The 558856-nt window shown below is 42.0% G+C and overlaps 1 protein-coding gene and 1 long non-coding RNA gene across 7 annotated transcripts; one reads left to right on the top strand and one right to left on the bottom strand.

Moving 5' to 3' along the window:
• Positions 1–212990: 212990 nt before the first annotated feature.
• GLI3 (GLI family zinc finger 3) lies at positions 212991–531085 on the bottom strand. 5 transcript variants are annotated; one of them, XM_070788049.1, is made up of 16 exons: positions 530954–531085; positions 516075–516238; positions 450013–450087; positions 428720–428962; positions 355889–355994; positions 318195–318400; positions 313285–313431; positions 308200–308401; positions 292543–292756; positions 290981–291094; positions 289290–289430; positions 232428–232577; positions 231213–231377; positions 224587–224877; positions 219585–219912; positions 212991–218635 (listed from the first exon to the last, which is right to left on the bottom strand). In XM_070788049.1, the coding sequence occupies exons 2-16, from the start codon at positions 516196–516198 to the stop codon at positions 216303–216305; spliced, it is 4839 nt and encodes a 1612-aa protein (XP_070644150.1). In that variant the 5' UTR covers positions 516199–516238; positions 530954–531085; the 3' UTR covers positions 212991–216302. The 5 variants fall into 5 exon arrangements, with proteins under 5 accessions (XP_070644150.1, XP_070644148.1, XP_070644149.1 ...); XM_070788047.1 differs by lacking the exon at positions 530954–531085 and adding an exon at positions 530660–530706; XM_070788048.1 differs by lacking the exon at positions 530954–531085 and adding an exon at positions 530137–530267.
• Positions 529677–546908, top strand: LOC109557557 (uncharacterized). 2 transcript variants are annotated; one of them, XR_011566284.1, is made up of 8 exons: positions 529677–529907; positions 531842–532047; positions 533726–533790; positions 535071–535110; positions 536011–536108; positions 537256–537394; positions 538883–538934; positions 543911–546908. It is a non-coding gene; the product is annotated as an uncharacterized lncRNA (long non-coding RNA). The 2 variants fall into 2 exon arrangements; XR_011566285.1 differs by lacking the exon at positions 531842–532047.
• Positions 546909–558856: the final 11948 nt, after the last annotated feature.

The following is a 558856-nucleotide window of genomic DNA, read 5'->3' as shown; positions in this document are numbered from 1 at the left end:
TAAAAAATAACATATAACTTAAGTCAAAAGGAAACTGGTTTGAAGATGCTCAAGAGTTCAGACTTGAAACACTGTTGTTTCTTTAAAACATTTTGAACAAATTGTCAGGCTGGGCAGTGGGTGCCCCCTACCTCTGCATATTTGAAAAAGGAGCATGTCTGTAATATGTATACATCAGAAAAAAAAAGTTTTTATCAAGGCCAAGTTATACTTCATTCTCTTAAACTTGGGCCCTTGCAGAAGCAACTTTATAGGTATTTCCACTCCTGTCTTTACTTGAAGTCCCATCCTGACAGTGTTTTAAGGAGTCAAAATAAAGTTTACTTAGGCATGTGTGAGAGACAGAATGATAGACCAAAAGAAAAGTCTGCGGCTCTGTAATATTTAGATAGTGATGAAACTGACTCCGTGAAGCAAAGTGCAGTAATTACACAGGGCAGTTTATTACTTGGGTTCACCTTTGCTCAGCTTTAAATTACAAGCACTCTACTTGGTGAGAGGTTTGGCTCCCCAAAAGTATCAGCTGATGCAGGAAAGAGCTGCCAGACCATACTCCTCATGTAAAATAGTCATCCAATACATAGCAACTTCAGGATCTTCAAACTGGAATTCTCCCTTAGAGTGCAAAGCATGCCAGGATATCTGCTGCCCCCTAACTGATACCATGAATAATAGCAGGTACTTCTTAAGAAGCAAAGGAAGGTTCAGGTAATGAAGTTATGCTGTAGGTGTGAATTTGGTCATGTCCACAAATCTGCTTGTGGTTGGGAAGGCAAAGTCATGGCTGAGAGTCATGCTTTGCCCTAATGTTCTCTTACTGAGAAAAGACTCCTGATATCTAGCAGCTGCCAAGGTGGAACCAGAGCAAAAGGATGACAAGCACAAGTCAAAAACACTGGGTTCTATTGGAAACAAATCAGAAGAAACTTTCATGGGGGCATTCAAATAAACCTCTTTTATACAAATTTCTAGGAGACCCAGAAAAGGAATGTGGCTACCAAGGAAAGGGAGACACCTCAAGTTAGAATCCTTACTGACCTGGGCAGCGTCCCTGACCTACCTGGTAATCCAGCTGTTATGTGAGTGGGAAGAGGCTGAGGCGCCCTCTTCTGGTGCATCAGGACAGAAAGAAAGTTTATGAAGGTAGCAGTAAACCAAATAGCATCGGTTCTGGTTCTGAAAGTAACAGAGATTCTTTGTATAAAATGTGGAAAAAAATAGATGAATATAAAAGATGTAAACCATGGATAATCATCCCTCCCAGTAATAATCATTATTAAAATGCTGCTATATTACACATATATCTATATATTATACCTATATAATATATATACATATATACAAAAGAATATATACAAAAGTGATAAAGAATCTGCCTACCAATGCAGGAGACACAGGAGACTTGAGTTCTGTCCCTGGGTGGGGAAAGTCTCCTGGAAAAGGGAATGGCAACCCACTCCAATATTCTTGCCTGGAAAATCCCATGGACAGAGGAGCCTGGTGGTTACAGTCCAAGGGTTCACAAACAGTCAAACACGACTGAGCAACTGAGCACGCATGCATTCATATGAGTATGTGTAAAATAAAATTTCAATCAGCTTGTAAACATATATTGTGAGTATAATTTTGTATGATGATCCTTTCCATTTACTATTTTCATTGGTCCAATTAGTTCTTAAAAAATATTAATGCCTGGGAGGTAATCTAGCATAGAGATGTGCCTTTATTTTTAAACCAGTCTACTATTATTGTACATTGAAGTTTTTCACAGAATTTTGCAATTATTGTTACAGATATCTTTACATTTTTTAATGCATCTCTGATTATTTCCTTCAGATAAATTCCTAGAAGTTGAGTTATTGCCTCTAAAAGTATTGTGAGTTTGCAGCCTAGAATGATAAGCGGGAGCCCCTAAAACTGCAATCTGAAGTCTCACCCGTGGAATGGACACACTGCCCGGGTCTCTTTCCCAAATGGGACTCTGGATTGCTGTTACTTGGGACTTGCCAGTGCTGTTTTTAGTCTGGATGTTGGTCGGCCCAGTTTGGTGATATGAGCAAATCTGAATCCAAGCAGTAAAAGTTGATCCAGACTCCAGTGACTTAAAAGGTTTGACTTAGTGGGCACACCCAAAATGTGGCCATCTGGGAGAAAAAGAAACACACAGGGGTGCTCAGGATAGAGATTATTCTTGGAAGCCTGAGTGTAATGTGGATTTTCATCCATGGCTCAATACTCAAGAATATGCTACAATTAAAAGAAAAATACAAAGAAAGTTATTAGGGAATTTTCAGCTGGTGAAACATGAGCCAGACCCAAATTCAGATTAACTTCACCTGCCCAGCAAATAAGGCCTGTTTTCTGAACTTTGCCTTTCTATGGACAAACTTTATCTGTCTGATAGATTACACAGGACTGGTTAAAAATATAGCTAAAGCCTTGAACACTAGTATTATGTGCCAATTTCATGTGTTACTTTTAATAACTTTTAATTTCATGTGTTAATAATTATACTGATTTACCGACAGACTATGGCAAAGCGATAGGGGGACTGCTATCTGGACCAGCTTCTTGCATTTGGGAACCTCACTTATTGGAGAACTCCACCAACTATTGTGAATGGACTATCTTCCCTAAATCCTATAGTATTTTTTAAAATAGCTCCTCAATTTGTATGTATTTTAACCAATGATTTAGAAACTATCTCCACCTATCAGTTGCTGCTGCTGCTAAGTCGCTTCAGTCGTGTCCGACTCTGTGCGACCCCATAGACGGCAGCCCACCAGGCTCCCCGGTCCCTGGGATTCTCCAGGCAAGAACACTGGAGTGGGTTGCCATTTCCTTCTCCAATGCATGGAAGTGAAAAGTGAAAGTGAAGTTGCTCAGTCGTGTCTGACTCTTCGCGACCCCATGGATTGCAGCCTACCAGGCTCCTCCATCCATGGGATTTTCCAGGCAAGAGTACTGGAGTGGTGTGCCATCGCCTTCTCAGACCTATCAGTTAGGAACCCCTTTTTCCAGATGCCTAACATGTGTTTGGGCTTCCCAGGTGGTGCTAGCAGTAAAGAACCCACCTGCTCAATCCCTGGGTCAAGAAGATCCCTTGGGAAAAGGAAATGACAACCCACTCTAGTATTCTTGCCTGGAGAATTCCACAGACAGAGGAGCCTGGTGGACTATCGTCCATGGGGTTACAAAGGGTCAGACACGACTGAAGCGACTTAGCACACGCTCACAACACATTTGATCATTTATATTGGAAGGAGACCACCCAGGAAAACTCAGGTATTGTGGACTCAAATGTTATTTCCCAACTCTTTCTATTCCCAGTATTAGCTTCCCTTTAGAATGCTTATTTAAAACTGCAAGAAGCCAAGAGTTACCAAATTTCATACCCAAGCCTAACTGTACCTTAATAGAATATTCTGTTGTTACTACTGTTGCTGCAAATAAGTTAATAGATGTAGGAGTTGATGTACAAAAACATACTTCTCTTTCATGGTGAGATTTTTCTTTACTAAATCCCTTATTGTTCAAAAATTGTTTTCTACATTGTTTAACCCATTACTTGTTTCTTGGATCAATTATTTCTATTGACTATCTGGAATTGTTATTCAACATAGATTTAAGAAGACTGCTTTTGTTATTTTGCCTCATTCCTATGCTCTTCAGCCTAAACATTTCTGAGGCCAAGTTAGGGAAATTAAAATGGAGGAAGTCTTGTTCAAGTTTCAGAAGCTGGAGAGCAGGCCTCTGATCTTGCTTCTAAGCCGCCTGGACACTGCTTGATTCTGTGCAAAAATGTTAAAACCAGAGCTGCATTTTTGTGTGCAGACTGATGATGATATCTGTTTGCAGTCTGGAAGTATAAGTGGGAGCCCCTGAAACTACAATTTGAAGTCTCACCCAAGGAGTGGATACACTGCCCTGAACTCTCCCAAGTGGGACTCCAGATTGCTGTTACTCAGGACTTCACAGTGCTATTTTGAAGTCTGGAGATCCGTCAGCCTGATTTGAAAATGTATGTGCTATTACTTTTCTCTATGGTTTCCATTTCTCTCTTCTTTTAATGATTATATATTGAAATTAAGTCAGTTAATCCTCTATTAAATATTGAAGTTGTAAAAATGAATAAATAAAAGTATGGAAGTATTTCAGATCTTCATATACATTGCCAAATTGCTCCCCTGAAGGGCTTTACCTATTTACAACCAGTAGTGTAAGGGCATGACTCTTGGCTCATGATCTAGCCTGGAAGTTATCATAGTATTTCCCCCAGCCCAGATATGGTGTATGGCTTGTTTAAATCTGAATATAATTAATAATTAAAATTATTAATTAAAATGAAACATTTTATTATCCATTCACACAATTTTCTTTTGAGTAGCTCTTCATGTCCTTTGCCCATTGTTTATACTTTTTATTTATAAGAATTCGTATAGTTTTATATTTTAAATACAAAATAATTGCATTAAATTTATATGCACATAATTTTAAATATATTTTATTGTTGAGAATTCTTAATATTAAGAATCCTAACCTGTTGTCTGCTACAATTTATTTTAATTTTTATGTTTGTTCTTTATTGCTTGATTTTTTTATAGTGTTTTGGACCAAAAAAGAATTTGCATTTTAACATAGACTAATCTAGGAATCTTTTACTTTATGGTAAACCTTCTTCTCCATCAGGAAATCAAATAGATATGTATTTATATTTTTCTCTAAGCTATTTTTTCATTTTACACTTTAACCCAGAATATTTGGAATATATTTTGTCATACAAAAGAAAAAAGAGCTCTAAGAGAAGACTCTTGAGAGTCCTGTGAACAAATATGGCTTCTATAACTAAAGCAAGCCACATCTGAGCACCAGAGAATTGATGCTAGAGAAGATTCTTGAGAGTTTCTTGGACAGCTAGGAGATCAAGCCAGTCAATCCTAAGGAATCAATCCTGAATATTCTTTGGAAGGATTGATGCTGAAGCTCCAATACTCTGACCACCTGATATGAAGAGCCTATTCATTGGAAAAGACCCCACTCGTTGGGAAAGACCCCAATCCTGAGAAAGACTGAGGGTAAGAGAAGAAGGGGGTGAAAGAGGATGAGTGATTGGATGGCATCACTGACTCAGTGGACTTGAGCTTGAGCAAACTCTGGGAGATAGTGAAGGACAGGGAAGCCTGGAGTGCTGCAGTCCCTGGGGTTACAAATAGTTGGAGACGACTTAGTGACTGAACACCAATTTTTCTTCTACGTCTTTGGGTTAAACTTCTAAAATAGTCCTAAGGATAGTCTTTAAAGCACCCTTAGAAAGGACACTTTTTGTTCTGTGCCCTAAATAATTTGTTTTCTCCATCAACAATTTTTCTATTTGCTCACCTTTCATACCTTTGGTTTTCCTCATGCTATAACAGTTGCACCCTCACACTCAAGATGAACTATGTTAATTGCCATAGCTGGCATGTTAATTATCATGATTTTTTGATTATCATGATTTTGATTACATTTTTTGATTATCATGATTTATCATAATTATAGCCAAGGAATGATTTTCTTAGCTAGAGTCTAGATAGGTCTGTTTCTCTAAAAGCTTTCTCTTGCAATTCCTTTTTTTTCTTTTCTTTTTTTTAGAAATTTGATCCTGCTTTTTTGATGCCTGCACTTTATTTATTTACCATGCCCCACGAGGTATGGAATCTTAGTTCCCTGACCAGGGAAGCACAGAGTCTTAACCACTAGACCACGAGGGAAATCCTCCTCCCCCTAATTCTTGATGGTTGGAGACACAAACACATGGTTTTGTTGACTTTAGTTCTGTTTCTTAAGCCCTAGTGCCTAGAACAGTGCCTGGAACATACTTAGGACCTAAAAACTAAAAAACCATCATCGTTGAAGGAATTTCTCTGTTGTAGTTGACAAGATTGTTTATGGAATCTAAAGAAAGCTTCTAATGAAACATAGGCACTAACCTAACCTTTCAAGCTGATTTTTTTTTTTTTGCTTGTTTTTATGATAGCAACTTCTGAAAATTAAATCAAAAATAGAAAGAATAATCTGATAATTAGTGCACTCTGCATCAGTAATCAGAAAATAAGAACCCTGACTCCATTTGTATTAGTGAGATTCTGATTGTCATGACAATCACACTAAATCTTAGTTTCTCTAAATAGAGAGGCCATAAATCTTATCAAATGCTTGTTTCCCAAGGCTTTTGGGGAATTTAAGTAAATATTTTAAGAGCTATTTTAATCACTTTAGAAACAATATGTTTTACAAATACTCATCACCAGCCTTTATTCATAATTTCACCATAATTGTACTTATAACTCCTGATGATACCATAGCACATATCAGAGGATGACTTTCTGGATTGTCATATGTGGATAAAAACTTGATTGAATCAAATTCTCTGGCATTTATTTCTTATTCTTAACACTTGATTGATGTTCTTTCTTCTAGCAAATAGCCTTCTCTTTGCTACTAGAGAGATCTAATACTTGTTTGATTTATTTTGTTGCTCTCAAAGTTAGCTTGTCCTATCTTTTTATTATTATGGATGCTCACTAACTCTGTTTTATTTTGTTTTTATTTATCTTCATAATTCAAAACCTCATTATAATGATATGACAGATTTTTTTTAATTAACATTTCCTGAAGTCTGTTTTGTGCTTTTCACCCTACACACTGATATTTCTTTTAGCTTAGAAAGTTTTCTTATAATTAGTCTGGTTTCCTCTCCGGGGACAACTTTAATTCTTAGCTAGGATTTTCACTTTATGAACCACATATCTTTCTTCTCTCAGTGTTCATATCATGGTGTTTTGTTTTTTTTTTTCTCTCTGGAAGAGATACTGCAGGGTATCACACTCATAAGTGTTAAAGTTTATTCACTATTAATCTTATTTTGTATAGTCTCTAGCACATACTTTAATTCTGTTATTGCAATTTTCATTTCTTTACAAGACTTTTTTATCTCTCTTAGTTATTTTTTCATCCTTTCTTTCTAAGTTATTCTATTGTCTTTTATCACATAGCACTCTCTTTTCAGGCTACTTTTTCTTAGGCTGCTTTATAATGCCACATTTCAAATATGTTCTCCAATTAGTAAATAGTTTTAGGAAGAATACTTTTTCCTTGAATGTTATTCATGGACACTTTTCTTTTTCAACTGTATAGTTCTTACTTTGGTGTTTTCTTTTTCCTTTTCCTCTTGCATTGCAAAGAAAACTATCACATTTTATGTTTGCAATTGGACAGGATATGTGAATTCTTCAGCTCTATTCTCTGACTTCTGTGATGTGGTTAAGTACCCTGGAAGGAGAGTTAATAGTGATTCCTAGAATCTGGCATGAATTCTTATTCTTTAAAAAAATTTATTTTGTATTGGGATATAACCAATTATCAATGCTATGATAGTTTCAGGTGAACAGCAGAGGGACTCAGCCATACATATGCATGTATCCACTCTCCCCCAAACTCCCCTCCCATCCAGGCTACCACATAACACTGAGCAGAGTTCCATGTGCTTTAATGTAGGTCCTTGTTGGTTATTCATTTTAAATATAACAGTGTGTACACAACCATCCCAAACTCCCTAACCATCCCTTTCCCCTATCCTTCCCCCCAGCAACTGTAAGTTTATTCTCTAAGTTTGTGAGTCTCTTTCAGTTTTATATAAGTTCATTTGTATCATTTATTTTTAGATTCCACATATAAGGTATATACGATATTTCTCCTTTTCTGTCTGACTGACTCAGTATGACTCTTCTTAGAACTGATTCTATGATATTCTGTACCAATAGGATATGTGAAAACCTACAATTCCCAAGACGCCTTTATAGAGGTACTTCCACTTCTAACCAGGAGAGATTTACCAGTTCAGTTCAGTCACTCAGTCACATCTGACTCTTTGCAACCCCATGGACTGCAGCACTCCAGGCTTCCCTGTCCTTCAGTATCTCCCAGAGCTTGCTCAAACTCATATCCATTGAGTCAGTGATGCCATCCAACTATCTCATCTTCTGTCATCCCCTTCTCCTCCCACCTTCAATCTTTCCCAGTATCTGGGTCTTTTCTAATGAGTCAGTTCTTTGCATCAGGTGGCCAAAATATTGGAGCTTTGCTATCATTCCTTCCAATGAATATTCAGGACTGATTTCCTTTAGGGATTTCTTTAAGATACACTTGAAAGAATAATGCCACTCCTGCTCCCACAGTGTAGAGTCTTCAGGTATGATGACACAGATCAGTAATCTAAGCAACAGATTTTAAAAATGTGACCTCCTGAGCTCCTTGCTCTTCAAGATCATGGAGTAGAAAAATGTGCACTCATCTTCTCCTGAGAGAACTCCAAAATTGCAACTAACCATTGAACAGCCATCGACAGGAGAAGGTTAGTTCTCACCCCAAAAGTACCCCATGTCAAGGGCAAAGAAGAAGCCCCAGTAAGAGTGGTAGGAGAGGCAAAATCATGTTTAGAATCAAACCCCAGAGATGCTAGGAGAGCTCAAACAAAACCTTGTGTGCACCAAGACCCAGGTACCCCATAAGAGACTGATCCACATCTGCTTTTGAGTGTGTGAGTGTCTCCTGCAGAGGCATGGATCAGCAGTGGCTTGCTATGTGGCATGGTCCATTAGCCTCCTCTTTGGAAGAGGTCGCAATTAGCCCCACCATAGAGCCACCAAGCAGATGACCCACAAACTGGAGAACAATTATACCAAAGAATTTCTTGCACTGTTACAAAAGTTCTAGGGCCCACATCAGATTTCCCAACCTGGGAATTCAGCAAAGGGACAGAGAACGCCCAGGGAATTTGACTTTGAAGACCAATGGGATTTGGTTATAGAATTTCCAGACTGGGGAAACAAACTCTTGGAGGGCACAAATAAAACCTTGTGAGCACCAGGACCCAGGAGAAAAGAACAATGACTCCATAAGAGACTGAACCAGACTTGCTTGTAAGTGTCCAGGAGTCCCTGGTGGAGGTGTGGGTCGACAGTAGCCTGCTGTGGGGTCAGGGGCACTGAATACAATAGTCCTGGGAGTTGCCTGGTAAAAGTCCTTTTGAAGGAGGTCACCATAACTGGAATGTGTGAATTTAATTCAGATGACCATTATATCTACTACTGCGGGCAGGAATCCCTCAGAAGAAATAGAGTGGCCATCATGGTCAACAAAAGAGTCCAAAAGGCAGTACTTTGATGCAATCTCAAAAATGACAGAATGATCTCTGTTCGTTTCCAAGGCAAACCATGCAATATCACAGTAATCCAAGTTTATGCCCCAACCAGTAATACTGAAGAAGCTGAAGTTGAATGGTTCTATGAAGACCTACAAGACCTTTTAGAACTAACACCCGAAAAAGATGTCCTTTTCATTATAGGGGACTGGAATGCAAAAGTAGGAAGTCAAGAAACACCTGGAGTAACAGGCAAATTTGGCCTTGGAATATGGAATGAAGCAGGGCAAAGACTAAGAGAGTTTTGCCAAGAAAATGCACTGGTCATAGCAAACACCCTCTTCCAACAACACAAGAGAAGACTCTACACATGGACATCACCAGATGGTCAACACCAAAATCAGATTGATTATATTCTTTGCAGCCAAAGATGGAGAAGCTCTATACAGTCAGCAAAAACAAGACCTGGAGCTGACTGTGGCTTAGACCATGAACTCCTTATTGCCAAGTTCAGACTTAAATTGAAGAAAGTAGAGAAAAGCACTAGACCATTCAGGTATGACCTAAATCAAATCCCTTATGATTATACAGTGCAAGTGAGAAATAGATTTAAGGGCCTAGATCTGATAGATAGAGTGCCTAATGAACTATGGAATGAGGTTCGTGACATTGTACAGGAGACAGGGATCAAGACCATCCCCATGGAAAAGAAATGCAAAAAAGCACAATGGCTGTCTGAGGAGGCCTTACAAATAGCTGTGAAAAGAAGAGAAGCAAAAAGCAAAGGAGAAAAGGAAAGATATAAACATCTGAATGCAGAGTTCCAAAGAATAGCAAGAAGAGATAAGAAAGCCTTCTTCAGTGATCAATGCAAAGAAATAGAGGAAAACAACAGATTGGGAAAGACAAGAGATCTCTTCAAGAAAATTAGAGATACCAAGGGAACATTTCATGCAAAGATGGGCTTGATAAAGGACAGAAATGGTATGGACCTAACAGAAGCAGAAGATATTAAGAAGAGGTGGCAAGAATACACAGAAAAACTGTACAAAAAAGATCTTCATGATCCAGATAATCATGATGGTGTGATCACTGACCTAGAACCAGACATCCTGGAATGTAAAGTCAAGTGGGCCTTAGAAAGCATCACTATGAACAAAGCTAGTGGAGGTGATGGAATTCCAGTTGAGCCATTCCAAATCCTGAAAGATGATGCTGTGAAAGTGCTGCACTCAATATGCCAGCAAATTTGGAAAATTCAGCAGTGGCCACAGGACTGGAAAAAGTCAGTTTTCATTCCAATCCCAAAGAAAGGCAATGCCAAAGAATGCTCAAACTACCACACAATTGCACTCATCTCACACACTAGTAAAGTGATGCTCAAAATTCTCCAAGCCAGGCTTCAGCAATACGTGAACCCTGAACTTCCATATGTTCAAGCTGGTTTTAGAAAAGGCAGAGGAACCAGATATCAAATTGCCAACATCCAATGGATCATGGAAAAAGCAAGAGAGTTCCAGAAAAGCATCTATTTCTGCTTTATTGACTATGCCAAAGCCTTTGACTGTGTGGATCACAATAAACTGTGGAAAACTCTGAAAGAGATGGGAATACCAGACCACCTAATCTGCCTCTTGAGAAATTTGTATGCAGGTCAGAAAGCAACAGTTAGAACTGGACATGGAACAACAGACTGGTTCCAAATAGGAAAAGGAGTTCGTCAAGGCTGTATATTGTCACCCTGTTTATTTAACTTCTATGCAGAGTACATCATGAGAAACGCTTGACTGGAAGAAACACAAACTGGAATCAAGATTGCCGGGAGAAATATCAATAACCTCAGATATGCAGATGACACCACCCTTATGGCAGAAAGTGAAGAGGAACTCAAAAGCCTCCTGATGAAAGTGAAAGTGGAGAGTGAAAAAATTGGCTTAAAGCTCAACATTCAGAGAACAAAGATCATGGCATCTGGTCCCATCACTTCATGGCAAATAGATGGGGAAACAGTGGAAACAGTGTCAGACTTTATTTTGGGGGGCTCCAAAATCACTGCAGATGGTGACTGCAGCCATGAAATTAAAAGACGCTTACTCCTTGGAAGGAAAGTTATGACCAACCTAGATAGCATATTCAAAAGCAGAGACATTACTTTGCCAACAAAGGTCCGTCTAGTCAAGGCTATGGTTTTTCCTGTGGTCATGTATGGATGTGAGAGTTGGACTGTGAAGAAGGCTGAGCGCCGAAGAATTGATGCTTTTGAACTGTGGTGTTGGAGAAGACTCTTGAGAGTCCCTTGGACTGCAAGGAGATCCAACCAGTCCATTCTAAAGGAGATCAGCCCTGGGATTTCTTTGGAAGGACTGATGCTAAAGCTGAAACTCCAGTACTTTGGCCACCTCATGCGAAGAGTTGACTCATTGGAAAAGACTCTGATGCTGCGAGGGATTGGGGGCAGGAGGAGAAGGGGACGACAGAGGATGAAATGGCTGGATGGCATCACTGACTCAGTGGACACGAGTCTCAGTGAACTCTGGGAGTTGGTGATGGACAGGGAGGCCTGGCATGCTGCGATTCATGGGGTCGCAAAGAGTCAGACACGACTGAGTGACTGATCTGATCTGATCTGACCATAACTGCCATTACCCCTACCATGATTTGGCCTCAGGGAAAACTACAGGGACCGAACACAGCCCCACCCATCAACAGAAAATTAGATTGAAGATTTAGTGAGCATGGCTCTGCCCATCAGAACAAGACTCAGCCAGTCCTTCCCATCAGGAAGCTTCTGAAAGCCTCTTATCCTTATCCATCAGAGGGCAGACAGAATGAAAACCATAATTACAGAAACTAACTAAACTGATCACATGGATCACACAGCCTTGTCTAACTCGATGAAACTATGAGCCACGCCATGTAGGGCCACCCAAGATGGATGGGTCATGGTGGAGAGTTCTGACAAAACATGGTCCACTGGAGAAGGGAATGGAAAACCACTTCAGTATCCGTGCCTTGAGAACCCCATGATCAGTAAGAAAAGGCAAAAAGATATGTCACTGAAAGATGAACTCCCCAGGTCGGTAGGTGCCCAATATGCTACTGGAGAAGAGTGGAGAAAAAAACTTCAGAAAAAATGAAGAGGAGAGGCTGAACTTTACCAAGGGAGTCACTGTTTTCAGGATTCACTGTGTCAATATCTGTCCCCTTGTTTTCTAGAAGTGACAGTCCCAAGATTGATGCAGACAGGTGAAAGGGACAGAAAAGGAGAGGAACGAAGGGAAGAAAGCAATATTCTAGCCCCACTGGAAAATGAAAATGAGGGTGCTCAGTTGACTAGCCAGGAGCCAAACATTGGAGAGGAATAAATGTTTTCCTTTTTTCTGTATATTGCTTTATTTCATGGGTCAGTGCACAGGTTGGCCAATCAAGCCTCAGCGAAATCAGAGTTAATGAAACTCTCCCCCAGATTCTTGGTTTGGTTGTCTTTCAGTATCGAAGGTAACCAAAAAGTGAACCAGGAGCATGTTTTTTCCTGTGAAACAATGAATCAATTCAACTGTGTTTTTATTTTCCATCCGTGAAGAGGTTCTAAAGTAAAGCGGATTCCCTGTATTCATGCCATTTTCTGTTAACTGGCCTGTTTCTGTTCACAATGACTCAGGAGATTGTCACAACTCAGTGGCTAGTCCCAATCACAATTTTCTCTATCAAATACCTGAGAGGAAATATTTGTCAGATTAGTAATGTTTTAAAACATGGCAACAAGTTAAATGACACGTACAATTCTAAGTATCCTAATTATTAGCATTGCCATTAATGATCACAATAGTAACTGATGTTTCTGTGTTCATAGCCAGCCTGAGACATGGTTTTCTGAGCAGGAGGCATCTCAGAGTTTGTCAGCTTGCCATGGAGCCTCAGATTCAGCCAGCAGGGTCTTCATGAGTCATGAGTTCCACTGCAGCCAAGGCTGCCCAAAATGCAACTCTTCTCCAGACATTTTCACAGGAACTGGGGGTGCCTCAGCATTTGGAAAGCTACCGCGTACCCTGTCCACACTCAATAAATGCTGCTTAATAATGACAATGGGGGTGTGTGTTCCATCTCCCTTTTCTCCTGAACGCCTCTATTTAGGAAGCCACAGATGTTTCCCCAAGTAATTTATTCCATGGCTTGACTGGCTGCACAGTCAAAGGAAATTTTTCCAACCGTATCCTTGAATGTTTCCATTTTCTTTGTGAGTCTCTTGTCTTGTACATGTACCCGCACCGTGATGGTGGTTAAGCAGTCATGCTGGGAGGACCCTGCTTCAAATGATTTGTTTCCAGGTAACCAAGTCCAAGAACATGTTCCTGGATCCTAGGTATAAGTTGAGTTTGGTTTGCATCCATTCATTATGGAAAAAAAAATTGTTTTCCACTTACTATTTTTTTTTCCTAAATTTTGGGAATTATGCTAAGACGTAAGACTGCGAATCCAGAGGGTTGGATCCAGAGACTTTCCAACTCTGTGGTTGCACAGTGGCTGAGTTTGCTGCTAGTAACAAAGAAGTCCACAAGAGAATGAGCTGGCTTTCCAAAGTCACCCTTCTGCCGAGAGAAGGCTCTTCAAAGATGCCCAGTATAGTGGCACATGTTCGTGCACATGAGCCCATGTAGAGGGATTTGAGTGTGTGTGCACTTAGGTGTGAGTAAATGCAACATATAAGCAAAGCACGTTTTAGTAGTGAAGTCAGTCAGTTGTGTCCCACTCTTTGTGACCCCATGGACTGTAGCCCACCAGTCTCCTTGGTCCATGGGATTTTCCAGGCATGAAATACTGGAGTGGGTTGTCATTTCCTTCTCCAGGGGATCTTCCCAACCCAGGGATTGAACCCAGGTCTCCTGCATTGTAGGCAGATGCTTTAATGCAACATATAAGCAAAGCACGTTTTAGGTGGACATTAAAGTCAATCAATTAGGATCTATTATCCAGCAGTTTCTATGCTTTCTTTGCCAGCATGAGTTCTTCCTCTTACAGCATAATAGGATCAGCCTTGTGGGATGTCTGAATTCCAAAATGATTTACCTTGGACATGACCTGAAAAGCCTTCCCTTTCCAAGGTAACTCTCCTAGTGGCAGGTAATATAGGCTAAAAGAAATTCACTCTTACATTTTAGGAATTTTTTAAGTAACTCCTCAACAGGAAAACATCCTTGATATTAAAATTAATTAAATTCCTACTGATATCCATTAACTGGGCTTCCCAGCTGGCTCAGTGGTAAAGGACCCACCTGCCAATACAGTAGATGTAAGAGACTCCAGTTCAATCCCTGGGTAGGGAAGATCCCATGGAGGAGAGCACAGTAATCCACTCCAGTTTTCTTGCTTGGAGAATCCCATAGACAGAAGAGCCTGGCAAGCTACAGTCCATAGGGTTGCAAAGAGTGAAGTTACTGAAGTGACTTAGCATGCACACACATCCATTAACTAGTGAGGTGGATGTGGGAACAGAGACTCAAAGAAAGCAGGTAAGCTCCTCTGCTTATGGTTGAGATGAGTGCCCTGAACAGGTTACTGTGTGTTCACGGAAGCAGTGCTTTTCTAGACAGAGAGACCAGAACTTTCTTTAAAAAGTTAGCTGAAGCCTGAAAACTAACACATAAGTAAAATTTTCCCTGTAATAAAATCTTTTTTTTTTCATTTATGAAAGACTATTTAATCCAACTCATAATCAAAGAAAGAGAAAATTCAATAAAATGAGAAAGTTATCTAATAAAATTTGTCAATTTTTATTTTATTTTTTATTGATGTATAGTCTATCTACAGTAATATGATATAAATCATAGGTCTACAATCTAGTAATTCATGATTTTAAAAGTTATGGTCCATTTACAGTTATTCTAAAACACTGGCTATGTTCCTTGTGCTGCATGATACATCCTTGAAAATCTTGAGATTGCAGTAATAAATAAAAAATGGTGCATTGAATGTGGTTAAGGCTTAGAATTTTTCCAAAGCATGGGCAACATGGAGGACCTAGTGTGAGTTTTACACCAATCCTTCCCCTGTCACCACCACTCTGAGGAAGTGAGTGGGTCCTACTGTTGTCCTCATTTCATGAATGAGTAAACTAGGCTTTGGGAGGCTTCAGTGAATTACTTCTGGTAATACAGCTCTTAAGTAAAATATCAGGAAGTAGTAAACAAGCAACCTAAATGCCCACTGACGGTTATTGTTGTTCAGTTACTCAGTCATGTCCGACTCTTTGTGACCTCATGGATGCAGCACCCTGTCCTTCCCTGTTTCCCAGAGTTTGTTGAAACTGATGTCCATTGAGTCAATAATGGCATCCAACCATCTCATCCTCTGCTGCTGCTTTCTCCTCATGCCCTCAATCTTTCCCAGCATCAGGGTCTTTTCCAGTGAGTTGGATCTTTGCATCAGGTGACCAAAGGATTGGAGCTTCAGCTTCAGCATTGGTCATTCCAATGAATATTCAGGGTTGATTTCCTTTAGGATTGACTGGCTTGATTTCCTTGTAGTCAAAGTGAACCTCAAGAGTCCTCTCCAGCACCACACTGCGAAAGTATCAATTCTTTGGCACTCAGCTTTCTTTGTGGTACAACTCTCACATCCGTACATCACTACTGGAAAAATCATAGCTTTGACTATAGGGACCTTTGTCACCAAAGAAATGTGTCTACTTTTTAATACACTGTCTAGATTTCTCATAGCTTTTCTTCCAAGGAGAAAGTGTCTGTTAATTTCATGGCTGCAGTCATCATCTGCAGTGACTTTGGAGCCCAAGAAAATAAAATCTGTCATTGTTTCCATTTTTCCCCATCTATTTGCCGTGAAGTGATGGAACCGGATGCCATGGTCTTAGTTTTTTTTACGTTAAATTTTAAGCCAGCTTCTTCACTTTCCTATTTCACCTTCATCAAGAGGCTCTTTAGTTCCTCTTCATTTTCTGCCATTACTGTGGTATCATCTGCATATCTGAGGTTATTGATATTTCTCCCAGCAATATCTTAATTCCAGCTTGCAATTCATCCAGCCTGGCATTTCCAATGATGTACTCTGCACATAAGTTAAATAAACAGGGTGAAAATATACAGGTTTGACTTACTCCTTTGAAATGGATAAAGATGATGTGGTACATATATATATATATATATATATATATATGTGGTGGAATATTACTCAGCCATTAAAAAGAATGAAATAGTGCCATTTGCAGCAATCTGGATGGATCTAGAGATTGTCACACTGAGTGAAGTAAGTCAGATAGAGAAAAACAAATACCATATGATATCACTTATATGTGGAATCTAAAAAAAATGATACAAATGAAACACTCTAAATTTTTAAAAAATTAAAATGTAGTCTTATTTTCATCACTGCCCTTCTTAAAACCCCAATAAATTGATGTTATGAATGATCTGGAAGACTCAATCTACAATGTTCCTGGTGAAACCAGGCTCAAGGACCTGATGAGCAACAGTTGCTGGGTCCTCTTCTCTCTGCCTGTGCCCTTGATCCTAGTGGGCTTTCTCTTGCTCACATTATATTGGCTATGAATTTTTGGATCCATTCCAAACAGGCAGCCACCTCTGCCCTACTCCTCTGAATGTTGAGAACAGCCTGATTCTCCTTTTGGTATTTCGGACATCCCTCTAATCATTTATGAGCGTAGTTGCTCTTGCAGCATGACCATCTCCTAGAACTTCACATTGCAGTTCCATCTCAGTTGGACTTGGTTGAGAAGGAACTCCAGCCTCATGCCAGCAGAAAAGCCTCATTTTTGCTTCATGCCCAGGAACAGAAATATTTCAGACGATATAGTAAAGCCAGAGGTAAAAATGGTCTTCCAAGTAATTTACTCCATCAATTTATTGGGATTTGGAGAATGGTAGTGGCAACCCACTCCAGTACTCTTGCCTGGAAAATCCCATGGACAGAGGAGCCTGGTAGGCTGCAGTCCATGGGGTCCTGAAAAGTCAGACACGACTGAGCGACTTCCCTTTCACTTTTCACTTTCATGCATTCGAGAAGGAAATGGCAACCCACTCCAGTGTTCTTGCCTGAAGAATTCCAGGGATGGCGGAGCCTGGTGGGCTGCTGTCTATGGGGTTGCACAGAGTCGGACACGACTGAAGCGACTTAGCAGCAGCAGCAGCAGCAGTGATGAAAATAAAGGGTGGCAGTCCCCTGACATTTATGCTGCTCAGAAATGATCCCTGGTTTCATTGGTACTATTGTTTTGCCTAAAGTTTTACTTTCCTTTCAGGTTCAAAGGATTAATTAAAAAAGAAAGAAAGAAAGAAAGAAAACCATTCATTACACACAATAAACAATTTTAATACTTAATAGAGAATGGGTGGTGGTGCTAGTTGCTCAGTCATGTCTGACTCTGTGACCCTACCAACTGCAGCCTACCAGGCTCCCCTGTCTGTGGGATTCTCCAGGCAAGAATACTGGAGTGGGTTGCCATTCCCTTCTCCAGAGGATCTTCCTCACCCAGTGATCGAACATGGGTCTTCTGCATTGCAGGCAAATTCCTTACCATATGAGCTACAGGAAGGCCCTTAACAGAGGATTAATTGACTTAATTTCAATATACAGTCATTAAAAGAAGAGAGAAATAGAAACAACAGAAATAAGTAACCACATATACCTCATTAAATTAGGCCAACCAATATCCACACTTAAAAACAGTGCTGGGAAGTCCTGAATAACAGCAATCTGGAGTTCCAATTGGGAAAGAGTCCCATGCAGTGTATCTATTCTATGAGTGAGTTTGCAAATTGCAATTCTGGGGGCTCCCTGTTATAATTCCAGGCCACAAACTGTATCACCATCAGTTTGAACACAAAACTGAAGGTCCGGTTTTACTTTAACATTTTTACAATGCTGTTTGTTTTATGTTGTGAGTCATAGGATTTCATTAAACTCCCAGGTGTGGTTGACCAGACCTCCAGGGGCTCAAGAATTCCAGGGCCCACTACCTTTCTTATCTAAAGTGCTACCTGACTAGCTGTGTTTACAGTCAGGCGTTGAATCTGGGCAGTGTCCAGGCAGGCCAGAAGAAAGGTCAGAGGCCTGCTTTCCTGCTCCTGAAGCCTGAACAAGAGTTCCTCCATTTTAATTTCCCTAACAGTTACCATCCACATGAAGAGAAGGGAAGAAAGACCATCACGTTAGTCATGGACAAAACCATCTTGAACTAAGAGGCTCCCTGAAACAGAAAGGACAGAAAATACCTCATAAAGGGTATCTTCTACATCTTCCTGGAAGGAAATTATCCAATGCCAAGGGCAACAATAGCCAGGACATGAAAGCAACTTAAATCTCCATAAACAGAAGAATGTATAAAGAAGATGTGGCACATACATACAGCGGAATATTACTCAGCAAATTAAAAGGAATAAAACTGTGCCATTTGTAAAGACATAGAGTTAAAGACTGTCATACAAAGTGAAGTAAGTCAGAAAGAGAAAAACAAATATCGTACATGTATTAATGCATGTATGTGGAATTATAAAAATGGCAGAGATGAACCTGTTTGTGAAGCAGAAAGAGATATAGACAAGAGAACAAACAAATGAACACCAAGGAGGGAAGGGGAAGTGGGATGAATTGAGAGATCGGGATTGAAATATACACACTGCTATGTATAAAATAGACAACTAATGAGAGCCTACTCTATAGCGCACTGAACTCTACTGAATGCTCTGTGGTGACCTAAATGGGAAGAAAATCCAAAAAAGAGGGGATATATGTATAGCTACGGCTTATTCACTTCTGCTGTACAGCAGAAAATGACACAACATACTAAAACAGCTATACTCCATTAGTTTTTTAACGTAATTGTGTGAACTTTACAATTTGACCATGAAGAGTTCTAGAAGCAACACTGCACTTTTCTTCCCTCTCTCACCATCACCACTTAGTAAGGCTAGAGGAATAGCAAGGGAGCAGTTTTCCCCCATAATCTATATTAGGGAGTGCCACGCATTTTCAGTCGCTAGTTACAAGGATTCAATTAAATTCCGTAGGTGTAGGAGATCCTGCTTGAGAATGTAATACGTGCTCCTAAGTGCTTTGAACAAACAGCAAATGTATTCAAAGAGGAGGGTTTTCAAACTGTGTAGTAGCTAATGGAAGTATATTTAGTTGGACAGAAAAATCTGTTGTTTGAAATTTTACTGTGCTTTCAAGTTACTCTGAAACCTACAAGCTAGTGAGTCTGTATACACAGTTACATGCAAACAGAGCTTGAGAGGAATCCACAGACACTGCCCAGCACCTACTTAAGACCTGCTGCTATCACCTCAGTGGGATACTGAACCTTGAACTCTGATTTTCCTTCATGTTCGCCTTATATTCCAGGGCAAGCTGGGATTTCCTCCTGCCACAGGGGTCAGTGCTGACTGATCCAGCCAAACATGGTCATTCTTTCCTGGACTGCTGATTTGCCAAAAAGATGGACCCAATGCACAATTCTGGCCAGTAAGTAAAGTCTGGAACTTCTGGAAAAGTTTTCCTTTCCCCTAAGAAAATGGAAATATCAAAAATACATATTTTCTTGTCTCTAAGTGTCACTCAGATGTGATACTGGGTACAGTCACCTTGTGACCTTGAGGAAGAAAAAGCCAAGACTGTTGCCGGACAGCTGACATCATTGATCTACTGAATCAACTTTCCTGGGATTAGCCAGTACCCAGACATCCTATGAAATAAGATCATACACATCTTTAAGTCACTTTCAGTTCTGTCTTTTGTTATTTGCAGCTGAATGTGTCCTAAGTGACACAAAAGTCATTCCCAGAGGCACAGAATCTTGATATTATTTGTTTGGGTTGGAGAAAGAGTAACTCAGACTCTCAGAGAAGATGTGGCTTGTTGTTGTCCAGTTGCTAAATCGTGTCTAACTCTCTGCAATCCCATGGACTGAAGCACGCCAGGCTTCCCTGTCCTTCACTGTCTCCCAGAGTTTTCTCAAACTCACGGCTATTGAGTTGGTAATGCCATCTCATCAACCATCTCATCCTCTTTCGTCCCCTTCTCCTCCTGCCTTCAATCTTACCCAGCATCAGGGTCTTTTTCCGGTGAGTCAGCTCTTCACAGCAGGTGGCCAAAGTATTGGAGCTTCAGCTTCAGTATCAGTCCTTCCAGTGAATATTCAGGGTTGATTTGCTTTAGGGCTGACTGGTTTGTTTTCCTTGCTGTCCAAAGGACTCTGGAGAGTCTCCAACACCATAGTTTGAAAGCCTCAATTCTTCAGCACTCAGATGAGGCTTGCCTTTGTTATAGAAACAAGTTTGCTCACAGGACTATGTGTTTTCCACTCTACTATGCTGTCATATAGGGAATTGCTTGCTTATTTAAATTCACTGGAATTTAATTTCATTTGAATGATTTTCTTATTATGATTTTGATGTTATTTTAAATAAAATATTTAGCTTGCCTAACCAGGGAATGGGAAATCCTTAGCCAGAGGGTTAGAAACTAGATTCAAACTAGTATAATTTATTGCCTACCACTATAAATCAAGCAAATGTCAGAAAACTGAGAAAAAAGAATGAAAAATGAGACAGCTACCTCCTGACCTGTCAGCAATATCTGACAAGGCTAGACATGCCCAACAGTTAGAACCAAGCCATAAAAACACATTCTATATTTAACCCCATGGTCTTAAAGTTGTTTGATTTTCATTATTGATGAGTGCACACCCTCCAGGTCTTAAATTCTAAATCCGTTATCTTGTACTGCCACTGTATTAGGAGAAAGGGAAAGTACTTTTAAAAATATCTCCATTTTGCATAGCTTCACGAGACTTTTGCCCCACTGGCATTTGCATCCCAAGCATAAGGGAATTAACACATTTAAAACACAACTGAAGAGCCCCAGAGTGAAGGTACTCCAGAGGAGACAAGACTGAGTTTATGAGTGCTGTGAGGGCTGTGTGCCTGGTGAGGGTGGGGGCAGATAAAGGGGAGTTGTTTAAACAGTAAAGCTGCAGAGTCTAGCAACAAGTGCTTTACAAAATCTGTTATAAATAAGTCATAAACTCATAACATATTCTTTATAATGCCAGATCCACTGTCTCTGCCAAAAAGACTTTTTTGGAGTGAATTCTCACTTCCTGTTAGCAGCCTGAACTCTACCTAAGAAGCTAATTTGTATTGATGGATCACCACCGTTTCAGGAGGCTGGGAGTGGTTCCATTCACTTCCTGCAAATAACCCTCATTCCGACATAGGATGTGTAAAGCCAAACCAAAAGGTCCTCTGTGTTTGGAAAAGCTGCTATGTTTGGATCATGGCAGGCTTCTGTGGCAAAGAAGAGAGCTGGAGAATCATTTGACCCCAGGGTCTAACTCCTCCAGGAGAATCTTTGATGAAATGCTGACAGCTACGTTACCACTGTTCACATCTTCCACTGTGCATTCTGCCAAATTGGCAACCAAAGCCACACAAAGTTAGTCTTCTGCTTGGAAAATAGTCCCCCCTCAAGTATTCACAATACTTGCATTTTCATAACTCTCTAGAGCACAAGGTCTTCTGGAAACTTCCCTAAGAAGCTCCGTGGGCCGTGCACAGTAGGCTGCAACCTCAGTCTTAGAGACCTCACTGATTGGTCATACAGAATTGCCAATAGGAGGTTTCTCGGGTTTTAAAGTCACTTCTCTCTAATCAGCTCTTTCTCAGATTATTCCATGGAAGGATATTTCTCCCGTAGTCCACCAGATGATTTCCAGACATCTTTAAAACCTCTCTCAAAGTCACATGAGAATGAAAATGGAACTGAGAATCAGGGGTCCAAGGCAGACATGAATTTTGAAAGCTCATCCTGTTTCTTAGACAAGAGGATTTCCTTTCTACTTTCAGTATGTGCTGAGTGGAAATGAAAGAAGCCTGTCTGGGGAGGCACGTCCTCATTTAGTCACTTCTAAGATCTCATCTCATTTTAGTGACGTATGCAAGCATGACTGGTATTTGTCTTATTAAATCAGAATTTCTTTTTTTCATTTAAATATGAGCTTTAATTAGATAAAACAACCATTGCTGTGAAAATGATGGTATGCATTTCTTTGAGCTTTGAGTGCCCTCTACTGGAACAAGAGAAAGTAAAAAAAGCACAGAGGTCTTGGTAGGGCTTTGTTTTAACAACTAAAATGGAATTATTACTGGGAAAAGTAAGAATAACTGGGAGAACTCAACCTATCTCATTCACAGTGATCTGATCATCATCTGAAATTTTTCTAAAAATGGTTTATTTAATGGAGCTCATGGTGCACATGTTGCGGGTTTTACATTTACAAAAGGAATTCTGAAAGATATTGACAAGAAGCACTTTGTTAGCTTGTGAACGTCAACATTTTAGGAATCAGTGAACTAAAATGGACTGGAATGGGTGAATTTAACTCAGATGACGATTATATCAACTACTGTGGGCAAGAATCCCTTAGAAGAAATGGAGTAGCCATCATTGTCAATGGAAGAGTCCAAAATGCAGTACTTGGATGCAATGTCAAAAATGACAGAATGATCTCTGTTCATTTCCAAGGCAAACCAGTCAATATCAAGGTAATCCAAGTCTATGCCCTGACCAGTAATGCTAAAGAAGCTGAAGTTGAATGGTTCTATGAAGACCTACAAAACCTTCTAGAACTAACACCCAAAAAAGATGTTCTTTTCATTATACAGGACTGGAATGCAAAAGTAGGAAGTCAAGAAACAAATTTGCCCAGAGTAACAGGCAAATTTGGCCTTGGAGTACAGAATCAAGCAGGGCAAAGGCTAATAGAGTTTTGCCAAGAGAACGCACTGGTCATAGCAAACACCCTCTTCCAACAACACAAGAGAAGACTCTACACATGGACATCACCAGATGGTCAACACTGAAGTCAGGCTGATTATATTCTTTGCAGCCAAAGATGGAGACGCTCTATACAGTCAGCAAAAACAAGACCTGGAGCTGACTGTGGCTCAGATCATGAACTCCTTATTGCCAAATTCAGGCTTAAATTGAAGAAAGTAGAGAAAAGCACTAGACCATTCAGGTATGACCTAAATCAAATCGCTTATGATTATACAGTGGAAGTGAGAAATAGATTCAAGGGATTAGATCTGATAGACAGAGTGCCTAAAGAACTATGGACGGAGGTTCGTGATATTGTACAGGAGACAGGGATCAAGGCCACCCCAAGAAAAAGAAATGCAAAAAAGCAAAATGGCTGTCTGAGAAGGCCTTACAAATAGCTGAGAAAAGAAGAGAAGCAAAAAGCAAAGGAGAAAAGCAAAGATACACCCATTTGAATGCAGAGTTCCAAAGAATAGCAAGGAGAGAGATAAGAAAGCCTTCCTCAGTGATCAATGCAAAGACATTGACGAAAACAATAGAATGGGAAAGACTAGAGATCTCTTCAAGAAAATTAGAGATACCAAGGGAACATTTCATGCAAAGATGGGCTCAATAAAGGACAGAAATGGTATGGACCTAACAGAAGCGGAAGATATTAAGAAGAAGTGGCAAGAATAAACAGAAGAACTGTACAAAAAAGATCTTCAAGACCCAGATAATCATAATGGTGCAATCACTCACCTAGATCCAGACATCCTGGAATATGAAGTCTAGTGGACCTTAGGAACCATCACTATGAACAAAGCCAGTGGAGGTGAAGGAATTCCAGTTGAGCTATTTCAAATCCTATAAGATGATGCTCTGAAAGTGCTGTGCTCAATATGCCAGCAAATGTGGAAAACTCAGCAGTGGGCACAGGACTGGAAAAGGTCAGTTTTCATTCCAATCCCTAAGAAAGGCAATGCCAAAGAATGCTCAAACTACCACACAATTACACTCATCTCACACACTAGTAAAGTAATGCTCAAAATTCTCCAAGCCAGGCTTCAACAGTTACGTGAACTGTGAACTTCCAGATGTTCAAACTGGTTTTAGAAAAGGCGGAGGAACCAGAGATCAAATTGTCAACATCCATTGGATCATCAAAAAAGTGAGAGAGTTCCAGAAAAAGATCTACTTCTGCTTTATGGACTACGCCAAAGCCTTTGACTGTGTGGACCATAACAAACTGTGGAAAATTCTTCAAGAGTTTGGAATACCAGACCACCTGACCTCTTGAGAAATCTGTGTGCAGGTCAGGAAGCAACAGTTAGAACTGGACATGGAACAACAGACTGGTTCCAAACAGGGAAAGGCTGTATATTGTCACCCTGCTTATTTATCTTATATGCAGAGTACATCATGAGAAACATTGGGCTGGATGAAGCACAGATTGGAATCAAGATTGCCTGGAGAAATATCAATAACCTCAGATATGCAGATGACACCACCCTTATGGCGGGAAGCGAAGAAGAGCTAAAGATCCTCTTGATGAAAGTGAAAGAGGAGAGTGAAAACATTGGCTTAAAGCTCAGCTTTCAGAAAACTAAGATCATGGCATCTGGTCCCATCACTTCATGGCAAATAGATGGGGAAACAGTGGAAACAGTGACAAACTTTATTTTTTGGCCTCCAAAATCACTGCCAATAGTGACTGCAGCCATAAAATTAAAAGACACACTCTTTGGAAGGAAAGTTATGACCAACCTAGACAGCATTTTACAAAGTAGAGACATTACTTTGTCAACAAAGGTCCATCTAGTCAAGGCTATGGTTTTTCCAGTATTCATGTATGGATGTTAGAGTTGGACTATAAAGAAAGCTGAGCACTGAAGAATTGATGGTTTTGAACTGTGGTGTTGGAGAAGACTCTTGAGAGTCCCTTGGACTGCAAGGAGATCCAACCAGTCCATCCTAAAGAAAATCAGTCCTGAGTGTTCATTGGAAGCACCTACATTAAAGCTGAAACTCCAAATCTTTGGCCATCTGATGTGAAGAACTGACTCATTTGAAAAGACCCTGATGCTGGGAAAGATTGAAGGTGGGAGGAGAAGGGGACAACAGAGGATGAAATGGTTGGATGGCATCACCAACTCAATGGGCATGAGTTTGAGTAAACTCTGGGAATTGGTGATGGATAGGGAGGCCTGGCGTGCTGTGGTCCATGGGGTCACAAAGAGTTGGATATGACTGAGTGACTGAACTGAACTGAACTGAACTGACTTTGTTAGCTGGTGGGCCTTCTGTCTTGTTCCCAGTGACTTAATGTCTCTATGCCATTCATTTTTGGTCTACCACCATGACCTCTGAAACAGAGTTTGCCCCTGGACCAATTTTCTTCTTTAAACCTTTTCCTTCCAAACTGCATGATTTCAACTTCATTTGGATGCCACATTTCCTAAGTCAGCCTCATAAGCCTGCCCACTTTCTCCCTCTCTCTGCTTTCCTTCACCCGTTGTCACCCCTTGACCTCTCTGTTCCACTCTGTCCTCCTTAATGCCCTCTGTGGACCACCAAGTTCGCTCTTTTTATCGCCACCCAACAGACATCATCATGCTCACGCTCCACTGTCAACACGACCAAGCGTAGACAACCCCCACCCCCGCCCTGTCTTTGTTTAATCAGACTCTCCACTCCCCCCACGCCCATTTCAGTTTATTTCCTTACTTGTCTGGACTTCATGGTTTATTATTTCAACCACACTGTCATCAGCCCACTCATTTCCACCAACTCTTTGATCATCTGCTATGTAAGTCTTGCAAATAATCTATTCTACAAAAGCCTAATGATTCATTCTGGCTCCAATTTCTAAGGCTTGATGCACTGCTAGAGAAAATCATATTGCTTTGGTCATTGACTGATGATGAATTCTTTGGGCTAATCTCAGGTGAGAGCTCAGGAATGTTCAACCATGTTCTTTCTTATTTATAATTTGCTTATTTTTCTAATCCTGTAAGGATTATTCTCACCTTGATGTCTTCCCTCATTCTTCACACTCAATTTGATTCCTAAGTTTCAGGAAGAATCGGAGGCTGGACCTTAAATTCCTGTAGCCTGCACTTCTCGATTTGTCTGTATCTCTCCTTTCTGCCATGGGAGATGAACATTTTCTCCATTTACTTTGAATTCCACCCCCTTTTAAACTTTATTTTTTAACTATTGCAATGATCTGTTCAATTTTTCTCTCTTTCCAAGGCAGTTCTTTCCTAGACTCAGAATATAAACATTCCAGATACTCCACTGTTCTGCTTCATCCCACCCAAAAGGCATGACCCTTTCCCAATTTTGACTCTTCCACATATGGCAGCCTCATATTTCCCTGGCTTCACTGCAAAGCTTTTTGAAAGAGTAGCCTGTACTCCTCGCTTCTACTTTCCATTGACTACTCATGCCTTCACACAATTCACTTTGGTTTTATTTTTCTATCATGGGTCAGAAACTGCTCTCTCTCAGAATTATCTACCATGGTCTCAGCCAAGAGTTGAGGCTCTCATGCTCTCCAATCCACTGAGCAGCCAGTGGTAAAATGGAATGTGACAGAAAGAAGCAGCCCTTCCTTGGAGGACATGTACCAGAAGTTGTGCCCACTAGTGTGAGCACACTAGTGTAACTTCACGTCATTCACCTGAATGCAGTCACTCATGTAGACCTGGCTGCAAGGGAATATTTTGGTTGGCCAAATATCCAACTAAAATTGGAGGTTCTGTGACTAAGGAAGAAGGAAAAAAACTAATAACTGGGCATTTTAAAATCTATGTACTACATGCTAACCAAAGGCACAAAGACACTAAGGAGAATGGGGCTCAAAAATACATGGAAATGTACTTATTTTCTTTATAATTAACTTACTGGAATTTTGATCTGATATCTTGCACAATCTTTATATTTGGAAATTGTTAAAGTTTTGTCTCTTAATCTCTGCTTCATGTTTTCTAAATGTTTTATGAACATATAAAAAGAGAACATATTTTTATTTTCTAAGTTAAAAGTAAATAGATACATGCTAATTTATCCTTGTGAATATTATATCTGAGTTCACATGCCAAAGTTTATTTTTTAGTTAATTTTATTTGACCATATTAATGACTGCAGCACTCTTACATTTTTCTACATGTTTTCCTATTTTTGCAAAACATTTTTTTTTTTTGCAATACGAAAATGATTTTTTTTCAGATCACAAGGACTTAGTTACATCAACATTAAGTTCTTTCTATTCTGTAGGAAATTTCAAGTTGTGATTTTTTTTTAATTCCACTTTGGTCATAATAGAGTATCAAGCTACATATTTAAAATTACACATCTCTAAAATTCTCAGTAATTTTGGACTGATACTATTCATAGTAAGGAATTTGGTGTATTTTACTTCATCTACTCTTCCCTTGTTTTACGTCTTCAGTCTAATGCTCTCCCAACTGAGCTATTTCAGCCACTTTTTACTTCTTAATTGCTATTAATTGACCTGGGATAATAGATCCATTGTATTATTACATGATGAATTTCATGACATACCATTATATTTTTTTGACTTCTGCATTATGTTTCTAAATTTACATGGATAAATTACACAGTGTAATCACTCTATAGGCTTTATTGATTTTAATGTTTACTATGAATCCTTTCATGTAAGACTTTTCCATTCTTAAATAGTTGCTGTTATTTAAAATCTCCATCTTCATCATTTAAAGTATATCTTTACATTTATTTTGTTCTACCTCGTTAGTAAAGGCATGCAGAGTTCCATTTTCTGAGCATATTTTGAGAACTTTGCATTGCTTCATACATAATACTACTCAGTTGGGGTATGATATTCTTGGAATGTGCCCCAGATATGTTACTTAGAAAACTTAAACAAATCAGCTGTGTTATTATTAGAACCAACACGGAAGTTTTGCAACATGTTTCGTTTTGGTATGTGTATCAGTGGTCTTCCCTAAACCACAGGAACTAGTTCGTTGGGACGTGTCAACTTAAAGCACTATAAATATGAAATGTGTTTTATTTGTTTTTTTTTTCTTAATTTCCCCTTAAACTTTGCCTTCAACCACACTATGGTAAATTTTCCATCTATATCTCTTAACATCTTGGGCAGGTTCTCTAATATTTTCATTACTAAAATATATCTAGATTAAAGATTCAATCATAAAATTGATTTAAGCACCTTATATCTTCTTCCTAACATAAGTTTGATCCATAACATTAAGAATCTGAAATGTAAATGAAGACCTGGTTGTCTTTTTATTTTTTTTTCTAATTTTATTTTATTTTTAAACTTTACATAATTGTATTAGTTTTGCCAAATATCAAAATGAATCCGCTGTCTTTTTAAATTACAGTCTCCCCTCTGTAGAGAGATTTATGGGCTTGAAGACAGCTATGCTAAAACTACAGAGGGTGGTGGTCCCAGGTTTAAGGGACTAGCAAATAAAATAAACAATAAAATAAAATAAATGAAAATGTTCTCAGAAAGTAAAGGGTTTAGTGTCTTCCTCTGCTGCTGCTAAGTCGCTTCAATCGTGTCTGACTCTGCAACCCCATAGCTGCAGCCCACCAGGCTCCCCCGTCCCTGGGATTCTCCAAGCAAGAACACTGGAGTGGGTTGCCGTTTCCTTCTCCAATGCATGAAAATGAAAAGTGAAAGGGAAGTCGCTTACTCATGTCTGACTCTTAGCGACCCCATGGACTGCAGCCTACCAGGCTCCTCCATCCATGGGATTTTCCAGGCAAGAGTACTGGAGTGGGGTGCCATTGCCTTCTCCTTAGTGTCTTCTAGGAACCCTTAAAGGACAAAGTGACTTACAGTTAGTTACAGAAAAGTCCAAAGGCATGAGATGTGGTTGAAGAACTAGCTAAGCAGAGGCCAGACCCTAGAATATTATGAAAGCCATAGAGAGACTTGAGATTTTATTCTAGCCTCAATGGGAAACCATCAGAAACTTTTGGACAAAGGAAATACGTGATCTGATTTATATCTTTAAAAGGTATCTCTGACCACTGTGAGACTAGTCCAAGGGAGGCAAGAATAGAAAAAGAACAATTAAGGAAGGAAGGCAATGATCCAGACAAGAGATGCCTGTGACCTGAATCAGGGTAATGTCCAAAGTGATATTGAGATTGTGCATACATTTTGAATATTCAGACAATAAGATTTGCTGATGGATTAGACATGGTGTGGGAGAGAAAAAGACAATGAAGGATAATTTCATATATTTGACCCGAACAATTGATGAATAGAGATGTCATTGACAGATGATATGGTAGAGGAAGAGCAAATATGATGCAAATAAGAAATCAAAAATTCAACTTTAGATATGTTTGCTTGAGATGACTTTATGTCAAAGTGGAGATGTTAGGTGAGTAATTGGTAAGTGGGTCTGCAGTTGCCAGAGGAGCTCTGGTCTGTACATATAAAGGCATAACCATCAGATATGTATGTATATAGTGTAGAAAGTCATGAGAATGGAAGAAATCACCAAGCAAACAGCAAGCATATATTTAGGAGAGAAGAGATCCAAAAACTAAGCCTTGTGGGATCCCAACATTCGATGCTGGGAAGATGAAGAGAAAGATACAAAGGAGACTGAGAAGGAAGAACCAGTCCAATAGGAAAACTGGGGTGGTACTCTCAAAGCCAGAGTTAGAAACACTTTCAAGCATATTTCAAAAACTGTGTTCATCTCTTCTTTGGTAGCCTTGACTTCATCTCAGACTAACAGCTTACTGAGAACACCCAGAAAATAAATTTCCTGTTTCCATACCAATATTATTTTAGAAGTAGATTTTTTTCCTGGCACTTACTGGACAGTAATTGCCTTTCCTTGTGTGATGTTACTTTCGCAAGACTTCACATGTATATGCCCTCCCTTCCCACTTACAGGGTAGTCACATCATATGCAAGTTTAACCCATGTGATTTAAATTCCTTGAAGTGGAAGGAAAGAAAATACATGAGAGTGTTATGGGTGATTCCACCTGCACTTTACTCAATACATATGCCCAAGAATAGGAGAAGTGATTATGAATCTGATGTTCTTCAGATTATACTCACAAAGCAACACTTTATCAACCTTTGGGTGAACAGCGAAACATCAATGTATATAATATTAACCCTTTGGTGTGATCTCACCCTACCTGAAACCACGTGGGGTGCAGACTGTTCAGGTTAAGTCTGTCAACAAAATGTGTGTGTGGAATGTTTCTAGCTTTAGTCCTGGCAGGCCAGCCTCATGTCCCTCTGTACATTGTCTGGCTGTTAGTCATCCTCTGCAAGACCAAAGTGGAGTTTTCTTCATCCAGCACTCAGGTTTCCTGGCTATGTTAGAGTCAACATTTTCTTTTTTATTGATTTTTTTTGAAGTACAGTTAATTTACAACTTCATGTTAGTTTCTGATGTACAGCAAAATGATTCAGTTATGTGCTGTGCTTAGTTGTGTCTGACTCTTTGAGACCCCCATGGGCTATAGCCCCCTCCTCAGGCCTCTTTGTCCTTGGGGATTCTCCAGGCAAGAATACTGGAGTGGGTTGCCATGCCCTCCTCCAGGTGATCTTCCCAACCCAGGGATCAAACCCAGGCATCCCACATTGTAGGCAGATTCTTCACAAGTTGAGTAACCAGGGAAGCCCAGTTAAGTTTATCTACATATCCTTTTTCATATTCTTTTCCAATATGGTTTATTATAAGATATTGAATGTAGTTACCTGTGCTATACAATGGGACTTTGTTGCTTACCTACACACACACACACACACACACACACACACACACACACACACACATATATATTTATGTTAGTATGTTCAAGATTGCCAGGAGAAATATCAATAAACTCAGATATGCAGATGACACCACCCAAGTGTCAGAAAGTGAAGAGGAACTAAAGAGCCTCTTGATGAAAGTGAAAGCAGAGAGTGAAAAAGCTGGACTGAAACTCAACATTCAGAAAATTAAGATCGTGGCACCTGGTTGCATCACTTCATGGCAAATAGATGGGGAAACAGTGGAAACAGTGACAGCTTTGATTTTCTTGGGCTCCAAAATCACTGCAGATGGTGACTGCAGCCATGAAATTAAAAGACACTAGCTCCCTGAAAGAAAAGCTATGACCAACCTAGACAGCATATTAAAAAGCAGACATTACTCTGACAACAAAGGTCCCTATGGTCAAAGCTATGGTTTTTCCAGTAATCGTGTATGTATGTGAGAGTTGGACTATAAAGAAAGCTGAGTGATGAAGAATTGATGGTTTTTAACTGTGGTGTTGGAAAAGACTCTTGAGAGTCCCTTGGACTGCAAGGAGATCCAACCAGTCCATCTTAAAGGAGATCGGTCCTGAATATTCATTGGAAGGACTGATGCTGAAGCTGAAGCTCCAATACTTTGGCCACCTGATACGACTGACTCTTTAGAAAAGAACCTGATACTGGGAAAGATTGAAGGCAGAAGGAGAAGGGGACGACAGAGGATGTGATGGTTGGATGGTATCACCAACTCTATGGACATGAGTTTGAGCAAGCTCTGGGATTTGGTGATGGACAGGGAAGCCTGGCATGCTGCAGTCCATGGGGTTGCAAAGAGTTGGACATGACTAAGTGACTGAAGAGAACTGTTTAGTATGTTTATGTTAATCCCATACTCTGAATTTGTCTCTACCCCACCATAACCCCTCTCTCCCCTTTGGTAATTATCAGTTTGTTTCCTGAGTCTGTCAGTTTATTTCTGTTTTGCAAATAAGTTCATTTGTATAATTTTTTAAGATTCCACATGTAAGTAATATCATATGATATTTGTCATTCTCCTTCTGGCTTACTTCACTTAGTATGATAATCTGTAAGTTCATCCATGTTGCTGTAAATGGCATTATTTCATTCTTTTTTATTACAGCATTCAGAATGGCCATCATTAAAAAGCCTACAAATAATATTAAAAAATACTAAGTAGGGTGTGGAGAAAAGGAACCCTCCAACATTGCTGATGAGAATGTAAAGTGGTGCATCAACTATGGAAAACAGTATGGAGGTTCCTCAAAAAATTAAAAATAGAGTTTCCAGAAGTTCCAACAGTTCTTCTCCTGGGCATATACCCAGAGAAAACTTTGATTCAAAAAGATACATGCAGCCCAGTGTTCATAGCAGTGCTATTCACCACAGCCAAGGCATGGAAGCAACCTTAAGGTATATCAACAGATGAATGAATAAAGAAAGCTGTAAAATAGATATACAAACACACACAGACACACACACAGACACATATAGGGGCTTTCCAAGTGGCTTAGCAGTAAAGAATCCGCCTGCCATGCAGGAGATGTGAGTTAGATCCCTGAATGGGGAAGATCCCCTAGAGAAGAAAATGGCAACCCACTCCAGTATTCTGGCCTAAAAAATCCCATGAACAGAGGAGCCTGGCAGGCTATGGTCCATGGGGACACAAAGAGTCAGACATGACTGAAGCAACTATATATATACTTATGTTAGGGATATATGAATGTACACACACACACACACAACACACACATACACACACTACTACTACTACTAAGTTGCTTCAGTCGTGTCCGACTCTATGTGACCCCATAGACGGTAGCCCACCAGGTTCCCCCATCCCTGGGATTCTCCAGGCAAGAACACTGGAGTGGATTGCCATTTCCTTCTCCAATACTATTCAGTCAACACGCTTTCTCTTGATCTCTAACGTACTCAGAACATCTATGTTGGCGGTTACATTCTCAGTTTTCTCAGAAATCATGCATCTTCTTCCTCAATAACAGTGCTTCTATCGAGGTGACTACATTGCTCACAGCAGTACTGTTCAGGGGGGCGAATCTTTTGATTTTCCTGATTGTTTAATGTGTTTTATTTGGTTTTTTAGAAAACTGACATTAAATAGCACATTACACTAGTCATTTCTCATTTTAGCAGCATAACAGTCCCCTGATTTTTTTTTTTCGGATAAAAAATAGACAGTCATTTTAAATAGTATCACGTGAGACAAGCACATTATGCTTTTGTTGTTGGCAAGGCAAGTTGTCAGGCATCAGATCTACAGATGGTTAAAGCTAGACTTGCCCCTCTCCTTATCATCGGTAGATTGATAGTGAGGCCAAATAGCCTTCTTCAAGGAGAAGAATTGAAGTTTTGAGGTTCCAAGTTTTCAGAGGATTCTGAAGGTCTGGGACTTCCCAAGTAGCAATAGTGGTAAAGAACCCACCTGCCAATGCAGGAGATGTAAGAGATGTGGGTTTGATCCTTGGGTTGGAAAGATTCCCTGGAGGGGGGCATGGCAGCCCACTCCAGTATTCTTGCCTGGAGAGTCCCATGGACAGAGGAGCCTGGAAAGCTACAGTCCATGGGGCTTCAAAGAGTCAGACTCAAGTGAAGCGACTTAGCACGCACACATTGCTGAACATCTGGGGTGCCCCGAAATAGATCAGCAGATGGGAAAAGGGGAACCCAGGAGAGCTAAATTTAAACTCAACATCAGGGCCCATGTTGATGGGGAGTGCTTCATCGTGCTGCACAACTTCTCTGACCCCTATGGACCAGTGTCTGGGTATCATAGTATGCCCTGGAGAAACCATCTGTGCGAGAGTGTGAAGTGATAGGTTTATATCCTATCTTTTGGTTTGGCTTGGAGTGAAGCAACCATGGATGAGAAGAATCCTTCCTGTGAGGAAGTAGTTTCTTTCACACCCTGGATCCAGAGGTGGAGCCAGGGTCCACTTCAGTGCCTTAGAGCTTTGTGAGTAGTGGAAAGCTTGGTTTCCCGTCTTGGTGGCAACACCATACAGTGACAACCACACTAGAGAAGGGGTCTTCCTCGGGGGAAATGGCCAAACTTTTCCTTTTCCATTTCTGTACAGGTTTTTCATTGCTACTGATCCCCTCCAATGAGAAAGTATTGGTTTGGTACCTCAAGAGAGATAGAGCTTCAGTGGAACAGAGATAGGGAGTCAATACGATTTGGATATGAGGAGGAATGAAACATTATTTTGCACCCCAAACTGGGAAGCTGGTCATATCTAAGAATTTGGATGTAAAATTTGGATATCGCCTCAAAGAAAGATACCTGTGATCCCAAAGGTGGTGACATTTTCTTTAACAGTGAGGAGGTAAGAGTTTCTGGGAAGCAAAATGCAATTACAAGTCAGGTCCGATCATCTGCTGCTCAACTGATGTCACTAAAAATCTGTGTTTGTGGCCAAAGAAGTAGGAGTTGCACCTTCAGCTCCCAGGCAGGGAGGAGAATGCAGTGCCTGGATTCATCCATGGTCCATGGGGAGGGGGAATTTGCTTCCATCTTCTTCCCACATGACAATCAAAATCACACCCCAGACTTCACTTTTCTCACTTCTCCTACACAAGGGCTCATGCTTGGGCATAAGATAATGAGGACAGGCTCTGTCACCCACAATGTGGCAAGATAAGATGCAGCGTAGTCAGAAGAAATTATTTTAAGTCCCCTCCCCCAGAGTTTGCACTGGTGACTCAATTCATCCCCATTATGGCAAAGTGGCTGAGAGCAGATCCGGGATCCTCAGATGCCCTGAGCTTTAATTCTGGCTCCATCACTGACTTCATTGCTGTAGTAGGTATTCTATAAATGTCTCCAGGCATATGGCTCCTGGAAGACGATATTCAACTCTAACTCACCTTACCAAATTATAAAGAACACCAAATTTTATTGTGAAGTCCTCTGGGAAGTTGAAGTCTAAATTTGTATCATCCTCCAGGGTGCCAGGCATTTGCCACCCACCCCCACTCAGACCCACCCTGATGCTTTGTGAACATTTACTCTCCCATAAATTGAAATCGACCCAAACATAACTGCAACATTGTTTTTTAAATTTGTCTCATTTTTGGCAATGTTTTTAAACTGATGGCTATAGATCTTTCTCAGAGTTAATCCTATCAAACCGGACTTTCTCTGTCAAGTCATAGGTTTCTTACACTGGCCAATAAAACCCATCCTAGGCCTCAGATAGTTTTTCTTCTGTAATTCAGCATTGTGGATGATCCACACGTGCTGTATCACACGTGACACTGAAAAACAGTGTCAGTGAAGATGCTAGAAATTATTATTTAAAAAAGAATAAACAGCAGATTTATGGCATTGAATTGTCAAATGAGGAGAAAGAAGAAGAGAAGGAGAAAGAGAGGGGAAGAATGTGGTACTGGAATTAATGAGTTATTCTCTGAACCAAGAGTAAACTTAAAGGTCAAAGACAGTTTTTATTCTTGTGCCTCAGTTTGCTTTTCTGGTAAAATAGAAATAACAACTCAAATCATCCTCCCTTAGTAGAAATTTACATTTTTGCCCAATTTATAACTAATTAGTATTCACTCACTAACTACTAAACTAAATGCCCATCAGTCACATTATACATAGCTTCCCATAGAAAATAAAATACTTTAATTGATCCCCGAATAATTCTACCTATAAATTAAATGTGTCTGAAGGTTGTATTTTCTTTGCTTGTTTGTTTCCCATGAGGTTAGTAATGTTCATTGATGGTGGTAATGTCATATTTTAAAGTAGTGATTTCTTTAACCTCTTTACTATAATATTTATATGTAGGATTACTAACTCCACAAAACTGTAATGAATTCATGAGGAATTGATTGCTAAAGATTTAAGATTTAAATATTAAAATTCCACATAGTCACCAAATATTCCCAAAGAAATAGAAATACCTGGAAAGTATATCACCATTTGGGGGGCATTTATTTGAATATAAAAGAAAGGGATGGCTTATATATCCATCTAATTTCACTTCCAGAGTTTGTGTGTGAATCAGTGATAATTGACTATACATGGAATAGTGCAAGGTAGTATTGCTTCCCAAAGTGAGCATTAATATTGGATCGAAACCCTAGAGGCCAGGCTTCAGTATTTGTTGTATCTTCAGAAAAACAGTGTGAGCACCACACTGTATATTGTGTAACGCCCCCACTGGGCCCTGGGTGGGGCGTTCAAGCATATTAACTCTTATACAGAGAACCAAACATATAAAGACGCATGCCAAGAGCAATAAACGCTACTAAGTAGTCTCAAATCCGTTCAAATAATTTACCCCAAATAATAAGTTTCCAGAGATGCCCCTAACCCCAAAAGAGTGTGAAAGTAATTATGGATCTGTATTCTTGAAAGTATTTGGCACGCTCTGCAGCCACCCACGGGGGAAAATCTTTGAAAATGTAATGGACACCTAAGAATGACACGATATCACATGCACACAACAGCTGCAGGCTCAGGTTTTCAGGTACCCATCAAGTACATAAGCCAAGGAAGTTTCCTGCCTTGGGTCCCAGGATTTAAAATGTTTAATAAGTAAATTCACGACATTGCCCAGATAGAGTTGGAACAAACAGGTAAGACGAACCTTAACAAAGAAGAGAACCTGCTAGAGAGGAAAGGGAGAAATCATGAGAGTATGTTTAGGCCTCAGGAACCATCTTGTGTTTTAAAGAAGAAATTCACCAGTGGCCAAGTTTGCCAAGATATCACGTAAGGTGAGGATCAAAGCTTCCATTCAAACTTGGGTAGCCTGCAGGGCAGCAGGGCTTTGTGTCCAGTTCTCCCCTGGGCTCTCCCCAGGCTTGCTGAGGGGTAGGGTCTCTGCTGCTTCCTTGCAAGGCTCCTCTCCGTGGAAGCCTGTAGATGAATTAGGCATCAAGTCCTCCTTCGAAAGGAGGGGCTGTTTCCTCTCTATAAGCTCATTAGCAGCAATGGCTTTAGGGCAAGACACACAGTTCTCTGAGAAGAGAAGAGTGATGCACGCTTGCCGAATCGAATACTTTGGGTAGTATTGTGGGTAGAAATCCCCACAAGCTGGGGATTTCAAGGGCACACTCTTCACAAGATAAACCTCAACAGAGAAATACACTCTACATTGTATTATGAAGCAGGTTGATACACATGTTGAGACTTAAAGTCTTCACTATCTTATTTTCACCTGCAAAATAAATGAAAATACAGTAACATCACATAGAAGGAGTTTTGCTTTCTGGGCACCATAGACATTTTCATCCTCATCCCCCTCTTTTGCCCTCTTGATTACAGCCAACTGAGGCTTTTTCTCAAAATATAATGGTTCTCCAAGTCTCCTTACCTTCCCACTTGCTGCACTTTTTCTTCCCTGTAGGCTTTTCTTCCTTGTAGGCTTTCTTCCTTGTAGCCTTTCCCTCTCTCTAGGCCCTGCCTGGAGAACCCCTATTCTTTCCCCAAAACTTTGTTCAAACATTTTCTGGGATAAATGCATGACTCCCTCTTCCTTTCTGTGGTCCTTCTTCATCTCCAGTCTCCCAAGAGAACCAACTTTGGTGTTCTCAGAGGACTTCCTTCTAAAGCTATCAGTAAGTCTCACACTATTACATTTGCTTATATATTTATTGTATCCACTATATTAGGGGCACTGGCAGCCAGGGATAGTATCATCTACATATTTTTATCCATCACAGTGTCTGACACATAGTCAGCATGCAATTAAGTGTTTTCCAATAAACAATGGAACGATAATACAGTCAAGTCAGAAAATCAAAACATCCATCCATCTAACTTCCCATACACAATTCTTTTTGTACGAGGAAATCTGCAGCTTAGAGGATAATGAGAAGCTGTAGATTTCTTATTGCCAAAATGATCAGGAACTTAAAATTGTGTCCATAAAACTTATCCTTTACATAGTGGAGAATATGGACATCAATTAGCAGATAATAACCCCCCAAAAGAGGCTCTCCCAAAAGTTCTTTGAGGGATTATGGCATTGCTGAAGTAAAGAAAAGGTCAACTCTAAAGAGCATGGAGAAAATCTCCAGGGGACTATGGACAGAGTGGTTACTTGGAATAAACTAAAAAGAACTCCTTTCATTGGAAGGCATTGGTGGGAAAATGAAACCCTGGCAATGAGAATTAAGGGAATAAGAAGCAGGAGGGGGAAAAGGCACCAGAAAAGGGAAACAAGTTAAATTATGATGTTAGAAGAGACATAAATAAAAGAAATATAAGTAATTATGTGAATGGGCAATTATCAACCTAAGATTTGCTTCTTTAAAATATATTTAAAACAATGAGAGCAATATTAATAAAAATTTTAAGTGAAATCAGGAATTCCTTGTATTGACTACAGTCCTGGTAGAGCATGTATTGAAATCCTTCTTTTGGATGAAAGCACTTAACTGAGATATGAACATGAATTTTATCTAAGCTCTTTATTCTCATGGGGAAAACCAACTTGAACTGAGCAGGGAAAAGACTGAAGACTGAAATTGATAAGTTGCAAATTTCTAGATGGAATTATCAATAAAATGGTTCAGCCAGAAGACTGTTATCCTAGTTATTAGAGATGTTGAGAGAGAACAGTCCTGCATATCCAATTTGCTGCATTTTAGATTCACACAAACAGCCACCTCCCCAAACACTGACCTACTTCCAGAAGATCTGCTTAGGAACAGGCTCCAAAACTTCTTCTCTTAGGGAGACAGAACCTCCCTTTTCCTTTGACAGATATCTTCCTTTGGTGTCTGGTTTGCAGAGAGTGGTGCTCACTTGAGGAACCACTGTGGCCCATTAAGAAGCTGCTCTGCAGCAGCACTGCTTCTGAGGAACTATATCACCAAGAGCCAGGACCTGTTCTCCCTTCCTAACACCCATTATATACTGAGCGATGACTGTAGAGTCAACAGTGGCATCTCAAGGGTATCAAGGAATCACATCAGACTGGGCAGGAACATTTGTGTTCAAGAATGATACTAAGTCATAGTGACCCTACAAGGTGAAGCCCGGAAACTCCAGATCAGTGTAATTAATCCCTGGTCTTTGAACTCCCTCCTCTTTAGGGCCTGAGGCCTGAGCAACATCAGTGATGTTTGCATTACCCTGTGACCACTCAGTTCAGTTCAGTTCAGTCACTCAGTCGTGTCTGACTCTTTGTGACCCCATGAATCACAGCGCACCAGGCCTCCCTGTCCATCACCAACTCCCAGAGTTCACTCAAACTCATGTCCATCGAGTGATGCCATCCAGCCATCTCATCCTCTGTCGTCCCCTTCTCCTCCTGCCCCAGTCCTTTCCAGTATCAGAGTCTTTTCCAGTGAGTCAACTCTTCGCATGAGATAGCCAAAGTATTGGAGTTTCAGACCATAGCTTATCCTTATTTCTCACCTTCACTGAGGTGAGAAGGTATTACCTGAGGAAGCAAAAGTTACAAATACGTGGCCAAGAGATTCTGGCAGAGAGTCAGGGTAACCTTACACAAACATGAATCAAAGGGCAGATTTTAGGTCAAGGGGAAATTTCTTACTTTTTCCATTAAAGCTTAGGAAGAAGAGTCACTTTTTTTCTTACTTTTTTCTATTTTTATTTTTCCTTACTTTAAAGAAAGTACTTTATCTGTGTATGTATATACACATACATGCATCTTACTATATTATCCAGAAGATAACCTTGCTGTCACTTTTCTATATACTCTTCTTATACTTTTCCTGCGTATTTTCTTATGTTAGGTATGTTAGGTATGTTATAGGTATGTTACTGAACCACTGGGCCACGGTTTCCTCATCTGTAGTGTGGATAATACTAGTATACATTTTGTGGAGCTATTCTGAGTTTTGAATGGAGTAGTATATACAAAGCCCTTAGAACAGTGACTGGCACATAGGAAATTTTCAAACATTCTTATGTCTACATGTCTATACACAGTTTGGTTTTATATGTTTTTATTTGCATAAATGGACTCATGCTCTTTGTATCTTTTTGAAACATGCTTTCTCACTTGGAAAGATATCTAAAATATCTTCTGTATCTAAATATATGGATCTACCTCCCTTTTTATAACTACTGTGTCATATTTCATGGAATGAATACATCACAGATAAATTAACTATTCCTTCATGTTAAGGTTGCCATCAACTAGTCACAGTGACAGAAAATGCTTCAATGAACTCTGTTTTGTAAACATGTAGATTCTTCTTCAGGATAGATACCTACAAGAAAAATTCCTATATAGAAGGCTATCAGTTCAGTTCAGTTCAGTTCAGTCGCTCAGTCGTGTCCGACTCTTCTCAACCCCATGAACTGCAGCACGCCAGGCCTCCCTGTCCATCACCAACTCCCGGAGTTCACTCAGACTCACATCCATCAAGTCGGTGATGCCATCCAGCCATCTCATCCTCTGTCGTCCCCTTCTCCTCCTGCCCCCAATCCCTCCCAGCATCATAGTTAATACCAATTTTACTAGATATTACAGTATCTTTTAAAATAAAGAATCTAATTTATATAGAAAGAAAATCTGTCTTTCTCAATTATATGAACTTAAGTCTTTCCACTTTTACCTTGATAAATCTAAGGACTGAACTAGTAAAACTTAACATGAAGCATGCAAACCTGACAGATGACAGTATGTATGGTCCATTTGTCCCTGACATTTCACACCCACACTGCATTTACAACAGCAACATGGGGTCACATTCCTTCTTCCTTGGATCCATAGCTCTTGGCCTCTCCAAGATTCTCTATCTCAGACAGAGGGCATCGTTCCATATAGAATATAAAATTGGAGATCACATGGATTATTGAGAAGATTCGTACAAATTCCCAGGCCTATAGTCATAGCAACCAGGGTTGTTGTTGTAAGAAAACAGACCAAAATCAGCTAGGGGCATTTAGGCTGCCTTCTAGCTTTCTTTTCTGTACTTCAGCAGCTGATAAAATTCTTAACAGGACTGGAGGGCAGTAAAGAATACAAGCCATCCTATCCTGCATGCCCTCCATGCATGAACTCACACTAAGCCAGCAGAGTAGGAAGGTCCCTTTAATACTAATGTCCGTGTGCAAAATCTCCAACCTCTCCTGAGAAATCATTCTTTTTTTCAACAGTTTTCACTGAAAGGAAGCCATTCCTTTTCTAGAAGAAAATTCAGTCATGATGACCCAAGAGACAAAAACCAAGACACATTATACCCTCAGTAAAAGCCCTTGGAATCTATAAAGATACTTATTTTATTGCCAATCAGACTTTCCTTCTCTAAACTTTGTCATCTTTTCATGTTTTAAACTCTTTCACTCTTTTTACACTCTTGGCACAAGTTCTTTCCAGGTTTTCTTACATTCCTTTTGGTGTGCAGCTATGACTTCTTAAAGTATTCAATCAGAGAGCAGTTTTATAAAAATGTCGTGTTTTTTGCTTTGGAATACTTTCGGGAATTTCAATAACAAGAGCTTTTAAAATGCAAAATGGAATGCCATATTTATTGACTTATTGAGAATTTATTTAAATTCTAGGTGATACTTAGCCTTCCAGGTCCTATAATGCTGCTGCTGCTGCCGCTAAATCACTTCAGTCGTGTCCGACTCTGTGCGACCCCATAGACGGCAGCCCACCAGGCTCCCCCGTCCCTGGGATTCTCCAGGCAAGAACACTGGAGTGGGTTGCCATTTCCTTCTCCAATGCATGAAAGTGAAAAGTGAAAGTGAAGTTGCTCAGTTGTGTCTGACTCTTAGCGACCCTGCAGCCCACCAGGCTCCTCCATCCATAGGATTTTCCAGGCAAGAGTACTGGAGTGGGGTGCCATTGCCTTCTCCGAGGTTCTATACTAACCTGTTAAGTTATACTCCCCAAACAAGGATGATGCACAGTAGAGAGAAAGTAGAGCGGAATGAAGAAACACAGGCAGAGATAAAGAGATTGAAACGTCTTTCTCTAAATGTCTCTCTAATTTTAACTAGTGTATAATTAATAAATCATATGGAAGAGGCCATCCAAATTGATTATATAAAGCACAAATTATGAGTTAACTTGTAAGCTACATCAGGAAGTCTTGTTGCTCAAAGACCGATGTTCTTTGGTACTTTTCTGGCTTAATTTTTCTTTTCAGTTGTTAAGATGTTTGCACCTACTTTAAGAGGTTTAGAGGTTAGTTGTGGCCATGCTTTCTGCTAAACAACCATTAGTCTCTTGGGGTATTGTGGGAAGAGTTCAGAGGGAAGTGTCTTTCTTTTTACCCAACTTAAAATTTGAAATCTGGAGAGATAGATGTATAAGTCAGATAAGAGCAAATGGAAAGTTTATTATTTGTTAATTTGTCTGGATGACATGATTTAGATACTGACAAATGGTCTTGCTAAGACCTCTTATCTGAATGAGGCCAACTTGGCCAATCATTGACCATGCTGGGCAAGAGCAGGTTTCCACCAGGGCAATCCACCCTGCTGAGCATCTTCCTTAGGACAAAGTGAGAGTGTTAGTCGCTCAGTCTTGTCTGACTGTTTGTGACCTCATGGACTGTAGCTCACCAAGCTCCTATGTCCATGAAATTCTCCAAGCAAGAATACTAGAGTGGGTAGCCATTCCCTTCTCCAGGGGATCTTCCTGACCCAAGGATCAAACCCAGGTCTCCAGTGTTGCAGTCATATTTTTCACCATGAGAGCCATGAGGGAAGCCCTCCTTAGGACAGGGTGATCCCAAAGAGAGGAGGAGGAAGGGACTAAACCAAGAATGAGAGGCCAGGAGGATAACTCAGGAAATTCCTTCACATGATAAGAGGAGAAATGAAAAATATGTGTAATTGTTTTACCAGAACATTTGTCTTTTCAATTTTTTCTTTACTTGTGGTAGAATACACATAAAATTTATCAGTTTAGCCATTTTAAATGTACAATTCAATGACATTAAGTGCTTTCACAAAGTTGAGCAACCAACACCATTGCCAGAATATTTTCATTTCACCCCTAAAGGAAATGCTGTATCCATTAAACACTCACTCCCATCTTCTCCTTCCTGACCAGCCACTAGTAACCACCAATCTGTATTCTGTCTTTATGGATTTGTCTATTCTGGATATTCCATACAAGTGGAATCATATATACGTGGCATTTTGTGTCTGACTTTTTCACTGAACATGATGCCTTCAAAGTTCACTCTTTTTGTAACACATATCAGTACTTAATTCCTTTTTATGGCTGATTACTATTCCATTGTATGGCTATACCACATTTATTCATTCATCTGTTGATGGACATTTGAGCTGTTTCTCTCTTTTGGCTATTAAAAATAATAACACTATGCACATTTGTGTGCAAGTTTTTGTTTGAATATCTGCTTTCAATTCTTTCATGTATATACCAAGAGTGGAATTAATGGGCAATACAGTAATTCACTGGGCTTCCCTGGTGGCTCAGTCGGTAAAGAATCTCCCTGCAATGTGGGAGACCTGAGTTCAATCCCTGGGTTGGGAAGATCCCCTGGAGGAGGACAGGGCAACCCATTCCTGTATTCTTGCCTGGAGAATTCCCATGAACAGAGGAACCTGGTAGCCTGCAGTCCATGGGGTAGCAAAAAATTGGACATGACTGAGCGACTAAGCACAGCACAGCACAGCATAGTAATTCTATAATTATCTTTTTGAAGAATCACAAAACTATTTTCTGCAGTGGCTACATGATTTCATACTCCTACCAGCAATGTAAATAAAGGGTTCTAAATTTTCACATCCTCCCCAATCTTGTTTTCTTTTTTCTTTCTTTCTTTTCTTTCACTCTCTCTTTTTATAGCCATCCTAACGGGCATGAAAAATTATCTCATTGTGATTTTTGTTTTTATTTTCCTAATAACTAATTATATTGAATATATTTTCATGTGCTTGTTGGCTATTTGGTTATCTTCTTTGGAGAAATGTCTATCAAGTCCTTTAGTGAAGTGAAGTGAAGTTGCTCAGTCGTGTCCGACTCTTTGCGACCCCATGGACTGTAGCCCACCAGGGGCCTCCGTCCATGGGATTCTCCAGGCAAGAATACTGGAGTGGGTTGCCATTTCCTTCTCCAGGGGATCTTCCCGACCAAGGGATCAAACCCAGGTCTCCCACATTGCAGGCAGACACTTTAACCTCTGAGCCACCAGGGAAGCCCATCAAGTCCTTTGGCCAGTTTTAATAGAGTTATCTTTTTGTCACTGAGTTGTAAATTCTTCTTTATGTATTCTGGATATTGGATCCTTATCAGATTTGCAAGTATGTCCTTAAATTCTCTAGGTTGTCTTCTCACTTTTTTGATATTGTTCTTTGATGCACAAAACTTTTAATTTTGATGACTTCCAATTGGCCCTGTAGAGTGTTTAGATTTAGGATAAGAAGAATTTTGTTGGTTTGTTTTGTTCTTTTTTTTTTTTTTAATTTTCTCTAATGAGGATGGCCATGCCCTTCCCTCTACAAAGTTAAGTGAGATCAGTTCCAAGGGAATTACTGAAGCATATTGGGGGTGCTTGTTACAAGAGGTAACTGGCATAAACTCTCCAGGTGGATGTCTACTTAGGTGGTGAAATTGCTCAACTGACTCTGCTTAATTAGAAAAGAAATGAACATAAGAGAGAAGGCAGGCTGGCAAGAGAGGGTGTCAGTGGGGCAGCTTGCACCTGCACAACTTGGCATGTCCTGGAGGTTCCCAAATGACTGCAGATGGTGACTGCAGCCATGAAACTAAAAGATGCTTGCTCCTTGGAAGAAAAGCTATGACCAACCTAAACAGCATATTAAAAAGCAGAGACATTACTTTGCCAGCAAAGGTCCATATAGTCCAAGCTATGGTTTTTCCAGTAGTCATGTATGGATGTGAGAGTTGGACTCTAAGGAAAGCTGAGCACCGAAGAAGTGATGCTTTTGAACTGTGGTGATGGAGATGACACTTGAGAGTTTTTGGACTGCAAGGAGATCAAACTAGTCAACCCTAAAAGAAATCAGTCCTGAATATTAATTGGAAGGACTGATGCTGAAACTGATGCTCCAATCCTTTGGCCACGTAATGTGAAGAACTGACTCATTGGAAAAGGCCCTGATGCTGGGAAAGATTGAAGGCAGTAGGAGAAGGGAATGACAGCAGTTGAAATGGTTGGATGTCCATCACCAACCTGATGGACATGAATTTGAGCAAGCTCTGGGAGTTTGTGAAGCCTGTCATACTGCAATCCATGGGGTCGCAGAATCAGACATGACTGAACAACTCAACTGAACTGAACTGGAAGCACGTGTCTCCTGTGGGATCCTTTAGAAACTACAGAAGATAGCGGGTCCAAGCCCATTTTGCCCTGCTTCCTTAGTGGCAACTGACAATGAGTTAATGCGTTAATTGACTACAATAGGAAAGTGTGGGGCTTCCCAGATGGCACAGTGATAAAAAAAATCTGCCTGCCAATGCAGGAGACAAAGGAAATGGCTAGTTTGATCCCTGGGTCAGGAAGATCCTTTGGAGGAGGAAGTGGCAACCCACTCCAGTATTCTTGCCGGGAGAATCCCATGGACAGAGGAGCCTGGTGGGCTGCAGTCCATGGCGTTGCAGAGTCAGACATGACTAAGCAACTAAGCTCACGTACACACAGAGGAAAGTGCCCAGTTGGGAGGTTTTATGAGGCTCTTCTGGGAGCTCTGAAGAGCCTGTACCTGGATGGCCACCCCACAGAAGGCAGTGCTATTGGCTGGTGTTAGCCACAGTACCAAAGCCTTCAACAAGGAGAGGACTGGCCTTGGCCAGATCATTAAGGAGAAAGACGCTCCTCTAGAGGAGCAGAGCCATCATCTTCCACTTTCTTCAAGCTGACACCTGAGAACGGGGTATTGAAATTGGATCTGGATTTAAGATTGAAATTTTAAATTTGAGAATAATTGTAATAATTGACAGTGACTAGAAACTTACAGAATCTGAAAAGGAAATGGAGATCAAAGGGCTTAGTAGAAAGAATTGTGTGGAGGAAAAAAAAGTTTCCCATATTAAAAACAACTCTTACACATGCTTATAATACACTGATACTAGTTTTCATAAAAATGAGATCACATCTTATACTCTACATGGAATTTAGCAAAGGCAATGGCACCCCACTCCAATACTCTTGCCTGGAAAATCCCATAGATGGAGGAGCCTGGTAGGCTGCAGTCCATGGGGTCGCTAAGAGTTGGACACGACTGAGCGACTTCACTTTCACTTTTCACTTTCATGCATTGGAGAAGGAAATGGCAACCCACTCCAGTGTTCTTGCCTGGAGAATCCCAGGGACGGGGGAGCCTGGTGGGCTGCCGTCTATGGGATCGCACAGAGTCGGACACGACTGAAGTGACTTAGCAGCAGCAGCAATGTACATTGATCTTATCTATAAATATTGTTCCAAAGAAATCATTTTAAATAGTGGAATAGTATTCCTTTCCATACCAGTAGCACTAATTTTGAGTTAGAGACTTCAAGTGTTTTCATTTTTTTTCACATCAATTTACACAGTTATAGAACAAATCATTTTCTATTAATATTTCACACATTCTTTAGCCAATCTCTCAGGAAGCAATCTAGAAATAGATTTACTGAGTAAAAGGATATACATATGTTTGTTAACAACATGCCTGCCAACACTATTGTACTCATTTATGTGGCCACCAACACTACAAGAATCTGCGTTTATTTTTTGACTGTTTAGACTTTTTTCTGAATTCTCCTTTGACCTTATTTCATTGTTTGTATTACGTAGGCCACTGGGAACAAAGAATATACGGCTTTGCACTGCACTGGGCACATAAAATACCCGCACTTCGTGTTTGGTTAGGGAGATACTCTCAAACTCACCACTGCCCCGTGCCTTTGAACAGCTTGAGCAGATAAACAGCAATTCACAGGGGGCTGAATTTTCCCTCCTAGGTAGTGAAAACTCATCTTTGGGTTAGCCAGCTGATTAGAGAGCTGAGTTCCTGGACAGCATAATTTGATCACTCGATTTCACCCCACGCCTATGGATTGTTTGGCCAAGTCTAATCCCATGTGATGTCATCATACTATACTAAAGGAAATTGTTAGTGACAACTCTGTGAAATGTGTCCCCTGTTTACCGAGAGGATGTTGTCATTATTTCATACAGTCTCCTTTCTATGGCAAGTCCTGGGCTGGGGGGTGGTTTTAGTGTCACTATAGGAAATTGTTTCTCTTTTCCTGAAATGATGTTAACCTTGTGGACACTATGAAATTTAAAGGTCTTTCTAGAAAAATCAGACGTTGGCCTACATTTTTGTTGTTGTTCAGTCGCTAAGTCAAGTTTGACTCTTTGCGACCCCACGGACTACAACATGCCAGACTTCTGTATCCATCATTATCTCCCAGATACTGCTTGGATTCAAGTCCATTGAGTCAGTGATGCTGTCTAACTATCTCATCCTCTGTCACCCACTTCTCCTTTTGCCTTTAATCTTTTCCAGCATCAGGGTCTTTTCCAATGAGTCAGCTCTTTGCCTCAGGTGGCCAAAATATTGGAGCTTCAGCTTCAGCATCAGCATCAGTGCTTCCTAAATAATCAGTGACTATTCAGGGCTGATTTCCTTAGCAAGAGGAACAGGTTTCAGGGTATAATTATTTCATTCTGGCTCTGGGCTACTTTGCTTAGTCAATTACATGTTTTATTTCTTATCTTGAAAAAGGAACATATCTTTCTTATCTTTCTTGGGTCTTATTTTAAGGCAGTTTGGAATGAATAATAAAATAAAGTGGCCAAAAAGTAAATTCACCAAAAATAATAAAAGTGGAGCCCAGGTGGTAGGCACCCATTTCTAGGAACACATGCCAATGAACAGGACCCTGGAAGAAGGGGGTTAGTAGTCTGGGATATTCAAAGGCATTTGGATAGTATAAAGATTCTGTTTGAGATTTTTTAACTAGAAAATGAGCTGTTTTGCTTTGCTACTTTAGTTAAAGAAATCATAGGCTTTGTGATGGGAAAGTAGCAGTATAAAAATGCCTTTGTGGTCTCAACTAGAAAAGTCATGCAAAGCCCAAGTGAGTTGTGACAGAGGGCTGGTTGCTCAGGACCAACTAGCTCTAAATCCCATATTCCAGAGACAAAAGGATTAGAGTCTCTCAGGTTCTGATCTGCACTACTCCAAAGAGAAAGAGCAAGATGAGAAACGGGGGTTGGGGGAGCAGGCAGGATGTGAAGAAGCGCTACTCAGGGAAGTGTGTGTCTGTACCCAGAGCATCCTTATTCCAAGCTTCCTAGGAAAAATGATACAAACAGCAAATTGGTGCAACCCACCAATCCCATGTCTTTTTTTCTTTTGTTCTTGGTCATTTCCCCCCAGAACTTGGTTTAGACCATTTCTTCATTCGATAAAAATAACTTTGAACTTATAATCTATCTTCTAACAGGATGAATTCATTATTCAATATAAATAAAATAATTAAAAGATAAGGAGAGACAGTGAAGGAAAACAAGTTTTGAAGTTGAGTGGGAGGTGTATCTGCGGTCCTGGTTGAGTATGTAAAAGTGCACACTGCTTCTTCACTTTTCTCAGTATGGGCTCCATTTTGATGTGGCAATAAATGACCTCAAGTCCCAGTGCTTATTTCACATATCCACTGAAAGTTGGGTAGGATTCTGCTACACCATGTTCCAATTCAGGACCTCAGTGGTTCTGAACACAGTCACATCTAGAACATTGCCCAGCATATTGGCAGAAGACATTGAGGCCATGGTGAAGCACATGGGCTCTTAAAAGGTTAGCCAGAATCGGCCATCCTATCTTATTGGCCAAGGAAAATGCCATAGATACACCTATCTTCCAGCAGATGAGGGAGATTCCTTCCATCCAGAAGGAGGGTCAGAATATCTGGGAACAGCTCCAATGAATACCATACCCTTTTCTTCTAATTCAGATATAAAATTCTATTATATATAACAGCTACAACCTTTAAGAAACTCTTATAAATGTCACCAATACTGCTTACAGCAAAGTTTGTCTCATAGAGGGACCAAAGAGACCTCTTGCTCACAAAGGGCAAGATCTAATAAAAGAAGTGTTCCCTCAGATTGTAAATTTTCCAAATTCTTCATCTTAAAGGGCAAGCAGTGAAAAAGAGCCAAGAACATTTGAAAAAAGAATGAGTGAAAATCAATTCGTAGTGAAGACAATCCTATGAATCCTTCCTAAGTTAGGTCTTCTTAACTGTAAGATTCCCACCAGCTGAGTATCAGTGAAGCTGGAGTCAGGAAAGATGTGACATGGGGATCCCAGACAGACATGGAGGGAGTGGAGAGGGAAATTTGCTCTTGACAACCAAGAGAGGCAGGACTTGGGGAACCAGAGGAGAGCTGTGAAGATTGTGGCGAGAACTGAGTACAGGGTGTGTTTGTTTCAGTTTTATTAGAACCTGAAGGAGATTCTCTTGAAGGCTGCCTCCACACCCACCCAAACAAGGCCCCATCTAAGTAAAGTAACATGGTGACATGGCATGCCTTATTAGACTTGGACGTCATTGTTCAGTTGCTAAGTCATGTTCTTTGTGACCCTATGGACTGTAGCATCCCAGGCTTCCCTGTCTTTCACTATCTCCCAGAGTTTGCCATCCAACATCTCACTCTCTGTCATCCTCTTCTTCTCCTGCCCTCAGTCTTTCCCAGCATCAAGGTTTTTTCTAAGGAGTCGGCTCTTCTCATCAGGTGACCGAAGTATAGGAGCTTCAGATTCAGCATCAGTCCTTCCAATGAATATTCATGGTTGATTTCCTTTAAGATTGACTGGTTTGATCTTCTTGTTGTCCAAGGGACTCTCAAGAGTCTTCTCCAGAACCACTATTCAAAAGCATCAATTCTTCAGAGCTTAGCCTTCTTTATGGTTCAACTGTCACGCCCATACATGAGTCCTGGGCAAATCATAGCTTTGACACTGTACGGACCTTTGTCAGCAAAGTGATGTCTCTGCTTTTTAACACGCTGTCTAGGTTGGTCATAGCTTTCTTCCAAGGAGTAAGCATCTTTTAATTTCATGGCTGCAGTCACCATCCTCTGTGATTTTGGAGCCCAAGAAAATCTGTCACTGTTTCCACTTTTTCTCCATCTATTTGCCCTGAAGTGATGGGACAGGATGCTATGATCTTAGTTTTTTGAATGTTGAACTCTTCTTTCAACCTCATTAAGAGGTTCTTTAGTTCTTCATTTTCTGCCATTAGAGTGGTATCATCTGCATATCTGAGGTTGTTGATATTTCTTTTGACAATCTTGATTCCAGCTTGTGATTCATCTAGCCCAGAATTTCACATGATGTTCTCTGCATATAGGTTAAATAAGCAGGGTGATGATATATAGCGTTGATGTACGCCTTTCCCAAATTTGACCAGTCCATTGTTCTATGTCTGGTTTTATCTGTTGCTTGGCTTATATACAGGTTTCTCAGGAAACAGATAAGGTGATCCAGTATTCCCATCTCTTTAAGAATTTTCCAGTTTGTTGTGATATACACAATCAAAGGCTTTAGTAAAGTCAGTGAATACTTTGATGAAGTAAACCCATTTTTCATGGAATAGACAGGACCCAGACTGGCAGAGGTTCTGAGAGTCACTCAAAGACCAGCAGGACTATAGAGGGGACCCTATGTCTGGGAGGTGCCTAGCACTGCAGTGACCTCTTCACAGATTGTCTGCTCCAGAAGAGGAAAATGGAGCAAGTGAAACCGAGCAAAACCCTGTGGGGCTTCTGAACATAAAAGTCTTTCTGATTCTCGCATTTCTTGATTACAGGAAATATGCTTTATTCAACCTCCAGGACCTTCCCTAAGTTCCAATGGGCAGGTTCAAACAGTTGCTAAAAGTAGGGAGGGTATGCAGAGACTAAGGAGGAAGGGAGGAACAATCAGAAAACAGTAGGGTAGCCTTGGGGGAAAGTCCTGGTTCCCCTCTCAGGGGATACATATAACAATATCTTTGAGCTGTTTTACGGATACAGAAACCTCTACCAGGTAAGAGAAGTTAACTGTATGCTGCCCACAAGCACATTGACCTTAGACCTATTGGAACCAGAAGGTTGATGATGCTGTCTGCCACAAACCTCACCACCAACCCATCAGAAGAATGTCCATGAGCTGATCATGGCCTCTTTGAACCATTACTATAAAACTCCTCACTACCACTTCCAGGTTGGGACATACAGTTTTGGAAGCATCAGCCCACTTTGCCTGGCAAATCAGTAAAGCTCTTCTTTTCTGCTTTACCCAAAACTCTGAGATTTAATTTGGTGTCTGGGTACAGAGGCAGGACTGAGCTTTATAAGTGGTTTTGGCTCTGAGGGGTTCACATGCTTACTTGAGGCAGCCTGGGGCTATGTCAGCCAGAGAGGCTATTGTTACAGTCACACGTTCTGGGAAACAAACTCACTCAGAAGGACATGCAAATAGCGAAGTGCAGTTTATTATACCGGCAGGCCCAAGGCAGAGTCTCTTCTCAGCCAAGGACCCAGAGTGACTTTTGTGAAAACCTTACATACCTTAAGTGTACTGCTCAAGCCCTCATCCCCAAATTCCTTAAATCTAGCCTGGAAAGTGTTAAAGGGAGATACAGTCAGGTTACAGCCATGATTCATAATCAGAAAGGTCAGCTGGTTATACATTGTAGCCTACACCAGTGGGTGCCATAAAGATTACAAAGGTGATTGACTGCATAGGGGATTATTACATTCTTTTTGGTGACAGGAAATCTTGGTATGGAATCTGGTGTTTATCAGTCCGGGGGACCAGTTTGGCTGTAGGTATGTTATTGCCATGGCTACCAGGCACATGGTCCAAAGCTCACTGAAGGTGCAAGATGGAGTTTCCTTCTTTTTCAAGATGGAGTCAGCTCAGCCTGTTCCTTTCTTCCCCCACTATCAGACCCTGACAGTAAGACCATGGCCAGGTCATGTTCTGCAGGGGACCAGCTCAAGCTGCAAGGGACCAGGAGGTCAAGGATGTTACCTTGAGATGCCAGAGAGAAACCAGCCAGCCCAGAGACACAGAAAGCTGCCTTCATCGAGATACCATCTCAGGAAAATGAAAGAGGAAATGAGGGGGCCTCAAAAGAAGAGTTCTATGCAAAAGGAACTGAGTTATTTAGAGAATGTTCAACTTCTGGGGTCAGATCCAGGTCACAGAATGAAAACAGGGTGTTGGGAGGAAGATCACCTCACCTAGGGCAGTGGTTTTCAGTGCATGTTGAAAGTGGGAGCTTTCAGACAAGGCTGTCACCCTGCACCCACCCCAGCTAGTAAGTCAGAATCACTGGTGGGGGGTTTTGATTGTGAGATTAGGTGTGCACATAGGCAAAAACACAAATGTATTTAATTTCCAAAGGTCTATAATGTAAAAGTATAAACTATCTAATCAAAAGAAATGGTGTTAGATAAGCAACAAGGACCTAGTGTATAACACAGGGAACCATATCCGATATCTTGTAATAACCTAAATTGGAAAATGAAAAAGTGTATATTCAATACCTCACTGTACACCTGAAATTAACACATTGTAAATCAACTATACTACAAATAAATAAATAAATAAAATAAAAAATAAAATGTGTCCTTTAAAGATAGCAAAGATAAAAAATAAACAGTGTTATAGAAGGGCACACCCGGCAGACACTCTGACTCGTGGAATGGTCTCCAGAACTGATGCTGTGGGCACCCATTCTACCATGGGTGGTACCTAGCACCCCCACTTCCTAACTCTGATCCTTAGCTCCAGGCTCTGAATTCAGAACCCTTCTTTCTCTCTTTGGCTCAGTCCTTTGGATCAACTATCAGTAATGGCACTTCTGTTCAGCTGGGCCCCTCCCTGCCACCTTCCTCACCTAGTGTGTGCCTCACAGATAGCTCACCGTAGACCTGGTAGTGCTTTGAGTGGAAAACAGACAGATGTAGCCAAAAGACCCAGCTGCCTGCCGGACTGGCAATTGCCCTCATGACAATAAAGACCACATGAATCCTGGCAAGGCATGGATATACCTTTAACGGACCAGCTGATTCTTGCTGTGGCAGGTGTCCTAAATGTGGACCCACTGTTGCCAGTTCTTCTGCAGAGGGAAGCTAGACTTCTAGGTTCATATCTGAAATGTACTGATATTTAAATATCAGTAAGGAATTCATTTTTTAAAATAGTTAATGTCCTGGGGAAAAAAAAACATAATTGATGAGCCTGTCCTGGTCAAAGAGAGATGGAGAGCAGTCTCTAGTCCCAGGAAACCTTATGGAGTGGCAGGAATTGCTGCAGAAAGGATCTGCAAAGGTTAGGTTCTGTCCAGCCTCTTTTAGCAGGTGGGTCACAATGCAAACAGTTAATTATCCAAGCAAGTTGTGACTGTACTAAAAGTTACATCTCCACAGGGACAATTTTACTACAACAATAGTAAAAATCAACAGCGAAAACAGTAAAGATGATTAGAACTTGTTTTTTTCATAACTACTTTCAAGCGGCCCACAAAGCTTTATGGAATCCTTTAACCCTTTCCACATCTCTACAGGGTAGGAAAGTGGCAAGTAACATTTTTGTTTTATATCTGGAGAAAATAAATGTGGGGAAACATCACTACTGATTCTCAGAGGAGGAGAAAAATCTGGGCTTCGGGACAGTACTTTATTATTCTAAATCCATATTTTTTAAAAAAGCTTTCAGCATGGCATGTTTGCTCACACTATCTTTTGTGGCTCTCCTAAACTCTACCCCCATCCTTCTAGGTTAAGTTCAGGGTCAGCTGCTCTCCATGGAACCTTCGCAGTCTGTTCCAGACCGTGGCTTTCTCGCTCCCTTTCCTCTGTGCTGTGGCATTTAGGATGAGTACAATTCATGTAAGTTACCTGTGCCCTGTCTCCACAGAGATATTGCTGTGTGTTTTTATTTAACTTTTCAAATACTATTAATATTTAACTGCTGGTAACTCCTGGATTAGGATGGAATCCTATCCTATCTAAAACAATAGAATTGAGAAAACAGAACTGGATGGGAACCCCACTCTTCCCTTTGTTCATTCACTAAGTCATGTCCAACTCTTTGCAACCCCATGGACTCTAGCACACCAGGCTCCTCTGTCCTCCATTACCTCCTGGAGTTTGTTCAAATTCATGTCCATTGAGTCGGTGATGCTATCTAGCCATCTCATCCTCTATCACCCCCTATTCCTTTTGCCTTCAGTCTTTCCCAGCAACACGCCAACTTCTCTGAGCCTTAGTTTCCTCATCTGTAAATTGGGGATAATGATCCCTACCTCCTACAGCTGTGATGAGAAAGATACAGTTGAATCTAGATAAAGTACTAGAATGTTACCCTAGCATACTGTGGGCATCATTTACACATTAGCCATCTTCTTATTGCTATAAATTATATTTCATTGAAATAAGGAGGTTCTAAAATGCCATAGTTAAAAAACAACAGTGAATTTCATAATTTTTAACCCCGTACTAATAGTGTAGGATATCTCATTTGATAGTATATAGAATCTGGCTTTGGGCTTCCCAGGTGGCTCAGTGGCAAAGGATCTGCCTGCCAAGCAGAAGGCATAAGTTGGATCTCTGGGCCAGGAATATCCCCTGGACAAGGAAATGGCAACCCATTTCAGTATTCTTGCCTGGGAAATCCCATGGACAGAGGAACTTGGTAGGCTACAGTCCATGGGTCAGAGAAGAGTCAGACATAACTTTGCGACTAAATAGCAACAAGTAGAACATCACTTTAGCACACTGTGAGCATCATTTACATTTTAGATAGGTCTCTATCTATCTATCATCTATCACACACACATATCTAGTGCCTGCTAGTACAATGTGGGGAAACAATAGAGGATAAGTTGGGTGAAGCTCATGTGCAGACAAGGTGCATCCAGTCTGGCAAGGAATAAGAATATTAAACTAATTATCACAGGTGGGCTAATGCTGGTGAACAGAGAAATAGCAAGCATTATGCAGGGCATAACAGAGAGCCCTAACCTAATCCAAAAAGTCCAGGAATACTTCCTTTACCCTTCAAAAGTTGTCATAAAATTCCCTTGACAATAAATGACCAAAGAATATGGTCAAAACTAGAAAAGCTTGAAGTCTTCCATAGTTGAAATAAATTGACCCAAATTGAAGACAGTAACAATTCCAACATGCTTGAGTGTAAAATTTAGATATAGATAGAGAAGGCAATGGCACCCCACTCCAGTACTCTTGCCTGGAAAATCCCATGGATGGAGGAGCCTGGAAGGCTGCAGTCCATGGGGTCGCTGAGCGACTTCACTTTCATTTTTCACTTTCATGCATTGGAGAAGGAAACAGCAACCCACTCCAGTGTTCTTGCCTGGAGAATCCCAGGGACGGGGGAGCCTGGTGGGCTGCCATCTCTGGGGTCGCACAGAGTTGGACACAACTAAAGTGACTTAGCAGAAGCAGAGAAGGAATTGATGTGAACCCCTAACACTGCACATGCCAACCATCCCCATGTCCCTACCAACTCATGGGGTGGCAGTCCATAGCATGGTGTATGGAAACTGCATAGCAGTCATACATGCCAGACGTTACCTGTAAGCATCAGAAGAAATGGGAGTTTGCATCCTAGGTGGCTCTCAGGTATAGGGAGTTTTGTGAATAACTGGGTGCCCTCCAGCTGCTGTTGTCAGTACCCTTTGAAGCTTAGTTACCTGGCTGTCTCTGGCATTACCTCTGGGCACTTGTCTGCAGGATAATACGGAGGCATCTGAATGGCAGCAGGGATAGAGGAGGAGGTCTCTGCAGAAATTACTATAGGATAGCTTTCTGTTCTAGACCCTGGGATTCTTGCTTCTAAGGTGGGTGTGAAACTCCTGGCGAGTTAAGTGTCCGTCTTTGGATGTGTCACTGACACCTGACTAACTTGCTTTGATACCTGGGACTGAATCCCAAACTAAATATATTTTGAGGTTACCAAAACATTCCACTACCCTTTTCTGCTATATAACATTTCAAAACGTCAGCACTTTTCTAGCTAGACTTTGGCCTTGAGATTGAAGTTCACACATGCTAAGGGAATGGCCGTTGGTATAATAATTTCAGTCCTATTAGAAATACCAACGTTGTTTGGACCCAGGTCAAATCATAATACATTGGACTTCTTTTTAACCTTTCATCTGAGACTCTGCAAAGGTCTTTGGAAAATACAAATTCACTAAACCTCTCCATGCCTTTAGGAAACAAAAGAAAGGTCTAGAATTCTTCTCTCTCAATTATAAATACAAAATAGCTGTAGGAAGGAAAAAGAAACTATTGCTTGGTGAAGGCTTCCGGTTGTTGGGAGTAGGAGGCTGATGTGGCTGAATGCAGAGGGAGAGAGATGGGAGATGAAGCCAGGCAGATAGACAGAGCTGGACTCACAGGGCCTGGATGATCAATTTAACAGCCTTGATCTTAGGACAAGGCTAAGGAACAGATTTAAGCAAAGGTTTGACTGGGGAAATTTTATTCAAATAGCGTGTTTTTCATAGATCACTGCTCTGTGGAGAAGGAGTTGAGAAGGGAGAGTGAGTACAAGAAGAAAAGTAGGGAAACTCGTAAAGTACCTTGGGTGAGAGGCATTGGTTGTTGTGGATATGGCAAGAAGTGAGTGAATTTCAGGGGACAAACCCATAAGGCTCCTTGCTGGACTGGCTTAGGGAAGAGGGAGATGTTGTCAGAGATAACACTGAATGACTAGGACAGATATGAGTGATGTGCATTCACATATGCAATGAGATGTGAGTGATACAGGGGGGCAATCACAGGGTGTGGTAACTAAAGAAGCCCAGGGTAGAGATGAAATATTCTCCTCGGAGATTATGATGATATTAAGAAGGTGACTACTTCCTGAATATTCTGGGGATGGTGCCTTGCTACCACGCCCTAATAATAAATCAACTGAATATATCAATAAAGTATCTTTATAGATGCCAGGCACTGTACAACTGTTATCATCTGCATTACTTAATTCAAAATTCTAAAAGACAAACAGCTTCTCTACCAGGCCAGTTTGACAATTGCTCACTTTCAGAGAACACTGAGGCTCCAAGAGCATACAAGTTGCAGAATGCCACTCAGCTGGCCATAAGAGAACCTAGGTTCTGATCTAGATCTTTCTGACTCCAAAGCCTAAACTCTTAACCACAATGTTTTGTCGCTCCTTCATAAAGAGTCTAAACACACAATGCCTGGGAGTTTGACTGAAATAAATAATTTAGCTTCACAGGGGGAAATATTATAAACCATATTCTCCAACCAGCCAGGAACTTTACAAGAATGTGTATTGTTCCCTAGGGGCCTGGATGACAATCTGTACCTGGATCAGCACAATATCGGGTGCTGTTTACTAGGAAAAGAATTCACATCACATGGTGCTGATTCGTGTGTTTGTGGCGTCTGAGTTACAAAGGACAGCACGCATGTACATGTCAGCAAATGGAAAAGTAATGATCTGCCTCATTGACAGAGAACAACTTATTTTCCCTCTAAATGAAATGTTATTAGATTTTGAAGTGCCTTCAAGTAAAGGAAATGTGCTAAGGAAATGCGTTTTGCAGTGTCTACATGTGTTGAACATATGACTGGCACCCCCAGGTAGCTCCAGCTCATGTTTTGGCCAGTTCCTGAGAAGTTTTGCTCAAAGGAAGAAGAACGCTTAGGTGTTTGTATGGCGACACCACAAAAAGCACAGACCCGGAGAATCAAGTGGGAAAAGGGCGTAAACACAATCTTAAAAAGGAAAGGGAGACCAGGTATCCAGACAGAATCACTAGGTTGTGGAAAGTTACCTATAACAGTGATAAGAGAGACATCCTTTTGTGCATCTTTGCCATCAACAAGCACTCTAAGCTCCATGTTGCTAAATGCCGACAGGAGACAGAGAAAGGACTCCAGGCTGGAGACAAAGGAATGTGTCTCTTCACTTATTAACAGACTTAAAATGCCTTTTGTCAGAGAGGGGAGAGTGGGAAGGAGACTAAGGACACCAGATGGTGGGGACCGTTCTGGGCATCTCCATTACAGGCTCCAACAGTAAAGAGTGAGACTTTAATTACAAAAGCCTTAATTTCACTTTACATTTTACAAAAGAGTAAGTCAGTGAAATTAACAGAGTAGGGGGTGGCGAGGGAGTGGGGTAGTGGGGAAGTCTGCAGGGCTGCTGTCTAGTCCAGGATAAAGGAAACAACCCCAGGTGTCCAAGTGTAATGAGGCACAGCACCCCCATCCACCCATCTTCAAGTTGCCACACTTGCTTTGCAGAGGACTCTGTCCTCTTTTGTCCCAGTTTCCTGCATGGCTTCCTCTTCCACAAGGAGGCATGTGGGTAAAAGAGGTGCTGACAGCATTCAGCATCCCGTCTGGTTGAGCCATTGAACACGCTGCATACCCAGACAGGAATAAGCTTCACTAAGCAGAGGGGTGCAAACAATGCTGCGTTCCTTGGTCTTCATCTGCAATGTACAATAGGATCTTGGCTGGGAAAACTCAAGTCTATGGATTCAGGTAGTGTAGATAGATGACCAAACTTAGAAAATAGACCCTGCACTCTGTCATAAGAATTTCTCAATCTACTCAAGATTTATACAGACCCATAAAAGCTATATGTGTCTCACATGTGTAACTTAGACGTATATAAATTATATACTAAAATTCATCTGTATAGAGGAATAAAGTGAGGAAACAATTAGTATTTTTCAAAAAAAAATCAAATGCAGTAGTTTCTGATATTTTTTCTCTGAATGCATATATTTTCCCACTGTTTTTGTTTTTAGATCTCACAGTGAAATCAAGCAAGGAGGCAGTTGATATTGTTGGGAGGATTGCAGATGAAAAGGAGAGCATCACAGTTCCAGTTAGGATGAAGGTTCTCAGCTACAATGAAAAGGGTGAACACATGCCCAACCTTGGCCTTGGCTTAGAGACGGCACAGGAACAGCAGTATGTGACTGTGATGTGAGTGACATCAAAGGCAAATCTTTGCTAGCCCTGAAGGTAACAGAGGTTTCTTCAGCAAGGATTTCTAATAATGGGTGGACAGCAGCATCCAAATCCTTTTTCCTAGAAGTGACTCTGCCTCTAACCCACACTGTTTATGACTTGTTTATTCTATTAATAAGTTCTTTTTAATATTTGACTCTCCGCAAAATAGCAAATGTGGCAAGAAAAAAGACATCTTTTGGCAATCAGCATTTATTTTTTATTTTTAAAATTATTTTAATGCTTTTATTTTATTTTATTTTTAAACATTACAATATTGTATTAGTTTTGCCAAATATCGAAATGAATCCGCCACAGGTATACCTGTGTTCCCCATCCTGAACCCTCCTCCCTCCTCCCTCCCCATACCATCCCTCTGGATCGTCCCAGTGCACCAGCCCCAAGCATCCAGTATCATGCATCGTACCTGGACTGGCGACTCATTTCATACATGATATTATACATGTTTCAATGCCATTCTCCCAAATCTCCCCACCCTCTCCCTCTCCCACAGAGTCCATAAGACTGATCTATGCATCAGTGTCTCTTTTGCTGTCTCGTACACAGGGTTATTGTTACCATCTTTCTAAATTCCATATATATGCATTAGTATACTATATTGGTGTTTTTCTTTCTGGCTTACTTCACTCTGTATAATAGGTTCCAGTTTCATCCATCTCATTAGAACTGATTCAAATGTATTCTTTTTAATGGCTGAGTAATACTCCATTGTGTATATGTACCACAGCTTTCTTATCCATTCATCTGCTGATGGACATCTAGGTTGCTTCCATGTCCTGGCTATTATAAACAGTGCTGCGATGAACACTGGGGTACACGTGTCTTTCTCTTCTGGTTTCCTCAGTGTGTATGCCCAGCAGTGGGATTGCTGGATCATAAGGCAGTTCTATTTCCAGTTTTTTAAGGAAGCTTTTTTTAAATCACTTTTCAGTTTCATTCTAGTTTTCACTGCAATCAAGTTTCCACAATTATATCTGATAAACTCTAGAGGCGGTTACAGTGGTTTATGATATATCACCAGTTCTTTACAGAAAGGGGGATTAAGGATGAGCTCTTATCTAGTCTAGACATTGTGTGTCCTCCATTATTCATAATTTTGGGGCCTGGTATTTGGGATGTCCACTTCCTGCTTCAAAGTCCAGATGACTTAATCTCTTGCTTAAAGATGAGTCTTTCTCAATGGATTTCTATGACTATCTTTGTTGACTTACATGTCCTTTTTCAAGTTTAACAAGTTCTCTGCTCTGAATTTTCACCCCTAGCTTGAGAGATCTAAGGCTATATTTCTCTCTCTAGGTTTGGAGTTTTCACTATATGATGGGAAAAGATAGTGTACCACTGAGGTGCAGCAATTTACTGCTTGGAGTCCCAGCTGCAAAGGGATTCTTTATTGAACAGAAACATAGTATCATCCTTTGTGTAACAATACACAGCACTTATGTTTCTGCCTGGCCCCAAACAGTAGCTCAGTATACAGCTGCTCCATCACTTCCTGCTCAATATTATATATTACATCATGCTAACACCTCCTTCTTGTCTCATCCAAAGATAGTGCAAATGGCAGGAACATTCTATCTTGCCATTTCACACGTGGCATCCCCAAGAACACATCACTCTCATTTCAGATGACAAATGAGACTGGTCTCCAAACTTCTTTGAATGGCAGGCCTGGCATGGTCACTGTATGAGGGAGCTGTCAGCTCTTAACTGAAAATCACTCCTTGAAATGATTTATAACTCTGCTATAAAAAGCTTTCCTTCTAGCTAAAAGTTGCACTTCTTTCAAGTTTTATGACGAACACACATGGGCCAAGACAAGAGTGTACTCATGAGAACATGAACACTTGCACATGCATACACACACACACACACACACACACACACATACCACAACACTCCTATCCCCTATTCTCTTATGAAAAGAGAAAAGGGAAATTTTCTTAAATGTTTTAAGACAGTTTAAAGCAGCTGGAGGCCATTAATAACTGCTTCTTAGTGCTGACTTTGACTTCAACTGCCAGCATCTCTATTTGGAATGGTACATGCTGGGTCATTCTTTTAAGTTTTATGCTGTTACATTCATTCTTTCATCACTGATCTTGTGGATGGCAGTAATGTAGCAACCAATCCTAATTCCATTAAAGTCCACCTCCTCAAAAGCCAATTCCTCAATCTCACCAAAATGTCTAGTCTTTGTGTTCAACCTTCTTTCTACCACTTTTCCATGTGCATTAATGTCCTCCCACGTACTGTGAGACACTTTCCTGATCCCAGCACCCTGTGAGGAAGAGCTAACAGGTGAGCCAGCAGGGACCTTGTCCTCTGATGCTTAAGGAATGATAAAGAGCTATCTTTATCATGCTAAGAGGCTTAGGCATTTCAGACTTACCAGAAGTAAGGTAAGGGCCCTGGCCTCTAAATTGATTTCTGAGTTGCTCTGGAGAAGGAAATGGCAACTCACTCCAGTATTCTTGCCTGGAAAATCCCATGGACGGAGGAGTCTGACAGGCTACAGTCCATGGGGTTGCAAAGAGTCGGACACAACTGAGCCACTTCACTTCAGCTTCAATTGGAGAAGGAAAAGGCAACCCACTCCAGTATCCTTGCCTGGAAAATCCCATGGACAGAGGAGCCTGGTGGGCTGCAGTCCACGGGGTTACAAAGATTTGGGCACCACTGAGCAACTAATACAACACAGCTTCAATTGGGACTGCTACATCCTGCAGAGAAGCCAAGAGTTAGATTAAAATCCTCAGTAGGATGCACAGAGACAGATCCCCCTAGCCAACCTTGAATGGCAAAGGCAGAGGAAAGGGAAAGGCAACGTTCCATAAAAGAGACAACCAAGGAATGGAAGAAGGTTACAATTCGTGTAGGGTGACAACAATGGCAGAGGGACAGGGAGCCACCTTCTCTGGGGCTTACTTGCTCCCTATAAAGCAGGGTGTTTGGTAAACTAAGGTTTACCAAGATAAGGTGTTTGCAATCTCTGGGAAAGAAAGAATTAAGTCCACTTTGCATTGATGTACTGGGTAACCAACTGAAGGAAAGTAACTGATGAAAAACTTCTGTCATCACAGACTGAAGCGCTCAGGTTCACCATTATGAAATGGTCTAGTATTCCCTTTCCATACTTTCTTTTCTTTTATTTTGCTTAATCACTGCTCCAAATCAAAGATGAAAAGCTCAGGATGGGGACACATTTCCAGTATGCTATATCTAATGCCATCTTATTTGATAGTGTTATGTTGTACTATGACTTTTACATCTACCTTGGGAACAGTGTGCTGCTTCTTATACTCTATTTTATTATTTTATGGTCACTGCCCTTGGTGAGGCAGGGAGCCATGACAAAGCTAATATATTTCAAACACTAAAAACTATCAGGAGACTTTATTAAACCCCAAGAGTTGGTGAAATGTTATATTGGTCCCAAGGGCCCTTGGTTAAAAAGGGAGAAGAAATTAAAAACAAATTAGAAGATTGTAACTATTTATAGTAACTAAAATACATATTTGGGTCTACAGTGCTAAGCATTTTTTACCTACTCCAAAGATTCTAGAGGGAAAAAGTCTTTGCAAAAGTCTAACTTAGGAGCTAGTGCTGGTTTCAGTTAAGACAAGTTGCTTAATTGTAACCACCCTCTCCAACACCTCCATTTAGGAAAACAAAAGCACATCTAGGTCTTTACTTACTTTACAGATATGTCATCTCATAGTAAAACTACATGGGTTTATGTTTCATGTTAATGTCACTGGTTCTTACGAGTGGAATCCCATAGTACGTAGGAAGGTCAAATTTTGAAAGCAATCTGTTTTTCCATTTTAATTTAGTCAATATCAAGCTCTTGTACCTCAGTATCAAAAACAAAATAACCCAATGAAAAATTGGCAGAAGATCTAAATAGATATTTCTCCAAGGAAGACAACAGATGGCCAAAAAGTACATGATAAAATGAGCAGCTTCACTATTTATTAGAAAAATGCAAATTGAAACTACGAGGTATCACCTCACACAAGTCAGAATGACCATACTTAAAAAGCTGACAAACAATAAATTCTGAAGAGGGTATGGAGAAAAAGGAACCCTCCTACAGTGTTGGTGGGAATGTAAATTCAAACAACAAATTATGGAGGTCAGTTTTCATTCCAATCCCAAAAAAGGACAATGCCAAAGAATGTTCAAATTACTATACAATTGCACTTATTTCACATGCTAGAAAGGTAACGATTGAAATCCTTCAAGCTAGTCTTCAGCAATAGCTGAGAACTTCCAGGTATACATGCTAGAAAAGGCAGAGAAACCAGAGATCAAATTGCCAATATCTGTCAAAGCATAAGAGCTTTCCTGGTGGCTCAGATGGTAGAGAATCCACCTGAAATGTGGGAGACCTGGGTTCGATCCCTGGGTTGTGAAGATCCCCTGAAGGGGGGCATAGTAACCCACTCCAGTGTTCTTGTCTGGAGAATCTCCATGGATAGAGGAGCCTGGAGGTCTACGGTGCAAGGAGTCACAAAGAGTCCAAGCAAGGGAATTCTGGAAAAACATCTGCTTCACTGATTATGCTAAAGTCTTTGACTATGTGGATCACAACAAACTGGAAAATTCTTAAAGAGATGGGAATACCAGACCACCTTACCCGTCTGCTGCAAAACCTGTATGCAGATCAAGAAACAACAGCTAGAACCAGACATGGAACAATGGACTGGTTCAAAATTGGGAAAGGAATACTTCAAGGCTGTATATTGTCACTCTGATTATTTAACCTATATTCAGAGTGTATCATGGGAAATGCTGGGCTGGATGAGTTACAAGTTGGAATCAAGATTGCCAAGAAAAATATCAAGACATGTTCAGAAATATCAACAACATCAGGTTTCACTCTAATGGCAGAAAGCAAAGAGGAATTAAAGAGTCTCTTGATGAGCGTGAAAGATGAGAGTGAAAAAGCTGGCTGAAAACAACATTCAAAAAGCTAAGACCATGGCATCTGGTCCCATCACTTCAGGGCAAATAGATGGAGAAAAAGTGGAAACAGTGACAGATTCTATTTTCTTGAGCTCCAAAATCACTGCAGATAGTGACTGCAGCCATGAAATTAAAAGACATTTGCTCCTTGGAAAAAAAGTTATGACAAGCCTAAACAGTGTAGTGGCAACCCACTCTAGTATTCTTGCCTGGAGAATTCCATGGACAGAGGAGCCTGGGAGGCTGCAGTCCATGGGGCCGCAAAGGGTCGGACATGACTGATTGACTAAGCACAGCACGGCACAAACAGTGTATTAAAAAGCAGAGACATCACTTTGCCAACAAACGTCCATATAGTCAAAGCTATTGTTTTTCCAGTAGTCATGTATGGATTTGAGAGTTGGACCAGAAAAAAAGCTGAGTGCTGAAGAACTGATGCTTTTGAACTGTGGTGCTGAAGAAGACTCTTGAGAGTCCGTTGGACTGCAAGATAAAACCAGTCAATCTTAAAGGAAATCAACCTTGAATTATTATTGGAAGGACTAATGTTGAAGCTGAAGCTTCAGTGCTTTGGCCACCTGATGCGAAGAGCTAACTCATTGCAAAAGACCCTGATGCTGGAAAGACTAAGGACAGGAGGAGAAATGGGCAACATAGGATGAGACAGCCTCTGGCATCACTAACTCAATGGACATGAGTTTGGGCAAACTCTGGGAGACAGTAGACAGGGAAGCCTGGCATGATGCAGTCCATGAAGTCACAAAGAGCCATATACAACTTAGTGACTGAACAACAATAACAACATTATGCAGAACAGTGTTCAGTTCAGTTCAGTTCAGTTGCTCAATCGTGTCCGACTCTTTGCAACCCCATGAATTGCAGCACGCCAGGCCTCCCTATCCACCACCAACTCCCGAAGTTCACTCAAACTCATGTCCAGCGAGTCGGTGATGCCATCCAGCCATCTCATCCTCTGTCCTCCCCTTCTCCTCCTGCCCCCAATCCCTCCCAGCATCAGAGTCTTTTCCAATGAGTCAACTCTTCGCATGAGGTGGCCAAAGTATTGGAGTTTCAGCTTTAGCATCATTCCTTCCAAAGAACACCCAGGACTGATCTCCTTTAGAATGGACTGGTTGGATCTCCTTGCAGTCCCAGGGACTCTCAAGAATCTTCTCCAGCACCACAGTTCAAAAGCATCAATTCTTCGGTGCTCAGCCTTCTTCACAGTCCAACTCTCACATCCATACATGACCACAGGAAAAACCATAGCCTTGACTAGATGGACCTCTGTTGGCAAAGTAATGTCTCTGCTTTTCAATATGCTATCTAGGTTGGTCATAACTTTTCTTCCAAGGAGTAAGCATCTTTTAATTTCATGGCTGCAATCACCATCTGCAGTGACTTTGGAGCCCAAAAAAATAAAGTCTGACACTATTTCCACTGTTTCCCCATCTATTTGCCATGAAGTGATGGGACCAGATGCCATGATCTTAGTTTTCTGAATGCTGACCTTTAAGCCAACTTTTTCACTCTCCTCTTTCACTTTCATTAAGAGGCTTTTTAGATCCTCTTCACTTTCTGCCATAGGGGTGGTGTCATCTGCATATCTGAGGTTATTGATATTTCTCCCAGCAATCTTGATTCCAGCTTGTGCTTCATGCAGCCTAGCGTTTCTCATGATGTACTCTGCATAGAAGTTAAATAAGCAGGGTGACAATATACAGCCTTGACGTACTCCTTTTCCTATTTGGAACCAGTCTATTGTTCCATGTCCAGTTCTAACTGTTGCTTCCTGACCTGCATATAGGTTTCTCAATAGGCAGGTCAGGTGGTCTGGTATGCCCATCTCTTTCAGAATTTTCCAGAGTTTACTGTGATCCAAACAGTTAAAGGCTTTGGCATAGTCAATAAAGCAGAAATAGATGTTTTTCTGGAACTCTCTTCCTTTTTTGATGATCCAGCGGATGTTGCAATTTTGATCTCTGGTTCCTCTGCCTTTTCTAAAACCAGCCATGAAAAAATGAAATAATGCCATTGGCAACAACATGGATGGACATAGAGATTATCACAATGATGAAGTAAATCAAAGACAAATAACATGTGATATCACTTATATATTTAACTTTATATATCAGTTCTAAGAAGAACTATCTTATTAGAAAAGACCCTGATGCTAGGAAAGATCGAAGGTAGAAGGAGAAGAGGTTGACAGAGGATGAGATGGCTAGATGGCGTCACTGACTCGATGGATATGAGTTTGAGTAAGTTCTGAGAGATGGGGATGGACAGGGAAGCCTGGTATGCAGCAGACCACGGAGTTTCAAAGAGTCAGACACGACTGCTCGATTGAACTGAACTGATGTATATGTATAACTGAATCACTTTGCTGTACACCAAAAAGTAATAGAACATTGTAAATCAACTATACTCTAACAGAAATAAAAATTAAATTAAAAAATATCCTGATCGAAGGTGTATTTTTGTATAACATAAGTGAAGATGCCCTTTGCACGTGACATATAATGTGACAGAGATTTCTCTCACTTAAAGCTCAACAAAATCAAAACATAATGGGAAGAAAAAGCAGGGATCACTCAATGAACAGGGCTAATGGGGAAGCTTTTAATCTTTTTTTAACTGAAGCATAGTTGATTTATAATGTTTCAGGTATACAGTAAAGTGAGTTAGATATAAATATATAATACATACATAAAATATAAACATATATTCTTATATATTTATATAAAGTGTTTTACATATTTATATTATATAAATTTATCATGTATATTATATACTCATATATAATACACATTATTTTCGGATTCTTTTCCATTATAAGTTATTACAAAATATTGACAATAGTGCCCTGGGCTAAATAGTAGGTCCTCGCTGTGGAATACTTTTAATATTTAGTAACTAACACAGGCAAGAAAATGCTCTTAGTATCTATAACATTTTGTTAATATGTGTATATTTATGAATCACATTTACTTACTACTGTTAATAATATCTCCAGGGACACTATATTCTTACACTCAGATTATCCTCACCAACAAGTCTTGTAAATTTTCATCTAAAATGTTTTCTAGGTAATTGTGACTATTCTGTTCAATTTATCAGATTAGAATATGCTGTCATGTTTTTAACTTCACTATATTGCCAACAAAGGTTCGTCTAGCCAAGGCTATGGTTTTTTCCTGTGGTCATGTATGGATGTGAGAGTTGGACTGTGAAGAAGGCTGAGCGCCGAAGAATTGATGCTTTTCAACTGTGGTGTTGGAGAAGACTCTTGAGAGTCCCTGGGACTGCAAGGAGATCCAACCAGTCCATTCTAAAGGAGATCAGCCCTGGGTGTTCTTTGGAAGGACTAATGCTAAAGCTGAAACTCCAGTACTTTGGCCCCCTCACGCGAAGAGTTGACTCATTGGAAAAGACTCTGATGCTGGGAGGGATTGGGGGCAGGAGGAGAAGGGGAGGACAGAGGATGAGATGGCTGGATGGCATCACCGACTCGATAGACGTGAGTTTTAGTGAACTCAGGGAGTTGGTGATGGACAAGGAGGCCTGTCGTGCTGCGATTCATGGGGTTGCAAAGAGTTGGACACGACTGAGCGACTGAACTGAACTGATGTGGCAGAAGGGCTTGGAGGAAAAGTCATGGCCCTGTGCATTTCTAGGATTTTCACTCAGGTTTGCACTAAAATTAGAAATATCTTCCATTCATGATTTTGCAGAATTTTTAAAAAGTACTTGCTATTTAAACTTGATAATATAATAAAGTAAATTCAGTATAATAGATTATAAATGCAAGGCTCAATAAGAGCAAAAAATGAGATCCTGCCTGCTCTCCCTACAGCCTTGCATCCACACTTGGAGAGAGTGACATGAGGATTTGGTGGGCACAACCAGAGGTGAACATTATGTTAGCAAAGTTTATTTATGTATTATTTTCACATAAAAATGGAAACGTATTTCCAGGCCTGTCTTTCAAGCCCTCAGTTGTATTCTTGCATACTTATCAGGAGGCGCATCCTTTTAATAACAAATGTTAAGTATCACATTCACCATAATAATAGCTTCCCTATAGTCAGTTAATAATTCCACAACAGCAGAGAACATGCTGATTGTGGATTACAAATCCTGGGCAAAATGAGAATTAGGTCTCTCTTTATAAAAGAGCAAATTATTCCCAAATATGGAGGCAAAGGCAAATTTCTAGAATTGAAAATAATGGAGGCTTGGATTCAGGAGCATAGTGTGGAGATCAAGGCCGTGCCCCCATCTGCTGCTAACCTACATGCCAACCGCCATCCCCAGGGCCCATCAGGTCACCATGTCTTAAATTACACCATCCACTTTGTCCTTTGCACATAACATGTGGCAGGTTCTTCAATTCATTAGCTGTAAAATGGGGGCTTATAAAAAGACCACACAGATCTCTATAGTTTTTACGTACTCTGTGATTGATTCACTGTCCTTAATGCTTTATGAGCATTTTTGGACAGTGCAATGGAGATTGAAAAGCTGTGCTTCAGTCTCACCAAACTGTTTTCTGAATTATCCCGCATTTCCTTTGGTAGCCTTGCAGTGAGAGCCCTGGCCCTCTTCCCGGGTTTGACTTCCCCAATCACTGGTAGTTCAAAGTCTGTCTTAGCCACGAAGCGTTTCTTGTCTCCCATGAAATGATCTCTCCTCTTCTCTACTTTTGTGGTACTTTGTTCTCAGTACAGCTTGTATTAACTTTTAGTGAGTGTCTTTCTCTTCATTCAAAGTTAAACTGCTTGAAATGAAGATCATGCCTTCTCTTCTTCCAAACAAGGGGTAGGGTGCCTTGAAAAGCTGGCACTCAGAGGCTCACGTACAAACATATTATACTGACCCACATGGTTTGGGAGTTCTGGGCACACTTTTTTACTGTTTTCTTTTCAGACAGTAGATTAGACAGCTTATATTTTGGTTAATATTATTAAAGATCATATTCCCAAAGGGATGATAAGGTTTCCAAGATGACAGTCCACATAAATTAATGAATTATCTATGTAGAATGTAAATTCCATCCATATTTGCCAGAAAGACAATTTCAGAACTTCAAAGGAGCATTCTTTCAAAATGCACTTTTAAATGTCACCCCAAATACTTTGGCAGCAAAATGGATCTTGCAAAACAACTATTCTGATGAGTGAAGGATTGGTTAATCAGAAGTGTCTGATAGCCTCTGAAAGATGAGGGTCTTAAAACTAAGAAAAACATTTGCAGTATGCATAGGGTGTGACAAAAACTTAGTTCAAGAAATTCCAGCAAAGTGGAATGTCCTCCAGCCTCCTCAGTTCTTGAGCATTCCTGTAATGCTTCTATTATAAGCCACTGTTTGATGCTATAGAAACAGTATCTTTCCCATAACAAATAGTAACACATGGTCAACTCCACCAACGGCCCAAATGGCCATCAGAAGTGGGACAGTCTTGCTCACTGAGGCAAGGAGCCCAGGCTGAGAGTCTGGAGCCCAAGAGTCAGAGTCTGATTCCACATCGACTCACCACATGACCCTGGGAAAGTTTCACTCGTGTGTCCTGCACTGTCTCTGTTGTTCAAAGAAGAGGAATCCTCACTGCTTCAGATGGAGGCCCTGGAGACAGATAGGAAAATACTGGAAAGATGCCCTGAAATCTCTAGCAGAAAAACAGAATGATAATAACACACGAGTAGACTCTCCCAAGGAAATGGAGTTAGCAGCAGAAAACAGCAAAGGCAAGAAACACCTTCTAATGTCTGGGGGTCTATAACATAGTCTACGTGGAAAAAAATGCCCCTCTAATTTTCACACTAATGGGGTAAAGAAATTATTTAAAAATGTCCCTAGTCTCAACACAATATAAATTGTTTGTGAATGGAGACACTAAAGTATAGGTTAAAAGGCAACTCAATGAAGATTGTACCTTGTTATGTAACATGAGGCCTGGACTTAGTGGTATGAAACTTCCCACGTGATGTTTCTGTAATTCTTAGAGGAAAGAGTAATTATTTTTTTCACTTAAATAGATCTGGATTTGTTACTCTTAATTGCATGGTCACCTGTTACATTACAAACACTGTCAGCAGTCAGGGGTGCAGGAGGAGATCATGGTAGGTCATGGACAGGTATCAATGACCCCTTCCCCTGACATAATCATACTTCCTGCTCAATCACTGATGGTCATCCTGGTTTCCCCCTTTATCTACCATGTAAAGAGACTATCTGATTATTAGCTTAAAGTATGATTTTTCCTCTTTTCGTAGAACTTATTTTTTTAATTTTATTGGAATATAGTGATTTACACTGTTGTATTAGTGCCAGGTGTACAGCATGCATGCTAAGTCACTTCAGTTGTGTCCAGCTCTTTCAACCCCATGATTGTAACCTGCAAGGCTCCACTGTCCATGGAATTCTGCAGGCAAGATTACTGGAGTTGGTTGCCATGCCCTCCTCCAGGGGATCTTCCCAACCCAGGGATGGAGCCCGAGTTTCCTATGTCTCTTGCATTGGCAGGTGGATTCTTTACCACTAGTGCCACCTGGGAAGTCCGGGTGCACAGCAGGTAAGAGTAGTTTTTAAGAAAGACTAGCTTCCATCTTTCTTAAAAACAGTTATGTAATACACAAATTTCTTTTGTGCTTTTTAAGATCAAGAAACCAACGGACATGTAAAACTCCTTCAATATTGACTCCCTCTTCTTGAGCAATAGATGAGTGCCTTCTGCATAAATACTTGTTTCCCAGCCTGAGTTATTGGTGATCATCTCTGAGGCTCCTGCACCCAGGCTGTGCTGTACTTGATCCAACTCTTTGATGTACTATATATAAATTCACTTTTTCACTAATTAGCATGTGTTACATGTTGGCTTCTTCTTCACAAATTGTTTTGGCTTTCTGTATAAGTATGCTTACTTTGGCTACATTTAAGACATCCCACCTTCTGGATGGCCTTGTCCGGTCTTCTGGTCCCTGGAAGCCATGATGAAGCAGGAAAGAATCTGGTTCCAAATTGATATTTGTTTGTTATTTTTGGAGCTCTCAAGTAAATTACAGGAAAACTGATTTTCTCTAATGACCTTCTGCACCTAGTCAACCCCTTCTGTTGCTCTAATATGGTTTTATTTCCTTCTATGTTTAGGGTTTTTGTCTATGTGCCATGAAAGATTAATAGAATTGATGGAAATCATACTGCCTAATTAGAGGGAGTTTTTGAAGCTTATCAAATGAAACTTAATTTCCTATCTAAGATCTCCAAATAAAGAGTTCCATTTCTTGCTGAGCCAGCTACTTGGATATGGTCACTTGTCAGGAGGACTTGAGTTACCTTATCCTATTAAAAAAAGGGAACACTTTCTCCTTGTCTCTGATCTTTAGGATAGGTGTTCCCATACAATGCATGTTTCTAAATTATTTCTAATTATTAACCAAACCCACCAACTATATTACACTCATCACTCAAATATTCAGTTGTATCATGCCACAACGTCAAAGTTATGGCTGGAACCTGAAAGATCTTTGCCTCCTCTCATCTTGATATCTTGTGCCTTTCTGAGCTCCATTTTTTGGCTGTTCCACTCTGCGGCAATCTCTGGGAGATTCCCTCATACTGCAGGGAGGGCCCCTCCTATTAAGAAGTAGTCAATGGCAAGAACCCTGCCCTCTCAGACAGTCAGCTCCAGGGTAAACACCTTCTATCCCCCAAAAAATTAAACTCCAACTTTGAACAGTACCTCACCAAAAATTCAGGTATTAGAAAAGGAAAGTGCACCCCTGGACTGGAATTGTCTTCAGAAACTCTTAAAAGCAGTCTACCCACCTCCCTCTTCCACCATCACCTAGGGGACTAGCTGGCCTCAGAATCTAGGCCTGGGTGCCCTTAGACCCTGAGAGAAGCATCCATTCCCTCACTCAGAGGACATACATCTCCTTCCTTCTTAATTTTATTTTCCCAGGCTCAACCACCTATTCCCAGGCAGACTGACATTAGAAACATTCATTCAGGGACTTCCCTGGTGGTCCAATGACTAAGACTCTGCACTCCCAGTGCAGAGGGTCCAGGTTTGATCCCTAGTCAGGGAACTAGATCTCACATTCCCCAACTAAGAGTTTGCATGCGTCGACTAAAAATCCCACGTGCTGCAACTAAGACCTGGCTCAGCCAAATAAATAAATACTAAAAAAAAAAAAAGAAGAAGAAGAAGAAGAAAGAAAAATTCATTTCTTCCAGAGGAAAACCCCCAGCAAAAAAAAAAAAAAAAAAAATTCCAAGAGGAAATCATAGTCAAGGTTCATTCCACAGTGGGTTATTCAGACAGAAATAACCCTGAGTGAAACACATCATATGACTGGTAGAGCCTCTTTCCTCAGTCCTTGGATCTCAGCTCAAGTTCTGGAAAATAACCACCACACACACAAAACTGCAAGAATACACAACAGGAAGCCAAATGCCCTTAGACTAAGGCAGTCCTAGAAATGCTGGAGCATTCACCCCTTCCCCATCCACCCCGCCCCGATCCAGACAGCCATCCTGTCTCCCAGACAGGAGTTTGGCTCAATCTCCCCCACAAATTTATGTTATCAAATAGAACACTTAACTTCTCAGTCTCAAGCAGCTGTGTTTGGGTTAATCCTGACTTCACATTTCCCTCTAGAATGATGGGTGACTATTTGATTTACATTTTTGTAAATAAAACGGTACACTCAAGTGGTTTTCCCAGACCAAAAGCAACAGTTTGCCTCTGAGGTAAAGGCATGTCCCTCCCCTTAGAGACTGGAAATTGCTTGCAGCTTTAAATGCTTTCCTTCTTTTCCCAGCTACTAAAGATCAAGTTTCTAACAATATCTTAGGGCTGGTGCCAGCTAGCATGCCCATTGCCTGTCTGTGGAATGATGAGCATCATGGCTATTTTGAGGTCTCGACTGACTATACAGTTATATACACCAATGGTTCTCAAAGTGTGGGCCCCATACAAGCAGCATCCCATGGGAACTTTTCAGACATGTGAATTTAGAGGTTTCACCCAAGATGCACCTACTGGATGAGAAACTCTGAAGGTGGGCTCCAGCAGACTGGACTTTAGCAAGCCCTGCAGGTGGATCTGACCCCTGGTGTACACCTACCAGAGCACAAAGCTTTAATGAGAATGATTTGTTGAGTGAGTGGATTCACTGGGAAGATGCGTGTGATATTCTCCAAGGGTACTTCCTGGGTTCTGGGGCTGCCCTTGGGCCTGGTAAAGATGGTCCCTGCTCGGTATGCCCCAAAGATCACAATGTCTACAACAAAAACTGCTTCATTTTCCTTTTCTGTGCCTAGAGATTTTAGAAAGTTCAATCCCTATTTGAACAAATCTGGATTATGGGAGAAAAAAGTGTGAGTTGAAATGAGCCCCAAGGCCAGAGGGAGAGGGGTTGAAAATGCCTGTGTGTGAGAGAGAGACAGAGAAAAAAAAACAGAGAAAGAGAGGGAGGGAGGAAGAAGGGAGAGTGTAGGGTTGGGGAGGGTGGGTTATGATCACAGCCACTGCCCCAGGAGAGCAGAGAGAGAATGTGCTTTTGTTTGAGTTGGCTGCCCTCCATCACCCAAAGTAGATGTCTAGCAGACTAATTCCCCAGCTATCTCTTCTTCTGCTAACCTATTCTTAGATTGTGTGGTTCTAGAAGCCCCTTGGAACAACCTGTAAGTTCTGAGTCAGGCAAGTGCGGCCTAAGGTAAATGACCCAGCCTATCCTGACTCCCTAGGAAGGTAGGGAAGCACTCATCTTATGTCCCCCCCAGGACAACCCAGAAATCTTGAGTTTGGGCCCAGATCCCCCCTTCTCTGGCCTAAGAGGTCTGTGCAGTTTTTCAGGCTGAGGACCGCAGGGTTGGCCGGGGAAAGAGCATTGTCCCTACATAATACAAGTGATTCCCAACAAGCCGTCTGTGGGGCCAGGGGTAGAATGACAAGCCAGGCCATTGACATAGCCTGAAAATTAAAAAAAATTTTTCATTGGAGTGTAGTTGATTTGCAATGTTGTATTAGTTTCTGCTGTACACCAAAGTGAATCAGTTGTACATATCCACATATCCACTCTTTTTTTTTAGATTCTTTTCCTATGTAGGCCATTTCAGTGTACTAAGTAGAGTTCCTTGTGCTATACAGGAGGTTCTTATTTGTTTTCTATTTTATATATAGTCATATATATATGTGTGCATATATATATATATATATATATATATATATATATATATATATATGGCACATAGAAAGATGAAGTGAGTGTAGCTCTGTCCTCAATACCTGTACCACCTAGGAGATGAGAACTGATATGTGTACTGCTTACTTGCTGCTGCTGCTGCTGCTGCTGCTAAGTCGCTTCAGTCGTGTCCAAATCTATGCGACCCCATAGATGGCAGCCCACCAGGCTCCCCTATCCCTGGGATTCTCCAGGTGAGAACACTGGAGTGGGTTGCCGTTTCCTTCTCCAATGCATGAGAGTGAAAAGTGAAAGTGAAGTCGCTCAGTCGTGTCCGACTCTTCACGATCCCATGGACTGAAGCCCACCAGGCTCCTCCGTCCATGGGATTTTCCAGGCAAGAGTACTGGAGTGGGGTGCCATTGCCTTCTCTGACTGCTTACCACACACCAAACTGTGTAGAGGGAGAAAGCACCAAAGAGGGAGAGGCAGTCTTGACCTTGAAAAGTCCAAGAAGGCTTCTAGGAAGACCTGAAATTTCAGGAACTTAACCAATCTAAACTTTCTTCTGGCCTCAGGAGCAACCATTGGGAGCATACCTCATCCTTGTCCTTGCTTGACATAAGATCATAAGCAGTAGAAAGTGGCTTCCAAAATCCCTGCCTTTCCCTCGACCTCACAACTTAGCTCAGGCTCCAGAGCTGGGAAGGACCAGCCAATGATAAGAGCTCCCATGATGGTGACAGCATGGCATCCATGAAGTGGCTCTTGGCTGACAGAGAAAGGAAAGTTTTCTTCTCTACTGTATTTGACATAGCCTTATCTCACTAGAATGACATCATATAAATGTCACTTTTTAATAAAAAATGTGCCTCACAAAACCTTTTTTTAAAAAAACTGTCAAAGAGACTAGCATCTCATTCCCATACTTCAGGGGCATAAACAAATTAACTCAGAGATTGGCAAATTGCAACCCAGGGACCAAATCTAACCCATCACCTATCTGTGTAAATAAAGTTTTATTGAAACACATCTACATTCATTTAAAGATTGGCAGAGTTTATAGTTACAACAGAAACTGCATGACCCACAAACCTCAAATAATTGCATAAAAAAATGCCTCTCCTTTTCTCATCCAAAGCCAATCAGTAAGCAGAAGGAGAAAGTCTTCAAATTCCCCACCAAACCCCACTCTCTTCCCTAAATAACGGCAGTTTATAGTTCTACATTGCAGGGCTTTATAACTCTTAAAGAATGAAAACCAAAAAGTCAAGCAGAAGGCATACTACATTAGTCAAAGTCCTGGAAGAAAATGGAATTCCTACAAACAGTTCAAATTGAGAAACTTCAAGAAAGGTCACTTGTAGAGCAATGGACAAATTGAAAGGAATGGGCAAGAGATGCTCTGGCAGCCAGAAGCAGGCAACAGAGGGAAAGTTTTCCCCCAGGGGCTGAAGAAACAAGGCAGGAAAGGGGCCGAGGAGGAGGGTCCCCCGCTGGGACCTACGGTCATGGAGGGCACAGCTGACAACAGAAAGGCAGCTTTTAAGCTGGTCGGAATGTTGAAGACACAACCCAATGTCTTCTTCTGTCCTCTCATATCCTGCTGGTGTCTCCCACTCACTGAACCCAACTGGAAACCAGAGAGCATCAGAACCCAGGGAGTCGGCCCTAAGTGGTCAACTTCCAGGCTACAGAGAAGGGCAGACAAGAGATTAGGGTGTGCAAGGAAGGTGACTGGCCAGCACCTAGAATCCAAAAAACAAAAAAAAAGTGTGATGTGAAGAAAATGAATAAATATTAGGTTATATTGATTAGGGTTTCTATTACAAGTATAGAAATACAACTCAAACTGATTTATACAATAAGAAAACACTTTAACTCATATTATAGGAAGACCAGAAGACTTCTACGTGGGTTGATTTATTAGTTCTTGGTCATCATCAAAGAGATCTAAGTGTTTGCCTTTCTCCTCTCTAGTTGTCTCAACAAAATCAGCTTTATTCTAAGGCTGTTTCCCAGTTGCAATGAGGAAAACTGTCTCTCTGATCATGTCTGGGGTTGCCTTTGTGGTTTAACTTCCTTGTACATAATTAAGATATATGAAGGTTGCATCCCCAGCAGGAGAAAATACAAACTGTGGGCTCAGAGGCTTCAACAGCTGAAATTAATTTGAAGGCCTTTTAAGAGGTGCTAGCTGTTTTTCACACTTTTCCCTGCACCTGGTAGGTGTGGGGTCCCATTAGTGAAATCTCCTCCTGGTCCTTGATTGATGAGTTTTACATAGACATTGCAAGGCAATGTCTTGCCTTGCCTTCATGAAGATTTCCCACTTCATCAGGAGCACTCTGTTATCACTGACATAATCCTAACCTTCATCCTGTCCGGAAACAGCCTGAGATTTGAATCTAGTTTATACAGAAAACTGTCAACAAAAGAATTTACCTATCATTCCCAGATGTTGAGATATTGAGCAGAGGTGCTCTGAATGCCAAGTTCCATTAGGATCTTGGCAGTCACTTGTCACTGGTGGTCGGCTCCCTGTGGCCAGGGGCTATCACAAGGGCAAAGCCTCCTATTATACACCAGAATTCCCATGGAATATATAACCAATGAACTTTGGGTAAAGCTGCTTTAAAACTGGGAGGTTATTTTTCCTACATATTTCTAATACTTGGCTGGACTGACAAAATTTTTGACCCTGGCATGTGGGCCAGAGAAGATTCCATATTAAATTCAAGGCTTCGAATTTAATGTCCATTATATGGACAGACACGATGGCAAGAGTTCTGGCAGGTGCTGGAATATCCATTTCCAACATTATTCGAGGCGCAGAAACCCAATATTTCTTAGAACATTAGAAACTAAAGTCCTGGCCAGTATAAATAAGTCAGGACCTTGGCTACTTCTTTTATAATCCAAAATTCCCCTTGCTAAACTCAAGCCCATGCTAATAGTTTCCAAGTCATTTCTCTTACAAAAAATTAAAACTTTGATAAACCACAACACTTTTATGAGTTTCCATAGTGGCTTTTGGTACACATTGAAATAAATTCCCTATGAAATTATTATTATGTTAATCAGCAGTGACTCATTTAAAATTATAGTGTGTGATCTCTGATTTTTAAAATAGGTCCAATTTCATTTTTATCACTCTCCCCAATTTATTTCTTACTTAAAATTCATATCACAACTCAGAATAGGAAATGCCACTGAAAATTGTTTTTCAAACCAAGAATTTTATTTCCAAAAAGAGAATAAGAAAACAAATGAATATGATAATGCCAATAATTATGTGTTATGTGATTTTTATAACCAAACAGTTTATTACAACTGTTTTTGTGGATACTACCAAATATTTGAACAGGTTTTCAAACCAGTTGGCAATTTACTAAATATTAGTGATTGTTATTACAGGTTGAGTTTTATGATTGTGTGGATTTTTTCTGTATGGAAACCAGGACACATCACCAGGCTAGCATTCTACTCGAAAAATTCTACCCAGTACCAAAGTGACCTTTGAACTATTTATTAGGGTAATTTAGGGCTCCAAGAGGGAGGAGATGCTGAGAAGGCAAATTGATTTCAAGGAACTAGGAAAGGCCTTTGAATGGTCTTCGCAAAGTTAGTCGGATATGTATTAACAACCAAAAAACGAACAATAAAGAAGAAAACTCAGGCACATATGGTTATGTAAGTTTAAGGATATTTCACTAAGTAACTTTAATAAATACTTTCATCAAATAGCAACCAACTCATAGTGAAAATAAATACTTTCATCAAATAGCAACCAACTCATAGTGAAAATGAAACTCAAACCAACTTACGTATGATGCTAAAAAAAATACCTAGAATCCCAACATGAATGGGAATAACCATTTTCTTTTCCTCATCTATTCTTATCACCACAAAAATAGATGGAGAGATGAGTTCAATAATAGATTAGATTAAGTTTGTCACTCTAAACATATACGTTATTGTTGTCATCACAATAAGCAGTAAATAGAAAAAATTTCTTTAGCAACTCATAAAATTATTACCAAGTCCAGAATTTAAGACAATGTTCATACGAGTGCGTAAACAATAACATAAGCTGGTTGATCACGTTAAACTGCCAGTTCTCCAAAAAATGACTAAAGGCACAAACTCTGAGGCCCAGAGTTAGATTACTCTTGAATCTGCTTTGTATTTATTTTAATAGATGGAGAGAGATAAGAATTCAATATGATGTTTTTCCCTACTAAGTAGTCAAATGTTCAACATCAATAATTTAATGGCCCATATTTTCTCACTAATATTCAGTGATGTCTTTTTCACATGCTAAGTCCCTACATGTCTTTGGATAAGTTTTGAGGGTCTCAGTGCAATTATATTGATCTGCTTGCTTATTTATACTCTGATTCCATGATATTTTGATTACTATTATAGATTTACATTATATGTAGGGCTTTCCTTGTGACTCAGATGATAAAGAATCTGCAGTCTGATTCTTCCCTGCAATGCGGGAGACCCAGGTCCAATCCCTGGGCTGGGAAGATCCCCTGGAGAAGGAAATAGCAACCCACTTCAGTATTCTTGTATGGAGAATTCCATGGATAGAGGAGCCTGGTGGACTACAGTCCATGGAATTCCAAAGAGTTAGACACAACTGAACGACTAACACACTACATTATATATATACCTAATACCCTCCAATTAATGTTTCTCTTCAGATTTTTCTGATCTATCCTTTCACAGTACTTAACCTATGAATCTGCAAATCAGTTTATCTAATTCTAAAAATATCCCAGTAGTATTTCTGTTGGGCCCACAAGAAATTTATACGTTGATCGAGGGAGAATTGACCTCGATAGGATATTGAATCTTCCTACCCAAGAAGAGGATATGCCATCCCTGTCTTTCAGTGATTTAAAATTTTCTTCACATAGATTCTGCACAATTTGGATTTCATTCCTAGGTATTTTATCTTTTTCATTGCCACTGCATCTTTTTTCCTCTGCTGTATTTTTTAAATGTGAGATAACATTAATCAAAGTAATTTAAACAGAGCTCAGTAACTTTTAAAATAGAAGTATAGAGGCGGTTGCAACCCACCCAAAAGTAGGCATGGAAAGGTTGAACTGTGAAACAGTGAGATAAAGCCATTACAGTCATCCCTTGGCATCCTTCAGGCATAGGTTCCAGGATACCCAGAGACTCCAAAATCCTTGGATGTTCAAGTCCCTTGTACAAAATTTCACAAATTTTGAACCCATGGATACAGAGGGCCTACTATACAGAGAGGTTTGCAAATGGGATACAGAGATGCTGTGGACTCCCCTGGTCATTATGAATCTGGCAGTTTTCAATGTAGAATCAGAACTATTAGGAATTTGGAAATTGCCTTTATCCCACCTGAAGGAGGAAGAGAAGAAAACAATGAGCTAGAACAAAAAGATGAGGTCCTATAAAATAGATAGACTATTTGCTTTATAATAAGCAGTAGCTGTTGACACTTTCCAGGAAGAAATGAAGGAGAGAAATTCTTTTTAAAGTCCACAGGTGCATGGGTCTGGGATAGAGCATGATATATTCTCTTTATTAAAATAGCACTAAGCAATTTCAAAAACAATTAAAAACAAAACAAAAAACTCCCAATATCTAGCTTGATATTAAAGAGTTGTTGACAGGTAACTATTCTACTGTAAATTACACCAGACACTCAGCAATGGATCAGCAGAAAATTCAGAATCAGGACAATGACAACAAAGCAAATGGAATTTAGACAAAGATCCTGTAACTCTACATCCCTACATGTCTCACCAATTCTACTAGAAGGAATTAGAAATCATAGTCAAAACAAAACCTTATGATACTTGTGGCTGTCCCAGGCTCCTTTGCCCATGGGATTCTCCAGGCAAGAATACTGGGGTGGGTTGCCGTGTCCTTCTCTATGTGCTACTTGTAGTATACTATATTAATATAAAGACTATTCTTAATATAATTGAGTAATTTGTGTATAATCTCATTCCGTAGTGTGGATTCTGTCATAGTCAATTAGTTTTTTGTTGTCTTTATAAAGTTCTGTGTTAAATAATCTCCTTTATATACTGTTATTGACTAACTTGTTTGAATCTCAAATGACAACGTAAGGATTCTGGCTTCTGTACAGTGAATTGGTTAAAATGGTAAACCAAACCTATAGAACAGAATGCGTTTTCATAGAACGTTATTGTACTAGGATATATGTTTCTCTATATCTCCTAGAGATACATTTGTGTTTTATGTATACATAAAGTATGTGTGATATTACTTCTAAATCATGACCGTCTTCTCCAAACACAATGCCTTTAATATCTTTTCTTGTATTATTGTGCAAACTAAGATCTCCAATATAATGTTGACTATATGTAAGTGATAAGGAGGAGCCTAACCTACTAGCTAATTTTAAAGGCGGTTCCCTACCAACAGTTCCGCAATAAACACTTCAAAATTTTTAAAGTATTTAAAAATTTTAAAAGATTGAACTTAGAATAAAAATTACAGTAGAAAAACCTGTTAGGTTTCTGGTAAAAAATGTAGCAAAATATGCATAAGACTTGTACACAAAATAATCATTATTCAAGGATATTAAAGAAAATCCAAATAAATTGATAGGAATTCTGTGTTCATGGTCAGGAAGATTTAGTACTCAGGAAGGTCAATTTGACCCTAATTGAACTGTAGATTTCTTACCCCCTTGCTTAAAATCTCATGAAACTCAATGCCTTGATTTGAAAGTGTCAATGAAAGAACAAAGAACAAAAAATGACAAAAACACTTCTGAAGAGAATAATTATGAACAACTCATTATAAGGTTATAGCAATTAACAATTGTTTAATTGTTTGTCCAGGAAACAATTGTTTGTCCAGGAAAAAAATAAATTAATTCCTGGACAATTGTTTGTCCAGAAAAAAATAAATTAACCAGTGGAAGAGAATAAAAAATCCAAAAACAGATGCACTTGATGTTTAAGGACTCTAGATATATGACAGAGTGTGGCATGGTAGATTACTAGGAAAAGAAGGACTTTTTACAAATGAATATGGAAAAGTTGTCTGCACGATTTATACCTCAGCTACAAACAAAAATCAACTCCACATGAATTAAGTGCCTAAATCTCATAAGTAAAGTCTTAAAATTATTTGGAAGATATTAAGGTAAAAACCTTCTAGACTTTAGGGTAAGATAGCTTTTCTTAAGCAATCACAAAAGCATAACTAAAAAATAAGATGCTATTAAATATAACTACATTTAAACTTGAGAGATTCTGTTCATCAAATACTACTATAAACTTGAAAAAGATATTTATAATACATTAGTAAAGAAAATATCAGAATATGAAAGAAATTCTCTAAGTAAGTAAGGGAAAGAAAAACAAGCTAACAGAAAGATATAAAAATAGTCAAACTAGCATTGCATGTAAGAGAAATGCAGACAGGAAAAAAAATACCTAACAAGGTGCTAATCAGAGAAATGTCAAGACTATGTGAAAAATATTAGTTGCTCAGTCATGTCCAACTGTTTACAAGCACATGGACTGTAGCCTGCCAGGCTTCTCTGGCCGTGGAATTCTCCAGACAAGAATACTGGAGTGGGTAGCCATTCCCTTCTCCAGAGGATCTTCCTAACCCAGGGATTGAACCAGAGTCTCCTGAATTATAGGTAGCTTCTTTACTGTCTGAGCCACCAGAGAAAACCTCAAGATTGTGTAAGGATATGGAAAAAGGGGTACTGTTATGCTAACAGTAAATTAGAACAACCACTTTCGATAACAGCTGGTACCATTTAATGAAATTGAAGACGTGAATGTCTATGATCCAAGAATTCCATTCCCAGGGACATATGTGTATTTATAATTTGCATAATGCTGTATTAAGTAATACTTTACTCCTTGGGAGGAAAGTTATGACCAACATAGATAGCATATTAAAAAGCAGAGACATTACTTTGCCGACATTACGGACATTTACTTGTCCGTCTAGTCAAGACTATGGTTTTTCCAGTGGTCATGTATGGATGTGAGAGTTGGACTGTGAAGAAAGCTGAGTGCTGAAAAATTGATGCTTTTGAACTGTGGTGTTGGAGAAGACTCTTGAGAGTCCCTTGGACTGCAAGGAGATCCAACCAGTCCATTCTAAAGGAGAGCAGTGTTCTTTGGAAGGACTGATGCTGAAGCTGAAACTCCAATACTTTGGCTACCTCATGCGAAGAGTTGACTCATTGGAAAAGACTCTGATGCTGGGAGGGATTGGGGGCAGGAGGAGAAGAGGACGACAGAGGAAGAGATGGTTGGATGGCATCACCAACTCAATAGACATGGGTTTGGGTGGACTCCCAGAGTTGGTGATGGACACGGAGGCCTGGCGTGCTGAGATTCATGGGGTCGCAAAGAGTTGGACATGACTGAGCAACTGAACTGAACTGATGCACTTTAAAACTGTATCTTATTTTGCATTGTTTCATGGCAACTGAGGTAACATGGGCAACAGTGACCACAGACTCTGCAAAGTGAGGACACAGTCTTGATATGTACAAGTTATCATTAACTTGGTTTTGTGCAAAGCAAAAATTGTCTACGTGTGTACATGTGTGTGAGTGTGTATACACTCACATGTATGGATTCAAAGGAAACGTATGCCTATGTGCACCAAGATAAAGACCAAGAACACCAAGAAACTGCTAATAATATCTAAAACCTGGATAAAAATCTATATGTTCATCAAAAGGAGAATGAGTGACCAAACTGTGACCTTTGTAGACAGTGGAATGTTATATAGCAGAGAAAAGGACTGCATTCAGGGTATGCAGTGATGTGGATGAGTTTCATAAGCATAATTTGAAAAAAAGAAGCTGGAAAAAAGAAATCATACATATGATTCAGTTTATACATAATTCAAAAGTAAACTTGTTTAGAAATGCATGTACAGGTAGTAAAACTATTATGGAAAAAAGAGAAAATGATTATCACAGAAGTCAGAATCTTGGTTATTTTTCCTTGGGAAGGAGAAATTGTGTCTGGGAACATACAGGTTTCTATGCCTCTGGGTTTGTCCCATTTCTTGTCCTGAGTGTTAGTGACATATTGTATTATAAAGTGTGGATTGTTTCAAATTTTTTTTTCAAGCACATAATTTTTGAACTTAAGTGAATGGTTTCCTTTGCTTTCGAGTTTAATTAGTTTCCATTTGTTTATTTTTTCTTTTGTTTCCTTTGCCCAAGGAGACAGATTCAAAAAATGTTGGTAGGATTTATGTCAGAGTTCTGCCTGTTTTCTTCTAGGAATTTTACAGTTTCCAGTCTTATATTTAGGTCTTTAATCCATTTTAGATTTGTTATTGTACATAGTGTAAGAACATGTTCTAATTTCATTCTTTTACACGTAGCTGTCCAGTTTTCCCAGAATCATTTATTGAGGAAACTCTGTTTTCTCCATTGTGTATTCTTGAATCCTTTGTTGTAGATTAATTGACCGTAAGTGCATGGATTTATTTCTGGGTTCTTCATTCTGTTCCATTGATCCATATGTCGGTGTTTGTGCTTGTACCATGCTCTTCTGATTATTTGGCTTTGTAGCATAGCCTGATGTGACCCCTCCACAGGGTCAGGGAGTGTGATCCCTCCAACTTTATTTTCCTCATGATTGCTTTGATTTTTTAGGGTCTTTTCTGGTTCCATATAAATTTTAGCAGCATTTGTTGTCATCTGTGGAAAATGTCATGGTTATTTTGTTAGAGACTGGATTAACTTTAGATCGCTTTGAGTAGTATAGACATTTTAGCAATACTAATTCAACAAAAAGAAAAGACAAAGTACTCAATAAGAGAAAATATTTGTAAATGGTATGATGATAAGAGGTTAATATCCAAAATGTAGCTGCAGCTCAAACAAATCAGTATCAAAAAACAAACAATCCAATTAAAAATGGCAGAAGACCTAAATATATACAGACGTTTTTCCAAAGAAGACACACAAATGACCAACAGGTACATGAGAAGATGCTCATCATTAATTATCAGGAAAATACAAATCAAACCACAATGAGCTATCATCTCACATCTGTTACAATGGTTATATCAAAAAGACCACAAATAAATGTTGGTGAGGATATGGAAAAAAGGGAATCCTAGTACACTATTGATGGAAATGTAAATTGATTCAACCAATAGAAAAAAGCAGTATGGAGGTTCCTCAAAATACTGAAAATAGAATTACTATGCTGCTAAGTCACTTCAGTCGTGTCTGACTCTGTGCGACCCCACTGACGGCAGCCCACTAGGCTCCTCTGTCCTTGGGATTCTCCAGGCAAGAACACTAGAGTGGGTTGCCATTTCCTTCTCCAATGCATGAAAGTGAAAAGTGAAAGGGAAGTTGCTCAGTTGTGCCCGACTCTTAGCGACCCCATGGACTGTAGCCTACCAGGCTCCTCTGTCCATGGGATTTTCCAGGCAAGAGTACTGGAGTGGGGTGCCATTGCCTTCTCCGAGAATTACTATATGATCCAGCAATTCCACTCCTGAGTATATATCTGAAGAAAATGAAAGCACTAGCTTGAAAAGATACATGGGCTGCAACATTCATCAGTTCAGTTCAGTCACTCAGTTGTGTCTGACTCTTTGCAACCCCATGGACTGCAGCACGCCAGGCTTCCATGTCCATCACCAACTCCCAGAGCTTGCTCAAACTCATGTCCATTGAGTCAGTGATGCCATCCAACCGTCTTATCCTCTGTCGTCCCCTTCTCCTCCTGCCTTCCATCTTTCCCAGCATCAGGGTCTTTTCCAATGAGTCAGTTCTTTGCATCAGGTGGTCAATGTATTGCAGCTGCAACATCAGTCCTTCCAATGAATATTCAGGACTGATTCCTTTAGGATTGCCTGGTTTGATCTCCTTGCAGTCCAAGGGACTCTCAAGAGTCTTCTCCAAAACCACAGTTCAGAAGTATCAATTCTTCAGCTCTCAGCTTTATGATCCAGCTCTCACATCCATGCATGACTACTGGGAAAACCATAGCTTTGACTATACAGATAATTGTTGGTAAAGTAATGTCTGTACTTTTTAACACACTGTCTAGATTGTCATAGCTTTTCTTCCAAAGAACAAGTGTCTTTTAATTTCATGGCTCAGTCACCATCTGCAGTGATTTTGGAGCCCAAAAAAATAAAGTCTGTCACTGTTTCCATTGTTTCCCCATCTATTCGCCATGAAGTAATGGACCGGATGCCATGATCTTAGCTTTCTGAATGGTGGGTTTTTAAATCAGCTATTTCACTCTCTTCTTTCACTTTCACAACATTCATCGCAGTATTTACAATAGCCAAGACATGGATGGACCTGGAGGTGATTATGCTTAAGGAAATGTGTCAGACAGAGAACAACAAATAGTATATGTTATCCCTCATATGTGGAATCTAAGAAATAAAACATGTAAATGAATATAACAAAACAAAAATAGACTTACAGAGAAGTAGTTAACGGTGGGGACAGGGAAAAAGGGGAGGGGCAAGATGGGGTAAGAGATTAAGGGATACAAACTACTAAGTATAAAAAAAACTACAAGGATATATTACAACACAGGGAATATAGCCAATATTTTAGAACTTTAAAGGGAGTATAATCTATAAAAATATCAAATCACTATGTTATACAAGGTATTAAAATGCATTTAGTAATAGGTATTTCACTAGGTAATATGCATCTAAATTTCATCCATATTCTTGTGGCTTGATAACTCATTTCTTTTCAATGATGAATAATATTCCATGACCTGGATAAAATCCACACTTTATCCATTCATTTATTAAGGGCATCTTGGTTGCTTCCAGCTTTTGGCAAATATGAATAAAGCTACTATAAACATCATTGTGCAGGTTTCTCTGAAAGACTAAGTTTTCAAAGCCTTTGGGTAAATATGAAGGAACACAATTGCTAGATCATGTGGTAATGATATATTTAATTTTATAAGAAACTGCCAGACTGTCCTTCAAAATGACTGTACCATTTTGCATCCCTACCAGCAGGCAATGAGAGTTCCTTTTGCTCCACAGTCTCACAACATTGATAGTGTCAGTTCTGGATGATAGTCTCATTCTAATAAGCGTGCACTGATATTTCATTATTGTTTTAATTTGCATTTCTATAATGACATGAGATGTGGAGCATTTTTTCATTTGCTTATAAGCCATCTGTCTACCTTCTTTGATATGTGAGCAGCTAATCTTTACTAAGAAGATCAAGTGCTATTCTTTAAAGATCAAGTCATTACATCAATTCATTGGCAAGATACAAATATACAATCTCTTTCTAGGAAGAAAACTTGAAAAGGGTAATTCATCAAAAATTGGGAAGTTAACCTGACTGTGTGAATACTAATGCCTGGTGATAAGAGAAAATTCTGTGGATGATATAACACAGCAAGAACACGGCCATAAACAGTGCTTGCTGACAATCTACTCCTTCCTCTGCATTTCTTAGAGTGTCCTTCAGTTCAGTCGCTCAGTCGTGTCCAACTCTTTGTGACCCCATGAATCGCAGCACGCCAGGCCTCCCTGTCCATCACCATCTCCCAGAGTTTACCCACACTCATGTCCATCAAGTGGGTGATGCCATCCAGCCATCTCATCCTCTGTCCTCTCCTTTTCCTCCTGCCCCCAATCCCTCCCAGCATCAGGGTCTTTCCCAATGAGTCAACTCTTCGCATGAGGTGGCCAAAGTACTGGAGTTTCAGCTTTAGCATCATTCCTTCCAAAGAAATCCCAGGGCTGATCTCCTTCAGAATGGACTGGTTGGATCTCCTTGCAGTCCAAGGGACTCTCAAGAGTCTTCTCCAACACCACAGTTCAAAAGCATCAAATCTTTGGCACTCAGCTTTCTTCACAGTCCAACTCTCACATCCATACATGACTACTGGAAAAACCATAGCCTTGACTAGATGGACCCTTGTTGGCAAAGTAATATCTCTGCTTTTGAATATGCATTCTAGGTTGGTCATAACTTTCTTTCCAAGGAGTAAGTGTCTTTTAATTTCATGGCTGCAATCACCATCTGCAGAGATTTTGGAGCCCCCCCAAAATAAAGTCTGACACTATTTCCACTGTTTCCCCATCTATTTCCCATGAAGTGATGGGACAAGATGCCATGATCTTAGTTTTCTGAATGTTGAGCTTTAAGCCAACTTTTTCAACTCTCCTCTTTCACTTTCATCAAGAAGCTTTTTAGTTCCTCTTCACTTTCTGCCATAAGGGTGGTGTCATCTGCATATCTGAGGTTATTGATATTTCTCCCAGCAATCTTGATTCCAGCTTGTGGTTCTTCCAGCCAAGCATTTCTCATGATGTACTCTGCATATCCGACTCTTAGCGATCTCATGGACTGCAGCCTACCAGGCTCCTCTTTCCATGGGATTTTCCAGGCAAGAGTACTGGAGTGGATCGCCATTGCCTTCTCCAAGTTAAATAAGCAGGGTGACAATATACAGCCTTGACGACCTCCTTTTCCTATTTGGAACCAGTCTGTTGGTCCATGTCCAGTTCTAACTGTTGCTTCGTGACCTACATATAGGTTTCTCAAGAGGCAGGTCAGGTGGTCTGGTATTCCCATCTCTTTCAGAATTTTCCACAGTTTATTGTGATCCACACAGGCAAAGGCTTTGGCATAGTCAATAAAGCAAAAATAGATGATTTTCTGGAACTCTCTTGCTTTTTCCATGATCCAGCAGATGTTGGCAATTTGATCTCTGGTTCCTCTGCCTTTTCTAAAACCAGCTTGAACATCTGGAAGTTCACAGTTCATGTATTGCTGAAGCCTGGCTTGGAGAATTTGGAGCATTACTTTACTAGCTTGTCGGATGAGTGCAATTGTGCAGTAGTTTGAGCATTCTTTGGCATTGCCTTTCTTTGGGATTGGAGTGAAAACTGACCTTTTCCAGTCCTGTGGCTACTGCTGAGTTTTTCAAATTTGCTGGCCTATTGAGTGCAGCACTTTCACAGCATCATCTTTTAGGATTTGAAATAGCTCAACTGGAATTCCATCACCTCTACTAGCTTTGTTCATAGTGATGCTCTCTAAGGCCCACTTGACATCACATTTCAGGATGTCTGGCTCTAGGTGAGTGATCACACCATCGTGATTCTCTGGGTAGTGAAGATCTTTTTTGTACAGTTCTTCTGTGTATTCTTGCCACCTCTTCCTAATATCTTCTGCTTCTGTTAGGTCCATATCATTTCTGTCCTTTATTGAGCCCATCTTTGAAGTGAACCATAGCCATGGATATTTTTTGCACAAGTCTTCTTTTGTAATTTTTAAATATTTTTGAGGTGGAAAACTTGGCCCATAAGAGCTCTATCCCTTACGGTTCCTGGACTTAAGGTGGTCCTGGAGTTTGTCTACTGTAGCCATTGGCTTTGGTGTCTGATGGATTTGATTTGAATTTGGGCTCTTTCATTTAATAGCTACTTGGCTTCAGTTAAGTTACTTAACCACACCTGCCCGCTTGTCATCTTCAGTTTATTCATTTGTAAACTCTGGAAAATGATAACTACCACAAAGAGAAGTCATGAGGACTAAAGGAGATAGAACATGTGAATGATTTAGCTTTGTACCTGATGAGTACTGAGTACACAAACTGCCACCACCACTGTGTCCCACAAAGTCCAGAATGTCAATGGCCCAGCGCTGCAACTGGCTGACCATCCAGAAAGGGATGATCCCTCTCAGCCTGACTTGAAACAACCATAACAACAGTATTTCCTCTTGAGCCCAAGGGAGTGGGGCTGAATTTCTGTGGTTAACAATGCTACAAAGTAAGGGAAATAATTATCCTTTTGTAATGGACGTTGCTTAAGCAATGCGATGTGCTCAGTGTAATAGTTCAAAGAGGGCGTCCATCCTGGTTCAAGGTTTGTGTTCGTGGTATGCGATCTGAGCATCTCCATTCCCTTGAATTCCCGAGCTTCTGTGCCGTAGTGAATAGTTTCTGCACCTTAAAAGACCATGAGGGGAGCCTTGACCATTTTCTACCTCCATACCACATCACCATTACAATCTTAACTGCCTGCCGCTTATGGAGGCAGATGGCTTTGCACAATACTATTACATGTGGCATGGTAACATAACAACCTGACTCACAAGAAATTATCATTCTCAGAATTTTCTCACCCAGTTTGGAAAAACTAAATCAGTATCTAACTCCTGACATGCAGCCTACTCTCTTGAATCAATGCTGAGAAAGAGTAGGGAGCAGGGAGAGATGTCTGCCCTTCAACACTTAAGAGATTAGGTCTTACTCTGGCTGTTTGCTTTATTGTGTATGTATATGAGTATGTTTAGGGCTTCCCTGGTGGCTCAGCTGGTAAAGAATCTGCCTGCAATGCAGGAGACCTGGGTTCAATCCCTGGGTTGGGAAGATCCCCTGGAGGAGGGCATGGCAACACACTCCAGTATTCTTGCCTGGAGAATCCCCTTGACAGGAGCCTGGTGGGCGACAGTCCACGGGGTCGAAAAGAGTCAGACACGACTGAGCAACTAGGCACAGCATAGCACATGAATATGTTTAGAAATGCTCTTCCTATTGAAATCATGGCTTACATTTTTATCTCAAGTCAGTTGGGATCTTTATGTATGAGGCCAATTCTTGAAATGTTCATGCTCAAAATATTCCAAAAGAGGAACTGTAACTCTTCTCTATTTATTTTGTTTATAATTTGTTGTTGTTGTTGTGAGAACTCGGGGCTGGTGTCCTTATGTTAAACTAGTGGCAAAGTTCAAAAACAGCCAGCAGACTTCCGTTCCTGGGCCCAGAAGAGAGCCACTCAACCATATCAGACCCCAGTCTCCATCTCCCGCACTCAGGCAAACCCCTCTTTCACGTCTTCCCACGGACTTCTTCAGAAACAGGTTTCCAGCAATGGTAGGGTCAAATGCGGAAATCAGCTGGGAACATTATGCCTCACTGACAGGAGAGGCGGGTGGGGAGATCCTTCCAATCTGAAACGTTAACTCATGGCCTATTGTGGTTTACTTGGGACTGTCATCAGGAAAGTTTCAACAGGCCAGCAAGGAAGTGGGAGGTTTTTCAGCTTTCATGCTTGTGCAATATGATTTTGGAAGAAATAAACAGAGAAAGCTGATGTGTGTGTGTGTGTGCGCACGAGTGTGCATCTGTGTTCACAGAAACAAAAGATCATCTGGAAGTAGATGGGTGTGTAATAAGCAAGTAAGCAAATGGAGGAACCATTGTCAGAACTCTCATGAACATGACCCTGGGCTGTTTCTATAGTGTTTGTCTTCCTCCCACATCCAAATTAGACCCCAGACTGAAGACAGTAGCTGCACAGGGACAAGGTGTGGGATAAGGATGAATGCAGATGAATTTGAAGGGAATAAAGCTTCGGTCCAAATGGAAAACTGTACTTGGTTGCCACTGCCAGTCGAGGAAATGAAGAGACACTCTGGTGGGATAACTGATCTACTCTAGCCTTTCTGTTTGCCTCCAAATGACGTGTGCACACATGTACAGACAGAAACTTGAACTGGACAGAAGTGAGAGGTGACGAAAGTCCTGCTGACTTCTATTTATTTCAAGTGGGAGGAAGAAGAGGCAGTTCCGGTCATAAAGGGAATTCCCTGGGCTAAAATTATTTGTCTTCAGCCTTCTAAGTAGTCTGAGGTATGTAGCAGACTGAGACCAGTCTGGACACCTCTGGGCTTTGGGGCCACAGGACAGTCACAAATGTCATGAAATAACTGGCACAAGAACCCATGTGGGAAGGAGCTTAAATCAAAGAGAACCCAGCTTGCTACCTCCTGACAGTGACTTTCTGCATCCCACCTCCTCCTTCTCTGATTCCCTTCTCCAGAATCTTAGCAAGTAGTCCACTTAAATAAACTGAAGACTCCTGCCTCATGCCTTTTCCTCAATTTTCTCCAGAAAATTTCAAAAGGCAAACTAAAAGAAGTTTGTATTTTAGCAACATCCCCAGGTAAATCCTGTGCACTCTAATATTTGAGAAGCACTGTTCTAGTAGCTTCTTCCCAATATGCTACAGTCTGAGAGTCTGAGGGTTTATGTCCCCTTAAAATTAATATGTTGAAATCCTAATCCCCCCAAATATAAGAGTATTATGAATTGGGCCTTTGATGGTGCTTAGATCATGAGGGTGGAGCCTTCCTGAACCGGATCTGTGCCTTTACAAAAGAGGCTCCAGCAAGATACTTTGCCCTTCGACTATGTGAGGACATTGCAGTAAGGTGCCAGCTGTGAACAGGAAAAGGATCTTCACCAGAAAGACCCATCTGGGGCCTTGATCTTGGTATTTCCAGGCTCCAGAGCTGTGAACAATAAGTGTCTGTTTTTTATAAAGTACCTAATCTGTGGTATGTTGTTATAGAAGCCAAATCAGACTGATACTCTCTAAGTCTTTACCAGAATGGTTAATAACTAGAGGTGAGCTGCCATTACTTTTGTGTCTCATCTCTTCATCTCAAGGGTCCTAATGGTTGACAAAAGAGAGGAAGAAAATTTAAACATCACTTAGTGGTAGTGCTAGTCGCTCAGTCGTGTCTGACTCTTTGTGACCCGGTGGACTGTAGCCCACCAGACTCCTCTGTCCATGGGATTCTCCAGGCAAGAATACTGGAGTGGATTGCCATTTCCTCCTCCAGGGGATCGTCCCAACCCAGGGATTGAACCCAGGTCTCCTGCATTGCAGGCAGATTTTTTACTGTTTGAGCTAAAGGAAAGGCCAAACATCTCTTAGTTTCAGGCTACTCAAAGCGTGGTTCTTGGAGGGGACAGCATTGACCTGACCTGGCACCTTGTTGAAATGCAGAATCTCAGCAACTACCCCCTGAATCAGAATCTTCATTTTAATAAGATCCTCAGGTGATATGTGTGTGCACTAAAGTCTAAGAAGCACTAGTCTAGAAAACAATGTGATCTTACATCCCATTTAATTTTACTTGCATGCTTTTCTTGTTTTTAATTTGTGAGTTGCATTTCATTTTATTAAAATATAGTCTTCAATATGATGTTTATAATATATCTTACAAAGAAAAAGATTTCACTTTTCAGAAATTCAGAAGATAAGGTCCTGGTCTGTTTTTACCTTAATGACAAATATAATTAACATTTATACATTTTTTTCCCTGAAATGGTAAATACTTAGCAATTTAACTTCTAAATTCCTATTACAGTAGAGGAAGGATATAGGGGAAAATTGGAGCAATTCATCTTTTTTTTTAATTCAATTCTCCTAAGTCTGAAATAGAACAATTTTATGGACTCTGTTGGAGAGGGAGAGGGTGGGAAGATTTGGGAGAATGGCATTGAAACATGTATAATACCATGTATGAAATGAGTTACCAGTCCAGGTTTGATGCATGATACTGGATGCTTGGGGCTGGTGCACTGGGACGACCCAAAGGGATGGTATGGGGAGGGAGGAGGGAAGAGGGTTCAGGATGGGGAACACATGTATACCTGTGGTGGATTCATTTCGATGTTTGGCAAAACTAATACAATATTGTAAAGTTTAAAAATAAAATAAAATTAAGACAATGAAAAAAAAAAAGAAATCAAATAATAAATAGTACACAATACTACCAGTCACATGTTTGTAAATTGTACAGCACAAGTTTCATAGGGTCTGTTTTAACACTTTATTTGGGTATATCCTCTTCTAGCGAATTAGGTTGAATATAGTTTCAACTTATTACTTCTGCTTATCTAGTTCAGTTATCTAGGTTGGTGAGAAGAAAAGAATGAAGAAGATACTGACTAATTAGTAAGATAATTGCTGCCACTCCATTTGCTGTGAGTAGATAGAGCAACCATCCAAACCAGGGTTATAACATCAGTGCTCTGGCAGGTCCTGAGAACGAACCTAAACATTTTCTCTTTTTCACCAAAACATCTACAGTTTTTTTGAAAGCAACAAATCATGTCTGATATTTACTCTCTGACATAGATAAGTCTATAGAAATCACAAATAGCACAAAAATTCTATATAGAAATCAAGTTTTAATTTTACCACCATTATTTCATAAACTCTTCCTCTTTAAGTGTCTGGGTTTCAAGTTTGTTAGTATTATGACTATAAATTCATCGTGGTCTTTTGTGTAAACCTGTATTCACATCAAAGGGATATATTCCTGGTTGTTTTTGGTGTAGGGATTCTTTTTTTTTTCAGTTCAGTCACTCAGTCGTGTCCAACTCTTTGCAAACCCATGAACCACAGCACACCAGGCCTCCCTGTCCATCACCAACTCCCGGAGTTTACCCAAACCCATGTCCATTGAGTTGGTGATGCCACCCAACCATCTCACCCTCTGTTGTTCCCTTCTCCACCTGCCCTAAATCTTTCCCAGCATCAGGGTCTTTTCAAATAAGTCAGCTCTTCGCATCAGGTGGCCAAAGTATTGGAGTTTCAGCTTGAACATCAGTCCTTCCGATGAAAAACCAGGATTGATCTCCTTTAGGATGGACTGCTGGGATCTCCTTGCAGTCCAAGGGACTCTCAAGAGTCTTCTCCAACACCACAGTTCAAAAGCATCAGTTCATTGACACTCAGCTTTCTTTGTAGTCCAACTCTCAAATCCATACATGACTACTGGAAAAACCATAGCCTTGACTAGACCGACCTTTGTTGACAAAGTAACGTCTCTGCTTTTGAATATGCTGTCTAAGTTAGTCATAACTTTCCTTCCAAAGAGTAAGTATCTTTTAATTTTATGACTGCAGTCACCATCTGCAGTAATTCTAGAGTCCCCGAAAATCAAGTCTGCCACTATTTTCACTGTTACCTCATCTATTTGCCATGAAGTGATGGGACCAGATGCCATGATCTTAGTTTTCTGAATGTTGAGCTTTAAGCCAACTTTCTCACTCTCCTCTTTCACTTTCATCAAGAGGCTCTTTAGTTCTTCACTTTCTGCCATAAGGGTGGTATCATTTGCATATCTGAGGTTATTGATATTTCTCCCGGCAATCTTGATTCCAGTGTGTGCTTCTTCCAGCCCAGCGTTTCTCATTATGTACTCTGCATAGAAGTTAAATAAACAGGGTGACAATATACAGCCTTGACGTACTCCTTTTCCTATTTGGAAACAGTCTGTTGGTCCATGTCCAGTTCTAACTGTTGCTTCCTGACCTGCATACAGATTTCTCAAGAGGCAGGTCAGGTGGTCTGGTATTCCCATCTCTTTCAGAATTTTCCACAGTTTATTGTGATCCACACAGTCAAAGGCTTTGGCATGGTCAATAAAGCAGAAGTAGATGTTTTTCTGGAACTCTTTTGCTTTTTCCATGATCCAGCGAATGTTGGCAATTTGATCCCTGGCTCCTCTGCCTTTTCTAAAACTAGCTTGAATATCTGGAAGTTCATGGTTCATGTATTGCTGAAGCCTGGCTTGGAGAATTTTGAGCATTACTTTACTAGTGTGTGAGATGAGTGCAATTGTGTGGTAGTTTGAGCATTCTTTGGCATTGCCTTTCTTTGGGATTGGAATGAAAACTGACCTTTTCCAGTCCTGTGGCCACTGCTGAGTTTTCCAAATTTGCTGGCATATTAAGTGCAGCACTTTCACAGCAACATCTTTTAGGATTTAAAATAGCTTAACTGGAATTCCATCACCTCCACTAGCTTTGTTTGTAGTGATTCTTTCTAAGGCCTGCTTGACTTCACATTCCAGGATGTCTGCCTATAGGTGAGTGATCACACCATTGTGATTATCTTGGTCATGAAGATCTTTTTTGTACAGTTTTTCTGTGTGTTCTTACCACCTCTTCTTAATATCTTCTGCTTCTGTTAGGTCCATACCATTTCTGTCCTTTATTGAACCCATCTTTGTCTGAAATGTTCCCTTGGTTTCTCTAATTTTCTTGAAGAGATCTCTAGTCTTTCCCATTCTATTGTTTTCTTCAATTTCTTTGCATTGATCACTGAAGAAGGCTTTCTTATCTCTCCTTGCTATCTTTGAAACTCTGCATTCAGATGCTTATATCTTTCTTTTTCTCCTTTGCTGTTCACTTCTCTTCTTTTCACAGCTATTTGTAAGGCCTCCCCAGACAGCCATTGTGCTTTTTTGCATTTCTTTTCCATGGGGATGGTCTTGATCCCTGTCTCCTGTACAATGTCATGAACCTCATTCCATAGTTCATCAGGCACTCTATCTATCAGATCTAGGCCCTTAAATCTATTTCTCACTTCCACTGTATAATCATAAGGGATTTGATTTAGGTCATACCTGAATGGTCTAGTGGTTTTCCCTACTTTCTTCCATTTAAGTCTGAATTTGGCAATAAGGAGTTCATGGTCTAAGCCACAGTCAGCTCCTGGTCTTGTTTTTGCTGACTGTATAGAGCTTCTCCATCTTTGGCTGCAAAGAATATAATCAATCTGATTTTGGTGTTGACCATCTGGTGATGTCCATGTGTAGAGTCTTCTCTTGTGTTGTTGGAAGAGGGTGTTTGTTATGACCAGTGCATTTTCTTGGCAAAACTCTATTAGTCTTTGCCCTGCTTCATTCCATATTCCAAGGCCAAATTTGCCTGTTACTCCAGGTGTTTCTTGACTTCCTACTTTTGCATTCCAGTCCCCTATAATGAAAAGGACATCTTTTTTGGGTGTTAGTTCTAAAAGGTCTTGTAGGTCTTCATAGAACCGTTCAACTTCAGCTTCTTCAGTGTTACTGGTCAGGGGATAGACTTGGATTACTGTGATAGTGCATGGTTTGCCTTGGAAATGAACAGAGATCATTCTGTCATTTTTGAGATTGCATCCAAGTACTGCATTTTGGACTCTTTTGTTGACTATGATGGCTACTCCATTTCTTCTAAGGGATTCCTGCCCACAGTAGTAGATATAATGGTCATCTGAGTTGAATTCACCCATTCCAGTCCATTTTAGTTTGCTGATTCCTAGAATGTCAACATTCACTCTTGCCATCTCCTGTTTGACCACTTCCAATTTGCCTTGAAACATGGACCTAACTTCCAGGTTCCTATGCAATATTGCTCTTTACAGCATCAAATCTTGCTTCTATCACCAGTCACATCCACAGCTGAGTATTGTTTTTGCTTTGGCTCCATCCCTTCATTCTTTCTGGAGTTATTTCTCCACTGATCTCCAGTAGCATATTGGGCACCTACTGACCTGGGGAGTTCATCTTTCAGTATCCTATCATTTTGCCTTTTCATACTGTTCATGGGGTTCTCAAGGCAAGAATACTGAAGTGGTTTGCTATTCCCTTCTCCAGTGGACCACATTCTGTCAGACCTCTCCACCATGACCCACCAATCTTGGGTGGCCCCACACGGCATGGCTTAGTTTCATCGAGTTAGACAAGGCTGTGGTCCATGTGATCAGATTGGCTAGTTGTCTGTGATTGTGGTTTCAGTCTGTCTGCCCTCTGATGCCCTCTCTCAGCACCTACTGTCCTACTTGGGTTTCTCTTACCTTGGACATGGGGGTATCTCTTCACGGCCACAGCTCCTGACCTTGGACATGGGGTAACTCCTCTTGGCCGCCACTCCTGATCTTGGATGTGGAGTAGCTTGTCTTGGTCCCTCCTGAGCCACGCAGCCATCACTCCTTTTTTTTTTTTTTTTTTTTAAGAATCTCGAAAATCCATGTATAGTAATGCTGCCATGATTGCTCTGTAGTTACTGGTAAGCATTTGGACACTTTGGACTACACTAATACCTTATGTCTCAGAACACAGAAGACAGAGCTCCTAAGGTCTCCTTGGACCAGTCGCTAAGAGTAGAGCAAGGAAATTATTTCAACTACATTAACTTTGAGACTAGAGCAGAGGCCCCATCTGAGGGTATTCCTCACTACTGTTAGAATTCACATGTGTCCACGCAACTCTAGTATGTTTGACAGCCCTTGGAATCTATATACTAGGAAAAGGAAGAGTGTGAGTTTATTTGCAAGGACAGAAGGAGGAGTTGATGTTCCTCAGGCTTTATTATTAATATAAGAGGAATGGGGGAAAGTTGTATGTTAAAAACAATGATTCTCCAAACCTAGGAGACCAGGGAGTAGAAGAAAAGTGCTCTCCTTGCATTTCAACATGAAATATGACAGGTGTTCTTGGTGCTTAGGTGTTAATGTTAAGTGGTTCCAAGAGCTGTACAGATCAGTGAAAGGGCCTAGATAGAAAATGATACGTGAGAGCTATTGGTTAACTCACAAAAGACGTCTCCAAGAACTTCTTGTAACAACTGGGCAGAACTTTGCAATGGGACTGAGAAGTCTGCATTGTGCAAATCAAAGGTAACTGAGTTAAAGATTAATGAAAAAGTATAACCAAGCAGTACCCTATGGGGCCTTCCCAGGACCCATCCCCATATCCTCTGTTGTAACATGTCTCTGAAGTATCCAGATAGTAGTATCTGATGCACATTTCCTGAGCTGTTTTACAGATGCTGAAACAGCCACCAAATGGAAGAAATGAGCTATGTGACAATCATGAGCTCATAGCCCCCAGACCTACTAGCACCTAAAGACTGATAATGTTAACGTCTGTGACATCTCCCTGTTACCTCACAATCAATGAATCAGAAAATAGTTCATGAGCTGATCACACACCCTGGGATCACCCTCCCTCACCTTGCCTTTAAAAATGCTTTTCTGAAACCCTTCAGGGAGTTCAGGATGTTTGAACATGAGTCACCTGTTCTCCTTTATGGTATGTGCTTGCTTGGCTGCTCAGTCGTGTCTGACTCTTTGAGACCCTATGGACTATAGCCTATTCCTCTGTCCATGGGATTTTCCAGGAAAGGATACTGGAGTGAGTTGCCATTTCCTACTCCCAGGGAATCTTCCCCACCCAGGGATTGAACCCATATCTGTCTCCTGGTGTCTCCTGTACTGGCTGGCAGATTCTTTACCATTGAAACACCTGGGAAGCCCTCCCCCACCCTTGTATGGTATGGTGCCTTACAATAAATGCTGAATTTCCCTCCATTACAACCAGGTGTCAGTAGATTGGTTTTACTGAAAGTGGGTGAACAGATCCAAGTTTGGTTCAGCAGGGAAAGCATTTACTACCAAAAATTTATAAGGTCTATAGCAACTGGTTACAAACCAATTCAGTACAAGTTGTCCTTCCTGCAACTCAAGGCATTAACAATGTACTCCAGGTAAAGAAGCCAGATATCCCCTCTATTAGCTCTTCAACCTCTTAAAAATAGCATGTCTGAATGTAACATCTTTCCAATAAATCAAGGAGAATAACTACCATTATGGTGATCATTCTAATGAGGAAAACAAAACAAAGGCATCAAGTAATTTATACCAACCAAACCTCTATCTTCAGGGCTTGCATATCTTAGTAATCCCTTATAGGTGAAATAAATTCAACTGAAAAATTCTTATGCTTGATGACATGAAGTCAGTTATTCATTTTTATATCATTTCAGTTTGAGTCACTGTCAGGAAGGCCATCCATCATTGAATTTTGAGTTAAGAGGAGTCAAAAATAAGGATAAAATTTATAATTAGGGGCAGGGTGAAGGAAACAGGAGAAAACTTAGTCAAAAAGAGAGATGACTTTTTTCAGAATCCTCTGTGTCCCAGTTTCTAGTTCCTTAAACTATCTATAATGCTATAGTGAAATAGGAAATGTCATCATGGAAAATGGACCATTCTAGGAAGCATAAAATTGAGAAGTTTAGCAAACCTACATCTGCATCCCTCAAACTGAGAACATGTTGCTTATCCCTCATGACAATTCTTTTAAGAAGGGGAAATTCCTAGTTTTCAGTCTTTCTCAAAGGCAAATAATTGAAATAATTGTCAGAGAGTGGGATCCTAGTCTACTTCTCTCTGATCCCTGAAGAATTTCCAAGAAAAAGGATTTCTACTAGGCAAGAGTTTCATTGGCTTGACCAGCCTACAAAGTTTCAAATTTCTTGGAATCCAAGGAGTCCCAAGGACCAACTTATACTAAGTGCCAGCATATTTCATAAAATCTTTGGGACAGGATTCAGAATTTTTCCAAATTGCTGTAATATGTGTATTAGATAAACTTCATTTTAGTCATAACTTATAGTTCTATCACCCATGAATTCCATGTTGAGAAATCAACATTAAATTCACAATTTAACATATGTGAAATTAGATGTCTTTACACAGAAACACATTTAAAACAAGTTTGAATATTGCTCTGTTGATGACAGTGTTGGGCCTAGAGGCTTGAAGGAACCCAATCTTGCATCTCTCCTAGGAACAATGGCTCAGTTCAGTTCAGTCACTCAGTTGTGTCCGACTTTGTGACCCCATGAATTGCAGCACACCAGGACTCTCTGTCCATTACCAGCTCCTGGAGTTCACCCAAACTCACGTCCATCGAGTCAGTGATGCCATCCAGCCATCTCATCCTCTGTCGTCCCCTTCTCCTCCTGCCCCCAATCCCTCCCAGCATCAGAGTCTTTTCCAATGAGTCAACTCTTTGCATGAGGTGGCCAAAGTACTGGAGTTTCAGCTTTAGCATCATTCCTTCCAAAGAACACCCAGGGCTGATCTCAGCTTTAGCATCATTCCTTCCAAAGAACACCCAGGGTTGATCTCCTTTAGAATGGACTGATTGGATCTCCTTGAAGTCCAAGGGACTCTCAAGAGTCTTCTCCAGCACCACAGTTCAAAAGCATTAATTCTTCAGCACTCAGCTTTCTTCACAGTCCAACTCTCACATCCATACATGACCATAGGAAAAATCATAGCCTTGACTAGACGGACCTTTGTTGGCAAAGTAATGTCTCTGCTTTTGAATATGCATTCTAGGTTGGTCATAACTTTCCTTCCAAGGAGTAAGCATCTTTTAATTTTATGGCTTCAGTCACCATCTGCAGTGATTTTGGAGCCCCCCAAAATAAAGTCTGACACTGTTTCCACTGTTTCCCCAACTATTTGCCATGAAGTGATGGGACCAGATGCCATGATCTTAGTTTTCTGAATGCTGACCTTTAAGCCAACTTTTTCACTCTCCTCTTTCACTTTCATTAAGAGGCTTTTTAGGTCCCCTTCACTTTCTGCCATAAGGGTGGTGTCATCTGCATATCTGAGGTTATTGATATTTCTCCCAGCAATCTTGATTCCAGCTTGTGCTTCATGCAGCCCAGCGTTTCTCATGATGTACTCTGCATAGAAGTTAAATAAGCAGGGTGACAATATACAGCCTTTTCCTATTTGGAACCAGTCTGTTGGTCCATGTCCAGTTCTAACTGTTGCTTCCTGACCTGCATATAGGTTTCTCAAGAGGCAGGTCAGGTGGTCTAGTGTTCCCATCTCGTTCAGAATTTCCCACAGTTTATTGTGATCCACACAGTCAAAGGCTTTGGCATAGTCAATAAAGCAAAAATAGATGTTTTTCTGGAACTCTCTTGCTTTTTCCATGATCCAGCGAATGTTGGCAATTTGATCCCTGGTTCCTCTGCCTTTTCTAAAACCAGCTTGAACATCTGGAAGTTCACGGTTCACATATTGCTGAAACCTGGCTTGGAGAATTTTGAGCATTATTTTACTAGTGTGTGAGATGAGTGCAATTGTGTGGTAGTTTGAGCATTCTTTGGCATTGCCTTTCTTTGGGATTGGAATGAAAACTGACCTTTTCCAGTCCTGTGGCTACTGCTGAGTTTTCCACATTTGCTGGCATATTGAGTGCAGCACTTTCACAGCAACATCTTTTAGGATTTAAAATAGCTCAACTGGAATTCCATCACCTCCACTAGCTTTGTTCATAGTGATGCTTTCTAAGGCCCACTTGATTTCACATTCTAGGATGTCTGGCTCTAGGTGAGTGGTCACACCATCATCATTATCTTAGTCGTGAAGATCTTTTTTGTACAGTTCTTCTGTGTATTCTTGCCACCTCTTCTTAATATCTTCTGCTTCTGTCATGGTGGAGAGGTCTGATAGAATGTGGTCCACTGGAGAAGGGAATGGCAAACCACTTCAGTATTCTTGCCTTGAGAACCCCATGAACAGTATGAAAAGGCAAAATGAGAGGATACTGAAAGAGGAACTCCCCAGGTCAGTAGGTGCCCAATATGCTACTGGAGATCAGTGGAGAAATAACTCCAGAAAGAATGAAGGGATGGAGCCAAAGAAAAACAATACTCAGCTGTGGATGTTACTGGTGATAGAAGCAAGACCCGATGCTGTAAAGAGCAATATTGCATAGGAACCTGGAATGTTAGGTCCATGAATCAAGGCAAATTGGAAGTGGTCAAACAGGAGATGGCAAGAGTGAACGTAGGCATTCTAGGAATCAGCGAACAATGGCTCAGTATTCCCTAATTCAGTGTTTTCAGTACTTTATAGAATATAACAGCCACAGATAAGAAGACGCGTCCATACATACATATAAAGCAAAGAGGAGAGAAGAAAGCAAATGATTACAGGTATCCCTTCCCACTTTTTTCGCCAACAAATGTTTATTATTTTTAATTGCTTTCAGGATAAAAGGTTTAAAAATGAAAGAAAAGTTAGACCACCAAAGAATACCTTTGAATGATTCCACTGAGAAGTGAATTTCAGCTATAAGCATAATATGGCAATTCTACTCTCTCAATTTTTCCTACACGCTCTTCCCCCTGCCCTCGTGCCCACAAGTTCCTCTACATCTGCAACTATATTCTCGCCCTGCAAACAGGTTCAATGGTACCATTTTTCTAGATTCCATATGTGTTAATATATGATACTATTTTTTTCTTTGACTTACTTCACCCTGTATGACAAACTCTGCATTTATTCATGTCACTACAAATGTTCCTTTTTATGGCTGATATTATATTGTATACATGTACCACATCTTCTTTATCCATTCATCTGTCAATGGACATCCAGGTTGCTTCCAGTTCAGATTGTTCTACAGCATAACCTAACGCATTGTAAAGCAACCACTGAATTGATTGAAAGTCCCTCAGTCATGTCCAACTCTTTGCGACCCCATTGACTATACAGTCCATGGAATTCTCTGGGCCAGAATACTAGAGTAGGTAGCCTTTCCCTTTTCCAGGGGATCTTCACAACCCATGGATTGAACCCAGGTCTCCCGCATTGCAGGCAGATTCTTTACTGGCTGAGTCACAAGGGAAGCCCAAGAATACTGGAGTGGGTAGCCTATACCTTCTCCAGTGGATCTTCCCAACCCAGGAATCTAACCAGAGTCTCCTGCATTGCAGGTGGAATCTTTACCAACTGAGCTATCAGGGAAGCCCAAAACAACCATACTCCAGTTAAAAAAAGGAAGTGAATTTCAAGCCTCACATCATTTACAGTTGAGAAGTTTTATTTTACATCAGGCTCAAGTTCCTTCTGTTGGAGAAGGAAATGGCAACCCACTCCAGGGTTCTTGCCTGGAGAATCCCAGGGATGGGGGAGCCCGTTGGGCTGCCGTCTATGGGGTCGCACAGAGTCGGACATGACTGAAGCGACACAGCAGCAGCAGCAGCAGAAAGTTCCTTCTATAGATAAAATTCTTCTTTAGGACACAAAGAACAAGATCTTACAGTCCATCACACAGAATCCTTGGATTCTACCATTCATTCTGAGAACACTGAATGATGATGGTGTTCTTTTGATTTTCACAAGCTTTGTAAAACATGTCCTGAGAGATGCATTTGTGAGCTCTTTTAGTGTATGAAATGGTCCCTATTTCATGTCAGCTATTACTTTTTTTTCAGAGGGAAATTTCATTAACACCAAGCACATTTTTCAAATTAAGTAAGAACTTGTGTTAGAACAACAACTGAAATTCTTGTTTGATGTTCATCCTCAGTTAAGCATACAAAGCTGACTGGGAAAGAAAAATTAAAAGGAGAACAGAAAAGAGAGAGAGAAGGCATCATCCCTCAGCACTCATTTTTAAGTCAGCCTTAAAGACCTGCAAGATTGTGAACACTGTTCTATATTTAGTTAGCTGATATTTTGAATAGCTCTGAAATTGGAAAGCAATGTTTTTCCACGAATTTCCTATAATAATTTTTCCTAAGGCAACTCTATCCAAACACTCCCTTTTCATTCTGTTTTTCCAAGCCTACAGAGAGTCACAGGGTTTCTCCAGCTACAGTCAGATCCTCCCTTAGAAGGGTGTAGAAGGCTGCTGAGCAGGGCAGTTCTAGTCTGGTCAAAACTAGAACTACATCTTTGAGCACGTCTATTAGCACCACCTGCAAATGCCTCCCCCAATATACTCCTGGAACATAAACAAATAAGCTGTTCTCAGGTGCAGCTTTTGATTCAGAAATCTTGAGTTACATTGAGAGTATCCTCAATATCTAGTTTTGGGATTCCAAGAACTCACACAGGTGCTCTTGGATTCCACCTGTCCACAAGCCTGTGAGGTGTGCACTCCCATTGTACCTGCTATGGACAGGTGGTTACAAAACTTGTTGCCATAGTGCTTCAACATATTTCCTCATGCATGGCTGGTCCTACCTGCCTCCCATACCCTCACAGATTTGAACACAAGCAGAAGGAGTATATGTCCTTTATCTTGCTGGTGAGCACTGGTGGTGGTAGCAAAAGAACACAGAAAAAGCCAATTAGAAAGGTGATGCCATGGAAACATGGTAGAGCAACAGCTTCCCTCAGAAAGTATGCTATCAACCCAGCGACAAGAGTACCTTGGGCCAGGATGGACGAACCCATACATGATTAGGGAGGTTTCCGTGAGTGTTAGAATGTCAGGGTGGAGGAGAGCTCCATTATATGTCCTCCTAAGTTTCCCAAAACTGGAAACTTAGGAGCACATATAGATATCTAGGAGTTCCCTGAGACAAAGAAAAATTGTAGGGAGTGAAATACCAACAATTTCAGGGATGTATTTGAAGCCAATAACTGTTGGATTTTTTTGTTGTTATTCTGATTGCGATCTAATGAAAATCAGATCTCATCACTCCCCTGTGTAAACCTCTTCAAGATGTCCCATTGCATTTGGGAGAGACTCTACCTTCTTACCAACCTCATCTCACTCTCTACACTCAGGTCGAAATGGATCCATTCTGTTCCCAGAACACACAAGTTCTTACACTTGGTCCCCTTGACCAGGCATGCTTGTTAGGACATCAGGCATCCGTGGATTCTCTCCATGGCTGATTCCTTTCTGTGCTTTAGATTTGGCCATCCTTGTCACCCTCTAAAGGAAGACTTTCGTCTTATTTCCTGTCATCTCATTCCCTCTAATATAATTATTTATTCATCATGAGCCCTTCTTCAGACTTAAATTGAAGAAAGTGGGGAAAACCACTAGACCATTCAGGTATGACCTAAATCAAATCCCTTACCATTATACAGTGGAAGTGAGAAATAGATTTAAGGGACTACATCTGATAGACAGAGTGCCTGATGAACTATGGGCAGAGGTTCGAGACAGTGGACAGGAGACAGGGATCAAGACCATCCCCAAGAAAAAGAAATGCAAAAAAGCAAAATGGTTGTCTGAGGAGGACTTACAAATAGCTGTGACAAGAAGAGAAGCCAAAAGCAAAGAAGAAAAGGAAAGATATACCTATTTGAAAGCAGAGTTCCAAAGAATAGCAAGGAGAGAGACAAGAAAGCCTTCCTCAGCGATCAATGCAAAGAAACAGAGGAAAACAACAGAATGGGAAAGATTAGAGATCTCTTCAAGAAAATTAGAGATACCAAGGGAACATTTCATGCAAAGATGGGTTCAATAAAGGACAGAAATGGTATGGACCTAACAGAAGCAGAAGATATTAAGAAGAGGTGGCAAGAATACACAGAAGAACTGTACAAAAAAAGATCTTCATGACCAAATAATCACGATGGTGTGATCACTCACCTAGAGCCAGACATCCTGAAATGTGAGGTCAGGTGGGCCTTAGGAAGCATCACTATGAACAAAGCCAGTGGGTGTGAAGGAATTCCAGTTGAGCTATTTCAAATCCTAAAAGATGATGCTGTGAGAGTGCTGCACTCAATATGCCAGCAAATGTGGAAAACTCAGCAGTGGCCACAGGACTGGAAAAGGTCAGTTTTCGTTCCAAGCAATGCCAAAGAATGCTTAAACTACCACACAATTGCACTCATCTCACACGCTAGTAAAGTAATGATCAAAATTCTCCAAGCCAGGCTTCAGCAATATACGAACTGTGAACTTCCAGATGTTCAAGATGGTTTTAGAAAAGGTGAAGGAACCAGAGATCAAATTGCCAACATTCTCTGAATCACCAAAAAAGCAAGAGAGTTCCAGAAAAACATCTGCTTTATAGACTATGCCAAAGCCTTTGACTGTGTGGATCACAATAAACTGTGGAAAATTCTTCAAGAGATGAGAATATCAGACCACCTGACCTGCCTCTTGAGAAATCTGTATGCAGGTCAGGAAGCAACAGTTAGAACTGGACATGGAACAACAGACTGGTTCCAAATAGGAAAAGGAGTATATCAAGGCTGTATATTGTCACCCTGCTTATTTAACTTCTATGCAGAGTACATCATGAGAAACACTGGGCTAGAAGAAGCACAAGCTGGAATCAAGATTGCTGGGAGAAATATCAATAACCTCAGATATGCAGATGACACCACCCTTATGGCAGAAGGTGAAGAACTAAAGAACCTCATAATGAAAGTGAAAGAGGAGAGTGTAAAAGTTGGTTTAAAGCTCAACATTTAGAAAACTAAGATCATGGCATCTAGTTGCATCATTTCATGGAAATAGATGAGGAAACAGTGGCAGACTTTATTTGGGGGGGGGCTCCAGAATCACTGCAGATGGTGATTGCAGCCATGAAATTAAAAGACACTTACTCCTTTGGAGGAAAGTTATGACCAACCTAGATAGCATATTAAAATCAGAGACATTACTTTGTCAACAAAGGTCCATCTAGTCAAGGCTACGGTTTTTCCAGTAGTCATGTATGGATGTGAGAGTTGGACTCTAAAGAAAGCTAAGTGCCAATGAACTGATGGTTTTGAACTGTGGTGTTGGAGAAGACTCTTGAGAGTTCCTTGGACTGCAAGGAGATCCAACCAGTCCATCCTAAAGGGGATCAGTCCTGGGTGTTCATTGGAAGAACTGATGTTGAAGCTGAAACTCCAATACTTTGGCCACCTGATGTGAAGAGCTGACTCATTTGAAAAGACCCTGATGCTGGGAAAGATTGAGGGCAGGAGGAGAAGGGGACAGTGGAGGATGAGATGGTTGGATGGCATCACCGACTCAATGGACATGGGTTTGGGTAAACTCCGGGAGTTGGTGATGGACAGGGAGGCCTGGTGTGCTGCAGTTCATGGGGTCACAAAGAGTCGGACATGATTGAGCTACTAAACTGAACTGAAGTATGACTTGGGGGAAATCAAGAGTAAAGTTGAATTCTGTAATAAAACTGAAGAGTGTAAATACTATTCAAGCATCATGCAGTGTGGAATATTTAAAAAGAGGCATTATGTGAAATCCTAGAAAACAAGACCGCTATATTACTTGTCATTTGGCTCTGAGTAGTTTCAGAAATAACCAGTTTCTTAGTTCTGAATCTGACTCATCTCCACCCAGATCTGAAGTGCTTTTTCTGTGAACCTTACATGTAAACATTGACCTAAGCAAAATTTTCACCAGAAAATGACTGGTGACCTCCTCCCACCCCCGTAGATCCTTCTGAGAACAGAGGTCACTATGAATATGAATCACCCTTCATGACTTTGCTCCTTGAATTCAACATGGTTCATGAATGAAAGTTCCAAGCAGCTCCAAGAATGAAATAACTTCACAGTGACAGGAGAAAAGTAAAAGAAGTCTGTCCAGTAGAAAGAATTTCCCCTCTGCCAGTGACCAAGCTTGCAAACTTTGGAAATTCATTTCTTCTGACCATTTTCCTTTTAACAAAGTAGTCTTCAGAAAATGACCTTTTTTGAGACCATTTTATTTATTTTTAAGGCAAAAGGCTAAAACACGTTGGCCTTTGTGACAGATTTCTGAAAATATTTCCTTGACTTTGATTGATTTCTGAATAAATTTATTTCCAGCCAGTTCACATATGGACATAAAACAGACATTATATCTGCAAAGACAAAAAAGGAGCTGACTGGCATACTCCTGGTTTTACCAAAACTAAATGCAGGTGATGTTCATGTAAATATTCATAAATTTGTATATTCCAAATAAGGAAGACCTATCTGAGACAAAGAATATGCATTAGTATGGAGGAATATAGATTGTATATAGAATTGTAAACATTCATTTCTAAAGGTTAATGACATGATGCATTTAAGTCAAAGGAGTAGAAAATTTGCAAATATCACTAACTTTACTCCAGGTCCCTGAAGTTTTTATGGTAAAGTGGATGGCTTTATTTTTTAAACATACAAGTGAATAATATTTAAATTATTTATAATTTCATACAACAGCACCCAGATACCTTATAAGCCCCATTAAATAAATTTGAAGCTATTTATAATGCACTTTTAAAAACAAATTCCTGTCTTTTGGAACTTTTTTTTAAAATAATATAGGAACTTCCCTAAGAAAGATATGAACTTTTTTTAACTCCTTAAAATATGACTAGTCAAAACTAACCATTTGGAATTAAAATTTCCAACTCAGCAACAAAAGCAAGCTGGTGGATTTAATCTCATATATTGAGATTTAAGGAGCAAGGAAGAAATGATTGTTTTTGCAGTTTCATCAGAAGCTTATTTCCATGAAACATCCATAAGAAGCTTTCCCACCACATGTTCATTTCCATTATTAGGCACTTGGCTGGGATGTGTTTAGTTTGGCAGCTTGCCAAGTCATGTTCATTTGGGTCTCAGTGGTACTGAATTTGACAGAAAGCAAAGCACAGGGGAAAAAGGTATTTTCAAATCACTATTTTCACATCAAAAATTCAAGACCAAAACCTCACTTGCAAAATGAAAACCTTGACTGTGCTTCTTTGCCATTCTTCCTTGATGGCAAACCCAGGCATCCACCCTTCACTTTCACCTCCCAAAGACTAGCTGGGGGAGGAGGATATTTCTTGTGGCCACAAAAACAGTTCCCAACCTGAAGGACCTCAGTCCTGCACACTCGCAAAGTCTGGTCTAGCAGACCTCCAAACATTCCTCTTTGTCATCACCCAACTCCATGGCAGGTTTTTTTTAACTCGACCTCTTCTCTGCGCTTGGAATAGCCCTCATTACATATTACATAATGCATTGCATAAATAAATTTTATTTTAAATTATTTAGCTGGTGAAAATTAATTACTGAGTTGCTACAGCCCTGGCATGGCTATGTGTTGTAAGACTGCATTATTGTCTGTAAGCATCTCTTCCCCTCTCCCTGTAAGATAATGATTCATATCTCTGCTGCTTTCCTGGGCTTGCAGAGCAATGTGCTTGCTGTTGTTCAGTCACTTAGTCCTTTTCAACTCTTTGCGACCCCTTGGACTGTAGCCTGCCAGGCTTCTCTGTCCTTTATTATCTCCTGGAGTTTGCTCAAATTCATGTCCATTGAGTTGGTGATGCCATCCAGTCATCTCATCATCTGTTGCCACCTTCTCCTCCTGCCCTCAATCTTTCCCAGCATCAGGGTCTTTTCAAATGAGTCAGTTCTTTGCATCAGGTGGCCAAAGTATTAGTGCTTCAGCTTCAGCATCAGTCCTTCCAATGAATATTCAGGACTGACTTCCTTTAGGATGGACTGGTTTGATCTCCTTGCAGTCCAAGGGACTCTTAAGAGTCTTCTCCAACACCACAGTTCAAAAGCATCAGTTCTTCGGCACTCAGCTTTCTTTATAATCCAATTCTCACATCCATACACGATGACTAGAAAAAACATAGCTTTGACTAGATGGACCTTTGTTGGCAAAGAAATGTCTCTGCCACACATTAAAATAGGTAGAATCTATCCCGTCACAAGTTTCCATGGGCTCTCTTGTGCTTTTCCCTCTGCACTGACAACATGCCCAGATAAGGGCAGAATCTTTAGCATACACCCTGGAAAGCCATGGCAGACCATTCAGAGCTATCAACACATTACCTGAATAAGAAAACAATATTTGCTTTTGTTAATCATTGAGATTTCAGGGCTAGTTGTTACTTCACCAAACTGCTATATTTGTTATATCTACAAGTCATTTAGAAGCTGCATATTATTATATGACAAATAATTCTGCTAAATAAATATCATAGTCTCAGGACCATGAAAAAAGAAAAATTTAAAGGTAGGCTCCAAGACATCATGCTCCAAAGAAAGATCTGCGTCGAAAGCTAACTGACGTTTACTGTATCTGTGAATTCAGACAGATGTTTCCAGATGTCTCACCTTACAATGTGGATCCTAAGGGTAGCTGTGTCATAGCCATTGAATAGGTTTAGAGAGATGATCTCAGGAAAGCTGGTGCTAGAACAGTGACCACTTCATAAACGGTGGTATCATTGATGAGTTGTTAGTTGCTCAGTCGTGTCTGACTATTCTGCAACCCCATGGACTGTAACCCACCAGGCTCCTTTGTCCATGGAATTCTCCAGGCAAGAATACTGAAGTGGGTTGCCATTCCCTTCCCCAGGGAATCATCCCAACCCAAGGATTGAACCCAGATCTTCTGCACTGCAGGCAAGTACTTTACTGCTGAGCCACCCGGGGAGCCCATCATTGATGAGGTTCTCCAGAAAACAAGAGCTGAGAGAAGTATTAGTGATACATGGGTGAATGCACTCAGTGCATCAGCTGGAAGGGAGTGAGGACAAAGGGGATGGACAGGGGAAGGAGGTGAAGGGCAATGAAGTTGCCTCGGGACCTCTGATGATTCCACAGTGAGCTCAGGAGCTGGGATGGCCCTTCCCAGAAGTCCCAAACTGAAGCAAGGGGGCCAAGTTTTTACCTTCAAACCAGTCCTTACCTGGAGGCTGCTCCCAGAATAAGGTAATAGCCATGGGCAGGGCTGCTTTCTCAGCCCAGAGCTGTTCCTAGAGAGAGACTTGGCTGCCAGCCACGTCAGGCAGGACTCCAGCAGCTGGAGGAATGCATGCCTTGGTCTGGAAGGGGCTGTGTGTCTGGGGTCTGCCCCAGCCCTACTCACAGTCCACCACTCTGCAACTGGGTGCACTTCCTTCATGCAATATATTTATCCCAACTTGGTAAAGCTCTTCCAGCATCCTAGAAGGCTGCTTTTCCAGGGAAAATTGACCAGGAAGTTAGTGGAATAGAAGAGAATGTTGCTTCAGTATCTGGTCTTGAGAATCTACACTGGTGCTCATTGCTCTCTTCTTTATGCTTATATGTTCCCTTGACCCCTAGATAGCATCTTCCACTCCAGTGGTTTCTCCCAGATCCCCAGGCCAAGTTGCTACACTTGTCCATTGAGTAACTCGGTTAGGCAGAAAACTATCAAGAAATGCCCCAGTGGGGAATGTGCTCACTCATACCCCCACCCCCAACTCCCACTTCAGTAACAGCAGCCCTTTCTCTATCCATAACCAGGCTGACTTTCCCAGCCAGACTGTTGACTTCTTCCCTTGCCTGCTTGTCTCCTAACACAAAGGCCAACTGTGACTGGACAACAGCTGTGGCTTAAAGCTTAATGTCTCTTGGTAAAAACATTCCCATTTGGGAACCGTATTTCTGCAGCCACAGGTTCTTGAGTTTACAGTGATACAAAGCACCAAATTCCCTTAGGAATGTCCCTTAGCTTGTTTTAAAAAATGTTCACAAATTTTTTGACATCTCTTCCTTGAATAAGGTGAACTTAATTTCCCCTCCCCTTGAATGTATACCAGATTGGATAATTCACTCCTAACCAATGGAATGCTGCAGAAGGGACATTGGAGACTAGGTTATTAAAAAAAGTAGATTCACTTTTTCATATTCGATCAAGCTCTATCACAAGCCAGTCATGAGGATGCTCAAGCAGCTGCTTTGCTTCTGACAAATCTGCTTCTCTGTTACCTCAAGATCCTGCCATCCCATGGCTCTCAGTTCTGTAACCACATGTACCAGGAGTACTTATTAACGACAACACTGTTCTCACTGTTACCTTCCTTATCACTTTGGAGAATGAGACAGCTAGCTTTTCTGACCTTACTCCAGCACATCCATTTTTCTGAACTTTTTGATCCTTCTGTCTATGTCTATGACAAAAGGACCAGGGTTTCCACTTCACTTGGTGTGACCACTGCTTTCTCCAAGCCTCAGGCGCCATAGTAGCAATGTGTTAGCACTGTCTCCTAGGTTCCTTTCTGGAGCAAAGCCTCTGCATCATAGGAGAATGCTTCCATTCTGAGAAACTCTCACCCTGTTCAGATTTATGCTTCACCCTCTTGGAGCCAGCACCCTCAGCATCCAACCTGTACACAGTCTCCAACTTCCTGCTGGCACATGTGGGCTAGTCTTACAGCTCTCTGGAGGGATAGTTCCTCTGTATCTTTAGAGAATCCAGCACTTCCCCAGCTCCACTGTGTTTTGAAGAGTGAATTTAACCACCAGTGTTTCTCTTGGTAGCTTGAAATGGAGATGGGGCAGGTCTTAAAGGAAGAAACTATGAAGTTTTAGGCAAAAGCTTCTACTTTACCTCCTGGCAAGGGAAGAAGATCTAAACTCTGACAGGGAGAAGTAGCCATTTCTCTGAGCCCAAAGTGTCTGGGGAATCTGGGATAATTCAAGATTTTGAGTGGTTCAACTTGCATGTACTATTCCAAATCTCAGGGTCCCACTCCTTCCCAAACAAGGCTCTGCCCTGGGCATAGCTAACTTGTCAAAGTTAAGAAGTCAGTCTTCTCTGGAGCTCTATTAATCTTTTAATTAAGTCCTGGGACATATACTCAATCTTTTTCTGCCCTCCACCTACACTACAAGAGTCTTTTTATGTGGCTAATGAGACTCTATGGTCCTCATACTCCACTTTAAATTGGCAGTTTACCACTGGCAGGATTTTATTGCTTTTCCCCAATATAATATCCCCATTTTGTTCCATAGGTTTTTGCTTACCACTTTCCATACATTTAAGAGTTATTTGTTAGTGTATTTTCTCCCATTCCATTTCACAGCCAGTGAAAGTTTAAACACTGATTGCCCCACTACTGCATGCCAGGGATGGTCGACACTCCACTCACCTTCAGTAATGGGATCCTAGTTCAGTTCAGTTCAGTTCAGTTCAGTCGCTCAGTCATGCCCGACTCTTTGCCACCCCATGAATTGCAGGATGCCAGGTTGAGTCTGAGTGAACTCTGGGAGTTGGTGATGGACAGGGAGGCCTGGCATGCTGCAATTCATGGGGTCGCAAAGAGTGGGACACGACTGAGCAACTGATCTGATCTGAGGCCTCCCTGTCCATCACCAACTCCCGGAGTTCACTCAAACTCACGTCCATCGAGTCGGTGATTCCATCCAGCCATCTCATCCTCTGTTGTCCCCTTCTCCTCCTGCCCACAATCCCTCCCAGCATCAGAGTCTTCTCCAATGAGTCAACTCTTCACATGAGGTGGCCAAAGTACTGGAGTTTCAGTTTTAGCATCATTCCTTCCAAGGAACACCCAGGACTGATCTCCTTTAGAAAGAACTGATTGGATCTCCTTGCAGTCCAAGGGACTCTCAAGAGTCTTCTCCAACACCACAGTTCAAAAGCATCAATTCTTCGGCGCTCAGCTTTCTTCACAGTCCAACTCTCACATCCATACATGACCACTGGAAAAACCATAGCCTTGACCAAATGGACCTTAGTTACCAGCCAGCTAATGGTAGATCCAGCTCCCAAACTGCACTTAAAACATGTTCACTGGGCCCCTGTCAGCAACTAGATCAATTTCCCAGAGTAGCTGGTTAAATCATAACCACTCATCAAAAAAAGATCTCAAAACTTATGAACACAACCTTATTTGGATAAAGGGTCTTTGCAGATATAATTAAGGATCTTGAGATGAGATCACCCTAAACTGGGCTTCACTGGTGGCTTAGATGGTAAAGAATCTGCCTGCCATGCAGTAGACTGGGTTCAATCCCTGGGTAGGAAAGATTCCCCTAGAGCCCATTCCAGTATTCTTGGCAAATCTCATGAACAGAGGAGACTAGTGGGCTACAGTCCTTGGGGTCACAAAGAGTCAGACGTGATTTAATGACTAACACTTTCACTTTCTTTACCCTAGATTACCCACGTGGACCCTAAATCCAATGAAAAGTGTTCTGCTAAAATCACTTAGGTAAAGTGACATGAGGACATTTTCAGAGATTGGAGTGATTGGTCTACAAGCCAGAGGAGGCCAAGGATTTCTGGCAAACACCAGAAGGAAGGAGAAAGGTGTGGCCGAGATTCGTAGTGCCCTCCAGAAGAACTAACCCTGCCAGCACCTTGACTTGGGGCTTCTGGCCTTCTGAACTGTAAGAGAATGAATTTCTCTTGCTTTAAGCCACCAAGTTTGTGGTCATTTGTATTGCAGCAGCCACAGGAAGCTAATACACCCAGGAAAACACAATCTGAGGCAGAGGTTTATAATGCAGGATGGGGCAGTGAACTCCAATGCATTTGTAACACTGGCCCATGGCTGACCCCACAAGAAGCTCGAAGTCCACACAGCCCTTCAAATATTTCTTGAATAGAGGAAAAGAAGGCAGAACCTTTCATTCTTTGTATCAATCTTCTATTTCCTGCACTACATACAACAATCCACAAAGACAAGGCAGCTCCTGGGAATGAAAGATATCTTAGGGAATGAAAGCCTTAATCCAAAAGAGGGAACTGGGGTGGCACTTCTCAGTAGCTACTCCAGGAGGCTGTGATTATTATCATCCGAGTAACAAGCATCTCAAAGATGGGGAGGGATCATGGAGAATGAATCAACCAGATCTTAGTGAGTTACTTTCACTAAAACAGTTGAACCTAAGACAAAACACTTAAGGAAGACTTGAAAGGGAAAAGAGGTTGCTGAAAGACCACAAATGATCTGATAAGGAAGAGTCAAATTGTGACCAAAGCATGTGGCCAAGAGGGTAAGGCGACAACATTAAGGCTGATTCTACTAAGTAAATCCTGGTCATTCTTGGCACCAGTTTGAGAAATTTTGTCTTTATCTTTTGACATGGAAGGGGCCACAAACATTTCATAGTAGGCAACTCTTTGTAGGGCTTCCCTGGTGACTCAGTGGTAAAGAAAAAAAAAAACCTGCCTGCCAATGCAGGTGAAAAAACAGGTGTGGGCTCCATCCCTGGGTCAGGAAGATCCCCTGGAGGAGGGCCTGACAACCCACTCCAGTATTCTTGACTGGAGAATCCTATGGACAGAGGAGCCTGGCAAGCTACAGTCCATGGGGTCACAAAGCGCTGGACGTTACTGAAGTGATTTAGCACTTACCTTCTTTATAAAGCTTCTTTATAAAGCCACCAGGACTTCCCTGGTGGCTTAGATGGTAAAGCGTCTGTCTACAATGTGAGAGACCTGGGTTCAATCCCTGGGTTGGGAAGATTCCCTGGAGAAGGCAATGGCAACCCACTCCAGTACTCTTGCCTTGAAATTCCCATGGACAGAGGAGCTTGGTGCAGGCTACTATCCACGGGGTAGCAAAGAGTCGGGCACGACTGAGCGATTTCACTTTTCTTTATAAAAAGCTTCTGTTTCTGAAACTGACAACACAGGTAATCACATGGTCAACAAGCATAAGAAAAGGTGCTCAACCACATTAGTCATCAGGGAAATTCAAAGTAAAACTATGATGAGATAGCAGCACACACCAGCTAGGATGTCTATAATAAAATAATAATCATAACAAGTACTGGAAAAGATATGGAGAAATCAGAGCCCTCATACACTTCTGGTGGAAATACAAAATGGTGCAGCCATTTTGGAAAACCATTTGTCAGATTCTTCTAAACTTAACCAAACACCTATCACGTGTGGCAGCTGTTCCTATTCTGAGATACACTCAAGTGAAACGAAAACCTATGCCCACACAAAGATCTGAATGCAAATGTTTATAATAGCTGTTCTCATAACAGCCTCAAACAGGAAATAACTCAAATCCCCATGGACATTTGACTGGATAAACACACTATGGCAGAGTTCTACCATGGGACACTATTTAGCAATAAAAAGACACAAACTACCAGTGTATACAACTACTTGGATGGATCTCAGAATTCTTAAGCCAACTTACAGAATCCAGCCATAAAAGAAGAAAGGTGGTTATGAGACTTACAGCGATCATTTCATTTCATAATGTATGCAAATGTCAAACCTTTATGTAGTACACCTGAAATTAATACTGTATGTCAGTTGTATTTCATTAAATAATTAAAAATTAAAGTGCGTGAGAAAAAAAAAATGTTCTGTGCAGTTGAATCTGTACCAAACAGACTAATCTAGCCTATAGTGATAAAAATTGTACCTGTGCTTGCCTGGGGCTTGGAGTAGAGGCAGATTTCCTGAGAAGGGGCCCAAAGAATCTTTCGGGGGTGAAGAGAAGATTCTATATATTGATTGGGGTGGGGTTACACAGGTGTGTACATCTGTCAAAACTCTTCCAATTGCACCCTTAAAATGGGTACAAGAGAATAGAGTTTTTTCAAAAACTGACTGCACAGAAGCCTCTCTGCCACTTGTTCTGGAGAAAGCTGGAGCTGTGGGTGGGTGACGAGAGGATTACTCTTTTCTTAGCTCCCGCAGCGATCCTGGAGTTACACATCAAAGGCGCTCCCTGCTCACCACAAAGTGAAAATGACAAGGCTGCCTCCTGCAATGATAGTAACTCCCCAAATGAAGGAAGCCACAAAAGGTCGCCAGAACTCTCAAGTCCAATATCATCATGTATTTGCCTAGGAGACCTCATGGCCATTTTGACCATACTGCTTTTTCCCACTGCTACTTTCCATGTGGGTTCATTTACTGAGACAGCAAAAGGTCAAGAATCTTACTCAGAGTTGGTGACAATGAGTCAGTGGCCATCTTTCCTCTATTTCCAGCCTCTAGTCTGAGCAGTTAATGCACTTAAGCCACTGATTGGGAACATTATAGCATTTAGAAATTCCCACCACCCCCACCACTTTGCCCCCATGCTTTCTCTTCCTTTCTTCTATATTGCAGAACATCTAAGGGTAGTGTAAAATACATTTACTCATGAAAAGTCAGCAGATAAATTTTCATGCAATAAGCAACTGCTATGAAAACTGACTGGCTTGGGAGCATCAAGAGAGCTGCTGAAGTGCTATGCTTTGTAAATATTTAGAATAACCTTCACCTGAAAAAAAAGACATTCTTGTACTTTAACTCACTCTAATGAATTTGACACAGTGAAAAACACTGGTAGAATCTACATGGCATTTTTATTCAAGCAGATTTCTAAACTACATCTACTGTACAACCAGCTGTGTAAATTCCAAAGTTATTAGACAAAATTGGTGATCCAAATGTCAGGAGAAATCATCTCATTTATTGTGGAAGAGGTCACTTTAGTTGCTACTAAAGATGTGATGAGCTCTGATGGAGGCGAAAATGGAAACAGCTCAGCTGTGTCCGACTCTTTGAGGCCCCACGGACTGTAGCCAGTCAGGCTCCTCTGTCCGTGGGATTCTCCAGGCTAGAATACTGGAGTGGGTTGCCATGCCCTTCTCCAGAGGATCTTCCCAACCCAGGAATCAAACCTAGGTTTCCCGCATTGTAAGCAGATTCTTTACTGTCTCAGTCATCAGGAAAGCCCATGATGGAAGTAGTTAATACTAAATTAATAATCACGCTTGTAACATATTCAGTAACTAGAGGCAGGAAACAGAGGTGCTCTAGCCCACTCTTCACAATCCTGGTCTAGACATTGAAAGGATTTCATAAAAATACAGATTCCTAGATCTCATTTTTGAGTTCCTGTTTAATGGTGTTGAAGTAAATACCAAGAATCTGTATTCTTTAAATGTTCCTAAGGTGTTTCTGATGCAATTAACCCACATTTGGTTTCTCTGGAAATTTCCTCTTCCTAAACCCTGTGCTCAAAGAAACTCCACAGTACTCTGTAGTCTGTAGGAGTGGTACCCAAATATTTGGGGTCTTTCACTCCTGTCACTGAGTGCACATCCCTGATTTGGGGATATTTAATTACCCAAATTTATAAGTGCATTAAAAAAATATATCATGTTTAAACCCAGAAGAGCTCACCCTCAAGATCAAGCAAATCATTCTGCTGCTCTCCAGTTGTGGGCATCATCAATTAAGAGGGTAGGTATACCAGGTTTAGAGTCAATATCACAGAGGGGTATTTTTCTAGGACAGGATGCATTGTTTTCTCGTATAGTGCATCTCTGTCATTTTGACATGGCATCACTTTCCAGTGAATGTCAATATTGCTATTTAAGTGAAAAATCAATCAAATTAAGTTTGAGAATTTTCACCTTCTTTCTCAAAAGATTTTTCTTTTTGTAATCAACCCATAAAACAAACGTTACAAATGTTTACTTTTTTATTACTTAGTAACATGTTCCTAAATAAGCAGGACAAGAATGAAGCAAGATGAACGATGAATACATGCTTTTGTGCAATACTGGAGAAGTCCACATCATTGGCCAAAGTTGAGAAGTTTTCATCAAAAGAGTCTCCGAAGCATGTGCCCTTATGTCAGGTTTTAAGTGCCTCAGAGTGCAGCAACCAGAGCAAGAATTTCCTAAATTGACTGATAATGCCTGACAATGTCCTTCCCCATGGTCAAGTTCGTACACAGGAACAAGACAGAGCAGTTCGGCTCAGCCACAGGCCACTGACCACAGCGCTGCTTTGAAAGATTCTCAAGATTCAATGCAGAGTTTCCAAATCTATTCTAAATTCTCTTTCACTTTTTTTTTCCTTTCTGTTACCAAAATATAATTCCATATTAAAAATAAACAGTGCTGCCTTGCCACGGATCTCTGTTCTCCTTTAAATGGTCTGACTAGTACTGGTGAGTCAGACTTCCTACTGTTCCCCACCCCAGGACAGATCACTGGGCCCTGTCTGTCCTTCCCCTCCCTTCTGGTTGCTTGTTCCTGTCTCTCTGCTTCAGTTTTTATCCCAATCTAATTGCTCTTCTTCTGGCTGGTTATCAGTCCCTCTCTCCCTGGGTCTCTCCCAGGAACTCACTTGGCCTCACTTTTTCTGTGTCTTTCTGCTTCTCTCTTTTGCCATCACTCTCAGTACTCCTCCATTTCCCCAGATAAACACAAAACGAGTATGAAAAGTGAACCACAGGAAGAATAAACCATTTTATTAGAGCATCTTGCCATACAAACCCAGGAAAAACCCCTGCTCATTCTGGCCCCATCAGCATCTGCTGTCATGGGGACCCTTTGAGCTGCCTTTAGGGACCCACTTCCTCTCCATGATGTTCACATCCTTAATGCGCAATGAAGACAAGCTCTTGGCATCCATGCAAAAGCAATCTGGACTTCGTGGAAGATACAGTCTCTAACCTCAGGTTGAACTAAAAAGCACTGGAAATTTTAAGAGGTTGTTTTGACCTTTCAGGGTCACTTCGGATGAAGGTCTGCCTGGCAGTTGTTAATGGAGGTTTGATTGGGCTCCAATGCTGTTTTTAAGTCTCTACTTAGAATCTAGCCAAGTTAAACACATTTTCTTTTCATCTCTACTCACAAGTCCAGCCTTCAGCCCCAGGTCTTCAGTCATTCCTCAGTTCCTCTCTGGATTCTCTCCAGTTTGTTGACAAATCCTCCAATCTCCATTCAATTACTTCTTAATTTCTACCCGATAGCATCTCCCAAGCGTTTCCTCAAGTTCAGCATTTTATTCTGTTTCTGCCCACACATCGAGTTGATTGTGGGAGCAAAAGTATAAAGAAAAGAGCACGAAGCTGCTTGGGCCGGCTCGTGAAAGGGCCTTTGCAAAAAGCAGATGCATCCTCTTCTGGGGCTGGCAGGATTCTTCATCTTTTCTTTTTTAAAAATGATGCTCTGTCTCGATTTTAAAATTCATGTCGCTCATTGCTGAAAACTTACAAAATACAAATAGGCAGATGAATATGAAACTCATGGGTAATCTACAAACTACAGATGTTTCCATTACTTTCTGTATATTTTCTTTCATTCCTTGGAATAAATGGATTATTTTTTATTGAAGTATAGCTGCTCTACAGTATTATGTAAGTTACAGTTTTACAATATAGTGATCCACAATTTCAAAGGTTACAATCCATTTAGACTTATTATAGAATATTGGCTGTATTCCCTGTGTTGTTCACTATATGCTTGTAGTTTATTTTATATCTAATAGTCTGTACCTCTTAATCCTCTACCGGCGTGTTGCCCCTTCCCCATTCTCTCTCCCCACTGGTAACCACCAGAGTGTTCTCTTTATCTGTGAGTCCACTTCTTTTGTTATATTAATTAGTTTGTTGTATTTTTTAGATTCCATATATAAGTGATATCATACAGTATTTGTCTTTCTCTGTCTGACATTTCAATAAGCATAATAATAATACCCTACAAGTTCACACATTGATGAAAATGGCAAAATTTCATTCTTTTTATGGCTGAGTAGCATTCCACTGTATGTACATATCAGCTTCATTATCCATTCATCTGTGGATAGGCACTCAGGTTGGTTCCACATTTAGGCTATTATGAATAATGTTGCTATGAAAATGATTGTACAAATGTTTATTCAAATTGTTGCTTTCAGTTCTTTTAGGTATATATTCAGAAGTGGAATGGCTAAATCATTTGATGATTTATGTTTAATTATTTGAGGAACTCCCATACTGTTTGACACGACTGAGCGACATCACTTTCACTTTTCACTTTCATGCATTGGAGAAGGACATGGCAACCCACTCCAGTCTTCTTGCCTGGAGAATCCCAAGGAAGGGGGAGCCTGGTGGGCTGCCGTCTATCGAGTCGCACAGAGTCGGACATGATTGAAGCGACTTAGCAGCAGCAGCAACAGCAGCATACTGTTTGACACAGCAGTTGAACCATTTTATAATGCCACTAGCATTGAAAAAAGGTTCCAGTCTCTCCACATCCTCACCAACACTTTTAATTTTCTGGTTTTTTGGTTAATAGCCATCAAAATGGATACACAGCAACATCTCATTGTGGTTTTGATTTGCATTTCTCTGTTGATGCACAATGTGGGGTATCTTTTCATAAGCTTATTTGCCATTTATTTGTCTTCTTTGATGAGATGTCTGTTAAAGTCTTTGACTCATCTTTTTAATTGGTTTTTGTGTTCTTATTGTTGAGTTTTAAGAGTACTTTCTATATTTTGGGTAACAGTCTTTTATCAGATGTGTCTTCTGCAAATATTTTACCCCCAGTCTGTGGCTTGTCTTCCTTTCTTGACATTGTCCTTTTCAAAGCAGAAGCTTTTAACTTTAATGAACTCCAGTTTATCCATTATTTTTCATGGATCGTGTCTTTGGTATTGTACCTATTCTATACTTCTGCCTCAGTGAAGGACATTGCTTCCCCATGTGAGTATCAGGAAGACCTCTGTGTATCTCCATCTGTGTGCTTGTCACATTGCAGTCTGTATATTTATTGCAATGCTAAGAATTACTTGAGGGCAGGCACTTACTTCCTGGAGCCATGCAGCCCCGACATCGCCCAGCACTCCACACATGGCAGGTACTTTAGAAAAGTGTATTGTGGTAATAAATGGCTGGATACACGAGTTGTACAAACACTAACAGCTGTCAGGGATGGAATTCAAGCACAAGCGTATCCAGTCCCAGAGCCTGTGTTCTTCCCACCACACTGTGCTCTCTGAGGAGCCAGCCTGCGCATGACACTGATGCTGTGACAAACAAATGCAATAGATTTTCAAGGGTCATACGTTTGAAATTGTGAGATTCTACAATCCACATGGGTGGTCAAGAAATCTGTGATAGAATCTAAAGTGCCTTATTCTTAGCAGGTTCACCAGATTTATTTCCTGTTTTCTCTAGTATCAAGTCAGAAATCCCTTCTTTTTTTTGGGGGGGGGCGGGGGATAGGGCATAAAACCTTACTTCCTCCTTTCCCTAAGTCAGAAGAAAAGGTTGTCTGGGAAGAATAGAGTCAAGAAGTAAGTTCATTCTAAGGAAGACATCAGAATTTAGCAGCTCTCTGGAAATGACAGGCAGCAAGGCAGGAAGTTGGGAAGGAAGCCTGGCTTACCTGCTGCCACTGTGGGCAGAGTGAGGGCAGAAGGCATTTGGATGCTTTTCCTGGTAACTCAGGAGACATTTCATCTGTATTTCAACCATTCCCTCATTGACTTGCCCAGTGTGATCTGAACCAGCAATTAAAACTACTACTGAAATTGCATCATCAGTTTGGAACTCAGACAGTACTTTTACTCTCAGATTTTGGCAAGACTTCCCTCATCAGCACTCCTCATCCTAGGGTTGGAAAAGGGAGCAGGAAGACAGTTGAGGCTTAGCTAACGTTTACAGTGGTAATGAGAATACTGTATCACGTGTGCTCCCTTCAGGTCCTTCTTTGGGTGACAGTAAGCTGCTTTTTGGAGAAGGCAATGGCAACCCACTCCAGTACTCTTGCCTGGAAAATCCCATGGACAGAGGAGCCTGGTGGGCTGCAGTCCATGGGGCTGCTAAAAGTCGAACACTACTGAGTGACTTCACTTTCACTTTTCACTTTCATGCATTGGAGAAGGAAATGGCAACCCACTCCAGTGTTCTTGCCTGGAGAATCCCAGGGACAGGGGAGCCTGGTGGGCTGCCATCTATGGGGTCGCACAGAGTCGGACACGACTGAAGTGCAGCAGCAGCAGCAGCAAGCTGCTTTTTGGTTCCCGAGCTGGCCCTCCATAAATTCAGAGACTCCCAGGTGCCTCAAGACATCTGCTTCCAAGGGCACTAGGTTGCTCAAGCCCCTTCTTCAGTAGGTTTCTAGCTTCCCTCTTCCTCTACCGGGTGTCCCTCTCCAGGTGGTGAGCCTTGTCATAGGCATGAGTGGCTCTTTCATTCTGCTGCCAAGATGGATTTAACTTGTATTTGCATAAACACCACTGCCATGTACTTAAAGTACAACTTCAGTTCAGTTCAGTTCAGTTCAGTCGTTCAGTCATGTCTGACTCTGCAACCCCATGGACTGCAGCACGCCAGGCTTCCCTGTCCATCACCAACTCCCAGAGCTTACTCAAACTCATATCCTTCAAGTTGGTGATGCCATTCAACCGTCTCATCCTCTGTCGTCCCCTTTTCCTCCCACCTTCAATCTTTCCCAGCATCAAGGTCTTTTCCAATGAGTCAATTCTTTGCATCAGGTGGCCAAAATATTGGCATTTCAGCTTCAGCATCAGTCCTTCCAATGAATAGTTAGGACTGATTTAGGATGGATTGGTTGGATCACCTTGCTGTCCAAGGGACTCTCAAGAGTCTTCTCCAACACCACAGTTCAAAAGCATCAATTCTTCAGTTCTCAGCTTTCTTTATAGTCCAACTCTCACATCCATACATGACTACTGGAAAAAAACAAAGCTTTGACTAGATGGACCTTTGTTGGCAAAGTAATGTCTCTGCTTTTCAATATGCTGTCTAGGTTGGTCATAGCTTTTCTTCCAAGGAGCAAGCATCTTTTAATTTCATGGCTACAATCACCATCTGCAGTGATTTTGGAGCCCAAAAAAATAAAGTCTGCCACTCTTTTCACTGCTTCCCCATCTATTTGCCATGAAGTGATGGGACCAGATACCATGATCTTAGTTTTCTGAATGTTGAGCTTTAAGCCAACTTTTTAACTCTCCTCTTTCACTTTCATCAAAAGGCTCATTAGTTCTTCGCTTTCTGCCATAAAGGGTGGTGTCATCTGCATATCTGAGGTTATTGATATTTCTCCTGGAAATCTTGATTCCAGCTTGTGCTTCATGCAGCCCTGCGTTTCTCATATGGACTCATCAGATGTTATCTCATTACAGTTATTTAACGAGGTTATCCTCCATTGCACCTAAACGAAAACTTCAGGTAGCCCAAGAATTTTCTGCATGGATATTAGACACACAATAGATCTTAAATGATAGCTTGAAAAGTCTTGATTCTGAAGTCAGAATGTCCAGACCAAGATTTAATCAAAACACCAAACTTTAAAAAATGTCCTCTATCCCTTCCTTAATCTTGAGTCTTGCAGTTTTAAGGAGGATGGTAGGCACTTATTTCTCTTTCTTACTGACATTTCCCTCTCTGCTGACCCTGCACTTGCTAGATATGTTCTGATCAGGTTGGAATAGGCAGAGGATTAAGTGGAGAGAAGAAATAGAAGCCTTTATTGAGTATGATTGACCTTGAACCCTTGGCAGTTGAATAAGGTTTATATCTTCCCTTGTTGACACTTTCCTTGTAATTTGGAGTTTCCATCATCAGAGACTTTATTTACATTGTTACCTTGATCCTGAAAAAAACATTCTATTCCAAATGGAAAATCTCTATGGATCTCATGTTAACCTTCAGCTTCCTACTGCTGGGTTTCTTCACTTTCTCATGGACAGCTCCCAAGACTGTCACATGCCTGGCCTTTCTCTCTGTCTCTGCGTCTCTGTCTCTGTGTGTGTGTGTGTGTGTGTCCTTCTGTCCGTCTCCATGCTCTGCTCCATAAAAAATGAATGAGTGTGCCTTGGTTCAACAAGTGCTGGGCTCACAAGCAAATTTCACTACAGTGACCTACATCTTTTTGTAATAGGCTGAAGGTGTTCTAGTTGTCTAACCCATGCCCTCCGCATCTCCTAAATTCAGGGACACTTTGCAAACTCTCCAGTTGCAAATATACCTCTTGCTGGTCTGATGATGAAGGTAACACCCCATCCTTCCACATATCTCCTGAGAGGGAACATTGCAACAGGTACTACAACAGCTCTTTATTATTTTTTTTTAATTTTATTTTTTTTTAAACTTTACATAATTGTATTCGTTTTGCCAAATATCAAAATGAATCCATCACAGGTATACATGTGCTCCCCATCCTGAACCCTCCTCCCTCCTCCCTCCCCATACCATCCCTCTGGGTCATCCCAGTGCACTAGCCCCAAGCATCCAGTATCGTGCATTGAACCTGGACCGGCATCTCGTTTCCTTTTCTCAACTCCTTCCTTCTTCTCAATTCTTGTTTTATTTGAAGTCAGTGAGGGAATTCAAATATCATGGAAGCATTTAACAAACAATTTCTGTAACTTTTGCAAATTGGAATCACTCCAATATCCCTTTGGTTTATGATAGCTCTTAAATTGACACCCAACTCAAAACTATGGTGAGAAAAGTCCTCTGTTAATATCTTGATCCTGTTGCCAAGGAGGGCCCACTCCCCTCCACTATCCGAGCTGCTTTCCGATATTCTCTCTCTTTATAAACTAGGAAATGGAGGTACAGAGAGGTTAATCAACAGTGCATGGTCACCCAGCCATTAGATTGAAGAGCTGAACACTGAACCCAAGGCCCTGTCTCCAGTCTTAGTGTTCTTAACATCTTGGCTATGGTGTCCACTGGGTGTCACATACCAGGTGCTTCCTTTCTGACTTTGAGAAAAGTGCAGAGCACAGAGTTTCTCAGTATCGGGAAGGTTAGCTGTGTCCCAAACTCCCATCAGGCATTGAAACTGATTTTGCTTACTCTTCTTTTTGCTAGAAGATATCAAGCATACGGTCCCGTGGCTGACTCAGTCCCAAAGCTTTCAACACTTTGCTACTCAGAGTGATCCAAGAGTCAGTATCTGAGACTTTGTTAAAAACATATTACCTCAAATGTTTACCCATTAAACTACTCTATGAGAACCTGCATTTTAGCAAACACATAAAGATTGATGATGCACAGATCCATGCATCCTTCCAAGGAAACTTCATGAAACTTCTAACACATCTATTAATACCTCCTATACCTTCCCAGGGGTCATCAAAGAGACCCAGAAGTTAGGCTATGCCCTGTTATCCTTACCACGTCTGTTATTTCATCACATCAGGCTATGATATTAACATACCTTTATCCTAAAATCTAACTTTGTTCATCTAAATTTTTGGTTACACTCTTTCTAGAGTCTATCCTCTCAAAACACATTTTTCTCTTTGTCTTGAAGACTGTAAAATGAATTTCTAAATGAAAAATAAATTTCCAACTGACTAATTGATAATAGAGCCCAGTAGGGCAGGAAGATTTAAGGATCAAGAGTCATGACTAACTTGAACAAGAAAATGAGCTGGTTCTTCCTCTCCTCATTGCAGCCATCCCACTCCCAGCCCTGCACGCTCATACACACGCATCACACACACACTTCCTACAGTCACTCACTTGTCTGCTACATGAGTCAATGAGCAATTACTGAATGCCAGACACTGTGACGAAAATTATAAATCCAAAGATGGATCATGCACCAACTCCTGGAGCTTACTCAAACTCATGTCCATCGAATTGGTGATGCCATCCAACCATCTCATCCTCTGTCGTCCCCTACTCCTCCTGCCCCCAATCCCTCCCAGCATCAGAGTCTTTACCAATGAGTCAGTTCTTTGCATCAGGTGGCCAAAATATTGGAGTTTCAGCTTCAGCATCAGTCCTTCCAATGAATATTCAGGACTGATTTCCTTTAGGATTGACTGATTGTATCTCTTTTCAGTCCAAGAGACTCTCAAGAGTCTTCTCCAACACCACATTTCATTTGTGACCCCATGTTTTCCAGGCCAGAATACTGGAGTGGGTAGCCTTCCCCTTCTCCATGGGATCTTCCGAACCCAGGGACCAAACCGAGGTCTCCTGCATTGCAGGTGGATTCTTTACCAACTGAGCTACCAGTGAAGCACCAACATCCCCAGAGTCAGGCAAAAGGAGCAGCCCCTTCTGAGATATGCTGGCCCCATGGACACACCGCATGGCATCCCTCAAGCTTCTGTAGAAGTGGCACATCCTTCCCTCTCACATTCCAAGGATCTGAGAAAGTCACTGGCCATATTTCATGTCATTGGGCCACCAGAAGAGTTCACAGGGATGGACATGGTTATGAGCAAATATGTGGGAAATAGAAACAATCTACCACACACATCATGGGAGAGGGTTAAATGAAGTGTTTGGGGAATCTGGAAACCTGAAGAACACCTCTAACTGGAGGAAAGAAGAGGGACTTCCTGGAGGAGGTGATGCCCAACTGGGTTTTGAAACATTGGCTGTGGGGATGGGACTGGGGAAGAAATGGGAGAGCCTCGAGCCATGGAGGCAAAGTCCTGAACAACACTCTGCTGATGTAACAGAGGAGAGTGGGGGGTAGGTGTGTAAGGAGGATACAATTGAGATGTGATGGTGGGAGATCTTACATTCCAGCTGAGGGGTCAGGACTGCACTATAGAAAAAATAGGTGGAGAGTCAGGAAGGATATTGGGGTTTCATAAAAAGGGAGGGTTACACAATTCGACCCTGTGCAACAGGTAGATTAATCTGGTCTGAAACAGAGCTTCCAGAATGGTACATGGATTCAAGACTTGGTTTTTCCTCTCTTTCTCTCTCTCTCTTTCTGTTTCTGTCACTGTCTCTGTCTCTCTCCCAGCCCCCTCTTCCTCTTTATCTCTCTTTCTCATGCCTGCTCACTTTCTAAGACCAGCTCCAATATTCCTTCTTTTGTCCTTGAAGACTGACCCTCTTAAGAAAAAAATAATTGATCTTTTTCTTTACAGCCATAGGCCTTTTATATTTATAGTTTATCCTAAATTGTGTGTGTGTGTGTGTGCTTCTTTTGCAGAATCCAGAGTATTCAAAGACAGAAGTCTGAACTTCTTCATTTTCCTATCTTCCATTCTAGTCCCAAGGCTGCACACAGATTCCTTTGTGGAAAGGACAATTTGGCTGAGAAAAGAGGCAGAGGTCCAGTTTGGAGATTATCACAAGAGTCTATGAATAGAATGAAAACTGCAATAGAAGAGTCCAATGAGAAATATGGATTAGTATTTCTGTATTTCTGTACGTATCCTTTTTTGGCTTCAAGTAAGTTCTGTGGAAATTTATTTATATTTTAATACACCATTCTTTGTGTTCCCATGTAGCACTGTCTGAATGAAGTCAGACCCTTACCTAAGTCTGAATACACATGCTTTGTTTGACATGAACTGAAACATTCTATGGGAGTAAAATTCTCGGGTGAAAAGAAACCTGCTTTTCATGTCATGCCTTGTGCAATCGTTACAGTAGGGGGCCAGTGGGAAAGTTCAAATAGGGAAGTTCTAAATCCTAAAACCCACTTTAATATCCACAAGGTCAATTCACCATAAATATTTTCTTGCATGAACTTTCCAGTTGTCCGAGACTGCACACTCATGATATTTCTCCAAGGCCTTCTGGATTTTGCAGGTCTCTGCTTTTCCAGGATGGGAAATTTATCTTAAAGAAAGCCTGAGTGTTGGGATTCAAGGGGAGAAAATTTATCTGCACTTCTTGAAAAAGACACCAGATATGACCTCATTTCTCAACATTCTTCTCTAAAGGAAAAAACAGGAATGGTATAGAATTTGCAGATAACACAAAATCCAAGTCCTATATCTGGGCATAAGTGAGGATTACTAAGGGATAGAAATTCTACAGGATGGTCTGCAGAATCATTGCCAAATGCCCGTGAACTTGTATGAGCAAGTGTATTCATTTCCCTGCTACTGCTGAAACAAATGACCACAACCTGGATGGCTTAAAACAACAGAAAGGTATTGTTTTACGGTTCTGGAGGCTAAAATCTGAACTCAAGGAGTTGGCAGGGCCATGCTTTCTCTGAAGACTCTGGGAAATGATTCTTTGTTGCCCCACCCAGTGATTGCCAGTCATCCTTATCATTCATTTCTTGGCTTGGCTTATGGCCTCTTAACTCCAATCTCTGTCTCCACCTGCCATCCTCCTTCTGAGTCTTCTGTCTCTGTCTGGGGGACAAAAGTCAGACTGGATTTAGGACCCAATGCAGTATGACCTCATCTTGATTACATACATAGGGACACCATCCAAATAAGATCACATTCACAATTGCATCTAGAAGACACCACTCAATGCATATGAAGGACTAACTGATACACAGAAAGGTGAATTCAGGCTCCTTGTCACCCAACGTACCTGCAAGCTAATCTCATAAAAGGCCAGCACACAAAGGGCTGGAGATCTGAAGTCATGTGGACAGTTGGACATAGTCAAACATAAGTAAAAATAACTAGATCCTATTTTCAACCAAAAATCCTACAATTCATTCCTGAACTCTTTGTGTATCAATAAATGCATGCCCTATTTTATTCAGAAAAGATTTGAAGTAGCCAAGTAAAAGATATGAGAAGAGTTTTAATATTCCTCAAGGAAACCAGCAATCCCTGAGTACGTAATATGTGCCCAGCCCAACACTAGATGCCTTGCACACGTTATCTTATAGAACTCCCATATCAATCATGACAAATTAAGAATTATTTTCTCCATCATACTGGTAAGGAAACTGAGACTGAGCAATTGGCTTCTTTTTTCCCCAAATGTTTAATTATACTTTATATTCAAGCAGAGTAAACACAAAACTCTATTTTTAAAAAGTCAGTGATATTATTTTATGAAAAAAATATATTATCTGAGTTGACATTTTCTATGGGTGGTGTATCCTGATATTTATATTGTTATTTAGGTCACACATTATTTACGGCACAGATTCTCTTGCTCTTTTTCCTAACCTCTGTCAAATCTCAGTACACAGAGAGTACAGATAGTATTTGATGGTGGAATTGTAAATGATTTGTTTCCTTAAATCAGAACTCATTCTTTAACCCCAATCATACTGGAAAAGACTATAGGAGGGATAAATTCGGAGTTTGGGATAAACATATATACACTACTGTATATAAAATAGATTACCAAAAAAGGCCTATTGTATAGTACAGGCAGCTAGTCTCTATATTTTGAAATAACCTATAAGGGAAAGAATCTGCAAAAGAATATATGTGTGTGTGTGTGTGTATACATATATGTAACTGAATCACTTTGCTGTATACATGAAACTAACACAACATTGTAAATCAACTATACTTAAATAACAAATAAAATAGAAAGACTATTGAAAGTCATGAAATTCAATTCTGCTCTGATTTGTTCCATATTAATGCTTATGTCTTTTTGAAAATTCTGTTCTCTAAGTCCTTGTCTCTCTCCTCTGTGAAACCAGCACTGCACAGCTATATCTCGAAAGACGCTTTCACTTTAAGGTTTTATGATAGTAAGCATTTTCAAACCATAATATATTTCTAAAACTTTTATGTAAAAATCCATGATTGATGAGAAACACACGATAAAGTATTCTAAATACAAATTCTTATTTGACTTCAGTCTGATTTCTTTCAGACCCAGGTTAATTTGTGGAGAGGAGTGGCCGCATATTGAAAATAGATGAAATGTTATATTGCCTCAATGCTCTCCATCAGTAGCACATTATCTTTACTTTTAATGCTTATTTCCTTAAGAATATTGTCTTCCTACATATTTAAAATTTTGAATCTGTGTTTTCCTAATGAGAAGGCACTTGCTTAAGTCTATATTTTGCTTCTTACGGGTAGTTATTCCCTGGGACTGCCCATAAGATTGCCTGTTCTTGGGAGAAAACCTTGGATCCATGCGTTTGGCAGATGATGAAAGCAAGCTCTGTTTACAAATTTTTCTCTTGACCCAGTAAAATCAGAGAGAAGAGAAAGAATACATTAGTTACTTTCTTCTCTGCAAGGATTTTTCAACCCTAAGAACATGGACATGATAATTCCCAAGGATGAATGCTTTGGAGTCCTGTTGGCAACAATGCCAAGAGAATATGCCTTTAATAAGGCTCTCTTTTATTTGCAGCCCTTGAATTGATCTGCTTTTTAGATGGAGGATAAGATTTTTTATAAGAACTAAGGTTGCTAGGAGTAAGCATTACCTAGGAGGCTGGGAAGCCAATGTGACTGATAAGCAGATGTGTGGATTCTCTTATCTTGTCTTCAGATAGTCAGAGAGCTTTTAGAGTCTCTGCATTCACTCATCACAAACCTTGAATCTAAGCCTTCAGCATTATCGGCCACCTGGAAGTCTCCACAGAAATTTATCACATTTAAAATGTATGGACTCAAGTCATTCAAAACAGACCATCAGTTTTCTATCATCAAGTTTTTAGTGGACTTCATTAATTTTATAAAAATATAAGTGTATGACTTTATCTGATTATCTAATAATTATGTGATAACTTCATGTGCATGCATTTAGGGAAGTGTACTGATTGACCAAATAATTACTTCAGTAGTTGGTTTTGATGGAAAAGTAAATAATCAAAAGAGAAAAACCAACTCATCTATTTTTTGAACCAGTCTTCTCAGGCATGAGGGTGCGCTTGTCACAAAGAAAAATCCAACAATTACAAGCATTCAGATTGGAAGGGAACCTGGGGACTCAAATTGTGCACTACTGAAGCTTGTTACTCCGGGAGTTGGTGATGGACAGGGAGGTCTGGTGTGCTGCGATTCATGGGGTCGCAAAGAGTCGGACACGACTGAGTGACTGATCTGATCTGAGGCTTGTTCCTAATGGACAGGGTGAATCAGTTATAGAAATTGTTCATCCTTTTAGGAACCCAAAGTCTAGGAGCAGCTGTAAACAGATTATATACAGAAAGCAATAAAAAATGTAATGTCAAATCTGAAGGTGATCATAATATAATTCTACAGACAGATAATCAATTATAAGAATAACATAATTATTTAAACCAAAGAACATAGGAAGGCCACGATCCCCATAGTGAAGAGAAGAAGCAGAGAAAGAACAAACCAGAAATAAGTCAGTCTGGAGGGTGGTCATTTGTGGAATTATTCGTTTACAACAGTTAGTACTGCTAGATATCATCTGGTCATCACTAGCTGGACACAACTGAGTGCACACTCACTCTTGATAAAAATAAATGTGACAAGAGAGTCAACTCTAAGCCTGGATCCTTTTCAGGAAGGATAAGTTCAGTTATGGTTATGGGTGAGAGCAACCTGAGGCCGCAATGACAGGCAGCTTACTCACTGTGCTGGCCCTTCCCTTCCAGTAGGAGAAAGTCACTCCGGAAAGTGTATTACTCCCAGAGAGGACTCATCAGTGGTGACACCTGTTTCTTGAAAAAGACACTGTCTTAGAATCAACACAGTAAGAGTGAGAGTAAAGCATGAGTGCTGAATCACAGTTAAGCCACCAGGACCAGTCTCCTTCACCTTGGGTACTCACTTCCCATTTTTGGAAACCACATCATATGGATAATGGAGAGTTGTGCTCAGGACTACTTGAAACTCACTAAATTTAGAGCTTACCTAATTCCTGTTTTCTGGATTCAGACTCGATGTGTGGCTTGGAACACAGTGTTTCCTACAGGAAAAACTTTGAAATGTGCAGAAAAAGGGCTCCTAGAGAATATTAAATATCTCTTACAAAACACCATGCTGATGAGCAAATGAGAGTGTAAATGAATCCAGATAAAAAGTATTGTGTTTCTATTGAAATGCTCGGGGGCTTAAGAGTTAAGGGAAAAAGTTTTGTGGGGCAATGTGTTTTAGGTTATGCCAAATGCAAAACATGTGCAAAAGCACTCAAGATGTTTTTCCTAGAAGAAGATGCTACCACATTACTCCTTCTCAGTAATTAGGAAATGGGACAAGTAAAATTTGTGTGTAAATTTAGTGCAATTCATGAGCATGAATAATGATCTCAAACTCCAAACTACCATTAAATACAGAATATTTGCAGAATTGCCCTGGAGTAAATTCTAGACTCTAAGGAAGTTGTGAATTAGGCCAATGAAGAAAGAGGTGAAGGCAGTGACTTGTGGATTCTGATTTTATTTTAATGTGGCTTTCAAATTATTTTGAATTATAGTCATTTTAGGAATGTTGGTGGGGGAATAAAACTGAATGAACTATTTTAAGTGGGAACACACAGCAAATTTTTACCCTTTGTAAGCCTGGAAGGGGAAAAAAGCAACTGGACTTTGGCATAGCGGGAGGAAGCATCAGATGGTGGTGGTGACACCGGGACCGGTAATCCATTGGGCCTCCTCCTTTCATACTAGGGAGTGAAAGTATTCCCCCTTTTTATGAAAGACCTGTGTCAAGTACCTATTTTCACCAAGTGGAAGAAATCTGAAGAGGGTGTTCACTTCTATGAAAAAACACAAAAAAGCAAAAATAGCATCAGGGTTTCTTTTGCATCTAGCCATTATAGAGGTGGGGGCTTCTCTGGCAGCTCAGATGGTAAAGAATCAGCCTGCAATGCAGGAGATAAGAGTTCAATCCCTGGGCCGGGAAGATCCCCTGGAGAAGGGAATGGCTACCCACTCCAATATGCTTGCCTAGAGAATTTCATGGACAGAGGAGCCTAGTGGGCTACAGTCCATGGCATTGCAAAGAGTCAGAAACTGCTGAGCAATTAACACTTTCATTTTCATTTATAGAGACAGTGGGCATTCTGAGCATTGAGAACAGCCCTGCCAAGCTCCTTCCCCAGAAACTCCACTCAGCATCTCAGCATCCAGCTCCCATCACCTTGACCTGTCTGTGAAAATCTGTGCTTTATCTCCATTGATCTCATGCAGCCCTTAGCAAGATGTGTCCTAAAGTAATTCCTTCTTCTCTTTATCATTTTGGCTTATGAAGGGTTTCATAGGAACGCTCTGCTTTCAGATAGCAAGGGAAACTACATGCCACATTCTCTTGCTTTCTTTTATATGCTACTAAAGTAAGCACTTCTGTCCAGTGTATATAAAACACCATGGATAGTTATCACTTTCTTTTCAACTAAGGTCCACTTAAATCTCTGCATCAGACACTGTGGCATCTGCTATGGGAGTCCATCATTGAGAAATCTGTGCCTTCTGCCCACCAGGAGATGTTGATATGAGAGAACAGAGATGACACATGATAAGCCACTCAAGGTTTGAGGATACCAAAGCAGAGAAACAAAGTATACTACACGAGGGTCTGGTAGAGCGTATGAAGAAGCATTGATGTCCTCGTCTTCTCTGATGAAGCATCTCCAAGAACTTTAATCTACACTTCTCATTTCAGTTCAGTTCAGTTGCTCAGTCATGTCCGACTCTTTGCAACCCCATGAATCGCAGCACGCCAGGCCTCCCTGTCCATCACCAACTCCCAGAGTTCACTCAAACTCACGTCCATCGAGTCGGTGATGCCATCCAGCCATCTCATCCTCTGTCGTCCCCTTCTCCTCTTGCCCCCAATCCCTCCCAGCATCAGAGTCTTTTCCAATGAGTCAACTCTTTGCATGAGGTGGCCAAAGTACTGGGGTTTCAGCTTTAGCATCATTCCTTCCAAAGAAATCCCAGGGCTGATCTCCTTCAGAATGGACTGGTTGGATCTCCTTGCAGTCCAAGGGACTCTCAAGAGTCTTCTCCAACAACACAGTTCAAAAGCATCAATTCTTCGGCGCTCAGCCTTCTTCACAGTCCAAATCTTACATCCATACATGACCACAGGAAAAACCATAGCCTTGACTAGACTAGACATTCTAGTTTCCTCATATTCTGAATTCTTCATTTCTCCATCATTTACATAACATCTTTCAACCATTTATTGTCATGTTCTGTCTGTAGGCCTTTCATCTCTACACTTCCTGGTCCCTAACAAAGCTTTTTGGGGATAATGTAAATTTCCTGTGTTTTCCTTCACCAAATCCCCATCTCTTATTTGCACATCATAACGTGTGATAATTGTTTGTTATTGTTCCAAATAATCAAAGGGGTATTGTGAAGGAGTCATTAAGTTTAATAAATTGTTTTATTAAGTTATATGCATGTAATAAATTCACATTTCAAGAAGACAATTGGGTAGAGTTCTCTCAAAGATGGAAAAATTTTACGATCTCTGTTTGTTTCCAAGGCAAACCATTTAATATCACAGTAATCCGAGTCTATGCCCTGACCAGTAACGCTGAAGAAGCTGAAGTTGAACAGCTCTATGAAGACCTTCAAGACCTTTTAAAACTAACACCCAAAAAAGATGTCCTTTTCATGATAGGGGACTGGAATGCAAAAGTAGGAAGTCAAGAAACACCTGGAGTAACAGGCAAATTTGGTCTTGGAGTACAGAATGAAGCAGGGCAAAGGCTAGAAGAGTTTTGCCAAGAGAACATACTGGTCATAGAACACCCTCTTCCAACAACACAAGAGAAGACTCTACACATGGACATCACCAGATGGTCAACACCGAAATCAGATTGATTATATTCTTTGCAGCCAAAGATGGAGAAGCTCTATACAGTCAGCAAAAACAAGACTAGGAGCTGACTATGGCTCAGATCATGAACTTCTTACTGCCAAATTCAGACTTAAATTGAAGAAAGTATGGAAAACCACTAGACCATTCAGGTATGACCTAAATCAAATCCCTTATGATTATACAGTGGAAGTGAGAAATAGATTTAAGGGGCTAGATCTGATAGACAGAGTGCCTGATGAACTATGGACAGAGGTTCATGACATTGTACAGGAGACAGGGATCAAGACCATCCCCATGGGAAACAAATGCAAAAAAGAAAAATGGCTGTCTGGGGAGGCCTTACAAATAGCTGTGAAAAGAAGAGAAGTGAAAAGCAAAGGAGAGAAGGAAAGATATAAGCATCTGAATGCAAAGTCCCAAAGAATAGCAAGGAGAGATAAGAAAGCCTTCCTCAGAGATCAATGCAAAGAAATAGAGGAAAACAATAGAATGGGAAAGACTAGAGATCTCTTCAGAAAATTAGAGATACCAAGGGAACATTTCATGCAAAGATGGGCTCGATAAAGGACAGAAATGGTGTGGACCTAACAGAAGCAGAAGATATTAAGAAGTGGCAAGAATACACAGAAGAACTGTACAAAAAAGATCTTCACAACCCAGATAATCATGATGGTGTGATCACTCACCTAGAGCCAGACATCCTGGAATGTGAAGTCAAGTGGGCCTTAGAAAGCATTACTACAAACAAAGCTAGTGGAAGTGATGGAATTCCAGTTGAGCTATTTCAAATCCTAAAAGATGATGCTGTGAAAATGCTGCACTCAATATGCCAGCAAATGTGGAAAACTCAGCAGTGGCCACAGGACTGGAAAAGGTCAGTTTTCATTCCAATCCCAAAGAAAGGCAATGCCAAAGAATGCTCAAACTACCTCACAATTGCACTCATCTCACACGCTAGTAAAGTAATGATCAAAATTCTCCAAGCCAGGCTTCAGCAATATGTGAACTGTGAACTTCCTGATGTTCAAGCTGGTTTTAGAAAAGGTAGAGGAACCAGAGATCAAATTGCCAACATCTGCTGGATCATCGAAAAAGCAAGAGAGTTCCAGAAAAACATCTATTTCTGCTTTATTGACCATGCCAAAGCCTTTGACTGTGTGGATCACAATAAACTATGGAAAATTCTGAAAGAGATGGGAATACCAGACCACCTGACCTGCCTCTTGAGAAACCTATATGCAGGTCAGGAAGCAACAGTTAGAACTGGACATGGAACAACAGACTGGTTCCAAATAGGAAAAGGAGTACGTCAGGCTGTATATTGTCACCCTGCTTATTTAACTTCTATGCAGAGTACATCATGAGAAACGCTGGGCTGGAAGAAGCACAAGGTGGAATCAAGATTGCCGGGAGAAATATCAATAACCTCAGATATGCAGATGACACCACCCTTATGGCTGAAAGTGAAAAGGAACTAAAAAGGCTCATAATGAAAGTGAAAGAGGAGAGTGGAAAAGTTGGCTTAAAGCTCAACATTCAGAAAACGAACATCATGTCATCTGGTCCCATCACTTCACGGGAAATAGATGGAGAAACAGTGTCAGATTTTACTTTTGGGGGGCTCCAGAATCACTGCAGATGGTGATTGCAGCCATGAAATTAAAAGACGCTTACTCCTTGGAAGGAAAGTTATGACCGATCTAGATAGCAAATTAAAAAGCAGAGACTTTGCTACTTTATCAACAAAGGTCCATCTAGTCAAGGCTATGGTTTTTCCTGTGGTCACGTATGGATGTGAGAGTTGGACTGTGAAGAAAGCTGAGCACCAAAGAATTGACGCTTTTGGACTGTGGTGTTGGAGAAGACTCTTGTGAGTCCCTTGGACTGCAAGGAGATCCAACCAGTCCATTCTGAAGGAGATCAGTCCTAGGTGTTCATTGGAAGGACTGATGCTAAAGCTGAAACTCCAATACTTTGGCCACCTCATGCAAAGAGTTGACTCATTGGAAAAGACCCTGATGCTGGGAGGGATTGTGGGCAGGAGGAGAAGGGGATGACAGAGGATGAGATGGCTGGATGGCATCACCAACTTGATGGACATGAGTTTGGGTAAACTCCGGGAGTTGGTGATGGACAGGGAGGCCTGGCATGCTGCGATTCATGGGGTCCAAAGAGTCAAACACAACTGAGCAACTGAACTGAACTGAAAGATAATCCCAACTCAGATATTCATCAAAATAGGGTCTTCCTTCTGGGAAGACAAACATTAAATGAAAATTGTATCCCTCACATTTTCATTGTGGCAGACACAAACTTTGACCATAATTGATTGTAGCATATCAAAGCAAACCACAATTCTATGGAAGAACCGCAAAATGAACAGGAGGTTCCTGTGAAGGTTTCTGAGGACCAAAGACTTCTTGGTTGAACCATTTTGCTTCAAGTTCTTATTCTAAACATAATCCAGTTATTGAGTCAGAGAGGTTGGGTAAATTCAAAACCAGACCAATTTTAGCCTAATAGCATCAGCAAGAAGAAAAAGCTGCTGGGATCATGTGGGTGGGCTTCCAAATTGCCTTTTCAAATGGTTTCCCTGACAAATGGCTAGAGTCCAAGTGACTATGCATGGAGGAGGTATCAAAATATCTCTTCCAAAAACTCCCCAAAGGGGCCTATTTATGGGGCATTCTGGAACACTGTAGCTGACACCAGTTACAAAGAGACCGTGATTCTGAGAACTGGCATAAAAATGGAAATCAACCTTTAGTATGAATTTTTAGGGGCTAAAAGTACTGTGAGGTAGAAGCTATGTCTCCCAAGGCAGAAGGTACTTTCCAACATGGGACTGCTGGCTATGCATCATTGGAAAGGGAAAAAAAAAGTCCCCTTGAAGTGGAAAAAAGTGGAGAGATGCCATTTCCTTGAAACTGAGTGACTTCTTTGAGCTTATCTTTTAGTTTGTCAAGTCTAGGGTCAAGCCTTGTCATTATTTTTCATAATTCCTTGGAGAATGATCACAACGGAACACTCCTGCAATGCATTATTCCTTTCTTCTATTATCCATTTCATTCAACACTCATTGAGCATCTTGTACAATGTGCATCTGCACCAGTGTGAAGGGTAATGGGAATCCAAAGATAATTAAGATATAGTCCTTGATATCAAGGAGCTTCCTCTCTCATAGAGTAGACAGATGTCCCTAAGATGACTATCCCAAAAGATAAGATACTAAATGGGGTTACTCAACCTCAGCATTATTGATATCTTGAGTCAGATATTTATTTGTTGAGGATTGTCCTGTGTAGTACAGAAGGTTTACCAACATCTCTAATTTTCATCCAATAGATGCCAGTAGCATCCACTCAGCGTACTGACCAAAATTGTCTCCATTGTCAAAAGTTCCTGGGATGCAAAGTCACACCTAGTTGTGAATCACTGTGCCAAAAGCCTATTCAAGGAATTGTGGAAGCACAGAAAATAGAGTTCTTATTCCACCCTGGGGAGTCAGAGGAAATGATATTGGAGTTGAGTTTTGATATACATTCAGTAAAAATATGGACCATCTACTAGATGCTAAATTTTCGGCTATGCATAAAGATGAGCAAGAGTTTCCAATGGAGGAAAGTTATCTGTGGACCAGCTCAGTGAGTTCAAGGCACGGCTAGGTATTTGACACCTGTGACCTATGTACATGGGATGAGCAGAAGGAAAATGAAACCAGGGTTTGAAAGAAAACCTATTGCAAGAAAAGCCTTGGGCCTCAGACCAAGGAGGTTAGCAGTTTGGAATTACCCTCTGGGTGTCAAAAGACTACTGAAAGATTTTAAGCAAGAGATTTTTTTTTTATTGCATGATTCACATTGTGTGTACAGTTGGCAAAACAGTCTATTGAAATGTCAAACATCCTGTTAAGTACTGTCTGCCCCACACAAATGACCATTGTGTCTGGGCCTCCTTGCTCAATGAATCTCCCAGATGATGGCTCAGCACCCAGTTCCCAGAGTTTCCAGCTCCTGAAGGAAGATTCATTTCTGCCCCTTTCTCTAAAAGTCCTGCCTTTACACTAGCTGTGCAATGAAGGATCGTCACCATGAGTGCTAGGAGCACTGGCATCCAGGCAGGAAAAGAAGGAAACAGAGATGGAAAAAAAACCCAAATAGAAAAAGAGACTTGAAATCAGGGCATCTGTTTTCCTAATGCCCTGATTTCTAACTTCCAATATGTACGCTTTTTTCTTTTTGACAAAGAAGCTCTGCCATTTGGATCTAGGTGGTTTGCAGCAGCTCGCCAGGCTCCCAGACTAAGTGAAAGTCGTTACAAAATGTTTTACACACGTGGGAAGCACAGGGATTTTTTTGGCGTTCACTTGGCCCTCCAACATTAATTCTAATTATCTCAAAATGCAAACACGCTCACATTTCCAGCACATGACATTATTTTTCTCCTTGACATCAGACATAAAAGAAAGAAAAATAAACACAGGACAGTGACAGCATTAAGCTGGTAGTCATTTTTCTTTAGTATTTCAAATTCAATTCCAGACCGGATTCTCTGTTTTGTCCTAGGGATTAGGGTAGGGAGATGCCCTTTTGTCTGGATGAAAACCTCTCCTTTCCAGTTAGCTTAATTAAGGGAAAAAGAAAGGGAGCCAAGGGGAAAACAGTCTGGTTTAGATCAGGGTTAGAGTCTTCGTTCTTTACATTACAAATTTTTGCTGTTTTATGTTTGCAATGTTTTTCTATATCTTGGTAGTAAATCCAGTTGTTTTTGAAATGAACTAACCCCAAGGGTCCAGTCACTTGGCACTTTTGGTAAATGGTTGATGTTCCTGATGACAGATCAAGGTCAGAAAGAGTCCCTAGGTTCCAACATGGTCTCCTAAACCTGGGTGAGGTTGGGTAATCAGCATAGCAAACTGATCAACATGGGCATCCTTGCCCTCAGAGTCTATAAATGTCACCGGTGAAGCAGACTTACACCACCGTGGTGCTGGGGAAGACTCTTGAGAATCCCTCAGATGGCAAGGAAATCAAACCAGTCAATCCTAAAAGAAATCAATCCTGAATAATCACTGGAAGGACCCATGCTGAAACCGAAGTTCCAATACTTTGACCACCTGATGCAAAGAACCGACCCATTGGAAAACGAACAATTCTCCTAATTTTCTGATGCTGGGAAAGATTGAGGGCAAAAGGAGAAGAGGGCAGCAAAGAATGAGATGGTTAGATAGCATCACTGACTATGGACGTGAATTTTAGCAAACTCCAGGAGATAGTGAAGGACAAGGGAGCCTGGCGTACTGCAGTCCCTGGGGTCACAAAGAGTCAGACACAACTTAGCAACTGAACAGCAACAAAGACCAAACCAACGGCCTCACCACAGGTCTGCTTCTTTTCCTCCTTCTGTTAATATTGTAGAAAATGAACTTCTAGCAATTCTAGCAACATGCTTCAATTCTCTTATCTTTTTGATACTTATAAAAATTGATTAGGTTTTACTATATTGCACTTTTCAAAGACATAACTCTTAAGAACTTTGTTTTTGCATATTGCTTAAATATTTTATCTTCATAAATCTCAAAATTTTATTTAAAAAACACTCTTATATCATTAAAATAAATCACTTGATGTGTGAATCCTATCTGTTGTGGAGACTATGCTACAGTCAGTTCACAGCCTAAGTCTCTAAAATGCTAGCTCTATGCTGAGTCTTATTCCATCTTCATTGCTATAAAATACGCTGTTTGTTAATTATGATATAAAACATGCTGTATGTGTTCAGCTCTACACATAGGGTAACTAGCTCATCCTGATTTGTCTGGGACTTTCCAGATTTGCCTAACTTGTCTGGTTTAACACTGAAAGCTGCTTATCTGGGAAATCCCTCAGTCCCTGGCTGAGACGACCAGGAGAGTGGTCACCTTATTATATGTTACATTGCAAATTATAATTGTGGGGACAGAATGCTGGTACATTAAGTGGACTAAAGTTCCACCTCCTCTTTGACACTGGGTATAGCAGTTGTTCTGTGTTTCCTAATTTACTCACACTTGCAGAGTGTGTAAAACTGACTCACCATTCAGTCAGTGATAGGCTGGATGAAATTTCCACTAACCATTGGTACTAGACAGGCAATATATGAAGATCAGGGCAATCTTATGTTTCTTACTTCTGATGTTCTACCAATACAATGGGAGAATTCCTTTCTCATGAGTAATTTGCATTTATTCCATAAGCATACGTGAGGCATACATGAGACACTTTAAGTGCCTAGCACTATAGTAAGTGTTGCATCAGTGACTTGTCATTTGAATGAGGAGAAGCCCACTATCCATCCAAAGATAGTGTGTTATGAATATATACTTTCTATACCTGGTGTTGGAGAATGGCTGCTTAATCTTGTCCATCTATTTTCTAATTTTTCAATTATTTATTGAGCACCTGCTCAGGGAAAACTGTATATTAATATAAGAAAGTAATGATGCAGAGGGTCTTCATCGGGGAGATCAGTTGATACTGCTTGGTTCTTAACATTGGAACCAGATTCTTTAAGTTTTTATTGAGGCATAATCAATATATAACATTGTATCAATTTTAGATGTATAACATAATGATTCTGCTGCTGCTGCTAAGCTGCATCAGTCGTGTCTGACTCTGTGTGACCCCATAGATGGCAGCCCACCAGGCTCCTCCATCCCTGGGATTCTCCAGGCAAGAAGACTGGAGTGGGTTGCCATGTCCTTCTCCAATGCATGAAAGTGAAAAGTGAAAGTGAAGTCACTCAATATTTGTATATATTGCAAAATAATCATCACAATAAGTCTATTTAACATCTGTCCCCATATCAGTTCAGTTCAGTCACTCAGTCATATCTGACTCTTTGCAACCCCATGGACTACAGCATGCCAGGCTTCCCTGTCCATCACCAACTCCTGGAGCTTGCTCAAACTCATGTCCATCAAGTCGGTAATGCCATCCAACCATCTCATCCTCTGTCATCCACTTCTCCTCCTGCCTTCAATCTTCCCAGCATCAGAATCTTTTCAAATGAGTCAGTTCTTCACATCAGGTGGCCAAAGTATTGGAATTTCAGCATCAGTCCTTCCAATGAATAGTCAGGACTGATTTCCTTTAGGATGGACTGGTTGGATCTCCTTGCTGTCCAAGGGACTCTCAAGAGTCTTCTCCAACACCATAGTTCAAAAGCATCAATTCTTCAGTGCTCAGCTTTCTTTATAGTCCAACTCTCACATCCATACATGACTACTGGAAAAACCATAGCTTTGACTATAGGAATCTTTGTTGGCAAAGTAATGTCTGATTTTTAATATGCTGTCAAGTTTGGTCATAGCTTTTCTTCAAAGGAGCTAGTGTCTTTTAATTTCATGGCTGCTTTCACCATCTGCAGTGATTTTGGCACCCAAGAAAATCAAGTCTGTCACTGTTTCCATTGTTTCACCATCTATTTTCCATGAAGTGATGGGACTGGATGCCACAATCTTAGTTTTCTGAACGTTGAGTTTCAAGCCAGCTCTTTCACTCTCCTCCTTCACTTTTATCATGAGGCTCTTTAGTTCCTCTTCACTTTCTGCCACTAGGGTGGTGTCATCTGCATATCTGAGATTATTGATATTTCTCCTGGCAATCTTAAACATACTTATATATATAATGGATAAACAACAAGGTCCCACTGTATAGCACAGGTAACTACAAATGTAAGGCTGAAAAATACAACTATGCTTAATATATTACTGATGCATTGAAAATAACTAAATGTTTTAAAGTCCTTTTTTTAAGAAATCAACTTTATTGATGTGTCATTTGTATACAATAAGAGGCACTGATTTTCTGTAATTTTCAGTGAATTTTCACAAGCTTACACATGACCGAATCGTCACTACGAGCATTCTCTCTGAAAGTGCCTCTTACCAAGCAATTCCCCATTTCCCCACCCCTGGCATAATTCTGTTCAATTGTATGCTAATGATTTTGAGAATCTCAATTAAGAGATTTAAGAGTATAATTACTAAAATAATAGATTCAGAAAGAAGTGGAAAAATCAAATAAACCAAAAACTGTGGAATACACTTTAAAAGCTGGCAAACGAGGAGCTTCCCTGGCGATCCAGTGGTTAGAATTCTGTACATCCACTACAGGGGATGCAGATTTGATCCTTGATTGGGGAACTAAGATCCTGCATGCTGTGTGGCATGGCCAAAACTTTAAATGAGTAAATAAATAAAATAAATGTTGGCAAACAGTATCAGATGATTTCCTGGTCATTATAAAAATAAGAAAAGGATGATAAGACCATTTTCATTTAGTTTTCTCGTTAATAATAAAACCTGACAATGATATGTAAGAGAGGGGAAGGAGAGACAGACAGACATGATGCCAATCCCAATTGTCATTTACATGTACAAAGTCATACCCTAAGTCAAGTCGTAAGTCAAATCGTAACCATTCAACTTTGACTGAAATTATTCAAAGAATAGGACTTCCTGGTGGCTCAGATGGTAAAGTGTCTGTCTACAATGTGAGCGACCTGGGTTTGATCCGTGGGTAATGATCTAGGAAATTTAATTCCAGGAATTAAGGAGTTATTTAATATTAGTTAATGTATTAGTGTAATACCTGCATCAATTTGTCAGTTTTACCACCAAATAATCTATAAAATCAATGTGATTTAAATAAAGTATAAATATAATCTTTTTCTTGGAGTTTGACAAAAGAATTCTGAAATCAATCTGAAAAAACAAATGTCCAAAGATAGTAAATAAAATATTGGGGAAAAGCAAGTAAGGGATAACTTGATCTGAAAATGTTATGCTATAGTAATAACATAGTTAGTCCTGGTACCAGAATAGACAGGTCCATGGGACAGAAGCAAATGTCCCAAAGGAGACCTACACACACACATAGAAGGATGGCATTCAGATTTTTCATCTTCTTTGCATCTATGAACCCCTGTGACAAGATATGGCCAGTGCAATGTCAGCAGAAATGAAGGATACCACTTCCAGGTCTGACCTATAAGTAAAGTGAAGTCGCTCAGTCGTGTCTGACTCTTTGTGACCCCATGGATGGTAGCCTACCAGGCTCCTCCGTCCATAGCATTTTCCAGGCAAGAGTACTGGAGTGGGTTGCCATTTCCTTCTCCAGGGGATCTTCCCGACCCAGGGATCAAACCGGGGTCTTCCTCATTGCAGGCAGACACTTTACCATCTGAGCTACCAGGGAATCCCAGGTCTGACCTATAAAAGGTCCTAAAGGGACCTTCCATACTCTCTCTTAATGCGAGGCTCCAACTATGCTGATTTTAGACACATTGCTGGGAGGAGATGCTCACAGTCAGTTCTTGTGAGCCCAAGTGAGCCAGTTCCAGGACTCACAGCATCTGCCCACATCTAGCTGTACCCACATTGAGATCTGAAGGTGCTAATGTCTCTCAGGGCTAAAGCTCTGAGACTGGGATTGTTTGTTGTAGCAACTAGTGTTATCCAGATTAATACACTATACAGGTAATCTAGTACTTAGAAGACTCTAGGAAGCAATCCACTTCATTTTAATGCAACTGCTATATCAAAATTTGTCAACATAATAGAAGAAAACCTAAACATTCTTTTGTAAATGTGGACACTAAATAATTGTCTCACATAATCCTAAATATTTTCAACAAAACCCAATTAGTGAAAGAACAACCAACAAATAAATGTTTGTGAGAAAGCTGAATTTATTGTAAGAATGCAAGAATAACTTAGAGTTAGAAACTGCAAAGTTTACCACAGTTGGTACAGGAGAAAATCATATTAGCATTATAGTAGATCCTGAAAATGTATTCTCCAGTACTCAACATCCATTCTTCACGTTAAAACAAAAAAACAAAAACTTTTCTAAGAATGAGTGGATATTTTCATAACATAAAAAAACATTTAGGTACTAAATCAATAATCAACATCAAAATTCATGTTGAAACATGAGAATTCAGGAATAAGACAAAAATGTCTATTTTTTCTTATTTTATTCAATGTTGCTCTGAAGTCCCAGGCATGCAAATAAGACATGAAATAAAAGTTAACATACAACTCTTGAGAAGGAAGAACAAAATTCCTTGTACTTAAAAGTGTGTACCCAGATTATGTTAAGATTAATGGAAAATATATTAGAACATGTGTACGTAAAGAAAGTACAAATAGCTGTTTATAATCTGTCCTGTAACCTTCAGACCTAGAGTGGAATTTGAAGATGCAAGCTGCTTCTACATACACCTGCCAAAAATGTAGTTGGAGACTTGAATAATTACACTGACTGATTCTCAGCTCTTTCTAGCCTGTACATTCTATTTTGTCTCTCTCCCTTTCTCTTTCTCTCTCTCTCCCTGTCTCTCTCTCTCTCTCTCTCTCTCTCTCTCTCTCACACACACACACACATACAACACAAAGCCTTGACCATCTGCTGAACAGCTAAAGAGGAGAATAAAGTTTTCTACCCTTTATTTATTTTTAACTTATGGAGAATGGTGGAGGTAGACACCTAAGTAACTGTTTTTGATTGGAAATATTTTAAAAGGAAATAAAAAATAACTTTTAAGTTTCATCTATGTTTTCCTCTTTTCAAGGATGGAGCCTTTCAGGTTTAGCAGATCACGCTAAGGAGTATGACACCAGGATAGAGCATGGTGATCAAGTCGGGGAGAGGCAACGAAAAGGCCGGCTAGAGTATGGTTTGATACAGAGGACAGAAGTCCTTAGCGTAAGAAAAGAAAAGATAGTTTGGAGGAATGGACCAGAATCTGGGTGAGAAGAGAAGTGTGAGTAAGTCCTGCAACATAGTAGAAAGTTGATCTAAAGAGAAATGGCCTTGAAGCAAAGCAAAACCTAATTCATTTATTGATTAGGTTACTAAACTTTTTTTGGGAGGGTGTAAAATTTTAAAATATTTTTATACAATTTTAAAGGCTACTTTCGACTTAAGAGTTTTTACAAAAGCTTGGCTGTATTCCCCATTTGTACAATACATTCTCGAGCTTATGCCGTGCTTAGTCTCTCAGTTGTGTCTGTCTGACTCTTTATGACCCCATGGACTGTAGCCCACCAGGCTCCTCTGTCCATGGAATTTTCCAAGCAAGAATAATAAAGTGGGTTTTCATTTCCTACTCCAGAGGATATTCCCAACTCAGGGATTGAAACTGCAACCCTTGCATCTCCTGCACTGGCAGGCAGATTCTTTACCACTTGCGCCACCTGGGAAGGCCCCTTGAGCCTCTTACATCCAGTAGTTTGTATTTCCTCCTCCCTCACCCTTCTATTGCCCCTGCCTCCTCCCCACTGTTTGGAGAAGTCAATGGCAACCCACTCCAGTACTCTTGCCTGGAAAATCCCATGGGCGGAGGAGCCTGGTAGGCTGCAGTCCATTGGGTCACGAAGAGTCGAACACGACTGAGGGACTTCACTTTCACTTTTCACTTTCATGCATTGGAGAAGGAAATGGCAACCCACTCCAGTGTTCTTGCCTGGAGAATCCCAGGGACGGGGGACCTGATGGGCTGCCGTCTATGGGGTCGCACAGAGTCGGACACGACTGAAGTGACTTAGCAGCAGTAACAGCCTCCCCGCTGGTAATAACTAGTTTGTTCTCTGTCCCTGTGATTCTGCTTCTTTTCTGGTTGCATTCACTAGTTTCTTGTTTTAAGTTGCCCTCACCAGTATCTACTTCCTCACCTCCAACTCAGTCTTCAAAGAATTCCAATCTGGCTTCCTCCCCAGAAACATCTGTGATCTTGCCCTTGTCCAGATGAACAACTACACCCATATCTCCAAACCCAACATCAATGTTTCTGCCACTTGACTTGACTCTCAGTAGCATTCAGGGCAGTTAACAAGGCACTTGCTTACTTACACTTTCTTGCAAATATTTCCGGCTTGACATCTCTGTTTTTCTCTCTGTTTCACATTGTGTTTCCTTTTGGCATATTTTGCTAGGCATAATCCCTGACATAGAAATTATGTGGAGTTACCAGTAGAAATGTGGTGAATAAGAAAAAGAGTTTGGGGACTGAACTGACTGCTGCTTGTTTTGAGAAGGAGTCCACAGCTCTCCAGACAATGCCTCTCGTGATCATATTGACCACACACAGCAGCCTTCATCCCTGGAGAGAAGTCTCATGTCTGACTCCACACGGAATCCAAATTTCAACGCAGTTGTATCAGGGATGGTGTGCATTGGAGGGCAGTCTGCAGCTGATCTAACCATGATCAGACTGGATCTCTCTTCTTTATTCATTTGTTTTTCCCATAACTTCTCCTATTGTGACTCTTGCCATGACCTCTGTATAACATTGTTCTGGTGGAAGACATTTTTTATATTGGAATTAATTACAAGAATTCTCAGCTTGTCACTGTAACCCCAAATATGCTCTTCTAAGCTTATATATCAGATGAGACTACAAAATTTAAATTTTTAAAAAACATACAAAATAACTAACCACCAATGCAGTATGGATGGGTGGTCCTGGTGGCTCAGTGATAAAGAATCCACCTGCCATGTGGGAGATGGCAGGAGACTTGGCTTCAATCCCTGGGTCAGGAAGATTCCTTGGAAGAGGCCAAGGCAACCCACTCCGGTATTCTTGCCTGGAAAATCCCATGGACAGAGGAGCCTGGCAGGCTACAGTCCAGGGGATCACAAAGAGTTTCAACCCTTTGGGATAAATCCTAAACATGAAAGTGAAAAATCCCAGATCCAATCATCCGAGTTCCCTATAAGAAGTCTGAATTCAGGGAAATTCTTAGACACACACACACCCTGGTGGAATAACCAACAAAACTGGATGGTGGCAGAAGTGGAGAATGTAAACGGAAGTAGGTCTTTAGGGGCAGAAGTCTGACACAACTGAAGCTTCTGAGCACGCGTGCACACAGTATGGATATCGCCCAATCAGAGCAGACCCCAGCTAGCACCATCGCCCAATCAGAGCAGACCCCAGCTAGCACCGACGCAGACTGGCTACGTAGCAGATTGTCAGGGCACATCCAGTCAAGCTCCAGTCTCCACGCGGATTCTGCAAAGATTGAACATCAGGTACTGGTGGGGTAAATGTGGGGTACCATAGCTGTTATACCACCTCAACAACATTAGAGACATGTTTCCCCAGGGAATACTCAGAAGGATGTTAGCTCTCCCAGTTCTTCCTCAGGTCCTTCAATCTTTGTCGGCAGCTTCCAGTAAGTCTAGACTTCTCAATGCCCAGTTTACACTATGGTTTGCGTGCAGTTTTCCCTTCTGAGTACAGCAAGAGCTGTTAAAACTATTCTCCCCACTCCTTTTACAACGGTCTGGAATGGGAACTCCAGCCCCTGTTCAATTGTCCACACATCATTTCCAGAGGCGGCTCCACTTCCAGTGACTTCCGTCCCTAAAGACCTACTTCCGTTTACATTCTCCGCTTCTGCCACCATCCAGTTTAGTTGGTTATTTCACCGGGGTGTGTGTGTGTGTGTTTAAGAATTTCCCTGAATTCAGACTTCTAATAGGGAACTCGGATGATTAGATCTGGGATTTTTCACATTCATGTTTGTGTTCAGGATTTATCCCAAAGGGTTGAAACTCTAAAGCCACCTTCTCTAGGTTTCCCTCCTCATCTCTCCCTGTAACTTCTGGCCCTCTGAGAGACAGCCTTCCAGGCACAAGCAGTTCTCATTAAAGTTCTTCCTGAGGGAATGCAATAACCAAGCCCACTCAGAATCACTGCTTAATGACAGTGAGAAAACACCTTTGAGTTAGGTCTTTAACTTGAAACCACACCCTCAAAGTTGTTTGTTTGTTTGTTTGTTTATAGCTGGCTAAAGGCTACTTCCAGGTTCTAGGAAGAACGTCTTTAAAAGTACTCTGAAAAAGTTCAGACTTCTTGAACATCAAATAAATCTTACAACACAAGGTTCCGAGGAGTTTCTGTAATTGAAAAAGAACCAGAAACAGATTAAATTTCCTCTTAAAATACACAAGGGGTTGAAAAATTAGAGGGAAAAAAGTGATTGACAAAAATATAATTGGGGCTTGCCAAAGGCCAGCCATTTAGAAAAGCTGGATGTAGTATGTGCCACACCTAAAGTGTTGCTAGCTCAGCTAGTAAGAGGCTCTATGGAAGTCCAGTGGTGGGTGGCAGCTGCAGGTGGGGCTTGGGCCCTGGTGGAGAGATTCTGGGACATAGATGGAAACTAAGGAGGGAGAGTGGAGAAGAAAGAGGTGAAGAGGGTGGAGTAGAAATGAAAATGCTTTGGAATAGGTCTCAGAGGAGAAAATAAATATGGAATAGAGGCAGTTGACTTTGTAGAAGCATTCAGTAGAAGACCCCATCTCCCCCAGCTCACAGTGCCCCCTGCTGACCAGGTGTGAGAAAGTCAGATTGGTCTTTGAAAGGGGCCCTAGACTAGACATGGACTGGGTGAGTATACAGATGTGTGTGTAAAACACAGTGACTGATTGATAATAAAATGTATTAGAGAAGAGGCTTGCCCTGGAAATGGCACAATTTTTATTTTTATTCATTTGATTCATTTTTTAATTCAGACAAAATGAATATCTGGTGTAAAATATGAAAAAAAATGCTTTGTTTCAAACTTCTTTCCTTCAAGTTTAAAACAAACAAACAAAACCCCACAGTTTGTGACAAGCAACGAGATTTACTGGGAAGATGAAATCACTGATTTGATGGAAGACTTTGGCACTGAGGGCCTTAGCCCAAGAGAAGGAAAAACAAGAGAAGCCCCCTCCACCTCTAGGGGGAAGTGGCTTAAAGTCCAAGACAGGTTATCGCAGAATTTGGAAGAAACAAAAACTTCTTTATGTCTCTTGGTCAGGCCTTCTTTCCCCATGCAGGTACCACAGAAAGACATTTTCAGGATAAGGCCAACCTGCTGCTTCAAGACAACCTCAAGACAACCTCCCCTTGACTTGTCACTGACTCTCAGTCCTTCAGAGTCCTAGACATGGACCAGATAACCAGTGCAGGTTTGGGGGGATCCACTGAAACCGTACGCTGACAAGAAGCCCTGTGTGTTCAGCATATTTCTTGTTTATTAAGGCATCACTCCCATCTTGCATGAATGCTAAATTGCTTCAGTCATGTCCTATTCTGTGTGACCCCATGGACCGTAGCTTACCAGAATCTGTCCATGGGAGTCTCCAGGTAAGAATCCTAGAGCGGATTGTCATGCCTTCCTCCAGGGGAGTCTTCCCAACCCAGGAAGTGAGCCCATGTCTCTTACATCTCCTCCATTAGCAGGCGGGTTCTTTAGCGCTAGTGCCACATGGACAGCCCAACACCCCTGCCCTGGTGCTGGGCCCACTCTCTCCATCTCCCAGAGAACAGTTACTCCATATATAAATTGAAAGCGTGGCCAGACAGAAGAAGGTAAAAGAATACACTCAGCTCTCTTCAAAAGAATGATGGATAAATAAGAAACATAAAAATGGTCACTTCTTAAACATTCTGCAGCAACTCTATGCTTCCATGATTCATTTTTGGCACAGATCTCATCTCTGAGGCCACTTGTATTTGGGGTACGTTTAATAATGTCATAACCTCATAATTAACATATCGAATGTTCCCGTGCTTTTCTTCTACTCTGCCTTGTAGCAGAGCTTGGACAAGGGAACTATAGATAAGAAACTATTAATTATCTGAAAGAGAAATAAAGGCTACTTATCTTGGGGGGCAAAATAGATCTGCTGAGAACATCTAAGAGTTATAACTATTTTTGCATAAAATAAATAGTCTCCTTTCTGTGTTCTCTAGAAGGCGTGGTGGGCTGTCATGTATCTAATACTCCCACCGTGCACCATTGAGTCTACAGTAACCCTTATTACTTATGAGAGATGAAAGCAAGATCAGAATTTTTAAGAGCTGAACATTTGATCACAGTTTTGTTAAAATAACAAATGTCCTTGAAAGCATTTCATTGTTAATTATGGGTGATTATGATTCTCTGGTATTTAACATTTGGTTTCAAGTCTAACTGGGCGATGCTGTATTTGGGAAATTGTCATCCATCTCATGTCAGTCCTCCAGTGGCCCCAAAGCCTCTCGTCACCTGGTAGGCATTTAAAGATAGCCTAGGGGTGCTGGTGACTTCTCAGCCCTGACTGAGCCAGTACATTCTAGCGGTTCCAACTCCCAACCTGATCTCATTTGTAAAGCTGCAAACCTGGAGAGGAGAGGCTGAAGAATGAATCAGACTTCCTACCTGATTCATTCCTCACGGTCAAGTTGACAGAGCAACAGTGAACTTCTGCTTGCTTTGAGGACAGGTACATACCATACCAGGCCATGTTTTTAGAGTGCCTTCTCCAGCTTAACTAAATAACATCAGAGACAGAAAATCTGAAGAGCAGGTTTATCCACACAGATTCACAGTTCTTGGGAAAAAGATGTGTAGGGTCTTGTTTCCCAGACCAGGTACAGAGACTGGGGTGAGGGGGAAGTGGGCTTCAAACTGGCCAATTGGATACTCAGAAGAAGAAATAAAGTGCATGGATTTGGGGATGCAATGGAATCTGTTTTCATTTTTCCCCAAAAGCTAATCATAGGAAGCTTTACAAAGTCATCCAAGGGCATGCTTAAAGAATGATAGAGTTCACATTTGCTTTCTCTGTCCTAGAAGTTTCCCCAAGTTTCTTTGTATCTTTTTTGATACCAAGTTTGCATTCTAAGGGGTTAGGTTGGGGACTGTAAGTTGGTCCAGCTTTCCTTACATGTAAATCCCTAAACTAAAGGGGAGATTGGATGATACACTCACACAGACAGGAGACAGGAAAGGAGATAAAGAGAAGAAAATAACCTGTGAATGTTAATAAAACGCTGGCTTAATTTAGTATAACAGTTCTATGACTAATTAAAGCACCCACTAAATAAGGAAGTGCTTGCCTGAAAAGGCTTCAGCTACAGCGGTAAACAATAATCGGTCTCTGCTTTATCGTCATCAGTGTTGCTACTAATAATCCTACCACCGGAAATCAAAGAGTGTCTACAACCGTACTTCCTGCTCTGTTTCGTCACATGTGATGTGGACCCTTGAGTCACAAATGTCAACTGAAGTCTATTTATAGAGACCATTTTCTTGGAAGACTAATCAAGATGGGGGCGGAAATAGTGAGATAACCTTGATAAAGGAAGAAAAAAGGAGAAATAAATGACTCTCTCTGTCTCTCTGGTGTGTCTCCCCAGCTCTGGCCTTGAAAGAAGAAGCAAAAAGAAAAGTGTCAGGAAGTATGGAGGAGAGAATGAGAGGGGCAGGGGGGATCTGAACGTGCCACTATCCAGACCGGACAGCCACTGCAGCTGGGATATAACCTAAGCAGGGACCAGAAGGTCATAAAGGGAAGCAGATGCAGCCCAGTGGTGGGCCACCTTCTGATAGCCCTAGTTTTAAAATGTCCACTTAATTTCATTTAACAGTTAACTAACATCATTTACATCTAAGGAAAAGCGGGTCCACGAAGCTGATCTATGGTAAAACACTAACTCCCAAGAAACACAGTGCAAGTTTATACACGTCCAGGCATCCCTAGACAAGTGTATGGTGATGCAGAAAAATGGATATTACTCCATTTTACATAAGATCAAAGCGTCAAAGGAAGGGTCAATAAGCTTCAGAAAGTAGTAAATTCATCTGTCCCTTAAAATATGAGTATGCAGTCATTACAAAGCCTTAATGTTTTCACAAGGCTTTTTTGGGGACTACAGTCAGTGATTAGCAACATACAATAGTGATCCAAATTTTCAAATCATAGGCTCCATCAGCACCACGGGTTCAGTGACTGCTCAAGGCCAAGCAAGAAGCCAGCCTCCAGGGATGAGAGGCAGGCCCCCTACTGGCTACCATGCTCTTGCCGTTCAAACTGCCCATGCCCGGCTTCCATGAAAAAGCCAATTGTGAGAGCCCTTCCTGTCATCCCTCCCAACTTGAGTGCTGGCAGATTTTTGACTCACCTGCCCGATCTTCTGCCTGGCTACTTGGTGAAGGATGAATAGAAGCTTATTGAATAAACCAATGCTAAAGGAGCTGTTGTCATTAGAGGAGTCCACGTGGTCAAAGGAGGTGAGGACCAAGAGAGGCAGCCTGTTCCAGGAGCCGTGGGCGTGCGGGGTCTCTGGTGCCAGCATGGGAGGGTAGGACGGGGAGAGGAGGGCAGCGTGTGCTGTTTATGGAAAGATGAAAGTCACCCAAGACTTCAAATTATACAGGCATCACCTGGGCATACTTCTACTTTAAGAGGACCAACCAACCTGACCACAGTATAGAAGACAGTCAGTGACTTATGAAGATGTTCTGGTGTCTGAAGAAGGTATAATTATAATCCTCGTAAAGCCAAAGAATTCAAAATTGAGAATAAATAATTGGGTATAAAAGCAAATACCTACTTAGAATGAAAATAAACCACAACAAAATACAAATTACAGATTGTTAAAAAAAAAAAATACCACAAAGGCAGGTTAAAACACAACATTTCTAAGAAATCTCTTTTGCAGAACTCCCGTTAAAAGAGAAAACATGGCATGCTGCTGCTGCTGCTGCTGCCAAGTTGCTTCAGTCGTGTCCGACTCTGTGCGACCCCATAGACAGCAGCCCACCAGGCTCCCCTGTCCCTGGGATTCTCCAGGCAAGAACACTGGAGTGGGTAAACATGGCATAGAGTCTTTATAACTGCATACATTTTTTTTCAGAAATCAGAGAACTTCTGTTTTGACTCATTGTTACTGAAAATGAAGTCCTCTGCCTACAATTTTGTGTATCTGACATTTGTAAGAATCTTTACAGATTAGCCACCTGCTTTGTACATCTTAAACCCTGCTTTTCCTTAACAGTGCACAAACTTCTGGGTCCGATGCTATAGAACATACTCAGTTCTGTGTCCCAGAGCCGGCTGCCTCAGCACAGGGAGCCAAAGGGATATTCTTACAAGTCATTTCTACAGACAGTTAGCAATAACTTCGCTGCAATTGGAAACTTTGCCAATCACAAAAGTGGTTGTTTAGTTGCTGGGTTTTGTCTGACTCTGTAACCCTTTGGACTGGCTCCTCTGTCCATGGGATTTCCCAGGCAAGAATACTGGAGTGGGTGGCCATTTCCTTCTCTGGGGTGGGGAATCTTCCCGAACCGGGGATTGAACCCGTGTCTCCTGCATTGGCAGCCAGATTCTTCACCACTGAACCACCTGGGAAGCCCAACCACAAAAGCACCCCCAATTAAACCCAAACCAAATGTACTCCCAACTCCACTTCTTTTTAGCTGGAGCCCCAAAATGCCTGTGACTACGCTCCAGTAGTCAGGCTCCTCTATAGGAGCCTAGTGGGCTACAGTCCATGGGGTTGCAAAGAGCTGGACATGACTGAGTGACTAAGCACACACACACTAACACCACAACAGTAGAGGTTGGGGAAGTTGGAATGGAAACAAAAAACAATCTTAACCAAGCGTGAGTGAATCTTTCTTACTGTTTATACACCTAAAACATACATGTGACCCTCCTGTGAACACATTGCTAGGGCTCCTCTGACTCTTGGAAGGCAGCCTGTGTGCGAGAGGCCCTGAGGCTGAATCTTACTAGTTTATTACAAGATCCTTCACTAAAGATGTTGAATGTTGTCTGACTGCAACTGAGCACAATCATCTGGAGTAATAAAAGAAATCGAAGCAGAAGCAATGTCCTTGTAGTGAAAGAACAGGTGATCTGGTAATGTTTAGAAATGGCAGATGACAGAGAGAGAGAGTGTGACACCGTCTGGTCTGGTGCTTGGCCCTCTCAATTTGTCCAAACATCCAACACTCAGTTGTGAGGTGCTAGGTAGGGCACTCAGCAACAAACAGAGGGGAGTGTGTGTCATGTGACCTTAGCTCCAAAGTTACATTCACCAGCCTCTGTCAGCCTCTGCCACCCTCAGCTGCAGTGTCTGTTTCTGGGGTTGCTTAGCAAGGATGGGATCTTTCTCTCCTATGAGTGAGACCACGTGTAGGTTGAATCTAGGTATTTTGTCTGTCAGGACACACCCATCTATTGGCTCTTTTTAATGCAAGGTATGCTTTTTCCAGCACCTGGCCCAAGTTCAGTCTCACAAGGAGGCAGAAAGAGCATCACAACTTTGATTTGCTGCTCTTGTTGTTCAGTCGCTCTTGTTGTGTCTGACCCTTTGCAACTTCATGAACTGCAGCACACCAGGCTTCGTTGTCCTTCACTATCTCCCAGAGGTTGCTCAAACTCATGTCCATTGAGTCAGTGATGCCATCCAACTATCTCATCCTCTGTCGTCCCCTTCTCTTTCCCTCAATCTTTCCCAGCATCAGGGTCTTTTCCAATGAGTCAGGGGCAAGATGCAAATACACTATTAAAATTTTGCAGTTGTTAGGATTTTGAAATGATATCTTCTGGGCCTGATTTCCCACTCTGGATCCCCACGTTAGCACTAACTAGGTGCAGACAGAAGGGAGAAAAGCCATCTGCTGGCCCATGGACATGATCCTGGTCCACGGGAGGGAAAGGGCCAAGCATATTTCCATCGCTATGGCTATGCTACTGAAAAATCCAGGCTCTGAGGACAGAAAAGCCAACAAGAGGGGAAGCCCCACTGAATATTTAGATGCCTATTTGAGGATTCCTTGCCCACAGGCACTCAATCTTTATGCTGAATCTTACAGCAAGTATGCTTTTTTCTAAGAAGCTGTTGCTGCTTCTCAAATAATCCCAAAAGAAGAGTTTCTGGACGTCCCCTAATGAGTAAAACTGCTGATAGGAATGGAAAAGTTTATGAAGGATTTTTCAACCCCAGATACCATATGTGGAGTCAGAACATTTTATTTATACCTTTGCCTGATACTTCACCCACACACACAGGATTAAGCAAGAAATATATGGCTGCCTGCTGGCCCAGAGTTCTCTTAGACATTCTCTCCTGGACTGAAGGGAGCACCATTGACCGAGGCCAAATGTTGATCTGCAGCACAAAATTCTTTTTCATGTTGAAAGGCAAAGTAATAGAGAATAAAGTCTAAAATAGTAAACATAATCCCATCTATTTTATTTTTGTTTCAGTCTACAAATAAAAATAAGCCTAAACGGCCCTTTCTGGCATAAGATGATAGGTTAAAAAATAAATCCACAAAGTATTATATAATATTAAGATAAGAACAATTAAGAATGATATATTTCCTTTTAAAAACCTTGATGGATAACCTTTAAGATGTTTTGAGGGTTGTGTTCAGGCCACACACATGATGGGCAATATTTTTTCTTCCTTTTTTTACCAAAAAAAAAAAAAAGAAAGCCAATTTTGCTTAAAATAGAAGGAGGTCTATGGGTCTTACATTTAAGCTTTTTTTTTTTATCAGACAAAATTATCTCTATTTCAAGTGACTGAGAACAAAGTCACAGCAACATATGTGCACATACACTAGCATGTCTTCAGACTCATGGAGCCAGAGACTAGATTCGAGGGAGGGGGACAAAGTCTACCAGGAGCTGAATCCCAATTGCAATCTAGGTTTCACTCCCTCCTTCCACTAAGGCTTCCCTGGTGGCTCTGACAGTAAAAAATCTGCCTGCAATACGGGAGACCTGGGTTCTATCCCTGGGTTGGGAAGAACCCCTGGAGAAGGGAACGGAAACCCACACCAGTATTCTGGCCTGGAGAATTCCATAGCCAGAGGAGCCTAGCAGTCCGTGGGGTCTCATTGAGTCTGACACAACCCAGCAACATTCACTTTGATTTCTTTTCCACTAAGGAGTCTGCACGTGACTTTGACCTCAGCAGTTTCTATCCTTTCAACCCCTTTTTCCAGAGGGTATGGAAGTGGAGTGAAGGGATCACACTCAGCCAGCCTCTAGGAACACGGAAAACATGGAGTGTCTAGGAACATGGAGTGTCTTCCTCCTTGGAAGCCTCCTCTCCATTGAGATGGGTGTGGAAAGGGTAGGAAATGCCCAGCACTTGGAATTTCTATTGTCACACAGATGTCCATTTGGGAAAAAACATGGCTGGAATAAGGGAGAGGCTTGAAGGCAAGACTATCATCTTCTGTGAGTGGGACAATATCAAGGCTGTTTATCAGATACAGTCTCCTTTATTTCTATCCACATACCTTCGAGGTGGGTTCTCCGTTATCCTCATCAGTGGGAAGCAAACAGAGGCTAGGAGATATTAAATAACTCACCTGGAGCTGAGGGGAAACATGGCAGCACTGGGAACACCAAGCAGGTGGTGGGGACTGGAGGTGAAGGTGGGCACAGCAGATGAGACCAAGCAGCAGCCTCAGACTCGCCCAGACTCACTGACTAGATTTGGGGCTTGGGGACCTAGTGGGGGACTCATAGAGAAGGGAGAGTAGTTTGGAGAATAAAGATGCAAGTGAGATTTGGGTTTGTTGAGTGAGAGATTTCCATGTGACATCAGGAGAGATGTCTGCACATATACTAGCAGTGTCTTCAGATTCATGGAGCCAGAGACTGGATGCAGGGTAGGGAACAAAATCTACTATGAGCAGAATCCCAATTCCAATCTCGCTTTCACCCCCTCCTTCCAGCTCTCCCTTGGTCCTCACTTCTCTCTCCTTGACTTCTCAATCCTACCTCCTGCTCCAAGAACCACCTACCTGTCGGTTGAAGAATGCCCGACACACCTGTGGGGTACAGGCTAAGGATGGAACCCCCTTGGGCCAGAGAATAAGCAGAATAAGTGTCTACCACATCCTAATTCACCAACTGCTAAATGGAAACAAACTCTTCTCCCAAATTATCAAGCTTTGCTTCTGCTGAAGATTTATTCAGCCAGGGACACACATATTGCATAGAAATGAACAAACTGGATCTCCCTACCTCAATGTGACCAAGAAAGGGCCCAAACTGGCCCTAAGCACACTCTCAAGCCCTTCCTGGGTGCAGCTGAAGATCAGGAGTCAGAAAGACACCACCTGCAGCACAGATAAGTACATGCACCCAGTAAGGCCCAGAGAGCTGAGAGCAGAGAATGCCCCTGACCCAGCTGCTTCTGGCTCTCAGCCTCCCTGTGAACCTTGGATGGTCAAGGAGCAGGAAGCTTCAGCCCTGGAATCTGCACTGTGCTCCCAGAAACTCCAGAATCCCTCCTGAACTCCTGAGATCAATTTAGGGCACCTCAAGGTGACTGTGGCCATAAAGGAGGACTCAGCTCCTTTGTGAGGTGGCTAGGGGGAGGGGCTGTGAGGGGTGCGGGGGCGGAGGGGCAGGGGAAGCTTGACTGGGTTCTATCATGTGCTTTTGGCGACAAGAAGGGAAAGCAGAGGCTGCAGGTCAGAGTAAGAAACTACAACTCCTTAGGAAAAGACCATTGGCTTCCAAGGGACCTCAGAAACACAGCACTGGAAACTTCCTGGGGGCACGATTTTCACTTAACCCATTAAGGGTACTGTGTCTGGTTGGGGGTGGTGTGGAGAGGGGAGTGTGGTATGTGTGTGAAAGCGAAAATGTTCGTTGCTTATTTATGTCAGCTCTTTGTGACCCCATGGATTGTTGCAGCCCACAATTGTTGCAGGATCCTCTGTCCATGGAATTCTCCAGGCAAGAATACTGGAGTGGGTTGCCATTCCCTTATTCCTGACCCAGGGATCAAACCCTGGTCTCCTGCATTGCAGGCAATTTCTTTACCGGCTGAGCCACTGTGAGGGGCGGAGGGTAGAAGGTATAAATAAGAAAAAAGTAAAGAGAGGAAAAGAATCATTTCTTCCTCCTTCCCCCTATCTCGAATCTCAGCATCACCTTCAGAGAGCTGCCAAGAAGGAATTAAGGCAGGCAACAAAGTCCCATTTTTCTAATCGAAAAACCCCCAAACCAGTTCATCCATTTTGCAGGTGCAGAGCCCAAAATCGCTCCAGATTTGTTTGCCTTAGCTTCTGGGGGAGGCCCTCACTTTCCCTGGCTCCCTGTCCTGGACTCAGCCTCCTCTGACTGCCGCCTGAACAGCTCAGCACCCAGGAATGGGGATTGCAGAGCCGGATGGCTGGGGCGGGTTCCCAGAGCAGAGCCCGGAAGCTTCACCCACAAGCCTGCAAGAGGGCCAGCCCAGGCCGAACCCTGCCAGGAATGGGCTCCCCAGAGGCACTGCATGATTCCCCTGACCAGCTGTCTCCGTATCAGAAGGACCGGGGTGGGGGTGGGGGGTAGGGGGCAGGGCTGTCCCTCTTCTGATGGCTCCTCTGTGTCACTGGTTTCTGTCACTGTAGGCCAGCATCTGCCATAGTCCCCGCCCCACCCCTCTGTGAGCCTAAGCAGTCAGCAGATGTCTGTCAGGCAGAAGGCCAGGCTCCCTCACTTCCTCTGCCTTCTCCTGCATCAGGCCAAGTGAGAGGTGACAAAGCAAGGTCTTTATCCACCTTCCTGTGCCCAGGGAAGCTGCAAATCACCTGACTGGTTTTGTTTCCTTGTTCTCATTATGTACAGCCAAATGCAAGGTCAATTCTAGCTAATGTGGGGAAAGCATGGCACATGTGGTGTGGAATAACCATACTTCAGATGCATCTTTTTCGCCTTATCTTCCCTTTGCCTTATTTCTTCTCTTGCTTTGATTTAATTTATCTTGCAGCTTTGTTTTTGGTTTCCCTAAATTCTCTTGAGCAACAAGGGCAGAAATTAGCTGTCCAGGTGGTCAGGCAGTCTGGTCTGTGGACCTCCATGCTTCCTAAACATCCAGAACCTTCTGTAAAGCACTACAAGATTGGGCTCCTGCAACCTCACTTCTCCATGCCCATCCCCGACCTCCCCCCACCCTGCCCCTGCTGATGCCAAGCTGAAGATAGCAGGTTGAGTTTCAGAAGACAGATTTTATGCCTGGATCTGGTTGACCTTGAGCTTCAACTTGGAACTTGAAACCTCAGATTAGGTTCTTACAGGCTAAGTAGAAACCATGTCGCCAACCTTGGCTCCCTGATATCCTTAGATTTAAAACAGCAACCTCTCAAGTTGGCTCACCCATCTCTCCTGACCACGCCCACTCCTGCCTTCCAGTAACACCTGTACCTCCCCATCTGCAAACCCTTCCTCACCACTCTGCCACCTGCCGCCGGTGTTTCCAGCTCAGGTTTATACACCTACCTCCTTTGTGAAGCATTCTCTGCGTGCGTGCTAAGTTGTTTCAGTTGTGTCTGACTCTTTGCAATGCTGTGGACTATAGCCCACCAGGCTCCTCTGTCCATGGGATTCTCCAGGCAAGAATACTGGAGTGGGTTGCCATACCCTCCTCCAGGGGATCTCCCTGACCCAGGGATTGAACCCTTATCTCTTACAGTCTCCTGCACTGGCAGGCCAGGTTCTTTACTACTAGCACCATCTGAGAGGCCCTGAAGCCTTCTCTAACCAAAAGTAAATGACAATATCTACTATCCACTGAAAGAAAAATGCATGATGCTGAGCGTTATCTTTTCTTTGGTGGACAGAACTGAAGACTTAAGCCCAGGACACAGCTTCTGAGAGGCTGCTCCCAAGAGGTTAAAGGGAGGAGCCAGGCTAGGGGTTTGTGCAACAAAGATCTGGTAATTGAAACTTCAAAAGATTACAGTTAAAGAAAACCAGATATCTCAAGTTAAAAATTTTAGCACTTTTCTACGGGCTCACTAAAATCATTCCTTTGATATGCACCTTAATGGCAACCCACTCCAGTATTCTTGCTAGAGAATCCCATGGACGGAGGAGCCTAGTGGGCTACAGTCCACGGGGTCGCAAAGAGTCGGACCGACTGAGCGACTTCACTTTCACACTTTCACTTCAACTATCTAGGACCAGGATCCAGCTTTTTTCCATTCTGAATCAACCTCCAGGTGCTCAGCTGGGAGTGACTGCAGTAGCTCAGGGCTTGACATCAGTCAGCCCTTTTTTTCCATCCCGAGTCCCCTCAGGGCATGCCCTCCTGGGTGGTTCGATGCCTGCAATACCTTTTGTTTACTGACATGGAAGGCAACATTTTCCTAGGACTTAACAGTTTACAAAGTACTTTCTATACACAATGTCTTGGGATCTTTACTAGTTCTTCCCAAATGATCCAGGTAAGTGGGCAGATTAAGAAAACTCATGTTTGTCAAATACCTCACAGTGGATTCTGCCTCTTTTTAATGCTCTCAAGGAATGCATGTCTTGTCTCTCCAACAATATTCTGAATTTTGGGGGAGGGGGTAAAGATCATATGATTTATTATCTTCCCCATGACACAGCATCGTCACACATATTTCACACTCAGAATAGAATAAATGTTACCAAGCTCCTAGTTATCTCCATTTCTTACACTAGGGCTTCCGGTGGATAATGCACCTCTTCTGAGCATTGATGGGAGGACTGGGAGTCTGGAAGAGTCGAGAAAAAGTTTCTCCTGTGAACTTTCCTGAACTTGAGATTATTGTCACTCAATCTGGAATTAATCCACAAAGTGTCAAGGGTCACCTGTTGCTATAAGTAGCTAAGATGGGAAAGACTGAGGACAGGAGGAGAAGCTGGAAACAGGATGAGATGGTTGGATAGCAACATCGACTCAAAGGACATGAGTTTGAGCAAACTCCGGGAGATAGCGAAGGACAGGGAAGCCTGGCGTGCTGCAGTCCATGGAGTCACAAAGAGTCGGACACAACTGAGTGATTAAACAACAAATGCTGGGAAAATCCATGGTACTATTTTCTGGAAACAACAAATAATCCTCTCTCCCAAAGTTTCTCTCCTTCTTATCAGGTATTTTCTTCCCTGAAAAAAATAGATGCAAGGCCAAAGAAAAATGCTTACATATCTGTTTTTCCTTTTCTTACCCAAATGGTAACACATTTACATAAAATTCTACACCCTACATTTTCCATTTAAAAATGAGTCTTGAATGTATTTCCATACTCATACACAAAGGTAACCTTCATTCTTTTCTTGTGGCTGCATATGATTCCATTGTATGAATGCCCAGGGGTTTCTGTAACTAGCCCTGCTTATGAGTATTTTCTTGTATCTAGTCTCTTGTATTCAAACAATGCTTCCGAGAGTAGCTTTGTGCTTACATCAGCCTGTTTGGCTACCAGCAAAGATGAGAGGTATAAGAGGGGAGGAAAAATGGCAGGGGTTACTAACGACAGTCGAGAAGCAGGACCAATTGCTGTTCTCAGTGACCTGCTTGGCAGACAGCCCTATGAGCTTTCACCACTGAAGAAATCAATGGCCAGGACAGCCACCATGGACCCCTGCTGATTTCACCAGCATTTGACCTGCACTGGCATTTATATTGACAGACCCAGTCCCTTTCCATTTCCGCCTCTATGCTCTTGATCCTGGGTCCTGCACAGGCCACCAGCCAATACCTCTGTGGCTGCATGAGTGTGAAACACTAGCCTAGTCTTCTACAGCTGACCCTTACCACTGTGCACACTTTCAAAGTGGGTGCCTACAGCTGTGTATCTGCATACTGCCACCCTGACACCCGTCACCAGCCTCCATGTGCCATTCATTACCATTAGACATGCCTTATAAGAAAGGGTGATATGATTTCTTCAAGCTTAAATAAAGGCGTGTTATCTAGTAACAGGAAAATGTGCAGCACTGTTCGAGGTAAGCATATAGTCAGATTCAGAATACTACAATTCTGTAGTACGGTTATGTGCTAACCACTTAAGTCTTAAAGGTTAAAGGATAAAAGTATTAAAAATAGCTAAGGAACAATAATTGAATGGATATGCAATATAAAAAAGATGTAAACTGTGACATCAAGAACTTAAAAGAAGGGAGTAAAAGAGTTGAGTTTTTAAATGCATTTGAAGTTAAATTGTTATCAGTGTAAAACAGGCTGTTACATCTACGAGATGTTATGTCTATGAGATGTAAGCCTCATAGTAACTGCAAAGCTGAAACCTACAGTAGATTCACAAAAGATAAAGAGAATCAAAGCACACCACAGAAAATCATCAGCTCACAAAGGAAGAAATGAAGAAAAGAATAAGAACTCTAAAACTCCCAGCAAACAGTTAATAAGGGGGCATTAGTAAGTCCTTACCTACCAGTTACTCTGAATGTAAATTTATTGAATGCTGCAGACAAAAGACAAGAAGTGATGGGTGGATTAAAAAAGCAAGACCTTTAAGACCTTTATGCTTCCTACAAGAGACCTGCTTTCGCTTTAAGGATACTCAAAGTGCAGGCGCAAAGTGCAAAGATAGAAAAAAGAAAATATCCATGCAAGAGGAAACCAAAAGAGAGCAGGATTAGTTATACTTACATCAGATAAAATAGACTTTAAGCCAAAGATTTAACAAAAGATAAAGAAGGTCAATATATAATGATAAAAGGGTCAGTTTGTCAAGAAAATATAAAGCATGTACATACGTGCACCTGCCATCGGAGCTCTCAGAGCATCTAAATATGTTCATCAAATGCTAACAGATCTGAAGGGAGACAGAGACAACACAATAATAGTAGAGGAACCCACCCTCAACAATAGATAAATCCTCCAGAAAAAAAAATCATTTAAGACCCAAGCTTCTAGTACCCCTTTTCGGAAGCAGGTATACGCTGTTTCCCAGACAGAAATAGGGGGCTTGGACTGTGTTTAAGGTAATGGCTCAGACGGTAAAGCGTCTGCCTACAATGCAGGAGACCCGGTTTCGATTCTTGGGTCAGGAAGATCCCCTGGAGAAGGAAATGGCAACCACCCCAGTACTCTTGCCTGGAAAATCCCGTGGATCGAGGAGCCTGGTAGGCTACAGTCCATGGGATTGCAAAGAGTCGGACACAACTGAGTGACCTCACCAGACAGAAATAGACTTGCCAGTGTCCCAGGCTCTAGGGGGTCACTGTTACCCTCCTTTACTTACTCTGGACCTCAGAATCTCAACTACAATTGTTGATGGGCTCTCTCTGATCCCAGGGTTGTAATGCAACCAAACAATGCCTTAAAGTGTTTTAAACTTATGCTTTTGAACAGTAGGGATTTTTCCTGGTGGTCCAGTGGTTAAGAGTCTGTGGTTCCAATGCAGGGGACATGGGTTCAATCCTTGGTTGGGCAACTAAGATCTCACATGCCATGTGACTGGGGAAAAAAAAAATTTTTTTTTTTAAATTAAGGTTGAACAGGAAACATTGTGTGAGTCAAAAAATATATGGCAGATCTTAAATATTTAATTTAATCAACTTATAGATAAACTATACTAAAATATTAGAATCACTCTTAGTTGGATGAGTTTTGATTGAGAAGCCTGTATGAGATATTTCTCCCTCTCATCATAAGCCTGCATCCTCTTGTATCATCCTGTGTTCTACATTATACATATATAATGGTATATCTCTTGGATGGTGTCTTTTCTTAGGAAATTTACTGAGACACTATAATTTTTCATGTCACACTTATGAGACAAAAGCACAGGCAACTATTTCTTGTGTAGATTTAGTTTTCCATCTCCTTCTCAACAATGCAGAGGTCCATGTGTGATGCAGGTGCTATTTTTGCAATATTAATCCTGCTGCTGCTAAGTCACTTCAGTTGTGTCCGACTCTGTGCGACCCCATAGACGGCAGCCCGCCAGGCTCCCCCGTCCCTGGGATTCTCCAGGCAAGAACACTGGAGTGGGTTGCCATTTGCTTCTCCCATGCGTGAAAGTGAAAAGTGAAAGTGAAGTCGCTCAGTCGTGTCCAACTCTAGCGACCCCGTGGACTGCAGCCTACCAGGCTCCTCTGTCCATGGGATTTTCCAGGCAAGAGTACTGGAGTGGGGTGCCATTGCCTTCTCCAAATATTAATCCAATGCAGGCTTATTCCTTCAATACATTGGTTCCAGTATCTTGTAGCAACCACTCGCCTACTTTTCCGTTAAATCCAATGTATTCATTGATTTCCAGAAAGGAAAGAACTCAACCAGAAATGCAGAAACAATCTTCCAAGAGGAAGGTGTACCATATCCAAGTCTGCGCATTTTAGATAACAGAAACACTCCATAAATCCTCCATCATTCTTAGAGAACTTCACACCCACAACAGAATACGAAGTAATAATCCTTGTAATGGTGCAATTTAAGCCCTGTCTCCTGATATTTTTGACTGTTTAAGCATCTAATGGTCACTCTGACATGAGTTCACTGGCACAAAACACAGAAGCTAAAGAAAATTACTAACGGTGGGGGGTAGGGGATAAATCGGGAGATTGGGATTGACATGTATACACAATTATATATAAAAAGGATAACAAATAAGGACCTACTCTATAGCACAGGGAACTCTACTCAATACTCTGTAATGACCTAAATGGGAATAGAATCTAAAAGAAGAGTTGATATATGTATATGTATAAATGATTCACTTTTCAGTAGAGCAGAAATGAACAGCACTGTAAATCAACTATATTCCAGTAAAAAATTAATTTAAAAAATCACTAACAAAGGAGGAAAGGACTAGTTGTTGTTTCTGTTTATTCGTAATATCTACCTGGTCTTTTTAATCTTAAAAAAAAAAAAAAAGAAAGAAAGGTTAGATTGTTAGGGGAAAATAGAGGAAGAATAAAGAAAGATACAAAGAGATGACGCAGAAGGGAAACAGAGAAACACTCATAGAAAAACAGCCACACTCATATGTGAGACGTGGCAGCTGGTTCTGACAACTAGTCTCCATGGAGGGCTTTGCAGAGGATGTTTAACACAAACGTCTGTGACTCACAGTACCTTTGACTATCATGTCTTCCATACCTCAAAGGCTGTTTTACTTGTCATTTCATATCATCGATTCATATAGCATGATTCACTGGCATCTGCCATTCTTTGCAACTATTTTGGAATGACTCTTTTCCCTACACGTCTCTTTCCCATAAACTCAAACATTTTTATGCTGTTTCCCCAGATGTGTTAGTCTGTGTTTTCCCAAATTCTACCCAGCTACATTTTCCTTGCATTTATTCCCACAAACAGGATTACAAACTCTCACTATGCAAGAGTTGCTGGTAATATCTTTGATAAGCCGTATACAAACTACATTAGTCAATGAGTATTACATTTCAAGTGACAGAAACCTAACTTCAGCTCAGCCAATTCTAAAAAGTTTTTATTTAATCACATAATAAAGATTGACAGGGGTCAAATCCCCCAGTGATGCTGGGGACAAATGGACAGCCACAGCTCAGTCTTTCTCTGCTTTGCTTCTCTGCTTGTGGATTTCACTTTCTCCTACTGCCAAAGGGCTTTTTTGCCACACAAGGAATATGAAGAAAGCAGTTCTGCTATTACACATTCACAGGTTTTCCAGCAGAGGGGAATAAGATCTTTAAATAGCCTTCAACCAGAGTGAACGTTTCTGGCAAGGTTCCAGTGAGGTTAGCTTGGACGAGTGGATCAGGCACTAGAAGTGGAGGAAAGATAATTAGACTAGAAACTCATAGATGGAAGGGTAGAGGAGAGTGTTATTAGCTAAAAAGGAGGGAAGAAGGAGTGATATGCAAACAAAAATAATACCTATATGCTATAATAACTAACAATTATGGTCCAGATCCAAAACCATACATGATCTATAACAATGAATTAGATATCCACTGTGGTTGTGGTGCTGGAAAAGACCCTTGAGAGTCTCTTGGACTGCAAGGAGATCAAACCAGCCAATGCTAAAGGACATCAACCCTGAATATTCATTGGAAGGACTGATGCTGAAGCTGAAGCTCCTATACTTTGACCGCCCGATGCGAAGAACCAACCCATTGGAAAGGACCTTGATGCTGGGAAAGATTGAGGGAAGGAGAAGAAGAGGGTGCAGAGGACAAGATGGTTGGATGGCATCACCACCTCAATGGACATGAGTTTGAGCAAACTTCAGGAGATAGTGAAAGACAGGGAAGCCTAGCCTACTGCAGTCCCTGGGTTGCAATGAGTCAGACATGACTTAGTAGCTGAACAATAATAAACACCCATAGAATTAGGGGAAATATTTGCAAAATCTATATCTGACAAGGGTCTAGTTTTCAGAATGTACAAAAAGTCTTATAACTGAAAATAGAAAAAAAAAAAAACAATTTAAAAATGGGCAAATGACTAAAGTGGACATTTCTTCAAAGAAGACGTACAGCTGACCAATAAGCACCCAAAAAAATGTTCAACATTATTAGTCACTGCTGCTGCTAAGTCACTTCAGTTGTGTCCGACTCTGTGTGACCCCATAGACGGTAGCCCACCAGGCTTCCCCATCCCTGGGATTCTCCAGGCAAGAACACTGGAGTGGGTTGCCATTTCCTTCTCCAATGCATGAAAGTGAAAAGTGAAAGTGAAGTCGCTCAGTCGTGTCCGACTCTAGCGACCCCATGGACTGCGGCCTACCAGGCTCCTCCGTCCATGCGATTTTCCAGGCAAGAGTACTGGAGTGGGGTGCCATTGCCTTCTCCTATTAGTCACTAGGGAAATACAAACCAAAACTGCAGTGAGACGCCACTCATGAAATGACACAAGGAGATACCCACAAGGACAACTGTATTCATTCACCAATGTATTTAGCAAAATAGAAGCAGATTCACAGCTAATAGGGGCTTCCCAGGTGGCACAGTGGTAAAAGAATCCTCCAACTAATGCAGGAGACGCAGGAAACATGGGTTCAATCCCTTGGTCAGGAAGATCCTCTGGAGAAGGGAACTCAACCCACTCCAGTATTCTTGCTTGGAGAATTCCATGGACAGAGGAACCTGGCCAGCTACAATCCCTAGGCTCACAGACACGACTGAGCATACATCTGTGCACAGATAAGAGAAAACAAATTAGTGGTTACCAATGGGGAGAGGGGTAAGACAGGGGTAGGGGACTAACATATACAAGCTACTATGCATGAAACAGATAAGCAGCAGGAATATATTGTACAGCACAGGGAATTACAGCCACTCTTTTACAATAACTTTTAATGGTGTGTAGTCTATACGAATACTGAATCTCTATACTGTACACCTAAAGCAATACAATTTTGTAAATCAACTATACTTCAATAAAAATAAATAAGATTAATTTACTTTAAAATTGTATAGTTATATGAATTAACACCCACAAAAACTAATTAAATAAGAGTTTGGCCAATTATGGCTATTATTTAACGGTGTGTTTTAGACATGATATTTTTGTGTCTTTCCCAATTTGAATGAAATTTTTAAGTCCCAATATCAATTATTTTTGTTAAATGTACATATATTAATTGCCTCTTTTTCATACAAAGAATCAGAGAGCCTCTCAGCGGTCTAATCTTTATATACATATGTATAATATGTACGTGTGTATATATATTTTTTTCTCTCTTTTTAAATTCGCATTTAATCCATTCTGGAAGGATTCTGGTCAACACTTCTCTTAAAACATTCCTTAATCATTTATAGGCACAAACTCCAGGATATTTTTTCAAAATGTAATAACAGCGCTATTCCACCAAAAAGGCTTGCCATATAATCTTGTTAATATATTTGTAAAAAAGAGGCTCAAATGCTTTGCATTATCCAGCATGCTACTAGTAGAGAGGAAACTAAAAATTATACATCTTAGGGATTGGGCAAAATAGTCAGGGCTGTTATATATTGTACCCTTTCCTGCTTGAAATAAAGACATACTCAAATATAAGAGTAGGAGAGGCAGAAAGAAGAAACTTGAAAATATTGTATAAATTCCTTTTGATCAGAAAATAAACAATCATTCAGACGTGGGTTGAGTTTAACTATATACTTCTTCAAAGTTCAAACTACAGTTTCCTTATTCATTTTGAAGAAATTTAATAATCAACAATTTAAGTATTAAATTTTCAAAATGACCTTTTATGTTGTTTAACCTGCCTCTCCTAATGCACAGAAGCAGTGGCGAGCATTATTTATATATTCTGCCATGTTTGTTATTGAAAGAGATGTTGGACCCAAATGGCACTGGTTTTGGACTCGGAAACTTAAGATTGAAGTCTAAGTCCACCATGGACTAACTATATATAAGCTTTTTAGTCACTGAATTTCTTTGAGTCTCAATTTTCCAATCTATGCAGAATGGTTGGGTCAGTCCTTACAGAATTAGGACTTAGGTCTCAGGCTAAAGTGTCACTGCTCTGAGATACCTTCCTTGACCACCCCATCTAAAGTAGCTGCCCAGGCTCAGTCTCAGTCATCTGTTTGAATTCTCTAAATAGCACCTATGACTCTTCCATCCTATATCCTTATTTAATTACTTATTACATATCCATTCTTTCATTGACTGCCACCTTCCAAAGAGCAAAGAACCTATCCAAATGGGCAAAGACCTCGTTTGCTACTGTATTGCTAGTGCCTGGCACAAAATAGCCACTCAATATAATTGATGGGTGAATGAATATGAAAAAGATTCAGACTAACGGAACTGCCAGCTTTGAAAGGTTCTTGTGAGGATCAGAAAAAGGAAATGGATGTGATCATGGTTTTTGAATGATGGTACACTCTGCACATGGACAATTTTATTACTCTGATGTTAGTTTTCCTTAAAGGATAATCACAATGTCCACCTATCATGAGATGGCTTATTTTTTTATCTAATAATATGAGCTCTATAACTTTAGCCAAGTTTCATAAATTCTACCCATGGAAAGTAAGGTTGCCCTCCAGTTTTCTGAGGCAATTTCACTTAGAAAAAAGTAAAACAAAATTAAATTCACAGGTCCAGTTACCCCAGGGTCTGTGTCTGTCTGAATCATGGTTTCTTAGCAAGAGTTAGTTCAAACATCCTCATTTGTAGTCAGTGGAACTTCAGGAATTGAGTATTTTCCTACAGCATTGCATAAGAGGTCACTAATAAAAGGAAAGGCAAAAAAATAGCATGCCTGTATGTATGCATGTGAGTCCTTGATGTTTCTTCTCATGGCCTGACTGTCTTACTCAACTAGTCAAGTGATGACAAAGTAGCTGGTCAGTCACAGACCTAACCTGATGATGTAATTTTGGCCTCTGTGATCTTTTCCAAGTTGACTACACAAAGTTCCACCTCTTTCCTAAGGCCTCATGATTTATAGAGGGCCATAGAGTAAATAGCAGGCTGGAGCTTGCTCAACATGTCAGTGCCTTAGTATGAATTCTTTAGCCATTAAGTCACTCGATTTTCCTACTGGGGCTTGAGAATATGGAACAGTTTGAGATGTCAGTGTGGAATCTTCTAAATCCACAGAGCTTCCTGAATATTATGAAAACATAGTGGTTAAGACTACACTTTGGAGTCAGACAGACCTGGGTCAGAAGCTCAGCTCCTTTACCTATGAGCTCTGTAATTTTGGTCACATTCCTTATTTCTCTGAGTCTCAGCTTCTTCAACTTTGAATAGGATGATAAAGTTAACTAGCTTTATAGAATTGTTTTTAGGATTAATGGATACAAAGCCCTTCACACACCATGGAGCATCATATGTGCTTTTAATTATTATTAATTGTGAGGTTTCAAATAAGCAAAAAATATAGGTTGAAAAAAAAATAAACACTTGTAAAGTATAAAATCCAAGATCCACAATGCATAAAGGAATAGAAGTTGCTACTGGATTAAAGTTCATTTCTAGAAATCCTTAAATGGTTGATTATTTTTTTCACATGTATGGGCTTAATGTTTTGTTGAGTAAATAATAATTAGATGTATAATTTTAATCCCATTATATGAATAATAAAATATTAATGTATATTCTTAAAATTTATAAAGTGATAAGTGCCATTTTTTAGCTCTGACTCTCTCCTTGGATAAGTCACTTAACTTTCACAAGCCTCAGTTTACCATTGGTGATACATAAGGATAAGACTAGATCTACATAAGGATAAGACTAGATCTTTGGTTCTCAGAATGAATTTTCCAGAACGTGAGTACTGTTACATAATAAGTAGTGTTTAATGGAAAATTATGTTTGGAAAATCTCAAGTAGCAGGTGTCTTTACCATGGGGTTTCCCACATGCATTGGGCTCCAATTTCCCCAGCGGGATGTGGTTTTCTACATTTTTCAAACATAATTGATTGGAGAATTTTTAAATCATTGAGCATTGTGAGACAAGAATTCTGAGAAATATTTTGTGAAACGCCAGACTAGATAACACCCAAGATCTCTTCCAGCTCTAAATTCTAAAGCTCTGATTCACTTTTTCCTTTTCCAGCCTCGGACTGGACTATGCCAGAACCATGCCACTGGTTCTCTTCTCCATGTATTTTCACCAAGACCTAAGCGGCCAGACATTCCTTTAACCACTCTGCCCTTCCATCCCTTGCTTCAAAGCTCATCAATCATCACCACTAGTATGTGGAAACAGGAAAAAGATGCAATTATTGCCTACTTGAAAGTGAAAGTGAAGTTGCTCAGTCATGTCCGACTCTTTGCAACCCCATGGACTGTAGCCTACCACACTCCTCCATCCATGGGATTTTCCAGGCAAGAGTGCTGGAGTCGGTGGCCATTCCCTTCTCCAGAGGATCTTCCTGACCCAGGGATTGAACCTGGGTTTTCCCGCATCGTAGGCAGACACTTTACCCTCTGAGCCACCAGGGAAGTCCTACTTAGAAAAGTCTTCTTGCCACATGCCTACATGTCAAAATCCAATACCTCTTTAAAAGTATAGTTGAAAGTTTCTCCTTGATGAAGACTTTTTCACCTACACATCTAGAATTATTTTTTTTCCGAATTTATACAGGATTTTATATTACACAAGAATTTCCTCCACATGCAAAAGCTGACATTTGGGGAAGAGAAAAGTTACCTTTTGTTCAGCTATCCCATACAATAAAGATCTTTAGCATCACCAGTCCTTGTCCACTCACCTAAAACACCTGCCTGTCACCATGGCAACCCGTTATTCTTATTTCCAAATGCCCTCTAGGAAGGCCTGGCAGGTTGCCTGCCCTTGGGAACCATTGGCCTAATCATCCATTATCAGTCAGCACTTATGATCTTTGATCTCTACTGGGTTATAAGTCCCTAAAGGACAAGGGATTAAGTCCTTTGAGTATCCTAAAGTGTGAGTCACACACAACTTCCTCTGCAATCAAAATTCAAAGCTGAATGAATTACAATATCCCAATATGGTAAAGTAGAAAAAGCACTGGATTTATAGGACAAGAAAGTTACTTGACCTCTTTGATTCAACATCTGTTAAATGGGAACAAAATAGGGTAATATCTGAATAGAACCTTCCACCGCCTAACAGAGACTGCGTGCATGGCACAAGCTAGCTTCCTCCAGTTTCTTCTTCCTCTCCCCTTTTCCTTTATGTCCTTTCACATTGTATAAACATGAATATCCTTTTTCACCATTAAGATAGGGAAGAGAGGCAAAGGGGTCACTAAAGTCCCATTTTTATATCAGCCACTGGACCCAAAGAGCGGATTCCAAATAGTTTTCCCTTGTACAGGGCATGATATCACAAGATAATGCTCAGATGGAGAAGGAAATGGCAACCCACTCCAGCATTCTTGCCTAGGAAATCCCATGGACAGAGGAGCATGGTGGGGCCACAGTCCATGGGGTTGAAGAGTCGGACATGACTTACTGAATAAACCATCACCACCATATAGCCACTTCTAGAGAACCCCTGCTCCCACCCTCAGTCTTAGGCAACTGTGATTTGCTTTCTGTTCCTATAAATTTGCTCTTAGTAGACATGTCATATAAATGGAACCATACAATATGTAGTCTTTCACATCTGGCTTTTTTCAGTTTCATGTTTTTGAGGTTTATCCATTAGCACAGATCAGTGTTTCGACCCTGAACTTTTTTTCTCTTCATGTTAACTTGTAGTTGTTCTTCTGAGTCATCTGTTACAAAGGCCCTTGCCCATTTTTCTATGGGGACTGAAGGTTTTTACAGAAGAGGGACATAATCAGGGTCATGTTACATAAAGAGAATTCTGGCAGCACTGGGAAGGATGTCTCTATATTGTATTTCCAAATCTGGGACAATCAATAGGCCTACTGCATTGAATTAGGCTTTATCATCTACAGTAAAGAAGTATAAAATGAACTACAAAAAAGAGCTATAAAATTACAAAAGTTTATTTGAATAGTTTCCTTAAAGAGTGTCATAAATTTCTAATTTAGTCTCTAAAAAAATGTTGCAAGTTAATTCTTCAAAGTTGATTTTACTTTATTGTAGTAGAAACAAGTTCTTTGTAGAACAAAGTGAAGTGTAAATAAATGTTGCCTTACCCTAAAAAAAAAAAAAAAAAAAGATAATGCTCAGAATTTCCTTTTTCTGAACTAAATCAGTTATGAAAGTTGCCTCTGTTCAGAAAGCTAAAACCCTTACACTATAGGGTTAGGCAAAGTGTAGCTGGGGACTGTGAATAAACATCAGTTCCCATGAGAAGAATGTGTGTGTTATTCACATGAGTCAGAGACACTACAAAGGAAACTGATCAGAAAGAGAAGAAAAGCCACACTTCTATGATACATTTCAGGGGGTGGGAAACTCAGTAGAGTAAGGATGTGTGATGCCCCTGACCAGAAATTGTCTGACAACACTCATCTCAGATGAGGACTACCCCCTGGTATACTCAATGACTGCATCTGATCTAGATTCCAGAGTCAAGGGAAGTGGTTTGGGACACAATTCCCATGACCTGAAATCTCTGAAGTTTCTAAAGAGGTGGATGGGGTGGGTGGGGTGTTGGGAGGATTTCAAGGTCATCTGTGCACTCACACAAGAGTCAAGGCAAGGTGGTACTTACACTCCTACACACCTTTGTCCCAGGGAACAATTTTCCAGAACTGGGCGCTAGTTGTGGACTTTCTCATATGACGTATAGATGGGAAGAGTGCACTCACAGTGGTCTCCTTAGTTGCCACGATAACTCAGGGAGGAAACAATTATTATCCCCATACTACAGATGAGGAAAATTATAGTTTGTGGAAGTTGAGTAATTTGCACAAGTTCATAATGCCAATATGGGGAGACTTGAAATAGCCTTGCCTATTCTGTGTCCTGCTCTTTCTATGTCTTGCTAATGAGGAAAATGGTCTCTACAGCAATCCTTGCAAAACGTACAAGTAGATTATAAATGTAGAACATAGAAATGAAAATAAAGAACCAGGGTTTTGCCATAAGTAGATTCTGCTAAGTTAATTCTGGGATTTAATCGGAGTGCCTTCAAGTTTTACCTTTACACAAAGTATCTGTTTTAGTTAAATTCCAAAACCTTATTGGAGGAACCTACCTGCTAGAAATGAATAACCCAGTGTACTAAGGACTAAATAAATATCTCCTTAGTTTTCATTGACATTGAGAAAATGGTGAAATGATAGTTAAAAATTGAAAGCAGAGCTTGTAATAAACCCTCCCAAGATCACATTTGCCTCTCTTCACTTTATTAGGAGCCCTGTTTTGGGAGTTAGGAAAAGTAGATTCTGAGTTTATCTCTACATTAATCACTCCTTTCTTTGAATTAAATTCACTTCTTACATCCAATAATAGACCTATGAGTAGTAAATTTATCAGCCTTTGTCCAAAACTGTCTTTGTTTCACCTTTGCTATTAAATTATAATATCATAGTGGGTAGAATTCTAAAATGATGGGATTTTTCCTCCATGTTTTGAAGATATTTTCTCATTAGTTTCACTTTGCTGTTGAGGACCCTTCTGTTAGTCTAATTTTCATAACTTTCAAGAGAATCTATCTTTTCTTTCTAATTGTTATTAGAATTTTTCTTTTTGATAATTCTAAAGTTTTAACTCTGTGCAAATGTGTGGATTTTTGTTTCAACTTTGGGTTTACATTCTTCAAGTGTGGCTTTTCAATCTCAGATTTATATGTTCCTTCAATTCTGGGAAATTATCACTTACAGCCTCTTCAAATTTGCTCCTCTCTGCTTCATTTCAATTATCATACTTTTTATTTCTATGACTACTTACATACTTGTCTAATTTTTAGGGTCTAGTTTTTAAATCGGAGAAGGCAATGGCACCCCACTCCAGTACCCTTGCCTGGAAAATCCCATGGATGGAGGAGCCACACTGGTGGGCCGCAGTCCATGGGGTCGCTAAGAGTCAGAAACGACTGAGCAACTTCACTCTCACTTTTCACTTTCATGCATTGGAGAAGGAAAGAGCAACCCACTCCAGTGTTCTTGCCTGGAGAATCCCAGGGACGGGGGAGCCTTGTGGGCTGCCGTCTATGGGGTCGCACAGAGTCGGACACCACTGAAGGGACTTAGCAGCAGCAGCAGTTTTTAAATATATTTGTATTCCTCCCTTTATTCTTTAGTAACACTTAGTAGATTTATTAATAATTATGTGTATAACCTATTTCCCTTAACCTGTATTGGCCAGAGTGTAGATTGACTGTGTGTGGGGAGCTGTATGAGATACAGTTGGTCATGGTGGACTTTAAGTTCAGATGAGATATTTTAAGTAGTGACCTGGTAAAAAGTTTTAATAATAGGCTAGAATGACCAGATATGCACTTTAGATAAAGTTCTCTGACAGGAGTAGGTACAATGGCTCTGAGGAGGCAGAGGTCAGATTCTAGGAGGCTCTTGTATTGTTCCAGAAAGGACACATCTCTGGTGATGGTCAATGAGGCTAGCATGGTGGGAAATATGCTCTATGTCCCTCAGTTTGAACTTCTTGAGAAAACAAATCATTCAGCATCCTGTTCAACTATGACTAACATATGTCACTTTTTTTTATTTCTTTTTTTTCTTATTTTTTATAAGTTATATACATAACTCTTTTCTTTCTTTTATATAACTCTTTTCTTTTGTTTCATAGCAATTAAAAATTTTTTTTTTACTTTGTATCAGAGTATTTACAATGTTGATTTACAGCTCAGTTCAGTTGCTCAGTCATGTCTGACTCTCTGCAACCCCATGGACTGCATTATGCCAGGCCTCCTTGTCCATCTAATGGTCTACCAACTCCCAGAGTTTATTCAAACTCATATCCATTGAGTCAGTGATGCCATCCAACCACCTCATCATCTGTCATCCCCTTCTCCTCCCGCCTTCAATCTTTCCGAGCATCAGGGTCTTTTCAAATGAGTCAGTTCTTCACGTCAGGTGGCCAAAGCATTGGAGTTTCAGCTTCAACATCAATCCTTCCAATGAATATTCAGGACTGATTTCCTTTAGGATGGACTGGTTGGATCTCCTTGCAGTCCAAGGGACTCTCAAGAGTCTTCTCCAACACCACAGTTCAAAAGCATCAATTCTTCAGTGCTCAGCTTTCTTTATAGTCCAACTCTCACATCCATACATTACTACTGGAAAAACCATAGCCTTGACTAGATGGACCTTTGTTGGCAACGTAATGTCTCTGCTTTTGAATATGCTGTCTAGGTTGGTCATAACTTTCCTTCCAAGGAGCAAGCATCTTTTAATTTCATGGCTGCAGTGATTTTGGAGCCCAGAAAAATAAAGTCAGCCACTGTTTTCACTGTTTCCCCATCTATTTGCCATGAAGTGATGGGACTGGATGCCATGATCTTAGTTTTCTGAATGTTGAGCTTTAAGCCAACTTTTCCACTCTCCTCTTTCACTTTCATCAAGAGGCTCTTTAGTTCTTCATTTTCTGCCATAAGGATGGTGTCATCTACATATCTGAGGTTATTGATATTTCTCCTGGCAATCTTGATTCCAGCTTGTGCTTCATGCAGCCCAGCGTCTCTCATGATGTACTCTGCATGTAAGTTAAATAAGCATGGTGACAACATACAGCCTTGATGTATTTCTTTCCATGTTTAGAACCAGTCTGTTGTCCCATGTCCAGTTCTAACTGTTGCTTCCTGACCTGCACACACATTTCTCAAGAGGCAGGTCAGGTCTGGTAGTCCCGTCTCTTGAAGAATTTTCCAGTTTGTGGTGATCCACACAGTCAAAGGCTTTGGCATAGTCAATAAAGCAGAAATAGATGTTTTTCTGGAACTCTCTTGCTTTTTTGATACTCTAACGGACGTTGTCAATTTGATCTCTGATTCCTCTTCCTTTTCTAAAACCAGCTTGAACATCTGGAAGTTCACGGTTCACATACTGTTGAAGCTTGGCCTGGAGAACTTTGAGCATTACTTTACTAGCATGTGAGATGAGTTCAATTGTGCGGTAGTTTGAGCATTCTTTGTCATTGCCTTCCTTTGGGATTGGAACGAAAACTGACCTTTTCCAGTCCTGTGGCTGGAAATGTTATTTTCAAGTGTGTACCAAAGTGGCAATTATAATACACATTTATCTATTCTTTTTCAGATTCTTTTCTCATATAGATCATTACAGAGTATGGAGTTCCCTGTGCTATAGAGTAGGTCCTTGTTGATTACCTATCTTACATAAAGTAGTGTGTGTATGCTAATCCCAATCTCCTAATTTATCCCTCCACCCCCTCTTTTTTTTTCTTTGACATGATTTTATACTAATTTTTGTTTCCTTTTTATAAAACCATGTTAAATGTATTTTACTGATTGAGAACCTCAGGTTTTATGTGAAGTTGCTCCTTTTGTGAATAAAGAGGGAGTTTTTAATTCTGAAATTGTGCTTCTATCTCTTCAGTTCTACCTGGTAACAAGATAAAAATCTGAGATAAAGTCTAGCTAGACCTCGTTTGGCTTAGAAAAGAATATCTGCCTGCTCTGGGGCCAATGGCAGTTGTGACCACAGCTGGTTATTGGGGAACATTTCCAGTATGTAGGCCCTTGGGCATTTCCCGGATCCACTTTCCCACTCGGTGTCCTGGTTATCTCCAGCCCATGCTGACTCAAGTCCGGCAGCCTTGAGGGATGGAGGCAGAGGGGATGATGCCACTCAGCTTGGCTACTTGAGCCGGAAGCCAATTAGATATACGCTGGGCTGCATGGACGTAAGGATTGGCCAAGATGAAGCCCCACGTGAACTCTTGTGGGTTGAAGATTCCTAGTCAAGAGCAGACCTTTTTGAGAATTGGGATAATTTGTTTCTGGCAAAACATGGTTTCTTTTTGAGAGTGAGAAGAAAAACGGTGTGGGAAAAGCTTTGGAAATCTTGCAAGACCTCTTGGACATGAACTGTGTGTTACAAAACAAATTTTTGCCCAGTTAAGTGTTAACCAATCAAAACCAGACAGATTGTCTTTGGCGTGTTGGCTTCAGAATGCAACAGGGGAAGTGCCATCACTGAATATGACTGGGAACTTGCTGAACTCAGACATTTACAAAAGAGCTTCAGCGTCTGTATAATGAGAGAACAGAACTGGGTTTGCTGGCTCCTCTGTGCAGAATGTGATTGCAACCTCCTGGGAGGGAAAAAAAAAAAAAAAATGAACACCAACAAATCAAAAGCAGTTTCAACTGTCAGTGGAGGGTGGTCCAGAAGAAAATTTAGAAGAAGGAAATTCATTATAAACCATAATGAATTCTCTTTGTCATTGAAAATTTATCTGAAAAATATTTCGTGACAACTTTGACAGGCAATGACCTGCTGGATCTACAGAGACTGCTGTTTCTTACCCTCAAATAGCTCTTAAGGTCATCCTGGGAAAAATAGACTTGTAAACAGAAAATTGCATTATGTAGTAACTTTATAGACTTCATGAAGCAAGGAGAGAAGTCCCAATTCTGATCAACTTGGGAAAGATCTCACAGAATTGTTGGTTTTGAGTCAGTTCAGTTCAGTCGCTCAGTAGTGTCTGACTCTTTGTGAACCCGTGGACTGCAGCATGCCAAGCTTCCCTCAAAAGGTGTGCAGGCATCCCAGAGAAGGAAATGGCATATACAAAGACTTGGAGTCAAGAAGGAGCATTGTGTTTATACAGCAAGAAAGGGAAAGTGTGTGAAGTTGCAGATACAGTGTTTGGAGGCCTTAGGTCAGATTAGAATGGTTCTTGCATGGCACGCTAAAAAGTTACTTCAGCCTAAAAGGCAGGGCAATATTTGCTTACATAACAGTTTCCGTTTTCAGCCAAAAACTTCACTTGTTCAACGGAGACATGTGCTTTGTTTTCATGTGAAGAACACACAGTCTTAGGATGCTGTTCCCATATGCATAAAGGGACAAGAACATTGTCCTCCATATCTAATGAGATTAGTACTAGAACACATCAGGGACTTCTCTGGCAGTCCAGTGGTTGAGACTTTGCACTTCCAAGGCAGGGGGTATGGGTTCAGTCGCGGGTTAGGGAACTAGGATCCCAAGAGCCACAGGGTGCAGCCAAAAAATACATATTTTAAAAAGACTAGAACATGTCACAAAAAGGCACACATGTTTAAAAAACAAAAGAGGGCAAAGGAAAGTCCAATTCAGACACACAGTACGTGCTCAGTCACATTGCCCCCCAGGGTCCTTTGTCCATGGAATTTCCCAGGCAAGAATACTGGAGTGGGGTTGCCATTTCCTCCTCCAGGGGTTCTTCCTGACCCAGGGATCAAACCCATGTCTCAAGTGTCTCTTGCATTGCAGGCATGTTTTTTACCACAGAGACAAAGGGGAAGCCCTTCAGACACATGGAGGATCATTTAAATACTCCACTTATGTTTGAACGGAGTTCCATGGGAAAGAATGATAGGAAAACAGCAATATTAGAAAAGAATTTTATAGAAATGAGGAATAAGAAAGTCTTGAAATTGAAAATAGTTTCCAAATATCAAGAATAAATATAGATTCATGCCCAGAAATATCAATATCACTGTAACATATGAAATAAAACAGATAAAGGAAATAAAGTCAAATGAGAAAATCTTAAAGGCTTTGAGACTGATAAAATAAATCCCCTAAAAGGAATGAAAATTAGACAACAGCCTTCTCAAATGTGTCTCCCAAGAGGAGAGAAAAAACAATCATCAAGTTTGGAGTGTATATCCACCTAAACTATTATTGAGGAAAATGATGAGATTTTCAAACTTGTAAAGATTATGAAAGTTTACCATCCAAAGAGTTCCTCAAAAGAACTTCCAGGGACTATGCTTCTGAAAGAAGAAAACCAAGGGTAGAGATACAGAATAATATTTAACAAATAATATCGATCACATACTTTCTAAAATATTATTTTTCTTCAACAGTTTTGTGTTTATTATTTTTGTTGTTTTATTTTGTTGTTCAGTTGCTCAGTCGTGTCCGACTCTTTGCAACCCCATGAATCACAGCACGCCAGGCCTCCCTGTCCATCACCAACTCCGGGAGTTTACCCAAACTCACATCCATTGAGTCAGCAATGCCATCCAGCCATCTCATCCTCTGTCATCCCCTTCTCCTCCTGCCCCCAATCCCTCCCAGCATCAGGGTCTTTTCCAATGAGTCAACTCTTCGCATGAGGTGGCCAAAGTACTGGAGTTTCAGCTTTAGCATCATTCCTTCCAAAGAACACCCAGGACTGATCTCCTTTAGAATGGACTGGTTGGATCTCCTTGCAGTCCAAGGGACTTTCAAGAGTCTTCTCCAACACCACAGTCCAAAAGCATCAATTCTTCAGTGCTCAGCTTTCTTCACAGTCCAACTCTCACATCCATACATGACCACAGGAAACACCATAGCCTTGACTAGACAGACCTTTGTTGGCAAAGTAATGTCTCTGCTTTTGAATATGCTATCTATGTTGGTCATAGCTTTCCTTCCAAGGAGTAAGAGTCTTTAAATTTCATGGCTGCAGTCATCATCTGCAGTGATTTTGGAGCCCCCAAAAATAAAGTCTGACACTGTTTCCACTGTTTCCCCCTGTATTTCCCATAAAGTGATGGGACCAGATGCCATGATCTTCGTTTTCTGAATGTTGAGCTTTAAGCCAACTTTTCCAGTCTCCTCTTTCACTTTCATCAAGAGGCTTTTTAGTTCCTCTTCAATTTCTGCCATAAGGGTGGTGTCATCTGCATATCTGAGGTTATTGATATTTCTCCTGGCAGTCTTGATTCCAGCTTGTACTTCCTCCAGCCCAGCATTTCTCATGATGTACTCTGCATATAAGTTAAATAAGCAGGGTGACAATATACAGCCTTGACGTACTCCTTTTCCTATTTGGAACCAGTCTGTTGTTCCATGTCCAGTTCTAACAGGAAGCAGTTCAGTTGCTTCCTGACCTGCATATAGGTTTCTCAAGAGGCAGATCAGGTGGTCTGGTATTCCCATCTCTTTCAGAATTTTCCACAGTTTGTGGTGATCCACACAATCAAAGGCTTTGGCAAACTCAATAAAGCATAAATAGAAGTTTTTCTGGAACTCTCTTGCTTTTTTGATGATCCAGTGGATGTTAGCAATTTGATCTCTGGTTCCGCTGCCTTTTCTAAAACCAGCTTGAACATCAGGAAGTTCACGGTTCACATATTGCTGAAGCTTGGCTTGGAGAATTTTGAGCATTTCTTTACTAGCATGCGAGATGAGTGCAATTGTGTGGTAGTTTGAGCATTTTGTTGTTAGTATTAATTTAATGTGATCATTATCTTTTAAATGAAAAAGTTCTAAATTAATTAATGAGTCTTAGAGATCTGATAGCCCTAATTAATCTAATACAGGACATTCTATCCAACAGATATAGAAAATGTGTTTTTCCCAACAATGCTTGAAACTTTTAAATAACATGGTTTTAAATGAATGTTCCTCAGGATATTTCTTCTTCTGAACATATGTTCTCTCCTATTTTTCACCCAAACTTACTCTCTATGACTTATACCTTCCATGCATCTACTGAAGAGTCATCACGGCTGTCAGACAGTGTCTGCCAATGGCTGTGAGCTGAGACTGATGCATCTCCTGGGAGCCTCCCAACTTGACCAATGTCTTCCTCTTCAGCCTTTGAACAGTCATTAGCAGAAGACTCAGTTATGTTGATGTGAACTGAAAAGAAACTTGTGGCCATGAGTCTTGAGGCACTCATGTTAGTTTTTGGCAAAAGAAAGTTTCTCTCTGAGACCATGCCTGCTTTTGGAGTAAGACTCACAAGTCAAACAGCAAGATTCTCTGTTCTCTTTGGAAGTCCTTTCTAAGAGATAATGCAAGGACTGTAGTGGAATAACCCCAAAGATGATGGACATTCCCCAGTGCCCTTTAAGGTCATCACTATCCCTGAGTGCATTAGCCTTTTATGGTCTTTCCCAAAGAGAACATAATCAAGGTATCATAATGGGTGAGAGTCCTGTCTTCAGAAGCTGGGATGCTTCCTGTTGTAATTTTCCCAGTGATGGAGAAAAATGAATATGCTGCCCTTTGTGAGTGACAATGAGTATAAGGTCTTACTCTAGGCCTGCCATTCATTGGGCTGTGATAACAAGTGTCCATGGAGCCATAAAAACACTTGTATCTTCGCACTACACAATTTACCAAGCTCTTTTCTAAGCTGATTTCGAGTGATATAATCCCAAATCTGACAATGTAGGTGAGAGGTATTATGATTGCTATCTGAGGAATTTGAAAATAAGAGAATTAAAAATGACACCCAGAATTTCCCGTGGCTCTGTGAAGATGAAAGGATTAAGGCCTAGATTTTCAAGCTAAAATTGTGTTGTCTCTCGTACTCTTCTTGGCCTCTGATGTACAATGCAAGCTGGCTTCAGGTGGGTAGAACGTAGCATGCAGTGCTCTCCAGGAAGACATTCCATTCTGCCAGATAGGCTTGACCACACCTGATTATACTCAAACATTTGACTAAGAGTACAAACTCTGGGGCCAGCCTGTTTAATCTCAAATTCTAACCCCAGAAAATAGGGTAAACGGTGTGATCTTGTATAAGTTTCTTAACCTCTCTGAACCTCAGTTTAGTCACCAGTAAAATGAAAATATACCTTGTAAGGTTGCTGTTGGATTCATAAGTCAGTAATACATTCAAAGTGCATGGAGTAGTGCCTGGCAGGTAACAAGGACTCTATAGGTGTTTGCTGTTGTGATGCTATTATTATTATTATATTGATGTCAGTGGTCTTATTGTTAGAGCATCAGGGTTGTTTGGTCCAAGCAACGAGCTCAGTTTTTAGGATCTGTGACCTAAACACCTCAAACGTGTCCCAACAGAAGTTGAGCTTAAAAGGAAATACTTGCTCTGTTGATGACATTGAGAAGCTTGTGTAACAATAAAATTAAATAAAGGTGGGTTTTCATAGAACAAGGGATTGCACAGATATACAAGATCTTCTCAGAGTTGCCATGTTCCCAGATGTGGCAAGATTGTCACTGCAGCCAGGGTAATTTTTCTGCTTACTAGGTTTCTTATTCATCTCACTAATCTCCTCCCTCCCTCCATGTGGCTTGGTGTCCTCCCCTACCATTTTGGATTCGTAATGAACAAGAATGAACTAAAGTCCCAGAATTACTGAGAGACCCTGTCCTGCTATTGATGAAAATCAAAGAGATCAAGCCACTGTGGCCTGGATAGGTTCACTCTTTTCTCTGTCACCTGGTCCATTCCAGTCCAATTCTGGGCTGAATTTCTGGACTGAAAGTGCGCTCTCCAGTTCAAGTGCAAAACTCAAGGGTGCCACCATGTGCAGACTGAAGTCAAAGTCAACAGGAGACCCTGGAGAATTTGCACTTTTTTGATTTGCTGGGAAAGATGTTCATTTCCAAACATCCCTTTTTGATCTTCTCCTGTCTCAACTCGCTTCTGTAACCTGAAATTTCACTCCTTTGCTCTGGCTGTCTACCTTCATCCTCCAGCCTGTGTCAGCCTTTGCATTGACAGGGATTAGGCAGTCAAGGAACCTGACCCTAGCTTCTCGGGTTCCGTGAATAATTCTTGCAGCTTCTTATCAAAACTACCTCCAGGCACCTTCTTCCCTAAGCTCTTTCTGTTCCTCTTTTAAGAATCCTTGGACTTCCCTGTGGTACACTGGATAAGAATTCACCTCCCAATTCAGGGGACAAGGGATTGACCCCTGTCTGGGAAGATTCCACTTGCCGCTAACCAACCAAGCCTGTGCACCAGCGTCTAAGCCTTCTAGACCCTTCAAGCTACAACTACTGAACTCACATGCCACAACGACTCAAGTCCACACACGCGGTGCTTGTGCTCACAACGAGAGAAGCTGCAACTAGAGAAAGCCCACGTGAAACAATGAAAAACAAACACTTTTTTTTAAAAGAGGGAAAGAATCCTTACTCTTTGTTGCTTCTCCAGCCTGTTCCTCTAGACCCTACAACAGTCCCTGGGCTGCTGGCTTTCTGTGTTTGACGTTTTCTGTCCTTCCTTAGACAGTGACTGTTTTTGGTCTTGCACTGTGGACTTGTATGTCGTATACACTCCACTTCTTAACTTGTACCGTCCTTCCCTTCTCACACTCCATCCCAGAGACACCTGGACTTGTAAAAACAAAGCCTGATTCAGCATCACCTGTGGTGTCACCACATGTCATCCTGACCATGCCACTTGCTCCCACCGTGAAAATCCACCTTCCCCTTCCTTCACAGTATGCAAATTAACAGGATGCCAAATTTGCACTATTCAAATGAAATTATTGGCTGTCAAGGGTTGTTTATCCATCAATTTGTGATCTGTGTTTGAGGAGGTGTCATCCTTTGCTGCCTATGAGGTTCAGGCGTGTGCCCCTCAGGTCCATCATCCAAGGGATGTATCATTATTACCCCCAAACTGAGTTTGCCTCTTGCTGTGTTGTGAGCCCATAGACACAACCAAGCCAAAGATCAGGAGAAGGAAGGAATTATTACTTGCAGCAAGTAAGGAGAACACTGGGAAATTTTCCCAAAGTAGTGTCTCCCTGGACAGCAAGATGGGGGAAATTTTAAGCTAAACATGGCTCAAATGGTAAAGAATCCACCTGCAATGCAGGAGACCAAGTTCGATCTCTGGGTCTGGAGAAGGGAATGGCTACCCACTCCAGTATTCTTTCCTGGAGAATCTCATGGACAGAGGAACCTGGAGGGCTATAGTCCATGGGATCACAAAGAGTATGACTGAGTGACTAAGCCCGAGGCCACATGCATATTAATGAAGGGGCTTGAGCACAAATGAGTTCAGGCTCAAGCTGATTGAAATCTCAAGGATTAACATCATCCTTCCGCCCTCCATCTGGGTGAGGGCCTTAGTTCCTGCTGAACTCAAAGATCTATTATTGCACATACTTCTTGAGGGAGTTCTTTGAGAGTCCTTAAGACTATCTGCACTGTTGCTTGACTGCCTTTTTTTTTTCTGTCCCTGTACTCCTTTTTATTCCCTTAAGATCACTGATTACTGAGATCTGTTCAAAAGCAAGCTCTGTGGACCAGCTTAGATTACAAAATGGCTTGGACCAAAATGGCTTCTCTTATGTCAAGAAAACCATTCCTGATTCTTTTTCTTCTAAGCTGTCTGCTTATATTATTTCAGAAATATTCAGTGCAGCTCTCTGATACTCTGAAGGTTATAACCACACATTCTCAAGCCTTAATTTCTAAGTAAAGTATCATTTGTGGCAAGCAAATTAAATTTAAATAAATTTCCATTAAGCATCACATTTTGGGCTAATACTTCTTTAAAGTAAGTGTATTGAGGAAGATATAGAAGCCTCATGATAGATATAGCATCACATTTTCTCTGATTTGTAGCTAATGTTATATTTAACTGGGTGGTTCCCTGAAGGCTCAGATGGTAAAGAATCTACCTGCAGTGCAGGAGACCCAGGTTCAATCCCTGGGTCGGGAAGATCTCCTGGATAAGGGAATGGCTACCCACCCCAGTATTCTTGCCTGGAGAATTCCATGGACAGAGGAGTCTGGTGGGCTACAGTCCATGGGGTCACAAACACTCAGACATGACTGAGTGACTAACAACTTATATTTAACTAGCTCTCCTGTTCAAACCAGAAATTCAGGTTTATGAAGAATTCTTTCTTTTCTCTCTACCTACATTTTGTCATCAAAATTTTCTGCCTTCTCAGCCCATCAGCCACTCCAGATTGCCTTACTTCTGCTCAGGAAACATCTATTTCATGCTCCAGTCTGCTCATATGGGAAGTCCTTCCCTTCCTTTGTGTATTTTTCCATCAGCTTATATATCAGATACATATGTGTATGTATGTTCTTCCCCTATTATTGACACAATAGCATGTTAGTTGCTCAGTCATGTGCAACTCTTTGCAACCCTGCCAGGTTCCTCTGTCCATGGGGTTCTCCAGGCAAGAATCCTGGAGTGGGTGGCCATTCCCTTCTTCAGGAGATCTTCCTGACTCAGGGAATGAATCTGCATCCTCTGTCTCCAAAACACATTTATCTGTTAAGAGCATCAGTGCCCACATCCTGATACCTCAGACCCTTCAGTTCCAGGCCTCGTATCACAAGACTTTCAGACCCAAAGCTGAGTCCACTGGTATCTATGTATTACAATATCTATTTTTTGACTCAGCATTATCACTGTGTCTGGCAGGTTTATTCACACAGCTTTTAGATGCTGAGTTAAACTTTACATAATTGAAACACTCAACTGATTAAAAAATAGAATGGAAAATTCACTGGAATGGTAACCACCCACTTTCCACTCAGACAGGAATGTGATCTGCAGAACAAGGAGAAGATAACAGCCCCCAGTGGGTGCTGCTGAGCAGAGACCCTAGTTTGAGGGATGTCTTCTCATCCCGCCACCCACCCAACCCCCCGCAAGTACCACTACTCATTGCTGATGTCCAACACGCTGCTGTGAGAGACAAGCTGCATTCACAATGTTTTAAAACAAATAGAATAAGTTAACAGAGGGAGCCTTGAAGAAGGAAATGGCAACCCACTCCAATACTCTTGCCTGGAGAATTCCATGGACAGAGGAGCTGGGCAGGCTACAGTCCATGGGATCGCAAAGAGTCAGACACAATTGAGTGATTAGTAAAGAGTAACAGAGGGACCCTAGCTCCCTTATCTGATATAAATTATCTTATCAGATTACTTCCAGTTTGATAACAACTGAGAAGATTTTCCCAGAAGAGGCCAAACAACAGCAAGAATTGTAAAGACATGTGCACACTGCTGTATTTAAAATGGATAACCAACAAGGACCAGGCACAGGGAACGCTGCTCAATATTACGTAACAACCTAAATGTGAAAGGAATTTGAAAAAAGATGCATATATGTGTATGACTGAATCACCTTTCTGTATACCTAAAACTAACATAACATTCTTCATCAACAATACTCTAATATCAGATTTTAAAATTAAAAAACAAAACAAAACTAAGTACTCATAATGCTTGATTTTGGCCCTCTGGGCAAACTCAAGAAGTTTATGGCAGTGCTGTAATACCAATGATGTATACTTAATAAAGATGAAACCTATCAGTATTCAGGGATTTGCTGCTCTGTGAGTGTGGGGAGGGAAGAGCAGAACAATAAAAATGATTGCAGAGGCAGAGAAAGGGGTGTACGTTATGGAGCTCCAAATAGGGCTGACGGGTGGGGAGTGGGCAATTTCAGCCTCCCTCCTGGTTCTTCCCCACCCCACTCTCCACAATCTTCTTCCTCCCTCCCACCCTGAGAACAGTTTTTTTCAGGTCCTAAATGCTGCAGAACACTCCTTAGGTCATGGATCACCCACTTTCCCCATCCAGCCGTGGGTAAGCATGTGCCAATAACTGGTGAGACAGGGAGAAATGTGTGCCTGACTCAACACCCCCATCACAACCACCTGAGTAGTTTTGAGCCCTGGTGTATGTTACTAGTAACTGTATGCTACTAGTGGAGAAGCATATGGCAACCCACTCCAGTGTTCTTGCCTGGAGAATCCCAGGGACGGGGGACCCTGGTGGGCTGCCATCTATAGGGTCGCACAGAGTCGGACACGACTGAAGCAACTTAGCAGCAGCAGTGAGAAGTAAGGCAAAGACCCCCAAACCCAAGAGCAACCTCCTCCTTAGACCTTTAGATATGTGACTTTGGGCAAGGTAGTCACATGATCTATGCCTTAGTGCTCTATGCACATTTTCTTCTGTAAGATAGGAATCATACTGTTGTGTCGGCTTCCCTGGTGGTTCAAATGCTGAAGCATCAGCCTGCAATGCAGGAGACCTAGATTCGATCCCTGAGTCTGGAAGATCTCCTGAAAAAGAGAGTGACTACCCACTCCAGGATTCTTGCCTGGAGGACCCCATGAACAGAGGAGCCTGGCGGGTTGCAAAGAGTTGGACATCACTGAGCAACCAACATGCTATGGTATATTGAATCAATAATAAGGGAAATATTTACAATAAAATCACTCTTATGGAATAGAATAACGTTTCCATGCCTCACTTTCTTATCTGCAAAATCATGATAATAATAACTCTTATAGAATAGACTTGTGCAGATTAAGTGAGCTGATGTGTATAAAGTATTTACTTGGTAAATAATACATAATCAGTAAATATTAGCTACAGAATCTTTCTAAGATTCTGGTTTAAGAGGATCAAACTTGAGTGACGTGGAGCAAATTCCCACTGGGAATCTTGGTCCTTGGTCACAGTCAGAGCCCCTGAGTTGGTTCAGAGACATTCCAAACACAACCTCTCCTCCTCCACTTCCTGCTGTGGGAAGCAGAGGCAGGTGGAAACCAGGAACGACGCTGTCATTGAGGAAGGCTGAAGAGAGGCCACTGTATTTCAGGAAAACCCGTCTCTGGCTTTTTTTTTTTCCTTCGGATGGAGCAGAGCTGTAAGCAAGTTCCTCCTGGCTAAACGGAGCGAACACATTCATAAGCTGGAGACACAGACCTGAGAGGTGCACAACTTCCTGTTTCCCTGGTGAACGCTTCAGAAACATTCAGTTGGGAATTTTTTAAATTTCCATTTATTGTCACCCTCCAAAGCTCCCTGAAAGATAGCTGGGCTGAGTCAGGGAGCTGGTCTGGGAGAGTTGACTTCAGGAGGCTCACAGCCTGCCTGGCTTTCTCAGTCACTCACAGAGATTCATGACCTTTGCATCCTGACCCTGCCTCTGGAGAAGGAAATGTGAGGCCTCAAATTCACAGACCCAAAGCCGCCGAAAACCATAAGGTATTTCGTGCAGGTCAATGACTAAACCATTCAGGGAAAACGAATACCGATTTTTCTTACAAAAGTATCTTCTGGGATAGTATCCCACACTGATGGCTCATCCCCAAGGCAAAACGATGTAATTAACTTAGTCTGGTCTTGACCTCACTTGACTTCTCTGTGGTCCCTCTGATACAGGCCTAGGCTACATCTTGAGCATTCCCCCCACTGCCCCCCCAGGGATTCAAGCAACAGTCTCTCTTGGTCAGTTTGCTCTTTGTCTCATAAAGATTCCTCAACCCTCTATGACATCAGCTGTCCTCTTTTTCTAAGTGCCCCTAAAATGTCTGGAGCATTAGGGTTTCATATTTGGGTTCTTTTTACATTTTAACCCTGGCCTTTGTTTTTTAATCTTTTCTGATTACTGACCAAAATAATCTAATAAATTCTATGGCTTTTCTCACTGTAAAATTCAGGCTATCACTCTGAAATGTAGAATATAATTGCAGGGGGTCACGAGCTCACTGAAACGCCCCCATAAGCTCCCCAGCATCCTTATGGGAAACAAAGACAAGCAGCCTCTAACAACCAAGAACTGGTCCTGCACTTAGAGCTGGTAGAGGCTTGCTGGCACTCACAGCTGGTCTGCATTGTTCCCCCAGGGGACCCCGGCAGTCTCATCAATGTCTGCCAATATCAGTGTCAGACAAGGTCACTTTGAGAACTTGATAACGTGAAACACAGCCAGGCTGCTCCATACTTTTGTCTAAGGACAGATAAAAACCCAGTTCACTGTGTAACTGACAAAACACTGCACATTCCCCTCTTGGCAAATACAAGCGACTTCACCAATTACTTCTTTATTAAGTACTGTTTTCTCCTTGTTCTCCTCTATAGGCAGGATTTATTAACACACTCAATCATAGAATTGACATTGCCTTCTATTTATTGTTTTTGTAACTTTATTGAGATATAATTCATATACCACATACTCCACTTATTTAAAGTATATAATTCAATAGGTTTTGCATATTTAGAGTTAGGCAACCATCACAGAAATTCATTGTGGAACATTTTCAAATATGTTTCATGGGCAGGAGGGGATTTATGGATCTAACTGATGTCACTCAGCAGGTCAGCAGGGTATCTGTGAGTCAGAAAGCTCCAAAGGACAGCAAATCTCAGGGGGTTATAGCCCTGGGGCTTATTTGCAGTATCTGATTGATTTGTGGTATCAGCTGTTGAGTGTAGTTTGGCAGAGTATACAAAGCAAGCAGGCCCTAAGTGGCTAAAATTATGTGAGCTATGTTGAATACAATTGAACATGTAATAATTTGAGTTTGACGCCAGTGGGTTTTGAGCTAATCAGTCTCCACTTGCTGTGAAGAGTAAACAATCTAGGGGCTCTCATACAAAGGCCTTCGTCTCCTCATTCACGCAGAGCGGGGCCACACGTGGATCAGAACTCCATTAGAGATTCAGTCTGCAGTGAAACCAGTCTTTCTACAGGGGCTATATGACGTTAAAACTGGTTTTAGGAGCATCTCGTATAGAGTTTTGGGCAAGCTCTCATAGAAAAATCTCAGCACACACACTTAAGTTTCTGAAACAAGGCCTTCTCTTTTTACTGTAGAGAACTGCACACTGACTGGAAACCAACTCCTGTTACTGGGATTTCTGAGCGGGCAGGACTATAGGACAGTAAGTGACCTACCACAGAGCCAGAACTGCGCATCATTAGCTGTGTTAGACTCATCAGGCCATAAGGTCAAGCGGGCTCAACAACTATTTAGATGTGGTATGTCCAAGACCAGAACAAACAGGGATGAGGAGAAAGCACAAGTAATTAAATGAGCATGTGGCCCAGATTCTCAAGTTAATCACCACTGTTGTATTATTGGAATCTCCTCTTCAGCAATTATGACTGGCAGAAGAGGAAACTGACCAAGTTTGGTTCACAAATGGGCTGGTTAAATATGAGGAAACGAGCTAAAAGTGGAATATCCTGAAATATGGCCAGACCCAGGTAACGATCTTGAAAGTCTGTGGTGAGGCTAAATCCTCTTTTAAAAAAAAAAAAAAAATGTATTTATTTATTTGGCTGTACCGGGTTTTAGTTGCAGTACATGGCTATGACGTGTGGGATCTCATTCCCTGACCAGGGATCAAAGCTGGGCCCCCTGCATTGGGAGTATGGAGTCTTAGCCACTGGACCACCAGGGAAGTCCTTGAAGCTAAATCCTCTTGACCGGCAGAGCTTGGGTAATGCAAGTGGTCATTCACAGCGTGGGGATGAAAAGTGATCTGAAGTGAGAATATACACAGACTCATGGGGAGCAGTGAATGGTTTGGCTGTTGGCCATGGCCTTGAAAAACAGCATTAAAAGATCAGGAATAAGGAGGTCTAAGAAAGAGGCATGGGGATAAGCCCACGGAGCAGGCACCCCACATGAAGATTTCGTATCACATTTTAATTTAATACCCACCAGAAAGCAATCACCACCAAAGAGCCAGTAGACAAATAGTTAGACAGAATGACTGTAAGACTTGACAACAGCCAGCTCCTGTCCCTGGCTTGATCTGGAGCAATGAATGTATGACCGGCATATTCAGAAGACGCTTATGCATGGACCCCACAGCTAGGCTCTCACCCACCAAAGCTGACTAGCTGCTGCTGCTGTCATACTTCCAATCTGCCAGCAATAGGCACCAATGCTGAACCATCCAATATGGCATAATTTCTCAAATGCCTACTCGGTGGCGAGTTGATTACACTAGACCATTTCCATCCTTGAAGGGGTAGAGAGGCATCTTGACTGAATAAGTAGACATTCTAGGTACTGGCTGGTCTTTCTTGCTTGCAGCATCTCATTCAACATCACTGTTCAAAGGCTTGCAGAGTATTTGATCCACCAACGTGAGACTCCACATAACATTGCTTTGAACCAAGGAGGTATGTCAAAGGAGCTGTATCAGAAGGTAACAGGACCTATGGTCTTATGACCTATCACACCACCAGAAGCTGCCAGTCTGATAGATCAAGGAAATGATCAGCCTTAGCGTTACCTTTGAGTTGATGCTCTGTGAGAATGGAACACCATCCTTCATATGAAGTGTACACACTCAGTCATAAATGATATGTTCTGACCCTGACAAGTAAAATATAAAGTCCAAGAACCAAGAGATTGAAATAGACATTGTCTTGCTTACCATATTCCAAAAGGTCCACTTGCAGAAACTTTGCTTTCCATCTCTGAAACTCTTGGCTCTACAATAAGTAGAAACCCTGATTCCCAGAAAAGAATCATGAGGAACTTTGGAAGGATCCCATTTAAATTTGAGTTATATCTGAAGTCTGATAACTTTAAACTCCTTGTGTTAGAAATCACCAGATTCCAGGTTTCATTGGCCTTGATCTTCAGGGGGAGGCATCCTTGCTGCTACACAACGAGGGCAAGGAAGAGATTTGGTCCCAGGCGACCCAGTGTGCCATCTCTCATTACTCTCGGCCCAGATTTGACAAGAGATAGGTAAGCAGATTTGGCTGGAGAATGCCATGGTCCTGAGGGCTCAGATCCCTCAGGGATAGGAGTCTGAGTCACTGACCAGTAAGCCACCAGACTGAGATGCTAGCCAGGGGCTAGCAGGGGCATCCAGCACAGGCGATAGAGGGAGGTGAGTCCACCTTGCAGCTGCAGACTGTTGGGGTGGGGGACACAGTTCCTTCCCCTGACTTTATTCCTCTATAAGTTTACACAGGAAAGGGGACTGAGCCCAGTCCTGAAGTATCTGTTTCTACATCTAGTGAGGCTGACCTCACTAGATGAAGTAAATGCATCTTAAAGGCATGAGAGAAAGACAACAGGAGAAGCCATGGTGTGCCGCCCAGATCCACTTTCCAGTTGTCAGCAGCCATTGCTTCAGCCACTGGGAGTGTTGGGTAGGTAGTGATGGTTCATCAAAGAATCCCTTTCCTGAATTTCACTCAGCCAGAGGAAATTTCTTCTCCCAAGGTTATGTCTTTTCCTGGGGGCAGCCTGCATCTGATGACTGGTTCTGCTGAGGACATAAGACCCAACTCCCATGCCTCAATCAGGTCACTTCTCGAGGGCGGTCCTTGTTCCAGAGCCCCCAGGAGGCCTCCACTGAAACTGTTGCAGTTCAGCCTCTTCCTCTGCCCAATTCTGATTCTTTCATTCTTTCTATAGATTTTGTTCAAAAGCACTTCCTAGTAAATGTGAAGTAAAGTGTTAGTCACTCAGTTGTGTCCAACTCTTTGTGACCCCAGGCTCCTCCGGCCATGGAATTCTCCAGGCAAGAATACTGGAGTGGGTAGCCATTCCCTTCTCCAGGGCACCTTCCTGACCCAGGGATTGAAGTCGGGTCTCCTGTATTACAGATGGATTCTTTACCATCTGAGCCATCATGGAAATCCCACCTAGTAATCATTTGTTATGAAACGCTCAGGGTTTTGGCGTCTGTTTTCTGGGAAACTTGCCCTAAAACAAGTGGGTAAATGAATATTTGGAAAAGAGATAATCAAGTCCACGTAGCTCGACAATCACATTTTCATGGAAAGAAACTGAAGTTCAGAAAAAGTAAAAGACTTACATTAAGCTACAAGGTTAGTGATTTCAAAGAAGGTAGAATAGGACCCCAGTTTAATGACTCTTTTCTCTCCTATTTTTGTGGGCTCTGACACTATTTCCACTAAGTACGTGCTGTGTGATCTTGAGCAAATTAGTAAACCTCTCTGTGGATCACTCTGTTGATATGTAAAACGGAATCTAGTAGCTATCTCTCAACGTATTGGAAGACATAAAATTATCTCATTTTATGCACTTGGAGTCTTTTGCAGAGCAAATATCTTAACATATAATATCAAAGACGCAGGACTCCCTGAATATGGAGCTACTATTTTAATTATGAAATGCCTTGATTTCTGGGCTTCCCAGTTGGTGCTAGTGGGAAGGAACCTGTCTGCCAATGTGGGAGATATAAGAGACGCAGGTTCAATCCCTGGGACAGGAAGATCCTCTAGAGGAGGGCGTGGCGACCCACTCCGATATTTTTCCCTGGAGAATTCCATGGACAGAGGAGCCTGGTGGGCTTCAGTCCATAGGATCGCAAAGAATCAGACATGATTAAAGCGACTTAGCGGGCAGGTAGGCCTTGATTTATATTAGTTTTGCCTTCAAAACACCATCCTATCTCTTGTCCTTCTGCCTCCATGCACAGCTTCTGTGCTCGGCTCTGCTCCATAGAGCAGAGAGAGAAGTCAGAGAAAATACCTGGAAATTCCTACCTCTGGCTCCTCTGTGTCGGGGAGTCAGAGCATGGTGACAGAACATTCTGGGGTATAGGATGGGGATGTTTGTGGACACAGCTGTGTTTCACTGGAGGTGAGCACTGCCTGTTCAGGTCCTGTGGGAAATTCACTCTGCATGCCTATACCAAGCCCACAGGTCAGAGAGAATGTTTGACGTTGGAGGAGGTGACCAAATACGGCCAAGTTTAAGTTTCAGGTGAAGGGAATCCAAGAAGGAATGGCAATACAGCCAAACAAATCACTGATTGTTGTTTAATCACTCAGTCGTGTCTGACTCTTTGCCACCCCATGGACTGTGGCCAATGGGCTCCTCTGTTCATGGGATTTCCCAGTCAAGAATACTGGAGTGGGTTGCCATTTCCTTCTCCAGGGGATTTCCTGACCCAGGGATCGAACCCACATCACCTGTGTCTCCAGCATTGTCAGGCAGATTCTTTACCACTGAGCCACCAGGGAAGCCCCAAATAAGTCATAAACACCTCCAAAACTCTGAACCATAATGACCACATCCACCTTGTTCCAGACATGTAATCCAAAAGGAAACGCATGAGAACAGGAAGCCATAGCGTCTTTGACTCCAAAACAATGCATTCTAGGCACTGGAAAGGAGTCTGGATCCCAAATCCCTTGGGGGGGGGGGGGGAGGGGAGTGGCCTATCAAAAAAGTAGACTCCTAGTGGCCAGCAATTTGGATGAGACAGGACCCAGGAATTTGGTTTTCTGTTCAAGAAACAACTCAGAAGATTTTGATGCAAATGATCTATGAGGTACCCTTTGGTAAGCATTGATTTCCTGTCTCTTGGAGCCAAACAAGCAGAAATTGACAGAGGAGGTGCCTCCAGCTCAACCACAGACAGGGTTTAAGTCAGTGTCTTGCCCCTTTCTGCACCACTCCTGCATTCTAACATGGTAGCCATGAGCCATGGCAGCCATGGAGCACGTGAAATATTGCTGGTCCAAATTGAGATGTGCTGCAAATATAGCATAGCCTTGATTTTTTGTTGTTATTGTTGTCTAGTCACTCAGTTGTATCTGACTCTTTGCAACCCCAGGGACTGTAGCCTCCAAGGCTTCTCTGTGCATGGAATTCTCTAGGCGAAAATACTGGAGTGGGTAGCCCTTCCCTTCTCCAGGGGATCTTTCCAACCCAGGGATCAAATCTGGGTCTTCCACATTATAGGCAGATTTTTTTTTACCATCTGAGCCATCGGGGAAGCCCATGGTGTATTGGTCAGCACTCTGGACTCTGAATCCAGTGATCTGAGTTTAAATCCAGATGGAACTCGAGAGAGATTTAATACAAACAGAAAAATGTAAAAGACTTTATTAATAATTTTTGACATTGATCACATGTTGAACTGACAATTTTGGATAAATAAGGTTAAATAAAATTATGATAAAAAACAATTTCAATGTTTTTTTATTTTTTAATTTTACAATATTGTATTGGTTTTGCCATTTATCAAAATGAATCTGCCACAGGTATACATGTGTTCCCCATCCTGAACCCTCCTCCCTCCTCCCTCCCCATACCATCCCTCTGGGTCATCCCAGTGCACCAGCCCCAAGCATCCAGTATCGTGCATCGAACCTGGACTGGCGACTCATTTCATATATGATATACATGTTTCAATGCCATTCTCCCAAATCATCCCACCCTCGCCCTCTCCCACAGAGTCAAAAAGACTGTTTTATACATCAGTGTCTCTTTTGCTGTCTCGTATACAGGGTTATTGTTACGATCTTTCTAAATTCCATATATATGCGTTAGTATACTGTATTGGTGTTTTTCTTTCTGGCTTACTTCACTCTGTATAATAGGCTCCGGTTTCATCCACCTCATTAGAACTGATTCAAATGTATTATTTTTAATGGCTGAGTAATACTCCATTGTGTATATGTACCACTGCTTTCTTATCCATTCGTCTGCTGATGGACATCTAGGTTGCTTCCATGTCCTGGCTATTATAAACAGTGCTGCGATGAACATTGGGGTACACGTGTCTCTTTCAATTCTGGTTTCCTCAGTGTGTATGCCCAGCAGTGGGATTGCTGGGTCATAAGGCAGTTCTATTTCCAGTTTTTTTAAGGAATCTCCACACTGTTCTCCATAGTGGCTGTACTAGTTGCATTCCCACCAACAGTGTAAGAGGGTTCCCTTTTCTCCACACCCTCTCCAGCATTTATTGCTTGTAGACTTTTGGATCCCAGCCATTCTGACTGGCGTGAAATGGTACCTCATTGTGGGTTTGATTTGCATTTCTCTAATAATGAGTGATGTTGAGCATCTTTTCATGTGTTTGTTAGCCATCTATATGTCTTCTTTGGAGAAATGTCTATTTAGTTCTTTGGCCCATTTTTTGATTGGGTCATTTATTTTTCTGGAGTTGAGCTGTAGGAGTTGCTTGTATATTTTTGAGATTAGTTGTTTGTCAGTTGCTTCATTTGCTATTATTTTCTCCCATTCTGAAGGCTGTCTTTTCACCTTGCTAATAGTTTCCTTTGTTATGCAGAAGCTTTTAAGTTTAATTACATCCCATTTGTTTATTTTTGCTTTTATTTCCAATATTCTGGGAGGTGGATCATAGAGGATCCTGCTGTGGTGTATGTCGGAGAGTGTTTTGCCTATGTTCTCCTCTAGGAGTTTTATAGTTTCTGGTCTTACGTTTAGATCTTTAATCCATTTTGAGTTTATTTTTTAAAAAACTTTTTCCAGTCAGCTACTAGAAAATTTGAAACTACATTTGTGGTTTGCAGTCTCTTGCTATTGGACAGTCTAGGCAATAACACTTCCCCTTTGTCCCCACACCTACCGCTGTCCCCAGCTGATGATGTCCCTTTGGAACCCTAATAACTACCCCTTATTGCTTCTTGTGTGCCAGACACCACGCTAAATGCTTCCCATGTTATCTCATTTAATGAGACGGGCATCACCATCTCCAGTCCTCAGATGAAGGGGCCCCAAGACCAGCCTGCCCAAGCCTGTGGTGGCCTCCTGGCAGCTATGTGCTGCACCAGCCCCGGCTCTGTTTCTCTCATAACTCTCACTCACTGGCACCATGGTACACGGAGTGCTGGACTTAGAGGACTGAATAAAAAATAGCGAAGCTAAAGGAACTTGCTAAAAGAACTGTGTGACTCTCTGGGTTACGCAGCTACTCCATGGCAGTGTTACCCATCTGGGTTCTTGGACTTTTTAATCAACAGAAATTGGTAAGAGGCCAGATGAGAGATTCAGGTAAGGCTTTACTGGGACATGTTGCAGCTTGAGGGAGCAAAAACAAGAAACACGTGTCCCTGCTTGCTCCCTGAGGCCAGGGGTGGGGGTGGGGTTGAGCTGATCCTTTGAACCGGGTGAGGATGGGGCTGAAGGGTGGGTGAGGCTGGAGGGATGACTTGGGTGATCTGTCCACCTCCTTGGTGTTTGGGGATCTCACACAGTATCCTGCTTTTGCTCCTGAAAGAAGCAAAGTTGGGTTAGAAGTTGGGTTTTGGTCTTTTTGTATCTTGTTCATAATTTGCCCCCAGTTGTACACGCCTACAGTTATTTTTAGTCCCTTATAGTTTCTTTGTATTCTGTTGCTCAAGGAGATAGATGTTTGTTCAGGTGCAAGCCCTCCAGGAAAGGGTCCCAGGTCCCAGCCTGTGTCAGCACCGCTAGATTCGAATCCCGATCTGTCTGTAAAGCCTATGTTTTTTAACCATTACACAGACCACCTGGTCTGCAGTGCAAAGGGGTGTGTGGTGAGGAGACCAGACTTCTACAGTTATTCTGTGTTTTTTTTTTTTTTTTTTTTTTATCTCTGTGGGGTTGTGCGGCCAACAAGTGTGCAAATAAGATGAGAAAGACTGAAATCGATTCTCCTCATTGACTGCTGGGAAGACCGGCAAGAAACCAGAAGACCTGCGAACAAGGAATTTGGTTAGGTAACACGAAGCCTAGCTGTTCTGTAGCCCTTCCCTTCCCGGCCTTTGCAGACAGACTACCTGCAATAAACACAGTGGACACCAGGGGGCGATGTGTGACCGCCGTTTCTCACCGCGCTCTCTTCTTCAGCACCTCAAAGCTGAGCTCAGCACCCGCCCTCCCTTGCAAGTAAAAGGTCTCCATTTCGCTGGTTCTAAGTCGTGACCTTCGTCGCCTCTCTTGTCAGAATTTCCCCTGAGTGATAAAACTGAACTTAGTGACAAAAAGCCCACGACAGCTGCAGTCTAGTCCATTCTCAGGGGCAGGAAAATGTTTCCTTGGCTGCTCAGAGGACTCTGAGAAGGATATAAAGTCAGAGACTCATAGATGGTTAGCCATCAACTGGCGAGGGGTGGCTGAACATTGTTCTAAAAGCTCTGGGGCCTGTCTGGGGACAGTCTATTATGATTCTTATCTACAAGTAAGTCGTTTCTATTTTGAGACATGAACCAAGGCCATCAGAGATGAACTTTGAGTATGATATGCCCACACACAGGAGCTCCGACTCCCTGACCTCTTGGGCGTTTGCTCACGATGCCCCTTGGCCCTCGGTATAGCCTCAGCAGAGCTCACCATCCTCAGCCATCCCCACCATGGACTCCCTTTCCCTGACGCCCTGTGTCTCTCTCACCCACACCGCCTGTGACCTTGTTCTGCCTCATCTCCTCTCTCTGGTCCTTGGTCTACCTCACCTGGGAATCCAGCTCAGTCTGCAGATTCAGGCTTAATTCAAGAGGCTCTCCTTCTCTCTGAGTCTGTAACCCTCTCCCCTGCTCTGTTGCCCCTTGGGAGGCAGCCCAGGGAACTGGCAGATGCGTGAGCCCTGCCTTCACCCTCGTTGACTACCTGCTCTAACTCTGTAAGAACAGGTAGGGAGCCTTGAACACTAGCCTTATTCTCTCTTACTTTCTGCTCTTCAAATCCTTTAATTTCCTCATCCATGGGCTTCCTCTAGGGCACATGTGCAAGTACCCATAACCTGTGGTCCCCACCATGACCTGCACCTGTTCTTGCCTTTTGAAGGGTGGAGTTGCCATCTGGTGTACAGATTTCATTTAGATCCATGGTAGAAAAAATTACCTGGACATGAATATAGGGATCACAGTTTAAACAGTGCTGGAAGTAAAGAAGACCTTGTTAAAAGGGTTGGGGTGAGTGAACTAGAGAGAAAACACACTTCGTTCAATCCTTACAAACCATCTGCAAGATAACGAGCATCCCCACTTTACAGATGTGGAAACAGAGGCTCACAGGAGGTTAAATAACTCACACAGAGTCCCTTGCTCTCCATGGGTGCAATTCAAACTTGCAGCTGTTGTTCCAAAGTTCATCCCTACCTTGCTGTAACTTGTAGCTGCCCGCAAACCTGCTCACACCCTGTTTTACAGAGGGCATCATGTTTATGCCTTCCAAAAACAAAGCCACAGCTCTAAAAAAAAAAAAAGGAAACCATTAATGGATGAGGACATTCTGAGAAATGCTGGATTTGATCCCTCCAGGGACATGGGCAAACAGATCAACAGAGAGGCTGAGATTCATCCTGGCTCACGTGACTGGACGGTCTCTTCAGATTGTGCGCAGGTGGAGTCAGCAGCGGGGTGCTGTTGCCACATCACCTCCACTTCTCCATCCAAGCAGTCCAGGCAGCCCTCCTCCTATATTTAGCAAAAACCAAAGACAGTGTCTTTGAAAAAAAAAAAGACAGTGTATTTGGTTCTGATGTAAGGGAGCCATGGCAGCAGCAAGAGAGATGTCTCTCTAAATATGTTATTTTAACTTATTTTTTTTTAATTGAAGTATAGCTGATTTACAATGTGGTGTTAATTTCGGTTGTATAGTAAAGTGATTCAGATATGTATATTCTCGTTTTCTGATTCTTTTCCCTTGTAAGTTAGTACAAAATACTGAATACAGTTCCCTGTGCTATACAGTAGGTCCTTGCTGGTGATCTGCTTTATACTAAATCAGTTTCATATTGATTCTAAAATTGAGAATCCCAAGCATATTTGAACGAAGACCCCCATTTCCAAAGATATTTTCACCTAATATTCAATCCTTACATTGTACTTTCTAAGAGGGAAACATTCCTGTGTGTTGGGCCCACTTATTCTTTCCGTATTAGCTCAGAGGTCAGTTGTGGAGGCAGGCTTGATGGCTCCAAACTGGGAAGGAGAAACTAGTATAATTCTTGATTCCACCACGGGGTGGCAGTAGCAGCACGGGATGGAAGGACTGAGACATTCCCGCTATGCTCCCTGAGAAGCCACGATATAATGCCCCTCAGGTTGGCTGTGCCCCTTGGGGAGGTTGCAGGCAGGGGTCTCCGAATATGTGGTGAAGGAAGTGCACAGAGAGGGGGGAAAGTGGTGGTCAAATTTTAGAATTTGTGTCTGAGAAGACTCTTGAGAGTCCCTTGGACTGCAAGGAGATCCAACCAGTCCATTCTGAAGATCAGTCCTGGGTGTTCTTTGGAAGGACTGATGCGAAAACTGAAACTCCAATACTTTGGCCACCTCGTGTGAAGAGTTGACTCATTGGAAAAGACTCTGATGCTGGGAGGGATTGAGGGCAGGAGGAGAAGGGGACGACAGAGGATGAGATGGCTAGATGGCATCACTGACTTGATGCACATGAGTTTGGGTTAACTCCGGGAGTTGGTGATGGACAGGGAGGCCTGGCGTGCTGCGATTCATGGGGTCGCAAAGAGTCAGACACGACTGAGCGACTGAACTGAACTGAACTGAACTGAAGACACAGACTGACCCTCTTGAGAGTCCTTTGGACTGCAAGGAGATCAAACCAATCAGTCCTAAAGGAAATCAACCCTGAATATTCATTGGAAGGACTGATGCTGAAGCTGAAGTTTTGGCCACCTTTTGCGAAGAGGCGATTCATCGGAAAAGACCTTGATGCTGGGAAAGATTGAAGGCAAAAGGAGGAGGGTGGCAGAAGATGAGACGGTTAGACAGCATCACTGAGCAAATTCTGGTAGATAGTGAAGGACAGGGGAGCCTGGCATGTGCTGCAGCCCCTGGGGTCACAAAGAGTCAGATGCAACTTAGCGGCTGAACAACAACGGTTGACTGAGTATTCTGGAGCTACACCTCACCTTCTTTTCTCTCGTGGACCTGGGGAGCTGGAGATAGCAGCAGAGGATCAGGAAGTTTTCTCTTGCCATTGTGGTGCAACAGACCTTGTCACTGTCCCTAAACTCCCTAAGGCCAGCCTGTTCTCCTTGTATGTGGGGCTTCCTCATTCCCAAACTGATGACTTCTAGACTGAGTACCACCGACTTCCTCTGTCTCCTCCCTCTTTTTCTGTTCGGTCTCCTGGAAGCACGCCTCCCAGCTTATCTGCTACCTCCCTTCAGTTCTGATCCTCAGGACCAAGCCCGCGTTCCTTCATCCAGTGTCTTGGCCCCGAGGCTCTGCTCTTATCAGTCCCCTACGCCCACCCCCATTTCTGGCCAGACTTGTCTGTTGGCTGCCCCCACCCGCGGGGTCCACTACCCATCTCACATCGATTCCTATAACTTCCTCCACCACCTCTTCATCTTCTGAAAGGACACCTGCCCATCCCAACCTTCATTGTATCCTTGGAACCTTTCCCTGACACCTGGAATGTGATTAACACACACAGCTTGCCTGGTGCCGCCAGCGTCCTGGAGGACCCGGCTCACCTGCTTCTCACTGACTCAGGGGCTCAGTCCCGTACCTTCTTGTTTCAGGGGTGAGGACACTAAGGCACGGTGATGTCCACATGCCAAAGTCCCCAGGCTAACACAGGCAGTGGGGACCACAAATACCCGCCTCCGAGTGAACTGACACGCTCCCTGCCGCTAAACTCAATGCTCCTCTGACTGTCGCTCGTCTGGATTCCCCCACTGGAAGCGTGGAGATGAGGCTGGAAATGCCCGATCTGCACTTGCTGACTGAAGGGGAACTTCACCTCTCTTCCTTTCTTTGTTTTTAAAATGGTGGAGAGAATAATAGGGTTATTGTGAGGATTCGAGATTCTTTTTTAAAAGCGTCAGGTTTGTCATAGAGTCTGTGAATGTAGTAGTTATCCGTCAGCTTTGCTGGATGCCCCTACCCAGGAACTCCAGAAACACAAAGAAATGCAGATTTTTGTGAGGTTTCTAAATAAACAGTATAACTTAAGAGTCCTGCTACGTGAGGCATTAAAACTCTGGAGACTGAAGGATGAAAACATATTAAGAAACGTCAGATAAGACCCCCTTCATGGCAATACCCTGTCCCCACCCATTAAGCAAGTCCCGTAGACATCCCATCAGGAACAGGTGGAAGGAGTTGGGTTCTCGTTTCCAGAGAAATGAGAGGGACCAGTTTGCAGCCCCTCCCCACCCAACCCGTGCACAGGGAATGTTTCCAATGGTTCTCATTCAATGATTCCATCCTTCACCCTTGGCAAAGACAAACACAGCTTCTCACCTGGCTGAGTAGTTCCTAGACCCTCCTCAGGAATGTCTGAACCGTGAGTGAGAACAAATCAGTCATTCCAGGTGACAGGAGCTTTGAACTAAGAACCTGGATGCCGTGAGCCATGGTCTTCTCCTAGTCATCATCAGAGCCAGTCCGCTGGAAAAGATGCATGAAAATGGTACAAATCAATTTACAGATAGAAATAAAGTCACAGCTGTTCAAAACAAAACAAAACAAAACTTATGGTTACCAGGGAAAGTGGGGAATGGGGAGCGAAGGATAAATTGGAGACTGGTATTAACATATACACACTATTATATTTGAATTAGATAACTAATAAGGACATACTGTATAGTGCAGGGAACTCTACTCAATACTCTGTAATGACCTACCTGGGAAAAGAACCTAAAAAAGAGTGGATATATGTATATGTATAACTGATTCACTTTACAGCAGAAACTATTGCAACATTGTAAATCATCTATATTCTAATAAAAGTTCTTTTAAAAAGAAAAGCAGAAAATGAAGATGAGGGTAGAGAGTTCACATCCTTTTTAGCAGCACTCAAGCTTTTAGGACCAGTCTTCCTGAGAGGGAACACGTTCTCATCATGGATCCCCTGTCATCAGTGCACCACCCATACGGCCACCTGGGATTGGTCCCTGTCGCCTGATACTCCACTGACCTATCTGAGGCCCCAGCATGTTGTAACCAAGGGTTTTTGGACACTGGTGGCCTTGCTGCCCCTGGGTTCTACCACCCCAATTTGATCTACGGGAGAAAGGAAACCCCTTCCCTGACATTTCCCACATGAAGGACAGAGATACAGATGGCGCTGGTGATGCTGCTGCCATAAGAAGTGCTCTGCAGGCCCCCGAGGTTAGGGGTGGAGCCTCTCTCTGAATAGGCTAGAGCCCACTGATTGCTGGAGCCCGCAGTCTGGATGGATCAGGTCACCCCAGACCACCTGACCCGCAACCACTGCTGTGATTGGGAGGGGAGAGGAAATCACAGCCCTCCCCACCTTACAAGCCTCAGGCACCCTCTCCAGGCTCCCCACAGTCCCCTGAAGCCCATGAAACCCTTTATCCTTGAGCTTCACTTGTTCTGGGCCCTTGAACACCCAGCTTCCCCCAGAAGCTCTCCCTGAGACCCTGAGCCCTTAGACTGGGAAAGGGATGTCACTCCTCAGCATCCCCAGGCCTCTGGTTTTATAATACATGTCATCCCCTCCTGGAAGGATCGCATGGTTTTCTTTCCTTCCTTCTGGACCATGAGGTCCATAAGATAGGGGTTATCTTTTGTTCTCTTTTGGACACATCGGTAGTAGTAAGTACTCAGTAAACACTGGCCTTGACTCTCTGGGTGGCTAGTTCTGGAAGTCCCCAGGCCTCTACTTGTCTGTTTCGATGCCCAGGGTGGAGTGCAGTGAACCCAAGCCTGGCAATGAACCAACAGCTCCTGGGGGGTTAGCTCGTGGGCCCGAGGACCACCTTGAGGCAGTTGTTGGTTAACATGCCGACACTGCGCATGATTCCAAGTAAAGAATGCGGTGGGGGGGTCCAGGAGGGGACAGGGATGAGGTGGGGGCAGGCAACGCTGAAATGCACAGGGAAGCACAGGACGAGGCTGGAATGTGAGTGAGACTTGGATGGGCAACTCTCTGGAGAACCTATCCGCAGATCCTGTTAAAATTGTCTCCATCAGAAAAGCCCCTCATCACATACTCAAGTTCCACACCCCCAGGCATCCCTCCCCTGGGTCTCAGCCCCTCTGGTCCTCAGCAGTAAGGCTTAAAACTCCAGCCAGAAGGCAGCATGGAGGGTTCAGTAGCATCTAACATGCTGTCCGTTGGGACCCTCCAGCAGTCTGCTTTTCCTGGGAACCCTGGCTGCTGGGTCCTCACATCTGCTTCCCTCCACCACTGCTACACCCAGGGGTACAGATCCCTGCCCTGCCAGAACCTTTGGAAGCCCATGTAGGGTGGTGTGTGTGACAGTGAACAGAGCTAGGCAGCATGGGTGAAGCTGTAGGTGACTGCTTCCAGCTGCTGAGATGATGCGGTCCTTTGCCATCAGCCCATCCCTAGCCTTTCTTGCTGATGCTTCTGCAGCCAACACCTGCACAGCCAATCAGGTTTTGCACTGTGTTTTCGCACGTGCACCCATGGCCTGCTGGAGGTTCTGAAAGATTAGTATATAGGAAATTCAGTGAGCATTTTCTAATCCTTGTGTGCTGTAGGATCTGAATAAGTGAAGAGGCATGGACATAGCAGCTTTTTGTCTACCTCTTCTGTATCCTACTCTGAGTGTAAAAATCTACTTCCAGATACACAAGCTCAAAGAAAGAAAGGATGTGGCTGCTGAAGCGACTTAGCAGCAGCAGCAGCAGCCTGCAGTTAAGCAGTAGGAAGGCCTCAGCATGGAAGCAACGGTCCCATCTGCTGACCCCACCCCCATTACCTGTCTTTCCATTCCCTGGCCCACATCCACATATTTTAATAGAATTTCCAATGACATGGAAAAATGCTTATAGTGAAATATTACCTGTATAAGGAGGAACCAGAACTATATCACAAAAAGTTAACAGCAGTTATTTCTGGGTGGTTGAATGACAGCTGACTTTTTTTTTCCTTCTAATTTTTTTCTATTTTCCACACAGCATATCTCTTCATTTTATAAAAAGAAAACAAATGTTACTGGAAACAAATCCATCACCCAAAAGCCTGGGAGTAGACACGTGAAAATATCCAAAGTGACTATCTTTACAGAACCAGGATATGTTTCTAATCTTCAGACTGACCACTGGGTCATATTCTTGAATTCTATAGAAGGTAGTTTATCTTAATTTCTAAATACTCGAAGCATCCAAAGAACAAAGAGTGATAAAATAAGTGTGAAGACATGATTCTTTGCTTTCAAAACTACTGCAGAGAAGTAGGTGAGGATGAAGTTGGAGCAGTGTTTGCAGAGGCTCCATGGCAATTGTCTCTGAGCTCTGATCTCACCACAGGAGAAGGAGGTATGGCTCCTGTTGCCCTGCTGTGGTGGAGAGCAGAGATGGTCAGGAACCTACCATACCTTGGATGTTTGGGTAAAATACCAGCTTCAGTATTTGCTACTTTGGACCTGATTCCTGTGAGGTTGGTCTGAATGGAAACATCTTTTTAGTGTTCAATTCTCACCTCTGAAAACCCTGACTCATGTCTGTCTGCTTTGTGAGTCAAGAGTTGAAAAGCAGGCAGGCTGGTTGGTGAGTAAGGGCTTAAGACCTTTGGCTTTGGGGGCCTTCACCTTCCTGTATGATGCTAAAGCTGAAACTCCAGTACTTTGGCCACCTCATGCGAAGAGTTGACTCATTGGAAAAGACTCTGATGCTGGGAGGGATTGGGGGCAGGAGGAGAAGGGAACAACAGAGGATGAGATGGCTGGATGGCATCACTGACTCGGTGGACGTGAGTCTTAGTGAACTCCGGGAGTTGGTGATGGACAGGGAGGCCTGGCGTGCTGCGATTCATGGGATCGCAAAGAGTCAGACACAACTGAGCGACTGATCTGATCTGATCTGATCTTCCTGTATATCACAGATTTCCTTTTCCTGCACTCCAATCATGTGGAATTATTGCCCGAGTGAAGAAAAAATAACCACAAAGATAAACATGTCCATTGAATGCTCGCTGGCTCCTGCATATGCCAAGCATGTTCTATCCACCATATGAAGCCCTCTTCAGGACAACTCTGAGGCAGACATAAATACAACTCTGGGGTAGACATAAATAACTAAGCCACATCTGTAGATGAGACCACTGATGCTCAGAGACTCACATCTCACTAGTGAGGAAGTGCTGGCACTATGTCCCCATGCCAGCTGAGGGGGGGCACCTCTTCTCAGTTGAGTTGGGGCCTCATAGCTTTCTTTCCTCCTGGGTTTTCCAAGGAGAAGTTCTCTGTTATGACCCCATGGACCATAGCCTGCCAGGCTCCTATGTCCATGCTGATTCTCCAGGCAAGAATACTGGAGTGGGTAGCCATTCCCTTCTCCAGGGTATCTTCTCAACCCAGGGATTGAACCTGGGTTTCCTGGATTGCGGGCAAATTCTTTACTGTCTGAGCCACAAGGGAAGCCCAAATGAAGATTTGGGGGAGATTTAAGTCCTTGGAATTCCCCAGTGATAACAATGCTTTTGTTATTCAGGAGCCCCTGGGGTCACACCTGATTTTTGGTGGCCCCAAAATGACTTTAGGGCTGGAAGCTGGTCACCAGAGGAACCATCCATGTAATTAGAGGGGCAGACTTTGAACTAGCCTGACTTCTGGGGAGTAGATGGCACTGGAGATTGTGCTGAATCACAGTGACTTTATCAATTATGCTATGTGATGAAACCCTGATAAAACCTCTGGGCACCGAGGCTCAGTGGAACTTCTTGATGGTGGCCACATGGATGTGTCCAGAAGGTGACAGGTCCTGACTCCACACATGGGGAGCACAGAAGCTCTTCGTTCAGGATACCCTCATAGTCCTCAAGCTAGTCCTGATGTGCATCCTTCATAATAAAACTGTAAACAGAAGTATAGCACTTTGTAGAGTTGTGAGTCATTCTAGAGAATTATCAACCTGCGAGGTTGCGGGAACCCCCGAACTTGTAGCTAGTCATTCAGAAGTGCTGGTGATGACCCGATACCCCCTTGAACTGACTGCTGCCTTCTGAAGTTGTCGGGGGCACCAGTTTTATGGAAGATTAAGTCTTCACTCGTGGGTTCTGTGCTAACGTCACGACCCGGGGGAAGGGCCAGAACTCACTAGCAAGACACCAGCTGGGGGTGGAGTCAACCTTTCCCACCCCGCCCCGTTCCCGGCACCCTCTTCCTACTTCTTCCTTGAAGAGGAAACCCTGTGTCTGATTGAAGCAGGAATCTGGCTGCACAAGGCCAGCAAAGACGGACTGAAATCAGCTTATTTTCAAAAACCTTCCTTTTGGCTGAATGTTAAGCCCACTTGATTTAGGAGAGCCTCAAAACACCTTTCCAACAAGCTGGAAGGCAGCCGTGTTGGAAGCTGTCGGCCTTTCAGTCGAAACAGTGGAGAGTGATACTAAATCGTCTAAAACTGCACAGCGAGTGAAGACAGCCCAGGGTCAAGGCAACCCAAGGAAAGGCTGTTCCCTGATCTCCTGACTTCAAAGTCAGTAGGACATTCTGCTCTTCTCCCAACAGCCTTGGAACTCAGAGAGAGAGTGTTGTTTGCTTGCCCTGCGGGTAGGGCAGATGGGTGAAAAAGGATTACCCAGTCACCTGTTACCTCAATTCAGAGGATGCAGGAATCTAAGCTTTAGGTGGAGGGAGCTTGGCTGGGGTCTTTGGGATTTGTTCTTTGCATGAACTTCAGGGGAAATCCTTATGGTGATGGTTCATGACTTCATCTGTGGAAGGATGTAGATCAAATGGGAGGTGTACAGAGGTCTGGCTTCATGGAGCAGCCAGCTTCTTAAATTGGGTTGAGAATGGCTGTGCAATGGATTTGTAACTGGTAGACACCCACAGAAGGCTTTCCTGGTGGCTCAGGGGTAAAAATCTGCCTGCCAGTACAGGAGACAAAAGGTTTGGTCTCTGGGTTGGGAAGATCCTCTGGTGAAGGAAATGGCAACCCACTCCAGTATTCTTGCCTGGACAATCCCATGGACAGAAGAGCTTGGAAGGCTATAGTCCATGGGGTCATGAAAGAGTCGTACATGACTGAGCAACTAAACCAAGACAACAGACACCCAGACAGCCTGGGATAGCAAGGTGCAGGGGGAGAAATCTCCTATTCAGGAGACTAGACAACCCTTGATTTGAGTATACACTGGGCTTGTTTGTTTGTTATCCAGTATTCCATTTCTTACCCAACAAGTTTGATGCTTATTAAAAAATCACCTCTGGGCAGTGCATCTAGGTGTGTTTTGGGGAAACACTGGTGGGTGCCAGAATCATCTTCAAATGAAAAGGCAGAAATCTCTTGCCTTGACTTCCTGGGGACGCTGCCACAGAGCCTTATCTTGGTAGTCAGTGAAGCGGTCTAGTTCCTTCCCTCTGCCCCCCAAGTCCTGGCCGACCTTCATCTCCATGCCTCAGCAGGGGAGGAGGAGAAGTGAAGTAGCTAGCTGCTTGTCTCCATCCAAACAGCGATGGAATTCCTTGGCCTGGCTGTTCAGTAACCCTCTGCCAGCTGGCCGCGTCCCTTGCCGCTGGGAACTCGGTGAATCACACCTCCGCATTGCATTTGGCCCTCACAAGCCCTGGAGGCTGCAGGCCTGAGCCTGCCAGCTGGGAGGAGCTGCGGTCCAACTGCCAAGCGTGGATCACATTGGCTGGAGAATTTCTGAGCGCAGGAGGCTTCACAGCTGTGGGGCAAGATCACTGATCTGGAGCCCCGTGGGGTTTCTTGCAGGGGCGAGCCGTCCCTTTCCCATCTCCTGAGGGGTCCTTGCAGGAGCAGAGGGACTCAGAGGCAGGCCCAGCAGAGAAAGAGCAGTCTGTGGGGTCCTCTCCAGGCTGCCTTCCCCCTGATTTCAGAGAATCTAAACGACTGTTTCATAAGCTCTCCAACTGGTAGTCCGGGAATTAGCAGAACACCAGGAGTGATGCACTGGGTCACAAATACTACCAAATGTGTCTTTGTTGGGGGGATGGTTCAGGTGTGGATGTGGTTCAGATGGTTCAGGTGTGGAGGACCTGTGATGCCCCTTCACCACCAGCATGAGAAGCTCTCGTGTTAACTCTGTAGCTTTTATGAAAGTAGGGACAACCTGGGGGTTTTAGCTGCTTCTAACTGGAGTAGCTGAGGAAACTTTCTTCAGCTAGAGGTTGAGTAAGAAGGCTGATCCCACAGAAGCAGCTCAAGAAGAGGGCAGAGCCAATCCACCCTGCTTGCTGCCCCAGCCCGATGGTGGCTGTGGACCAGGGCAGCAGCAGGCTTCTCTCCCAACAGGCCAGCCCGGGGCAAGGCTGGCTGGCTCTCCAGGGCTGCCAGTGCTCCCTCCAGCTTGGCCTTGCCAGGCCACCTCACACTTCTCACGGAGCCCTGGCTTTAAAAGGCTCTAGCAGAAGGGAAATTAGAATCAAGAGGCGAGGTGTGAGCTGAGCCTTGCAGAGCTATGGCAGGTGGGAAGTGGAGGTAAGAGCTAGGAAGCACAGTTGCTTTATTAAAATAGTCCTGTAATTGAAAAAAAAAAATACAACATAAAACCTCTATGCACCACTGACTAGAAATTCCACATAAAGTTTCTTGCTTGCTTGGTGAAGAGCCAGTGATGGAAAGTACCATAGATACCAGTGCCTGGCCCACCCCCTCCCCCGCCCCAGCATCCCTAGTCCCTGGAGCTTGCTCTGCCTTTGAAGGGCTGGGCTGGACCCCACCTCCTGAGGGGTGGGAAGAAAATTGTGGGGGGCCCCTTCTTGCCCCCTCTCCTGCTTCCCTAAGACGCAGCAGCTCTGGGCCGTCCTTGTGTGGGTCCAAGGGCACACTGCCTCCACTCCCTTCCCTTCCACATGCCTCCCACCATCACTGCCAAAAGGTACTCCCTTACTTTCCCCCCTAAAATCACAATAATCTCCCAGTTGAGTCTTACTCCTGATCAATCTAATCTGGATCCCATGGAGCTGGAGCAGCGGGGATGAACTTCATGCTCTTCCTCCCTGACTTCCACTCCCCTCCTCACCCTCCACACATTCTGAAAGCCCAGTTCAAGGTCACTGTCCTTCCTGACACAAGCCAGACCACTCTGTGTCTTCACAGGTCTAAGTCACTGTTGAGTTCCCTCAGCCTCTCCATCTCCCATATCTATTCCTTGCATCTGTCTACACCTGTCCCCATCCTTCCCTCCATCCCCCATTTCTCAGGACAGTCATCCATCCATCCTGTGATCCAGGTGGTCCCCATGATGTTTGTTCTGACCACTGTAACATCAAGCGCCTCCTTTCCTCTGCCTCTTTCTTATTGGGTGATTAACATGGTCAAGCCTCTATTATTAAAGAAGGAAGGAAGAGAAGATGGGAGGGAAGAAAGAAGGAAAAAATGGAAGCAAGTAAGGACAACCACCACAAGAAAATACGATTTTTTACCTCTCCAGCCTCTTTCCCTTGGAAATAATGTATTTCACATTCTCTGAGGTGACCGTAACACCTCAGACTGGAACGTGTCTCTTAGCGGATAGGAAGCATCATGCCGTAGCTTCACTGCTTGCTTTTTCTTCGTGAGAACATGGAACCATATGTGTCTCACTCTGATGGCGTCTGGGATGGTGACATAGCACAGGCTACTTGAAAGAAGTCCCCACATTCCCCTTCATCATGCGTCATTGGTTTCTTAACTGTCACGAACGCATATCTGTTCTCACCACCCCAATGGTAAATGCTCCCCCACACTCTCCAGGGTCTCCTGACTCTTATAATGGGTATTTTTCAGCTCACGTTTTTCCAGGTCTACACATTGCACTCTACAATCTTGGCCTCCTGGAAAGCATCTCCCTGTTTCGAGAGCACGCAGTCTCTCCTGCCTCTCCTTCTCTGTTGAGCCTGCCTCACCTGAGCCCTCCGGCTCTTGGTCCATGGGACCAGTGTTCCTTGGGGTTCAGTTTGTAGTCTTCCTCTCATTCTATACCTGTGCCTGTTACTGGTGCTTCACTCTTTGCTTCTTCTGTCCCCTGTGTGCCAAAGACTCCCGAGTCCGAGTCTACACTTGAATCTTTCTTCTGGGCACCTGTCTATGGTATGTCTCTCCTTGTATTTTCACTACTTAAACTAGAGCATCTCAATATGGAACAATTTTATGTCCAAGGGACATGTAGCTTTGTCCAGACACATTTTTGAGTGTTACAACTTGTAGGGTGGTACTGGCAACTAGTCACTACGCATCCTACAGAACATGACATACACCCCCCACTATAAAGAATATCTGGCCCCATATGTCAATAATATCAAGGTTGAGAAGCCCTGCTATCAGGACTTCAGTTGGATAATGCCCCAAACTGAACCTGCCCCTGAATGTCTTTTATTACAGCACACTGTTGTATTCTGTGGTTACGTGTCTGTCCCTCCCGCTGCTATACAAGCCTATGGACCCACAGCTTTATACATCTTTCCATCTCTAGTTCCTATCAAGGATTCTGAATGGGATATTAGACATACAGGCAGTGCTGTTGAATTAATATAACTCTTGTCTAACACCCCCAGATAACCTATAAGAAGTTCTATGAGGGCAGAGACCATCCTAACCTACCACTGGGCCTTGAGGAAGGTTGGATGCAGCAAGAGAGCAGCAGAAGATTCAGGGACAGGTGAGAAAATGCGTGGAACCTAAGATTCCATGTCTCTGCTGGGTGAGTATGGGTCAAAAAAATGTATGGAAAGAAAAAAGAAGCCTAAAACCAGATTCTATTTTAGATTCTCTTACTATTCTTAAAAATAATAAGGAGTTTGGATAACTAGGTGGAGAAGGCATAAACTAGGTGTAGGTTGGCAAAATGAAAATTTAAGGAAGCTAACATTAAAGGAGATATGAGCTCAGGTTGTTTTTGGAATAGTAAATATACTATAAAGTAAGGCCTGTGAAAATTAATAAAAACGAAACCCCAACAAAAATTGGAATAGTGAAGGCTACCGCTTCTTGTCAGTTACTCCAAAGGTGAAAACATCAATCACAGATCCCAACAGGAAGAGACTGCCTTGTACTTCCAGACAGGAGGTACAACAACCTTACTACACCGATAGAAAGTAGGCAGTTCTTCTTCCTGCCCATCAACAAACCCAGGTGATGGATATACAGCTCAGCCAATGAGGAGCCTTCATTACCCAAACTCTGACTTCCCTCCAATGAACTTTCATTTTTCTCTTATGAATGACTTTCCTGTCCCACTCTTTTCTCCATAAAAGCCTTCCATTTTGCACAAAGCCTTGGAGTCTTTCTCTGCTTCCTAGATGAAACGCTGCTCCATTCATGAACAGTTTAATAAAGCAAATTTGATTTTCAAACTTACTCAGTTGCAATTTTTTTTACTAACCAAAGGGGAAAAACTGCCAAGAAAATAGAGAAAGTCATGGAGGAAAAAGGGATGAATAAGACGTTTTGGCACTTGGTTAAATTTTCCATCTTATACTAGCATTCTCCTGTCATAGTCTTATCTGGATAATACATAACATCTTTGAACCAAACTTACTTAATATAAATCTTTATGAAATACCAAATGGATTGCAGCTCTGCTATTTTACCTCAAACTGCCTCCTTCACATCTCCTTGACAGGAGGAGTCTTTTAAACAAAGCTGTTAGTGGTACCTGCATCCTGTTCACACAAACTTACAGGAGTTTGTCATGCGCCTCATTTCTGGGAATATCTCTTTTCCAACTTTTCCTTTTTGTTAGCCTCATTTCTCTGATTCATTTTATTTTGACTTACTACATGGCATGCATCTTTGTGAGAAGACAATTTAAACCTAAGAAAGGGCATAAGTTCCTGTTTTTTCCCTTATTTTTTTCTGGACACATTTGGACACTTTATGTGAAGGATCTAGTTATGAGAGCAAAGAATTTTTAATTTATGAGAGGAAATTCTCCTTTGTGAATGAGGAAAGAGTGAAGCATCCTTATGACTGGAAAATTGCTGCTAGAGGTCAGGGAGTGATATATTCACCACCCACGGGACAAGCGGTTCCCTGGGACAGGTGAGTGTGTGTGTGTGTGTTTGTGCCTCTGTGCACATGTGCGTGAAGGTTGACCCATCCTGTAGCCCCATGATACTGACAACCAGGATCACCTGTCCTTCCCAACGACAACCAGTGCCTTTGCCTGGTAGTTCAAAAGATACCTGATGCTACTGAGAAAGAGGAAGAGACCCTCTTGAAGTCTTTTATAATGATCGCGAGAAAAGACAAATGAGAGAAATTTCTTCTATTTCTATCTGGTATCAGTTATTAAAAGCCACATTAAAGTAAGCTTCTACCATGTCAGATTTTCTGTTAAGGTGTGTTAGGGTATTTCCGAATAACAGGATGATATATAAAAGAGGGACAAGTTGTGAGACGTTAAACCTATTCATGTCCTTCCTCTTAAGAGTTTGGCCAAGAGATATAATTAAGAAAAATGCCCTTGTTACAACTGGCATGCCTCCCAGGTACCCCTCCTCACACACCACTCGGAGAGTGTATTGCCTCATTCTCCATCTTAGGAATGAGGAGTCTGGGTCTCAGACTAAACTTGTGTGTGTGTGTGTGTGTGTAAGTCAGGGGGGTGGTCTGAGTAAATGCAGGTTCTGGATTTTTCCAAAGAAAGCCCTTTTTCCATTCAACTATGAATTAAATAAACCGCCTAGGAAACATTTCAGTACAAAGAGTTTTTTTTATTGACGTTGTAAGAAACATTGTTCCTTTTCTTTGTTATAAAAAGACTAAGTGGTTGTGAAAGCAGAAGTAGAGTCCATCTGTTGGGGGCGCTGCAGCCCCGGGCTTGAGGTGGGCGTGGGGGGCATCGCACAGGCTGCAGGTTGATCCGAGGAAGGCCCGGGGCCGGCCACGTCCAAACACTATGCCTACAATACTTAAATGTATTTACACATGTTTCTTTTAAAAAAAGGGTTACACATTTTATTTTTTAAAAAATCTAAAAAAGGTGAAAACAATGAACTTGTATTTTATCTTACACGTTTGCAGGATACACAACAATAACTTGTCAGAAGAGAACATCCTCCTATGCATTCAAAACAACAGGGGAAGTCAGGTTAGGAGACAGCTCAGACTCTGCTACAATCGGGTCCTTTTGGCCGGTGGCAAGCACACAGCCTCAAGCCCTGATTGGGCAACACCAACTGGTCCCTCGCTTCGACGACATTAACATAAAATAAGGCACATACATCTCAAGAATCAAAACTCTGTGGCTCAAGAGTGTGAGCCAATGTGTAAAGAGCAGGGGCGGTCTGATCAGTTCTTTAGAGAAGAAAACAAAATGGATTGACAAGGAAAAACACGTTTAACACGGGTGCTAAACAAAAGTACCATGCACGAGCCTGCATTAAAAAGCAGGCTATGACCATAGTGAGCTGGTGTTATCTCCCCAAGTGCAAGGGACAAGAGAAGTGGAGGGAAGACTGGAGGCTGGGGATGGGTCCCATCACAGGAGATTCTAAGTGTACAGAAATCCACGTCCAGACAGAACACTTGGAAATGGCCCCAAAAGATCTTCACTGACTATCGCAACAGACCATCACATTCAAAAAGACACTTTCCTCTCCCACCTCTCCTCTCCTCCATTCTTCTGAGATTTTCATACTGAGAGAAACCAAATACTGAACTGAAAGGTGAGTGGGTCTTCTGCAAATCTGAAGGCCAGAGCAAGGAAAACAAAGTATGGAAAGAAAAAGATAGGGGACAACCAGAAGAATCACCAGAAAGCAAAGGAAAAAACAAGGGCGCAAGGTGACAACCATGCTCATCTCAGTCTCCATCCATCCTTCCACGCACAGCAAAGGTGATTTGGGAAATACGGTAACTGAGAAATGCAGGGCACATCCAAGGACTCTAGTGGGGAAGGGCTCTTGGTGCAGGAGGAGGAAGACAGAAAGGCAGTTAAGCCACAAGAGCATGCGAGCTCAGACCAGGACCTTGGGACTTTGAGTTCACCTAGATACGAGATTCAGCGAACTGGACTGCTGATTCTGTGACCAGATCATGACCCGTTTGAAGAATACAGAAAAGGCCTCGATTTTTCCACTGAAGAGTGATAGAGACTCAACTCTCCTAGCTCAGATCACTGCTTGTCTTTTGATTTGGGGCTCTGTTCCAAAGGGGATGCTTCCTTTGATTTAAAAGAAGGTGCTGCACATGGGGAACAGCGGGAGGACCTCAATACCCCTCTGCTTTCATCTAGTTGAAAGCAAACCCAACTGTCTCAGCTAAAGTCCCAAAAGTCTAAAATTCAGAGGGGAATTTTACCCCACGTGAGATTCTTGGTCCAAATAAGAGAACATAAACCTGAGAAAAATGAGCTGGTCCTAATATTCCATTATCTCATACTTTTATTTGATTTTTGTCTACTACTAATTTAAATGGCAGAAAGGGGAAAAAACACATAACGGACTCATGAATCACTTTGGATAAATCTAACTCCAAGATGAATGGGGCAGAATACAACATGTCGACTGCAGTGCTGATGTTGTATTTTCATAGTTTACATACTTTTTAAAGGTAAAATGCTGGATAGTCCACATACCCTGTGCACACGTGGTATGTCTTTTATGTGTAGCAACTGTACACATGGGGAGTAGCTGCACTTTTTAAGTCTTTAAACCTTTTCATCTGAAAGTCTAGCTTAAGTCTACCTTAAGGACAAACTGCATAGAAGACTTAGCTTCTTAAATGGCTGCATAATGTAATAGAGTGTTAAGAACGTATCCACACAGCTATGAAACTGTGCCCTTAGAGTTTTTAAATACTGAAAATGTTTGAAGCAATTTATTCCAAATATCTTGGTCTATGAGCTTTTCTTTTACAACCAAATTTCATGAGTCCCCTAAAATAGGGCACTTAGAATAGAAATACTCTTTTGCTATAGTGGAATTAATATATTGTTGATAACATAGCCAGCTGTGGGATTAAGTACCTATATACTCAAAACTAGATATAATCAATTCTCAGTTATTCTGTTATCTATGAAAATGGGGCAAGAGATGGAACTAATCATATGCCAACCCACAAATATTTCCCAAATTCTATGCAATAGCTTTAATCTATAACATATCTACCTTCTTACCAGAACAGATGGAAGTAACAGTGTGTGTGGGCGTCGCCCAACACTCCTCCCTGTCTCCCCCTGGAACAGCGCTGAACACTCCTGGACAGAGAGGGGAGGCAGGGTCCACAACTGAGAACTGACATATAGACGTGCCCACCTTCCTGTCCAGCACATGTATGGACAGGAAGGATTTTAACCCCCAACTGTGGGCAGAGTTGTATCTCCTCTGCACAGGAGCCCTGAATTTCCACTTGTGTGTATCTGTCTGAAGCATGCCCCAAACTGAACGGGGGTTGGGAGCTTCTCAAAAGCCTGTTGCCTCGGCTACAGTACACCCACAAGAGATTCCCAAACTCACTCTCCAACTTCCGACTCCTGAGCCCAGTGTGGGAATTCAAAAACAAAAGAAACAAAACACAAAAACAAACATTGAGCATATGTAAAGGAAAATGGAGAAACGCTGGACGTGTAACCCCTTAGTCACAAGCACACCAACTTCCTAGTTCCTTGGAATAACGGAGAGACACGTCAAATCCTTTCACTTGCCCTCTCTCTGAAAAGAAAGAACGCGCACATCACCATTTACACCGGTTTACTAAAAAAAAGAAGGGGGAGGGAGGAATAGGCTTACAGTTTTCTTTTTTTTTTTAAGAGGATGTTTTGAGTGTAACAATACTGATTCAAAACTGAAATGGAAGACAGTTTCTCCCTAGAATACTTTAGGGTTTTTCAGAGTCCTTTTCCATAAAAGGAATATACTTGAAACACATCCCAGTTAGGTGAGATGAGATCGCTAAAATACATACAGAACTAAAAAAACTCAGCCAAACAAAAAAGGGTCAATTTAATCTTTTAAACTCCTAAAGTTTCAGGTCTCTTGGCAGTCGTTTTTTTCCCCTAATGCTTACTGCATAACCGCAAGGAATTTGCTTTCTTCCGCGAGGGAGGTCAGCAGAGAGCTCATGTCCCCGATTGCCATGTTGGTGGTGCTCAAAGACAGAGGCGGGAACGGAAGGGCGGCTCGCGGCGTGGTGAGTCGGGAGGAGCTATGAGAAAGGTTCTGAATAATGCTTGGGCTCAGGGCTCCTGACATCAGGCTGGCGTGGTCCCCGTCGTCTATGATAGCGTCGAAATCAATCTGCACCCCTTCCAGGTCATGGCTGTCGAGGCTGTCAACTGTGCTTGTCACCTGGTTAGCACCTGGGGAGAGTAATTCAGAGTTTTCGGCGCCGGCCCCCTGGAGCAGGCAGTTGGCTTCTGACATGGAGAAGGAACCAGTTTTCATGTCTTGCTGACCGAAGCCAACAGTTTGGTCATAGAACTGACCAGAGTAACTCTGCACATTCGAACAGAGCTGATGGGGCTGTCCTGGCATCTCCATCTTGATGCCATTCACCCTGCAGGTCTGACTCGGGTCACTAAACTGTCCTGGCTGCAGAGCGAGACCACCCCTCGGCCCAGCCTGGCGCCGGCTGCCCCCGTAGCCAACACATGGCTGGTAGCCCCTGACGGCTGCCACGTTTGGCGGCTGCACGCTGATGCTGGGAGGCCCGGGCAGGCTGCTCTCCGGCCCTTGATAGATGTGTGAGGTAGCACTAGCCTGCCCCAGCAGGTTCTGCCCGGAGCGGCCTGCCCCCTGGGTGTGTGTGCTGTCACCGAGGAGCTGCTGAGCCAGGTACCCCTGTCCTGTGGGGTCTGGGGTGGGTATGCCATTCACCGTGCTGCCGGTTGACTCATTCGGCACCACCGACAGGCCAAAATCCAGATGGCTCCCGCTCCCTTGCATGGTGATGCTTTTCAGCTTTGCCGCCTGGATCCCAGGGCCACAGGCCCCATCGAGTAAGGTGGGGGCACCAGGCTGCCTGTTGAGGCAGTTCCCATACTGCTGGGCCTTATAGGGTGGTTCATGGAAGGCATTCCCATTGGTGCCAGCTCCGCCACCGTGGCTCACTAAGTGTTCCGGGCCCCCGAAGGAGCTGGCATGCTCCCCAAGGGTCGGATACCCCCCAGCTGGGCCAGCCCCACTCCTCAATGGATTCTGTGGGTGAACACCCATGTGGCTGTACGACCCGAAGGCCCGGGCCTGCTGCCCCATGGACCGCTGGCCACATTTCAGCTTGGAGGAGGACAGGTCCGCGCTGCCGGAGCTGACTTCGTTCCACTGAATGGGCAGGTCGGATTTACTGGCATCGGGGCAGGGCTGCTCCAGGCTGCGGTACTGCTGGCTGCCGGTGTGGCTGGCGTGGCTGTCGGGCAGCCCCAGTGGGTCAAAGTCCCCGGGTCCACTCCCTAAGCCATGGGGCACTTTGCTGTCATCAGAGAAGGTGCCTGGGAAGTGCTGCTCATACCCGGCTGGGTTCTGGGAATTTAAATACTGCACCACGTCATCAGGCAGGAGGTCCTCATCGTTCAGGCTCACGTCGGCGTCCATGGTCAGGGACTCCAGGGTGACATTCTCAGTGATGCTGGGGGGACAGGGAGAGGAGTGGAAGTGGCGGGCCTGGCCCCCATCGGGCCGCGTGTAGTTCTGAAGCACGAGGTTGCGCTTTTCCAGGGATGGAGGCAACACCGGAGGGTTGAAGCTGTTAAGGCTGTTGAACCGCTGTACCCGGGGCAGAGAGAGGCTCTCCGAAACCGTCCTCACCGGGTCGCTGGCTCTTCTCACGCCGTTGCCCAGCGCATCCTGCGGCAGCAGTGGGCGCCGGCTGTAACCGTGGGCCCCGCCGTCGCTGCATCTCCGAGGAGGATGCACGGGAGGCAGGGTCCCCGCCGGCTCCCTGCCATCTCCCAACAGGGCCATCCGGGTCTTGAGGCTCATCCTCTCCATGTTGGGCAGCGGGGTGGGCGGGGGGCCGCCCGTGGCGGCGGCGTACTTGGCTTTCAGGCGGTACTGCTGGGCGGGAGTGAGGCTGAGCAGGCTGGGCAGACCGTCGCCCTGGCTGGCCTCGCTGGACCTGCGAGAGGCGTCGGTGGAGATGGGGTCGTAAGAGTCGGCCACGCTCACGTTCTGGGGTCGCCCCTCGGCCTGGGACGCCTCGCTGGACCGGCGGCTGGAGAAGCAGGGCGAGATGCCAGAGGAGCGGCGGCTGCTCAGGTAGGCGGAGCTGACGGTGCTGGTGCTGCTGTCCCTCCGGTTGAGCATGTTCAACATGGTGATGTCCACCCCAGACAGGTCGCTTCTGTTCGGGAGGAGGGGCATGGGCCCGCCCAGACTGCAGCTGGTACTGGGCTGCGTGCCTGCAGAGACAGCGTGGGAGACACGGGTTTACCTCGGGATGACAACACAGGTTCTGGGGCCCGAAACCAAACCAAACCAAACCAAACCATGACCAGTCTGGTCACGGTGACCCACCCCTGCCCTGCAATGTCGAAGGCCCAGTGATGAAGTAAGGGGGTGGGTGAGCAGGTGGCAGGCTGCAGTGGTGGATTCCCTGGCTTAAACAAAGCAGTAACAACTCCCTGGATGAGTTAAGCTCCTTCGCAGGTGTAGTGCAAGGGCAAAGTGAAGAACCACAGGGTATAGATACAGCGCTCAAGTTACAGGAAATCCAAGGGCAGAAGGCATTCTGAGGGTCTCATACCCATTCTCAGGGCTTCCTCCGACATCCTATGCAGGTGTAAGGCACCCGAGTTGCTGGGGTGGGGGAGTTCACACCTGGGCTCTGCTCCAGGTACTGAGTGTAATCTCAGAAACACAAAGCGACTAGGGGCTGACTGGCAGAAGTGGCTTCCCTTTCTCTGAATTGGGCCAACACTGGTCAAAGTGACTGTTTACCTGCTGGCTGTAGACTGTGGAAATCAGAGGCAGGGGCTAACTCTGGATGCCTCTGCAGCTAAGATTTCCTTACTCTGATCTAAGAATGATGATTTCACAAATATGAGTCACGTGCAGTTTTACTTTTCATTCCAGTATTATCTTCTTACTGTCTGCTTTTATTGGGTTGGCCAACAAAGTTCATTGGTTCCCCCCCTGCCCTATATCTATATCTATATATATATTTATATATCCAATAAAATATGGGTTCTCCAGAGAGGTAACACTAATATGCATAGTTCCAGCCTCATTTTACTGCTGATGGGGAAACAAGCAAACAGAAAACCCAAGGACCTGGGTCTGCACAGTGCTCTGGCTGCCTCCGAAAGAACAGAAAACCCTGAGCAGACATGAGGTCTGGCTGGCACTCACCGTTTCCTATGAGAGGAGAGACTGCAGGGGCTTTAGGGGGTAGAATGGGGTTCAGTCGTGGAAGCATTCCATTCACTTGTTTGAGCCTTTCTAGTTTGACGTGCTCCATCCATTTGGTCCCTGCTGGGTTCCTCCGGGCTTGCAAAGCGAGGGCTGTGGTTGCAGTGGAAATGGTCGAGTCCATGATTGGGGTTTCATCGATGGCACTGAGGTCGCCCACACCACCTCCATCGGTCAGAGGAAGCTCGAGCCCACTGTTGGAATAGTTGCTGATGGGGGACTGTTGGCTGCTGCATGAAGACTGACCACCAGGGCTTGGCTGAGATGTCTGTGGGGTCAAGAAGAAAAGGAAATAAATGTTACCTAGATGATCAAGGCCAGGGAGCAGACAATGAGCAATCACGCAGATCAAGGCCTGCGGGATTCTCAGTGGGTGGGATGAGAAGAACTATTTTCTAGTGAATGGAGGTGGCCTCCCTTGAGCTCAGTGATGATGGATGGGCCAGCAGGCAGATGCACCATGGAGGGCAATGGACAGCAGGGGGAGCCAGGTGTGATGTAGCAGCCATGGAATCCCTCGCCCGATGCCAACTCTGTGTCACATTTCCTCAGTTCCCACCCCACCTCCATGACTTGAGCCTTTGGGCAAATTACTTAGCCACTCTAAACCTCAGTTTCCTTATCCAGAAAATGGGGACAATTTATTTATCCTAAGGATTGTTGTGGAAATTAGGAGTGAAGCCCTGAAAGCACACACAGTTCAAAAAGACCTGGATAATAGGATAATTAGTTGGCTTGGAGATTATTAGTGGTTATTAGTATACATGCTTTAGTCCTCAGGATATATATGCCAGGAACACATGTTACCTCCCCTCCAACCAGTCCCTCTTTATGGTTCAGGGTTGGTTCCCCAAGCTCTATAATCTCTGTCCATTCCTTCTACATTTTCTTGCTTTGTAAAACTCCAAGTAGGGGGATATATGTAAAAGCAGTTGTAGGAGGGAAGACTTTCAGTCACGTAGTTTCTGCCATAGACAGAAAGGAGTCTCTGGGGAAGTCACAGGCGTCTTCCAGTCCCCAGTGTGCACCTGGCCTTGCACTAGGAGAATCAAGCCAGGTTTCCCTAACCCCAGCCAAGTGGACTTGGCAAGCCAATTCTGCAACTCTTGAGAACTTAGTTTAGTCCACTAGGTTCTCAGGGAAAGACCCCTCTTCCAGGGGCCCCTCTGACCATGGGGACAGCTCATTGTGTCTACGTTTGGGAGCACTCTGGCTTGCACTGAGCGGTCCGCACAACCTGGCCCTGGCCCATCTGAAATTCCAGTGCTTTCCCGGTGGACAAACAGCTGCATCCTTTTCATAGAGATAAGAAAAGTGATGTTCAGAGAAGTTCAGTGACTGCCCAAAGTTACAAAGCGAACAGTGTGATGACCTAGACTCCTGGCCTCACTTCTGTTCCTCTATAGCACTCTCTCTGGTGTTACCTAGCAACTAGAGTCTGACAGCAGCCCGTGAGCAAGGAGAGATAACTACACACACTCTGGTACACACGGCTATGGTCTCAGGTGTAACCACAGTGCTGTCAGAAGGGGCTCTGGACACAGGTCATTTCCGTGGAACTTGTCACACTTTTCCTGAGACCACAGTACACACACCCAAGTAAATGAACACTTTCTAAGTGAGCACCACATGGTACACTAAGTGTGTCCTGGGCAACCAAGCAGAGAAAAATAAGATGCACAAATGTGATCATGAATGCATGAAGCCTGGCTTATTTTTGCTTCTGCCGAGCACTGAAGGGTCAGACCACCTGCTCCTTTGCAGAGAACTTAGATCATCCAGGGCTTTGAATGACTTTTCCTCTCAGACTGTCAAATCAGTATGTGTGTGTGTGAATCTGTGTGAATGTACACACACTTCCCTGTGGAAGAGTGCAGACTCACGTTTCCACAGGGCCTGGAAGAAGGCTCTCATGCATCTACAATTAGAAAATCCTTAAAGGACCCCGACAGTTCAATACAGGTTAGATTGCCAACAAGTATATCCAGTTCTTGCCCTAAGAAGGTGGTGCCCGTCTGGTCCAAGAATAAATTTATACTAGTCAACATGACAATTAAATGGTCTTTGAGAACATCTGCTTGGTCGGCCCCAGTGTGATTTATTATGGAATCCTAGACAAATAGAACAATGAATTTCAACATCTAACTCCACGTTTTCACATGCTGAATGTTCAAAACACATTGCTTCTATGTTGGAAACATATCTGGGCAATGTTCACTACCAAAGATATCACAAAGGACAAAGACTAAAGAAAATAAATAAAAAGCTATATGTTAAAATGAAAACAAAACAAAGAGAGCAGAGAAGCCAAAATTCCCTCACCTTATTACCCACTGTCCTTAGGAAGTGAGAACAAGACATTTAGGAGCATTACACAGAAGAGATGTTGGAGTAATCAGAAAAAAAGAAGAAAGAATTTAATTTATAGCGTGATGAACAAATCAAAGACAAGTTTTTAAAGAAAGAATATTAGAAATGTATATCTCACATGCTTCAATAACTACGTCTATGAAGATACCTACTCATTTACACGTGTGAGCACATGTACATAAAAAAGTCCCCTGTGGAAATTTGATTAATTTATTAACCTCACTGAGCCTGTTTCCACACCTGTAAAATATGGGGCCTAGTCTCAATATCCTGAAATCTCTTTCTAGCAGTTTATTTCTATATCAATATATCTATATCTCATAAAATATTTCACATCTTGGAGCATCTCAGATGTCACTGAGCAAAATCGCTGTACGTTTTTATTTCTACTAATTTTCTTTTTAAATAATGAGTGTTTGGAGAAGTGATAACTTTTCTTTCTTTCCTTCTTTTTTGCTAAGGATGTACATAAAAGGTACCAGGGACTCTGAGCTCACTGCTGCTGCTGCTGCTAAGTCGCTTCAGTCGTGTCCGACTCTGTGTGACCCCATAGACGGCAGCCCACCAGGCTCCCCCGTCCCTGGGATTCTCCAGGCAAGAACACTGGAGTGGGTTGCCATTTCCTTCTCCAATGCATGAAAGTGAAAAGTGAAAGTGAAGTCGCTTAGTCGTGTCCAACTCTTCTCGACCCCATGGACTGCAGCCTACCAGGCTCCTCTGTCCATGGGATTTTCCAGGCAAAAGTACTGGAGTGGGGTGCCACTGCCTTCTCCCTGAGCTCACAGGATGTCCTAAAAATATAAATCATTGTCTTTCAATGACATTATTTAGGAGACCATGGATTCACTTTCTTTGTTTCAGTAAACATTAAGGATAAACGGTTAAATATTTTGCATAGTTTTTATACAGGTGACTTTATTTTAGGAAACTGATAAATACTCCTCCCACAAAAGTATATAAAACACCATTTATGAACTGATTAATTTAAACGTATAGGGATCAGTTATAAAAAGCAAAGTACAGCTATCCACAGGGAAATAACGATATGATAGCTTATTTGCATGATTTTTGGCTAGACCTAATGTCACTTGCTAAGACTCTTAAGAGTTTAAAGACAAACTCAGTTAGTCACTAAAATGCAATTAAGTCATATGCGTATTAGTTCGTGCCCATACATACTGGCTACACATGACATCACTCAGGAATTCACAGGATGTCCATCTAATTCCTGGACTTTTCTAATTTTATGCAAATGATTCCTTACACTGAGTAGAAATCTGCCTGCCTGATCATTCCCATGCATGTGGAAGTCTAAGCACGTGACTCATCTAGTGTATTTCTTTCACATCCAAAGAGTGGACAGACTAGAACCCAAAACACAGAGCTGACTCCATTATACATATGCCAAATACAGATGAACTAAATCTCCTCTGCTACTCTTTTCATTTTGTCTTTGGGAAAATTTTAGCTGTTTTATTCTGGCCCATGCGTAAGGCAAAAATCACCAAGCAAAGTCTGAAAGAAGCCGCAGCAATAGCTTAATCCATGTGTCCTATTTGTCATCAAACTAAGATTTTTGTCGATGACATTTGTCAAATCCCTCCCTTGCTTTCTACCTCCTTGTTTCAGGAATCATTTTAGATATGGTCTCAAGTCTATCACTTAATCTCTAGATTGGCACAGGAGTTGTCTTTTCTAAAAATTCAGAAAAAAATTTAAAAATCCCTTTATATCTTCCCCTCTTTCTACTCCAGCACATTCCCCTGGGGCCCCATGACTCGTGTTTGGCTGTGCCAGGCCCTGGGCCCCTGCACACATTCCTTCCCCTCTCTGAGTGTTGGGCTTGGCGGCCACCTGCTCTCTGCCCCTCCCATGGCATCGCCACGTGCACCCTGTTAGCTCCCCTCTGAATGCTCGCACCCCGACTTGTCTTAGAGCCCTATTACCCAAGCTTTCTTAGTCTGCCTATCCCACTGGACTGCAGACCCCTAAAGAACAGGGACCATGGCTTATTTCAGGTGGTGCTAGTAGGAAAGAAACCACCTACCAATGCAGAAGACCTAAGACACAGGGGTTCGATCCCTGAGTCAGGAAGATCCCTTGGAGAAGGGCATGGCAACCCACTCCAGTATTCTTGCCTGGAGAATCCCTTGGACAGAGAAGCCTGGTGGGCTGCGGTCCACAGGGTCACAAAGAGTTGTACACAACTGATGTGACTCAGCACTTGTGCATGGCTTATTTCTCTTGGGGTCACCAAGGCAAAGAAGTCAGAAAACATGTTTACAGAGGGACCCAATGAATAATTCTCTATGTTAGAGGCCTCCTGAAAATGTGGATGGTGGTGTGGGTCTACCTGCCACAACTTCCAGATCGATTTAAAAAAAGCAGTTAGGAAACCCCAAACCTCTTTTCTGAGCTGGGGTAAGTAATTGAGATCAATGAGCTCTGATCTCCTTAAATCAAACAGTGGGTTCCAGTGAGGACAGGGGTGACCTGATCCTCCCTTAACTTAGCACCCTACCTGGCCCCTTTAGAGACCTGGGACAATCAAGAAGGAAAGCGAATAACATACCATGGGCTTCTCCGCCTTGACCGTTTTCACTTGGAGGCATTCTTCCCGCTTTGAGGTAGTGTTGCTGAGGTCCTTCTGCTCCCCGAGGGCTCCCTGAGTCTGCCGGCCAGGTGACCTAGACTGTGAGTGGCCGCCGGAATCTCGCGGGGGCGGGGGCCGGGGATGCACGTCCCCTCGCTGCTTCTTGGTGACATGAGCCTCTGGGCCGTGCACGGTCTTCACGTGTTTCCGGAGGGAGCTGGGGTCTGTGTAGCGCTTGGTGCAGCCGGGGATTTTGCACACATATGGTTTCTGTCAAATGCCCCAACAATGAAAGAATAGATTGTTATCAAAGTGATTGTCCCCGGCCCAACAGTCTCTTGTGGCTCTTCATTATGTTTTTAATTCTTTCAAAGCATGATCACAAGGTTTTGAGGTATTCAAAACCCTCTAAATGGTGCAGTGGTTTAATAAAGACTATTTGGACACAGTTTGGGGTCCATGGACTCTAGCTTGAACACATTACTATTTTAGAGAGTGCTCAGGGAGAGCTTGGGAATACTGGGTGGCACAGTGATAAAGAATCCACCTACTAATACAGGCTATACAAGAGACATGGGTTTGATCCCTGGGTCAGGAAGATCCCCTGGAGTAGGAAATGGCAACCCACTCCAGCATTCTTGCCGAAAATTCCATGGACAGAGGAGCCTTGTGGGCTGCAATCCATGGTGTTGCAAAGAATAGTACACAACTGAGTGTATGTGTGCACGTGTGCACACACATACACACACAGGGAGAGCTTAGAACACGTGAATTGTGTTTGTGCTCCTGGAAAAATTTATTTTGTGAGTAGGAAGAAGTGTCATGGGGTCACATGGTGTCCAAGATAATTTGATGACAGTGGTGATGCTGATGGTGATGATAAGAGAAGAAGGCTTAAAAGACACCCATCCTTTCATGAGAAGAATGCTACACACCTTTGGGGAGACCTTGTGTGAAGACATTTCTTACGAAGTCCTGTTTCCCAGACCTAAAATCACTCTTCCACCTTTTAAAATGTGCTCTTTACACATCGACACAGTAGAAAATAATAATGACAATAATAATGGCCTGGAGCTTCCCTGGTGGTCCAGTGGCTAAGACTCTGTGCTCCCACTGCAGGGGGCTCTAGCTAGAGCCCACAAGTCTGATCAAGGAACTAGAGCCCATAGGCCACAACAAAGATGGAAGATCCTGCATGCTGCAACTAAGACCCCGTGCAGACAAATACATCATAAATGAATAAATATTTTTAAAAATTGCTGTAGCCTCTCCTAGGTTAGATATCACTAAAATATGATCCTTTGGGTTGTATTACAACTGTGTGGGGGTGTTCAGGCTCAGAATATCCAGAACCTTTCTGATCTTCAAAGTCCTAAACCCTGTTGGAGTATCCACAAATGCTCACTCATAAACCGACGAGGGCTGGTAGATGTCATTCTGGAGGTGAGTATTTCTGGGTGAGGCTCTGCTCCTGAGTACTAAGGTCTACAAATTACTTCATGCTAATTTCATTTTCTGTGTGGGTCAGTAGTCAAACCTATAGTCATCAAAAATTATACAGACCCTTGTAGTTGAATATTTACTCACATCACAGAACTGCTAGCATTATATTCATAACCAATGTCAGAATTGTGATTCTGTTTACTTCATTTGCAATATAATATATTCACGGATGCTTATATGAGTCTATATGTACATCCGTATATATCAGGAGGTGAGCTATTAGATAAACAATATTCATGAAAGACATGATTAATATAATGTATCCATTGGATTAAAAAAGAGTCCCTGTCTTATAGAATGATGCTTTTCCACTAAAAGCCAAAGAACAGACTGAGTGCTGCCTAAAATTATGGCATGCCCTAATGGAATGAGGTAAAGATTCCAGAATGCTGAGAGACCTCACCGCCAAATTTGAGATAATTTTGGGTTGAATTGATTCCCATTAACTACAAATTACTTCTTTTCAGGAGCTTGTGTGATTTGCAGCATATATATGTATAATGAAATGAGCACATCAAATCCTATGCATTAGGGACAGAAGAATGGCTCTGACGATTAGTGCTATTACCGTATAGTGTCTGACCTCGGCCCTCTGCTGGCTCACTGCACTGCTATGACAGGCAGACAGCAATGTCTGGGGCGGGGAGAGGGAGCACAAAGCCAGGCCAGCATTCCAGGTTTGAAGAACTATTCTTCCCGTAGATATCTGCATGTGTGTATCATGGGTTAATTTGGAAATGAGGACACAGCTAGAGATGGAATGAATCTACTAATATTCATCAGCTCCTGCATTTCCAGGACCAACAAGTACCTGTGTGCCCATGTGCCCTTGTATGAGCACATAAGCATTAGCCACCTACAAAAATCTCCAAGCACACAAGGTCAGAAAAAAACACTTCACAACAAACACTAACCACATGATGTAGATTGGCCCCCAATTCTGTTCTGATTAATGACTGAAATGCAATCTAAGTGTAGGTAAAGATAAATGTTGTCAGGGTTCTAATTTACCCATGTTTCCTATCCTGGGCATTTAAATTTTGGCACCATGATTGCCTTTTTGACTCCCTAAACTGAAAGATACTTTGTGAACACTTTCATTCTACTTGACTTTGTAGAATTTATCCAAATAAAATTTTAGATGAACATTTAATGATCCCTACTAGATACAAGACTCTGTGAGCACAGTTTTATATATGACAGGATTAAATCTCAAAGAATGGAAAATATGAAAAGTGTGGATGCAAAGAAGGATATGAACAGAGGGGAACCATTCTTTCATTGGGAAGATGGTGGACGGCATCAATCATCAAATTTCTGTATCTGGGTATGATGCCCAGCTCATGGGGTCAGGGTATGAACTACATCTGACCATGTATACATGGTGCTTACCATGATGTGACATGGGGCATATAATAAGTGCTCAATAAACAGAGCTTTGATTAAGAAAAGGTGTTGTAGTTGGGTCCTGAAAGATGAACAAGATGCTGAAGGATAAAAATGACGGCAAGAGAATGCAAAAAAAAAATAATGTATCCAGATTGAAGGTCCATTAGTAGGACCACTCCAGGCGGGCATGCACCTGCTGCCCATGTTATCTCAATGCATGTCGTGGGTGAGGGGGCCTGGTGCCATGCTCTGAGACACTGCCTTTCTTTCCTTAGCAGACGGCTAGTGGCTGCATAACATCTGGCTAAAGACCAGCACGGGGTACTCTTACTGCCCCCCCCACCCCCACCCCGCCGCAAGTCTATGTCAGCAGCTTTCTCCATCTCTTTTATCCTTTAATAACACTTGATGACACAAAAGCTCTGAACGATCAAGTCATATCGAATCTTCATTTCAGATTGAAGATGCATTCCATGGCATGCTGTCTGGAAGCTTGTGTTCATGTTCACCATGGGGAGAGGTCAAGGGATTGTGGAAAAGAAAGATTGGGGTTGAGCAGGTCAAAGTAGATATGGGGCTGGCCAAAAAGTTCACAAAGTATCTTACAGAAAAATATTTTCTTGGCCAATCCAACACAGGCATAAGACGTTTCAACTTTTCCTAGGAAAGATGGAGCCTCTGGAACTTTCTGGATAGGGAGATACAACCAAATCAGAGCTCAAGGAAACTGGCTTCATCTGGTTTGGGGTGGAACAGGAGCTCCATGTTCTGGAGTAGGGAGCCTGGTCAGAGGCCACTGCGATGGTTCAGTGGCCCTACATGGGCAGAATAGTCACGGGGGTAAGAGCTAGATTAGCTTCCCCGAATGGCAATTGCTTCCTATTCTGTTCCACACCATCTGCCTCATCCAGAATAGCAACCTGCTTGCCAGATAACCATCTATCAATATTTGTTCAGAGAAAGGATGAAGATACAAATAAGAGGACAAATAAATGAAAGAAGACATCTGGATTTGTCCACGGTTGATTGATGATACAAATCTGGATTTCCTGGACACACTTAATTTTGATATATCTGAAACTGTCTATCATTCATAGGCAAAGCTGAGGGCTTTCTCTATTCATGGAACAGAGAAAAATGATTTACGTGATTGTGAATAAAATTTTACTTATGTGTTTATGGTCAATGTTAATCATTTATTTTAGGTAAATCGCTCCATTTTGGTGAAAGATATTGTTGACCAAGATACATTTTAACCTCATGATGGATATTCAACTCTCATTCAACACTGCATTTTCTAATGCACAGAAGAATTCAAGCTCCACTATAATGCATTTCATTAAAGCAAACAGATGTGGGCATGCATTTGAAGCTCATAAAAAGATAAAAACTCAGTAAGCGTGTTTATATCTATTCATTGCTGAAGTTTTTTTTTTTTAATTGCTGAAGTTCTAACATTCTTGGTGCCCAACTGGCTCCACAATAACAGGAGAGAATCTACAGGAATGTATGCCTTCTAAGTTTCTGGTCATAATTGTACCTAAGTATATGAAATATAAACAGATTAATTAAATTCTAGGTTAAGTTAATCAAATCCCCTGAAACATTTTAAATTGAGATATTTGGTTGGCCAAAAATCTGTATGGAAAGTCCATACGGAAAAACTCAAATGAACATTTTGGCCAACACAACATAATTCACATACTATAAAGAACACCCTTTTAAACAGCACAGTCCAGTGGCATTTAGCACAGTCACAATCTTGTGCAATCATTACCACTCTCATGTTCCAGAATATTTTTATCATCCCAAGAAGAAACCCTGTACCTATTTTCAGTCACCCCTATTCCTCCTCCCCCCAGCTTGTGGCAGCTACCAGTCTTTCTGTCTCTATGGATCTGCTTATTTCAGATCCCCTAAAACTTTGTACAAAACAAGTACTGCTGCTAAGTCGCTTCAGTCGTGTCCAACTCTGTACGACCCCATAGACAGCAGCCCTTTAGGCTCCCCCGTTCCTGGGATTCTCCATGCAAAAACGCTGGAGTGGTTGCCATTTCCTTCTCCAATGCATGAAAGTGAAAAGTGAAAGTGAAGTCGCTCAGTCGTGTCCAACTCTTCGCGACCCCATGGACTGCAGCCCACCAGGCTCTTTCGTCCATGGGATTTTCCAGGCAAGAGTACTGGAGTGGGGTGTAAACAAGTACATTGGATTGCAATTTGTGGCTCAGCTGGTAAAGAATCCACCTGTGATGCAGGAGACCTGGGTTCAATCCCTGGGTTGGGAAGATCCCCTGGAGAAGGGAAGGGCTACCCACTCCAGTATTCTGGCCTGGAGAATTTCATGGACTGTATAGTCCATGGGGTTGCAGAGTCGGACACAACTGAGCGACTTTCACTTTCACCACACACCATAAAAGCATTTTTGACATTAAAAAAAAAAAAGGAGATGTGGCATCTTGTCTAAAACATCTGCAAACAGTGGATCAATATTATAGATCCCAAAGGACTCAGGTTTCTTTATTCCACTAGAGTGTGTAAAGGTGAACTCATGTGTGTGAGTTTATGTGTGCGAGTGCTTTTGTTGAGTGTGGCGAAACCCCTTTGAGATACTTTTCCTTTGTCAGTTCAGTTGGAAGGAAACTTGTGAGGGCCATCTCTGCCACCTTCAAGCCAGTGGCCAGTGAACAGAATGTTGCACTTTTACAAATTCCCTCTTCCAGCTCTTCTCTGGAAGATCATGAAGGGCCTGGCTGGCACCTTGTGGGGTCAGATGAGAGTCACACCAAGGTCAAAATGTTCCCTCTCTCACATGATTTCAAGCAAACGGATGACCCACTCTGTGGGGCAGAACTACAGCTCATGAACAAGTTCTGGTTAGCTAGCCTATTTCCACCACAGATGTGGGAAGCCTTTGTGTTAATCTCTGAATTCATTCAAGAGAAAGTTTCACAGACAGAGGCAGAATCTGAGCTAGACCTTCAAGGAGAAGCTGGAGATCTGCAGGCAAAAGCGAGTTAAAATGTAAGCGAAGTGAATTAGAAACCATTTTCATTTATTCTTACACTTCTCTGAAATGTGTGGGGGATAAATACCTCAAACTAACAACAACACATCAGGAAACCCTTGAAGCTTTACTCAATATATTATCTTAAATAACTGACTAGAAACCATTCTGGGTTTCTGAGAATAAGCTTCCAAGACCCTTTGGAATTTAGACTGTCTGGAAATCCTATTTAGCCAAGTCAGGTTGCTCTGCAGAAGTCTTTTTTGATATAATGCATTTGAAGATACCACCTGGAGAAAGCAAATAAAAGTGGCTGTCTTAGCAGTAAGCTGTCAGCTGTCAACACCTCTCTTCTCAGTCTCTCCTTCGTGCTTACAGGGTCATCGTCCTTCAAATGCATTCGGGCTATTCCAGGCAGAGCGAGTTGGTGGAATTCCAAATTAAATGCGACTACTGTTTGACCAGTAGGTGGCAGTACTGAACAACAGGAAACTTGTTCCCCCTTCCTCAGCTTGTCTCTCCCATCCAAGACCAGGTTTCAGCCCTTCCTCTGAGGCCCCCCAAACCTTCACCTGCAGCATTAACATCCACTCATGCTGGGAGTGGCCAGAGGAAACGACAATGGAACAGGCTCGCGTCTCCCCAGAGGATTCTCTATTTCCACCCCCTGAGCTCTGGACCCAACAGGCGTCTCCCAGAGGAGCCTTACCTCGTTGGAATGTGTCCTGTTCTGGTGCTTGGCGCGATCCGAGGCATTAGAGAAAGCCTTGTTGCATCCTTCGTGCTCACAGACGTATGGTTTCTCTCCAGTGTGAGATCTCAAGTGTGTTTTCAAGTTTTCGAGTCTCGAGTAGGCCTTTGTGCAACCTTCAAACTGAGGACGACAAGTAAATCTGGATGACCCCACACAACGACAACTTCTGCCTCTCACTTGCTCCAAGTGAATGAAAGACGGACGTTTGGAGGGTCGGCAGCTTTTCAAAACCAAGGAACAAAAGTCCACTAAACTCTGCCTTTATTGGGATTCAGATGGTGGGCTCGGGGCAATTCTAGAGAAAGCATTTTCAGTGCTAGTAAAAATCCCGGGACTTTTTTTTTTTAATAGGCCACTCAATGTGGACAATGGGTTTCATTATCTGCTCAGGGATCTCCTTGAATTCCCACTGATTTCAGATTCAGCACAAAGTTCATTAATATGGCTTTGTGTCCCTACAAAGACACGGAATTTGATCCTGTTTGTAAAGGCCCTTTAACATGTAAAGTACCAAGGCTCAGTCCTGAGTGTGCCTGGCGGGCACCTTAGTGAAAGAAAGCTTAGCCTCCAGTTCTTAGGTCTGTACTGGGTCATGGTGACAGACTGGCGGGCAGGGGGGTGCTGGGGGCGAGGGCTGAGGAAAAACTCTAAAGCCATACAGGTTATATTTTTGAAAAGTCAACTGAAGTTTTTCAAGTTGAAACTGGCCTTTCCCTGTGCCCTCCATGGCTCTGGTGTGATAGACCCTGGTATGAGGGCAAGCCCAGTGGCCCCGTGGTCATTCCCGGTGCTAGATGGCTGGTCCCTGCTGCGACCTGCCCACCGGCTACTCTGCAGAGCTGGGCTGACTCAGTTGCTGTTAGCCAAGTGTTTCATTAAATAAAATTGAAAAAAATCAGCTCCTTGATTGGCCAGTCACATCTCCAAAGCACGTGGTCTTGAGGCCACCATGCTGTACAGGGTGGGTCTAGGACACTTCCTTCCAGTATCTCTGAGCTCAGCTGTCCGCGTTCTTTCTCTAATTCTTCCCTCCTCTCCCCTCTCCCAGCCCCGGGAGTTTATCACTCATCAGCTGGCACGGTTCTGGTTCTTGGAGTAGGAGGAAGGAGCCACGGGTGCAAGACGCCCTCTGGGTGCACATCCCGCCCCTCCCCCCACCCCGGGACTCACAGTGCATTTGTGAGGCTTCTCCCCCGTGTGCCTGCGCATGTGCACCACCAGCATATACTGGGCTTTGAAGGGTTTCTGTTCTCTGGAGCAGTCGAGCCACCGGCACACAAACTCCTTCTTCTCTCCATGGATGTGGTCATTATTTATATGCTGGGTTTTGGGGGGAAAAAAAAAGAGAAATCAAATGGAAATATACAACTCTTTTCTGCAGGCAGCATAACAGAGGGCCCCAAACCCCCTAACTTAAGTCCTAAAGGCTCCACGGTACCTTTCCCATATGGCAGACGATTCTATTCTGGTTAGTACATTTCTTAAGTCAGTTTGCTGTTACCAACTGTGGAGAGACACTTTTTTTAACTAGCAGAAGTGACAAGATTTGGAAGAAGCTTGGAGTCCTGGAAAAGATACTGCAAGGGCAACGGAAGACAGGAGTTGTGAAATGGGGTGAGACACACACGTCCTCTCTGGGCCTCTGCTGTCTTTCACCTGCCAAGTTGGGGTCCAGGTGAAGTGACCACAGAGGGGACCTCCAGCTCTCACCCTCTTCAGGCCTTGTGGGCTGGGCTAGTGATGTGGCTCAAGACTGCAGGAAGGGCGCGCACACACACACACACACACACGTCTGTAACAAGAACTGGGAAAAACCAAAGCACTTTTTCAAATGGCACTTTAGTTCCAATTAGGGAGATCATTCTTTTGATAAGAATCACAGAGAAATGAACTTGACTGAAAATGAAGGCCAGGTGATCGTCAACAAAACAGTCTCTGAGGGTCTGTGCTATCCTCCTGCACAAAATAAAGGAACAAATCCCCTAGTTTCTAAGGTTCTTTCCAGCTGTAGAATTCTGTGAATTTGGTTTTAAAAATGAAGTTGAATGTCCCTGAAATTTCTCTGAATTCCGATTCAAAGTTTTAGAATCCCATTGTATATTAATAGAGTTCCTTGGATCCATACATCAAAGGTCCTACAACTGGGAGACAGGTGCAACCTACAGACACACCAGAAGACGTGGTTCTTAATTTGGATCAAACTTAGGTCTGCTCAAGTAAGATAATATTCAGTCACGGGTGATGGGGGAAATCTGTGCCCTAGGTTGATCCTCTCGGTTTATTCTCTGACTGCCCCATACTTTATCTGCCTTAATTCAAGGCATTTGTGAACCCTTGCCCACACATACATAGAAACACCACCAAAAAATTTGTGCAGTGACAGAAACCTCCCCTGGGTTTCCTGGGCCACGTAGCAGTGACAGGACTTTTAATTACTTTCTTGATGAGGTTCTGGGTCCTAACTGAGTGGTCTCTGGGGGCCTGGGGGTAAAACTCCATCACTCAGCCTTGCCCAGTTACTCCACTAGGCGACCGGTTGCTGTAAGGAAAAAAAAGAAAGCAGTCTGTTGTGTTGTGTTTGTAGTTTAAAACTGGATGAAGGCAGAGAAAAGCAATCATGGTATACTCTCCTAGAACAGCTCTCAGAAAGCCGGAGAGACAGGAGAGAGCAGGTGACATGGTCCAGGGTGCAGGCAGACAACCAAGATCCTTTCAGAAGCTCTGCACGTGACGAAGAACCCATAGAGAGAATCACTCCGGTTCATCAAGGCATCGCAACCCCCTGATAGAGAGTTGTGTGTTTTCTGTAAAAAGCTAACTGTCCTCAGTATGAGAGTTTCTTAAAAGTGATGCTGGGAACAAGTTCACCTGTATCATTTTTCTAGATTCCATACATAAGTGGCATTATACAATAGTTTTTTTCTTTTTGACTTCACTCTGTATGGTAGGCTAGAGACACAGACGTAGAGAACACATACTGGACGCCAAGGGGGACACGGGATGGGATGGATTGGGAGATCGGGACTGACATGTATACACTACTATACATGAAATAGATAACTAATGAGAGCCTAACTGTGTAGCACAGGGAACTCTACTCAGTGCTCTGTGGTGACCTAAATGAGAAGGGAATCCAAAAAAGAGGGGAGGTATATATACACGTATACATATATGTATCAGATCAGATCAGATCAGTTGCTCAGTCGTGTCTGACTCTTTGCGACCCCATGAATTGCAGTACGCCAGGCCTCCCTGTCCATCACCAACTCCCGGAGTTCACTCAGACTCACATCCATCGAGTCAGTGATGCCATCCAGCCATCTCATCCTCTGTCGTTCCCTTCTCCTCCTGCCCCCAATCCCTCCCAGCATCAGAGTCTTTTCCAACGAGTCAACTCTTCGCATGAGGTGGCCAAAGTACTGGAGTTTCAGCTTTAGCATCATTCCCTCCAAAGAAATCCCAGGGCTGATCTCCTTCAGAATGGACTGCTTGGATCTCCTTGCAGTCCAAGGGACGCTCAAGAGTCTTCTCCAACACCACAGTTCAAAAGCATCAATTCTTCAGTGCTCAGCCTTCTTCACAGTCCAACTCTCACATCCATACGTGACCACAGGAAAAACCATAGCCTTGACTAGACAAACCTTTGTTGGCAAAGTAATGTCTCTGCTTTTGAATATGCTATCTAGGTTGGTCATAACTTTCCTTCCAAGGAGTAAGCGTCTTTTAATTTCATGGCTGCAGTCACCATCTGTAGTGATTTTGGAGCCCAGAAAAATAAAGTCTGACACTGTTTCCACTGTTTCCCCATCTATTTCTCATGAAGTGGTGGGACCGGATGCCATGATCTTCGTTTTCTGAATGTTGAGCTTTAGGACTTCCCTGGTGGCTCAGCTGATAAAGAATCTGCCTGCAGTGCGGGAGACCTGGGTTTGATCTCTGGGTGGGGAAGATCCCCTGGAGAAGGGAATGGCTACTCACTCCAGTATTCTGGCCTGGAGAATTCCATGGACTGTATTAGTGTCCACAGGGTTGCAAAGAGCTAGACATGACTGAGTGACTTTCATTTTCTTTTCACTTTCTTTTTTTTTTATTAATTAATTAATTTATTTTACTTTTGTATTGATTTTGCCATACTTAAAGTGGCTTCCTAGGTGGCACCAATGGTAAAGAACCCACCTACCATTGCAGGAGACATTAGAGACTCAGGTTCGATCTCTGTGTTGGGAAGATCCACTAGAGAAGGGCATGGCAACCTACTCCAGTATTCTTGCCTGGAGAATCTCATGGACAGAGAAGCCTGGCAGGCTATAGTCCATAGGCTTTCACAGAGTTGGAAATGACTAAAGCAACTTAGCAAGCAAGCATACTCATAGCTGATTCATTTTGCTGTACAGAAGAGGCTAACACAACATTGTAAAGCAACTATACTACAATAATATATATTTTTTAAAGCGATACAGGGGCACATACATGGATGAAGAGAACAGATCTGTCGGCCAGGGGACAATATGCCATCTTTAAATGTTTGCTTCAAGAACATGTCTGTGGTCTTTTCACATCGCCCAAGACTGTCCCAGATACGTACAGAAGCCCAGTCGTTAAGCCCACATGATACGGAGGTGTTATACAAAGTCTCCTTTCTAGGGAAAACAATTAATGGTCACACAAATCCCCTCCATAAAGACTGCTCTTGGCTCAGCTATTTTCCACGTTATTAGACATTAAGCTCCTTGGATGAAGACATGAAAGAAAAAGAAGGAAGGATGAGAGGAAGGGAAGAAAGAAAGGAGGGAGGGAAAAGACAGGGAAAGTTAAAATTGGAATATGACCTGAGAGTTTGGGTTTAGTTAACTCCTTAGGTCAGGACCCACATCTTTTGGTTTTGTATTCTCAGCCACTGAGGGGTGGCCCTGGTACTTGGCAAGTCCTCCATAAATACCTGTTGGTTTGATTGCCTTAGGTGAGACACTGAACTTTCTCTGGAGCCAAGAATTTATATTTGATGCTTTTGCCTGACTTACTTCAACTACATTTTACCCAGTATCCATACAGTAAGATTTTAATGTAGATGCTGTATTACTTTAAAATAATATAGTATCAAGAATTCAAAAGAACTTGAATGATTGGAATGATATCCAAATGTGAACCCCATCTTGCCAGAGAGAATAAAAGAAATACTCAGTGATCACCACATTTCATCTATCCCCACATATTGACATGTATGTACTGAGTACTGCTGCACATCAGGTCCTGTGCTGTAGACTCAGACAGACCTGAGTCTTTTCCTGAGGAAATTACAGTCTGCTGGAGGGACATGGATAATGGCTTAAATGACTGTACAATTATAGTTATGCTCAGTGTTAGGAAGGGAAATAAGAGGGCTTTAGAAAAACAATTAACAGAGGGTCCCAAATCTGTGGGGAGCACCAAAGACCAGGGTCAGCTTCTCCAGTGAGAGGCATTTAAAGTGGGACTGAAGGATGAGTGGAGACCTGGTGGGTGTGCAGATGAGGACGGAGGTGGAGAAAAAGATGGATGGAAGCCCCTAGAGAAGGTCAGATCTTGGTGTCATTGAGGAACCGGGAGAGGAACATGTAGGTAGGAGTGGATGTGCCAGGCAGACATGGGAGCAGCCCAGCACTGCCACTGCTGGGTGTAGTAGGAGGCATGAGCTTCCAGGGGCCCAGTGGAGACCTGTGAGGTGGCCAACCGGGGCCCACCTAAAATGCAGCACTCTGGGTCAGGTGTCCAGCAGGCAGACTATGAGAGAAACCTCTGCATGGAACTCACGTGCACCCACCAGGGCGCCTGAGATGACCAACAGGGAAGGTGCCACCTGAAGCTAGTAAAGCCTCCTGTCCTCCCCATCAGGCTGGAGGAGCCAGACTCTGGGTGGAGAGGAAAGAGGTGCCCTCCTTCAGGTGGGTGAGGTGGGAGAAAAACAAAGAGCCTGCCAGCCTCCTTGAGCTGGGAGCCTGGCCGGTGTAGGGGAAGAAGGCTGTGATTGGACAGGAGGCTGTAAGTTTAAACTGGATGAGACTTTAGTAACCAAAAGTGTAGAAGCTGCTAACCAGGGAGTCGAGGGATCTGCCATTGAGCTGGGATGGGGGTGCTGACAATGGGCTGAGGAGAGCAGTGCCTGGAAAATGCAAACCATCTCAGATTAATACCTGGCCAAGTTGCATCAGCCTTGACCTCTGGACAATGTCTGAAAAATCCCAGTGGTGGGAATCCAGTGCCCATCAGTAACCACAATACCCGGCCTTCTCTCATCTGGAGAGGAACAGAGGAGAAGTTCCTTGGGACCGTGGAAGCAACCTCAGTTTCAAAAAGGTTAGCATCTTGGGAATTTTCCCTTTCTGCCCCATAGAGTAGATCTAAGTCCTATCTAACATGCTTTTGTGTTTTTCTGAAACTGCTTGAGTGCCAACCTGGATTGAGACCACAAGTTACTGTTCTTGGAATGAGATTCTCTGACCTTGGTTGGCAGAGACCAGGTCAGTCTTGTTTGTCTTTAAGGGTTCAAATACTGAGCACAGGACATAATCAATTACTTCAAAGAAACACAGAAATCTTTCTGTTATTTAGGTTATTTATTTACGTTTTAATTTTTATTTGATATTGGATTGATTAACAATACTGTGTTAGTTTCAGGTGTACAGCAAAGTGATTCAGTGATACATATACATGTATCTGTTCTTTTTCAAATCTTTTTCTACTTAGGTTATTACGGAATATTGAGGAGAGTTCCCTGTGCTATACACTAGGTCCCTGTGTATATGTCATTTTGCATCTTGGAGCTTAAAACACTTTCTGAAGCTAGATTTCAGGTGAAACTTAAAATTCCAAGAAATCATAGACTTCATGTGTCCAAGTGTCCTAAATATTTACTCTGCCAAAAAAACCACTTTGGCCTCTGCAGGCACTCATGTAGGGCTCATGTTCGGACAGAGCTCATACCACAGGAGCATGGGAATAGGCCCGGGGGGTGGGTGGGTGAGGTGAGCACTGGAAGATGCCCCCAGACCAAGTTCGAACGAGCTGTGTACTTTTGGACAATTCACCTATCTGGGCCTTCATTTTTCCCATATGTAAAATGGAGGTGATGAACTACATTGGATGTTTACAAACTTTTTCTGTAAAAAACCAGAGAGTAAGTATTTTAGGCTCTGCAGGCCAAAAAGTTTCTATCGAGTCTGCTCACCTCTGCTGCTATTTTAACACGCAAATAAATGGGCTCAGCTATCTGTTGACGGATGCTGAAACTGTGAAGTATCCTAGGACAGTCTTTACATCTTTTTTCCAATTATTTAAAAGTGTAAAAATCATTCTTGGCTCCTGGGCTGTATAAACACAAGCAGTAGCCAGATTTGGCCTGTGGGCCATTTATTTTGCTCTCCCTGAAATCTATGACTTCAAAGTTTCCTTTCTGGGCTAACAGAGCCCTTGACATTATTGGTTAGGCTGGCTCTAGAGCCTAAGGAAGTAAAATTAGGAGGAGGTATGTCTCAGGGCCAGAGCACAGAGAAGGCAGTAAAAAGGAATAAAAGTGAGGGTCATGATGACATGAGGGGAGGGAGTTAGCCAGACATATGTCCCTCTCTGCACCATGTTACTGGGACTAAGTGAAAAAAGCACCTCTTCTTTGCTCACCAAAATCCTACGTAGCTAAGAAAAGGAATACACAGCGAATTCTTAACACTCAAACAGACAGGCAGATTCCCTAGGAGGCAGGCCTGAAATTCAAAGGGCCTCTGTTTATTTGTGGTTTCACTGAAAATTTGACTTCCTGGCAGTGAAAACGTTAATCAAATATATAAATAATTTAATTGGAGGGAAAATAATGCATGATTAAATTCCAAACTAATCCAACACCAAGACATGCAATTTGCCAGAGGCCCAAGCGCCAGAAAGAGATAGATGGTGTAAATTACGGCTCTGGATGCCAACTCTCTCAGCGGGGCCAACCCGGACAGCTCCCCGTCTGAATAAATAGGATGAGGACATCAGGACCAGGCAACCCCAGAAAGACTGAGTCCAGCCACTGAATTTCCTGATGAAGTGAGATTGTAAACATTTGCCTCAAGAAACTGATGACTGATGAAAAAAATAAAGCATCTCAGGAGCCCACAGTCAACCAACCAAGCTGGTATCTGGCCATCGTGATCGTGTTTGTAACAGGATGAGCCAAGACCTGGGATTCTTGTCTCTTGTACTCCCCATGGAGCTCTGGGGGCACAGAGGAAGGTGCGGGGGGAATCACTACAGTTGGCCTGGCTATTGGAGAAGTGGAAGGTATTTCTTTCTTCTTTTTTAAAAAAATTTTCTTTAGGATATACTTGCTTTACAATGTTGTATTAGTTTCTACCGTACAGTAAAGTGAATCAGCTATATGCAAACATACATCCCCTCTGTTTCTGTTGGATTTCCTTTCCATTTAGGTCACCACAGAGCACTGAGTAGAGTTCCCTGTGCTATACAATAGGTTCTCATTAGTTATCTATTTTATATATAGTAGTGTATATATATCAATCCAGTCTCCCAATTCATCCCACCCTCCCCTTCTTCCCTTGGTGTCCATACTTTGTTCTCTATGTCTGTGTCTCTGTTTCTGTTAAGATACACATATATCGGAGAAGGCAATGGCACCCCACTCCAGTACTCTTGCCTGGAAAATCCCATGGACAGAAGAGCCTGGTAGGCTGCAGTCCATGAGGTCGCTAAGAGTTGGGCATGACTAAGCAACTTCACATTCACTTTTCACTTTCGTGCATTGGAGAAGGAAATGACAACCCACTCCAGTGTTCTTGCCTGGAGAATCCCAGGGACGGGGGAGCCTGGTGGGCTGCCGTCTATGGGGTCACACAGAGTCGGACACGACTGAAGCGACTTAGCAGCATACACATATATAAGATAAGCTATAAACCATTTTTCCAGATGATACTTCTTTCAAGGGCATCTCTTTGAGAAGCCCACCACTTGGCATCAACCTTGGAGGCTGCAACGGTGCAGGAAGGAAAATGAAGCTTTTCTTTTACTAGCAGCAAAACAGATGCCCACAATAGACTTCACTGACTTCATCAGGATCCTTTCTTTTGTTTCTTATTGCAGTCTGAGTTCAGAGCTGACCATTCATCCTCAGTCTGTCCCTAACTCTTCTGACGAAACACACACATGCCGACCATCTATCCCAAATGTTTGCTGCTCCCCAAATAAGGCTGCTATTCAAGCAGTTCATGAACTCTGGAAGGACACTTCTGCCTTTTTTTTAATTGGAATATAATTGCTTTACAATGTTGTGTTAGTTTCTGCTGTACAATAAAGTGGATCAACTATAAGTGTGTGTGTGTATATAACATATATATATATATATATATATATATATATATATATATCCATATATCCCCTTCCTCTTAAGCCTCCTTCCCATCCATCCTGCCATTCTACCCCTCTAGGTCATCATTGGTATAGCTAGCTCCGTTTGCTATATCACTGCTGCTGCTGCTGCTAAGTCGCTTCAGTCGTGTCCGACTCTGTGCGACCCCATAGACGGCAGCCCACCAGGCTCCCCCGTCCCTGGGATTCTCCAGGCAAGAACACTGGTGTGGGTTTCCATTTCCTTCTCCAGTGCGTGAAAGTGAAAAGTGAAAGTGAAGTCACTCAGTCGTGTCCAACTCAGCAACTTCATGGACTGCAGCCTACCAGGCTCCTCCGTCCATGGGGTTTTCCAGGCAAGAGTACTAGAGTGGGGTGCCATTGCCTTCTCCACAGTGTCCCACTAGCTATCTATTTTACACATGGTAGTGTATATATATACCATCCAAATCTCCCAATTCATCCCACCCCTCCCTCTCCCCGCCATGTCCACATGTCTGTTTTTCACGTCTGCGTCTCCATTCCTGCCCTTCTCCTTTGGCCCAATTCCCCACCAACTGACTCGGAGGAGAGGCTACCACAGGGCTCAGCGGTGTGGGTGGAAGGTTTGCACAGCTCCATTCACACTCTGCCCAGGTTAACCAGTAGACAAACACCTTGCTGTTGCCGGTGATTCATTCTCTAAATTAGCCACATCCCTAACATCAAGAAGGTAAATTCCTTCCACTGTTGAAATGAAAACATTACAGTTATGCAACCTAAAAACAGTGAAGGCAGGAAATGTAAAACTTCAGGCTCAACCCTCACCACCATTTCCATCAGGCTCCCCTGTGCATATACGTTACACACCAGTCTTTCTGGCAGTATCTCGTGTTTCTCAAATAACACCGAACTTTTTCACCAACTTAAAAAGTTGCTACAAGGAAAGTTGCCAAGATTTTCACAGCACAAGGTATATGTGAAAACCGAGAGTTACAGTTTTTAGAAAAACAATGTTCAAGTAAACATGATCTCTCTCTGCACACAAATGTCCATGATCACATGTATACACATATGCAATCACACACACATATATGCACATGCATACACAAAGTATTCCTGTTTTAATAGAAAATAAAAGAAAGGCTCAGAAAGTGTTGCATTTCATATTTAAATACCCAAGACAATGGAACTGCACTGTGGGATTGCAAGGGATTGGGCTGACCTGGGATATTGGCTGTATTCTTGTGTCATTTCTGATTTATCCCTTTGCTACATTTCTCTGTATCTACACACACAAATATGCCACTATCTGAATGCCATGATAATATTTTAAAAGGAAAAACATGAAACCAAGACTTTCCTTCTCAGACTATCAAACCAGTAATGTTTAATACTTTCTAAGTCAATTCACATTGCTGCTAGATGAGCTCACAAACAGGCTTGAGCAAATTAATATGTTTAACAGAACTTGATAATTTGAATCTTCTCCATATTGGCTCAGGAAGTCTGTTAAGAAGGCCTTCTACTTTGGCACAGAATGTGATATCAACAAGTAAACAATTTTAAGAAAGCTCAATTGGCTTCCTGACCTTATATTATAAATCTATGAGTAGGCTCCTGACTTCATAGTCCAGAAATATTTCTGAAAAGCAGAAAAAGGGAAAAATAATTTTGAATCAAATAAAATTTACTTTACTTTCAAACTGATTTGGGGGAGAGGTTTAAAGGCTTTGCCTACAAGAATTCCTTGAAACTTTGCACCTGAAAGGAGCCATATACCTTTCTGATTTGTGTATTATTTGACATATGTAACATTTGGGAAAGTTTTACAATCGCGTGACACGGATTCTATTAGGTAGGCCCTGTGATTGGATTCCTTAAGGCTTTAGAAGGCAGAAGTGAAGAAAGCAGAAGTCAGAGACTATCAGGGTTGAAACAGGCCTTTTATCTCAATATGCACTTTAATTTTAGATAAATAAAATAATTTAAATGGTTTTGGTGGCACCCATCAATCTTCCTGGCAGAGTATTTAAAAAGCTATCATTGCTTGCTGTGGGAGGGATCTTCATGAAGACCTCACAAAATGACTGTTTCAGTTCACACTGGCTAATATATTCATGTAGCTTTCAGTTTTTAATCTAACTATAAAATGATACAGAAAACATCAAAAGGACTCCAGAATTTGGGTACAAAACTGCATTCTCTTTCTAAAAGTAGAGTACTTTCTTTCCTATTTCTGATCTGTGACTATTAAAAATTAGGGTGATATAAAAATTAAAATATGTTTCTTGGTTGAGAAAGAATAAATGTGCTTCTTGGTTAAGAAAAAGTCTCTCTGACAGTCATTAAAATCTTGTTTCTAGCTATAAATCTGTAATGAAATTATTTTATTCTATGAGTAAGAAAGGCAAAATTCCTTAAAACGGTAAATGTCTGGACAAAGGGCTTCACAATGTTCAATTGAGAGAATTGATATCAACTGAAAATACTGCCCTCACTCCCACCACCACCAAGGTAAGCCGGAGACTGGGATTCCTTTCATCATTCACATTTAGGAGCAAGCATGAACCTTGGCAACATTATGTTAAGGAAAGAAGTCAGTCACAAAAGGACAAATATTGTGAGATTCCATGTATTTGAAAGGCCCAGAACAGGCAAAGCTATAAGTTAGTGCTTGGCTATGGTTGAGGAGGGATTGGAAGACGGAAAATGAGGTTTCTTTCTGGGATAATAAAAACACTGTAAAACTGATTGGAGTGATCGTGACACAACTCTGTGAATATATCCAAACATACTGAGTTGTTGTTTTCCTGAAACGGGTGGACAGCATGATATATGAATACAGCCCAAGAAAGATGTTACCATCCCCTCCAAAAAAAAAGGAAAACCACAGAAGTACACTTGGTGATGGCCTCTGCTAACAGAGGAAATTGTTGAGGAAGATAGGACTGTATCTAGGGCTTGGGGCTGGCAAATGATTTCCCAAGGAACCAAAGACTGCATCATATCATAGCTTGTATTCACACACACACACACAATCCACAGACAGATTGAGTCAGAGTAGAACATACTTTTATGACCCGATATTTCCTGGTGGATTTCACACTGGACCCAACATTAACAACCTGGGAACTTTACTTATATAACGTCTCTGAGTATTCCTTCTTCATCTTTCAAGTTGTAAAAATGAGTACAAAGGTGGAGAATATGAAATTTTGTGCAGAGTTATAAACAAAAGAAAACGAAAACATTGTACACGAATCTGTATATTCATATGTATGTTTGAGGAATTTAATGCAAAAATAGTGTATACTGGAAAAACTGCTATTTCCTAACACATGATCTATCCTAAGATTCACTAAAAACTTGTGGAAAATTCAAGCACAGGTAATTCAGAATTCTACTTTTTAATTTTTGTTGTTACCTTGAATTAGAAACTAGAAATAAATGTGATATAATTTATCTAAGCTGATACCCCTCCCCCACAAGAAGTACATGCATTACTGGTTCAACTCCAGGACACAGAAATATATACTGGTTTAACCAAGCCAATGATTTAATGTATTAATGATTAAGATGATTAATGTATTAATGATTAAGATGACCTAATACTAAAGATACTGCAGTTTTTGAGAAGAATTTTTAAAAAGAAAAGTGTAAATACTATTGATTAATGTTGTCTATTTTGCTTGGGCTTCCTTTGTGGCTCAGCAGTAAAAAAAAAACTCCACCTGCAACGAAGGAGATGCAGGAGATGAGACATGGGTTTGATCCCTGGGTCAGGAAGATCTCCTGGAGAAGGAAATGGCACCCCACTCTAGAATTCTTGCCTGGAAAATTCCATGGACAGAGGAGCCTGGGGGGCTACAGTTCACAGGGTGGCAAAGAGTCAGAGACAACTTAGTGACGAACAAGAAGAAGAATAAGAATACTACTAGTAATAAATCCAGTCGGGCAAGACCATTCTGGCTTCCCAGGTGGCACTAGTGGTAAAGTGCCACCTGCCTTTACATCACCTGCCTGCCAGTGCAGGAGATGTAAGAGATGTGGTTTGATCCCTGGGTCAGGAAGATCCCCTGGAACCGACTCCAGTATCCTTGCTTGGAGAATCCCATGGACAGAGGAGACTGGCAGTTTTTGTGAGCATACGGTCACAAAGAATTGGACACAACTTAAGCGACTTAGGATGTACACAAGACCTTTTTAACTATGCGTCACGGAATGAAATAATTTGGAAAGTCTGTCTCCCAAAAAGCATCTTCTACTTCATTTCTTTGCACTTAACAAATTCATCAAACACGGTAAGCATCTTCTGACCAAAGGTCTAGGTCCAAAGGGGAAGTAGCAAAAGGCTTCCCTTCTGTTCCTCACCCGCTCCTAGGCTGAGAAGAATGGCCAGGATGCAACCTGTAAGATGCAACCTTTCCTGAGGACCAAGTGAATCAGGCACTCACATGGATGGGTCATTTCTAAGAGTCCAGCATATCTGGAAAGCACGACCATTCATGACAATAGCATTTACCATCACACACACAAAAGACTTCAGAAGCCAAATTGTGTTCCAGAGCATTAAAATCCTCCCACTTTGTGGGCTAAGATTTCTGCCCCGAAGAGAAAAGAGGGTTCATGTGTGGTTTCTCTGTGCAATAAGAATCCAACTAGTATTTGTAGAGTAGTTACACTCTGCAAAGTACTGTCAAAATACTTCTTACGTTATCATACTTTGAAAGGTGGGTTATATGTGTACAATCATACAATTGTAACAGCACACCTTACACTTTTAATTTGAGATGTTTAATGTGTTCACACACGCACACATATATACTGTGACTAGTTCTAAGAAGAATAAGCAAGACTCATTTTTTAAAGTCTTTCTGAATACGAAGGTAGATACAAACTTTTCCTTTTTGTGATATAAAATATTAAGAATTCCAATATCTAGGGGCATACAAAATATTAGTCTTTAATGACTTAATTTTTTTCTAATGAATTTTTTATTTTTTTATTGAAGGATAAAAATCAAAATTAATTTTTATTGATTTACAATGTTGTGTTACTTTCAGGTATATAGCAGGATGATCCAGTTATATATACATACATATATATATATGTATATATATATAATTTTTCAGATTCTTTTCACTTCTAGGTGATAAAAAATATTGAGTGTAGCTTTATGGTCATAGCAATCCACCAAACCTGAACATCCAGTTATTGTTTTTTGTAAAGAGCCTTAGCAGACAGTATGATTGTGAGAAAATTCAAAATTCAAGGAAAAATAAATAAAAGTGAATTAAAGGTGTGACTTGACTTTGAAAAGTTGGTTTCTCATTCACTGCTCTTATAAAAGCTGCCATGTTCCCTCCATTCAAGTCTGATTCTGAACATTTTGGCACTCAGCCCTTGAACTGGCATTTTCATTTCATTTCATTTCAGTCTCATAATTTTAATGGCTAGAATTTTTGTGAAAGTAGAAACAAATACAATAAAATGTATTTGAGGACTCCTCTGCTGTTCCAATGGTTAAGAATCCTTGCAATGCAGGGGACATGAGTCTGATCCCCGGTCAGGGAATTAAGATTCCCCACGTGCAAGGAGCAGCTAAGCCTGCACACACAGCAACTAGAGAAGCCCATGAGCCACGGTGAAGATGCCACATACTGTAACTAGCATCCAATGCAGGCCAATAAATAAATAAACATTTTAGAAATATTTGGATTTCAAATCTATTTTTAGTATTTGGAGAAGAGTCAAGTATCTTTTTTTTTTTTTTTCAATGACATCCTTTGAAAATACGGGATAGAAAAGTTATCCTGAGGCCAGTCCAGTCCAAGCCACATCCCTGACCATGACCCACCCTAAAGGTCTTCTGCCCATCACCTTGCAAAGAAACTGTCCTCTTGCATGAAAAGTGCCAGGAGAGTTTCTCACAGTCAGAAGAAGATTCAGTTAGCATGTATGTGCCAAGACGGCGGTTGTGACTGCTGATGGCAGAAACACAGGCAAATCTCAAGAGCTATTGGAAGAAAGGAAGGAAGCAGGCAAGCAGGCAAAATTATCCATTTGGAAATCTGCCCACAGTCCCGCTGGGCTGACTCATTCATTCACTATTAACTCAATGCTTACTTATGATATGACGGTTACTGAGCTAGACACTGAAGAGCCAAGACTCAGTAAGACACGTCCATTGGATCTTAGCCAAGACTGGCTGTCAGAACAACGCAGAAAGAAATACTGTTTAAAAATTAGCTTTCACATCACAGACACCTTTGCAATTAAGTAAGCCACCCAGAAGAATGCACGAGTCTCCATATCATAGACAACTGGCAGGCCTGTTTGCCCCAAGCTTTTCCAGTTTTGTCTTACCAAAATAAAATGGGAAGAAGGCCTCTAGACCTCTCTGCTTTTGTAAGCTTTTCAACATGTAGAACAATTTACCATTTTTCAATCAACGCAATTTATGTACCTGCTACCCTCCATGAGGGGGGTGAATGGCCTAAGGCGCCAGACCCCAGGCAACCAAAAGAAAGTTTAAGCAGGGCAGTGATCAGACTTTTGTTTATAAAAGGTAACTCTAGCAGGCATACCAGAGGAACTGGACAGTGAGCCCATTTGTGCTTTTATGCATACTAGGTTGCTTCAATCACGTCCAACTCAACTCTGTGACCCTATGGACAGTAGCCCACCAGGCTCCTCTGCCCATGAGATTCTCCAGGCAAGAGTACTGGAGTAGGTTGCCATGCTCTCCTCCAGGGGATCTTCCAGACCCAGGGATCAAACATGGGTCAGTTGCACTGGCAGGCAGTTCTTTCCACTAGCACCACCTGGGATGCCCAAGCCCATTTAGGGAGCTGCTATAATTATCCAAGAGAGAGACGTGGTTCTGAACTAAGGGCAGAGGCCGTGAAGATGGCTAGAAGGGGCTCCATTTGAGAGACCATTGGAATAATGTGTTCAGGGTGAATTAGAGAGAGGTAATATGGGGTCACACAGAGTCGGACATGACTGAAGCGACTTAGCAGCAGCAGCAGCAATAATAAGTGATACCAAAGTTTCTGCACTTCCCTGGTGACTCAGACGGTAAAGAATCCGCATGCCAATGCAGGAGACTCAGGTTCGATCCATGATTTGGAAAGATCCCCTGGAGAAGGGAATGACTACCCACTTTAGTATTCTTGCCTGGAGAATTCCATGGATGGAGGAGCCTGGTGGGCTACAGTCCATGAGGTCACAATGAGTTGGATACAACTGAGTGACTCACACACACACACACACACACACACACACACACACATACTGTAGTTTCTAACTTGAAAGATTCTGAGACAATAAATGGCATGGGAGGTCAAAGAGATTTGGAAGAGAGTCTGCTTCTGTTTGATAACATATTGGAGGTGCTTCTGAGGCAGGAGGTAGATGGGCCCCCCAGGGAGAGCAATTGGAGTTTGTTCCCTGTGGACAGAAACTCTATCAATAGCAGGACAATCAAGAGGGGAGGTTGGGCCCTATCTAAGTAAGAGATGAGTCCACATATTTCTCACCTTGCAGTCAAGGAAACCTTCCTGACAAGAAAGATCCTTGGAGGTCAAAAGGGGAGTGATGCTAAGCTACTCGTAGACCCCTTCAGTGGAATCTGTCTTGGCTGAGAGATGCGCATGCACGCATGGGAGGATCCTGAGATATACCAAATACAGACTCAGAACCAGGCAAATCAAAATGCTTAGCCAAAGGAAACCAGAAGAAATGCCCCATAAGAGTAATTCAAACTACCACAAGGGTGCGACTCTCTCTTTCTGAGTCCACCTGTGTGTCTATCCACACATACCATACTCTTTTTCCTCCTAGTAAACACTTGTCTCCCTACTCTCCACCTCTGTGGGACTTCTCTGCAAAGCTGAAGGGTCTGGGCCTTGTCACTGGCCACTGGTCTAGTGGCTTGAGTTCAGTGCTCTCACTAACATGACCCAGCCTCAACCTCTGGCCAGGAACCCAAGACACCCTGCTTCAAGCCTCTACAGACTGGGCCACCAAAGATCACCTCCAGGACATCTCCAACAAAGAAGACAAATCTAAACACAAAGATTCAAGAAACAAAGACTGTGGCTGAAGAAAGAGAGCAGCTCCCTTCCCTACCCAATATTGTGTTTGGTGACCCCAATATACACAGAATTTTGAGGATTTCGTAAAGCCCAGTTTGAAAATCACTGACCTATGGAGGCTGTACATAAGATGAAGAAGGACAGCAAATGGGAAGGACAGAGACCAGTGTTTAAGAGTCAGGGAAATAAAAAAGGAAGTAAAGGAGAGAACAAAGGACTCAGAGCAACAGGACAGGGACAGGGAAACACCAACTGTGTTGAGCGGATTTGGAGAATTCCTGGGCAGATGAAGACAGAAGTTAAAGCAACAAAAGGTACGTTTTCTTCCAGAGGCAGCTTCCCAGTTCCAGTAAGTCTGGATGGATCATATAAGAAAGAGAAAAAATGTCTAGGGACGCAGTCATGGTTTAGTCGCTAAGTCATGTTCAACTCTTTGCTCCTCTATGGAGCAAAGCCCATATAGGGTGAGCCTGCAGCCCACCAGGCTCGTCTGTCCATGGGATTCTTCTGGCAAGAATACTGGAGTGGGTTGCCATTTCCTTCTCCAGGGGATCTTTCCAACCCATGGTTAGAGAATATAAACTTAAGAAGGGAAACCGGCTCATTTGTCATTCCCAGGCTGGAGGGGGCTGAGGAATGTTGGACAGAAGTCAGTAATATTTGATTTTTAAGCTGTTTGCTGTTTTGAACACTTTTTGTTTTCCCCAAAGCTATCTGTATAATTCAGTTCTGTGTAACAGTGTTCATCAAGGAGCTGTGCACAGCTGGAGGAGAGAAGACCACCCTCATCTTGCCATCCCAAGGACAGAGTGCCGGAAATGGAGCCTCAGTGGGGACTGAGTGCTCAGCAAGACCGGAGATGGAATCCAAGACCACCTAGACTATGCAGCAGAGGGTGGGGGCAGACAGAATGTGGACAGAAGTGCAGAGCCAATGCTTTAAAGGCAAATGCCACTTAAGAGGCTGGACAGCTTGGACCTGCAGCTGGAGACACCTGGGTTACATCTAGGATGGAGCCCTAAGTCAAGATAATTTTACCTCCTTCAAGTCCTTCTTGGAGTGTTGCTTCCCTGATGAGACTCATCATCCCATTTATAGTGCAACCTCCCTACACCCACCTTGAACTTTCCATCCCTCCCCCTCCCCTGCTGCTCTATCCACTACCCTCCTTATCATTGCCAACATACTATATTTACATACAGAGACTGTTCATGATTTATTGCCTGCCTCCCCATGAGAATGTCAATTCCACACAGATGGATATATCTACTGATTTTGTTCAATGGTGTGTCCCAAGTGCCTGGAACTGTGCCCAGCATAGAGTAAATACTCAATTAACATTTCTTGGAGGAATGCATCATTGGAAATACCATGTTTAGAACTGCTATGTTTCCAGGCGTCAATATACTCCCAACCTGCCCCCTTAGGGTTATGTTTTAAGAACCAGAAGCCACAGGAAACAGAAGCAATTTCCTGTGATTCCTCTACTCGAAACAATCGGATAAACCTCAGCATCTCATATGCCTTAAGGGTCCACCAAGTAGACCCCCTTTCATACTTTTATTGTAAATAAAGATTTAGAGCTAGTAATGGCATAATTCAAAGTTATCTTAGTTGGTTCCCATTCATTATTAAAGGAAAGGAATTCTAAGCTTTATTTTTGCCCACCATGACAATGTTGATGTAACTTTGGGGTAAAAGCTCTAACAGTTAAGTGGTAATCCTAACTTTCAATGCTATATTCCACTATTTGTAGAAAGCAAATAATCTTATGTTTTCCCATAGGTTTCTCTTGAAATAATTCAATAAAGCTTCACATGAAGGAGAGAGAAAAAGGCCAAGTTACCCTTCTGATTAAGCTACACTCTGTCTCACTGGAATTTTGCCCCCTGGCTATTGTTTTTGTGGATGGTTTATACTGAGATTTCTTTCTAATGCAATGCTGTTAAGTAACAGGAGACTGAAGGGCATATTTCCTCTTAATCTGCTTGTGGAAATCTCATTAATGAAATGGAAATTTTGCCCCCTACCATAACTAAAGTGCTTGAAGAGACAGAAACAAGGAAGTTCAGTTTGCTCCTCTAGTGTTTCAATTGAACAAATGAATGAAGAATGTGCTTTACACTGAGATGCAGGCTTCAACCGGGCAGCTTTAAAAAAAAATTTAAAAATTAAGGCTATGTGGGTGTGCAAAGTGATCTCTTTCCAAAAGAGAACTCGGAAGCCAGCCTGCCTCACACTGATTTTTCAGATGGTGAAATCACCCCTGGGGGAGGATGACTTTTCTTGAATACCAGCCATTTTTGCAAATTTTTCCACTTTGCCTTTTACCTCTCCACCAAAGTAAGAATTTCATTTCTCAAGAACTGTTAAATTATTCCTAAAATATGTTTTTAATTTGGGGGCATGATTCTATAAAGCATATTTTTATAAGCACATTTTCCTAGGCAAATATGGCCAGTGTATATTGAGTAATCACACAACTCCTAAAAAGTTTTCATTTGACCTTTCAAGCATATGCATGTCTCCAACATATAGGTGGCTTGCTTAATTGTCTCCACATTGCATATTATTAATTCAGTGTGATTTTAACAGCACAGAACCCAGCTAAAAATTTATAAATGTTAACACTCTATAGGGGAAAAATAGGGGACGCACTTGCCCAAAAAACCAGAGACTGCAGCTAATGGAAACTCAATGTTTGACCCAAATTTTGTCACCTGGTTATTTAAAGTAACAGTCTACTATATGTTTGTGATCTTTTCTAGACTGTCTGCAGAATGATTTTTGTGCATTTCATTTTTCAAGTAACTCATCCACAAGTATAAATACATTTTAAGGAGTCCAGGTGGTCACCGTGGTCCCAGACCATCTTCATCTAGATATAAGTATGAATCCAAGCAAGACCCTGTGGGGCTTCTGAGCATAGAAAGCTTTCTGTGTTCCCCATTTCTTGTTTGTATGGAATAGGCTTCGGCCTCCAGGATACTCCCCGAGGCCATATTAAAGCAGTGCAGGCCTTGCACACACCCTGATCCTTATCCACAACCCTGCCTTTGAACCATTGCTATAACACTCCTCAGCAAATAACCCGGGGTTGGGGACATACAATTTCTGAGGGCACAAGCCCATGATGTCCCCTTTTGCCTGGCAAAGCAATAAAGCTGTTCTTTTCTACCTTGCTCAATACTCTGTCTCCAGTATTCAATTCAGCACTGGTGCAGAGAAGCTGAATTACGGGGCCATTGCGGGTGGCGCCAGCATCAGGGCCATTCTCTCTTTCTCTTTTATCTCATCTGTTTCCCTGGAACTGGCCTGTGAAGGCTCTATGCACAGCACTTTAGTTCACACAGTGCTCATGCCTGGCCTGCTTGTCCAGTGTTTCTCCACTTGGCTTATTTCTCATCAGTCTTTATCTCCCACAGGAAGCTTTTCCTGATACTTAGAGGAGTTCAGAAACTAACTGAACAGTGTGCCATGAATTCTTGGCATAGGGAATAAGAACAGAATCCAACGGCAAAACTTTCCACCTACATATAAATGGAACTTAGAAAAAATATGGCAAATTCATGACTGAGAGAGTTGGATTGTGTGTCAGAAAGAAACGGCCAAAAGCTCACCAGAAGGGGGCATTTCTCAGAGTTGTTGTGTTTTTTTTTTAATGAAATGCTACAGAAAGTACACTGACAATCAAGGGTGACCTGCATCCCTAAAGAAGCAAAAGAAGGAAAGAAGAAAACATGCATCCCTGCAGACAGACAGACAGAGAAACGCACACAGCACAGAGTGTACACTGCTTATAGTCTGCAAGACCATTCCAAGATCCTAGAGTCCAGGGTACTATCAAAACCAATAACTAGTATTACAAGGGTTAAATAAGTTATCCTTGGTTGGAAATGGCCTTGACCTCTGGCAACTATCAGAGGTTGCCAGAGGTATCAAATCAAAGAGCAATTTCTCTTTATTTCAAATGCTATGTTTGCTGTTTTTGGATCCCAGGTCTATGGTTCAATTCCCAGGAGGTATGTGTTAACACTTCATACGTCTGATAGAAGAAAAATGGCTATTTTTAAGAAAATCATTTTGGTAGCTAAATGCCTTTAAATTACATGCTAACTGTAATTCATCTTTATTTCCATCTTGAACTATTATTATTCAAGTGAGCCAGGTAATTTTCCTAAATTATCACTTAAATTTTATTGGTTATTAGAATAATGATTCCCCCACTCCCACCCCAAGATTGCCTGAGAGAGAAGGCATCTTGTCCTGGTGCTTTTGTGCTCAGTCACTTGCTCCTATGTCCATGGGATTCTCCAAGCGAGAATACTGGAGTGGGTTGCCGTTTCCTCCTGCCCAACACAGGGATCAAACCCACCTCTCCTATGTCTCCTGCATTGGCAGGTAGTTTCTTTACCACTGAGCCACCAGGGAAGCCCTCGTGTCTTCCCAGACTCAGGGCCAATCCACCTTCCCAGCGGTTTTCACTGAATATCAGCAATTCAAACATTCCCAACCTGTACCTTTAAAATGCTCAACACAGAGAATTCCCCATGGGTTAGTCAACTGCTGGCTCATATACAAAGAAAATACTGCATTTTGCTCTGAAGAGCTTTCTGCATCAATTTAAACACAGTGAGACAGACACAATATCCCAGAGAGAGGAAAACCTACCTTATTACATTCCTGACCCAAGAGAAAGGATTTGCCCTGAGGACATAAAAGGAATCTGCAGGGGTGTGGGGGAGAGTTATTTAATCCTAAACATAAAAACAGTTCATAATGCGGCATGACAATGTTCTTAATCGCTGACATAATTGTAATATGTATGTATAATATGATACAAGGAAAGCAAATGCAGTTTGTTTCTCAGTCTTAGAGGCTTTCTTCAGTACTTTCCTTTAGGTCTTCTGGATTTTGTACATGCTTGGGGGAATTTTCAGGGGGAGGTAATGTGATATTATAAGGATTCTTTCTCTGTAAGATCACATCTTGTTCTGATTTGAGTTGAAGCATCTGCATGCGTTAAGTGTGGTCAACCAAAACGTTGAGCTCCATGAATGCAATGTTTTACAAGTCTTTCCTGATTTCCTGTGCAAGTCCATGGGCCATGAAACGATGGGCAGAAGACTGGGATTTTTATTCATATTGCAAAGCTGCTGGGAGGGACACTGCATCTCAGCTGTGAGTGCTTATAGGTGTTTACCATTTCCCTTTTATAGCTATATAAAAAGTTTGTGTTTTTTTTTAAACAAGGGTTTACAGGGGGTTAGATTTTCTTTTCCCCCTTCTGATATTTCCATATACAACATAATCTAAACCTAAAGTGCCATCTCCCAGAAAAGAATTGCATCCTTGCTTTACTGGTTGGGAGGTTGATAAAGAAACGTGACATTTGGAGAAGTTCAACATTCCAGCCCCTTCAATATTATTTATGGGAAAGATTTTACAGCATCCTTAAAAGCGACTATGTGGTGGCTGGACTGCCAACTTCACAGGTCGACATTTTTACACCGGGCTTGCCTGGGATCAAGGGGTTGTCAGTGTTCACATTTGATTAAAGTGAATGCTACTGATGTTCCCTGGCAAAGCTTATGGCCATTCTAGATGAGCTGCTCTCAGCAGTCACAGTTTAGATGGGTAAAAGAGGAGAACATGTACTAAGCAATGAAAATTTAAGGAGAAAGAAAAAATGGAAAAAAGATAGAGCTAGTGTCCCAGCTGGACATCAGGGTTAAGTGGGCTCTAACTCTGAGATTCTTCTAATGGTCGTTGTTGTTTGCCATTTAGTCTCTAAGTCGTGTCCAACTTTTTGCGACCGCATGGACTGTAGCCTACCAGGCTCCTCTGTCCATTGGATTTTCCAGGCAAGAATACTGGAGTGGGTTGCCATTTCCTTCTCCAGGGGATCTTCCTGACCCAGGGATCGAACCCAAGTCTACTGCATTGGCAGGTGGATTCTTTACCACTGAGCCACCAGGGAAGCCCCCCCCTGCCTAATGGTACCTTCTGCTTTACACTGGTGATGGGTTTATTTTGCATGAGCTCAGATTCTCCTGTACCAGGCTGCTTCCTGAGTTGAGGGACTGGATCTCATTCATCTCGGTGCCCCACTGGCCTTTATGGTGACTTCCGCACGGCAGGTGCCTAGGAAACAGTGGTCAGCTGAACCACATGAATCCAAGATGTGGTTCAATAACCTCAGTTTCCTCATATTTCATTGTAGCTGGAGTCAGCTAGATGCACTAAAAAGATTTTCTCAATCTCACTCTCCTACTGGTGTTTTTTTCTGCTGTGCTTTGGAGGGAAGTTTAAGCTCTAGGGCCCAAAACATCTCTTAGATGCCTGCTGCCCAAAGACTTTTTAAAATTCTTTTTTGGCAAGAGGCAAGGATCAGGCATTCTTTTTGGTTCAGATATGGTCATTAAGCTGGCTCCACCAGGTCATCCCAGGGTAATGCTTGGAAAGAGGATGTAAATGATGGAAGTGGTCATTAGGGACTTTGAGGGGCCAAGGGCTGACTTCATTTATTTTATAAGTAAACTGAGACAGCTGAAGTAATCAATATATGGCACCTCTTTTAAAGGAGTCTCACCATGGGCTCAAATTCCAAGCATGTGACAGAGAACACTGTATTTTCTTTATACAGATTTTTAAAACGAGTTCCTTTACTGCTTCTTATCTGAAGTGTCCAGAAAGCCTGTAAAAACCATTCAAAGGATGCCCGAGATTGGATGCAACCAACTAACTGCCTCTCACTATGGCAGGACATGGGTTATGTCAAACAAATTGGTAATGAAACATAAATGGGCCTATTCTACAGCCATTCATTATATAATTTTTCCCTTCTTTAATGTCTCAAAACTAAATTCCATTTCTCACTTTTAACACCTCTCATCAGACTATGAAATACAAAATGCATGACTTTAGCAAGAGAGTAAAATAATGAACTATAGCATTTCAATAGAGTACTTAATTTTATTGGCAGAGATTTTGAATGGTGTTAACATAATATTGGCTCCATACAAAACACACTGAGAGAGCTGACTTAATGCTCAGGCCATAGAGAGTCTCACCTCTACATTACTCACCAAATTATCCTTCACCTTCGGATGTCAACAGTCAAATCACCTTTTCATAAGGCAAAACTTTGAGGTGGATACGAACTAACATCTTTAATTATTTTGTTTCTTTCTCTTCTGCCTGAAAATGTTATTTTTCACCCCAAATGTACTTCAAAGGCCCTTCACTTTTCTGCATTTCATACCACACAGCTTGTTAGCTTCTATGGAGGATGATGTGCAGGAGGATTTAAATCTCATTCAAGGGGATTCACAGTTTTCTATATTCTGTGTCAAGTGACCTGAAAAGTTGGAATTCCACTTAGTTTATTAGATTATTCATATGAGTGGAGTTTCTGGTTGATAAGAGGGTACCATACCATCTTCTTCACTTTCCTTTGAATAAACTGCCTGGTAGGAAGTTACTATCAATAAAACTCTATTAAGAAAAAAATGAAACCAACTGGATTAATGTGGGAGGCACAAAAAATGACGGAGAATGTTTTCTAGCATCATTGGATAAGAACAACAGCAGCACTGGAGACTCACACCCACAGATACGTTACTCATTAAAGCAGCAGAGTCTGGACTTCAGTAGTGTGGTTCTTTGGATACATCTTTTGAATCAGACCTCACAAATATCCAAAAGGCAGAAACAAAATTTCAGTGACTTTACTGCATTCATTGGCCTTGGGTTCCTGGGGCTGCAGAGACTTAGTCTATTACCCATCACTCTCCCAGAAACCACAGCGACTTTCAAGCCATCCAGAGTGGTTCTTGCTCTCTCCACAACTCCTCTCTCTTACTGTCTTCACAGCCTGTATGTCTAAGAACTCCACATCAGTAGTTCTCAAGCTCTCTGCTGTGAAGGACCATCCCACCCACTCCCATCCTCTGCGGTGGCATGTGCAGTCCTCGGACCTACTATGCTAGCACATTCACCTACCAGCTGGACCACACCCAGCCATTCTGCTGCTGCTAAGTCACTTCAGTCGTGTCCGACTCTGTGCGACCTCAGAGATGGCAGCCCACCAGGCTCCCCCGTCCCTGGGATTCTCCAGGCCATTCTACACACTGTTTAATAAGGGAAGCCAACAATCACACTCTCGGTAGCCAAACTGAGAGACGATGACATAACCCCACGAAAGTCTCTGAATGGGTATTGTCTGTGCCATCATTGGATTCACTGACTCACCCAACTCTACAGAATCAGAAGTGGGAGGGGGGTCAACCACACATGGGCATCGTGGGCTGTGCCTCCCTGCTGAGCCGCCCTGAACCCAAGGGCTGTGCCTGACATGCTGTACCCACAAGATAAGACCCAACAGTGGTCTCTCACCTGGGGACAGAAGGGACAGTCCACCTCACCCCCACAAAGGGGGCCGCTTACCACACAAGGAAATTGGTTCAGGCTGATCCAAGCAGACCCTCTGTTTATAATGTTTTAGAGACAGAAAGTATGGAGGGAGAGTAAGAATTTATATGTGTGTTTGCTAATGTGCCCAGAAAAGAATTCCAGATAGATAAAAAAATACTTGTCAATACAGGAGACACAAGAGACACGGGCTCCATCCCTGGGTTAGGAAGGTTCCCTGGAGGGGGAAATGGCAACCCGTTCCCTTATTCTTGCTTGGGAAATCCCATGGACAGAGGAGTCTGTAGGCTACAGTCCATGGGGTTGCAAAGAGTTGGACACGACTGAGCATGCACACATGGATGCGCATCATTTGTAGAAGGAGCTGAGAACTGGGAGAGCAAGAAAAGACAGACTGGGAATTGCCTGGCAGTCCAGTGGTTAGGACTCTGATCTTCTACTGCACGGGGCGGGAGTTCGATCTCTCGTGGGGGAATTAAGATTCTGTAAGCCCTGAGGCTCAGTTAGGAAAAAAAAAAACAACAACTAGGCTAACCACTGTATTTCCTAATAGGGCACTTTAGGGATCCTGGTTTTAATGAATAAATAAAAATGATATGTGATTATCATATCAACTACTTAAAAAAGATGACTTTTGAATGCATACCTATTACAACTTCTGTTTTTTTTAACTACATGAATGTATTTCAATTTGAGACTCTACAAATAATATAAAAAGTAATGAAAAAAAAAAAAACTAAAATAAAAGGTGTGTGTTGAGGTGGGAAGTCCACCACCCTAAGGGACAAATAGCACACCTTACATCAGACAGTTGAAAACGACACCCAGCATCAAAGGAGGGCTATGTAGGCTTTTCTCTTACCAGGGAAAAGAGAAAGACTGTGGAAGACCCAGAGCGAGAACAGTTTGTGAAAAAATGAATTAAAAAAAAAATCAGAAAGAAAACTAGAAATAGCTGCTTGCTGTTCCCAAATGGGATAAAAGAAGCCAGGATGCCTGTATGCTAAAAGCACTTGAGTGGAGAAACAAGTAGGTGGGAAGCTGGGGAGAAGCAAGTGTTCAAGCATTCTGTGGCATCCGCTGCAGGGGCAGCAGGGAGCTGGACGGGGCCAGAAAGACCATATCCAATCAAGACAAGGTGTGAAGCATAGACGCCTATACATCTCCAAAGACAGAAGTAGAAGAAAGAAAGTAGAGATGAACCACATCATTGAAAATGATGTTCTGAGCATAAACCAGAGATGAAATTCTTAAAAAATATAAAAGACCTAGATATACTTGGAATCATTAAAAAAATTTCAAGAAGTAAAAGACAAAATATAGAAGTATCCTTCCATAGAAGACAACACAGATTAACATAATTTTGCTACATGCTGGTCACAAACAGGATTGAAGGCCTTGCTCATGTATTAAAAGCTTGGATAATTTGATGGCAAGAAAAGGCTGAATGTTTAATCCAGATTTTCACTGGGCACCCATCACTGGAGTATGTTAAATGATAGGGGTGTAAGAGAAAATAAAATTTTCTACTCCACCCCAAAACTTGACTCATTTAAATTTTTACTAATATAAGAAGGAAGTTGTTTTTTTTTTTTTAAGATTTCCCTCTTGACAAAAACTTGGGAAAAAATAAAAAATCTCAAGAAAGAAGCCATTACGGGAAAGGATGAAGAGCAGATGTCAACTGAACACACAGGGAAAAGCACAAAGCTTGCTGAAAAGGCTGTTACAAAAGTAAACATATAAAACCATAAGCCAGGTGACTTACATAGTAAAATTAATACACATATAATAATTGAGTCCATAAGCCCTAATTAACTGGCAAAGACAGGAAGTAAAGAAAGTAAGGAAAGAATTGTTTAAATAACAAATTATTTGTTCTGCAAAATAATGTGCAGGTAGGGGATTTTTTGATATCTATTTTTTAGTAATTAGAAATTATGCATTTAATTATGTAATTAATAAATGTATAGGCAAGCACGCCAATATTTAAAACACTATATTAAATTTCAAATTTGCCATGGTAAAACAGAAAATATGGCAGCACACACACACACATATTAAGAGAAAACTTGAAAAGGACACAAAAATTCATATTAAAAATAAATGTCTCAAATCTACTCACTATAGGCAAACTCTCTCAGATGGTAATAAACATAACTATAAACCTAATGGAGTCCCTAAAAACAAAATCATAGAGAATTGTTAAAAAATAAACAGGTGTATGTGATATTAGTGATAGTAATCTTGATATTAAACCAATTAGACTTTGATAGGAAGATTTAAATGGAGTCAAGACAGTTGTTTCATCATGATAAAAGTACAGTCCTAAAGTCCCACACTTTCCTCTAGCAAACAACGTGAGCATCAAAATATATAAAGCAAGATGTGCTAAAATTATAAAGAATATAGTTAGAAACATAACATATGAAATTTAATAGTAAGTAACAGTTTTAGAAAAAGTAGACAAAAATAAGGAGTGACAAAAAGACTTTGACTAACATCATTAGGGCAGTAGAATGAATGAGTGTTGCCTTAGACTATTTTTCCTTGTCCAAAAGAATGTGCAAAGAAATGAAAGTGTATCACATTGTGAAAATTTAACCTTCATAAAATATTAAAAGCAGAAACTCCACACACTAAAATCTCTGTTGACTAGATAAAATTACAAAATAACTCAACTTTAAATGTACGAATAAAATTCTAGGTCTAAGGAACACACAAACCATAGTGTCTTTGCTGCTACAGTTATGAAGAAGCCATTTGGCTCTGTCATGCATTGGCAGTGTGAGGTGGACAAGCTTAGCTAAAACTCTGTGACTTGGGTCCTTCATGTGTCAAATGGAGATTTCAGGTTATCGAGTAGATGAAATGCATTAAGACAACATGCTCTTAGTACAGTGTCTGGCACATAATATCTCACTGAAGGCCAAGTATTAGCTGGCTATTTACTAGTAGTGCTAGAATCTAAATTATTATTGAAATGTAAGCTTCATGAAGATAAAAATGTTTTACTATTTTGGTCATAGATGTACCTCCAGAACTTAGAACATTACCTGACTGATAGCAGGAGCTAAAAAAAGTTTACTGACAATTAAGTGATTTCTTATTTCCTGAAAAAAATATTAAAATAACTACAGATGACTGTGAAACATCAAGATTGTCAAACTTTATGAGAGTCAGAGTGAGTTAAAGTGAAAGTTAATATCTTTAAGTGAATTTGCTATTGTAAAAGAGAAAATAATATTTCATTTTAGAAATTATGAGAAAGTAAAAATCAGCCCAAAAAAACATGATAGAGAAAATTAAAAAATAGATACAAGCTAAAATTTAAACAGAATCATTAACAGTAACTAATCCCAGAAATGGATTTAGGTGGAGAGGATAAAATATAAGATGGAACCAATGACATACCTAAGCAAATCAGAGAAAATACAAATGACGAAACAACAAACAAAAGTGAAACAATGAAGCAAACAGAGGGTGTTTAATCAGAGTTTAAATAAACACAGCTTGAAAACACTAAAGTCGAAAATCTCAACAAAATGGGTGACTTTCTGGAAAAAGAAACATAATTCAAATTAACTCAGCAGTAGAAATGTCCCAAATCCCTCACAACAGAAGAAAAAAATTGTAGGTTTGTAAAGGATTTTAAGAAGCACGAGCTGGAATGAAGATTGCCAGGAAAAATATTAATAACCTCAGATATGCAGATGACACCACCCTTATGGCAGAAAGTGAAGAGGAACTAAAAAGCCTCTTGATGAAAGTGAAAGAAGAGTGTGGAAAAGTTGGCTTAAAGCTCAACATTCAGAAAACGAAGATCATGGCATCTGGTCCCATCACTTCATGGGAAATAGATGGGGAAACAGTGGAAACAGTGTCAGACTTTATTTTTGGGGGCTCCAAAATCACTACAGATGGTGACTGCAGCCATGAAATTAAAAGACGCTTAGTCCTTGGAAGGAGAGTTGTGACCAACCTAGATAGCACATTCAAAAGCAGACATATTACTTTGCCAACAAAGGTCCGTCTAGTCAAGGCTATGGTTTTTCCAGTGGTCATGTACGGATGTGAGAGTTGGACTGTGAAGAAAGTTGAGCACCGAAGAATTGATGCTTTTGAACTGTGGTGTTGGAGAAGACTCTTGAGAGTCCCTTGGACTGCAAGGAGGTCCAACCAGTCCTCTCTAAAGGAGATCGGTCCTGGGTGTTCTCTGGAAGGACTGATGCTGAAACTGAAACTCCAATACTGTGGCCAACTCATGCGAAGAGTTGACTCATTTGAAAAGACCCTGATGCTGGGAGGGACTGTGGGCAGGGGGAGAAGGGGAAGACAGAGGATGAGATGGCTGGATGGCATCACCGACTAGATGGATATGAGTTTGGTTGAACTCTGGGAGTTGGTGATGGACAGGGAGGCCTGGTGTGCTGCGATTCATGGGGTCGCAAAGAGTCAGACACGACTGAGCTACTGAACTGAACTGAACTGAAAGGATTTTATTCTCAAAAGGCTCTAGACCCAAATAGTTTTATGGGAATGTTATTTCAAACATTCAAGGACTAGGAGATTATTATGCTATGTAAGGCACTCTGGAGACAGATAAGATGAAAATGACTGAGAATGTCAAAAAAAGATCTAGCATAACTTTGATACCAAACCAGCATAACAAAGAAAGGTATAAATCTCAGTCATAAAAACTGGAAAATTATAAATAAAAAGAACAAACTAAATCCAGTAACAGAAGACTAATTGGCACATTCTGGAGTGACTAATGACAAAGAAATATATCCCACTACATGGTAATCTCTTTAGGTGGCAAAAAGTTAATAAAGTAACTACTGTATAATCATTCAAGATAAAGTCTGTATAAGTTTAGGAATAGAAAGAAAGGTACTTCATTCACATGCCAAAACTGTATTCATCTTAAATGAACAGATTATATAAAGACTGAAAACTAAAGGGACATTCCCAGTACATCCAGGTCCAAAACAGTGCTTATGTCTATCATCATTAGGATTATCTAAAACTATTCTAAGAAATCTAAGCAATGCAATGAGACGGAAACAAACTATGTATCTATTAGAAAGAAGACATTATTATTACTTGTAAATAATAGAAATGTATTATTAGAAAACCTAGGACAATAAAATACAAAGCCATTAGGAACATCAAGAGGATTCAGAAGGCTAAGTTTACACACAATAAAAATAAAGAATCCAACCCACTGCCTTTTCTGTTAAGACCGATAACTAGTTGGGCGTGGGGGTGTATTTCACATTTTTGGAATAGGCAAGAAAAGAAATCGAGATGGTCATAAGAAAAATTTCATTAGGAAGCTTCGAAATAAAATGTATATCCCATTACTACATGAGAAAACTGAATTTTTAGACAATATAGTCTTTCCAATTTTAATAGATTTTAATAAAGATTTAAATAAATAAATTTATTTAAAATTTATAAAAAAGATTTTAATAAATAAAAAGATTTTAATAAAATTCCAGGCAAAGTCCCAATGGTATATAATTCTAAGTTTAGTCAAAAATCATTCTAAAGTTAACCTTTTGAACTCAGTTCCTTTTTTAAAATATTTTGTCTGAAGGGAACTATCCTAATTAGGCACAAAGAATTTTACACAAAGATTTCTAATAGTGAAAAACAGTTGGAAAAAATCCTAGATGTCAAACAGCAATGATTAGGTGATTACGGTTTATCTACATGATGAAAGGAGGATACAAAATATGAATTCACATACCAATACACTCAGTATATTCTCTACTTTAAAGGAATACATTGAGAGAAAATCTGTAAGATTTTAAATAAAAGTTGACCTTGGTTTTATTGATCTTGAGGGCATTATGGATTTTTTAACAGTTATCTGAAATTTAATACTGCAATGTTGCTTCAAGAATATTAAAACTTATTTAATGCTTAGTTGGACTGTGAAGAAGGCTGAGCGCCGAAGAATTGATGCTTTTGAACTGTGGTGTTGGACAAGACTCTTGAGAGTCCCTTGGACTGCAAGGGGATATCCAACCAGTCCATTCTGAAGGAGATCAGCCCTGGGATTTCTTTGGAAGGAACGATGCTAAAGCTGAAACTCCAGTACTTTGGCCACTTCATGCGAAGAGTTGACTCATTGGAAAAGACTCTGATGCTGGCAGGGATTAGGGGCAGGAGGAGAAGGGGAAGACAGAGGATGAGATGGCTGGATGGCATCACTGACTCGATGGACATGAGTCTGGGTGAACTCCGGGAGTTCGTGATGGACAGGGAGGCCTGGCGTGCTGCAATTCATGGGGTCGCAAAGAGTCAGACACGACTGAGCGACTGAACTGAACTGAACTGAATGCTTAGCTGAGTGCAGTCTTCTAAGAGCTCTCCTCTGTATATCATTAACATAATGCTGCTGCTGCTGCTAAGTCACTTCAGTCATGTCCGACTTTGTGTTACCCCATAGAGAGCAGCCCACCAGGCTCCCCCGTCCCTGGGATTCTCCAGGCAAGAACACTGGAGTGGGTTGCCATTTGTTTCTCCAATACATGAAAGTGAAAAGTGAAAGTGAAGTTGCTCAGTCATGTCCGACTCTTAGCGACCCCATGGACTGTAGCCTACCAGGCTACCTCCGTCCATGGGATTTTCCAGGCAAGAGTACTGGAGTGGGCTGCCATTGCCTTCTCTGATTAACATAATGATATCACTATATTCTAGAACATAAAAGTCTATTTTAAGAATGGATGGATGAATGAATAGCAAAGTGTTTATTTAACTGATTAAAAAAATATTCTTCAATCCCAAATTCAATACACAATCTTTTCTAGCAATGGTCTTAAGAAGAATATCAACATTCACTCATTCATTCATTCAATAATATGTAAAGAACACCTACTATATGCCAGGCCAGTATTGGTCCTGTGAATGAGTAAAGTAAGTTCCTAAGTTCATGGTGCTTGTAGCGTTGTGGTAAAAGGCAGACAATATCATGATTTTTTAAAAAAGTAACGTTTCAAGAAGATGTAGTACATATATACAATGGAATATTACTTAGTCGTAAAAAAGATAAAACCATGCCATTTGCAGCAACATAGATGGACCCAGAGATTATCACATTAAGTGAAATAAATCAGACAAAGATAAATATGATATCACTTATATGTGGAAATCTAAAGAAATTATAGAAATTATACAAACTTATTTACAAAACAGAAACAAACTCAAAAGAATTAGAAAACAAACTTATGGCTACCAAAGGGAAAGTGTAGGAGAAGGGATAAATTAGCAGTTTGAGATTAACAGATACACACTATCATATATAAAATACATAAATAACAAAGACCTACTGTATACCACAGGGAACTATATTCAATAACTTGCAATAACCTGAAATGGAAAAGAACCTGAAAAAGAATATATATATGTATATACATATACAACTGAATCATTTTGCTGTATACTTGAAACTAACACAACATTATAAATTAACTATGTGTATGTGCTCAGTCATGTCCAACTCTTTGTGACCCTATGGACTTGTAGCTCTCCAGGGTCCTCTATCCATAGAATTTTCCAGGCAAGAATACTGAAGTGGAGTGCCATTTCCTCCTTCAGGAGATCTTCCTGACTCAGGGATCGAACCCACATCTCTTGTGTCTCTTGCAATAGCACGTGGATTCTTTACCACCGAGCCCCCTTGGAAGCCATTAATGGAAGGGTCTTTTGAGTCATGTTCTACATGCTGATCAGGAGAGGCCTCTTAGTAACCTTGAATTTCCACAGAAACTTGGAGGAAGGTATGTGGATTCTATGAGAAGATTAATCCCAGCTGTGGGAATGGCAGGTGCAAAGGTCCTGAGGAGGGTGTGGCCTTGTGTGAGCAATAGTAAAGAAGCCCACAGGGCTGGGAACGATATGAAGGAAAAATAGTATTTGAGCTGTGAAAATTAATAGGAAGAGACATTATATATTATAATAATTGCATATGTTTAATTACTCCCCATACCCTCTTAAAGTTTACACTGCACTGCAATTAAAACACTTGGAAAGAAACTACCAGCATGTTGGAACTGACAGATTCTTTGAGTTTAAATGCATCTATAGAGGCCAGCAGCTTTCTAATATTTTATGAGTAGAGACAAAGCCCTTAATCCCAAGAGCCAAATTACAGGTCCGCAAAAGTCATGAGTGTGTTGGAATGAAGACTTCTGTGAAGCTAGGGAGCTTTGAAAACAAAGTTAAAATGCTGGAGACTTAAGCCCTTGTCTTCCTCTCTAATTATTCACTGCATTAACAAGACTCAAGTGGACACCATCATATACCTGCACTGTCCTGGTTATTTCTGTGAGCTACACACAGGGATGGATGGTGCCTAAGGGCCAACAAGTCACCTCAGGAGAAGTACTTTAAACTTCCACTGGGCCCACGGAGCAAAGACAGGGCTAGCATTTTGCACACTTGGCAGGAAGTAGCCGACACCTGGCTCTAGAAAAAGGCTGCTTGCTCACCATGGTCCTCCCTTTTGTCTGTCACGAAATGCCATCCACCTAGGCTCTGGCTGAACCTGAAAAATCACTGACCAGGGTGTGAAAAGAGAATGTGGGATGAAGACGAGGACATTTATTTTACTACCTCCCCAGTTCCTATTAAATTTCTTTTTCTCCTTTTGGCTGCTTATCTCTAGTCTCCAAAGTCCAGGTTCGGCAGTGGGGCTCCAATTGGTGAGAAGAACTGAGGAAGGATGGGGGAAAGGAAAGGAGGATTAGGCAATTTTGGGGGGAGGAAGCGGATAATTCAAGTCACTTTCTTCTTAAAGAGTCCTGAGTTCAGCATGGCCAAAGGATGCTATAGTTCTTAGAACCAAATCTCATGCAAGCTTCTACCACAAAGAAAGTAATTGCTTTACCACTTACATCTCAGTTGAATATGTCACCCCTCAAAAGAGAATAAAATGAGGTGTTTTTCTCATTTTTTTAAATTTTTGTTTTATATTGAAGTACAGTTGCTTAACAATGTTCTGTTAGTTTCAAATGTACAGCCAAGTGATTCAGTTATTCATATATATGTATCTATTTTTTTTTAAATTCTTTTTCCACTCACGTTATTATATTTTATTGAGTGGAGTTCCTTATGGTATATAGTAAGTCCCTGTTGCTTATCTGTTTTAAATATGTGATGTGCTGTGCTAAGTCACTTCAGTCATGTCATACTCTTTGTGACCCCAAGGACTACAGCCCGCCAGGCTCCTCTGCCCATGGGATTCTTTAGGCAAGAATACTGGAGTCAATTGCTATGCCCTCTTACCGGGGTTCTTCCCCACCCAAGGATTGAACCCACATCTTTTACATCTCCTGCATTGGCAGGCAGGTTCTTTACCACTAGCGCCACCAGGGAAGTCCTATTTTAAATACAGTACTGTGTATGTATCAATTTCATAACAAATTTAATATGTTAAGCAGAGAACAAGTTCTACACCAAAATACAGATTCCCTTGTGTGAAGGACCAGAGCTCTAGCATAGCCTAGGGAGCCAGGCTCTCCTGTCCTCCATACCCTAACCCTGGTGGTGTGTGTGTGTGCCAGGCTCTGTAGAGCCAGTGGGGACAGGGCAGGTGCAGGGATTATCTGGGAGCTGGTTGGAATGCAGGCTCCCTAGGCTCTCTAGTACCCCACCAGATCCAGGGTGAGGGTCAGGACCCACGAAGGTGGGAGAAATTCTACCTATTTTTGGAGTTTTACCAGGGAAAGAAGGGAAGATATAAAGCATCCAGGAAGATGAAATACAGGATATATCACAGATTCTCCTTTCATGGAGGAACTGATGCTTTTGAATTTTGTGCTGGAGAAGACTCTTAAGAGTCCCTTGGACAGCAAGGAGATGAAAATAGTCAATCTTAAAGGAAATCAACCCTAAATATTCATTGGAAGGACTGATGCTGAAGCTCCAATACTTCGGCCACCTGATGCGAAGAGTTGATTCACTGAAAAAGACCCTGATGTTGTGAAGAGACTGAAGGCAGGAGGAGAAGGGGGCAACAGAGGATGAGACGGTTGGATGGCATCATCCATTCAACAGACATGAGTCTGAGCAAACTCAGGGAGACAGTGAAGGACAGGGAAGCCTGGTGTGCTGCAGTCCACGGGGCCGCAAAGAGTCGGACATGACTTAGTGACTGAACAACAACAATCATAGATTCTAACCCCAGAAAGGACCTGAGGGACCAGCAGAAGCCAAGATCACTGAGCAGGGCTGGCACAAAACTGGGCCAAGAAAGGTCCTCGGCGGCTGAGGGAGCCCTCCAGAGTGCTTCTGAAAAATGAAAACAAAATGTGCATGTCTGAACCAGCAAAGCATGCTGCTCAGTTTGACTACATAATTTTTTGAAAGCAAGATGCTCTTGATGGAGGAAGGGGTGCTCTGATTTCAACCTGGCACCAAGCGTGCTCATCTCCCTGCAGACGACAGTCTGTGAGCTGGACCCTGGTCTGCTCCAGGCATCCGCCTCCCCCACGGGAGTCAGAGAGGACTGGATGGAGCCCAGCGTCCCTTCCGGACCACACTCTGGATCCTGGGATTCTGGAATCCCCTGGCCCAATGGACTCTGAGTCTAGTTTCTGTACCAGGACAGAACTCTTCCTGGAGCCATACCTGGGGAGACAAACCATGCCATCTGTCTGAGAACATGTCTCCCTGGACCAAGGACTACCTATCAGGGGGCTGGGGTGGGGCCTGGACTAACAGGCGGGAGTCTCCGTGCATCTCCAGAGACAGAATGAGGCAAAAAGAGGGGCTGGGAGGCAATCATCCCTGGGCCCCCACATTCTGGTACAGGACTCAGAATTTTCTCTTCAACTTGGCCTTCCCAGTCATTATGACAGCATGCTGTGTGTGTGTGCATGTGTTTTAAGTCACTTCAGTTGTTTCCGACTCTTTGTGACCCTACGGACTGTAGCCTTCCAGGCTCCTCTGTCCATGGGATTCTCTAGGCAAGAATATTAGAGTGGGTTGCAGTGCCCTCCTCCAGGGAATCTTCCAGACCCAGGAATTAAACCCGATTCTCATGTCTCCTGCGTTGGCAGGCAAGTTCTTTACAATTAGAGCCACCTGGGAGGCCCGTGACAGCATGTTAGGCCAGGCCAAAGTATAAAATAGTTTATTTAACAGTTTCTTAGTCTGACTTAGAGCTGCTAAGAATTGAGCTACACAGCACGTGGGCCCTCGTTTATACTCCCGCAGATATCAGAAGGCAATCCCGACAGGGACTGGACCTCCAGATTTTGGCAGCTGGGGTCAGTTCGATTTATTCCCAGGTTGGAACACAGGATTCCAAAGCAAACAGGCATCCCTTCAAGTGGACCAGACAGATGGCTCCCAAGCTCCTCGGGGGAGACATTACGGATGCTTTCAGAACCCCTACAAGGGAAGGCCATGGAAACAAAGGTTGGTAAGCGCATTTCATGTTTTCTTAGTACTTTAGGTAAAGAATGGTTCATTTTGATTTGGTTCTTTTTACTCATTTCTCAGTTTCTTAAGGTTTTTCAAGCATTTCTGATGGCTAAAAGCACAGTGATAGGAATCCTGGAGATGTTCTGAGCTCAGCCCTGGCACACCCTCAGAATGAAGGGGTCATCTTTATCTCATGATTCACAAAGAAAGGAAAACAAGGGACCAGTCAGCTGCTTAGGAACTCTTCTTTTGTGAGGGGGCACATCACAGGGTTTTGTGGGATCTTCGTTCCCTGACCAGGGATTGAATCTGGGACCCTGGCTGTGAAAGCACCGTCAGGGAATTCCCTACTGAGTAACAGTTGACATCACTGCAGATGCCTCAGCTCTGCTCAGAATGCAGGTGATGGGTGAAGTGAATCATCAAGACAATTAGGCTCAGAAAGGAAATTTAAAAAAAAGGGAAGAGAAAAAAAAAAAAGAAAAGCAAAACCCAGCAAGAGCTGTTTGTTGCTATACAACAGAAAGGATGAGAAAGAAGAGAATGTTAAAAGTGTGTTATATAATCTCTTGCATATTTGCAATAAACACAAAGACAAGACTGTGACTTATCTGATAAGGACTGCAGTCTGAAAAAAAAGGATGCCAACACTAAATGACCAGACTAAGTTTTATATCTTTCACATTGCAAAAGACTCAGGCCACGTACCTACAGTCTAAACCCAAAGAGAACTGAGGCATTTGTTGAGGGAAAAATATTCTTTTTCTAGTATTCAAAAACCATTTGATTATTTGCCTGTCAATGGCCTTAGCACTTACACTTTTATCTGACAGTATCTCAGAAAAAAACTTTTTTAATTTAAATTTATTTTAATTGGAGGCTAATTACTTTACAATATTGTATTGGTTCTGCCACACATCAACATGAATCCATCACGGGGGTACACGTGTTCCCCATTCTGAACCCCCTCCCACCTCCCTCCCTGTACCATCCCTCTGGGTCATCCCAGTGCACCAGCCCCAAGGATCCTGTATCGAACCTGGACTGGTGATTCCTTTTTTATATGATATTATACATGTTTCCACGCCATTCCCCCAAATCATCCCACCCTCTCCCTCTCCCACAGAGTCCAAAAGACTGTTCTATACATCTGTGTCTCTTCTGCTGTCTAGCATACAGGGTTATCGTTACCATCTTTCTAAATTCCATATATATGCGTTAGTATACTGTATTGGCAGAGAAGGCAATGGCAACCCACTCCAGTGTTCTTGCCTGGAGAATCCCAGGGACGGGGGAGCCTGGTGGGCTGCCGTCTATGGGGTTGCACAAAGTCGGACACGACTGAAGCGACTTAGCAGCAGCAGCATACTGTATTGGTGTTTTTCTTTCTGGCTTACTTCACTCTGTATAAAAATTTTTTGGTGACCTAAAGTAAGCACAAAAGACAGACTTCTAAAGAAAATTCTAAGGGAAATTTTCATAAATAATAACGAAGCAGGACTAGTCATACTAAAACACAGCGAGAAAAAATCCAGACCATTTTGGGTTAGATAGTCCTGGAATACGAGGGAACTCTCTGGCCTAATGAGTCCCCAAATTCTTATCCCAAGTTTGTTATCTGAGGAATTCTTAGGTTTGGCTCTCAAGTGGTTTGCCCATCTAATTCATTTTTCTAGTTAATATGTTTTATAACAAAAATTTTTAATTAAGGAAAGGAAAAGCTGGGACTAAACACAGAGGAAAGAGTGTTAGAACTGTCCAAAAACTGAGATGATTTCATTCTTCTTAAGAATGAATGCCAACCTAGTCCTCCTCTGAACACAGCACGTGACTGGCTTCAAGAAAAAGTGAGTGGCTTCAAGAAAGGTTTGAAAAATACAACAATTTCTCTCAAGTTTTAGAGGGACTAAGAATTCATCTAGTCAGGAACCCAAGGAAGCTCTCATTACACCTCACACCCACTGGTGCCTAATTTAAATACCTAAGGCGAGCTGCAGTCCATAAGATTGCAAAGAGTCAGATACGACTGAGCCTGAGCGACTGAACTGAACTGAACTGAAGGTTGAGTTCTCCTTCTTACAGTAGCATTTTGGCCAGCTCTTGCTGTCAAATTAATTCTCGTTATATTGAGCCTAAATCTGTTTCCCATTGGGAAAAAACCACATCTACCTTCCACAGGACAATGACCCATCCACAAATAGTTGAAGATGGTCATCATACCCTGAGTCGTCTCTGCCCACCTGCAACCCCCATATCTCTCTTCATTGGTTCTATCGAACACTATTAATGAGGCACATTTGAAGAATCTATTTCTGCTTGATCCAATCAGTATATCTTTAGAAACCAAAGTCCTGAGCTAAGTGGTATTTTCCTGAAACAATGAGAGCATGATTCTAATAAAGCGTACTTCTATTTCTGTAGTTGAGAATCCCATGAGCTAGTTTTGGTGGCAAATCTCTAGTGTCTAGTAAAAGTGAATTTATAGTTCATTAAAGTTTCTATGTTATTATCATCATTTTTAATCTCCTTGGGGTGATTGTAGGGTTTTGATTTTGGGGGATCTTTGAGGACCTTGATTCATTCAGTCATTAACTGGATTTGAAAATTCTTCATAAACAACTTTGATGATAATTGCAACTTTGATGATAACTTTGCTGGAAAGAAACAAACATCAAATTGTTAAGCAAAATGGGGCCAGGGGTTGAGGGCAAGCCCAGCAGCCTGCTTCTAGAAGCAGCTCCTTGCTCATGTCCAACCATGCCTCATCACCCACCCAATGACTACATCTTTTAACTGCTGTTTAGCGCAACCATCACTCTCTGTCTTGGCCAAAAGTGCTTATTAAATATTTTGCTGAGGACCCAACATATATTTACTGCATTTTAATGGCCAATCAGTCTAACAAAATTGCCAAAGAAAATATCAGCCTGGTCCAGCGTGATGTTTTTCTTGGTGAGCCCAGAGGGTCCCAGTGATTACTATTTTATCTTGAGATAAAACAGCAACCTTTTAACAAGATAGTTTCCTCTAGAGTAGAGTTGACTTTTTCCACCTGTCATTTTCAGTTTGCCCCATTGGAAGGTACACAATGATATCACCATCTTCAATTTCCCAGCCCTCATCCATCTTTTGTGTTTGCTCAAAAGTTTCTGATGTTGGTTCACAGTTCCATGTGTAAGGAATCTCAGTCCCCTGACACTGGATAAACCTATCTGCTCGAAAGATTTTGTCACTCCACTGGCTTTGGATCTCCTTTGCCAATGGTGATCTTAATCCCTTTTCAGCTGGACAGGCATTTGTCTTCCTTTTCCTACTGTCTGCACCCCCAGTATATGGGCCACAAAGAATAGGACACTGAGCATGCACATACATGCTGGATGTTAATTTTATTTATTTTTTGTTTTTGGATATTAATTTTATAATTGCTTCTAAATGTAGAATCTTAAAAACAACCTAACCCACTACCTACCTTTTTTTAAACCAAGTACAGAGTACACTGAAGTCTAGAAAGGCTAAGAAACTTATCTAAGGCCACTAAACTGGTCAGTGTGTTACTCTGCTACTAATTAATTACACACAAATACAAATTCTCTTGTTGTAAAGGGTTGCTTGGCATATACAATGAGCTTGGCCTTTAGACTTCTTGTCTCTTAAACGTATGCATTCTACCATCCCCAACTTCACTCACCTCACCTCTGCCCCCAGCATACAGTCTCTCTCTGTCTCTGTCCCCATCTGTCAGTCTCTGTTTCACTCTGGCAAGGGGAAAATTACCTTCCCCCAACACACACACATTTACTGCATGTATCTCTGAAATCTTTTTGAGTATCTCTGAAAGTAGAGATAACTCATCGTCACAAACATCAGACCCCTTTAATCCAAACAGAGGTGAAAGTCAGATTTCCATCTAGGGCTGATTATCTTGACTCAAGATAAAACTCATGCACTCATCCAAAACACGCTTTTGTCTTTTGCTTGAGAGAAAATATGTGAAACTGATTATATTAAACGGGCTGGAAAAGACACTGGAAGGAGGCAGAACACTTGGAACTTGAAACCCTGAGCTCTGGGTCAGCACTCCCACCCTGCACGTCTGCGGTTATTTACTACTTCTGCTTTAAGCTGTAGCCCTCCACATGGAGACACTCCAGGATGAGACTTCTCAGGGTGGAAACAGCCAGCAAGACAGCCCCTTGGCATGATACCAAGGCACATTACCAGCTACAGAGACATAGCTCGGACTTTACATCTGAATTTCCTAAAGGGCTGGATAAAAAGCACGAGGCTCTGTATTGGGAGTTCCTGCCAGGGAGTTGGGGGTCACCCAAAAAAGGCATTCTGACTGAGCAACCACAGCTTCTCCAAAAAACAAGCAACAACTATGCAGAATATAGATCCCGATGGAATTCTTTGGTAAAGTTAGACTATAAGTCATACATACAAATGGTGGAAAGAAAGTGCATACATGTAGACAGGTAAGAGGGATACCCTGGTGGCTCAGCAGTAAAGAATTTACTTGTAGTGCAAGAGGCACTGGAGCTGCGGGTTCCGTCCCTGGGTGGGGAAGATCCCCTGTAGGAGGAAATGGCAACCCACTCCAGTATTCTTGCCTGGAGAATCCCATGGACAGAGGAGTCTGGCGGGCTATGGTCCATGGGGTCACAAAGAGTTGAATACGACTAAAGCAACTGAGCACACACGTAGACATATCTGGCCTGCCTCCAGTACAGTGGCTGGTGAGGCAGGTTGAGGATCTCAGAGGGCTTCTGGGAAAGGGGAGGCACATTCCTTAGAACTCATAGTTTAGAGACGACACAGGGGAGGAAAAGCAAAATAGCTCATTTTCTAGCTTGCTCTTGTCTTTGTGTTCATTTGAATGAACATGCCCTTGGGACCAGGAACTGAAGGTACATCAGTGACTCAGATTAGTCCCATCTTCCAGAGTTTCCAGAGCTAGGCTCCTCTGCCCATGGAATTTCCAGGCAAGAATACTGGGGTGGGTTGCCATTTCCTACTCCAGGGAATCTTCCTGACCCAGGGATCGAACCTGCGTCTCTTGTGTCTCCTGCCTTGGCAGGTGAATTCTTTACCACGGCACCATCTGGGAAGCCAACATCTAGACATGGACCCACAAATGAGCTACTGTGAGAGGATTATGTCCATTTTCCCTGAACAGAATCTCATCTGAATCACCATTTAAATATAAAATTTGGTCAACCTCTCAATCTATTTTCTTTGTCCAAGCCCACATGACTTCATACTGTGAATATTTAGTCTATGCATTTGTCCAAAACAGTCATACCACTTTTGGGGGAAAAATGGTGACAGTAGATATATGGACCAACTTTCTGAGGATGCCCATGTGCCCACAGAGGGCAGAGCTATCAGGCACTCTGTTGAGAAGCACCCAGACAGCAAACTTGAGTCCACAGCCCATGGAAGGTTGCAGAGCCCATGCACAGAGGGGAGGTGGTGGGGAGCCAGAATGACAAGCACTTCCAAGGGGCTAATAGGGTTAGCAGTAAGACACCCTAGGAAGGCAGAACTGTACAAGAGAGCTTAAAATCTGCTGTAGGTTGGCCATTTCTCATAAAATTAAACATAGAATTATAAATTAAAATAGAATTACCATATGACCGAGCCATCTCACCCCTAGAATTAAACCCTAAAGACCTGAAAATAAATGTTGAAACAAGAAACGAGAGCTCATAAAAACACAATAGTCAACAGGTGGAAAACATCCAAACTGTTTCCACAGATAAAAGGATAAACAACATGTAGTATAATCAGACAATGGGACTTGATTTGGTGATAAAAAGGAAGGAAGCCTTGACACATGTTACAGAATGGATGAACACTGCTAAGTGGACAAACCAAGATACAAAAGATCATACATGATTTCTTTTATACAAAATGTTCAGAACAGGCAAATAATCCATAGAGACAGAAAGCAGATTAGTGGTTTTCAGGGGCTGTGAAGGAAGAACAGTGCTTGCTTAATGGGTATAGTTTCCTCTTGGAAGGAGGAAAATGCTCTGGACTGAGGTCGTGTAATGGCTGCATAAAATTGTGAATGAGCTAAATGGCACTGAATTGAACACTTTAAAATGGTCAAAATGAGTATGCCCTCTCTCACCACTTCTATTCAATATAGTCCTGGAAGTCCTAGCCAAAGAAATTAGGCATGAAAAAGAAATAAAGCGTGATGAAATTGGAAGAAATGAAGGAAACTGCATCTATTTATAGATGAAATGATTTTATGTATAGAAAACCCTAAGATTCCACCCATAAAACTATTAGGACTAATAAAAAGTTTAGCAAAGTTTCAGGAAACAAAATTAATATACAAAATCAGTGTTTTACACACTAACAATTACCCATCTGAAAGAGAAAGTTAAAAAGCAATTTCATTTACAATAGCTTCAAAAACAATAAAATACTTAGGAATAAATTTAAAGGCAGTTACAGGAGGAACTTAAAGATCTGTATACTAAAATCTATAAGATATTAATATTGATGAAAAAATTAAAGAAGACAAATAAATGGAAAGACAGTCTATGTTCTTGGATTGGAAGAATTAGTACTGATAAAACACATGTAGTACCCAAAGGGATCTATAGATTCAGTGCTGCTGCTGCTGCTGCTAAGTCACTTCAGTCGTGTCCGACTCTGTGCGACCCCAGAGACAGCAGCCCACCAGGCTTCCCCATCCCTAGGATTCTCCAGGCAAGAACACTGGAGTGGGTTGCCATTTCCTTCTCCAATGCATGAAAGTGAAAAGTGAAAGTGAAGTCGCTCAGTGGTGTCCAACTCTATCGACCTCATGGACTGCAGCCCACCAGGCTCCTCCGTCCATGGGACTCTCCAGGCAAAAGTACTGGAGTGGGGTGCCATTGCCTTCACCAACAGATTCAGTGCAATCTCTATCAAAATTCCAATGGTATTTTCCACAGAAATAGGAAAAAAACTTGAAATGGATTAAAGACACCAAACTATAAAGCTCCTTGAGGTAAACACAGAGAAAAAGCTTCTTAACACTGGCCTTGGCAATGATGTTTTGGATATGATACCAAAAGCACAGATAGCAAAAGCAAAAATAAGCAAGTGGGAGCATATCAAACCAAAAAGCTCTGTACAGCAAAGGAAACAAAATGAAAAAGCAATCTGCTGGGTGGGATAAATTATCTGCAAACAACATGTCTGATAAGGGATTAATATCCAAAATATCTAAGTAAGTCATCCAAGTTGATAGCAAAAAAAAAAAAGATCCCAAAATAGTCCAAATTAAAAAGATCTAAATAGACAGTTTTCCAAAGAAGATATACAAATGGCCAACAGGTACATTAAGAAATATTCAGCATCACTAATCATTGGGAAATGCAAATCAAAATCACAATGAGATATCACCTCACACCTGATAAAATGGCTATTATCAAAAAGACAAGAGACAACAAATGTTGGCAAGGATGTAGAGAAAAGAGAACCCTGGTGTTGAACAGGGAGAACAAGGAACTGTTGGTGGAAATGTGGTACTGCCATCGTGGACAATAGTAAGGCGTCTCCTCCAAAAAAAAAAAAAAAAGGAATATTATTCAGCCATTAAAACAGAAAATTCTGCCATTGTGACAAGATGGGTGAACCTGGAGGGCATTAGGCTACTGAAATAAGTCAACAGAGACAGGAAAATACTGTACGGTGTCACTTGTATGTGGAATCTAAAAAAAAAAAAAGTAAAGTGAAACTCATAGAGACAGTAGTAATCTTGTTGCCAGGGTCTGTGGTCTCATCACAGCACAATAAAAGGCAATGGAGGTGATTAGATGTGCTAATTAACTTGACTCTGTTAATCATTTCATAACATATATGTATATCAAATTATCACATCATATGTTTTAAACATTCCTGGAGGAGGGCACTGCAAGCCACTGCAATATTCTTGCCTGGAGAACTCTATGGACAGAGGAGCCTGGTGGGCTATGGTCCATAGTGTCACAAAGAGTTGGACACAACTGAAGAGACTTAGCACGCACATATGCACGCATGCTTTAAACACACACAATTTTATTCTTCCATCATCCCTCAGGAAAACTGGAAAAAATAAAGTGGTCAAATGATAAATTTTATGTTATGTGTATTTTAACACTTTTTTTTTTTTTTTTCTTTACAGACAGCCCTGCTGCCACTGAGTGGATGAACTGGCTGAGCTCCCAACCAGAATGGTCCTTTGCAGCCTCCTCACCCCTCTGGCTAGGCTGAACTGCGCATGCCCGTGCTCTCCTGCCTCTGAGCAGAAAGGCTAGTTCTAATGAGCTCAAGTGTCAGCGCACTATAAATTACGGCAAGGGGAAAAAAAGAAACAACTTGATGCATGGCTGAGGATCTAAAAGAGGAATGTCCACCATTGTTTGTGATTATGGATCACATCACAATCTAATAGCAATTTTTATTTAATCAATAATTTCCATGCTGAACAGACAGGCCTGTTACAGAGAATCGACAGGCAGGTACTGATAGCAAAAAGCCTCGTTATTAATCTTTCCTCTGCCGGCTTATCAGCCAAACTACTGTAAAAGGCACCACCAAGATGGATTTTAGAAAGCCACTTTTCTCCTTTTGCACCCCCTCCCCCTCTTTCCCTCTCCCATAACAGATCGTGTAATGGAGACTCTACATTTATTTGAGTCACCTGGGGCTTGAGCGGCATAAAAAGGCAGTTCATATTAAACAATTTCACAAATCGGGAGGACCTAGACCATCACTCAGGGTTAGCCATTATAGGCTAATAAATCATACTTTCTCTTTGAGTTGTCAGTCGCTGAAAAGCTTTGTACAAACGTTGGCATCTGTAATTCTGTAAAGGCTTTTCATCTTGAAATAAGATGCTCTGGACTGATAACTAGAATAATCCCCTCTTGATCAAGAAAAAAAAAAAAATCTGCATTTTAACAATTAAAGCTCCTGCCAGAAGCCAAATGACTCAGTACTGAGACTAGAGCGAAGTTATCTCCACTGAACACCAGGAGAATACAGCCAGAACAGTGTTTTCTTTGCAGTTTGTTTGACTGCTTTATCTGGCCAGTAGGAACTGTACCATCTCTGGCCTACTTGTCCAGGAGAGGGAGGCCCGAACACTTTCACTGCCCCCTGGAAGGATTCTGGTGAAGATCTGCTCTTCCTGAGCCAAGATTCTCCTGCTTGTCCTGGAGAGAAAGCGTGGCTTCTTGGGACGAACCACCCACAAGTGCTGATACATGAAGCTAACACCCAATAAACCGCACAGGTGAGATGGGGTTGGACCAGGTGTGTCAAGAGACCTCCCCACCCCCGAATCCTGTAAAGCAGACAGAAGAGGGCACGTATACAGTTTTCTTTTCCTGACTTGAAAGACATTTCCAGAACTTGAGATCATGTATCCATAACTAGAAAATAAGGCAGAGCAGAGAAACAAAACAAAGAAAACTGGTAGTAGTCACTATCACTCCTGCTGCTGCTGCTGCTAAGTCGCTTCAGTCGTGTCCAACTCTGTGCGACCCCATAGACGGCAGCCCACCAGGCTCCCCCATCCCTGGGATTCTCCAGGCAAGAACACTGGAGTGGGTTGCCATTTCCTTCTCATGCATGAAAGTGAAAAGTGAAAGTGAAGTCACTCAGTCGTGTCTGACTCTTAGTGACCCCATGGACTGCAGCCCACCAGGCTCCTCCGCCCATGGGATTTTCCAGGCAAGAGTACTGGAGTGGGGTGCCATTGCCTTCTTTGAGTCACTATCACTACCTGGGTGTTAAACTTTGATTAGCACCAAAGCAAGCATCTTCCAAAAGTGATCAGAGATCACTCTCCCAACACACTGATCAATCTACTTTAAATAGAGACAACAGGATTTTGGGCGCTATAAGTAATGAGCCCGGGCCACTTACAAAAGAGACAGGGATTCCATGAGTCACCTCCCAGGTGCCCAGTTGGCAACTGGAAACTTCAAACTTCTCTCTGAACAATTTCTACAATGTCCATGTTAGCTGTGAAAACGCTGAAGTATCTCTAAACTCTCCTTCCAAGTTTTAAAAAATAATTCCCAATTCAAAGTCTTGGTTCCAGCTCTGCCCCTACCCTACTCCTGTCTTCTTCAACACAGCTTTGCAAAATTCAGCCCTCATCTTTTCAAAGCTCATGCTGGCTCAAGCTTTCTTATCAGAAACATCAATTCTCCTTACTCCATCTAGAATAGAAGTCAGCCGGCTCATCTAGCAGTCAGGTCACCCATGAAATGTTGCTTCTCCGCTCCATAACCTTACTTCCCACTACCTTTCTCCTTGCAGACACACTCTGGTTCTATCATCACTGCATTACTTACCATTCCTCAGTCCCAAAGCACAGAATGAGTCATTTTGTGTATACGACAAGAAATGTCCATCCTTATATAAGCCACTTCTAGGTAAAACTCTCCCATACTTTCTGCACCCATTAACTTCTTTCTGCTATCTTTTCCACATGGATGCTCCAGCTCCTCCCCAAAATGGTCTTTCCCTTTTTACATCCACTTGCTTTTTCAAGATAATATTTCAAGCACCATTTCATAGGCGACCTGACTGCTAGATGAGTTGTCTGACTTCTATTCTAGATGTTTCTCTCAGTCCTTCTTCTGTCCCTTCACTTTACTTTCTTTCCCACTGCTCTGTCTTCCCAATACCTGGCCCTGTCTCTTCCTGAACGGCCTGCCCTGTATGTTCTCCTAACTTAAAGGGATAGATTTAGAAAGATGAGTGTCTCAGGTTCTCAACGCCAAGTCCATAAGTCTAACTTGCATGAAGCTTTTGTCTTCTCAATACTATGCCTGAAATTTGTGTAGTGGCCACTATATGGCAAAGATGCATTGTAGCTGGTAAGAGCCTACAAAGGTGAGGGGGCACAACCAAATTACCAACATATTTATATATTCTTTTCTTAGTCTAATGAAAAACCTTAATCTCTCCATTCTTCAGTTAATTAGGCTTTTTTATTGCTACTTCTGGGTTTTATTCGTCCTTATATTTGAATAATGCTTTAGAGTTTACAAAGTACTTCCATCATATGATCTCATTCTATCCTTACAAATAAAAAATTAAAAAACTCTGTGAGGAAAATAAGATAGATATTATTATCTCCACTTTACTGATGATAAACTGAGGATTAAAGTTGTTGAGTGACTTAAAATCAGAAACAGTTTTTTGGTAGTGGGTGTGTGCTCAGTCGCTAAGCCCTGGCTGACTCTTTGCAACCCTATGGACTGTAGCCTGCCAGGTTCCTCTGTCCATGGGATTTCCCAGGCAAGAATACTGGAGTGGGTTGCCATTTCCTTCTCCAGGGGATCTTCTGGGGATAAAAAAAGTAAATATCCAACATACCATCCAATACTCTCTCCACACCCCACTCACTGGTGAATGCTAGTTTTACTGGTAACTGGCAGGGGTGGGGAGGTGAGGGTGGCTTAAGTTTAAGGCCTTGGCCTAAGCATAGTCTTTTAAGGATATGCCACTTACAATTCTCTTCTCGTGCGAACATTAATCGTTCTAGAAATGAAAAAGAAAATCTATCTGTGGCAGTATTTAGCTAATCTCAGAAAAACGTAAATGTCTCTGAATCTTCAAAAACTCCTTGCACTAGAAAATTGCTTTCTGTTCCTGGAGCTCTGTTTTATGTCAAAGTGGGAGCCTGATCTCCAACCCTGCTTGCCATGATCTCAGAAGCTGAAGTCTGAATGACTTCCTTCAGTCTGCAAGAAAAAAAAAAATAGTGATGGAATTTCTCCACTAAGACAAAGGGGCTTGGCTGGTTTGGGGACTGAGAACTACTGAGTGTGCCTAACCTTAGCAAATGTGGTTTTAAAATAAAATTCTGCCAATTTATGCACAACATACAACATATACCCCATACGTGCACACACATGAATGCATATACACACAGAATATATATAAATGTAATATATAATGTCCATAAATATTATATATATGTAATACAAATATAATCACCTTTTGCTGGAGACTATTTAATGAGGTTATCTTTTATTTTTAATCCAAACATCCTAAAGCAGGGGTCCCCAACCTGTTAGGAGCCAGGCTGCACATCGGGAGGTAAACAATGGTGGGCAAGCAAGAGAAGCTTTGTTTGCTGCTCCCCATGGCTTGCTCCCCATGGCTCACATTACCACCTGAGCCTTCCCCTGCTCCCCAGTCTGTGTCTTCCACAAAACTTGTCCTTGGTACCAAAAAACTTGGGAACCACTGTCCTAAAGTCCATTTAAACAGGATAAAACTTATCTTTAATCACAAATATACTTTTTTTGTTTTGCTGTTTTCTTTTCTTCCCACACTGCAAGAGAAAAGATTAGGGCAGTAGAAGGGTGATTCTCCCACTCCTGGGGAACATTTGACAACGTCTGGAGACACTTTTGGTCGTCACCATGGGGCATGGGCACTCCTCGCATCTACTGGGCAGAGGTCAGCAATGCTGTGAACAGGCCTCCAAGGAACAAGAGAGACCTCACCACAAAGAACCCTCTGCCCCCAGAGAGTTGAGACGTGCTCAAGTTGAGAAGCCTCGGTTTAGGGCAACCATTAAGGAGAACTTTCAGAAGGATGTTAGCACAGATGAACACATAATAGGATGAGGCTGTAAATCTCAACACAGAGCAAGCAAGTCCAGTGAGGGATCTGGAGTACAAGAAAGGGACCCACTTCTCCAGCCCTTCTCTCCGAGGTTTCATGAACTGGAGCTCCAGTCAGTATCTTTATGCAGTTATTCATTTCATGATGATATACCAATGTAAACACTGCCCAAATACCAGCCTAAACCAAGTTTTTATGGGCAATGTGTACCCACTTAGCAGCCAGTAAATATCTTCACACTTCACTTTGGTGGTATGGAGAATCACTAACATTTTATTGAGTCTAATTTTAAGCTAATTCCCCCAACTGTTTAATGAAGTAAATACTATTATTATTCTTGTTTCACAGAGAAGGAGTGTAACATGGCTGGAGTGGAGAGCAGGCTTCGAAGCCAGGCCTGTCAGCTTTGAAACGCACATTGTACTGTAGCAGAAAAGTGGTCAGCCAAAGTTTCCTAGCAGATACGGTGCTGTTTATTCTTACAAAATCACCACCATCATCCTCATCCTCACCATCATCACCAGCATCTTCACCACCATCATCACCATGATCACCATATCTCAAAAGCTGACCTCCACATATGGTCTGCTTTACGTTGACCTTAACTGTATTTCCAAAATTTCCCAGAAGCCTTTCTAGATATCCTTATACCCTTAATCTTCTTCTGAGACCCTAGAATCACAACAACACTCTACAGCTTCATTATGTCTAACCTTACATTGTTTACTATGCTTTTATGTCTCCTTGTCTCCCCCTCCCAATGAGAAGGACCATTCCAGGAAGGTTCGGCCCAAGTCCTGCTGGCAAGGTGCCCACTACTAAGCTGGGGCAGTGGGCAGCAAGAAAGCTGTGCCTAGGCCCTCTACTTGAGCTGCTGTTTGTCAGCACATACTTTTTCTGACAAACAAGAAGATTCATGATTTCAGCAAAATCTGCAAGTAAACTTTAGCAAGGTAGGCAGCCCAGCCCAAAGTGACATCATCTTTTCCTGTATAAACTGAGTCCATACACAGAGTCCCAGGGGACCAATTACTGGCAGAATCCAGAATCTCATCTAAAGTATCATTCAGAACTGGTCAAAAAGCTTTTGATAGGAAAATCCTTCCCAAATGGCAGAAACACTTATTTGGATAAAGGTTTTGATGAACTATTTCAGGAGGTATAAAATGGCTGGACAAATTTAAGAAAGCAACTAAGAAATTATTTGACACCAGTTATATCTTATTCAAAATATGGATTTGCTATTCTTCATTTGTGGGCTAAGGCACATTAGTAAAGGGGAAACTTTAATGATTCAATAATTACTCAAGTAATTAATATACCACCCTTAGAAAAATTAACTACAATTATTCTGGAGGGGACTTAATCTACAGAGATGGCAAAGACCCTGGGAAACAGATGGTGAGTACCTGCCTCCTGTGAAACCTCATCCATGGCAGGCTATACTTCCTTACCCCCTACTTCCCCAACTCAATGTGGGGGAGAGCACAGCTCAGCACCCCAGGAAAGTGTGGGAGAGCACAGCTCAAGATCACAGGTGGCTGCCAGCCAGTAAGTTGGTATCTGAAGTGAAACCTGTCTGCCATCCTTATTTTAAGGACTATCCAATCGGAATCCTTCATTTGCTTTAGGAAAACAACAGAGGCTGGGGGAGGTGAACTATCTCAGGAAGTCCCATCTGTCAGATCCACAACGGAGGAAGAGAATGGGGTCTCTAGCTTCAGTCAAGTGCACATCTCAGCTCAGGAACAATGAATATAAAATAAGCCTTAGAGCTAATATGCGGAAGCCACAAAACCCAATGGCACCACTCCTCACCCCTCCCCCATGCCACCCTGCAAAACACACACGTACATAAAACAAAGAGACGTGTAACCTCTTTGAGACCCTCTGTCTGTTTCTCATTAGGGCTGCTGCATGTGATCTCTGTTTGGCCTTGGACATGGGGGACAGCACTTATTTTCACGGCTGTTTCACAGTATGATAAGTGAGAAAATAACGTTCTAAGGGGTCAAATGGTTCCAGGGAGGTCACCTCAAGGGTCAGGGCAGAGATGGGGCTGCCACTCAGAATTCCGCCAGCCCCAGGAGGCTCTCACTGGTGGGCCACACAGCCCTCTGTGCCCCCTACTCGGTATAATCTCCTGAGTGTCTTTATGGGAACAATTTCTGCAGGTGCAATTTAGGCAGTAACTCTAAAAAGAATGTGACCCTTGGGGCATGATTGTCGAAGGATGACTTTGAAGTTGGTAGCTCTTCGTCTACATTTTCCATGCAGTATTTCCAAATAATTAGAGTAACTAAATTAACTAGCAACTCCATGTAGAGAAAATAAGATCAAAATCTTCACTCGTTCATTTGAGGTTTTATGTGCACACAAAACTAATTTCTGTCTCTTATCAGAGACCCTGATCACATCCTAAATTCAATTTTCTCTTAGGTAAAGATATACAATGCAACTTTAGCAAAGGGATCAAAATTAGCTGGAAAATATTTAAAATGCAAATTTGGGAACATGGTATTAATATGAAAATAATGTCTTCACCACATCGTAACTCTTCCTGGCGTTTCTACAGATGCATCAATTCTTTACAGATTAGATGTGCTTCCTTTATATCTACATCTCTATGATATTAAGAAGAAAGTCTTGCATTTTCATGCTGCTGATGTATAGAATTTGTGTTCCAATGGCAGCAAAGATGATTATAGCTGTGTTCTTCTGATAAAGAAAACTTCAGCAAGCTTTTAAAGATCAAAATTTGCAGCATATGAAAGCATTTAAAATCCAAGTAGGTGGCTAATCGTATAAAACGGTGCATTTTTGACACCATGCTTAAAAGATACAAATGAAGGAGTGCAGTGACATACATGCCACCCAGATGAAGCTAGGGGGCTAATACAAACACCTCTCACATTCTCTGCTGTTCGATCTCACATGCAGGAGACAGGAGCCCCCACAGTGTAACTGCCAAGGCTCTCCCTGCAGGATTATTCTGGGCGGATCAGCGTGGGGAATAAAACTGTTAAAAAATAATTTGATCTTTTTAAGACTTTTGAACAAATATTATATGTATTATTCTTTAAATGGAAAAGAACTGGTTGGAGGGGTGAAATAGAAGTTAAGGGAATGGCAGTGAGAGAGCAAACAGGTGGGCATTAGTTCTGATGATTATATTGTCTTCATTCTTCTGGATTCCACCAGTGATATTTTTAAGCATAACTAGAAGCCTGACAGGGGTGACTCACACCAAGGTACACGTTCTTCGTCCTTCACATATATTCCCTTTCCTTCTTTTTAAAAAGCCTCTCAAAGCATCAGTGGTACACACAACGCCATTCAGAAGCAAACAACCTGAGACTAACTTAGGCAGCAGGCAACGCATATTGGATATTTTTCCATTGTTCAAGAGCCAAAGCTGGAACTGTCTTTCAGGACAGAATTAATACAAGAGGGAAATGGGTCTTAGGAAGTTTTGGAAGCCTCTCTCATCTCTTCCAGAACCCAGGCCAGCAGATAGAATTTGAGTTGTTTTACACAGCAAAAAAACTAAACCAAACCAAACCAAAACAAAAACCACATGCTGTGAACCAATATTCTACAACTTTCAGAAACATGTAAGATTAATGTGTCTTGGAATATCTAATGCACAACAGCAAAAAGAGAATTAATTCATCTGAGATTAAAGGGGAAGTGTGGACTTTTCACATTGTTTTGAGATGTTAGAATATGTGTCTTCACATGTCAAGGTAAGAGAAAATGCTGGCATCTTGGCAAATCATTAGTAAATTTGGTCTTAATCAAAAGTACTCTAAATTAATTTTTGTACTCTATGTCCTTCTTACTGTGTTATTCCTACTTTAACTAAGAAGGGAGCAAAGTACACTAAAAACCAGCTAACAAAAAAATACGTCTATCTTCTTAGCTTCTGGGCATAGAAGTAAATTTATGACAAATTTAATACTAGCTGGAGAGTCATGGAGCCCAATTATAATTATCTTGCTGAGAAGAGAAATTAATTAAACATCCCAGTGATAAAGACCTCACAGCAAACCTGGAATCAACACACCGTGGGAGACGGACAGGGGCTTGAAATAAAGGAGAAGGGAAGGCAAAGGCAATATTTAGCCCATCTGTTCGGACAGTAATGGACCAGGGTCATCTTTTCAAGAGAACACGGAGTGCAGTACACTGAAAACGAGACGACCTGGTGGGCAAAGTCGGCTGAGTCCCTAATTCTCCTCTTCAACTCTGTGATTTGCTAATGCGAAACACATGTCTCCCTTCTGCACCAAGTTCAAATGACTCTGGAATTCCAACCGTGCAGCTCAGCGACTGAACCAGAACAAGGGGAGAACTTGTCAGGATTTAAGAGCTTTCAGCAAAGCCCTTCAATTGCAGCCAGCACCCTATTCCACGGGAGGATATCAATTATAGATAGTGACTTGCTTTCGCAGGCAGTCGGGACTGTCAGACACTAGATAGACAACCATGAAGAATCATGAATCTTTCTATTAACTGTAAGAGGGGGAAAAAGAATGGGTTATGGCTATAAATAAGGCAGGGCATCAGAATGGTTTAACACCTTGCCTCTTGGTTGTCGGGAGCATGAAAATGCAACTAATTCACAAAATGTCCTCTCTCCAAGGAGAGTCGCAGGAGCGCACACAGTTCATACTTCGTTCTGCCCCTATAAAACTGGGTTCTGCCACTGGTTTTTGGCCCGACTGCCACCCAAGTAATTAGGTGGACTTGAACTAGCTATTCATTCCATTGACAAAAAAAAAAAAAATACACCAGGCCACTGCTGAAGTTATCAGATTCACCATGAGCAGGAAGGCACTTATTATGCCTGCTATGCGAAGGAAAATCAATTTGAACATACAAGTTTGGAATTTCCGCACGCCAGATAACAAGTAAAAAGGTATGGAAGAAGTGGTATTAAACCAGCATCCTTATTTATGTTTTTGTAAGTTAAAAATGTTAATTTCACTTAGCTAAGTTTCCTGAACTCCTATAATTAATCTCAGACTAAAACTAATATCACAAAGCGAATATATTGGGTAGTCTCCTACTCCTGACACAAATTTCTTCTTGCCGATTTGAAGTTAAAAAGTGTCACTGCATGTGTCATTCACTCCCTAGTTGTAATAATAAAACAGATCATGGTGGCCATTTAATTGATTGGTGAAGCAGCCTTGCCTTAAAACTACTCAGAACTCTCTGTTAAAGCATCTTTCCTACCTAAAACCTTTTGTGAGATTAGATAGAAGTATCTGTGATATCCACTGTCTTTTAAAAACTTTCCTGTGGCATAGAAGGCATGGAGAATATGCAGGTATCACCACAACCCAAAAATGTTACATTAAAACCAGCCTCTAATGAAGAACACGGTTCCTTTTAAATGTAGACTTAGAATATATTCCTATTGCCTTTCCCATTTGATAACAGCTGGACCAAAATCAGGGTAGTCCTTGGAAAAATGACTTGTCCACAGAAAAGGCACCATGAGACTGAGTCCTCTCTCAGAAGGACGTTTTAAAGGGCAAGCAGCACTGCCAACAGCTCGTTTATGACGACAGGTTTTGTACAAATAGTTCTTCCCAAGTACGCTGTTCACTCACTCTATCACTGAGGGTATTCTTGGCCTCTTCCCCTCTTCGGGATTATTTCCCCATACTAAAAGAAAAATTCCAAACTTTTTTTTCTTCTTTAGTGTTACAATGTCTGTGGTTTCTATTAAAACAGTCAGCAAGAATAAAAGGCCATTAAGTCAGGCTTGGCTTAAAAATAACACTTGCATCAAATTAAAGAGCAGGAATCAAATTAAGTTCATGGAAAAATCTGGAAATACACCCTAATTAAAAACATTTGACTTTTAGTTTCTTGCTGGCTTGAAGAAATCTAGAATTCTCTCTATCCTATTACAAGGAAACATAATTAAAAAAGAAATGGGGAGGAGGGACCCAGATGTCATGTTAAACCCTCAAAATGTTCTATATATGATGGACTTTAAAACCTGGTAAACCATGTATTTGACCCTATAATGTAACTGCTGATAGCTCAGCTGGTAAAGAATCCGCCTGCAATGCAGGAGACCCCAGTTCGATTCCTGGATCAGGAAGATCCTCTGCATAAGGGAGAGGCTACCCACTCCAGTATTCTCAGGCTTCCCTTGTGGCTCAAATGGTAAAGAATCCACCTGCAATGCAAGAGACCTAGGTTTGATCCCTGGGTTGGGAAGATCCCCTGGAGAAGGAAAAGGCTACCCACTACAGTATTCTGGCCTGGAGAATTCCATGGACCGTATCATCCATGGGATCGTAAAGAGTCGGACACGACTGAGTGACTTTCAATAATAATAATAATAATAATGTAACTGCAGCATGTGCATATATTAGCAGATGGGCCAGGGTACAGAAGACACTCTTCAAAAGCCCAAGCAACTGACATATATACATCACTATATATAAAACAGATAACTAATGAGAACCTACTGTTTAGCACAGGGAACTCTACTTAGTGCTCTGTGCTGACCTAAATGGAAAGAAATCCAAAAAAGAGGGGATATATGTATTCGTATAGCTGATTCAGCAGAAACTGTCGCAATATTGTAAAGCAACTATACTAAAAAAAAAAAAAAAAAGCCCATGCACGCAGCATATGAAACATGGAGGGTGTGTCAGGAATTGTATAATCTTAGTGTTTTAACGGGCTTCCCAAGTGGTGCAGTGGTAAAGAATCCACCTGCCAAAGCAGGAGATGCAAGGGACAAGGATTCAATCCCTGAGTTTGGAAGATGCCCTGGAGTAGGAAATGGCAACCCACTCTAGTATTCTTGCCTGGAAAATTCCACGGACAGAGGGGCCTGGTGGGCTGCAGCCCACGAGTCACAAAGAGTCAGACATGACTGAGCTGAGCGACTGGACACAGTACAGCGCACACAGCACAGTGTTTAAATGGAGGAGAGTTATCAAGTGAAAGGAATAGCCTAAAAAATAAAAAGTGTAAAAGAGAATGGAGTGGGTATATGTATGGTACGTCTGAGTGACAGGGGAAGGGAGAGGAGGGGATCCCAAAGAAAGCTACTCCATCAGATTTTCTGTCGTATTTAAAGCTTACAAAAGGGTTCCACATGGCAAACCATCTTTAATGCCTTAATGCAGCCCTGTGCTTTGACATTGTTTCATCCCTGATTATCTAAATGCCCTTCCATCTCAGCTATTCCTGGTCCCATTTGCCAGGGAGACTCCACTGGTCTGAGAAAGTACCAAACAAAGATGAAGCACCAGCTGAGGACACAGGGCTAATCAAGTATGCGCGTGTGTGTTGGGGTGGGGGTGGTGGTGGGGTGCCCTGCATTTTCTGAAATAACAGGCAGGGGAGCAAAGCAGAGACTTCTGAATCTGGTGTGGGAAGAGAAGGTGAGGTTCTCAATCTGACCACGCTGCAGTTTCCAAAACATACATCACTATACACATTTTAAAATACATATCACTTTTTTCTAATAACTATGGGCCTGCAAGAATTAGCTTCAAGCCAAGAAACTGTGCTAATGGCTTATCCTGAACCATTACCTACTTCTCATAGAGAATGCTAACTGCTGTCTTAAATAATGGGAGAGTCCTGAAGTGGTGAGGGTGAGGACAGTAAGGCAGAAAGGAAAAAAAGAACTTTCCCCACCCCTCCGATTTTTTTTTTTTTTTTGTATTGTTACTGGGACTTGGCTGAAATCAAACTTGGTTAAAAGGTTAATAATAATTCATGTCCAGCTTACTATGACTCAATAACCATCAAAGTCGCTAACTCAAAATAGTGTTTTCTGGCTTACAGGATCAGAGTCATTACACTGTATTGAAGACTTTATTGAATTTTACACTAAGCTTTAGCTGACTGAACAGGTCAAGCACCATGGCTCAGAGTTTTCTTTCTTCTCAGAGAGTCATAAAGCCCCCGCCAGTGTGCCAGGCCACTAGCTAAGAAAGCTGACTCAGCTTGGGTCAGGGGAGCTGAGGCCACAGGAAAGGTCACCTAGTGGTAAGCCCCGTCCCCAGCCCCCTTCGCTCACATGCACCAGCTGCTCCTGGGTGTCGAACTCTCGAGAACAGCCTTCCCAGTGGCAGTTTGTCTCATAGATGACTTCGGGCTCCTGTTTGCTTTCATCTTTGTCCCCTTCCTCCTTCACCAGGGTTGTTCCTTCTGGCTGTTCCTGAAAGGCAGGGAAGGGGGAAGCGAGGAGATAGAGGGGGACAAAAATCAGACACAGTAGAAGGGCGGATAAAAGGAGAGACTTGATGAAGGCTTGTCTTCCTCTAGATGCAGTTTTTTGGGGGGAATTAAAATGGAGCCCAGGTCTAACAACTGTGTTTGTGAATTGAAGAAACCAGAGATGGAATCATTTTTGTGCCTTTTTTTTTTTTTTTCAGATTTACCCAATACACCTTCAGAGGTCATTAACTTGTGATTAAAGACAATAATCCAAACCAGAATATTGATGTGATGGTGAGGCCAAACTTTGTTATCCTGAGTACGAAGGTAGAAAAAAAAAACCCAAAAAACTAAGATGTCATCTCTTAAGAAAAGCAATCAAACTAGGTCATGTAGTCTTTACCCAAAAGACTGGTCTTTCTCTTTCAGTTAAAGTCTTTTCAGCATATTAATTTGTTTATTCTCATAGTCTGGAATTCAGGGAAAGGGTTTACTGCTAATTCTAATTGTGTTCTCCCTGCAATTGGAGGGTGTGAGAGGCACTCTGTGGATGTTTACAGGGATGATGTCTCCTTGGTTCAACTTCTGGTCTCCAAGGCTACACTCCCTGCCCAGGAGCCACAACATCTAAAACTTGGCAGCATAGTCTTTTCTAGGCTTCTAAGGCAGCTTTGCAGAAATGAAAAGACAAAGAATTTCCAGAATTCTGGGAGATGATTAGGTATGTAAATTCAGGATCTGACCTGCAGTTAGATGGCAAAAGCTGTATACAAGTGTTTATGTATAATTAACAAAATGTAAGAGCAAACGCATGACACCCATGCATTCCATCTTTCAAGTGCTCCCTGAAAAGGAAACATGGGCTTAAGTTTGGGCTAAAACAGCCTGACAATTTCAGGGTCCAGATTCTGTGCACATCCGGACTCTTGTCCAATCCTTATCTCAGGCACTGAATTAATATTCATTGAGCTCCATATTGGGCACAAGGAACCTGAAAGATAGGGTGATGGGCATAATCTAAATATTTTTGAAACTGAGACTCAGGATCTCAGTAACAGCAGAGACTAAACTGAAACTTAAACTTGTACTTTCAGGACTTTGGGTAAAGAGCCAGAATTGAAGTAACCTTAGATTAGGTTAGCTGTGGCGGGATCCCTCTTGGCTCTATAGGGTCTCCTGGCCAGTGGGAAGTGGCAAAATAAGAACAAGAAAGAACATGATCATTGTGGAGAATTTCCTTGGTCTGCCCTGCTCGGGCTGAGAGCCAGGCACTCGTAATTCAGGCCCAAGATCAGAGCCATAGCCTGAAGTTTGTTCACATCCCTGATCAACAACAAATGCATCCAACCACTTACTCTATGAACTCAAGTATCTACCCCACAGAGCTGCCTGCATTTTTGTGTGTTTGCTTCTGAGCTGGAGAAACAGAGTCAAATTCCAGACCTGGCCATCTGTCAAACACGTGTATACAGCCAAGGCCAAGAACACAGCAGACAAGCCGAAGCTGTGAAAGGCACCAGGCTAGGTGCCTGAGTCAGGCACCTCCCTCACCTGCTGGCCCCGTGGCCCTGGGCTGGGGAGGTCTTCATCTGGTTTGATCTTGGAGCGTTTGTTGTGCACCAGGTCCCCCGTACTGCTCACTGCAGACTCACTCGTGGGCTTGTTCTGCAGGTCACATTGGCAGGGACAGAGACAAAAATTAGATTCTGACCAACGAGCAGGACCACAGCCAAAACACACAACTCGAGACTAGCAGGCTTCTTTGGCACTAGAATGATGACAGATAAGGCTCCTATTTCCAGGTAGCAGAGTTTGGAAAATGTGTTCACAGCTAGGATAATGAACTTATTTACAAACAGAAATCGCGTTACAGATGTAGAAAACAATCTTATGGTTACCAAGGGGAAGGGGGTAGAGGGATAAACTGGGAGACTGGGATTGACATATACACACTGCTGTATATAAAATGGGCCTCCCAGGTTGCAGAAGTGGTAAAGAACCTGACTACCACTGTAGGAGACATAAGAGATACGGGTTCGATCCTTGGGTTCGATCCCGGAGGAGGGCACAGCAACCTACTCCAGTACGCTTGCCTGGAGAATCTCATGGACAGAGGAGCCTGGAGGGTTACAACCCATAGGGTTGCAAAGAGCTGGAACAAGTGAAACGGCTTAGCAAGCTCGCATTCATATGTAAAATAGAACTAGTAAGGGCCTACTGTGTAGCACTGGGAACTCTACTCAGTACTCTGCAATGACCTCTACGCGAAAAGAATCTAAAAGATATATGTGAACGGATTCACTTTGTTGTACACCTGAAACACTGTAAATAACTGTACTGAAATAAAAATTGGAAAAAAAAAAAAAAACTCAGGATATTCATGAGGCATTCATGAGGTGTCTCCTTGTTTTTAATCATGAGTACCAACTCCTGGTGGCTTTTCAAAGCTAGTGGAAAACAGCTGGAATCCTGGGTTTAAAAGAACTCCAACAGTCCAGCACACAGGGACTGAAAGACAGTAATCCATTCAAGGGATGTATGTTTACTTTATTTATTAAACTTTTTAAAAGTTTATTTATTTTCAACTGAAGGATAATTGCTTTACAGAATTTTGTAGTTTTCTGTCAAACATCAACAAGAATCAGCCATAGGTGCACCCATGTCCACTCCCTCTCGAACCTCGCTCCTATCTCCCTCCCCATCCCACCCTTCCAGATCGTCACAGAGCCCCTGTTTGAGTTCCCTGAGTCATACAGCAAATTCCCACTGGCGATCCATTTTACACATAGTATTGTAAGTTTCTGTATTACTCTATCCATGGGATGTATGTTTATTGAATGGACAGCAGACCACACAGGGTCAGAGGGAAGCCAGATCAAGCAGCTTTTCCACCAAGGATAAAATGACTAGTGGAAGAAGCTCTTGTTTTCCTGAGGAGCACATACATGGCACAGTCACCAAACCTGAAGACAGAGAGCCTGGGTTGGGTGGACAGGCTGCGGTATGGAAGCTGTGAGGATGCTATGGCCTGTGCGCATCCGAGGCTGATGTGGCCCCATGGCTTTCCTCTGTGGTTCCCAAGACAAACCAGGTCATCAAGATGTCTCTCTCACCTGTGAGGACTCGGAAGGGCCGGAGCTGACCTGGACGGGGTTCAGAACTGTAGGGATTCCGGGAATAGGCCTCTGGGTCGGGAAAGTTGGGGCGGGGTGGATGAGCGGAGGGCTGTGTCCAAAGGCTGAGCCTAAGCTCTGTTGTCGGCTTAGGATCTGCTGATGCATGTGGAGGGACACGGGCGCCGAAGGGTAGGTGAAGCTCAGGGCAGGGCTGCAGGTGGGAAATAGAGGGAAAACCATCATTCGCATGGGATGCAGAGACCAGCTCACCTCTATATCTAGTTTTTCCTCCCCAGGTTGCATCAGGGCTGTGTGTTCAAATTAAAAAGTGAAAACGATGATTGACCAACATGTCAAAACTTCCTAGAGAAAGGTGATGGCTTAGAGGGGACATATGTGGGCATGTGCACAGATACGCAGACCTAAGATTCCGCACAACGGAAGCAAAAGGCATCAGCTCAATAACGCTATTTATTGCAATAACAAACTTTATATAACAAAGAGAATGGGTGACTACATGCTTTATAGGACTTTTATCGGCTCCTCATCCTGTAAGTCCCCACGCAGGGAGCAATTCTTTTCATCTCGGCTCACCCTGCACACTTTCATATGTCTCCAGATCTTATTACAAGAGGAAAGAAAATCAATTGGTTAAATGTGTTTTGAACACCATGCTTGTCATATCACTCATTTGTTTGTAAAGATGGAAAGCTTGGTTCATCCAGAATGCCACCTAAAGAATTTCCATCAGTGCCGTCTGGTTACAGAAGCTGATGGATTAACCTCTCCCAGCTGAAATCGGTGATCAATGAGCTTCAATGGAGCAATATTCCAATGGGAAAGCATCGCTCCCTCTTCCAGCTAAAGAGCACTCAATGTCTATTAACGTCCATTATACATGCTAATGCCTGTCACCACTTCATTATGCCCGAGTATTTCCCAGGCTACCGGAAGTTCTGAGGAAGCCCCACGATGACCTAAAGATTTCTGGACAAGTGGGCAGTGCCAGATTGTTTTCTGCACCAGCATAGTTTAGGAATCCAGTCCTCTTAAGAGAATGAAGTGCTCTTGAGGAATTTGCTGATGACTTTAAAAAAAAAGCACCAAACACTGTAATTGCATTCGTGAAAATTTCTTCCTTTAAAAAAAAAATACTCTGGGAAAATATATACATACATAGATCTTTTCTCCATCCTACTGTGTAAGATCCAGAAAGAATCAAGGTTTCTTGCAAAGTCAAAGGTACAATTCATGAAAATTTTCCAATCTGGTGGGTTAATTACTATTGCCGTTGAGCGCATTAACTGAGAATATAATAATTACAATAACAAAATTCAAACCATTTCAACAACTTTAAGTAATAATGCTGAAGATATACTCACTTCATTAATGTGACTCCACATTTTGCCCATTTGACTACAATCCATAAAAAGCAATTTCAATGGGATTACATTACTATTATTCCTACAGAGAACCTTGCATTACAATAGCTTGCCCATTTAAGACTGAATATCATTAAGAATACCCTAGGAGAATTTCATGGGGCTTGGAGGAACCCTCCTTTCATTCTGTATTGTGTTTCTTTAATAAAGGAGAGCAGAAACCTGGTGAAAACAGTCATTGTTCACAGTAAGTTGGGGAGAAATCAGTAATAATATTTCGCTTTTGCAGCGCTATAGTTTCTGCCAGTATTTCCGAAAGCAACCATGAATGATTACAGCAAGACTTAGCGAAGGTAGCTGTGCGGATGATTGATAGGGCATTAATCAAAAGATGCATATCTGCCTCAGAATTTGTTCACAAGCTTTCTTCTAATAGCTGATTTCATGTTCACTGAGCTCTATGCCAGTCTGTCCAATTTATTTTTTGGTGTACAAGCCATTCATCAAAAAACACAATGATTTAACCCTCCCATCCCCCCCTTTCTTTTGGTGAATGGGTATTCCTAAGTGTAACTACCTCATTCTGTTCATTAAAAAAACAAAGAAAAACTAAAAGATCCCATTACCTATATATTTACAATGTGATATGGACTCTATCCAAAACTCCATGTGTCTCTTCTGAGTTTCAGGAATCTGAATGATCAGGTAGGCTTAGTAAGTGGGCCCCTTGGGTCATGTACACCTCTAATTCTGGGGGGCCCAATATTGGGAAGCTCAAAAAAGTTAGGACCCAATTAATAATCAAGACGGTTAGAGGTAGTCTTTCCTGCCTTTCACAAGGCAGGAAATGCCCTCAGTTGTGTATATAATGCAATTTACAACTGTTAATAGCCAGATAGGATAGGTCCATTTGTACTTTTAAAAAGCTGTAGAAGAAAAAAGGCAGGGCCAGCATTGGTGCTGCAGTGCCCTGTCCCCAGGAGTGAAATCTCTGACCTCAGCAGATGTAGGAAGGGCTGCAAGACCTTTCAACCCATGTGGGTTTTGTCCCTTTTGGGGCTGCATTTTCACTGTTCAAACCACAGGACAGGAATAAACACTGGTCAAAATCCATGTCAACTCTTAGATTCCAAGGGATATAAGAACATACAGAAGGGGACAGCGAATTTTATTTTTTTGAAATTTTAAATTTATTTTATCTTTTGGCAGTACTTAGAGGCATGTGGGATCTTAGTTCTCCGACCAAGGATCAAAACTGTGCCCCCTGCATTGGAAGCGTGGAGTCTTCACCACTGGACTGCCAGAGACGTCCTGGACCACCAAATTTTAGTGGTCTCTACTTATTCATGAGGAGCCAGCAACAGATACGCTCGTTCCTCTGTGTGCAAAGACCTGGGCGATAGCAGACATAGGTAGAGACCTTGCGTCACCCCACAAGAGCAGGCACTGCTGTCAGCTCCTGGGAGGAAGGCTACTTGCTCAGGATTACAAAGCCTGTTTAGGATTTGATGGCAGAAGTAGATGTTTTTGGCCTTGTAACCACGTCAGTGAATGAATTCAAGAGCCAAGTCGCCTCTTGGTTTTAGAACAGCCTGTGAGGTAGTCCTTGCAGTTGTATAAAGAAGAAACAGAGGATGGGGGATGACTGGGTACTGCATGTAATGTCAAGTAGAACAAAAAACATCACCATCCTCCCAAGAGCATGGAAAGAACCTCTGAGGACTTTCCACCAGTGGGAGGGGGCAGGGGACAGGGGCCACCACCCCCTGTTCTCTGATGCCAAGTGAACCGTCATCCTAAGCTCTGTATCCCAGTACTCCCGTGTCCTTGCAGAGGTCAGCATGGCTGCTTGCATTTGGTTACTCAGACCCCGGTTTAAATGCCACCTCCTCAGACACAGAGGCCCCCTGAGGCCGAGGCCCATCTAAGCCAGCCCCCTCCACAGCTCCTCACGGCATCATGTACTCCTGTTTGACAGCTGTGTTTTCACTGCAGGACAAGGCTCTCTTTTTCTCCCTCCCTCCAAATGTTAGGTTCGGGGGAGCTGGGCCCTGGCCTGTCTTGTTCTTCACTAACCCCTGGTGCCCGGAACACTGCCAGGAACAGGGCAGCCCCTCAAGATGAGTCGATGAGTGACAGAACCACTCTCCCAAGGTATGAGTTGCCGTTGCAACACATCACCACAAGTTTAGCTGTTTTAAAACAAAATACACTGGCTCTCTTGAGAAATACAAGATGCAATCAAGATTGCTGGAAGAAATATCAACCACCTCAGATATGCAGATGATACCACACTAATGGCAGGAAGTGAAGAGGAACTAAAGAGCCTCTTGATGACGGTGAAAAAGGAGAGTGAAAAAGCTGGATTAACATTCAACACTGAAAAAACTAAGATCATGGCAACTGGTCCCATCACTTCATGGCAAATAAATGGGGAAAAAGTGGAAAGAGTCACATATTTTCTTTTGTTGGGCTCCAAAATAATTGTGGACAGTGACTCCAGCCATGATTAAAAGACACTTGCTCCTTGGAAGGAAAGCTATGACAAACTTAGACAGGATATTAAAAAGCAGAGACATCACTTTGCCAACAAAGGTTTGTATAGTCAAAGTCATGGTTTTTCCAGTAGTCATGTATGGATGTGAGAGTTGGACCATAAGGAAGGCTGAGCGCCAAAGAATTGATGCTTTTGAATTGTGGTGCAGAGAAGACTCTTGAGAGTGCCTTGGACTGCAAGGAGATCAAACCAATCAATCCTAAAAGAAATCAACCCTGAATATTCATTGGAAGGACTGATGCTGAAGCTGAAGCTCGAATACTTTGGTCACCTGATGTGAAGAGCCAACTCACTGGAAAGGATCCTAATGCTGGGAAAGACTGAAGGAAAAAGGAGAAAAGAGCGGCAGAAGATGTGATGATTAGATAGCATTACCGACTCAATGGATATGAAGCTAAGAAAACTCTGGGAGACAGTGAAAGACAGGGGAGCCTGGCGTGCTGCAGTCCATGGGGTCACAAAGAGTCAGTCAGACACGACTTAGTGACCGAACAACAACACTGCCCTGTTATAGCTCCAAAGGTCAGAATCCTCCAATGGTTGGGCAGTACTGCATTCCTCTGGAGTCTCTGTGCACCTGGCCTCTTCCTGCTTCTAGAGACTGCGTGCATCCTCAGCTCCTGGCCCCGCCTCACTCCAACCTCCTGTGACTCCCTCTAACTCTGACACCATCCTGCCTCTCTCTTATAAGGACCCCTGTGGTTATATTGGGCCACCTACATGGTACAGAATCATCTCCTCTTCCTAAAATCTTTAACTGAATCACAGCCACATAATTCCTTTTGCTGTGTAAGAAAATACACTTACAGATTCCAGGCAGTAAGATGTGGCATTTATGGAGGGCCATTATTCTGCCCATCCCTCTCAGAACAGTTACTTCAAAGAAAAGCAATTTGACAACATTTATCAAACAGTGCAAAGCTAGTAACTAGATCTGTGTGTCTCTGTAGAACTTCAGTAGCTGAGGACATGCTGCTGATTACAGAGGTTGAAATCGTTTTTGAAAAGTAAAGTTCAGTGATAAACGAATCTGTCTGCAATGCAGGAAATGCACTGGAAACCCAGGTTAGATTTTTGGGTTGGGAGGATCCCCTGGAAGAGGAAATGGCAACCCACTCCAGTATTCTTGAAAATCCCACGGAGAGAGGATCTTAGCAGGCTACAGTTCATGGGGTCGCAAAAGAGGTGGACACAACATACCGACTAAATAACGACAACAAATTCTATTTTTAGAAACCCTGAAAATAAATCTTCCTAAAGAGCTCATACTTTGTTCCATAATTTCCTAGAAATATGAAGTACTGACACTGTTGAAATGTTTTATACATTGCTCTGTCAACTTGTTTCAAGAAGGACACAGTCTTTGGTCCACCTGAGCTGCTGCTGCTAAGTCGCTTCAGTCGTATCCGACTCTGTACGACCCCATAGACCGCAGCCCACCAGGCTCTCCCGTCCCTGGGATTCTCCAGGCAAGAACACTGGAGTGGGTTGCCATTTCCTTCTCCAATGCATGAAAGTGAAAAGTGAAAGTGAAGTTGCCCAGTCGTGTCCGACTCTTCTCGACCCCATGGACTGCAGCCTACCAGGCTCCTCCATCCACCTGAGCTATATGACCCCAAAGCCTTCACATTTCTGCTCACCCTGCTCTTTCCAATGGATCAGTTGAAGAGCAATTAAGTTTATGTTCTGAATTTTAAATTTTCTTCACTCAACATATGATAAGTGTAATTTAAAAATTTATAATAGCATTCACTTCTTTTCTAAATGACTACATGAAAGATGGGATAATTAAAAACACATAAACATTTTTATAAGAATGTGACTTACAACTGTTAATTTATATTCAGTCAATAAGATCTGTAGAAAGTGTCAGATGGCCTAAATCCTCCCAAGCAATGCGCTAACATAGTCACAGTCCTTCTGGGATAACAACCCACAATCAAGTGTTATGGAGGAAAAGAAAGTGTCAAGGTCATAAAGTCTGAGGAGTACAGCCCTGGGATCCCCTGGAATTGTTAATATGTGAATGTGAGTTTCAAAAGTCCCACCCCAGGTATGGTTTGTGGCAATATTTTCAGGAGCTTCCAGAGAGACACTCTGAGAAACACTTTCTAGGACAACAATTAGAATATTCTGTAATAACCTTTATGTGAAAAAGAATCTGAAAACAAATGAATATGTATATATGTATAACTGAATCACTATACTGCACACCTGTAACTAACACTCATTATAAATCAACTATACTCCAGCAAAATTTTAAAAAAATTAGAAAAGGAAAAAAAAAAGTTAGAATAAATTAATTAATGTTAATTTGCCCTGTAGTTTTCTCAAGAGAAGGAATTGAGAAAAATGTGAATTTTTGATCCCTTATCATAGTGTGTGTGGTGTCTTCATCCATCAAACATAATTTCTACCCATCAAAACTGATAAGGGTTCTGGAAGATTTTTTTTTATAATACCTGAGAGGAAGCATGCATGCCACTGTAGGCAGTGACTCAGGGACAGAATTCTAAATCACAGTAACTACTGACTCAGTTTCCCTTTAAGTCTTTGCTCTGAGCTGAGCTAAAACTTCAGTTCTTTTAACTGAACCAAAAGAACTAACCAACTGAACTAAAAGTTTTAACTTCGCTCTGAATTAAAAGCGATCAGTAAATTATTGTCTCAGTGGGAACCACTATTTTCCAAAAATTTAACATTAAAATTCCCAAAGTCTGAATCGTTAGGAAAGTTTTGATGCATTTATTCTCCATCACAAATCAGAAGTAATGTTTTGTCAATATTCTTTCACAAAGTGGAGTCATATTTTGCAAACTGGGTCTCCTCTTACTATTGCAGTAAATAGCCCAGAAATCTCTCCCTTATCTGGAACTCTTCTGCCTCAGAGTTTCAACAACTGTGGCCAATCTGGCTGAAATCTGGGGTGTAAGTAGAAAGAAAGGATGTTAAGCAACTGATAAATATTAATGTACATAACTGAATAACTGAATCAGTTTGCTGTACAGCAGTAACTGACACAATGATGTAAATCAACTATACTTCAATTTTAAACATTTTTAATAAATACCATAAAATCCACTCCCTTACTCACTAATTCAATAAGTTTTAGCTGAGTACTTTTCACAGACCCCTTTTATATATCCAAAGAATAAAATAATTTTTTGTAACTGGAAAGTTACATATTAATTATAATTGATATATATAACTTTGAAATCCATACACATGCTTGACTTTCACAAAAAATATTTTTCTTTTCACACCAAGGAAGTGATGTGAGTCAACCTTTGTACAGAACTCCTCTAATCTATCTGTAAATTGATAATAAATCATGGAAATGATATATCAGTGGGAGACACTAAAAGTTCATATTGTAGAAGATCAATCGTTAAGATGTATTCAACCCTACTATACATACAGGTATTTCAAAGTCATTAATATTCAAGTCAAATATATTAAAACCAGTTAAAATAGCATGCAAGTTTAGGACTGACATGTACATATTTCTATATTTAAAACAAATAAACAACAAGGACCTACTGTAAAATAAATAAGTAAATAAATAATTTTTAAAATTATAATAATAAAATAGCATATGAGACAAGTCCATAAGGTATTTCAGAAACACTTCAGGAACTCTACATATAGTGGAGGATGAAAAAATTAAGATCATGGCATCCAGTCCCATCACTTCAGGGCAAATAGATGGGGAAACAATGGAAACAATGACAGACTCTATTTTGGGGGGTTCCAAAATCACTGCAGATGGTGACTGCAGCCATGAAATTAAAAGACAGTTACTCCTTGGAAGGAAAGTTATGACCAACCTAGACAGCATATTACAAAGCAAAGACGTTATTTGCAGACAAAGGTCTGTCTAGTCAAAGCTATGGTTTTTCCAGTAGTCATGTATGTATGTGAGAGCTGGACTATAAAGAAAGCTGAGCGCCGAAGAATTGATGTTTTTGAACTGTGGTGTTAGAGAAGACTCTTGAGAGGCCCTTGGACTGCAAGGAGATCAAATCCGTCAATCCTAAAGGAAATCAGTCCAGAATGTTCATTGGAAGGACTGATGCTGAAGCTGAAGCTCTAATAATATGGCCACCTGATACGAAGAACTGACTAACTGAAAAAGACCCTGATGCTGGAAAAGATTGAAGGCGGGAGGAGAAGGGGACGACAGAGGATGAGATGGTTGGATAGCATCAGTAACTCTATGGACATGAGTTTGAGCAAGCTCCAGGAGTTGGTGATGGACAGGGAAGTCTGGCATGCTGCAGTCCATAGGGTTGCAAAGAGCCAGACAAGACTGAGTGACTGAACTGAACTGAAGAGGATAGGGATGGGCTGGATAAATTAATAATAGTACAATGAATAAAGCTGAATGGCTCCGATGGTAAAGAATCTGCCTGCAATGCAGGAAACCCAGGTTCAATCTCTGGGTCAAGACAATCCCCTGGAGAAGGGAATGGCAACCCACTCCAGTATTCTTGCCAGGAGAATTCCATGGGCAGAGGATCCTGGTGGGCTACAGTCCATGGGGTCACAAAGAGTGGGACATGACTGAGTGATTAACACACACTAGGGGATGTGTCCTGCTGTAGTCTTTTATACTAGGAGAGTAAATAGAGCTGATTACAATATTGAAAAGACCTGTTTCTAAGTAAAAGTGAATTTTAAAGACTTGGAACTATAAGAAAGATGGCAAGAGGTTGGATCACCCAGCCATGTCATGCTTACAGGTCAAAGTTTCTATCTTATTGTTTAATGACTTGAGTCCACATGGCATCTATCCATTCCCTAAAAAAATCACATAAGCTTTCCTTAGAGCTGCATGGAACATCTCCTTCCATTGAGTCTCCATACCACAGGTCCTCTGTGTGAATGTGGGGTCAGGGTGTAGGGGGTTGCCCGGGACAGAGTGATTAATACTCCATGCATTTTATCTACATTGGCTTCAATAGAAAGGCTCATCATCAGTTTCCAGATTCATCTCTAGAACCCCTCCCTGACCTGGAGAACTCAGCTTGGAGCTAGGCTGGCCTGAGGTTGATGTGAGAACCACTGCGGAGTCCTGACGCGGGTGGTCACAGGAAAGCCCGAGTCACAAAGGCACCCTCTCTTACCCAAAGTGAGGAGGAATGAAGAATATGCAGCAGCTATAGATTATTAGGAAATATTTTTAAAGTAAAATCAATGCTAGCAACCTATAAACACATTTTTGCAACTGCCCTAATTTGGTCAGTTCTGTTCAGATATGAATTTTTAAAAGATACTTAGAAGAAACTCATGTGATGCTTTTATAATGCATTTCTTCAGGTTGGGCACTGGGATTAGGAAACTTCATGCTGCAGTCTAAACGTCCACTGACAGAGGAATGGATAAAGATGTGGTATATATACACAATGGAATATTCCTCAGCCATAAAAGAATGAAACAATGCTGTTTGCGGCAACATGGATGGATTCACATAGACAATCGTGCCAAGTGAAGTAAGGCAGATAGAGAAAGACAAATATCACATGATATCTTTTAAATGTGGAATCTAAAAACACACAAATGAACTTATTTACAAAAAAAGAAACAGAATCATAGACAAAGAAAACAAAGTAATGGTTACCAAAGGGGATAGCAAGCCTGAAAGGAATAAACTAGAAGGCTTGGGATTAATATATGCATACTACTATATATAAAATGGATAAACAATAAGTACTTAATATATAGCACAGTGACCTATACTCAATATCTTATAATAATCCATAATGGAAAAATATATGAAAAAGAATACATATGCACACACATGCATCTATATAACTGAATGGGTTTGCTGTATACTTGAAAGTAACCTGGTAAATTAACTTCATTTACCATGAAGTTAATGGTAAATGGTCACAAAGAGTCAGACATGACTGCACACAAGCACAACAACAACAACCCAAATTATGTAACTGGCCAGTCATGCAGACATAGTTAGAAAAACATCATCCATTTTTTAAAAGCATCACCAGACATGATTATATTCCTATTATAAATAGCACTTCCTACCAATCCCTTTAGTCATGTGTCCCACTGGAGGATTTTTAAGAGAAAGAAGGGAAACAGAAAAGGAGATCCACAGTTAGACCTGGCAGGTATGGCCAAGTAAGTAGCTAAGTGCCTTGGATCCAGTTCACAAACCTCCCTGAGCTCCCTGGTCTCTAAAACAACACACCCTCGCTGGGGCCCGAAGCCTTCCCACAGGCCTTGGATCAGTAGTCCACACTGTACACCACCTGGTCCTGCCCACCTCCAACCTTGTGCTTTGCCTCATCTGCTACCTGGGCTGCTGGTAGTCTCCAAACATCCTAACTTCGTATCTGACTGGAAGCCTTTCCCTTCCATGAGTTCCATGAGGACAGGAATCATGTCTCTCATTCATCTATGCAGCCCTGATGCCCAGCACAGTGACCAGCACACAGTTGAAACTGCAGTAAAATATTTGGGGGATAAGTGAGTAGTAGATTAAATGAAGTACTACCTAAAACCAATGGTCACATCTGGGAATAAATGAAAAGTATCCTTTTTAGCCAGGATTTATTATTTCCACTGATTCTGGGGGAAGACAAGGTTGTCTCATAATTTTTAGAAGATGCAATCAGAGTTTTAAGGACTTTGGTTATTTGGCTCTGGATTCATTCTTCTATTCTTCAGTGTTTCCCACCCAAGTCATTTCGAGCTGTTTCTCAGACACAAATTAGTTGACTCATAGCAGGTAACAAAGCAGTATCAAGCTGCTGTGAAAGTTGAACTGGTTCCTACTCTGCTCAGGAAACGGCACTGGACCTGCCAACTGCACCCTTACTCCAGGGGCCTCCAGCAGGGCTGATGCTTCCGTTCTCTGGTCACCAGGCAGAGCTGGTCAGTACTGGCCACAGAAAACACACCCTCATTTGTGAGGCTGCACTTCTGGGCACTCAACTCTCATTTTCACCGAGATGTCTGTCCTAGCTGAGCCAGACCTGAAACTGCTAAGGATATGAAGACATCTTCATTTTTGCCATTAAACCCAAAGTGAGAGAAAGCTGTAACTGGTGGGTTAGAAATGAATGGATTACTCACTTCTTCATTTCATTTAGGTTTCCTAGAAAATGGAAGATGAGAGTCAGTTGAAACAATCTTTCCTCTATTTCTAGGGGAAGGTATTAGCAGAGGTCAAACTATTTCTAATTTAACACTATTAACTGGATAAAAATTGGCCTTCCCCATACAGAGGATACAGACTGTATTGGATAAATGTGACTCATCAAGTCTTGGATGGCATTTCTCAGGGTGATGGTGAATTTAAAACTTTCTGAGACAGTATTTCACAACATCCTTTCCAAGTGCATAGAGTTATTCTTTTAAATGATTGTCTTAGTTATGGTACAAAAAATACTTGTGATGTACATTTGGACAATATGTCTTAATAAGTCAGATATAATCAGTAACAATTTCTTAACATGTAGATGGGTTTTTATGATTAAATATGTGGTCTATATGGAATTTTTATGGCAGTCTAAATTATTAAGTAAATACATCAACATAAGAATCAAATGGGCTTCCCAGGTGGCACCACTGTAAGGAAACTGCCTGCCAATCCAGGAGACATAAGAGACTTGAGTTTGATCCCTGAGTGGGGAAGATCCCCTGGAGAAGGGCAAGGCAACCCACGCCAGTATTCTTGCCTGGAGAATCCCATGGACCGAGGAGCATGGTAGGCTACAGTCCATAGGGTCGCAAAGAGTCAGACACAACTAAAGCGACTTAGCAGGCACACATGCAAGAACCATATACAAACTGAAGATGAACATTTGCTTTTGTAGCCCTTTATTTTGTATTCATCCCTCTGCATTTCTATATATCTATCAACTTATGGATACATTACTATTCATACAGACTATAACCTTCTGACAACAAAAATCATTCATCCACCACACAGAAAGTTCCTTTTAATAAGGAGGGTGATTAGAATTCTAACGGCTCATTAAAGAGCTCCTTCATTCACTCACTCCAGAAATATCTGTGGAGTGCTGTCAAGGTGACAGGGCACAGATGTAATGGTGTGGGGAGTGTGGCCATGAACAAGGCATCACAGTCCTGGACCTTCTGGCCTTTGTGTCTTGGTGGAGGGAGACATATGGCAAAGTACCAGATGAGCAAGTCAGCAGGGGATTTTAAACAGAGGTCCATGCTATTATCAGCCTCTTGGAGAAGAGCGCTGGAACTGGAACATGCATGTGAAGGACACTTGTTAGAAAACTGAACATGTGTCTTCACACATTGAAAAATATCTTTAGAAACTGAACTGACACCATTACTATATGCACTGTCCACATGAGAAGGAGGTTATGATTAGAAAACATGCACAAGTCAAATGTAAAAGTCAAATGTGTCTGGTGCAAATTAAAAAGCAAATGAGTGGACGGCTGGGCCTCTCACAAAGACCCTCTGTGCTTATGCGTAAAACAAGAGTAACACTATGCTTTCCAAAACTGCCATGAGATGAAATCAGTGAGAGCATCTCACACCAACCACGCCCCTGGGTACAAAGCAGAGATGAGATGAATGCTAAGTTCACCTTCGCTTCTGCATCTTTCCCTCCTGAGAAAGTTACCCTGTGTAGATTTCTTCATGCAGCTTCCTTCCCTGTCATCCACCAGTCCTCCCACTTACTGAGGAGTCCTCCAGTCAGTCTTCAGATTTCGCAAAGTGAAACTTGGAACAGGGCTAGCGAAGCACTAAGGTTATTCCAGCTCAAAGGCTGGCAGGTGGTGCCGATCGTAATTCTTCTAATAAATGTATTGTTATGGCAAGGCGACCTCATCTTGGGCTATCTGTATTACTTTATACACATCCAAAGCTATGCCTTATCCTAACACACAGTGGCTGTGTACTGAAGAACGAGAGGTCAGGCTGCAAGAGTGAAGAGGGACTGGCGAGGAGCCGAGGCAAGGGTGACCTGAGAGCCTGATGGCCCTAGCCATTTGACTGCAAACAGGTCTCTTGGGGACTGAATTAGGGTCTCTGCTTCCAGCTTCAATGAGAATAATCAGGTCTGTTGTAGCCCCTTGGTGGCAGGGGAAAACAACCATTCCAAGTCAGGATACTGGCAGTTTCTTAAGGACTGATACTAAATTATCTGGAGAAGGGGAGGAGATTAAGAAGCTGGTGAAGAGGCGGGGTACAAATTAAAGACAGCATCACGACCATCTGGCACCATTTTCTAATCTAAATCCTTCAGAGGCCTTATAAAGTCACAGTAGCTGGACAGAGAGCACAAGGGAAGAAAAACAAAGACGAAATGAAAACTCAAATGAAGAAATAAATATCATTCCTGTGAATTTCACTGTGTGCCCCATTTCCACCACTTTGATGCTATGAGTTCTAGGCAAGTCATATAATAACGATATGATTTCAGCAGACTGAGATATGGTCAGTAGCAATCTATGATCCCAGAGAAATTTGCCAGGAGTGCAGAGCAGCCGGGCCATGGTTGGAGATGCGCACACTCCTCAGAGCCAAACTGGGGTGATTACAGCATAGCATGGCCAGGCCCTGGTGGCTCATCTGGATGGATCATCAAGGCCAGTTCTCCTGAGGTTCTGCCCTTAGATAGCAGTCTACATCCAGGTACTGACCATCCGCACCAGCTTTAATAAAAGTTACCCCTTTCCTCTATAGCGGGAATCTTGTCTGTAGTTTACAAATGTGAAGATGGAACTTCCGAGCCGATAGGTGAGTATGGTTTGCACAGCTGATGGCAAAGCTGGAATCTGACTACAGTTCTGCCTGACTTTAAAGCGTATCTTAAGACCATATCAGCTAATACTGAAACTACCCCAGGACCCCTCTGTAGGTACCAATTGCTATCATGTTGTTGTTATTCAGTCACTCAGTCAATTCAGACTCTTTGCCACCGCATGGACTGCAGCACTTCCCTGTCAGGCTTCCCTGTCCTTCACCATTTCCCAGAGTCTGCTCAAACTCACATCCACAGAAGTCAGTGATGCTATCTAACCATCTCATCCTCTGTCTCCCCCTTCTCCTCCTGCCTTCAATCTTTCCCAGCATCAAGGTCTTTTCCAGTGAGTTGTCTCTTCACATCAGGTGACCGAAATACTGCAGCTTCAGCATCAGCATCAATCCTTCCAATGAATATTCAGGGTTGATTTTCTTTAGGATTGACTGGTTTGATCTCTGTGCCGTTCAAGAGACTCTCAGGAGTTCTCCAGCACCACAAGTCTATCATGTAAACAGTTATTTGTTCTGTTCCATGTTTCCATACTTTCTTGACAATATTAAAAGAACAGATACAGCAGAAAAATGACATAATATCAAAATGGAAATTTATAATATTTGAACGCTTGATGCTGAAGCTGAAACTCCAATACTTTGGTCACCTGATGCGAAGAACTGACTCAATGGAAAAGACCCTGATGCTGGGAAAGATTGAAGGCAGGAGAAGGGGACAACAGAGGATGAGATGGTTGGATGGCATCACCGACTCGATGGACATGAGTTTCAGCAAGCTCTGGAAACTGGTGATGAATAGGGAAGCCTGGTATGCTGCAGTCCATGCGGTGGCAAAGAGTCAGACACAACAGGAACTGAACTGAACTGAATATGCCTGCCAAAGGAGACTGTTGATAACTGAACTAGCAAAGAATTAAAACTGTAATGGAAACTTACAGAAAAAATAATGGTATTCATCATTTCTAGTATATATTGTATGTGACTACTGCAACATTTTTCTGGACTGTTAGAGTTTTCCTAATAGTATATCCATCATGGAAGTCACATCAATTCCTTTAGACTAAAAACCCTGCTTTTTGAAGTTTGAAAGAGATTTATTTAAAAACAGAATGACAAAAAAAAAGCCTTGGTATTCCAAAACCCAACAATCAACAGTCACTGGAAAGTTAAACACCTCCCCTAAGGCCCAGAAGTACAAAACGATGGTCTCCACAGGCTCATGGTAAGAAGGACACGATGTGCAAACCCAAGGGTGACGGAGACTCACCCCATCTACGCAGGCAGCCTACGGGGCTCCAGACCTCCCGGAAATCACCGCCAAGACTCACTACTGAAGAGTGGATGCAAAAGCCATCCGGCAAAAGTCCTGCTGTCAGGACTTCCCTGGTGGTCCAGCGGCTAAGACTCTGAACTCCCACTGCAGGAGGCACAGGTTCAATTACTGTTTGGGGAACTAAGATTGCGCACGCCACTCAATATGGTCAAAAAAAATCCACCCTGATGTCCCTTTTTCTTTCTTCCTCTCAAAACACACCTTTACCCTGTGAGACAAGACTCACATCTGGTCTTTTGATTTGTGTCCTGTCTTTGCAATTGTCCCCAAACCAGGTATGAAGTCGGTTTTTCCTCTCGGGAACTATAACTAGTAAGGGGAAAAAAGATCCCCATTCTCACTGTCTCTATGGAGTGGATTTCTTCATTCCCAAAGAACTACTATTTCTTTTTAAGAGCTGCTAACTAACATCTGCAAAATAAGTCTTTTCGGCACAATAATTGGCTCTGGAACCCACTGTAGTGAAATTTAACCTGGATCCCCATCTCAGGTCAGTCCCAGTGTCCTGTTATAATTCTACCTTGTAGGCAGTCAGTACCCCAAACACAGGTGCAGGCAAGCAGTGGTGTTTTATTAAAGAAATGTATCATGGATTTAAGGAAAATACATACCTGATTGCACTTGCAGATAAGTGGCCATAGGAGCCACTTGCTGAAGAGCTGCTGCGGGAATTATTGAGAATCGTGACCAAGGAGTTGGGAGATGTCCTTATCATGGTCTGAAGGTCAAAGCTATGATCGGACAGTGGCGATATGGACAGTGTACGTTTTCGGCTCGGCCGGGCTGACAGCCTAGGGCTGGGGAATCTGGTGCCTGTTATATAAACAAAACAGAATCTGATTACCTGTGGCTGGACTTGGTACCTGTTATCTATTCCTGTTACCCCACATGCAAGAACTGGAGGATAAGAAGCCAGCGACCAGTGGTGACAAGTACCTTTCTTTTCCCGCTTGTGTTCTACTGGCTACAATTGAGGGAATTAGGGAGAAATATTTATCTTCCAGGGACTTACCTCAGGGGAGCTTTGTTTATTAATGTGCAGGCAAAATGATAAATTGCTAAACAAAAGGGAAAGACTTTTATGTGTTATCCCTCTCATTTCCACTGATTTATGAATCTGACGGCTGCTTAGATATTCTCATCATTAATTCACCACAAGCGACAAAGACAGTGGTTCCCACAGTCACATCGCACCCATCCTCCCAACTCCCAACACGCATGGCTTTAAAGCAATGAGCCAAAGGGGAAAAATGAATTAAAGTATCCTAAGATAAAAAAAAAAAATCCAGCTTAGTTATGCCTTCATTTCCCCATGATTTCTGTAGCTATCTGATCATGGACTATTTATGGCTTTACTGAAAAAACTGATAAATACATTATCCTAAATTAATGGTTCTCGATGGAGGGGTGGGAATAGATTTTGCCCCCAGGGGACATGTGACAACATCTGGAGATATTTGGGTTATCATAACTCAGGGGGTGCTAGAAACATCGAGAGGGTAGGGAAGCTACTGTACACCCAGGGATGTGCAGGGCAGGCCCTCATCATGAAGAATCATCTAGTCCTGGCAGTGCCAAAACGGAAGGACCCTGCCTTAAATTCCCCATTATCTAACAGCCTAAGTCCCAAGAAACATTTAAAAGCTTGGGACTATGGTTTGTTTACCCATTCTCCAAGGGCAGGTTGGGAGAGACCCTCTAAGCATTATAATAAGATAACATGAGTCAATTTTAATTCTCTGGTTATTGGATTGATCAATTAATCAATCAATTAATTCTATGCATTTATTAGAATTTTGAGACTTCAAGAAGGTTCCACGGATGAAGCTCTGTTCTAGAGGTTAGTAACTCACGCTGAAATGCCTGTCAACTTAATACAATGCTTGTTACACAGAGAGTGAAAAATTAAATGCCCATTTGCCTGCAATTTGGTAGATGTTAAGAGATCTAGATTTCAGAGCATAACTATAAATGTGGCCCACAAGCCCACTCCTGCCTTTTCTAAGGTCACATTTACATTACAGAGTGAGCAAACTAAGTTTAATGACTTAATGAGAATAGAATGAGAATATAATCCTACTAGGTAAGAGGCAAATCAAATATAATTACTTTTGAGAAAGAATGGAGGGTTTCTGTTTCAAAGAATGGGTACATCTGCTTACAGGGACATGGCAATTTGGGGGTACACAGAAAACGGTAGTAGAGGGTAAGACTTCTTTATAGAAAAATGTCTGGGTACCTGGTCTATAGAAAACTAATTGGGAATATTTTCTTCATCAGAGGTGAACTTTGACACAAGATAACAATCCAAAATGATTTAAGATAATTTAATGAAATGCAATAGATGACTATGAAAGACTTACAGACATTATTATAATGATAAATAGACATACTTTATAGCTAATAAAAAATAAATCATAAACTGGAACTTAGTACCATCCATGAATATAAAACTGGTAAACCAATTTGAATGACAAATGTGGTCCCTACTCAAATACTTCTTTCAGGCACATTGAAAATTGAATTTCTTCATTTAGAAGTTTCATGACCCACATGATTTAGGCCATGTGAGTACAGAAACAGCAGTCCCACTGTGTTCACAGCTATTATTGCCTAAACCAGCATCTTTTATTATGACATCAGCTTTACACATAAATGTTTCATATTTACTCACTATGAGAGGATAATCTCATCTAAGAAGTTTTTCAGTGAGGAAATGCATTCTACTTCCAAAGGACTTCAAGGACAAACCAGACTTCTGGTCAACTTCCATATCATCCTTGACAGTAATCATTCTCAATGAGACTCGATGATCCCTGGCAGAGTTAGAAGTAGCAGGACATTTCAGACAGAGCTGATGCCCTGATTTAAATCACTAACTAGATGAGGAGGTCATCTGATGCTATGAAACACTGGGGCCTATATCCCTTCACATCGTCCGAAGATAGAGGCCAAGGCCTTTCATGGAAGCTCGTGGCTCCCTAGGGCCTGGTTAGTCCATCTCTGTTTTCCCCTCCAAGATGGGCACTTACTTAAGTCAGCTTCCACCATATATACAGTGTGGTTTTCAGGAGCATTTAGGATTTCTCTAGGATATTCCTTATAGGGATTACTTGCTCTCCTATCTTTAAGTCACTAGAATCCCAAAAGGTGGAATTAGAGCCATAAAACAGGCTTGTTCATTCTAATGCCCAACACAGGAATACTCTAACCCGAAGCTGGCTGCAACCCTGGTAAGCCCACTGTTGGCACATTTAAAAGTCAGGTGCTCGTCCAAAAAGTTTACTGCTGCTTTTCTCCCAACCGATGAGTCCTGAAGATTTGTTACAGTGGAGTAGAATGACCCCCTCGATCCCAGGCTGGCTCTGCTTTCACTACTGCAGAGCCAATGTAGAAATTTAACCTCATTTCGCTTCTCCCTTGAAAAAATTCTCATAGGTTTTATATTTAATACATAAGAACAGGGGACTTCTCTGGGAGTCCAGTGAACAAGACTCCACGCTCCCAATGCAAGGGGCCTGGGTTTGATCTGCTGTCCGGGAACTAGATCCCACATACTGCAACTAAGAGCTTGCATGAGGCAACTAAAGATCCTGCATGATACAACTTAAAAAAAAATGCCGCATGCCATGACACAACTAAGATTCAGCACAGCCACTTAAATAAATAAAATGATTAAAAAAAAATAAAACAGAAGAACATTCTCTTTGTTAAGCTAAATGCTATTTCAACTACTTCAGAGAGCGGGGATATAGTACTTTTTAAATGCTTTCCAACCCTTTATTATGCTCTTCCCAATCCCCTAGCAACTAAGCAAAGAAAGTAATCAGCGTTTAGGACAGTGATTTGGGATCCCTTGTTGAAGGGAACAGCTAAACTACAAGGTGAGGATTTCAAAGCAGCTGAAAGAGAAGTGGCCCAGGTCTCTACTGATCACCCTGCTTCCTCCTAGATATAAGCCTGAGCAGTCTCATTGTTCCAACACAGATTTTCCCGCTCTGGCTTTCTGTTAATTGTTTTGTTTCTCTATTCTAATGAAAGATTCTGACAAAGAAAAAGGAGGTTTCTTTTTATGTGATGAATAATAGGATATCTAAATTCCTACTTAATGACAATCAATTTACCATATACTCTGGCAAATTAAAATGCCTTTAATTAGTTTTTACTAAGTAAAAGGGTAGCTTCATCCTTTATTTAGATAAAACCCGCCATTGCCTGACTAAACACATTCTCATCAAATAGAGAAGGTAATATGGGTTGACCTTCCAAGGAGTCTCTCTTATTTTAATTCTTTATTTGCAGATTTTTAAATAACTGATTTGCATAATAACACTCAACTTTTTTTTTTTCCCAACAACCCCTAATTGAAACGTGGTCATGATGAATCTGCAATGGAAACTCTTTCTTCTACAAAGCAGAACCACAAAATCCCTGTGGAAGATGTAACATATTTCTTTCACTTTGGGTGAGGTAATGAACTCCCCAGTGGAAACCCATCCAAGCAGTGTTCCTAGGTAACCCAGCTAGGTTACTTCATGACATTAAGGGGACCAGAGCTGTAGGTTTTACACTGTGTGGACCAATCGTCTTCTGTCTATTGTAAATCTGAGAGCTGAACTGTTCACCACTGCTAGAGAGTGGACCAAGGTCCACTCATCATCACAGAAGAATCCAAACAGCCTCCAGATACAGAAGCACAAGTTAATCACTGATACTAGAAGAAACAAACAAAACTTTAGCATATGTCCTATGCAAACTCACATTATCTTCGTATTCAAAGGGTTGCATTATGTATACCTTGGATGACACTTTGGCTTCACTTCCTGGCACCTAGTAAATGGATGTGAACCTAAAGGATAAAAACTCTTAGATATTCTGAGAAATGATAATCACAGGTTCTCATCTGTACCTCTAGTCTAGAGAAGTGGCACTAAAGACTCATCATAAGCCTTGAGGGATCCAAAAGTAAGTCATTTAAAGTGCCTCCAGTGATCCCAGTTTCCCCCACTCTTAGGTACTAAGAGTAGCCCTTTCTGATGTGGAAATGATTTTTGTTTCCTATATAAGAGGTCTCAGTGAGACAGAATTTTTTAACATAAAGAAAACACAGGAGTGCACACAATGACAAAGAGTAGCCCTTGTTTGCAACAACTAGTAGCCTGCACAAAGCAATGAAGACGCAACGTAGCCAAAAATAAATTAAATAAATAAGACCTACAGTCACTTAAAATAACATTTTTAAAAAAAGAAAACATAGGAGGAAAATAAGAAAAAAATAAGCCCATGAAAAACATGAAATCAAGTATAGGTCTCTTTTTTTAAGCTCATTTTTAAAGCATAAAATCTATAAAATCAAGAAATGATTGGTCATGAGCACGTTCATCTAATCAAACACATTCCCTTATTCTGCTACCAAGACAATCAGAGTCGACTAGTGTTTTTTTGAGTCTGCCAAATTATAATTGCCTGCCTCTTTCAGTTCACTGACATAAGGTGAGCTAATTGGCAAGTTTCAATGGCCAAGTCTGTGGGAATTTCCTGGCAAACCAAGCAAACCAGAGCCCCAAATCCTGGCAGTGCCGCCTCCTTCTCTGCTCTGGAAAGTTAGGTGATCAACTCATCTTAGGACCTTCCTCTCCCTTTCATGCATTAGCTTGGCCATGCCCGGGGCTACAGAAGACAGCCCTGCCACTTACTATCCATGGCGTGAAGATACTCCATGTGGATGGCCCCTGCGCCGGCGGTGGCAGCAGAGGGAATGATGTCTGCATAGGGGCTGCGCTGGCCGGCTAACAGGGCCATCTGATGATAGTATTCTGCTGGGCTGACTCCGGCGTGGGGGGCTGGATGGAAGAGGAGACAAGAAAAGCACGGTTACCAGTTGGAAGAAGGTCAACAAGAAGCTTTTCTTGAGATACGCCAAAATCCATGTGTCATGCAGCCCACAGAGCCATTCCTTTCATGGTTTGTTCTAGGAAAACTTCTTTAACTCAAACTGTGCTTTTGCTGAAGTTTCCCAGATATCATTGATTAGAAAATAAAACTGAAGGAAAAGCACAGAAAAAAAATCAAGTACATGATAAAACTTTTGAGGTTAGTTTCAAGAACTCATTAAGACTGGCATATATACACTGCTGCTGCTGCTGCTTCATATAAAATAGATAACTAATGATTACCTGTGTATAGCACAGGGAACTCTATTAAGTGCTCTGTGGTGACCTAAATGGGAAGGAAATCCAAAAAGAAGGGCTATATGTATACATATAGCTGGTCCATTTTGCTGTGCAGCAGAAACTAGCACAACATTTAAAGCATCTAGATTCCAATAAACAATGATTAAATTCATATATGTGCATGTATCTGTACACTCATTCCTCTGTTTGCTCCCCAAAATAAAAGTGTCTTATATCAAATGGACACAGTGACACACTATTTTCTTGGGCTTCAAAATCACTTGGAGAAGGAAATGGCAACCCACTCCAGTACTCTTGCCTGGAAGATCACATGGAAGGAGGAATCTGGTAGGCTATAGTCCATGGGGTCACAAAGAGTTGGACACGACTGAGTGACTTCACTTTCAAAATCACTGCAGATGGTGACTGCAGCCATGAAATTTAAAGACGCTTGCTCTTTGGAAGAAATGCTACAACCAACCTAGACAGCATATTAATAAGCAGAGACATCACTTTGCCAACAAAGGTCCTTCTAGTCAAAGCTCTGGTTTTTCCAGTAGTCATGTATGGATGTTAGAGTTGGACTATAAGGAAAGCTGAGCACCAAGGAATTGATGCTTTTGAACTGTGGTGTTGAAGAAGACTCTTGAGGGTCCCTTGGACTGCAAGGAGATCCAACCAGTCCATCCTAAAGGAAATCAGTCCTGAATATTCATTGGAAGGACTGATGCTGAAGCTGAAACTCCAATACTTTGGCCACCTGATGCGAAGAACTGACTCATTTGAAAAGACCCTGATGCTGGGAAAGATGGAAGGCAGGAGGAGAAGGGGACGACAGAGGATGAGATGATTGGATGGCATCACCAACTCGATGGACATGAATTTGAGCAAGCTCCGGGAGTTGGTGATGGACAGGGAAGCCTGGTGTGCTGCAGTCCGTGGGCTCTCAAAGAGTTGGACATGACTGTGCAACTGAACTGACTGACTATATCGAATCACTGTATGTTCACATTTTTTTTTTTTCACATTTCTTACAGTAGTAGACAACTTGAAAAGTGAAAGTGAAATTGAAGTCGCTCAGTCGTGTCCGACTCTTTGCGACCCTGTGAACTGTAGGCTGCCAGGCTTCTCCATCCATGGGATTCTCCAGGCAAGAATACTAGAGTGGGTTACCATTTCCTTCTCCAGGGGATCTTCCCAACCCAGGGATCGAACCCAGGTCTCCCTCATTGGAGGCAGACGCTTTAACCTCTGAGCCACCAGACAACTTAGGTAACTACAATGACCTTCCCGACATATTTAAAATACTTCCCTAAGCTTTCTGGCAAGAGGGTCTGAGTCAGTTCTCGGTAGCTGGAGGACCCAGGGCCATGAGTGGAAAAGGGAGCACAGCCCAAATTTAATAACACATGGCTGGGTGGTAAGCTGCAATTTTGTGTTCCATAATTTTAAAGTTCTTTCTTTTTTCATTTCAAAATCAAGAAGAAATATACCTATCAATCTGGAGCAACTTACTGGCAAGCGTCAGCTCTATAAGAGGGGGATAATGATTGGTTTCCACCGGACAACTTATGTGCCAAAGCTGTGGGATACTATAGCAGTTCTGGGGGTGGGCTCCAGAGGCACTAAGATCTAGATGCAGATCCCAGCTCCACCTCTTCAGGAAGTTGCTGGGAGGAGTGAAGGCGATGGTGCATGGAAAGTGCCTAGCACATAACATTAGATCAATAAAAGCTAGTTGTATCATTAAAATGTAGAAACACTGGCATTCTAACAACAGGTCTAGGTATGCTTTATATTTGTGTTCAAATACTTTTTATTTACTGAAGTATAGTTGATTTACAATGTTATATTAGTTTCAGATATAGAGTAAAGTGATTCAGTTATATATACACATATTTTTTTTCATATTCTTTCCCAGGATATGTATTATAAGATACAGAATATATTAATAGTTCTCTGTACTATACAGTACATTGTTTATCTATTTTACATATAGTAGTATGTATCCATTAACACCAAATTCCTAATTTATCCCTCCTACCCTCTTTCCCAAACCATGTTTGTTTTTTAAGTCTATGAGTCTATTTCTGTTTTGTAAATAAGTTGTGTGTGTGTGTGTGTGTGTGCACGCACGCACATGCGTGCTCACTCAATCTCATCTGACTCTGCAACCCCATGGACTGGAGCCCACCAGGTTGCTCTGTCCATGGAATTTTTCAGGCAAGAATACTAGAGTGGGTTGCCATTTCCTCCTCCAGGGGATCTTCCCAGCCCAGGGATCGAACTTGCATCTCTACCATCTCCTGCAATGGCAACCAGATTCTTTATCACTGTGCCACCTGGGAAGCCTGTAAATAAGTTAATTTGTATCTTTTTTTTTTAGAGTCCACTTATAAGTGATATATTTGTCTTTCTCTGTCTGACTAACTTCAATTAGTAGATCATCTCTAGGTCCAACATGTTGCTACAAATGGTATTATTTCATCCTTTTTAAAATATTCTTTTATATATCTTATATTATCTTTTATTTATTCTTCTTTATATTTCATACTTTTCCTACATCATGAAGATAGATATATACAAAAATCATGGACTGCAAGAGACAAATATGAGTGACTTGACTTTGGGTATTAATTGGCCTCCTGTAAGGCAGGACGAAAAATGCAGAAGTCATAAAAAATGTTTTATTTATACTTATCATCAAACACTATGAAAAGCAGATGATAAGATGTTTTAATTAGAGGTACCACCTTCAGTGGCCCCACAAAATTTCTGGAAGCCAGGCATCATTACAAGCCCATCGTCAGCTGATCTGTCTACCTTTCTTTCCCTCTGTTCTTGAGAGTCACTTTCACGGAGTCCCAAGTATTCTATGGAGGTGACTCTCCATTTTTCCCACTGGAAAACCAAATCCAAAGCAGAACAAACTCCGATCTCACTCTTTTACAGTTGTATTTTTAAAGTGTGCATCTTGTCCAAATGGCAAAACTTCTTCCTTGGGTACTATACATGTATATCCACTGCACTGAATCAGAGGGGGAAAAAAAGTGAGTCAGCAGCTGTTGCTGGAGCCCAGCCACTCCTGGAAGTATGACTGGGTTAATCCTTACTGAGAAATTTCAGGCTGCTTCTACCTACTATCCCCACCATGCACAACCAGCCCTGGGAAGTGTGTGCACAGAGAATATGAGCTGTGCAGGGGCAAACACTGCTGGGTAAGCCAGAGTCCATGTGCGCCTGCACGAGCACCAGCAATTTGTGGTTTGCTGCAGAGAACTCACAGTTCTGTACTTGTCATCAGTACAGCGTAAGCCATTCTGAGCCTTAACACAGATTCTATCAATTGTAGACAGGTGAGTTTGTACATGTGTTCATGAAATGGGAAATGTGCTTTCTGAACCAAAAGGACATTAAAAACTTTTTTGTTGTTGTTTTGGGGTATAGTTGATTTATAATGCTGTGTGAGTTTTGGATGTACAGCAAAATGAATCTGTTATACATACACATATTTCCACTCTTTTTTAGATTCTTTTTGCATATAGGCTATTATAGAATATTGAGTGGAGTTCCCTGTGCTACACAGTAGGCCCCAAAGGAGCATTTTAATCATGGACAGTTGTGGAATGAACAGCTCCAATTTAAAAGTCAGGTGACAATAATTAATTGGGAGGCTCACAGAACAACAGGAATCTGGTCCTTGGGAGCTGAAAATGAGCATCCTGTATAAGAGAATTAAAGTCAAAGGTCGTTTCTTGGCCCACAGTATCCCTCTTGCAGTGTTCATGTGGCATGGTCAAGGACAGAGGGCACATACAACAGGGCTAGGCCATCATGTTCTCTAAGATCTTGCTATTCAGAATGTGGTCCCTGGACCCGCACCACTGAAATGACCTGGAGGCCTCTCAGAAGTGCAGAACCTCAGCCCCCCAGACCCATCCCACCAGGAAGCATATTTTATCACCATCCCCAGGTGATGTATATGCACAGTGGAGTGTGAAAAGTGCTGCTCCAATGGACACATCTGTATACATGTGCCCTTCAGACCTAAACAGTGTTCCTCAGAAGGCGAGCAAAATGTGCTGGTTACACAAGTACAACACAGGAATGGCAACAGGGTCAGTCTAAACAGAGCCACAAAACAGAGTAGTGAATAAGAGGATTTGGGCGTCAAAACATTCTGGCTCTTGAGTTCCACCTCTGTCACTTACTAGCCAAGGAACCAGGTTGCAAGTTACTTGGCCCCTCTGCCAAATCCTCATCTGAAAATGGAGATTATATCCTCACCCTCATGGAGGTGTCATAACGCTGAAAAAAGAGCATGCAATCACAGCACTTAGCACAGCCCCTGGCACACAGGACACAAACACATCAGCTACTCTTTACCACGTCCCATGATGTGCGGAAGCAGGACAGGCTGGTCTGAAACTCACCATCTGTGGGGCTCAGCCCACGAGCGGCCGAGATCATGGAGAGGGATGGGCTGCTGTGCAGGGACCGGATGTAGTCCATGTAGGGGTTGATGTAGGGATGCGGGGGGCTGAAGGGGGATTCGGAAGCTGCAGCAGGGTTCCGATGTGGGGAGATCCTGATGAAGGGCAGGTCAGAATACGTGGGGCTACTAGATAAGGCAGAAGGCCTAGGTAAAAAGAAAAGCAGACACAACAGGTATACATGAGACAAGAGCTCCACAGGCAGAGGCTGTCTGTGAAAGAAAATAAGCACGATTTCAAGGTGTCTTGGGGGAAAAAATATCAGGCATTTACATTTCTAGTACTAGGACCTTAAAGATCACAGTGACATAATGCAGGCAGAATGCTACTATACAATTGTTTAGGCAAAGACATTTGACCTTTGAGAAATTTTCTGGCACTCGCAATCCAGGAAAATAAAGTCTTTGGTTTTCTTCATGAGAAGAAATTCTAAACAGGCATCTGAGCTTGAGGTAGTTGTGATTCTATTTTCCATTTGATGTGAATGTTAATTTCACTGCTGAACTTACCTCTCACCATCACAGTGTTTCATTAAAAAAAAAAAAGAAAGAAAGAAAAAGAAAGGAAGGAAGGGAGGGAGAGAGGAAGGGAAGAGAAAGAAAGAAAGGGAGAAAGGAAGGAAGGGTGGAAGGAAAGAAAAAAAAGGAGAGAGAAAGAAAAGGAAGATTTGGCTGGTTTGGAAGTCTGAGCATGCACAAGGCAGAGATGTCTACAAATAAGAAAAAGTCTAATTGCAAGAGTCTGTAAGAAGCATGAAATTGACAGTCTATAAGGCCATGCTCCAGCTTTAGTGCTCTGGGTCTTGCAGTGGTGAGTAAAACCATTTTCTACCATGTGTTTCCCTGTTTTGAAGGCGGCCATAGGAGGCAGCTTTCTCTCATACTTTTTTTGCATGTGGCTTCCTGATTGGCCACAATCAGTGAACAATCAGTAATGAAGTGCGGGGACAGAAAGTTGGAAAAGATTCAGCTCATGTCCTAGTTGTAAGGAGCAAAGGCAGAGTGTAAGCTTTTGGCTGATGCAAATAAATTCTAAGGCACACCTTGCTGCCACCATACCCCACCCACTCCAGGGATTCCCTTCCCAGAGCCGGCCCCACGCCCTGCGCACAGGCGTTTGTAGAATGGCCAGTCTGTGGAACACCCCCTCACCGCCCTGTCCCTCCTCTAATAGAAAACGTTTTGTGTGGATAATCCAGTGAACTGGCTCTGACAGGCTAAACACTTGTACTTTCTCTTTTTTCATTCACAGAGAATATGGCCATAAAAAGGCGAAGCTGTGATAGAGCGGGATGTACTGACTGCAAACTCCTCTCAGGGCACTGGCTTTAGGAGTGAAAGGAAAGGGAGGAGAAACAATTTCTCATCCCGCCTCCCCAGCAAAGGCACACACAGCCGGGGCTCTGGCCCCAACCCCATTAGAATGGAATCCTGGGAGAAGCCCTTCTTCCAAGTGCACAGAGCAGGCACTGAATTAAATGAAACCAAAGCTCATACTGTGAATTTTCTCCCAGTAGAAAATCAAAGAGGTTAAAATACACGAGAGAGAGGGGATTCTCCTGACTTTCTCCTTCTTACTTTTTTTTACCATTTTGAACTTAAAAAAAAAAAAAAAGAGGCTTTTTATTTGTTCTTAAGATGCCACTTCTGGAGAAATAAACTACAAATCCAGAGTTTTCTAAATTTACATGTGGGCAGGGTGAGAAGTTACCACCTGAAAATAGTTACGTCTTTTCCAAACAACTTGAGGCTTTCCATAATCACTTAGAAAACAGAAATTGGCAGGATCTATTAGTCCATCCTATTTTAGCTCTTTCCTACAAAATAAATTAGCTCCGTGTCATTGGTTAAATCTGAAGCTCCGTTTAGACCTGCTGCTACTTTAGAGAACATGGGACTCTCAAACTCTTCATTTTCTACCGGAAAGGAAAATCAATCCTTCCAATCTGATTCCCAAGTGATTATTACAAAATACGGCTCACTTGTGGATTTATGAGGAGAGACAGATGCCACAAGAACAGACATGTCAGTAGAGAAGCAGGCATTTCGAGATCCATGAGATGATATCTCCTAGACAAGCTTTTTTTATGATCCATGAAGAACTCACTCTGAATCAGTGAAGGTGATGCCATTGCTTATCGGTTTTTTTGTGAGGCAAAAAATTGGTCCCTGTAATCTTTCTCAAGTTCCAGAATTGAAAATGGTAGTAAGAATATTCCTAACAGCTTAGATTCCATTGAAGAATAATAGATGGGGGGAGGGGAACCAGCATTTAGAACAATAAGAACATTATAGATGTCAGGCTGAGGTGGTCACCAGTCCCAAAGGAGCAGAAAAACACTCGCTTTTCTCTTCTCACAAATTTGTGGATGTCAACATGCGCACCATCCCCTTCACTTTCATTTGACCTGTTTCCACAGAAGACTGACGATAACTATTCTATGAGTAATGAATCAAGACCTGGGCACCTCTTTCCCAAAAGGAACACCCAGGCTCCATCCTCGCTTCCACACCAGTGTGGGGCAACAGCAGAAAAGAGTGTTGTTACCTCCAAGATCTGGAGATAAAGTCAGGCAACTCCACACACTCTGGTGAACGTCATATGCATGCATGTCACTCCCCTTCAGAGACAATACAGGCAAGATTTGGGGTCACCTCTTTCTCAATGAGATAGCGGGACATGTTTTCAAACAGGTATGCAATTATGAAAGCTGCAAGGTGTCAACTGCCCTAAAGAAAAGATCTAGTAGACAAAGGACAGCCAGCCCCTGGATTCAACAGGAAAATGGTTCATGAGGGTCACTCTGGGTGGGCTCATCAGGAATTCTGGAGACGACTGACTCAGATCATCAGAGCAGTGGTACTGTGGAAGGGCTTGTGGATGAAGGGAACTGCCAAGAAAGGGACAAGAAGCTGTGTGATCTTGGCTGTGATAGGAACCCCTCTTGGTGGCTCATGTGGTAAACAGGCTGCCTGCAGTGCAGAAGACCCAGGTTCAATCCCTGGGTCGGGAAGATCCCCTGGAGAAGGGAATGGACATCCACTCCAGTACTCTTGCTTGGAGAATTCCATGGGCAGAGGAGCCTGGCGGGCTACAGTCCATGGAATTGAGACAGTCAATCACTAGGCAGGTTAATAAGAAGTCCAGGGTCCCTCAGGAGGAGAAGGGGCTCTCATGGAGGAGATAAGGGTCTCAATTCTCAAGGGAAAAAAGGACAAACATTTTTTCTATATTTCTTAATTTTAGTCACATAAAACTTTTTTTTCTTTAAGCCCAGAGCTGATGATTTCACAACAAAACAACTCAGCTTAAACTCTGTACCAATGATTATATAACAACAATGTATCCTGTTTGAGGATAGTTTCTCCTTCTTGAAAACCTTCTGACTAATCCTGTTATCTTAAAATGTATAGTATTACCAGAGTGGGTCTATAAGATCTTTCTACTATTAATTCTAATCCTGTCATCTCAGTGATCAGTGCAAAGAAATAGAGGAAAAAAATAGAATGGGAAAGACTAGAGATCTCTTCAAGAAAATTAGAGATAGCAAGGGAACACTTCATGCAAAGATGGGCTCGATAAAGGACAGAAATGGTATGGACCTCACAGAAGCAGAAGATACTAAGAAGAGGTGGCAAGAATACACAGAAAAACTATACAAAAAAGATCTTCATGACCCAGATAATTACGATGGTATGATCACTCACCTAGAGCCAGACATCCTGGAATGTGAAGTCAAGTGGGCCTTAGGAAGCATCACTACAAACAAAGCTAGTGGAGGTGATGGAATTCCAGTGGAGCTGTTTCAAATCCTAAAAGATGATGCTGTGAAAGTGCTGCACTGAATATGCCAGCAAATTTGGAAAACTCAGCAGTGGCCACAGGACTGGAAAAGATCACTTTTCATTCCAATCCCAAAGAAAGGCAATGCCAAAGAATGCTCAAACTACCACACAATTGCACTCATCCCACATGCTAGTAAAGTAATGCACAAAATTCTCTAAGGCAGGCTTCAACAATATATGAACGTTGAACTTCCAGATGTTCAGCTGGTTTTAGAAAAGGCAGAGGAACCAGAGATCAAATTGCCAACATCTGTTAGATCATCAAAAAAGCAAGAGAGTTCCAGAAAAACATCTATTTCTGTATACTGTCACTCTGCTTATTTAACTTATATGCAGAGTACATCATGAGAAACGCTGGGATGGAAGAAGCACAAGCTGGAATCAAGGTTGCCAGAAGAAATATCAATAACCTCAGATATGCAGACGACACCACCCTTATGGCAGAAAGCGAAGAAGAACTAAAGAGCCTCTTGATGAAAGTGAAAGAGGAGAGGGAACAAGTTGGCTTAAAGCTCAACATTCAGAAAACTTGGTCCCATCACTTCATGGCAAATAGATGGGGAAACAGTGGAAACAGTGGCAGACTTTATTTTGCAGGGGCTCCAAAATCACTCCAGATGATGACTGCAGCCATGAAATAAAAAGACACTTGCTCCTTGGAAGAAATTCTATGACCAACCTAGACAGCATATTAAAAAGCAAAGACATTACTTTGCCAACAAAGGTCCGTCTAGTCAAGGCTATGGTTTTTCCAGTGATCATGTATGGATGTGAGAGTTGGACCAAAAAGAAAGATGAGCGCCAAAGAAATGCTTCTGAACCGTGGTGTTGGAGAAGACTCTTGGGAGTGCCTTGGACTGCAAGGAGATCCAACCAGTCCATCCTAAAGGAAATCAGTCCTGAATGTTCATTGGAAGGACTGATGCTGAAGCTGAAACTCCAGTACTTTGGCCACCTGATGCAAAGAGCTGACTCATTTGAAAATACCCTGATGTTGGGAAAGACTGAAGGAGAGAGGAGAAGGGGACGACAGAGGATGAGATGGTTGGATAGCATCACCAACTCAATGGACATGAGTTTGAGTAAGCTTCGGTAGTTGATGATGGACAGGGAGGCCTGCTGCTGCTGCTGCTGCTGCTGCTAAGTCGCTTCAGTCGTGTCCAACTCTGTGGGATCCCACAGACTGCAGCCCACCAGGCTCCCCTGTCCCTGGGATTCTCCACGCAAGAATGCTGGAGTGGGTTGCCATTTCCTTCTGCAATGCATGAAAGTAAAAAGTGAAAGTGAAGTCACTCAGCCGTGTCCGACTCTTAGCGACCCCATGGACTGCAGCCCACCAGACTCCTCTGTCCATGGGATTTTCCAGGCAAGAGTACTGGAGTGGGGTGCCATTGCCTTCTCCTGGCATGCTGCAGTTCATGGGGTTGCAGAGAGTCGGACACGACTGAGTGACTGAACTGAACTGAATCCTATCATCTTAAAATGTAAATGGTGGGAGTGGGTCTGGTAAGATCTTTACCACCTTGAGACATTCTTTTGATTTATTGTAATAACCAATTAAAAAGTATATAGCTCCCTTGCTAATACTAGTGAAGGGGGCACTCTACGCCCGCCTTCTGATGTCTGTGTCAGAAGCTTTCTCTGTCCCTTTTTATACTTTAATAAAACTCTGCTACACCAAAACTCTTGAGTGATCAAGCCTGGTTCCTGGTCCCAAAGTTAAATGTTCTTTAGAGATGATGAATCCTACACCATTCACCGTAAGCTATCAGAATCACCAAGAGTCGTACATGACTGAGCCACTAACACTTTTACTTGTCCTAAATCATCCAATAGGGGGATACCTACGTCTTGGGAGGGCTGGCAAGTGAATATAACTAAAGCCTCATGTACTGAGCCTAGCATCTAACGAATATTAAATACATACATACTTATATCATAAATTATACTAATATATTCTACCCCTAATATATACATGTACACAGTAGAAACAGATATGTATATATGTACATATATATACTCACATGTGTGTGTACGCAGTTGCTCAGTCATGTCTGACTCTTTGCGACCCTATAGACTGTAGCCCGCCAGGCTCCTCTGTCGATGGAATTTTCCAAGCAAGAATATTGGAGTGGGTTGCCATTTCCTCCTACAGAGGATCTTCCTGACCAGGAATTACGCCTGCATCTCCTGCACTGGCAGGCAGAATCTTTACAACTTAGCCACCTGGGAAGCCCACATATTACTTATATAAACACGTAATCACACATGCATATTCAGTTCAGTTCAGTCACTCAGTCGTGTACGACTCTTTGTGACCCCATGAATCGCAGCACGCCAGGCCTCCCTGTCCATCACCAACTCCTGGAGTTCACTCAGACTAACGTCCCTCAAGTCAGTGATGCCATCCAGCCATCTCATCCTCTGTCGTCTCCTTCTCCTCCTGCCCCCAATCCCTCCCAGCATCAGAGTCTTTTCCAATGAGTCAACTCTTCACATGAGGTGGCCAAAGTACTGGAGTAGGGATGGCAAATATAGCATACTATGTGATTTTCAAGCACAGATATCGGAACCCTGTTTTCAAAGCAAATCTTATGATAGAAACATACCTGTCTGCTTTGTTCCCCAATCTGACAGAACCCCGGGAGCATCTCCTTGGATTTCCCAGTACCCTCCACTCAAAATCATAAAACCACATAAGGCGGTTAAGAACATGAACTCAGTTATCATTAAATGCAAGAGCTTGGAAGGAACTGGACTTAAACTCAGGCTCATTCCTGGCTCTCTCACTGAGGCATGTTACTTTATATAGGAAATGGAACAACGGCATCTCCCTGCCAGGCCTCTGTCATGGCCAGCACTGGGCACTAGGTAAGTAAATGACAGAGGCCACTGATGTTCTTGGTGGTTGTCAGAACCACCCAACAAAACTTTTTCATGTGAGCAAACAAATGTCTAAATGACAAGACTTGTGGAGACTGGTGTTCTCATTCCCTTGCTGTTCAATTTCTCACTGAAAGTTGATGACTTACTCATTCTGTCTCTACATCAGACTCTTGTGAGCCAGGCTATTGTGACATTTCTCTAGTGCTGAAGCCAGACAAAAATGAGTTTCTACGCCATCAACACTGAGCATCCAGCCTTGAACTACTATGGCCCCCGCAGCCACCTGACATGCATGTGTATGTTCTGCGTGCATGCTAGGTCGCTTCAGGCATGTCTATTTGAGACCCCATGAACCACAGCCCACCAGGCTCCTCTGTCCTCAGGATTCTCCAGGCAAGAATACTGGAGTGGGTTGCCATGCCCTCCTCCAGGGGATCTTCCCAACCTAGGGATCGAACCCACATCTCTTATATCTCCTGCATTGGCAGCAGATAAATATATACAAACTATAGTTTTTCGATAAAGCTACTTTTAACATTACCTAAGAGAGGCACTTTCAAATTCTTGGCATCCAGGTCATTTGTTAGTTATTTTAACTATAAAGAAATTTTGAGGGGGAAGGCTAAGCTTACTACCTTTAATAGGCAGATGTGTATCACCTCTGAACGAAAGACCCATTGAAGATGGTGACCAGGGGGGTAAATTCTCCTGAAGGAAGATGTGACATGCGAGGAAGGCAGTCACCAAATTTTCCATATAAATGATATATATTATTTCACAAACTATCATAAAGTTGACTTGGTAAATATTTGTCAAGCTTGTTAAAAAAAAAAACCCTTAATTTGTGAATTACAGGAGCATCAGGAAAAAATTATAGTGTTACTTTCATGGTTTATATTTTTAGTGGATACACACAGTTTGAATTAAAGATTACTGTTAGCCTCTCATGACCTTCTGTCTTTGTAGTTTTCTCTTCTCTCTCTGTTCTGGGTCTGTGTGTGCCTCAGTGGTTGGAAAGCAAGCACAAACCATGGAGGAAAAAAACAAACAACAAACATCCCAGGAGGAAGACTAAAATTTAGAACTGCTCCCAGAACAGAGATCCCATGCTATTTATGTTGTAGCCAAAGAGTACAGGCACATGCCTGTGACCCCTCATACATACAACGACTATCTAGCAAAAAGATGCCCAAGCTGGAGAGGGTTGTCTGGGCAACCAAAGCATCACTAGGGGGAGGAGTTGTCATTCACGACCTCTGCATCTTGGCTTATGCATATAGGACCCCAGCCTGCCCACCCAGGGATAGCATCCCCTGTAGCACTTCCAGCTCTCTGTCTTCCCAAGGGCATGAAGACCCAGTGAGTGGTTGCCATTTTGCTTCCATGTTACCCAATGCATAAATGAAGTATAGCTTTGGACAAGAAAGCAGGTGGCAATTATTTTCATGTTCTCCCCAAAGACAATAAAGCAATATTTTGAGTTTGTTTGTGGAAATAATTTAACCTCAGATTAATTCTTTTATAAAGTCATGGAAATCTATTACAATAAAAAGCACAGAGGATTAATATTAGAGCATTTTAAACTATGATAAACTTAGAAACAAAAACATGTATTGCAGAGAATAACTGGACTTCTTAGTTAGAATGAAATATCATTATATAGTATTGAATTTGTTACTGCCTTTTCATCTATCTTATTGGGTTACTAAAACGCCAAGATTAAAATCACAGTGTTTAATCACTTGCATTACCCATTATGAGAGCATTAAGCAAGGTTTACAGGGTAGACTATACCATTTGCTTTCCTATTGCTTGGGACATTGGAAATGTTACACATACCCCTGACATTTTGGGGTATGCATGAGAGTTTCAACTCCCAGAAGATTGAAATATTGGGTGTTTTCCTACATAGGAAGTTAATTTTTTGTTTAATTTTGTTCTTTCCATAACAAGTAGACACTCTTCATATTCAAATAATAGCTTAACAGACAACTAAGGGGAGTTCCCCCTTATAATGTATTTTTAACCAACTAATTAATTACTCTATAAGCACAGCTTTAATAAACCAAAATTTATAATAAAAAATGTTGCTTTCCATACAATGACAGAAACAGATAACTAAATGTCCACAACTAATACACCAGACATCACTGGAAATTTGCATAGTCCTGACATGGTCTTCTCCTCTATTCAAGGTGAGCTTTCAGATGAGTTCTGCCCAGAAACATCACACGGCTCTGCGGTGTACAGATGGTTGTGCTGGTTATTCCACCTGTCACCCTTCACCCCAGAACCACCGCATGCCCTGAAGGCTGGACTTTGTGGTCTGAATCAGCAGGCTCACCCTTCCTCTGGATTCCATTAATGAGATCCACTGGCAGGAGCTGGTGGCAGAGGGGAGAGAAGTCATGGTATTAATTCCCCTCACTCCCTTTCACTAGCTACAGTTCTGCTGATGGCACTTTCCCCACGGAAAATGGGGAAAACTCCCAGAGCGTGACCCCTCTTCCCTCACTGACCCCTTCCCCTCTGTTTGTACCTTCAAGCTAGAGGTGATAACCTCCTCAAACTTTTGCTACTCCTAGAAGTCTTACTCTCACTTTCCAAGCCCTTGACCTTGTCCTTACCTCTGTAAATATCCACTCCATGAAACTGCCAGGACCCTAGCTGATAAGATGGTTCAGTTTCAAATCCCATTTTCATCATCTCTGCAGCTAAAGAATATTTCCCATGAATTTTTAACTGACTTAGGCCTTTTACAAATTTACCATATTGGATCTCAATTTTTCAGAGCTACATGTATAACCACACAGATGAATATTTCAATGAAATGTTCATTTGATATATATTTTATTGAAAAATCCATTTACTAAGAACCCATTACGATTTAAACATTTGCGGCAATTTCAAGAAACATAATATATGGTCGTTCGGTCCCTGCTCTCAGTTTATACTCAAATGGGGGGAAATGCACACATGCATAAAGTGTGTAGAGACCAAGTATTATCTGATGAGTCAAAATGCCTCAATGGGAGCCTTCCAGGATGCACCCTGGATATGAAAAATATACACCATGAACTGTGCTACCAAAAGAAGATAAGAGTTGAACAGAAGTAGCTACTGAAGATGAAGGTTCATCATTTAATGTACACATTAATCCTCAGGAACTGAGGATTTTCTTCTCTTTTTTTAGAAATGTTTTCTTTTTATTTTATTTTTTAACTTTACAATATTGTATTGGTTTGGCCATATATCAACATGAATCTGCCACAGGTATACACGTGTTCCCCATCCTGAACCCTCCTCCCTCCTCCCTCCCCGTACCATCCCTCTGGGTCGTCCCAGTGCACCAGCCCCAAGCATCCAGTATCGTGCATCGAACCTGGACTGGCGACTCATTTCATATATGATATACATGTTTCAATGCCATTCTCCCAAATCATCCCACCCTCTCCCTCTCCCACAGAGTCCAAAAGACTGTTTTATACATCAGTGTCTCTTTTGCTGTCTCGTATACAGGGTTATTGTTACCATCTTTCTAAATTCCACATATATGCGTTAGTATACTGTCTTATGACCCAGCAATCCCACTGCTGGGCATACACACTGAGGAAACCCGAATTGAAAGAGACACGTGTACCCCAATGTTCATCGCAGCACTGTTTATAATAGCCAGGACATGGAAGCAACCTAGATGTCCATCAGCAGATGAATGGATAAGAAAGCTGTGGTACATATACACAATGGAGATTTGAATCAGTTCTAATGAGGTGGATGAAACTGGAGCCTATTATACAGAGTGAAGTAAGCCAGAAAGGATTTTCTTATATGGAGAATTCAAGGGCTATGGTTGATTTCTTTAACAAAAGAGAGAGAAGGTATTTGTTTTAATGGAGAAACAGCATTTCAAGAAATTTGAAAATGACTTTCTTATTTTTATTTCCTATTTATGTCTTTGTAAAAGGAATTTATATCCATGGATTGAAAAGTTGAGGCTATTTTTTTTTTCAAAAATAGTCATTCCCTATATCCAAGCTATCAAATCTAACCAACACCAATATTTTAACTTATATATTCCAAGTATTTTTTCAGGTAAATTATTTTTTAATTTTAGTCTGCTGTGCAAATTAAAGCCTTAATGAATTATCATTAAACACCCACTAGAATGTTATTACATGATATTAAATGTATATTAATGATACTGAATACAGTTCTCGGTGCTATACAATAAATCCTGATTGCTTATCTACTTTGTATATAGTAGTTTATATCTGTTACTCCATATTCCTAATTTATCCCCACCCTTCCTCATTTGGTATCTATAAATTTGTTTACAGGTCTGTGAGTCTGTTTCTGTCTTGCATATAGCATCACTTGTATTATTTCTTAGATTCCACATACAAGTGATATCATATAATATTTATCTTTACATGACTTCATATAATCAGAAAAATGTATGTATAGATAAGTGAATCACAGCACTGTACAGCTGAAACTAACACAATGTTATACTTAATTAATTTTTTAAAACTCAGTAGAATGGCTAAAGTTAAAAACACTGACAGCACCATGTATCATTGAGGATATGGAGCAACAGGAACTCTCAAACGACCTGAGTATAAGTTGGCCCAATTTCACTGGCAAACAGCTAGGCATTACCTACTCAAACAGATGCACACCCTAATGGTCCAGCAATTCCTTTCCTTGATGTGTTCCCTATAATATTGCCACATCAGTCAGAATATACTAGAATATTCAGAGGAAGATTATTCATGCATGTTAAAATTGACCCACAACCAAATATCTATCAAGAGTAGGATGGATTAACAATTTATATAATGAAAGAGTGAACAGCTATAAAAATGAACAAACCATAATGTGGAAAAATCTCACAAACATAATGTTGAGGATAAGAAGCCTGGTATGAAAGAACATAATATACTTTAAAGTCCAATAACAGACAAACCTGAACTTTAGCATTGGGACAGTCAGGAAACTGTTTACCCTTGAGTATTAGGATGGGTGTGCCCAGGGAGAGCTTCTGGATGCCAATGATGATTCTATTTCTAGAATTGGCTAGTGGTTAGACGTTTTCACTGTGCTAACTCATAATAATTCACAGAGCTATATGTATATAATTGGTGTATTATTTATTATCAGTTTAAACTTTTATGCTTTAATATGTGTTAAACTATATGCTTTTATATGTGTTAGTTAAAACGGTATTTTCCACAGTGATTTCAACCATTCCTATCAAGTTCAGAAAATCAAATAGATATGCACTTGTATTTTTAAAAATTTGAAAAATATTGCTTAAAAATATCATAAATAATAACATGATACTCACCACTATTAAAAACAAAAAGTTAGCGGACACATTAGTCTCAATTCAAAGTAAACTATGGAAGACTGCTTCTGCATATTCACTTTGGGGGAGGAAATTCCAGCCAAGTCAATCAAAGGAAAAGCCAAGCAAATATTCACAATACATGTCAGTTGTGTCCTTTGACAACTGGAACAATGTTCTGTTTTATAGAAGAACAATGCAATTGTTTTATGACAAAAAATTATTTTTTTCTTTCCTGATAAAATTGCAAAAATATAATTTGCTAAAAGTGGTCTCCACTCAGTATTGTAAATATAACTTAATACTAATAGATTAGGATTTCAAGGTCAAGAAGAGTCAAAAAATGTGAAAGACAGTCCATTCAAGCAACCACAATGTGCAATTCACTGTTATTACCGAATTCTTAAACATACTATAGGTTCAAATAAGCACTTGGATACAAATGATCACATCCCATAGCATGGGGCTTCTTCCTGTCCCAATTCACCCTTGTATAGAAAAAGTGCCTTTAATGCTTTAGGAACAAGGGTTGCTGCTGCTGCTATGTGACTTTAGTCATGTCAAACTCTGTGACCCCATGGACCGCAGCCCTGCAGGCTCCTCTGTCCAAGGGCAAGAAAGAGAAAAGGAATGGGTAGACAGTACCCCTGATCCACAAGGCAGCTGACAAACCTGTTTCTAAAAGCCTGTTATCAGTTTTAAGTATTTTAATTCCATTTATGCAGAGGATATCTAAAATGATTATTTTTAGCAGCTTTTCTTGTTGTCTAAATGGAATCCATATATCCCACACAAAGGCACCTCCCTTTTTGCAATGTGTAATAGAGAAATCTTCTTTCTCTTCTTCTCCCATGACTACAAAGTTTGTGAGTAAAAACAAAATCAGTGAAAAAAAAATTACTGTTATGTAATTTTTAGAAAACTAGTTATTAATGTAATTAGTATGTATTAACTTATATTTAATATACATAATGCATGTTATAGATTTATTAATGCATGTATAAGGACTTGTTACTAGAGGAACCAATAGTTGCATGTTCCCTTATAAAATCCACAGAGATACTGCCTTGACGAGAAAACAGCTGTGGGTGCAGAAGGAGATTGTCCAGCAGTGATGCTTCCTAATCTGCTGCCTGGAAGATGGAAGTGGGGGGACAGAGAGCTAGTCTCAGTGTCAGATTCTGGGACAGTTGATGGGGCCTTGTTTTCTTAGGCATGTCCTAATTGCTTTTGAGGTAACAAAGTGAACAGACACTGTCTTTTTCTCCCTTCCTTCCCTAAAGTGGCTCAGCTGGTAAAAAATCCACCTGCAATGCAGGAGGCCCGGGTTCAGTTCCTGGATTGGGAAGACCCCCTGGAGAGGGAAAAGGCTACCCACTCCAGTAACCTGTCTTGGAGCATTCCATGGGCTGTACAGTCCATGGAGTCGCAAAAAGTCAGACACAACTGAGCGACTTTCACTTCCTAAGATAATAAGTTGCTCCCTTTTCCCTTTTGATGGTCTTGCTTCCTTTTGATGGAACAAGTCATAGGGGAGGCCAATCTAGCCAGACCCATAGGACCAGAGGCTGTGCTGTCTCAGCCTCCTCCTCCTTCTCTCCTGGCAGTGGGGAGAGTGCTTTTGATCAGCTGCTCTGTATCTTCCAAGTGGCAAGGTCTTAGACTTAGATTTAATTCTGGGTAAACTAGATAGTTAAAAGTCTGCTTTGCTTCCAGGCTCTTTAGGCAGAGATGAAAAAGCAGTGCTGTACTATTTAATGTTTCATAAGAAAATGTACATAAAGCATTTAGCAGGGACCTGTCACGTTCTAAGTTCTCAGTAAATGTTGGCCCTTATGACCAACACGCTTATTCCTGCTACTGCTATTGCTACTAGAGCTCTAGATGGTCAAGGCCAAAGACACACTGCTTTCACTGCATCCTTGTACATCCTCAAGACCCCATCAGGAGGGGGTTGTTGTAGAGCCAGCCTGAGTTCAGCTCTTCTGACACCCTTAGTACCATCTAGGAGTCATCCACCCCCCACCTCTTCGGACAAACTAAAGAGATTAGTGACTTCTTCTGATCTTAGTAAAATGGATGGAATTTTTTTTTTTTTTCCCCAAAGTAAATTCAAGGGCATGATTTTCTTCAGTGTTAGTTCAGTACTGCATTGCCAGGATAAAAGAAAACATAGGGGAGTGGGGACAAAAATTTCAAAGTCGGATTTCTCTGACATTTTTGCCAACTTTCCACTCATCCTAACAGATCTGAATTTTTTGGAATTTGATGAATTACTGATACCCCCCTCCCCACCCATAAACAGCAGGCAAAATGGTAACATAATGTCCTTTTCCAAGAAGAAAATACATTGCAAAATAGCAAGATGTTGAAACACAACTCTCATGAACCAACGGTATCTAGAAAATTCCTGGGTCCTGTGACATTTGTTCCTTGATGTCACCTTTTCCAATAACATAGAATTCTATCAACCATGACAACCTTTGGTAGGAACTTATTGATTTGAGCCAAGATATCCACCAGGTATAAGGAAAAAGACAGTAAATAGTAACCAGGATTCAGTTAGAACTGCTGATTTAATTAACTGAACAAACAAGCCTGTGCTTGTATCATTTGCCTAGAAATTTCCACAATTTAAGTAAACAGATATATAAAATATCTCAAGAGCCCCCAAGCCAGGATTTGTTATTTAAGTGAGAAACCTTGCAGCAGGAGGCTTCAGAAACTGGGTGGAAATAATTGATAAGAAACAGGAAGTTAGGTTCCCTTTTCATCCTGCTTCATGTTGAGCCCTTTTACAGGTGGTATGGAGGACATTTATAACAAAGACAGGGTGCATCTGGAATTCTGAGCCAAAGAGAGATGGGGTTTCTGTTTTAATTGATATTTTGTAAACATTACTTGAAGAACCAGCTCAAATCCTTTATCGACAGCAGGCTGGCACACTGAGCTTAGGTGTGTCTTCCAGGAGCTGGTGTGGACTTTTTCTCTAGTACCATCATCATCATAATCCTTGTAATTATTATGATGACTGTTAACTACAGGCTAGAGTGTTTTCTGGGTTGTCTCTTATGATCCTTGGCAAGATGTGTCTGACTCACACTTTCCCTCATTCTTTAAATCATCCTTATTTTAAGTGATAACAGAGATGTCCATCAAGGAACTATTATTATCTAAATAGCTCTCTTTCAGAAGAAAATCTCCCAGTTTTGCTAGGGGTCTCCGGCTCAGCAAAGGGGAAAATAAGAGGCCCTTTTAAAGTGTCATGCTCTTTAGATTTAACTGGAATTAGATCTTTTAAGACTCTACTCCATGATAATTAAGACTTTGTATCCCAGGCACACTTCTCAGTATTCTAGAAATTTAACCCTCTGAGGGTGTCAAACTTTTCCAAAATAAGTTAAATATGAAAGGAGCATATCTAATGTCCTGGGGGGACAATTTGTATTATTCAATAGAAAAGAAGCATTAAGCTCTACATAAGGAGACAGCAATGTCCGTAGGATTCTTGTTCTTATGGTTTTAGAGAAATATACTCTAAGCACAGGGAGTAACATCATGAAAGGCTGAAGATACTGTGGGTTTGACCACTAGAAAAGGAACCACACAGCCTCTGGTTGTGCTGTGTTCCTCCCAATGAAAGCAAGTCTACGGATACCACACGTAAGGACAGGCTGAACTGACTGGGAATGTCTACACAAAGTATGGAAATTACCAGTTCAGATTATCTTCAGAGAACCTGCATGGGACCCCAGAGTTTCTGAAAACCGCTCTTTGGGCTTTACTTTTCTCATCTGTAAAATGTGAGGTTCTGGATGAGATGAACTCCACTTCACCCACTAGGGTTAAAGTGTCTTTTGGTCCTAAAATCCAGCATTGTCTATGATTCAAACCATTTGTTCCTGTCTGCCTCTGATCAGCTTTGACAATTCATGTTATGAAGCCTATAACTTGAATAAAGTTGAGTTTGAACATTGAGTGACACAACGTGAGTGTCCTACAAATGAGGTCTCACTTTTTCTTTTTGGCTCCCTTTCTTTTTTTTTAATTTAAATTTTTTTAAACTGAAATATAGTGGATTTACAATGTTGAGTCGGTACAGTAAAGTGATTCAGTTACACACACACACATATATATTCTTTGTTTTTACATTCTCTTCCATTATAGGTTATTACAAGATATTGAATAGAGTTCCCTGTGCTACACAGTAGGTCCTTGTTGTTTATTTTACATATAAGAGTGTGTATATGTTAATCCCAAACTCCTAATTTATACTTCCCCTTGCTCCCTTTTGGTCACCATAAGTTTGTTTTCTGCGTCTTTTGCTCATTCTTTTGAATGGCACTGCCATCATCATTACAGTCAATGTCCCCCTGCCCCAGGCCACTCTGGTGTTCAACTCTGATATTTCTCCCTGGAGACGATAGGGTCTGGCCTTATGTAGACTGAATTGGATGGTGATGGACGAGCAAAAGGTGGGACCCTGTAGCCACGTGCACAGTTCGGGACTGAGCCTCAGCTTAAATCCTAAAGGAGCTTTTACCTGTGAGTTCACCACTATTAAATGTTTTTATATTAACAACACTTTTCCCATCCAGGTTTGTGCATTTTATCTTTATTCTTTCAAATCCTGAAATTGCTTGGATAACAGAGAGGGTTTATATATTATATACACACTCACACACTCACACACACACACACACACTCACACACGTTTCTAAGAGCAGCCTGAACTTTTAGGGGAAATTGAAGAGGCTTTGTGTCAAGTACAGCTAAATCCAGCCTTTCCATATCAAACCGCTGCTAGAAAATTACTGTGCAGATGATAAGGCAGAAAGATATAATAAAAAGTGACTCTACTCAATTTACACTGCAATATTGGTATGACTGAATATTTCTCATTCAGGTGCCTGATAAAATCACTAAACTGTATTGCAGATAAATAAAGGAGGCTTCTGTCAAGAATAAACACCATTAATCATGAAGTCTTACCCTCTGAGAGCCTGTGCTATGCATCTGTACAAATACACCAACACAGCCAGCAAGCAGCACATGCTTCCTTGCTTTATACTATTACAGGCTGAAGGCGGCCTCCTTTTTCATTTTCTCTGATTCAGGCAGCAAGAGCATTTGGAAAACACTCCCTTTACATTTTAACTTTTCAGTCTGCAATGAGGTCCTTTACTACAACATGGAGGAGAAATTGGCTGGGTTCTTGAGGGAAAAAAATCCTTGACAATGAAATCATCTTTTGTTGATTATATATGTGTACATACAATATGTATCGTATATATATATGATCTATACTGTATTTCATCAAAGTTCAGATGCTATTGATCTAAAGACCCAGCATTATTTTAGGAACCACTCAGAAGAATAGTTCTTTCTTATCATTTTCAATTTTCACTTTATACTTATGAAAAGAGCTCTTTCGGGCTTAGTCAGACAGATTTTGTTATATATCACTGTATAAGAAACATCTAAACAAAGTAACTTTATTAAGATACCCTTTTTGCTGTACCTGTAAAACTCACAAAATTAAATTAACACTAAATTAAATTTTAGGGTCTTGCCTCATGGTCCAGTAGCTAAGACTGTGCTCCCAATGCAGGAGGCCTGAGTTTGATCCCTGGTCAGGGAGCTAGATCCCACGTGCCACAACTAAGAGTTTCAGCCACAACTAAAGATGCCGCAACGAAGACTGAAGATCCCACATGCCGCAACGAAGACTCGGTGCAGCCACATAAATAAGTAAAATTATGATAATTTTAATTTAAAGAAATAACAAAATAAAATTTAAAAAGAGAGATACCTGAAACTTCCTCATGACTGCCACCTCATCAAAAGCAACTTACAAACATAACTGCTTGTAAGATACATTCCAATTTCAGAGATGTTAAAAGGTGAAAAATGGATGAACACGTCTGAATAGAAAGCTTAAATACAGTAACAGACAAGTATTCAGTCATTCTGCCATTTGCCAAATACTTATGATGAGACTCGGAGAAGGTAATGGCACCCCACTCCAGTACTCTTGCTTGGAAAATCCCATGGATGGAGGAGCCTGTTAGGCTGCAATCCATGGAGTCGCTAAGAGTTGGACATGACTGAGTGACTTCACTTTCACTTTTCGCTTTCATGCATTGGAGACGGAAATGGCAACCCACTCCAGTGTTCTTGCCTGGAGAATCCCAGGGACGGGGGAGCCTGGTGGGCTGCCGTCTAGGGGGTCACAAAGAGTCGGACACGACTGAAGCGACTTAGCATAGCATAGCATAGCATATGATGAGACTGTGTTGTGTGCTATCTATTCGCTCCTTCCTTGAATTTTTGGTATCAAATGGGATTGAATAATGAAACTGGGCTTGGGCAGCCTAGGTAATCTGCTAGTATATACCCAAGCTGGATTCAAATCAAGTCTATAATTTTAAACACAAAGGAAAACTTGTGTTTAAAATACAAGAAAAATACAAATATGGGCATCTATGTTTAAGTACTTATACTTTAACATTGTTGAAGCTTTTAATCAAACAGGGCAGTACAGTTTTCCAGTGACCTTCTTCCTCCAAAGGGAATCGATCTGAGCCACATTCACACATTCACGTGGCAGACGTGGTGTTGGTGGCCCAGGAACACGTGCAGCATCACTAGGGAATGTGGGAGAAAGTGCAGAAGGTACAACCAGAGTTTATACAAAACACTCTCAGCAGATCTGCACATGAGGACAGAGGGCAAGAGAAAAAACTGGCATATGGGCATATATGTACTAGGGTCATGATGTTGTCACAGATTCCTCTTCTAAGTAAAAAAAACGTGAATAAACCTAAACTTTCCATAATCACGGGATGTTCAGGAGAGATCTGAAAGATCATTTAATCCAACTGCTTTATTTCACAGATGAAAACAAGGAGAGCTTGAGAGGTCAAGGCACATGTTCAAGGAGCCAGCTGATTTGTGGCAGAGTCAAGATGAAACTCAACTGAGGCCCATGTTTATGAAAACAGCTTATAAAGTGGCTTCAAGCAGAGGATCACTGTAGGACTTCCCTGGCGGTCCAGTGGTTACAACTCTGCTTTCAATACAGGGTGCGTGGGCTCGATCCCTGGTTGGGGAAGATCCCGCATGCCATGTGGTATGACCAGAAATAAAATTAAAGTCTTGTTATTAAAAATAGAAGAACAAAGGCTCATCAGAAGCCAGGTGCCAACTGAGTTATGTTGGAGTTTTCTGGAATTACACTTTGAAACCTAGGTAAAAAAAAGCATTATCCTGGGTTAATGTCAACAACATCCTATTGGGTGCGGAGGAGGAGGCGATTACTCAGCAGAGCTGTAATCCAGTTCTACTCGTGCTGCTGCTAAGTCACTTCAGTCATGGCCGACTCTATGCGACCCCATAGACAGCAGCCCACCAGGCCCTGCCGTCCCTGGGATTCTCCAGGCAAGAACACTGGAGTGGGTTGCCATTTCCTTCTCCAATGCATGAAAGCAAAAAGTGAAAGTGAAGTCACTCAGTCCTGTCTGACTCTTAGTGACCCCATGGACTGCAGCCTATCAGGCTTGTCCATCCATGGGATTCTCCAGGCAAGAGTACTGGAATGGGGTGCCAGTTCCTCCTCCGTCTACTCGTGAGGGATGTTTAATTATGTTACACAGGAAGTTTTATGGCAGCTGTGCTTCACTCCCTGGGGAATCTATTTCCAGAGCCCACTCCAAGGAGAAAGGGGCTCTTCTAGCCAAAAGAGATTTAACTCCCATCTTTCAGACAAGTCCTTCCTTGTGTGAGGAAGAACCATGATCCCATAGAGAGGATTTGGCATTTATTTGCCAAAGAGAACGTGGACTCTCACAGAAAGACTGGACCCCACAGTAGGCAGCCATACAGATCCGACACCAAGAGCCCAGTTCAAACCAGGACCATCAAGAAAATAAAGCATCCCAAGAAACCAGAACCAGGCCCTGGTCACAGTGCTTGGGACCTCCCCAGTTTTAAGGAAGAGCTTCTGTGTATATATGTGTATTTACACTGCATTCTTGCTTGGAGAATTCCATGGACAGAAGGGCCTGGCAGGTTACAGTCCATGGGGTCACAAGAGTTGGACACGACTTAGTGGCTAAATCTAAATCATCACACTGCATATAATTTTCATCACAGGTTGTGGGCTCATCATTTCTGAAAAATCTCTCCAGCCCTCTCTGGGAAAGTTTCAAGTCAAAACTACTTCCAGGCACATTGTCAATAAATGCATGTTCCCTATGAGGTACAGCACACCCCACTCTGCTCTGCTCATTAGAGCCAAGTCTCATGTATTTAAAAAAAAAAAAAAAAAAGTAAAAGCAGGTGAATTACAGAAATACAAAATTTTACTCTTAAGATAGCTGAATTGTGTCTAGTGGTGTCACAATGCTTTAACAGTACCTGTAATGATGGGAGAATTCATTGAAGAACCAACTATTTAATCTATATTAATAGAGATTTAAAATAGCAATTCGTAAGTTCGTTCTTTGTCCATCTCTGTCTCAATCATAAACCGTACTTTAGAAACCACACAAGAAAATATGATGGCTATGATTAGGATATCTGAATAATTTTCATTACTGTTGCTCATGATTTCTATGCAGATGGACACGCATTTTGTGCAAAATGATCTTGACATTGCAAATGCAGATTTAACTCAAACGGAGCTAGCAGACTCCCCTCCCACCCAGCCCAGGACGATTTATGTTACTGAATTGGGCATGAGTATAATAACCTGAACTGCCCTCTTTTAAGAGCCTGATTCACACTGAAAGGAAACCAAGTGACTCGTACCCTCCTTTCGTGAGTTTCAAGCTAGTGATGATTCAACGGCAGCTATGTTATTAAACTCGAATGAAGCACTACCCTCTCGCTAATGAGGTTACCAAATGTCTTTAGGTCTCTATGTTAGGGGCACTTACAAGCACTCTGCTTGGCAGAGGCCCACAGCAGTTCGAAGCTGTGGACTAATCACATAGGCCGGAATCAAATGGGCTGGAAGAATTTGGAGACTTGGCTCCCAGGAATGTAATTCATGCAGAAAAGCGTTGTCAGAGCGAGGCCAGGGAACCTCGTGGGAAGAAAGCAAAATAAACAGTTCAACAAAGAAAACAAAGAAGGCCCAATAGCCTTTTCTAAAGCTTGAGTACACTGAGACTTCAGTGGGGGCCCTTGGACAAAGACCTCATCAAAGAACACCCTTGCAAAGCAAACAGACCCAGAAGGATGTTTCCCTGCTACACTGAGGGGGGGTGCGGGGAGGGGGTGGGGGAGGGAGAAGGGACCAGACTCTACTTTTCGGCCTTTTCAATTCAGCTGCTTCTTAACTCCCTCCTCCCAGCCAACAAAGAAACAACAAGCAACAATAATCAAAATAACTCAATAGTCCTACATCTGTCTGGGTCCAAAATTGGTGGTGGGGGGGGGCGGGGCGGGGGGAATGGAAGTGGGGATGTCAACCCACGGAAACTGGCGCAGTGTAGTTTCTAATTGTGCTTCAGGTCACAGGAAGACCCTCACAAGTGTATGACCTGCCACCTCGGAGCCACACAGTCGGCTTTCCACACTCCAGAGATGAAGAGAGGCTCATGAAGGGCTCAAGGACTTTCACTTTGAAAATCGTCACCCGTAGCATGTGACATCAGGCTGCTGACTTGGAGCAGTCCCTCTGTAGAGCTCAGGGCAGCCTTTTTGTGCCTCCGCTTTCACCCCCCACCCCCTAATTCCCCGATGTCAAGCAAACTTTTGAACTGGACCCTTCTTCCCTCCATCTGGGAACTATGTGTATCTCAGCAGTCCTGGAATCCAAAGTGGGAGTGACCAGAGTTTGATCATTAAAGTGAGATTAAAATACTTTAGGCTGACCTTCTTTTTTTCTCTTGACTACTTACATTGAGAAGATCACACAATCTTTTATCCACTCAGCTCCAGGACAGGCTGAGGTGAACACAAGGAAAATGGATAGACGTGAGCACCATTGTGTGTGTGCTTATATGTGTAAGTAAAAGTGAAAGTCACTCAGTCGTGTCCAACTCTTTGCAACCCCATGGACTATACAGTCCATGGAATTCTCCAGGCCAGAATATTAGAGTGGGTAGCCTTTCCTTTATCCAGGGCATCTCTCAACCTAGGGATCGAACCCAGGTCTTCCACATTGCTGCTGCTGCTGATAAGTCACTTCAGTCGTGTCCTATTCTATGCGACCCCATACACGGGAGCCCACCAGGCTCCCCTGTCCCTGGGATTCTCCAGGCAAGAACACTGGAGTGGATTACCATTTCCTTCTCCAATGCATGAAAGTGAAAAGTGAAAGTGAAGTTGCTCAGTCGTGTCCAACTCTTACAGGCAGATTCTTTACCAGATGAGCCACAAGGGAAGCCCTATATATGTTTGCTGCTGCTGTTGCTAAGTCGCTTCAGTCATGTCCGACTCTGTTCGACCCCATAGACAGCAGCCCACCAGGCTCCCTCATCCCTGAGATTCTCCAGGCAAGAACACTGGAGTGGGTTGCCATTTCCTTCTCCAATGCATGAAAATGAAAAGTGAAAGTGAATTCGCTCAGTCGTGTCCGACTCTTAGCAACCCCATGGACTGCAGCCCACCAGGCTCCTCAGTCCATGGGACTTTCCAGGCAAGAGTACTAGAGTGGGGTGCCACTGCCTTCTCCCTATATGTATAGGAGTGCGCAAATATATATAGTGTGTGTATGTATATATGATTATGTGTGTGTATTCATATATGTGTGTGTGTATATATATATAGTATATGTATAGGAGTATATATATGTGTGTGTGTACATATGTGAGTATGTGTGTGTTTATATATGTATGTGAGGGAATAAATATATATGCATAGTGTGTGCATACTTCTATGAATGTGAGTATATATATGTGTGTATGTTGGTTATGTGTGTTTATTTTATAAATGTATATGAATGTGTGTATATATATGTATGTGAGTGTGTAAATATGTATGTAGGGTGTATATATCTGTATATGAGTATGTGTGTGCTTATATATTTATGTGAGCGTGTAAATACACAGGCATGCATGTGTGCTAGGTATCTTCACTTGCATCCAACTCTTGGCGACCCTGCGGACTGTAGCCCACCAGGTGCCTCTGCCCATGGGACTCTCCAGACAAGAAGACTGCAGTGGGTTGCTATGCCCTCCTCCAGGAGATCTTCCTGACCCAGGGATCGAACCCACATCTCTTATGTCTCCTACATTGCCAGGCGGGTTCTCTACCACTAGCACCACTTGAGAAGCTCCATAAATACACATCCAATGTGTGAATATATGTGTGTATATGTAAGTATGTGCATGTATTTATGTGTGTGTGTATAGTGTGTGTGCATGTCTATGTATGTGAGTGTGGGTATATATATATATAGTTAAATAATGATAATATATAAAAGAAAATGCTTATGTTAAATAAAGAAACCCAAAATGCTAGGTAACATAAATAATAACACCATCTAATATAATCCTAATTTTCATGTGTTATATTCCAGTTGAATATGGTAGGAAAAAAAACCTTTTAAAAGTCAGAGCCCTCTTTAGAAGTCTGATTGCCTTCATTCTTGATTTAACCTTCAAATCTGTTTCTAAAAAATTTCCCAGGTGTGCGTAGTTTATGTTGAAAACAATGCATGCTAGGAAGATGGAGACTTTGTTCTGTGGCAGAGTGAGAGGTCACTTTGACTAGAGGCAAGAAGCCTTTTAGGAAGCTGGAGATGCTTTCTCTGGACCCTGTCTTAAAGATGTAAATCTTATTTCAGCAACAGGGTTTAGCAGTCTGTGTAGGAAATGAGGCTGATCATTTAACTGAAGATGCATCTCTTTTCTCACCTCACATAATAAAGACACTGTTCACTTCTGATGGACTTCACAATATTTGTACACCATTTGAATGTATTTAGAAGATGGTGATTCTCTGGTAAGTTTTTAACATATTCTAGATAGCAGAAGATACACATGAACCTTGTCAGGCTCTGGGTATTGCTCAATGCACTGACTGCATTTCATGTAATTCCCTTAGGCAGAAGCTCTTACTAGTTAGGGATAACTGAGGTCTAAGGGGGATCAGGTTCCTTAGGAACTATTCACAAGTACCCACAAGCAACTGGCACTAAGGGACCCTCACAGGTGAACCTCTACAAGATCACCTTCAACCGCCACTCTATATACCATTCATCCTGCTATTAATAAATTCATTTTTACTTTTAGATGGAGGCTAAGTTTATATTCCCTATAACAGTCCCAATGGAGAAATTTTAATGAAATTGTAATCTCTTTGCAATTGGATAAAAATGTTGTTAATATCTATAACTTATAAATATGTGGGATGTTTCATATCAGAATATTAATGGCTGCAGGTTAGAAAATCTATAGCTTTAGGTTAGAGATCTTTCTTTTTTTCTTTACTGGAAATGTTTTACTACTGTGGGTTCAACCAACCATGGGGAGAAAATATTCTGGGGAAAAAAATTCCCCAAAGTTAGAAAAAGCAAAACTTGGAAGTCGCAATACATTGGCAACTATTTTTTATGTAAAATTTACATTGCATTAGGTATTGTAAGTAATCTAGAGATGATGTGAAGTTTATGGGAGGATGTGCGTAGGTTATATGCAAATACCATGTCATTTGATATAAGGGATTTTAGCATCCTTGGATTTTGCTATCTGAGGGGATCTTGAAATCAATTCTCCATGGATACTGAGGGACGACTTTACTCTCCTGACCTAAGGCAGTTTCTGCCACTCCTTACATTTCTGCATTCTTTTTGCTAGTGTGTGTGAGTAGAGAGAGAGAGAGAGAGAGACAATAGGAAAGGAGAAACACAGGTGCCAGGTACGGGTACATCTTTCACATTACACTTGAAGTTTTAACTCCAGAGTTATAAACATTGAGGCAGTTATCACCAATTCAGCTAGGTTAACACAGGAGGTAAATATGGGACCAATAAGTCATTTAACTGGTTCATTTTTCCGAACTTTCAAAGTAATGATGTCCATTACTGTTCTGATATGCCTCTTACAGAGATCACATCAGAACTAAAAAAATGGTCCATATAAAATTTCTTTTCAATATAGTTATCTAATATATGTTCTGCAAACATATCACTACCCTAGGACTCAGAGAATGAGTTTGAAGACAGACCTTTTTCTGGCTCTTTCCTTTTGTGTGCTTAGTTGACTCGGATCATCAAAAATGCAAAAGTCTAGCTAATTTGTCACTCAGGATTCAAAAAGTTAGCAAGCAGGTTCCTGGAAAATCTGTGAATACTATATATATATACATTTTTTTTTTTTTTTGATGCGTGAGTTTTGCTGGGGGCAAGGGTGGGGATGCAACAATAACAAAAAGAAATGAGTGACAGGCAGCCCTGTGTCTCCGGCCTTTGTTCCTCTGAGGAAGGGTCTGAAATAAACTCAGCCTGCTGAGCAGCTATAGGAAATGGCATGTCTTTGTTTAGGTGGAAAATGCAGGTTCAGTTACCTAAGCGAAGGAGAGATGACCACGGAGGAAGAGCTGCAGGCAGCTTGGGTTTTGGGTGGTATTTATCACCCTAAAAACTAACCAGAAAGTGCCTTCCCATTGGGACAAATTCTGTGAAAGTTCCATTTTCTCCACCGCATACTTTGAAAAATAAATACAACGATGGCAGTAAACTTCTGTTTTCTTTGAAGCCAGGCTTAACATGAGTGGGAGCATTGTACTCAAAGAAAAAAGTCTGTTACAGTCCAGTACCCGCCAGGCCCCCGCAACAGGCTGAACGGCAGGCTCTATAGAGCTGGCTACTTCTGGTTCAGCGGCAGTGAATACCTTCAGTCAATATCTGCTCAAGGCTGGACTGCTGAGCACAGCACAAAGAACACAGGAATTTATCCAAGAAGCTGGCACTCACTCTGTGAATATGCACTACAATTAGGGCCTGCTTTCTCTGTAACCAATGACCAAATTCAATATTTCAATCACTAGAAATATAGCAAAACAAAACTACTGTATAGAGAATGGATAAAAAGGATTCAATATTCTGTGATAAACCATAATGGAAAAGAATAGGAAAAAGATTGCATGCATATAAGCTATGACCAACCTAGACAGCATATTAAAAAGCAGAGACATTACTTTGCCAATAAAGGTCCATCTAGTCAAAGCTATGGTTTTTCCAGTAGTCATATATGAATGTGAGAGTTGGACGATAAAGAAAGCTGAGTGCTGAATTGATGCTTTTGAACTGTGGTGTTGGAGAAGACTCTTGAGAGTCCCTTGGACTACAAGGAGATCCAACCAGTCCATCCTAAAGGAAATCAGTCCTGAATACTCACTGGAAGGACTGATGCTGAAGCTGAAACTCCAATACTTTGGCCATCTGATGCAAAGAACTGACTCATTTGAAAAGACCCTGACGCTGGGAAAGATTGAAGGCGGGAGGAAAAGGGGACGACAGAGGATGAGATGGTTGGATGGCATCACTGACACAATGGACATGAGTTTGAGTAAGCGCCGGGAGTTGGTGATGGACAGAGAAGCCTGGTGTGCTGCAGTCCATGGGGTTGCAAAGAGTCGGACACAACTGAGCAACTGAACTGAACTGAACTGATATGTATAATTGCATCACTCTGCTATACAGTAGAAATTAACATACTGTAAATCAACTATATTTCATTTTTAAAAAAGGAATATTGCAAAACAGAAAAAAGTTATATGCCCTTAAAGCACCTTGTCTTTGTTTTGTGTTCATTTCTTAATGCAAAGTAAAGTGCGTGGGGATTCATCTGCCAGCTCATTAAAATTTTTAAAGTTTAGGAATTGAAACTTACCTATATTTTCATACTTAGACTAGGAACTGTGGATGTAGATGGTCTAAGGTGGTGCTTGAAAATGAGGCAGGCTTTACAGTTATTTAGTTGATCATGAGAAATGATAACCAAACAATAAGACATTTTCTTTTTTTGAACTGATATGATATACAATGAAAAATGTTGGGAATAGCAATAAAAAGTAGCCTAGAAGTTTAAAACAGGAGAATGACATGACCTAGATGGATGGGATGGGGGTAAGAGGGTAGGACGGAAGCTCAAGAGGGAGGGCATATATGTATACATGTAGATGATTCGTGTTTTTTACAGCAGAAACTAACACAACGTTGTGAAGCAACTCTACCCCTACTGAAAAGAAAGAAAGAAAAATAAAGCAGAGAAAGAGGATAGTGAGGTTAGAAAGAATGTGTTAACTTAGATCAGGTCTTGGCAAACTTTGTGTTACAGGTTTTGTTCATTATCTCAGCTACTCAACACTGCCCTTGATTGCTAAAGCTGTCATAGAATGGACAACAGTAAATAAGTGACAGTCACTGGATTCCAATAAAACTTTATTTACAAAGACAGGCCCTGGCTGGATAGTTCACAGGCCATAGTTTGGCAATCCCTAGTCATTAGATGGTTCTTAGCCAAAGACCTCTCTGATTAGGAGATGTCTGTGCAGGGAAATGCATGAAGCAAGGGAGCAAGCCATGGACACCTAAGGGAAGAAGGTTCCAGGCAGATACATGTTGCAGTCTCATCCAATATGGCTTACATTTTATAGAGTATACAACTGTAATCATTGATCATTATTTATCCATGTTTTCTTATGGTCCTCTTAAATGCCACTATTAAGTATTTTTCAACAGTTCTCCCAAGTGATAAATTACAATTCACTGAACATTCCATGCAGCTATTCCAGATGCTAGGCATCACAAGTTCTACAGTAGCAAACCTTGATGTATATCTAATTGGGGGGCGGGGGGAGCTGGCAGCTACAGATAAGGCTTTTACTAGCTTTTCTCATTACTGTCATATTATTAACTTAGAATTTTGCAGAAGACAATGACAGTCTGTGACATTCAAAACTTCTCTCTCTATATATATATTATTATTATTGTTGCTGTTGTTTGGCTACTAAGTCATGTCTGACTTTTGTATGACTCCATGGACTGTAGTCTGCCAGGCTCCTCATATATATAAATAGGTTTCCCAAGTGGCATTAGTGGTGAAGAATCTGCCCGCCAATGCAGATACAGGGTCGATCCCTGAGTTGGGAAGATCCCCTGGAGCAGGGCACGACAACCCACTCCAGTATTCTTGCCTGGAGAACCCCATGGACAGAAGAGTCTGGCAGGCAAAGTTCACAGGGTCGTAAAGAGTGGGACACAACTGAAGTGACTTATATTCGTGTACACACACATATAAATAAACTGAAGCAGCAAAGGCTCCAGCGTTCATTTTCATGAGGAGAGGATGAAAGTCAAGTGCTAGGAATGTAGTGTCTGATGTCTAGGTTTAAATAACCACGACCATTAACTTCTCTATGTCAAGGTTTCCAATCTTGGAAAAGAGCCTATCGATAATAACTGCATCATAGGGCTGGCTATTCTATTATATGCGATAGTTTTGTAAAGTCTCTAAAACTATGCTCATAGTAAGTACTGAAAAATGTCATTTTACAGTCATGGGCATTATTATATATATATTTTTTATTGTGAATGGCTGAGTCATTTCTTTTTTTACCCTTATATTTGGAATTTTGGTATCCCATATTATATTATCAATTAAAGATTGCTAATTTCATTAATTTTATTTCCAAGTGAGAGGTCTGGGAAGGCAGCTATTTAAGTTAAATGGTACTCAGTCACATAAGGTGACTTCGGACCTTTAACCAGGAAGTGATTTAATGTCAGGCGATATATTTAGGCTTCCCAGGTAGCGCTAGTGGTAAAGAACCTGCCTGCCAATGCAGGAAACTTAAGAGACATGGGTTCAATCCCTGGGTCGGGAAGATCCCCTGGAGGAGGGCATAGCAACCCACTCCAGTATTCTTGTCTGAATAATCCCATGGACAGAGGAGCCTGGCAGGCTACAGTCCATAGGGTTGAAAAGAGTCGGACACAACTGAAGTGACTTAGCATGCACACATGATGTATTTGGTGGTGAACAGCATCTGACACGGCAATAGGTATTTATATTAATACCATCTTCAGTGTCATTGTGTCCTTCTAAGTCCTAAGTGTGCTAATTTTGTTGGCAGGAGATGACACACTCCACCAAGGTAAAAAAATAAAAACAAAGAGTATGGAAGTCATCCTGTACTGGCCTGAAAAAGGACAATCCGTTATCATCATGGAAAGCAATAACTATCCAGAAGTCACTCTGTAAAGGCACGGGCTCAGCCTAGCAAATTCAAAGACATACACAGATGGTCTTTACCTGTCAGACATGTGGTTATAACCTAGTTCATTTTCTTTTTTTCTTTTCTTAGGGTAGAAGTGCGGAGAAGGCAATGGCATCCCACTCCAGTACTCTAGCCTGGAAAATCCCATGGATGGAGCAGCCTGGTGGGCTGCAGTCCTTGGGGTCGCTAAGAGTCGGACACGACTGAGTGACTTCACTTTCACTTTTCACTTTCATGCATTGGAGAAGGAAATGGCAACCCACTCCAGTGTTCTTGCCTGGAGAATCCCAGGGATGGGGGAGCCTAGTGGGCTGCCGTCTATGGGGTCGCACAGAATAGGACATGACTGAAGTAACTTAACAGCAGCAGCAGGGTAGAAGTGAGTGTTACAAAGTGTACAAAGTGTTAGCTACAGTAGTTGACACATAGGCCTACCTGCAAGATATTGGGGGTTCAATTCCAGACCACTATAATAAAGCAAATATCACAATAAAGTGTATCACATGAATATTTTGATTTCCCTGATCTGATAAAGGCTTCCCAGGTGGGGCAGTGGTAAAGAATCTGCCTGCCATTGCAGGAGATGCAGGAGACATGAGTTCAATCCCTGGGTCGGGAAGATCCCCTGGAATAGAAATGGCAACCCACTCCAGTATTCTTGCCTGGAAAATTCCATGGACAGAGGAGCCTGGTGGGTTAAAGTCCATGGGGTCACAGAGTCAGAGTCAGAGCACCCACATAGCAGTGTATATAAAAGTTATGTTCACACTATACTTTAGTCTATTAAGTGTGTAACACCATTATGTTTAAAAAAGTCAATGTTTTTTCATTAAAAATATTTTATTAAATATTCATTAAATTTTAAAATATTTCATTAAAAATATTTTGTGAAAAAATGCTACCTCTCAGTGAGCAAATGCTGTTGGAAAGATGCGCCCATAGACTTGCTCAAAACACAGTTACCACAAACCCTCCATGTGTAAAAAGTTAAATATCTGCAAGCACCATAAAGAGAAGCATAGTAAAATAAAGCATGCCTGAAATCTGAGATGTCATCACACTTTATCAGTCTTAATAACGTTTAGGGTAGAGCACAAACACAGGAGGGGAGAAAGGACTTGCCTTTGTTAATTTTTAATTGCACTATTAAAATATTCCAAGCCAGTTATGCCCCCAAACACACATCTTACTGGAGACTTTCCTGGGACTGAAAAGAATGAAATCACTATTATACATTAGGAGCCCATCACAAAGTTTAAGTGATGGCTAGACTGAAGGCTGCTTCTGAATAGTTATTAGAGGAGCTCCACTAGGCAGAGTAGCTAGCTCACACTGGTGCTGAATCTAGGGAGGAAGGGAGGAGAGGACAGAGAGGAACTGAGTAGTAGTTCTGGTCATCCACTACCTCTTTCTTTCTCTAAGCTTTTACCATAATGATCTATCTTTTCTTAGATATTTCTTTGTCTGGAAAGAAATGTATTTATTCAGACTCCAAACTTGCTACTCATCTCCTAGCTCTAACTCTAAAAGGGTTGAGGGAAGCCTTACTTATTTTCAAAGCCCTCTCTTTCCCAGCTAATATTAATGATATACCATGTACTGTCCTCTCTCCAGGCGCCAGGAAGTGGACCACTTTTGGAGGGAGGAACAGCTCTTCTTACTTAGGTGGAATAATTCCAGGGAGTTAGGCAGTCTTAGAAAGAGGCACATTGACTCAACTAAGAGAGGAAAAAAAAAAAAAAAGAGCTGCTGTGTCGAAGAGAACATGAGTGCTCATTTCCCCCAGGAGAGAAAAGATGCAGCTGATTTTCTAAAATGAATCAGTAAAGTGGACGGTGAAATGCGACAGCCTGTCAGAGCACTGGCTTAGGGTGCCGTGCTGCTTGCACTCACAGCGCATGACAAGGATAGCTCTCAGCTCCACTGGCAACATCTGTGGGGCTCTAGTTATTGTCATGAATTAGTAACTGAGGCTGATCCTGCTTTGAAAAAAATAAATTGCCGAGCTCAGCAAGAAGCACAAGGACCATCCGAAATTCAAAATTCAATTCATACTGGTCCATAAATGAGAAAACTTTGGCTCAAAATAACTCTATGTAAAAGATCAATATTTTTTCCTCAAGTGAAAATCCAGAATGAATGTGGAATTAAAACTTTATAATTTGGGTTTCTATGAATACACCCTGTCTAGCTTTCAAAAGTAAGCCCATGCTTAAATGTGTTCTAACAGTAAAGCCAAGAAAAAAAGCATACACTTAAAATGCAAGTGAAAGCAGTCACTCGAAACAACTGTTTCTAGGGCAGAGAGATGCAATATCCCAATCGTTTAAATTTCCAAGTGGGACTTTAAAATAAGTAGCAATCGTTAGCCTGGAGAACATCATCCATCTCCATAGGCTGCAACAGTGCCTCCTGGAGTTGTGCAACACATAGCCCTGATGGAGACAGTGCGGAGCAGGAAACAGAGATAAGGCTAAGACCAAGAAACAACCAGATGAAATTTCTGCCAGCGCTATGTGGCTACAGATTCCAGGTTCTGTTGTTTACGCTCCCAATGATCTCAGCAACATAATAAAATATACTCATTAATATTTTTGTAAAACATTGTACTTTTTTCTCCATGGCTTAATAAAACATGAACTCTGTGGTCAAAACAAATGATTTGAGAGAGAACAAGATGCTTCAATTATCTACTGAATGTAAGTTCTGGTGAATTCAGTGAAGAATAACTTTCAGAAGGAAACCGGATATCCCCATACATATCCAGTGTTTCTTAATTTTCAAACTGCTTGAATTAAATAAGCATAATGTAGGAATTATACATTTTCTACGACATTCTTTACATGACAACTCAGGGAAAGACAACACTAACATTTCATATCTCACTTTAAAATCGTGAAGTGAAATTCATGATTTTAAATTAAGAAAGAAAATACTATAAATTTTAACATTATTTTGAGAACTGTATTTGGAACAATTTAAGCTTCTATACTCTGTCTACACTGCCTAACCATAAACTCTGTGAGAGTAAATCAGGTAAGCTAAAGAAAGGCATTCCACTTAACGAACTAGGTTCTTTAACACAAACTGACGTATTTCCGTACATATTTATAAGGCTTGGTGGTTATTATTAGGCTGTAATTGCAGTTGTTCTAACACCTAATAAGCCATGGTTGGAAAAACAAAGGCAGGTTAATTTGTGATTTCCTCTACTCATTCAGAGGCAAATTAAGTGTCAAACAGCTAATACAGAGCATATTTCATTTTATGAGATTTTAATTTAATTCTGCGCCATATCGTTGATGCCTTAATATAGGGTGGTTTATCTAAAAAGAAGAGCAATTTATAAACCTCTTTCAATAGAATCATTAATGATAAGATATGATAGCATAATTATCGCAGTGCCTGCCATCCTTCTAAACAGAGATCTGTTGGCATTTCCATCATCAACACACGTCCTGTTTCCAAGAGACTTAGCATTTAATTCGTTACACTGGCACCAGAACAATCATGTGTAAGAAACAGTGAGACTATCCCCCAGTTTGTCTACTTACAATTAAAAATATTTATTCTAAAATATCAGTAAGCTTGAAGAAGGAATTCATAGGGCCTGGACTCCATCTTAGGCCTGTTCATGCTGATCATGCTCAGCCACCTTTCCAATGGACTCTGAACTCTGTGTTTAGTGCCTATGAAAACAACAACAGAAGGATAAGACCCCCTCCAGACAGGGGAACCTTGAAGATCGTATCTAGGTTACTCACCGCCTAAGAGAAAACATACACTAATCACCCCTTCCTCCAGACAGGCCATAAATTTTTCTGTATCTATCGGAGTGTAACCTCGGGTTTATTGATTATCGGCTAATTGTTTGACTGTTTGAGCACATGAGCACATAGCACGTGAATGATGGGATTGTATTTTCCTTGGTTTATGTAAGTCTCAAGGAGTTTGGAGTGGTGGGTTCAGACACGTACACATGGGGTATAAAAGATTTTCACAAATGCTGGTCGGGGTCCTTGGCTAAGAGGAGACTCTGCCTTGGGCCCACCGGTGTAATAAACTGCACTCCACTATCTGCATTGTCCTTCTGAGTGAGTTTGTTTCCCAGAACGTGTGGCTACAACAAGCTCACTTGATTTCATCGTCTAGTAGCTAATTATAAAGCAAGCATTTTGGAATTCAGCTTCTAGATAAAATCATTTTACTTTTCCAGGTTATCCTCTAAGCAAAGATGTGCTTTGAAGATTTCAGTAACCAAGTCATATTCACCTACATAACCCTCCACCCCTAAAATGATCTGTCACAGGCATATCTACATTTGCATCTAAGAAGGTGCCAAAGCATCCCAGGGATTCAGGATTGAGCCAGGCCAGAACAGAATCTCTGAGTGTTTGTCATGCCCCCAATTGTCTGGATGCTAACTCTCCGCATTTGCTTAGAGCATCCTGCTTTCAAGGGTGCTCACAAGGGTGCTCACAAGAACATGATTTCATTGAACTCTTCGATTTGCAATTTGGAGAGTCGGGTAAGGCAGGTAACTTCATTTTCATGGAATGGAACTAATATATGGCAATTGTAGGTTGCCAATTCCCAGCACCAACAAGTGCAAAGCAAGAGCACAATTCAAGCTCTCTGACTGCTAGTCTGCTGTTTCCAGACTGGACCCTTTGAAGGTCTATGGAGCATATTTAACTAGGCACCTGAACAAGTGACTGCCTGCAAATCTAGCAGGTACGGTGACCGCTAAGCAATGACTGATCAGACAAGAATATTCAGCTGCAACAAAGGCACACAAGGTGCTTTAAGGAACAGACTCTAGGAACAACCTTTGAGACTGCCCCCAAAGGTGATATTTGAAATAGGCCTTGAGGGACTTCCCTGCAGGTTCAGTAGTTAAGACCCTGAGCTTCTATTGCAAGGGGTGCAGATTCACTCTCCCATTGGGAAACTAAGATCACATGCTGCTTGGCCAAAGAATAGAAAAAAAAAAAAAAATGAGAATGAGTTAGGCCTTGAGGGTAAGGAGTTTAAGTAGGAGTTTGCCATGCAGGGAGGGAAGACCATTGAGCGTAATGCAGGGAGAATGTCACGTTATAAAAGCACAGAGATGAGACTACCCCCAGCTTCCCAGAGACTACTTCGTAAGTTCGGTGTCTCCATCCAGGACTCTGTAATGCCCAGCAGTCCCAGGGGACAATGACATCCTCCCAGCACCTTCCAGAGCTTCTCTTTGGAGCTTCAGGATTATCTACCAGCTTTATAAGATGAATCTTGGGTTACTAAACATTTAGGCAGCTAGAGAACAATTTAGTCAATTGCTGCTAAATGATCCTAAAGCTTGGCTGAAAAAGCAGGAAGTATAATCATATCAGTATCTGAAGGGTTCCAGGATTATCACAGATACCAAAATCCATGGATCTTCAAATCCTTTACATAAAAAGGCATAGTGTTTGCATATAACCTATGCACATCTCCCTGGAAACTTCAATCATCTCTGGATTACTTACAGTACCCAATGCAATGGAAATGCTACGTCAATAGGTGTCAGTGTGCTGGAAATTCAAGTGTTGCTTTTTGGAACTTTCTGGAGTTTGTTTCTCCAATATTTGTAATCCAAGGTTGGTTGAATCCTCGAATGCAAAACCCCCCAAAGATACAACGGGTCAACAATACTAAAATCTACAAAAATCCCAGCTCAGCAGCCATATAGGAAATGCAACCCTCTCCCCTGGGATTCTCCAAACTTGACCTGTCTTATCCTGTAGTGTTTTTATCTCTAAGTGAAAGTGAAGTCACTCAGTCGTGTCCGACTTTTTGCGACCCCATGGACTGTAGCCTACCAGGCTCCTCAGTCCACAGAATTTTCCAGGAAAGAGTACTGGAGTGGGTTGCCATTTCCTTCTCCAGGGGATCTTCCCAACCTAGGGATGGAACCCGGGTCTCCCACACTGCAGGCAAATGCTTTACTGTCTGAGCCACCAGGGAAGCCCGTTTTTATCTCTAGCAAGCGAATTCTTTAGATACAGCAATCACGACCTAGAACAAACAGCGATCTATACAAGGGCTTGCTATTCTTAAAATTCTGCCAAAGAACCAAGACTTGGGGTTTTAACTGACAAATTCACATTTGAATTTAACTATAAGGCAAACTATAATGAACCCAGAGGAACTAGTTCATTTTATCATCTTGTTGTTGTTTAGTGGCTAAGTCGTGTCAGACTCCTTGCAACACCACAGACTGTAGCCCACCAGGCTCCTCTGTCCATGGGATTTCCCAAGCAAGAATACTGGAGTGGGTTGCCATTTCCTTCTCCAGGGCATCTTCCCAATCCAGGGATCAAACCCAAGTCTCCTGCATTGGCAGGCAGATTCTTTAGCTCTGAGCCACCAGGGAAGCCCTCATTCTATCATATGAATTCATTTTTTGAAATTTCTCTATGAGTTTTGAAAGAGTGAAGTACTGTGAAATTCCATAGAAAATCTGATCCAAATTACTTCATCACTGCAGAGACTTGAATCTGGGTGAAATCAGTCCTGTGCCTCTCCCAGGTCCAGTGGGCCCTCGCTGGTTCTGTACCATAGAGCACATCCTCATCTGAGAAGCTTGGGTCCCATGGGTACCACAAAACTTTGTGGTTTTTGGGAGAGCAGGATAAATTTCATGGCAGGTTTCAGCCTGAATTTGGAGTTTTCTTCCCTTTGTACAGGGAGCTTTAAATGGGCCTGTTGGTTTTATCTGAATGTATTTTTAGCAGGCTTTAGAACCCTGAAAATACTCATGTTCCAATGAAAAGTCAAAGAATAAGTCACAAGTTTCTGCATTCTCTCTAAATATCCACTTCTCCTTTAATGCTTATAGAAGTCTGAGCACAGATTTATGACTTACCTCCAGGCAAATCTGCTCTGAAATTACAGTTCAGTAATGGGAGATGGATCCAAAAAACTGTGGGTAAAATATTATATGTGTACTTGGGCATATAGTTAGGGCTGTTAATATCAATTAATTCTGTTCACAGAGGAGGACTTGTTTTAAAACAACTTCATTTTTCTTTGACGTATATGTAATTACACAGCTGTAACGAATAGCCATGGAGATGCAATCTACCATCCAAATAACTAGCATTAGTCTTCAAAGTATTTTTTGGGCTTTCTAACTTTACTGTCTCAGAATGAAGGGTAATTACCAGACATGACTAAATGCAAAATCCAGGCCATTCAAAGGGCCAGCCCCTCCCAAAGGTTGACTCCCCTTGTGACAGTATACATCAGTCTTCTGGACAACACTACAAAAGAAAGTCATTTCAGTTTAGGTGCAGGCTATCCTGAATACCTGATCTTCTTTCCCTCCAAACTGAGAGATACCACATTTATCTCCAGGACATTGTCTTCTTCTTTTTTTAATATTTATTTTATATTAAAGAATAGTTGATTAACAATGCTGTATTAGATTCAGGTGCACAGCAAAGTTACACATACACATGTATCTACTTTTTTTCAAATTCTTTTCCTGTTTAGGTTGTTATAGAATATTGGGCAGAATTCCCTGTGCTATACAGTAGGTCCTTGTTGCTTATTTATTTTATACATAGTAGTACTTATACATTAATCCCAAAGTCCTAATTTATCTCCCCTCACCTTTGGTAACCATAAGTTTGTTTTCTATGTCGAAGAGTCTGTTTTGTAAATAAGTTCATTCATATCATTTTATTTTAGATTCTGCATATAAGTAATATCACATGATATCTGTTTTCTTCCTTTTCTAATGTATGTTAGTTATCACCCTCATTCTTGCCTTTTATCTCTGTGTAAACCATGTGCTCGATCACATTTGCCATTTTGTTTGGGTGACATTCCCATCAATCAAGTGACTGTTGGAGTAGACACCACAGGGGCTATGAAAATTTACCATGAAAATTTCATTATGACTCATTGTGATCCCTGCAACAGGGCTTTCCCATTAATAGAAATCAGAGCATGAGAAACTTCTAATCCACTCTTGACCAAATACATATTCTGAGAGGGAACCTTCCCATTAGGCCTCTGCTTTTTAATTTAGTATTTAGAGGCCACAGAGCACATGTCAGCAAAAATATATAGGAAATACTTGCCAGCCACCTCGTATGACAGGCATTCTTCAGGAAGCAGCGGGGATGTGCTTCAGTGAGTCCAGGAACGGATAGGCTTGCCGTATTTCAAAAGTAAATCTTAGACTTCTATCACAGCTCCCAAGCCCAGTAGCTGTGTTGGTAACAAAAATCCTGAGATGGTAAAAGCCAGTATTTTGTGGTTTCTTTAATGGGCAAAGTTGTAATACTTACACATGCAACGGAGGGATCGGAGATGGATCATAATGGTAACGGCCCTCGTGGTGTCTGGCATCAATTGGTACAGGAGGATGGAATGCAGGAAAGAGATGAGGAGGGTCTGAAAAGGAAAGAAAGTCCAACCTGTATAAACAGAACACTTTGAAACAGAATTCCCATACGTGAAGCCACATCGCCACACTGTCTTCACAACTGATGCTGAAATTAACCTGAAGACTTTGTGGAAGAATTCTTGAAAGTTCAGGACCAAGCAAATAATACCAGCACATGAGACAGTAGAGCCACTGAATGCAACCTGAACCCAGACAGGAGGGCAAGAAAGAGGTACAACACGTGCCCCTAGCCTGGACGAAAGACTGGCCAGAGTGCAAAGGCTGAAGGAAGCCACCAAGCCAAGAGGAAGAGATGCCAAAACCCTTTTTTATTTGCATTTATTTTTTTGGCCACATCCCAACAAGGGACTGAACCCATATGCTCAGCAATGAAAGTTTGGAGAGTCCTAACCACTCAGCAACCAGGGAATGCCTCATTTTTTATTTTTAAAATGACACTGTCATGTAAATTTTCATATTCTATTTATTTATTTGGCTGTGCCCGGACTTAGCTGTGGTATGCAGGCTTTTAGGTTGCAGCACATGGACTATAGTTTCCTGACCAGGGATCAAACCCACACCCCCTGCACTGGGAGCTTGGACTTTTAACTGCCAGGGAAGTCCTGTGAAGTGAACTTTAGACAAAGACATAATATCACTACTAGTTTTCATCTCTCCCACTTGTTAGGAAAGGAGTTCTTTCAAAAGTCCCTGCTAGAATCCATGTCACATGTAGACACACACACACACACACACACACTTAAAAAATTCAAATGCATGCTCCCTCCCACTCCTCCTTGTCCTAGGTCAGGCTTCCAGAATCCCAACACAAGGGGAGCAAATGTATAGGTTGGCCAGAGATGTTACATGGCGTGACAGAGGGACATTTAGAGTAAACTGGGGGTTCCTTTCCTGCAGCCCCAACATTCGCCTTGAACCAACATTCCCTTGGCCTCCTCTCCTGCTCTGGCTCAGGTCAGTCATCACTGTTTTGAGGTTTCTGTGTGTACGCTTACTTAAAATAGTTCTTCTGCTCCCACTTGCCCTGATTATCTCTGACAAATCTGAAAATAAACTTTTTTTTTTTTTCTAAATAGTAATTCACTGAAAGAACTGAAAATAGCTTTACCAGATTTTATCATGAGGAGCACCCCTGATACTAAAGTTTTTCCTGAGTTTCAAGAAGCAATAAAGAAACAAGTCCAAGAGCAGGAGGGGAGCCTTCACAACTCTGAGGCGATAAAGCAGCAAATACACCAGAACTCGTGTTGTGAATGTTACCTTCCATACGTGGTCACCCTGGAAGCCTGCGTGTAGCTGTCACACCGCTGTTGCCCAGAACACTCCCAAGAATTGATGTGTACACCAAACAGGCCTCAGAAGGGCTATGAGCTCCTTCGAAAAGTCTGAAGATTTTGCCTAGTGTAGTAGACGGTAAAAGCAATTCCAAATGAGACCCTGTGAACAGGCCCTGAGGAATGGCTGGAAAAAGTGACACAGAACCTCCCCATGGGGCAGGGGAGTGGGTGTGTCAAACACAGACGAGGGTATGACTGCATCCTCCACTGTGAGTTTCCTTAAGTCCTGGGGGTGAGTATTATACATGTGCTTGTTGAATTCAAGTAGTTTTCATTTTCCTTCCTATACATTTCTCTTGTCCAAACTTTCTCCAACAAGCATCTTTTAGAATGTAAATATAACAACCTTTTTTTTTTTTTTTTAAATGGTATTTTACTCCCCTCCACCTTTTTTTTAAGACTTTGCTCCTGCTGGCCTCATTTGAGAATCTAAGAATATGATTAGGAGAATAAAATAAGAGAGAAAAACTATTAATGTACAACATTACAGCTCTGACAGCACTACAGAGGTGCCCAAAGCTGAACTTCACCAGGTATAGAACCCAGAAGAAGAGGTTCTAGAGTGTAGAAAATGTGCATTACTCACTGTATATTGTACTTGCTCCTTATAAGATAAGGGGGGGAGGGAATGGTACTGAAAGAGGAAAGGAGTCATCTTGGTATTATCTCATATCGTTGACACTGTGATATCATGAGGTACAATGATGCTTAAAATTCAATAGGGACATACTGACTGCCTGATCAAATGCTATACGTTTTATAAAGTGCATCTGAAAAATTCAGTTATATTTTAAATACATCACTTAGGACATTATAAAAGGATGTTGGAATTGTTTTCTTTTGTTTTGTTTTGTTTTGTAACACAAATCTTGCACTAAGTTTAAATGTCCCACATAACCCAGGAATCCTGCAGAGCCCAAATGTCCTATTTCATTTAACTCTTCTGGAAGAAACTGATGCATCCTTCCTAAAACAACATAAAATTGAGTGGAGTAATGTATTTCATGAATCTGAAAGTCTGACATCTACTCAGTGAATGCTTCATGGTCTTCAGTTTTGAACAATCCCAAATGAATCACTGAGGTTCAGGGTCAGGTGCATCAGGGGTTAGGTGGATGGCCAACAGGCCCCGAGCGTGGTTCTCTCCTCTCCTCCTGCTGGCAGTCACTACTGATGCTCATGGACTTGCCTCCAGCAGACTTCAAACTTCACACAGTCATCCATTCTTGGAAACTGGAGAAGTAAACCTACTAGAACTTGTTGTAAATTAAGGATTCATACCGTCTGACCCACCTCCTCAAGCTTTTCCCTATGCATCATTTTAAATGGTGTTTTGAGGGACTTCGTGACAATTCTGCCAGACCTGGCAGATATTTTCACTTATTTACTTCTTGGTTCTTGGCTGTGTGATTAAATTCTCTCCACCAGATAAGTGGGTGCTAACTATATCTGCTTTTCTCTATGTGGGTACAGCTATGAATTATGAAGATGCACAAACCCAGACCTCAAAATGTGGGCAGGTATTATACCTTCTGGAGAAGGCAATGGTACACCACTCAAATATGCCTCATATATCCAAAAAGTAACAGTCATTGTCTTTTATATGAGTATTTATAATTATGTTGCAGTGATTATATGCATCAGGGGTGAAAACTAGGCACACAATTCTATAAAATCAAAAGCATTTACCCAAGCAGTATAAATCTTCACCCCCAGGGAAAACTGCAAGACCCTTATAGATGTATAAAAGGCACTGTCATCTTTATATTTTTACGAAATTATTTTAACAGGATTTCAACCCACTTTCTCTTTCTCTCTCTCAAGCTCTTCCTTTTCAAAATGAGAGAGAAAATTACCAAGCATTGCAAAAATATCTAAAAGGAAAGAATTTAGGATTAGAATTAGTCATTACTGGGGCATTTAGTAGTTATTTCCCACTGTTGAGTATGTATTGTGAGTTTAAAAGTTAATTCTGACTAAGTATGTGATGCATCTTACAGCATTGTTTGCTCAAAGTGTTTATTTATGTTACAAGAAAATTTATGAATCCTGCATTCTGGAATTAGGTTAAATAAAGAACCAAAAAATATGAATACGATCTGACTTGATCAAAGACATCTGATTTTTAGTTTAAGCATTTTTATTCCTATTTGTTTCCTTCTTGATTTAGTTGAAAATAACTTCTCTTGGACTGATAAAGTCTGTGCAAACAATTACACCTCATGTCAGTTATCAGTGGAAATCACACCTCTTAAGCCGCTTTCTAGTAAATGCAATGGAACAGCTCTCTTCCAATTCAAGACACGCTTGACCACAGCTTAACAGTAGAGACGAAGCATAAAAATCAGAACAAGCATGTCCTTTAACATATGTGGCATCACATGACATTAATCCTAACACATCTCTCAAAAAAAAAAAGAAGATGCTGGCGAATCCTCAAACGTGGAGTGCTCCTCTTGCAACTCGGCTCATCGTTTCTATGTGCAAGATCGCAATATACTCCATCAGAGGCCCAAGAAGCTGTCCAAGAAAACCCACAGGACGAGAACAGGCCTGTGTCGCCAGCAGCCACCATAATTATCCACCTCCCAGTTTATTATTTACACATGAGCAGCACAGCTGTGGAGCATCATAACTCAGGAGGATGTGTAATAAGTTACCGCGCCGCAGCCATCTCCTGCTCTGGCCCTCGACAAAACACCACATGATGACTTTTCCAAAGTCAGGCGAAAACTGCTGAAGCAGAAGGAAGTGCCACTAAACCTGGCTCCCTCCTATTTATCATACAATTTCCTGACTGATGGTTCCACAAACCAGCTGTTAAGTGCTGTGTACTCTGCTGTCAGCAAACTAACGGGCTAAATGGAAGACAGGGAGAATAATGTGCAGAACTGGGGGAATCAATTTTACTGAAGGAATTAAAATTCTACCAGGTGGGGGTGAGTCTGCAGAGCAGTGGGAAGCAGTCAACTGTCCATGCTTTGGGTTGCAAAGATGATTTATTACAGACTCGCGAGGGGTTTGACTATTGGACCAAATGCCTCTTAGACTAAAGGGAGATTTGCCAAGTGCGTATTATCGGAGGCGCAAGTGGAAGAGTCTTTAAACCCCATAAATATGTAATTGGCTTGACGCATGTTTAAATTGAAATGCATAGTAACAATATTTATGCTGGGTATAGTTGTTGGTATTCAATTTCATGCTGGCTGTCATCAGGCTGTGCATTGAGGGTCTCATTAGGAATGAGAGGCATTGATTTTTGGGTCTCCTTACAATAGCCTGGGTTGATCATAAAACCTGTAGCCAGAGAAAGACACTCAGAGGTTTATCTTCAGTTGCTCCGTGCTTCTCTCAAGAAATAGTTTTAATATCCTCAGGCTATGAGATCTCTTGGATGCCATTTGGGGAGACTGTCTTTTAAGGTTTGAAATTTACATACAAAAATTGTAGATTAAAAAAGAAAGATCAAAGCCAGCTCCATTAGTGCCCTGAAGGAGTAATTCACCAAATGATACTTTAGTGGCCTGAAAGTGCCCAGGAAACAGTATGAGAGGACCCACAAGAGTAAACCGCCCAGGGCATAAATTCTCTTGGCTTATTTAAATCCTGAAGTCATCTGTTCACTGACTTTGGAATTTATTCTAGACGAGAACTAGAAATGATTTTTCTTGTCATTGGGATCAGCCTTGACTGTAGGAATGTCCAGTCCCCTCCAATTCACTCAATCTCCTGCCACTAGTAGAAATAGTAAAACCCAATGCGGGCAACATCCTTGATGCCAAAACCAAGGTAATCATCCAGCAGAGCTCAAATGAGAGGTCTCAAGAGGGGAAGGGAGGGACCCTCACCACTCTCATAAGATGACAGAGAGGCACCTGGGCCTCATCTCTGCCTCTTCCCATCTGGGCATCTCCAATCATCACTTTGGCATCTACAGACTTTTTCCAGGGCTCGGTGGCATAAAGGAGACATCACTATGTGGACTGACTCCAACACCCAGACTGACTCCCTGTTCAGACATCCTCATGTTCCTGCCTGTGAACAGGATTATACCATGGACAGAAAAATGCCTATGGACCACAGGGCACCAGAAAGGGGCTGATCTGGCCCCTCTGAGGACAGCCCCAGGATATCTGACCAGGATTATCTCAAGTAATAAGGCAGTCTGTGGTCCTGTTGGTCTGCTATGAGCAGGATCTATGGCCTGGAACCCCAAAGGGACCCCGCTGTGGATTTGCTGGGCATCCAGGTGGAACCATCCCATGAAGCATTTCATGGGGAATCAGGAATCTTCTTTCTGGTCTTACATGTATGTGGTGTGGAACCAGAAATATCTCCAGAGTCAGGAGTGTAGACCATCTTGTTTATAAGACCCGCTGTAATGTGGTACAAGTTTTAAGAAACTGTAATTCTGGTATACTCTAGACATCTGAGAGATGCCTTGCAGTAAAAAAGATCTATTACTTTTCACTTTACACCATGGCAGGAACCTTAACTTGTAGAGCATACGTCATGGGAGGCAAACTACTGCACCAGGCAGTTTTTGTAAATAAAGTTTTATTGGAATACAGGTGCTGTTTTGTTCATATACCACCCATAGTTGCTTCCACACTGCAGTGACTGCCTTGGTGAGCTGAGACAGAGAAACACGCGGCCCATAAAACCTAATATATTTTATACCTGGAAGTGTATATATGTCAGTCCCAATCTCCCTCCCACCCTCCCTTTCCCCCTCATGTCCACATGTCCATTTTCCACATCTGAGTCTATTCTTGACTTGGAAATCGGTTTATCTGTACCATTTTTGTAGATTCTATATACGTAGCACAATGTATGTTAGTTGTTTTTCTCTTTCTGACTTACTCCACTCTCTGTGACAGACTCTAGTTCCTATAAGCACAGGAAGCTCAGTTCTGGGCTCTGTGATGACCTAGGGGGATGAGGGGTGGCTGGGAGGGAGGTTCAAGAGGGAGGGGATGTATGTATGCATACAACTGATTTACCTCATTGTATAGCAAAAGCACAACATTGTAAAGCAATTGTATTTCAATAAAAATAAATAAATACTTTTTAAAAAATGAATATACTTCCTTCTGGCCCTTATAAGAAACAGTTTAATGAACCTTGTCCCAGTATACCCCGAGAAAGCAATTCTCAGAAATGTTTACAATTCAGAAAAAACACATGCCAATTTTTTTCTTTATGGATGTGTAGTTTTTGAGAGGTAACATACTTCATATGTGTAAAATACTGATATGCCAATTTGTGACTTAAAAATATCTATAGACGTGTCCATACTGGTAATTACTCAGAAAAGAATATTTATTCTATGATTTTAGCAAAACCTATCACAAATAAATTCTAAGATAAAAATGATGATGGATTAAATTAACTATAAATCTAGCAAGTAATGGCAATAATCACTTAATATTTGCAAATTTAAGTTTGGAAGAAACACAAGCTGGAATCAAGATTGCCGGGAGAAAAATCAGTAACCTCAGATATGCACATGACACCACCCTCATGGCAGAAAGTGAAGAGGAACTAAAAAGCCTCTTGATGAAAGTGAAAGAGGAGAGTGAAAAAGTTGGCTTAAAGCTCAACATTCAGAAAATGAAGATCATGGCATCTGGTCCCATCACTTCATGGGGAAACAGTGGAAACAGTGTCAGACTTTATTTTTCTGGGCTCCAAAATCACTGCAGATGGTGACCGCAGCCATGAAATTAAAAGACGCTTACTCCTTGGAAGGAAAGTTATGACCAACCTAGATAGCATATTGAAAAGCAGAGACATTACTTTGCCAACAAAGGTTCGTTTAGTCAAGGCTATGGTTTTTCCTGTGGTCATGTATGGATGTGAGAGTTGGACTGTGAAGAAGGCTGAGCACCGAAGAATTGATGCTTTTGAATTGTGGTGTTGGAGAAGACTCTTGAGAGTCCCTTGGACTGCAAGGGGATCCAACCAGTCCATTCTGAAGGAGATCAACCCTTGGATTTCTTTGGAAGGAATGATGCTAAAGCTGAAACTCCAGTACTTTGGCCACCTCATGCGAAGAGTTGACTCATTGGAAAGGACTCTGATGCTGGGAGGGATTGGGGGCAAGAGGAGAAGGGGACGACAGAGGATGAGATGGCTGGATGGCATCACTGACTCGATGGACGTGAGTCTGAGTGAACTCCGGGAGTTGGTGATGGACAGGGAGGCCTGGCGTGCTGTGATGGGGTCCCAAAGAGTCGGACACGACTGAGCGACTGATCTGATCTGATAAGTTAACTAGAACATACACAAAGTTAACATAGAAAGCTGATTAACAAAACTATGTTATTTATAAAACCAAACAATTTTAACCTTCTGGCAACCACCCAACATTCCTGACTCCTTCCCTTTTTTTGGCCTCAAGGCAGTGTTTTAGGATCTTAGTTCCCTGACAAGGGATCTAACCTGTGCCCCCTGCAGTGGATCTTAACCACTGGCCCAACAGGGAAGTCCCTGATTCCTCTTGTATAAATATCCATGGGCATTCCCCACTACACAGACAGCACTCTCTATTATTTCTTCTGTGGCAGCATGGAGATATATTAAATTGATCTAATATTCTAAATAGATCTAATGCTACCCAGCACTGCATTCTAGTCATACCACAACCCATCCAGGCCATACTTCTTTACAAGCATAATTATGTGTTTCTACAAGAAAATGATACATAGCCCTCTGCAAGTAAATTAACAAGAAATCTGTCTTTACCACCTCAATTGTATCCTGGGTAGTGAACAAAAAATTGATCTCTCCCCTTCCTGGTCCCTTTTAACTTCTTTTACCCAACTAATCTTCGCAAGTTTTTCCACGAAAAATCATGTCCATTGTATTACCAATGGCAGAAACAGGCCACATCTGCTCACTCGCTGGCCAACGAAATCTTCCACCCAGAGTCTCTGGAATGCACCTTGCCTATGATCCCATATGTATCCATCATATTTTTGTTGTTTCTAGCTTTCCTGCCAAGAGAGAGGGAAAGGAAGCAAAGAGAAAAAAGAGAAGGTTTACAGCCATTATACCTAACCTGCAAAACTATCCAAGGGAAATCACACAAAAACATATGAAGAGTCACTATATTTAAGTGGCAACTCCATTAACTTGAACTATGCTAATGGTATATTTTCTTATGAAAGCATGGAAATTAAAAGATGGAAATTGGTTACCAATGATATATTCTTATCCCAATGACCAGTTTTTAAGTTGCTTCACTTATGTCCTACTCTTTGTGACCCTATGGACTACAGCCCACCAGGCTCCTCTGTCCATGGGATTCTCCAGGCAAGAATATTGGAGCAGGCTGCCATGCCCTCCTCCAGGGGATCTTCCTGACCCAGGAATCAAACTTGCATCTCTTATGTCTCCTGCATTGGCAGGAGGGTTCTTTACCACTAGCACCGCCTGCACAGCACAATTTAAAAGCCAAATTCATAGTTTGGAAAATGTACATTGGGATTCATAATGCTGATGAAGTGAAGGCAGAGGATGAAATGTTTCCAGGAAAGCATTTGGTACCTCAGCTCTAATACAGAAGCCTTAGAGACAGACTGAATTCAGAAGTCACTTGGCTTAGTGCGTAAACCAACAATTAACAACAATGAGGTCTAGAAGTTGTGTCCCAAGGAAAATAAATCAACTGACAAAAGTGCTTCCAGCAGACTCCCTGGTGGTCTAGGGGCTAAACCTCGGGCCTCCCAATACAGGGGGCCCTGGTTCGATCCCTGGTCAGGGAACTATATCCCACATGCTATAAGACCCAGCACAGTCAAATAAATAAACAAATATAAAACAAGTGCCCCCAAACATTTGTTAAATATTGTAAAATTAGCAGAAGTAGGTTGAGAAAGGTAAAAGCAAAAGAATACAATGCTTTACATTTCATAATACCCATGTCTGTTTCTTCGTGCGATCTTCTTGACAACCCTAAAATCATCATTTCCAAGGCTTTATTATTATTCCTCCTAAGTACTGTTTCTCCTTATTTCCTATTACCACACAATCTTGAGGGGTAAGAAGGGAAAAATTTCATGATCTGCTCAGAGAAGCTAAATGATCAACCCCCATGTCACAGAAACCAGGGCCAAGTTCGTGTTTTTTCTACTCCACCACCAGAGGTGGCACTCCCAATATGATGGTCCTAAAAGGCGATGGCACCCCACTCCAGTACTCTTGCCTGGAGAATCCCATGGACGGAGGAGCCTAGTGGGCTGCAGTCCAGGGGTCGCTAAGAGTTGGACACGACTGAGCGACTTCACTTTCACTTTCCACTTTTATGCATTGGAGAAGGAAATGGCAACCCACTCCAGTGTTCTTGCCTGGAGAATCCCAGGGACGGGGGAGCCTGGTGGGCTGCCGTCTATGGGGTCGCACAGAGTTGGACACGACTGAAGCAACTTAGCAGCAGCAAACACCTTCAAGGAGGCCATCTCAGTCTCCATCCTGTTCAAAAGCAGGAACCAGGAAGAGCTCTCAGGCACACAGCTCAGGTCTTCTGCATGGTATTAATAACTGCTGGGCTGAGGCTCAGAGGCTCTGGAGAGTTCCACAGCATAGAATGATGCTGCTAGTCAGGAAGAGCCACCCATCCAAGTCAACCTTGGGAAATAACTTCTTTGGGTTGGCCAAAGAAGTTCATTTGGGTTTTTCTGTACCATCTTATGGAAAAACCTGAACAAAATTTTTGGCTAACTCAATATTTTGAAGGCACTGGAAAACCTACAAAGACCTTCAGGATGTGCTGCTGTGCTGTCTTAGTCTCTCAAGTTGTGTCTGACTCTTTGTGACCCCATGGACTGTAGCCCGCCAGGCTCCTCTATCCATGGGGATTCTCCAGGCAAGAATACTAGAGTGGGTTGCCAGGCCCTCCTCCAGGAGATCTTCCTGACCCAGGGATCGAACCCAGGCCTCCCACATTGCAGGTGGATTCTTTACAGTCTGAGCCACCAGGGAAGCCTGTGCTGGTTGGACTGGAGGCCAAATAATAGCAGCAGTGGACGAGGCCCGTACAGCTGTGGAGGACTCTTTCAACTACCTAGTGGGCCTCAATAACAGGCTAAACTCGGGCATTGAAAGGCCCTGCCATCTCTTCAGAATCCTGCCTGTGCACCTCCCCATGTTCAGAGCCTACTCCAGGCAAAGGCCTACATGCCCTGAGCTAAATCATCTCTCTGAAGTTCATCTTCATCTTCTAGCCCCGCAAGTCTGCCTGCCTCCTGCTGGGCCGGGAGTCACTTCATGTTTAGACAAGCAGTGTCCCTACCCCATCCCATCCCATCACCCCACTAAGATGGGGCAGATAACAGTGGGCACTCAGGGAAAACCACCCTACGCTGGGTCTCTTCCAAGACACTGAATGTCCTTTCCCACCAAGGAAATGTGGACGCTCCAGGGAATTCAGGAGACTTGAGTAGCCTGCTAACACCCATAAGGAAAAAGCTCTTTGACACAAAAGGTTAGAGGTCAAAAGTTTAAAAGCTCATGACAGAAATGACAGGGGCCCCTTTGCCCCCACTCCCCCTTTTTTTGTCAATAACATCAAAGGCCTTGGCCTGTTAATGCTATTATTGTTACGCCTTTGGAATCCATTGAAATTCCAGCACGTTGATTGCACACTGGGAGCCCTGAAAGGCCCCACTTTCCTGCCCCTTAAACCCTGAATTCTCACTGCCGATGAAGCACCAGGAAGCAGGAACACACAAAGCTTTTAAGCAGAGAGTTTATTTAAGTGCTTCTTTCACCATGATTGTAAAATAACAAAGCACATGAAGTGAAATGATTCCCTTGTAGGAATGCAAGGAAATCAGAGAAAAGGAAGAGGCTCCCCTATTTCTAAGGGGAAAGAAAAATTCTCCTTCATACATTGTAGTTCATGAGAATGCAAGTACCAAAATATTCCTGATTTTTCTTGTATCTCTCTTTTCCCTGAAATCTTACATTAGCCACTGGGCATACACTGGACACACATCCTCAAAGACATTGGCTCTACGTGCATAGATCAGATGGCATCATTTGAGGGAATCACTTTCTGCTGAAGGATGGTGCTCAAAGGTCCAGCTATGGCATTTGCATCTATGGCATCCCTACTATTACTGATTAGATGGCCACAATTTGGAAGTTCTCAATGCCTGAGTCTTTCTCTGATCCACAAATAAAGTTGAGTTTATAGAATCATTACACCGATAGCATGGATCAAGAAAGGAGAAAAGTCAAGTTCACCTCAGTGTCACACCTGAACTCTCTGTCCACCTTTATTGGAATGGGAGGCCCATTTAGCTGTGCCACCTGCGAGTTCTTCAATGATCATGACCATGTGACTTACCTGACTACCTCCCTCCTTCCCCATCCACGCACAGTTGCTGACATGCACTCGTGACCCCACATACCCACACGTTCTTGGGTATGTGGATAAAAAGCCCAGAGCTGCTTTTTATCCACACATGTCCATGACCACCCCCACCTCCACTCTCCAAAGTTGACACTTGTTACTTCCTTTCCTGTTGGCTGTCCTTCCCATTTGAAACCACATTTTATAGATTTACCTAAAAACAAGACTATAATCGTAACAGATTTTTTTTCCACACATATAACAAAACCAACAAGATTCAGACCTATTTACTCCACAAAGCTGTCCAAGAGACCAAGTGACAAAGATGAAGGTTGTTCATAAAATCTAAAGTCCTCACATGTAAGGGTTATTGTTATTTCTAAGTCTTTCTCCTTCAACCCAGATGTCCAAGTAAACACTGATAGTCAACATCTTCATTTGAGCATCTTCAGCTTTAGACTTGATCTGATTGCTCAGTCCATGTTCCTCCCTTGCACTCAAGCCTTCACTGATCATGATGTAGGTGAGGTTCTTCATCCCTTGTCTTTAAATAAGTTTTGTGGCAAACACCCAACTCTGTTCCCCAAATTGCAGATCAGCCATATGTAACGAGCCCTTATGTATGAGCCACACATAATGATCAACAATTAGGTGAGGGGGAAAAAAGACAGCCAAAGATATAGGCAAATAATAAATAGCTCTCATTTTTTGAGCATTCACTCTGTGTTCAGGGTTATCCTTGGGCTTTCCTGATGGCTGTGGTGGTAAAGAATCCGCCTGCAATGTAGAAGACCTGGATTTGATCCCTGGGTTAGGAAGATCCCCTGGAGAAGGGAATGGCAATCCATTCCAGTATTCTTGCCTGGAGAACTCCATGGACAGAGGAGCTTGGCAGGCTTCATGGCCATGGGGTCATGAAGAGTTGGCACAGCTAAGCGACTAACACTTTTCAGGGTTACCCTAACTGCTGCTCAGATATTTTTTTATTTCTACTACAGGACAACTCAGTGAAGCAGGTATAACTACCCCTACTTCACAATGATGAAACAGGCATCAGAGATGGGAAATGAAAGGCACTGTTAGAAAAAAAAAAAAAAGACAACAGGCTCAACACGGAGTCACCTATGCTAAGCCCCATGTCACCAAACCCAGCAAACTGAGACTTAATGATAGTTTTGGCTCCCCTTAGAAATGGAATCTTAAACCAGTCAGTCAGAAATCACCTGGTCAGCTCAAGTGAGGCAATCCCATCACCTTAAGGAGCGTAACCTTGCCGCAACCAACCCATTTTCTGCTAGTAAAACTCTCTTGTCCCAGCTCCCTTCTACCTATAAAAGTCTTTGACTTTGCATAGCTCCTCTGAGCCCCTTTCTATCTGCTAGACAGGAAAGCTGCCTGGTTCATAAATGGATGAATAAAGCCAGTAAGATCTTTAAAATTTACTCAGTTGAATATTGGTTTTTGAATAGCACTCAGGTAGGAACTGACGAAGCTGGACCTCCGTCAGGTCCGGTCTGACTGCAGAGCCCTGGAAGCTTCTGATCACGAGGCTCGGGCCTCCACTCAGAAGGCCTCATGATTGCTTCAGTGCTCTGCTGTCACCCTCTTGAAATTCTTCAACATTTTTGAGCAAGAGCCCCGAATATTCTTTTTGCACTGGGCTGCACAAATGTCATAGCCCGTTCTGAGTAGAACTACTCTTCTCCACCTGGGGACTCCCCTTGCCTCAGGTGTCCCCATAACAAAACCCATAGGCAGCTGAAGGGCATCATTTATACACCCACCTTCACCCCAGGTCCTGAGGCAGCAACAAGGTGAGCCTTCTTCCTGGGGTCCCCATCTCAGGTACACACCCTCAGGGGGACCATCATTCCAGCATCTCACACTTCTCCCAGATACTAGGGACCCGGCCCACATGGAGCAGGTCCCCAGCTTGTGTGGCAGGGTGAACCCAGCTGGATCCCCTATGACACCCTCTCACTAGCCTTCCCGAGGCTAGCAAAGTTGCCCTGCCAGCTGCCAGCCATCCCAAGGGCTAATTGGCTTGTTTTCATCATGACTGAATGAAGCAGAAGTTCCCTCTACACATAAATAAATCACAATTACTAACTGCTAGACTGGAGCGGCTCTCTCCTCCCCTGTGGCCTTGGCAGAGGAATTCCCAGGCCCGCCGGGCGAGCACAAAAGCCCCAGACTGGCCGGGCGATATCCGCTGGCTGGGCTCCGTTTATTATTTAAACAGTAACTTAACGACTCTTCCCGGAGGTGAACGAGGCCAAACTGTTTTCCTTCCCTTCACAAAGCAGAGATGCAGGGCTTATTTGAATGTCTTCAACGTTTACTTTAGTTCCCTTGGTTAAATACCTTCCTCCGCAGAGTCAAACAAACAGTTCACTTCATTAGAAAGGCAAACAATTTAGCAAGAGAATACCAGCACTTGAGGGGGACCCGCTTTGAGCCCAAAAACCCCTCTGCCCTGGGAAGGGGGCCCAGGAGGGTCGAGGCAGCGCGTGGAGCTCACTTCAAAAGCCTTTTCACAAATACTTCACACATTCACTGGTAATTAACAGATAACCCCAAAGAGATTATCTGCCCAGAGGCTGAGGGCCCTCAGAGGATTATCCACAGAGAGAAGGCAGAGCCTGGAGGGCACACCCTTTTTTCTAGAAGTACAAGTGGATCAAGTCTTCTGGGAAAACACCCAAGCAGGCAGCTACCTACCCCCCCACCCCCGTTTAAAATAACAAAGCCACAGTGCATGGAAATAATATTCATTGGAGCCACAGCTGCAAAGTTGGGCCTGGGGAAAAACCAGGGCTAGGGCAGCCAGGATGGCATGGATAGAATGTGCAGGAAAAGACCAGGACGAGAAGGCAAGGACCATGTGGGGTGTGTTCCCAAGATTCCAGCTCAGAAGTAGGGGTCACATTTTCCAGGCAAAAACTTGGTGTAAATTGGGGAACAGGTTGTGAGCGGGTTAAGTTGGTGCTTCTCTGGTAGCTATGAGAGCCCAGCATAGGGCAGGTTGGCAGCCCGCTGGCCCACTGAAGCCTGGAGCACCTGTGGATGGCGGTGACCACTCCAGCCACGCACTGCAGGCCTGCAGTGGGAACCCCTGGCTGGGGAACCCCTTGGCAGATGGAGACAGAACCCCACACCTGTCACCAGCTTCTTCCAGAACAGTGCATCTCAGGCCTTTATGTCACATCCATCCATCCAGGGCACAGGAAACCATCTGGGGTTCATATTAGATAATTAAGGAGTCTGGGATTGACGTGTACACACTACTATTTTAAAATAGATAACCAACAAGGACCTACTGCATAGTCCAGGGAACTCTGCTCAATACTGTGCAACAACCTAAAAAGGAAAAGAATTTGAGCAACTTCACTTTCACCTTTCACTTTCATACACTGGAGAAGGAAATGGCAACCCATTCCAGTGTTCTTGCCTGGAGAATCCCAGGGACGGGGGAGCCTGGTGGGCTGCCATCTATGGGATTGCACAGAGTCGGACACGACTGAAGCGACGCAGCAGCAGCAGCAGATACATGTATATGTATAACTGAATCACTTTGCTGTATACCTGAAACTAATGCAATGTCGTTAATCAACTATATTCCAATATAAAATAAAAAGTTAAAAAAATAAATAAAAACTAGAAAGGATCCACTCTCCTTTTTCTTTAAGAACACACATAGCTGCTGCCATGCAGGTACACATACATCACAATAGGAGACACAAAACTGGGGCTGGGCAGGCAGCCCTATTAGACTTGAATTTGGGGTTTCACCTGCGCTGTGCTTGTACTGAACAGGGTCAGAGTAAGCAATTCCAGTACTCGTGGTTTTTAAGAAGTTGGTAAACCTCAAATGCCAACTGCAATAAATCATACAAGTCTCTATTAAAACTATAAATCACTCATGAAATTTAATACTGTCATGAAGAGTAATTAAGTGCTAATGTAATAAATCTACAAAAGAAAAAACAACACACACAACAATGAGGACTCTAAAGAGCAGGAGAATGCTCAGGTCTTAAACCTTGAGACAAATCTTTGTGTCCCCCAACTCCCAAAAGGAAGTCTGCCTGTCTACCTACCTGCTGCTCCTCAGGGATGGGGGAATCATTTAAGGGCCACATGCTCAAATAAACTCAGGACTGACAGCCTAGAACATAATGCCCTTCTTCAAAACAGAAAAACCACACCGAAAATCTGCCCCGGTTCTGTGCTATCTTGTTAAAGAAAACAGAAAGGAACCAAAGGAGGGGCAAAGAGGAGTGATTCTGTGCAAGATGCATCGTGAGTTAAAGTGAAGTTACACGAAAGAGTCTCAGTTGTTCCTATGACCTTACTACCTCACTTGTACTGTCCAAATAATGGTTTTGCTGATAAATCGTTTGTTCTCAGCTCTTCAACTACTCTGAATCTTTCCATTTGACTAGGAAAACTATAACCAGGAATTTTTTCTTGGGCTGCTTCAGCCATAGGCTGAATGACTCAGGGCTCAATCAACAGCTGATAAATACAGTAAGTCCCCTACATGCGAACCTTCAAGTTGCGAACTTTCAAAGACACAAACGCACCCTTGCACGTCCAATCACATAAGTTAGTTCACGTGTCTGGCACACACTGTCCCATGCCTGCATCCTCTACAAGTGGCTGTGTGTGGTTTACTGTACAGGACTGAATAGAGTACAGTAGTACAGTGTCTTTATTTCAAGCCCAGGATGACCGGCAGCAAGCATAAAAACAGTGATGATGCAGCTGGTTATCTTCTATTACTGACAATCCTTCAGCTCCACCATCTCCCATCTCCTCTCCTCCAGCCAGTAACTCTTCTTGCCTGTTAATTCAATTCCATTCCCTGTATGCCAGCTGTTGTACTACACTACTGTGCTTTTTAAGGTAAAGTACTGTAAGATTAAAAATGTTTACTTTTGTTTGCTTTTTACATATTATTTGTATGAAAAGTATTATAAACCTACAGCTAATGCTACCTAGGCTAACTTTCTTGGACTTACAAACAAACTGGACTTATGAACGTGCTCCCGTAATGGAACTCATTTGCATGGAGGGGACTTACTGTATGTACTTGAATAAGTAAAGATGGATTCACATACAAACCCACATGGGCCATGGAAACACAAGGAGCCTAAAAGTAGGCGGTCCTGCCCAAGAGGAGCTGGGGGACCCACTGGTCACAAAGCCATGAACAAGAATGCCAGCTCAAAGAGTCCCAGTGCAAAGATGGTGTTCAAGTGAGCAGTGAGTAGGGGGAGCAGGTAGGGAGGGAAGAGTGTCAAAGAAACTCCCTCTTTTTGAGGAAAAATCCTGTTCAGAAACAATGAGTGGGAGCAAGGTGAGAGAACCCACAAAGAGCATGCGTGAAGCAGCCAGATGTGTGGGGGGCGCCGGAAGGGCCCAGGAATGGTTTAGAGCAGCGGACCCCAAAATTTTCGGCATCAGGGACGGGTTTAGTAGAAGACAATTTTTCAATGGACTGGGAAGGGGGGGCGTGGTAATTCAAACACATTACATTTATTGCATACTTTATTTCTATTATTATTATATCAGCTCCACCTCAGATCATCAGGCATTAGACCCAGAGGCTGGGGACCCCTGCTTTAGAGCACTGGTCTTCAAACTGCAATGTGCCTCCCATCACTCTTTAATAGGCAAATTGCTGGGTACACCCTCAAGAGTCAGATTCGGTAGGCCTGGGGAGGGGATGATGTTGAAGTTCTAACAAGTTCCCAGATGATGTTGAAGCTGCTGATCTGGGGGACTGCACTCAGAACCTTACTGGTCTAGGGGTGAGTGCAAGAAAAGGAGGCCAGGCCATAGAGGCCCTTGCATGCCGGCCAATGAGCCCCAAGAGCGGACACGAGAGACTTGAAATGATCAGACATTCATTTTGCAAATATTACCTTGGTGGAAAGTGGAGAATAGATTGAAAATGAAAGTGAAAGTCGCTCAGTCATGTCCGACTCTTTGTGACCCCGTGGACTAGTTCATGGGATTATCCAAGCCAGAATAGTGGAATGGGTAGCCTTTCCCTTCTCCAGGGGATCTTCCCAACTCAGGGACCGAACCCAGGTCTCCCACGTGGCAGGCTGATTCTTTACCAGCTGAGCCACAAGGGAAGCCCAAGAATACTGGAGTGGGTAGCCTATCCCTTCTCCAGCGGATCTTCCCGACCCAGGAATCGCACCAGGGTCTCCTGAATTGCAGCAAATTCTTTACCAACTGAGCTATCAGGAGAATGGATTGGAATGGATGAAACTCAGTGGGAAGCAAGAGATATAAAGGCCCCTAAACTGAGGCAGAGCAGTGGGAAGATACATGGTTGGAGGAGAGCCTGGGGTGAAGAAGGATGAAAGGGCACACGGGTGAGAGGAGAAAGGGCTGTCTCCTAGGGTCCCTTTGACAGTGGCGGGAACACAGGAAAGGCAGGCAGAGGCTGAGGAAGAACCAGTGGGCAGGGATGGATTCAGGCTGGGATGAGGGGGGTTTGAGGCTGTGGAGGGAGGTGGTTCCAGGTCTGGAAGGAATCCCAGAGCCCAGTCTGCCCTGCAGTAGGAGATGCAACTGCAGGGGTTGTAAATACCATCAGAGGGAATGAAATCAGACAGGAGGCAGGTACCGAACAGGATCAGTAGGACATCTGGAGTGAGACCAACCAACCGTTAAGGGATGAGCAGAGGAACTGGACAAAGCAGAGCTGTGAGGGGAAAATGCCAGAGCCTCCAGGGAGCCAGCTGTGAATGGTGTGGAGAAGCTACAGGGAAGAGGTGGTACCTCTCTGGGAGTGGCAGGTGGTGTAGGCTGGAGAGCTGGGGAGGTGAAGAGTGTGACGCGCCCCTAGAAGTGGGACTGCCAGGGCAGCAGCTAGAGAAGGTGAGGGTCAGAGAGGAGTTTGGTGTGGGCAGTTTTACTTTGTTTACAGAAGGGAAGCAACTGAGCATGCTCTGTCGGCAGAGAGGAATGGCAGTTGTCGCCGCCGGGCTGGAAGTCAGAAGTGAGAGGACAGCGCTGGCGGAACTCAGCTTTCCTAGGACTCAGAACAGGAAGCAGCACCATTCAAGGAAGGCAGAAAATAGGAAGGGACCTTAAACACTGTTTAAAAAAGCATCAGGTAAAAAATTTAAAAAAAGGATCTATTCCATCCCAGGCTCACATCAGACCTTGTGAGAAACATCAGACCCTGTGGCAATGTGTAATCAGAGATGGCTCTTTTATTTGGCAATGCAGGAGACAAAAGTTCGATCCCTGGGTTGGGAAGATCCCCTGGAGGAGGGCATGACAACCCACTCCAGTATTCTTGCCTGGAGAATCCCATGGACAGAGGAGCCTGGTGGGCTACAGTCGCATAGAATCGCAAAGAGTCAGACATGACTGAGCAACTCACACACACGTACACAGAGGTGATTTACAATGTTGTGTTAGTTTCAGATGTATAGCAAAGTGATTCCATTATACTTATATATGCATTCATTCTCTTTTAGAATCTTTACCCATACAGATTATTACAGGATACTGAGAGAGATGCCTCTTTTAAAACTGAGGTTGCAACTTAACAAAAGAGGTGGGGCACAGGCCATTCTTTCCAGGAATTTCTGTTAGGAGGATGCATTCAGAATGCTCAGACCCCTGGCTTCCTTCCCACTGGCAAGCAGAATTGCTGTGACCAGCCAGGAGTTCGTGTGCCAGGAGTCCCACAGATGGCTGACTGTACCTCCTTTCACCCCTGAAATGCTGATTATGGGGCCACATTCCTTTCTGTCTAAAGAGAAGGAATGAAGCAATTCCAGGAGCCAGGTCAGAGCAGCAGAGAGCAAACAGGATGACAGGGAGAAATCTACAAGCAAAATCAACCACGGAACTAGATTTCAACTAGGAAGAAGAACGGAGTACCAGGCGCCCATAAACAGTAGGCTGTCTCAAAAGACAGTCACCTGACAGTTTGGTGTGAATCTAGAGTCCTTGGGTTCAAGATTGTACCGGGGGAGGGGACAGAGGCAGGTGGAGGGGGACTGCAGGTTGAGGCCGAGGCCAGGCTGAGCCAGTTTTATGAGGTGGCAGCAGCTGCGGCTGCAGTGAAACCAGCAGAAGGGACGTTTAATAAAAGCTGTGGTCAATTTCAGCCCCTTCACAGCCCTGAATTCACTCTCTTTATTTACAGTCCCAGGCATGCTGGGGAAAATCAGAGAGGCCAGGAAAAGGAGCAGGAAGAAAGACAGAGACAGAAAGGGTTAACAGGCAACAGCTTTCTAAGGGTAAAAAACAGTTCAGAAACAGGGGAATTCACTGGCGCTTCCCGCTGCTTTTATTGCTTTCGCTCAACAGCTGGAGAAAATGTTTGATCAAAATATTTGTATTATTGTGTTTAAGTGAAATGACATATGACAGCTCATTATCCCAAACTCAGAATTCCCACAGCATCTGTCACAGCCACCCTGTTAGAGACAGTCACTCCCCCTGGAAGATGGAGAGGCATGGAGGGAAGATGCAAGAGTTAGAGCAGCAGGCATCAGACCCCAGACAGTCCCAGCTCCACAGGCCCTCACCCAGGCTCCGATTAGACAGGAGAGATGCTGAAGGGGGAAGCGGGGGAGGCCCATGCCGTGCCCCTCCCCCAGGCATCAGCAGCTCTCCTCTTCCCCCACAGCCAGGAGCATGAAGCCCATCTCACCCAGGGCTTCCACAATTGAGGAAGTGGTCAGGAGCTCTCCCCTCCTAGACATTATTTGGTGAAACAGTTTGACAAACTCTATGTATTGATCTAAATGTGTATGTATATCTGAGTCCCTCCTCTGTTCACCTGGAACTACCACAACATTGTTAACTGGCTATACCCTCAAACAAAATTAGAAGTTTAAAGTTTAAATAAATAAATTTTAACCCAATATCCCTCCCAAGCCTCCAGGCAGGTTGGAAAGGAAAAAAAAATAACTTCTTAAAAATTATCATGTCGTTTTCTCCATCCTGAAGTGAGTAATGACATGGTTGCACAGAACTTGTCTTTGTGACCCTAAGTTCCTTTCCAAGACATCTTTTTTTTTTTTTTTAATATCTGTTTATTGGCTGTGGTCGGTCTCCGTCACCGCACACGGGCTTTCTTTAGTTGCAGTGAGCAGGTGCTACACTTGGTTGCGGAGCTCTGGCTTCACATTGTGGTGGCTTCTCTTGTTGCTAAGCATGGGCTGTAGGGCACACACGCTTCAGTAGTTGCAATAGGTGAGCTCAGTAGTTATGGCACACCCCCAGGCTTAGCTGCTCCAAGGCATGTGGGATATTCCTGGACCAGGGATCAAATCAATGTGCCTTGCATTGCTAGGTGGATTCTTAGCCACTGGACCACCATGGAAGCCCCTCCATGACATCTTTGACATCCTCTCCTCAACTCTGTTCTTGCTGTGTCCTTCCATGATACACCAGGGAAGCCCTACAGAACAGCTGTTCAATGTTGTTGCTGCGAGACACACAACGGAAGCAAATCATCTTAGCGTGTTCACAGCACATTTCTGAGAACTTTATTTGCCTTATTCAGTTCCCACAACTATCCCACAAGGCACAGAATGTTACATCTCAGATAAGAAGGTTCCTGCTCAGAGACTCTCAGCACTAGGTCTCCAGTCTCAGCCGAAGGTGAAGGAGTTCGGATCCAAACCTAAAACTTCAGAGTTCTAAGGCATATCTGTCCCACTGAGAAATGAAGAAGTATGCTGAGTCCCCATCAGAAAGCTAGAGGGAAGGCAGGTTTCACTTTAGCACACACTTCAGTTCAGTTTAGTTCAGTTCAGTCGCTCAGTCATGTCCGACTCTCAGCGACCCCATGAACTGCAGCACGCTAGGCCTCCCTGTCCATCACCAACTCCCAGAGTTCACTCAGACTCACGTCCATCGAGTCGGTGATGCCATTCAGTCATCTCATCCTCTGTCATCCCCTTCTCTTCTTGCCCCCAATCCTTCCCAGCATCAGAATATTTTCCAATGAGTCAACTCTTCGCATGAGGTGGCCCAAGTACTGGAGTTTCAACTTTAGCATCATTCTTTCCAAAGAAATCCCAGGAATGATCTCCTTTAGAATGGACTGGTTGGATCTCCTTGCAGTCCAAGGGACTCTCAAGAGTCTTCTCCAACACCACAGTTCAAAAGCATCAATTCTTCAGCACTCAGCTTTCTTCACAGTCCAACTCTCACATGCATAAACTTAACTAACCCCAATTCAAAGGCAAAAAGAGTTCACTGCATTGACAGATGACCAGATAAAGAAGATGTGGTACATATATATATAATGGAATACTACTCAGCCATCAAAAAGAATAAAATAATGCCATTTGCAGCAACATGGATGGATCTAGAGATGATCACACTAAGGCAGACACAGAATGACAAATATATTATATCACTTATATGTAGAATTAAAAAATAATACAAATGAACTTATTCACAAAAAAGAAATAGACTCACAGACATAGAAAACAAACTTACAGTTACCAAAGGGAAAAGGGGGGAAGGATAAATTGGGAATTTGAGATTAATAGATGCACACTACTATATATAAAATATCAACAGATAAGCAAGAGCCTATTTATAGCACAAGGATATTCTATATCTTATAATAACCTATAATGGAACAGATTCTGAAAAAGAAAGTATATATACATATATATATAACTGAATCACTTTGTTGTATACCTGAATCATTGTAAATCAATTATATTTCAATAAAAAAGAAAGAATAAAGAGTTCACTCCCTGCCCCCCACCCTCTGATTGTCTCTACAATGTACTAAAGAGAGAACCATAATAATGGAAAAAAGAAGCATTAAGTGTCAGTCCCATTTCAGTCCCATTTAGTCCCTTCACCTGCTGATTCAGGACCTTTGGAGACCTCCCTCAGGAGATTTCTGAACCCCTGTTTCCTCACCTACAGAATCTGGAGGTGATCCATTCATTGCTACTTCCTGGTGTACTGACCAATGCAACCTATGACAAAGAGCCCTAAGGATGTCTCCTGGAATAAGACTGTACAGATGATCTCACTTCTTTGAATATCCATTTTATCAGGTCTAAAACCTGCTGTATCCACTCACAGGTCATTTCAGGAATACAAACGCAGCTGAGGGAATGCATGCAAAAAATGGCCTGCAATCTGGCAAGTGTTATGTCCATTTAGGGTCTCTTTCATCCTGCCATTTTTAATTACTGTCATGACTTGCTTTTAAGCAGTGCTTTTTACTGAAAAAATTTAAAATATCCCTAATTTCCTAACGAGTCCAATTGCTGAGCTACCCTTTAAAAAACCAAAATTAACACTACATTTAAGTTGAGGCCAGTACAGGATTCTCTTTATCCTGACTGGCTCCAGAGAGAATGGACGGCAAAGGTCACAGCCCAATTCCTACTCAAGTCTCTTCACATATTGTGGTTCTGGGACTCTGAAGGCTGGGCGTGACAGCTATGTGTGGTCCTGGGGCTCTAATGGTGGGACATCTATGAATATGATCTCAGCAGCCCTCCCTCTGGGGGCTGAAGCCCCTCACACACCCCCACCCTCATCAAAAGCGTGACCTGCAGAGGCCGGGGAAGGTCTTCCCCCAAAGACTTCAGCCTTCACTGATGTCCATGTTGCTCACAGAGGGAATCCCTAGGACGCCATTTTTAGAGAAACTAGAAGCTGTATCAACACCAGCTTCACGGTTGCTAAGCTTAGAGCCAAAAATATAAGGAAATACAAACGCAAGCCAAGATTTCACCCTCTGACCATGATGTTAACCTTGAATGATCACTTCTTTTCAATTCCACGCCATCTCCTATGTTGTATTTATGACAGAAAATCCATCCTCCAACCAATCAATGACTCATTCAATCCATACATACAACAGAGCTCACTGAACAGTTTTTTTTAAGTTACTATAGTAACACTATTTGTTATGAATTACGCTTGTTTTCCCCTGTAACTTCACTTTTCTACAATATATAATATTGTACAATTTAAAACAAAACACTCTTTCCAAACACAGCCTGATACAAGTGAGCACACACTAGAGTACATTCTCTCCACAACCATGATACTCATTTTACTGCAAATCAAAAATCAGTCAGTTAAAACCAAGGGACCCCCTAAGTGGGAAGGAAATCTAAAAAAGAGTGGATGTGTGTATACATATAATTGATTCACTTTGCTGTACAACAGAAACTAACACAACATTCTAAAGCAAATGTATTCCAATAAAAATTAATTTAAAAATAATAAAGTAAATAAAATGAAGCGATCCACCCCACAAATGTGTTCTCAAGAAACTAAGAGCAGTGCGCGGGGAGCTGTCCAGAGTGCAGCCAAAGCACAAACAAAGGTCCTTGATGACTGTGAAAATCCAGCAACTTGTGCCCGCCTTGTATCCTGCAGAATAAAGATGTAATAAGTTGCTTAGTACTGCGGGGCTGAATCGGGCCCCACAAAAAGATCCAAAGCTCTAACTGCTAGAATGTGTGAATGTGATCTTACGGGGAAACAGTCTTTTGAAAGTAATCAGGTTAGATGAGGTTATTAAGCTGGCCCCTAAATCAATATGACCCAGTGTCCTTCTAGGAGGAGGGAATGTGGATGAAGACCCACAGGATGAAGGCCACGGGAGACAGACAAAGACTGCAGTGATGTAAGAACACCTGGGGCCACAGAAGCTGGAAAAGGTAAGGAAGGAGCATCCTCTCTAGAGGTTTCAGAGGGAGCAAGGCCCTGCCAACACCTACTTTTGGGCTTCCAGCCTCCAGGGCTGTAAGAAAACACATTTCTGTTATTTCAAGCCACTCAGTCTGTGGCACTCTGTTGTGGGAGCCCTAGGAAATGTCACAACCTTATTTTAAGGAAGGCAAGGGTATACCAGCAACTCTTGGAGAGAAGTCCACATTCTGTTCTCTTGCTGGGTGAGAGCAGTAGTGAATATTTACCAGTAACAAAGAATATAAAAATTCTCAGAAAATTTTAAAAAGAGAAAAGCATATGGCAGGAGACCTCAGTCATTTTTTTTGACTGGAGAGTATCTATTCTTTCTTCCGAAAGAACTGGTTTCCTTTGGTGAATTATTCCTCTATTGTATTTAGGCTTCGTGTGCATGCATGTGTGCTAAGTCACTTCAGTTGTGACTGACTCTTTGTGACCCCATGGACAGGAGCCCACCAGGCTCCTCGGTCCATGGGATTCTCCAGGCAAGAATACTAGAGTGGATTGCTATGCCCTCCTTCAGGGGACCTTCCCAATCCAGGGATTGAACCCATGTCTCCTGCAGCTCTTGCACTGCATGCAGATTCTTTATCACTGTGCCACCTGGGAAGCCCATTCAGGCTTTGTAGGTGGGTAAATAAAAAAGCTAGGAGCCTCACTGTCAGGAACAGCCAGGGCACCTGGCACTGACAACTGAGGTCTCTCCTGGGAACCCGAACCTTGGGAAACAAGGAGGAAAGGAGAAATGGCTGGAGTTTGTTCCCCAAAGAGACCACCCCTCTGTAGAGTCCTCCTACCACTCCTGGCTGCTTAGGTCTCCTGCTTCTTTGAATATTTTGATACATCCAAGCTTCTGACAGCATCCCAACAGTTCCTTTCAGTATAATAGCTGCAATCCATTATTGTTGCTTACCATCAAATAACCCTGGCTGATGGGAGAAGAACACTCACAGCTCAGCCAGTGACCAGCTGTAGCAGCCCCCTGAGTCACCTTAGGGCTTCATCAGGAAAGTTAGAATAATATTTTACCTGGCTGAAGGCAAGCTCTGGGTCAGGTAACCCCGAATTCACTTCCTATGCCTATAGTTAGGTTGCCTACAAATCTAAGTGTTTCTGCTTGGGAAGTGAGTTTTGGAAGGTTTGGAAACAGGGATCTGAACTGCAGGTTGCAAGCACTTCTCTTTGACTTGCCCCAAAGTCAAGAGGGACCTTTTGAAAGCTGAGTCCTAGAAACCACCTGAATGCAGGTACATGGGTGCTGTCTCAATGAACCAATCATAGTAGTGCAGGGACTCAACTAAGACACATTACAGCGTACATCAAAGTCCAAAATCAAAACAGTTCCAAGGCTGCTCTGCAGATTTGAACTTGCATTAGTCATCCCCTGCTGCATAACAAATAATCTCAAGTTTACCAGCTGAAAACAATAGATCTTACTATCTCCCAGTTCCTGTGAAGCTGGGTAGTTCTGGCTCAGGATCTCTTATTAAGTTGCAGTCAAGCTGTTAAGCCCAAATGATGGTCATTACAAGGCCTGACTCAGAAGGAAGTGCTTCCCAGGTCACTTTCAGAGTCACCAGCAAGCCAGTTCCTCCACGTGGGTCTCTCCATAGGCTACCTAAGAGGTCTTGTGAAGGGGCAGCTGTCTACCCCTAGAATGGATCATTGAAGAAACAGTAAGAAAACCACCCACGACGGAGGCCACCATCCTTTATGATCTAATTTCAGAAGGGACATGCCATCACTTCTACCATATCCTATTTGCTAGAACTGTCATTAAGCCCAGGAAAAAAAGTAAGCTCCATTTCTTGAGTCAGGAGAATAAAAACATGTGGACCTATCCATAGATTGGTTCAGCTGGTACAGAATCCACCTGCAATGTGGAAGACCTGGGTACAATTCCTGAGTCGGGAAGATTCCCTGGAGAAGGGAACGGCTGGCTACCCACTCCAGTATTCTGGCCTGGAGAATTCCATGGACTGTATAGTCCATGGGGTCGCAAAGAGTCAGACACGACTGGGTGACTTTCACTTTCACCTATAGAACCCTACAGAGCTATAAATAGCTGAACTTCTTATCTCATCCCGAATTCATCCAGTGAGATAACTGAAAGACCAAATGTATCATATTAAAAAGGAAGCAGGGAAAGGAGTTATGTTTTGGTTGCATCTTTGATCCAAGTTCATGCGACGCAAGATAATGGGTGAACCTCCAATGACTTCATTTTTTTTTAATATTTTTGGCTGCACTGGGTCTTCATTGCTGTAAGAGGGCTTTCTCTAATTCCGGCAGGTAGGGGCTACTCTCTAGTTGTGATGCTTGGGCTTCTCACTGTGGTAGTTTCTCTTGTTGCAGAGCATGGGCTCAGCAGTTGAGGAACTCAGGCTTAGTTGCCCCAGGGCATGTGGAATCTTTCCGGACCAAGGATCAAACTCATGTCTACTGCATTGGTAGGTGAATTTTTAACCACTGGACCACCAAGGAAGTCCCAGAGACTCCATTTTGGCATTTTGTTACAGGAGCCCAAACTAAGACAACCAAGAACATTCATAATTATGATCTGGGTTTATCCAAAGAAATATGAAACATGAAATTCTGTCTTCATTTTATAGGTGAGGAAACTGTGGATAGGATAAACAACTTACCCCTGGGCTTTTACAGCCAGGCCTAAAACTCTGTCTTTTACCTCCTAGTCTAGCATGCGTCCGTCCCTATGCACCCTGAGTTCAGGTGGGAGAAATCAGGAGGACAACTGAATCTGCAGTTTAGCAGATTGATAATCATATTCTAAACTATTGTTTCTTTTGTCTGCTTCATATTTTATGTCTACATATGGAACTAGATTATAGCTTGATCCCCCAAATTATTTTTTCAGAGAGAATCTTGTTTCTAAGAAGCATAAATTTAGTTGCAAAAGTATATAAAAAATACCCTACATGAAAGCAGAGCTCCATGGAGAAAAAAACTATTGGCAAAGAGACAGAAAAATGAGAAACAGAAAAGAGGAGAAAGAGTAGGCAATGGGGAAAGAGAAGGAAAATCAAGGAAAGATTACAAAGAAGATAATGTGTACTTAAGTAAATTACAGATGATAGAAAACCTTTTCAGGAAATGTTTGTGTGAATGAAAAGGCAGCCTAGCTCAGTTTCTTTTCACCAAGCAAACAGCAGGATTTGCAAGCTGGAATCCTTCCACGGAAAGCCCAGGTCTGCCCCGTGCTAGCCTCAGGAGTAACCAGCTCTCAACGCACATCTGTGGAATGGAAATGAATTTTCCTCAAGCCAACAGGAAGCTCTGCCCCATCCTATGAACACCTCCCAGGACGGGGTCACAGAAGAGCAGTTTTAATGAGCAGGGTGTGAGCTGACACCCAAGTGCCTCAGCTCATCCGAGGGGCCCGGACACCCCACCAGGAAATCAAATTTCTCAGTACACACCTAAACTTCGAGACTTCCTTTGAGTCCCTAAAGGTTTCCCGTATCCTTTTTACATTTGGTTTTCAGCCAAGCAGGCTAAAATGTGGAACAGCCACATGAGGCTGCAGCGGGAGCAGCTGGGCAGGCAGGCGGAAGCATGTGTTTTTCCGGCCTCATGTCCCAGCGGTTCTAGTGTGCTCGGTCATTGAACAGGCTGGCCTCACAGTCCAGCAGGCTTTCTCTTATGGCCTGCAGCATCCACGCTGCTGTCACTGCTTGATACCTGCAACTTCACTGAGAGAAAAAGTCCAGAGGCTGAACACATGGCTAAGCCTCAGAATTGGAACAGCTTCCACTTAAGGCCTCAGGGTCTACTCTTCATCCTAATCTGATTCACAGCATACCTCTCAGTGACCCTTGCGCTGCCACCTCTGAGGCCACAAAATAAGAGCAACAGCACCCCTAGTCACAACAGGTTATAGGGTTAGAGGGTTAGGGACAGGATTAGAGGGCTGAGTCAGCAACAGGAAACAGGAGAACCTTGGTCACTTCTGGTTTTATGGCCACATAGGAAGGGACAAACCCTGGCCAAGACATCCATCTGATGGCTTCCTGCATGGGTAAGATAGGCTCCCTGGTGGCTTTATATTTATTCTGGGACTGGAAAAAGAGCTCATTCTTTTAGACTCCTCTGCAGCAGTGGCTTCCAAATAGTGGCTGGAAATCTGAATTTATGTTGAATGAACAGAAGCTAAAGAAAGCTAGGCAATTAGCATAAAAGTGGTGAATGTGTCAACATCTGAAGTTATTGTTTTTTGAAAGAAAATTCTCTGCTTAATGAGTTCTTATGCCCTTATGGTGTGACAGTAGGTCCCCCTCTTTTTTTTTTTTTTTTTTTTTGGACTGATGGCAACAGCAGATGATATTTTTATTTATTTATTTATTTTTACATTTCTAGCATCCCAACCCATTCCAGCCCTCTTGTCCATATTTGAACAAATAAGTATCTGGCATCCCTACGTTGGTCTCTCCCACAGCAATTTTTTTAAAACTTTACTGCTAAAAAATCTGGAAACTACTGACCCCAAGTAAATAAAGAACAGTGAAAGATTCTGAAGACAGAATTAAAATGCAAAAGTATCAGGATCATGCAAAGCAATGGCACCAAGTCATGCGTGAACTTGTGAGTGAGCAGAGTGTAAATTCAGGGAACTGAGATTGTTGGGCATCAGAAGATTTAATACCTATCCTTCTTAACACTTGGAAAAAATTGAAGAGCGAGGGAATGTTCCCAAACTTATTTTATGAGGCCAGCATTACCTTGATACCAAAAGCAGACATGATACTACAAAAAGAAAATTACAGGTCAATATCCCCAATGAACAGAGATGCAAAAGCCCCAATAAAATATTAGCAAACCAAATTCAACAATATATTAAAAGGATTATACACTGTGATCAAGTAGAATTTATTCTATAGATGCAAGGATGGTTCAACAGCCACAAATGAATCAACGCGATATACCACATTAACAAACTGAAGGAGAACAATTATATAATCATCTCAAAAGACACATAAAAAGCATTTACTGACAAAATTCAATATCCATTTATGACAAAAACTATCAACAAAATGGGTTAAAAGGATCATACCTCAATATAATAAAAACAATATAAGAAAAACACATAGCTAACATAATACTTAACAATGAAAAGCTGAAACGTTTTAAGATCAGAAAGTAGAAAAGGATGCCCACTCTTGCCACTTCCAGTTAAGATAATATTGGAAGTCCTAGCCACAGTAATTAGGCAAGACAAAAGAAATAAATGGCATCCAGATTGGAAAGGAAGAAATGAAATTGTCATTATTTGCAGAAGACATGATACTGTACACAGAAAACCCTATAGATTCCACTAAAACTGTTAAAACTAATAAATGAACTCTATATGGTTGCAGAGTACAAAAACAATATACAGAAATCTACTGTGTTTTTGTACACTAATAACAAACTATCAGAAAGAGAAATTAAGAAAACAATCCACTTAGAATTTTATCAGAAAGAATAAAATACCTAAGAATACATTTAACCAAGGAGTTGCAACATCTGTCTACTGAAAACTATAAGACACTGATAAAAGAAATCTCAAATACATGGAAAGATATCCCATATTCATGAATTGAAATAGTTAATATTGTTAAAATGTCCACACCACCCAAAGCAATCTACAGATTCACTATAATCCCTATTAAAATAACCAAGGCACTTTTCACAGAGAAAGAACAAACAGTCCTAAAATTTATATGGAGTCATAAAAGACTCAAAATAGCAAAGCAATCTGGAGAAAAATGAACAAACCCAGAGACATTATGCTTTCTTATTTCAATCTATACTGTTACAAAGCTATAGTAATTAAAACAGTACGGTATTTCAGGAAAAAGACAGACACCTAGATCAGTAGAACAGAATAGAGAACCCAGAAAGAAACCTACACATTTATAGTCAATTAATTTACAACAAAGGAGGCAAGAATATACAATGGAGAAAGGACAGTTTCTTCAATAAAAGATGTTGAGAAAACTGGACAGCAACATGTAAAAGAATGAAACTGGACAACTGTCTTATACCAGACACAAAAATAAGCTCAAAATGGATTAGAGACTTGAATGTAAGACCTGAAGCCATAAAACTCCTAAAAGAAAATATAGAGGATAAATTCCTTCACATTAGTCTTAGCATTGAATTTTTGGATCTGAATCCAAAAGAAGGAATAACAAAAGCAAAAATAAACAAGTGGGTCTACTTCAAACTAAAAAGCTTCTGCACATCAAAGGCAATCATCAACAAAATGAAAAAGCAACCTCCTAAATGGGAAAAAAGTTACAAATCATGTATCTTATAAGAGGTTAATATCTAAAATATATAAAGAACTCAAAGGATGTAATATCAAAAAACCCCAAACATCCCAGTTAAGAAATGAGCATAGGATCTCATTTGGGGTTATTTATGAAAAGAGAATAACAACACTAACTGAAGAGATATCTGCACCCCCCAGGAACACTGCAGCATTATTTACAATAGCCAAGTTATGGAAGCAGCCTGTGTGTCCAGGGGTGAGTGAATGGACAAAGAAATTGAAGAATATATGTACAATGAAATATTATTCAGTTATAACGAACATAATGAAACAATGAAAAACGTATGAAATTTTGCCATTTGTGACAACATGGATGGATCGTGAGAGCATCATAGTAAGTGAAGTAAGTCAAGACAGGGAAAGACAAATACCAAATGACCTCACATAATATGTGGATCTAAAAAACACAACAGATGAACAAACAAAACTCAAAGATACAGACTAGTGAATCACTAGAGAACAGACTAGTGGTTATCAGAGAAGGGGGTTACAGAGTGAGCAAAATAGATGAAGGGGGATCAATTGTACGGTTAAGTATGGTAACTAGATTTAATCATGGCGATCACCTGGTGTGGACAAACATCACCTGAAACTGATGGAAGGTTATAAACCAGTTTTCCCTCAATAAAACAAAAATATGCTGCAGTGCAACAGTCACAGGCGTGCTGCTGCTGGCCAAGCAAAGCCCAAGCTCCTCACTTGTTGCAGTCACGGAACAAGGACTGGGTGGGGGAGGGAAGCAGCAGGGGGAGGGGCCAGACGACTGAGCAGGAGCGGGCACAGGAGAACAGTGAGGGAAGGCGGCTCTCCTCCAGGCTTTTTGTGAATGGGTGGGTGTGGTACGTTCAGTTCCCTTGCATTCCAGAGGAGGAGGGGGCTGAAACAGTGAAGGAACTGGTGTCTGGGGAGGAATCATCTCTGGTGCCTGTTCAAAGAACGGCTCCTCCATGGTAACAACCTGAGGGGTGTTTTGTTTCATTTTGTTGCTGCTGTTTTTATTTTTAAAAATAACCAGTCTTGCCTGTGGTGCATGGAATTCTTTAATGTTTATCCTCACTCATCACAGGCACACTCACAGTGTGGCTAGAGTAAACCTGAGACTCCAGAGGAAGGCTGTAGGTGCCCGGCATTCATAAATGCCCAATGGCTTCTCAACCGCATGTATTGTCCCTACAGGTTGACACTGAACAGAAGAGTCAAAAGGAATTCTTAGGCTTAGAAGGAGAACGTGCAGGGTCATGTCCCCACATGGTCAAATATTCAAATGAAGAGTGGAAAATGTCTTTAAGACATTTTCAAATCCTCAATATACTTTCAAGATCAGAATGCTTGGTGAGTCGGCAAAAATAATGGAATTTGTCACAAAGAGTGGCAATGGTTAGTACCACGTTTAGCATAGCCCATCAATAAAATTGCAAGGGTGTTTAGGCTTAACCTTGTCAGTTCTGATGAGCCATAAATGAAATGAAACAGTATACCTCCCTCCAAACTCATGACCAGCTATATGGACAGTATCTTCACACATATTAATAATAGAAAATCATGTTTCTTTGGAGGAGACCCAGTCCCCTCTTGGTAAGCTGATGGTTTCTTTTTGCAGATTCAAAAGATGGACCCTGCCTCTGGGTAGAAGCATAGTTTGGTCAGCAGAGAACCTGATCAACTTCAGGCCTCTTAGCTGGGTCCTTTGTGCAGTGAACAGTCCGGACAACTGTACAGAGACCCTGGCCGGGGCTTTTGACTGGTTATTATTTTTAAATAACTCTGACTATTTAAAAATAAGACAGCAACAAACAAAATGAAACAAAACACCCCTCAGGTTGCTACTGCAGAGGAGCTGTTCTTTGAACAGATTGTCCAAACAAAACTGGACTAAAAGTGTGACCATTTCAAAGCAACAGGATAAGAAATGGTCCATGATAAGAATTCTTCTTTAACCTGAACCACAACAAGAATTCACAATCCTTGCTGCATGAAATGAAAAGAAAGGAAAGGAAAGCTATCCTAAAATGGCTAAATTAGGAAAAAAAAAAAAAACCTTGGGATTTCAGAATCAAGGTGCTGAAGAGTTATCTGTTGATCTATTATTTTGTAGGAATCATCTATATCATGTCTGAGAACTTGGTGTCTGAAAAACACATCCTTTCCAAAAACACATCTCATATTGCTCTGCTCAGGGGTGAGAATTCTGACCCCTGGACACTAGCAAATATTCCTCTCTCTAATTTTTACCCATCAGTCAGTCCTAGCTCTGTATTCTGAAGCCACTCACATTGAGTCTAATTGATTTTCCTTGTGATGGCTCTATAAGTACATCTACTCATCACACACCCCCATCTCACCTTATCTAAGCTAAATAAAAGTGCTTTGCCAACTTAACTTCTAATCCCACCCCTTTAATAGTGCCAAGTTAACTGACAGTGTCCACAAGAGTGTCTGATTCATCTCAGGAACTGAGAGCAGCTGAGACCTCGATGAGGAACAATCTTGCTTCCACAGACAGGCAATCCCTGTCTTAGAAAGTAGAATTTCTGAAAGTCTAGCACTTAGGGAAATTTAAGGAGCACACAAACCCATGGGCTGTAATAAGACAGAGCTGATGTTTGGGCAGATCTATACATGAAAGCCACACGAGAAGAGTGGCCTGGAAACTGGAATGAATAACAGTGTAACATACTGCATCTGAAGCCACAAAATCAGGCACTGAGATGGCTGCAGGAAACCCAGCGGACCCTGGAGTTTTCCAGCAGAGTTTTCTGAGCTGACAATGAAAATGATGAACAGAACACCTCAGAATGGAAACGCACTTGGTTCAGAGAAATCTGTTTCTGGGAACGGAGGCCAACACTTTTGGACAAAAGATTTCAGGGTAATAAAGAACCAACAAATAAGATGAAGCGATACCTGCTGATAAAGACACAAACCCCATATCCCAGAACTAGACAGCTAATTGATGAAGAGAAACACAAAGTTCTAAAATTAACGCAATGAGTAGTCATTGTGAACAACAGTTTTTCCACTGGAAAAAGAAAGATTTTCACTCAACACCCAGGAATATTGACCAAGAACACAATAAATTCTGAATACTTTGCTACAGAATGGGGCTTCCCCGGTAGCTCAGACAGTAAAGAATCCGCCGGCAATACAGGAGACCTGGGTTTGATACCTGGGTTGGGAAGATCCCCTGGAGAAGAGAATGGCAACCCACTCCAGTATTCTTTCCTGGAGAATTCCACAGACAGAGGAGTCTGGCAGGCTACGGTCCATGGAGTCATAAAGAGTAGGACAGGACTGAGTGACTTAACACTTTCACTTTCACTTGCTACAGGATGCTGGTTATTCCGCTTTTGGATACTTAAGTTTTTTTTTTTTTTTTTTATGTGGACCATTTAAGTCTTTATAGAACTGGTTACAATATTGCTTCTGTTGTTTTATGTGTTTTGGCTGCAAGGCATGTGGGATCCTAGCCTTTACACCAAGGATTAAACCTGAACCCCCTGCACAGGAAGGCAGAAGCCCTAACCACTGGACAAAGAGGGAAGATACCCAATATAGGAAAGCAAGTACTGCTTTCTCATTAATGAAATTAAACGTGATGAATATGCCTATCTTTCTTCCATAAGGCTTCATTTTATTACAACGGCAAAAAATTATATGTGATGCCTGAACACAGCTGCAAATATTGCCCCAAAATAGGAAGTAGTAAGGGAAAGAATGTCATAGAAAATATATGTAACAAAAAGACAGAGGAACCAAGCTCTGTTTTAATTCTTCCTTTAATTTCCCAAGTGGATTGGTAGTTTCTTCACATAAATAAATCTTCAGTTTTAAAATCTAATTGGATATTAAAAAAACACTTCTCTTACATTCAATTTTCTGCCAGTCCTACATAGGATACTTGAATAAAGGTGCATTGCCACTCATCCACTCATCCATTCAATCATTTATTCAAACTTCAGCAAATATGGATTTTACCCACTGTGCCAGGCACTGTCCCAGACACTTAGGGCACAGCCTCGGCCCTAAGTGTCACAGACATGGCCCTTACCCTCCTGCTGTTAGCAAGAATGAGGGAGAGAAATGTTAATTCATCACACAAATAGTTACAATACCAAAAGCTGTACTAAGTCCAGGAAAGCCAAAGTCCAAGATGTGAAAGGGAAGCCAGAGTAAACTAAGGAATTCAGAGCAAACGGGCGCGCAAATTGCCTGCCCTCCTGGTAACCACAAAACACAAGACACCAATCATTGGTCTTGTGAATACTAGTGTTGCCCACTCTTAAGATGTTTTGAAAATGATTATCAAAATAAAATTATTTTGACTGAAAGATCAGTAAGCCCCAGACCAACCTTCAGTGATGGAGAGAAATGGAGGGCTTTGCAATGAATCACTAGCACAGACAAGCTGTGTTTCTTTTAGATCTAGTTTCTAAAGAGGCAGGTCAACTTATTCATTGAGTGTTGGCTTCATGGACAGCAGGGCACCCAGGCACTTCCTTCACCAAACAGATCCTGGTTCCAGCTGGTAGCAAGTGAAACTGGGGTGCAGTGCTAATGAACAGGATAAGCTTTTTGAAACCATCACACTGGGTTCACATCTCAGCTCTATCATAATTATGCAAACTTTGAAAAGCTATTCATATCCAAGCCTCAATTTTCCTCCATCATTACTATTAGTCACAGTAGGAAAAGGAGTATTAAAGGAGTATTAAAAGGAGTATATAAAAGGAGTATTAAAGATTACTGAGGGGACTTCCCTGGTGGTCCACTGGAGGGAGTGCACGTTCGATCCCTGGTCAGGGAACTAAGATCCCAAAAGCCTCACGGCCAAAAAAACAAAACAGAAAGCAATACTATAAGTTGCTTCTTGGAGAAGCAAAGCCAGGCAGAAGCCTGAACAGGAGCAGGGCATCTATGCATGGTGATGGGATCAGAAGGTACCCTGCAGCCTGAATCGAGTTACAGTCTGACTAAAGCAGGGCATTCTCATGGGTTCCCAGCAGTGGAAGATCAAGTCAAGGTTTTTGCATGATGCTGTCAATGAGGAGCCAAGGCCATGGAGCAGTAGGGTAATATGCATTTGGGGACATTTTGAGAAGATTAATAAGGCAACAACGTCAATAGAAAGCCAGAAGCCTGTCACTACAGTATAAATATGAACAAGACATCAGGAGTAGAAGTGATATTTCAAGAAACTTTCTCTTTTCTAAAGGAGGAGGGGAAGCCTAAGGAAGGAAGAAAACGTTTGAAATAGTCAATGTCAGGTGCCTGAGACCAAACAAGAACTCTAGTTCTAGAGCCTCACTGCTTCTAGTGGACCAGTTCGCTGAGCTCTGCTCTTTGTCAGATCACACTCTTTCATCCAGGAAAAAGAATGTGAAAGCAGGTGGCCAGGGCTTCAGGCTTTAGCAGACAGTAATGTGACCACCAGGTCAACAGACACACAGGTAAATTGGAAGAGGTCTATCAGGATGGCCCACCATGCGCAGGGGCATCAACACAGGCTCTGTAATGGGACGATCCAGGGCTTGGCCACCCTTGGATCCAGCTCCATGGTGTAATGCCTTGTAGATCAAGAGAACAGGAGCTGGACACGAACAATGTGAAGCCACCAAGAATGACAGTAGAGCCTTCAAAAGAGAATGTGCTACTGATACCCGCAAACGTCAATTGGGGAAACTATTCCAGTACCTTCCCTATGGTTAATATATCCCTAATACATCTGGCCTCTCATGAAGAGATCATTTTCCTTTTCCAGAAACCAAGTTTTTTCCATCCAAGTGGAGTGTGGCTCACTGTGTATATCTCAGCACCAGGAAACTGCGCCCACTATTGTCAGCAAGTAAGCCATCGGGGAATTTCAGCTGTTGAGGGACAAGGCTTGGGTTCAATTCTTTAGGGACTTAGAGAGCTAGATTAGGTTGCAGGCATGCTTAGTCATGTCCAACTCTTTGCAACCCCATTGGACTGGAGCCCACCAGGTTCCTCTGTCCATGGAATTTTCCAGTCAAGAGTACTGGAGTGGGTTGTCATTTCCTCCTCCAAGGAATCTTGCCTACCCAGTGATTGAACCCACATCTCCTGTGTCTCCTGCATTGGCAGGTGGATGCTTTACCACTGTGCCACCTAGGAAACCTAGATTAGATTACGTGACCACAGAGTACACTTCCAATCCCAATTCACATTCATTTAATTAATAATAATGATGATGCTTGACATTAGGGGAATGCCAGAAGAATCAATGTGCTAGAAACATATTAACCCTTTGAAGAAGATGCTATAGTCATCCCATTTCACAGATGAGGAAACTGAGATCATCCCAGCCTGGCTGGATGGAGCCTTGAGGAAGGATGAGTATGCAGCCTGACAAGTGAGAAATACAAAAGTGCTTTCTTAAGAGCCACACGGGTGGAGGACTGAGTTGGTTATTGGGGCAAAGAGATCTAGGAAGAAGTTTTCCTTTGGTCATCTCTAGTGATACCCCTTAACTGAAGCCCAAGAACCCTACAGTCATGTTTGGCTCTGGGGCCCTTGCCTGGCCAGTACTAACTCTTGCAGAAATCCATCTGTGTAGAAATGCCCATGTGTGTATGCTAGGGCTGGGCACTATTGAAAAAGAAATCATCAAAATGGGATTTTTGACAATGAAGAAATAAGGGGACGGGGATACAAATTGGTAACAATGCAAGCCCCCTTTTTATGCCCTAAATCATTTTCCTACACTTTCACAAACTTCAATCTACCCTGCGTTTTCCTTTCTCCAAAGAGAATGTGTATAAATCATCTCATTTCTCCTCCTCCCCATACCTGATAGCTCAAGTGACCTGGGTGCTGCGTTGGCTCCACCAAGTACCTATCATGTGGAGTTTCTACACTCAGCTCCCTACAATCAGAGTATCCCAGGGAATCAATCTTGCAAACAGGGCAAACTGTGGGGCCAGGTACCTGCTAGGTTGCCCAGGTAAGAAAAACAAAATTTCTTCTCTAAAGGAGGTCCTTTTATGATGATCAAAGGCACACGTAAGCAGTTTAATGCCCTGAATTTTTTTTTTTTAGGGGGGAGGTATAATTGCTTTGCAATGTTCTGTTAATTTCCACTGTACAACAAAGTGAATCAGCTAAATGTATACATATATCCCCTCCCTCTTGGACCTCCCTCCCACTCCACCGCCATCCCACCCCTCTACGTTATCACAGAGCACCGAGCTGAGCTCCCTGTGCTGCACAGCAGGTTCCCACTAGCTATCTATTTTACATATGGTAGTGTATATACATCAATCTCAATCTCCCAATTCATCCCACCCCCCATTCCTCCCACCCCGACTTATTTCTTATCACACCTGAGAGTGAAAAGGATTTGGCAGCAAGGTATTTATTTTCACAGCACATTATATAATTTAGGGTTGGTGGCAAGTACTAACATCTGTCACACCTACCCATGACAATATTACGACTGAACTAGAAACTGTGGTGGGCTGTCTTGGGTTTTCCTTCAGAGGTCCTGAAGAAGAAAACACTGTCAGTGGATAGTCTTCAGAGGACAAGTAGCCCCAGTGCAGATGTGACCACTGTCAATACTTCCTTAATTGATAAAGTTTTGTCTTGAAATTGTTCTAAGGTAACATGGTGGCAACATTAAAAAGAAATATTTTCCATGAACATTCATTTCTGCAAAACCTGCCCTGATAGATAGTGCTAAGTCGCTTCAGTCGTGTCCGACTCTGTGCAATCCCATACATGGCAGCCCACCAGGCTTCCCCATCCCTGGGATTCTCCAGGCAAGAACACTGGAGTGGGTTGCCATTTCCTTCTCCAATGCATCAAAGTGAAAAGTGAAAGTGAAGTCGCTCAGTCATGTCCGACCCTCAGCGACCCCATGGACTGCAGCCTTCCAGGCTCCTCCATCCATGGGATTTTCCAGGCAAGAGTACTGGAGTGGGGTGCGAGATACTACTGGGTGTCAAACATTTCACAAGTCAGAAAAACTCAAACTCAAATGAGAAGAACAATTTTCATGTGACCCACCAGCAAGTCTAGGTCCCCTACTTAAGTGCCCAATGAGAACTTTTAAAATCTTATTAAACAGCAACCCGTGAGCTTCCAGGGATTAATTTGGTGTGATCAAATGTGAATGTCAGTTAAAACACATCAAGAAAACAGAGGAGAGGGGGCAAGAAGAAAAGAACCACTTGTAAACAACTCGTTTTTGTTTTTTTTCTGGTCATGCCTTGCAGCATGTGGGATCTTAATCTTCCAACCAGGGATTGAACCCCCATCTTAACCACTGGGATGCCAAGGAAGTCCCTGTAAACAACTTTTATACTGGGAAAGTCTGGGCTTTTGAAAATGGTGAATAAACTAAATAAACTAAACATCTTCACCAATACCCAAAGGACTGGGCCCAAGTTTTAACTTTACAGAGAACTGAAGGCTTTTTATCTCCTTTCCAAATATGTGGGAAGCTTTTTTTAAACCCATTTTTAAAATTTACCCACTTGCTTTTATTGTTATATGAACAATTTAAAGTTTTCTACATAGATCCCTTGCAACAAAGGAGTAACTGGACTGGACCAAAGCGCTGTCCAAATCAAATTAGGCCTTTCATCTGTTATACAGGTCACCTTGCCATATTTTCAGGAACACTCATACAAAACATATCAAAATAGAATCCATAAACACCCATAGTTAAAGCTACATCCCTTTCAACATCCCATAATTTGCTAAGAGGTCAGTCTATGGTCTCACAATAGTGACTGTGTCATTCTGAAGCCCCCTCCATCTTATCAACTTGGAGCAATTCTGGCCTGTTATGGAGTTATCAAGGCGCCCACTTTGGCCAATGTCAGGCCATCCACAGATAGATGTCATTCGTAAACTAAAAAGTGCATTTCCTCTGGGGTGGGATAAAGGGTCCAATGCACAGCTGCACACTTTCAATTGTGGGTGTTTGCTCAACCTACCAATCAGTTTTCCCTACTTTCCTGGGAGTTCCAAGTCTTTGATCCAATAATAATTTTTGGTGTTGGTATTTAAAAATTACTGTGTCATGCATGAAAAGATGTTCAACATCACTAATTACTACAGGAATGTAAAACAAAACTACAATGAGGTCCCACCTCACATTGGTCAGAACGGCCATCATTGAAAAGTCTACAAATAAATGCTGGCGAGGGTATGGAGAAAAGAGAATCCTCCTATTCCGTTGGTGGGAATGTAAGTACAGCCACTATGGACAACAGTATGAAAGGTCCTCACAAAACTAAAAATAGAGTTACCATTTGATCCAGCAGTCCCACTGCTAGGCATAAACCCAGACAAAACTCTAATCAAAAAATACATGCGCCCCAATGTTCATGGCAGTACTATTTAAAATAGCCAAGACATGGAAACAACCTAAATGTTCATTGGCAGATGAGTGGATAAAGAAGATGTGGTGCACAGGCATAATGGAATACTCCCCAGCCTTAAAAGAAGAATGAAATGATGTCATCTGCAGCAACATGGATGGACTCAGAGGTGATCATACTAAGTGAAGTAAGTCAGACAGAAAAAGACAGATATCCTATGATATCACTTACAGGTGGAATCTAAAATATGACTCAAATGAACCTTTCTATGAAACAGAAATAGATTCACAGACATAAAGAACAGACATGGTTGCCAAGTGGTAGGGGGAGGGAAAGATTGGGAATTTTGGGTTAGTAAATCAAAATTATCACATACATAATGGATGAACAAAGTCCTCCTGGATAGCACAAGGAACTATATTCAATATCTTATGATGAACTATAATGCAAACAAACAGAAAAAGAATATATATATAATATACACATACACGCATATATATATATGTGTGTGTGTGTATAACTGAATCACTTTGCTGTAGAGCAGAAACTAACACTTGTAAATCACCTATACTTCAATAAAAAATTAAAAAATTATTGCCACAGAATATGGATCTCTGAGCTTTCACTCAATATGTCGGTCAGAAAGACAGGAGGAAGCATAGAGAAGAACAGCTAGCACAAGAGAGAGAATTGAGAGGAACAAGGGAAGGGCCTTGTGGTTTGGTTCCATGGATGCCTTTTTAAGCAGCGTTTTCACTCCCACCACAAAGGTGCACCCTTACATGGTTGAGCCCCTTATTTATAATGCTAGCAGCTCCCTGATAGGCAGTTTTCCATGTTGCAGTACAGGAACCCAATGCCTGTTAGTAACAGTTTGGAGAATGACAAGTCACTTAGCTGCAACTCGGTTTTAAGAAAAATGACAATTGAACATTGCAAACAGGGAAGCCTTCCCATCTGATGGGTACAATGCAATCTCACTGAAATGGGTGCAGGAGGGGAGATGTCTGAAACTCAAGCTTGAAAAAAGACCAGGACTCTTCATGGGAAATAGTTTTGACTTGCTTGTTGCCTGCTTTTAGAACAAATGATGTTTCAGGCTGGAGCTTCCAGGCGACGTAAAAATACTTCCGGTAAAGTGTATGATCTCAAAGGTTGTACATGGTAACTTATGGTGGAGTTGAGATTAAAGTGATGGGTATGGATCTGGTGAGCATGGAAATGCCACTTAAAAAACAAAAAATGTTGGAACTTTCAGGCCCTACATGCCACTGTGGATTCTATGGTTTGGGATACGCTGCCCCCAGTAACCGAGGCTGCTCCATGTCAGGACCACAGCATAGTTAAATGTCCATTCTGGCATCGAGGTTCAGTGTCAAACACTGCAAGTTTAGTTATATGGTCAAGAGCTGCCAGAAGATTCTGACACATATGAAAGAGAGAAAGAGAAGATGAATTTGTCTTTAATATGGGATGTTTTAAAAAATAGAAGCTCAAAATACCAACCTCAAGTTTACAAATACTTGCATTCTCTTTAAAGCTTAATCACCTTAATGAGATACATTCAAAGATTTTTTTTTTTTTTCCCCTCACCACTGATTGATTTAGATTTCTTCATGCAGAAGTAAGCTCCAAAATAGCTCATATGGGACTTTCCTGGCAGTCCAGTGGTTAAGACTCTGGGCTTCCAATGCTTCCAACGCGGGTTCTATCCCTGGGGAACTAAGATCCCACATGCCACATGATATGGCCAGAAAAAAAGAAGGAAAAAAAACAAACTCAGTTCATAGTGCTGAGTTGTGGCCGCCTCCTCCCAGCAGATACGAAAAGACAATATACTTCCCCCCAATATCCAGGTGACAAACCTGGAGTTTAGAGGAAAGCAGCCAATCGTTGGCGGTCACAGAGCCAGGACTAAAAATGGATCCCCTAGTTCCACTGAGTCGTAAATAATACGCACCAGCTGGGTATCCCTGAAGCTTCACACACCATACTCCTCGCTGACCCACACGTCTCAGCAGTATTCTGAATTCCACAGGTACATAGATCCCCGCCAGGTTAACGTGCACATTTGATACTGTCAGCATGGGATGACAGACTGTCACCACTGTTTGGAAACAAACTGCAAAGCCAGCATTCTGGAAGTATACTGAAACTTCAAAAACCAACTTGGGATCCCCTTCATGGGGGAGCAAGAGTCCGTCAATCTTCTCTTGCACACGACTCACCAGAGGCCAGCATGCTGGCATCAACTTCTCTCCAGGACAAGCGATGGAGCTGGGCTCAGAGAGAAGGGAGGGGGCCCAGGCCAGCAAGCCCCACCCTGCAAAGTCCAGAAGCTGGACCGAGGTCTTCTGAGCTCTGTGGAGGAGTCTTTCCTTCAGACTTTTATTACAAGGGAAAGAAACCTTGTCGATGAATTCATCCAAAGCCTGCATTTCTAAGAAAACCAAAAAGAACATTTGAGGAAAGCCATTTGTAAATACAGAGACTCCAAACTCGAAGTGTTTTTCTCAGGCTGGTTTCTGATTCCCACAAGGAATCTCAAGAGTTTCCAGCAGAATTGATGGGGCTGCAGTTTCTTTTCACAAAACACAGCTCAAAACTCTGCACCAGGTAAACCATGCTGACAAGCATTCTTGGTGGTCCCACTATACTCAGGATGTAGGGCTGTCCAGTTAGGGCCAGGATACAGTTGTGAGACTTAATGTAATGTGTCCCCTTTTCTGAAATTCAGTTACAGAATTCAGTTTGGGAGGCTGCCCCTGTGAGCGTGCTGGCTTGGAAGCACCTACTTTTATTTTATTTTTGCCCACACCATACGGCTTGCGGGATCTTAGTTCCCTGACCAGGGACTGAACCCGCACTTTTGGCAGTGAAAGCTTGGAGTCCCAATCACTGAACAACTGGGGAATTCCCGGAAATGCCTGTTTTAGCTGAGCACACACCTCTTCACTGAATTAAAGCAAAAGTACTACACACTGGATAGATTTAGACACACCTTCCCTTATCCCCAGAACTGCCATTAAAATACAGTCATTTCTCTTAAAATGTCACAAAGGCGGTGATTTGGCATGAGCATCTCTTACAATCAGCAGAAATCTATTAAATCTTTCCAAAAAGTCTTATTCTAAACAACATTCCACAGCAACACAGGGGCCTGATTTTGATTTCTACATAATTTGACTAGGAGCACGTCAAGTCACAACCACATTAAGCACAATAACTCTCTACCCCTTTTTTGGTTCCCAATATGAAATCTTCTGAAATAAAAATTGACAGCCCAAAGCTCCCTGGGATGTGTTCCAGATGAACTGAGTCATCCACACATACAGACACACACCCGCACACACCCTGAACCCTTGCACAGACAGAAGCAGTTCTTTCCATGTTTGACAACCTGGAGAAGTGGGTCCAAAGCTGTGGACTGCTTAGAAATGCAACTTTCAATTTAATTTTGGGGGGATGTTAATTGGGGAGCAGTGGAAAATGCTGGCGACATTTTGACTCGAGCAGCCCCGCTGGCCTGATTAAAAAATATCAGCTTTCCATCTGCAAGACATTTCTAAGGTGGACTCCTTACAAATTGTTAAGGTGCAATTTGTGCACAGTTAGTTCTTTGTTTAATCGAGAAATCCGCCCAAACCCTGATTGGGCTGATTTCCCTAAGGCCGAGAGTGAAGGTTATTTCCTTATGCCTTTTGGGAGCGGCAATCTCTCTAATACATTTCTGAATTATTCCAGACCGAGCCGAGGCTGAACGAGGAGAACAAAGCCCTAGTTCCACAGCAGAAAGACTAACTGAACTCCCAGCTGGGAAGGTTTAGGCAGAGATTTATAAGTACAAACACTGAAGAAATTTGCAAGTAATTGCATGTATTTGCTTTCCGTTGTGGGTTGCAGTAAACCAGTATTTATTAAACTCCATCAGCAAGGTCCTGTTTATTACCCCCTCTCCTTGATGCCTTGTAGAGAAGAATAAAGTGTTTGGCTTTTTTCATTTCTTGAAATTAAGAGGCCTAAACGGGATTTCAAAGACTGTAAGGAAGAAGGTGAAATTGGACACATACTCAGTGGCTGTTGGCCCTGACTTAACTTGGAGTTCAAGTACGTGCAGGGCTCTGGATCTGTCATGCTGATTTAACCTTGTGAATTTTTAAACTTTCTTTGGAAATTCCTAAGTTTCCATGAATCCATTATTGGAGGATCAACAATGACCATTTTCTCCTATGGAATCTCCATGATTGTTCTTGGCCTGCTGCCTGCAAACCTGGAGGGCTAAACAGACATATGTTCAAACAATATCAAAGGACAGGTTCTTAATGTCATACATTAATAAGGGAGGGGCTTAAACAAATAACAAAAGAGAAGAGAGATGCTAAGTCTACTGGCTCGCGTCTCTGAATTCCCGGGCCTCCAGTTACTTTGGATTAAAGAGTCAAAAGAAAGCAGGCAGGTGACACTCCTCCCCTTTCCCGACTTGGACCACAGCTCTTTCCCTGTTTCTGTGTTCCCATTCTAACCAGGACCCAAATCATTTCACAAGATGCTCCAACACAAAGGTTCTCAAACTTTAGCTACACTGGCATCACCTAGAGAATTTGTTCAAATGGATCGCTGGGTCCCAGTCCCAGAATTTCTGGTTCCATATGCCTGAGGCAGGACCCAGACTGCACTTCTAACAAGTTCCCTGGGGGCTGCTGATGCTGCCAGTCTGAGACCACACTCTGAGGACCACTGGTCTAGCAGGCAGGTGGGCACAAGCTCAGAGCATTAAAGTTAGGAGGTAAAAAAAAATGTAAGTAATGACAACCAGATTGCATTTCATCCTCTCTTCCTCACAGAAATGAAATATCAGCGTATGTTATTTTAGCCAACAAATGTCAGTTGCCACCCACTCACACACTTGGCTGAAGACACTGCCTGTATCTCGGATTAACAAGGGCCCTCCCACCTTTCCTGTCTTTCCTTTCCCTCCCTAAGGATCTGCATGGGGGTGCTGATCCCATCCAGTCTACACATCTGCTCTTTTCAGAGCTGCACCATCCTTACAATCCCCTTCTTCCTCCTTCACCACCAATGCACCCACAGCCAGGCAACCGTGAGCACCTGGGCAGCACCTGGTATGCCGTTGGCACTCACTGAATACTAGCTGCTGCCCTTCAAAAATCCTAATTCCTGGGGTTAAAACAGAACCGGCTAAGTTAGTGGCATGCAAGCACGAGGGTGCCTTTTCTTTCCCTCAAGGCTACAAACTCAGCAGGACAACTTGGATTTTCTCAATTTGTAATTAGTAAGTCGTAGATCTTAAAATAGGATCCCAAGCAGCCATATCACGTGGATGGTTGGTGAGACTGGGAACAGAGAGGGCAACCAAGGACGCTGTGTTGCAGACTGGCACCTGAATATTTAAAGCAAGTTCTCTCTGATAGGTGACATGCAGGCAAACAAATTAGTGACCACAGAAAAATATCGATTTTAAAGCTGCTATTACATAAAAAGAAGCCAGGTAAAAATATCAGATAGCATGCTTTTTTTATTACTATTATTTGGCTGCACGGAGCCTTAGTTAACGGTACTCGGGATCTTTGCTGCGTCACTTTGGATCTTTCATTGCGGCACGCTGACCAGGGATGGAACCCAAGTCCCCTGAACGGCAAGGCAGATTCCTAACCCTTGGACCACCAGGGAAGTCCCAAGCATGCTTTCTTATCTGAGATATTTTATAGAGAAAGTTCTGGCTTTTTCCAATGATAAAACCGTCACCTCCCAGTCAAATAAAATCAGATTTTCTATGATCTTTACTAGAGAAGAAACACCAAGTCTGTATGTATGATGAAATTGGCCCAAAGTGACTGTTGGGGCAGGAAATCAATCCACTCTGTGCCGAGAGCATTCTGATTTTCTTTTTCATTCTTACTGAGATATAATCAACACACAGTTCCATGTAAGTTTAAGGTATACTGTGCAATGACTTGACACACACACATATTGCAAAACAATGACCATGATTAAGTTTAGTTATGAGTTACCCATCTCCTCATTTTTTCTCCTGTGATGAGAACTTTTAGGATCTACTCTCTTAGCAACTTTCAAGTAATACCTTCCAGCAGCATCAACCATAGTCAGCAAGTTGTACTAAAGTTGCTCATGAGAAGTAGATGAAAAGTGAAAATGTTAGTCACTCAGTCTTGTCCAATTCTTTGTGATGCCACGGACCGTAGCCCACCAGGCTCCTCTGTCCATGGGATTTCCCAGGCAAGAATACTGGAGTGGGTTGCCATTTCCTTCTCCAGGGGGTCTTCTTGACCCAGCAATCAAATCCAGGTCTCCTGCATTGCAGGCAGATTCCTTACCGTCTGAGCCACCAGGGAAGCCCTGGGAGAAGTGGATACTTCATTCTAATAAGGTCTCCAGATCTGCTCCACCCTCACGAAAAGCCTCTGATGCAGGTACTTGGGATCAGTAAGAAAACCAAGGTGTTAAGTGACTCATACTAGGTATTTCAGTAAGTAAACAGCTGAGAGTCAAACTGTGTTCTTTCTGATTCCAAAATCACACCTACTTTTCCTCTAAGCAACCAAGTCATCAGCACCCATCTTTCCTTTACGGGGAGCATGCATAAGGCTGGTCTATTTTAAAAGAAGAGCAGTTTTGAAAACTGACCGTGGAAACTCAGACAATCCGCTGTGTACCAAATGACAAATCAGAAAAGACATCACATTTTTTTGATGATCAGATTTCCCTAGAACCTGCAGGAGGGTAAAAAATGATTGAATATGGAATATTTTTACTAGAATGAACAAAAGTGTCTTTGAGACCTTACAAGCAAACTGAATAAAAGGAAAAATTTTGATAGTAAATGCTAAACTTGTACTACTCCAAATTTATTTTATACCTCTACTGTTTTGGAGGGTTTTTTACAAATGTTAACAAAGTGTTAGTGTTCAGATCAAAGAAAATGGATTGTTAAGTCCATTATGGTATTTATTTTAAGTATGTCTGAATACATATTAAAAATTTCCACTGTGATGGGGTGGATCATTGGACAGACCAGGCCAACATTTTTTACCAGTTACGCTTACATTTTCCCCTTTTCTGGAGATAAACTCAATTAATATTTCCACATCCTGAAACTAGTAGTTTCAGTATCAAGACTTTACTTTAAAACAAATGCAAAGTCTTGGCCAAGAAAAGTAACAATAGAAAAATAACTCAATAAAAATAGAGTTTCTGAACTCAATAAAAATAAAGTTGGTGGTTATTTTAGCAAATGACAGTCTTTTTGTATTTAGTAACGTTTGTGTTTTTGTTGACAACACAAGTATATTAAAATGCATACAAAGGTATATGTTTCTATTCCCTAAAGAGAAATTCAGATAAATAAATACAACTGTACAAATTATCCTTAAGCCAGTTGTTAATTCAGTTTAGGCACAATATTTGGGAAATTATAAATAAAAATTTTCCATAGCATCAAATAATTTGGTATCTAACTTTCTTTACCACATAGGAAAACTAAATTGATTTATAAGTATTCAAATTTATATGTAAGCAATTATCAAAAATAAAGTGTAATTCAAATAGAGATATAATGTGTAATGATCAGGTGAGCAAATTTATAGAATCTTTCTATGACAGAGAATCTAAGTGTTTACCAATTTGGAATTTAAAGATATTGACTTAACCCCCCCCCTTTTTTTTTGCAGTACTGTGCAAATTTTATTATTTATCTATCTCTAACATTGTAAAAATTTTGCATGCAAAGTATATCCATTCATATTCAAGTACCCAAGTTTGATGAAGAATATCTTAATAGTCTACATATCTTGGAAAGGTAAAATATCTTCAGAAATGTTTTTATGTTTTATGTATAATCATGAGTTAATGAGAAACATGTACAAATAATTTTTTCTTATTCACGTGTGTAATCAATCACTCAGTTGTATCCAACTCTTTGCGACCTCATGGACTAAAGTCATCAGATTCCTGTCTCCATGGGATTTTCCAGGCAAGGATACTGGAGTGGATTGTCATTTCCTACTCTAGGGGATCCTCCTGACGCAGGGAGCGAACCCAAGTCTCTTGCATCTCCTGCATTGGCAGGCAGGTTCTTTACCATTTGAGAAAGAAATTAACAAATATCACCTTGGTTTAGATTGATACTAGAAATTAAAATAAAGATGTGAATGTTTCTGAACTCAAAAATTACTGATTTTCCTAGAAATTATTTAGAATGTTAACATAGAGAAAAATACAATTTAAAAAAGGTGTTCATATAAATATCTTCAGTTTTGTTTTTTATTGAAGTATAGTTGATTTACAATGTTTCAGGTGTACAGTGAAGTGATTCAGTTTATGTGCATATATATATATATATATTTATGCTTTTACAGATTCTTCTCCATTATAGGTCATTACAAGATGTAGAATAGAGTTCCCTGTGCTATACAGTAGGTCCTTGTTGTTTATCTATCTTATATATAGTGGTGATTATCTGTTAATCCCAAATTCCTAATTTATTCCTCCCTACCCTTTCCTTGTTGGTAACCATAGGTTTGTTTTTTTAAATGTCTGTGAGTCTATTTCCTTTCATAAACAAGTTCATTGGTAGCATGCTTTAACTCTTAAAGCAGTGGTTCTCACACTCTATTGTATAAAAACTTGTTAAACACGGGTCTCAGACTTAGTTTCTGGAAATCCTAACTCAGCAGTTCTGGGGTGATGTTTAGGATTCCCTATGGATCTACAAGGACCACAAGGTTAGTTTTGATGCTACAATTTCAAGAATCATCCTCAAGGCAAAGCCCTGCTGGAAGCCTGTCATGTCATCTCTGGTGGACACTCCTCTAAACCACTTCTTTCCATGGCCTTGACTTCCATTAGACACTCATGGGGATAAGAAAGTCACCCCCAGAAAAATACTATCCTGAGGATGATATTCTTTTTGACTACTGCTAAGTTTCAATAATGTAAACACCCAACAAAACAATCCCTTACAGAACTTTAAAAGCCAAATGTGTCTTAGTTATCTCTATGATGTCTGGTGGCCCATATGACGGCATTCTTTTTCTTCATTAAATCAACCGCTGGGACTTAGCTTGTTTCTGTTGGTATTTTAAGATTATTTGAAATTTGGAAAGAGTCTGACTTGCGCAAAATACATACGGATGACACCTGGAGTGATGACTAGTTGGGGGGCTAGTTTCAATCCAAGTGCCCTCTCCTCTGAGGAACCAAACTGACCCCAGAGAAGCTGGGCAAAGGTAGTTATTTGGATGTTAGTTACCTTTCAGCCATGGACAATGAAAGTCATCTGAACCACTGACCAAGGGATGAGAAGCCTCTATGTTCCACTACTGATCCCCAGAACTGTCCAGTCCCCAGGTACAGGAGGCCGAGTATAGCATCAAGAGACCGAAAGTCAGTCCTCCTCTTACTCCTGTTCAAATATGTCTCAAAACTCCCCTCTTGTCCCCTTCAAGTGCCACTTGAGGGTTTGTGAAACGCTTTGTTCGACCAAAAGTCCAAAAGTGTCAGGACAAAGTTGACTTATGAAATTCAGAAGCTAGTGATGTTTAGTTGCTATCTGTGTGTGTCAAGCAAGTCAGAAATAAAATCTGCAGCTTCTTCTTTCCTAACAAACGTTACTATTTAAAACAGCCAACCTAACAGAATTGAACTTTGGCTTCTTCATTAAAAGTATATCTTTTCAAAATTAAAGAGTTCTAAATATATGCAATTTATGCAAATAGATATTTTCCTAGGGCACCTATGGAATCTCCCTACACACAGTGTGTTTTTCAGGGCAATAAGTCAAAAGAACTCTTCATATCAAGGGCACATCGTGATTTCTTTCTAAAACGGGACAGAGTAGACCATGGAGTAGAGTGCAAAAACATATATTAAAAAGCTGGAGGAGATGAATGAACGAGTAACAGAAGCTGATGATTTAGTGCTAATGGTTCACTGCCTCCAAAGAAGGGCTCAAGCTGAGCGGGACAAAAAAACTCAGTCATCACCAGAAAGGAAAGCAAAGGATGCTGAAGGTTTGCAGTTTCAGTATCAGCAACCCGGGGAGGACACAGGGAAAAGAGAGGTTGCCCCGGTGCCTTGTCCAGGTGGTACCATGGTCCCCAGCTGGGCCTCTGGACAAAACCATCTCATGTAAACCTTAAAGAGGATTACTCCTCAAGGAGCACTGTAATGAGACCTTAAAAGACTGAACAACAGCAGCCTATCACGGAGGCAGGCAGTCCCCGTTCCCCAAAGTCTTGCTAGCAGAGTTACATCAAAGCGAACGGGCACCAGATAGCAGGCTGCCGGAGGAATCCCTTATCTCAGCTCTAGCGGATGCGGCCGCTGCGATTGTCTTGAACTGCCACCTGTCCCAGGCATCTTTGAAGGCAACGCTAAGCCTCTGATGGATCTGACCTCCTTGAGCTGAGATCCTTTTATGTCTTTCTTCATTTTCTGCCCTGCTACATTCTTCCCCCGCCATGCACGCGACATGAAACAAAGGGAGTTCTCACTCCTGACTCACTGTCTCCAGCCATTTGAAAGCAAAGAAAAACAATGTTAAGGATTATACTCCGCCCGTAATATGGAGCGGTCCTCGGGAGACAAGCCTCTTATTTTTGAGTGTAAGTAGACCACATTTATGTGGAGGAGCTTTACAAATGGTGGGTTCAATGGCACTGGGAGCCAAGATCCCAAAGCTGCATATCTGTGATAACTTGAAAACACAGGAATGATCCTATGGAAACTGATTAATAATCTCATTTCTGAACAGGAGGACTACACGTTCTAAAATATTAAAACACACTTACCGAGTCAGCACACACTGGGACTTGAAAAAAAAAAAAGGATGGCAACAAGCAGATGTCCCCAAACCTGATTCAACTTAAAAGAATTTCTTTCAGAAACAAAATGATTGGAGGGGAAAATATTAAACACCCACACATATCGCAGGTGAGAAAAGTTTAAAAGCTGAACTAGTTCTCTCTGGGGCCTTTCTCAGAAGCTGGAAGAATCTGACATTTCCGAATCATATGAGGAGGAAGGGCAGTGTCTGTTACTCTGAAAAGGTCTTCCATTTAAGGAAAAAGAACACTGCCGCCATCCAAATCCATCCAATACAAGATTTCTCAACAACTTGCTTACACTGTCACACAAATCTGTCTCCACATACCGCTTTCACAATACTCATTTATGACTATTTCTCATATCTAGTGAAATTCCAGCACTCCTTAGTGACTCATTAGGAGTGGTATTACTTTAATATGCAGCCTCATTTCACTAAAGATTTTAGACAGTGGGAAAAACTCATGTAAAAAGTTGAAAATGCTAACTAAATAAAAATACAGTCAGAGAACAGTTTAGCTCAGGGGTCCCCAACCTCTGATCTAATGTCTGATGATCTGAGGTGCAGCTGATGTAGTGATAACAGAAATAAAATGCACAATATATTTAATGCACTTGAATCATCCTGAAATCATCCCCCACCTCCAGCCCTGGTACATGGAAAAATCATTTCCAAGAAATCATCCCTGGTGCTAAAAGGTAAGGGACCACTGCTCGAGAGGGTCAAGATGAAGAGAAAGCAAAATAGAAAACATGCAAGCCATAGATCTCATAGACTTAGTATAGCAGAGCAACATATTTAAATCTGAGTTTCCCAGTAGCCAAAGGGAAAAAGGAAAGAGTCAGACACATGATATTTCTTTTGCAAGAAGTCAAGAACACACCTTATTTTAGTGTATATCATGGTCTTGTGTTCTGTATGTACAGATAGCTAAACATTTCGGAAAAGCACATACTGCAGGTGAAATAAGCCAGCAATTCTAAAACTGCTGTCAGAGCCTGCTGGTCTGGCTTCTGAGGATCCAGCAGAACAAACACAATGAGGGTCAGTTCAGAACCAGTCCTGGCTCCAACACCACACACACTTACACTGCCCACTGCAGCTTGACCTCACCCATTCTGGGCTGATTCCAGTTCTCTCAGTGGGAATATTTACCTTTTCCGTTTTTCACCAGCTCTCCACCCCAAAGACTTGCTCTCTGATGGACAGCCTATCTTCCCGCGTCTGACACGGCTCTCTGCTGCAGGCAGCCCTGCCAGTAATAAGCCTTTTCAACGTGCATCTCAGGGGCCCTACAAGGGGTGGACCACCGCTCCCAGGCTCTGAGCAGACAAACAGCCTTATCCTCATCTCTCCAAACTGGGGTAAAGGCGTTTTTCCCTGACACTACAGCTCATTACACGATCTTCAGGGATGCATGATTTTAAAAAGGAACACACTGACATTTACTTCATGTGAGGTGGGCAGTGTGTGTTTAACGTTTTGAAATCTCCTTGCCTCCCTCATCTCAATGAGATCTGACTTGCAAAACTGTTTGCAGCCTGTGGGTGGCTTCTATCCAGCACAGGTGCATCCTCACAGTTCACTATGCCCACCTCTTAAACACGACCAGTTTCCACCATGAAGACTAGATTTAAGAGAGCATCAACTTAACACCTTTATATCCTCCTAATACCTGGGACAGGTTAAAAATAACTTTTTCACTTTAAAAACAAGATAAGTGTATATAATATTAATGATTTTTCTGAGTTAATGATTTCTTTGTGGTGGCATTAAAATGGACCATGTTAAAAATAAATTAAAAGCACAGTGTATTAGTCAGTGGCCTTAAAATAGACTTAATATGCAAATAAGAAACAACCAAAGATAAAAGACACATATGAGAACATATATACATGTAGATGTCAGGAGAAACATTTTCCTGTGTAGCAAGTCTAAAGTTATGGACACTTGATTTAATATATAATTTGACAATGTCATCCATTTTAATTGTATATTATAATGTTAGCCCGAGTTGAACTAGGTAATTTAAATTTCTACTAAACCACCATATTAGTTGCTTTTATAAAATCTGTTTGAATGAGAAAAAAAAAGAAAACATAAACTAGAGGAAACTTCTCAGGAAATGAATGACTGGCTCTTTCAGCGAGAAGGATAAGAATTTTAAACGACTTTTTGGCTGGAATGTCAGTTGCCTTTGGGAAGTTGTACTATTTAATTTTTGTACATTATTCCATCCAATAAGTCACAACGATCATGCCTAGTTTTTATCGAGGTAGGGCTTTATCCAGATCTTAGAGTTCAATTCCATTATTTTCAAGCTTCTTAAATTTGTAAAACCATAAAGAGAAAGTAAGACATTCCAAAAGCTAAAAGCGAAAAAAAAAAAAAATTAAAGAATGATTCAGTAGCCTCAAAAGAGATCCTAAATGGAAAAGGTCAGTCCATGAGCCACACTTTCCATGTGTGTGAATATCTTCTTTAGGGTGACAGCCCCATGTAGAGAAGTGAAAGAAACTGCAACCATGCAAGGGTCTTTCCCAAAAGGGAAGCCGACTTGCTAGATGCTTTTAGTTCATTCTCTCATGTCATTCCTGTTACCACCCTAAAAGGTTGCCATGCAGCCCCCATTTTAAAGACAAGGAAACCAGAGTTCAGTGCTTGTCCAAGGGCAGACTGTCAGAAGCTGATAGAGCGGGGACTGGACCCTAAGTTTCTTTTTGCAGTAGAAACTTTTGGCAGTAGAACAAAAATGCAAAATCATCACTTCTAGTTCAAGATGGCAGGCTGGGAAAACACTTTTGTCCCCCCTCCCTCTGAGGACCTCTTTGACATAAAAACATGGAAGTAAATGTTGGAATGATGATAAAATATGAACAAATGGTAATAAAATGTACTGAGTACACACTTTGTGTGGGGCACCTCTCACCACCACACCACACACACCCACACACAACTTGGAGAAGAAACAGCAGCTGGATAATTATAATACCTAATACTTACTAAGCCCATCTGCTATCAGCCAGCACGGCAGCATGTGTATGTGTGTGTTAGTTGCTCAGTTGTGTCCAATTCTTTGCGACCCCACAGACTGTAGCCCACCAGGCTCCTTTGTCCATGGGATGCTCCAGGCAAGAATACTGGAATGGGTAGCCATTCCCTTCATCAAAGGATCTTCCCGACCCAGGGATCAAACCTGAGTCTTCTGTATTGTAGGCAGACTCTACCATCTGAGCCACCAAGAAAGGTAGGAGCTTTATTTATTCAGTAATTCAATCCACAAAACAAGTCTACAAAGCAGGTGCTGCTCTCATCCTCATTCCCAAGACGAGAAAACCGAGGCTCAGAAAGGCAGAGGGATTTTCCCAGGATGACACTTCTGGAAGTGGCACAGCCAGTATTAAACCCAGGTAGTCTGACATTAGAACCCATACTCTTAACACTGTCAATGAAATTAATAAAAACCAGGACAAGAAATTTCAATGACTTCCCACAAGATACAAAGAGGATAAGACTCAAATCATAACTGAGGCTTGTAGAGAAGTCTAGGTTATTCTTTAAGGGAGCAAAGATAAATGCGGTGGCCAGTCCAGCCAAGAAGACTTTGGCCGGAGACATCTTTACATGGAATGAGGTGTCCATCTCGTGCCTGTCTGTTGCCCCACACACATCAGTACAGGTGGCTGGCAACTGAGCTACGGCTTTATGCTTCTTCAAAAACAACAACAACAACAAAAATGAATGCACTAGTGTTGAGCAGAGTTCCCTGCTCTATACAATAGGTCCTTGTTGGTTATCCACTTTAAATATGGAAGTGTGTACTATGTAATGACCTATATGGGAAAAGAATTTTAAAAAGAATAGATGACTGTATATGTATAACTGAATCACTTTGCTATACATTGAAACTAACACAACATTGTTAATCAACTATACTCCAATATAAAATAAAAAGGTAAAACAAACAAAAAAACAAATGTGCTGTCCTGGGAAAGCAAGTTCATTATGAATATTGGAGCCTTCTTCCCATCCCAGGTCTCTCATTCAAATACACTCCCCACGAGAGTCATACCAGCTCTTACCACTGCAGGGTGCCTGACCCCTGATTGGGCCAAGCCACACTCACTCTCACTGCTTCCCGCCATAAAGCCCTCCTGGTCCTGGCATGTGGACAGCCCTGCTTTATCTCCCAAAAGATGAACCTGGCAATAGATCTGCACCGTTAGGATACTTACTCCAAAGAAAGGAAACCAGGGCAACCTCCATCCCTGAGGTTTTAACACGAACACTCACTCACACTCCGGATCACTAGGATTATGAGGAGCTGGAAGTGTATAAACGAGAATGACCAAAATAAACAAGAACAACTAACCCTGCAGGAAACTTTTGGAGAGTTTTGAGAAAGCATTACGTACAAAAGAGCAAGATGCTGAAAAAGAGAGCCCTTGAAAGGGTCTTTTTAAAGAGCCCTTAGAAATTAAAAGTACAATGGCCAAAATGAAACTATCACCAAAAGCACTGAAAAGTGAATTCAAGGAAATTTCCCAGAACACAGAACTGAAAGTAAACAGATGGAGAATGTGAGAGAAAAAATTAGAGACACAGAGACATAACTCAGGAGGTCAGGCATTCAACTAAGTAGAGTAACAGAAGAGATGAAGGATGCATCTTCAGATTGGAATGATCCACCAAGTAGTAAGCAGAACGAATGAAAATTTAGCTTAATTTAATTGAAAATACCTACATCTAGGGACATGCTTTCAGACTACTAAATTTCCAAAGTTTCCAGACAGGAAAAATAAGCCATTTACAAAGGTATACAAATCAAACAGGCATCAGACTTCTCATCTACAACTTTGAGTGTTAACAGATTTTTAAAGTTAGAATTCTAGCTAAAAGATTAAACAAAAGCAAAGGCAAAATAAAAGTATTTCATATAGGCAAGAACTCAAAAAGTACGTCTGTCCTCTGCTGTTGGGAAGTTACTTGAGGTACCCCAGTAAAATAAAAGAATAAACTTAAAATGACCAAGTTGTCAGACCCAGGAAACAGTGGTTCCAACCCAGATGACTGTGAAGGGATGTCCTAACACACTTGGTCAAGATTAACTGGGAAAACGAAGTGCCCAGGAAAGCTAAGTATTCCATCTTAAGGGCAAAAGATACGGTTGCGAGGCTAGGGAGAAATGTAAAGATAGTATAAAGGCAATACTAGAGGAAAAGGTAAAGTAACTACAAAAAAGCAACACACTAGTATGCATGCTATTAAATCAGGGTAAGAATAGACAAACCACTTGTTCTTAACTCTAGACACATCACCATCAGGACCCACAAAGAAGTTAGTGATGGGGACTTCCCTGGTGGTCCAGTGGTTGACTCCATGCTCCCAATGCAGGGTACCTGGGTTCAATCCCTGGGCAGGGAACTAAATCCTGCGTGTCATATTAAAAGCCCACATACTGCAGCAAGTGCTGCAACTAAGACCTGGCAAAGCCAAATATATTTTTTAAAAAGAAGTTCGTGAAGGAATTCCCTGGCAGTCCAGTGGTTAAGGACTCCATGCTTTCACTGCCAGGGTCTAGGACCAATTCCTGGTCAGAGAACTAAGACCCTGCAAGCTGCGAGGTGAGGCCAATAAAATAAAATAATATAAAAATGGACTTAAAAAAAATAAGTGAGACACTAGTATTTATGGAAAGAAATGTAAGAGCATTTCTATAGCTTTGAGGCTAGAGATGCTTTATTGATTTTCAATTTTTAAAGTCAGCCTATGGACAAAAACATAGCAGATATGGTGCTGATTGTAAGATACATGGAGATATTAACAACTTTGACACTATGACAGGAAAGTTTGGATTCAGGAGATTTCAGGGGAGGGCGGAACCTTAATATCCTCATCTTTTAAACTGGAAAATCAAAAGTTACTATGAAAACTTGATGAAGAAAAGAAACAGAGGTTTAAGATAGTCTCTAAAGTTATAAAAAAATCACAGCAGACAAAAAAAGTTAGCTATAATACCAATATTGAAAGGAAAGGAAGCCCAGTGTTAGCAAATTAAAGGTTAACTGTCTTATTGGAGAGTTAATAGACCATACTGAGTACAATATATCGAGAGTTGATATATCAGGAACTAAAGGTATTAGCACATACTGCAGCTGTAATTGTTGTCTATCAAAAGAATTAAAACAGAAATATCAAAAACTATCCTTGGGTCTAAGGTTGGAGCAGGAAGGATGGGGCAACATTAGCTTTGCATCCTAAGCTCTTGTGAACACTATAATTTGTAGAAGTGAGCATGTGCTATAAATAAAATTTTAATAAAAATGTAATAAAACGTTAAATTATAAAGAGAACTTAAAGCTTCTTTCTGGATCTTTTCTAAGGATAAATAACAAACCAACATTGGAGTAATCAAACAATCCCCAAATATGACAAAAAATGTTCAGCTTTTACAAATCATGTTTTTTTCCCCCCGTTTCATTTTTACAACTTTCAAGGAGAGGCCTTTGCTGGTACCTGACTCAGCTTTTCCAGTTTGGAATATCACTCTGAACTCCTGAAATGGCCTGGAAGCCTGTAGCTCCACAAGTTGCATCCCATTTTGGCATCCTCAGGACATCAGCTTTATCTGTTCAACTAAATCAGACATCCTTTGACAGAGATGAACCAATAGTCACAGGGTGATTTTGTAAAACATTTAACTGAGAGCAAAAAAAAGACCTTAAAAGGTATTTAGAATAAAATGAGCCCTAATGAAGATAAGAATCTTTACTTACCACCTACCACCCTATTGTTCTTTGGAAGAAATGATGCTAAAGCTGAAACTCCAGTACTTTGGCCACTTCATGCGAAGAGTTGACTCATTGGAAAAGACTCTGATGCTGGGAGGGATTGGGGGCAGGAGGAGAAGGGGCCGACAGAGGATGAGATGGCTGGATGGCATCACCGACTCGATGGATGTGAGTTTGAGTGAACTCTGGGAGTTGGTGATGGATAGGGAGGCCTGGCGTGCTGCGATTCATGGGGTCGCAAAGAGTCAGACACGACTGAGCGACTGAACTGAACTGAACTGAACCACCCTATTAAGAATCAGTTTACAGATATAGAAAACAAAATTATGGCTACCAAAGGGGAAAGCGGAGGGACAAATCAGGAACTTGGGACTGACAGATACATACTGCTATATATAAAACAGAAAAACAGCAAGGACCTACTGTAGAGCACAGGGAACTCTATTCAATATCTGTAATGACCTATAATGGAAAAGAATTTGAAAAAGAATATACATATATAACTGAAACATTTTGCTGTATACCTGAAATACTGTAAATAAACTAAACTTCATTTAAAAAAAAGATTAAAAAAAGAATCAATTGCTTTGCATATCACCATATCCCACTGTTATCATCCCCAAGGCCAAAAGCCTTTCCTTCAACTTCAGAACACAAAAAGGCCACCTTTAGGATTAATTTTAGGAGAAAAAACTTTTTAGGAATGTTGAAAGAATGAAATTCTTTAAAAATGCAAATCAAGCAAACAAAAATATAATATCTAAGCCATCAGACTACAGGGGGGAAAAAGAGAAAATGAAGCTCCAACTTCTCTGAATCTTTATTTCTAACATGGCTGTTTGCAAAACGAGGTTGGCATTCAAATAAAGCAGGTACTCTGGAAGAACTATCTTACCTTGGTCTCAGATATTATTAGCTATACAGGACAAGTAAGGATAGGACATATTGCTGATGCCTCTGAGGTCAGTAACTCCAAAACCTATCATAAGGTACAACCTGTGGAGTCTCTAGCCAGTCTGCATCCAGGTCTCACTCCCAAACCCACCAAGTCCCTGTCAACCATGGGTGTTGGGTCCTCCCACAACAGGAGGGCCCATGTTTCCACATGACATTATCATCCTGTAGGATCTCAACTCTTCTCCAAGGAGGGGCAAATCAGAGCCCTAATATCAAGCTCTGTTTAACAGAGCTTCTAATTGGAATCTTCATATTTGAGACAGAAGGCAAGAGCAAAAAATCCATGCCTTAGAGTCACGCTCACCTAGTGACTCATTAAGAGAGACACTTCAGAAAATCTGAACATTAATAGCAGGAGACTAGCATCAAAGGGACAAGGCTTTGCTGCTTTCAAAAAGAACAGATTTTTAAAGAAGATCCTATTGGAGCAGATTTCTGAAAAGGAAGTGTAAGGCCAGTCTCCCAATTCTTTCTCTGTGGAGCGGGGTGGGTTGTGCTGACCACTCGCCTCGACCATTGCTGGGATATTTTACAGTCTGGTGAAACATGGCCATCAAAATGAAATATTAAGTTCAAGTAACCAAGCATGAAACGGACTCATGTTTTAAAATAATCTAGTACCAATGACCCGAAACTGCACTTGAACTTTTCATGCCTTGGACTCATTTCATTGTTCCTTTGAAGTATTAGATGATGGAGAAGAGACGGAAGGAGAATTTTAGGTAGCCTCGATGGTACACAAAAATGCCAACTGAAACTTTTGCCTATGGGACTTCCCTGGTGGTCCAGTGGTTAAGATTCCGTGCTTCCGTGGCTAGAGTCGCAGGTTCAATCCCTGGTCAGGGAACTAGGTTCCAGAAAAAAAAAAAAAAAAATTAAAACTTCTGCCTGTCCTAGCTCAGAAGGCATGCCTCTAAAAACCTAGACAATCTATTTTTCATGAGCTTATTAGACTTTAAGAGCAAGAATTGCATGCCGGATGAAAGCCACTGAGGACGCTCAGGTTCTATCAGTCATATGGGAGGTTTGGTGACATCAGCAGTGACAAAGCCTATTGTGCACTTCCTTGGGGACCGCGACCATGCACGCATCACTGGAGGGCCCTGGAAAGATTATTAGAGAGAAAACAAACTCCCTTGCTTGGCTGAAATATTAGCAAGGGTCATGATCAACTTACGTGAAATCTGTCCCCCATCAAAACTTGAAAATTCATGGGAGCATTTCAGATTGCAGTTCAGAACTCCTCATAAATTAATGAAAGTCAGACATGAAAGTTAATAACAGCTGGAACGGATCAAGCGGAAAGAAAATGCAGCATCGGCATATGCGTTATGTGAATTTCTCAGAGTCCATAAATTTGATATTTGGAAGGAAGAAGGGAAATGTTAATTAGGAGAAATTTCATACTGGATTTAAATTTGCCATGGAGTCAGAGCTCTATTGTAAAACCCCGCTGGAATCAGAAATCACCCTCCCCAGACCTGGGTCGTGCCTTTCATCCTGTTATTTTATACTTGTTGATAGGGGACTTAATTGTTTTCATGTGTTGTTTCAGGCGATCTCTCCCCAAAATATAAAATCAAGAGCCAGGGTCATACTTTGTGTTTCTACTGTGTGTGGTGCTAAGTTAATGTTGGGGAATCAATAAAAATATCTAAGTCATTCCTCTGCCTTCTCTAAACGCCTTAGAGCAATTTTTCATAGTTTTTAGACTGTTCTAGTTATAAAGATCTCAGGGGATCAAAGTCACCCTTGAAAGACTCCACCTTCACTTTTATTATTCTCCTGGTACAGAGGAAGCTTTGTTACAACTTGTATCTTTATTATCTGATCCTGATACATCTCAGGTCAGATCGAGTCCCCTAAACTGTAAGTCTATGAAGATAGGATCTGATACTCACATCAGTCTCTACAGCAAATATAAGTCCTGCTGCGGGTCCCTGAGAGAAAGGGATCTCCCTGGTCTTCTTGACCATCTTCATGGATTTGCTTCTGTTTTTACCTTCCTTGGCATCTATTTCCTTATTTAAATGTCCCTGTGTCTTTTTAGCCTGCACAGGCTGTTATTCGTATTCAATCCTTTTCATCTTTCCTCATAAATCATTCCTCCAGCTCCTTAATCATGCTTAACTGCTTCTCCCCAGGATTCTTTCTGTTTCTCTGAGACACCAAAAACCAGGAGACAAGGAACTGCCCATTTTAGTGGGACAACAAGATGCCTTCCTGTGCAAAGACTGTGGTTCTCTTTCTCTCCCTCTCTGATATAAACTTTCCAAGTATACTTATAGATAAAGGGATGCCCTCTCCCTGCCACTTCCTCCCCTGGCTGGGCAGGGTGGCCCACTGCCCTGGTGTCACACAGGCCAGGTGGGGCCCAGTGGCCTCTCTGCAGTGGGGGGAGCTGTCCCCAGACAGGCCTAGATGGGGCGAGACACTGCATCATACTGGTGACACGTGAAAGCCCAGTTACTTACACAGGCTGCTCTTTGGAATGGAGAGTTCAGGTAATGAATCCATTGTGGATCCAATAGACAAGCCTGTGGCCCAAGTCCCTGTAGGTCTGCAGGAAACGGGGACATGGTGAGGAGACAGAGCTTAACAAGTGCACACAGGGCCTTCTTCTCTGACTCCCAAACCCTAGGCCTAGAAGCCCAGACTCAAACTGGCCCTGGGAGCAAGCCACGCAATCACTCCAGACCTCAGCCTCAGTTAATTCAGCTGCCAGGTGGGTTTGTGGGAAAAAAGAAATGAGATCATGTCACGGGGGTCTGGAGCCCAGCAGCTGGCACACAATAAATACTTCATGTGAGCACCAGTGTTTCCCCACACACTTATTCCTCCAAAGTAGAGACACAGAGAGGACCGGGAGGCCTCCCCACACTTAGGTCATAGGTAACTTCCAATCTTTGGGAGAGTCTAAGCTGCAAAGCCATTTCTCCTTTTCTCCCACACAGCCACGTCCATAAATATGGCGAGGACAGGGGTGGCACTAAGCACACCTGTGCCCACCATGCTAGGATCCAACAGTACAGGCCTGCAGACCCACGCGGCAGGCAGCCTGCCCTCTTAAGGTCCTCTAATCCCTAGCCAGTCCCCGTTGGCAACACCAGCACCCAGTTCTGGAAGAATCCCTGAGCTCCCAACTGAGCCAGCCTACATAGGTCTTGGTGCAGACCGGACTGCCATCTTGAAGTCTCAGCAGTTACAGGGCATGAGCTAAAGATTTGCGCTCTGGAGCCCAACTCTGTGAATCCCAGTCTTGTTTCAACCACTTTGAGCCAGGTAAAAACTGACTTAGCCTTCCTGGACCTCAGTCTCCTCGTCTGTCCATGGGGGAAATCACAATGAACTCCCATGAAGTTGTTGCTGGGATTTCACGAATTACATGAATTCAAGCAAAGCCTGTACCATACTATGTGTTACAGAGGGAGGGCTCCACTTCTGCCGGCTATGGTTTCTATTTGGGGCGTGGGGTGGGCAGCATGTAGGATCTTAGTTCCCCACTAGGGATCAAACTCGCACCCCCTGCAGTGGAAGCACAGAGTCTTAACCACTGGGCTGCCAGGGAAGTTCCAACTATGTTTCTAAAAAGGGGAACCAGTTCCCATTGGGCTACTGCAACACCTGTTGAGAGCTGCCTCCCAAATTCTACACTCCACTCCTTCATGAGAGTCCCCACACACCAAAAACATGATATTCCTTGAGTTAAAAAAAAAAAAAATCAAACCATGTCACTCCCTCCATTGGCTATCCATTGGCCTACAAGATCCCCCCAACTCATCTCCCCCACCTATTTCACTGCCTCACTAATCCAGCACACTTGCCTTCTCTCTGCTCCTAGACGTGGCCACAGGAAATCCACAAATTCCACTCTTAAAGTGAAATGCCCTCCCCTTGGACCTTCCCAAGGTTGAACTCCTTTTTGTCACTTGAGTGTCAACTGTAAAAACATTGCCCAGAAGGGTCTTCTGTTCTGCCTGCCCCTTGCAAGGTACGAGTCTCCACCCCGACTCTCACCCCAGCACACCATCTGTCTTAGTGGACTCGGAGCACCTGCTGTGCTGTCTCATTGTTGATGTCCCTCCCCCCATGTTTGGTGTGTTTCTCCTCTGGCTAGAATGTGGGCTCCACGAAGGCCTAGACCTGACTGGTCTTGGCAAACACTGCCCCCTCCAGACCTAGACAGTGTCTGACTGATGACAGACTCTCAAAAAGATACAAGGAATTTTTGAAATGCAAATGAAGATTATACATCATGTACCCAATGGAGTAAGACTTGAAGCACATCGCACCAGGGTTCTGATCAGAATAGTCGGGGACACCGGAGGCACTCAGGTGCCTCCAACTGCTCATCAACTGTCTCTCTATATCATCAATTTTGGGAATGTGAAAGGCACAAATTATGCTCGAAACATCATTAAAGATAAAACATAAAGGCTACATAAAAATGCATTTCATAGCATTATATGCTGTGTAATATATATCCTGTATATTAAATATGAAGTAAACTGCACATTTGATCAAAAGAGTCAAGCTATGCGGTCAGATTCTTTGAACTAAGCTAGAATCACAGACGCTGGTGGAGGGGGAAGGGAAGTGATGATGTTCCTTATTTAAAGGGGAAAAACAGGATTGGGGAAGGAAATCTGAAATCTCGTCAAATTCAAATGCAGGCTTATTTCACAAAAGCCAACAGAAAAAAGAGTTGGTGTCTGTTTCCTAGGATGCTTCGTGCACACTTCTCTGCTCCTCTCTAAACCAGGAGACAGGCTCCCCTTTGATCCCACTCACAAGTCAGGAGCATAATCAGGATGCAGATTTGGGTCCCCCCAGTGGATGAGTAAACACCCAGCTTTTTAGAGTGAGCTTCCTCTGACCTACACAATGCCCACTGATTAGCCCTGCAGCCCCCCACAGAGAGGACTCATGAGTACCCCCCCGCTCCCACCCCCCCCCCCATCTCCCTTAAGACTCTTTCTGTCCAGGCTGGATTGTGGGCTTATCCCACTTCTGGAAGTCTTTGTTCTCATTTTCTCCCAGTGGCATTAGCTACTAGATTTCCCAGATGAATTTCACTTTGTTATTCCTGGGCCCTTTCCCCAACCTTGCCGTGGGCCCTTTGCACAACACCTCTGGCTCCACTGATGTCAGAGGATTTGAGTTTTTCAATAAAGTAAAACTTCAGGTTTTTAAATTTTTTATTGTGGATCTTATATTCTGAAGTTAAAACATGTCTTAATACAGAGCATTCTTAATTCATTGGCAATGAAGTTGCACTTATTTCCCAGTGTTTAGGGTTTGTACTTTGAGACCAAGATGCCGTGATTATGAGGGTTATCTAATACAGAAAAGCTCAGCAGCTGGAGAACAAGTAGATATCATTTTGTTGTCTTCGAAAGAAAATTTAACACACGGCACTGGGGAAGCAGTAGCATGTCCTTGAGGAACACAGGACGAGGAGTCAGCCAAAGAAGTCAGGAGGGTCTGAGGATGAAATTGCACACGGGCAAATCAGAAGGAGGAAGTGAATTAAATCCAGGACAAATTCTGGGCTGGTGATGGGAAACACAGTTACCCAAAGATCTGCTTAAATATGCAAACGCCATGAAATAAGTCTTAGGGCTTGCCCTGGACTCATGCAGCAGCAGATCAGCTTCTAGGAAGCCTGCGGGCTTGCACCTCTACAGCCTGTCTCCTGTCACTCTCTGACGTGAGCTCCACTCCCCAGCCCCCTAGTTCTCAGGTCCTCACGAGCGTCAGTTTTTCCTTTGGCCTTTATATCTTCGCAAATGTCTCTCTACCTCTACCACAAATATTTATTCAGGTACAGCTTTCTCCAGGAAGCCTTCCCAACTCATCAAGTCTGGGTGAGGTATGTGTGTGTTTTCTACTCTTCAGGGACTCTGTATCTATCTTTTATTATACATCCTTTATACTGACTTTCAGCAAGGGCTTATCTACTTGTTTTATTGTCCCACTGGCCTAAAGCTCCACAGAAGCAACGACCTTGTTCTTTCTGTCCAACACAGGTTAGCACTTAAGAGACATTTGGTAAGCATGATTAACTAGCAAATGACTGACAGGTGAACCGAAAACACAAACAGCTAAATGAGTCCAGAACTTTCTTCATGTTGTTCTAACAGGAAGAAACTCATCAAAAACTTTGGCTGATAAAAAGCCAGGAGACACCCCCACCCCAGCCCACAAAGAAGGGAAGATATTAGGAAAATGAAAACAATGCGTTTTAGGAGAGACCCAAAGTATGGACCCACATGTAAAAGCTCAAAGGATTGAAAGTTGGATACTTTTCAAAGAGTTCTGCAAGAATCCAAACTCTATCAGAACATAAGAAGGACAGAGCCATAAAATGCCAGATCGGCAACCCCATATTAAAGCAAACTGTGCAAGGCACAAAGAAAAATCCAGCCCTTTTACTAAGTGAGATGAAGATACAGCACAAATTTATAGGTACAAGATCAAGAAAGCTAAAGCAGAGCAGGAGATGCAGCTTTCAAGAGACATCAAAGGTAACATTCTTTAATTATACAAGAAAAAGGAGGAGGGGGCCAAGGATAATGTTGCCTCTGTTAGAAAATGGGCTAGGAAGCTGTGAGCAGATGGCTATGAAATGGCAGGAGCTGCTGTGTTTCTCATGCTTTTTCTCAAGGAAGGAGGGAGCGACGGAGGAGGAAAAGAAACTATACGCAACTAAGAATACTGCCACTGGTGCTGGGTGTTGGGTGGGTAACCAAATTAGAAAAGGAACGGAATTCCATGGAATATTTAAACAATTGGATTCATGATCCCAATCAATTTGTCGATGGAGGATCCCACTACCAGGAATTACACACATACTTCCACACTAGTAAGTTGGAAAGATGTTACTGAAACCGTGAATTGCCTTAGAGGTTACTGAAGATAAGAGAAATCACTGAAATTTATTAAAGGGCAAAACAAATACCATGCTCACCTTAACCACAGGAAGAATACCTACCTGTTTGATTTTAGATGGATACACAGGAGATCTCCTATGCAAATCCCATGGTGTTTAAAATGAATTGGTCCTCATCTAACTCTGAGTAAAGTGTCAATTTCCTCCAAAGAACCACAATGCACGTTGTCTGAGCATCCTGGCAGTTCTAAATGTGCTGCAGGTATGTGGAAGCAAATACTCTTGATGTTTTGCAAATGAACATCTTATAAATGAATTAATGTGTCATAAACACTTTAAACCTTGCCTATGTTCAGAGAGGATGGGGTGGGGAGTATGTTTGAATCAGAGGTTGACTATAGTGAGTAAATTATAAAATGGAAGCAGAAGCTTCCATTTCTTCTGTTTGCTGAGGAGCTACCTCTGACCAGCAAGCTCTGGATCAACTTCATCTCCAATGTTGACAGGCCAAGCAATGAACAGCTCACTCCTTCTCTGTATTAACAAGCCCTCTCGGTCCTGCCTAGGAACTCTGGTGGATAGAAGAACAAAGCACTGCCCCAGACATCACCTTATTCTAAAGAAGATCAGGCCAACATACACGGACAACCCAAGCTGTGATGCGTTTCAGGGTCTTACATGGACTAGGGGTGCGGGGTAGGAAAAGATCCTTGTGAGATGGGACTTAAGGAAGCCTTTCAAAGGAAGTGCATCATTAGACTGAAGACTGCATAGCATTTGAAGGTGAAGAGAACAGGCAAGAATTATTCTGAGATGACAAGAGCCTGAGCGGGGCAGCCTGAGCAGTGGGCCAAGGGAGCCAGACTTGCCTGCAGGGGGCACTGTTAGGGCAACAGAGAGAGACAGGGCCAGGCCAAAACAATAAGCCAACTGCTTCTCTCTAGAGCATGGTCTCCCTTTGTCTTGCCTTTCCATTCCTCTCCTAGAGGAATGGGCTTCAAGCTTCTCCCTGGTCCCCTCTAATAAGTATGTCCCCTAAATTCAACGGATAAAATCAATAGCTCTTTCTCCAAAGGTCACAGAGCTTCTCTTCCATCGACTTCCAGTCTCACTCACTGTTTCCCAAGACTCATGTGTAGAGTCACAGTCATGTCAAAGATTCAGTGGGGAGTAGAATCTGGAGCCTCCTAAAAATGATTCCGAAATTTCACCACTTTCTGCAGGGTTGCTTGCAGTGTGCTGCTGCTGCTGCTGCTAAGTCGCTTCAGTCGTGTCCGACTCTGTGAGACCCCATAGACCGCAGCCCACGAGGCTCCCCCATCCCCGGGATTCTCCAGGCAAGAAGACTGGAGTGGGTTGCCATTTCCTTCTCCAATGCATGAAAGTGAAAAGTGAAAGTGAAGTCACTCAGTCATGTCTGACTCAGCGACCCCATAGACTTCGGCCCACCAGGCTCCTCTGTCCATTGGATTTTCCAGGAAAGAGTGCTGGAGTGGGGTGCCATTGCCTTCTGTGTAGCTCTATTTTTAAAAAAGTCTGTGAACATGCGATCACTATTTCTGGTGTTAAAACATTTACCTCCAAGCTGCTGAAAGAAACCTTGGATCATTACACTGAACTTCTAAGAGAAGGACAGGAATAAGCAGGGAGCTTTTCTTAAGCTCACAAATAAGTTTTGCAAAGCTTCCTAGACTTATCTGCATCTTCCCACTCCAGGTCCTCCCATGATTCAAGTCGACTAGCTCAAGATGCAAGACAGGCAGCAAAGCCCCCAGACTAGGACCCAACATCAGGCTTTCTGGTGAAACCCTCCAGTTTTCGGGGGGTTGTGGTGGGGAGGGAGGGAGGAACAATCACAACATTCCTGATTGGTTTCCCAACTGTTCTCCAAAGATGGAAACGACAGCCTGGATGAGAAGAGAACTGTGCACCCGGGGAGCTGTCACTGTCTCTGCAGTTTGGTCAACACCAAACTGTTCATTTGTGCCTCGTAGGCATCTTTGTCTTTCACAGCCTCCAGATGACACTCCGAGAGTAAAAGAAATGTGAGCAGGTGCGTCTATTAAATATGTAAAATACACCTCTTCCCGTCTCCTCACTTAGAAGACGGATCTCTAAAGGGTGTGGAAAGTCACCTAACATAAAGACAGACAGGTAGAAAAAATATCTTCCGTGCCTTTTTTTTTTTTTTAGCACACAAGAATGCAAGTGGGCTCAGCACATCAGCTTTCTGCAGAAGATAAATGCTAGCCAATTAAAAATTCAGTTTCTTTTCTTTAAGCTAATTCCTCAGGTTTTTGCTAATTAGCAACTAATAGTTCTGTCATCTGAGCTGGGAAACATAAGGAAGAATACCAGCGGTATGTTTTCAATCAAAGCATTTACATGGAGGAATGAATCATAGTTTCCAGGAGGAATAACTGCTTGGGAGCAGTTGGGGGCATAAAGAAAGCAGTCTTCACACAACTATAAAACTGGAAAAGAGACCTGAAATTTTAGAAAAGGGGGCATCTTTCTAAACCCTCCCCACCATAACAAAACCAGCGGGGGACCTGTATGACATGATGGTGATTCCAAGAAACTCCCCACCAAGAGCCCAGCAGGGATAGTTAAAAAACTGCACACCACAGTCCAGAAGACAATGCAACACATGTTTTCTGTAACAGGGAAGCAAATAAAAGTTAAGTGTCGGCCAGGGTACAGGAATGCTTTAACTATTATGTCACCTGCCTTGTCAGTTTATAAAAGAAGAAATGCATGGTGGTAAGTGAAAGCCGGGAGTGATGGTGGTTTGGCATATCTGGCTGCAGATGAAGCAGGAGCAGAATAAAATCTTTGCTGAGAAATCTTTGGGCTGGAGATGGGGGTCATCATCCTGACTCCAGGACATGCAGGTCAGATTCCCCGAATCTGGTCCCTCCCATGCCCTGCCCAATTACAAAGCACGAGTGATCCCACAGCAGCCAGCCTGTCAGCACCACTCCAAGTCTGAGCCACGCGGCTGGAACATCTACTTTCTTGCCTTGATATACACCGCTTCCACAGCTACCCTTGGCAAGAGAAAGCCCCCAGTGCCCTCTGTGAGGATTTTATTCCAAACACATGTTGCAAATGTTTGAAGTGCCCGCTATCCTGGGGTTTTCTCTTTTTCTTTTTTCTAAAAGTCAAACCCACAAAACCCAAAATACTTTGAATCCCGCCTAAGTGCAATTTGTGAAGATGCAACATTGCCTACCCAAGTATAACAGAGCCTTATGCAATAAAAATTTTACAGATGTCCTTCTGAGGGGAAAAACGATTTTCCTTTTTCCGGTCTTACAGGAAGCCTGCCCACACATTAGAAATACAAAGTTAGTATATATAGAAGCACAAATTAGGCATCTTGGAACGTCTGCGTTTTCCAACCACAGAGAAACGCAGGAATACTGTGAGAGTTCACAAGCCCAGCTACACTGGATTAGAGAAATCTTTCCCTCCAAGGGTCTAGTGGGGCTGGCAGATGACTCAAGGGAAAAGAGAGTGACCTAAAAAGATGTCTCTGAACCTTTAGCTACCGAAGGTCCACAATCAGTTTGTGTGCTTGACAAGGCTGCCGACGGAGACAAGGTAAAGAAACTTGGCCAAACTTTTACATCTCACTTGAAAAAAAGGGCACTTTTCTCACACGCTAAAAGATTTTTGGAAGATGTGTCAATTTCAGCTTCCCATCTGTCATTTACCTGGATAATTTAAATCCATGTCAGATAGGTATTATTACAAAGTACCTAAAAAAGCACTCATTATACTGGTAGAAGATTAAGTAATCCAACTGGGTTCTAAAAAAATAGAGTCATATCCTACTGACTTCTTGGAGCTTAGTTTAGGACACCTTTCCATCATTTACCATGAACACCTAAATAATATACCTTTCACTTTTCCACAGGCATTAAGCTTGTATTTATTATATAAAACACTTTCTGGTAGGAATTTTAAATGTTAAAACTACTCCAACTCATGTAAAAGGTTTAAAAGTTCTCTGCTCCTCAAATAGGAAAAAATGACAGTCCATCCTTTAAGATTCAGCGAGAAAGACTTCTGATTAGAAGACTGCAGCACCCCATGCTAACCCCACACTCTTTCCCTAAGAAAAGATTTTTTTTACAATTCACTCCATCTCATCTCTAATCTGTGTTTAGAGAAGACACTGACCTTGGGGAATCAGAAAGGCAGGTCTGACAGAGAAAGGCCAGTCTACACTGAACCAAACACAATTGCAATTCTGACAAGACACCTTGGTTTGGAGAGTGAACTTATCACATACAGGTGGTGGTGGGGATGATGCTGCTGCTGCTCATGATGACGAAGATGGAACAGGAAGAAGAGGAAGAAGCAGGAGAAGGAAAACGAGGCAGAGAATAGAGAGAATCCCTAATGATTCAGATGCATTCAACACTAGCCAGAGGTTGTACAAAATATTGGTATTTTATTGGCACTGTCTCACTTAATTGTCACAAGGACGCTGTGGGGCTGGCAATCTCATAACACTCCCATTCAACAGCTGAAAAGGGATCCTCAGAGGGATCTTAGAGGACAAGCCCACTTGGCGACAGTCACGAGGTCAGTATGTGGCAAGGCTGGAACATGAGTGCCCCGGTTGCTGAGCCAATCTCCAGGACTCCACGTCCATATGATGGATGTAACAATAGCATTTATTCATGCCCAACTGAGTGAGTACCTTGGAATGCTGCTGCTGCTGCTGCTAAGTCGCTTCAGTCGTGTCCGACTCTGTGCGACCCCATACACTGCAGCCCACCAGACTCCCCCATCCCTGGGATTCTCCAGGCAAGAATACTGGAGTGGGCTGCCATTTCCTTCTCCAATGCATGAAAGTGAAAAGTGAAAGTGAAGTCGCTCAGTCGTGACCGACTCTTAGCGACTCCATGGACTGGAGCCTACCAGGCTCCTCCATCCATGAGATTTTCCAGGCAAGAGTACTGGAATAGGTTGCCATTGCCTTCTCCAACCTTGGAATGGTGGGGCAGAAAAACATTTGCCATTTGGTGACAGACAGCCTACCTCACTTGTAAATTATCCAATGATTTTATAGTGGCTTGAACAATACCATGGGAAATGCTGAAGCACAACCAACCTATAGGTTCGATGTCTCTTCAACAGAGTGACAAGCAATGGTTCCAAGAGCCATCAAGAGTTTTCCAGCGCCCTGTGCTAGTTCATACTCCCACTGGATGTTGGAGAAGGAGGTCACACACAAGCAGGGACAAGGGTCCCAGGTGTGCAGAGATCCCAGCCCCTCAAGGGATGAGGAGAGGACTCAATGGGCAAACCGTTAGAACAAATGGGCCGAGAGCAAGCTGCACGCTGAACAGCACAGAGAAAGTTAACGGTCATCTGCCTACTTCGATCAGCTGTCCTGAGCAATTAACTATTCACTAATTAGTGGGCATCTGGAATGAAAAACAAAAGATAAATATGAAACAGGGCAAGTCTGTGTTCCCACCCAAGGGCACAAACGATGCAGGGCATGTATGGCTGATAATCTAGACTTCATCCTTTTTCAAAAGTAAGCATACTCTCAGGGAATATTAATATAGGTAAGGAGCATGTAGAGTCCCTCATATTTTCTGCATGGATGAGATCTAATAGAGACCCATCCACAAAAATACATTGTAAAAAACTCAGACATGGGCTTGGAGAAAAACTCTACTGACAACTATTGTAAACTCTCATTCCAAAAATAAAGGAAAAATAAAATGAAATAAACCTCTAACGAGGAAAGATTATACATCTATAGTCACACACACTATACATCCTCATTTCTGTAACTGTAGAAGTTAACAACTGTAGCCACAGGGCTGAGAAGCACTTTTTAAACAGAAAAGTTGCAGGCTTTTTGAAAAACTAACAAGAAGCCATCGAACCTTTTCCTCTATGCCTCTGACCACTTAAAAAAAAATTCTCCCTCCACTGAAAAAAAGTAATGTATCTTCCATCTTTACCAACAATATAATATGGTTGGGGAGGAGGGGGTAGCAGTTGCTGAGACTTAAGGTTGTGTGAAGCACTTTGATCTGCGCCCTGATGAGGGAACATTCCCCTCTGCTTCAAGCCAACTAATGAAGGGATGAAATTAGCTTTTATCCTGGGCACTTTCTTGAACTAAAAAACATGCACTAATCAGCTGTCCTCACTCATCAGTCATCTGGCTAATGACCTTTTGCCTTAAAACACTAAAATTTCTGAATGATGTGGAAAATGGAAAACACAAACCAGTCCCCCTCTGTGGCACACGATGGATCATCTGGAATTGGAGCCGGGAAGGTTAAACAGCAGGTCTGTATCCTGGCAAGGTGATAAATCTGTAATCAAGAGCTGCACGCTTGGGCATCTCAATATGAACTTCATTACTCCACCACCGAATTATATATTTTAACTAGAACCAGGCCGGAAACAAGCTCAACCATTATATAGTTTCTTTTGCATTCTGCAACCATCCTGTGGGTGTGTTCACCATCCTAGTTCATTTCTTAAACTTTCTGAGTGTGAGAAGAGGAGCTTACGAGGTCTCCAGTCTACGAATTCCAGAAGAAAGTAGAATACACAGAAAAATCTTCCACAGGAAGGAATTTGGCCCTGGTTGGTTAAAAGAGGTTTGTTTGTTCCTCAACAATAAAGCAAATATATATATATATATATATATATATATTTTTTTTTTTTTAACAGGGGAATATCTGCCATTAAAGACATCTGCTAATGCCTCCCACTTTAATAACTCCCCCTCCTCAACCGATTTTACTCCAGCAGGGTCTACTTGGGTGGAGGAAACCTGGTTTCAGTTCCCAGGAAAGGTCTGTGTGGATTAGCCACAGACGGACACCTTCCTGACAGCCGCCTCCCAGCCCCGGAGGTCCAAGTTGCTTAAAGATGGAAAGAAATGGTTTCCCTAAAAAGAAGGAACAGGATGTGGGAGAAGTTAAGATGTAGACAGTAAATTAAACATTTGCATAAAATAGTACAAGACAAGTAACTCTTTAAGTGCACATGCACACACACACAGCCTGCCGTGGCTCCTGCAGCAAGTGCCACAGACTGGGGACGACTTACGATAGTGAGGCTCCATGTAGCCATTCCTGGGGTCCATAGCAAACACAGCCCCGCGGTAGGGGACAGAGGGCTCGGCCAGGTGGGGCAAGGACCCATGGATCTCCTTCTTGATCAGCGAGGCCCTCTCGTCGCTGGATGTTGAAGGCTCCTCGCTGATCTTGCTGAGCCCCGGGGCAATCTGTGGCTGCATAGTGACTGCGTTTCTTCTCTCTCTGTGATAGGTCTGTCCAGGACTTTCATCCTCTGAAGACAGAAGGGAAATGAAAACTCTGTGAGCACTTTGAGGAGACATTCAAAAACCATCATCAGTTGGGGCTCCCTGTCCATCCATCTCCCCGCCTCCAAAAGAAGCCTATTTCTCATTCTTGGCAACTGTGAAAGCTAGCCATGACTGGAGGGTCTCAAGCCAAAATTGTTTATGAATGAGAGTCCAGGATACAAATTGAAGGAGGAAGGGGAGCAGGAAATGAGCCTATTACATTGAGATGTCAGCAAATTCTCATTCCCGGCTTCCAGCCGAATCTGCCCGTGAGGTTTCCCATCAGGGACCTGCCAGTATCCCTGCAGGGCCTGAGGAGCTGGAGATTTTGCCAGACTAAGGGTATGGATTGCCAGCTTCTCCTGGCCTGAGGAAGCCAGGCCTCCAGTGATCCAGGAGGCAAGGGACCCCTGTTCCTCAGAGGAAGACCTGTTAGAAAGCAAAACTTATCCTTGTGATTTTATTAAGTCAGGTGTGTGATCCACTGAGAGATGAAACAGTGCCAGACATGGGACCGAAAACCCACAGGTTCCAAGGGATAAAGATGGCAATCATGAACACCTACAGTGCCCCTTACAGGACACTTCCTGCTTCGGCCCACAGAGCGGAGCTGAGCGCTGAGAGGAAAATGGGGATAGAGCGTGGGTGTGGAGGGCGTCAGCTACACTGATCTACATCCACACTCCGGTGGGCTCCAGACATCGTTTCAAACATGTAAGAAACGGCTTGATGAAATTCAAGCTCCCTCATACTTCTGTTCCCTTTCATCTGTAAGAACTTTCCATCGGTCCACTACAGTTCTCTGCAAATGTGATTGGATGGCCTTTCCGATAACAGCAGATCAAAGACCCGTGGCATAAAATCAAACCAAACTGGCTTTCAGAACCCACAACAAGTGGACCGATTCATTTGTAAGAATCATACGTGCACTCTCAATTATGCCCACACAAGCTCTGTGTTTAATCCACAGACTGTGCTCTGGCAGATAAATGCTGATGGAAACAAACAAAGCTGTTAGGACACTGCTTAGACACCTCATTTGAAAGCTATTTCTCATTCCTGATCCTAAAAACAAAACAAAAACAAAAAAACCATAAGTGGATATAAACAATAATACTGTTGTACTATTTAGTTGAACAGATCTTGAACTCATCTAATCTTCACACACAAACTTCTCTTCAAAATATCAAAAAAAAACCCAGAGGTATGTCTAGCTAGGTAGACATACTCTCTTAAAGACATACTCTCTTAAACTTCTCTTAAAAAAAAAAAAAAACAGAAAAAAAGTATGCTTTAGCAATTTCATAGCTCTTTTGACAAATTTAGAAAAATAACTATGAACATGAACTAGTGTGAAAATACAAACTCAAGTAACAACAACTCTTTTGGGATGACTAATACTTTGAACTACCTAAAGCCAGTAGCAATTCTCATTTTCCTGCCTATGTTTGGGACCTGAAAAAATAAGCAGTGTATGTTTCTTTTTTTTTTTTTTTTTAGCCTAGCAAATGACTTTCAAAACCAAATAGGCAATGAGGTATGTTCTGGACTTTACAGTGATTTTGCTGACTACTGCTGGGTAACTGTGAAACATTATTTTAGCACTATTTTGTGCAGATCCCCACCCTCAAATCTTGTAATGATGGGATAAATTATGAGTTTAATCTATCAAGTAACTACTAAAAAAGAAAATGGTCACATTTTCACACATTGATCTTTCCAAAAGCAATTCCAACCATGCTTTTGCTAGTTTAAAAACAAACTACAAAAACAACAACAACAAAAAATCCGACATTTTAATTTCTCTTTCTAATACTTTTAGGCCCTAATCCACACTCAGACTTCATTAGCAGTAAAGTTGCAAGCTGCAGAATAAAGGTTTTCAGTGATGTAAAGATGGAAGGATGTTAAAAACACTCAAAACTCAGTCGGTTTATAAAAATTCCCACCATGGCCAAAGTCATATTTTCCACTAAGGTGTGCCTGCACAACTTCCAATTTCAACTTTGCACTAAGGTGTAAATTCTGTAGAATGGACCTGCATTTGGAAAGCCAGACAGCTCATACCAAGAGGGACTGTGACATGCAATTAGCATTCTCTGGGAAAGATGAATAACCAAGCCCTACTAATCTGTTCCAGGTTTAAAACAGGATTCCCTTGACTTAATCTTCCTAGAAGAAATTAACTTTTCTTCTCTTAAAACTGCATCCCTACAATAGAGTGAGTTTCTTAGACACGATGTCTTTACAGACAAGCATTTGAATCCAACCTCACGAATAACTGAATAATGGGCATGGACTAATCACAGCCCTCCCACCTTCTCCCCCACCTCGTGGGAGAAAGACGCAGTTAGGGGGAGGCGGGTAAGTGGAAACGGGCGGGTCTTTTTAGCTAAAAATTAATTTCTTCATAACAGTTAACACAATATGTGTGAATATCAAATTAGAACAAGAAATCAGCAAAGTTCAAACACTTAATACTGAAAAAAAATGAACTAATTCTCTTAGTAAAACGCAGGCCAGGATTTTTTTCACGTGGAAACTTTCATCAGACTTACTCTTATATGAGTCAGGACTCCCACATTTTCACCTACTCTACCTCTCCAGAAAATTCCAGCAGGTGATTATTTCCTGAAGTTTATCTCCTATACTGAGTTGATTCTGAGGGGCATACAGGATGAAACCTTGACAGTACACACCCCCAGAATACAAACAGCTATGAGGCTTGAAAGCGTACTCTCTACAGTGAAAGGGAAACTTTCCAAGCCATATTCCTGCCTGCTCTTATAAATTTAGCAACCACTCTAGCAAGCCAAGAAGACGAGAGCTGTCTAATCTTGCTCAGTCGAGCTGAGTTGTTCAATAAAGTTGGAGAGTCAGCGCAGACAGGCTACGCCAGGCCAAATTATTGACAGAAACATACTGTCCACCATGGCAACAAGCAGAAGTCAGCTGCAAAAATGTAAGCAAACAGCCCAGTCCTCCAGAAGCATCTGCCAGTGGAGTTGAACAGCCAAACACAGGGCGACTGTTTGTGCCTCTCTCGGTTCAGCAGCTGCAGGCTCGGAGGGTCAGACTGAGACATGCAAGTCTCTAAAAAAATTCAAGAGAAAAACTGTTTTCAAAACTGTCATCAGGATCCCACTTTGGATCCCCTGCCTTCTGCAGATCTGTGCTCCAGTGGAAATCAGGGAATTCCCACCCACTGCAGGGAGGGCTGCCCCCACGTTGCATTTCAGAAGCTGTCTCAGGTTTTTCCAAACTCATCCAAAGGCAACCCATACTGCATCAGACGTGCTTGGTGCCATAAACTCTCACAACTCAAGAGCGGATTCATCACCAGCATTGCTTAGATCATTTACAGGGAAGGTTTCCAGGAAGTCATCATGTGGTGAGAAGCAGGACTCAACACACACACACACACACACACACACACACACACACACACACACACACCTGTGCATTTGTTCCCAAATTCTTGATTGATTTCTTCTCCTGGAGACCCAGGACACAAGTGCTCTTTTGCATTGGACTGGACAGAAAAGTTTCAGATGACTGTTTCCATGGAAAGGTAAAACCCTGCACCCCATCACCAACCAGGAACACGTCCTGTCCCCCTGACCAAATCAGTGGGTGAGGATCTTGTGATACAAGTGCTCACCTCTTTGAAATGAACGTGGATTTCAAGCCGTCCCCTGCAATCCCGTTTTAAAAGAATCACACCTCTCTTCCCCCCAAGACACAGAAGACACAGAGCGAAAGTGAACAGACGGATACTTACAACTCAATCCCAGACTCTGGCTAGCTACTTTCTGCAAACTTCTCTTTCTGCTGGGCTTTCTCTAGCAGTGCAGACCTGCTAGGAACATTCTCGGTGTCTCCCTGCCTCCCTGCACCCTGGCCCTCTCCCTCTCCCAGGCAGTGCTTGCTCCCATTAGAGGAATTAAAAGTGGTTGGAGCCATGCTAAATTTAACAAGCTCATTAGTATTCTTTCTGAGTGCTTCCGAGTGAACTCTCTCTATTCAAGGCACTCTCTCCAGCAGAAGGGTCAGGCTGGCTAATCATTAAATCAAACTAATGTCACCCTATCACAATCAGCCCCAGAGAAGGAGGGTTTATTATTTCAGTTTATGCTAAATAAACGGTTTTACAAACGGTCCCCAAGCAAGGTCAACAGCAGCTTCAATTACAAGACAAACTTAACAAGAGTTGCAATAAACCAAGGACCCCGTATTGACTTAAGAACAGGCTCGACGCCACATATGGCCACTAGCGGGGTTGTACAGGAATGCATATTGGAAAATAAAGGAAGAGGGGGCGCTTCTTTCTTTGCCAGAATTTGCCACTGCACAGCGACTGTTCATTCACCTCTCTGCAACCAGCTAGCCGCTCAGCTCAATTCACTCCACACAAAGGCTGGAGCCCAGACCTCAATGGACCGAGTGAAACACGTTCAGAACTAGGCTCTCTATTGTGACTGAATTTCTTAACATCTTTTCAAAAAGCGGAGAATGCCTTGAGGCTAAAGGAAGAAACAGGCTAATGGTGAATTGGGAATTCAGAGCAAATTTCAGAGCCCTTTCCTCCTAGCTTTTGAGGTTGAAAGCAAGCTCTTTCCTTTCAAGTTTCAAAGTCCTTTTTCCTCCCGCAGTGTCACAGAAGGATTTGAAAAGAAGGTAATTGTGCTCGCAGTCTCCCTGATCAGAGCTTACGTCCTATTTCTGGTATTTCGGAATACTTCTTGCAATAATAGTGCATATAGCTCAATCCCTTAACCGGCCTGCACTCTGCAATTGCTCATTAAATGAACAATTGCGGGTATAAAATGCCTTTTATGTTCAAGGTCTGGATATAAGATAAGCATTCTAGGACTCTAAATTTGGTTTACTAAGGAAACTCTCCATCATTAAATTACAAAACTGAAGTCAGAATATCAGGCTTTCCCAGAAAAGTGGCACTCAAATTTCGGTGAGCCCAAAAGGCAGGGCGGCTGGGGGGAGGGGTGGAGGCCACAAAATGTTAAGGAGGAAAAAAAAAGGAGTGGATACTCAGATTTCGAACAGAATAGGATTCAAACAAGAAAATAATATTTCCGGTTTAATAAGGTCTGAGTTTGTGAAACCTCATCATTTCCAAACTGAATGATATCATCAAGTCATCTACAAATGGATCAAAACACAGGTGTGAGCCTCAATCAACACGCGGAGGGCTATTCCTGACCCCTCACCGGCAAACGTCAATCCCCTTTCTTAAGAAAAGAAATAATCTGTTTCTGCCACAGACCGCTTTATTATTTGTATCTTCTCACTTGCTCCTCACCAGAACCCGATGTTACAGCCAGACAAGGCATTAGGGCCAGTTTCCTGATCAAAACTATGCAAACATGTCCCTTATACGTGATGTAAGAGGAATCCTAATCACGCCTTCAATAGGCCACCAAGTCCTGTTAACGTGAGAAGAGGTCTGCTCCCAGGCAGGTTTGGTGAATGATACCTGTGGCTTGTGTGCAATCTCAGCCTCCACCCCCACAACCATCAGTTAAAGGAAGGGAGGAGAGTAATTACATTTCGATGATCTGACATTTTCAAATCCTTGATACTCTCCAAATAAGTTTTTGTCAACAAACAACCACTTCTGGGAAAAACCCAGAAGGCCCCAGGGACAAATCCATGGTAGGACATCCAACTTCAGGGTCTTAGTACCCTGGAGCATCTTATCCCCACAGGTATGAGGACAGGCGCATGCCTTACACAGGCTGTGTGTGCGCGCGCACACACACACACACTCACTCGCGCACACACATACTGTCGCACGCTGAGGCTCGACCAATGGCATCTGTGTTACTGCAGGTTTTAGTGTGCTCCCACAAGCCTGGAGCCCCACCTTCCTCTCGTCTAAGGAAGAAACAGAACATCATTTTCTGCTTTTCCCCCAGGAAATTGCTTGGCTGTGTTTGGAAAGAGCATTATTTCATGTTTTCTTATTATGCATTGGTTGCATCTTGTCAGCTTTTATTTCTGTGGTTATTTACTTTCTGATGTTCTTTGAATAAAAAAACCAATGGAACCCAATGCCTCGCCTCCTTGTTTCAGAATTTTCTCTAAGACTTTGCCCAAAGAGAGATCAGAAATGAAAGAGAAGAGGCTAAGTACATTCACAAGGTTTGTAGAATTATGCCAGAAAGTGGGGGGGGGGGGGGGGGGGCGGGGGGGAGGTAGTGTCTGTAGTTTTTAGAAGCAGAATCTTGACCCTTTCCATCCTGACTGCAGAGATGCCTAAGCCAGAAGCTGCTCCCTGGAATCTTAGAGTCTGGCTTCCAAAGGGAGGAGCAAACAATGCCTTCTCTAAGAACATTTCCAATGCCCTTGGGGTCAGACATCGCCCTTGTGCGGCTACACATACATCTCCCATTGACAATGACTGATGACAGAGGGAGTGGCCCAGATGGATCCGAGAGCGCTCCCTGCTTTGTCTGCAACCTTTAAACCGACTGCAAGGCCTGCTACTCGAGAGGGCAGCTGGGGGATTTGAAGCTTTGGAGAAATTCAAGTGGCAATCCTTTCTCAAAGATCATGGGCTCAAGCATTAACGGGTAGCTCTCTCTGACTCCTTCCATCAACGAGGAGATCGAAAGGGGAAAACAGAGAAGTAGAAAACGGCCTCCATCCCAGCAGTAGGAGTACCACAATTTTTTTTTTTTTTTTTAACATTTCTAGAGTTCTTTTTGCCAAAGAACAAAACATAGTCTGGACTGACCCACCAGTATCCCACCAGCCCTTCACCAGAAACTATTTGCTCCCAAGAACAGGACTAAACCCAAGGCAATTTCTGGCCTCACTCCCTACTACTCAGCTTCCAGAGCTTCACACAGCTTTAAAAGGGGCTCCTGGGATAGAAAGAGTGGAGAGAGAGTAAGACAAGAATTTAGATAAACTGAAGGGCAAACCTGACACTGCCGGGAGTTCCCGGGAGCAGGGAGCTCCCAAGGTCTGGAGCAAGCAGCCTCTTGCCTTTTCAAAAATAAGGGCTCCTTGTCATCTGGAAAATCAGGGGTCAATCACACAAGCTTCATGTCTGAGGCCTCACCAGGCATGCCCTATAGGGTTTACATCCTCTTGCCTCGCCTCTCTCTGAACCCACACCAATCAGAGGTCCACACCCCTGCCCACCTCGGGAAGGATGCTTCTGGGTGTTAACACTATGACTTGGCCCAGCACAAACCCAACCTTACTAACCAGTTTTCAAAGTTTTAGACAAAGCAGTAGCCAAACCCCACCTGTACCTGGGAAGACGAAAAAAACAACAACAACAAACAACAAAATAGGCCCCTGAGGGCCCGGCAGGCCGTCCTGTAAAACGGAGATCTTCCTAATTTTCCATGAGCTCAAGAAGACCTTTCCTAACTTTAAGAATTCTAAAATGTCATGAAGCTTCTTCTATTAGCCTGCTATTAGTTACTAGTCACTGCTTACACAGAGTGAGTTAATTAGTGACATCAAAGGCAGTACAATAAATTCTCAGGAGGGCCCCATTTTTTTTCCTTCCACTTAATAGCGCATTTATGCCTATCTGCGAGTAACAGTCTCAGAAACATTTAGGTATTAGAGAGTTCTTTGAGAACTCGGTTTGAGTCTTTTAAAAGCAAAGAATGAAGAGTCTCTCTTTCTTGCTTTGCACCTACAACCTAAGCAGTTAACCACCCATAGTGACATCCACAACCCACAATCGTAAGAGACATCGTGGAATGTCTGCTCACAAGGCTCAAGTGAGCTGACAGCTGCTGTGGCTGCATCCTCCAGTGGGACCAAGCCTATTGCCCTGGAGCTCTGCCCTGCCCCCAGTCCTGCCATACTTGGGGGATTTTTGTTCCCCGACCAGGGATCAAATCCACATCTCCTGCAGTGGATGCACAGCGTCCTATCCACTGGACTTCCAGGGAATTCTCGCTCTTCCTTTAAAGGCAAGCAGAGAAAGAAATCTGTGTGTGTGACAGCCTCCACTGGCCGTACTTCTGAATGGTGGCTCCCAGGTTCTCACCCACCCAATCCCCTCCCTAACATCAGAGTTCCACTTCCTAAACTTTCCACCATGTTTTAAATTTGGGGGGTGAACACAAATTTAACTGGCTTCATCTGGTGTGTTGATGTTGCCTGGTTTTGGTTTTTTAGAAAACTGGGAAATAAGAAAGCCTGAGCATATGGTGGTACTGTATTTTTAATAACATTTTAAAGACCATGCTTACTCTATGGCAGGAATCAGATCCTCCTGGAGAGTACACTTAAATATCAAGAGAATATCATTACTGTACAGAAAGGAGCTGGAGGCCTGACCCCCACTGGGACCAGATTAGGGATGGCGCAAGGGTGCTCACCTCTGCTGACTCAGCCTCTGGGCAAGGCCAGGTGCTGCCTGGATCAGATTTCTACCACAGAAGCTCCCTCTAGCCACTGCCCACTTTGACCTCAGCTATGAAACTTGCATTTGAGAAACCCAAATGAAAACAGCACATTTTGACTCTTCACACTTTTAATAGAGCTAAGTCTACTTCTAGTTACTTAGCCACAAAAGTCTGAAATTTTGGGAAACACTTTCCAGGAGTGGTTCAGAAACTATGAGTAAAAGCAGGAATGGTGACAAAACCTAAACTCCCCCAAAGTCCACGTTGATGGTCACAGACAAGACAGGAGGCTTTGGTACCCTGCTGCTCTCCTCTCCTCCGACCAACTGGACAGGGCAGACACCAATCACCCAGCCTCTACAGGAGACTGGGAACCAGGACACAACCAGACCTTTTTTCTGTCCTTTTTCTAACTTTCCAGACACAACGCCAGGGGAATGTATTTTTATACTCAAGAAGTCCCAGTAAGTGATTAAGGAAACAAATAAAACACGAAATTCATCTATCTTTCCAAAACACAAGTAATTTTTTTTTTTTGGTCTCATTCATCTGACCAATTCAAATTCATTAACCACATACCAGTGAAATACAGCTAACATCTGCTTACTATGAGATCGAGAGGACTTCGCCTGTCTTGCTTTACTCTTCACTGTACCCTGATTAGACACTGTTTTTCTGCTCATTTGCCAGATGAGGAAACTATGGCAGAGAGAAGGTGGGCTATTTACCCAGGACACACAGCTGCTTGGTGGGCAGAGCCTGGAACCCAGGCAGTCAGTCTTTAAAGCTCCTACTTAAAGATCTGGCTCTTGGACTTCCTTATTCAGTGACAAGAAATATAAAATAAATTTGAATTGTGATCAATGCCCTAAGACCTCCCAAGTGGACTAGCGCTAAAGAACCTACCTGCCAAAGAAGGGGATGTAAGAGACACGGGTTCGATCCCTGGGTCGGGAGGATTCCCTGGAGGAGGGCATGGCAACCCAATCCAGTATACTTGCCTGAAGAATCCCATGGACAGAGGAGCCTGGTGGGCTACAGTCCGTGCGGCTGCAGAAGAGTTGGACATGACTGAAGCTCCTTAGCAGCAGCAGCAGTGCCCTAAAGCATGTGTCTGGGAACTTCCCAACCACCAAACCCTGCTGCAGCATGAAAGCCGCCACAGGCAAGCGGGCATGGCGGTGTCCCCATGCTTCATTTATAAATACAGAAATCTGAATTTATGTAATTTTCACATCACATTTAAAAATGTAAAGAGCTATCCTTTGTTCATGTGCTGCACAAAAACAGGCAGCAGACTAGGTTTGGCTACACACTTCAGACTAGCTATTACCCTAAAGGAACTTACCCACCTTTGCCAATAAATCTTATACCCAAAACAATGAGGGATATTACAGTAAAACTGCAAAAGCAGTAATACTGAGAGTTAGAGGGGGACATGGAGGGCAAGTCACTTTCTCACACTATTAAAATATTTCCGTAATCCACTTCCAGGCTGTATCTTAAGGGAAAAAAAAAAATTAGAAAAGAAGACAATTTGTTTTCAAGGATATTCATCACAGTGTTATTTATAATATGGAAAACTAGGTAACAAAATTAAAGTCCATTATCTTAGGATGGAATATTGTTATTAAATACAGTGAATCAAGGATTTTAATGAATATAGGAAAGAATTTTACTGAGCACTAAGTACTTTTCTAAGGTGTTACATGCCAATCCTATGAGGCAAATACTTCTGTACTTCTCATTATACAGATACAAAAAGTGAGGTTTATTTATCCAAGAAAACACAGCTAGAAAGAGGCAGAGCCAGCAATGGACATTCAGAGTCCACTCACCCACCAGACTACTGTGCTTTCAAGTTCTTTAAGGAGTCAAGTTTTTGGAGGAGGGGAAGGTGGAAAACAAATATATAATTATTTCTATACATTTTTTAAGTTTTAAAAAACGCACCAAGAGAGCATGAAATATTTCTATGCAATGTTTTTCCTTTATGGTTCTGTATTTCTCAAGAATTTTAGAGTGCAGAAATAGCTGCTTTCTTTTACTCTTGGTTTTAATTCTATCCTAAGTATGACCTTTACAATAATTCTCTAGAGAAGTCCAAATTAAGTATACATACATTGAAAAATTATTCCATGAGTTTCTCTCCTGTAGTCTTATTTTATCTCCTATAGTCCTGTAGTCTTATTTTAAACTATTTATTCCACCTCTTAAAGCTGTAAGTGCTTGCTAGGCTATTTTTACACATATTAGTGACAGCTTACAATGATACTGGGCTTTATGTAAATTCACTTCCTTCAAGTTATAGGACTATTTTTAATTATTTTGTACTATACACAAGTACCTTCCAACAAGTACATCCCTAACATGCCCTAATGTCCCTTCCTGCCAAACCAGCTTTCGCCAGGTCATCCCCTGAAAGGTACAAAAGAAAAGTGCATTAGAAAAAATAAAAGAATTTTAAAAAGGAAAGTGCATTAGAAATGATCGCTACTGCACGGCTACTCTCACACTCACTGAGCTCGTACGGAAAGCCAGGTCATACGCCAAGTGCAAAGGCATTAATCCCACTGGCTGCTCACAGTCTGCCAGGTGTGCAGTTCTGGCACCCCAGTTATTCAGGTAAATACCCTGAGGCTTAATAAGTCTAAACAACCCACTTCAAGCCATCCTTCAGGTAAGTGGCCAAGTCAGCAGGACTTTCTTATCTATCAATATTATAAATGATGATTAACCCCTGCAAAGTGTCTACTACAAAGGCCCTGAGAGCTGAACACTGATTTGCTTGGCATTGCTTTAGAGGTACAGATGAAGATGATCGGTGTTAGAATTATTCTACCCCTTCCTATAAAAGTTATCAGGAAAGGCTACTTTAGTCTGTAATCAAGTGACCCGTTATCCAGTGTCTCCAGATTCTGAAAAGCTATTTATGCAAAGGAATATTTACCACCATCTTTGGGGGGACTGTATTACAGACTTACATGCCAGAAGGCATCTGAGTCTTTGGTTTGTGTTCAAGTTAACAATAGCTCCAACAGTTAAGGCTGCATGTAGTTTATGGAAAGGGGCATATGTCCAGAGTTAAAGAAGCATATGGTTAATAGAGAAGAGAGGAAAACTTGCCTTTGGAAGCAGCTTTGCTTGGGTTATTTACCAACAAACCAAAGGTCCTTCATGCAGCCCCAGAGCATACTTCCCCTCCCACAGGCTGGAAAAGAATGCCGAAAGAGTCAATAAAACCAGGGTCACACTGAGCAAGAGACCTTCTCTCCAAGAAAGATGATAATCAAATTATAGCAAATTTCAGAAAGTCTTCTCTCTTTTCTTAATCGAGAACAAAACCAGACTCCTTCTTAAAATGCACTATTAGGAACCGTAACTGTTCCTAAAAGTGCCAGATAGATTTTCATCCATGCAATATTAAAACTAACAAGCGTCTTTTCAATTTCTTTTAATGATGAGGTATGCAATAAAAATGCAGCAGTGCTTCGTTTAGGCAAAGGAGCTGGAGCAAAAAGTACCAAAATAAATAAATAATAAACTTACATGGGCCACTTACCAAAAATAAAAGCATTTAATTCAACTTTTTACAGGAGGCACACGCAGCATTCTGAAAGCAAAAAAAATTCTCATAATGCAAACCTCTACTTAAAAATCACTGCCAGGGGCTGGAACCAGGGCAGGGTGTTATTTCTTTTCCAATTTATTTTTTAATGTTTGGATATTAATGACATCAACTGCCATATCGTATATACAATAAGGCAGCTTGGTATAATAAAAGAAGTTAGAAAACCTAAGGACCAGACTTGCCTCCAGTGCTTTATTGGTGTGTGACCCTGAGTAACTTATAAAATATACCAGATTGTCAGTTGCCTCACTTAACAGGCAGACAATAAAACTTGCTCTGCTTACTTGCCAGTTATTTCCTGAGGGTTAAACAAAATATGATAAGGATCTTTATAAATTATGGCATTTATGAATGCCAGGTACCAGCACTAATTTCCTCATTATCTGTTTAATAATTGTGCAAAGCAGGACGGTGGGATGTAAGTGGGTTGGGAGGTAGTGGCTGAGTTTCCAAGGCTGATTCTATTGCTGCATCAGTTGAACTTCAGGCAAAGTCACAGAATTTCTCTGGGCTGCTGCTTCCCCTTATATAAAATAAGCCATCACCAATCTACCCCACCCAACTTCTCACAGATTCCTAGGCGAAAAGATGGGATTATACAGAAAAAACTGTAAGGGAACAAACCGCTATGCACATTCACCAAGAGCCAGGCTAGATGTCTTGGGAGCAAATAATTGCTGCTTCACAACCAGAAAGAGGATCCAAGTTAATGACCTATAATTTAACTGGCCATCTCTTTCACCTACTTTTTAAATGTCTCTTGGATCAGGCCCATAAACAACATTTACAAAGTATGCCTACTTGAAATTTGCGTAGAAAATATCAATCTCTTCTCTACTTGGTTTGCTACAATGACTTGAGATTCTTGAATCTTCCCAAGAAATCCATGTGCTGTTTCTCCATGAGCAATGTTTACTAAAAATGATCAGGCAAATTCTCCTAGGATGACTATTGGCATCTTAAACCCACTTCCTGTTTTCTTTCTGTATGGCCAGTGTACTAAGACTGGATTATACAGTTTTCAAAGGCTGAAAAAAATCAAAAGAAGAGGAATGTTTCATGACACATGAAAAGTATGTAAAGTTCAAATTTCTGTGTCCATGAATAAAGTCTTATGGGAACCCAGCCAGGGTTATTCATTTTCATATTGTCTATGGCTGCTTTCTCCTTATAAGAGCAGAGTTGGGTATGACAGAGACCAAAGCACCCTTGCAAATTCTAAAATATTTACTAGCTAGTCCTTTCCAGAAAAAGTGTGCCATCCCCTGATTTAGCCAGCTTGGGGACACCCATCAGTGAACTGATGAAGCACACCTGAGACATACATACCAACAATAAAGCAGCACCATTTAACACACTAGTACTGAGTTTTCCGAATCTTAAGGTGGGTATTAGTATCATCCTTCATTTACAGATGAAGGAAACTTGCTTAGAAAAATGAAGGTCCCCAAAGTCACAAGTCAGTGAGTTGGCAATCAAATTAGTTCCCTATAATTCTAAACCTGACCATTTATACGGTGAGGAAAGGTAGATTTTGGCCTTTCTCATAAGCTTAAAGAGAGAAAACATTTCCTGAATGTTTCCTCTCTCAGTGTTAAATAATGAATTTTAAATATACAATCTGAGATGGGTGTGACTAAAGATCAGTCTCCTTATCCAGCTTGAGGTGTGTCTGCTGTTGTTTGAGTTCTGTTCTTTTCAAAACAATCACAAAACAAATAAGTACATATTGGTCAAACGTGTCACACTCTCCCAGCAGTTGAAGATGACAGAGGCCATTTCCCACATCAAGCTACTCAATGTGCCTTTTTTAAATACAAGAGAAGGTACCTTCTGCTGAACCAGATATAATCCACAATGATCTGTTTTTGAAGGCAGGACAACCCAGACTGGCATGTATCAATATTTTTGTTAACAAGGGTAGAGGTACAAGCATTCAGTCTTGAGATTTCCTGTTCTCACCACATTAGGAATCTCCTGACCAAAAGGCAAAAGCGGGGACTTCTCTGGTGGCCCAGTGGCTAAGACAACATGCTCCCCCAGTGCAAGAAGTCTAGGTTCGATCCCTGGTCAGGGAACTAGATCCCATATCTAAGAGTTCACATACTACAACTAAAGATCCTGCATGCTGCAACTAAGACCTGGCATAACCAAATAAATAAAAATAAATAAATAGCTTGGCAAGTTTAGCCAGGGTTCCGAGAAAGTGTTTTGCAAGCTGTGTGAAGAATTGCATCCAGGAGGTTTAGGGCTGACCGAGTCAACACAAAGAATGCAAACTGGTCAAGATCAGCCATCACCCACACCGGATGTATATGGATGCACCCACATCTAAGTCTCCATCCGTGGGTCACGGCTGGTGAAGTGGACCAATGAACAGTTAAGTCAGTGTCGGGGGAGGCTACTGAATAGGAAAGGGAGTTTCTTTAGCTGTTAGATGTGGACACATCCATCAGGCAGACGTTCTTGAAGGAGGTTTGGACAAGATCTGGTTTGAGAAAGTCTTAGCTCAGTCTCCTCTGCACTTCAAACTTTCAAAGATGCTGGTCAAGCTCCCCCAAACCCCTCAGGGATACATTCAACTTAACAGCACAGTATTAATCATGACTCTGAGACTCCAAAACCTTGCACCTTGGGTTTAAAGGCACCTGTGTGGTTTTTGTTTATTTCTTTTTGCACTTTTCTTTCTTTTTTAATTCACATCTTGCTGACACAAGTGGAAATTCCGATTTCTTGGCAGAAAAACCTGACGTTTCCTGCCAAGCCATTCAGATAAAAATTCTTCCATCCTCCTTTCATGGCTGGGTCCAGGTCTACTAAAGCCCTCAAGAAGAGTTGGAGGAAACAGCAACCAAGACACATAATCCAGGCATTTTTATTGTGCTTGACAATTTTATTAATTCTATTGGGTCTCTTTAGTCTATTCTATCATTTGTAAGGAAAGGAAAAAAATTCTAGTATGATCCAGCTAGCAAATGTAACATCCCGTCCCTATAAAGTGAACGCATCTCACAGTTCATTCAACAGAATGTTAGCAACCACTGCAACTTCAAGCCAGGGAGAAGCGGCCTCTCCTGGGCTCTCAAGCAGCCAGCCTCACAGAGCAAGGAAAGTCATTTTTATTTGTCTTCCTTCCTATGCATTATTGGCTCTGGACTTCTAGGGAGGCATGGTCCATAAAAGGAAGAAGGAAGCACTTTTTTTTTAACATTTTCAAACTAATCTTCAAAGCTACATCACCAATCTATCCAATAACACCAGTATTCACAAATTTCAGATCTGCCATCCAAACACTGATTCTATGCAATACTGACCTCTTTCTATAAGAGGGGGCCATAGTCTTCCTCGCCAAGGGCTTCATAAATTACTCTGAATAAAACCAAACAGGTATGTATCTCTGTGCACTTGCCTGTCCTCTCATTGTGCTCCTTGTCTCCCCAGACTAGAGTGCTCCACCAGCTCAGCCTTCACTGTCACACCCCTCCCAGTGCCAGCAAGGAGTGTGCATCCTCATCACCAGCTTGCCTTTGCCAGGTAACTGCCTCTTTCTGATTCAAATTTTCTCTAACAATATCTTTGTTGGACCCAATACCACCTCCATCCAATACACCATCTCTCTTCTGTATCTGTCATACCACTGAGCAAATTCTAAACTCTCCTGACTCCAGTGCCTCTCCCTCTCTTTTTTTTTTTTTCTTTGATGTGGACCATTTTTAAAATCTTTAATTTGTTACAGTATTGCTTCTGTTGTGTGTGTGTTCTGGTTTTTTGGCCATGAGGCATGTATCTTAGCTCCCAGACCAGGGATCGAACCCACATCCCCTGCACTGGAAGGCGAAGTCTTAACCACTGGACTTCCAGGGAAGTCTCCTCGGTGTCTCTTTTTCTTGACCTTCTATGGTTTGCATTTGACTCCTGAATTGTCTGTAAGGTTTCCAAGAACTGTCCTTTGGCCAATTTAATAGCTTCCTCTCTGCACTGATGCTTCAACACTATCTTCCACTCACTCTTTCAAGCAAACTTTGTGTACCTGTCTTTTTCTATTCTTTAAGTTTGAATGTGAACCAATTTTCAAAACAGAAACAGATTCACAAACACAGAAAATAAATTTATGGTTACCAAATGGGAAAGGAGAGGAGGATACATTAGGAGCTTGGAATTAACAGATACATAGTACTATAAATAAAACAGATAAAAAAAGAAGGACCAGTACGGAGCATAAGAAATTATATTCAATATCTTACAATAATCTATAATGGAAAAGAATCTGAAAAAGTAATTAAAACTTATTCAACATAATAATAAGGAATACACAGAACAACTGTACAAAAAAGATCTTCATGACCAAGATAATGATGATGGTGTGATCATTCACCTAGAGCCGGGGATCCTGGAATGTGAAGTCAAGTGGGCCTTAGAAAGCATCACTACAAACAAAGCTAGTGGAGGTGATGGAATTCCAGTTGAGCTATTTCAAATCCTGAAAGATGATGCTGTGAAAGTGCTGCACTCAATATGCCAGCAAATTTGGAAAACTCAGCAGTGGCCACAGGACTGGAAAAGATCAGTTTTCATTCCAATCCCAAAGCAAGGCAATGTCAAAGAATGCTCAAACTACCGCACAATTTCACTCATCTCACACGCTAGTAAAGTAATGCTCAAAATTCTCCAAGCCAGGCTTCAGCAATATGTGAACTGTGAACTTCCAGATGTTCAAGCTGCTTTTAGAAAAATCAGAGATCAAATTCCCAACATTCGTTGGATCATGGGAAAAGCAAGAGAGTTCCAGGAAAACATCTATTTCTGCTTTATTGACTATGCCAAAGCCTTTGACTGTGTGGACCACAATAAACTGTGGAAAATTCTGAAAGAGATGGGAATATCAGACCACCTGACCTGCCTCTTGAGAAACCTGTATTCAGGTCAGGAAGCAACATTTAGAACTGGACATGGAACAACAGACTGGTTCCAAGTAGGAAAAGGAGTATGTCAGGGCTGTATATTGTCACCCTACTTATTCAACTTCTATGCAGAGTACATCATGAGAAACGCTGGGCTGGAAGCAGCACAAGCTGGAATCAAGATTGCTGGGAGAAATATCAATAACCTCAGATATGCAGATGACACCACCCTTATGGCAGAAAGTGAAGAGGAACTCAAAAGCCTCTTGATGAAAGTGAAAGTAGAGAGTGAAAAAGTTGGCTTAAAGCTCAACATTCAGAAAATGAAGATCATGGCATCTGGTCCCATCACTTCATGGGAAATAGATGGGGAAACGGTGGAAACGGTGTCAGACTTTATTTTTTGGGCTCCAAAATCACTGCAGATAGTGACTGCAGCCATGAAATTTAAAGACGCTTACTCCTTGGAAGGAAAGTTATGACCAACCTAGATAGCATATTCAAAAGCAGAGACATTACTTTGCCAACAAAGGTTCATCTAGTCAAGGCTATGGTTTTTCCTGTGGTCATGTATGGATGTGAGAGTTGGACTGTGAAGAAAGCTGAGTGCTGAAGAATTGATGCTTTTGAACTGTGGTGTTGGAGAAGACTCTTGAGAGTCCCTTGGACTGCAAGGAGATCCAACCAATCCATTCTAGAGGAGATCAGCCCTGTGATTACTCTGGAAGGAATGATGCTGAAGCCGAAACTCCAGTACTTTGGCCACCTCATGCGAAGAGTCGACTCACTGGAAAAGACCCTGAATCTGGGAGGGATTGGGGGAAGGAGGAGAAGGGGACGACAGAGGATGAGATGGCTGGATGGCATCAGTGACTCGATGGACGTGAGTCTGGGTGAACGCCAGTTGGTGATGGACAGGGAGGCCTGGTGTGCTGCGATTCATGGGGTCACAGGGAGTCGGACACGACTGAGCGATTGAACTGAACTGAACTGAACTGACGCTTGAAACCAACACAATATTGTAAAATCAACTATACTTCAAATAAATAAATAAATTTGAATGACTCCAAAATGTGAATATACCAGAACTTTGTAAATTCATTTAATGGGCCTACCTGGATGAACCTGAAATTCATTGTGAGGTGAAACATCAAAGTACATGTACAAAGGTAAGTTCTAATTGAAAAGGATAAAGAGAAAATAATCACTAAAAAATCCTATACATACACTAACACTACAAAGTTTTGAAAAGTGGTGTTTTAATATGGTTATACACTTCTGTGTTACAATGCGTTTAAGAAATCCAAAAATGGTTTAGATTGTGCAATGAAACTCTACATTCTAGAAGCAGTTTTATTAGTGCAAGAAAGCAATAATGAAATGATGAAGGAATTAAAACTTATTCACAGACTGCAATTTCTTGAAGATATAGTAAATCAGTAGAAAATCTTTGGTTTTAGCACAACCCTACTATAAGAAACCACAGAAACCACCAAAAGTTTTCATAAAATACTTGTTCATCCAATTTGAACTATCTTGCTATGTGTTCTATTTGAAGGTTTTATAAGTTAAAATAATTTGCAAAAGTATCAAGAATTTCATGGGGGCTAGGAGGACTTTTATTTAATTACTTTTAAAAATATCCCCTCAGAAATACATATTCCTAAAACACAAATACGGAATCACTTTTCCACATAAACCCTGGAAAATGAGAAAGCAGAGGTCATGAAATAGGTTAATTTCAATGACCAGGTCATGAAGATATAAAATGTTTCCTATATGATGCTATACAATGCTAATAAAATGCTATACAATGTATCATGTCATTAAATCAAAACACACTGCTAGTATATGATGGGGGTGGGGTGGAGTGGAGAGGGGGGCAGGAGGCGGAGGGGATGGTCTCCTTCCCTACTTATGCCAGGCCTAGGCCTAGGCTCATTGAAATCTAGTTACTGGTGATGCCAAGTTTTGAACTTCTTTTGCGTTCTGCCCAGCTGACTGTAGGGAAAAACACCTAAAAGGCTACTTGAGAACAAGTAGATTCCGCAAAATTACTGAGCAGCCTAACATTCTGAAAAACTCAATCAAAAAAGGAAAACCCAGTCTTATAAAGAAACTTCAAACCATAGGAGAAAATACAAAGAACTAGGAAATAAACTTTGTGAATCCTAAAATTGCATATGAAAAGAAAGTGAAGTTTCTCAGTTGTATCCGACTCCTTGCAACCCCGTGGACTGTAGCCTACCAGGCTCCTCTGTCCATGGGATTTTCCAGGCAAGAGTACTGGAGTGGGTTGCTATTTCCTTCTTCAGAGGATCTTCCTGACGCAGGGATCGAACCCGGGTCTCCTGCATTGTAGGCAGATGCTTTACCATCTGAGCCACCAGGGAAGTCACCATATTCAATTTTAATTTCAAAAGTGCAAAAGCAAACTTTTCAGGGATTTCTGAAAACTGAAGCAATGTTAAAAGTCCTGGTAATCCTCACTCCAATCCTTAAAAATCTTCTAGAAATACCTGTCGCTTCTCTGCTCACAAACCTTGCAGGAAATTCAAGTTTCTACACAACCAACCCCAAACTTCCTGGGCTCCGAGTGAGAAGAAACCACCTTCAGGCCTCTCCTTGCCCATCCTCTGAGGCTGTTCCACTCTCCACCCAATGTCTATAGGGCATTTCTCACCCTTTTCTATGATAAGCTATTTACTTGCATGTCTCTAGCACTATAAGATAAGTTCCTTGAGAGCAGCGGCTGAATCTTGTTAACTGTTGTATCTCTTCAGCCTAGTATACCGCAGGCACTAGAGCATCATTCTAGGGAGGAATAAATAATTGAATAAATGGGGTGGGACTTGCAGGTAGCATCTTATAATGATGTTGTTTCCAGGGCTGGCAGTAGCAGCATCTTTCTGATTAGAATCAAGCCCCAGGGGAAAGGACATTGGGGTGTCCATGTGGGCTCTGACAACAGGATCTCAAGAAACAAGATGCCCAAAGTGAAAACACAGCTCCAAATCAGGGTGGGGTGACAAACGGGCATGAACAACAGAGGGGAGTCACCTATGGCAGCCTTTGGCCAGGCATTGGCTCTGATTTTTAAGCCCCCGTTTACTGTTGCTGGCCTTCCCTGGTAGCTCAAATGGTAAAGAATCTGCCTGCAATGCAGGAGACCTGTGTTCATTCCCTGGGTTGGGAAGATCCCCTGGAGAAGGGAACAGCAACCCACCCCAGAATTCTTGCCTGAAAAATCCCATGGACAGAGGAGGCTGGTGGGTTACAGTTCATGGGGTCGGAAAGGGTCAGACACAACTAACTTTCAATTTCACTTTTTTTTTTTAACTGTTGCTAGATTATCAATTAAGAATATTATCTTGCTATTCATCAATTTAAGGATAGTATCCTTGAGTGGCAGATAAAACATTGAGGACACTAAAGCAAGGAGAATGAAAATAAGCAAACAGACAAAGGGCAAGAAAAGCCAGGCATGAACTATCCTATCATAGACTTGGTTGAGATTTTTGACGCATTCAATCTTCATTTTAAGGGAGTTGAACATTTCTGTGGAGATGAACATTTAGTCACATAGATAAGAGAGATACAAAGTGATTCATAGTTTATAGAGATACCAATAAAATTGGAGACACCAACAAACATTTGGCCCACCTTGAGACAATGAGTCACCAAGTTAGACAGGTTTTGGAAAGTATTGATGACTGTACATAAAATCGATGCGTTGAAGAATAACAAAAACAAATTAAGAATTTAACCTCTCTCAGGAATTCCTTGGCAGTTCAGTGGTAAGGATGCTGCGCTTCCACTGCTGGGGGCACGGGTTCGATCCCTGGTCAGGGAACTAAGATTCTGCATGCCAAGCGGCATGGCCAAGATGTAAACAAAAATAATAATAAAGAAATTGAACAATGGTTTAAAAAAAATTTAACCTTTCTCCATACATTCAGATAAATAAAAGGAGGGAGAGAGACAGCAAGTGAAGGGTGGTGGAAATAAAGTAACTCTGCCAATTCCTTAAAAGGATAGGCCATTTTTATGTAGCACATGGATTTTTTTTTTTTTTTTTTTTAATTCTCAGCCTTTCATCTTACTCTGGTAGGACTGCATTTGCCACAGGCTGATAAGTGAATATGGCAGAACTTCAAAACTCATGTCAGCCAAAGAATCTAGAGAGAGAAAAAAAAAAAAAAATCAGACATAGAGCTGGTAAAACGCAGCTATAAATTTTTTTAATGCCTTTTATTTAATTCTACCAGAAGATCACACAGCAGTGTGATCTTGATTTGGGACACCTCAACCTCAACTCATGCATGCACATGGCCTTGCCCCAAAGATGTGGTTTTCATTAAACTAGTAAACCAAGAAAGGTTGCTTGTAAGACCAATACATTAAAAAACTCTTTCCTCTTCAGACAATTTGAACCTTCCATTTACTAGAATGAGTCAAGAACTGATGAAGAAGAAAATAACAGGATGGAAAATGTAACGCTTCACAGAGAGATGAGAGCCCAGGCTGAAGCCAACAGTCATTATCCACAATTTACATCAGTATCTTGTTAACAGAACTTCATCACTCGCATCCTTACTAAAAGGGTGACTACAAGAAAAGACAAAACAGAAAAACATTCATTTCAAGTCCGTGCTGTTCTGTACTTGGCCTAAGAGAGGTAGGTGGAGAAGACAAAAGAAGGATGTAGACACATGAAAGTTTGTTAAAATGCCAGCTGTACTCCTGACACCAAGTGTGCTGAAACACAGGTACTAGAATATACACAGAAGCACCATTTGTAACCAAACATTCAAAACTGCCAGTGCCCATCAGCGGTAGGAAGGATTCATAAACTGTGGCACATTCACCACAAAACAAGGTGAATGAACTACACGACATGTGAATGAATCCTGTAAATACAATATAGAGCAAGAAAGGAGAAGCCAAGTAATAAATCTGTAAAGTACAAAAACAGCTACAACTAGTCCATGCTGATAAGTCAGATATGCAGGCTCTAAGATGCTGGTGACCATCTGTTTCAAGGGCTTGGTGCCGGTTTCACACATACGTTTGGTTTGTGAAAATCACTGAACTGTATAATTTATGATATGAGCACTTTTCTACATGCATATTTCTTTTAGGAAAATGTGTTTAAGCATCAGTTCTAAAAACTTCCAGACAGTTCCTAAATGTTCTCTTCTTCAGGTTTGTCTCTTGCACGCCCATTCACAAGTGCTCTTACCTTCCTTAAATACGAAACTTGCAGCTGTGTATTTTATGTAACCTAATGCAAATGTATTCAAATGTCTGCCAGATATTAAAAAACATTACTCGAGAACAGTATGGAGGTTCTTTAAAAAACTAAAAATAGAGTTACCATATGATTCTGCAATCCCATTCCTGGGCATATATCCAGAGAAAACCATAATTCAAAGATACAGGCACCCCAGTGTTCACTGTAGCACCATTTACAATAGCCAAGACATGGAAGCAACCTAAATGTCCATCAACAGTGGAATAGGTAAAGAAGATGATATAGATACATAGACAAATGGAATACTACTCAGCCATAAAAATGAAATAATGTCATTTGCAAAGTGGATGGACCTAGAGATTATCATATTAAATTATTCAGAGAAAGACAAATATCATATGATATCACCTACATATGGAATCTAAAAAAATGATACAAATGAACTTATTTACAAAACAGAAATAGACTCACAAACAGAAAACAAACTTACAGCTACAAAAGGGGATAGCAGAGTGGGGGAAATAAATTAGGAGTCAGGGAATTAACTTATACACACTACTATATATAAACTAGGCAAACAACAAGACCCTACCATACAGCATAGGGAATTATACTCAGTATCTTAGAATGACCTATAATGGAAAAGAATCTGAAAAAATATGTGTGTGTCTGTGTGTGTGTGTATAATTGAACCACCTTGCTGTATACTTGAAACACACTATGGTAAATTAACTAAATTTCAATTTAAAAAATTTTAATGTTACTCTATAACAAAAAGAACTCCCAAAATTTGGGGGAGGTGAGTGTGGAACGGACATGCAGAGCCAATTCACTGAAGAAGAGATTTAAGTGTGCAATTAGAAAATGAAAACTAGTTTTTTATTTCATTATATAATGAAAAAAGTAGAAATTGAAATATAGTAGTGCTTTGTAGTTTTGCCTTGACATCAAATCAGGAGGTGTTCGTAAAGGCTGAATAAAACATTATTATCGGTGTGTAAAAGTAGTACGTTGTATACCCACATCTCTACATCAGTGTGTGGTGCCCTGTGACACATCTTAAATATATATACCACTTTACCAAATCCTGCTCTTGCTGGATGCGTACCCAAAGGAGTAATTTAGGTTCCAGGCAAAGACTTGGTTAGCTACAAAGATGTTCACTGAAACATAATTTATAAGACAAGGGGCTTCCCTGGTGGCTCAGAGAGTAAAGAATCTGTCTATAATGCAGGAGACCTGGGTTCGACCCTTGGGTCAGGAAAATCCCATGGAGAAGGGAATGTTTACCCACTCCAGTATTCTTGCCTGAAGAATTCCATGGACAGTGGAGACTGGTGAGCTACAGTTCATGGAGTCGCAAATAGTCGGACATGGCTAAGCCACTTTCACTTTTCAAAGCTGCATACTTTACAATGTAAAGTTCACTTTACAATGACCACAGTAAGAGATTAAAAATATCCACAAAGCAAAGAGAAAAAGAGCTGGGAGCAGAAAGGGCAGAAGTGTATAAAAGAGTATTAGCAGCGGTGGTTATTGTCAAAAAGTTGGTGATAAGAGTTTTTAAATTCTCTATTTCCTAATTCTTTTCTAAAATTTAAAAAAAAAAAAGCTTTATGGCTGAGTAATACTCCACTGTATGTATGTGCCACATCTCCTTTATCCATTCCACAGAAGGTGTGGAGATGAATTGGGAGACTGGGATTGACATATATACACTATTGATATTATGCATAAAATAGATAATTAATGAGCATCTACTGTATAGCTCAGGGGACTCACCTCAAGGCTCTGTGGTGACCTAAATGGGAAGGAAATCCAAAAAATGGAATATATGTATACTATGGCTGATTCACTTTGCTGTACAGCAGAAAGTAGCACAACATTGTAAAGCAACTATTTCCAATAAAAAACTTTCTTAATGTTTTAAAAGAATGTTTAATTTAGAAATAAATGTGTCTTTGCAGAGCTGTTTCAAGCTTAAATATTATAGTCCCAGTGTAATTTCTTAGATATAGTTCTTATGTACAGGGCTTATTGGCCCTTTAAGAAAGCCCTTGGTCTTTCTGAAATACAAGTTAACAGTAAAGAAAAGAAATGCCAGAACTCTCCCTGCAATTGCCACCATCAAGTATTTGCTTGGGCATTTCTCTTCTTTCCTAAATCCCCCTTGGGGGTGGGAAGGAGGTATTAGACATTCTGTGAGTTCATGCCCAGTTTAACCCTCACTCCCCAGACAAAATATAACCTGTGAGGATTCATTTGTTTCTCTTCCCTGCAGCAACGACCCAGTTGACTCAGCACACAGCTATTTATTAATCATACTATGTGCAATGGCACAGTTCTATAAAAGCCACAGTGTCTTCCCTTGCCAACTCACACCATTTCCCAGCTCTCCTGACCCTGAGTAGCTCTGGGCATTGTATTAACAGTTCGCTCTACCCTGCTTTTCACCTTTGCTCCTATTAAGTGTCAGACTGCATTGATTGCAAAATTTTCAAAGATGGTTCAGAAGTCTGGGTGAGATGCGATTTCACGGACTTTTCTATGGTAGAAATAATTGTGCTATGGGTGTCACTAAGGGGCGCATTTTTGTCTTCAGTAAGGGGCAGAACCTCCCTCCTAAGTGAAACTTCAAGACATTGAAAATCCTTTCCTATAAGGAGAACTGAGAAGGAGAGTGAGTCCAAGTATTTAAGGAATAAAATAGGAGAATTTCTAACTCCTCCGTCACCATGTTGAAGCCCTGTGATAAACACATGTGTGTAGAAAAAAAGACTAGAAGAAATACACTAAAATGTTCATTTTTCCCACACGTGAGTCATGGTAAGGATGAATTTTGTTTTCTTTAGCTATGTTTTCAATATTTTCTGCATTAAGTACTGATTTGTTGTTAGAAAGCTATAATTATGTGCCACAGGACACAAAGGACTTCCCAGGTGGCACGGGTGGTAGAGAACCGGCATGCCAGTGCAGGAGAACTCAGAGACGCAGGTTCGATCCCTGGATTGGGAAGATACACTGGAGGAGGGCATGGCAACCCACTCCAGCCTTCTTGCCTGGAGAATCCCATGGAGGGCCACAGTCCATGGGGTCACAAAGAGTCAGACAAGACAGAGCGATTTAGCCCACTTAGGACACAAAAAGTTTAATGAGATAAAGAGCAGAGAAGGGAGGATCAAGGGCCCTGGAATTCGGGACTTATCACAAACACACAAGTTTTACACAGTTTCCAAAGCTTTCTTCCAAAGGCATTCCTTCTAAGGGTATGCAGAAAACATGTGCCATTTATTATCCATGTTGACAGTGAAGATACAGGGGAGAATAAAGAAAGGACCAAAGACCGGGACATGATCTGGTTTCATCGTTTCTACCAAAAATTCTCTCTTACATTTTAATGATGCTTTTCTGGCAGGGAAGGTAGGTGAGGAGGATGCATTTTCCACCCATAAAAGTTGAACAGACTGTGCCCTCACAGTGACTCTAAGAATAAAACCATGTGACCTGCTCCAAATATGGAGGGGAGTGTGTTTCTGCAGGATTCACACACACTGCTTCAGTTCAAAGATCTCACTTCAGTCAGCTCCCCGGCCTGCCTTCCCATAGCCTGTGGGAGAGGAGAGGGAGAAGAATCATGGCAGTCACCATGGCGTGTCCCCAGAGTTGGACAGTTTGGGAGGCTAGAATTTCTACCAACCAGCAGAATTAGATGGTAAAATGAAAAAGTATTAAACATTTAATAGGATGAAGGGAGGAAATGGTCTCAAAATCATCACACATCCAGGTAAATGTATGAGTTGCACCCATTCTTGATGTCCCTTCCTTGGTCACAGCCTTAAAGGCTCTGTGTCTAAGCAGTGTGTGCAGTGGAGACGAACAGCACTGAGATATCCCAGCTCTCCCAGTCCATCCTCTGACCTGGGCTTCCCACAAGCTGCCCAGGAAGAACGGAAGACCCTCCAGTGGCAGACCTGAGATTTTCTCTGGAGTAAAGCCAACACGAACCATCATTTACTGTTAATGTCTTATATTTTTATTTTGCATGTTGCAGCAGGTAGATGTCCCAAAGAGGCTTATGAAATGTCAGCCTCATCTGGAGAAAATGGAGCCCTTCGTGAGCACCAGGCTAGGCTCAGGAGCTGCCCTGGACAGACATACGGGCAAGAACGGTTTTAAAGAAATCAATTGAAAAGTCTGAGATATACTGAGAGCTTTTCTCTCTCTTTCCTTCCATCACATCCTAAACAAATTGAAGTTACTTCCTCCTTTTTTTTAATATTTTTTATTTATTTTTAAATATTTATTTATTTTGACTGTGCCGGGTCTTAGTTGCAGCTTGTGGGATGGAACCTGAGTCCCCCACACTGGGAGCACAGTTCCACCCACTGGACCACCAGGGAAGTCCCAAAGTTACTTACTTCTAAGGCTCAGGTCTGGCTCTCATTTCTGAAAAGGGATGTCTAAAACTGCACTCGTACTTAGTCTCTGCAATCAATCTAGAGTAATGAATGAATGAGCATCCTGCACGGAGCTGGGTAATGAATTTGCAGTCTGTTTGCTTTTGCAGAAAGCTGCCCATTTATTCTGATTTAGAAGCAAATAAACATTCTCATAGTCTCCTACCTTTTTCCCCCCCTGTATTTTCCAGTTCTCCTTCCCTTTCCTCGCTTGCATCCCCAAAAGGGCCTGCCAAAAGACTGGCTTCTCTTATGATCAAAAAGGATTTTCTGAGTCACCGATTCCCCAAAAGCAGGAAAACCTTCAGGAATTCTTTAGGAACATCAATAAAAATACAGCCAATGACCCTTAGGAAGGCTCAGTGTTTCCTCCAGTGTGGAAGTGACCCAGGGGAGACAAGGGAGAACAGTGAGGGTTGTGAGAGCCTAAGGACTAAAGAAGAACATGTTCATTTCATTTTGGTTCTTATAACATTATATTCAGGGTCATTATATCCTGGATATAGGGCTTCTCAGATGGTTCAGTGGAAAAGAATCCACGTGCCAATGCAGGAGCTGCAGAAAACGTCAGTTTGATCCCTGCAGGAAGATCCCCTGGAGGAGGAAATGGCAACCCACTCCAGTATTCTTGCCTGGCATATCCCATGGACACAGGAGCCTGGTGGGCTACAGTCCATGGGAATTGCAAAGAGTCGGACACAAATGAGTGACTGAGCACACACACATACTGGACATACACTTGACCACTGCCTCATGGCTTCTATTTCTAAGACATACTGAAGGATTATAGAAATCTTGGCCCACTAAGTTAATTCTGCAAAAACATTCTAATTTTGCATTTCTTCTTAGGGACAAAAAAGGCAATGTAAAGTATTGCCTTATTGTATAGAACTGAAAAAATAAAATCAAATGTAGAATAGTTTCTTACATTCTATGGGATAAAAGGCTTGTAAATATGCACAAGGAATTAGTAGGATATAATATAAAATATAAGTCTTCTAATTGTTCAAAAACTTCACATAGTAATTTTATCAAATTTAAAATGAATTAAGGGTGTGCATCACCTGTTACTATCTGGGCAACTAGTTTTCCTTTTCCATCTGACTTAGTCCACCTAAATCACATAACCTCCCCCACTCCCAATAATACACATGGATATTTCTTTGGATGACTCTTCTCCGTGAGAAATGGAGAACTAACCCTCAAATTCTGATTTTCTGGCTCTCATTTACTTGGTACTCCAGTTCAAAATGGGCTTCCCTAGTAGCTCAGTTGGTAAAAAATACACCCGGAATGCAAGAAACCCTGGTTTGATTCCTGAGTTGGAAAGATGCCCTGGAGAAGGGATAGGCTACCCATTCCAGTATTCTTGTGCTTTCCTGGTGACTCAGATGATAAAGAATCCGCCTGCAATGCGGGAGACCTGGAGTCGATCCCTGGGTTGGGAAGATCCCCTGGAGGAGGGCATGGCAGCCCACTCCAGTATTCTTGCTGGAAAATCCCATGGACAGAGGAGCCTGGTGGGCTATAGTCCATGGGGACGCAGAGAGCTGGACAAAACTGAGCGAGACTAAGCACAGCACAGCCCTGGTTCAAAACTGGGTCTAGCGATGTCAGCATTGTGTGTCAAAACTTCTTTCAACTGAATTCACCATCCAGCCAACCCCAGGGACTTGGCCAGCTTCACTCTCAATGCCTATTTACTCACTTCCTCCCCTTGAAACGTTAAAAGCGTCCTGTCGTTAACCAGCTGGTTAGAGCTGAGCAAATCCTCATAAATCAGCCCTTTGCCGGGGCAGACGACCTGGGAGTTCATGGTGGCTCTTTGCTGACACAGAGAACAACTAAAGCACAATTCAGTTCACAAAGGAACCTTCGCATGTTTGCAGGCCTCCCCTTTCATCTGTAGGTTCAGAGTGCGTTTTTGATGAACTCTGCTCATCAGCCACCCCCCAGGGCCGCACAGAGGGTGAGAGCGCAGGCCTGGAGTCTGGCTGCCAGGGTTCAAGGCCCAGGCGTCACTACCCTCGGCGCACGAGTGACCTCCCCAGCGCCGTTTCCTCATCTGCAAAGTGTGATGATGGCAGTGGGCTTGCTGTGAATGAAGGAACGCCTGTGAGAAGTGATCTCCGGATGTCAGCTCTCTGCCCAACCTCTCCCCCAAGGCTGACAGACTCTGCAGACACCTCAGAGAGCTGTCCTGCCTGAGGCATGTAAGGAAGCCTGCTGCCTGAGAGTCACACCTTATGCAAACTTTCAAGTCCATGAAGTTCTAAGCAAGACCTTGAGAAACTAGCTGATCAAAACCTATTACGCAGCCATAAAATTGAGGAAAATAATGCCACTTGCAGCAACATGGATGGACCTAGAGATTATTATACTGAGTGAAGTAAGTCAGACAGAGAAAAGATGAATATCATATGGCATGGCTTATATGTGCAATCTAAAAAAAATGATACAGATTAACTCATATACAAAAGAGAAATAGACCCATAGACATAAAAAACAAAACTTTAGTTACCAAGGAGGAAAGCAGGGAGAGAGATAAATTAGGAGGATGGGATTAACATATACACACTACTATATATAAAATAACCAACACGAATGTACTGTACAGCACAGGGAACTATACTCATTATTTTGTAATAAAGTATAATGGAAAAGCATCTAAAAAAGAATATGGATATATATAGATAGATAAATAACTGAATCACTTTGCTGTGATAATGCAACATTGTAAATCAGCTATACTTCAATGAAAATAAAAACACACCTCATATGTGATGTTCCACCCGTGTGTCTGTAACCAAGGGAGCATTTGTGTGTGTGTGATACATGTTTTTTACTGCTGCCATGAGCCAGTGATGTTGGCAGAAAGAAGTTCTCTGGACCAGTTACTCAGAAATGCTCACTTGCCATATCTCAGTCCAGCTCTCTGAGCTGAGGAAACAAACTTCACCCTTTTGGGCCTCAGTCTCTTCATAAATGAAGTGACAGCAGCCTCCCTCATACAATATGTGGGCAGGGAGTGAGTTGAGTTCTACCAACTGATACAGAAAAGCATATACTCTGCAAGAGTAAGTGGATTCCAATTCGCACACTAAGATGACTAATAATGTAAACAGCAATATCATAAGCTATTGAATGTCGAGCTGTGCAAACCCTTCAGATCTCTGATTCCCTTAAATCCTCACCACAATCTTATCATTCCCATTTCCCAGTGAGAAAACCAAAGCTGAGAGAGGGAAAAAAAAAGTTCCCCAAAGTCACACAGCAATCAAATGAAGCTTGGGTCTGTGGAATCTCAGCACACACTCTGGACAGTACAAGCCCCAGAACCTTCCTCTTACTGCAGCAGTTTGAATTTGTCAACGATCTCAAGTCTCAGACAGAATGATAGAGAAGAATGGGCACGCAGGCTAGCCAGCCAGGTCATCAAATCAGGCATGGTGACCAACAAGGAGACAGGTGCCCTGAGCAGCCTAACACAAAATCTTATTTCAACTGCATTTAACCTTTACTCAAACTGCATTAGTTATATACCCTCACAGAAGCTGGTGCTAACCCAAAGGTGGCCTCAAAGATTCACCAAGGTACCAGAAGGGAGCTGGGCTCTAAGCAAAGGCACAAAGAATGTCCCTTCCACTGCTATGTATACTCCTTTGAGCCAAGGTCCTAAAAAATCCTGTTTAGGTCCATAGATTACACAAAATCCCTCATGAAAACAGATCTGTCAGCTGGGTTTTCTAACTATTCTCATCCACCCCACCCAGGATCAACATCACTCCTTGGGGGCAAGAATCCTGGGAATATCTTTCCTCCTCCATTCCACAAACACATGTGATTTTCTCCTCTCTCTCTTTCTGAAACTCTCTCTCTAGGTACTTGGCCCAGTTTGGCCAAAAAAAAAAAACTCCCCAGTCAGTGGAAAGAAATAGAACAAGATAGGAATTCATGCACACACATGTCTAAAGCAATACAAGTCCATTGGTCATGCAAATAGCAGAAAACCAGCCCCACCTGAACTCTGCTGGGACAGAATGCTTCTTCACCTTTCATGTGTCTAAGAACCTACTTCTCCATCCCTCGGCCACTGAGCAAAAATAAAAGGTCCAAAACTCAGTTCAGCAAGGAATTCCTCCAAGGAACTACCTCCTGGGTCTTCAACTAGTTGTGCCTCCTGCTCTCCCCTGGACTCGTATTGAAGGTGGACTACAGATCACTGCGTCTTCTAACTGCCTGGAGAGGGCTGGAGAAGCAGACAAGGCCTGGGGGTCCAGGAAGAACAGAGAGGTTCTGCCCTCTGCCCTCAGCACTGTAAAACCTTATTCCCCAATCACAAGGCATCAGCCAAGCTATGCGAAAGGACAGGCTACAGTAAGGAGATGCTCTGGTTTATTCATTCACCCCAGTCCAGCTCACCTGTGTGCTGAGCCCCCACTGGGTGCTTTTTTTTATATATATATTTATTCTATTCTCCACTTTTCATTTCTTGAGCTCAAGTCAGAAGACCAAAGGAAGTTTGGCAAATGAATCCCCAAAAATACTTTGTCACCTGCTGTATTTGGAATATTTTTTATTGCTATACTGAATGTCATATCAACCTGCTCTAGATTGAAAAAAGAAGCACATTGATATGAAAGCTGCTTGAATTGTGAATTCTCTAGGATACTTGCAACCATCCTGGTCCAAATGAAGGCAATGTCCCATGCTTGAAATGCAAATGACTTTTATTTAAACTGAAAACACTACTTAAAACTGCATTTAGAGTAAAAACTCTTTCGTTTATAAAAATCATAAGGAGCATTTCTAGGTTAACAGGACCAGATTTGGATTTTATTCTTTAAATAAACAGAAGAGAACGGAGTGAAAAAAATCAGGGTTTTTTTTTTTTTTTCTATTTCAGCATGTCTTTTAAAGAATAAGGATGCTCTTCTATAGAACTGCAATACTATTATTATACAAAAAAGCCAGTAATAATACAATAATTATGTCTAGTATACATCCATATTCAAAATATGGTGCACACGGCCAGCTGATGACACAGGCTTGATCCTTCCTCCCGGACCTTCCCAAGGTGCGAGAAGTCCAAGAACACATGTAGCAGACGGCAGCACTAGGACGGGAACTCAGTCTGATGCCAAGTCTCTGGTCCATGATTTCCACTTCTACCTGTCTGTGGCTCTAAAATGTAGAAATTTTAACTATTAAATCTGATGGAAGGATGATCACAAATAAGCAGTTTATCAAAGGGATACAGGAAGCAAAGACAAACTGCAGAGTGAATATCAAAGGGATACAGGAACCAAAGAAAAACTGTAAAGTGAATCAAATTTTAAAGCATAGATAAACAGCAGAGATAAGAAAAAGCCATTTTAATAGCACAAAACCAATGCTAACAATTCCATTCTCCTCAGTAGAAATTCTCCATGCCTCCTGGCCTTGGCTTGTCCAGAAAGACAATCCAAGAGTATCATAGACTGATGGATGCCTCATGCATTACTTCTTTCCCCCAATTTCCTTTTTTGTGGTCAAATATATTTACAGTTTACTATCCTAACCACTTTTAAGTGCATGGTTCAAGGACTTCCCTGTTGGTCCAGAGGTTAAGACTCTGCACTTCCAATGCAGGGGGCATAGGTTCAATTCCCGGTCAGAGAACCAAGATCCCACATGTGCTGACATGGCCAAAAATAAATTAATTAATTTAATTAACTTTTTAAAAAAATTTGAGCCAAAAATCAAATTTAAAAAAAAGAGTAAATGATAAGTGCACAGATCAGTGGCATTAAAATTGTGGTATATCCATCACCACCATCCATCTCCAGAACTGTTTCCATCTGCTTCATGCAGGGCTTCTGATGAGGCTCTGCTTCAGGCAATGTCACTCACAATTCCATGAACATTCATTAAACCTTGCCATGGGTGAGACTGGGTCAGATATCAGTGTCCCAAGACAGATCCCACATAGCTCTGCCTTCATGGGCCTCAAAGTCTACTAATGGAAAGAGACACATAATCAGATAGTCGCTAAAACAGATTTCAGGTGCTGCCCAATTGTGAAATGAAGTAGAGAGAGCAGATGTCCTGTCTCTGGGCCCAAGGACGAGGAGGATCCAGCTGGGTCCCAGCTGAGAGGATTCTTGCCAATGACAGCATGCAAATGTTACAGAGGAACAGAAGCCACCCATACCACTTCCCTGCATTGAAACAGAAAATTTCAGGAAAAGACAGGACAAAAATGCAGATCACCCAAAGCACTGAGTTTTAAACATTAGCTCATGGTTTCAGGCATGCAGCTCCCACTGGGGTTCCAGTTTGAGGTAGGCAGTCAGTTGGTGCTATCAGGGAGAGCACACTGCAACCCACCAAGATGCAGGAGCTTACTTCTATAGTCATGTGAACAGAGAGATAGAAGAAGATTGGGGACTGAACTCTGGGGCACCCCAACAGTAAAAGTTTGGAGAAAGCAGGAGAAGCCACTGAAGGAGATGATCAACAGGGGACAGAAAGCAGAAAACAGGTGGAGAGATGAGATCAATGTCAAGGAAAGAAGGAACATCGAGGAATGGGGAGTGAAGAGTCAGGTCAAATGCTGCTGATGGCCCAAGACAAAGACGATGGAAAACTGTCCTCTAGGATTTAGCAATGTGGGGTCACGGATATACTACACAAGCAGTTTCCACAAAGCAAGAGATCAAGGAAAAAGCTGAAGTGGATCTAAAGGGGGTGGCTGACGACAAGACATAGACAGTGAATATAAACAACTCTTTGAAGATTTGCTGCAAAGACCTGTGTGGCAATTGGTGGAGATGACTAGGGTCAAGGAGTGTTGTTTGTTTCTTTTAAGAGGAAGTTTATATACTGATAGGAGTGATCCAGCAGAAAAACAAAAACTTTGACGCAGAAGAGAGAGGGGATGATGGTGGCCTGGAGAAGGTGGGAGGGACGGGACCCAGGGCACATTTGGAGGAATTGGCTTTTTTTTTTTCCCAAGTGTTTATTTTATACTGGAGTATAGCTGATTAACAATGTTGTGACAGTTTCAGGTACACAGCAGAGTGACTCAGTCATACATGTACCCATTCTCCCCTCAAACTCTCCTCCCACTGAGGCTGGAGAAACTGGCTTCAGACAGCACAGAACAGGTCAGGGCAGCGGACAGTTAGGGCACAGATCCTGGACGGTGAGCAGATGTGATTGCAGGAGGTGGTGGAAGCTCTCTTTGGTCGGCTTCAATTAATAAAAGGAGAAAAGTAACATCATCAGCTGAGCGATGAGGAAGAAGAAAGAATCATTCATTAGAGCAATGAGTAGAAGATATGAGAGTCTTCCAGGAAGAATAGAAAAGTAAAAGTACAAGGAGGACGATGCTCCCAGGAAGTGGCATTTTGTCACTGAGCCCCCCTCAAAAACGTGTGATGTGTGATTACCCTTGCTACTGTGTACTTAATAAAAATTAAGCATAGTGAGTGGACTCAAGTTATTTTATATTTCTCAGGAATGGCCATATTAAGCTGAAAACACTACAAAAAAATGTTGAAAAGATAGGCTTACGTACTTAGACACCCACTATTTAATATGGATCTGCTACTACTTAATTCACCTATGGATAACATAACTGATTTTGCCAGGGATTGAGCTGTATCAGTGATGCTTAAAAGGAAGTGAAATCTGTATCCTTTTTGTATCTCAATGGCTTCCTTAACATCCAGTTCCCTTTCAAATTTTGGGATGACTGTTATAAGTATGCAACAGTTTGAGACAATCTCAGGTCAGAATTATACACTACAATCTCAGCTCAAATGTATATAGCCATAAAAGATTTTAAAAGCATCGGGAAATCCGTGACTACTCTTAAAGACTTTTGCAAACCTGGCCGGCACAGCTGTTTCCAAACTGGAAAGGTACACCAAACACTTGCCCATTATCAGGACCAGGGATTGGCAAACATTTTCTGTAAAGGAAGGAGTAAATATCTTCAATTTTGCACATCATTTTGTTGCAACCATATAATCCTGTAATAAAAAGCTACAACATGCCCAAACAAATGGGCATGGCTTTGTTCCAAAAAATCTTTATCTACACAAACAGGCAGTGGACTGAACTGAACCTTTGGATTACAGCTTGAAGAGTTCCTTAATCTAGAAAACAGACATCCTGTAAGGATAATGTTAGAGTATCATAACTTCTCATCTTCACTAAAATTATTACTATCTAACAAAAGGAAGCTCCAAATGCAATGTGGGTAAAAATGCACACAATGATTTAAATTCCAAGTCAATGTAAAACTTTCGAACGCTATTTCTACTTTATATAGATCTCTTAGGATAACTATATAAATATATTTCACCTGTAATTTCAAAATGTAATAAAAACTTTCATGAGCCTACACTATATCCCTCTCGAATTATTATGCCCATTTGCCAGACAGATAATAGCCTGGGTTGGAATGTACTCTTCAAATACTTGCAAAATGGGAAAAGGTCCTATCAGTTCGGTTCAGTTCAGTCCAGTCGCTGAGTCATGTCCGACTCTTTGCGACCCCATGAATTGCAGCATGCCAGACCTCCCTGTCCATCACCAACTCCCGGAGTTCACCCAAATTCATGTCCATTGAGTTGGTGATGCCATTCAGCCATCTCATCCTCTGTCGTCCCCTTCTCCTCCTGCCCCCAATCCCTCCCAGCATCAGAGTCTTTTCCAATGAGTCAACTCTTTGCATGAGGTGACCAAAGTATTGGAGTTTCAGCTTTAGCATCAGTCTTTCCAATGAACACCCAGGACTGATCTCCTTTAGGATGGACTGGTTGGATCTCCTTGCAGTCCAAGAGTCTTCTCCAACACCACAGTTCAAAAGCATCAACTCTTCGGCGCTCAGCCTTCTTCACAGTCCAACTCTCACATCCATACATGACCACAGGAAAAACCATAGCCTTGACTAGACGGACCTTTGTTGGCAAAGTAACGTCTCTGCTTTTGAATATGCTGTCTAGGTTGATCATAACTTTCCTTCCAAGGAGTAAGCGTCTTTTAATTTCATGGCTGCAATCACCATCTGCAGTGATTTTGAAGCCCCAAAAAATAAAGTCTGACACTGTTTCCACTGTTTCCCCATCTATTTCCCATGAAGTGATGCGACTGGATGCCATGATCTTCGTTTTCTGAATGCTGAGCTTTAAGCCCACTTTTTCACTCTCCTCTTTCACTTTCTCAAGAGGCTTTTTAGTTCCTCTTCACTTTCTGCCATAAGGGTGGTGTCATCTGCATATCTGAGGTTATTGATATTTCTCCTGGTAATCTTGATTCCAGCTTGTGCTTCTTCCAGCCCAGCGTTTCTCATGGTGTACTCTGCATAGAAGTTAAATAAGCAGGGTGACAATATACAGCCTTGATATACTCCTTTTCCTATTTGGAACCAGTCTGTTGTTCCATGTCCAGTTCTAACTGTTGCTTCCTGACCTGCTTACAGGTTTCTCAAGAGACAGGTCAAGTGGTCTGGTATTCCCATCTCTTGAAGAATTTTCCACAGTTTATTGTGATCCACACAGCCAAAGGCTTTGGCATAGTCAATAAAGCAGAAATAGATGTTTTTCTGGAACTCTTGCTTTTTTGATGATCCAGTGGATGTTGGCAATTTGATCTCTGGTTCCTCTACCTTTTCTAAAACCAGCTTGAACATCTGGAAGTTCACAGTTCACGTATTGCTGAAGCCTGGCTTGGAGAATTTTGAGCATTACTTTACTAGCGTGTGAAATGAGTGCAATTGTGTGGTAGTCCTATGCTATGCTATGCTATGTTAAATCACTTCAGTCGTGTCCGACTCTGTGTGACCCCATAGACAGCAGCCCACCAGGCTCCCCCATCCCTGGGATTCTCCAGGCAAGAACACTGGAGTGGGTTACCATTTCCTTCTCCAATGAACGAAAGTGGAAAGTGAAAGTGAAGTCGCTCAGTCATATCCAACTCTTAGCGACCCCATGGACTGCAGCCTAACAGGCTCCTCTGTCCATGGGATTTTCCAAGCAAAAGTATTGGAGTGGGGTGCCATTGCCTTCTCCGTGGTAGTCCTATATATCCTACTAAACAAAATCAAGCTGGAAAACTCAGCCACAGACCCAACTTTTCAGGAACTGAGGGTTCCGTGTACTGACTGAGCCAGAAAAAAATAAGACTATCATCTTCAGATACTGTGACTTCAGAGTGGTCCTTTTAGATGGGGTAGTCTTTTTTTTTCATGTTTAAGCATATCTATAGGTTTCTCTAAAAATTTTTACTCTCCTGAGCATTGCAATTTACAATGTAACTCCAAGATTCCAAATCAATCCTAAGATTCTAAGGCTTAAAGCAGTGCTGTCCAATACAACTTTCTATAATGATGGAAAATTTCCGTATCTGTTCTGTCCAATATGGTAGCAATGTGGGTACTAAGCACTTCAAATATGACTCATGTGACTGAGGGACGTTTATTTAATTTGATTTCACCTTAATTTATTTAAATTTGCTTTTTAACTTTTATTTCATATTGAAGTACAATTGATTTACAATGGTTTGCTACAGCAAAGCAATTAGGTGATACATATACATATATTAATAAATCTGTTTTTTTCAGGTTCTTTTCCTTTATAGGTTATTATATTGAGTAGAGTTCCCTGTGCTATACAGTGAGCCCTCATTGTTTATCTAATTTACATAGTGTGAATATGCTAATCTCAAACTTGTTGGTAACCATAAATTTGTTTTCCATGTATGAGTCTGTTTCTGTTTTGTAAATGAGTTCATTTGTATCATATTTTTAGATTCCACATATAAATGATACCGTATGACACTTGCCTTTCTATGTTTAACTTATTTCAGTTCAGTTCAGTTCAGTTCAGTTGCTCGGTCATGTCCGACTCTTTGCGATCCCATGAATCGCAGCACGCCAGGCCTCCCTGTCCATCACCAACTCCCGGAGTTCACCCAGACTCACATCCATCGAGTCAGTGATGCCATCCAGATATCTCATCCTCTGTCGTCCCCTTCTCCTCCTGTCCCCAATCCCTCCCAGATTCAGGGTCTTTTCCAATGAGTCAACTCTTCGCATGAGGTGGCCAAAGTACTGGAGTTTCAGCTTTAGCATCATTCCTTCCAGAGAAATCCCAGGGCTGATCTCCTTCAGAACAGACTGACTGGATCTCCTTGCAGTCCAAGGGACTCTCAAGAGTCTTCTTCAACACCACAGTTCAAAAGCATCAATTCTTCAGTGCTCAGCCTTCTTCACAGTCCAACTCTCACATCCATACATGACCACAGGAAAAACCATAGCCTTGACTAGACGGACCTTTGTTGGCAAAGTAACGTCTCTGCTTTTGAATATGCTATCTAGGTTGGTCATAACCTTCCTTCCAAGGAGTAAGAGTCTTTTAATTTCATGGCTACAGTCACCATCTGCAGTGATGTTGGAGCCCAAAAAAATAAAGTCTGACACTGTTTCCACTGTTTCCCCATCTATTTCCCATGAAGTGATGGGACTGGATGCCATGATCTTCGTTTTCTGAATGTTGAGCTTTAAGCCCACTTTTTCACTCTCCTCTTTCACTTTCTCAAGAGGCTTTTTAGTTCCTCTTCACTTTCTGCCATAAGGGTGGTGTCATCTGCATATCTGAGGTTATTGATATTTCTCCCGGCAATCTTGATTCCAGCTTGTGCTTCTTCCAGCCCAGCGTTTCTCATGGTGTACTCTGCACAGAAGTTAAATAAACAGGGTGACAATATACAGCCTTGACATACTCCTTTTCCTATTTGGAACCAGTCTGTTGTTCCATGTCCAGTTCTAATTGTTGCTTCCTGACCTGCATACAAATTTCTCAAGAGGCAGATCAGGTGGTCTGGTATTCCCATCTCTTGAAGAATTTTCCACAGTTTATTGTGATCCACACAGTCAAAGGCTTTGGCATAGTCAATAAAGCAGAAATAGATGCTTTTCTGGAACTCTCTTGCTTTTCCCATGATCCAGTGGATGTTGGCAATTTGATATCTGATTCCTCTGCCTTTTCTAAAACCAGCTTGAACATCTGGAAGTTCACGGTTCACATATTGCTGAAGCCTGGCTTAGAGAATTTTGAGCATTACTTTACTAGCGTGTGAGATGAGTGCAATTGTGAGGTAGTTTGAGCATTCTTTGACATTGCCTTTCTTTGGGATTGGAATGAAAACTGACCTTTTGCAGTCCTGTGGCCACTGCTGAGTTTTCCAAATTTGCTGGCATATTGAGTGCAGCACTTTCACAGCATCATCTTTCAGGATTTGAAAGAGCTCAACTGGAATTCCATCACCTCCACTAGCTTTGTTTGTAGTGATGCTTTCTAAGGCCCACTTGACTTCACATTCCAGGATGTCTGGCTCTAGGTCAGTGATCACACCATCATGATTATCTGAGTCATGAAGATCTTTTTTGTACAGTTCTTCTATGTATTCTTGCCACCTCTTCTTATCTTCTGCTTCTGTTAGGTCCATACCATTTCTGTCCTTTATCGAGCCCACCTTTGTATGAAATGTTCCCTTGGTATCTCTAATTTTCTTGAAGAGATCTCTAGTCTTTCCCATTCTGTTGTTTTCCTCTATTTCTTTGCATTGATCGCTGAAGAAGGCTTTCTCATCTCTTCTTGTTATTCTTTGGAACTCTGCATTCAGATGCTTATATCTTTCCTTTCCTCCTTTGCTTTTCGCTTCTCTTCTTTTCACAGCTATTTGTAGGGCCTCCCCAGACAGCGCCCAAATATAGCTAATGGCTATTATGCTAGACAGCAGTTTTAGACAGAATAATGAAAGTGAGAGTGAAACCAAGTAGTACTTCTCCTTTTTTTCTACCACAATACTCCTTCAAACAGCTCCCTAAACCTTGCTTTAAAAAAATTAATCCCAGTCAAATCATGCTTTTCCCCAAAAAAGCCAAACCATTTTTCTCAACACAGTCCTCAAGAGCACCTTAAAGTTTCACTTCCTATCAGCCAAGGTCATTACCAATTTTCTGACTTTCAATGGAAGATAAGTCCTCACAGCAGAATGGAAAAAGTATTCTCATTCTTGTCAAGAAATAATTAAAAAAAAAAAATCTTGACAGAGTCCCAAGGGTATATATCCTAAATTAAATATTAGCTTCATCATCCTTTGGGGGTTAAAGACTGCTGAGTGAGTGATGCTGATCTCTAACTGCCCTCACCACGTGCTGGCAAACAGCACCATGGCAGGAGCCCCAGGTGGAGGGCTCCTGTGCAGTGGACTGGTCTTTGTGGGAGTGAGGGAACTGGCACGACCTTCTCTCAGCCCAATCCATCCCAGAGCAAGGATTTAGAACAAGCAAGCTTTAGAAAATGAATGGTTTCTGGAGACAGCAGGGAGGAATCCATGTCCCTTACAGATAAATTAGATTTCTTTCTAGGTCACTAGCAGACCTGTGACAACCCAGACTTCTCCCCCCACCCTCCAGGTCCCCCAGATAAAGATCATAGATGTCACACTCTCTTACACCCACATTTACCAAATGCAGCCACATCCATCCAACTCCAGAGCAAAATCACCTAGAACAGGTTCCCAAATGGCCTCCCAATTCAACCCTTGCCCCACATATTAACCAGGTGGTCTTTCCAGAACAAAGGGGTCAGGCACACAGAATTCTAAGCCTGACTTCCTCAGTTTGGGTCCCCAGTTCGGCCACTTACTTTAGGCAAGTCATTTATCCTGTGTGCTCGGTTTCTTCAACTGCAAAATAGGGTAAACAGCTGTACTTACTTGATAAGGCTGCTGTGAGGACTGAATGAGTTACTCACATGAAAGACACAGGACTGGCAGGTGCTAAACACTTTCAGATAAGTGCCTCTTTCAAGAAAATTCCCTGCTACTTACAAACCTTCTAATAATTCCCATCATGCTTAGAATACAAACTCCTTGCCTTGACCCCATTTAATTCCACTCCTCCATGCTCTTACCATCCTGTTTCTGTTCTGGAACTCACCGGGGTTCCTGATGGGGCCTTTGCCATGCCATCCCCTGAGCCTGCAATGCTCTTATCCCACGTCTCCCTGTGGCTGTGCCTTTTCACTCACCATCTCAGCCCTTTCCTGACAGTCAGAGCGCCTGGACCACTTGGTACCCTCACGTTCCTTGTGCAGACTATCTCCTGACTAGAAGGCAGGCTTGCTTCTCAAGTTCAGTGGACACAGAACAGTGCCTGGTTTCCAGAAGTGGCAAGTGAACACTGTGGCTGATGACTTGCTTTCATGAATGAATGAGCTAATGAACAAAGGAATATAACCATAATGCATACGTAGTGGACACCAAAATGCCCAACCTGCATCTCCCTTCCTTGAATGACCCAGCTGCTGTCAGCCAACACCCTTCAGCTCAGCCTGTGCAGGGGCTGATTGCCTGAGCCGTAAGAGCTGACTTGCTCCAGGCTGCCTTGGTTCCCAGAGCAGCCCTCACCTGATAACTCATCTACGCAGGACTATGAAAGCCTGGCCATCTCGGCCCAACTCAGGACAACTCTTAGGGCCCATTCCAGTTGCAGACTTCCTGTGGGGTCAGCTGAAGCTGGTGTTGGGTAGGCACTGCATTTCAACATCTCTCTGAATCCACTTCTGCTCCTTGTCTCCCAGCCTCCGTATGTACCATCTCAAGCATACGGTGTAGTAAATACCCTGCACGAGAAACTCATCACACAGGCTGCCTCTCAGGACACATAACTTGCAACACAGACTTCCCCATTAGGGTAGACACAGGCCCCATCCACTCACGCATGCAGGTATGCAGGCTGGGGAAGTCTGCATACCTGGCATCTTCTGCCCTCTTTTGCCTGGACTGATGGCTTTTATAACTATGGTGACCAGGGCTTCCCAGGTGGCACATGGTAAAGAATCCCCTGCAATGCAGGAGATGCAAGAGATGCAATTTTGACCCTTGGTTGGGAAGATCCCCAGGAGAAAGAAATGGCACCCCACTCCAGTTTTCTTGCCTGGAAAATTCCATGGAGAGAGGAGCCTAGTGGGCTACAGTCCATGCGGTGGCAAAAAGTCAGATACCACTGAGTAACTGAGCATGCGTGCACACACCTGGGGCTCAGGCCCACCTTTCTGTGACCATGCTGACCCAGGAGATACTTCAGACCACATTCTCCTGGGGCCTTCAGAATCCACACCTATTGAAATGTCCAGAACAGGCAAATTTAGAGCCAGAAAGTAGATCATAGTAAGTCCCCAACATAGGAAACTTCAAGTTGCAAATCAAAGATGTGAACATGGGTTCGCATGAACAATCACGTAAGTTAGTTCACGTGTCTGGTGTACATGGTCATGTGCGTGCATCCTCTACAAGCGGCTGTGCTTTTGTATAGCTCACTGTACAGCACTGTAGAGAGCACAGCCATACAGTATCATTGTTTCAAGCCCAGGTTATCCAGAAGCAAGCAGAAAAGCAGTGGTGATGGAGCTGGTACTGCTGAGATGCGTCAGGCGATCACGATGTAAACAAAAAAGAGAAAATCATCAGGAGTGAGGCGAAAAGATGGTAGACATCACTTGTTTCTATACTGTATTATTTGTGTGAAAAGTATTATAAACTTATTATAGTACAGGACTATGTGGCCAATTGTGTTAGTTGGGTACTTAGGCTAACTTTATCGGATTCAACGAACAAACTGCACTTTTGAACAAACTCTCAGAGTGGACTCACTCGTATCAGGGGACTTTCAGTAGCAGTGTTTAGGGCTGTGGGAGGGACAGGGGAAGGAATGATAGCTAAAGGGTTCAGGATTTATATTTGAGCTGATAAAAATGTTTGCAAGGTGACTGTGGTGATGGGTGCACATTTCTTGGAATATACTAAAAACCATTAAATTGAACACTTCAAACTGATGGACTGTACATGTGTGAATTCCCTCAACAGAACTTTTGAAAAATTTAAACTTGCACGTACAGCATGATAACTATAGTTAATAATTTTATTTTGTACGTTTGAAAGTTGCTTGGATTTTAAAAGTTCTCATCACAAGAAAACAGCAATGGGACCCCACTCCAGTACTCTTGCCTGGACAATCCATGGACGGAGGAGCCTGGTAGGCTGCAGTCCATGGGGTCTCTAAGAGTTGGACATGACTAAGCGACTTTACTTTCTCTTTTTACTTTCATGCGTTGAAGAAAGAAATGGCAACCCACTCTAGTGTTCTTGCCTGGAGAATCCCAGGGACGGGGAAGCCTGGTGGGCTGCCACCTATGAGGTTGCACAGAGTCAGACACGACTGAAGCAACTTAGCAGCAGCAGCACAAGAAAACAATGGATAACTATATGTGGTGATGGATGTAACTAGACGTACTGTGGTGATCATTTTGCAGTACATGCATATATTGAACCATTATGTTGTACACCTGAAACTAACACCATGTTATATATCAATTATATTTCAATAAAAAGGTGGGGGTAAAAGAAGAAAAAAACATACAAGTGGCATTCTCTCTATAACTCAGCCATGTGTTGTTTGTTTTCTCAGACATGGGAAGTCATCTCAAAAGCTGCGTCCACCCCCACCCACCCCCGGTGTTTTCTTATTCCCCATCACTCCTCTATGCTGTCCTGCTTCCTTTTCCAGCATCCATTCCGAGAGGATTCAAAAATATGCTCGGAAGCCTTTCAAGTGGCAGTTTGGATCGCACGCTCCAAGCCATGTTTTTCTAATAATGATGGCAAGATGTTCCGAGATGTTTTGGGTGCAGTTCTCAGATGCTACAGAGGAGCTTTAGCTTCTGTCTGCAGCGCTAAGGAAGCACGAATACCCAAGTGCTTTCTGCGTGCCATTTAGAGGCGCCCAGATGTGCTCCAGCTTCCCTTGTGCAACCCGATGCTGTACAGATGTGCTGCTCCAGGGCACATGTGCATGGTCCTCTATACCCATTAGCGGTCCTCTTCAGCCTACAATAACCCTCCTCTTTGAGGACTATTAGTGTCAAGGACGAAGAACTGCGATTATAAAACAAAACACAAAACATCCTGGCAGCAGTATTTAAGACCTGATTTCTTGTGTTGACCATCACAGCCTCGCAGACCCTGGAGTACCAACCTCCCCTTGCTGTCAGGAAACACAGTGCCCAGCGCCTTTCTGGACAACAATAGCCATTTCAGCAATAGCTGGCTGGTGACGAGAGTGTAGATGTGGCCTGATGGGAGCAGGGACTGAGAATTTAGCCTCACTGTCACCATACGTTAAGCAAATGATCACACAAGCCCAAGAACACCATCAGCAATCCCAGATATGAAATTCCACCTTAAAACGGGGTTCGGCACATCAGAACCAAATAGTGTCCTTATAAGCCACGGTTTGATGCTACAGAAGCCAGGGTTCGAAACAGAAAATGATCAGATCTTAGCTTCTCTCATCACCCGCCGAAGACTCCTTTCAATTAAATAACTGATTCTTCTCTCTTCCATCTCTCCAGAGCACTTTTTGTTTTTTGGCCTCACCATATGGTATGTGGGAATCTTAGTTCCCCAACGAGGGATTGAACCTGTGCCCCCTGCATTGGAAACGCAGAGTCCTAACCCTGGAACACCAGGAAAGTCCTTCCCAAAGTCCTTTTAAAACCTCTCAACCATAATATCCATTGCATGCATGGTATTGTAACAGAATTTGTATGTATTCTGTTTCACCCAAAGTTTGAATTTCTTAAAACCTGCCCTCTCTGTCTTGGTCAGCATCCCTCACGACCAGCACAGCACCTGGTTCAAGGCAGGTACTCCAGAGAGATTTACAGGAAAGATAAGGAAGCTCCTGACTTTACTGGAAAGGGGGGCCTGAAACATCCTCTGCCATTTCTAAAGCAATGTCACATGCAGAAAGCCCAGAAGAGAGAAAGCTGGGGAACGACATTACAACACAGAGAAAACTGCAGTGGGATGAGGACCACGCAACTCGGGGACCCCACTTCTGGCCCATCCATGTGACCATGCTACAGGATGTGAAACTGTGTAACCATCAGAAGCCCCACGACATTCACAAGTGAATCTACGTGGTTTAGTGAGCCTAGACAACACTATCTTTAAAAAATAACACATCCTACAAAGAGGTGCCACCTATTAGGTATAAAATAAGATATGAGGATATATTATACAACATGGGGAATATAGCAAATATTTCTTAATAACAGTAAATGGACCTTTAAAAACTGTGAATCACTATATTGTACACCTATAATTTATATGATATTGTACAGCAACTCTACTTTAGTAAAAAAAAATAACTTATCTTACACATAAGCACCTGAATCTTCAGTTAGTTCAAACAGGCTTGACTTCTGGTTCTGTACCACATACTCACCACATGGTATGTGGGAATCTTAGTTCCCCAACGAGGGATTGAACCTGTGCCCCCTGCACTGGAAACAGATATAATTAAAAAGGATATAATTTTAAAACCCAACATATGTGCTTCCCATGACCTCAAAGTTTTAGGATTAAGTAAAACGATAGCTAAAGAGAGCTTTTATTTTATTTATTTACTTTTGGTGGCTTGGCTTGTGGAATCTTAGCTCCTCGACCAGGGATCAAACCCAGGCTCACAGCAGTAAAAGTTGTAACCGGTGGACTGCCAGGGAATTCTCTAAAGAGAGCTTTTCAATGTTTTGTGTTATCTAGAATAAAATTACTAAGTAGCGTTAAAGGTTAGCAATAAAATTATAAGGATATAATTTTCCTCCTAAGCAAACCCACAATATATTTCGTTTTTTAAATGTTACAGTGAAATTTGACATGTAGGATACGGCTATTTAACATTTGTATTAATAAGGAAGAAGAAATCAAGAACAAGCTTATCCAGTTTATCCCTGATGATGACACGAACATAAAGTAAAAGGATCAGTTCGGTCATTCGTCATTCTTATGGCTGCTGGCTAGGATTTGTACTTTTCTAACCAGATTGACATTACTTTCTTTTAACTGAATACCAAAAAAAATGAAGGCAATTGTACTGGACTTAAGCGTGTCTCCTCCCAAATTCAGATCCACAGGGAACTCCAGAATGTGACCTCAGTTGCAAACAGAATCAATGCAGATATAATTAGATAGGGTCATGATAAATTAAAGCGGTCCCGAAATCCAAACAGTACCCTTCTCAGAAGGCCAGCGGTCACAGAGACACAACACACAGACATGGAGAGAGAGAGACAGAGCCATGCGAAGATGGAGATGGACTGAACTGACGTGTCTGCAAGCCAAGGAGTGCCAAAGACAGCCAGCACCCACCAGCAGCTACAAGAAGCAAGCAGGGAAGGATTCTTCTCTAGAGCCTTCTGAGGAAGCTTGGCCCTGTCCACATTTTGATTTCAGACTTCTGGCCTCCAGAACTCTCAGAGAATAAGTTCTGTTGCTTTAAGCCACCTGTGTGTGTGCTGTGCTCAGTTGCTCAATCGTGTCCAACTTTTCGCACCCCTATGGACTGTAGTCAGTCAGGTTCCCCCATCCATGGTATTCTCCAGGCAAGAATACTGGAGTGGGTTGCCATTTCCTCCTCCAGGGGATCTTCCAGACCCAGGGCTCGAACCCACGTCTTCTGCATTGGCAGGTGGATTCTTTACCACTGTGCCACCTGGAAAGCCCCTTTAATCCATCTAATTCATGGTAATTTGTTATGGCAGCCTGAGAAAACTACTCAGAAAGGTCTCTATCATTTCCTCTGCTAATTGTAAAAAGATTAAAAATACCAATACACACATTGCTGATGAAAAGGTAAGTTGATTTGGCCTTTCTGAACATGTATCAAAGTCTTAAAATGTGAATATTCTTTGATTCAGGAATTCTACTTTAAGAAATTTATACAAATAACTAGAAACAAAAAATTAGCTGCAAGGATAACCACCACAGCACTGTTATTCATAATAGTAAAAAAAAAAAAAAAAAAACTAAAAAATTGACTCTAAGCAACAATAAAGGACTGAAAATACAAATTTTGATGCAACCCCCCAGTGGAATAGCTGGAAGGAATGACAAACTTAAAACAGAGTGGTCATCAATCGAGAGATAATGCGCAATGTACAGAAATCCTAAACAGTAGCAAAATAGATCCAGGCGGCACAGAAAGTCAACTGTGTCAGAACAAGGATGGAATAGTGGTGTTCACAACCACTAACGTGAACAATCTCATCAATAGCGAACATTTCAGAGCTCCAGTTCTAAGCATTTAATCATACTCCTCTAAAAGTAGAGGTTTATTTCTATTCTCCACTTTTAAAAGGCAATCATGAAAAACTGAAAAAACTAATAAAATGATAGGTGGAGAGAATTAAATATGGGTGGTAATCTAATATGCATCACCAAATATATAAACTATCACTGAGATCACCCACTTATACTCCAATGGCTTTGAAGGATAAAGAAAACGAAATACATTCAAAAAATGGCAAGTAAGACCTGATGACACAAGTGAGAATATTCTTACCAAAATTTTACAGTCCTAGAGTAAATGAGCAAGAAAAACAAAGAGTCTTTTTTCCTCCCTGCTGATTACTAATAAAAGAATGAACCACTTCTTCTCTTGGATTATAAGAACCAATAGTCTAAAATCAACCTACCTTTGAAGTCTTTTCAAAGGCTATAATACCTTATTAGCTTATGTCTTGATAGATTCGGGTTTATATCCTATAATGAAGGTTCAAACCCATGTGAAACATTGTACAGACATACACATAATTTCATGTCTTGCAAATCTATTGAGAAAATAAAATATATATTCACATTTGTAAGTAATAATAACCAACAAACTCATAGATACAGAGATCAGAATGGTTGCTGCAAGAGGCAGAGAGTGGTGGGGATGGGAGAAATGGGTAAGCTTTTTCCGTTGTCTTTTTTCTAAAATTTCAATATGTTTAATTTTAAAGAAGAAATATTATGAGAAAAGATATAAAGATCATCAACAGGTCAAGGGAGAAAAGTTGTATATCGTAAAAACAAAAGATGACGAAAAGATATTTGACAAAATTCAACCCCTATCTTGATTTTTTTAAAAAAGTATCAAACTAGAAAGATATTTCTTTCACATGATAAAAAAATCATAATAATATTAAAGTAACAGCCAATATGGTTATCAACACTATTAATCTCTATTATCCGGAAGTTGAAAGCAGTTCAGTGTGATATAAAACAAAAATCAAGTATACAGCAATCGAAAGGGAAAGAAAAATATTACTATTGGCACATAGTAGAGTCAAGAAGGTGTAGCAGAAAAACTATTAGACCAAATAAGACATTTAGCATAAGCATACAATTGAAAATAAATATCCAAAAGTCAACAGCTTTCCTATTTACCAGCAATTACCAGAGAGTAGAAAGAAATAATATTTTATTGAACACATATTAACTTCCAGAAATGGTGTTAAGCCCTTAACATTTATTAATTCACTGAATTTTGAGTAGAAGCCATTATGACTAACATTTTATAGGTTAGAAAGCCAAGACTCAGAAGTATTACATAGCCTGCCCAAAGTTACATGATAGCAAATGACAGAGCCCATATGAGACCAGGCCAAGGAATAAAAAGGTCTCATGTTCACCACATCCCATCTCTGCCTCCCAATTAAACTGAAGGGCTGTGAAACTTTTGAAAACTGTAAAGCACAAAAAATTTAAAGAATCTTTCGTTCAATTAAAGCAAATTATTTAAGGATGTCAAAAAATAAGTAAATAAACTGAAGGGCACACACCTAACTCAAGCAAAAATACTAAAAATAAACAGAGCAGGAAATGCAGGAATTCCCTGGTGGTCCAACAGTTAGGACTTCATGGCCTCACTGCCAAGGGCCTGGGTTTAACGCCTGCTCAGAGAACTAAAATCCCACAAGTCTACAGGATGGCTAGAAAGAAAAAGAAAAAAAGAAAGAAAGAAATGCAACTCTGAGCAGCTTCAGCTGCATGCAACAAATTCTGATAAACTCTCTTTTCATTTTTTCCTAATTTTCTTTGTTATGGCTTCTTAGATACACTCATCATTTCAAAGTGGACATTTAATTTCCAAATACATGGGTTTTTTTTAAAGTATCTTTGATATTAATTTCTCATTTGGATATTAATTTCTCACTTAAATGCTTTCTTCTCTGCAATCCACTCTGTTTTTTTCAGTATTCTAACTTCATTGAGGCTTTCAATGGCCAAGTCAAAGATCTCTCCTGGTAAATGTCACATTGCACTTGAAAACGTATGGGTTATTTTCAAATATCTTATGATATTGATTTCTAACAAGTTCACAATGATAAAAGAACAGACTCTGTATAATTTCAATATGAAATTTTTGCACCTTGTTTTATGTCCCTGGATATGTTCCAGTGTCTCTTATAGTCTACGGGAACTTGAACAGAATTCATATCCTACAGTTGGTGTGAAAATTGTATAATCTTAATTATGTTGAATTTGTTCATGGTGTTTTTAAGGTCTACTATATCCTTCTACTTTTCTGTATATCCATTCTATTAATTTTCAAGAGTTTGATATTAAAATTCCAACTAAAAATTTTGATTTATGTATGTAAAATATATAGTGGAACTATATTTAACTTGTTTTGTATTTTCCAAGTCTCCGATAAATGTGTTATCATAATTTAAAAAACAAAAATTTTTTAATATTTTAAAAAGAAAAAAAAGAAATGCATGCAATTCTTGTGAAGATGCTAAAAAATAAAAAACTTTCTGACAATCCTCAAGAAGACCTTTTTGAACAGAGACACACCATATTTCACAAGAGGTAAATTATACTTTATAAAAAATGTCAATTACCCTCCCAAATAATAAATAGATCTAATGTAATTCCAATCACAATCTACAGAGAAAATATTGCTTTTGTTGATGTGCTTTCCTTGGCGGGAGGTGAAATTTAATAACATGATTCTAAAGTTCCTCTAGAAGAAAAAGAAGTGAATATCCAGCCAGGAAATTTTAATAAGGGGGATTATACAGTCCTATAAGATGCTAGTCATTGTCATTTTCAAGCTTGGGTCCATATAGTTCCTTGTTCCTACAACCAATTTCCTAATAGAATCCTACAGACATGTTTGGTGGCCCCTTACTTTTAAGAAAGACAAAGAAAATACAAAAGAACCCACAAAACCTAACAACAGACAAAGACTCAAAAGAAAATATGCCACAATTTAAAACCGCTAATGTGTTCAAGAGATGAAATGATGTTTGACATCTACTCTTTGGTCTTCAAACTTTACAGTTAGAATATTTATCATTAAAAGTAAAAGAAAATAAAAAAAGAGCAATGAGAAGATGGAAAGACAAATGTTAAAAAACTAATTGAAAAAATATCTTAAAAAAAGAAAACTTCTTTAAAAGATGGCAGACGTTCAGAATGTTTAATGTGGGAAAGTAAGGCTCAGGAAGAATTCAACAGCTGTATTAAAATAGGAAGAGACTATAAATCAACTATACTTTAATAAAATTTTAAAAAAGAAAGGGATGCCAATACAAATTCCGCATTCCCTGACATCTCTTCACAGAACCACACCACCTCATGCTTCCCGTCTGCCTTAGAGGCCATCTCCTCCACCAGGCTTTCCCCCTAATATCATCACCTTCAGCTGGTGTCTTTGCAGTCTACCAATTCGCACAGAATTCTCTGACATTGTGCCCTCCAGGTGTGTGTAAACCAGCCTATAGAGCTGAGCAGAGCCGCTGTCCCTTGCTTCTAGCTCCTTGAGGACCCTGGTTCGGTCCAGTTGGGTCTCAGCACAGAAGCCAGGCCCTAGACACACTGTTGATTCAGAGATTGGAAACCTCATGGCAAGTTTAAAGTTTCAAAAGAAGAGGGACCGGCCAGATCAAAAAGGTGATGATTTTTTGACTCAGCTCCAGGTTTTTTAAATATTATGTTTCTAAATAAAGTAAATGGATACTCTAGAGAAATAGCTCAAGGAAGGTCACAGAGCAGAGCAACTACTGGAGACTTGATAAATCAAATAAACAATGAGGCCAGCACAGGAAAGCAGAAAGCGTGCTCCAGACCCTCTTGCCTTTTTGTTTTTCCATTAAGGAGCTGTTCTTATAAACAATGAGCCCATTCAAAAGGGCTTTTTAAAAATCCCTGGAGGAAGCTTCTATCTCCTGAACTGAAAAAGCTGCCCACCCCCCTCCTGGCCTCTGAGCACTGGCCTCCCAGAGCTCCATCCTGCCTTCATTTGGATGGAAACAGCTTTGATCAGAAGCTCCAAGGAAAGAAAAAAAAAAAAAACTCCTGACTCCAATTACTCAGGAATTCTACTGGTAGCAAAAGGTAAGCAGCAAATCTTCTCCAAGGATGAATCCGCTCTCCGTGGGACATTTTCTCCTGTGTGGAACAAGGAGCAGAAGATGTTTGGTTTTGTTTTTGAAACAGAAGTTTTGAAACTTTTATGTAGAACTACCTGAACATCTATGTTCACCAAAGGCCCGGTTTCTGAATACAGAAATGTGTTTGCATGGCTGGACACTCCCATTTATTTTAGTGTGCAATTTTTAAAAACATTTATTTATTATTTATTTATAATGAGTTATTACTGCTTATAGTAGTAATTTCCATGGATTCTGAGAAATAAACGCAACAGTCAGCACATATACCATCTCATCTTATTTTTGTTTCTTTTTAAAATCTTAATTATGAAATATTCCAAATGTACAGAAAAGGACTAAAAACTATGGGTAGTTATGCATGTTACCTACAACTTGGATGTAAGCAAGCTAACAGGTTCTCATATTTGCATCAGATAATTTTAAGGAAATAAAACAGACATAGCCAAAGTCTCCCATCCTCTGATACTGGAAGACATATTCTTTTCCCTCCCTCACCAGCTTCCCAGGTGGCACTAGTGGTAAAGATCCTGCCATAAAAGACTTGGGTTCGATCCCTGGGTTGGGAAGATCTCCTGGTGGAGGGCATGACAACCCACTCCAATATTCTTGCCTGGAGAATCCCATGGGCAGAGGAGCCTGGTGGGTTGCAGGGTTCCTCTAGGGTTGCAGAGTCTGACACAACTGAAGTGACTTAGCATGCACACATCAGAAATGCAAACACAGCAAATTACCTCAGTCTTTCCTATAGATATTTTTTACTTTTTTTGCTCATGACAGTAATATCGATTTCTATCTTTTCAAAATGCATAAAGGACAGTTCCTTGCCCTAGTCCCAGCCAGCAGTAATTCTGTACAGCAAATCACTCTCAGAAAAGCTCTCCATCTGACACCCCATCTATTTGCTCCAGTAATGACCAACCTCATCATAGGCATATTCTAGCCTGCACAACATCAAACTGAGGATAACAAACTTAGGACAGAATTAAGAAAAGGAAACAAGACTCATAAATATTTACAATTAGAATGGATTGGCCCCAGTTACACGGTTTACATTCTCGGAACATCTGCCATGTCTTCATTCAGCAAAGCGTATTTGGAAAGACTTCTTCCTCTATCTGGGCGCCATGCACTTCTGTCCCTTGGGGTTCACGCCTACATTCCATCTTTTCTTGTTCTGCTTCTCTGAGCTCATGCCTTCTCAATGACCATCAACATTTCCAAACCAAGCCTCCTTTCTAAGATGCCAAACATCTGGATGGCCTCAAACTTAACCTGGTAAATTGAGGTTGTCATAGTCTCCAAACCTGTTCCTACTGTCTCAGTGAATGGTACCACCATGTATCCAAGAAATCCAAACTAGAGCACTGGGTAATATCCTTGACCCTCCCTGCTTCATCCCCACAGTCCTATTAAACTCTACTGAATCCAACCTAATATGCCTCTGATTCACTCCACTTCTCTCAGCCCCATTGCCACCAATCCAGTCTAAGCCACCACCAGTTTATATGTGAGTTAATGCAGTAGAGCCCAATAAGTGTTCCTGTTTTCTATGTTGCCTCCCCAACCTACTATATACAGTAAGTCCCCTTCATATGAATGAGTTCCATTCTAAGAGCATGTTCATAAATCCAATTTGTTCATAAGTCCAACAAAGTTAGCCTAGGTACCCAACTAACAATCAACTGTATAGTATTGTAGTGTAGTAGGTTTCCAATACTTTTCACACAAATAATACCTAAAAAACAAACACAAAAAATAAAACATCTTTTAATCTTACAGTACACTACCTTGAGAAGTACGCCAGACACGTGAACTAACTTATGTGACCGGACACGTGAACACACATCAGCATCTTAGAAAGCTCTCAACTTGAAGGTTCATATGAAGGGAACTTGATGTACCATAGAGCTACGGTGACAGAATTCCAACATAATCAATTCTATCTTCCACACTTAAATTCTTTCTTCTCTGCCCTCAAGATAAAGTCCACACGAGACTCCTGGACCTCCATCACCAAGACTCCATTTATTTACCCTGTTTATCAATACTTACCACCTCCCAGTCCATTCCTCCGTTCCACTAAGGTTATTTTAGCTGCTTGAATACATAGGGATCCCTTTCACTGCACAGAATTCTCACCAACTACCTCTTTGTCAGGAACATAACTTCCCTCTGTACCTACCTCTTCAATTGTTCTTATTTTGCTTTCACCATTCTTTTAAAGTTTTGTAGGTTTCAACTTAAACGTGTCTTCTTCCAGGAAGTCTTCCCTGATGGAAGACCCCAGTCCCAACAGTGCCAGTACCCTGCTGTCTGCGTTTTCAAAACAATGATCACAATTAACTAGTATACAAACGAGACATTTCCTGAGGGCAGAAACCACTTCTGTTTAATTCACTCCACAGTACTTAGCACAGTATTTGGGACAGGAGATTTCTGAAAAATATTTACTGAACAAATTAATGCATGGATGCATGCATGCATGTATTAGTAGTCATTCAACAAATCTGGTTTGCAGTCTTCCTCCTCCAGGACACAGGAGCCAAGTCAACAGACACACTTTGTCATTTACCATGTATCTTGGCTCTAGCTAGAATGTTGTAATTGAATTTATTTCCATTTTGATCACTTTTCAAACATGATTTTGTTGCCAGGTTGTCCAGGTGGAATGTCTCTAGTAAGTTAAACAAAGTTAAACACAAAAAGTAATGGTTTGAAAAAACAAAAACGGCCTCCCAGCCTCGCTAATGTAAGATAGCATGTATAATTAATAAAGTAGAATTCCAAATTCCTTCAGAAAACAATGCTGGTTCCCATACAATCAGTTAGGATTAAAGATATTTTCCTGGTCCTAAAAAGTCAAGGGAAATATTTTTTAAAGGGGCCTACATTTAAATGTAGATATACTATAAATCTGTCTTAGCAAAAAGTAGTAAAGAAACGACTGTGAGCCAGTGCTTCCAATTTAACTAACAACTCTCACCAGGGTTAAATAAAGGCTTTAGAAAATATAGAGGGGAGGACAGACAAAGGAGGGGCTAAATATTTTATCTTCTTACAAACGAGTCTTGATGAACAATTCTTTACAGATGATGTATCTCCCAAGAAAGGCCTTTTAAAAATCTATGTTTAAATGGGACAACAACTAAAAAGCATATTACACAAAGGCCCTGGCCAGTATTTATTTTTAAAAGCATTACAGATTTGATTTACATAAATTTTAAAGAGGTCACCACCTTCGTCATTCCAAGTTACCATGATAATTCCCTCTTAGCTTCAACTTATAAACCTGAAAACTACTGTTTCCGAAATAAAACTTCCAATTTTTTTCTGAAAACCTTGATGAGCTTGTCTTCTAGGTGTTTCATGTCTCATTTGAGATGTTAGAGAATATTATACCTTTCTCACCAAGGGAGGAAAAGAAACAGAGTGGAAAAAGGGGAAGAAGAGAAAAGGAGAAAGAAATCGATTTTAATATCGGTTGGCAACGTTGTTTTTGTTTTTGTTTTTTTCATGGCACAAAGTGAGAAAGAAGCCAGAGAGTGACAGTATCAGCAGAAGGGAACTGAACGTGAAATTGACAATCACACAGGTCCTTGATGGACACCATTCTATTACCCCTGACGGTAGCCTCAAAAAGTATTACTATTCTCATTTTACACACAAGGAGAATGAGGCCTAGAAAGCCTCATTCTTTCCTCATTCTTTCCTCGAAGTTTCCCAGCCCCTGCCACTAACGGCAGAGGCTAGACTCACAACCAAGTTTCTCTGCGCATAGAACCCCCCTTTCCCCACTATAGCTCTCCACCATCCATGTCCCTCTTAATGTCATAAAATTTAGTTGACCTTTCCTGGGGTCCCTAGAAAAATCAAGTCTTCACAACCCATCTGCAGTTATCCAAATGTCTATACACCCACGTGAATAATTACCTCATTTTAGGCTTTCTCTAATTCACCAGTACCAATCCTTTTGGGCTTCCCTTGTGGCTCAGCTGGTAAAGAATCCGCCTGAGATGTGGGAGACCTGGGTTCAATCCTTGGGTTGGGAAGATCCCCTGGAGAAGGGAAAGGCTACCCACTCCAGTAGTCTGGCCTGGAGAATCCCACAGACTGTATAGTCCAAGGGGTTGCAAAAGAGTCGGACAAAACCGAGCGACTTTCACTTCACTTCAATCCTTTTGGTGTCTAAAAGGTAAGGCCAAGTAAAGAAGATTCCCTAGCAGAGCTGAAGCCCTAAAACAATGACCCCTTTCTAGAGAATGCAGGGATCTTGCTTTGGAAGCCTTTTTCTTATTTTCATCCTTTGACACTAAGTAACTAAGCACGCATGCACAGCTCACTAGATAACCAGAGTTACTTGCTGGAGAACAGAGGTATCTGAGCACTGGACAGCAAGTGAAGCTGTAAGTTCAGACACCCACCAGGCCACTCTTCGTTAAATAACTTCAAACCAAAACATACATCCTGCTACTACAGCTAGGAGCCCTGCTGAGTATACAGAGAAGAGTGCTGGTTTCTCTCACATCTAGATGGACCACATGAGTGATCCCATTAGCAAGAGGACAGTTTGCTACTTGTAGACCTGATGGCCTTCTTAGTCCTGAAAGTAAGCACCTGCCCTCATATTCTGGACTAAAACATTATCTGGCTGGGTATTACAGCACCTGTGACAACCCTTGAGATTCCTCCCATGTTTCTGGAAGGCTCCACATAATCTTCATGAAGCCTATGCTACTATTTCCAGGGAAACCAGTTAAAGATAGGAAAGAGAGATCAGAACTGGGAGCAGAGTAGAGCAATTTTGGTAACTAGAGGTGTAGTTGTCCAACATACATGGCACAAACTTGTGCTCAGCAAATTAAATACAACCCATCAAAACCTGAAGATCATCTGCAGGAATGTCTCCTCTAAAAGAAATGAAAATTCTCCTAGATCCCTCCAGCTATGGTTTAAGGTCATTTTTACACCCACTCATTCATTCAACATGCATTTACTGAGGTCCCATCCTGTGCTGGCCACCAGTCCAAGCAGAGATACCAACATGGAGAAGACCGAGGGGTTCTTGACTCTCAGATCCTGGTGTGGAGACAGGCAGTAAACATATACAAAGGAAAATAACTAACTATATTCAAAGGAAAATAACTAACTTCACAGAGAAACATTTTTTGAAGAAAAGAAAATGTGATTGGGAGCACTAGGTCAGGGCAGGAAGGGAAGTCAAACCACTGGACATAAGCGGGTAGGCACAGGGCAGGACCAAACTCATGGGGTGGGATTTTTCCCAACTCTGGTACCCATCCCAGGAACCGCCCTGAGACCTCAGGGCTGGAGTCAATCTCACGGATCCTAAAGCCAGGGGATGTGGGAGGACTGCGTTACTGAACTCACAGGCCAAGACAAGTTTTGTTTGTTCTCCAAAGATCCTCTATCTCATCGCATGGCAGTCTGGCAAGACCTGGAACCAAGGCCTTCTAGCCAAATGGCTATGGTGTCTTGAAAGATGATCAAGGCTGCAGAACTACCCTTGAAGGAGTTCTGATTTAATATCTAAATGCTTAAAAATCAGTACATCTTTCCAGGGTCTAATTTTCACACACTGAGAGACACAAGTGTGGGTGTGCACACACACACACACCACATACATAGATTAATGCTCCTGCAGAGGAAATGTTAGACCATTATAGTTTAGAAGCAATCAGATGAAGCACAATCCATGGTATCAGAATCGCATAACTTCCAATCCTCAAACCTCTTTCAAAAAGTTGCTTTCTTTTTAAACTTAGGAGAAGACTGGGGACAATGTCACTGCCAAATAGAATGACAAAGCATTTTCCCCTCTAAATTTACTATGGTGATAGATAACAAATGGCATCTATAAAGCCAACAGTCAATAACCAAAAACAAAAGAATACACTGCAAAGACGAGGAATAGTTAGAAAACGCCAGTGAGACATGCAAGGGGCAGCCGTGCTTTGAAAACATGGTTTGATCCGAATGTCAGATGTGGTTTGAGCTCCTCACCACAAACTTGGGTTACTAACATTTCTAAAATTTCTGAAAATGATTTTCAGGCCACTCGCCTGCTTGGGAACAGATGAAAAATTTCCATTGTTGATACACAGACTATTAGGATGTAAGGTAAATAACAGGCCACAGGAAAGATACCTAGTTCTCATAAGTTTACATAAACCCCATGAAAAGGGCATTAGAATTCTGATTTTCCTCAGTACACACCTGCAGAGGTGGGTACACAGCCCCTGCTCCCCTCCGTTCAATCTCTGACCCCACCCTGTCTCCCCCAGGGTCTCCTGCAGGCTGGCAGGGCAGGTGAGGTCCCCCCATGCTCCTCCTCCTGCTCCATCCCAATCGGTTGTTGCTATAGTCACAGCAATTAACACGGGTTGGTCTGTGTGATGGCTGTCATTCAAAATCAGAAGACAGGTGAATAAAAGTCTGTGTGTGTGTATGTGTGTGTGTGTCCCTCCTTTTACCTAAGCTTTGTAGCTCAGCAACATGGGGAGCATTCTGAGGACAGAAGTCACATGACATCAGTTTTATCCTGTGATGATGGACTAAGGTGAAGAAGATGAACTTTAATAAGGCAGAGGTCCCCAGCCTCTGGCATCTAATGCCTGATGACCTGATTGGAGCTGATGTAATAATAATAGAAATAAAACACACAATAAATGTAATGCATTTGAATCATTCTCAAAGCATTGCCACCCCCTGGTCTGTGGAAAAACTGTCTTCCATGAAGCTGATCCCTGGTGCCAAAACAATTGGGGACTGTTGGAAGGAATAAATACAGTGGCCTATCCTTTAGCCAAAAAATGAATACTCAAGTCATCTGCAGTCCAGGATGGCAGAACTATGACTCAGCAGCAGATGGGAAGGAATACTTCCTTGGGATGTTGTCCCATGTCATGCTCAGCTGTGGAGGAGGCCTGTCTGGACCCAGCTCCAATCTCAGTAACAGGGGCGGCATCGCTCAGCCATACTGGGTGCTTTCATACTGAGATGTACAACCAGATAATGGGGACAGACAGTGAACACTTAAAGCAACCCCAGAGGCCTTGGGGCCTTATTACTCAGGTATTTGCAAGAACCTGTAGAAAAAGAATTAGCACTGACTTGTATGGATCCAGAGGCCAGAATCAATTATCCTTTCCACATCACATCACCTAAAGTGCTTCCAAAGGCAACAGGGAGCAGACATGGCTGAAGCGATAGGAGGTGGGCCTTTGCCCCACACAAAGAAGAATATTCTAATAATGAGAACTGTCTGAAAATGGAATGGGTGGCCCTGAGAAGACTTTGTCCCTCCTGAAGAGTGATGGTGGCAGCACTCCTGGGCTCTTACGAATAGATCTGCACAACGAAAAAGGGGAGCCTCCAAGATCTATGTGTCTTCCCCATCTCTAGGAGGTGATGGTCCACAGAGATTCCTCCACCCTGGGAGAGGGGGATGTCTGTGTTCTAGAACTCTTGGTTAAGAAAAATATCCCCCTGAAAACTGCTACACTGTTGATGGAAATGTAAACTGGTGTAGCCACTGTGGAACATGGTATGGAGGTTCCTTAAAAACCATATGATCCAGCAACCCCACTCTTGAGCAGATATTGAGAAAAGATGAAAACTCTAATTTGAAAAGATACATGCACACCAATGTTCATAGCAGCACTGTTTACAACAGCCAAGACATGCAAACAACTTAAGTGTCCATCAACAGCTGAAAGGATAAATAAGACATGGTACATATATACCATGGAATATTTCTCAGCCATTAAAAAGCATGAAATAATGCCATTTGCAGAACCACGGATACACCTAGAGATTATCATACTATGTTAAGTAAGCCAGACAGAGAAACAAATACCTTATGATATCACTTTTATGTGGAATCTAAAAAAATAATAAAACTAAACTTATTTACAAAACAAATAGACTCACAAACACACAGACACACACACACTTTAGATACCAAAGAGGTTGGGGGGAGGGATAAATTAGGAATTTTGCATTAACATATATATACTACAGTATATAAAATAGACCAACAAGATCCTATAACACAGCATGGGGAACTAGATCCAATATCTTGTAATAACGTGTAATGGAAAAGAATCTGAAAAAGAATGTATATGCACATCTATATATAACTGAATTCAGTTCAGTTCAGTCCCTCAGTCATGTCTGACTCTTTGCAACCCCATGAATCGCAGCACACCAGGCCTCCTTGTCCATCACCAACTCCCAGAGTCCACTCAAACCCATGTCCATCAAGTCGATGATACCAACCAACCATCTCATCCTCTGTCGTCCCCTTCTCCTCCTGCCCCCAATCCCTCCCAGCATCAGGGTCTTTTCAAATGAGTCCGCTCTTCGCATCAGGTGGCCAAAGTAATGGAGTTTCAGCTTTAGCATCAGTCCTTCCAGTGAACACCCACAACTGATCTCCTTTAGAATGGACTGGCTGGATCTCCTTGCAGTCCAAGGGACTCTCAAGAGTCTTCTCCAACACCACAGTTCAAAAGCATCAATTCTTCGGCACTCAGCTTTCTTTATAGTCCAACCCTCACATCCATACATGACCACTGGAAAAACCATAGCCTTGACTAGACGGACCTTTGTTGGCAAAGTAATGTTTCTGCTTTTTAATACGCTGTCTAGGTTGGTCATAATTTTCCTTTCAAGGAGTAAGCATCTTTTAATTTCACAGCTGCAATTGCCATCTGCAGTGATTTTGGAAACCCAAAAAATAAAGTCAGCCACTGTTTCCACTGTTTCCCCATTCATTTGCCATGAAGTGATGGGACCGGATGCCATGATCTTCGTTTTCTGAATGTTGAGCTTTAAGCCAACCTTTTCACTCTCCTCTTGCACTTTCATCAAGAGGCTCTTTAGTTTCTCTTCACTTTCTGCCATAAGGATGGTGTCTGTCATCTGCATATCTGAGGTTATTGATATTTCTCCCAGCAATCTTGATTCCAGCTTGTGCTTCTTCCAGCCCAGCGTTTCTTGTGATGTACTCTGCATAGAAGTTAAATAAGCAGGGTGACAATATACAGCCTTGACGTACTCCTTTTCCTACTTGGAACCAGTCTGTTGTTCCATGTCCAGTTCTAACTGTTGCTTCCTGACCTGCATACAGGTTTCTCAAGAGGCAGGTCAGGTGGTCTGGTATTCCCATCTCTTTCAGAATTTTCCACAGTTTATTGTGATCCACACAGTCAAAGGCTTTGGCATAGTCAATAAGGCAGAAATACATGTTTTCCTGGAACTCTCTTGCTTTTTCCATAATCCAGCGGATGTTGGCAACTTGATCTCTGGTTCCTCTGCCTTTTCTAAAACCAGCTTGAACATCTGGAAGTTCACGGTTCACATATTGCTGAAGCCTGGCTTGGAGAATTTTCAGCATTACTTTACTAGCGTGTGAGATGAGTGCAATTGTGCGGTAGTCTGAGCATTCTTAGGCATTGCCTTGCTTTGGGATTGGAATGAAAACTGACCTTTTAGAGTTCTGTGGCCACTGCTGAGTTTTCCAAATTTACTGGCATATTGAGTGCAGCACTTTCACAGCGTCATCTTTCAGGATTTGAAATAGCTCAACTGGAATTCCATCATCTCCACTAGCTTTGTTCATAACTGAATTATTTTACAGTAAACCTGAAATACTGTAAATTATACTTCATTAAAAATATGTTTCAAAAAAGAATGTTACAAAAAAAAAAAATATCCCTCTGATAAGCACCAGAAAGGAAGAGGTAGTATTCACAGAAGCCTTTTAATGCTGGCAGCATAAGTGGTAATGAATATAAGACATGCAGCCACGTTAATTCAAAATATCACTTCAATGACTCGTTTTCACGTTCAGAAGCATCTTCTCAGTGGTGTGTTTGCTCCCCATTTCATCCTAACTGATTGGGCGCTGACCCCTCATCTGACTTGGAGGAGGAAGAAGACACTTGGCCTGGGCAGTGGTTATAAGGGTTATCTGGGCATGTTCAGGTCAGGGAGGTAGATACCACTGGCCACAACCTAAGAAGCATTCATGCAGGTTCACCCTAGCCCCCAGCAAAGCCCAGGTCTGTCCTGTAGATAGGTTATCATTTCAGCATCCTCCTGCCTCTGCAGAGAGGACCTCATAGGAGGCAGGGAGCAAAATGGATCAGAAAACTTCTCTAACTCTCTTAATATTAACTATATCCCAAGAAGCTTTGCTCCCCAAAGGTTTTAAAGTCAGCTTTCCACTAACCTTACCCTTTCACCTGCAAAACTGATGAAAATCATTAGCCAGTTTAAAACCATTCGTTGCATTCATTTTTTTAAAAAGGTATGTCTCCTTTAAAGGACAGATGGTGTATTTAAAAATGATGCTGACACAGTGATGAGTTCTATGCATTTAAAATAAAGCTGGCAAGAACGGTCTTCTTGAGCTTGAAAGAATGCTTCTCATACTGGATGCTGGTCTGACCATTCAAGTTGTGAAAGGACGTCTAGGTGTCTTCTAACTTTCTCATAACTTCTTGGGAACTGCAGCCTAATGAAACAGAAGAAGTGCCTTGAGGCCAGACTTTTCAGGGAAAAAAAATAATTGGTATTCATATCTGGATTGGTTCAAGATGAGCCTGTCTGAAGACACAAGGAAACAGTAAAAGACATGAACCTTTTCCAGGAAGACGGAACAGCCTTCTGGGATGTCTACACATTCTAAGATTTGAAAGACAAGATAAAGAGCACCTTGGTATTAACTAATATAATAGTATGGGTGTGAAGACTGGGGCAACAGAGGACGAGATGGTTGGATGACATCACTGACTCAATGGCCATGGGTTTGAGTGAATCTGGGATACACTGAAGGACAGGGAAGCCTGATGTGCTGTAGCCCATGGGGTCGCAGAGTCGGACACAACTGAGCAACTGAATGACAACAGAAACTTGCTAGGCAACTGACAGAATCAGTCAGTAAGGGAGATACTGTTGTTACCACAGCTGCGAAACTGCTGGAGTTCCTCATTCTAAAGCCCAGAGCTTGGCCACCAGCAATGACACGATACGGCTGCCTTCTACTGAGTGTTTTCAGTGCCTTTTAAAGTATTTTCGGATACTGTCATTTGTATTTCAAAGTAGTCTTTTTTCAGTTTGTTGTGTTGAAATGAAATCATATGTTTCAGTTTTCCATCCAAAGGCAAAAAAAAAAAACCCAAAAACCAGATTCTAGAGAGGAAAAACACGTATGCTGTGTGCTGATTCAAAAACAGAAAAAAAAAAACCCAAACATATGCTCAGTGGCACCTATGGAACACATATATATCTGGAAATACTTTATACATGTGTATATATACAGTGAGAACTTCATAGTACTTGGCAACTGAACTTTACCCAACAGAAAATGATCATTTCTCACACACAATAGCAGTTGCCAATTCTAGATTTTTTTTAAATTTAGTTTTCTTTTTACTGAACTGCAGTTGAATTACAATTTATTTTTATTTTATTTTTTTGGCTGCAGCATGCCAGATCTTAGTTCCCTGACTAGGGATCCAACCCATGCCCCCTGCAGTGGAAGCATAGAGACTTAACCACTGGGCCGCCATGGAAGTCCTGCCAATTCTTGATCTTTGATTCAAGACACAAAAATATAATACTACACCACTTCCTCAGTCCCCACTCCCTCCCACCCTACTCTGAGTGTCAGGACGCCAAGAGTCAGGAAAGCGTGAGCCCAGAGCAGGCCTGCCAGGAGAACTTGGAAAAACCGATCTCCCAGCCCGTTTCCTTGTCTGTAATATGGGGGTTTAGCACCCAGGCTGTGACTTGGTGAATGGAATCACATCTCAGCAGAAGCGAGGGGAATTCCTCTGAAAGATCCAACATAAATTCCTAGCCATTGAAGCAGGGGGGAAGCAAAGGGCACAGGTTGGGAGCGCATCAACCAGAACGGTTCTTTCTTAAGTGCCTGCCCTCCTTCCCCAGACATCCAAGCTGTCCACAAGAGCTCTTTATTTGGTTTAATAAGATGGTCATGCTTTCTGAATTCACAAACACTGAACCTATTTTGGTTCAAGGAAACAAAGCTGCCTTAATGCTCGCCCTCACGCTCCTCTGAAGCTATTTTTCAGGAAGCAACTGCTAAGACTCCACACGTATATCTGTTACCACATCGAAATTCCCAACGCTGTCACTCTAGCATCATTGGTAAAAGAAAGAAAGAAGCAGAAACCATGAAATCACCTACTTGGTCCTGCAAGCATAACGGGCAGGTCTTACTATAGGGCAAGGGATGCCTGGGTGCTGAGGGTCTTCATAGGGCTTTGGGGGGGCATCATCTATATTCAGACAATTCAGGCTTCCTCCCTCCAGACACCGTACACACTGATCTTCTCCACTTACCTAATAGTGGTTTCTCCTATGAAAATAATCTTTTTCTTTTTAATTGAAGTATCGTTGATTTACCATGTTGTGTTAGTTTCAGGTGTAGAGCAAAGTGACTTCATTAAACATACACATCTACTCTTTTTCAGAATTTTTTCTTTATGGGTTATAAAAAAATACTGAGTAGATTTCCTTCTGCTATACAGTAGGTTCTTGTTGCTTATGCATTTTAGACATAGCGGTGTGTATATGTTAATCCCAAACTCCTAATTTATCCCTTCCCATTTCTCTCTTTTGGTAAGCACAAGTTTATTTCCTACAACTGTGGGTCTATTTCTGTTTTGTAAATAAGTCTGAAAATAATCTGCTTTATAGAAGGGGCAGCTGGCAGGGGAAAATGTTACTTTGTGTCCCTGGTCTGGTCCTTGGCGATGTTCTGCCGCACTAACCCGCCACTTCCATCATCATTTAGACACGTCCAACTACCTGATGTTCAGGGTCCCTGATTTCCTTCTCCAGCTGCCAACACAGTCCTCCTCCACTCAGCTTAGTCAGTGCTCCCTGACTGTCCTCTCCTGCCCGGCTCCAAGCCTTTAATCAACATCAACTGCGAATGAGGAGGAAAATGAGTGAGTGTGTGTGTGTAAAACTCAGTTCCAAGTATCCCTCCAGCATCTTTCCAGGCTCAGACAAATTCAACTCCTAACCATTTATTCTAAGAAATGCTAAGCAATACATGAACAAAATGTTTTTTTTTTTTAATGTTTTTAAAAAAAAAGCATTTTAACATGCTTTCCATATAAAAGAATTAAAAATCTCATATAAAAGAATAAGGACAAGTAGTAGTAGGACAAGATGCATGCTAGTAAAGTCATGCTCAAAATTCTCCAAGCCAGGCTTCAGCAATATGTGAACCGTGAACTTCCAGATGTTCAAGCTGATTTTAGGAAAGGCAGAGGAACCAGAGGTCAAATTGCCAGCATCCACTGGATCATCGAAAAAGCAAGAGAGTTCCAGAAAAACATGTACTTCTGCTTTATATGCCAAAGCCTTTGACTGTGTGGATCACAATAAACTGTGGAAAATTCTCAAAGAGATGGGAATACCAGACCACCTGACCTGCCTCTTGAGAAACCTGTATGCATGTCAAGAAGCAACAGTTAGAACTGGACATGGAACAACAGACTGGTTCCAAGTAGGAAAAGGAGTACGTCAAGGCTATATATTGTCACCCTGCTTATTTAACTTCTATGCAGAGTACATCACAAGAAACGCTGGGCTGGAAGAAGCACAAGCTGGAATCAAGATTGCTGGGAGAAATATCAATAACCTCAGCTATTCTAACCCATCCTTAGGGCAGAAAGCAAAGAAGAACTAAAGAGCCTCTTGATGAAAGTGAAAGAGGAGAATGAAAAGGTTGGCTTAAAGCTCAACATTCAGAAAACGAAGATCATGGCATCCGGTCCCATCACTTCATGGCAAATAGACGGGGAAACAGTGAAAACAGTGGCTGACTTTTCTGGTGCTCCAAAATCATTGCAGATGGTGACTGCAGCCATGAAATTAAAAGACGCTTACTCCTTGGAAGGAAAGTTATGACCAACTTAAAGAGCATATTAAAAAGCAGAGACATTACTTTACCAACAAAGGTCCATCTAGTCAAGGCTATGGTGTTTCCAGTAGTCATGTATGGATGTGAGGGTTGGACTATAAAGAAAGCTGAGTGCAAAAGAATTGATGCTTTTGAACTGCGGTGCTGGAGAAGACTCTTGAGAGTCCCTTGGACTGCAAGGAGATCCAACCAGACCATCCTAAAGAAGATCAGTTCTGGGTGTTCACTGGAAGGACTGATGTTAAAGCTGAAACTCCAATACTTTGGCCACCTTATGCGAAGAGCTGACTCATTTGAAAAGACCCTGATGCTGGGAAAGATTGAGGGCAGGAGGAGAAGGGACCGACAGAGGATGAGATGGTTGGATGGCTTCACCGACTCAACGGACATGAGTTTGGGTAGGCTCCGGGAGTTGGTGATGAACAGGGAGGCCTGGCGTGCTGCGGTTCATGGGGTCACAAAGAGTCAGACACGACTGAGCAACTGAACTGAGGACAGGACGATGGGATGGCATCACCGACTCAATGGGCCTGAGTTTGAGCAAGCTCTGGGAGATGGTGAAGGACAGGGAAGCCCGGCGTGCCGCAGTCCATGGGCTCTCAGTCAACACAACTGAGTGACTGAACAACAACACAGAAAAAGATGAGATCAGATATATATAGAAAAATACACAAGTGAAAAGGAATCTGTGTTTCTTAAAAAAAAAAAAGTTAATATATAAAATTTACAGCAAATCAGATTACAACAAGATTCCAAAGACAGAGGATTGGCCTTTCTTTGATTAATGTTTTCCCCTAAATCTGACCTCACCTGAAATTCATAGGATCACACACACAGACATACAACAAAGCATCCCTTCTCCTATTTATGAAACCATGCAAGACAACAATTCTACTAAAAGAAAGCAATTTATGTCAGGACAGTGGAGTCAGTATTGATTTGACTCATTTTATGTCAATGATCAACTAAGCAGAATTGGTTAGCATCCCTATGAATGAAGGCAAGGTTACAGGTCTCATCTCTACAAGGGTTAGTTTATAAATGTCCTCTCACAGTGGGAAAAAAAAAAGACTGAAGTTTGTGAACCTTCCTGACCCACACATGTACCACCAGGTGGATGGGGTGAGAGAACAGATGGGAAACACACACCCAGCCTTCTCTGTGTCCTCCAGGCCCCTGGGCTGCCAATCTCGTAAGCCTGGGTCAGCCACCTGTCCCCTCTCTTCTGCTAGAAGCTCTGCGAATGGATGGGGTTTGTGGATGTGGTGACAAAATGACCCTGCCTGACCACAACTGGACCCCCGACAGGACTGGGCAGCCCTCCTCATATGTCCTCAGCACTTTCTCCCAATCCTCAACAGAGATCTGCCTTTCTTACAACTGCCCCCACTACTCTATCACCCTTTACTGAGAAAACAAGGGAGAGTGGAGACAGCATCTCTTAATTTTCTTCCTTGCCTCCCTCTAGTTTTTAATCCAGATTCTACCCAGGAGTCCCCCTACCATCCTGCTTCCCATCTTTCCCAGATGAAAGGCTCCCTTTCCATCTCTTCCTCCAGAGCAGAGATTCACAGCCTGAACGCACACTGGCATCACCCCAGAAACTTTAACGACCAGCCCCAAGGCCAGAGCTGCAGGTCTCAACGTCTGAGCTGCAGGCGGGCTTGAGAAGCACTGTGCCCAGGGGACCTACCCGGCCTCATCCATCATCATCACCACCCCTTCTCTTCCGTGCTCTCTTCCATCAGTGCCCTCCACCTACAATCAGACTCAGGCCCCCCATCCTAAAAGCACATTTCCTTAACCCCACTTGCATATGTGCTTAATCCCAACAGCTCCAGTGCTGTTTCTCCCCTTTCCTTCCTTTAAAGAGTGAAGGGCATGCAGTAGTACCTCACCTTCTCTGGCTCCTACAAACCTGCGCTGACACCCACTGCGTCTGGCCCTCCAGCCCTTGCTCCGGACAACTGCACCCATTTCAAGTTGCAGTTGCCAGAGTCTATGCTGTCTTCCCAGCTCTCAATCCTCCTAGCCTCTCTGACACATTGGAAACAGCACCCCCCCACACACACCATCTCCCTCCTTCCGAAAAACCTCAGCCTCTTTGGTCCTTGTCCTCTATCTCAATACCTTCCCCAATCCATGCTCTTGCTGAGTCTCAGCTCCAGACATGACCCTTTCTCCAGCCCATTCATTCATTCCCATTGTCTTTACTATCAACCTACCTCTGAGATGAACCTGGAATCTTTATCTTCGGCCCTCACCTTTCTCCAGAGCTTTGGGTGTTCAGTTCAAATAAATACTGGAAACTGAAACTTTTAAAACCAGATTACTGGGGTTTCCCTGGTGATTCAATGGTTAAGACTTCGCCTTCAATGGTTAAGACTGTCGTTAAGATGACAATGCAGGGGTGCAGGGTTCGACCCCTGGCCAGGGAGCTAAGATCACACGTGCCTCACAGTCAAAGAAACCAAACAGACGTAAAACAGAAGCAATATTGCAACAAATTCAATCAAGACCTTAAAATGGTCCACATCAAAAAAAATATTTAAAAAAATAAGTAAAACCAGATTACTTCCTCTCACTCCACACTTCTCTTCTTCAAGTCCCACTCATTTCTCTGTCCAGTCTTATTCGTCCTTGCCTTCCTCCACACAGTGTCCTTTGCCCTCCACTTCCCCACTGAGTTACTGCTGCTTCCTGATGCCCAGGATGCTTCCACTCTCCCCACTGCCAGTCATCCTTTCTACTGGGGCCAAACATGTATCTTTAAGCAGATAACACCCTATTATTCCCCTCCTCGCACTCACCTTAAGGATGAAGCCCAAACTCCGTAGTTGTGCATTCATGGGTCTCTACCATAATATGGACTCCATATGCCTCTTCAGTAGCATTTTCAATCATCAGCCTCTCTATCCCCAACCCATGCTCATCCAATAAGCACCCTAGAGTGATCGCAGTCAATTCCCCAAATCACCAAGAACACCCCACTCCCAAGTCTTAGGTTATATAGTTCCCTCTACCTGGAATGCCTTTCTTCTTGTTTTACCCTCCAGCCCCCTGTCCGGAGTCCTGTCCAGCCCTGCCTTAACCAATTACCTTTAAAATAACTAACTCAAGCATTATGTCTTTGAGGATACTCTCCTTGATACTCTGTAGGTATCATTTATATTGCACATAATCAGTGTCCAGTAAATTGACTGGTCGCTCCTTCACTTACAAGTTATCTTCAGAGTAGAACCCATATTCTATTCATCTACAGACTCAAACACAGTGTCTGGCACTTAGCACAGCCTCAAGAATGTTGATGACAGGCAGCACATCAGTTTAAAAAAAAAGAAGAAGAAGAATCTTACACTTGTAATTGCCTGGACTTGGGTGCAAAGCAAACTTGGGAAAATCAGATGGTCCAGGATTTTCTGTATTTTCTTTCCCTTCATTCTGTCCCCAACTTCTTCCTGAGCTTTGTTCCATATGAGTATGCTTAAGGGGGGAAATAAAAGGTTCTTATTAGACAGAAATCCCCGGGGCAGGGTCTAGACATGAAAAGTTCTATTGTATGCGCGATTTCCCCAGACACTCCTGTGGGAAAAGGAGGAAGTTAGAATTTCTCTGTGGGCTGGCAAATTTTCTGTGCTTATTGGCATGACTCTGGCGAATGTGTATATCCCCAGACAAAAGGCCAACAAAATGCTGGAAGATCTGAAATTTGGAGAATCAACAAGAGTCACGTCTCTAAATTATTTCCAAAAGCTTTAGGCAACAGGTTGTGGGCATGCTTTCAAGTGTATGAAGGCTTACGAAGCTACTGGAATTACACCTTTCATGGCAACACTTCCTATCTTCAAAGACATGAATATTCTTGCCCCTCAGCATCCTTAAAGGTGTTTGTGATTTGCCTCTTTTTATGAGTTCTAATACACATGCATGATAAACAGCAAGTCACACACAGGACTGAGGCCGGACCCTTCACAGAGCTCTCCTTCAACTTGGCCACACCCAGCATCTTCTTAAATTCTGCACTCCCTAGTCATGAGTTAAGGACTTCCCTGGTGGCTTAGTTGGTAAAGAACCTGCCTGCAATGCAGGACCCCCGGTTTTGATCCCTGGGTTGGGAAGATACCCTGGAGAAAGAAATGGCAACCCACTCCAGTATTCTTGCCTGGAAAATCCCACAGACAGAGTATTTCTTCTGTCTCAAAGACATAATCCCACAGACAATGCTACAGTCCATGGGGTCACAAGAGTCGGACACAACTTACCAACTAAAGTCATGAGTTAACCAAGGTTACTCCAAGGTCAAAGTGAGAGTACCACAATTCCTTTGGACTTTTCCATTGACTCAGTCTTCCTAACAACACACAAATAACCAAGACCCTCAACCACTCTTAATCCTTGACCCTGGCATTGATTGATTTCAGTACAAAAAGCTACCACGAAACAGATACCACTCTCAAGGCAAGGATGGAGAGGGCAGCTGCTGGCACTTGATAAAAACCTTGCCTGATGCCAAGAAGCTGGAGCATCGGATCTGTCCTGAGCTAATATAAGACGTATTTACATTAATCCAAGTCCTTATCAATGTGCCTGCAACTTTCAATACAAGACAGATGAAACAAAAGTAAAACTAAATTGCTTCCAGAACATGTTAAAGTATAAAAGGTGAAAATAAAGCAAACACCTGCTAGGTCTTGCCAACTGTTATTTCCTACGTATTTTCTTATAAGTGTCAGATTAAAAAAAAAAATACTTCTGAAGATGAATGCAGAATGTGGGCGCCAAAGAGTGTACATTTATGCGTGCTTTGATGTATGTCTGGGAAGGGAGTAACCTTGTGAAAATGAGGCAGGAAAACAACCACGGCTGCTTCATATAGCCAATATAATTATAGGAATGCCTGGCTAAGTTAGCTGAATATAATTCAAATAAAATCTCAATGGGGAATCTTTTCATTATGACACATTTCAGAGAATAACATAAGTAACATCAGGATATTCACCACCCAGATTTAATACGTTAATATTTTGTCAAATTTGCTTAAAACTTTTTGTCTTGCAAGAAGTAAGATGCTACACATACAACTGAACTCCCCCACATCTTACTCTCTTTCCACTCTTCCCAGAGGCAACCACTCCTGCTGAAATTAATTGCATCCGTTCATGTTTTTCGACTTCTGCTACATACACATAAATTCATAAACAATGTAATTCCAAAAAGGTGTTCTTAAAATTCATCTAGAAGAAAAAAGGTTGAAAATGAGCCAAGAAGCATTTGAAAAGGAAGAATAGTAAAAGATAATAGCACTTTCAAATAAAATATATTACAGGTCATGACATCTGAAACAGTGTGGTACTGGCTAAATAACAGACAGGTCAACAACATAAAAGAGTTCAGAAAAAGAAGCTATAAAATATTTTAAGGCAATGTCAGATACAGGTATCATTCCAAATCCATGACAGAAAAACTACTTAATAATTATTTACCCTCAAAGAACTACAAATTTAAAAAAGAGATTCCAACAGACATGACAGATTCTTCACAAAAGAGGATATTCCAATGACCAGTAAGTATCTAAAAAGATGCTTAACTCCCTTAGTCATCAGGAAAAAATTAAAACCACAACTGAGCGACTTCTCTGGCAGTCCAGTGAGTAAGACTTCATGCTTCAAATGCAAAGGGTGCAGGTTCAATCTCTGCTTGGGGAGCTAAGATCCCACAAGCCATGCAGTAAGGCCAAGGAAAAAAAATAAAACATAATACAACCGAACACTACAAGCCAAAAAAATGGCTAAAAGGAAAATATCTAGAGCTGGCAACAATAAAGAAGGAGCAAACTTGTGCAACCACTTGGGAAAACGATCGGTCAGCATCTATTAAAGTAACTATGTGCATCCCTGGGCTTCCCAGGTGGTACTAATAGTAAAGAACCTGCCTGCCAACACAGGCGGAGAAGGCAATGGCACCCCACTCCAGTACTCTTGCCTGGAAAATCCCATGGACGGAGGAGCCTGGTGGGCTGCAGTCCATGGGGTCGCAAACAGTCGGACACGACTGAGCAACTTCACTTTCACTTTTCACTTTCATGCATTGGAGAAGGAAATGGCAACCCACTCCAGTGTTCTCGCCTGGAGAATCCCGGAGACGGGGGAGCCTGGTGGGAGGCCGTCTATGCAGTCGCACAGAGGCGGACATGACTGAAGCGGCTTAGCAGCAGCAGCAGCAGCCAATACAGGAGACATAAGAGACACACGTTCGATCCCTGGGTTGGGAAGAACTCCTGGAGAAGAGTATGGCAACTCATTCCAGTATTCTTGCCTGAAGAATCCCATGGACAGAAGAGCCTGGAGGGCTACCATCGAAAAAAGTCAGACACAACTGAAGTGACTTAGCACACATATGTAGCCCTAGGATGTAGCAATTTCATCCTTAGGTATCTAACCAATAGAAATGTGCACACAGGTCCAGCAAAAGTCAGGTAACTGACTATCAGTCAACACTCCTTAGAGCCAAACACTGGGAATCATCCAGATGCGTGTGCATCAGCTGTAGAAGGGATAAACAGAGCCAACTCTTGGGGTGAGAGAAATAACTGACCAGGACGTGAGAGGTCCTTTCCAGGCACTGGTTTTCCTTGATCTGTGTGCTGTTGACATGATGTGTTCACAGGAAAAAATCATCAAATCTGCTCACTTAATGCACTCTTCTCTCTCTGTATTACACTTCGATGAAAACAGTTTAAAAACAAGCGGTGGTGTTTTCTCTGATCACATTTTCTTCAGAAAGACTTCACTCGTACTGACTTACTTCATTCTGTATAACAGGCTCCATGTTCATTGATCTCATTAGAACTGATTCAAATGCATTCCTTTTTATAGCTGAGTAATATTCCAAAAGTAACTATTCTCCAGTTAAAAATTAAATTTAAAAAATAAATATTTCACTCATATTAAGTGTTTCTGAAAGTGAGCACTCACAAACAGCAGATGGAAACAGAAATTACTATGTTTAATTTGATAAGAGGTATTCAAAGCAGACAGACTTTTTAAGGATATTCATCACATCCTTCGGAGAAGGAAATGGCAACACACTCCAGTGTTCTTGCTTTGAGGATCCCAAGGATGGGGGAGCCTAGTGGGCTGCTGTCTATGGGGTCACACAGAGTCGGACGCGATTGAAGCGACTTAGCAGCAGCAGTAGCATCACATCCTTATTTACAAGTGGAAGAAAAAAGAACATAAATGACCCCGGACAATAACATAAATTACATCACCATTAAAATCAGGTTAGAGGAAGATAGCACACGACATGGAAAAATGCCCCTGGCACGTGGTTACCTGAACATGTAGTATGCAATATAGAATATGGAGAGAAAAAAACTGAAAATACGCTGAAATGTTAATCAAGGTAATTTCTCAGTGGAGAGATTCCCAGACACACTCGTGTTGCTCTTTATTTCCCAATGAACGGTATTCCTTTTATAAAACTAAACACAGGGACTTTCTGAGTGATCCAGTGGTTAAGACTCTGCACTTCCACTGCAGAGGACGCAGGTTTGATCCCTGGTTGGGGAACTAGCTTGGCCAAAGAAAAAAACAAACACACAAAATTAAACACACAGAAAAAGTTTAAGAGAGAGGAAAGCGGAGAATAATAAAGGTAGGTCTAAGGTCTTGGATTATGGTGAGCACGTCCTTCATTCTTCATACTCTTTTATGTTTCATTTTCACTGAAATGTTTTGGAAAATGCCTTTTGCTTTTTCTCTTAATGGACACGTGGCTTGTGTGATCTTAGTTTCCTGACCAGGGACTGATCCTGGGCCCTCAGCAGTCAGAACACGGAGTCCTAACCACTGGACTGCCAGGCAACTGCCCCCAAAATGCATTATTTTAATAGTTATCATGTAAGGAATCATCTCATCTTCTTTGGAGGGTGCAGCATCTCCTCAAGGCATCCTGTGAAGGGTGGTATCTTCTGGCTTTGACTCTGCACCCCTCCCTGGGCTGCATCTGAACAGCTTCCCCCTATAAATTCCATTCTCAAAGAATAAGGACAAATATAGGTTACTTGAGAGATGCAGTATTTAGGAGCCTGGTAATCAAAGTTTATTGTACTCTTGGTTTTGTTTCTTTTTTTCCCCACTCCAAAAAGTTTAAAGCAACTAAACTAGCATCAAAGAAATTTGCAAAAGCTCTCAGTGAGGCCATGATAAAATATAACTACATTTTCAAACCAGATGCCAAACAGAGAACCAGGCAGAGCCCTCTCTGAGGATGTCTGGGAGGCTGAAAAGAGGAGGGTGGTCTGGGAGGAGTTAGTCCCACATGAGAGTCAAATGTCCCTTTTAGCCATGCCCAAGTCCTCCCAGGAAGCCTCTCAGGAAAACGAAGGCAAGAAATCAGTTGGTAAGGAATGCATGATACCAGGTCTAAAGGCAGAACACACACGTCTCAGATTTCACAGGATCCACTGCTTTATGGCAACTACCTATAATTATCAGCAGTTCAGTCAAAATGGGGCAAAAATCTCCCTCCACGTGCACCTGATCTCCTATACATGACCCTCCAAAATCCCTGGTGTTGTTTTGATTTACTGTGTGGCCGCACATTTTGGCCTAAACAGAAATCTTCGGTGACTTTTAACCCAAGATGGACACAAATGTTAATCTATACAGATTAATTTAAAGAGAATACTGGATTTCCCTTATTCAACTTAGATTACATTAACTCATTCCTTTCAAGCTCCTCTCATCTACCTGACATGTTTCTTGTCATTTTATTCTTTTCTTCTATTAATAAATTCTTAGGGAGTCTTAGGTGAACTTCACAGAGTTCCTAGAGAGGAGCTCTTTAAATCATATACTAAAGTTCCTTGTTTAAAATCATAAAGCAATGTGGCAGCAGTCTTTTGACTTCCTAATGGGAGGCCTCTATAAAGTAAGCCAGGTCACAGCTGTGGTTATAGCATTACATTTTATATGAGAAAGGTATATATTCTTTTTCACCATCCCTCACCCCTGAGAGGCTCTCTTCTCATAGGCCATCATTCCTTCAAAGAGCAGTTCTGATCATTCAATCAATATTTTCCTTGAAGACAGTTAGAGTTCAACACCTACCTGCAGACCAGAGGCTCTGGAAAATCCTAGATCGTGAGTCTCTAACAAAAGGGTCGTAGACTCACACCCACATAGCATTCGCATAATGTAATTTCAGGAGGCTGGCCCATTTTCTGAAGGATAAATATATTTCTGAAGGACAATATGGATTCTTAAGGAATCCATAAACCTTAAGGATTCCTGGATTCCCAATGAAACCCCCATGCTGTAAAAGATAGTTCATTCCTCTTAGATGCTATGTTGGTGTTGCGAGATTAGCCATCACACACAGTGGTACTTATTCCCAACTGCATGGGAGATTGGGACCCTGACACCACCTTCATGAGAAAGAGTTTCTACAAAACCTGAACTCTCAAGGAACTACTGTAGAGCCCAGAGAATTTTATTATCTTTTAATAACCTTTAATTGACAAGAAATCTGAAAAATTATATTTATACATACATATGTATATACTGATATATAAATATAATTGAATCACTTTGCTATACACCTGAAACACAACATTGTAAATCAACAATATTTCAATTAGAAAATGTTTAATTCAACTTTTTTTTAAGCACATATAATCTGTCAATTGTATCTAAAAAGAAAACCTACTCCCCCAATTAAAACAAGGTGCTAAATTATATTAGCACTTATATGTAAGATTTATACTTACATCATTAGCATACTCATAAAGTTTCTATATTGAAACACTGACTTTCTCCACACTCTCCTCCTACTTCTCACCCCACCCACCCCAACAGTGTGAAAATCACTGATCTAACTTAGACTGGAAACAGAATGGTCTCAGTTGATATAATCATTTCTTTAAGTAAGAAACGGTTTTTTTCTTCTCATCAACTCGTTCCCCATCCTGAACTTGGTGAAAAAGTAATAAGCAAAAGGTGCATCTTTTAAACTAAATTCTAAATTATATAGTCTTTTTCTTCAAAAAAAAAAAAAAGACTTTTAATAAGCAAAAGGCATATCTTTTTAACTAAATTATATCATCTTTTTTCTTTAAAAAAAAAAAAACCAAAAAGACTTTTGAAGTCTTTTCTTCAAAGGAAAACGATGAGAGATTTGCAAACCACCTTCTTATCCCTCTTTTTCCTTATCATCTGTTGTTGTTGGAAAGAGAATCAAGGTAGAGATGCTTTTCAGATTAGCCAGATGAATACCAAGCAACAGGTACACACAAGACCTGCGTCAGGCTTCAGTCTAAAAAGCCAAATCAAACCACACAGGAGACCACCTCATGCTATACCAACACTAGTTACAGCGAGAATAAACATTCGTAAACATTTAAAAATAAAGGCAAAATTAACATTTTCCTGCTACAAAACTGCACACTGCCGCTTTCATATGAGCCAACCTTTTAAATCTTCGATTCTCCAATATTCAACCAACACACATGTGTGTGTGTATATTTATAAACTTTCTTTTTTCAAGTCACTCCATTTTGGGGATCAAACTGATGGATGAAAATATTCTCAATTTGTGTGAAACTGATCAAAGAAAATGCTTTCAATTGATGTGAAAAAGTTTCCCATTAAGAAGGTAGCTATTTTTCTCAACCATGATTCCTTTTAATTGCGGAAAAGAGCCCAAAGGCTTTGTCAAGGGGCACATGTTTTCTATAAATCAAAACATAAATAAATGTGAGCTTATTTCACTAGGCATACATATGGTTTTTGCTAAGCAAACTCTATTTATAAAACATTGTTAGCCTCCACCGGAACTGCTGTCAACATTTATAGGAAAGGAACTTTTCTACTGCTCTGAATCTTGCCAGGATTTGAAAACAAGCCCAGAAACGTTAGTTTTTAAGACAGATTTGATTTAAACATAATGTGAAATGGACCACTGTGTGTTTTCTAGTTCCTAAATGCTTGGAAGAAATCTTCAGCTGAATATTAGATTCCTGTTTCACCAAAAAATGTTTACATTGCCTGAAGTCCCATTATTTCAACCATGCCATTGTTTGATTCTTTCTAGAAGTTTTTTGGTTATAGGCAAGAGTCTCGGATTATTTTTCTTACTGCCAATAGAACAAAAAAAATATTCTGTGAAAGGGGAGTCTTCGACATGCACTAAAGCTTAGTATTCATAATTGCCTCCCCATCTTTCCCCAAAGGCTCATCTGCATGATCATGTCTCTTTAGATACTCACCCTAGACTATAAACATATTTATCAGTCCTACTCAGAAAGCAGTCCTCAAAATGAACTTTTCTATGAAAGGAATTAGCTATAAGCAAGCATGAGGCAATAGTCCTTGACAACTAACAGCAAACCATCGAAGCTAACAGTCACTTTAATAAGAATTCACCTTCTCCATTTTCCATTCAACTTTTCTTCTTGGGCTGCAGAGCCTTCCAACACAGAATTTCTTCCAATGCTTTTGCAGTCAATCCCTACTCTAGGTGGATCTAAGCCAAGAGTTATAGTCAAGAGCAGTTCCACAATGAGATCTCTCAGGTTCTCTCTTGTTTCTCTTTCTGAATTTCTTTCAAGTGGCATCTTCCCCAGTGATAAGATTTGTCACCTCTTGACATTAAATGCATTTGTTTTCATTGTTGAATGACAAGAGGAAAATGTCAGACAGTTCCACAAAAATAACTAAAAGGACTTTTAAAAATCCCAAAAATCCTAAGGTAATAAAACATTTAACTACATTTAATGTTGACCTAACACGTAATCACCTCTATATGCTTAAACTGCTTTGGAAACAATGGAACTCTTTTCACTCTCAAATACTGTCCCAATTTGAATTCCCAAATACTTACCCCAATTAATATAGATATCTTTATTTCTCTGCAGTATATTTAAAGGGGAAGGTTACTTGTAAAAGGCAGCCATGGTTCCAAAAAACTTTAAAAACAGACATACAAAGACAGATCCAGAAGAAAAATACAATGTTTTTTACATCATTCATTTCTGCAATTTTGCGGAAATGAAGAGCTAGCTACCCTAATATTAGACACTAATGAATTGGAATTGATAAGGAAAGGCAGAAACCTCTAGAACTTCTGCTCCCAATCAATCACCAGAGATCAGTGACATCATTAAAGCCTTTGATCACAGTTCCTCTTTCAAGCTCAGATGGGACTGGATTGATCCTTGCTGGCTCTGAGAATGGAGAAACACCTAGGAATACAATTCACCGTGAAACATGAGAGTCATCAGCGTCTCTTCCCCTCCTTGGAGAAGAACAAGAGGGCACATTCCAAGGCAGCCCAGCACCAAACAATAGAGCTGCCTCGTTAAATCCAAACCTAATTCCCATCTTACTAGGATTCCCAGCACGCTTTAAGAGTGAGACAATGAGCTACTTTCCTGGTCTGGTCTTTCTTACCCAGTAAACCTACCAAGGGTAAGCACCAAATCCCTTCACCCTATCGGAGGGTTTGGGGGGAGGATCTGGGGATTTCCTGCCCCCTCCACCCCATTTTCCCCCTTACAAAACACTTAATTCAGAACTGCCCTTTCTACTTCTGAATCTCACTTCACAGGTCTTTACTAAAAATGCTGGTGACTTGGCCCAAAAGATAAGTCTTCGACTATGACGCTGCCTTCTATAATTTCAAAATACTTGGACAGCAATCACTCAGAACGTGTTGATCTGAAATGGTCACTTGGAGAAGGAAAACTTTTCATCAACCTTTACGACTTCAGTGCCATTGTTTGTTTTTTTCCCCCCTCCTTATTGGTAATCCAAATCTAATTGAGCTTTGGGAGCACTGTGGGGGGAAACGTAGTTTATTATCTCCCTCATCAGGTGATCAATGATTTCATTAATAAGACAGATAACAAAACTGTCATATCATCGACACTGTTATGAAAGATGATCCTAGCTTCCCGCTCCATTTTCCGAGGTCCGGGGTTCTCTGTGGCAGCTCTGAGTCCATTCAATATTTTCCACAGACAGAGAAAAGTGAAAATCCATTTTGAAACCAATTTCAATTAGGATCCAGAAGCTGTTATCACAGGTGTCGCAGAATGGGCCCGTAAGTGGAAATGTCGCCTATCCATTCTGAAATGAAACCTTATCAGGGGCTACAAAGATGGCTGGGGACAGCCTATCTGTAAATTACTTTTCGTCCTGTGTTAACTCAACCTTAGTCCTGTCATATGGAATTCTTTCCATCCACTAGTAATAATCTAATGACTAACTAGACACAGCACCCAAATGGCTTTCAGCCGGACAGGGCTGTCCCCTGAAACATGGGTACAAATGCAAAAAAAAAAAAACCCACACTCAGGCCAGTGGGCCAGCAAAGGGCTACTAAGCAGGCTTTAAATGATAGAACTAAAAGTTTATTATGGGAAATAAAAGAAGCTCCGTCTCCACCCATTGCATTCCTGGTGATTTTTCAATTGCAAACTCCAAGGCTCTGTGATTTCATTAATGCGGCACCCAAGTCGGGAGGCTTTTCTCTCACATCTTTCAGGCTCCTTTTAGCAAATTATCCCATGACGGCGGATTTATTCAGTCAAAGACCTCGGACTTTGAGAGGCAACAAAAGAACCAAGAGACTTTCTGGTCCACCTGCCTGGCGGATGATGAAGCAGGGAAAAGTCTCCCCCAGAGAAACCAATCAAGCCATTGTATGGCACAGTCAGACCTTTTCAACTGTCAAGCCAGAGAGCAGGGGAAGAGATGAAAGAACGCAGGACGAAGCTACCATTTACGGAACCATGTGGGAATGGTCTCCTAAGATTTAATAATTGGGATGGAACTCAACTTTCTACAACTAAAGGGGGGGAAAAAAAGAAAGAGACCAAGAAGAGGAAAGAGTCAAAGAAAGGGGAAAAAAAGAATGAAAAAAGAAAAAAAAAACACAGCAGCCTAAGTCTGAGTAGGAACAACTTGTACAGAAAAATTCCTCCTACCTAAGATGAAGTTCTATCTGTAAAAGTAAAGGGGGAAAGAATGATGTTACCAAGAAAAGAAAGAAAGAAGAAGACTTAACAAAGCTTTCGATATTTTTCTTCTGGGTTAGAGCGGCATTAAATGTTCTGATTCTAACCCTCTCCTGCAATTCATTCATGGTACCAAAACAACAACAAAAAAAGCCCTCATTAATATGACTGCCTTGGAGTTATAAGTATAAAATGGTATTTTCAACTGGCCTACAAGAAAACAATATGTTGATTGGGACACTTAAAAAAGACCAGCAGAGACAGGAGATGATATGTTTTGGGCAGTTTTTAAGAATGTTTTAGTTCTACTACTAATTTAATATGAAATATTTAGACAAAAAGGAAAAAACTAATAGTGCGTGTAACTGACAGAATTTAAACACTCATGGATTTAAAAAAAAAAAATCATAATACCAAGCAACTCACACAGTTCTAATGCTTTTTCTTATCAGTTACTCATAAGGTAACTATTACTACACTGAATTTAAAAGCAAGTATCTGTCCAAATTTGGGGAGGGGGTTGTTTTGCATGTTGATTATGGTAGTATTTTTAGGACTTAATGGATTTTTCAAAACTCACAGAAGTGTACACCCAAAAAAAAAGTGAGTGGTGCTGTATATAAAGTTTTAAAAACAGACAGAAATTGTGGATTTGGCAAGATTTCCCTATAAACACAGTAACGGGAAGCTTTTTTGCTTTCACCATCAGCCTCTCCTCCTTCTCTGCCTGGGACCCTCAGGGTTCTCAATGTTCAGGATGGCATCTTCTAGCATTCCTGGAACAGAGCCCTCCCCTCAAGTAGAGGCTCAAAGCGGTACCTGGCTGAAAGCCCCAAGATACTTCCACAGAGGGACATTGCCCTCCCACAAGTACCATTTTGACCCTGAGTTTCCACTCTTTGGTTGCTGTTGGTGATTCTGATCAGTTTATTTCTGAAAATGTGAAATACCCACATCACTGGGTCACAAGTAATCAGGGTAACCCAGAAACTTTTCACAAGCAGAACACGTAATGCTGTGGCTTCTTTTTACTCCCAAGTCTGGAAAACTGCGGCGAGATCGGATTGAGTCCATTCCTGATTTCTCTGAGCACCCAAAAACTGTCCTTTTGGAGGAGAAGTCCAATAGCCCCACACAAAAGAACAGAGCAGCTCTGCCCTCAGGGAAGCCATCAGCACAGAATTACTGATTTTACCCCATAATGTGAAGGCATGTTTATGAATAAGGAACAGCCTTACCAATTTGATTCAGTAAATCCAACTTGTACCAATTTTAAGACCGATGACTTGAGGTACTGTTTCCTGAGCCCAGCTCCTACCATCTCCTTGTTTGTTAAGCTCCATCCTGATGACCACCACTTGTAAGGATTTTCTGTAAGCCAATACCCTCTAACTGCCTCAATCAAGTTAAAGCTTACCCAAGCTCAGATTATCAACAAATGATACTGTGTTGAAAGGCGTGAGATGAAAAGTGTCAGTGAATTAAATCCCTCCAGATTTTGTCCTGCATTATTACTATTAATAGTAAAAGTATTACTATTACTAATAATAGCTGCCATATTTGGGAACTCACTGTGCCAGCCTCTGAGATGTTAAACACTTAGCCCAAGATCACACAGCAATAAAGTGGCAGGAAGAAACCCTGGCATCCACACCACTGCTGTGCTACACATGCCCCCTGCCCCACAGAGCCGAAAGAAGTTCCAGCAGATCTGTGTACTGTGCAGGCTGGGGCCCTGTAAACCCAAAACACTGAAGGAGGATGAGGTGGGGTCAGAGAAAAGACAAACCAGGTGCTATGCTCAAAAAGTTTCATGTTTTACAGAGAAGAGGAGAGGGATTGAAAAAAATGCGGCACAGGGAAATTTTAGGAGTGCAGCTAGTCTACAGGATACCATAATGGCAGCTACATGGCATTATACATTTGTCAAAATCCACAGGACACACAACAGAAGGAATGAGCCCTCCTGGAAACCATGGACTGTAGTTAATCATCATGTATCAGTATTAGTTCATCAATTGTAACAAACATTATGACACTCATAAAATGTTAATAATAAAGGGAAACTGGGGACACATGTATGTAGGAACTCTTTGTACTTGATGATCAATTATTTTTCTGTAAATCTAAAACTTCTCTAAAACATAGTCTATTGATTAAAGTAATAATAAATAAAATACTCTCTTCCAATTCAAGCATTATTAGGTAGTTCCCCCAAAGGACACAAAACTATATGGAGGGAGAAAGAGCCAAAGTCCAGAGCTGCATTTGAGAAGAGGGTAAATATGCACTGATGTTGGGCATAAAGGCCCTTCTAAAGTGGAGCAACATGAGTAAAGAGGAGCCCTTCAATTTGGATAAATCACAGGTTAGAAATGGAAAAGCAGAGTTGTACCAAAGCAGACTGGAGAGGCAGAATGAGGTCAGATTTTGGAAGATTATCTCACAATATTAGGCAAAGGGTTTTGAACTTTATTTTACAAGTAGCTGGGTATCATTGATGGTTCTAGAGTAGGGGTATAGCATTAAAAGATTAATTGGGCAGAAGCCACTCCATGAATCAGGGCAGAATGATTGCAGAGGTTACTTTAATTGTCTACGCATGAGGTAGTGAGGTTTGAAATAGTATTGTGTGGTAGGGTGGCCTGAAGGGACACATGGGTGAATAATTACAGAGGAAAATCTACCAGGACCTCAAAACTGGTAGGACACGGGAAGCCAGAGGGAGGGAGGGGTCAAAGGTGATGGTGCGGTTTCAAGCCTGGGTGACTGCAGGAAAGGCGATACACTCTGCCAAAATAAGAAGACAGAGGTTGCCAGGTTTAGGAACACATGAGTTCCTGAGAGCTCAAGAGATTGTCAGGGCTCTTATGAGAATCAGATTATTCGTCTTGAGTTAGTTGGTTTAAAAACATGAAAGCTCTTTGAACAAGCATAAAATTTAATGCAGCACAAACTACTCTATAAATGGGTACCACTAACCTGAAAGGAAACAGTTTACCCCTAAAAAGGAATCAAGAAAGCAGGTGCACTGTATGTTGTTTCTAATATTAAGACGATATAAAATCAATGTTAGTTTCCAAAGTTAAATCAAAATAAATTTTCTCAAAATTATCTTTCCTATTTTCTAGCTTAAGAAGGCATTCAGAAGGAAGTTACACAGATTTTTGTGGTGTTTTGTTATTTTTTTAATCCATCCTTCCTTAAGATGTTTGGTCACTTTGAGGATTTATTTAGCATCTTGAACTATTTTTCAGACAGAGTTCAGCGAATTCAAAATTACTTTTGCCAATCATTTTCCCATTAATTTCAAAATCTATGTGTATTTTCAAAAAAACATGATCCTTTTTGTTTTGGATTCATAACAGTTAATTCATTCCCATGCTTTGTCCTAATAACTCTGGCTAATGTTTGCTAAGCTCTTACTATGTACAGGCACTGCCTCGTTTAATCCTGAAGATCCTGTGAAGTGGGTCTGATTAGTATCTTGCTGAACAGATGAGGAAACCGACACTTTGAGAAGTGAATTTGCCCACATTCACCAAGCTAAGTCCTTGGTGTTGCCAAAACTCAGCTCAAACTTTCAGCCCAAACCCTGGGGTATTCCTATCCAACACTGCACAATGCAAAACCATGTTATCTGAGAGTCCTTTCCGTCCATCTGTCCATCTGTCATGTGCCAGGAAATGGGATGTGGCCAAGAAAAAAGGGATTGAACATCTAAAGGGACAGGCAACCTAAAACTCACAATCTACTGGCTTTTTGGTATGAACCATCCACCCATTTCTGAACAGAATTAGGTCTATAAACTCTTACCATAAAAAAGGTCAAAGAGACAAGAGATCCTGGTGGTGAGCAGCTGACAAACTCCCAACTTTCAACAAAATTCTCAGCTATCTTATTCCCAGCAAGGAGACCAACAGATATTCCAATTAATACTCATAAGAGTTATTGGACAGTTTGAAAGAAAATCACAAGGCCAGGAAGCAATCAAAAGTTAAAGTTTTTTTTAAAAAAAGCATCTCCTACATATTTGCCGACCACAACACTTTCCCCTTAGAAACCTCAAAGAATTTTTTTTTAAGCAGAGGAGAACCAAGCACTTCTTTTTGAAATAATCAAAGGGAACAGGGAACTTCCTGTCCCTTATTAATCTATCAGCTTTGGTTTCACATTGCATCACCATTAAGATAATACTTTCTGCTTTCTATCACTTTAAGGTATGTTCCCAATAACTATCAGATCTGATAAAAGATCCCCAAGACCAGGACCTACATACGTTTATTATTAGTTACTTTCTTTTTTAAAGCAGAGTAGTAGGTTAATGAGAAATATCAGATTACCTCTTAAAAAAAAAATCATAAACCAAAAATGAGACAGAACACCTCACACTGAAAAGTCAGCATTTGCAATCATCAAAGGAGATTTAACAGGACAATGAGAATGTTTAATACACTGGGACATCTAGATTAAAAAAAAAATGTCCGTTATTTACAAAATACAACATGCAGCTTGGAAACTAATGAATTCATTCCAAAAAAAACCCAACAAAACAGATCATTAAGGCATTTAATTTAAGGCACTAGCATATTAACAGATCGAGATTTTTAAGTAAACAATGACAACTAATATCTGAGTGCATACTTTATATGTGAAAGACACCATCCTGGATGCCAAAAATGATCACTTACATGTCAACTGCACTGAACAAATGTTCAGAAAACTAAATGTCCTCTGGTCATTTATGCTTAATAGATAACACTAAAGCTTAAGATCAAACTATAGCACATGAAACATACACTGTGGTTCCTGAATAAGTGTAATGAATGCTTCATATGTTGATATAGGTTCTTAAATGTTACAAAAATCAATTTGGCTCCACATAAGGTACAAAACAGCTTTTCACTTGTGCTATTTTCAAGTTCAATGTCGAGGCAAATCCTTCCTTAAAATGTTGCTTCAGGTTTTTGAACCATACCTTTTGGTTGTGTGTATGTGTACATTTAAACAAAACATATGACTGTTATTCTAGAAGTAGATACTCAGCTGAGAAAAGTAAGAAAACAAATCTGTAAGGACATGCAGAGGAATGTGCGTGGTTTGGCTGGAAGGCTCCACAATCAGGAACAAACTGCAGCACATAATGGCTGGAAAAGTTAATTAAGTCAACCCTACACAGCGCCAATAACAAAAAGTTTTTGTTTGTTTTCTTTCACTCTTGAAATTGTGGGTGGGGGAGAGAAAATACACAGGTTATGTCCATAATATATCTTGGTATGGAACTTATTTTTAATTGTTTATTTACAAATCTCTAAATTTCACAGCTTTGTAAGGAAAGGCTAAGAACCCTCTGGAAACAGTAGCAATTGGTACTACATATAGTAGGATCTAACCAATTTTCATATCCTTTTTGTGAACAGCCTCAGTAAAGGTATCCAACCACTTCTGAAATGTTTCAGAGAAAAGACAGAACTGACAAACAGATGAATGACCGTGGCAATGACAGTGTGCCAACCTTTAAAAGCCCACCTCCCACCAACTCTAAAACCCAAATCAAACCCAGACCAAAGCCCCCAGACTAGCTATGGGACCACAACTGATAGCAAAGGGCAACAGGCCACCAGGTAGAAGCTGGCAGAACAAAGAAGCTGGGCCATTCCACCCCGAGCATAAGCCTAGTCCCATACCTCTAGAGGCTCTGAACTAGTTAGATAGTTAGAGGCCTCCTGCAGAGAAATTAATATTAAAAAATCATTACCATTATTAGCTTTGCCTATGTAAAGCCAACACAAGGAAAGAAGTTTATTTTCCTTCATTTTACTTTTTTTTGCCTTTAAACTTATTTGCTGGTTTCCTTGGAACCTTCCAGTAGGATGGATGTTTGCAAACACCACCTCCATTTCCCTTTATTTGATCAGCTCTTTATGCTATCCCAAAATAAAAAGGAGTAATTCCCTTACCAGAAATAGAACATTGGAAAAAATGGTCAGCGCTCACAGGGCTCTAGCAAGGCTATCATTCAGGCAGGAGCCCTGCAAACCTGACTAATGAGCTTTTGCCCCCAAATAGGATGTTTTACACCCACTTAGAGAGTACTTCAAGAACCCAGCCTGATCAGGGTAGAAAACCCATGGAATTCAGATTCAGTCAGTTCTGTGGTTATCTGGGACTCAAGGACTAACTTGTGTAAACTGTGACTACTCCTTCCCTGGCTACTCTTCCCCAGTGGCTTCCTGGCTGCCAGGAGCTGATTAGGTTAGCACTGTTCCCGGGCACCCGAAGGAAGTTAATGGGGACAACTCATGATCAGAGTGGCTCAAGACAAATGTGGCAGCACCAAAAACCTGCCCAGGATGCATTCTGGTGCCAGAGTGGCTGACTTGGCAGCACCTTCACCAAGGATAGCTCACTGTGGTTACTCTGCTGAAATTCACAAAAAGGACAGTGGCTTATGGAGGCTCCAAGTGGTGTGGCACCAGCTTCTACCCACTTACACGCCTCCCCTGTTCTCACGCACACTTACACACAGGCTCACCCATTCACACACACTCACACACACCACTAAAAAATTCCTATTAAAATTCCCAAATCACCTACACGGCATAGACTGACTCTAGGTCTGAAATAATAGGCATGTCCAATTTTTACAAATTCCAGAGACAAGAAACAACGGCCATGGGATGCTTTTTTAGGGAGAAAATATGCCTTCTATAATTCCACTGGAGGAATAACGCAAAAAGTTGGCTCCATTAAAATAAGCTCTAGTCTTGACTTGAAAGATCACAAATCAAGGAAGAAATAGAGACATTTTCTTATGTATGTAAAGTAAATTCATTATTTTAACTCAGATATAAATGGATCTCCCTATAGATCAAGTCAAAATGGGACTCATTAGTCAGTAGGTTTAACACCAGTCCCTCCCTTCGCCCACCCAAGCCGGCAGTGCACATTGCTGACATTGGGGAAGAGGGACAGGTGAGCAACACATAGGCACAGAGAGCAGGACCAGACAGTGCCACAGATCAGACAGGAAGGTGCAGCTTTTTTACTGGATGTCTGCACTTACAGCCTATGGTTCTGGGCTGTTAACTTCCAAAGCAGATTCTGACCCTCCCATTTCATTGCATGTAAAAAGTTAGAAATCAACCTAGTCAAATCTTTCTTGGAGTAAATAAAACCCAAACCCACAGGGAGGGAGGGAGCAGGTTGGCTCAGTAGATCCAAATTCATTTACCCCGGTAGGCAGTGTCCAGGCCTGGGAGAGCGGACTAGCCCATCCTTCCCAAGGACACATGGCAAAGCAGAGTGCAATTCATGAAGGCCAAGGGTGGCTATGAAATCTACAGAAAGCTAAGGCGCTGATGGTCTTAAAGCAGGGACAAAAAGCAAGGACGGGAAGTAAAGGTTACCATTAACTTATTCAGTCTGTTTTTACCAGAGGTGGGGTCTGGAATTTATTTTCAAGGCTCCATGCTTAAATTGAAATGCCTCTCAGCACTATGCTTAAAATATTAAAACATATAGCAAAGAGAAACAGTGGCTCTCTGTTATCTCTGAACGCAAATTAAAGACATTACCCCGCATCTCAGAAACTAGATGAGGCTCAACCTTCAACCACTACTGAAGAGCCAACCATTAACAGCTTTTAAAATCTTTTAGAGTGGACTCCTTAGGGTTTGGGGGGTTGGCAGGGGACCTTCTCACTAACTTGGACAAGACAGCGCTTGTGTCTTTTGTAGTAACTAATCACTAATTATCCTGATAAGTGGAGACTTCCGATGTGAAATGCAAAGTATTTTGAAGTCCTGCCAGAATCATCAAGATGATTTCCAAAATGCCAAAACAGGAACTTCCTATAATAAATAACCTATCACATTTACATCTCAAATTAGAAAATTTGGAAGAAAACATGTAGTTTCACTGCCAAAATAGAGATGCCTAAAGCTTGCCCATCCCAACCCCTCCCCCCACCACCTCTATTTATGCTCTTTAGCCTCTCAGAAAACAAACACAGGTCCAGGTGCAAATGCTCAATTCACGAGGAATGCCAAGCGCAGAACAGGACTGCAGGCTTGGCTGCAGGTAATCTCCGTGGCCGCTCACCATTGGAAGTGGTGCTGGAGGCCACGGCTTTCTCGCTGACATCTGGCCGAGTGGGGCATTTCACTATGGAATTCTCCACTTTCTTTTTCTCAGTGGTCGTCGAGCTCTGGGACTGGGCCTCCATGACGCCTTCTCATTCCTTCAGCTCTGGCAACCAGGAATCCCTGAAAAAAATCCATAACAGCACCATCAACCTCAAATAAGATGGAGGAAAAAAGAAATCCCAAAAGCCACTTCACCTGTCACCTGAGGAGCATCAGCCCATTCAAAATCAGCCTAAGCATCAGCCTACAGCATCAGCCAATGTGACATCTGGACATCCCTTCCCCACAAGTTTTCTTACAAAAAGGCCTCAAAGTTCTGGTAACAAGCCAGTTGAATTCTGTCTACGTGTGCAAAAGGAGGACAGAGGCACTTGTCTATAATGTGGGACTTTTCCCAAAATCGTACTGGGCATTTCCTACTAAACAGTCTAAGTATGTCCATTTTCAGCTGTGATTGTGGTGAGAAACCCAGTGTCACATTACTCCTTTCAGCCACATATCCAAATGTCTCCGACATTTATAAGAAGTTAGCTAACTTTATAAGAAAGGGAAGTAAGACAACTTTCTAAGCCAGGGACAGTTTTTAGTTATCAATTAGATGTTTTAAAGAGTGACTAACAAGGCCTTCCCTGCCATCCAGTGGTTAAGTTTTCACCTTTAAATGCAGGGGGCTGTGGGTTTGATCCCTGGTTGAGGAGCTAAAATACTATATGCCTCATGGCCAAAAAGCCAAAAGAAAAAAAAAAGAGAGAGAGAAACAATGTAACGAATTCAATGAAGATTTCTAAATGGGCCATATTAAAAAAAAAAAATCTTTTAGAAGAAAAAAAGAGTGACCAACGGTTTCTCCCATCCAACTCTAACTCAAAGCTTTGAATCAGAGGACTCTGGTCAATGATTTTGCTTTCCTCACTAAGATATGTGAACTGCAATACACCTCTTAAGTCTAATTCATTCAGGAAAACCATATTCCTGAAGCTTTCTCTAAACAGCAGAACATTTCCATTCACTGAAGTTACGTTTTTAAAACGACAAGGTGACAGAACAACACACTCTGGATCCCACAGGAAAAGGCAAAAGATCATGGACAGCAAAGGCTAGAACCACTTAAGAAAAATTAAAACTCAGCTGAGGAGAGAAACTGGAGAAGGCAATGGCACCCTACTCCAGTACTCTTGCCTGGAAAATCCCATGGACGGAGGAGCCTAGACGGCTGCAGTCCACGGGGTCGCTGAGGGTCGGACACGACTGAGCGACTTCACTTTTACCTTTCACTTTCATGCATTGGAGAAGGAAATGGCAACCTACTCCAGTGTTCTTGCCTGGAGAATCCCAGGGATGGGGGAGCCTGGTGGGCTGCCATCTATGGGGTTGCACAGAGTCGGACACGACTGAAGCGACTTAGCAGCAGCGGCAAAGGCAGGGCAGTTAGTCTGTCTTTCACTGGTGTCATTCATGTGATAACCAACCCAGCTCATCATTCATCAATTTTCACTGTTTGGTTCATGTTTCTTTTTTGCAGTCATGATCCACATCAACAAAGAATACAAGAAAAGACAAGTCCCCTCTCTACCATGTTTCCCTCAAGTTATCTAGATTGTGGGCATTTCTTCCATGGAGTCATCTGCCTATCTTCTACACTGAGCAGATACTACTGTGTTCCATCAAAACAATTAGTGAAATAAACTAGGCAACTCGGTCATGGACTAAAAGTCTTAAAGAAACAGATGGAAGATTCTTAGCCAAACTTAACTCACATTTGCAAGGAACTGCAAATACTTTCTTTATAGTACAAGAAATTCATAATAACTAACTGGAAAAGCTGACGGCCCAGAGGCCTCATGGCCCGGAGCAAGGGCTCTTCCAGTAATTTCTACATCTTCTCCTTGATTATCCACTGGCATTCACTGAAAAGCACACAAGTTATTTAAGAACAGCTTTTCTAGAATAAAAAAGACAAAAAGACACCCTAGGTTAAATTTACATATCAATTATAAGATCCACTCCAAATTCAGAAACATCATTCAAAGAGCCCAACAGATCACAATAGTGAAAGACTATAGGCCTTCTTTTCTGAAGGTTGCCATGGTGCACAAGTCAATGGGTAGGGCCTGACTGATGTCCCCTGGAGCTGGTAAAGAAACCACCTGCAATGTGGGAGACCTGGGTTCGATCCCTGGGCTGGGAAGATCCCCTGGAGAAGGGAATGGCTACCCACTCCAGTATCCTGGCCTGCAGAATTCCATGGACTGTATGGTCCACGGTGTCACAAAGAGTCGGACACGACTGAGTGACTTTCACTTTCCCTCTCTGTCACAAGACAGTGTCACACGGTGGGACTTAACCTTGGGGGTAGTGGGGTGTCCAATCTTCTTTAAGGAGATGTTAAAACTTATGGATCCTCTCCCCCCAGGATATCCATTTTTTTAATAAAAGACATTTAATATTTACTTTTCTTTATTTATTTGGCTGCACCAGGCCTTAGTTGTGGCATGTGGGATCTAGTTCCCTGACAAGGGACTTAACCCCGGCCCCTTGTTTTGGAAGCTCAGAGTCTTAGCCACTGGATCACCAGGGAATTCCCCAGAATAGACTTAAACACACAAAAAACTGTCCATTTGATTTTCAAGGGATCACAGGCCCTCCAACGCAGATCAAGAACCCTTGAAAGAGAAATTCTCAACCATCCCTTCTAGCTCTACCAAACCCAGAATAATTCTTTAAATTTTTTGAATGCTCCCCCAAAATTGATTTATACTTGATCTTAGCCAAAAGGCCAAGCAGGGATCTAAATTGATTTAAATATCATGTTTAAAGCATGCAATTAAAACCATTCAACCTCATCCACAGCACTGTTTGGGGGTAGTACAAGCGCCATCTGAATCAGCCTTGTTTTGTTTCAGTGAAACATTCAGAGTTGCCAGCCTAACCCCAGATGCTTGGAGGTGGCCCCTGAACCTCTATTTCAAACAGCAATGGTGATTATCAAGATCACTGAACTTGCAGACATGTTTTTGTTCACCACTCTGTACTCAATGCTGTGGGTCCTCATTGAAATCTTTGCAGACTGGATGAACTAAAGAATGAAGTGCTGAATTCCAACAGACCATCCCAACCACCATCCTAATCAACTCTGCATAAGCCTGGAATCTTTGCTGAATGTCTGTCTTCTCCTCTAGACCCTAAACTCCATGAGGACAAGTCCCTGGCTATCTCCCCACCACCTCTTACCTGTAAGAGTGTTTACTAAGTAAATACACAGTCCAACAATGATCCTCTGACTCAGTTCATCAGTCTTTAATCTTAATTGCCACTGACTTAGCTATGTATCTTTTCTTTTGTAGCCAGTATTTCTTTGTAAACTGGAAAATTATGTAAAAACTAAAAACTTTAACAGGAATATTTAATCAATCAAAACACTCCATTTTCAACCATTTTGGATAAACAGGCACTTATCATAACTGTTTCCCTCGAAACACACATAGAGTTTTATCAGTGCAATCTGGATGGAGTTTACTGATACCAGACACAGAAATCAGCTAATGGAATAGGGAAGAAGAAAAAAAAAAAAAAAAACCAAGAGATGGGATTCTTGGTAGGAATTCAGTTTGTCTCTTCCTTAGGAGAGGAAACTAATTAATCGTAGTGAGGAGAGGAGTCACCAAAGCTCCTTGACAAACTTGGTTTTTGTGGAGTTGTTGGTTTTCCCCCAAGCAAAGGACTTCATTTTAACAAAGCAATAAAAACCCTCCAAATACTCATCACCAGAGAGAGGCTCCCAAGAAGAGGTAAAGCCCCAGGCACTGATTGAAATCACACTAATTAATGGTCTTGGAGAATACTAATTTCTCCCCCATCCTCCTGTTCAAAATGGATTTTTTTAAGAAATAGGCCCTTGGTCACTCAGAAGTCTACCCCCTTCTTCTATTTTGACAACTTATTTTTGGATCTCATTAGTTAGTAACTAATTATTTAAAAGTGTGGTTTATGCTTGGAACAGGGCTATAAAAATGGCAACTTGCCAAGGCAGACATCTGCTTCCTGTATATCCCTATAAATTATATCGGCTTCTTTTAACTGATAAAAACCCAACTTTGTCTCTGTCAGTTACAAAGGAGAAAGTTTTCACATTCGAGACTCTCACACCTCGTCAAAACTCTGCCTGAAGAGTTAGTGAGCAGAAAAGAGTCTGCTTCTAGCTGTGGTCGCAATTTTTTCATAGGATGTTCAGCCGAGTTGGAAAACTCAGTCCTCAGCCCTGAGATAAAGCAAAGCATGAGGTACAGAAGTGACCAGTAAAAATTCCTGATGGAATCCTAAAATACACACAACTAGGGCAGCAGCCTACAGGACTCCTTTTAAAACTTGGCATTTCTTAAATAATAAAGTAGAATTTATTTAGAACATAACTCTGAAGGAAAACTTCAGTTCTGCTTCACTTCAAAGATTTTTCTCTGAGGAAAACATATCACTGGTTTTTAGATGTGAATGAAATGCGACTTTTAGACCCAATTCCTTTTCTTATAAAGTCAAACTGTTCTCCTTCAATCCTTTTCACCACTGCATTACACACAAGATTTGCTGGCATGCCCCTTGACTCTTTATGCTTAGGAAAACAAAAAATAGAGAAGGAAAGAAAAACTATCTGTAGATGATGTTTTGAGTCCTAGCAGCTTGGGTATATGAAAAAAAAAAAAAAAACGAAGAAAAACTCCTCTAATAGGCCTGCTAAAGCTTGAAGTTTCATAGGTAAATGCAGGAATGAAAATGCCTTCTTGCAAACAAACAATCCTGGCTTTTCCCCATTCAACTATCTGTCCCCATCCTTCTGTAATTTCCCCGAGGCCTAAACCCAGAGCACAATTAATTCCGGACCCTCTTTTAAACCTAATCTGTTACTAGCAACCTGCCCACAGGTGGGTCTTTCCTTTCTAAATTATAAATCTTAACTTGCATCAAAAGAAGACACCGTGTCCTGGAGTCACTGACCATGTGATGCTGCAGCGCACATCTCCACTGGAAAGTCGGCCAAAGAAAAGCTGCAACATGTACCAGTTCCGAGAATGGGGGAGGGGGGTCTGCATTGGAAATAGCACATCCCCCACCCCACCAAGCCGCAAGAGTGACCCTCCCTTTAGAGTGGCCACTTGGAACTAGTAAAAAAGAAACTTTCATCTTTGCAAAGATGTCATTTTGCATTATATATATATATACATATATATATTTTTTATTTTTTTTTTTTGAGTAAGCAGTGGGTTGTGGTCTGTGCCGCCTGGGAGCGCTTGCATCTTGCGCTTCCACACCGGCTTCCCTTCTGTTCCCTGCACGGTTTCAGGGTCCGTGTCCTCGAGCCCCGGCGGCCTCTCCATTCGCGGTCTCAGATCTTGCCGCCGCGGCCTCGGGGCGCCCGCCTCGCCATAAGTTCCCTCCCCAGCGCGGTAAGGCCCAGCCGCGCAGCGCTGGCTCCTTGGAATAGGCCGGCTCCACTCTTATCCGCCTTCCAGAAGCGTCACCCCAGCGAAAGGGCAGGCTAGAGTCCGGACGATCAGAACCCCGCAGAGCCTCCGCAGCCAAAGGAGCGGCCCTCCTCACTCTGCATCACCCAGATCACCCGCTCCCGGGGAGGATTCGAGAGCACTGGAAAACTCTGCACAACTGCTCCGGCAGTATCCCCCGCAGACAGTGGTCGGCAGCGGCCCTGAGTGCAATCACATGGCTGCTTCACCGACTGAATTCAGGGAGATGCAACTTTCTGGGCACTTGGCAATGCAATACCCTGTGTGTCGCTCTACATTAAAGGACTGGGGGACACTTGACATCTTCAAGAAACCGCAGTGGCTGGGTGCTTCACATAACCAAACTTCTAACTTGCTTCAGAGGCTCTTAACCCGGTTCCAAATGTGTTCCTTCATCAGCTGCCCTAAACCGATGAGGTGTGTGAGTGGTGAAGGGGCAGACCTATCTCATGGGCTTTCTGTGTGCCAGTCCTCAGTGGAGTTCCGAACTTCAACCACGAAGCTTTATATAATAAATGGAGAGCGTGAAAAATCACCATTCTGCCTTTCCCCTTGCAGATCTCTGCAGTGAACCCTGGAATGCACACATAAGCAGGATTCTGTGAATGAGTTAAGTCCTTAAAATGTTAAAAAAAAAAAAAAAGAAGAAGAAGAAGAAGCACCATTGCTAAAATCAACATTTGAAATGATGTTTGAACTGTATAAAATGACCTTCTAATCGAAGGTGAAATGAGACAGTAATTCTAAACTAATAATGCATCCTTTGTGAACAGCAGACTACTTTATCGGTTTCCCTAATCCAGCTGGTTTATTTTTCAGTGTCCTGAATTTGGGATTTTTTTTTCTTGATGCATTTAAAGATTTAAAACAAGTTAAAAGCCTGATTAGTGGCAACCTGATCAGTTTCTGATCAGTTACTGCCAAGGCAGGAAGAAGGCATTCTAGGAGACAGGGTGCTTTGAACAGCATGGCGGATTAGGCCTTCAGTGAGAAATTATTCCCTTCAACTCAGGGAGCTCTTGCTGAAGAGAAATAAAGCTTTCCTCCAGAGAAAGTATCTTTACTTATACCTGTCCATATGTTTATAAACTGAATGATCTTCCTAATATGCTGTTTCAAAAATCCAGAAGGAACCTGTGTAAGGATTTCTAAGGTGCTTCCATCACATCACTGAAAAGTGACATTTCTCCCACCTGTATTACTTACTAGCAGATTAGCGGCTTCTTCAAGATGCTAGTCTTGGAACAACCACTTAGGTAAAATTTTCTATTAAATAGTTACACCTTCCTGTAGCATTCAAATTCAGTTCCTGAAGAAAATGGCTGCTCTAGGAAAACTTATTTTTAAAAAATCAAAAAGCACAAACTAATACCGATTTTAACTTTAAAGCAATTCTGGAAGTGAGGAACAGCATGAGTTTCCATGAGCAAAATTTAGGGAATTTGAAACATGTCAGTGGGTTTCATATAATCATGCATTATAGAAAATCTCTTATAGGTTTGTAATATGGTTGACGCTTCCTGGCACTCAAGATATCTTTCTGAACTTAAAATCAATTAGATATGCATAACCTCTGTAACACACCAAGATTTTCCAAAATTCCTATGGCTTCCTCTCCCTTCCCTGTCTGTAATGTCTTTCTTTCCTGTAAGCTCAACTTCGTAAGTTCTTAATGAAATCTTCATGAATTTTTAACTATAACATTTTTAAATGTGCAATTATTTTACATTTACATGTGATCATATTCCCCCATAATTAGGAAAACCAAAAGCCTTAACTGCAAATAAGAAAGCTCCTCCCTGTTCAAGTCACCAAAAATGGTCTTTGGTAACCTAGAGGTCCCCAAATCTGCTACCTATTTTTTTCAGATCTATCTTTCCCAGTTTCTGAAGCTCCTAATCTCAGATAAGCAGTATCCATGATAGGCCTACGCAAATAGAATTACTTGAAAAGGGAATGGAATTAATCTAAGGGAAAATAAATGCCTGTCTATGGATTAAGTGAGTTTGGTTTTAGTAGATTAACTACATCTCAACTTTTTAAAAAGCCATATATTTAACTTCAACTATTGAAAATCTTATTTGACATGAAGTCATCATTGCTACTAGCATTAAAATCACAAATGACGTTTTGTATGCCGGTTTTCCTTTTCTGCTATGTGTACTTAAAAGCAAAAATGGTCTTTAAAAGCAAAGACCATCAGCTAATCTAACTTTCTCAGATGTTTATGAGAAACATCTGAAGGATAAAGGTCTCTATTTAATACTTGTTAGTTACTGTTTCTGAGTTTTGCAAAAACTTTGAAACATCAGGCCAGTGTACTTTGGTTTAGGTTTGAAGGAAGTGCCCTGCATAGCAGGTGCTATTAAGGAATGAGCTGACACCCCCATTTTCTGTGAGTTTGCTGGAGACAGACAAGCTTCAGACAGAAAAGGAGATCTATAAGTCAGTTATCAGTCTATAGATCAGCTAAGCTCATGAAAACTGTTATTTCCCTTAAACCTACATATGTCACAAAAAAAACAGCACGACTGATCAAAGATGCCCCTTGTCTCACTTCTCTAAAGTTTATAGGAATTAAAAGTCTTCAAACAGTTTCAGAAGGAAAAAAAATGCTAAATTTAAAAATCACTCTAAGAGAACTTCTATAACTTTTGGTGCCCAGAATTAAGTGTGCCTTGACAATCAAGCTTAAGGGGATAGAGTCCATGTTCTATGAATAAGAATTTACCTTTAAACCATCACAAATATGGGGCTAATACCTGCTAGGTGTTAAAATCAGCTTGGAGATACCCCAAAGGTACTAATTTTTTCGGTCTGGTACTTTAGCCTCTGTACTTTAGCCTCCTGATTTTTAAAGTACAGATTCTTGAATCTTAATTGCAATGTAAAAAGCACAGTTTTCAAAATTTAAGGATTTTAAAATCACAGTTTACTCAGTAATAATTTCTGAATTATTCCTGATCAGCTCAGCCTATAAACTACAGAATTCTTCAGCTGTCTTATTTTTCACCTCCTGCCCACCAATCATATACAGAACTGCCAATGAAAACTATACCAAACAATGCCAAACGATGCACCCTCCCAATGAAACGCCCTGGTGTGGAATTTCATTGGAACCTCACATTTCAAACAGCAGATGTTGTCCTGAAGTGGCATGGCCTGGTCCATGCTCCATTCAGGGTTCCATACATCTTAGTTCATTTAGGCTTCATTCAAAAAAAGTCTCTTGAGACTGAATTATTCTTTTTCAAAATATCACAAGATGAAATCAAGAATATGGTTTCACTGCCTCATTCCTTCATTACAGCAATTTGAGAGTTAGTTTTCATCTGAATTGTGAGTTTTCAGTCTCTTTTTGTAAAAACCCATGTAACATACAATTCTGGAGTATTTTTAGGTGTTTTACACCATCTCCCCCAAAAGTCCAGGGAGCTAAAGCTGCAAATTTCCACAAGAAAATTAACAAATAGGATGTCACACTGGGTTCTGAAGGTACTTCCAGAGACAGATTTAAATAAAATGACACTTAGCTCCTATTATTTAATTTCATTCTACAGCATAAAAATCACCCAAATACACAATCAGATGTTTAAAATATACTCCTGTGTCACACACACACACACACACACATATCACCTCACCTCCCTTCCAAAAAAAAGGTAAAAGCCCACTAGCTGTTTGAGGCCAGCAATCAATCCAATTTACTGCAGGTACAATTTATATGTACACTGCATGCCACAACAAAACCACAGTGTGATGCCAACAGGGCCCTTAAGAAAGTTTCCCCCTAAATCTCTGTAAAGAAGCTTTAAAAGAAAGCAAGGATTACAGTCAGCTAGAAGGTAGGGAGGGGACTTACCTCAAACCCAGCCAAGCGGAAATCAGAGCAGTAATTCTACAAGTCGACAGAGTACACTTTCAAAGCTATAATGGTGTGAAGAAGTGCTGGGCACCATGGCCTGAAGGCAGCGCTAATACACTGATGACTGATGGCGGGGCCCGGGCAGACAATGAATTTGGGGCTTGAAAACTAACAGAAACCATGCAGCACTTTGACAAATGGGCTTTCACAATTTCATTCATTGAATAACCTTTAAGCACAAAATTGGCTCGAGTTCTCCTGGGAATTATGTGACAGGTCGTTGGACGATGATGTAAGTATTTTCTTTTTTAATTATGACTTGTATGCAAAATGCAAAAGCACCCTAACATGAGGACACAACCTTAAATGCTGCAGATGCATGTGTGGAGCTCCACACAATATTGCCTTTCAGGAGGGGGGCTGGAATGTCCCAATGCCACCTTATTAACTAGGTAATGGCCTGTTCATTCAGTTTCTTTAGAGAGCCATAGATTTTCTGGGACGTTTTGTCGGATTGAAATATACACACATGGAACAAAAAACACTTTCACATTAAAAAAAAAAAAAAAAAACAACCTGAAAGTGGTCATGAGTAGCTAAGTGTGGCACTAAAATATAGTGCATTAGAATTACAAGTAGAAAAAGTCTAATTTTAAGGTGTGAGGCAAAGGAAAAGTGCCTTGAAACAATTGAGACACCACATAAAGTTTGCAGTCGAATACACTTGCCAACACAGTTAACATTCAATTTCTTTCCAACGGCTCCCCTCCCTCTCTTTCCCTGTAAAACTAGCCCTTCGATGGAAAAATCATAATTTTGGCAATTTCGAAAGAGAGCATGAAATACCCAGTGTCTCTAAATTAACAAGTACCACTTACTCCAGGCAGCATTACCTTTAACAGCTTCTAAAAACTTAAGAAAAGGATCTTAAAACAGGAAGCTTAGTGAGCTCATAAAACTGTTGTTGGAGCCAGGAACACATAGCATATTTAATCTGCAAACTGTGAGAGTCTACAGTGATTTCAGCAAGATCTGAGGCATGCCCTCAAGGTTTGCTGGGATCTGGGATTAGGGGGTTGATAAGAACCTCTACTGCCCATGGACATGTTTTTCTTCTGCAGTTAAACACAAATGCACAGAGACATTTGACTGCTGCTTGGCGTTACTGCTCAACTTATAAAAAAGCTTTGCAGCTCCTTTTGCTGTCAATATATCAAAGTTAAAAAAAAAAATCATCAAAGTGTGAAATTTCATTTAAAGTCTTCGCCAGTCTACAGCTCTATTTCACAGGCCCATCAAATAAAAGTAGAGATGAAAAATACACTGAAAGTGCTTGAAAAAAGTTTGTGGTGCTCCCCCTGCCCTGTTGTTGTTTACTCTGTCTCCCTTTATTTGCTTTGAAACTAGAACAAATCAATTTTCATCTGGAAAAATGACAACAGGAAGTGAAGGGCAGCATCTTCTAGTAGCCTTTCATGAAAAGACAACCTGAAGTCATTATTAGAGTAGAATCTTATACTTACCAAATGAAATACACACACACACAATTTCTTCTACAGTCATGTCAGCATTTTAATTGACTTTCATGATATAAGTTGGCAGAAAATTTCTTGAATCTTCCAAAACAGATCAGACCGACTACAGAATACGGATGCCAGCAAAACTAAAACCTCCTTCAAAGAATTTTTTAGCTGGGGATTTACAACAATTGCATAAAGAAGAAAAGGCTGACTTTTAAGATAATCTACTATAGTCTAAAAGCATTAACATTCCATTACTAAGGTTTTCTTGAGGATTTCATGACTCACTGATTCACTTTTCCTTCAAGACTGGTTTTTCTTAGTACACTACTGTCTTCATATAAGTGAGTGCATGGAACAATGATCATTAAATTGTTTCCTTTCATAAACTCCCAAACCTTATCCTCCTAAAAAGGGGTCAAGGATAAACAGGACAGCTTGCATAGATGGAAGGACCCTTAATGGCGAAGCACAGAGGAAGTCTGAAACCCTTACAGCATGCAGGTAATTAAGAAAACTGGCCAAGAAACAAAGGAAAGTTCAACTTTTAGGCTAGGGCATCAAACTGATAAATTAATGACTTTCATTAAATAAGTAATGAAATAATTCACCAGAGTCATTTTTTATCAGTACTGAATTTTCTCATTTCTGTCTGTAGTCCTTTGCAAATTCGACATACTGGAAAAGTGTATTTATGGAGAAGTGCATTTATGTCAGGGTCCAATCAAGGAATCCAAACATGTTAACGGTACCAAGAATTCGTAAGTATCTGAGTTGAACCTACTAGCCTATTCATAACAATATAGTCTATACCTTTTAAACTGCTTCTGTGTGTGTGAAATTTCACTAGACACCTCTCACATTGGACTCATTCAGGCATCTGAAACCAAAGCTTTCTTAGGCTGACTTTAAGAATTATATACCCTGAAAGGCTCTCCCCTTAGGCAGGCAGTTTCTGATTAAATAGCTTTTAGTGTAAAATAAACCTCTTCTCTCTATAAGTATGCTATTACAACTAATTTAAATGTTAGTTCATGTTTGTTTTAGGTCTGACTACAGGCCAACTGGCCAAAGTGTTTGTGTACCAGGTTAAGACCAATATTTCCTAACATAAACAAATTCTTTAGATACTTCACACAGTTTACATTGTTAAGGCCAATCACTGCTACTTCAATATAGCCCCTCAAATGAAATACTGTTCTGCTTTAGAAAGATAGAGCGATTTTGAGGTTATTTCACTACTTTGAAACATAGCATTTTCCTCCTTCAAAATAATCTTGACACATGTAATTAAGAAACTGTCAGACTATTATTAATTTTTAATTTAAAACCTAAATGAAATAATTACAGGAATCAATCAATAAGGCACCTATTCAAATTACAGAGCAATTACATAAATACTCAAAATTAATACTTTAGGCCAAAATTAATACTTTAGGCCAATTCTTGGAAGATTTCTGTCTATAATATGCTAAGACACCAAACAACACAAAAAGTGTAACATGGGGACCGTGAATAGTTCCTGCCTTAAATAGAAATGGCCATGGCAGAGGGCTCCACCAGCTATGCCCAAGGCACTCAAGCTGGAACTCTTTTTAAAAGTTAATTTATTTCCACCAGACGCATATTTCAGGGATCTCAAAAATCTCCCAATTCTGTTCAAAATCATATTGGGAGGGAAAAGCTTAATTACTGCGCATTTCCAGCAAAGGGCTCTGGGGAGGAAAAGGGAGAAAGATAAAGGAGCGAAGAAAGGTGTTTTCTAAAACCAGTCTGGCTAATGCCACTGGCCAGGTCTCTGCACAGCGACCGACCCTCCATACCTCCGACTAACGGGACTCTTTTACTTGGAGATGCGGACGGTCCATCATTTCAAACTGAAATGGCAGCTGGAAAATGTGGAACAGCTGGCAGAGAGCTGGGAGAAAATGTTTTACATAAATATATGTACATATAAACTGGCAGAGGGCCACGAGCGCTGTACCCAAGGCCAGAATCTATCCGGGACTGCACACCACGGAGATGAGACCCCAGGGCGGGCGGGAGGAGTCGCCCGGAGGATGCCTCCCGCACAGTCTGTTTATGCGAGGTCAGCCAGGGAAGCGTGGGTCCAGCCGCTCTCCGAATGGCATCTCCTGAAGGAGGTGCCATCGCCAACTCCAGCACAAAGTTCAGGGGAGGATAAAAGGCCTGACTGTGCGGTGGTGCTTCGGCATCTGGCAATCTGCTTATAAGTCACTTCACAAACTCCCTAAGTTTGGGGTAAATATTTACTCCTTCTCCACCTCCTCCCGCCCATGTGCCCTCTGCAACTCCAGAAAGTAACTGTCCCCTGCAGAGTGATTCATACCCAACTCTGCTCGCTGAAAATGCGACCTCTTAAATGATCATTGCAGGCGCCACTGTTACCCACCTATACAGCCACCACCACCACCACCACCACCACCTCCGCACCACTCACTCCCTGCAGCTTCTAATACTTTTATTTCTTTTGTTGTCTTTCCCCTTACTTTCTTTCATTTTTTTTTTTTTAATGCTGTCTCTGGAAAGGAAAAGAAAGAATCCCAAATCATCCACAGATGGTACAACTTTCACTTTTCCTCTCTTAGGACGGAGGCGCGCCTCTTTCTCCCGGCTCACTCACACCCCACCCCCGATGGGAAGCGCAAGCTGGAGGAAGCCCCCGCCGCGGCGCTCCTCGCGCGCACCCACCTCACCGCCCGCCGCCTTCAGCGCCCGACCCTCGGGGGCTAGCGGAGTTCCTTTCAGCCCTCGGGAAAAGGAGTCGGGGCGAGGGGAGCAGTCGCCGCAACTGCTCCAAACTTCGTCCCCCGACCTCCCAACTCCGGGAGGTGAAATTCTCCAGCCCGTCTCCGGATGGCCGCCAGGTCAGACGCTGGGAAGGGGAGCATCACGAAGGAGGGAGCGAAGGGAAGACTGGTTCCGACGCCTTACCGGCGGCTCCCGAAATCTGGGCGCCTTTTGACAGCCATTTTCAGTTCCTCCCGCGCCCCCCGTCGGGGACTCCCCTCTCGACCCAGAGGCGCGGGCGCGGCCGCAGGAGCTGGCTCCCCGGTGCGGGGCCCAGCGAAACAAAGAACTTCGGGCGGGACGTACCTGCGGCGGCGGCGGCTGTCAAGTCCCCGAACTTCCCATAGACCCGCGTCCCGGGCGCGGGCGGGCGGCTCCGGGTTCCGCGCGGCCGCGGGCGGCTCGGGCTAAGGCAAGAGGCCGGGCAGGGCGCGAGGGTCCCCGGCGACGGGCATGGTGCGGCGCGGGCGGCCGCGGGGCGCGCGGGGAGGGAGGGTCGGGGCGGCGAGGGGGCGCGAGGGCGAGTGTGCGAGCGCGCCGGCGGCGGTGGCGGTGGCGTTGCCCCTGCCCGCTCCCGCCCGCTCGTGCGACTCCGGCATCGGTTTCAGGGATCGTGTAATCCGATCCCTTCTGACTCACAGGCCCTGAGTGACAGTTCTGATTTGGTTCACCCGCGGGAGGGAGGGGAAAGAGAAAGAAAGAAAGCCCCCACTGCGCTCCCCTCCTCGCATGCAACCGACTTTCTGGAAGAAGGTCCCATCCCGGCCTGGAAACCCGCGCGAGCTTGGAGGCTCCCCCAGTCCCTACCCGCGCAGCCTGCGCTACTCACGGGTGGAAAAGTTGTCCCTCGGCTCTGCTCTTCCCTCCCTCGCGCTCCCTCCTTCCCTCCTCTCCTCCTTTTCCTCCTCCTCCTCCCCGCGCTCCTCCTCCCCCAAGTTTTAACAGATGTTGCCGGACTCTCGGCTCGCGCTCGCGCTCCCTCTTCCTCCGCCCCCGCCCCCGCCCCGTCCCTTTTCTTTCTGCCACTCTCCGGCGGCGCGGTGGGGACGCGCCGAGCAGCAGGACGCCTGCCACCGCAGGGGGCGAAGTTGGGAAAACTTGGGAGGAGTGCGGCTCGCCTTACTTTTGCTTTCTCGCTCCTTCCTGGCCGCGCCGGGGGCCCGCGCTTCCCCACCCGCCGAGTCCCTGCTCCCGCAGTGGATCCCAGCGGCGACGCGGGCGGCTACGCGGGCGGCGGCGCGGAGGCGGCCCGGGCCGGGGTCGGGGGCTGCGGGGGGAGCCCGGGCGCCCCGAGCCACGCGCGCTCTCCCTCCCCGCCCTCCGCCTCCTCCGCCCCTCCCCGATCCTCTCACAGACACATTCAAGCCTGCTCCTCCTCTTCCCCCTCCTTGACCCCGCGCCCGCTCAGCGCGCCGAGGCCCCACCCACCCGGCTAAGGGAAGGGGGCCCTGGCGTGATGTCACCGCCGCCCTCCCCGCCCGCGCTCGCCCCGCCGCCCCCCACCCCAGCGCCCTGCGCGCCTGGGCAGCTTGTCCCAGCTCCCGTCGCCTTCCGCCCCGCCTCTCCGCTCCGCTTTCTCCCGGCTCCCAGTTTGGGCTCCCTTTTTCCTTCTTTTAAGGCCTCTCTGATCACAGCCACCCCCCTTCCCTCCTAGACTCTCCCTCTCCTTGTACATTTCCCCAGGCCAACCCTGAAACTCCCCTTCTCGCCTGAGGATGCTTTTGAAAGTTCAGGTTTTTCCTCCCCCCACCGACTCATCTGCCCTCGGAGCCAAATCTGGGAAGTGGGAGCTCCCCACTACGCAGCCTGCTATTCCCATGGGTTACTTTAGAAAGGACACAAAAACAAAGACCCCAGGCTTGGAGCCTGGACTCCAACGTGGTTTTCCCTGAGCTACCAGAGTGTCTCTGTCCCTGATTGATTTTCAGCGGCCCGTACCAGAAAAAAAAAAAAAAATTTATTTTCCCTCCATTCTCAACCAGACAGCCTGCATCCATCTGTTCCCTTTCAGTGTATCCAGCCTGGACCTGTAACCCAAACAAGGAGTTCCCAAGGGAGGAACAACGAAAGGAAAAGAAAACTCTGGTGGCATTCCCGAATCCATTCTTCCTGGGGTCATCTGAGATTCCGCCCACCCTCGGGTGGCCGCCCGCAGCGCCTCGGAGCTCAGGGTGCACTAGTGTTGACTCCTAGAGCATCTTTGACTGAAGGAAGAGCGTAGGTGGATGAATGATTAGCTATTATGATCTGAAGAGCATTTTGAGATTCACATGCTTAGCTGGAGAATTTTTTAAGGGAATTGGTGGTGGTATTCACTATTTGTTTCCTGGGACTTGTTGCTTATCTCAAAGATATCACAAAAGCAGACCCTGACTTAAGCTTTTATGGTAGAAGCAGTGGAGATAAAGGAGGACTGAAGGTCCCTATGAGCCATTTATTTTACAGTTTCTCTCTGTATTTCACCATGATTGGAAGAAAAAAAAAATCACTGACTCATCATTCAGAGCAGTAGCCTTAGGATTCAAGGGTGGTGGTCCCAGCTTCCCCTCACTAACTGGCCTCAGGCCCAGGAGGATTCTCTGAGCATCCACAGGCTCTGGGCTCATCTGTGGACTGGTGATAGGAAAACCAGGCCAGTCCGCATACCTCCCAGGATTTGAAAGAGCTTCCAAGGAGATAATGCATGTGAAAGTGGAAATGGATACAAATGCCTAAGAATTATATTATGCTCTTTCCCACATATACTTCAGCATCAGTCAATATTTTTTTGTATTCAAGTACTGCTTCTGCCTCAATCACATGAATGCAAATAATGCATCCCTGATAGCCTCCTCTGTTCACCCAATGGCAAAAAAAAAAGTAAAAAGGAGAACGACAGCCAATAAATCAACAACTGGAATAAACTAGATATTTTGACTTTTACTTAAAAGTCTAGCACATTTTGGATCATGAAGATTTTGATTCTCAGTTTTAAAAAGACAAGAACAAAGGAAAAGCAGCTCATTGTTCTCCTTATGCCCATCAGAATAGTTAAAAACAAGAGGAGAAATAAAGCTGGTGTCACCTGTGTGTCCCTGTGTCCTCACCTTAGGCTCTTGGCAGAAATGAACAGTTTTCTGCTTTAGTGATAAACACAGATGTGAGTGGGAACATTTTGCAGAAATGGTAGAAGAAATATAAAACAAGGGTTATCCTCATGTGAGTTAAATAATGCCATAACGCAAAGACTTTCAGTCTATATTAACAGAAAAATTCGTTATCCAAAAGGAAATCTTGTGTGGAATCCCTGCGTATAAAGGAAAGCCATCTCTAGTTGCGTTGGGTGGGGTCTCAAAGCCCAGCCCCTTAGCCATTCTCTTGTCACTCACTCCCTTTTTTTAAGAGCCCCTGAGACATCTCTAACAATCTTAAAGTCACCCTGAAACTCAATAATGTAACCTCCTTGCAATGATAAACAGGCACTTACAGATTTACAAGGTTTCTGAGATCACCCTTCCTCCATGTCTAAAACTCCAGCATTATAGATTCACTTATAGACAGCTTTCCCTCAGTTCCCTTTTCAAATGCAAAAAGTCCTAGGATATTTTAACATATTGTGTCTACAAAATACTTAAGTTTATAAGACAGTTCTTGTTGGTTTGTTTGCTTGTCTTTTGGCAAAAAATTGGATGAAGTAGGGGACTCGAAGATATTAGTATGAGTCTCCTAGGGCTGCCATAACGAAGGACTACAAACTGGGTGGCTTAGAGCATCAGATAGCCATTGTCTCTGGAGAGGGAAATGCAACCCACTTCAGGGAAATCCATGGACAAAGGAGCCTGGCAGGCTACAGTCCATGGGGTCGCAGAAGAGCCAGATACAACTTAGAGATTAAACAACATCCATTGTCTTACAGTTCTAGAAGCTAGAAGTCCAAAGTCAACGTCTCAGCAAGGCCATACTCCTTCTGAAACCTCTAGGGTAAGATCTTTCCTTGCATCTTCCTAGCTTCTGGTGGTTATCTGTCAACCCATGGTGTTTCTTGGTTTGCCACTGCTTCACTCTAACTTCCGACTTTATAGTCATATACCATCCTCCTTTTGTTTTGTTTTGTTTTTTTTTTTCTCTCTCTCTCTTTCCTCTTCCTAAGGGCACCAGTCATAGAAGGGGGTGACAGAGGATGAGATGGTTGGATGGCATCATCGACTCAATGGACATGAATTTGAGCAAACTCCAGGAGATGATAAAGGACAGGGAAGCGTGGCATGCTGCAGTCCATGGGGTTACTAAGAGTCAGACACGACTGGGAGACTTCACTTTCATTTTTCACTTTCATGCATTGGAGAAGGAAATGGCAACCCACTCCAGTATTCTTGCCTTGAGAATCCCAGGGACGGGGGAGCCTGGTGGGCTGCCGTCTCTGGGGTCTCACAGAGTCGGACATGACTGAAGCGACTTAGCAGCAACAGCAAACTGAGTACATCAGCAACAACCCCGTTTCCAAATCAGATCACATTCTGAGACTCCAGGAGTTACAGCTATAATATATCTTTTGGGGGGGAACACAATTCAATCCATAAAAATACTGAAAACAACAAAGCAGGATAAAGGGTCCGCAACTGAGAGGACAAAGAATGAAACCGAGAACAAACCTTGCATGCTCCTCTGGTTTGTTTTTTTTTTTTTTTGGCTGCAGTGCGTTTTCGTTGCTGTGTGTGGACTTTCTCTAGTTGCAGTCCATGGGCTTCTTTCTCAGTGCAGTGACTTCTCTTGTTGCAGAGCACAGGCTCAGTGGTTGAGGCCCTCAGGCTTAGTTGCCCCACAGCAGGTGCCCCCAGACCAGGAATCAAACCCATATCCCCTGCATTGGCAGGCGGATTCCTAACCACTGAACCACCAAGGAAATCTACTCTGTATTTTTTTGCCCTGTCTCATGTGCTTATCCATAATGACTGTTCTTGCTTTCGCTACTACAGCTCTTCCATCTCTCTTCACAGTAATTTATTAATTATTGGGAAATTCCAAGTACAAGTTCGTGTGTACTGATAAGCTCCCAGCTGCAAGTGACAAAATTCCAACTCAAATTGGCTTAAGTTAAAGGGGAGGTGGGTGTTTTGTTGACTGAAAAGTCCAGGAGTGTGTAAGTAGAGTTCAAATAAGGCAGGACCTAGAGCCTCAAACAATGTCAGCTGAGTTCTATTTTCCATCTTTCAGCTAGGCTTTATGCACATTTCATGATACAGCTTTTTTTTTTTTTTTAGGCTACCAAGGGCAGTGGCCAGAGGCATAGTTGCATGCCAGGTAAACAGCACAAGTCCTCTATAAAGCCCAACATGATGCCACCATATTCTTCCTCCTTTCCTGTAAATGTGAGACTGTCACCTTTTGCCCTGCTCCCTTTCTGTATATGCAGGACTCTCACCTCTGCTTCAGTTGACCAGTGTAGGGCTGCCTACTGGGAGGTAATGCCTTCAGGACACCATCTTCTGGGGCATTCTCAGTACTCTGAAGTCAGTACATCCCATATCTGTGTGAGGAGAAGGATTTTCTTGTTTTTTGAAGTTATACTTGATCACAAGGCTCTTAATATTTTGTCCTCATATATGAATATCTTGGACTTCCTTGGTGGCTCAGTGGTAGAGAATTTGCCTGCCTTGGGACAATCCCCTGCAGAAGGAAGTGGCAACCCACTCAAGTATTTTTGCCTGAGAAATTCCATGGACAGAGGAGGCTGGCAGGCTACAGTCCATGGGGTTGCAAAAGAGTCAGATACAACTTAGCCACTGAACAACAACATGAAGATCCTACCAATTTCCTTTTCTGAAAATAGCTCAAGGATTCATACCTTTTTCATCCCCAGACTCAAGATAATAAATTCTCATAATGAAAGTATAACCCTTTGCCTCCATAGCCCGATGTGCATGCATTCACCCATGTATCCATCCATCCATCCATCCACCTACCCACCTACCGACTCATTCACCTGTGTTGGTTCACTGTTGGCCCAAGCCTATCCGCCACATACTGTGCACACTTACGGTGAGTTATTTCCCAGGAGGCTTCTCAGTCTGGCATGCAAATAGACTCCTTGCAGACAACACAGCCCATCCACCCAACATTTCCAAATGTTTCTGAATTCAGTAGAGAACACAGCCTAACACTGAAACTAGGATGTTTAACATCTGTCTGTATGTCTTTCAGACGTTTGTAGGTGCCAGTTAAGGATTCTCACCACTTTGAAAAATGGTGGGAATGGAAATACTATACGGGCTGCATTTGAGAACCAGACTGCAAAGACAGTAAGTGTTTTTCTATCCCACCATGCTCCCCTCAACTGACCTACCCCACCCTACCCCTCCCCCACACACACACACACTCCAAGTGGAAGCAAATGGAAAAGGCAGACCTCCCTCCCAACTAGGAAGCTCTAACTTGGGCAATCTCATGTGAGTTTGAGGAGAGGGGAAACTTGGCCCCTGGAAGGAGGCAAAGCAGACAGAGCAAGAATCAGAGTTTTAGATCCCATGGTCACCCATAGCTTCCTAAAGTGCTCTCTTCTGGATTCTCCCCCAGGGCCATGACAGCCGATTCCTAGACTGAACAGATTTGATGGCCTAAGGGCAGCTTTGACTCTTTTGGGTTTCCTGCTGCCTCCTCGCATTTTCTGGACATCATGTTTCTGCACGCCCTGCACCTACCAGTGTGTCTGTTAGGGGGGAAGTACTGAGGGTCCAGGCAGACCCACCAGCCACACTCATGTCCGGGGAAAGGAAACCCTCCCTGAGTTGGCCCAGAGTGGACAGCCCAAGCTTCCCCACGCTGACTGGCCACTTGCCAAGAGGGAGAATGTTGTAAAGTGCATCACACAGGTGCCCTCCGGAGGGTCTCTCACTCAGCACCCGCATAACTTATTCTTGCATCTTCCTGGAACATTGGGATTATAAATGTAACCCAGATGTGGGCTGCTTCCCTCTTCACCTTGGAGATGTTGCTATAATTGGCTTGGACCTCAGCCAATACCACAAGTTGGGAAGACCTAAAGCCCTCCCTTTGGATCTCAACAAGTTCAGAGACCCCCTGTGGATGCTGCCTGACACCACCCCTTACTCCACCCTCAAACCCCTGCCCGATCCACAGGAAACCCACCCACAGCAGGCAAGGGGTGAGCTTGTAGATTTCACTGATGGTTTGGGTAGCTCAGGGGTGAGTTTTTCTCCCTCCCTCTCTTTCAAAAATAAAACAAGTTTTTCTCTGCCTCAAACAGAGCAGTTTAGTGACCAACATCTGTTTCTTGAAGTCTCACCTTCTTTTCCTAGGAGGATATTCCCGTGACACCCTGATTTCACTTCCTTTTCCATTTCTTTGCCCAGGATCTGCTCTGCTACCTTTGTCTTAAGCTCCGATCTACCTGGCAGCAAAGCTCAGGACTTTTTTTTTTTTTTCCAGCTGCACCAAGCCATATGTGGACTCTTAGTTCCTCAACCAGGAATTGAACCCACACCCTCTGCATTAGAAGCTCAGAGTCTAACCACTGGACCATCAGGGAAGTCCTGCCCAGCACTTTTTGAGTTTCCATAGAGTTAAGGTAACAAACAGTGGTCCATGGGACATGTTGCCTATCGATGCCTATTATTTACTGGGCATAAGTACATTTTGTCCTGGACTCTTCATTTTGCCACAGCCCCCACACCTCCCCCATTGCCTTATAAACTTGTAGCTACACATGTTTGCATCATCTGTCTCATTCCTGAAAACATTTTGAATTTGCTGCTTTCTGACCTTAAATAATTCACTGACACAAATTGTGGGTTTTACTGAATCTTTTTATAAACAGGCTGCAAAAGAGGGATGCAACATCAAACATATCATAGAAAATACCTCCAACATTTTCCTCTAAACTTTCTGTCCTTCCTTTGTCTCTGACTGTACCCCTGCTACATTATTTTATCTTCTCCTGTCCTGTGCCCAGCCCCACCGATTCCCCTTTTCTTAGAACAATCCACTTCTGCGCTTCTAAATGGGGTGTCCTGAGAGATTCCAGGATCCATCTCTCTTAGAAAGTGGCTTAAGGCATCCATACAGCTCAGGAGCTCATCTTAACCGTTACAGTCTTTCACCCTAATCTTTCACATACACACCCAGCAACTTGTCAGTGTATTTTCCTCCAAACAAGTATGAGAAATTTCTATGAGGAGGAGTTTTGGTAAATAACAGTTTCTGTATTTGCTCCATAAGAAACTGAAAAAATCAAGACCACACACCTGGGAATGTAATAAAGAATTGGAATATTTCAAGAAAAGATGAAAAGCAGTGGTCATATGCTTGAGAAGTATTGTACTCGTAGAAAGAGGGCCCTCCCCCACCTTAGTAACTGTGGGGTTCAGAGGAGGAGCTCTGAGATCAAAGGAAGAGGTTAACATGAGTTGATGATGGGGACTTCCCCAGTGGTCCAGTGGCTGAGACTCTGTGCTGGCAATGCAGGGGGCCCAGGTTCCATCCCTGGTCAGGGAACTAGATTCTGCATGCCACAGCTAAAGATCCCACATGCAGCAACAAAGACCCGACACACCAAATAAATAAATTAATCAAATAAATATTTCTAAAAAACCATGAATGGTGATGAGGAGAACAATGGGATCTGACTCCCCAAATAGCAGCAAGGTCAGCCAGGAGCAGAACTGTTGTGGTGGTATAGTCATTAAGACGTGTCCTACTCTTGCGACTCCATGGACTGTAACCCGCCAGGTTTCTCTGTCCTTGGAATTCTCCAGTCAAGAACACTTGAGTGGTTTGCCATTTCCTTCTCCAGGGGATCTTCCCGATCCAGAGATCAAACCCATACACTGCCAGCAGACTCTTCACCGACTGAGCTAGCAGAGCTGTTAGAGCAGAGCTTATGGTGGCCGTGGGAGAATGTTCATGAACCAGAAAGTGTGGGGCCTCAGAGAGCCTAGCAGGGGATGGGAAGAATATAGAAGCTCTCTGTCCCGTTAGCCCAAAAGCTGAGAGCTCAGAGCCAGAGACTACTTGTATGCCTTTGTTATTGAAACTCCACGTTCATTGGCTCTTTCAGGGTCCACTGTGGCTGAGGAGGAAAGCACAGTTCTCTATACAGAAGGTAGAAGGTAGGACTGTCTCCCTCTCTGCTCATTTCTCTCTCTCTCTCTTTATCTCTCTCTCCATCGCTTTCTCTGCCTATGCGTAACTGGAAACTATTGTTTGGCTTTCTATAACTAAAACTAACAGTCTCACTTCTTTGGGGCTTTCCTATTAGTCAGAAGCATACAAGACAGAACAGCCCTGGATGTAAATCCACCATCACTAGCTTTGTAACTTTGCCAAGTCAACTCACTCAGTTTGCCCATCTGTAAATTGGAAACAATGACATTCATTTCCCAGAGTTTTTGTGAGAATGAAATGAGATGGTGGATTATAAAGGGCTGGGCCTTTTGTCTGGATTAAGAAATGCCTAGAAAAGCAAATTTCCTTTGTTCCTATTTTTTTATGCCAGCTCCATGTTACTAGTCACAGCTTTTTCACACTCAGTAAGGAAGACCCTTGGAAGGCAGAGGTTTAAGAGGTCCTTCTTTCTCCGAATACTTAAACCTCTGATCTACCTAACCTATAAAAGTATGACTTGTGTTGAACAGTTTTTTTTTTTAACTAAAATATACAAAGTCACAAAAGTACTTTAACAAAGGGCTCTTGGGAGAAAAATTTCTCACCCCAAAAAACAATCTGCCAGTTCCAAAAAACGTGCTGTTCTGCCATTCCCACAACTGTTTAGAAACCATTTACCACCATGTCATTCAAAACCAACAAAGACCCATAGCACCTGGCCCTTGCCACTCTAGGTTTTTCTTTATATAAACCCATCAACAGGCCTGGCCTGCAGGATGACTCTGCAGGCAAGGCTCAATGAAAAGGTGAGGTTTCTTTGCTAGTTCGGACTGCTTACACCTGAGGGACTCTGACTGATTCTCTGTTCAGTCATTTACTCATTCAACCAACATACACTGAGCATGTGCTATGTGACAGGCTGCCCAAGCCACTGGGCATATGGCAATGAGCCCACAGTCACATTTCTTTGTCCTCACAGAGGGGACCATGAAGGACAAGAACAGGGTGGTATGTGACAGATATCGGGGTGGGGAACCTGCCGTAAATGGAGGAGCCACGGGGGGCCTCTTTGAGGAGGTGACTGGGGCTGAGATCCAAGGATGCAGAGCAGTGTTGAGTCTGGCAGCATGGTCCAGGCAGAGGAAGGCCAAGGAAGTAGCATGGCTGAAGGCTGGGGGTAGGCAGAACTTCCAGATTCCAGGACAGAAGGTTAGTGTTGGTTTTGCTTATATTCCACTTGATCCAGGAAATTAATCCTGCAACCTTAGGTGATGTCAAGCAGGGTTTCAAGGTACTGGTTTTAAAGTCATGTTATTATAATGAAGTGTGCTTTTATGCTTAGCTCATAATTTTACTCCTACATGAATTAAGAACCACACACTGCATTTATTTTTCTTCCCTTAAAGTTTCACATCACATTTGAAAGCATTGATTCTACATATTCCTTTGGTTCCCAAGATACCATGGAGAGAAACATATGCTCTCCTTACTTACCATTTGATATACCGAATAAAAAATATTCATTCTGCCCACTTCTTAAGCTCCACCAATATTAGATATGTTTTAGAACAGAAATATACAAGGTTACATGTGGTATCTATCTGTGGAGCACATTTCAAAGAGAGGCACGCCAACAAGCACATTTGTATGAAGGCTGTAAAATAAAATCAAGTTTGAGCCTGAAATACCAATGCACCACAGTCTTAGTTTCTTGTTAACTTGAATTAACAGTGCTTGCACTTCTGCGGTCTGATTTCATCTACACCCGAAGATGAAGTGGAGAATTGAGTAAATTATATGGGCCAGGCAATAAGGCAAAAAGTAGTTAGTTAGCCTGGATTATCCGGATTCTGGTCTTATCAGAAGGTTGCATCAGAAAGCCAGAATAAAACATCTTTCTTTTTACAATTATTAAATAATCAGAATGTTGATTGGAAAGGTGCTGGGGAGATAGGCATCATGGTTAGTCTCCCAAAGAAGGAGCCAGGCCATGAAGAATTCATTTAGGAATTCATTTGCCCAAATAAGAGAAACCTGGGCAGTAATTAAATTCCTGTATTTTTCTCAAGGGCTTCCCTGATGGCTCAGTAGTAAAGAATCCGCCTGCTAATGTAGGAGATGCGGGTTAGATCCCTGAGTCAGAAAGATTCCCTTGGAGAAGGAAATGGTAACGCACTATGGTATTCTTGCCTAGAAAATCCCATGGACCTAGGATCCTGGCAGGCTACAGTTCATAGGGTCACAAAAGAGTGAGACATGACTTAGCAACTAAACAACAAGTTTCACAAACCCAAATCGATCAGCTTGGACAAGACACCTTTCACAATAAAGATTCTGTTAAGGACAGGTTTCAAGGTTTTTAGAAACTACCCCTTTATTTTGTATTGTCAATTATACCATGCTCTGGAGCAGGAATGGACACAGACACTGATGTTTCCCAAGGGAAATGATTCATGTCCCAGAATCACAACCCTCAGTTCCAGCATGCTTTCCAAGAGCCTTCACAAAGAGTCTACTGGCTTATCATGGACTGGGCGTTCCCATTCTTATCTCATTGCCACAAGATTCCAGTTATAGAAGTAATAGAAGGAAAGAATTTAGTCCACCTACTTGTCATCAAGTCAACCTATTTGCTTTCAAGTCAATACTGAAGCTGTCTTACATTTAAACTTGTTTGGTGTTGGTGACAAAGCTTAGGTTCAAAGAATCAAAGTCAATGTTAGTTCTGTCTCTTCTTGCTGCTGCTAAGTCACTTTAGTAGTGTCCAACTCTGTGTGACCCCAGAGATGGCAGCCCACCAGGCTCCCCCGTCCCTGGGATTCTCCAGGCAAGAACACTGGAGTGGGTTGCCATTTCCTTCTCCAATGCACGAAAGTGAAAAGTGAAAGTGAAGTCGCTCAGTCATGTCCGACCCTCAACGACCCCATGGACTGCAGCCTACCAGGCTTTTCCGTCCATGGGATTTTCTAGGCAAGAGTACTGGAGTGGGATGCCAGGTGTTTTTGGGCAAACTACTCAACTCCTCTGATCTGCAGCTTCCTAGCGGTTAAATGGAATCCTTTGACTTTATAAAAGTATTTAGGAAATTCAATAAGATATTTATTTCCTGTCTGCCACAGAGGCCTTCAACTTGATTTCTTTCCTCGCCTTTTAAAAAGATACTTAGAGTAATTCCAGCGTAGGAACTCAATAAACATGTCTTAAATAAGTAAAATAGATAGATGAAAGATAGACAGATGATAGGTGGACAGATAGAAGATATGTGATAGACAGTTGATAGGTATAGTTAGATAATTGATAAGTATATAGAGCGCCATGAGAAGAGATAGATTATAAGACAGTCCAATGGCTTAAATCAAAAAGGGTAAGTCATCCAGAAGTGTAATCTCCAGGAAGAAATAAAGCAGATGACCTTCAGAGCATCTCTTATCTCTAGGTTTGTCTGTGCTTTGGCCAGAGTGTCTTGCTGAGAACAGAGTTTCTCCAATCACAGGGTAGAACACGTGACCTCGGATGGGAAGAGAAGATTACCACTTGTGGCTTCAGATTCTAGAGAGGGGATGACTGTCTATCTCAGACACATTTGAAAAATCCCATGGGATGAACCCAATAAACCTAAATGTAGGAATTAGGACTTGGTGATTGATTTGCTTTGTAGGGAGCGAGGAGAATGCAGCCTGATTGACACTTCCTCATAACAATAATGAGATGATGGCACTAATTTCATGTAAGGTACATGATTGAAGGGCTTGTGATGGTAGAGATAAGGGGAGCTGTGGGAGGCAGTGGTAAAGTGTGAATATGTTCAGTTCAGTTCAGTCGCTTAGTCTTGTCCGACTCTTTGCAACCCCATGAACAGCAGCACACCAGGCCTCCCTGTTCGTCACCAACTCCAGGAGCCTACCCAAACTCATGTCCATTGAGTTGGTGATGCCATCCAACCATCTTATCCTCTGTCGTCCCCTTTTCCTCCTGCCTTCAATCTTTCCCAACATCAGGGTCTTTTCAAATGAGTCAGCTCTTCGCGTCAGGTGGCCAAAATATTGGAGCTTCAGCTTCAACATCAGTCCTTCCAATGAACGCCCAGGACTGATTTCCTTTAGGATTGACTGCTTGGATCTCCTTGCAGTCCGAGGGACTCTCAAGAGTCTTCTCAAACACCACAAGTCAAAAGCATCAATTCTTCAGCGCTCAGTTTTCTTTATAGTCCAACTCTCACATCCATACATGACTACTGGAAAAATCACAGCCTTGACTAGACAAACCTTTGTTGACAAAGTAATGTCTCTGCTTTTTAATATGCTGTCTATGTTGGTCATAGCTTTCCTTCCAAGGAGTAAGCATCTTTCAATTTCATGGCTGCAGTCACCATCTGCAGTGATTTTGGAGCCCCCCCCCAAAAAACTGTCACTGTTTCCATTGTTTCCCCATCTATGTGCCATGAAGTGATGCAACCAGATGCGATGATCTTAATTTTCTGAATGTTGAGCTTTAAGCCAACTTTTTCACACCCCTCTACTATGATATTTCAAGTTTGAAGTGTGTGTGGTAATAAGAGTGAAATAGAGGATACTAGATTTATAAACGTGGAGTTTGGGAGAAGAGAGTGGACAAATTTGAGCCATACCTTCCCTCCCTCCCTTTTAAAAATATGGTATGTAGCTTTTTTGAGGTCTCTATAGTTTTGACCAGGTTTATTGCTTAGAATTTGGTCTATCCCAGGCATATAATTGTAAAAACAAAAAAGTTGGATTTGAAAGGTTAACAGAAAGATTCATTTGGGAATTTGGGATATTGATTTCTTGGACCAATGACTTATATGCTAATATTTTCTTTAATATAGTCTAAGTACAGCCTAGTATAATCTAAAATTATTTGCATCATACACTTTGACTGATTTGGTTAAGTGGGTTTTACAGAGGGCTTTTTTTTTTTCAAATTTAGGGGTTAGTGCAGTGGCTAACGTTGTTTTGTTTTGCAGGCATCATTGACAAAGAATTTAGAGGTGGTTGGTAGAGGCGAGAAAATGAACATTCTAGCCTGCATACTCATGTTGGGACAAGACGGTGGAGTAGAAGGACCTTGGGCTCATCTCCTCATAAACTGCATTCTGCAACCACTGAATTGATGTTTGATGTCCTTCCTCTATGCCCCCAGCTGCACAGGGCTGGTGGCAGTTCTAGCTTGCAAACAAAGTCCCCCAGGACTGATGTGTACTACTTGGTGTGGGTTTCCAGACTACTTCTTGATTAAGAACTTCTAACCGTGATCTTGCATAATCATCACCTAATGTATTGAGAGGCTACACGTCTCATCCAACAACAGACATCCTTAGATCTCAGCAGGGGAACGAAGCAAATGACATTACAGAAAGAAAGAATGCAGAATATTCCATTTTTTTTCAGCTTGTTACCAGATTTCTGCATCTTCCATCGTTTCCACTGAAATTTGTTGCCGTGACCTGGTACTTAATGTTATGATTGGTTGTTATGAAACTCAAGTATTAGAATGGGGTTAAAAATTGTTGACATTGCATTGGGCAAAGGCTACAGAACACTTCCACTGTGTAGCTCAGCTGTTTCCCCAGGGAAAACAGGTATAACATGTTCCAATTTGGAGCCCCAGCTCTGGGCAGACTTCCTCTAGAAGATTCTCTTGACAGACTGTTCTGTAATCATGACCACTCTGTCTAAAGGAAGGGAACAACACAGCGGCAATACACATCTAAATGTGAACTTGCCATAGGTAGGATTACAGTTGTACTTCTGAATCTTCCCAGCTGACCACCAATCAGAATAGACCCAGAGCTCTGAAATACTCGTCTGAGAGACACAATGTGTTTTTGTTTCAATATCTAGATCCACATATAGGTCAATAGATAGAACACTCTGGAAAAATGACTCAACATTCTTATCGTCAATTACTAGAAGTATATTATTTAACTAAAAAAATAAGTGCCGATTTAAAACTTCTACCAGTATACATGTTAGTCTTTTCCAAAAGACCCTCAAATCTCAAACTGGTAATAAACTATAGAACGATAAAAGTTTCTACAGTTTTTCTCTCAATGCATCCCTGGAAATCTTCTTGAGAATCAAATCATCATAAAGTTGCTCATATTTTCCTAGAGGGACAATGCCATAATTGGGAGTTGAGATATTGACTAAGTGTTTGGAGTCAAATAAATCATAAATATGGCCACTGATCTACCATAAATGCAAAGTCATAACTGCTATAAACCTCAGTGATCAGTTAACATTTTAAAATTATGTTCTAAGTCACAGAGGCCCATCATTTTATGACTGTAGGAGACCTTTGGGATTATCTTGTCCAGCCCACAATTTGGAGATAAGGAAATTTAAATCAAAGATGATTAAGTGATTTGATTAATGTAGTTAGGAGAAGAGCCAGGATCACAGCTCCATCTTTCCCCTCTTCTATGTTCATCCCCAGAGACACTCTGCAAAATCAAACATGCAAATACCGATGAGAAAGGGGAAACATATGAGGATGGAAACACAGAGGAGACGGAAAAGCTATTTTATCATCCATGCCACCTAATATTAGTATTTTTATTATCGTAAAATATTAATTTGACATCTGTTTCATAATTCTGTTATCCTCTGCATTTAGAAGAATATTTTAGGGGACCAAGTGATTCCTTTTTCTGCTTCTTAATCAACTTTCCTAAATGACTACAGACTTTCAAAATCACTCCCTGAGAACAGGGGCTGGCAAACCTTTTTTTGTAAAAGATCAGATAGTAAATATTTCAGACTTCTCAGGCCACACAGTCTGCGTAACTTTTCTACTCTGCAGCCAGAGACAACAATAAAAGAATGGGTGGGACTGTGTTCCCGTAAATCTATTTATGGATGCTGGCATTTGAGTTTCATATAGTTTTTATTATTTTCATGTGTCACAAAGTGCTATTCTTCTTTTGATTTTTTCCCAACCATTTAAAAAGAAAAAGCCCTTCTTAGCTTGCAGTTGTACCAAAACAGGGAGAGGGCCAAATTTGGCTGTGTTTGCTAACCTGTCTTATTGGGGGAAAAGGGGCTGAGGGTTCTAATTAAAGAACTGTTCTTTCAATTTGGTGCAGCCATTGTGGAAAATGGTATGGAGTTCTCCAAAACAACAGCTAGAACTACCAAATGACCCAGCAATTCCGCTCCTGGGTATGTATAACCCCCTCAAAAGAAAAAAACTCTAATTCAAAAAGATATATACACCCCAGTGTTCACTGTACCACGTTTACAATTGCCAAGATGAAGAAGAAACTGAAGTTTCCACCAACAGATGAATGCGTAAAGAAGATGTGGTGTGTGTATATATATATATATACACACACACACACACATATACATACACACACACACACACACACACACACACCGTGGAATATTACTCAGCCACAAAAAAGAGTGAACATTTTGCCATTTGCAGCAGTCTGCAGATGATCTTGGAAGGTATTATGCTAAGTGAAAAAAGTTAGACACAGAAAGACAAGTAGCTTATGATCTAACTTATATGTGAAATCTAAAAAATACAAGAAACTAGTGAATACAACAAAAAAGTAGACTCACAGATATAGAGAACATACAGTGGTTACCAGTGGGAAGAAGGAAGGAGGGAAGGGCAATATAAGGACGGGAAAGTGGGAATTACACATTATTGGCTCAAGGATGTATTGTACAAAATAGGGAATAGAGCCCAAACTCTGTACTAACTGTAAATGGAAAGTGACCTTTAAAAATTGTATTACATTTTTAATGCAAAATAAATATAAACAAGCAAATAGATAAAAGATATTCTTTTAAAATGTACTTTGGGATTGTTACTTAACTTTTCTGTGTCTTTGTCTGGAAATGCAGGGGTCCCCACCTATTTCATAGGGTGGCTTTGAGGCCTGAGTGAGATCAGATTAGATCAGATCAGATCAGTCGCTCAGTCGTGTCTGACTCTGCGACCCCATGAATCGCAGCACACCAGGCCTCCCTGTCCATCACCAACTCCCGGAGTTCACTCAGACTCACGTCCATTGAGTCAGTGATGCCATCCAGCCATCTCATCCTCTGTCATCCTCTTCTCCTCTGCCCCCAAGTGAGATAACAGATGCTGAATAAATGTTAAAGCCCTTTCTTGCTGCTTGCTCTTTTAACTCTTATACAAGTATACACACACATGCACACACACACACTTTTTTTTTAGTGAGTTTCTTTCCTTCCATTTATTTCCTTCTTTTCTTTCTCAGTTACCCGATGGCACTGAAGTACGTAAAGGATCACATAAGACCCATTTGTGAAAATCAGTGTTCTAGTTGGAAAGTCAGTCTTCTCTGTCCTGCCGACCCACTTGTTTTACCTTTGCTATTTTCACTCCTGAAAATAAAAACAAAACAGTCCCAACAAACTGCAAACAAAAAACCCTGACATATTCAGGAGTCCAAGTGTAGGAAACAGTAGATATGTGAACTTGGGTGACTTGTGAACGCAAGAACAGGAAAGTTGTGGGGAACATATACTGCATTAAGGGAGCAGGACTCCAATTTGCTGAACACATCCGAGTCCAGAACTTTCTGAAGCTGTCACCTGGGAGTCATCACCATGCTGAGAGATTTGGTCCAGCCCTTGCTACCCTTTTTCAGGCCTTGGCTCAGAGCCCAACTTAACTGACCTCCATGCAGCTGGACCAATGATACTCAGATGCCTCATCTGTTGAATGGGCATCAAGAAATTCCACTGAGGTATAGCCCAGCCTGTGGTCAACACCAAAGTTCCCAAGCTTTATTCTGACCCACGGACAATTCTGGAGGAGACAGAACATCACAAAAGGGCAGCTGGATGAGTTTTCATGGAAAAAATGAAGGATGCTATTTTTCTCAACATGAAGGCTAAATAGGAAGTTAGGACTGAGGGAATGAGGAGGAAAATTTTATGGATGCTTGGCTTTGTCATCAGAGTTCTAAATACCTGTTAGAAAAGTCACCTATCTTCTTCTTGTCTTCTGGGGTCATTGCTATGAAACAGCACAGAATGGGATTCTTCCATTGGGCATTCATTCATTAATTGGCTTTTGGGTACTAGACCCCATGGCAGGCACTGGGAATTCACAAGCTAATGCAACAGTTGCTACTCTGAAGGACCTTGCTCTTATGAGGTGGGGTAGACAATAGACAAGACAATGAAAATTACCATGGACCTTGCCAAGTGCTATAATGGGGGTGATTCTGTGGGCTCCATGAGCTCCTAAAAGAGTGGTAGCCTAGGCAGGGTGGACACGAAAGGCTAGCCAGAGAAAATGACATGTCAGCTGAGGTCATACCTAAGGTTGAGTATGACTCAGCCAGGCAAAGACTTCCCTGGTGGCTCAGACGGTAAAGCATCTGCCTATAATGCAGAAGACCCGGGTTTGATCCCTGGATTGGGAAGGTCCTCTGGAGAAGGTAAAGGCAACCCATTCCAGTACTCTTGCCTGGAAAATCCCATGGACGGAGAAGCCTGGCGAGCTACAGTCTGTGGGGTCCCAAAGAGTTGGACTTAACTGAGTGACTTCACTTTTACTTTTAGCCAGGCAAAGGCAGGATAAGGCAGGGCAGAGAGGAGAAAGTGGAAGAGAGCAAGAAACACAGCTGGCATTTCTGGGGCATTTACTATTAATATATGCTTGGTATCCGTCTGAGCTGTTTACTACCTCAATTACGTGGCAATTGCTAGTATGATGCCCTTTTCACATGATAAAACAGAGAAGTAAGGTTGCTGGTTTAGTGCCACACAGCAATCAAGTGGCAAACCTGGGATTTACATCAGGCATACTGGTTCCAGAGCCTTAGCTCTTAACCACTACACAGATGGTAAGAAGATGGTAAGAGAGCATATGGGGACTTCAGAAGTAACTTCAACTTATCTAGTACGGTTGACTGGGGCCATAACTAGGACGTCAGTGCATCTTAAAGTGAACACCCTTCACACAGAAATAGTGCAGAGAGAGGGTCTTCAATCTTCTCATTGTATACACACAAGAAGTGACCATTAGTTCAATAAAATTTGGGGGTATGTATATGATGCTTGATGAAAATTACTTACGTTTTGTTTATATTATATAATTATGACTGGAAAAATAAAAAGTATTAAGAAGATATTAGCATAGAATCTATGTAAAAGTTCTAAAATCTTTTCAACATTCTTTTAGGGGGTGAAAATCTTGATCTTTCTTCCACCAAGATAATTTTTTAATAACTGATTTTGTGTTTCAGATGTCTGCAAGGCCCTCTACTCAGGAACTTCTCATGTGCATTTCTTTGGAGTCCTGATAGTGACCATCAACAGAAAATTTGTTCACACCAACAAGTCATAAGACATTTTTAGATCTTTTATTTTACAACCATTCAAAAAGGTATGAAAGTTGAAATCGCATTGAGATATCTAAGAGGGCTCCTTTTTCTTCCATGGACAAAGGTGAAAGTGAGAATGGATTCCCAAAGCAGGCAAAACCGTGGTAATAAAGCATGTCAGAACACTGACGAAGCTTGAGTTAGCACAAGGCACATGAGGTGTCACAGGGCCACCTGGTAGCCATCTGAGGTGCCTGAAAGGATGGTGACAGCAGCCACCACTGGACAGATGTAATCGCTTAGATACAGACAGAGCTTTCTGCCTGAACTCCTCTGCAGCCCTGCGACTCAACCCTCAGCACCTTGGGCTGCTGGCCACGCCCCTGGTGTACCTGGTATCTCCTGGAGCACCTTGTCTGCAATGCAGAGTGACGCCCCCTGCAGCTGCTACTGAGATAAACATCAAGGATCAGGGTGTCATCACATGGTCCAGCCCAAGTTAGGCCTCCCCACTCCCACTATGGGACAGGAGTATGACATCAGACTGGCTCTGCCTCGCTCTCAAGAGCCCTGGACAAAGCTACTCACAGCCCGAGGGCACCAGTCTGGCTGCCTCCTGGCCAAATGAACTGATGTCTGGTGGCACCTCTGCAGTTCATTTGTAGCTCACCAACTGGGAAGTTCTAAATTAAATAGTGCTTAAGTATGAAGGCTCTGGAGCCAGATAGCCTGGACTGGAATCCTAGTTTCTCCTCTACCCAGCTCTGTGTCTTTAGGGTGAGTTAATCAGCATTTCTTTTTTCCCTGCTTTCTCATCTGTAAGCTCATAGTCTTTGTGTATGGGGCTTCCCAGGTGGTTCAGCAGTAAAGAACCTACCTGCCAATGCAGGAGCCGCAGGAGATGTGGGTTTGATCCCTGGGTTGGAAAATCCCCTGGAGGAGGGCATGGCAACCTACTCTAGTATTCTTGCTGGATAATCCTATGGACAGAGGAGTTGGTAAGGATGTGGGGAGGATCCTAGGGTAAGGAAATCACATCTCCAAGGCTTTCAGGCAGGAAAGAATTTGGTGTATGGAATAAAGAGACCCATGGGCTGAGCATATGAGCATGCATAGGTAAGAGTGGCCTATGGTAGGGCTAGAGAAACAAGCAATGGTCAGATCTTGCAAGGCCCTGTTGGCCACCTGGAAGAATTCCATTTTTTTAATATTTTAACTTTTAATTCCAATTTTTAAAGTTTATCTATTTATTTTTAATTTATTTTTTAAAGATCTAATTTTATTTGTATTTAAACTTTTTGTCTGCATGGCATGTGGATCTTAGTTCCCAGACCAAATATGGAACCCATACTCCCTGCAATGGAAGCTCAGAGTCTTAACCACTGGACCAACATGAAGTCTAAATTTCATTTTTAACCCAAAGTATGAACAGTTTGAGTATAGTAGAAATATGACTCAAAGTGTGATGTACATAGATGAATTGAAACACAATGGAAACTGAAAGCCCAGTGGGTATTATCTATAGTCATGCCAGGAGAGGGATGATGAAGGTTTAAAGTTGGTGGTGGCAGTGGAGACAAGGGAAGAAGGTAGATTAATTTTTAAAGTAGTATTGACAGGCCCTGATTAAAAATTGGATGTGGAGGCAAGGTGGAAAAGAAGGAGGAGAGTTATGGTTCTCAGTTGTCTTTCTTGGGCAAGTAGGTACCATACTGGGATTTGAAAAGAAATATAAAGAAAATTTTGAATGTGGATTCAGGTATTTATGAGATGGTTATGTGAAGATGTCTGGACATACAGTGAACTAAAAAAAATTATTTTAGAGAGAAGGGAGTCATTGATGTACAGGTGGGATTCAAAGTCATTGAAATGGATCAGATTGCCAGAATGTAGCTTTTATGACAGTTGAAAGCCTTGATCTCCAATGCTTTGTGAGAGTGAATGCAGGTGAAGAAGGCACCAGCCCAGGAGTGATTCAAAAAACAGAAAGAAAATCCTATCTTATAGGTAAGTTAATGATGACACAGGAGGAAGGGAAAGAGAGTACTTCGAGAAGATGTACAGGCCTACTAAGTCACAAGCTGATGCTCATCAGAGAAGTCAAGGAAGGTAAGCATGTGAATGTACCGTGGAATCAACAATAAAGTTTATTAATAACATATGCCAGGGCAGTTTTTGTGAAATGGTTTAGAGAAGAGCCAGACTGGAGGGAATGGGAAGTGAGGAAGCCTAAAAGGGTTCATTTGAACCTATTTTCTTTTCTGTGCACTGTCCTGTATTTCTCCTTCCTTTTATTGCCAAAATGATGGACATGACAGCCTGCATCTGCTGATCCCACTTTCTAACCACCCATTCTTTCCTCAATCCCCAGCCAAGCCCATGAAATGTATTGCCCATTTTCAGAAGGCATCACTGGAAGTCTTCATGTGAAGCCCCATCATTGCTGACTTCATTTGACAATAGGAAAATAAAATCTCTTCTGTTTTTATTAGGCATTTCAGGTACCAGTTGTTGTTGTTTAGTCGCTAAGTCATGTCCAACTCTTTGTGACCCCATGGACTGTAGCCTACCAGGCTCCTAGGTCCATGGGATTCTCCAGGCAAGAATACTGCAGTGGGTTGCCATATCCTTCTCCAATGCAGAGGTGAAAGTCATAAGTGTTTACTCTTGATGAGCTAACAGTGGGAGCTATAGATAGATAAATAATTATGATTAAGTTTGACAATTGCAATGGGTAGAATACTGAGTATTTCATTATCTAATCTAAGAACGGTGGTTCTCTCTTTTTTCCTATCTTAACCCATGACAGATAACTTTCCCTGCCTGGCAAGCTTCATGAACTGAGAATTCAGTTAGAACTGGACATGGAACAACAGATTGGTTCCAAATAGGAAAAGGAGTTCATCAAGGCTGTATATTGTCACGCTGTTTATTTAACTTATATGCAGAGTACATCATGAGAAACGCTGGACTGGAAGAAACACAAGCTGGAATCAAGATTGCCGGGAGAAATATCAATAACCTCAGATATGCAGATGACACCACCCTTATGGCAGAAAGTGAAGAGGAACTCAAAAGCCTCTTGATGAAAGTGAAAGTGGAGAGTGAAAAAGTTGGCTTAAAGCTCAACATTCAGAAAATGAAGATCATGGCATCCGGTCCCATCACTTCATGGGAAATAGATGGGGAAACAGTGGAAACAGTGTCAGACTTTATTTTTCTGGGCTCCAAAATCACTGCAGATGGTGACTGCAGCCATGAAATTAAAAGACGCTTACTCCTTGGAAGGAAAGTTATGACCAACCTAGACAGCATATTAAAAAGCAGAGACATTACTTTGCCAACAAAGGTCCATCTAGTCAAGGCTATGGTTTTTCCTGTGGTCATGTATGGATGTGAGAGTTGGACTGTGAAGAAGGCTGAGCACCAAAGAATTGATGCTTTTGAACTGTGGTGTTGGCGAAGACTCTTGAGAGTCCCTTGGACTGCAAGGAGATCCAACCAGTCCATTCTGAAGGAGATCAGCCCTGGGATTTCTTTGGAAGGAATGGTGCTAAAGCTGAAACTCCAGTACTTTGGCCACCCCATGTGAAGAGTTGACTCATTGGAAAAGACTCTGATGCTGGGAGGGATTGGGGGCAAGAGGAGAAGGGGACGACAGAGGATGAGATGGCTGGATGGCATCACCGACTCAATGGACGTGAGTCTGAGTGAACTCCGGGATTTGGTGATGGACAGGGAGGCCTGGCGTGCTGCGATTCATGGGGTCACAAAGAGTCGGACACAACTGAGCGACTGAAGTAAGTGAATGAGTAAGTGGTGGTCCAGTGGCTAAGACTCTGCATTCCCAATGCAGAGGCCCCTGGTACAATCACTGGTCAGGGAACTAGATCCCACATGCTGTAACTTAGGATCCTGCATGCCACATCTAAGACCAAGCACAGCCAAATAAATAAACAAAAATAAAATTCCCTTTAAGTAGTCAGCAAGTTGCTTCTACCTTTTTCTACAAAATAACGCTTAAATTCAGCTTTTTGTCTCCTTTAGCACTGCCTCGCTTACTACAGTGCTTGGTATAGCATAGGATGTTGGTCAAATTGGTTGATTTGTTGGTTGATTAAAAGTCTACCTAAGTCTAGTGCCTCATAAGTTTAGGCCTTGATCTCCTAAAATGGCAATTACTTACTCACTCCCCTTGATTGGAAACCTAGCAGCTTTCCACTGCCAATGGAATAACTTTCAAATCCCATAATCTATCCTACCTATCTTGTGCAAAATGGGCTTCCTTTGTGGCTCAGGGGTAAAGAATCTGCCTGCCAATGCAGGAGATGTGGGTTTGATCCCTGAAGAAGGAAGATCCCCTGGAGAAGAAAATGGCAACCTACTTCAGTATTCTTGCCTGGGAAATCCCATAGACAGAGGAGCCTGGTGGACCACAGTCCATGGGGTTGCAAAAGAGTTAGACATAACTTAAGGACTAAATAACAACAATAATCTTGTGAAAATTTGCTAGAGCCTAAAATGGCTCCTCAAGTATGCTGGGGAGAATACCAGCGTTCCTTTTTCCATTCTGTTGGTCTTTCTGTTGGTCATTCTCTCCACATAATGCTTTGAAACATTGTGCAAATGATCTTTTACCATTGGAAAAATTTACCTACTTGTCAATAATGCTTAGATTCTATGATTCCCTTCTCATTTCCTTCAAATAAAATGCTTTTACATCCTAACCCCACATTCACTTCTCCAACAAGTTACCAACAGGACCATCATCTCCCACTTACAGATGCCAGGGGATATTCTTGTTTCCTCCCTCTCCTTCACCACACCACCAATAGTACAATTCCTCTCTGGAGTCAACTCTCTACAAATCTATTGCCAACTCTAATGTAAGATATATCATTTTCCACTTACTTTCCTTCTTTCCTTCAAATTTTATTGTGGTGAAATACACATAAGATGGTCAACATGAAATTGGCCATCTTAACCATTTTTGAGTGCACATTTCAGTGGTATTAAGACATTCATATTTTCATTGAGTTAGACAAGGCTGACTATGCGCCATGGCTCAATGAAACTATGAGCCATGCCATGTAGGGTCACCCAAGAATGACGGGTCATGGTGGAGAGTTCTGACAAAATGTGGTCCACTGGAGAAGGGAGTGGCAATCCACTTCAGTATTCCTGCCTTGAGAATCCCATGAACAGTATGAAAAGGCAAAAAGACAGGACACTGAAAGACGAACTCTCCAGGTAGGTAAGTGCCCAATATGCTAGTGGAGATCAGTGGAGAAATAACTACAGAAAGAATGAAGAGACAGAGCCAAAGCAAAAACAACACCCAGTTGTGGATGTGACTGATGATGGGAGCAAGGTCCGAAGCTATAAAGAGCCATATTGCATAGGAACCTAGAATGTTAGGTCCATGAATCAAGGCAAATTGGAAGCGATCAAACAGGAGATGGCAAGAGTGAACGTCGACATTTTAGGAATCAGCAAACTAAAATGGACTGGAATGGGTGAATTTAACTCAAATGATTATTATATCTACTACTGTGGGCAAGAATCCCTTAGAAAATGGAGTAGCCATCATGGTCAACAAAAGAGTCCGAAATGCAGTACTTGGATGCAGTCTCAAAAACCATTCAATATCACGGTTATCCAAGTATATGCCCTGACCAGTAATGCTGAAGAAACTGAATGGTTCTATGAAGACCTTTTTTCTAAGGGATTCTTGCCCACAGTAGTAGATATAATAATCATTTGAGAATTGATGCTTTTGAACTGTGGTGTTTAAGAAGACTCCCGAGAGTCCCTTGGACTGCAAGGAGACCCAACCAGTCAACCCTAAGGAAAATCAGTCCTGAATATTCATTGGAAGGACTGATGTTGAAGCTGAAACTCCAATATCTTGGCCACCTGATGCAAAGACCTGACCCATTGGAAAAGACCCTGATGCTGGGAAAGATTGAAGGCACGAGGAGATGGGGCCGACAGAGGATGAGGTGGTTGGATGGCATCACCTATTCAATGGACATGAGTTTGAATAAGCTCCGGGAGTTGGTGATGGACAGGGAGGCCTGGCATGCTGCAGTCCATAGGGTCGCAAAGAGTTGGACTCCACTGAGTGGCTTAACTGAACTGAACTGAAGACATTCATTCTATTGTGCAACCATCATTGTCATACATTTCCAAAACTTTTCATCTTGCAAAACTGAAATTTGCATCCATTAAATGATTACTTCCCATGACACACTACTCCCCACATCTGGCAGCCATATTCTATTTACCACTATTCTGTTACTATGAATATACAATGGAATATTATTCAGGCTTCAAAAAGAAAAGGAAATCCTGCCACTTGTGACCAGGTAAACAAACTGGAGGGCATTGTGTTAAGTGAAATAAGACAGACACAGAAAAATGAATATTGTGTGGTCTCATTTAAATTTTTCACTTGCCTTCTAACCTGGTTTACTTAGCTCCAGATTTGCCTTTTTCTCTAATCCATTATCCATCTGTAGCAGGGGTCACCAGATTATAGTTGAAAGGACAAATTCTGCTTACTGCTTGTTTTTGCAAGAATGTTTATTGGACCACATTTATTTATTTTTATCCATGGTTGTGTTTTCTGGGTCAGGAAGATTCCCTGGAAAAGGGTTAGGCTACCCACTCCAATAGTCTTGGGTTTCCCTGGTGGCTCAGATGGAAAAGAATCTGCCTGCAATGCAGGAGACCTGGGTTTGATCCCTGGATTGGGAAGATCCCCTGGAGGAGGGCGTGGCAACCCACCCCAGTATTCTTGCCTGGAGAATCCCCATGGACAGAGGAGTGTGGCATCCCAACTACTGGACTGTGAGGGAATTCCTAGGTCATGTTTGACTTTTTAAGAAACTAGTGAACTCTTCTTCAAAGTGGTCATACCATTTTACATTATAACCAGCAACATATGAGGGTTCTAGTTAGGGTTCCTCACTAACCCTTGACATTGTCTTTTTATAATGAGTGTGCAGTGGTATCCTACGTATCCATTGCATTTCCCTGGTGACTAACGACTGTGAGCATGTTCTCATATGCTTTATATTCCTTACATATCTTTTAAAGGAAATGTGTATTAAAATCTTTTGGCCATTTTTAATTGAATTATTTGTCTTTCTAATGAGTTATGAGTTCTTTATGCATTCTTGATTCAAGTCTTTTATGAAATATACAATTTTCGTCCCAATCTGTCACTTATCTTGTATTTTCTATCTGCTGGAGCACAAAAGTATTTAATTTTGATAAAATCTAATTTATCAGTTTTTTCTTTTATATTATGTTTTGGTGTCCTATCTAAGAACTCTTTGTCCACCCTAAGTTTCTTAAGGTTATTACTTAAGATTTCTCTGACAAATTCTGTGTAGTTCTTAGATTTAGATTTTTAATCTATTTTGGATTAATTTCATATATGTAATGTGAGATGAGGGTCTGAGTTCATCATTGTGTATGTGGTTGTTTAATTACTGCAACGCCAATTGCAAGAATTACTGCAAGAATACCATTTCCCTTTTGAAGTGTCTCAGTATCTTTGTTGAGTACTGAGTAACCATAAATGTAAGGATATATTTCTGGACTCTCATTCCTTCCTACATCACATTCCTTCCTTTTATTTTTCTCCTTGCTAAGTTTCTTCCATCTGCACTTTTTTGGGTGTTGGTCCGTTGATAGTAATCTATTTGCTTTTGAACAACTAAAATGACTTTATTTTGTTCTAACTCAATAATAGTTTAGTGGAGTGTAGAATTCTAGGTCAGTAGCTCTCTTCTACACCTCTTCCTCCTCCTCCCATTCTTCCTCCTCCTCTTCTTCCCCTCCTCCTCTTGCTTCTTCCTCCTCCTCTTCTTGTTGACACTTTAACAGTAAGACTTCTTAGACTTTTGGCCTCAGTTGCTGCTTTTAAGAAACCTGCTGTCTCTGTAAGTGTTGTTTTCTGTGGGTAATTGGTCTCTCCTCTCTGTTAGATTTTGACACTTTATTGTTATCTTTGAAATTCTGTAATTTCACCCAGATCAGTTGATTTGTAGATGTTCTGGACACACAATGCATACTTTCTAGGAAGGCACGTGTCTTGATTTAATTCCGGGAAATTCTAAGCTATTTAGTTTCTAAAACTTGCCTTGCTGCCATTTCCTTTGTTGTACTTGTGTGGAATTCCTCTCAGGCGAGAAGTCGCTCAAGGCTATATGTCAGCTGCACTCACGTCTTTGCCCATCTTCCCTGACATTCTTCTCCTCTGCTTCCCTCACTTCTTGCAGCTTTTGCTGGGGAACAGCCCCTCTGTAACTCATGTGCACGAGAATCATCTCTGCTTCTAAGACCTACCGGTTGTAACGTGCCCATAGTCACACACGAGTGAAGGGGTCAAGCACTGTTTCAACCATTCCAGGGTGGCGCCTCCTGAGGAGAGGCTGTCAACGAGGCAGGTGGAATGGGACTCTGGGGCCAGGCCGCAGGTGTGCAACTTGGATGAGCTGTCTACTGGTGGCGTGAGTTACCCACTCTCAGCTCATGGTCTTCCACACTCAATACTGGATCATGGTCTAAGGGCCTCAGCTCATCCCCTTCCTGCCTCCTTCTACTCCTGTGGCAGAATGTTCCAGCTCTGGAGTCTGGTTGACCTTCAGCTACTCTGTCAGCCTGGGGGGTGGGATATAGCGTGGGAGCCTGGTCTCCCGCCATCTTCTTTTCAAGCCCAGCTTCTGGCAACTTCCTCTGCCCTCCTTCCTCTCAGGCCTTCTCTTTTTACTTCTTAATAGCCTTTTCTTCCCTTAAAAACCTTCCTCCTGCATATCAAAAACTTTGGCTCTTAAAAGTTTTGTTTCAGATGGATCTGGGATCAAGAGCTTATTTTGGAAGTTAAAACACTGAACACAGACTATTTCTTTCTCTCTGTGTTTAAACTGCCCTCGTTCTCCTTCTGGTTCTGTGGGAGCTGAACAAGGAGGAGAGAAAAAGCAAAGAACAGACATTTGTATTTCAAGATGCTTTCCTGCCATAGAATCTAAAATTCATTGGCACAGAGCCTGGTAGGTAGTGCGTGTGTAATACATGTTCTCTGTATGCTTATTTATTCATGTTAATGTATTTATTACCATTTTAGTATTCTTGCTTGGGAAATCCTATGGACAGAAGAGCATGGCAGGCTACAGTCCACAGGGTTGCAAAGAGTTGAACACAACTGAAGTGACTTAGCACTAGTACTGTTACCATTTTAATTTTTTTAAGTGTATAGTTGCATAACATCAAGAATATTCATACTGTCATGCAGCCAATCTCCAGGACTTTTTCATCTTGTGAAACTGAAACTGTGCCTATTAACTGGTAACTCCCCATTTCCTCTCCCCTCAGTCCCTGGAAATCACCATTCTTACTTTCTGTGATTTTATCTACCCTGGATATTTCATATAAATGGAATCATACAACATTTGTCTTCTTGTGACTGACTTATTTCATTGAGCATAAAGTCCTCAAGGGGTTCCCCAGTGGCTCAGTGGTAAAGAATCCGCCTGCAATTCAGGAGACATAGGAGATGTGGGTTTGATCTCTGGGTCAGGAAGA

The sequence above is a fragment of the Bos indicus genome, chromosome 4 (genome assembly GCF_029378745.1).
Source record: "Bos indicus isolate NIAB-ARS_2022 breed Sahiwal x Tharparkar chromosome 4, NIAB-ARS_B.indTharparkar_mat_pri_1.0, whole genome shotgun sequence".
In the NCBI taxonomy this organism is placed as follows: Eukaryota; Metazoa; Chordata; class Mammalia; order Artiodactyla; family Bovidae; genus Bos; species Bos indicus.
This window is presented reverse-complemented; position numbering and strand designations above follow the sequence as displayed.

What these genes read in the sequence shown, in the direction of transcription:
- GLI3 (XM_070788049.1), bottom strand. Translation starts at nt 516,198, where the DNA reads ATGGAGGCCCAGTCCCAGAGCTCGACGACCACTGAGAAAAAGAAAGTG. An exon ending in CCGATCCCTCCGTTGCATGT is followed by an intron (nt 318,401 to 355,888) that starts GTAAGTATTACA and finishes CTTTTTACCTAG; the next exon opens with GCCTTCTGCCTTATCTAGTA. An exon ending in ACAGGACACATTCCAACGAG is followed by an intron (nt 224,878 to 231,212) that starts GTAAGGCTCCTC and finishes GGCATTTGACAG; the next exon opens with AAACCATATGTGTGCAAAAT.